Source organism: Thalassophryne amazonica, chromosome 4 (assembly GCF_902500255.1).
Source record: "Thalassophryne amazonica chromosome 4, fThaAma1.1, whole genome shotgun sequence".
Lineage (NCBI taxonomy): Eukaryota > Metazoa > Chordata > Actinopteri > Batrachoidiformes > Batrachoididae > Thalassophryne > Thalassophryne amazonica.
In genome coordinates, this window is record NC_047106.1 from 126,149,118 (window position 1) to 126,670,104 (window position 520,987).

Sequence of the window (520,987 nt, forward strand, 5' to 3'; positions counted from 1 at the left end):
TACAGATCATGGCTAATCTACTGCATGGAAACAAACGGTCGGCGGTCTTTATATTTCATCTTAATGTAAACTGTCACACGTTTCTCCTGCGTGCACATCAAAGGTGATCTCGTCCTAATGAGCTGAACTACATGAGCATAACTCCAACAAGTGAGCTGAGGAGACCATGAAGTGGGCTGATACGGATTCATTTAGTGAGAAGTGGGGGGAGCTTAATAATTCTCACAGCAACCCATATTCACTCTTTGCCTGCTGGGAGCAATCCCAGCGTGCTCCATCTATGCCTCGACTGGAAGGCTCCATGGCAACCCCCGGGGTCACGGGTCACAGGGAAAGGTTGCTTTTATCTGCTAATGAGGTTGGTACCTGCAGGCTCCATGTCTCTCCACGTCTCCCCTGCACAAAGTCAGAGGGGGTGGTGGTTTGGGGTGGGGTGGGGGGACGCTATGAATGCCTGCCAAGTGACACTAATGCCATCTTCACTCATCTTCCTTTGAAGTGCGCGACTCATTAAGCGTGGGATGGGACGCGACATGGCGTGCTGGGAGGGGTTACTGGTATTGGGTTCTGCCCTGTAGGGAAGATACCAAACAGCCCAGAAATTGGTGTTTGCAAGTGTTCACATGTAAACTGGGATCGCCCCACGAGCCTCACACCTTCACTTTCGGCGTTTGATAGATGCCTACAGACCAGCAGGATCTTTGTACCGTTAAAGAATGAGGTAATTGTTTTACTTCTTACAAAACAAATCAGACGTGCACAGAGTAGTAACAGATGGGTCAAACAACCCATATGATTAAGTCTTCACATAATTTAAATCATGAGCAAATTAGAAGGTTGCATATACACACTCAAAAAAATGACTCATTGGATGAACTCAATTCAGTTATGTGCAGGATTCCCAGCTAATAAATATAAGTAGCCCCAACTCAAAAAAGCACATCCATGGAAGATAATTTTATTTAGTTTGGGTTACATATATATATTAGATGGAAATCCGATCCAGTGAGTCAGTTTCAGTAGAATTGTGGACTATTTAAAATAAGTGTGCAGGACTTTAGTTACACACGCTGTTAATTCTGCTGGAAACACATTTCTGATTTGATTCATCAACCCATGTGCCCCTTCAGTGGGGTAGACATGCACCCTCACCAGCCTGTGTTTCTCTCCCACCCCCTTACACCCATGCACACACCCCCTGTCATGTTCCCGGCGCTGAGAAAGCAGTCCATTAACTCTGATTTAGTGGCAGTGTCATGCAGATGCCTTTTGTGCAGCGGTGACATCCACTGAATGGAAATCAGAAGTTTCTCCCCCTCCTTCTCCATCATTCCTCCTCTTGGCTTCATGCAGGAGTATGTCGGCGTGTTTGTGCGGCTCCGATAAGACTGTGAGGAGGGTAGAGCCGTGGCCTGGGGTGGGGATGTGGATTGAGAGGGTTTTGCTGCCACATGTCTGTGAGTGGCAGATTCTTTGTGCCTGTGCCGGCCTGTTTGTTTAGCCTGTCCTCAGAGAGGTGCCTCACACAGCGCTGCCTTGTTTCCAGCCACTGACGAGACATTAAGAAAAACCGTGCTCACGGATAGGAAAAGATGAAATGTAGGGTGAGGATGTGGGTGGAGATGTTCATTCATTCATTAACTATACCCGCTTGCTCCAGTCAAGGGGCACAGTGGGGCTGGAGCCTATCCCAGCAGTCATAGGGCATGAGGTAGGCTACACCCTGGACAGGACGCCAGTCTGTTGCAGGGCTGGGTGGAGATGTGTTATGTATTAAAGTGTCTCACAAATCATACATACTGTTAGACAGTCAGTCTTTGCACCATCATTAAGACTTTACACTAAGCTCACAAAGACGCTCGCATTAAGTAACATCAAACAAAGGTTCAGTGATGTTTGCAGGGAAGACAGAGATTTGAGTCTTCCAAGTCTCCTCTGGCTCCTGAATTACATCATGTTTGACCCCCCGGTTTATTCACAAATGCACCCTCTTGGTCATGTCTGTCTGTCTGTTTGTTTTTGGTCATATCTTCAAAATGCAAAGTGCAATTTCATTCAAACTTGGTGAGTAAACTCAGTAAAGTGACGTTTTACAACACAGATCATGTCAAGGTCATAGGTCAAATGCCAATGTAAAATCAAAGGTCATTGTCCATGGCAATATTTTCAAAATTCAGACTAGTTTTAATTAAATGGAGTGGAAAAAAAACTCTGTGAGCCATCCTCTCACATCAAAAGTCATGCCAAGGTCAAAGGTCAAAGGCTAACCCCAGATCACTGTCTATTTTCTGCAGCAATACAGTAGTGTTCAGAATAATAGTAGTGCTATGTGACTAAAAAGCTTAATCCAGGTTTTGAGTATATTTCTTATTGTTACATGGGAAACAAGGTACCAGTAGATTCAGTAGATTCTCACAAATCCAACAAGACCAAGCATTCATGATATGCACACTCTTAAGGCTATGAAATTGGGCTATTAGTAAAAAAAAGTAGAAAAGGGGGTGTTCACAATAATAGTAGCATCTGCTGTTGACGCTAGAAACTCAAAACTATTATGTTCAAACTGCTTTTTTAGCAATCCTGTGAATCACTAAACTAGTATTTAGTTGTATAACCACAGTTTTTCATGATTTCTTCACATCTACGAGGCATTAATTTTGTTGGTTTGGAACCAATATTTTGCTTGTTTACTAGTATGCCTGGGGTCATTGTCTTGTTGAAACACCCATTTCAAGGGCATGTCCTCTTCAGCATAAGGCAACATGACCTCTTCAAGTATTTTGACATATTCAAACTGATCCATGATACCTGGTATGTGATATATAGGCCCAACACCATAGTAGGAGAAACATGCCCATATCATGATGCTTGCACCACCATGCTTCACTGTCTTCACTGTGAACTGTGGCTTGAATTCAGAGTTTGGGGGTCGTCTCACAAACTGTCTGCGGCCCTTAGACCCAAAAAGAACAATTTTACTCTCATCAGTCCACAAAATATTCCTCCATTTCTCTTTAGGCCAGTTGATGTGTTCTTTGGCAAATTGTAACCTCTTCTGCACATCTCTTTTATTTAACAGAGGGACTTTGCGGGGGATTCTTGCAAATAAATTAGCTTCACACAGGCGTCTTCTAACTGTCACAGCACTTACAGGTAACTCCAGACTGTCTTTGATCATCCTGGAGCTGATCAATGGGTGAGCCTTTGCCATTCTGGTTATTCTTCTGTCCATTTTGATGGTTGTTTTCTGTTTTCTTCCACGCGTCTGTTTTTGTTTTTTGTTTTTGTTTTTTTTTTGTCCATTTTAAAGCATTGGAGATCATTGTAGATGAACAGCCTATAATTGTTTGCACCTGCGTATACGTTTTCCCCTCTCCAATCAACTCTTTAATCAAACTACGCTGTTCTTCTGAACAATGTCTTGAACGTCCCATTTTCCTCAGGCTTTCAAAGAGAAAAGCATGTTCAACAGGTGATGGCTTCATCCTCACATAGGGGATACCTGATTCACACCTGTTTGTTCCACAAAATTGACAAACTCACTGACTGGATGCCACACTACTATTATTGTGAACACCCCCTTTTCTACTTTTTTTTTACTAATAGCCCAATTTTATAGCCTTAAGAGTGTGCATATCATGAATGCTTGGTCTTGTCGGATTTGTGAGAATCTACTGAATCTACTGGTACCTTGTTTCCCATGTAACAATAAGAAATATACTCAAAACCTGGATTAAGCTTTTTAGTCACATAGCACTACTATTATTCTGAACACTACTGTACATTGAAAACACAAGGAGCCATTTAAGTCAAACTTTGTGGATAAATTCTATGGACCATACTCCTCATACAGTAGGTCAACGTGTTAGATTACAGTGCAACAGCAATCTAAAAGCAACGGAATTGCTTAAAAAAAGAAGAAATTTTTAGTACTTTCAGAGCTTTAAAATGTCAGCAAAAATAAATGAAATAGACTAAAACTGCATATGTAACTGTCACATGATGGTCAGTCTTGTTATGAAGGCAATGCGTACTCCACCACCAACTCACAATGAAGCTGCCCATGTTGGGTTTTATTCATTTGAAATGGAGTAACAAAGTCATTTTGCAAAATAAATTTGGCATCTCAGAATCAGAATCAGAAGAATCAGAAGAAGTTTATTGCCATTGCCAATGAACAGGATTCACAGACTAGGAATTTGCTTCTATATAATGGTGCAACATTAAACAGAGAGCAATATAAAATGCTAAGATAAAATATACAATATGTGCCAAAATAAGACAAAATATAAGATAAAAAATGACATATGAAATATGAAAGGCTGTGTGCAACAGAAAAATAGAAAGAAAGAGAAACAGAAAAAAACAGTGCAGTGGGAGGAGTGCAATTAAAACCAATGTACATTGTCTAAAGTGACCCATGATAAAATGATAAAGTGACAGAGTTAAGGTTAAGGTGACTGAGTTATGAGGAGTTCATGAGTCTAACGGCAGAGGGGAAGAAACTGTTCTTATGGTGGGAGGTTCTGGTCCAGATGGACCGTAGCCTCCTGCCCGAGGGCAGCGGTTTGAATAGACTGTGTGCAGGGTGAGAAGGGTCGGCTGTGATCCGACCATATCTGATCTGGACCATATAATGAAGGCTGTTCATCAGAGATATTCCTCCAGTGACATTATCATGTCAAATGGAGTCCTGAAGTATGTGAAGGGTATTTGTGTCTTTACATGGACCTTAAACATTGTCCGTGCTGCCTCTAGAGTCAACCCACAGCTGTTACCCATTGAAATATCAATGGCTGTTGCGTCTGACCTCAGGAGGATCCCTCCAATCCTGACTGACCTCTCCCACCAGCCAGCATCTGCTCGTAATGCTGGCCCCGGCTAAAGGCGGCCGCGTCAGGTAGGAAACAGAAGGTCATAAAGGTCATGTTTGATTATTCTACCTCACTCGCTCAGAAAACAAAAAGAGAAAATATTTACACAAACAAAAAGCTTAACATTTCCCAGTGATTGGAAACACGTTCGATCCCTCTTCCAGCATGTTTCTGTTCTTCACGTGCACAGATACACAGTACACACACTGAATGGGGATTTGGTATCACAACAGAAAAACAACGGTTATTAAAAGTGTGAGAAAGACCCTTGAACATAATAAATTGTAGCTGGTGGAACATTTCACCTGGTAGTCGAACCTGAGTAATGCTGATGAGTTTTGGCCTCCCCTCCGGCCACGTTAGATCAACCGTAATAAGTTGCCAGTTTACGGACCTTTGCTCCCCAAATGTCTACCATGTTGCTAATTGCGGACATCTGTGGCTCAGGTTTTGATGTTTTGTCTCAACGTGCAGCTGTCCGTTCCATTTCCAACAGCCTCGGGTTAAACGTAGCATAGCCCGCCGTTATCTGTGTCCAGTCCCTTAATCACAGCCAGTAATGTGGTTTTGATTCACCAAAGTGGGTGAGTGGGTGGGGAGGGGAGGGGGAGGGGATGGGGGAGAGATATTTTTAAAGTACACTCCATTCTATAACTTACAGGTTTCTGTGAAGTTGTTGACTCTGATCAAACTGCAGGAAAACAGATCAGATCAAACCTCTTCAGTAAATTAAAGGAAAAGTGTTTCCCTGCTGTTTGAGTTTTCTGCTAAAAAACCAGCCAACGGCCGACTTCTTATAATTTCCTTTACTGAGGTAAATAATAAGAAAATGCTAAAGAACAAAACTGAGCAAAACTGTGCTGGTGATTACATTATTATTTATTTATTATTATTATTAATATGCATATGTCGCGGACATGGAAGCTCGTCAGCATCTCACCATGTCACTTAGGTCCTTTATTTTGAGTAAATGCTTCAGGGGAGCATTAGCATGGCAAAAACATTTCAGCTTCCTTCAGCCTTTTTAAGCATTTTTCTTTTTTTGCTTTTCAGCTGACCCCCTAATTACAGCCCTCTTAACCCCCTGCCACTTTAAACATTTTTTTAATGTAGATGTAAATTAATATTCAAAGTTTTCAGCTCGTTGACAGTAGGGCTGCACAATATGGCCAATTTATCGTATCTCGATATTTTCATATAAATTGTCATGTAAATGTCACTTATGCTGTCCATATTCTTGAGCCGCTTAAGTGGGTAGGGAGAGTTCCCATGGGATAAAAAAGCTTTTCAACCTACCATCCCTGGTTCTCAAGACCAGGGACCTAAGTGGTTCTACTCTCTGTCTCTCTCTCTCTCTCTCTCTCTCTCTCTCTCTCTCTCTCTCTCTTTCTCTGTCAAGATATTTAGGTGTACCTTAGTAAACATTAGAGTTCCACCTTAGATTTGGAATGTATATTAGAAGCTATACCTTACTGAATTTTCATATCAGTATGATAAACGATATGACTATGATTTGACACAAAGTGCAGCAACAGTGAAAATTAAACATTTTTAAACAAAACAGTAATAATACCACACTCATTTTGCACTCATCATAAAGTTAGGATACTGTGCCCTCCAAAAGTATTGGAACACTTGGAATTTCACACATTTTAATTTGTTTATGCCATTTTAAATACAACAAATCCAAAAAAATAAAGAATAAAAACTTCTAAAATTAACTTAGATTTTAAGACAAAACCTCCTTCCATCAGTGAGAGCATTGAAGATGCAACGTGGCTGGGTCTTCCAGCATGACAATGATCCCAAACACACCGCTCGGGCACTGAAGGAGTGGCTCCGTAAAACGTATTTCAAGGTCCTGGAGTGGCCTAGCCAGTCTCCAGACCTCAATCCCATAGAACATTTGTGGAGGGAGTTGAAAGTCCATGTTGCCCAGCGACAGCCCCAAAACATCACTGCTCTAGAGGAGATCCACATGGAGGAATGGGTCAAAATACCAGCTACAGTGTGTGCAAACCTGGTGAAGACTTACAGGAAATGTTTGACCTCTGTCATTGCCAACCAAGATTATGTTACAAAGTACTGAGTTGAACTTTGTTGTTGACCACAAATACTTATTTTCTACCATAATTTACAACCCCTGGCAAAAATTATGGAATCACCGGCCTCAGAGGATGTTCATTCAGTTGTTTAATTTTGTAGAAAAAAAGCAGATCACAGACATGACACAAAACTAAAGTCATTTCAAATGGCAACTTTCTGGCTTTAAGAAACACTATAAGAAATCAAGAAAAAAAGATTGTGGCAGTCAGTTACGGTTACTTTTTTAGACCAAGCAGAGGAAAAAAATATGGAATCACTCAATTCTGAGGAAAAAATTATGGAATCACCCTGTAAATTTTCATCCCCCAAATTAACACCTGCATCATATCAGATCTGCTCATTGACATTGACCCTATGTGTCTTTTTGCAAGATTTTTTGGCAAGATGCATTATCATCTTGAAAAATGATTTCATCATCCCCAAACATCCTTTCAATTGCCCAAAATATCAACATAAACTTGTGCATTTATTGATGATGTAATGACAGCCATCTCCCCAGTGCCTTTACCTGACATGCAGCCCCATATCATCAATGACTGTGGAAATTTACATGTTCTCTTCAGGCAGTCATCTTTATAAATCTCATTGGAATGGCACCAAACAAAAGTTCCAGCATCATCATCTTGCCCAATGCAGATTCGAGATTCATCACTGAATATGACTTTCATCCAGTCATCCACAGTCCACAATTGCTTTTCCTTAGCCCATTGTAACCTTGTTTTTTTCTGTTTAGGTGTTAATGATGCCTTTCATTTAGCTTTTCTGTATGTAAATCCCATTTCCTTTAGGCGGTTTCTTACAGTTCGGTCACAGACGTTGACTCCAGTTTCCTCCCATTCGTTCCTCATTTGTTTTGTTGTACATTTTTCGATTTTTGAGACATATTGCTTTACGTTTTCTGTCTTGACGCTTTGATGTCTTCCTTGGTCTACCAGTATGTTTGCCTTTAACAACCTTCCCATGTTGTTTGTATTTGGTCCAGAGTTTAGACACAGCTGACTGTGAACAACCAACATCTTTTGCAACATTGTGATGATTTACCCTCTTTTAAGAGTTTGATAATCCTCTCCTTTGTTTCAATTGACATCTCTCGTGTTGGAGCCATGATTCATGTCAGTCCACTTGGTGCAACAGCTCTCCAAGGTGTGATCACTCCTTTTTAGATGCAGACTAATGAGCAGATCTGATATGATGCAGGTGTTAGTTTTGGGGATGAAAATTTACAGGGTGATTCCATAATTTTTTCCTCAGAATTGAGTGATTCCATATTTTTTTTCCTCTGCTTGGTCTAAAAAAGTAACCGTTACTGACTGCCACAATCTTTTTTTCTTGATTTCTTATAGTGTTTCTTAAAGCCAGAAAGTTGCCATTTGAAATGACTTTAGTTTTGTGTCGTCTGTGATCTGCTTTTTTTCTACAAATTTAAACAACTGAATAAACATCCTCCGAGGCCAGTGATTCCATAATTTTTGCCAGGGGTTGTACAAATAAATTCTTTAAAAATCCTACAATGTGATTTCCTGGAATTTTTTTTCTCATTTTGTCTCTCATAGTTGAAGTGTACCTATGATGAAATTTACAGACCTCTTTCATCTTTCTAAGTAGGAGAACTTGCACAATCAGGGACTGACTAAACACTTTTTTACCCCACTGTACATCTCATATATAGTGCAGCAGATAAGATCATATTTAGAGTGGAATCCTGCAAATGGTGATACAAGCATCGCATTTGGTACAAATAATCTACAGACATGAACTCTTTTAAAAAAAATCTGATTGGCCACTTGAATTTTCAATAGGCAGCCAGGTAGGGGTCAATTAAAGAATTACACAGGGATCAAAGTTAAAAGATGCTCCAATCATATAGAAAACTACACCACATTATTTGCCTGATCATAAAGATTCCAAAAAGTATATTTTGGACTATCTGTGACTGAATGTTATGGAGTTATGAGGTAAAAGCAGCAAGAATGGTGACAAAGGTCAGTTTCAGTTTGGACAGGGGTCAAAAGTTAATACTCCAATTTTGGTAAAAAAAAAAAAAATGATGCAAATTATTGGTTGAGTTAATCGGGTTTTAAAAAGTAACCGTTTGCATCATGTGTCATGCTTCATTCATGTTACAGGGAAACATATGTCACATGTCATAGAATCCAATGGACATTGACCTTGTTTGACCTTTACTTTGGAGACCAAGCACTCAGCATTGTCAAAACTATTCCATTTATTAATCCTATTAACTCAACCAATAATTTGCATCACTTTTTACCAAAATTAGAGCAACTCTTTACCTGTTGACGCCTGTCCAAACTGAAACTGTCCTTTGTCACCATTCTTGCCGTTTTTACCACAAAACTCCATAACATTCAGTCATAGATAGTCCAAACTATAACTTTTTAGAATCTTTATAATCAGACAAGTAACGTGATGTAGTTTTCAATTTCACTGGAGCATTTTAAAATTTTGACCCCTGTGTAATTCTTCAACTGACCTCTACCTGGCTGCCTATTGAAAATTCAAGTAGCCAGTCGTTTTTTTGTTTTTGTTTTTTTTAAGTGTCGTTTCTACATTATTTGCCTGATCATAAAGATTCCAAAAAGGTATAGTTTGGACAATATGTGACTAAATGTTATGGAGTTATGAGGTAAAAGCAGCAAGAATGGTGACAAAGGTCAGTTTCAGTTTGTACAGGGGTCAAAAGTTAAAGTTGCTCCAATAATTTTGCTCCAGCTGTATTTGTGCTGAATTTGATGCTTGTATCACCATTTGAAGGATTGCTTCAGTTATCTGCTGCACTAATAAGCCAACAGAGCATGAACCAGATGCTGTCTGTTAGCTTAAACATGTGTATATAAGGCAACCCAAATTAAAGCAGAAATGGTAAAACTCTCTTGAAAACATTGATCATGTCCACGCTGATCCCTAATTATGTCTGGTTGTTAGACGCTAACCAAAATGGTGGCGCTGGCAACAGTCAGCGAATGAGCGGATCGCCGCGGTCCTCCATCTAGTGAGTAAATAGAAATTGATGGTAATACCCTATGCCCCTCACGTTTGCATCAGCTAATAAGTGTTAAGCTAGCACCCATCAGTAGAACCACACTGTCCACTATGTGGACAAATTCAAGATGAAATATACAACAGAACAACAAAGTAAAACCTGAATAAAACATGTGGCTGTTGATGGCAGATGTATGGTAATAAATTGTTTCAGTGTACTGCAATATCTTCTTTGAAATGGCTGAAACCTTTGGAGGTCTTGTATTTTGAACATTGTTTTAGAGTCTGCCTGAAATGGAAGTCAGACATCACAATATAAGCTGAAATGTACAAGAGAAATGGCAAGTACAACAGAGGATAAAGAGCAGGTGGAATGTATAGTTGTGAATGATGCTATGTTTCATAAGTATTATAAATTAGCAAAGGCTCACTCAGAACACTGCTTCAAAACTTTTGAAACCTTCTTGTGGTTAACTGGCAAACTGCAAATGACATTTGGTGTATACTGTCACCTACAGTACAGTAGTTAGCAGAGGTGCACAAATCATAATCCTTATTTAATGAAAGTAATAAAATTCATTTAATTCTTCCTAATTTCTATATTTTCCCTAGTTTCAAATCCCTGTGAGCTGTGAGCTACAATCGCTTCCTGATCATGTCGTTCTGGGGGAAAGTGAAGTTTGCTCTTTAACGTCGTGATTATTGTTCTTTACAACACTGTTTGTCCTCTTTGTTCCAGACTAATATATATAATATGTCTGAAATTCGGTTTGCGTTTATTAAATTCCACGCAGATTAAACGTAGCAGACACGGATTATTTGTTAGAATTGTTTTAGCAAGTTTTCAGGGTATCATACATGCAGTCTCTTATTAACATGCCGAAAAGCATAAAAAAATTACTTTTTTGTAGTATAATATTCATTTACAATTGTCATCATGTGGATTCTCTATGTTGTTTGACTGCAGCGACTCTCTGGCACTCAAGGAATTATGGGATACGTCAAGTGGTGAATGTCACTGACATGAACGAGCAAAACTCCTCACCACATCACCATGTCAATTAGGTCCTTCACGCTTGTTTCCAGTAAATGGTTCTGGGGAGCATTAGCATGGCTAAACACTTCACCTTTGGGGAGCTTTGCCCCCACACCCCCCAACTAGGGCCCTCTTAATCCCCCGCCATTTGAAGCATTTTTCTTTATTTGCCTCTCACATGCCTGGAAGCTCCTCACCATCTAATCATGTCACTGAGGTCCTTCAGACTTTTTTTTCAGCAAATGGTCCTGGGGAGCATTAGCATGGCTAAAACCCTTCAGCTTAGTTATTTTCAAAGATTTAAATATTTTTACATGTAATTTACACACTAAATAGTCACTGGCTGACCTCAAAAGCTGTCAAGGTGCACACCGCCTCTCAGTTTAGAGTTCCCGGTTTCAGCATCGACTCAACATTTAGCATTTCCTGTTTCAGTGTCGACTTTCCACTGAATTCCTGTGAGATCCCTGTAATATCATCGCTTTGTTTTTTATTTATTTATTGAGGAAAACAAAAAGTTACACAAAAACCTTACAGAGGATAAACATACCACAGCAAAAACAACATACTGAAAAACATGTTAATCTCCTCTGCTGTCGATCCAGGAAGTGTTCAACATTTGACATGTGGACTCGGAATTTGGCCTTTCCCTGTAGTATGAGCAAGCTTGCCCAGGTGTCACATTGCTCATACTAACCCACTTTTTAAGTAAGATGAACAGTGCAGTAATATTACACCTTTAGAGTCGTTGTTCTTCCAGGACACCTTACGTTCTAAGTGTTTTGGATATTGTTCAGGATGCCGCACCTGTTGACACCTGTTGGATTACCCTAGGCATTGGTGAAGCAGTGAATGGGGTATTGTCTTCATGGGTGCGTGCATGCGTGCGTTCATGCATGGACAAGATCATTTTTTAAAAACTGGGTAGATTTCCTTCAAACTTAGCGGGAATATTACTTGATGACTTTTGAAGGTCAAAGTCAATGAAAACATGGTGAAAAAGCAAAACAAAACAAAAATATACTTTTCTTGTACATCTCAACAGATAAGACACCTAGATAGATTATGCACAGCATATGTTTAGATTTTGGAGGAGTTTAGCCAAATGTCAAATGTCGAGGTCAAGGAAAACATGGTTCTGACAAACACCTTTTTTTATATTTTCATTTTTTAATATCTCATTAACGAAGAAGCTCAGCTGGATCAAACTTTGTGGGAATTTTCCTTGAATTGATATCAAGAGGTGATTAGATTTTGGCGTAATTTGATTTAAAAAAAGGTCAAAGGTCAAGGAAAAAATGGCCCCAAAACTTTTTTTTTAATATATCTCATCAACCAACAAGCCTAGACAGATGATCTACAGCTTATATTTAAATTTTGGAGAAGTGTGGCTACAGGTCAAATGCCAAGGACAACATGAATGAAAAACACCTTTTTATATCTCAGCAATTGAGAAGCCTAGGGGGGTGATCACGCGCATGTGTAAATTTACTTGTACATTTATATTGTGGTGTGCAGAGAGTGCAGGGTGTACATCGATGCTCTGACACCTGTCATCATATTTACAGTCAGCACATGGGCTCCATGTTTATGAACACACATGTTTCTTGTATATCAGAAAGTGGTGTGAAAAAAATCTTACTTCTACCTTAATAATAGTTAGCTTTATAAATGTTGATGTTAAGATCAGTGTTTTTGTGCTGCTGTTTAATTTTCCTGTGTTCGTATCACACAGATGGAGTATTGTGCTGCTTTGTCACTGTTTCTTTCAGGATAGTGAACACTGAAGAGATTGGGGGGGGTACAAGCTCAAATTTCTTTTAATCTTTGTGTCTGGTTGCTGTTGTGTTTCTCATCTGTGGAAATGTCACTGCCATTAAGCTAAAAGGTCAGCGGGACCCACCCCTGTGTAAACCATTACCCATAATTCCTGACAGTTACAGCCTGCTCTGTGGTTCTTGCCTCTGTTTTACTGGCACCGTGTTTTTGATGCTGTCGCTTGGAGGTTGTGTGTTTTTCTTGGGACAAAGCCTTTTTCTAAAGTAGATTTGTAATCTTGATGAGGGAGCTCTTCCTCTCAAGAACATTTTGTGATAAGACCTGGAGTCGGTTTAGATGTGTGTTCTGCCGAGCAGCACCTTGCACAAATGTGTGCGCCTTTGAAACCTGATCTTGAGTAATTGTCGGGATAAGACGAGGGATTGACCTCTGCCATGAACCATATTTTCTGAAACAACACACGCTTGAGCAAGCTTTGAACCCGTCTGTCCTCCAGGACCGCAGCAGCACATGAGGAAGTTAACTGTCAACGTTTTAGTGTAACTAAACAAAGTCTGTGGTAATTTCATCTGCTCTCGCTCACGTGGTCAGCGTGCAGATCGTAAGCTTCCGTCCCTCTGCTGGTCATGACGTAACACATTAACACGAAACAGGCCCTGGTGCTCAAACCTGTTAATCACTTTAGTTTGTATATTTTTAACTTGAACAGTTGTTCCATCTTCTGTTTGTTTTTAAAAGAATTAATCGGTTTAAAGAGTGCGGAACAACAATGACAATGTGCTATTGTGATTTATTCATATCAGACACGGTGGGTTTCCATCTTTGGTGTTGTCACATTTCAGATTCCGCAGCATTCACCTCACATTCCTTTCATCCCGACGCCCCAGGGGTCTGTCCCGCCTCCCAGTGTGAGGGAATGACACAGACACACAATCTACAGATAGCAGGCAGCGGCATCGCTCATGCCGGTAGACTACAAGTCCAAATTTAAAACAGCCGGCAACAAATTCCATATCCCAATTCCTGTTTGTCCTGGCCTCAGCAGTCAAGATCCTGGTCCAGAAATGGGCCAAAACTATGCGGAGTCTAGGTCTTCGCTACGGTACTGCAGGATAATTGAATTTGGATCAAAGACATTCAAGTCTTTTAAAGAGGACTAGACGGCTACCTAGTTTTTATTAATAACAGGAATGTTTCCAATGCTGACCTTCACTGTGCTCAACATGAAATCCCGACTTACAGACATCATAGACAGGAAAGTCCCAGAGGCCCATCGGGCCGGTGCAGATCTCTGGCTACCGGATGTGACGCGGATGGGAGTCTACGACTCCCCCTGGACAGGACAGCAATTCACTGAAAGTTACATGTCCGCAGACAGGTATAGCAGTATGAATGGGAATCAAACCCAGCAAAGGTGCCTTGACGCACAAATTTAATCCGCACACTGGAACACAATCTGCCGTGCAGGAGAGGAAACTCATTGTTCAACCCCAGTTACAATGAAGTTGGGACATTGTGTAAAATGTAAATAAAAACAGAATACAATGATTTGCAAATCCTCTTCAACCTATATTCAATTGAATACACCACAAAGACAAGATATTTAATGTTCAAACTGATAGACTTTTTTGTTTTTGTGCAAATATTTGCTCATTTTGAAATGGATGCCTGCAACACATTTCAAAAAAGTTGGGACGGGGCAACAAAAGACTGGGAAAGTTGATGAATGCTCAAAGAACACCTAACTGGAAACAGGCGAGTGTCATGATTGGGTATAAAAAGAGCATCCCCAAAAGACTCAGCCGTTCACAAGTAAAGATGGGGCGAGGAGCATCACTTTGTGAACAAGTGCGTGGAAAAAAAATAGTCCAACAGTTTAAGAACAGTGTTGCTCAACATTCATTTGCAAGGAATTTAGGGATTCCATCATCTGATGAGTCCACATTTCAAATTATTTTTGGAAATCCAGTGCTAAGTTCAAAAGCCACCATCTGTGATGGTATGGGGGTGTGTTAGTGCCCATGGCATGGGCAACTTACACATCTGTGATGGCACCATCAATGCTGAAAGGTACATCCAGGTTTTGGAGCAACATATGCTGTCATCCAAGCAACATCATTTTCAGGGACGTCACTACTTATTTCAACAAATCCAGACCTGTCGCCCATTGAAAATGTGTGGCGCATTATGAAGCGCAAAATACAACAATGGAGACCCCGGACTGTTGAACAACTGAAGTCGTACATCAAGCAAGAATGGAAAAAAATTCCACCTACAAAGCTTTAACAATTAGTGTCCTCAGTTCCCAAACGCTTATTGAGTGTTGTTCGAAAGAAAGGTGATGTAACACAGTGGTAAACATACCACTGTCCCAGCTTTTTTGAAACGTGTTGCAGGCATCCATTTCAAAATGAGCAAATATTTGCACAAAAGCAATAAAGTTTATCAGTTTGAACATTAAATATCTTGTCTTTGTGGTGTATTCAACTGAATATAGGTTGAAGAGGATTTGCAAATCATTGTGTTCTATTTTTATTTACATGTTACACAACATCCCAACTTTGCTGGAATTGGGGTTGTCAACTGTGCAGGGCTGTGTGCAAGTGTACAAAGAAAATTTTGAAATGTTCAAAATCTCTGGCACGCATTACTTTTGTGAACTGCATGTGAACATTACGCAAACAATTCAAAAACAGTCATTGTGTCAGCACAGCGCCTCAGCGCAGCTCATCTGAACAATTATAACGAGATATTAAATCTATAATAAGTATAATTTTACAGATACTCATGAAAAGGAATGAACATGCAACTGTTTTACCAAGCTATTACAGTGCAAATATTATAAATAATTACCTTTTAGACGATTCCAAATGCATTCTCCACGTCATGAAGTGCACGAGAGAGAAAGAGAGAAAAGCTGCAGCTGTAGAAAATTCCTGTGTGATTCTGGAAGAGATTAGAGGTGGTTTCATCAGCCAAACTCTGAGTGAAAGTGCACCATCCAGCAGAACACAGCTGGTTGCATTGGCACGCGAATTGTGTGGCAGTGCCACACAATTAAATGCCTGCAAGTGTCAAGGTGCCTTCACCCATTAACCCACAAAGCCACCAGCTCAATTAATTTTATAACATGAAAGCTTCTGTCTCACTGAACTCAACGTGAAATCCAACCCCAACCCACCCACCCACCCAAAAAAAAAAAAAAAAAAAAAAAAATCAAAAACCTGTAGTTTTGGCCCTTGTAAGTTTGTAAGTACAGACTTAGTGAAATGTTGAATAAATGCAGTAAATAAATAAATTCTTGACTTTTTTTTTCTCAGCTTTCATAAGATGTATCAAAGTTACTAAAGTGATGAAAGACACATGATCAGAGATACAATATTTCATTTTGCTTTTCAAGTGTAGTTTGGAGTAAAACTATTTGGTTACTTTCAAAGCAGAAAACACCTAAAAACATGTTCAGTTCGTGGAACTCAACATATTGTATTTGCATATATGATAACGTTTACTGTATTTGCATATATGATTATGTTGTTTGTAGAAAACTTGTAGGAGATCATTTGGTGTTAAAGGAGCACGTTTATTTGTCTTTAATAAGAGGATGTTGAGTGAAAGAAAACCCGCCGGGGTCATGGCCTCTTATTGTAGACACTGTGATGATAAAATCTGTTGCTTGGTCCAGTCAGTCCCAGCTGTTTGGACTTCTCATATGTGGTAACAGTGCACCCCCTTGTGTGTGAAACTTTCAAAGCATAAAGCTGCTCTTGCCTGGTCTTTAATAAACCACGTCTGTCTCAGTGTGCCTAAAAAGTGCTGATGTCCACGTCTTTTCACAATTCCTGTGCTAGTCACACGACATCCCGGATAAAACACAGCGTCCAGTTTGGAAATGAACGGCACATTCCACTGTTAACAGGAGTTTTTGTCATGGAAAGAGGAGCGGAGGCTTTGCGCGTCGCGGTGGTGCCGCATGGCGCACAGCACACTGTGATGAAGCCTCACGGGACATGTTCTGGCATGTCCAGGCACATCCACAATTTCTCAGATAATCACTCGATGGAAAAACCACCGACAGCTGTCTGAACGCCATCTCAAAGCCGTCCTGTGAGACCAAAACGGAGGAGGTTTTGTCTTGCTCCAGTAGCGAATCCATCGTGACGCGCGAAGCCTCCGCTCGGCTTTCCATGACAAAATCTCTTGTTAAAAGTGAAATCTGGCAGAAAATGGTTGATGTCCAGCTCTTGTGATAACCAGAGAAATGGCACACGATGGTCACGGATCCAGACAGCCATCCGTTTAGAAATTAAATGGTCGTTCAGCCTGTCGATGGCGGTTTCAGAGCGCGGCACGCCCCACAGCCGCTGGGGGCCGTCCTTAAAGCGACAGTAACACTCCTTATTCTCTACCAAGCCCGTAACATTTTCACCGAAAGCCAGATAAATTTTTCTAATGGTTTCCAGCTGCCAGTCTCTAACAGTTTCTGAAAAAATTCTGATGGAAAAAAAGCCCAAATCATTCCTCCATTTCCTGGCAATGAAACAACGACGAGGGGGCTGGACCACTCCTCACTCAAAGCCTGCTCACAGGCGAATGACGCAACCGACAGGCGTGGAAAAACTCACGCATGCGCACGAGGGTTCAAGCTTGTCTGATGCAATCACACGTGATTCAAATCCATATGGTTTTTGAAAAAAATAATAAGGTCGGATACTTTTCTAATAGACCTTGTATATATATATATATATATATATATATATATATATATATATATATATATATATATATATATATATATATATATATATATATATATATATATATATATATTGGTCGGGCCCGCCTGACGAAGAGAGTCTGTGACAACACCATGCTCACGACCAACACCAAGATGAGGGTGTATCAGGCATGTGTGCTAAGCACTGTCCTCTATGGGGGTGAAGCATGGACACTCTACTCCTGCCAAAAACGTAGGCTGAACACCTCAGAAGACTGCTTGACATCACCTGGCAGGTACCCTTGGTGCGTCAACATGTGCCAGGTTTGACCTTGATATGTTTAGACTTTGACAAAATATCACGGAGACTGATTGCCAATCAACACCTCGGCATAGCAGTTTGTGTCCTAGGTGAAGGTCAACATGCTGCTAGACATAAATCAGCGCAACTCAATAAATGTCTGTTACACTTATCCCACTTTTGAACATGTCCAGAATTTTTTTGGGAGCTCACCTGGAGTTCTGGATGCATCAGGATCCTTGCGGCCCAAACAAAATTCTACACAACTCTGCATCCACACAAAGAATTACTCTGAGATATCAGAAGTAGAAGATGGAGAACTGCTTCAGATCTCTCTCGACTTGACCAGGATTCAGAAGGTGTATCACCTGCCAAGTACAAACCATTTAGTCCATGGGCCAAGCAGTTTTTCGGTACCACTTAAGGTGACTAAACAACACTTAGAATCCAGCCTCAGTGTATCATGGGCTACACAAAAATGTATGATAGCAATCTCAGGGTGGTAGCTGTAGCCGGGGACGGGTCAGTGAAGAATTACACAGAGGTCAAATTTTAAAAATGCTTCAATCATGTTGAAAACTATATCACATTACTTGCCTGGTCATAATGATTCCAAAAAGGTATAGTTTGGATTATGTGTGATGGAATGTTTTGGAGTTATGGGGTAAAAACAGCAAAAATTATGACAGTGGTCAGTTTCAGTTTGTACAGGGGTCAAAAGTTAAAGTTGCTCCAATTTCAGTACAGAATGATGCAAATTATTGGTTGAAATAAAAGGATTAATAAATGGAATAGTTTTGACTGTGAAGAATGTTTGGTCTCTGAGGTAAAGGTCAAACAAGGTCAACATCTATTGGATTCTATGACATGTGACATATGTTACCCTGTAACATGATAACTAAGCATGACAGATGGTGCAAACTATTCCTTATTAGAACCCTATTAACCCAACCAATAATTTGCATCATTTTTTTTACTGAATTTTAGCAACTTTATCTTTTGACCCCTGTACAAACTGAAATTGACCTTTGTCACCATTTTTGCTGTTTTTACCCCATAACCTCAGAACATTCCATCATAGATAGTACAAACTATACTTTTTTTTGGAATTTTTATGATCAGACAAATAATGTGATATAGTTTTCAACATGATTGGAGCATTTTACAGTTTTGACCTCTATGTAACCCCAACCTGGCTGCAGCTACCACCCTCGGATGGCTATCATACATTTTTGTGTAGGCCATGATACACTGAGGCTGGATTCTAAGTGTTGTTTAGTCACCTTCAGTGGTACCGATTAGGTCAAAATTGATGACTGGCTCATGGACTATTTGCCATTCCAAGACTGGTTTTGTCAAGATATTTTCACCTCAGTCTAACTTGTGTCACTTCATTCCCAGGATGGGAGGGAGACGCTCTAATCACAAGGTCTCCATGTCTCTCACTAGAACACCTTTTGGCCTTTTGGAATGAGGTTTTACTCACTGCACAGCACCACCTGCTGGCCACCATTACATCAGCCGCTACATAGCTAATATCAAGTCACTGTGTGGTGCCGACGTTTTCCTGGATGGAGGCAGTGGAAGGCTACACCCGAACATCTTCGTTCAGTTCCCCTGCTGAATTCTGCCGAACACCTTTTCACAAACAAGCACAATGTCCTGAAAATCACATTAGCACCAACTAGCACTGTAATTTCTAATTCATACAACAGCGCTGAAGTTTCACCCGTTTTTCTGAATCAGTACATCCAACATTCACTGTCTTGTATCACAACCTCACAGTGTGTTAACTGAAACTAGTCACTGAGTGATCTGGAGATATAAGTGCTCAAAGAGTTTCACTGCTCTGGTGTGACTCCTTTTTATCTTTAGGGGCCACAACATTCCATCCATGGCTCATATTAATCACAAAGTTTACTTCCTCTTTCCAGATTTCCGAATCTGTCTCATAGTGGTGGACAAATGCAGGGCTGACTTCTCACAGAGAGACAGACGAGTGTCTCTTTCTGAGTCCACGTCCACTGAAGACTCAGACATGGGTGGTGTTGGGTTTTGCTTATTTGCTGAAACATCACCCGGGTGTCCACTCTGGAGATGAAGGGATGTCTGGGAGGACACAGGGGATGAAAGGGCTCCACCCGTATGATTGTGGACTCGTGTATGTCCATCCCGACTTTCCCTTTTGAGTCCCTGTAGGTGGGCCTGGAATGTAGATGTCTGTTGCTTCAAAGACAGGAAACTCTCCTGAACCTTGTCAAACTTTGAGAAGAGAGAAGGTTTTAGTCCCGCTGGGTGTTTAAGTCCTTGGACAACCAAAGGCTGTTAGGTCTCATGTACCTGCTCCATGTTGGACTGAAGCAACAGCTCGGGCCAAACAGACTCAGTGCTGCTGCTCACACTGTGGCTGGCGTGTGTGTGACTCCAGGTCATCTCCTGTTAAACAGAGAGGAGGACGGGTCTGAGTGACAGATCAGACAGGGAACTTCAGAAGTGTATTTTTCCTGCATGAGTAGAATTTACCTGTAGAAGTTGGGTGCTGTCCTTTAGGTGAGTCTCACAGCACTGAATCTCAGTTTTGAAATGGCCCACAACTGCAAATAGCATCTTTTCAAAGAGGATTAAACACAAGCATGAAAGCCATTAACAGGGTAAATACAAAGATAATTATTAGAACAAATTAAAAAGACAAAAACATACATATACATTCATTCATTTTCTATACCGCTTACTCCAATCAAGTCAGAGGGCAAGAGGTACAATACACACTGGAAAGGATGCTACTCTATTGCAAGGCCCCATATTAGATTAGATTAGACAGAACTTTATTGATCCCTTGGGAAGACTCCCTCTTGGAAATTGAGGTTCCAGCAGCATGATTGATTGTATAGCAACACACAGGGTAAGAAGCACACAGAGTATCAAAAGTGAAAATAAAAAAGAAAAACAGTTTGCAAATATAAATACACAATATAAATACAATCCCAATTCCAATGAAGTTGGGACATTGTGTGAAATGTAAATAAAAACAGAATACAGTGATTTGCAAATCTTCTTCAACCTATATTCAATTGAATACACCACAAAGACAAGATATTTAATGTTCAAACTGATACACTTTTTTGTTTTTGTGCAAATATTTGCTCATTTTGAAATGGATGTCTGCAACACATTTCCAAAAAGATGGGACAGTGGCAACAAAAGACTGGGAAAGTTGAGGAAATGCTGAAAGAACATCTGTTTGGAACATTCCATGGGGGAACAAGTTCACTGGAAACAGGAGAGTGTCATGATTGGGTATAAAAGGAGCATCCCCAAAAGGCTCAGCCATTCACAAGCAAAGACAGGTCAAGGATCACCACGTTGTGAACAACTGTGTGAAAAAATAATCCAACAGTTTAAGAACAATGTTTCTCAATGTTCAATTGCAAGGAATTTAGGGATTCCATCATCTAGAGTCCATAATATCCAGAAATGCCGCCACCTTCTCTGGGCTCGAGCTCATTTGAAATGGACAGGCGCAAAGTGGAAAAGTGTGCTGTGGTCTGATGAGTCCACATTTCAAATTGTTTTTGGAAATCATGACTTCAGACTTCAGACAACTTTAGTGATCCCAAAAAAGGGCAATTACGTTTACACTCCAATTACCTCAGACAAGATACAGCAATTAATCTGCAATTATTACTTGTTTACCATAATAATGGCACATATCAAAATTAAAGACAACACATATACATTTGACATTGTTTATGTGCACTAAACTTGATGTTGTGTGGGCCGCTGAAGAGGAGGTACTGCTGGCCCACCACCACCAGAGGTCGCCCTGCTTGGAGTGCGGGCTCCAAGCACGAGAGGGCGCCAGACCTAGAAGAAGTGACAGCTGTCATTCATCCCCTGCACCAGCTGTCGCTCGTTCATCATCATCACCATCATAAAAGCCGGACTGCAACTCCACCTCCTCGCCGAGAAATCGACTACCAGTAACAAGGTAATTTCTCTGCTGACTCATACGTTGTGTAATAATCTGAACTTCTGTTGCAGCCGTTTTCCTGGTGTTTTCCTTATCTGTGGGATTGGCGTTTGGTGTGACAGCGACGGCTTCGCCTCACACCCCAAACCAGATAAGTGGTTAATCAGGAGCAGCACGAGTGTGTGTGATTGGAGGTGGAGGTGCTCCCTCCTAACTGTGTATGGACTGTGAATTACTGAGTGTGCGGACTCACACTCACACATCATATCTCTGCTTTCTGCCAGCAGTACCAGGGTCGACAGCCGAAGACAGAGGCCACCTGGGGACTCGGGACTTGGCGGCTCCGGTGTTCTTCAGACCGTTGGTGGTGGAAGCCGTGTGGGATGCGGCTTCTCTCTCGTCAGGGGTCTTCTATCTTCGAGCCTGCCCACACGTCACCTGGTGTTTATTGACTGTGCAAATTACTGTACATTTCGTTGTGTATTATCACAACATTAAATTGTTACCTTTTGGCTTACTCATTGTCCGTTCATTTGCGCCCCCTGTTGTGGGTCCGTGCTACGACACCTTCCCAACACTTGAAGCAGTTCATCATCCAAATTGAGGTAAAGTGGGTGAAGGCCGCTGCAACTGGAGTCGCGCCGCCGCTAGCTTGGGGGGAACGGGGACCTGCCGCATCTTATAAACCGCACAGCCCCCGGGGGGGGGGAGGGGTGGTGTGAGTGGTAGCCTGGATGGGGTAAAGTGATGGGGGAGCAGGAAGGGAGGTAAAGGGAAAAAAAATATGGAGCATGCTTCAGTCTTGTCCATGTGTAAGTCTGTCAGTTTATTGTCTTTGTGGGTTGAGATAAGAAGGAGCCGAATGATCTCACCAGAGTCTGAAGACATTCCTCTGGAGGTAAACATTGGGCAATTTGTCCTTGAGGCTAGATAATCAATCAATCAATCAATTTTTTTATATAGCGCCAAATCACAACAAACAGTTGCCCCAAGGCGCTTTATATTGTAAGGCAAGGCCATACAATAATTATGTAAAACCCCAACGGTCAAAACGACCCCCTGTGAGCAAGCACTTGGCTACAGTGGAAAGGAAAAACTCCCTTTTAACAGGAAGAAACCTCCAGCAGAACCAGGCTCAGGGAGGGGCAGTCTTCTGCTGGGACTGGTTGGGGCTGAGGGAGAGAACCAGGAAAAAGACATGCTGTGGAGGGGAGCAGAGATCGATCACTAATGATTAAATGCAGAGTGGTGCATACAGAGCAAAAAGAGAAAGAAACAGTGCATCATGGGAACCCCCCAGCAGTCTACGTCTATAGCAGCATAACTAAGGGATGGTTCAGGGTCACCTGATCCAGCCCTAACTATAAACTTTAGCAAAAAGGAAAGTTTTAAGCCTAATCTTAAAAGTAGAGAGGGTGTCTGTCTCCCTGATCTGAATTGGGAGCTGGTTCCACAGGAGAGGAGCCTGAAAGCTGAAGGCTCTGCCTCCCATTCTACTCTTACAAACCCTAGGAACTACAAGTAAGCCTGCAGTCTGAGAGCGAAGCGCTCTATTGGGGTGATATGATACTACGAGGTCCCTACGATAAGATGGGACCTGATTATTCAAAACCTTATAAGTAAGAAGAAGAATTTTAAATTCTATTCTAGAATTAACAGGAAGCCAATGAAGAGAGGCCAATATGGGTGAGATATGCTCTCTCCTTCTAGTCCCCGTCAGTACCTCTAGCTGCAGCATTTTGAATTAACTGAAGGCTTTTTAGGGAACTTTTAGGACAACCTGATAATAATGAATTACAATAGTCCAGCCTAGAGGAAATAAATGCATGAATTAGTTTTTTCAGCATCACTCTGAGACAAGACCTTTCTGATTTTAGAGATATTGCGTAAATGCAAAAAAGCAGTCCTACATATTTGTTTAATATGCGCTTTGAATGACATATCCTGATCAAAAATGACTCCAAGATTTCTCACAGTATTACTAGAGGTCAGGGTAATGCCATCCAGAGTAAGGATCTGGTTAGACACCATGTTTCTAAGATAGGGTGGGGCCAAGTACAATAACTTCAGTTTTATCTGAGTTTAAAAGCAGGAAATTAGAGGTCATCCATGTCTTTATGTCTGTAAGACAATCCTGCAGTTTAGCTAATTGGTGTGTGTCCTCTGGCTTCATGGATAGATAAAGCTGGGTATCATCTGCGTAACAATGAAATTTAAGCAATACCGTCTAATAATACTGCCTAAGGGAAGCATGTATAAAGTGAATAAAATTGGTCCTAGCACAGAATCTTGTGGAACTCCATAATTAACTTTAGTCTGTGAAGAAGATTCCCCATTTACATGAACAAATTGTAATCTATTAGACAAATATGATTCAAACCACCGCAGCGCAGTGCCTTTAATACCTATGGCATGCTCTAATCTCTGTAATAAAATTTTATGGTCAACAGTATCAAAAGCAGCACTGAGGTCTAACAGAACAAGCACAGAGATGAGTCCACTGTCCGAGGCCATAAGAAGATCATTTGTAACCTTCACTAATGCTGTTTCTGTACTATGCTGAATTCTAAAACCTGACTGAAACTCTTCAAATAGACCATTCCTCTGCAGATGATCAGTTAGCTGTTTTACAACTACCCTTTCAAGAATTTTTGAGAGAAAAGGAAGGTTGGAGATTGGCCTATAATTAGCTAAGATAGCTGGGTCAAGTGATGGCTTTTTAAGTAATGGTTTTAATTACTGCCACCTTAAAAGCCTGTGGTACATAGCCAACTAACAAAGATAGATTGATCATATTTAAGATCGAAGCATTAAATAATGGTAGGGCTTCCTTGAGCAGCCTGGTAGGAATGGGGTCTAATAAACATGTTGATGGTTTGGATGAAGTAACTAATGAAAATAACTCAGACAGAACAATCGGAGAGAAAGAGTCTAACCAAATACCGGCATCACTGAAAGCAGCCAAAGATAACGATACGTCTTTGGGATGGTTATGAGTAATTTTTTCTCTAATAGTTAAAATTTTGTTAGCAAAGAAAGTCATGAAGTCATTACTAGTTAAAGTTAATGGAATACTCAGCTCAATAGAGCTCTGACTCTTTGTCAGCCTGGCTACAGTGCTGAAAAGAACCTGGGGTTGTTCTTATTTTCTTCAATTAGTGATGAGTAGAAAGATGTCCTAGCTTTACAGAGGGCTTTTTTATAGAGCAACAGACTCTTTTTCCAGGCTAAGTGAAGATCTTCTAAATTAGTGAGACGCCATTTCCTCTCCAACTTACGGGTTATCTGTTTTAAGCTACGAGTTTGTGAGTTATACCACGGAGTCAGGCACTTCTGATTTAAAGCTCTCTTTTTTAGAGGAGCTACAGCATCCAAAGTTGTCTTCAATGAGGATGTAAAACTATTGACGAGATACTCTATCTCACTTACAGAGTTTAGGTAGCTACTCTGCACTGTGTTGGTATATGGCATTAGAGAACATAAAGAAGGAATCATATCCTTAAACCTAGTTACAGCGCTTTCTGAAAGACTTCTAGTGTAATGAAACTTATTCCCCACTGCTGGGTAGTCCATCAGAGTAAATGTAAATGTTACTAAGAAATGATCAGACAGAAGGGAGTTTTCAGGGAATACTGTTAAGTCTTCTATTTCCATACCATAAATCAGAACAAGATCTAAGATATGATTAAAGTGGTGGGTGGACTCATTTACTTTTTGAGCAAAGCCAATAGAGTCTAATAATAGATTAAATGCAGTGTTGAGGCTGTCATTCTCAGCATCTGTGTGGATGTTAAAATCGCCCACTATAATTATCTTATCTGAGCTAAGCACTAAGTCAGACAAAAGGTCTGAAAATTCACAGAGAAACTCACAGTAACGACCAGGTGGACGATAGATAATAACAAATAAAACTGGTTTTTGGGACTTCCAATTTGGATGGACAAGACTAAGAGTCAAGCTTTCAAATGAATTAAAGCTCTGTCTGGGTTTTTGATTAATTAATAAGCTGGAATGGAAGATTGCTGCTAATCCTCCGCCCCGGCCTGTGCAACGAGCATTCTGACAGTTAGTGTGACTCGGGGGTGTTGACTCATTTAAACTAACATATTCATCCTGCTGTAACCAGGTTTCTGTAAGGCAGAATAAATCAATATGTTGATCAATTATTATATCATTTACCAACAGGGACTTAGAAGAGAGAGACCTAATGTTTAATAGACCACATTTAACTGTTTTAGTCTGTGGTGCAGTTGAAGGTGCTATATTATATTTTCTTTTTGAATTTTATGCTTAAATAGATTTTTGCTGGTTATTGGTAGTCTGGGAGCAGGCACCGTCTCTACGGGGATGGGGTAATGAGGGGATGGCAGGGGGAGAGAAGCTGCAGAGAGGTGTGTAAGACTACAACTCTGCTTCCTGGTCCCAACCCTGGATAGTCACGGTTTGGAGGATTTAAGAAAATTGGCCAGATTTCTAGAAATGAGAGCTGCTCCATCCAAAGTGGGATGGATGCCGTCTCTCCTAACAAGACCAGGTTTTCCCCAGAAGCTTTGCCAATTATCTATGAAGCCCACCTCATTTTTTGGACACCACTCAGACAGCCAGCAATTCAAGGAGAACATGCGGCTAAACATGTCACTCCCGGTCTGATTGGGGAGGGGCCCAGAGAAAACTACAGAGTCCGACATTGTTTTATGTTTTATTAGATAAACCTGGAGTGTTGTAGTTGAGCAGTGAAAAACACTTAACAGTTCCACTTGAACAACCAAATCCCAATTATGAATTAAGAAGATTCCCAATTATGAATTAAGAATATTGTGGTAAACATACCACTGTCCCAGCTTTTTTGAAATGTGTTGCAGGCATCCATTTCAAAATGAGCAAATATTTGCACAAAAACAATAAAGTCTATCAGTTTGAACATTAAATATCTTGTCTTTATGGTGTATTCAATTGAATATAGGTTGAAGAGGATTTGTTTTGTTTTTTTTTGTTTTTTTGTTACATTTTACACAACATTCCAACTTCATTGGAATTGGGGTTGTACCAGACATACTAATTAATACTGGTTTACTGGCTACTATTGTTCCTCTCCTTCCCGTCCTCTGTCTTCCTGTTACTCCTCCTCCCCCTGAGTGAGGAGTTGTACAGTCTGATGGCCTGAGGGACAAAGGAGTTTTTCAGTCTGTTGGTCCTGCATTTGGGAAAGAGCAGTCTGTGTCTGAAGAGGCTCCTCTGGTTACAAATGACGGTGTGCAGAGGGTGACCGGCATCATCCAGTGTTCTCTTCTCTGCCACCATCACCAGAAAGTCCAGCTTCATGTCAACCACAGAGCCAACCCGCCTGATCAGGTTTTTCCAGCCTGGATGTGTCCTTCTTGAATGTGCTGTTCTCCCCCACCCAGCACACCACGGTGTAAAAGAGGACGCTGGCTACTACAGACTGGTAGAACATGCATCCTCAGTCACACACACACCTAAAGTTAATTTAATATCTCCAATCCATCTAACCTGAATGTCTTTGGCAGTGGGAGGAAGCTGGAGCACGTGGTCAGAACCCACGCATATACAGAGAGAACGTGCAAACTCCATCAATGGCAATGGTCATTTTTATTTCTGTGATGGCAGCATGAATGTAGGAAAGTACATTAAGATTTCTGAGCAGTAGATGCTGTAGAAATGGACGACATGGACACTGGACTGGCCTGGCTGCAGTTCTGACCTGTCCCCAATAGAAAACATGTGGAGAACTTTGAAATGAAAAATGCAACGACAACCCTGCGTTTGCAGAAAGAATGGGACAGAATAACACTTGAAACAATTTACTGCTTGATATCCTACATGCCAAACCCTTAAAAAAGCAAAAGAAAAAAAATCAGCAGAGGGCTTGGACAGCAAAAATGCTGATGTATGAGTGAGTTTGTACATCCCAGCCAGTTTGTGTAGAAAATAAAACCAAAAATAAATAAATAAATAAATAAAAATGCTATCAACTTGTAACACAATAACTTACAAGAACAAATAATGACAATAAACCTTACACACCCAAATGTCCTCAGATCACTTAATGTTACAAACGTGGATTTAACCTAACTGCTCTGCGTGCCGTCTATTTGATAAAAACAAGTGCTTCATATCTGTCTGGGATGAACCAGGGCACCTCATGGAATATTCCATTATTGCTTATCACGCTGACACAAACAAGTTCGTCACAAAGTTTTGATATGACACATGCTGCTTGAACAAACAAAGCGATCCCATCAACCGCTTATCACGCCGATACGCCAATTTGCAGCCAATCACATAGTGCCACTGATACACAACGGCAGGGCAAGACCGCCCACATGGGGGCGGTTGATTGAAGGAATAAGAACAGCTCAGCCCTAATGGGGCTCTTCTGTTATAAACAGTGTATGTGACGTTCGCTCCTGGAAGACCCCAGCTGTTGTGTGGGCCGCCAGAAGAGGAGGTACTGCTGGCCCACCACCAGAGGGCGCCCTGCCTGAAGTGCGGGCTTCAGGCACGAGAGGGCGCTGCCGCCACGGACACAGCCGGGAGTGACAGCTGTCACTCATTAATTCCTGACAGCTGTCACTCATTCTTCATCATCTCACTCCATAAAACCCAGACGTCATCTCCACCTCATCGCCGAGATATCGTACTTCTATGAAGGTAATATTCTCTGCCAGCATTCAGTGATTTCCAGAGCTGTTGTGTTGCAGCTGTCAACCAGAGGACCGGCGTGGGTCACGACTGTTTCGTCCTTCGTCTCGTCAGATAAGTGGTTAAACAGACGCTGCACGAGTGTGTGTTAAAGGTGGAGGTGGCATTCCCACCGTTGTTGTTACGGGGTGTACACACACCCACACTTGACTGTCTTTGTTCTTCGCCAGCAGTACCAGATCCGACAGTCGGGGACGGTGATCACCTGGGAATTCGGGACTTGGCGGCTCCAGTATTCACCAGGTTCGGTGGCGGCGGAAATCGTGTGGTTCCGGCTCTTCTCAGGACAGACGTCTTCTATCCTCGAGCCTGCCCACACGTCACCTTTGTGGATTGACTGTTATCATATTCTGAGATTGTCTGTGTATTCGTTGTGCACCTTCACAACATTAAATTGTTACTTTTTGGCTCATCTATTGACCGTTCATTTGCGCCCCCTGTTGTGGGTCCGTGTCACTACACTTTCACAACAGGATATCTCGGCCAGCGTCATGGATCCCGAGGGGCGTCACCCATCTGTTGGACAGCCAATGGAAGAGCAGGGTGCACAGGCGTCTGCAGGAGGCGTGTTCGGTGAGTTGCAGCAAATCCTCACCGCCTTTACCGCTCGGCTGGAATTGATGTCCGAGCAAAACGTCATCCTTAATCGCAGGATGGAGGCTCTCACCGCACAGGTGGAAGCGCGCGATCAGAGCGCTGCTGCGGCTCCTCCTCCTGCCGACCCGGTGCCGGGTATTAACATTCCACTGGTCGTTCAACAAACCGCCCCCCCACCATCCCCTGAAGCATACATAAGTCCCCCTGAGCCGTACGGGGGTTGTGTGGAGACGTGCGCGGACTTTCTGATGCAGCGTTCGCTCGTCTTTGCACAACGATCCGTGATGTACGCGTCTGACGCCAGCAAGGTGGCTTATGTAGTTAATTTGCTTCGGGGTAAGGCACGCGCCTGGGCTACGGCGCTCTGGGAACAGAACTCATGGTTGTTTTCAGCATACACTGGGTTTGTGGGGGAGTTCAGAACAGTGTTTGATCACCCTAACAGAGGAGAGACTGCTTCAACAATGCTGCTGTCAATGCGACAGGGGTGCCGGTGCGCAGCCGAATATGCAGTCGACTTCCGCATCGCGGCTGCGAGGTCCGGCTGGAATAACATTGCGCTCCACGCCGCCTTCATAAACGGACTGTCATCGGTCCTGAAGGAGCATCTGGTAGCTAAGGAAGAACCGCGGGATTTAGATGGGCTTATCGATCTCGTTATACGGTTAGACAATCGGTTGGAGGAATGCCGTCGGGAGCGAGGCGAAGGACGTGGCCGGATACGCGCCGTCCCTCTCCCTTCCGGGTTCGAAAAGGGGCCACCCTCCCCACGCTCCACAGCCGCAGCGCTCCGTGGGGCAACAGCTCCCCCTGCTGACGTTGTTAGGGAAACGCACAGGGCCAAAATGAGGAGGCTGGTCCGCGGGGAGTGTTTTCTCTGCAGCTCAAAGGAGCACATACAGAGAAACTGCCCCAAACGGCCAGAACGACAACAACCGCCCTTAGAGACTGGGCTAAGGGGGGGTCATAACATTCACGTGGGACACACACAGATTGCCACACGACTCCCAGTTACAATCCTGAACGGGGATTTAACCCTTCAAGCCCCAGCACTGGTGGACACGGGGTCAGAAGGGAATCTGCTAGACAGCAGATGGGTAAGGGAGGTAGGGCTCCCTCTGGTGGCGCTTCCTTCGCCATTGCAGGTGTGGGCACTAGATGGCACCCTCCTCCCTTTAATCACACACAAGACACAACCAGTAACTCTGGTGGTGTCTGGAAACCATCGGGAGGAGATTGAGTTTTTTGTAACTCCTTCTACCTCCCGCGTGATTTTGGGCTTCCCCTGGATGTTGAAACACAATCCCCGGATTGATTGGCCGTCTGGGGTAGTGGTTCAGTGGAGCGAAACCTGCCATCGGGTGTGTTTAGGATCCTCGGTTCCTCCCGGTTTGCATGCTAAGGAGGAGGTCAAAGCCCCTCCCAATCTGACGGCGGTGCCGGTTGAGTACCACGATCTTGCTGACGTCTTCAGCAAGGATCTGGCACTCACCCTTCCCCCGCACCGTCTGTACGATTGTGCCATTGATTTGGTTCCAGGCGTTGAGTTCCCGTCCAGCAGGCTGTACAACCTCTCACGACCTGAGCGCGAATCAATGGAGACCTACATCCGGGACTCATTAGCTGCCGGGCTGATCTGGAACTCCACCTCCCCGATGGGTGCAGGTTTCTTTTTTGTGGGCAAGAAAGATGGCGGACTCCGTCCATGCATTGATTACAGGGGGCTGAATGAGATTACGGTTCACAACCGATACCCGTTGCCATTGTTAGATTCCGTGTTCACCCCCCTGCATGGAGCCAAAATCTTTACTAAGCTGGATCTTAGAAATGCGTATCACCTGGTTCGGATCCGGAAGGGAGACGAATGGAAGACGGCATTTAACACCCCGTTAGGTCACTTTGAGTACCTGGTCATGCCGTTCGGCCTCACCAACGCCCCCGCGACGTTCCAAGCCTTGGTTAACGACGTCTTGCGGGACTTCCTGCACCGATTCGTCTTCGTATATCTGGACGATATTCTCATCTTTTCTCCGGATCCTGAGACCCATGTCCAGCATGTACGTCAGGTCCTGCAGCGGTTATTAGAGAACCGACTGTTTGTGAAGGGCGAGAAGTGCGAGTTTCACCGCACGTCTTTGTCCTTCCTGGGGTTTATCATCTCCTCTAACTCCGTCGCCCCTGATCCGGCCAAGGTTGCGGCGGTGAGAGATTGGCCCCAACCAACAAGCCGTAGGAAGCTGCAACAGTTCCTCGGCTTCGCTAATTTCTATAGGAGGTTCATTAAGGGCTACAGTCAGGTAGTTAGCCCCCTGACAGCCCTGACCTCTCCAAAAGTCCCCTTCACATGGTCGGATCGGTGCGAAGCCGCGTTCAAGGAGTTGAAACGACGGTTCTCTACTGCGCCAGTTTTGGTGCAGCCCGACCCTAGCCGCCAGTTCGTGGTTGAAGTGGACGCCTCTGACTCAGGGATAGGAGCCGTGCTATCCCAGAGCGGAGAGACCGATAAGGTTCTTCACCCGTGTGCCTACTTTTCTCGCAGGTTGACCCCAGCTGAACGGAACTATGACGTCGGCAATCGAGAACTCCTTGCGGTGAAAGAGGCTCTTGAGGAGTGGAGACACCTGTTGGAGGGAGCGTCTGTGCCGTTCACGGTTTTCACTGACGGGAGGCCCTGGAGTATATCAGGACCGCCAAGCGGCTGAACCCCAGGCAAGCCCGCTGGTCACTGTTCTTTGGACGTTTTGACTTCCGGATCACCTATCGCCCCGGGACCAAGAACCAGAGATCGGATGCCTTGTCCCGGGTACACGAAGACAAAGTCAAAACGGTGCTGTCGGATCCACCGGAGCCCATCATTCCGGAGTCCACTATCGTGGCCACCCTCACCTGGGACGTGGAGAAGACCGTCCGGGAGGCCCTGGCACGGAGCCCGGACCCCGGAACTGGTCCGAAGAATCGTCTATACGTCCCACCAGAGGCCAGAGCTGCAGTCTTGGACTTCTGTCACGGTTCCAAGCTCTCCTGTCATCCAGGGGTGCGAAGGACCGTGGCAGTTGTCCGGCAGCGCTTCTGGTGGGCGTCTATGGAGGTCGACGTCTGGGAGTACATCCAGGCCTGCACCACCTGTGCCAGCGGCAAGGCAGACCACAAGAGGTCCCAAGGGCTTCTCCAGCCACTTCCTGTGCCTCATCGCCCCTGGTCCCATATCGGCCTGGATTTCATCACGGGCCTCCCGCTGTCCCAGGGCAACACCACCATCTTCACGACAGTGGACCGATTCTCCAAGGCGGCCCACTTCGTGGCCCTCCCAAAGCTCCCAACAGCCCAGGAGACAGCAGACCTCCTGGTCCACCACGTCGTCCGTCTGCATGGGATACCCACCAACATCGTCTCTGATCGTGGTCCCCAGTTCTCCTCACACGTCTGGAGGAGCTTCTGCCGGGAACTGGGGGCCACTGTGAGCCTCTCGTCCGGGTATCACCCGCAGACCAATGGACAGGCAGAACGGGCCAATCAGGAATTGGAGCAAGCCCTGCGCTGTGTAACGTCCGCACACCCGACGGCCTGGAGTGAACATCTGGCCTGGATCGAGTATGCGCATAACAGCCAGGTGTCCTCTGCCACCAGCCTCTCCCCGTTTGAGGTGTGTTTGGGGTATCAGCCCCCATTGTTTCCCGTGGTGGAGGGAGAGGTCGGTGTGCCCTCGGTCCAGGCCCACCTGCGGAAGTGCCCTCGGGTGTGGCGCTCCGCCCGTTCTGCCTTGTTGAAGGCCCAGACGAGGGCGAAGACCCATGCGGACCGCCGGCGATCCCTGGCCCCTGCTTACCAGCCCGGGCAGGAGGTGTGGCTGTCCACGAAGGACATCCCCCTCCAAGTGGACTCCCCTAAGTTGAAGGACCGATACATTGGACCATTCAAGATCCTCAAAATCCTCAGTCCTGCCGCAGTGAAGCTCCATCTCCTGGCTTCACTGCGGATCCACCCAGTCTTTCATGTGTCCAGAATCAAGCCTCACCACACCTCACCCCTCTGTGCTCCCGGTCCGGCGCCGCCTCCTGCCCGGATCATTGACGGGGAGCTGGCTTGGACAGTGCGCCGGCTCCTGGACGTCCGTCGAATGGGCCGGGGGTTCCAGTATTTGGTGGACTGGGAGGGGTATGGACCCGAAGAACGCTCCTGGGTGAAGAGGAGCTTCATCCTGTATCCGGCCTTCCTGGCCGATTTCTACCGTCGACACCCCGATAAGCCTGGTCGGGCGAGGCGCCCGTTGAGGGGGGTCCTGTTGTGTGGGCCGCCAGAAGAGGAGGTACTGCTGGCCCACCACCAGAGGGCGCCCTGCCTGAAGTGCGGGCTTCAGGCACGAGAGGGCGCTGCCGCCAAGGACACAGCCGGGAGTGACAGCTGTCACTCATTAATTCCTGACAGCTGTCACTCATTCTTCATCATCTCACTCCATAAAACCCAGACGTCATCTCCACCTCATCGCCGAGATATCGTACTTCTATGAAGGTAATATTCTCTGCCAGCATTCAGTGATTTCCAGAGCTGTTGTGTTGCAGCTGTCAACCAGAGGACCGGCGTGGGTCACGACTGTTTCGTCCTTCATCTCGTCAGATAAGTGGTTAAACAGACGCTGCACGAGTTTGTGTTAAAGGTGGAGGTGGCATTCCCACCGTTGTTGTTACGGGGTGTACACACACCCACACTTGACTGTCTTTGTTCTTCACCAGCAGTACCAGATCCGACAGTCGGGGACGGTGATCACCTGGGAATTCGGGACTTGGCGGCTCCAGTATTCACCAGGTTCGGTGGCGGCGGAAATCGTGTGGTTCCGGCTCTTCTCAGGACAGACGTCTTCTATCCTCGAGCCTGCCCACACGTCACCTTTGTGGATTGACTGTTATCATATTCTGAGATTGTCTGTGTATTCGTTGTGCACCTTCACAACATTAAATTGTTACTTTTTGGCTCATCTATTGACCGTTCATTTGCGCCCCCTGTTGTGGGTCCGTGTCACTACACTTTCACAACACCAGCACTGCCTTAATTGACTCTGTTCTAAGTTCAGGCATCTCTCGATACAACATCTGTATATTTGAAGTCCGTCTCCTGTCAGTTCACCACATAAAACTACTGGGCGAGGTTCAGGCAGGCAGAAAAACACCAACAGTTGTCTATACTGCTACCTGCTAGATAGATAGTTCGTTAAGTTATGGATGGTTAGTGGATACGGGCGGGCTAAATATGCAATGTATTACATCGTACTGTGCAAATTAGTTATCTAGCTAACTTGCCATTGTTTGCTCACTGCAAATAAATAAACATTTTGCCAAACACGATTGTCACTCCCACACACAGCCTTTTCATTGCATAGAATGTAATGAGTTACAACAAATTGACACACAGTCACTAATCTCACCACCTAGTTCCCACCTTTACATATCTAGGGCTATGGGTTGATGAAAGGAATGCATGGAGTTATACAGCATACAATTATACAACCTTCTGAGGTATATATGTTGCTTTATACGCCTGAATAGATCCTTGTCATTTGATTTGGTGGTTTTATGTCACGTGATATGGATCATTCATCCCATTTGCCATTGTGTTCCATTGACCATGCAAATTTAGTTCCATTTACTGTGCAATTTTGGTTCCATATGTTTTGTACCATTGCATGGTGACAACACCAGGCATGCTCACACTAGCCGCGACGGCGCTTAGCTTAAAAACAAACAAACATGGCGGTGTTTGTTTTATTAATGATGCTCATTCTTGTAACACAAAAAAACTAAGAGTACGCCGTAAGCTGTCTGGAGGCATTTGCAGTATTCACTGGGACGTCTCTATCTGAAGTACAAGCGCTATCGGATGAAGAGCTCTACAATTTTCTGTTGTGATTTTTCAATGGACTGAGGAAAGCAGATGTCAGTCTGTACCCAAAGAAGTCAATACAAGGCATCAGTTACGGACTACATCATCAGGAAACCAAGATTTAGAACCAAAGTAAAGGAAAGGAGTATTGCAGTAAATGGTGTAAAATTATGGAACAATCTTAATAAAGAAATTAAAGAATTAAGGTCACTTAAATTATTTAAAAAACATATTAAATTAGATGTATTAAGTAAGTATGAAACTATGAAATAAGTCAGTGGGCTGCAAGAAAGTAAAAAAAAAAAAGGTAATCTGTTAATAATGTTTGGAGTGTCTTAAGTTTAAAATGTAATCTGTCAGAGATGTAATCTATTAATTAATGGTCATAATTATGAAATGGGTCAGTGGTATGTGACAAGTTAAAGAAATGCAATCTGTTAAATAATGTTGACTATGATGCTGGATATTGAAAGATTGTATTGTTAAAAGGGGCAGAAATCATAAGACTTGTTCTTCTTTCTGCTCCTTTTCATTCTGGTGTTGTGGTGCTTTGTTTCTGCTTTTCTGTTTTTCTTTCAAATGAATGAAATAAATATTAAAGAAAGAAAGAAAGAAAGAAAGAAAGATTGTTAAGCATTATATAATACAAATAATGAATGCTTACGAGTGCAATGGTATGAATATTTCATGTGAAAGATGGAATGTTCCATTCAATGACGCAGAATGGTTGAATGTGTGTCAATCAATAGTCCCACCCACCCACCCCCCACACACACACACACACTTTTTTTTGTTTGTTTTAAATGGTTGAGTTGTCAGTCTACTGATCCACATCTTTTTGTGTCAAATTTCTCGGGGGGCAAAGGCAAAACTGTCACTGTACAAATACTTATGGACCCAAGTAACCACAATAAAGAGGAAAAAAAGAAAAGTATCTGAGACCATATCTGGATTTTCTTCCAAATATAACTACAGCCCCCCCCCCCCCACCACACACACACACACACACACACACACACACACACACACACACACACACACACACACACACACACACACACACACACACACTTTTATGATCTGTGCCCCTTCTATCAGAGAAAACTCCATGCAAAACCATGCCCACGCACCTCTGCGTCTGACCGGGCTGAGGCCAGGTCTACAAAGTCTTGGCTCCCCTCCTTGTTGGTGAGGGTGACTCTGGTGTGTTGCTCCTCCAGCTGAGTCCAGAGACCCTTCAGCCTGTGCAGCATTTCCTCGACACTGGCCTCAAAGTTTCCCTGCACCTGGACGAGTCTGCGCAGCAACTCAGTCCTATGAGTGAGACACTGATATGAACATGACTGACTTTGGGGTTTCCAAGACAACAGTGAAGACTGCATGCACAGTGAGACTCACCTCTTTTGCAGGTAGGTGAGGAGGAGCTTGACTTTGCCTGCCAGTATCGAATCTTTGTCGTCTCGATCCTTCGCGTCTTCGTATGAAGCAGCTTCAGCCTTCTCCAGGATGTCAGACACAGACTGTGAGGGAACAGAGGGAAGTGAGTGGGATCTTTAGTTGCTGCACACAGGAAAGTGCATCATGTGACTCGACAGCAATGTAGAGCAGCTTTAGGGCCCCATCACACATATAGTGTGAAGTTTGGACGAAAACAGCGAAACAGTGCGAAACAGTTTGAAATTAGCACACAAAACATCACGCCGATGGGCAGGTGTGCACAAACCCAGTGTGAGAGTTTGTGCACGCACCGGTGTCCAATGACGCATAAAATGGACAAAATCCATTATATGCGCAAAACGGACAAAATCCGCTATATGTATAAAATGGACAAAATCCATTATATGCGCAAAACGGACAAAAACCGCTATATGTATAAAATGGACAAAATCCATTATATGCGCAAAACGGACAAAATCCGCTATATGTATAAAATGGACAAAATCCATTATATGCGCAAAACGGACAAAAACCGCTATATGTATAAAATGGACAAAATCCATTATATGCGCAAAACGGACAAAATCCGCTATATGTATAAAATGGACAAAATCCATTATATGCGCAAAACGGACAAAATCCGCTATATGTATAAAATGGACAAAATCCATTATATGCGCAAAACGGACAAAATCCGCTATATGTATAAAATGGACAAAATCCATTATATGCGCAAAACGGACAAAAGCCGCTATATGTATAAAATGGACAAAATCCATTATATGCGCAAAACGGACAAAAGCCGCTATATGTATAAAACGGACAAAATCCATTATATGTGCAAAACGGACAAAATCCGCTATATGAATCAAATGGACAAAATCCATTATATGTGCAAAACGGACAAAATCCGCTATATGTATCAAATGGACAAAATCCATTATATGTGCAAAACGGACAAAATCAGCTATATGTATAAAACGGACAAAATCCGCTATATGTATAAAATGGACAAAATCCATGATATGCGCAAAACGGACAAAATCCATGATATGCGCAAAACGGACAAAATCCACTATATGTATCAAACGGACAAAATCCATTCTATGCGCAAAACGGACAAAAGCCGCTATATGTATAAAACGGACAAAATCCATTATATGTGCAAAACGGACAAAATCCGCTATATGTAACAAATGGACAAAATCCATTATATGTGCAAAATGGACAAAAGCCGCTATATGTATAAAATGGACAAAATCCGCTATATCTATAAAATGGACAAAATCCATTACATGCGCAAAACGGACAAAAGCTGCTATATGTATAAAACGGACAAAATCCATTATATGTGCAAAACGGACAAAAGCCGCTATATGTATAAAACGGACAAAATCCGCTATATGTATCAAACGGACAAAATCTGCTATATGTATAAAATGGACAAAATCCATTATATGCGCAAAACGGACAAAATCCGCTATATGTATAAAATGGACAAAATCCATTATATGCGCAAAACGGACAAAAGCCGCTATATGTATAAAATGGACAAAATCCATTATATGTGCAAAACGGACAAAATCCGCTATATGAATCAAATGGACAAAATCCATTATATGTGCAAAACGGACAAAATCCGCTATATGTATCAAATGGACAAAATCCATTATATGTGCAAAACGGACAAAATCCGCTATATGTATAAAACGGACAAAATCCGCTATATGTATAAAATGGACAAAATCCATGATATGCGCAAAACGGACAAAATCCATGATATGCGCAAAACGGACAAAATCCGCTATATGTATCAAACGGACAAAATCCATTCTATGCGCAAAACGGACAAAAGCCACTATATGTATAAAACGGACAAAATCCATTATATGTGCAAAACGGACAAAATCCGCTATATGTAACAAATGGACAAAATCCATTATATGTGCAAAATGGACAAAAGCCACTATATGTATAAAATGGACAAAATCCGCTATATGTATAAAATGGACAAAATCCATTATATGCGCAAAACGGACAAAAGCTGCTATATGTATAAAACGGACAAAATCCATTATATGTGCAAAACGGACAAAAGCCGCTATATGTATAAAACGGACAAAATCCGGTATATGTATAAAATGGACAAAATCCATTATATGTGCAAAACGAACAAAATCCGCTATATGTATAAAATGGACAAAATCTGCTATATGTATAAAATGGACAAAATCCATTATATGTGCAAAACGGACAAAAGCTGCTATATGTATAAAACGGACAAAATCCGCTATATGTATAAAATGGACAAAATCCATTATATGTGCAAAACGAACAAAATCCGCTATATGTATCAAACGGACAAAATCTGCTATATGTATAAAATGGACAAAATCCATTATATGCACAAAACGGACAAAATCCGCTATATGTATAAAATGGACAAAATCCATTATATGCGCAAAACGGACAAAAGCTGCTATATGTATAAAACGGACAAAATCCATTATATGCGCAAAACGGACAAAATCCGCTATATGTATCAAACGGACAAAATCCATTATATGTGCAAAATGGACAAAAGCCGCTATATGTATAAAATGGACAAAATCCATTATATGCGCAAAACGGACAAAATCCGCTATATGTATAAAATGGACAAAATCCATTATATGCGCAAAACGGACAAAAGCTGCTATATGTATAAAACGGACAAAATCCATTATATGTGCAAAATGGACAAAATCCGCTATATGTATCAAACGGACAAAATCCATTATATGTGCAAAACGGACAAAAACCGCTATATGTATAAAACGGACAAAATCCGCTATATGTATAAAATGGACAAAATCCATTATATGTGCAAAATGAACAAAATCCGCTATATGTATAAAATGGACAAAATCTGCTATATGTATAAAATGGACAAAATCCATTATATGTGCAAAACGGACAAAAGCCGCTATATGTATAAAATGGACAAAATCCGCTATATGTATAAAATGGACAAAATCCATTATATGTGCAAAACGAACAAAATCCGCTATATGTATCAAACGGACAAAATCTGCTATATGTATAAAATGGACAAAATCCATTATATGCACAAAACGGACAAAAGCCACTATATGTATAAAACGGACAAAATCCATTATATGTGCAAAACGGACAAAATCCGCTATATGTAACAAATGGACAAAATCCATTATATGTGCAAAATGGACAAAAGCCACTATATGTATAAAATGGACAAAATCCGCTATATGTATAAAATGGACAAAATCCATTATATGCGCAAAACGGACAAAAGCTGCTATATGTATAAAACGGACAAAATCCATTGTATGTGCAAAACGGACAAAAGCCGCTATATGTATAAAACTGACAAAATCCGCTATATGTATAAAATGGACAAAATCCATTATATGTGCAAAACGAACAAAATCCGCTATATGTATAAAATGGACAAAATCTGCTATATGTATAAAATGGACAAAATCCATTATATGTGCAAAACGGACAAAAGCTGCTATATGTATAAAACGGACAAAATCCGCTATATGTATAAAATGGACAAAATCCATTATATGTGCAAAACGAACAAAATCCGCTATATGTATCAAACGGACAAAATCTGCTATATGTATAAAATGGACAAAATCCATTATATGCACAAAACGGACAAAATCCGCTATATGTATAAAATGGACAAAATCCATTATATGCGCAAAACGGACAAAAGCTGCTATATGTATAAAACGGACAAAATCCATTATATGCGCAAAACGGACAAAATCCGCTATATGTATCAAACGGACAAAATCCATTATATGTGCAAAACGGACAAAAGCCGCTATATGTATAAAATGGACAAAATCCATTATATGCGCAAAACGGACAAAATCCGCTATATGTATAAAATGGACAAAATCCATTATATGCGCAAAACGGACAAAAGCTGCTATATGTATAAAACGGACAAAATCCATTATATGTGCAAAATGGACAAAATCCGCTATATGTATCAAACGGACAAAATCCATTATATGTGCAAAACGGACAAAAACCGCTATATGTATAAAACGGACAAAATCCGCTATATGTATAAAATGGACAAAATCCATTATATGTGCAAAACGGACAAAAGCCGCTATATGTATAAAATGGACAAAATCCATTATATGCGCAAAACGGACAAAATCCGCTATATGTATAAAATGGACAAAATCCATTATATGCGCAAAACGGACAAAAGCTGCTATATGTATAAAACGGACAAAATCCATTATATGTGCAAAATGGACAAAATCCGCTATATGTATCAAACGGACAAAATCCATTATATGTGCAAAACGGACAAAAACCGCTATATGTATAAAACGGACAAAATCCGCTATATGTATAAAATGGACAAAATCCATTATATGTGCAAAACGAACAAAATCCGCTATATGTATAAAATGGACAAAATCTGCTATATGTATAAAATGGACAAAATCCATTATATGTGCAAAACGGACAAAAGCCGCTATATGTATAAAATGGACAAAATCCGCTATATGTATAAAATGGACAAAATCCATTATATGTGCAAAACGAACAAAATCCGCTATATGTATCAAACGGACAAAATCTGCTATATGTATAAAATGGACAAAATCCATTATATGCGCAAAACGGACAAAATCCGCTATATGTATAAAATGGACAAAATCCATTATATGCGCAAAACGGACAAAAGCTGCTATATGTATAAAACGGACAAAATCCATTATATGCGCAAAACGGACAAAATCCGCTATATGTATCAAACGGACAAAATCCATTATATGTGCAAAACGGACAAAAGCTGCTATATGTATAAAATGGACAAAATCCATTATATGCGCAAAACGGACAAAATCCGCTATATGTATAAAATGGACAAAATCCATTATATGCGCAAAACGGACAAAAGCTGCTATATGTATAAAATGGACAAAATCCATTATATGTGCAAAACGGACAAAATCCGCTATATGTATCAAACGGACAAAATCCATTATATGTGCAAAACGGACAAAAGCCGCTATATGTATAAAACGGACAAAATCCGCTATATGTATAAAATGGACAAAATCCATTATATGTGCAAAACGGACAAAAGCCGCTATATGTATAAAACGGACAAAATCCGCTATATGTATAAAATGGACAAAATCCATTATATGCACAAAACTGACAAAATCCGTCAGCTTTTATTTTTTCACATTATGAACAAATGTTGGGGGTGGGACAACAAAAAATAGAAACTTTATTTTTGAATGGCACCCTAACACACATATTATATATATATATATATATATATATATATATATATATATATATATATATATACACCAGTGTACCCATATTATTTCAGTTGTCATTGTAAGACTAACATGCTAGCATTTGTGAAGTAATTTATTTATTTATTTTTACCATGTATGTCTTTTTTTTTTTACAACCACAATGGTCCCTGCATTAACTCTTCCTTCCTTCTTGAATTAATTATTTGAACACAGTGTTCTCGCGTACAAAGTAGTTGTTAAAGGACAGCACTCAGCAGCTTGATTGGTAACAAATTAAATTCAATTTAACCCGGTTCGTCCCACTGAGATCGAGATCTCTTCTCTAAGGGAAACCTGAACAATTTAAAAACTCCAGTCCATCTAACCTGCATGTCTTTGGATGTGGGAGGAAACCGGAGCACCCGGAGGGAACCCACACAAACACGGGGAGAACATGCAAACGCCACACAGGAAGGCCACAAGTGGGAATCGATCCCATGACCTTCTTGCTGTGAGGCAACAGTGCTAACCACTAATCCACCGTACTGCCAAAACCACTCATTATTTGGGCAAAAAAGCTGAGTCTGATACTGACATTCTGAATCAAAATGAGAACATGAGCATGAATAAAATGGGAACAGAGAAACGTGAGAAGTGGAGTGCGGCTGACAGCAGCTCAGACTGCTGCTTCAGGACATAACAGCTCTGAATGACTGCAGTGTAATATCACCAACAAAGCCTAATACACTGATCCACATACAACGAGCAGCAGAGAGAACACAATGCACACCACGTGCTGCATTTGTGCAGCGGCTGCCTCCACCTCACCTCCATCCTGCAGAGGAGACCCTTAATGTGAGGACCGCTGGTGTCTGCAAGGGGCTCCTGGAGGACACACAACATCAGGCAGTCGGTCAGACCGAGGGACAGGCCAACGTGGCTGCCCGGACTCCTCGGTGCAGGCACCCTGAAAAAATAAGACCAAGTCAAGTGAATGGATGTCATGTGATGTGCTGCAAAATACTATTTGTGTATTATAAAATGTTCTAAATATCAGTATATATTTAAGCCAGTTTTTCCCAGTGAAAGCTGGGAATCTTGAGTTTAGAATTGTCCTGGATCATGGCCAAGATCCAGGTTTTTAATGGCTTTCTGGGCTCGGCCATCAGAAGTGTATCTGTATGTGGTTAAAGTGTTGAACTTGTAGAAACATTCACTTATCTCGGCAGTGACATTCATTATCTCTGGATCCTCAGCTTTCGAGATTGAGATGGGCCTGAGAAGAGCTTATGGAGTCATGAGGTTGCAGGACAGAGATGTTTGGTGATGTCGATATCTTTGCAGGAGAACAAGTGTCCAACTCTATAGGGTCCTGGTGCTGCCTGTCTTACTCTGTGGTTGTTGAACATGGGCACCAACTAGTCAGCTAAACTGATGATGAGATGTCTTTGGTGCTAGAACTCGTCAGAGGATCCTTGGGTGCCACTGAAATGAGTCTGTGTCAAACAGCTAATTGCTTTGGGAGACACTCTGCATTCTCAGAGCGTGTCAGCTTTGACATTTTGGCCATGTCGCGCATTTCTCTGAGCATGATCCAGCATGCAGGTACCTGAGTGTTGAGGACACTGCCATCCAGGACGAAAGACGGTTCTGTGATGTTGTGGATGCAGATAATCGTGGCAGCAGCACTTGTTCCCAGACTTGAATTGGTAGATCATCAGTGGAAAATCTTAACTAGACCAAATATTTGCTAAAACCATTATGAGGAGTTGTGGTGCATTTTTGATGTACCACAACTTATTTTCTCAAAGGATATATGTGGTGCATCTGGAAAGTATTCACAGCGCTTCACTTTTTTCACATTTTGTTATGTTACAGCCTCTTTCCAAAAGGAGTAAATTAATTTTTCCTCTCAATTTTCAACTCACCACACCCCATAATGACTACATGCGAAAAGTTTTTTGGAATTATTTACAAATTAATAAAAAAAATTAAAAACTAAGAAATCACATGTACATCAGTATTCACGCCCTTTGCTCAATATTTTGTTGCTGCACCTTTGGTGGCAATTACAGCTTCAAGTCTTCTTGAATATGATGCCACACACTTGGTGCACCTCTCTTTGGGCAGTTTTGTCCATTTCTCTTTGCAGCATCTCTCTAGCTCCATCAGGTTGGATGGGGAGCGGCGGTGCACAGCCATTTTCAGATCTCTCCAGAGATGTTCAAACAGATTCAGGTCTGGACTCTGGCTGGACCACTCAAGGACATTCACAGAGTTGTTCTGAAGCCACTCCTTTGATATCCTGGCTGTGGGCTTAGTGTCATTGTCCTGCTGAAAGATGAACCGTCGCCCCAGTCTGAGGTCTGTGGTCAAGAGCGCTCTGGAGCAGGTTTTCATCCAAGTTGTCTCTGCTGCATTCATTTTTCACTCAATCCTGACTAGTCTCCCAGTTCCTGCCACTGAAAAACATCCCTACAGCGTGATGCTGCCACCACCATGCTTCACTGTAACATGGTGTCTGGTTTCCTCCAAACATGACACCTGGTATTCAGCCCAAAGAGTTTGATCGTTGCCTCATCAGACCAGAGAATTTTGTCTCTCATGGTCTGAGAGTCCTTCAGGTGCATTATGCAAACTCCAGGTAGCATGCCATGTCCCTTTTACTAAGTAGTGTCTTCCATCTGGCCATGCTACCATACAGGACTGATTGGTGGATTGCCTTAGAGATGGTTGTCCTTCTGGAAGGTTCTCCTCTCTCCACAGAGGAATACTGGAGCTCTAACAGAGTGACCATCAGGTTCTTGGTCACCTCCCTGACTAAGGCTCTTCTACACTGATCACTCAGTTTAGACAGGCGGTCAACTCTAGGAAGGGTCCTGGTGGATCCGAACTTCTTCCATTTACAGATGATGGAGGCCACTGTGGTCATTGGGACCTTCAAAGCAGCAGAAATGTTTCTGTACCTATCCCCAGATTTATGCCTTGAGAGAATCCTGTCTTGGGGGTCTATAGACAATTCCTATGACTTTCATGGCAAAGGCTGTGAATACTTATGTATACGTGATGTCTTAGTTTTTTATTTTTAATAAATTTGCAAAAATCTAAAAAAAAACTTTTTTCACACTGTCATTATGGGGTATTGTGTGTAGAACTTCCATTTTGGAATTTGGCTGTACCATAACAAAATGTGGATAAAGTGAAACGCTGTGAATACTTTCCTGTAGGATTCTTAGTTTTTCTGTGGGATTCCTACAGGAAAATAAAATCCTATAGGATTCAATATCTTGCAGGATTCCTCTCAAAATCTGATATGATTTTATTACTATTTCTATGGGATTCTCATTGGAAAGATGTTTTAAAAGATTCATAAGTGAAATCCAGTGGGATTTTTAAATTATTACTATTATTATTTTTTTAATGAATTGTTTTTTTTCCTATTCGCTGTTTCACAGTTGTGAATCTCGCGCCATCTCGTTCAAGATTCTTTGCCATTGTTTACGTGCGTTGTGAGATGCCGGAACCCTGCTGGCACCGCAGTGCATTCTGGGAAGCACGGGGGGATCGTTAAAGTACCGAATTGGAAAATGAAAGCCTTCAAGGTTGAATTCTCTTTGGAAAGATGTCTTAAGATTCACATGCAAAATCCTATGGGATTATTAGTATTTCTATTGGTTTCCTATGGGAAAACAAAACCCTAGAGGATTCAAAATGCTACAGGATTCCTACAGCAAAGACGGCTTCATACAGTATTTTTCAAGGAATATTATTGCAATTGGAAAAAATAACCCCATTAAAAATACAAGATTATTCATTAATTCATTTTCTGTCGCCGGTCTGGGTCGCAGTGGCAGCATACCAAGCGGCTCACCCCACACTTCCCTATTCTTGAATAAGTACATACAAGATCACCATTGACAAAATTCCTCCAAAATTCCTCTCGGCCTGTTTCAGTGGGGTGAGCATAAAATCTTGATCAAATATTGATGTGCTGATGAATGCCTGACTTTGTCTTAGAGTTTCTTTCTTTGCTGTCAAAAAGACAAAGTGACAAATCATGGAAATATCAAGGATTCATGGTTTTGAAGCTAATCAATTCTCACCCTGAGTTGTTGTCCTTTTCAGTCATATTCTCTTGTGTTTGATGTACAATCTTCACCTTGAATTGAAGCAAAGTCAATGAATGAACATGATCATCACAACCGGGTTAAATAACAGCAGATGAGGTTGTGCTGACCTGTCTTTGTTGTGACTGCAGACACCATTTCAGGGTGTAGACACAGCCGGCCAGGACCAAACACAGCATGCACACCAACAAAAGCCTCCAGCATGTGTCCACCAGCAACACAGAGGAATCCAGTAGCACCTCAAAGTGACAAATCGCCCACAGTGCACCTGCTGGAGTCAAAGCATGCCAGCCTCTCCAGATGAGAACGCTACTCACTGCTTGACCCCGTGACCTGCGCCGCAGACGAACAGGTGTTTGGGTGGACCTGCAGCAGATACAACCCCACAAGGTGGTGGTCACAGGGAGACTAAATCAGAACTGCTCCATGGTGAAGAGGAACCAAAAATCTAAACTGGAGGGTCAAAACCTTTCCACTCAAACATGACGAAGTCTGGCACTTTGCTGATGATACTGCAATTTAAATGAGTGGTAAATCTGATTATTCTTTATACATCCTCTCATCTCAAAACATGATTTAAATATTTGTAAGAATGTAACATTTGTATGTACAGAATTTTTCCACTGTACTGTACTTTTGGGGGGACCGGACTTGTACACTTACCAGACTGGATGTGGAGATTGTATGGTGGATGTGGCAACATGCAGCTCCAGTAGGTGCTGCAAGACCTGAGGTAGGGTTTTTTGTTTTGTTTTGTTTTGTTCTTTGCTGTCTTTATTCTTCCATAGAATTTGTTTGTGACCTCACACTGGACTGACAGTAAAGAGTTTTTGCCAGGTGACCGTCCTCTGTATAGTAAGTCCTTTACACTACAAAAAGAGGTTTCATTGTTTTCTTTGTTCACCTGTTGATTGTGACTGACCTTAGTACAGACTCGAGTACAAACATGGTTTGTTTACCATAGAATAGTTATTCTGGAGAACAAGGGCTTGTTTTAGAAAGGAGGTTCATCAAATTGACTCTATCTCTGAACTGTGAGTTAATTTACCCTGAGATGGGAAACTGAGTTTTCGGTTCAAGAACAGTTGATTTGAGTTGGTTTAATCAACACAGAGTCTGTTTCAAATGTTTCTTGAAACACATAGGTGACAAAAGTTTTGACACCAATGACGCTGATTGTTTGGTTCTAATTAGACGTAATTAGAAACATAATCACCAGGTCACCTGGTAATTATAATGTTTCTAACATTATAAGTTAGAAGTTGGTGGTTACAAAGAAACCTGCACCCTTTTTGCTCTTTCTGGAGTCGACACCTATACAAGAGCACCTTTAGAAATAAATTTACTGAGAAAAATGGTGACGTGTTCAACACTTCTTTTACCTGCTGTAAATGACAGTCAACACCTTTAGATCCTAATGAACATTCTGGGCTACTTTAAACTCCAAATGTTTAACATCTGACTCTGTGATAACTGGCTCAATGCTGACAAATGTTTCCTGTCAGTGTGACCTGAGCAGAGTAACTGACACCATTCACCACTTTAAAAACTCTACTACCATTGAATGGGGGTACTCGGATACCCGCTACACAAAAACTGATTCACAAAGAAGGTGGATGACATACTTGATGGCATCTTGGAACCTCTCTGGAGGCTCTTGCTCCACGTGTTCTGCTCTCTCCATCCATTTACAGACCCGGTCTCTGTCCACTTCCTCTCTGTGGCTTTTGCTCCTTTGTCCTTTGGGGTAGGAAACAGTCAGTCCAGGCATACGCGCACCAAACACTCAGACATGCTGCTTGCAAGTGAACAACAGTGATTAGTTCAACACCTCACATCTGAACCCATGACAAGCCTGTTGAACAGGTTGAACTGGTAACATTCATTTCTTGCATTCCATCCATGAAGGCACGTAGTAAACATAATTACAACTGCAAGAAGGGCAAGCCTTTCTCCACCCAAGTAGAACAAACACAACCCTTCCCACATCTGTCATGATCCGGCCCTTTAGGGCCGTCTGTCATTGGTCTGGATTTGTAGTATCTCCTCCCGTGCTCTGAGTCTTCAGAGGTTTTATTCATGTCTTCTCAGGTCATCATGGTCATGCTCATGTTATCATTGGTTTTGTTTCTGTTCATCATTCTTTTATTTCTGGTCTTCTGTGTAGTTTTGTTTTAGTCGCTGTTTTTCCATATTGTTTTCTTTTATTGTGCTCCTATTTTTTCACTCTTGGTCTCTTAGTCGCTTCAGTCTTAGTTTTATTTTGTTTATCTCATTTCTTGTATTATGCTTTTGCCACTGGTTTGGTTTTCTGTTGATTTTGTAGTACCTGGTTTTGCTTCATTTACTTTCTGTGTTTAGTATCGGGTTATGTTTCTTTAGTTATTTATTGCGTTCTCTGTTGATCATTAGTTTTGTGCAATCTGTCATCAGTATTCTTTAGTCACTGGTTTTGTGTTCTGCCATTTATTTTCTGTTTGACTTGGAGTTTGCGTTTCCATCTCATTATCTGTTATTGCATTTACTTTCATACTTAAGCCAGTATCTGTGTTGTGTGGGCCGCCAGAAGAGGAGGTACTGCTGGCCCACCACCAGAGGGCGCCCTGTCTGGAGTGCAGGCTCCAGGCACCAGAGGGCGCAGCCGCCTCACAGGAGCAGCCAGGGTGACAGCTGTCACGCATCACCTGCAACAGCTGTTACCAATCATCTGATCGGCAGGAGTATATCAGCAGGACGACGTCTCCACCTCTTTGCCGAGATATCGTTCTACCTGGAAGGTAACGTACCTCAGCTGTCTGCTTGACAATATCCTTTGTGACTTTTGTGCATTATCTTTTGGACTGTTTTTCCAACGAGAGGTGGAGGTAGCATTCCTGCCGTGCTGATTCCTGGGTGCAAACGCATCCTCATTCACTTGCTTTTTGTTCCTCGCCAGCAGTACCAGATCCGACACGCGGAGGCAGTGGCCACCTGGGAGTTCGGGACTTGGCGGCTCCAGTATTCCCGGGGTCTGGTGGCGGAGGAAATCGTGTGGTTCCGGTTCTGCTTTGGACAGGCGTCTCCTATCTTCGAGCCTGCCTACACGACACCTTGTGAATTGACTATTGTCTATTGTTGCAATCTGTTGTATTTGTTGTGCACATTCACAACAGTAAAGTGTTGTTATTTGACCTATTCCATTGTCTGTTCATTTGCGCCCCCTGTTGTGGGTCCGTGTACCTACACTTTCCCAACAGGATATCTCGGCCAACGTCATGGATCCCGAGGGGCGTCAACCGGCTGTTGAACGGCCAATGGAAGAATAGGGCGCACAGGCGTCCGCAGGAGGAATGGTCGGTGAGTTGCAGCGGATCCTCACCGCTTTCACGGCTCGGTTGGACTTAATGACCGAGCAGAACGTCCTCCTGAACCGCAGGGTGGAGGCTCTTGCCGCGCAGGTGGAAGCGCGCCCTCAGGGCGCTGCTGCGGCTCTCCCTCCTGTCGACCCTGTGCGCAACAGTGACGTTCCACAGGTCGTTCAACGACCCCTCCCACCTTCCCCTGAAGCATACATAAGCCCTCCAGAGCCATACGGGGGTTGTGTGGAGACGTGCGCGGACTTTCTTATGCAGTGTTCGCTCGTCTTCGCACAACGTCCCGTCATGTACGCGACTGATGCTAGTAAGATAGCTTATGTAATTAATCTGCTTCGCGGCAAGGCACGCGCTTGGGCTACAGCGCTCTGGGAGCAAAATTCACGGCTCCTTCTGACATATAATGGGTTTGTGAGGGAGTTCAGAACAGTGTTCGATCACCCAAATAGAGGAGAGACCGCTTCAGCCGTGCTGCTGTCAATGAGACAGGGGCGCCGGAGCGCAGCTGCTTATGCAGTCGACTTCCGCATCGCGGCTGTGAGGTCCGGCTGGAATAACACTGCCCTCCGCGCCGCCTTCGTAAACGGACTGTCGTTGGTCCTGAAGGAGCTCCTGGTGGCCAAGGACGAACCGCGGGATTTAGACGGGCTTATTGATCTCGTTATACGATTAGACAATCGGTTAGAAGAACGCCGTCGGGAACGAGACGAAGGGCGTGGCCGGGCACGCGCCATCCCTCTCCCTTCCGGTTCCGACCGAGTTCCGCCCTCCCCACGCTCCACGGCCTCTACGCTCCGTGTGGTGACAGCTCCCCCTGTTGACGAAGCTATGGACACGAGCAGGGCCAAATTTAGGGCACCAGACAGACAGAGGAGGCTGGCCCGCAGAGCGTGCTTTGTTTGTGGCTCAATAGAGCATCAAGTAAGGGACTGCCCCGAGCGGTTAAAACACCAACGCCCGCCCCTAGACACTGGGTTAGGGGTGGGCCAAAACATTCAAGTGGGACATACCCATATTGCCACACGACTCCCAGTGACAATCCTTTATGAGGATTTAACCCTGAAGGCCCCAGCACTGGTGGACACGGGCTCTGAAGGGAATCTGTTAGACAGCAGATGGGCCAGGGAGATAGGGCTCCCTCTGGTGGCGCTTACCTCGCCTGTGCAGGTGCGGGCACTAGATGGCTCCCTACTCCCACCAATCACACATAAGACACCACCAGTAACTCTGGTGGTGTCAGGAAATCACCGGGAGGAGATCGAGTTTTTTGTGACTCCTACTACCTCCCGTGTGATTTTAGGGTTCCCCTGGATGTTAAAACACAATCCCCGGATCGATTGGCTGTCCGGGGTAGTGGTTCAGTGGAGAGAGACCTGCCATCGGGTATGTTTAGGTTCCTCGGTTCCTCCCGGTTCCCAGGCTAAGGAGGAGGTCAGAGTCCCGCCCAATCTAGGGACGGTGCCGGTGGAGTACCACGACCTTGTAGATGTGTTCAGTAAGGATCTGGCGCTCACCCTTCCCCCCCACCGTCCGTACGATTGTGCCATTGATTTGGTTCCAGGCGTTGAGTTCCCGTCCAGCAGGCTGTACAACCTCTCACGACCTGAGCGCGAATCAATGGAGACCTACATCCGGGACTCTTTAGCCGCCGGGTTGATCCGGAATTCCACCTCCCCGATGGGTGCAGGTTTCTTTTTTGTGGGTAAAAAAGACGGCGGACTTCGTCCATGCATTGATTATAGGGGACTGAACGAAATTACGGTTCGTAATCGATACCCGTTGCCCTTGTTGGATTCAGTGTTCACGCCCCTGCATGGAGCCCAAATGTTCACCAAGCTCGATCTTAGAAATGCGTATCACCTGGTTCGGATCCGGAAGGGAGACGAGTGGAAGACGGCATTTAACACCCCGTTAGGTCACTTTGAGTACCTGGTCATGCCGTTCGGTCTTACAAACGCCCCCGCGACGTTCCAAGCATTGGTTAATGATGTCTTGCGGGATTTCCTGCACCGATTCGTCTTCGTATATCTGGATGATATACTCATCTTCTCTCCGGACCCTGAGACCCATGTTCGGCATGTACGTCAGGTCCTGCAGCGGTTGTTGGAGAACAGACTGTTTGTGAAGGGCGAGAAGTGCGAGTTTCACCGCACTTCTTTGTCCTTCCTGGGGTTTATCATCTCCTCCAACTCCGTCGCTCCTGATCCGGCCAAGGTTGCGGCGGTGAGAGACTGGCCCCAACCCACTAGCCGTAGGAAGCTGCAACAGTTCCTCGGCTTTGCTAATTTCTACAGGAGGTTCATTAAGGGCTACAGTCAGGTAGTTAGCCCCCTGACAGCCCTGACCTCACCAAAAGTCCCCTTCACCTGGTCGGATCGTTGCGATGCCGCGTTCAAGGAGTTGAAACGGCGCTTCTCGTCTGCACCCGTTCTGGTGCAGCCCGATCCTAGTCGCCAGTTAGTGGTTGAAGTGGACGCCTCGGACTCAGGGATAGGAGCTGTGCTTTCCCAGAGCGGGAAGACCGATAAGGTCCTTCACCCGTGTGCCTATTTTTCCCGCAGGTTGACCCCGGCCAAACGGAACTATGACGTCGGCAATCGAGAACTCCTTGCGGTGAAAGAGGCTCTTGAAGAGTGGAGACATCTGTTGGAGGGAACGTCCGTGCCATTCACGGTTTTCACTGACCACCGGAACCTGGAGTATATCAGGACCGCCAAGCGGCTGAACCCCAGGCAAGCCCGCTGGTCACTGTTCTTCGGCCGTTTTGACTTCCGGATCACCTACCGTCCCGGGACCAAGAACCAGAGATCGGATGCCTTGTCCCGGGTACATGAAGATGAAGTCAAAACGGAGTTGTCGGATCCACCGGAACCCATCATCCCGGAGTCCACTATCGTGGCCACCCTCACCTGGGACGTAGAGAGAACCGTCCGGGAGGCCCTGGCACGAAGCCCGGACCCCGGGACTGGGCCGAAGAACAGACTCTACGTCCCACCAGAAGCTAGGGCTGCAGTCTTGGACTTCTGTCACGGCTCTAAGCTCTCCTGTCATCCAGGGGTGCGAAGAACCGTGGCAGTTGTCCGGCAGCGCTTCTGGTGGGCGTCCCTAGAGGCCGACGTCCGGGATTATATCCAGGCCTGCACCACCTGCGCCAGGGGCAAGGCTGACCATCGCAGGGCTTCGGGACTGCTCCAGCCGCTGCCCGTGCCCCATCGCCCCTGGTCCCACATCGGCCTGGATTTTGTCACGGGCCTCCCGCCATCCCAGGGCAACACCACCATCCTCACGATAGTGGACTGATTCTCCAAGGCGGCCCACTTCGTGGCCCTCCCGAAGCTCCCGACGGCCCAGGAGACAGCGGACCTCCTGGTCCACCACGTCGTCCGGTTGCATGGGATCCCAACAGACATCGTCTCCAATCGCGGTCCCCAGTTCTCCTCGCAAGTCTGGAGGAGCTTCTGCTGGGAACTGGGGGCCACGGTGAGTCTCTCATCCGGGTATCATCCCCAGACCAACGGGCAAGCAGAACGGGCCAATCAGGAGGTGGAGCAGGCCCTGCGTTGCATGACAGCCGCGCACCCGGCGGCCTGGAGTACCCATCTGGCCTGGATCGAGTATGCCCATAACAGCCAGGTGTCGGCAGCCACCGGCCTCTCCCCTTTCGAGGTGTGTCTGGGGTACCAACCTCCTTTGTTTCCGGTGGTTGAGGGAGAGGTCGGTGTGCCCTCGGTCCAGGCCCACCTACGGAAGTGCCGTCGGGTGTGGCGTGCCGCCCGTTCTGCCTTGCTGAGGGCGAAGGCCCATGCAGACCGTCGGTGGACCCCGGCCCCTACGTACCGGCCAGGGCAGGCAGTGTGGTTGTCTACCAAGGACATACCCCTTCAAGTGGACTCCCCTAAACTGCAGGACCGGTATATCAGTCCGTTCAAGATCATCAAGGTCATCAGTCCAGCCGCAGTGAGGCTTCAGCTTCCGGCCTCACTGCGGATCCATCCTGTTTTCCACGTGTCCCGGATCAAGCCCCATCACACCTCACCCCTCTGTACTCCCGGTCCGGCACCACCTCCTGCCCGGATCATCGATGGCGAGCCGGCTTGGACTGTGCGCCGGCTCTTAGATGTCCGTAGGATGGGCCGGGGCTTCCAGTATTTGGTGGACTGGGAGGGGTACGGACCTGAAGAACGCTCCTGGGTGAAGAGGAGCTTCATCCTGGACCCGGCCCTCCTGGCCGATTTCTACCGCCGCCACCCGGACAAGCCTGGTCGGGCGCCAGGAGGCGCCCGTTGAGGGGGGGGTCCTGTTGTGTGGGCCGCCAGAAGAGGAGGTACTGTTGGCCCACCACCAGATGTCGCTCCAACCAGAGCGGCATGCTGAGCAGGGTGTCTAGAACCTTCTGCACATGCCGTAATTAGCCTGCCACTTTTTAAACCCTCAGTCTCACAGTCCCCCGCCAGATTGTTGAATGTATTTCACTTTCCAGCCCTCACACCTTGTCTTGTTTTGCCTTGTGATCAGCCTGCTGGTATTTGACCTTGTTCTGTCCATGCCCACGGTTTTGTCTTTGCCTCTGAATGCCACCACGCCGTGTATTTTGACCTCAGCCTGTTTGGCCTAGCCTCAGTCTCCCGCCTGTTTGTACCCTCGCTTCGCTGCTGGACCACATGTGAACCGAATCCCTGCTTGTTTATACTATTAAACATAATTCTAACTGCATTCACTGTGAGAGTTTGCTTTTGTGTCCACCCAGTTTGTGTCACGTCTGACAACATCTTTCCATCAAACAGTGAAATTTATTTTTCTTCAGTTACACTGTAACATTTAGCCATTGCAGCTCAAACGTATGTAACATAAAAATACTTTTTTGTTTTTAGAGGCTATAGTGTGGTTGAGCAACAAAACCAAGACTCACACCCCAATAAGTAAAAGTGAAGGAGACAAATTTAAACCAGCAAAAACATCCACAGTGGAATCCTAAAAACCCAACAGTCCACCAACATCTATATTATAATAGTCAAGTGTGCTCTGTGTGCGTGTATGCATCCATGTGTATGGCTTTGATCATGGAGAAACTGGGGAGAGCTGCCATTTGCTGTTTGGTATAGGTATGTACGAGGTCTGTTAGAAAAGTATCCAACCTTTTTATTTTTTTCAAAAACCTGATGGATTTGAATCACGTGTTCTTGCATGAACCAATCGTGAACCTTCGTGCGCATGCATGAGTTTTTTCACGCCTGTTGATTGCGTCATTTGCTTGTAAGCAGCCTTTGTGTGAGGATGGGTGGAGTCTCTCGTCGTTTTTTCTTTGCAAGGAAATGGCGGAACGACTGGAGCAGTGTAACTGCATCAAATCTTGCCAGAAACTGGGCGACAGCCAGGTGGAAACCATTTTGATTATTCAGACGGCTTTTGGTGATGATCCTATGTGCATCACACATATTAAGGAGCGGTACAACTGGTTTAAAGACGGCCGCACAACGGTGGAGAGCGAGCCACGCTCCGGGCAGCCATCAACACGCTGAAATGACCAGATCATTCCAAAGTGAACTCTGTGGTGATGTGAGACCGTCGTGTGACTATCCGAGAAATTGTGGAAGAGGTGGACATCAGCACTTTTTCGGCACATTCCACTGTGACAGAAGATTTTGCCATGAAGAGTTGCAGCGAAATTCATGCCGATGGCTTCGGCACGAAGCTGATGGCGCAGCAAAAGCGCCTCCGTGTTGAAGCCTCACAGGACATGGCTTTCAGTGGCATTTCAGCCGTGTGACTATCGGAGAAATTGTGGAAGAGGTGAGCATGTCACAACATGGGTCGTGGCTGGAAGATCCAGCCACGACCCACCTTCAATGCTCTTACTGAGGGAAGGGGGTTGTTCACGATACACGACCCCATCCACCCTCCCTTCAATACAGTGCAGTCGTCCTGTCCCCTTTGCAGAAAAGCACCCCAAAAAATGATGTTTCCATCTCCATGCCTCACAGCTGGGATGGTGTTCTTGGGGTGTATCTCATGCTTCCAAACACAGCAAGTGGAGTTGATACCAAAAAGCCATTTGGTCTCATCTGATTACATGACCTTCTCCCATTGTTGTATGGTTGGGGGTGCCTGGCTGCTTTTTGTTTCTGTCTTCTGTTTCTGTCTTTTGTTTTTCCTTCCAGGTGGCACGCGTTTAGGACTGAGTGGCTGTGTGGCTGAGTTATCAGGACCTCACCCTGATCACCTGAGGCTGATCATGTGCAGCTCGTCAGGACTCACAGCTGTGGTGCATCTACACGGATTGGAGCATGGTGGCATTTAAGTCTAGAGTACACAGTGTGTATTTGCCAGAGACTCGACCTTGTGACCAGACGGGTGAGATCGTCGTCTTGAGAGCCATTTCATCATTATGGATGCAGAGACCGTCCAGGTTTGATGTCATGGTCTGTGAAAGAGGAGGGGGTGAGGTCTCACGCTCATCAGCACACTTCCTGAGGTACGTTAGGTTTTGTGACTAACATTAGTACAGTCAGTACATGTGGTGTCCCTCACACCTTATTATATTGAGCTGTTATGTTAGTCGTTTGTTCAGCTTCCACTGCAGTGAAGAATGTGAACTGGGTGTTCCATGCCTGCAGGGTGGGAAGCTGATTAGTAATTAAGCCAGGAAGTGTTTGCTGTTTGTGTACACCTTTGAGTGGTCTCTCTGTGTGTGGAGTGTGGACTCACATGATGGTTTCTTCTTTCACAGACTCGGTTTGTCGCGGCCACCTGGGGGGTGTCGGCGGGGTCCTTGAGTCCGAACTGTTTCTGGCTCCGGACCGTTAGTGCTGCTGGGAGCACACCGTCATCTCCACCTCGCAGACCGCGCACTCATTTGTTGTATTTAGCACGTCACTGTTATGTTATTAAATTTTGTTATCCTTTGTACCGTGCTCTGCTTATTTCATACTGGGTCCTTCAAACGCTGGTCGGTTCTCCGTCCTGCGTCCTACACATAACAGTAGTCTCTGGCCAAACATCACGGACCCAGCGGTAGCAGAGGCGATACCGCGCCGGGAAGGCGGCAACAGACGTTCAGAAGTTATCCGGATCAGTTGCGGGTGCTCTCCGCCCGGATGGTGCGTGTTTGAGAACCCATTATTGAATACTGATTGGAGCTCTTGCAGCCGTGTTCCTGTGTTGTGCCTTATCCGAGGGTCGTGGTGGAGTGTGACTAGCGACGGCTTCGCGTCACACTTCGACCGGATAAGAGGTTTAAACGGGAGCTGCATGAGTGGGTCTGTAATGGGTGAACGCGCACGACGGAGCTCTGTGGCACGGGTCGCTGTGCTTCCTGTTGTTACAGTTGTAGCCCCGTTTCCCCGGGTAAAGATAGCTACTGCGTCTGTTGTGTCAGCTCCGGCGTAATTTAGTTGAAGCACGTTTTGGTTGTGTGTTTACACATAGCTGCGCACAAAAAAAAAAAAGCAGCATGAGTTTGTTTTCTCTGTTACCAAAGGGGTTTTTATTTTTAGCACTTTGGCTCCCTCTGTTGGTAACTGAGTCACATTACCGTCATAGCTCTTAAGGTGGAACAGGTGTGTTCCATTTGTTTGAGCTTGACGGTATAAATCACTTATTAGTTTTGTGTTGGTTCATTTTTTGTGGGTGTTTTTTGAGTTGGTTTTTGTGTGGGATTTTTTACACTATTAGTGTCTGGGGTCGTGACCCTGCAGTCTGTCTGGAGCATAAAAAAAAAGACCCAAGTAACTTTATGTTAGTCTGTTAGTCTTTCTTTTTATTTCTTTTGGTTTCACCTCCCAGGGTTTGATGGGACGGTCCTCTGGGGGGTGATGGGGGGGTAATTGGGTTGTTTTTTCTTTTTTTTTTCTTTTTTTTTATTCCCTCTCTTCTCCTCTGGCTCCAGCCGTGTGAGCCGTAGGTTGTCGGCGTTGCTGGAGTGGTGCAGTTTGGTTATGCTGGGCGTTTCCCAGGTAACCTCTGCACCTGGGAGTGTTGGGGGGGGGGGTTCGGGGTGTTGTTGTTTTTTGTTGATTCCCTGTTCCTTCTCCGGCTTCAGCGCGCCTTTGAGCTGTCTGCCATCGGCGTGGCTGAGGTTTGGGGCAGTGGAATATACCCGCAGCTGGTGGCTGGTTTGGAAGTCGGAGGGGTGGCGCCATTTTGTGCCGTCTGCCATAACCGCTGTTCCACTCCTCCCAGTTGACTTCTGGGGTATAGTCATGGTTGGTGACGCTGGACGTGCTTCCAGTTTCCACTGCGCCGAGGGGGTGGGGCTGGGGTTGTTTTGTTTGTTTGTTTTTTTCTCCTTTTGTTTTTCCCCCCAGTTTCCGCCCTCAGGGTGTGACTGTGGTGTCCTCTGGGGGGGAAAGGGCTGTGGGTCCATCTAGCCATAGACGGCCAGAGCTGGGTCCGTTGGTCATGAGGGGGGGCGTCTCCTGGGGTTGATGGGAGGCGCTGGGAGTCCCCATGGGTGACTTTGGATCCCAGAGGGATCTCGGCTGTGGTTATTACTCCTGGAGCTGGCAGGATGTCCTCTGGGGGGTGTTGGTCCCTACATGTCGTGGGGGGGGGGGGAGGGGGGGTGTTAGCGTTTTTATGTGCAAGCTTAAGTTTGGGTTGTTTTTATTTTCTCCCCTTCCCGGGGTTTGATGGAACGGTCCTCTGGGGGGTGGGGGGGGGTGGGGGGGGTGGTTTGGTTGTTTGTGTTTGTCTTTTTTGTTTTATGACTAATCAGACTGTAAACATAGTTGGACAAAGGCTGACCGCACAGGTTCAAGAACTCCTGGCCACACCTGTGCAAATTGACTGTCAGAAACAAGGGCAAAGATGCAGTCAGAGGAGAAGACGTCAACCGTTCTGTCAGATGAAGATTCTGTTGGAAGATGAATGCAGGTACGGTTTCCAGCCATGGTCCCTGGAGGGGGGTGTTTCTCCTGGGCCAGGTTTGTGTGGTCGCCGGGAGGCTTCCCGTGAGGGTGGGGTGCTGTTGTATGGTTGGGGGTGCCTGGCTGCTTTTTGTTTCTGTCTTTTGTTTTTCCTTCCAGGTGGCACGCGTTTAGGACTGAGTGGCTGTGTGGCTGAGTTATCAGGACCTCACCCTGATCACCTGAGGCTGATCATGTGCAGCTCGTCAGGACTCACAGCTGTGGTGCATCTACACGGATTGGAGCATGGTGGCATTTAAGTCTGGAGTACACAGTGTGTATTTGCCAGAGACTCGACCTTGTGACCAGATGGGTGAGATCGTCGTCTTGAGAGCCATCTCATCATTATGGATGCAGAGACCGTCCAGGTTTGATGTCATGGTCTGTGAAAGAGGAGGGGGTGAGGTCTCACGCTCGTCAGCACACTTCCTGAGGTACGTTAGGTTTTGTGACTAACATTAGTACAGTCAGTAAATGTGGTGTCCCTCACACCTTATTATATTGAGCTGTTATGTTAGTCATTTGTTCAGCTTCCACTGCAGTGAAGAATGTGAACTGGGTGTTCCATGCCTGCAGGGTGGGAAGCTGATTAGTAATTAAGCCAGGAATTGTTTGCTGTTTGTGTACACCTTTGAGTGGTCTCTCTGTGTGTGGAGTGTGGACTCACATGATGGTTTCTTCTTTCACAGACTCCGTTTGTCGCGGCCACCTGGGGGGTGTCGGCGGGGTCCTTGGGTCCGAACTGTTTCTGGCTCCGGACCGTTAGTGCTGCTGGGAGCACACCGTCATCTCCACCTCGCAGACCGCGCACTAATTTGTTGTATTTAGCACGTCACTGTTATGTTATTAAATTTTGTTATCCTTTGTACCGTGCTCTGCTTATTTCATACTGGGTCCTTCAAACGCTGGTCGGTTCTCCGTCCTGCGTCCTACACATAACACCCATGCCTCCTCTGGATCATCCAGATGGTCAGTGGCGACCTTCAAATGGGCATGGACATGTGCTGTTAGAATCAGGGGGACCTTGTGTGCCCTGCAAGATTTTAAACCATGATGTCACAGTGTGTTACTAATGTAATCTTTGTGACTGTGATCCCAGCTCTCCTCAGGTCATTGACCAGGTCCTTCTGTGTAGTTCTGGGCGTTCTCAGAATCATCTTTACCCCACGAGGTGAGATCTTGCATGGAGCCCCAGACTGAGGAAGATTGATAGTCATCTTGTGTTTCTTCCATTTTCCAATAATTGCTCCAAAAGTTGTTCTTCTCACTAAGCTGCTTGCCTGTTGTCCTGTAGTCCATCCCAGCCTTGTGCAGGTTTACAGTTTTGTCCCTGGTGTCCATAGACAGCTCTTTGGTCTTGGCCATGGTGGATAGGTTGGACTGTGATTGATTGTGTGAACAGGTGTCTTTTATACAGGTAACAAGTTCAAACAGGTGTAATTAATACAGGTAAAGAGTGCAGAATAACAGGGCTTCTTAAAGAAAAACTAAAAGGTCTGTGAGAGCCAGAATTCTTGTTGGTTGGTAGGTGATCAAATACTTATTTCATGCAATAAATACAAATTAATTATTTTTAAAAAAAATCATACAATGTGATTTTTAGAATTTATTTTTAGATTATGTCTCTCACAGTTGAAGTGTACCTACAATAAAAATTACAGACCTCTCCATTCTTTGTAGGTAGGAAAACTTGTAAAATCGACAGTGGATCAAATATTTGCCTCACTGTAGATCTTTAAAAAAATCTGTCACTACTCACTTTAAACAAACACTTCAAACTTGAACTCGATCATATTAAATGAGAAGAAAATACCGAGCAGATATAAAATAATTTATTTTCTCAACAGAGGGATAAAATGACAAAATCACCTGCAACGATATTCTGAATCACTGTACATGGATTTATAATATTCCTGCTATATTTTACATTGCACACGTCTATTGCCATAGACTGATAAATAATGACGCAGTGGCACTTCATTTGGCCGTAAATTATGTATTTGAACTGGTGTTTCACCCATGAAAATTACTGTCTTGTTTCTTTATACATGGTATTATGTCTTCTGAAAAACAATGATCAAGTACTTCTGAAAGAATACTTGGCACCAAACAAATATGGTTTTTGTTTGAGCCACTACCATCAACAGGTCAAAGAACGGATTCTCCTGAACTTGAGCCTTCGTGTCGGGAGGACACTATTCCTTCACACTTGACAGACAAGTTATACATAAACCTAGCATAACCTAACCAGCACTGTTTACTTTAGAGTAATCCACAGGTTAATGTAGTGGAATAATCCCACACAGTCTCATGATGTTAAGAAACACAATACCTACAAGTGTTCCTCTATTTCAAGATAAAGGTTTGATACTTGTCAACAAAGATGAAAACTAAAATGAAACACAAAAACAAGCTCTAAAACTCCATGTTGTTTTAGATTTGTGTCAGCACGTCAAAGACAAAGATCCAGGTACTAACTGCACTCTATCTGCCTCCAAACAATCTCAAACACAGTGGATGTATTTTGCAGGTTTTCAAGGTATGAAAGTGACGGTTTCTGTTTGGACCTTTGAGAATAAAAGCAGGTGTTTACATGTGACTGTGGCAACAGAAAAGAAACAAAGTGATGGAAAAAAGATCAGTCTACAAAAGGTGACAAAAAAAACAACAAAAAAACAATAAGATGTGATATTCCAAAAAGGAAACTTATATTACTGACAATAAATCACATTCTTCCACTGAACATGCAGGCTTGTGTCCCAATTCAGGGGCTGCATCCTTCTAAGGTTGGGTCCCACAAAAATCAGGTCTTCAGGGGACAGCGGAGGCTGAACCAACCATTCTAAAATGACACGGCCAAGCCCACAGAGCCTTCCGTGATTTCATCATTAGATTTTTCCACCCCTACCCCGTCGCTTGGCAATCTTGACAACTACATGTCACAAGCTAGCGTAGTGGGCATAACCCAGTTTAGTAATAATTTTTCAGTAATTATAAACATTAGCCATTTACAACTGTACATATGCTGTTCCAAAGTGTCCTTTTGGTTTTTTGGTAGTTTGTTCACATAATTTACCAACTGTTTTGTCTTGGGGGGGCACACAGCGATTCATGAGATTGTTTAGACTGTGAAGGACACACCTGTTGTAGCCTTCTGGTTCAGGGGAGAGAAGGACCCGTTGAAACAGGACAGTCTGGTCACGCCACCTAGAACGTATGCAGCCAGCGACGGCATCCATTGATGGGTGCAAACGCAGAATTGGGACACTGCCACAGTACTGTAGAAATGCAATCGCAGACTTCAAGTCTGTGATTGGTCTGAGTCCAACACACTATTTATTCCATCTGGGGCAGCAATGACTTTTTTTTAATCTACATAACAAACTACCCACCTCCAAATGTTATTCTGGGTTGGGGGGCTAGGTATACAATTTATGGAAGTGGAAATTCAATTATGTATGAAAAGTGAGCAGTAAAACCTTTCAAACAATAAGATGTGGAATTGGTCCATTTCATTTTCTGCACAGTTACTCTGTTATTTGAGAAGCTGCAGGGCTGTGCGACCGTCCTTCACAGTTTCAGTCTGAATATCATGTTCCAGTGTTGCTGCAAATTTTCCAAAAGAAACTGTTTTTCATACGTCATCTTTTCTAAATCACATCATAAAATACCTCTGTTTTAGGTCGCATCCAAACAAGACGTACTACATTAACAGTCACATAAAACTGTGCTGCTCATCAAATCTTCTCAACATCCAGTGAGAGAAGCTCATCAGCATGTGGTATGTATACACGTTTGTGGTCACCAGTTCATCTATTCACGTGCAAGCTGCTCTCATGTCCACATGCAGATTAAGTCTGTTCTGGGGTCACAGAGGTCACCCAGGATGTAAATGTCCCACTTATATCGTAACACACACACACACACACACACACACACACACACACACACACACACACACACACACACACACACACACACACACACACACACACACACACGGTGCATCCAGACAGTATTCACAACACTTCACTTTTTTCCACATTTTATGTTACAGCCTTATTCCAAAATGGAGGAAATAATTTTTTCCCTCAAAATTCTACTCAACATCCCATTAAGTTTTCTTTTTAATATTTGCAAATTTATTAAAAAACTAAGAAATCACATGTATATAAGTATTCACAGCTTTTGTTCAATATTTTGTTGATGCACCTTTTGCAGCAATTACAGTCTCAAGTCTTCTTGAATATGTTGTTACAAGCTTGATGCATCTATCTTTGGGCAGTTTTGTCCATTCCTCTTTGCAGCACCTCTCAAGCTCCATCAGGTTAGATGGGGAGCGTCGGTGCACAGACATTTTCAGATCTCTCCAGACATGTTCAATCAGATTCAGGTCTGGGCTCTGACTGGGCCACTCAAGGACATTCACAGAGTTGTCCTGAAGCCACTCCTTTGATATCTTGGCTGTGTGTTTAGGGTCATTGTCCTGCTGAAAGATGAACAGTCGCCCCAGTCTGAGGTCAAGAGCGCTCTGGAGCAGTTTTTCATCCAGGATGTCTCTGAACATTGCTGCATTCATCGTTCCCTCAATCCTGACAAGGCCCCCAGTTCCTGCTACTGAAAAATAGAATAGAATCTTTATTGTCATTGCACATATATACATACGTACAACGAAACTTGTCCTCTGCATTTAACCCATCCTAATTACAATTAGACACAATCTAACCACTAGGAGCAGTGGGCAACCACAGTCCAGCGCCTCAATCCTGACTAGTCTTCCAGTTCCTCCCGCTGGTTTCCTCCAAACATGACATCTGGCATTCACACCAAAGAGTTCAATCTTTGTCTCATCAGACCAGAGAATTTTGCTTCTCGTGGTCTGAGAGTCCTTTAGGTGCCTTTTGCCGAACTCCAGGTCAGCTGCCATGTGCCTTTTACTAAGGAGTGGCTTCCCTCTGACCACTCTACCATACAGGCCTGATTGTTGGATTGCTGCAGAGAAGGTTCTCCTCTCTTCAGAGGAATGCTGGAGCTCCGACAGAGTGACCATCAGGTCACCTCCTTGAAAAAACCTTCTACCCAGATCCCTCAGTTTAGACGGGCGGCCAGTTCTAGGAAGAGTCCTGGTGGATCTGAAATTTTTCCATTTATGGATGATGGAGACCACTGTGCTCATTGGGACCTTCAAAGGAGCATAAATGTTCTCTACCCTTCCCCCGATTTGTGCCTCCAGACAATCCTGTCTCAGAGGTCTACAAACAATTCCTTTGACTTCATGCTTGGTTTGTGCTCTGACATACACTCTCAACTGTGGGACCTTATATGTTGGCAGGTGTGTCTTTCCAAATCATGTCCAATCATCTGAATTTACCCCAGGTGGACTCCAATTAATCTGTAGATACATCTCAAGGATGATCAGTGGAAACAGGATGTGCTTGAGTCAATTTTGAGCTTCATGACAAAGACTGTGAATACTTATGTACATGTGATGGCTTGGTTTTATTTTTAATAAATTTGCAAAAATCAAAATAAAAAACCTTTTTCACATTGTCATTATGGGGTATCGTGTGTAGAAATTTTAGGAAACAAATTAATTTCATCCATTTTGGAATTATACTGTAACAACAAAATGTGAAAAAAGTGAAGCTCTGTGAATACTTTCCAGATGCACCGTATGTACATAACTTTGTACACACTCAGTTTTCCATTTCATCAAGGAATACAAGTTAAACTAGTTAACGTCAGCAGTTTACATACACCAAGACGAATACCACTTTTCACAGCACAGACAACTCCTGAGAAGGACTAAATGACTTGTAAAAGCTTCTGAATGAGTAACTGGTAAAATGCTGAGTTAACTAGAGAAACCTTTGGCTGGATTTACAGACCTACCTGTAGAACCGGTACCTTCATAGGCACGGCCTGAAAGGCTGCTGACGAAAGCCATTAATCTAAAACTGATTAAAAATTTTTTTATAATAAATCAATAAATAAAAAAACAACAACCTCTGGCTTAGACCTAAACTTATGTCAAGCTTGTTTATGTTGCCTTTGTCAACAGCCTTTCAGGTCATGGTGATGCAGTGCTCACATAAAGCTGCACAATGTCATATTTCTATCTGATGCCACTAAGTCCCTCCTCAATTCTTTCGTTGTGATCTGAGGTTCTGTCAGACTTTTGGAAAAAGTTTAATTTCTATGTTTTAATTCAGGCCTCCTTCACCACTGACAAAGTCTGTATGGTCCTTCTTTCATTTTTCTTCAGCATATTGTTTAGTTGCTATTGGTGCCATGAATGTTTTTCAGACTGAGACTCAAACGTTTGCTCTGGACACCTTGGCTGAATTCTCTGGAGTTTTTTCCCGTTATTAAATGTAAAGCACTGGTTCCACAGGCAGGCACTTAAATACAGCCAACTGAGCTCAAATTATGAACATTAGCAGTTCAGAAGATACTGTGTAAAGTGCAATTCATCTTGGTATACAGGTGCATCTCAAAAAATTAGATAATTGCAGCTTACAGCTCCAAAAAAAAAAAAGCGCAGCTCAAAATATTAGAATATTTCATTGCAGCGCAGTGATTAAGCTGTTCATGGGCTCATTTCCAGAGCAGAAGGTTCCCGTGACGCCAACCGAACGGTCCCCCACTAAAATCAGTCCCCCTGCCTTCACTGCACATACATTTCTGAGCGTCAGCAGCGATTCACTGATTATCACCTCGTTTCTGCTTCAAACTGCACTCCAGTCATCATTTATCTCAGTGAGATATTTGAAGCTTTTGTACAGCAATCATTTCCAAATAAATTCCGCATTATTTCGTAATAAAAGACGGAGGAAGCGACGTCTGAGACTGATGTGCTACTGTTGCACCTACATCATTTGGAGCACCAGTAGTGAAATGAGGCAATTATCTCCTCATTTCTGCTTAAAACCGCTTCGTTTCTGCTTAAAACTGACTTGAAAATGATTTAAGAGGTTTTACTTTATCATCTGATGGTTATTGATCACATTATTCCCTTTGATCACTTTGGGTAAAGAGACTCCATCTCAGACGAGCTGCTGTGGTCCCAAATGATGCATGTGCAGTGAAGGCAGAGCAGACCAATTTTTAGGGGGGACCGTTTGGTTGGCGACACCCGCTCAAGACACCCATGCCCCTTCTTCATATCAGAAAGGGCATCTGGTGAAAACTTGTGCCAAATCAACATGTAGATCCATTTCAGATCTGCTGTGGCAACCCTGAGTGGGGGGGAAAAACAAAACGGAGAAGTCGAAGGTGGTTATTTCAAGTACTATTTATGTAGTATAAATGCCATGAATGTCTCGGTCTGGTTGAGTACACACAAACAACCATGGGGAAGACTGCTGACTTGACAGCTGTCCTCCAGTAGATGCTCATTAACACCCTCCACAAGGAGAGTAAACCACAGGAGGGTCGTTACTGAAAGAGCTGTTCACAGAGTGTCGTATCAAAGCATCTTCATGTGAAGTTAACTGGAAGCAATTAAGTGTGGTAGGAAAAGATGCACAAGCAACAAGGATGACCGCATCCTTGAGAAGACTGTCAAACAAACCCGATTCGAGAACTTGGGGGAGCATCACGAGGAGTGGACTGAGGCTGGAGTCAGTGCACCAAAAATTACCACGTGGTCAGATGTCTTTCAGAATTAGACTACAAGTGTTGTATTCCTCGTATCAACCACTCCTGAACCAAAGACGATGTCAGAAGTGTCTTACATGAACTAAGGACAAAAAGAACTGGACCTCTTTTCAGATCAAAGTGAATTTTGCATTTCATTTGGATTCAAGGTCCTAGAGCCTAGAAGAAGAGTGGAGAGGCACAGAATGCAACTTGTTTTAGTCCAGTGTGAAGTTTCCACAGTCAGTGATGATTTGGGGTGCCGGGTCATCTGCTGGTGTTGGTCCACTGTGTTTTATCAAGTCCAAAGTCAACACAGCTGTCAACAAGGAGATTTTATAGCACTTCATGATTCCATCTGTTGACGAGCTTTATGCAGATGCCGATTTCCTTTTCCATCAGGGCGTGGCACCTGCCCATAGCGGCAAATATACTAGTAACTGGTTTGCTGACCATGGCATTAAAGTATTTGATTTGGCCAACAACTCGCCTGATCTGAACCCCACAGAGAATATATGGGGTATTGTCCAGAGGAAGATGAAACACCAGACCCAACAACACAGACAAGCTGAAGATTAGTTGTCAAAGCAACCTGGACTCTCCATAACACCTCAGCAGCGCAACAGGCCGACCGTCTCCACACCACACTGATGCAGTATTTTGTGCAAAAGGAGGCCCAACCAAGTACCGAGTGCATAAATGAATGCCCTTGTCAGAAGTTTGACATTTTTGTATTATACATCCTTTTTTTTAATGATCGGAGATATTCTAATATTTTAAGATACATTTTATTTTTTGAAGCTGAAATGATCAAAATTAAAATAAAAAAAATGCTTGAAACATTTTAGTATATGTGTAATGAGGATATATAAAATTTTTACTTTCTGAAATACCTGACAAAAATATTGATGTTTATTATGATATTCTAATTTTCTGAGGTGCACCCGTACGTAATCTGCGGACCTAAAAATCTGACATTTAATAAAAACTGAAATAAATCTAATAATAATAATAATAATAACTTACTATTGAAATGAAGTAGACATACTGTTTGATAAAGTCGAATATGGGCAGTCAGGTAAAACTGGATTTGAATGTTTTAGCCAAGGTGTATGTAAAGTTGTGTCTGCAACTGTGTGTGTAAGTAAATAAGCAGCTTAAATATGGTGGCATGGCAAAAAGAGCTGTGCGTGAGATGGTTGTGCACGGTCCAGTGGACACAGAGCCATTGGACCATCTGAATGCTGAGTAAAAAGCCAACGGATCCTCAGGAAATGGATGTTCCAGTTAGTGCACGATTCAGGGTTTGGTGAGGTGAACATCACTAGTGTTGCTGCCATTGGTGGTTGTGGTGATGATGTACTGCATGGTGGATTGCTGATTGGCTGGTTGCTGCTCCAGGTGGTCAGTGTGGTCCTGGTTGGTGCTCTGAGCGTCAGATTGTTTGGTCAGCTCTGTCTGACCCTCTGATATAACGTAGTGTGTCTGCAGGAGAGGAGCAGAAACATGTTGTAGTTGAACGCATTATGTCAACCATTCCTTCAATAGTCAATGCACAGGTGCAGACTGAAACCATGGATACTTTTGTAAATCTATTGACTGAACATTCACTGATGAAGAAGAATTCACGTGTCAGGATGATAATGCAAGTTGCCACAGATTACAGTGTTAAAAAGTTTTTTCAAGCACTCAATGACACGCCCAACAAGCAGTCCAGATCTCAATCTGATCAAAAATTTATGGTGGCAACTGAAACTGGTCCCTGACAAAGCTCCAAACTCCAAAGCTGATCTGTCACTGCTATTTGAAAAAGTTCGACCCAACGGTAAGAACAGTGAGAGAACATGAGTAAAACTTCAAAGGATTCAGACCGTCATAAAAAGTTGAGGAGCAAAAAGGCACTAACTGTGATTCTTTTTGTTGATAATTCTGTAAAATTTTTCTGTCAACACTGAGTGAATGCATAGTGAACTGTTTCTATTTCATCAGACTGAATTCAGTTTTACCATTTGATCAGAAGTCCATGCAGACCTAGTGGAGTTCTGGCATACACGAGGTATCAGCGACTCTTTGAACAAATTTAAAGGTTTTAATGAAGAAACCTTGGGTACCACATTTGACCTTGATATGCAAAGTCTGAGTCAAGATATCATGCACCCAAAGTTTCGAAGACTCTGCCCTCTCATGGCCAAAATGGGAATCAGAAAATGGTCATCAAATGTCTCCAAGGTCTCAGTGAGATGACCTTGTATACCACGTTTGACCTTGACATACAAAGGCTTTGACAAGATATGTAAACAAAGCTTCAATTCAATTCAATTTACAGTGACTCCCTTGATATGAATTAAATAAAAATATAAAGCCAAGATGATGGGTTGCATCAGTAAATCATCAATTCTTTTTTCCAACAAGCTAGGGGATGGATACATGCACATTTCTAAGTCACTGAATATGTCTTTGACTTTATTTACATCATTCTTTAGGAAATATAAACTTTATGGTACTGTATGGCAAATCTGACTGGAGGAGGCAGTTCTCAAAAACTAAATGACTGTGCAAGGAGGAGACAAGTGAGGAAAAACACCCAGACAAGCCTTAAGAAGTCATAGCCTTCTGTGGTTGCGACTGGATAAATTGAGCAGAGTGTAAGTTTTGAATTTTGCATCACAGCTTCATGATAAAGTGGTATAATGGAGGGTTTTTTAAAAAATAAGACTTGAAATTTCAGCTACAATTTTCCAGAAGGCACATCTGAGATGAAGTTTTAGATTTGATCTGTTTTGTTTAAAGAAAATACTTCTCTGCTCCACTCCACTATGCAAAATGCAAAACTTACACTACTCAAAATTTCTTCTATTGGAACCACACAAGCCTATAACTTCTTCAGGGCTGTCTTGGTGGCTTTTGTTGCTAGTCTCCTTCTTTCCTGGTCACTTAGTTTTTGAGATAGTTTACTCCACACAGATTTACAACAGAGTACATACTGTTTGTATTTCTTCATAATTCATGTAAAGTCCAAGACATATTCAGTGACTTGGAAATGTTCATGTATCCATCCCCTGACATTTGTGAAGAAAACAAGTAATAAAACCGATGATTTACTTATGTTATACTATAGCGTTCCATTACTTATGCAACCCGTCATTCTGGATTTTATATTTTTATTTAATTTATATCAAGATGTACAGATTTGCTTTCAGTTTGAGTTTAAGGGAGATAATTTTAGAAATGTTTAACATGGCATAAACAAATTAAGATGTATAAAAGCCCAAGGGGCTGAATACATTTCCTAGGCACTGTATTTATATAGCACCAAATTATAACATAAGTTCCCTTAAGGCACTTCACAAACACTCAGCCCCCTGGTGGCCACAATAACAATCCAAATGTGTCCAGTGCTGTATTTGTCCAAACTCTGAATGGTGAAGTTGTATCAAGTTTCATTTTGAAGTTTCAGGCACCCATTGTCAAAGTATTCCAAAATTTTCATGAAACGAACATGTGTACAAAGTCTTTGTCAAGATATCTTCTCTACAAATGTTTCCGACTCAGCTAACTAATCAAAATGAGTCCAATGCTGAACTTCTCTGAGATTTTAGTGAGGTGAACTTATGTACCAAGCTTCACCATGACAAGTGCGGCACAATTAACTGAATTCTCATTGTCATTACGATACGAGCATACACAATAAACACATCACAAAAGACTGCCTGAGGTGCAGGGAATAAAAAAAAAAAAAAAAATTTATTTGCACAGTTCATGAGGTGAGGTAAAATTTTACCCTGAAGTGTTGACACTCCATGTTTGTACAGTGAAGAGAGCAGGAAGCCTGCAGAAGGCTTCAACATTCAATAGAAGGCATCAGCCCAGGTTTCCCTCATATCGTGCCGGCCTAGTTGATATCCGGGATCCCAGCCAGGTAAAAATAAAATAGAGGAAAAGGAAAATATTAGCCAGGGGTCAACGGGGTCCCCTGAACCCCAACAGGGGCTCAGGGGGCAACGCACCCTGAAGCTGAAGCGATTTTTCCATTTCAAGGTGCTTTTGAAGACATTTCCTTGATATCAATTTTGTAAAAATGCAAGAAAACTTACCAGTGTTTTCTATCTATTAGATGCCATGAACTGAGCTGCACTTCTTTTTCATGCAACTGTACCACTGCATCAATAGTTCAGTGTTTTGTTGAGAAAATATCACCATATCAATATTAGCCATTCCAAGAATGTACGTACAACAGAATCCATAGTTCATTTCAAATGTTCATTGTTTTTGTTGAGCTATTCATTTCACCATATCACTGAATATAAACAATGCCAAAATGTTCAACATGATGTATAGTAAAAACTTGACACATTTGAATTTAAATCTTTCTTTTTTTGATAGATTGTACTGCAGTGGAATCTGATGATCTTTTCCTTGGCTTCTCTGACTTGGCTTTCTCTTTCTTTTGGTGTTTAAGCAGTACCTTTTTGGAAAGTTTCTTGGCCACCCTGTTTGCATGAGCTTTTGTTTCAAGAGCACTGGCCAACCGTAGTATATATGCCCTATCATTCCTTACTAAGAATTGTAACTTATGAAAATGACTCACCAGGTAGTTTGTAATTCTGTTTTCTCAATCTCTTCTCAGCGTGCTTGCTTCCCTCGCAATGTTGTTTCAGTGACAGCCAACCTTTGCCACCATAGTTTATCACCTTTCCATCGCACAGACTACAAAGGGATTTCCCCAGATCTTTGTGTTTGAAAATGAAATCTGAAAGCGGGCATCCGTCGACTTATTTTTCCAACCACGACCAATTCCACAAATTCTTTATCCCCGCATCCAAAGCTGTCACCATCCCGCTGTCTCTCTTATGGAAGATATCTTTCTTCCACGACATATTACAATATGAATACTCGCGTGCTCCCCTGAGCGAGCAACATGTTATTATATCAAAACAAAAGCACTACGCGATATATACCAAACCCAAACTGTATTTTAACCTATTAAACATATACCTAAAAATCCGACGATGTTTAGCACATATTTTCTAGCGAAAAACGTGGCAAGGGAGCTACCATTTCTGTTTTCTCATTTTATCGCGCACAGTCTCACGGTATTTTACTCCAGAGTGATCCCAAATGTCAACGGAAGCAACCGACACCGACCAAAACATACGAAAGCTTGTCAACACGAGCAATATGCATTCTGATCATCTTTTCCTCCATCAAAACAAATGTTTTATCATCTTGGCTACAAGAATAGCGGAATTCCGCCAAATAGCGGACGTCTGGGATCCCTGTGATACACAAAGTTTTTGTTAAGTTGAGGTGTATAAACCAACCACACACACACATACTTCCTAGACCTGCACTCAGTCATGCACTGCATAAAGTGGAAAAGGGAACCAATCTACCTACTTTAAAAAGTTGAAACCAAACAAAATTCATGTGTTTTTTCAAAAAAAGGACTGTAAATTATTACAAGATCATCAAAAAAGGTTGATGGCATTCATCAGAGGTGGGACAGCCACCATCAAGTCACTCTCAAGTCATGAATGAGCAAGTCCCAAGTCATAATGACCACCAATTGTTTGCAAGCTGACTTGAGATTTGACTTGGGACTTGTAGATTGATGACTTGAGAAAGACATGATAGTGGCTTCGTCCCACCTCTGGCATTTATCCTATTGATTGTCTAAGTAACAAATCACTTATCTGACCCAGTGTGAGTCATCTTATAACACTGACAGGAAACAAGAAGCAGTTACCAGTGATTTTCTGAACACTAATCACACTGACTGTAGGTATTTTCCATTTAAAGACATAATCGCAGCATTTACTCACTGTTTTCACTTGGCTGCTGTTGACTCCAGATGTTGGCGGGCTGGCCTCAGCTATCACATACTGAGTATGGGGCACAGCCATCATCTGGATCTCAGATGCTGGGAAAAAAAAAGTTTACATATTATCTTCACACGTATCAAGTGATACAGAGTCTGAATGGATGATTGGGCAACATGTGTGGGACTCACAGTAGCCTCTGTAGTTCCAGTTCCCAGGTATGTAAGCATGCTGCACATTCCCTGGCTGTGGTGTACTGCTGCTCTGCAAGGTGTGGCTCTGGCTTTGAGCTAACGTTACAGGTGTCAGCTGAGCAGGGCTCAGTTCTTGTCCAGGTTGTTGGGACGTGGGGCTTAGAGGCTGACCTGTGACCTGACAGAGAGAGAGCCAAGAGATTGTTCATAAATAGCAACAAAAAGGAAATTTGCAGGGTTCCTCAAGAGAGAAATTAAGTATCTGTATTGCAAATATTCCAAATTATGAAAAGTAATTTAAGTTCATCTGTTTGTTTGGTTAGCACCTCACCCACTGGTCGACCTACACTGAGCAGACACATGAGTAGGATCAGGAGAATGGGCATTTCTTTTGCCGGAGTTTTTGTGTAAGAGCCTCCAACAAGCTTTTATTGAGACTGCAAGGCTGACAAACCAGCTGAAGTCAGGATCAGCAACGAGTTTCTGAGGCTAAATGTATTCTTGTCTGTGTCGACAATGCTGTCTTGACACTACAAGCAAAGTTTGTGACTATCTAGAAGACGGGAAATGTATAATTCCAAAACAATGGAAAAAGGGCCATGCTGTTCCTTACTAGAAAGAAAAGTGTGAAAGCCAGGACTGCAACACCTACAGGGACACTGTGCGGGGTAAGGTACTCGCAAGGGTCATTCTTGGTGGTATCTGATGGCCGCTCACCAATCACAGCACCCTGATTTCATAACCAAGAAGTTCGAACTCCTTCGGCAGTCAATGCAAGTGTGATTTTTGACAGTGCTTCTTTGCAGAATATGTGGATTTTCGTAATGCAGCCAGTACATTCTGAATGCTGGTCCAAAGCCTGGATAAATGAGGGCTGTGTCAGGAAGGGAATCTGGTGTAAAACAAGCCAAAAATTAAAGATACTGAGTGCAAATCTTCACCGGGCCACGGTGAGGAGCTGCACAAAATGATCGGCTATGCTGCACCCTGGTCGAATGTCGCGATTGAGCCAGCCATCGCACTAGTGGCCGAAAAGCAGGTAAATGCCCATTCGACTCACACTCAGCCAGAGTCGAGGCGCCACCCAGGAACGTCCAACAGCAGTTGTGGGGCACTTAGAAAATGCAGGCCCATTCGCATGGCCAGCATGAATGTAGTGCCCAGAAAATGCAGGCCCATTCGCGTGGCCAGCATGAATGTAGTGCCCAGGACACCACTGTCAAGATGCGGTCAACAGGTTGTCGTGTCCATGGTGGACGTCATTTAACACATACATGGTCATTCCCTCCCATGGGTTACACAATGTATTTGAGACATCATGATCATCACAGCTGTAATATGAGATGCGCAGGTGCGCACAGCGTGCTGCCTGCCCACAACGAGTTGATGCATGGCCGGCATGCTGCCACCAGACACAGCTGAACAGGATATGAGAGGTGTCAAACACCCGTTATGACATACTCGTATACAGCATGTCCTCTGGAGGTGGAATTGCCAGGCAGCAGTGTGCCCAGCCGCCACAACAAAGATAAAAATAAAAACCCTACCCTGCACATCACACCACATGACACGCGATCGGAACGTCCACACGGTCCATCGGTTATGTGGACATTAGTTGACAGCCAGGACACAAGGACACACACGTGTACCAGTGTAGACAGTGACAGTGGGACCATTCATGTGAGCACTTTGCTGCTCTGGACAGGGGCGCATGTTGCTCAGAACATTTCAGGACTTCAATGGGAATGTTGGCAAAAAGAACAGAGGTGATGAGGAAGTAATAGGGAGATATGGTATCAAGGACAGACATGTGGACAGATTTTACAAAAAGGCTGCAAATGGTTGTGGTGAATACCTACTTTAGGAACAGGGTGGAGCACAGGGTGACAGAGTGGAGGAAGATGCACACAGGTGGACTACATTCTTTGTAGGAGATGCAAGCAAAAAGAAATTAGAGACTGTACAGTGATGGCAGGAGAGTGTAGCTAGACAACATAGGATTGTGGTTTGTAGGATGACTTTAGAAGTAAAGGCCCTGTCATACCTTGTCGATTTAGCCAGCACATGCCAACCGTATTAAAAAACACTGGCACAAGTTCAATAAGTTAAGGGTTGTTTTTTATAAGTTAAGAGCAAGATGAAGCACGTTGAAACACGTTGAAGCTCGCTGATGTACGTCCTGATAAGCTGAGCTCCTCAAAAAATTTTGGGCATGCTGAAAATTTTCAACGAGTGCCAGCGTGTGACTCACACGTCCTGCACATGCTGGACATGAGTTGTAGGTAAGTTATGTGATTGTTAGCAGACGTTTCTTGTAATTTACTCATAAGTCTAAATCCGTCCATTAATGCTGGCCACTGATTGGCTGAAAGCCGCGGCCTGTATGCAGAACGACTGTTTCACTCACACGGAAAAAATATAAAGTCTGACCTGTTCATTTCAGTCCAATTCACCATCACAGACGGACATAAAGCTCCTGATTTTTGAAAATTACCTCAGAAAATTCTTTAATTCGTGGTTGGAAACGTAGCATTTTAAAGCAAGTCCCTCTGTGTTTTTTTCTGCTGCAGGTGCGTTTCTCATGTTGGTGCTGCGCTCTGAACACACAGAAGCGCTGTAATGATTTAAACTTTTAAAGTACCGTCACTGTGGTGTGATCATCAGATGACCTAATCGATCGATCAGGGTGATCACGCCTAATTAATGCGCTGTTTAAACATTTACAATTTACAGTTACAATTTGTTCATGTAAATGGGGAACCTTCTTCACAGACTAAAGTTAATTATGGAGTTCCACAAGGTTCTGTGCTAGGACCAATTTTATTCACTTTATACATGCTTCCCTTAGGCAGTATTATTAGACGGTATTGCTTAAATTTTCATTGTTACGCAGATGATACCCATCTTTATCTATCCATGAAGCCAGAGGACACACACCAATTAGCTAAACTGCAGGATTGTCTTACAGACATAAAGACATGGATGACCTCTAATTTCCTGCTTTTAAACTCAGATAAAACTGAAGTTATTGTACTTGGCCCCACAAATCTTAGAAACATGGTGTCTAACCAGATCCTTACTCTGGATGGCATTACCCTGACCTCTAGTAATACTGTGAGAAATCTTGGAGTCATTTTTGATCAGGATATGTCATTCAAAGCGCATATTAAACAAATATGTAGGACTGCCTTTTTGCATTTACGCAATATCTCTAAAATCAGAAAGGTCTTGTCTCAGAGTGATGCTGAAAAACTAATTCATGCATTTATTTCCTCTAGGCTGCACTATTGTAATTCATTATTATCAGGTTGTCCTAAAAGTTCCCTAAAAAGCCTTCAGTTAATTCAAAATGCTGCAGCTAGAGTACTGACGGGGACTAGAAGGAGAGAGCATATCTCACCCATATTGGCCTCTCTTCATTGGCTTCCTGTTAATTCTAGAATAGAATTTAAAATTCTTCTTCTTACTTATAAGGTTTTGAATAATCAGGTCCCATCTTATCTTAGGGACCTCGTAGTACCATATCACCCCAATAGAGTGCTTCGCTCTCAGACTGCGGGCTTACTTGTAGTTCCTAGGGTTTGTAAGAGTAGAATGGGAGGCAGAGCCTTCAGCTTTCAGGCTCCTCTCCTGTGGAACCAGCTCCCAATTCAGATCAGGGAGACAGACACCCTCTCTACTTTTAAGATTAGGCTTAAAACTTTCCTTTTTGCTAAAGCTTATAGTTAGGGCTGGATCAGGTGACCCTGAACCATCCCTTAGTTATGCTGCTATAGACGTAGACTGCTGGGGGGTTCCCATGATGCACTGTTTCTTTCTCTTTTTGCTCTGTATGCACCACTCTGCATTTAATCATTAGTGATCGATCTCTGCTCCCCTCCACAGCATGTCTTTTTCCTGGTTCTCTCCCTCAGCCCCAACCAGTCCCAGCAGAAGACTGCCCCTCCCTGAGCCTGGTTCTGCTGGAGGTTTCTTCCTGTTAAAAGGGAGTTTTTCCTTCCCACTGTAGCCAAGTGCTTGCTCACAGGGGGTCGTTTTGACCGTTGGGGTTTTACATAATTATTGTATGGCCTTGCCTTACAATATAAAGCGCCTTGGGGCAACTGTTTGTTGTGATTTGGCGCTATATAAAAAAATTGATTGATTGATTGATTGATTTAAAGTGCCGTGCTGTCGGTGATCACCACGCCGACAGATCACACCGACACATCACACAGCAAGTCATTCTGATCGCGGTCGACTGGCGCTTTAAAAGTTTAAATTATCACAGCGTTTCATTATTAAGGTCTATGATGACCTGATCAGCGGATGATCAGACGTGATCAGGTCCGCTTATCAGGAAGCAGCTGGCACTTAAAGAGACAGCCCTCCATTCATTCATGGCTGCGTTTCCCATAGCCAATCCACTCATCAGTATTCTGTAAACAATGAAAATGGTCCACCAAGCTAAAAAATGAAAATAAAAAATAAAATAATTGTTGTGTGGATGGGGGGGCCTGGCTGCCTTTTGTTTCTGTTTTCTGTCCTGTCTTTTGTTTTTCCTTCCAGGTGGCTTGCATTTGGGACTGAGTGGCTGTGTGTACCGTGCTCTGCTTATTTTATACTGGGTCCTTCAAACGCTGGTCGGTTCTCCGGGCTGCGTCCGACACATAACAGTAGTCTCTGGCCAAACATCACGGACCCAGCGGTAGCAGAGACGGTAACGCGCCGGGAAGGCGGCAGCAGACGTTCAGAAGTTATCCGGATCAGTTGCGGGTGCTCTCCGCCCGGATGGTGCGCGTTGGAGAACCCATTACTGAATACTGATTTGAGCGCTCGTGCAGCCGTGTTCCTGTGTTTGTGCCTTATCCGTGGTGGAGTGTGACTGGCGACGGCTTCGCGTCGCACTTCGACCGGATAAGAAGTTTGAACGGGAGCTGCAGGAGTGGGTCTGTAATGGGTGAACGCGCACGGCGGAGCTCTGTGGCACGGGTCGCGGTGCTTCCTGTGTTACAGTCGTAGCCCCGTTTCCCCGGGTAATGATAGCTACTGCGTCTGTTGTGTCAGCTCCGGTGTTATTTAGTTGAATCACATTTTTGGTTGTGTGCTGCGCACAGAAAAGCAGCTCGTTTGTTTTCTCTGTCACCAAAGGGGGTTTTTCATTTTTAGCACTCTGGCTCCCTCTGTTGGTGACTGAGTCACATTACCGTCAAGCTCTTAAGTTGGAACAGGTGTGTTCCATTTGTTTGAGCTTGACGGTATAAATCACTTATTTGTTTTGTGTTAGTTCATTTTGTGTGGGTGTTTTTTGAGTTGGTTTTTGTGTGGGATTTTATTTTTTGTTTTCCACTATTAGGGTCTGGGGTTGTGACCCTGCAGCCTGTTTGGAGCAACAAAAAAGGACCCAAGCAACTTTATGTTAGTCTGTTAGTCTTTCTTTTTATTTCTTTTAGTTTCACCTCCCCAGGGTTTGATGGGACGGTCCCCTGGGGGGTGATGGGGGGTAATTGGGTTGTTTTGTTTTTTTTGTTTTGTTTTTTGTTATGCCCTCTCTTCTCCTCTGACTCCAGCCGGGTGAGCCGTAGAGTCGGCGTTGCTGGAGTGGTGCAGTCTGGTTATGCTGGGTGTTTCCCAGGTAACCTCTGCACCTGGGAGGGGAGGGGGGGGGGGGTTTGGGGTATTTTCTTTTTGTTCCCTCTCTTCTCCTCTGGCTCCAGCCGTGTGAGCCGTAGTGTCGGCGTTGCTGGAGTGGTGCAGTTTGGTTATGCTGGGCGTTTCCCAGGTAACCTCTGCACCTGGGGGGGGGGGTTTGTTTGTTGATTCCCTGTTCCACCTCCGGCTTCAGCGCGCCTTTGAGCCATCTGCCATCGGCGTGGCTGAGGTTTGGGGCAGTGGGATATACCCGTGGCTGGTTTGGAAGTCGGAGGAGTGGCGCCGTTTTGTGCCGTCTGCCATAACCGCTGTTCCACTCCTCCCGGTTGGCTTCTGGGGTATAGTCACGGTTGGTGACACTGGACGTGCTTCCAGTTTCCACTGCGCCAAGGGGGTGGGGTTGGGGTTGTTTTGTTTGTATGGTTTTTTTTCTCCTTTTGTTTTTCCCCCCAGTTTCCGCCCTCAGGGTTTGACTGTGGTGTCCTCTGGGGGGGAAAGGGCTGTGGGTCCATCTAGCCATAGACGGCCGGGGCTGGGTCCGTTGGTCATGAGGGGAGGCGTCTCCTGGGGTTGATGGAGTAGTCCTCTGGGAGGCGCTGGGAGTCCCCGTGGGTAACATTGGATCCCAGAGGGACCTCGGCTGTGGTTATTACTCCTGGAGCTGGCGGGATGTCCTCTGGGGGGTGTTGGTCCCTACATGTCGTTGGGGGGGGGTGTGTTAGTGTTTTTATTTGTTAGCTTAAGTTTGGGTTGTTTTTCTTTTCTCCCCTTCCCGGGGTTCGATGGAACGGTCCTCTGGGGAGGGGGGGGGTGTTAGTGTTTTTATTTGTTAGCTTAAGTTTGGGTTGTTTTTCTTTTCTCCCCTTCCCGGGGTTTGATGGAACGGTCCTCTGGGGAGGGGGGGGTGTTTTGGTTGTTTGTGTTTGTCTTTTTTGTTTTATGACTAATCAGACTGTGAACATGGTTGGACAAAGGCTGACCGCACAGGTTTAAGAACTCCTGGCCACACCTGTGCTAAGTGACTGACAGAAACAAAGGCAAAGATGCAGCCAGAGGAGAAGACATCAACCATTCTGTTGGAAGACGAATGCAGATACGGTTTCCAGCCATGGCCCCTGGAGGGGGGTGTTTCTCCTGGGCCAGGTTTGTGTGGTCGCCGGGAGGCTTCCCGTGAGGGTGGGGTGCTGTTGTGTGGCTGGGGGGGGCCTGGCTGCCTTTTGTTTCTGTTTTCTGTCCTGTCTTTTGTTTTTCCTTCCAGGTGGCTTGCATTTGGGACTGAGTGGCTGTGTAGCTGAGTTTATCAGGACCTCACCCTGATCACCTGAGGCTGATCACCTGCGGCTCATCAGGACTCACAGCTGTGGTGCATCCACATGGATTGGAACATGGTGGCATTTAAGACTGGAGTACACAGTGTGTATTTGCCAGAGACTCGACCTTGTGACCAGACGGGTGAGATCGTCGTCTCGGGAGCCATCTCATCATCAGTGGATGCAGAGAACGTCCAGGTTTGATGCATGGTCTGTGAAAGAGGAGGGGGTGAGGTCTCACGCTCGTCAGCACACTTCCTGAGGTACGTTAGATTTTGTGACTAACATTTATACAGTCAGTAAATGTGGTGTCCCTCACACCTTATTATATTGAGCTGTATGTTGGTCGTGTAATCAGCTTCCACTGCAGTGGAGTTTTGTGAACTGGATGTTCCATGCCTGCAGGGTGGGAAGCTGATTAGTAATTAAGCCAGGAAGTGTTTGCTGTTTGTGCACCTTTGAGCGTTCTCTCTGTGTGTTGAGTGTGGACTCACATAATGATTCCTTCTTTCACAGACTCGGTTTGTCGCGGCCACCTGGGGGGTGTTGGCGGGGTCCTTGTGTCCGAATTGGTTCTGGCTCCGGACCGTTGGCGCTGCTGGGAGCGCACCGCAAAACCACCATGCCAGACCGCGCACTTTTATATTTTTTCACAGCACTGTTATGTTCATTAAACTCTGTTATCTTTTGTACCGTGCTCTGCTTATTTTATACTGGGTCCTTCAAACGCTGGTCGGTTCTCCGGGCTGCGTCCGACACATAACAATAATGTTAAATTACTCTGTTTCTGACGCGCACCACACCATGCAGTAACGACCTGAACCACTGGGTGGAAACAGGGCTGTCGGCATACGCTGGATAATCGTCAAGCTGTGACAGCTGCATTAATTTGTTAGACGTACAACAGCGTGTGCCAGCGTTTTTAATACAGCAGGCATATGCTGGCTAAATCATCAAGGTGTGACAGGGCCTTAAAGAAGAAGAGGAGAGTGAGAGCTCAACAAAGGATCAGATGATGGAAGCTGAAGGAGGAAGACTGTTGTGTGAAATTCAGTGAGCAGGTGAAGTTGAATAGTAAGGAAGGAGAAAAGGACTTGTCTTTTGGCTGGACAAAGGGACAGAGCTGGAAAGGATGTGCAGCAGGTTACAGTGGTAAAAGAATCAGATGGTAATCTGCTGACAAGTGGGGAGAGTGTGTTGAGAAGGTGGAGGGAATATTTGGAAGAGCTGATGAATGAAGAAAATATGAGAGAAAAAAGGCTGGATGGTGTGGAGAGAGTAAATCGGGAAGTGCAATGGATTAAGGATGAAGTGAGAACAGCTATGAAGAGGATGATGAGTGGAAAGGCAGTTGGTCCATGACATTCCAGTGAAGCATGGAAATGTCTTGGAGAGATGGCAGTGGAGTTTCTATCCAGATTGTTTAATAAAATATTGGAAAGTGTGAGGATGAGTGAGGAGTGGAGACAAAGTGTGCTGGTTCCTTTTTTCAAGAAGAAGGGTGATGTGTAGAGCTGCAGTAACAACAAAGGCATGAAGCTGATCAGCCACAGCATGAAGTTATGGGAAAGAGTAGTAGAAGCTAGGCTTAGAAAACAGGTGAAGATCTGTGAGCAGCAATGTGGTTTCATGCAGAGAAAGAGCACTACAGATGGAATGTTTGCTCTGAGAATACTGCTGGAGAATATTGATGGAGAAGTATAGAGAAGGCCAGAAGGAGTTACATTTAGAGATTTAGAGAAAAGCTTATGACAGGGTGCCAAGAGAAGAGTCATGGTACTGTATGAGGAAGTCTGGAGTGGCAGACAAGTATGTGAAGGTAGTGCAGGACATGTACAAGGATAGTGTGACAGCGGTGAGATGCGCAGTAGGAATGAAATTCAAGGTGAAGTTGGGATTACACCAAGGATCAACTCTGAGTCCTTCCTTGTTTGCAATGGTGATGGACAGGTTGACTCATGAGATCAGACAGGAGTATCCATGGGCTATGATGATGTTTGGAGATGACATTGTGATCTGTAGTGAGATTAGAGAACAGTGGATCCTTGTCATTTGATTGGTGCTTGGTATGTCACATGACATAGATTAATTTGTCCCATTTGTGTTGCATCATTTAAAGTGCAATTTGGCTCCATTTAGAGTGCGCGCACACACACACACACACACATACACACAGAGTGCGCATGCATACACAAAACAAATCCACTGCGCCGTAAGCTGTCTGGAACAGTTAGCAGGACATTACAATGAAAAGCCTTACTTTTTTCACTGCACTGAGTCTTTTTTTTTTTTTTTTTGGTAGTACACACGCACAAAAGTGCTGACCCGGTTGTGTGAGCGCACACACGGGACAACGATTTAATTAGCTAGTTCTTGTAACACCACACACACATGCAAAATCCATTCTGCTGTATACCGTCTGGATGCATGAAGAGCTGTTCAGATGAAAAGCTGACGAGATTTTTGGCTGGACTGAGGAACGACACAGTCTTTTTTTATTTTTGGGAAGTAAGAAATCAGTGCACTGCATCACCGGACTACACGCCACAATTTGGACTCCTATTTAAAGATCGTGTTGGACTTCAGCAGCAGTGGAACACCAAAATGTAAGTCCCTCTTCTATTTATAAATTAATAAAATATCAAATGACAAGCATCTATTTTAGCCATTCTATAAAACAAATAATTCATGTTTTTACATTCTTTCATAAACATTCATTATTATTTGTATACTTTTCCTTGTAACCTTACTATTCCACTGGGTTTTCTCTCATTCACACACACACGTACTCAGTCTTGCTCCGACTGACTATATTCCCCTTCTCTGAAGTATATGTCCACCTCTGCAGGCCAGTCTTAACCTGCTCTCTACGCTAACAGATATCATCTCCAAACATCATAGTCCATGGAGACTCCTGTCTGATCTCATCCGTCAACCTGTCCATCACCACTGCGAACAAGAAAGGTCTCAAAGTCCATCTTTAATGTAATCCCACCTGCACCTTGTCTGTCTGTCATTCTTACTGCGCATTTCACCGCTGTCACACTGTCCTTGAACATATTCTGCACCACCCTCACATACTTCTCTGTCTCTCCAGACCTTCTCACACAATACCACTACTCTTCTCTTGATAACCTGTCATAAGATTTTTCTAAATCCACAAGCACACAATGTAACTCCTTCTGGCCTTCGCTATACTTCTCCATCAGCAGTCTCAGAGGAAACATTGCATTTGTAGTGCTCATTCTTTGCATGAAACCATACTGCTACTCAGCTGTGATTAGTGTAACTGCATGTGCAAATCACAGTAAGCATTTTTCCCCATCAACAGTCAAACACCAATGTCCAGCATCAAATGCAATTCATCCCAAACCTGGAAATCCAGTACATTTTACTAAGCTTTCATCAATGAATTAACTAAGAAGAAAAAAGTCAAATTTAAAAGTACATGTGTGTAGCTTACAGAACATTCTGGGGATGCTGCACATAAATGTGTGTTCTCCATTACCCAGAGTCACAAGAATTTACCTGTGCACCACCTTGTCCAGTAGCTGCCGGCTCAGTGACCTGAATGTGCTGCACCTGGATAGAGTGCTGGCTGTAGCCATGAGGGTCATGAAGCTGGCTCACATCTACTGTGGGATGCTGGGAATGTGGAGATGAAGCCTGTCAACCACAATGAGAAAATCAGCACTGCTTACATGTTTGTAAATTCACATGAAGCCATTCTGGCATAAATTTTCACACTGTCCAATAAGTGCAACATTTATAGCCACACTGACTGTACAGTATTTTACTGTGTAATGATTGACAAGAGCTGCAAAGTTACCATATTAAACACAGCTTAATTTGGGAATAAAATCTGCCAAGAAAATAAAGCATGGTTTACAATTTTTGTGTTCAGGAGGCCCACTGGAACTGTACAGTTCCAACCAGAGGGATGAGTTTGGCGACTACAGGTACTGTGAAGTTTAACTGAGATTGTGAGGTTGGACATAGCTTAATCAGCATTCTCCAAGTCCTTAATTAAAAAAAAAAAAAAAGGGAAAAAAGTTATTTTCCCCACTTGAACAGAATCAAACATCCTCTTGAAATAAACAGATGCAAATATGATACCATTTCTTTTCTCCCTTTATACTGTGCTATTAACAATGGAGTAGGTCTCAGCCTCATTACATCTAAATTCTGCGTGTGTTACTGACGCAAAGGGCTAGCTCCCAGTGACCACAATAGTACCCTCTCTGCTTCTCTGTTGGTTTACTACTGGGAACTAGTGCTTTAGGTGCTGTTAGCTTCAACTAACTGATTCTGCTCTTTTTTCCTCTGTGTATCTGCTGAACAACTTCCTAATTACAAATCACCTTATTTATGGATCTGTGCTTTCCTAATAGTTTATATGGCACCAAAATGCAGGACGTATAGCTTGATCTTAGACACAAACGACACAATTGTATTAATCTGTCCCATTCTGGTCTGCTGCATCCTGGATTAGATCAGATCAATATTGATGTTCAAATTTAGAATCCTGATGCAATTTGATTCAGTTTCTTGAAAATGGCACATATGATCTCACAGATCATATATGAAACATGGGAATAAAACCCATGGGAATGCAAAATTTCTGCCATTACTATGTACACCAGAAGATTGTTTTTTGTATATGTGAGTATTTCCATGTTAAGTAGTAGTGTAATGGATCACAGTTGATCAGTGATCCATACAGCACGCCCCACTACGGTTCGGCATGCATGTGAACCATGGCTTAACTGAAAAGTTTATACAAGTGTGACTTTGTGTCATGGTGACTTGTTTTTGAAATGACAACTGTGTTAATTTTGATGCAGCTGCAGTAAAATCACAGCCTGAGATGAGGTTAAAGCAACTGTGTGTGCATGTCGCTCAGTCATGAACACAGCCTGTTAAAAACGCCCTCGTGCTCCAATAGAGACCACTTGCTACAGGCTTCTGGATCCAAAAACAGAAAGAACTCTTCCCTTTACAGTCTTGGGATCACTGAACCGAGGATCACGGTTCAAACATGGGTGTAGCCAAGCTAGCTGGAAGTCCACAGCTCCGGCAAATAAGAAGTGTTCATGACTACAAGGATTTGAACCACTAATCTAAATAAATTCTGATTCATGGGCAGGACTAATGCATTTTTCCTGAAAGGGAAATTAATTAAGTTATTATTGTTCTCCTCTCACCAGACAATGCAGACATCCTCAACGTTTTGAAAAAAAATATGAAGTCTTAAACTTACATCAGCATATTTATTTATTTACTTACAGTTCCTAATACAGTTTAATATAACACATACTTTAAAATATGTAAAACGTTGAACACTATGGTTTCATTTAAGCCACAGGTAAAAGTTCCTTGTTTTTATTGTTCATTAAGCTCTTTATAAAATGCAAACCAAAGTAGTACATCTTTTTTATTTTTGGCTGATCTGAAAATGATCAGATCCCTGACTACCAAAAAAAGTATCCAATGTGTACTGTGGGCTTTATGATCCGTGACACCTCTAGAGTTATAGTGTAAACGCACATCTAGATGTAGGGAAGGCGGCTCTTCCTTAATCTCAAAAGTGAGGAATCAATTAACATAATTTCATAATTATTTAACTACCCATACACATACGAGTACAATCAAATAGATCTAACTGAATACTTTTTCACTTTTTAATGCAAAGACTGCGACTGCAGAGCTGTAATTTCTGGTAGCATGAAATTAATAAACCGAAACAAGCTGAAAATAAAACATTTAGAAAACAAAGACATTTTATAATACACCCAATAATTCCTAAAACAAACTATGTTGATCTTAATTGCTAAAAGACTGGTACAGGCTAAAAAGATGGTGGATCTTACCGGAGCCACCTGCACCACCTGGAGCTGAATGTGTTGTGGTTGAGACAGGCTGCCTCCTGCCTGGGTCACAGGGATGTACTGGATCCTCTGGTAGTCTCCCTGTGCTGTGCGATAGTCTGTGGTCAGTGTTTGGGAGAGCTCTGTCATGGCCTGAGTCAGCAGGTCTGTGGTCTGCAGAAATAAACCAAGCAGTGAAACCTCACGTTTCAAACTTCATTGTTGTTTGATCTACAGAAGGATCAACAATTTTTTCCCCCCATATTATAAGATGAAAATCAAGAAGCTGTTATAATAAATAGTTTAGTTCTGGGATGCGTTCGTAATATTAGACTGAGTACCTGAGATGCCGCAAAGGAAACATTTGCTGAGGTCTTAAATGGACTGCATTTATATAGCACTTTTCCATCTGCATCAGACGCTCAAAGCGCTTTACACATCAATGCCTCACATTCACCCCGATGTGAGGCTGCTGCCATGCAAGGCGCTCACTACACACCGGGAGCAAATAGGGGATTAAGGACCTTGCCCAAGGGCCCTTAGTGGTTTTCCGGTCAGTCTGGGATTTGAACTGAGGATCCTCTGGTCCCAAGCCCAACGCTTTAACCACTAGACACTCACCTCCCACTAAAGCCAACGTACCATGTTGACACAGGAGCATACTCAATGCTGCGAGCATGAGAACAAAGCGAGGTCATAGTGTTACAACTCCTGCAACGTCAAAGTCAGGCTCATAACATGACTGGTGCAGAGGCCGGTTTTTGCACAGTTTAAATAATTCTGTCATATTTAACCTCCTAGCTGGCTTGTTAACACCAGAGAATCCCCCAGGAAGAGTTAGAGGACTTGGTCAAGGATAGGGAAGTGTGGGATAAGCTGCTTGGATCTATTTCCACCACAAGTAGCAGAAATGAATGAAGGAAGGAAGTCAGGGGATGAAGACATGAACATTTCCATGTCACTAAATATGTCTTGGAATTCATTTACATAAAGCATTATGAAATACAAACAGTATGGTAAATCTGTGTAAAGTAGGCAGCTTTTAAAAACTGACTGGCAATGCTGGAAGGAGACTAGTGAGGGAAGCCACCAAGTAGCCATCATTCTTACCACTACAGCGTCTGTTGTAGTCCCATCCGCACTGATGACTGCAGGTGTACTGCTGATAACTGCTGTAGCCAGAGGAGCCTGGATGGTGTTTGCAAGCTGAGCAAACTCTGGATGCTTCTTCCTGATGTGCTGTACCATTTTAGTCTGAGGAGCACAATCAAAGAGACAATTATTTCAATTATTATTATAATTTATTTGACAATGTAAACCAAGCATAAAAATGTTTTGGGGATTTTTTTTGTCTATATTTCAAAAATTAGACTCACCAAGAACATCACTTCAGAGCTTTATGGCGGCAAATGTAGCTAAAGGACATCATACATACAAACATGTCTGCCTGTTGGGGATGTGTCCCGTTATTATATCATCCATGATATACTGGCAGAATTTCTCTCCATACTAAGAATGTCATTCTATGATATTAACAATGTGAAGAGAAACCATCATCAAGTAAGAAAATTCCTATAGCTCAGAAGAGAATTGCTGCGTGCTTGCCATCAGCATTCCTTATGATACACAAAGCCAACTTTGGAACCACAGGTTTGGAACACCCCGGCTTCAGTGAGAAAAAGACCTACCACCACATATTTGTTCCAGCTACACACTAAACCAATTCAATTCAATTTATTTCATTTTATACAGCACCAAATCACGACATAAAGCTGCCTCAAGGCACTTCACATGAGTAAGGTCTAACCTTACCAACCCCTAGAGCAAGCACACAGGAGACAGTGGTAATAATGTGGGAGCTAGCTAAGATTTAATTCACATCTCAAGTACAAAAGGTTTGGGGTATGGAATTGTTAGGATGACGGCTGGGGACCAAAAAAATGCAACTCTTAAGTGACACTTTTGGGGACACCACCAGGGGGAGCTGCTGACAGACCCTTCAGAAATTGGGTTTTTAACACATCTCTGAGTACATTCTGTTTTAAATGACTCCCTGATAGGGAAGGAACAACATGATATACTTCTTTAGCGGTTGCCATGGGGACAAGTCCATTTCTGAGTGACCAGTAGAGGGCGCCCCTGCAACATTTAAATCACATCTTGAGTACATCCATAAAACCTGTTTTAAAATGTTCCTTGGGTCTAACTGCATCCATAACAATCCATCTGAGTTGTCACTTTTGGGGATTAACCCATTTCTGAGGGGGTCAAATGTGATCGTGGAGCGACCACGCCCACATCTCATTTTAAAGCACACACCATGTACATCCTCAAAACGTACTAAACTGTTCTCTGGGGTGTCCTTAACCAATATGTAGACTTCTGAGTTGTCACTTTTGGGAGATAAACACATTTCTGAGGGGGTCAAATGAGACAAAGACCTGCATTGCTTAGCTATAATACACAGTAGTGACCTCAAAGTCTTCTATGGTTTGTTTACCTTTGGTTTGTTTGGACAAGTAGCCAGTGAATGGTATTAGTGTTGTTTAGATAAGTAGCCAATGAATGAGGTCAGTATGCTACATTACAAAGTATTTGCTAATCTGAATCTGTGTACGTACATGTGGAGGCCCATCCCATGTGGTCTGGCATCAATTGGATTTCTCATATGATCCAATGTGCTCAGTTCGAGGATTTGTGCTTCATGGAGTATTTTGTTTGACGATTCCTTTTGCCATGGATATACTAATATTTGTTACAAGTTTCTGACAGTGGTTAGTGTTGGGACTTTTTACCAAGTCAGCTTACAAGTACTGGACAATAACAGTGGATGCAAGTGGAATACCTCCATGTGAATTAGAGTGCAACATGCACATCAACCGTGTGGCATTTGTAGCCCAAATGTGGGCCAATGCAGACCAGCTAGAAATCAAAAGGATCCAAAGGAAAGGCATGGCTGGCAGCTTGTAGATGGCAGCTATGTCCCAATATGGTTTGAAGGTGAAGAAATGCCAGCAAGTTTGGTGCCCGAAGAATGTCAAGATTTGGATGAGGAACAGGACTCTGATGACATAATGGAAATTGCATCATCAGATGAAGAAGGCAGTGAAAGCTTGGATGAGGATGAGTAAACCAACTAAATTAATACGGGCTAAAAAGATTGCCTTCTTCAGTTATTTCATGCAATGCTGAAGTGTGGTACTGTCTCAATTTCTTACCTACAGTAAACTGAACATTTGGGCATTAATCGGTTATCATCTCTGTGTGAAAAAAAACTTTTTAATCAATATACCTTCTCTGACCAGGACCCCTTGTCCCAAGTCCCAAGTTCTTTTATTTATGATTATGTGCCCACATGTCACATTAAATTCCTGATATTTTGGAAACCGAAACTGCATATTTTGAATGAGGTTGCTTAACGAACAGGTGTCTATAGATGAGAAATGTTCATATTCATGTTTATTGGGATAGAATATAACTGTGACATTTGTATGAACAATGTCAAATGAATGTTTCTACTGGTAGGCGGAAACCACCTTGCCTCAGCCTAAGATATATCTACTTTGGAGTGGTACATGTGTTTGATTAGAATTTGGATTTTGTTTTTTTTTCCTATTTGGGGAATAGATGTATGTTACTGCACTCACATTGTAAACCCTTCCGGTTTGTTTATAGTAGGGGTGTTCTTGTTGATGAAGGTACAATTGTTAATTTCATGGTCCATATGTCTTTCATAATGTTGAACCCTTGAACTGAAAAACAAAGTGTGTATTTCCTATCAAAGTTGTTCGCTGCATCACACTGGTGATTTAATTGATAAAGTCCATTACAGGCACACCTGAATATTTTGTCAGTGCCTAAAATCAAGGGATGAAAGGTAGTCAGTCTATTTCACACAAGCACCTAACACCCTCTAATCCTGGATTCAACAAAAGATTTTGGCCCATATAATGCTTTATTAATTGAATCGCCAGCATGTGCATTAGCAAGCCCAATGCAGATTTGAATTTCCAAAGTCACCTGCTGATATATGGACTCTATGAGGAAGCATACTTGTAAAATTAGGGGTTTTCTTTTGCTTCAGTTCGAAAAGTAATTAGAATAAAAAAAGAAAAGTCATTGCCTTGCCAGCAAGGTTTGCAGCAACCTACCTTTAGTACAGCAGAAATTTGACAAAACACATTTAACGGTCATTTACCCCTAAGCATGTTAAGTACATGTATCTTTGCATAATAAATTGTCTAAAAGTCAAAACAATCAGTTGTTTCGTTCAGAAAATTCATGATAAATGATTAATGATTAACCATAACCATGGATTCTGCTCTCAGATTGACAATTCTGAGTTTTTACCAATTCCACTTAAGATGAAGGACCCCCGAGCGTATTATATAACAGTAAATACATATGGTTGGTTAAGGTGGGGCATACCTTTTACCCCCTCAGAAATGTGTTTATCCCCAAAAGTGACAACTCAGAAGTCTACATATTGGTTAAGGACACCCCAGAGAACAGTTTAGCACGTTTTGAAGATGTACATGGGGTGTGCTTTAAAATGAGATGTGGGCGTGGTCGCTCCACGATCACATTTGACCCCCTCAGAAATGGGTTAATCCCCAAAAGTGACAACTCAGATGGATTGTTATGGATGCAGTTGGACCCAAGGAACATTTTACAACAGGTTTTATGGATGTACTCAAGATGTGATTTAAATGTTGCAGGGGTGCCCCCTACTGGTCACTCAGAAATGGACTTGTCCCAATGGCGACCGCTAAAGAAGTATATCATGTTGTTCCTTCCCTATCAGGGAGTCATTTAAAACAGGATTGATGAATGTACTCAGAGATGTGTTTAAAAACCCAATTTCTATTGGGTCTAAAAGCTATTATGTTCAAACTGCTTTTTTAGCAATCCTGTGAATCACTAAACTAGTACTTAGTTGTATAACCACAGTTTTTCATGATTTCTTCACATCTGCGAGGCATTAATTTTGTTGGTTTGGAACCAAGATTTTGCTCATTTACTAGTGTGCTTGGGGTCATTGTCTTGTTGAAACACCCATTTCAAGGGCATGTCCTCTTCAGCATAAGGCAACATGACCTCTTCAAGTATTCTGATATATCCAAACTGATCCATGATACCTAGTATGCGATATATAGGCCCAACACCATAGTAGGAGAAACATGCCCATATCATGATGCTTGCACCACCATGCTTCACTGTCTTCACTGTGAACTGTGGCTTGAATTCAGAGTTTGGGGGTCATCTCACAAACTGTCTGCGGCCCTTAGACCCAAAAAGAACAATTTTACTCTCATCAGTCCACAAAATATTCCTCCATTTCTCTTTAGGCCAGTTGATGTGTTCTTTGGCAAATTGTAACCTCTTCTGCACATGTCTTTTATTTAACAGAGGGACTATGCGGGGGATTCTTGCAAATAAATTAGTTTCACACAGGTGTCTTCTAACTGTCACAGCACTTACAGGTAACTCCAGACTGTCTCTGATCATCCTGGAGCTGATCAATGGGTGAGCCTTTGCCATTCTGGTTATTCTTCTATCCATTTTGATGGTTGTTTTCCGTTTTCTTCCACGTGTCTGTTTTTTTGTCCATTTTAAAGCATTGGAGATCATTGTAGCTGAACAGCCTATAATTTTTTGCACCTGCGTATAAGTTTTCCCCTCTCCAATCAACTTTTTAATCAAACTACACTGTTCTTCTGAACAGTGTCTTGAATGTCCCATTTTCCTCAGGCTTTAAAAGAGAAAAGCATGTTCAACAGGTGCTGGCTTCATCCTTAAATAGGGGACACCTGATTCACACCTGTTTGTTCCACAAAATTGACGAACTCACTGACCGAATGCCAGACTACTATTATTGTGAACACCCCATTTTCTACTTTTTTTTTTTACTAATAGCTCAATTTCATAGCCTTAAGAGTGTGCATATCATGAATGCTTGGTCTTGTTGGATTTGTGAGAATCTACTGGTATCTTGTTTCCCATGTAACAATAAGAAATATACTCAAAACTTGGATTAATCTTTTTAGTCACATAGCACTACTATTCTGAACACTACTGTACATCGAGATACAGTACCAGCAGCCTTGTTTGCTGATGTGCATTCAGTCACTGATACAAACCTTGCTGCTGTACTGCTTGGCACAATGTGGGCAGCATACAGGAGCGGTGGCGATGGTCCCAGTCAGCTGGGTATGTGTGCTCAGCATGGGATCCGGCTCACCAGGACCAGCTGGGCGTAATGTACGGATACTGGGAGGCAACTCTGCCCCAGGATGATTCTTCAGTATGTGGGCTTTCCTCTTACTGGCACTCTTATACACCTGCACAGTGATCAATTCATCACATCATTTAAACATTGGTAACAAAAAAAAATCTACCACAGAGCTGGAAATAATGTCAGAAATATCAGGGAAGGTATGTTAGACTAAACAAAACAGGATGGACATGAAGAAAATCCTACCTTCTCACAGTACTGGCAGAAGTAGTCTCTGTTGGGCTTGATTATTGGCAGTGTCAATTCAGGCACATCATCAACACGCATCTCTGGGTGACGCTTCGACAAATGATTAACCTGCAATCAAAAAATTATTCATTTATTAGCTGTCAAATTAAAAGTACTATATTCAAATCTTTCTATTCGTTGTTGCTTACCAGCATCCCTCTGCGTCTAAATCCCATCATGCACAATCTGCATTTGAACATGAAACTCTCAAAGTCAGTTGTGGGCATCTTCAGTTTGAGACTTTTGGAGCGCTGAGCTCGATCTGCCTTCTTGGCTTCTCTGTCGGGGTTGTGCATGCGCTGCATGTGTTCCCGCAACTTATCTTTCCTCTTAAAGTTACAGTAAAAATAAATACATTGTTACACATAATTGTAAAGTCCTCCATATGGTCATATTAACAACTCCATCTTCAATCTGTATTTTCAATGATTCACACATTCATCACCTCACTGTTAATTAGAGGTGGTCAACATGTCCACAATAATCTGTAATAGTGCCACCATCTTGTGAGGGAGTCGCCACAGCAAGACACAGTGCATCCAGACAGTATTCACAGCACTGAACTTTTTCCACATTTTTTATGTTACAGCTTTATTCCAAAATGGATGAAATTCATTTTTCCCCTCAAAAGTCTACACACAATACCCCATAACAATGTGAAAAATGTTTTTTTTTTTTAAGAAGCTCAAAATTGAGCTCAGGTGCAAACCTTTTCCACTGATCATCATTGAGATGTTTTTACAGCTTAATTGGAGTCCACCTGGAGTAAATTCAGCTGATTTGGAAAGGCACACACCTGTCTGCATATAAGGTCCCACAGTTAACAGTGCATGTCAGAGTACAAACCAAGCATGAAGTCAAAGGAATTGTCTGTAGACCTCTGAGACAGGATTGTCTCGAGGCACAAATCTGGGGAAGGGTACAGAAACATTTCTGCTGCTTTGAAAGTCCCAATGAGCACAGCGGCCTCCATCATCCGCAAATGGGAGAAGTTCAGATCCACCAGGACTCTTTCGAGAGCTGGCCACCTGTCTAAACTGAGCAACCAGCGGAGAAAGGCCTTAGTCAGGGAGGTGACCAAGAACCCAATGGTCACTCTGTCAGAGCTCCAGCATTCCTCTGTGGAGAGAGGAGAACCTTCCAGAAGGACAACCATCTGCAGCAATCCACCAATCTGGGCTGTATGGCAGAGCAGCCGGACAGAAACCACTCCTTAGAAAAAGGCACATGGCAGCCCACCGTTTGCAAAAAAGCACCTGAAGGACTCTCAGACCACAAGAAACGAAATTCTCTTGTCTGATGAGACAAAGATTGAACTCTCTGGCATGAATGCCTGGCGTCATATTTGGAGGAAACCAGGTACCATCCCTACAATGAAGCATGGTGGTGGCAGCATCATGCTGTGGAGATGTTTTTCAGTGGCAGAAACTGGGAGACTAGTCAGGATTGAGGGAAAGATGAATGCAACAATGTACAGAGACATCCTGGATGAAAACCTGCTCCAGAGCGCTCTTGACCTCAGACTGGGGAGACAGTTTATCTTTCAGCAGGACAATGACCCTAAGCACACAGCCAAGATATCAAAGGAGTGGACAACTCTGTGAATGTCCTTGAGTGTCCCATCCAGAGCCCAGAGCTGAATCTGATTGAACATCTCTGGAGAGATCTGAAAATGTCTGTGCACCGACGCTCCCCATCCAACCTGCTGGAGCTTGAGAGGTGCTGCAAAGTGGAATGGGCAAAACTGCCCAAAAATAGGTGCACCAAGCTTGTGCCATCATATTCAAGAAGACTTGGGGCTGTAATTTCTGCCAAAGGTGCATCAGCAAAGTATTGAGCAAAGGGTGTGAATACTTATGTACCGTATATGTGATTTTTTTTTTTTATACATTTACAAAAAAAACAAAAAATCATCAAAACATTTTTCAGGAAGGTAATGCATGTACCACCTGCTGTACAGTCCTTATGGGCTCATGACACCAAAGCCTGCCGTACAGTGCACCGTCATACAATAGGTTCCTGATATAGCATAAATGTATTTACATAATGCAGTGGATAATTTTAGAAGAACATAAGAATAAAAGTGTACATGTGACAGTAACCATAGTCAGCAAAGGTTGAGAACCCAGGAAATGGCAAATGTACTCCACTTCTCATGCACCTTTCCATCTGAAGCAGATGATCAAAGAGTTTGACAGTAATGCCTAACATTCATCCATTCACATACACTCACACACAGATGTCAGCTGCACACTGGGAGCAACTTAGGGATTAAAGACTTTGCTCAAGGTAGTTTTCTGGTCTGATGGAGAATTAAACTAACGATCCACAAGCCCACCACTCTAAAACTGTATCAGAGAACTGCATGCACATGTGGTCCCTTATGACTTATGAATGGCCTCTATGATGGCAAGGAATAAATGTTTATTGAGCCCACATGTACATGTGATTTCTTAGTATTTTATGTTTAATAAATTTGCATAAATCTCAAGAAACCTTTTTTCAAGTTTTCATTACGGGATGTTGTGAGTAGTCGTTTGAGGGGAAAAAAAATGTATTTAGTCCATTTTGGAATAAGGCTGTAATAAAATGTGGAAAAAAGTGAAGCGCTGTGAATACTTTCTGGATGTACAGTACCTACATAGTGTGTGGGAATTATATACAGTTGTGCTCATAGGTTTTTGGCCATTTTTCAGAGAATATGAATGATAACACAAAAACGTTTTTCCACTCATGGTTATTGGTTGGGTGAAGCCTTTTATTGTCAAACTGTGTTTCCTCTTTTTAAATCAATAATGACAACAGAAACTATCCAAATAAATGTTAATGTGTGAATTACATACACACAATTACATTACAATTTAATGTTCATTCATTTTCTATGCCTGATTATTGCAATCAAGGGTCTAGCCTATACTAGCAGTCATAGGGCGACAGGCGGGGTACACCCTGGACAGGATGCCAGTCTATTTCAGGGCCACATATACACAGACAAACTCATGCATACTAGGACGCACACCAACAGTCAATTTTTGTGTCCAATTCACCTAACCTGTATGTCTTTGGAAGTAGGAGGAAGCCAAAGCACCCGTAGGGAACCCACGCAAACACATGGAGAACATGCAAAGTCCACACAGAAAGGTCCAGGTGGGAAGTGATTCCAGGACTTTCTTGCTGTGAGGTAACAGTGCTAACCACTAAGACACTAAAAAAAAAAAAAAAAAAAAAAAAAAAAAAACCCTCCTGCTTAATCTTTTAATTTATTAATTTACAGAGTATTTGTCAGTTGTGGCCCCCACATTGCACATTTGAGTTTTTGAATGTAGCCACTGTTCAACAATCAGAAAACAACCGTTTTCTTCCTTGATTTAGTACATTTGTCTGCAGAAAACGTGTTTCTGGCAGGTGAGCACACCTGCCACTTATATCACTAATCCAACATCCACGAACCATCCAGCCGGCGACGGTCTTCATCTACCAGACATTAGACAGGTGCCTTTTCAAATTATCAACATGTGAAAGAGCTCGTCTTCACGATATGTTCTTTTAATCTGGTGAGTTCCAAGACGATAGCATATAGTTTTAAATATTTCTTGAATAAAGATGTGTCTTATCTATTACATGCATTCACAATTACGTGTGTACAACACAATGGATTCCCTCACAGTATGGCTGCCAACTTACACACAAGAACCAATACAGTGAAGAGTGTCAGGAGCTCGCTTAGCGCACCTTGAACTGTTTGCCACATGTTGAGCAGAGGAAATCCTTTCTGTCAGAGTGGCGCAGCATGTGCAGCCGCAGCTTGTCAGGTCGGCAGAAAGCCTTTTCACAGTCTGAGCACTGGAAAAGCTTTTCTGAATGGAAGCAGCGAATATGCTTCTTCACCTGAGGAAGAGAACATTTTGTGTTTTCAAAACTGGATAAAGGTGCAAATTCAACATCATTAAAGGCTTCATGAGCAAATGAAACCACAGGGTAAACTAGAAGTACTCGGAGCGCAAACCTCCGCCAAGGCCATAGGGTCACTGACATCACATGGAATACCCTTTGGCAAAGAGACTTATTCCACATCGTTTCACACATCTACCGTCATGTTTCAGATTCATTGGTTAACCCTCTGGGGTCCGAGGGCATTTTTTGGACAGTTCACTTGCCTGGCATAAATGTTTTATTATTGCTGTTAACAGCTCTCCCTCCATCCCACAATCAAGTTTTATGTCTCTTTTTTTCAGGACAACCTGTACTTTCAAAAGATATATGCTATAATTGTGTTTTATAAGTGTAATAAAGGTTTACAATCAGAAATAAGAAAGGAAAAAGTAAAGCAGAAAATAATTTTCCACACACATTTATTCAAAACACACAGCAAACTATATTAAACTAGTAACACATCACTCCTAAAAACAATCTTTGGTGTGTCACATGAGGTGAATCTGCCCTACGATTGGATTTTGGAAAACCATGTGACGGTGAACCAATTCCGATTGGACACTCACATTGCTCATGTCATCACACAGCTTCTATGAGGAGTACAAAGTGGACAGTGGCTTGAAAGTCCGCCGAGTTAACTTTTCAGCAAAAAAAAAAAAAAAGTACGTTTCTATCTCATATCATTAAAAAGTTATTTATTTAGTAAGGCTTGGCCTCAGCCGTCGTATCCGACGACATCGGCCCCAGAGGCTTAAACCCTTAGATCTTCAGCATATGTATTTATAAAGAGAAACTGCATGAACTACACAAGTTTTTTTTATTTTCTAATAACAAGTTTACTCAATGAGGAGAAACAAATGCTAAACTTAATTTTTGTTCAGCCTTTGTGACCCGTCTTCATGAAGTTAGATGCAAAAATGTTGAAACTGGCCCTATCCTGCAATGATAAAGAATCCTTAACCTTTTACTGGATCCGGATCGTGTTCCGGATCATTACCAAAATTTAATGACTTCTAAGGTAGGCCAAGATACACCACTGGTAAAAATTTCATTGAAATCCGTTGAGGATTTTTTGAGTAATCCTGCTAACAAACAAACCAACACGACCGAAAAAATAACCTCCTTGGCGGAGATAATAAAAACTGCTTTAAGAAAACAATCCCCACCCCTCAGATGGATACTGCTTATTGCTCCAGTGCTATGCTCATCCTTGTGGTGAAAGACATCATGTCTTACAACTCCTGTTCACCTTTCAACAAAAACAGCTACAGTCTGTGGTGCTGACCTGGATGAAGTCAGGAAATGTCTTCTCACAGGAGGGACAAGAGAAGGAGCCATCCACAGCATGCACGCCCACGTGTTCTTTCAGCAGGTCCAGCTTTTCAAAGCTTTCTGGACACAACAGACAAGAATAGGTGCGCAGCTCCGAGTGCAACAAAAGATGGTCCTCTAAAGCCGAGTCACTGCTGAAGCCCTTTCCACACATGTGGCAGGAAAACGCGTAGGCCTCTCGGCTGTGGACCAGAAGGTGCTGATCTAGCTTGTCTTTTTCCCGGAAGGCCTTGCCGCAGTGGGTGCATTTAAAAGGACGGAAAGGCTTCCTGATGAAAAGGTGCTGCAGCGCTGCATTCTGGGATGCAAGACAGAAAATGAGAGAAACAACTAGCATGACAAGCAAGACATGCAACAGAGAAGCCATGCAAGGAACTCACAAAAGAACAAGCTTGCATTTATATCTGTAGCTTTCCAGCATCAACAAGAAACCAATGGAGGATGTCTGGACTCAGTTGCTGTTGCATAACTAAAACAGGTATTTAAAAAACACAAAGATTTCCTTGCCAATCATGACTGAAGTGTTGGCAACTGGATTTAAACTGTCCTAAGAAGAAAAAGGTTTTCATCCACCCTGCCTAATTATGGGTAAGTTACAGTCATAAAGACAATAATTATTCCACACCCAGAACCCACTGACATTAAAGTGGCATGAAGTAATAAGCTTTGACCCTGTCACCAATTTGGCAAACATTTCTGACACTTGCGTCTAAAAATTTGGGGAACCCATTGTGCAGTCTGGTGTCTTACCCGTATCCTCTTGGCACGGTGCATGTCTTGAGATGTTAGCTGGGTTTCTCCTTGGCTACTCTGGATGGGGTCCTCTTTTACGGCAATGGGCAAGTCCATTTTGGAGGGCTGGGTGACTGATTCTGGGACCGGTTCTTCTGCAGAAGGAATGAGCTGGCCCTCTGCTTCAGATCCTTGCTCTCTTTCCGGTTCTAGCTCAATCACCTTCAGTCCATTGTGAGTTCCCTCTGCTCGCTCTTCATGTGGCAGCTTCCCTGAAGCTTCAAGCATTTCCTGTTTAGAGAAAATTCAACTCAACTGAAGCAGCACAAGTCCCATTGTTTCAAATTGCATATGTACATTACAACAGAGGGACAGACATGACAGCATCCTTACTTCAAGAGACCAGCACAAATAAATATCTTGATCTTTTCTTACTAATGTCTTATGTCCACCAGGGTCCACTGATGGATCTAAACGTAAAAATTTAGGTGGACGTCCAGGTCTTCTTCCTGTTCCAAATCTCTTTCTGCCTCTTCCCCGACCACGCCCTCTAGATCTAAAAGAAAACAATGTCTATGTTGAAGTGGCTTCAAAAGTAGTTTTCCACACAGTGTGATATTCAATGTATGGTAGGGTGACCAGATTTATGGGAGACAACCATCCTCCGATACTGACAACACCTGGTCCAGAGGAGCAGATGTTTCAGCAAGACACTAAAACTCAACAACATTGGCTACTTATGTTTAAGTTGTGCAGAAGAATTTTTTTCACCTCTGTGTTGGGTTAAAGTGTTTTCTACAAGGTTGAGAAATTTAGCAGTTTAGGTTTGCACAGACATTATCAAACCAAACAACCTTTCAGAGCGCCGCTTCAAACAGCGCCATTTTGGGGGAGGGAAAAACAGCAGATTAGTGTGCATGAATAAGCAAAATAGTTCGCTAATACTTTTTTCTTGTGAAAAAGTAGTATTGTGTACACACCCTCAATTAACGGACAAACCGTTTTAATGTCTGGACTAAAGTCATTTGTGTTGAATCCAAATAGCAGCGGTCTTTGTTACTTCTATCATGGTTGAAAAGCACAGAACAGATCTCCATTGCGACTGCAGGTATATAAGTAATAATGGTGCATTCCACTTGTACGTGGCTGTTGTAATTCCAAGTCCTACAACCCCCCCCCCCCCCGCCCCCCCCCCCGGAACTCCCCCTAAAGTTGCAATTCCAACTTATCAACTCATATAAATTCCACATACTCAGACTTCACAATCCAACATTACTCCCCCCCCCCCCCCAAGACAGTAGTTGAAAGTTGTAGTTTTAAAGTTTTGGGTTTTTTTTAACGCCGCTGTCTTTTTGTGCCTAATTTAATAAATCTTTCACATAGCGCTGTTCTACTACTGTCCATGGACATGGTGCAATCACATTTTTAGTCAATACTGACTTCAGTACTGAATCAGTATTGACTTCAGTACACGGCAGCTACTGACACAACAACGAGTCAGCGCTTCTGTCTCAGACTGGCCGTCTCTCAGCAAAAGTGACCTGGTAATCAGAGAGAAAGGAGAGAGAGAGAGAGAAAAAAGAGATAATTTCTCTTCACACTGTACAGATGTGCTGGTCATTTCACTGCTGCTGGAGACAGTTTTGACTTATGGTTATAGTTTTAAACAAAACTAATTGCGGACTAGTTATTGAAATTAACATCACGTCTGTCGTTTTACAAAGTTAAAATATCAGGTATATGATTTAGTTTTAAATTAATGCACTAATTTTGAAGGTTTTAGCGTTTAAACACAGATGCAACACTGCATTATGGGTACATTAGTTTTCTGACGTCGGTGGTTGACTGGTCAGTATAACACAGTTACTGAAACATGTGGTGGGTTTTACAAATAAATCTGTATTTGTAAATATGTCATTTTTTTCATTTGTAAAAATAAGGCAATTTGAAAACTGAAAATTCTGTTTGTTAAGTCCTTCATCACTTTTAGTGAATGTGTGGCTGCTCACACTGCCATGAACACTGCCAGTATATGGCCATCTACTGGCAGTGTTCGAGAAAAGATTCAAGAAACTGGACACCTCAGATCTTCATTGGTTACTACATTCTGCGAGTGCAAGGATGGAGCTGAGTGTGCTGGAAGAAAGGACAGGGGCCAAGCTGTCAGCTGGGCTGGCCACAAAATTATTTTTCTCAAATAAGATCACCATTCTGAGCCATGCCTTGCTTTGCTTTCTGATTGGCTAGAATGTAATACAGCATGCCAAAATGCCCAACTAGCCTAACAGAATGCAGAATTTGTAGCTGGTATTTGAGGTTTTAGTAATGTAACTGGAGCAAAGTTTAAGAACAAAGTGTAAGAGTAGCTATGTGGGTTTGGTTATCGAAGTAAGTCCCTTCAGCTGCTCCCTTGTTTTGCACTTGGGGTTAGTACAGCAAATCCAAAGTGGATCTGCATGTCGAATTGGCACAGGTTTTACGGGCGGATGCCCTTTCTGACGCAACTCCACAAGAGCCATAAATGAATAAACTGCATTTCGCCATCCACAGTATATATAGGTTTTCTTATCTAAGAGCTATGAATGATAAAATGGAAATTTGCCATTGTCAGCATGCAGTATTACTATAATGGAAGAGACGCTTAAGGTGGGGTTTCCCCATGGCATCATACAAGCTAGAAATGCCTTTCCCACTGCAAGCGTCGGACGTGGCAGACAACACCTCCCAATGTGTTGTGTCCAATGTGGAAGACAGCGCCTCCCAATGCATCGCATCAGATGTGGCGGGGGGGGGGGGGAGCGGAGATTTCTATGTCACACTATGACTTTTTCCAAAGCCGAAAAAGCTGAGCAGTCGCCATCTTGGATTTACATCTGTTAGAACCACAAAAAAGCTTTAAAAAAAAAAAAAACAGCGGTAGAACAAGTCTCCCATCATCTTGCTGGGAGAAGCTTTTTTTCCAGCTAATTTTCAGAGTGACGTCGAGCTGAGGGAGGACTGATGACTTGGTAGTACTGATCGAACCGCGACAGAATGCAGAGCCGCATGGAGGAGACTGAATTCAGGTCTTGTTCCAGGGCACAGTGAGACACAGAGCCGGGGTAATGGAGCAGATGCACTCGATCCAAAATTCCTCACTTTTAGATATATACAAACACCCAGTTTGACCAACGGGGCTTAGTTCTGCAGCTTAGTCTGAGGTGAGATTAATTTAAAAATAAAACGTTACTGCACTGCTGAACGTTTAATGCTCGACTATTGTCGGCTTTGCCTTTTAGCACAGTCGAGCTGAGTGAACGTTTTAATTTGTAAATGGTTCAGTCTGTTTTTATTTTTACCAAATAAAGGTACAGCTTTGTTACTCCTGAGACCACAAAAAACTCAACTTTAAATAACAGATCTTTTGGGGCATTTTTTTATTCAGTTTAGTGTTTCTTTATATTTTAAGAATTTTTTCAGGAACATTAAACATTTTGATTCAGGAACATGTTGATCACAACATTAAAGGTAATCACATATTCTGATGTAATTACAAGTTGAAATGACTTAATTAAAAAATGATTTCATCATGAGGTTTATGTCATATTAAAAAATCCTACTTTACCATCAGACTGCAGTCATTGTTGCATTTATAATCAACATTTGTATTTATTTACAGTGTCTCTTTTTCTGGTTGAAATGCAGATAATAATCTATCAGGCTTAAAATGTACTAATTTCCATGCTATTTTATTTGTCTAAAAATAAATGTCCAAGGTTCCTTATGTTAATAAAAAATATCATCTAATCTGAAACAACAGGTAAGTATGGTTTTAATTTACAGATGAAGAAAGGTTTCTAAATAATCTTTTATTTTTTACTATTTTAATTACAAGTGTTCTAAGAAACTTTTTTTTACAGTAATCAGACATTAATTCTGAGGTAAAAAAAAAATTGCAAGGATTTTCTTCAGAAAACTGCTGTGTATAAATGAGCAGTTCTGTGACATGTTTCTGCACTGTCGTCTTCTGTGTTTTGGACTGATGCCTCATTTCTACTGGACAGCACAAAGCTATGTCACAGCGCACAGCGGCGAAAGTTGGATTGGGTTGAACTTTGACCGTGGCACCTTTACGACAAGGGGCAATGCATGCTCCCGGCAGAGCATCGCTTTAGCTCGGCTTTTGACGCGATGCTTCACTTTGCTTCATTGAATATAATGCTTTTTAGAGCAATCCGCAATGTATCTGTCATCAATACCTGCCGTCTGAAAGCCCATAACAGTTGTGTCAGGTCCAACTGTTTAAACTGCATTAACTTTATAGTCACTGAGCTTTATTGACACTGCAGTATATGCAAACTTGGCTACGGTCTAACAGCACACAAAATCTTTTGCAGTCAAAGCTGTGTTTCTGTCTAAGACTCTGCTGAACCTTTTGGCCAAGTACAGTGTGTCACTCGTACAACAACAGGTAGCTGCAGAGCTTGCACTTGTACACATATGCTTGAAGGATATTATACCATATATAATGCCTCTGAAATACGTAAATGACAAATCTATATTTCTGAAAATAATGCGGGAAACTTAAGAAGAGCTAAAAATCACTGGACTATCTCAGCAAAAACAGAACATCTCATCACCTCAAAATATGGATATACATATATTCTGAAAAACCTTTACCTGGTAACAGAGTGAAAGCTATCATCATGCATGTTGAGATGTTGTTGCAGTTGTTCAGAACTCACAAACCGGCGATTACACTCATAACATGGCCAGTTCCTCTCCTGTTCCCGCAGCACTGAGAGAACAATGGAAGGTAACCACTGCTTCATTACAGTTTATGATACCTTTCCCATCATAAACAGCAGGACTCGTATTGTCAAATTTAATCAGAGTACAAATGGTCTGCATTCTGACCTTTTCTTTCTTCTTCTGTGACATCATGGATCTTCTGATTGACAAAGTCTGCATACGATGCTGCATACCACACCTGTGAAAGGAAATAGGACACACAATCACTCAGTGTCAGCTGTGCGCTATGAACAACACTTACATTAACATTAAAAGGCTTAGAGCACATACTGTACCTCCACCGAGTGCAAATGGCCTCGTCTAAATTCACACTGAACATTCTTCATACTCGGAATCAGAAGTGAGAGGACTTGAGTTATGTCACTTGGACCAGAATTAATTTGAGTCAACCTTCAACTTTACTGACTGCAGACTTGTTGCAGAATTATACATGTTTGGTGAAGCGCCATATTTTGTTTCTGTTCTGCTGCACACCTGCGTGTGTGCATCAAACATCTCCGGGTAGTTTTTCTCATAGATGGACACTGCTATATAGGTCAATCAATCAATCAACTTTTTTCTTGTATAGCGCCAAATCACAACAAACAGTTGCCCCAAGGCGCTCCACATTGCAAGGCAAGGCCATACAATAATTATGAAACACAGTCTACGTCTAAAGCAACATAACCAAGGGATGGTCCAGGGTCACCCGATCCAGCCCTAACTATAAGCCTTAGCGAAAAGGAAAGTTTTAAGCCTAATCTTAAAAGTAGAGAGGGTATCTGTCTCCCTGATCTGAATTGGGAGCTGGTTCCACAGGAGAGGAGCCTGAAAGCTGAAGGCTCTGCCTCCCATTCTACTCTTACAAACCCTAGGAACTACAAGTAAGCCCGCAATCTGAGAGCGAAGCGCTCTAATGGGGTAATATGGTACTACGAGGTCCCTAAGATAAGATGGGACCTGATTATTCAAAACCTTATAAGTAAGAAGAAGAATTTTAAATTCTATTCTAGCATTAACAGGAAGCCAATGAAGGGAGGCCAACACGGGTGAGATATGCTCTCTCCTGCTAGTCCCCGTCAGTACTCTAGCTGCAGCATTCTGAACCAACTGAAGGCTTTTTAGGGAACTTTTAGGACAACCTGATAATAATGAATTACAATAGTCCAGCCTAGAGGAAATAAATGCATGAATTAGTTTTTCAGCATCACTCTGAGACAAGACCTTTCTGATTTTAGAGATATTGCGTAAATGCAAAAAGGCAGTCCTACATATTTGTTTAATATGCGCTTTGAATGACATATCCTGATCAAAAATAACTCCAAGATTTCTCACAGTATTACTAGAGATCAGGGAAATGCCATCCAGAGTAACGATCTGGTTAGACACCATGCTTCTAAGATTTGTGGGGCCAAGTACAATAACTTCAGTTTTATCTGAGTTTAAAAGCAGGAAATTAGAGGTCATCCATGTCTTTATGTCTGTAAGACAATCCTGCAGTTTAGCTAATTGGTGCGTATCCTCTGGCTTCATGGATAGATAAAGCTGGGTATCATCTGCGTAACAATGAAAATTTAAGCAATACCGTCTAATAATACTGCCCAAGGGAAGCATGTATAAAGTGAATAAAATTGGTCCTAGCACAGAACCTTGTGGAACTCCATAATTAACTTTAGTCTGTGAAGAAGATTCCCCATTTACATGAACAAACTGTAATCTATTAGACAAATATGATTCAAACCACTGCAGCGCAATGCCTTTAATACCTATGACATGCTCTAATCTCTGTAATAAAATTTTATGGTCAACAGTATCAAAAGCAGCACTGAGGTCCAACAGAACAAGCACAGAGATAAGTCCACTGTCCGAAGCCATAAGAAGATCATTTGTAACCTTCACTAATGCTGTTTCTGTACTATGATGAATTCTAAAACCTGACTGAAACTCTTCAAATAGACCATTCCTCTGCAGGTGATCAGTTAGCTGTTTTACAACTACCCTCTCAAGAATCTTTGAGAGAAAAGGAAGGTTGGAGATTGGCCTATAATTAGCTAAGATAGCTGGGTCAAGTGATGGCTTTTTAAGTAATGGTTTAATTACTGCCACCTTAAAGGCCTGTGGTACATAACCAACTAACAAAGATAGATTGATCATATTTAAGATTGAAGCATTAAATAATGGTAGGACTTCCTTGAGCAGCCTGGCAGGAATGGGGTCTAATAAGCATGTTGATGGTTTGGATGAAGTAACTAATGAAAATAACTCAGAACAATCGGAGAGAAAGAGTCTAACCAAATACCGGCATCACTGAAAGCAGCCAAAGATAACGATACATCTTTGGGATGGTTATGAGTAATTTTTTCTCTAATAGTCAAAATTTTGTTAGCAAAGAAAGTCATGAAGTCATTACTAGTTAAAGTTAATGGAATACTCAGCTCAATAGAGCTCTGACTCTTTGTCAGCCTGGCTACAGTGCTGAAAAGAAACCTGGGGTTGTTCTTATTTTCTTCAATTAGTGATGAGTAGAAAGATGTCCTAGCTTCACGAAGGGCTTTCTTATAGAGCAACAAACTCTTTTTCCAGGCTAAGTGAAGATCTTCTAAATTAGTGAGACGCCATTTCCTCTCCAACTTACGGGTTATCTGCTTTAAGCTACGAGTTTGTGAGTTATACCACGGAGTCAGACACTTCTGATTTAAAGCTCTCTTTTTCAGAGGAGCTACAGCATCCAAAGTTGTCTTCAATGAGGATGTAAAACTATTGACAAGATACTCTAACTCCCTTACAGAGTTTAGGTAGCTACTCTGCTCTGTGTTGGTATATGACATTAGAGAACATAAAGAAGGAATCATATCCTTAAACCTAGTTACAGCGCTTTCTGAAAGACTTCTAGTGTAATGAAACTTATTCCCCACTGCAGGGTAGTCCATCAGGGTAAATGTAAATGTTATTAAAAAATGATCAGACAAAAGGGAGTTTTCAGGGAATACTGTTAAGTCTTCTATTTCCATACCATAAGTCAGAACAAGATCTAAAATATGATTAAAGTGGTGGGTGGACTCATTTACTTTTTGAGCAAAGCCGATAGAGTCTAATAATAGATTAAATGCAGTGTTGAGGCTGTCATTCTCAGCATCTGTGTGGATGTTAAAATCGCCCACTATAATTATCTTATCTGAGCTAAGCACTAAGTCAGACAAAAGGTCTGAAAATTCACAGAGAAACTCACAGTAACGACCAGGTGGACGATAGATAATAACAAATAAAACTGGTTTTTGGGACTTCCAATTTGGATGGACAAGACTAAGAGACAAGCTTTCAAATGAATTAAAGCTCTGTCTAGGTTTTTGATTAATTAATAAGCTGGAATGGAAGATTGCTGCTAATCCTCCGCCCCGGCCCGTGCTACGAGCATTCTGACAGTTAGTGTGACTCGGGGGTGTTGACTCATTTAAACTAACATATTCATCCTGCTGTAACCAAGTTTCTGTTAGGCAGAATAAATCAATACGTTGATCAATTATTATATCATTTACCAACAGGGACTTAGAAGAAAGAGACCTAATGTTTAATAGACCACATTTAACTGTGTATAGGTGAGTACCATTCTGTCACCTTAAGTAAAAAAGTACATTTCAGGAAAATACGAAGTGCATACATCATTTCTTTTGGCTACTCGATTTTTTGCTTTGGGTCACCACAGTGGATCCAGTAGGGAACAAGTTTTTACTCCGAATGTCTTTCGGATGCAACTTCAGATGTACATGGAGAACGGGACAGCAGTGGCCCTTAACTTGGGGCCTTCTGTTTAGGTGGTCAGCACACTAACTGCTTGTGACACTCTGCTGCCATTCAATGTTAAGTTAAACATTTTAATGTTTTGAGCAGGAAAACACCACAAGCAACATACAACTCTTTTTCATCCTAAAGTTCATCACTTGGAAGACAAACAACGCTAAAGCAACAACTGCTACACCTATCATGGGGTTACGGCAACATCAACCACAAATACAACTACAATAAGCCTAGTTTCCCCATCCATGACTTTAGCTGCCTTTCCAGTGTGCAAGTAAATTAGTTTATTCACATGACACAGCAAGAACACATGCCTATTAGCACTGTGCCATGGTACTGCACTGTCAGTGCTCGTCTCTGTACTACTGTATTTTCAATAAATATAGAGTTTAAATAATTTGCAAATCATCACAATCTGTTTTAAATTTACGCTTCACACTGTGTGCCAGCATCTTTTGAAACGGCGTTGCAAGAATAGAAAAGTGCATAAAACTAAATAAAATGCACTCCACTGTGTTGATAGCACTAAACATTTGTGCAACAAAAAAACAGTATCATTTTACACCGAACTACACAAACTGTATTATATAACGGCTGAGTGGATCCTTGTCATTTGATTGGTGTTTTGTATGTCACGTGACATGGATTATTCGTACCATTTGCCACTGTGTTTCATTTACTGTGCAATAGTGTTTTTTAGCGTGCAATTTTGGTTCTATATGAAATGTGCTATTTTAAGCTGCGACCACTGTGCGCGCTACACTACCGGGGATGACATTCAGCTAAACATGGCAGAGTTTGTTTTGCTGACGGACAACAATCTGAACAAGCTAACTGACTGTGCTAATTCTTGTAACACAAAAAAATGAAAAGAAATCCACCAAACCGTAAGACATCTGGAGGCATGAAGAGCTGTTAGGATGAAAAGCTGGGCAAATTTCTGATGCTGTTTTTCGCTGGGCTGAGCATATTTCAGTCTATACATGGCATCACGGACTACATCGTCAGAATTGTTTTTGAACTATCTGACTGTTTTTGCAAGTTGACTGAGAACAATTTTGGACTCCTATTCAACTCAAAGCACCAGTGATATACACCAAAATGTAAGTCCTTTTTTCTGTTGTTTATAAATTAATAAAATATCATATGACAAGGATCTATTTTAACGGTTATATACAACAAATAATCAATGTTTTTTCATTCATTCAATGGAACAAATATTTCATGCGGTGAAAGATGGAACATTCCATCTTTTATTTTATGAAATATTCGTACCATTGAACTCATAAACATTTATTATTTGTATACTATAAGGTTGTTACCTTGAGCTCTTGCTTAGGTTGGATGTTCTTGATGGTTGTATAGAATATCTCTGAGCCGTACTGATAGGCTATGAGATTCTGCTCAAGGTGGTTCTGGGCAGGTCTGACAAACATCATCCAGTTACAGCTGTCCTCATCAGACAGTTCAAACCACATGTCTCCTTTGTCTCCGTCCTTCTCTGAATCCAACATGCACAGCTGAGTGAAAAAGAACAAGAGTTTCAATTTTATTTTTTGCCAAAGTGTGCACCTGGTTACACAATCACAACAATTCTCTTTGTTTCATAATTTATTGAGCTTCACCTATCAGCGAGTCTCGTTCTACATTTGGAACGTTTTTAATCAAAACACTTAACTCTGATATTTTGAAAGCACTAGTTTACTTTAAAAATGTAGCATCATACGCGTACATCCAAAAATGAGAAAAAAATTGCCAATTACTTAAATAGTTTAGGTTGTGCCCTCCCAAATTCTTTAACCTATCCTACACGGACCATACTAAAATATGAAATGGTGTGAAATGGGGACTGATAATCATGAAATGGGGTACAATGTAACGAAATGGAGCAGAGTGAACCAGATTGACTCCAAATAAGTACTTTTTATGCAATTGTTTGCCGTTTGTTTTTCAAGAGATGAAACTTTGGTCAATGGATCAGTCTGATCATTCTTTCGTTACGTTTTACCCCCATTTTGTTATTATCAGTCCCCATTTCCCTAAAAAAATAAATAAATAAAAGTACTTAATTGAATCATATTTGGAGTCAGTCTGCTCCATTTCGCTATGTTTTACCTCCGTTTCATTATTATCAGTCCCCATTTTGCTTAAGAATAATTAACTGAATCATATTTAATCATATTTGGAGTCAGTCTGGGTCAGTCTGCTCCATTTCGTAACATTTTACCCCATTTCGTGATTATTAGGCTCCATTTCATATTTTAGTATAGTCGATGCTACACTGTTACACTGTGAAATTTAGCTGATATCACTGATAATAAGACCTAAAATGTCTGGTGTCAATCTGCTGTGATGTGGAAGTCTATATGTCAGGGGGGCCCTGTCCAACCCCCAGGACAGGGGCCCTCCAGGACCAGGATGGGCACAGTTGCTGTATGTAGAGTCCAGCTGAATCTGTGAAGCACATGTGAGGAACTGGACTTCACTTTGTGTGACATACCCACATGGCATCTTGGAGACTGACGGAGTGGGGGTGGGGGCGGAAAGCAACATCTGATTTCTATTTAAAACAAATGGCACACAAACAAGCTAAGGAAAAGTGATCATGGTGACTGGAGGAACATGACATTCAGTGGTGATTCAAGAATCTGCATTTGACAGGAACACTTTGATGGAACTTTTATGTGGTGTTGTTGTAACAGAGCATGTTAAAAAAGGATGACAATTTAAATAATAATAATAATAAAAAAAAACTAGTTTCCACAGTCATCTATGATATGGGGTCAGGGAGGGCAAAGAGCGACAGCATCATTTACTTCAACCATGACACCAGGCATAAAACTTGAGCTAAATCAACAACTACATCCATACCAGGTCCACTATGGTGACTACTAAATGTCAGCAACCAACAGAGTTGGGCGCATGCACACACACACACTGAACGGGAAGCCAAAAGAAGCCAATGAGGCACTGTCCCCATTTTGTGGAAATAGAATCTGACAATTTCATTTACAGTGTAAGAACTGCCAAATATCATGGCAACAGAACAATAATTTTAACACAAAAAGTTGTGTTTAGTCTTCATTTATATATATATTCTATACATGTATTTACCAATGCCTCAGGCACAGCTGCCTCAGTGGCCAAGCTTACAGCCCTGATGAACGCATTTAATTTTTCTAGGTTAGTTAAAAATGGCCAAAAAAAAAAAAAACCTTTTCTCTCCACTACTGATTATTTATCACAATATATAATTTAATAATTCTGCAAGTTTAAGGGCTACAATGATCAAAGCCTGAAGAAACATGTGGGCTCAATAAACATTTATTCCTTGCCATCATAGAGGCCATTCATAAGTCATAAGGGACCACATGTGCATGCAGTTCCCTGATACAGTTTGAGTGGTGGGCTTGTGGATCCTTAGTTTAATTCCCCATCAGACCAGAAAACTACCTTGAGCAAGGTCTTTAATCCCCAAGTTGCTCCCAGTGTGCAGCTGAGCCCCTTTCATGGCAGCACCTTGACATCTGCACCTTGACATCTTAGAATGTTAGGCATTACTGTCAAACTCTTTGATCATCTGCTTCAGATGGAAAGGTGCATGAGAAATAGAGTACATTTCCCATTTCCTGGATTGTCAACCTTTGCTGACTATGGTTACTGTCACATGTACACTTTTATTCTTATGTTCTTCTAAAATTATCCACTGCATTATGTAAATACATTTATGATATATCAGGAACCTATTGTATGACGGTGCACTGTACGGCAGGCTTTGGTGTCATGAGCCCATAAGGACTGTACAGCAGGTGGTACATGCATTATCTTCCTGAAAAATGTTTTAGATTAAGCCTTTAGGAGATACCTAAAGGTGACAAGAAAAGGCCTGTCCAGACAGATCATACAGTGCATCCAGAAAGTATTCACAGCATTTCACTTTTTCCACATTTTGTTATGTTACAGCCTTATTCCAAAATGGAGTAAATTAATTTATCCCCTCAAAATTCTACTCACATGATTTTTTTTTTTTGTTAAATGTATTAAAAATAAAATAAAAACTTTTTTTTGTAAATGTATTAAAAATAATAATAATTAAAAAAAAAACTAACAAATCAAATTGTACGAGGGCTGTCCATAAAGTATAGGTCCTTTTTATTTTTTTCAAAAACTATATGGATTTCATTCATATGTTTTTACGTCAGACATGCTTGAACCCTCGTGCGCATGCGTGAGTTTTTCCACGCCTGTCGGTGACGTCATTCGCCTGTGAGCACTCCTTGTGGGAGGAGTCGTCCAGCCCCTCGTCGGAATTCCTTTGTCTGAGAAGTTGCTGAGAGACTGGCGCTTTGTTTGATCAAAATTTTTTCTAAACAGGAAAAACACCTCCGTGTTGATAACCATTTGTAAAATCCAGGCGGCTTTTGATGGCTTTCAGTGGAGTGAGTATATGAGAAATTGTTTAACAGCTGGACATGTTCCAACTTGTCCTTAAGGCTTCCAATGGAGGTGTTTTTCCTGTGGTGGAGCGTCGCGGCGGCTGCGAGCCAACGCTGCAATCTGCCCGCACGTCTTTCATTAAAAAAAATCTCCTTTAACAGTGGAATATCCAGATAAAATGCTGAAACCGACTTCTTCTGAAACTTCTCTGTTCTCTCACGACGTCCTGGATCAGTAGAGCCTGAAATGTGGAGGTTTTCAGCTTGAAACAGGCTGACGACGGCGCCTGGGAGTGCTGCACGACGTCTCGCTCCGTGGGAAGTCCTTAAAGCGACAGTATCACCTCAAAATCTCTCATCAGCCGTTAAAATTTTCACCGAAAACCAGCTAAATTTTTCGAACCGTGTCCACTTCGATGTGTCTCACAGGTTTAGAAAAAATTTTGATCAAACAAAGCGCCAGTCTCTCAGCAACTTCTCAGACAAAGGAATTCCGACGAGGGGCTGGACGACTCCTCCCACAAGGAGTGCTCACAGGCGAATGACGTCACCAACAGGCGTGGAAAAACTCACGCATGCGCACGAGGGTTCAAGCATGTCTGACGTAAAAACATATGAATGAAATCCATATAGTTTTTGAAAAAAATAAAAAGGACCTATACTTTATGGACAGCCCTCGTACATAAGTATTCACACCCTTTGCTCAATACTTTGTTGATGCACCTTTGGCAGAAATTACAGCTTCAAGTCTTCTTGAATTTGATGCCACAAGCTTGGTGCACCTATCTTTGGGCAGTTTTGCCCATTCCTCTTTGCAGCACCTCTCAAGCTCCAGCAGGATGGATGGGGAGCGTCGGTGTACAGCTATTTTCAGATCTCTCCAGTGATGTTCAATCAGATTCAGCTCTGGGCTCTGGATGGGACACTCAAGGACATTCAGAGAGTTGTCCTGAAGCCACTCCTTTGATATCTTGGCTGTGTGCTTAGGGTCATTGTCCTGCTGAAAGATGGACCATCACCCAGTCTGAGGTCAAGAGCACTCTGGAGCAGGTTTTCATCCAGGATGTCTCTGTACATTGCTGCATTCATCTTTCCCTCAATCCTGACTAGTCTCCCAGTTCCTGCCACTGAAAAACATCCCCACAGCATGATGCTGCCACCACTATGCTTCTCTGTAACAATGGTGCCTGGTTTCCTCCAAACATAATGCCTGACATGTACACCAAAGAGTTCAATCTTTGTCTCATCAGACCAGAAAATTTTGTTTCTCATGGTCTAAGAGTCCTTCAGGTGCCTTTTAGCAAACTCCAGGTGGGCTGCCATGTGCCTTTAACTAAGGAATGGCTTCCGTCTGACCACTTTACCATACAGGTCTGCCGGTGGATTGCTGCAGAGATGGTTGTCCTTCTGGAAGGTTCTCCTCTCTCCACAGGGGAATGCTCGAGCTCTGACAGAGTGACCATCTGACTCTTTGTCACCTACCTGACTAAGGCCCTTCTGCCCCGATCGCTCAGTTTCAACGGGCGGCCAGCTCTAGGAAGAGTCCTGGTGGATCTGAACTTCTTCCATTTATAGATGATGGAGGCCACTGTGTTCAATGGGTCCTTCAAAGCACTTAACTGTGGGACCTTATATGTAGACAGGTGTGTGCCTTTCCAAATCATGTCCAATCAACTGAATTTACCCCAGGTGGACTCCAATTAAGCTGTAGAAACATCTCAAGGGTGATCAGTGGAAACAAGATGCACCAGAGCCCAATTTTGAGCTTCATGGCAAAGGGTGTGAATATTTATGTACATGCAATTTGTTAGATTTTTTTTTTAAATTTATAATAAATTTGCAAAAATCTAAAACAAACAAAACAAAACTTTTTTTTCCACATTGTCATTATGGGATATTGTGTGTAGAATTTTGGGGAATAAATGAATTTAATCCATTTTGGAATAAGGCTGTAACATAAAAAAAAAAAATGGAAAAGTACAGCACTGTGAATACTTTCTGGATGCACCGTATGTTCTTGCTTTTTTCAAGTGCCACTTCTAGCAGGCAAACAGAAACACTTCTTCAAAACAATTCAGTCTGTATTTGTGGTTTGAGGTCTGTTTTATGTGGTGGCTATTAGCCCATCTTTCTCCCAAAATGTAGTCTTAATTTTATTACAAAAATCGTGGCTGATTTTATTATTATTATTTTTTCAGGCAATCAAACAGAATTTGGTAGTGCTTAGTGGTGACTTACTTTAAGGTGAACGTAGTGGTCCTGAAGTTCACTATGAAGAACAAGTGGACCCTCCACCGGTCCAAACTGTGTTCTTTTCGGGATGCGTCTCTTGGAGAAAACTCCACCCAGGAAACGATCTATGTAGAGGATGAGAGGAAGACTGGCTCGGGCCTTTGACATCACCGGCCGATTGGGAATGGGGTGTAGAGGACCATGTTTCAGACACACGGAGGGGTTGTCATCATTACACTCCTCACACCCTGAGAGGCCACAAAAATAAGAAATCCATAAAACAAAGTAAACACACTGCAGATACAAAGGATCCTATCACTCACCCGATGCAAAGGAACACACAGTGCAACGCAAGCATCACTTGTATTTTCTACCTGAGGCACTTGTGGTTTTCACACCCAGTGCTCACGTTGTCTAAATACTTAGTATTAACAACCTCAATTGTGCATTCATGGGCATGTTTGTCTACAAATGAAACAGAGTCAGGTGTAGTAGTGATGCATTGGTATGTTCTGGTAGCAAAACACAACTGCACAATACACCAGCAAAAACCTGGTGGACAGTTCAGTGCAGGCTATTTCTGCTGTAGAAAGTTAGGCACATAGCACCCTATAGTTTGTGCTTGGATTTCACACAATGCAGTCTAAAATGCAGCAAATAGATCTGTGCTATACACAGTAAATTGTGTCCTATAGAGCAACAAGATAATGCCTAAATGGGAACTGCTGAGCAGTGTTATCCGAAAGTCCATTAAAGATGTAAACATCATTTTAAGTACAACACAGTAGCCACTCAACAGGATGATATGGTGCTATAGTTGCTTCTTCTGCCTTGGAGAAGGTCAAGATGTAAAGTGATGGCTGTCTAAAGTCTTTAGACATTGACTGGGCATCTTCTAAAATGTGTTTGTTCCAAGGGTTGCATGCTCCATCGGTATCACCATTATTAATGCCAATAATGACATTATTTTTGGGCATCTGCATCATCAAATTGCAACCAACGTAAAGCGGCAGATCTGTGAGCAGCTGCAATCAGGTAAATAGACCTCCCATTTGATTCTTTTCTAACTTTCAGAATTTAGTAAATTAGCATATGGTCCACTGATACTTATGAAGGCATCCTTATGAAGGCAATAAACGAAGCGTTTGTCCCAGTGAAGAAGAGCCAACCAGTTAAGTTTGTGAGAGCCGGGGAACAGGTGAGAGGTCGGAAGCAGAAGAGGACAGGCACTGGTCCAAAAAGAAAGTGGACTGTGTTAGAAGACAAGACTTTGCCAGTAGATGTGGTGGTGTCTGATTTGCGGCCTGATGTTACGCTGATTGACAGGGAGGAAAGGAGGGTAATACTTGGAGAGCTGACAGTCCCATGGGAGGAGGGTATTGATGGAGCATGACAGAGGAAGCTCATCCGCTATGAAGATCTGAGGGTGGAGATAGGAGAGCGAGGCTGGAAGGTGGAGGTCATTCCTTTTGAGGTGGGATGGGGGTTTCCCCGCAGCATCGGTGGGTCGATTCCTGAGGGCAGCTGGTGTTGATGGATGTCGTAGGGTGGTGAAGGAAATGGGAGAAAGAGCAGAAGAAGGCAGCACCTGGATTTTATGGGCCTGGGCACAACAGGAAACAGCTGTTGCGGACCCACTATCATGAGGGATACTGAGCTTAATGGGTTGAAATCCAGAGGAGTGATAGCGCTCAGCTGACGACCCAGGCCCTAGGAAATAGCGCTTTTTGGCATACTTTTCTCTATTTCCGCTGGTTACCAGTGCCAACCGTGAAGAGAGCGGTGACCGGGCAGAGTTCCAAAAAGGGCGTGAGCTGTCCGCCCTGTTGCTCTTTGAGTGGCGAAGAGAAGCAGCAGCTGCAGGCGACCCAGTTATAACAGGTCTAGACAGCCAAATAGGACCTGGCTAGGCGTTTGTAGTGATGGTAGGAAGGCGATTTGCCTTTTGGGGGTCACGCCTGCCCAAGTCCGGCAGTGCCGGACCAATAAGTAACCCTCCGGCTCATCTGCGGTCAGGAAAAGCCGCCTAGACCAGGAGCAGATGTAAAACAGTGGCTCACGAGTTCAACAAATGGTGCAACAACGGAATTTCATGATAATGATACTGGAAATGTTTCAAATGGACAATCTAGTAACCAGTGACAATGCCAAGGTTGTGGACGTGTGTTTAAATACGAAAAAGGGCGGAAGATCCACCAGACAAAGATGAAGTGCGGTTGCATTGTGACAGACATTCAACGCTCAGTGCAAACTGATAAGTCGGCGGTTAATGAGGGCCTGGAGCTCAACCACAGTGCCTTTACAGGACCTGTAGTGGATGAAGCAAAGGACCGCATGAAGATTAAGTGGCCGAGTTCGCAGAACAAGGCAGATTGGAAAAGTATGGAGGAGGACCTAGTTCCAGCCACTGGCATGCTTAGAGGAAAGCCTGTGAGAAGAATGGAGAACTTCTCCAAGATGGTGTGCGAGTATGGAAGATCAAGATTTGGTGTAATTGAGCAGAAGGTGCAGAAGATGATGGAAGAAAAGGATCAGATCAATAGGCGAAGGAGGAAAATCAAAGGGTTAAGGAAAGAAGTACAGCGGTTACGGAGGGCGAAGAGAGAGGCGAGTGGGGAAGAGGTGGCAGCAATCGATGAGTTGGTAAAGCTGGCAAGAAATGGTATTTGCAAGTTGGCGAAGGCAGAGAGGAAAGCAGTGAGGCGTAGAGAATCTAGGAAGGCCCGAAAGGACTTCACAGAGGACCCCTTCAAGTTTACAAAGAAGGTTTTTGCAGAGAAGACAAGTGGGACCCTGAAGATACCAAGAGAGCAGCTTGAGGAAGCCTTGATGATGACCTATGCTGATCCAAACAGGAATATCCAAGTAGAGAGTATAGATGGCCTTAACAGACCACAAGAACCTGAAGTGCCTTTCGACCTGTGTAGAATACGGCTATGTGAAGTACAGACGGTCGTTAGGAAAGCCAGAGCAAAGGCAGCCGGAGGCCCAAATGGGATCACGTATGCAGTGTACAAGAACTGTCCGGAGCTGACAAAGTGTCTCTGGAAACTGCTTGCGAGTGTTTGGGAGTCTGGTGAGATACCCGACAGCTGGTGCATTGCTGATGGAATTTACATACCAAAGGAGAAGGACGCTGTGTCTCTTGGTCAGTTCAGACCAATATCTTTGTTAAATGTTGAGGGCAAGATCTTCTTCACGGTGCTTGCAAAGAGACTAACCCAATTTCTGCTGGCTAATAGCCTTATCAATACCAGCATCCAGAAAGCGGGTATTCCTGGTTTTCCAGGTTGCCTTGAGCATGTGTCTATGATCTGGAATAGGATAATGCAAGAAAAGAATGTAAAGAAGGAGCTCCATGTGATATGGTTGGACTTGGCCAACGCCTATGGTTCTGTCCCACATAGAATGATTTGGTTCGCTTTGGATTTCTTCCACATCCCAGGGAAATTGCAGCAGGCAATTGAGAAGTACTTCGGGAAATTTAAGTTCCGGTTTACGACGGAGGAGTTCACGACTAAATTCATGCTACTGGAGAAAGGTATCGCAATGGGATGTGCGATATCACCTGTCTTGTTCATTTTGGTGATGGAAGTGATTATAAGAAGCTGTGGTGGTGATGAGTACCAGCTAAAGGCCTTTATGGACGACCTGACAGTTCTAGAAGCGGAGGAATGGAGGGCCAAGAAGTTGGTGGAGCGGTTACAAGAGTTAGTGACATGGTCAGACATGGTGTTTAAAGCTAAGAAGAGCAGGTATCTTACGCTACGGGCTGGGAAAGTTGTTGACGAAGTTTTCATGGTTGAAGGTGAACGAATTCCATCAGTGAAAGAAAAGGGCATGAAGAGCCTAGGTACTCCTTTCCAATCACAGACCGACATCGAGGGGTTGAAGTCCAGCAGCAAGCTGAAGATGGACTGAAGATGGAGAGCAATTGCAAAGACGAAGCTACCTGGGAAGTTTAAGGTCTGGATGGTTCAGTTTGGGCTACTACCAAGGTTGATGTGGCCGTTGACAGTTTGAGGTGGCACTGACAAGAGTTGAGAGTATTGAAGGGAAGATCACTAAGATGGTAGGAAAGTGGCTAGGAGTTCCTAAGATGCTGACAAATGTAGCACTCTACAGTCGGTCAACGAAGCTCCAGTTTCCCTTATCATCAGTGGTGGAAGAATATAAAGTTGCGAAGGTTAGACTACAGTCAATGCTAAATGATTCCAATGACCAAGTGATAAGTAATAACCCACCGGCCCTGCAAGTTGGACGGAAGTGGAATGTTGGTGGTATGGTGAAAGAAGTTGAGGCCGTAGCACGTCAACGTGAAATTGTTGGAGTGGTGCATGAAAAGGGAGTTTGCCTTGGCATAGTAAGAAGGCAACAATTTTGGTCAAAGGCCGGAGCTGGGGAACGAAGAAAGATCAGAGAGCAGGAGACTCATCATTTGGTAGAGGCTGAAAGGGTGTCGAGAGCAGCACAGCAGGGTCAGCAAGGTCGATGGATGACGTGGAATGTAGAGGAGAGAAAGGTGACTTGGAAGGACATTTGGGGAAGAAGTTTTGGGAGTCTGAAGCGGCTACTCCAGATGACGTACGATGTGTTTCCATCACCAGCGAACCTGAGAAGATGGGGTACTGGCAAGAGTGCGAACTGTCATCTGTGTGAAAAGTATGCTACTCTTCACCATATCTTGTCAGCGTGTCATGTTGCTCTGAGTAGAGGATGGTATACATTTAGGCACAACTTAGTTCTGAAGGTGGCTGTGAAGGCAGTAAACGAAGCGTTTGTCCCAGTGAAGAAGAGCCAACCAGTTAAGTTTGTGAGAGCCGGTGAACAGGTGAGAGGTCGGAAGCAGAAGAGGACAGGCACTGGTCCAAAAAGAAAGTGGACTGTGTTAGAAGACAAGACTTTGCCAGCTGATGTGGTGGTGTCTGATTTGTGGCCTGATACTGAGCTTAATGGGTCGAAATCCCGAGGAGTGATAGCGCTCAGCTGACGACCCAGGCCCTGGGAAATAGCGCTTTTTGGCGTACTTTTCTCTAGACACTAGTCCCTAGAGGCAACTATTTTTGGTTTCAAATCTGGGCAAACGCAGTCCCAGAAAATTCTGAATGTGACAAACAATAAACAGGTGCTGTAAACAAGTCAATGCTGCTAAAAATACAAACTTGCAGAAACAAAGATACTATTCGGACATAGTTTTGCACATAAGACTGACATGGTTTGCACATAAGACTGGCATAGCATGTTTCAAGTACACACATATATGTCAGAAGGTGGGGGGGGGAGCATACCATATTCTGCCCCCCCCCGGTTGAAAAGGTGGGGGGGGGGGAGGATGTCCCCCCTATCCCCCACCAAACTGCGCCCATGCCGCCAAACCAGAGTTGTGCACAGCTACCGCTGATACCTGCACATATCTTGAATGTGTAAAAACATGATTTGAAGGCAGGTCACAGAATTCTTTAAGAAATGCCTCTTGTCTCTATCAGGAACCTGCAAATCTATATAAAAAAATATATAAATATCCTACATTGTATAAAACCTGTTGGGCTCAATAAAAATAAAAAAAAGAAATGCCTCTTGTCTCAACCCATTTTCTCAGCACAGCATTTCTACCAAGCAGTACAACTCCAACTCCTCAAAGATGAAAGGTCCACTCTTGTGAATACTGGTGACTCCAACGTAATCTTTGGCTGATTACAGGGTCTTGTCTCAAAAGCACTCCCACACTCCATTTACATAATTTGTTGTGTCCATATTTGGAAGACTCCCATCCAGATTACATGCAAACCCAAGTGAAAACAGTCTGACATTTTTTTGTGTGACCAGACGACGTAACTAAACAACTAAATCCTAAGGGAAGCGATAAGAATACTGTGCCACAATCCATAAAGTGAATCATTCTATAGATCCAACAGTTATACGGGAGTCTCCATCTCATTCCCATGAGAACGTGATCAGTTTTCTTCATAACACAACTGGTATTAAAATACCACATCCAGCAGTGCTGCTCTACTACAATCAAGAAGCATACACACAACACACAGGGCACGCAAAGAATGCCCAAGTCTAATCCTCCTAATACCTTCTTAGACGAGGGTGATATACGACACATCAGAAGGAGGCGCTCCACCACAACTGCTGCTTTCTGGGTACGCCAACCACTGCAGTGTGTGTGTGTGTGTGTTTCTGTGTATAGATCACAAACAAGTGCAAAACTCACAAAGGTTATGTGGATTGAATGTCTGAAGGTGACGGGGTTCCCAGTCATCCATCTCAGAATCTTCATCTTCATCATCTTCAGCAGAATCATCTGTGGAGTCTGTGGCCCCAAGGGGACTTGTGGAGGGTTCTGCTATGTCAGCCATGGAGTTGAGTGAATTTGACACAGACAGCTGTTCCTGTGTGTCATCAAATGCATTCAGTGAAAAATTATTTTGACTAATATTTTTCAGAGCATGCCAAATCAGAATTGTTACAGGTAAGTTAAAAAAAACGGAAGTCTATCAATACAGTAATGTGTAAGTCTGAAGTACTCAAGTGATTTGAGGATTGTGGTCAATTATTTTTACCATCTGTCAGTAAAAGATGAATTGTCAAACTTCCAATTGATCATTTTTGATTTAGTTCAATCACAAGGTTCATAGACGTCCATAGAAGTTAGAAAATCAACATGAACAAATATAACAAGAAATAAAAGATCATAGAGAGAGAGAGCAATAATGCTATTTAAAATAAGCACCACAAGAGGTCACTAGCACCTCATATGGGCAACAAAAACAAAAGGCTAACACCACATTTGTATGTAATATATTGACAGAACAAACTAAAATATAACCATCATACATAGAAAATCTTATGCCACCATTGTGATCCAGCACATTGGAATTAACAATACTTTCAACAAATACATTTTTACTCTTTAACAATTTGGTTTTAAAGTTATATACATTCTTTCTCATCAATTCACCAAAAGATGTTACTGACAAATTAAGAAACATTTCACTTGCACTTGATTATTTTTCAGACTCAATAACAAATCTTGCAGCGAATTACTGCAAGCAACTCGTACTGTATTCATAACAGTAACAGAAGTCTTGAACCAAAGAGGAGAACAATATATCGAGGTACAATGTGACCTGAACAACATACACTTAACATCACAGGAACACTTAGTAAATTTCTTGAGTAATAAATTTGTTTGGGTATAAATTTTCCTTAGGTGTTTCGTACAATCACTATTCATAAATTCATCAACTTTGAGCCGGAGAACAAGGTATTTAGTTTTCAATACAAACTGTAGTTGGTGGCCAGATAACAAAAGTGGATCCAGTGTTTTGACACTTTTTGGCTTCAGAGCTAGTCACATAGATTTAGTGCAATTAAAGACAATACCGTGTGTGTCTGTGCAATTTGGACAAATGTCTTCAGTTTATTTGTGGTTTTAATACTGACAGTACATTGCACATGGATGTTTGTTATAGATTTATGTGACTATATTACTGAAATTAATTGTGATATATGTACCAACACTGGGAATGTGAAAATGAAATGAAGTGCAGACAACGAAATACATCTCAGATTCCATGATCCATAGCAAAAAAACAAACAAACGTGCTCTTGTGCGCTAATATTTTAGGATTTGTAAATGGACATACAACAGCAAGAAAATGTGCTATTTACATGGCTATATTACAGTACAGTGCCCTTGTACTGCATGCTCATATTTTCACAATTTGATCCAAAAATGCAAAAGTCATTGTTTCAACAGGGTGAATACTGTATTTTCCGGCGTATAAGTCGCACCTGTCAAAAATGCCACTTGAAGAGGAAAAAAAAAAACATATATAAGTCGCACCGGAGTACAAGTCGCAGTGCCTCCCAAATGTGACTTATACTCAGGAAAATCGGGTAACTGCACAAACAACGTGTTGTCACCTGGGGAACTGGTTCTAGGATGGCTTGCGGGGCCTCAGCTACATTGCTGAGAACATGCAGATTGGCAGTGTTCATGTTCTGTCCACTGGGCAGTAAAACTGTGACCTAGTAATGAGATGCGATTATTAAAAAAGAAAGAAGAACAAAGAAATACACACGAAGACAATGACGCGTCCATAACCTGGGAAACTTACCTGTTGCGTCGTACCATCCTGTTGAATGTAAGCTACTTGCGGCTGATCACCAAATACAGTCTGAAAACATGCATTTGTCAATACATTTTTTTCTGGTTGCTATTGTGGTCCAAGTACTGCTCAACTAAGAACACTTTCAGTTCAGTTTAATAAGAAAATTTAAATCTTACAAGGGATTTTGCCATTTAGTTTTTAATAATCACAATCACAGAAACATGCTTTCCAAACAGCATGACTATGTTTTCAGTCCAGGCATCTTCAAATAAAACAACAACTACAAATTACCATGAGAGCATATGTTACCTAAAAATGTAAGCTAAACGTTTTTCTAAAAATAAAAATGATCTGTTCATACCTGAGCTCCATTTGCAGGATGGATGTAGACGAGTGTATGTTCAGCAGACTCCACTGAGGTATAGGAGTTCCCATCAGCTGTATAAACCACCTGCTGTTGTGGCCGGTCACTCTGCTCTCCACTGTACACTATCTGGGCCACTGTGCCACCTTCAAAATGCACCTGCAATATGTGCACACAAATCCTTTGAACCCTCTGTAGAATGTTTACAATCTTTTTAATGTGAATCATACTGACAGAATCCTTCACTACATTGTTAAAGTTTCACAAATAACATTAACTGGTGTGTTAAAGGCATTTGTCCTTGAACTAGAGGGAGATCTGTTCCATGTCGGAATTATAAGCAATGACAATGGATAAGTTAGTAGCAATCATTTGAAGCCTCAGAATACTTCATGCAGACTGGAAAAAGAAGTTTAGTGCTTTATAACGTACACTGAGGTCCATAAGTATGGGACAGTGACAATTTTAGTAATTTTGCCTCTGTACTGTACAATGTAGTTGAAATTAAACAATCAAGGTGTGCTTGTAGTGCAGATGTTCTGTTTTAATTTGAGAAGTCCTATATAAGCCCATTAGTCTTTGGACTGGGACAACGTAGATTAAGTGTGCTATCCAAGGACACATACAGGCAGTCAGACCAGAAACTTCACCTAAGCTGCATATTAGTAGCCCAAACACTGCATCATCCATTTAAGAATGACAGCCATTTTCACAGACATTCATACCATTTTCACAGGCCACAAGTAATTGGACAAACTAAATCTAAGGTTTATTTTTCATACAGTTAAACACTTTTACAGCCAGTTTTCTTTGGACAAGTCAGAGGATGGATGCATGAACATTTCCAAGTTACTGAATGTCTTTGATATACTTTACATGAGGTCAAGGTCAGGTCAGGCCCGGAGGTAAGCACAGTACTGTATCCATCATAGCATGGAAGCACTTTTAATCCTGAATGGCAACTACCCAGGTAGACAAATGGAAGGTGGATAAAAAGGGAGAAGCCCAAAGAATTTAGTATGAAATACAAAACGTATGGTACTGTAAATCTCCATGGAGCACATAGCTTTCAAAAACTGACTGACCATGCAAGAAAGACTCCTGAAGGAAGCCACTGAGACACCCTTGACAACTGTGAAAAATTTTTAGGCTTCTGTGACTGTGATTGGAGAAACTACGTATTGTAAACCTTTCTTAAACATTTGAGAACAGAAATTTTACTCATAAAAATAAGGCTACAGTAAGAAAGAGTTTTCACACACCAAGACAAATCATACTTTACAGCTTTCAAACAACTCTGAAGGTCTTACAGGCTTCTGTGGCTGTAGAAAGTATGAATAGCGCAACTTTTGTCTGTTGCACTTCCACTTACACAGCTTCATGGCAGAGTGGCACAGAGAAGGATTTTCTCACGTGTATAAAAGTATTCACAGCCTTTGCAACCAAGCTCAAAATTGAGCTCAGGTACATCCTGTTTCCACTGATCATCCTCGAGAGGTCCCACAGTTGACAGTGCATGTCAGAGCACAAACCAAGCATGAAGTCAAAGGAATCGTCTGTAGACCTCAGAGACAGGATTGTCTTGAGGCACAATACTGGGGAAGGTTATAGACCCATTTCTGCTGCTTTAATGGTCCCAATGAGCAGAGGACTCTTCCTAAAGGTGGCCACCCATCTAGACTGACCAATCGTGGCAGAAGGGCCTTAGTCAGGGAGGTGACCAAGAACCTAATGCTCACTCTATCAGAGCTCCAGCATTACTCTGTTGAGAGAGGAGAACCTTCCAGAAGGACAATCATCTCTGCAACAATCCACCAATCAGACCTGTATGGTAGAGTGGCCAGACGGAAGCCACTCCTTAGTGAAAGGCACATGTCAGCCCACCTGGAGTTTGCCAAAAGGCACCTAAAGGATTCTCAGACCATGACAAACAAAATTCTCTGGTCTGATAAGACAAAGATTGAACTCTTTGGTGTGAATACCAGGCGTCATGTTTGGAGGAAACCAGGCACCATCCTTACAGTTAAGCATGGTGGTGGAAGCATCATGCTGTGGGGATGTTTTTCAGCTGCAGGAACTGGGAGACTAGTCAGGATTGAGGTGAAAGATGAATGTAGCAATGTACAAAGACATCCTGGATGAAAACCTGCTCCAGAGCGCTCTTGACCTCAGACTGGGCAACGGGTCATCTTTCAGCAGGACAATCACCCTAAGCCTACAGCCAAGCTATCAAAGGAGTGGCTTCAGGACAACTCTGTGAATGTCCTTGAGTGGCCCAGCCAGAGCCCAGACCTGAATCCAATTGAACATCTCCGGAGAGATCTGAAAATGACTGTACACCGACGCTCCCCATCCTGATGGAACTTCAGAGGTGCTGCAAAGAGGAATGGGCAACTTAATAGCACATGATAACGTGTCTCCTGTGACAGCTTCACTGTCAGTGTAGAAATCATCGCTTGCAAGATTTGGATAACTAAAGGTATAAAAGTATTTTCCCAAATTGTAAAGAACAATCAACTGGAAAATTCTGACACATTACAGAATAAATTCAATTTGGAGAAAAAAGATTTTTTATAGGTATAGGTGACAAACAAGGAATTACTATAATCAGGATATTAAGCAAAACACAGATCAGAATAACCCATTGACTGTACTTTTTACAAAAGAATACAAATCAAAACAAACATGAGGAATAATCTCAAAACTAAAAATTATTTAGTTTTATTACTAATTGTACCTTGATATATTCGATCAGTGGGTTTCAAACTGTGTGCTCCCACTAAGGTTGCAAAAACTAACTGTAAATACTGTTAACCAACAAAAGAAGGAGAAAAAGGAAAAAGAAAACATTGTTAGGTAACATGCCAGGAGAAAAATGAATGAAATTTTAGTGCTTAAATCGACCAGTGAAAAGACAGTGTTTGGGGCAACCAAAAAAAGAAGAAAGTCGAGGACGATCTTGGTTTGTATCTCTCCACAGTACATCCCCACATCAGCAGCCTGTGCGCGTCAAAGACCCAGACTCATTGCTCACACTAAACAACAGGTGAGACTCGATGAGAGACTATATACATATAAAAGTTGAATTAATATTGTTTATGCTAAAAGGTGTTAGTTATGTCAAAGACATTTAAAAATGCACAGAAATGTTTAAATGTTAAAAAAAACAATGTTTAAAATACGACAAAAGGTAAAAATAGAAGACTAGAAAGTTTTGAAAAACACGTTTAAAATGTTTGAAAAGGGTGTAAAATGTGTGAAAGAATAGAAAGTTCTTTAAAAACATGTTTAAAATGTTTACAAAGGCTGTAAAATGTGTAAATGTATAGACAGTTACTTAAAACACATAAATATTTAAAATGTGTTTAACATGTGTAAAAGAATAAAAAGAATCACACAAAGATGTTGAAATTGTGTGTATGTGTGTCGGTTGGGGGGGGGGTGTGGGGCGCTATTCATTTGTTCTCGGGGGGGCTCACTCTCCCACACTTTGAAAACCCATGTATTAGATTATTACTAATTTTAATAGTCATTCAACAAAATACATTAAAAAAGCAGGGATTGTTTTAACAGAGGATTCAACCTACCTCTCTGTGTCCTCAGATAACACTTCATCTGCATTATTACAGTCCAACCTGCTGTAAATGGGTGTGAACTTTAGCTGGGAAATGACCTGTGAATGTCAGGGGAAGCTGTGAACTCATCCACTTCACGCTTCTGTATTCAGGGACAACCACGGGACAGACAGGCCTCAAAGCCTGTACAAGACTCATTTAAAGCTGTGTGGTGTCTGGGTTTTTAAGATTTCAGTCATAAAAAGAAATAGCTTATTTCTGTATAAATCTAATATATTTCTCACATATTTTGTAAAAGTTAGTGAGAAACAAACACTTTGAAATTTAAAAGTGCCACATTTGTAACCAGACAACACATGAAGTGATTTACAATACATCTTATAGAGGGCATGCCGAGGGAACGTGCATCAAGCAAATGGGTCAGGTCACAGGTAAACTCAAAATCTCACCCAAGTGCAGAGTTCATCTGTGTGTTGGCGTTACTTGGAAAAGACAATATTCACCATGGAATCCCCCCAGATAAATATACTATAGTCATTAAAAATGGAGCTGTAAGCTAATTTTGTCCAAAAAATAAATAAATAAAATAAAATAAATAATATTTGGATTTTAGTAGAAACTAAATTTTGTCAGTTTTGTAAAATCTGAAAGGCTATACAGCTTTAAGGATAATAAATATTAAAGCTGGATCACCATCAAAATTTTATCACAAGGTATGTCAATTAATTTGTGAGATATCCTGAATATAATCAAATGAACATAACCTAGGCATTCGGTTAGCTGGCAAATGCAACATTTAGAGTAGGAGGTAGCAAATGTGTTCAGGTGGGGGGCATCAGACCTGTGCAGCATTGCCTGAATCTGTGTTAGCAGTCTGATTCCACACAGCAGAAGGTTCCTCTTTGGTCTCCATGGCAGCACGATGAGCATGGAGTCAGGCCTGTGGACACATCACCAGTTCACTCCAAAAACAGTCACTGCAATGTGCACAGATCACAGCATCTACATTATTTATAAAAAATGCAACATGATGACAAAAAACCAAAAGACCTCATTTGATTGGTGGACTGTACGTTATGTGGCATCATTTGTCCCATTGTACAGAAAAATAGCTCACTGTGTGAGTCAACATTCAAGAAAACTTTATTTTTCTGAGAAAAGTGTATTATCCCCAAGGGGCAATTCAGTTCTCATACAATAGAAAGAGCAATAAAAATGATACGTCAGTGCAGTGAACATTAGTAACAGTGCAGCTTAAAACACTTTTTTCTTTTACTTCTTCCTTTCCTTCTCCCTTCCTCTTTCAATAGACAGTTAAATTTAAATTTAAAAACAAGTTAAAACAGGAGAGCATCAGAATGAGCCAGGTAAATGTTTAAAAAAAACAAACAGCTGTGCGAAACGGTGCATCGGGAAAATATTCACAACGCTTCACTTTTTCCACTTTTTATGTTACAGCCTTCTTCCAAATGGATGAAGTTAATTTCTTTTCCTCAAAATTCTACACACAATACCCCATAATAACAATGTGAAAAATATATATTTTTTTGCAATTAAAAAAAAGAAATAAATAAAAAAATCACATGTACATAAGTATTCACACATTTTTCCATGAAGCTCAAAATTGAGCTCAGGTGCATCCTGTTTTCACTGATCATCCTTAAGATGTTTCTACAGCTTAATTGAAGTCCACCTGGGGTAAATTCAATTGATTGAACATGATTTGGAAAAGCAAACACCTGTCTACATATAAGGTCCCACAGTTGACAGTGCATGTCAGAGCACAAACCAAGCATGAAGTCAAATGAATTGTCTATAGACCTCTGAAACAGGACTGTCTCGAGGCACAAATCTGGGGAAGGGTACAGAAACATTTCTGCTGCTTTGAAGGTCCCAATGAGCACAGTAGCCTCCATCATCCGTAAATGGAAGCAATTCGGATCATCCGTAAATGGAAGCAATTCGGATCCACCAGGACTCTTCCTACAGCTGGCCACCCATCTGAACTGAGTAATTGGGGAGAAGGGCCTTAGTCAGGGAGGTGACCAAGAACCTGATGGTCACTCTGTTGGTGCTCCAGCATTCCTTTGGAGAAAGGAGAACCTTTCAAAAGGACAACCATCTCTGCAGCAATCCACCAATCAAGCCTGTATGATAAAGTGGCCAGATATAAGCCATTCCTTCGTAAAAGGCACATGGAAGCCCACCTGAAGTTTGCCAAAAGGCACCTGAAGGACTCTCAGACCATGACAAACAAAATTCTCTGGTCTGATAAGACAAAGATTGAACTCTTTGGTGTGAATAACAGGCGTCACGTTTGGAGGAAACCAGGCACCATCCTTACAGCTAAGCATGATGGTGGCAGCATCATTCTGTGGGGATGTTTTTCAGCTGCAGGAACTGAGAGACTAGTCAGGATTGAGGGAAAGATGAATGTAGCAATGTCAACTCTGTGAATGTCCTTGAGTGGCCCAGCCTGTCACAGACATGGACCCAAAAAAGCTGGACACAAATGCGAGACTCACTTAGGTGCTTTGTGTGTAAAAAGAGTTTTACTGCAGAACCAGGCAAGGGTCGGTACACGGATAAGCAAGCCAAAATCAGCAATGGTATCCAAAACATGAGACAGGATTGAAGTCAAAAACAGGCAACAGGTTCAGTACACAGCAAGGCAAAAAAAAAAAAAAAGTCAAGCTCAAGAATAACGTACAGAGCTGGAAGGAAGACACAAGGAACAATGAACTGTCAAAGGCATGGGGAAAAACAGAAGATTTAAATAACAAGAGTGATTATGATAAATGAGATACAGGTGTGGGAGAAAAACCAGGAAGAGGGTGTGGCAAACAAAGGGACAAGACACACCCAGATCCCAACCACCGACAAGAGAGTGCAGTCAGACAAACACCAAACAGACCAAAACAGAACACCAAGAAAGACCACAACATGAACACAGTTGTTGTTCATTCGGCTGCTCCCGGTTTTGTTCGGGGTCGCCACAGCGGATACAACCAGATCCGCATTGGTAATTGGCACAAGTTTTACGCCGGATGCCCTTCCTGACGCAACTCCTGTTTTACCTGGAGAAACACACACAGCCGTTGGTGTTCCAAAGCGGCCTCCCATCCAAGTACTAACCAGATCCTGCTCTGCTTAGCTTCTGAGATCTGACGGGATCAGGCTGACAGAGAGCAGACCGGCTGCCACAACATGAACACAATGAAAAGACATAAATCCCGTTTTGTTTTTTTTCCCAAGATGGCGCTGTTGAAGCAGCAGCCTGTTACTTCAGCTCTGCTCCCTCTTTTCCTACTTTCGCTATTTTTAATACTTTTTAATGGTGCTTATTTATTTTTATTTGCAGTGGGTGGTACGCTGTGCAAGTATGCACATGGGAAACCCACTTTTGTTACTCTTGTGATTATTTTTATGATGCTCTCTGCACTTTTCAAGGAAGCACGGGGAAGTCCCTTTGTCTGCAGCTCCGGACGTCCCATTGTTTATAGCCGGGATCAGCTGCTTGGACTATGAGACTCAATGCACAGTGGGCCGGGTCCCCACTACGCTGAGCACCCGGACGCACCTGCAGACATTCGGAAGAAACATAGGGACTGCAGGGGCGGCTGGACAAAGTGGAGAAGGACTTATATTCCGTCTGTGGTCATGGGGAATGTAAGATCTCTCCACAACAAGGCCGAAGAGCTATCAGCGCTAACCCATTTCCAGAGGCTGTATAAAGGCTGCAGTCTCATGTGCTTCACGGAGACGTGGTTGGATGAACATGTACCGGACTCTTTAATTAACATGGACGGCTTCACACTCATCCGCGCTAACAGGACACTAGCAGAGAGCGGAAAAAAGAGAGGAGGGGAGCTCGCTGTTTATGTGAACGAGAAATGGTGCAGCGGGTCTCATATTCACGTGAAGGATCAGATCTGCTCCTAGGACGTGGAGCTACTCGCAGTGAGCATGAGGCCGTACTATCTCCCACGGGAGTTTGGAAGTGTGATTACTCTCTGCGCGTATATTCCTCCCTCTGTGGACGCCGCCGCTGCTGCCTGTGAGCGGATTCACAGCACAGTCACGCGGCTGCTGACGTAACACCCACGCGCGCTCTTTCTCATCACCGGAGACTTTAATCACGCCTCCCTCTCCGCCACCCTCCCCACATTCACCCAGTACGTCACGTGTAAAACCAGGGACAATAGAATACTGGACCTTTTTTACGCTAATGTGGAGGACGCTTACACCTCCGCCCCCCTCCCCCGCTGGGGCGCTCTGATCACAACCTCATCTATCTGCTCCCCCAATACACACCCAGAGTGAGAAGAGAACCAATACACAAAAGGTCAGTGAAAGTCTGGACTGAAGAGGCCACTGAGAGGCTGAAAGACTGCTGCAGAACCACAGGCTAGAGCATGTTTCAAAACTTTTATGGTGAAGACATCAATGGCCTGACCCAGTGTGTCACTGACTACGTGAACTTCTGTGTGGAGAGCACTGTGCCCACCCGGAGGATACGGTGCTTTCCCAACAACCACCCCTGGGTGACCCCCGAGCTGAAGGCCCTGATGAACCAGAAGAAGAGGGCTTTCAACTTGGGAGACAGAGAGGAGCAGTGTAGAGTCCAACAGGAGCTCCAGTGGAAGATCCGTGCAGCCAAGAAGGTGTATGGAGGGAAGATGGAGGAGCAGCTGGCCCAGAACAATGTCAGAGACGTGTGGAGATGCCTCAAGACCATCTCCGGATTTGTGCATGGTGCCAGCAGGACTGCAGATGGGATTCTCGGTTCGCAGAGGAGCTAAAAAGCTACTTTAACCGTTTTGGCTCCTCCACACCTGCCCCCCGCCTGCTCCCGGCTCCCCACGTCTTCAGCAGCCAGCCCTCCAGTCCCTCTGACCCACTACCTTCTACCCCCTGGTCACCTTCACTGCACCCCGGACCTCCTCCCACCCGCGACTGTAGCACCAGCCCACCTCAGCTCCTCTCCTCCTCTCCAGTAGGTAGATGACAGCATCATCTACCTACTGCAACGAGTGCTCACCCACCTGGAGACCAACGGGAGCACTGTGAGAGTCATGTTCTTTGATTTCTCCAGCGCTTTTAACACTATCAGACCGGCACTGCTGAGGGGGAAGCTGGAGGAGGCAGGTGTGGATGGACACCTTGCTGCCTGGACCATCAACTACCTCACTGACCGCCCACAGTATGTACAGCTGCGCGGCTGTCAGTCTGAGGTGGTAAGGTGCAGCACCGGGGCCCCCCAGGACACCGTCCTCTCACCTTTCCTCTTCACCCTCTACACCTAGGACTTCACCTACAACATAGACAGCTGCCACCTCCAGAAGTTCTCTGATGACTCCGTCATTGTGGGTCGCATGTCTGAGGGGAACGAGCTGGAGTACTGGTCGGTCATCACAGACTTCGTGGACTGGTGTGAGCGCAACCACTTGTGTCTCAACATCAGTAAGATGAAGGAGATGGTGATCGACTTCAGGAGGAAACCACCACCTCACCCACCGGTGAACATCCAGGGGGAAGACATAAAGACTGTGGACAGTCTCAAATACCTGGGTGTTCACCTCAACAGCAAACTGGACTGGACTCACAACACCGACACCCTGTACAAAAAAGGTCAGAGTTGCCTCCACCTCCTGAGGAGACTGAGATCCTTTGGAGTGAGCAGGCCTCTGCTTAAGACCTTCTACAACTCTGTTGTAGCCTCAGCTCTCCTCTATGCTGTCGTCTGTTGGGCCCCGGGCAGCACACAGCGGGAGAGAAAGAGTCTGAACAAGCTGGTCAGGAAGTCCAGCTCTGTCCTGGGCTGTCCTCTGGACTCTCTGGAAGAGGTGGCTGAGAGGAGGGTGTTAACCAAGCTCAAAACCATCATGAACAACTCCACTCACCCTCTGCACCGGACTGTAGTGGAGCTGACGAGCTCGTTCAGTGACAGGATGAGGCACCCTCAGTGCAAGAAGGAACGATACTGCAGGTCGTTCCTCCCTGCTGCTGTCAGGCTGTACAATAACACTGTGAAATAACCACATGCAATAATATGTTCACAAATCATGTGCAATAAAAACTCGTTTACAAATCCCAGCACTGATGTCACCTTACCACATCTAAACTCCACTTCACATATTGTAAAGATGTTCCTATCTCCCTTTCAATCCCAATCATGTTTATATATATATATGCATAGTATATGTGTATAGGTATGTGTGTGCATATGGATATGCGTGTATGGGTGTATGTGTATATGCATATGTATACATATATACACATGTATATATGTATACAGGTATGTACGTGGGTGTATATGTATATATATATATATACACACACATACGCACGTGAGTGCGTGTGTATATATATATACATACATATTCTATTTCTACCTCATTTCTTATGTCTTGTACTGTTACAAGTATTATTATTGCTTATCTTTGCACACGCTGTTCGATGAACATTTTCCTCTACTTGCATCCACCTTGTGTGTTTTCTTAAGAGCTGACGTAACGTGACTGTGAGATCAATAAAGTTTATCTATCCATCTATCTTCTACAACCACCCACATGGCACAGCCAGAGCCCAGACCTGAATCCAATTGAACATCCGTGTAAAAATTTGAAAATGACTGTAAACCAACGCTCCCCATCCAACCTGATGGAGCTTGAGAGGTGCTGCAAAGAGGAATAGGCAAAACTGCCTAAAGATAGGTGCACCAAGCTTGTGGCATCAAGACTTGAGGCTTTAATTGCTGCCAAAGGTGCATCGATAAAGTATTGAGCAAAGGGTGTGAATATTTATATGCATGTAATTTCTTCATTTTTTATTTTTAATAAATTTGCAAAAATTAACAAAAAAATCATGTTGTCATTGTGGGGTGTTGTGAGTAGAATTTTGAGGGAAAAAATTTATTTAATCCATTTTGAATAAGGCTGCAGCATAACAAAATATGGAAAAAGTTAAGTGCTGTGAATACTTTTGGGGTACACGGTACTTATACATTGAAATAAACAGGGGTGCAAATAAGTGGTACTTACTCATTGTGCTCGTGTGTGCTAAACATCATTGATGTGTGTGTGTGTGAGAGAGAGAGAGAGACTGGGTGAATGTTAGGCATCATTCTAAAGCACTTTGTGCTTCTGATTCAGATAAAAAAGTGCTATATAAATGCAGTCCATTTACCATTCCATGTTACAACCTATGTAAATAGTATGACTGCACTCATAAAAAAACATTTTTGTATATATATATATATATATATATATATATATATATATATACACACACACACACACACACACAGAGGTCTGTCCATAAAGTATCGTACCTTTTTATTTTTTAAAACTATATGGATTTGATTCATATGTTTTCACGTCAGACAAGCTTGAACCCTTGTGCGCATGCGTGAGTTTTTCCACACCTGTCGGTGACGTCATTCGCCTGTGAGCACGCCTTGTGGAAGGAGTGGTCCCGCCCCATTGTCGGATTTTCATTGTCTGGAAATGGCGGAATGATTTGGGGTTTTTTTCCATCAGAATTTTTTCAGAAGCTGTTAGAGACTGGCATCTGGAAACTATTCGAAAAATGTATCTGGCTTTCGGTGAAAATTTACGGGCTTCACAGAGAATAAGGTCTGGTAGTACAGCTTTAAGGACCCCTTTAAGGACGCTCAGCGCGCCGCGCTGCGAGCTGCGATGACACGGCACAAGCCACTGGACCATTTCTGAGCTGATGGCTCTGTGGATACGAGACCGTCGTGTGCTCTTTCTCTGGTTATCACAAGAGCTGGACATCAGCCATTTTCCGGCAGATTTCACTTTTAACAAGAGATTTTGTCATGGAAAGCCGCGCGGAGGCTTCGCGCGTCACGACCGATTCGCTTTGGAAGCGAGACAAAGGAACACCTCCGTTTCGGCGTGTAAGAGGACAAGTTTGGCCGAGATAGACATGTCCAATCTTGTCCTCTGTAGGCCTATAGAATAGATTCGTGATTTTGGGTGCAATTTTGTTATTTAAGCTATTTGTTTGTTTGCCTACACACTTAATATTGTAAATAAAGTGTTAAATTATTCAGCATTATGTCGTCATATGTTATGTATTATGCTGTACTTGTGCGTCTAATGATATGAGTGGGTTAGGGGGTGATGGTGGTGAGCAGGGGAGCCGGGGGGGTGTGGTATTGTCCCTACCAAAGCTGAGACCAAACCTACGCCCTTGTATATATATATATATATATATATACACACACACACACACACACATATATATAAATCCACTTATTCTCAATGCTAATATTCATTAAGCCTGCAAGAATGATTGATTTCAAAATTGATAAAGTGTTGATTATTTTCTTGATCAGTTGTTAGGTTTTCAAATTTCTTGTTTTTCTCACTGCCCAAAGATAATTCAGTTTACTGCCAGACAGGACCAAAGCAGGAATACAAAAAAAAAAATCTGCAATCAAAGAATTTAGATATAAAAAAGACTCAAATCTTTTAATCAGTTATAAAAAAAAAAAGTTGTAGATTAATTTAATAGTCGATTAATCGTTGCAGCTCGAACATTAACTCAGGAGATGGTCATACCAGGACAATGCAGATACATTATCTCACAGGTCATGTAAATAAGTAACTGACGATAAATCTGTCGTTTTTGTGACCATCGAGAGCGATTTGATGTTATTTTGATGCGTGAATGATGGAGCATAAAATGTCACAGCTTCATCAGACCAACACATGAAAAAACCTGAATAATGAACAGCTTATGGGACTTTGATTTTGGAACCTTCACGCATGCAGGCAGGACAGCAGAGATTAAAAAAGGCGTCCTGTCGGTCAGGCACCGACACTCGGCGGGGGGAAGAAGGAGAACCACGCGGCCGGACTCCACTTCAAACAGCGGCCGGGAAACACAACCCAAACTGCCGCCTGTCGGCACAAAAACCCCGCCGAAATCACGCCGCGTCGCCAAGTTGCCGGGAATTCTAGTTGGTATATTCAATATTAAAGCAAATCCCCCCCATTTTAACCCCGCGAGTTCTCGGTCCCAAAACGGACCATACCACAAAAAGCGACGCTATAGGAACTCGGGCATTCCGCGCGCCGCTACATTAGCGCCGCGGTCACACCGCCGCAGCGCAAGGCCGCCGTGGACACAAGCAACAACAGCACAACACACGGACGACGACTCGACCGTGTGGTGTTTAACAGGAACGTTTTTAATGCGGTAAATGTCCGAATTGTGCGAGTAGACCCACCCGTGCCCCGAGTCTACTTGAGCCCAGCCTGAATGTCTGGTGCAGAACAAGGAAGACTCGGCTCCATTTTGGGTGGGACTAAACAACAACAACCATATCGGAAGAGACCGCACGAAAAAAGAAATCTTCTACGGGTAAAAATGCAATGAAACGATCCGTACGTTTGATTTATACTGAGAGAAAGACTACAGAATAGTCGAGCTGCAGAAGCGGGCCGTGAAGTAATCCCCAGTTTTCTTAGATTTCGTGTAAAAAGATCGAGGGTTCTTACCTCAGAATGGTAGCTGCAGAGATGGCTGCATTGCATATATTAACATAATCTGCCTAGCAACGCCGGAAGAGCGTAGCCTCCGATTGGTAGTTGTTTAGCAGGTGGCAAAACTATTTGAAAATATTTTGTGTACGTACAAAACATAATTGTTAAAAAAATTAATACATACGCCAGCATGATCAATAAAATACCATGATTGTAACTTTTTTGTAACATTCTCAAAAAGGAACAGCAACAACATACACCTGGTTTTCAGTTTTCCCCCAATCAAAATCTTCCCAAATACATAAAACAAATCACACACTACTTTGTAAACTGACATCCTACAGTGTGAACCTAAAACACAAGAACTAAAACGAAGGCACAGAGGAGTGTTTTGGGAAAAAAAGAGACAACGATCAGAGTATTGCACGATTAGAGCCCAAGTGAGTTTAAATTTCTCAGGGTGTATTCTTAGTGAAAATTAGATTTTCTCAAATTTAGGAAAAATACTAAATCCCTCATCCACAGAGAAGGATTTGGAGCATGGGGAGATTTCCAGTCTATTAGACTGTTTTTCAGAATTGAAATGGCAATTACAGTTTTTTGCTTACTTCTTAAAATTCTATCTTTTTCATCCTGGACAGAGAAAATGCACAGCCAAGCAGTGGGTTATCAATCAGTTTTTTGTTTTTTTTTTGTTTTGTTTTTTTTTTTCAGTTTACAAAACTATTGGCCTGGATTTAGCTGCATAGATTTGTGTGTGGATTGCGAACAAAATTGGCTCATATTCACTTAGCATCTGCAATATGCATGAAACATGGTTGTATGAGTCGGCTGACACCCGCACACGTCCGCAATTATCCGCAGAGGCACGTTTCCAGGTTTTTCCATTTCCAGGATTTTTGAGCTGCACAAAATTTTGGCTGTGGATGTCATCCGCCTTACATACTCCATACATACACAATACATACACAAACATACTCAATCTATGCGCTGTATATTCGCCGTCATCTGCTGATATCCGCAACTAACAGGGATTTGCGGCTTGGCAGCGGACTGAGACAGTGTGTAAAACGGATATTTTGCATGTCTGTCATGTACACATCATGAACTAAAATAAGTTGTAGCGACTGCATACAGACTGGCCACGAATAAAGCGTTTTTATTATGTCTGCTTTGCATCTGATTTGCGGCGGATGCAAATCAGATCAAATCAAATCAATTTTATTATATAGCGCCAAATCACAACAAACAGTTGCCCCAAGGTGCTTTATATTGTAAGGCAAAGCCATACAATAATTACGGAAAAACCCCAACGGTCAAAACGACCCCCTGTGAGCAAGCACTTGGCGACAGTGGGAAGGAAAAACTCCCTTTTAACAGGAAGAAACCTCCAGCAGAACCAGACTTAGGGAGGGGCAGTCTTCTGCTGGGACTGGTTGGGGCTGAGGGGAGAGAATCAGAAAAAAGACATGCTGTGGAAGAGAGCAGAGATCAATCACTAATGATTAAATGCAGAGTGGTGCATACAGAGCAAAAAGAGAAAGAAACCCTAACTATAAGCTTTAGCAAAAAGGAAAGTTTTAAGCCTAATCTTAAAAGTACAGAGGGTGTCTGTCTCCCTGATCTGAACTGGGAGCTGGTTCCACAGGAGAGGAGCCTGAAAGCTGAAGGCTCTGCCTCCCATTCTACTCTTACAAACCCTAGGAACTACAGTCTGCAGTCTGAGAGCGAAGCACTCTATTGGGGTGATATGGTACTATGAGGTCCCTAAGATAAGATGGGACCTGATTATTCAAAACCTTATAAGTAAGAAGAAGAATTTTAAATTCTATTCTAGAATTAACAGGAAGCCAATGAAGAGAGGCCAATATGGGTGACATATGCTCTCTCCTTCTAGTCCCTGTCAGTACTCTAGCTGCAGCATTTTGAATTAACTGAAGGCTTTTTAGGGAACTTTTAGGACAACCTGATAATAATGAATTACAATAGCCCAGCCTAGAGGAAATAAATGCATGAATTAGTTTTTCAGCATCACTCTGAGACAAGACCTTTCTAATTTTAGAGATATTGCGCAAATGCAAAAAAGCAGTCCTACATATTTGTTTAATATGCGCATTGAATGACATATCCTGATCAAAAATGACTCCAAGATTTCTCACAGTATTACTAGAGGTCAGGGTAATGCCATCCAGAGTAAGGATCTGGTTAGACACCATGTTTCTAAGATTTGTGGGGCCAAGTACAATAACTTCAGTTTTATCTGACTTTAAAAGCAGGAAATTAGAGGACATCCATGTCTTTATGTCTGTAAGACAATCCTGCAGTTTAGCTAATTGGTGTGTGTCCTCTGGCTTCATGGATAGATAAAGCTGGGTATCATCTGCGTAACAATGAAAATTTAAGCAATGCTGTCTAATAATACTGCCTAACGGAAGCATGTATAAAGTGAATAAAATTGGTCCTAGCACAGAACCTTGTGGAACTCCATAATTAACCTTAGTCTGTGAAGAAGATTCCCCATTTACATGAACAAATTGTAATCTATTAGATAAATATGATTCAAACCACCGCAGCGCAGTGCCTTTAATACCTATGGCATGCTTTAATCTCTGTAATAAAATTTTATGGTCAGCAGTATCAAAAGCAGCACTGAGGTCTAACAGAACAAGCACAGAGATGAGTCCACTGTCTGAGGCCTAAGAAGATCATTTGTAATCTTCACTAATGTTGTTTCTGTACTATGATGAATTCTAAACCCTGACTGAAACTCTTCAAATAGACCATTCCTCTGCAGATGATCAGTTAGCTGTTTTACAACTACCCTTTCAAGAATTTTTGAGAGAAAAGGAAGGTTGGAGATTGGCCTATAATTAGCTAAGATAGTTGGGTCAAGTGATGGCTTTTTAAGTAATGGTTTAATTACTGCCACCTTAAAAGCCTGTGGTACATAGCCAACTAATAAAGACAGATTGATCATATTTAAGATCGAAGCATTAATTAATGGTAGGGCTTCCTTGAGCAGCCTGGTAGGAATGGGGTCTAATAGACATGTTGATGGTTTGGAGGAAGTAACTAATGAAAATAACTCAGAACAATCGGAGAGAAAGCGTCTAACCAAATACCGGCATCACTGAAAGCAGCCAAAGAGAACGATACGTCTTTGGGATAGTTATGAGTAATTTTTTCTCTAATAGTTAAAATTTTATTAGCAAAGAAAGTCATGAAGTCATTACTAGTTAAAGTTAAAGGAATACTCGGCTCAATAGAACAACACTCAATAAGCGTTTGGGAACTAAGGACACTAATTGTGAGTGTCATGATTGGGTTTAAAAGGAGCATCCCCAAAAGTCTCAGACATTCACAAGCAAAGCTGGGGTGAAGATCACCACTTTGTGAACAACTGCGTGAAAAATACTCCAACAGTCTAAGAACAATGTTTCTCGATGTTCAATTGCAAGGGATTTAGGGAGTCCATCATCTACAGTCCATAATATAATCAGAAGATTCAGAGAATCTGGAGAACTTTCTACACATAAGCAGCAAGGCCGAAAACCAACATTGAATGTCCGTGACTGTCGATCCCTCAAGCGGCACTGCATTAAAAACCGACATCATTGTGTAAAGGATCTTACCATGTGGGCTCAGGAACACTTCAGAAAACCATTGTCAGTTAGTGAAAAGTGAAAGCCATACATCAACAACATCCAGAAATGCCACCGCCTTCTCTGGGCCTGAGCTCATTTGAAATGGACAGACGCAAAGTGGAAAAGTGTGCTGTGGTCTGATGAGTCCACATTTTAAATTGTTTTTGGAAATCATGGACGTCGTGTCCTCCAGACAAAAGAGGAAAAAGACCATCCAGATTGTTGCCAGCGCAAAGTTCAAAAGCCAGCATCTGTGATGGTATGGGGGGGGGGGTGTTAGTGCCCATTGCATGGACAACTTACACATCTGTGATGGCACCATCAATGCTGAAAGGTACATCCAGGTTTTGGAGCAACACACGCTGTCATCCAAGCAACGTCTTTTTCATATCACCCCAATAGAGCGCTTCGCTCTCAGACTGCAGGCTTACTTGTAGTTCCTAGGGTTTGTAAGAGTAGAATGGGAGGCAGAGCCTTCAGCTTTCAGGCTCCTCTCCTGTGGAACCAGCTCCCAATTCGGATCAGGGAGACAGACACCCTCTCTACTTTTAAGATTAGGCTTAAAACTTTCCTTTTTGCTAAAGCTTATAGTTAGGGTTGGATCAGGTGACCCTGAACCATCCCTTAGTTATGCTACTATAGACTTAGACTGCTGGGGGGTTCCCATGATGCACTGAGTGTTTCTTTCTCTTTTTGCTCTGTATGCACCACTCTGCATTTAATCATTAGTGATTGATCTCTGCTCTCTTCCACAGCATGTCTTTTTCCTGATTCTCTCCCCTCAGCCCCAACCAGTCCCAGCAGAAGACTGCCCCTCCCTGAGCCTGGTTCTGCTGGAGGTTTCTTCCTGTTAAAAGGGAGTTTTTCATTCCCGCTGTCGCCAAGTGCTTGCTCATAGGGGGTCGTTTTGACCGTTGGGGTTTTTCTGTAATTATTGTATGGCTTTTGCCTTGCAATATAAAGTGCCTTGGGGCAACTGTTTGTTGTGATTTGGCGCTATATAAATAAAATTGATTTGATTTGATTTGATTCACGGACGTCCCTGCTTATTTCACCAAGACAATGCCAAGCCACATTCTGCACGTGTTACAACAGCGTGGCTTCGTAGTAAAAGAGTGCAGATACTAGACTGGCCTGTGATATTTCAAAACTCACTCCTCAGCACCTCAGTCAGGCTACAAAGAATGTTCATGAGACTACAAAAGTATAGTTTACAGGTCAAGTACAAGTCAGGCAAGGAGATGCATATAGCTGATTCGCTAAGTAGAGCATTTCTGAAAGAGCACCATGAGGAACTCCTTGATGAAGAACTTGAGGTCAACCTTGTCACTCACCAACCCCCAGTATCAGTGCTAACGCTGCAGGAGTTCAAAGAGGCAACGTAGGAGGATGCTGAGTTAAGACCAGATGCAAATGCGATTCAGAGAGGTTGGCCAGATAAACAAAGACAACTTCCAGATAAAACCAAACAGCACTGGACATTTAGGGGAGAGTTGTCATATGAATGAGAGGCCAGTTCAGACCATAAAGAACCTGCTGAGGAAAGCACAGACAACAAAAACAGAAACAATACTTTGACCAAGGAGCCAGAACACTCTGTCAGACCTACAAGAGGGTGAAAATGTGAGGATTAGACAAGACAAGTGGGAGCCAGCCACTGTGATAAAGAAACACGACCAGTCGAGATCCTACATAGTTAAAACCCAAGTGGACAAGTGTACAGGAGGAATCACAAACACCAGAGAGACTTCAGTTCCAGTGACACCACATCTGGGCACCCATATCATGTGCAACAAGACACTCCGCCAAGCGCTGATCCTCTCAGCCACACTCCAGACTGTGCTACGTCCAAGAGTAGTGGCAGACCATACTGTATCCATGACCAGCACCATAAAAACAACACGCTGTGGAAGGCCTGTGAAAGTGTCACAGGGTTATCAGGACTAATTAGAAAAACAGGTTCATGGATAATAATAATTGTCAGACTGTCTTGGATGGAGTCCAAGGCTTGGTTAAAGTTTTGTGAAGAAAAAAAAACAAATCTGTTTTGGTTTAAATGTTGTGAAGTGACGCCTGTTGTGCACTTACGGCGATGCTTTCAACTAATAGCGAGCATAAGGTGGCGAATGAAATTGTTATGGTAAGTTAGTCTCGCAGGAAGTGTAAGAGGTTGTTCACACGGTGCTGTCATGTTCAAATCTGGTTTGGTTCAACCTGTCATGTACATATTCAAATTAATGTAACACTATTCGTGGGGAAGAGAGATGTGGTGTATTGCAATGTTAAAAGTGCATTACTTAGTTGTCCACTGGGGTCTTGTGTCATTACTGTGTGTTTGGTTTGCACTTGTTGGAACGGCCCTTTTTACCACAGTATGACACAACTGTGAACCCAAAACATCAACGTGTAAATATCAAACAATTTTCCTCGGTCATTCCTGCGCATTCGTTTATTGAGAAGAAAAGACTCGGACTCAGACCATTGCTCAGTTTGACCTTGTCACAGTTTTAATTAACAGGCTGAGTCAAATTGTAATAACAGAAGTTCTGGTGGGTTCAATACAGACCTGACAGAGTAAAGCTATAGCCCAGTAAAGAACCTCGCTTATTGCTTCTACCTTTCTTTTGTACAATTCTTGATCCCTCCCTAAACTGACATTGCATGACTATCTTAGACGTTGTCCTGTCGGATTGGTCTTCAGGGCTGCCTTCTTGACAAGCGCCTTCTAACACTTTTCTCCGGCATTACCTAAGAAAAAAGTTATGTGTGCACTCAACAGATATTCACATGACTCGCGGTTTTATCTGACCTTGCTAACTAAAACCAACAATTTTCTCATCTACTCTCCCGCACCTGAGTTTCACATTCCTGTAACACAAACATATTTTTACACAATGAACTGTTCTTTCAGCATATCTACTTAGCAACAGCATAGCAACCGCATGGCAACAGCAATAAAGGTCAAATCAGGTCACAGCACTTAAACAATGGTCACATAGAAAAATGAGAAAAACATAACAAAACTAGTTCAAACAGCATATCATGAAAATAAACAGCTAGCCTTAGCACAAACAAGTATGATCATATCTTCACACTGCAGAATAAAAGTTGTGAGACCTCGATGTTGCACAATAAAGAAGCAGTTGTTTGTTTACATCTTTGTTTACAAACATTAATGTTCAAATGCTTCTTAAATAATTTTATTTTAACTGACTTATATTAACTTGTTACATTTAATTATGATTTTCATGTAAAAAAAAACAAACATTCAAATATTTGTTGTATATTGGGGCATGTTATCACTATTTTTCTGGGGATAGTTTCACACATATTAAAGTATAATATTTCACACATAGTGTGACTAAACACTGCAAACATGGCCAAACAATAACAGATGAAAGGGTCAGTGGCTGTTCTCTCCTCTGTGCAGCTTACAGACTGCATGTTAGTGTTGCCAAATCTCATAAGAGAAACAAGCAACCACTTCTATGAAAAATTCCTGTGTGTGTGTGTGTGTGTGTGTGTGTGTGTGTGTGTGTGTGTGTGTGTGTGCATGTATGTGAGCAAACGAGCTTGCATCACAGCAATCTGAGTCATATCAAAACACTGAGGAAAGAAAGTGTTCTTTACAATCATTCAATTTGAAAAAAAAAAATACAGAATAGACTGTGGTGTATTGAAACAGACTTATTGTTTGATAGTCTGTAGGTGTGATGAACCATCTACACCTACATAGGGCTCTCAGGCGCCAGGATGTCTGCCTGACAGAAGTGAGCGAGACAAGATGAGCGAGACAGCAGAGTGTAAAAGCCTGTTGGTTGTTCCCAAAATGTAATCATGTTGCTATTTCCTGTGAAATCTTCGTTGTTCTTCAACCAGGATGAACCACACATTTATTTCTGTGATACACAACAGAATTTGGTGACAAGGATGGGAACATTCCTGGCGGAGAAAAGTCCAGCTGAACACTGAATTCCATTGAGATGAAGACGCACGTGGTAATGGTGGCGGCATTTGCTTTCGGGGTCACCAAAGACCTCAGGGTTGACAAGGTGGAGATAGACTCTGAGGCATATGTGGAATGACTGGAACAGTTCTTCCTGACAAAGAATGTTTGGAGAAGAAAAGTCCAAGGCTGTGGTTTTGACAGTTGTTGGAATAAAACACCATGCACTGTTGAGAGACTTATGCGTTAGACAAAGAAGCATGACATTTTTTGCACATCTTCTCAGGCTAAGTCTGTCTTTGATCATCCTGGAGCTGATCAATAGGTGAGCCTTTGCCATTCTGGTTATTCTTCTATCCATTTTGATGGTTGTTTTCTGTTTTCTTCCACGCGTCTCTGGATTTTTTTGTCCATTGTATGGCATTGGAGATCATTGTAGATGAACAGCCTATAATTTTTTTTGCACCTGTGTATAGGTTTTCCCCTCTCCAATCAACTTTTTAATCAAACTACGCTGTTCTTCCGAACAATGTCTTGAATGTCCCACTTGCCTCAGGCTTTCAAAGAGAAAAGCATGTTCAACAGGTGCTGGCTTCATCCTTAAATAGGGGACACCTGAATCACACCTGTTTGTTCCACAAAATTGACGAACTCACTGACTGAATGCCACACTACTACAACCCCTGGCAATAATTATGGAATCACCGGCCTCGGAGGATGTTCATTCAGTTGTTTAATTTTGTAGAAAAAAGCAGATCACAGACATGACACAAAACTAAAGTCATTTAAAATGGCAAATTTCTGGCTTTAAGAAACACTATAAGAAATCAGGAAAAAAAAAATTGTGGCAGTCAGTAACGGTTACTTTTTTAGAGCAAGCAGAGGGAAAAAATATGGACTCACTCAATTCTGAGGAATAAATTATGGAATCACCCTGTAAATTTTCATCCCCAAAACTAACACCTGCATCAAATCAGATCTGCTCATTAGTCTGCATCTAAAAAGGAGTGATCACACCTTGGAGAGCTGTTGCACCAAGTGGACTGACATGAATCATGGTTCCAACACGAGAGATGTCAATTGAAACAAAGGAGAGGATTATCAAACTCTTAAGAGGGTAAATCATCACGCAATGTTGTAAAAGATGTTGGTTGTTCACAGACAAACTCTGGACCAAATACAAACAACATGGGAAGGTTGTTAAAGGCAAACATACTGGTAGACCAAGGAAGACATCAAAGCGTCAAGACAGAAAACTTAAAGCAATATGTCTCAAAAATCGAAAATGCACAACAAAACAAATGAGGAACGAATGGGAGGAAACTGGAGTCAACGTCTGTGACCGAACTGTAAGAAACCGCCTAAAGGAAAGGGGATTTACAAACAGAAAAGCTAAACGAAAGCCATCATTAACACCTAAACAGAAAAAAACAAGGTTACAATGGGCTAAGGAAAAGCAATCGTGGACTGTGGATGACTTCAGTGATGAATCTCGAATTTGCATTGGGCAAGGTGATGATGCTGGAACTTTTGTTTGGTGCCGTTCCAATGAGATTTATAAAGATGACTGCCTGAAGAGAACATGTAAATTTCCACAGTCATTGATGATATGGGGCTGCATGTCAGGTAAAAGCACTGGGGAGATGGCTGTCATTACATCATCAATAAATGCACAAGTTTACGTTGATATTTTGGACACTTTTCTTATCCCATCAATTGAAAGGATGTTTGGGGATGATGAAATCATTTTTCAAGCTGATAATGCATCTTGCCATAGAGCGAAAACTGTGAAAACATTCCTTGCAAAAAGACACATAGGGTCAATGTCATGGCCTGCAAATAGTCCGGATCTTAATCCAATTGAAAATCTTTGATGGAAGTTGAAGAAAATGGTCCATGACAAGGCTCCAACCTGCAAAACTGATCTGGCAACAGCAATCAGAGAAAGTTGGAGCCAGATTGATGAAGAGTACTGTTTGTCACTCATTACGTCCATGCCTCAGAGACTGCAAGCTGTTATAAAAGCCAGAGGTGGTGCAACAAAATACTAGTGATGTGTTGGAGTGCTCTTTTGTTTTTCATGATGCCATAATTTTTTCCTCAGAATTGATTTTTTTTTCTCTCTCTCTGCTTGGTCTAAAAAAGTAACCATTACTGACTGCCACATTTTTTTTTCCTGATTTCTTATAGTGTTTCTTAAAGCCAGAAAGTTGCCATTTGAAATGACTTTTTTGTGTCATGTCTGTGACCTGCTTTTTTTATACAAAATTACACAACTGAATGAACAGCCACCGAGGCCGGTGATTACATAATTTTTGCCAGGGGTTGTATTATTGTGAACACCCCATTTACTTTTTTTTTTTTTACTAATAGCCCAATTTCATAGCCTTAAGAGTGTGCATATCATGAATGCTTGGTCTTGTTGGATTTGTGAGAATCTGATACCTTGTTTCCCATGTAACTAAGAAATATACTCAAAACCTGGATTAATCCTTTTAGTCACACAGCACTACTATTATTCTGAACACTACTGTAAATGGATGCCTGCCTCAGAGAGAGGACCTGTTGGTTGTTCCCAAAATGTAAAAGTTGCTGGTTCCTATGAAATCTTCATTGTTCTTCAACCAGGACGAGCCACAAATTTGTTGAACACATCAAACAAATGACACATCATATTTGGGAAAAAGTTTAATAAAGCAGAAGGCAAAGCACAGCTCAAACTTACTTCTACAGAACAGCAATCGAGAGACGCCTCCAGTCAATCGCTAAAACTTCCACAAGAATAACATCCATCATCTGCCTTCAAATATTTAAACAGCCACTCAGATATACTGATTATAGATTTAATCTGCAGATCTTTGTAATACGAGCATTTATGGGAGGAACAGCTTCATGTTCATGCATTCATTGGCATTATACCGCCATCTAGTGTTCAGTGGCCACATACAGTTACAGTATGAGTACAATCAGAAATACAGCAGTCTGGTGAGGAGTTCAAATGACGGGGCAAACTTTGCACAGTTCACAATCTTTAATACAATCTTTGATAAAGTCATTAAAGGGGAACACCATCCATTTTAACAATGTATATGCAGTCAGTCACCCAGAGGTTCAGAACCACAACCATTCTGGTGTCCAATATCACATGAGAAGTTCAAGTAAAAGCACTGCATTGGGATTATAGAAGTAAACATGTTTTAATTTATTACAATTCAAAGCTGTCATTTGTGAAACTCAGACAGGGTTTCTTTTTTTAAACTATTATCAGCTTTTTCATTTATTTCTGCACAACAGCTGAAATAAAAAGAAAAGTGGAATAAACTAGAAGGTCATTTCACCATAGTGCAGTCATTCCATTTTTGTGATTATGGCAGCAAGAGATGACAAAATGTACTGCTGTTTTTCTGAAGTAAAATGTATTATGCTGCGGTGTAATGTGTGTTTTAACAGTGATACAATAGCAAGAACAAAATGGGATATATTAAAAAAAAATAAAAAAAGTAAATACCTTTCTAATGTTACATTTTTTCAGTAAGCCTTCCCTGGATGTGTCCAGCCAGCATTTAATTCTAAAATTAAATTAAAATTCACGACAAAGATGCAGATAAATACATAAACACAAGGAATTTAATCTGAACTCAAAAACCAAACTAAAACATTGTGAACACACACAAGCTCTCAGCTGTTTAGATTAATTTTGTTTGTTATTCAAGTGTAGAAGAAAAAAATAAGAAAAACTTTTGAACAAAAATATCTAAATATTTAGTACGATAAGCTGTCAAACCTTCCGTGTTGCAGTCAGCATGTGAAGCACAAAGTCTCATCTAACATTGAAACCAGATCAGCTGATTTATTTGAATGAGCAAACTGTAAACAAGTTATATCGTACTTTTGTTGTTACAGTTGTGACCATTTGTTACTGTCTCATGTAAGTCTCTGTGTGTAAGAACAGTGTTTCAATGCAAACTGTGAAAGTAGTTGATGTGTTTGTGTGGAGACTTTCACAAGCTAAATAAAGGAGCAGGTTTGTAATCCTGACTTATTGCTGGAGGAATTGCAGGTCAACTACAGATGGATATTGAATGTCTGAGAAAGAATCAGTACTGAACCGTTCACTTCAGTCTTCACTGTGATGATGACGACACATCAGCTGTGAAGAGGTTCAAATGATTTCATATACTGAACAGAAACGGTCCCTGGCTGGAAACGTTGCGAGCACTAGAAAATGTTCAGCATGTAGAACACTCGTGTTGAGGTAAAAATAGGTGGAATTCCCATTAATGGGAGTTTTTATTATTACATTTTAAATGCTGTGCTCAGTTTCACTGCAGCAGCTCAAAATGATTTCTGACATTCAACATGTGCTTCACATTCGATTACAGACAGCAGAAACAATTTACACTCTCGTCCAGTGTGACTTTTTGTTGATCGAGTTGCATGGATTTTATTTTTTTCCCCAGTAGGCACAGAGAAGGTGCTGCCCCCTAGTGGGTAGGAGGGAAAACAGTGAAAAGGTGCCAGGTCAAGCACGAAGCTGTTGTATCCTCTTCATGGCAAAAAGCAAAAACTGTTGAATTGCGTTGCCTAGGCGACCACCCACTGCAGGATGCTGGTGTCTTTCCCACCAGTAGAGATCAGGCGACTGTTGTCATGAAGAAAGGCAACACTGGTCACGTGACTGCTGTGACCGCAGTACTCATAGCTCGGAGCCTGTGGAAGTGGAACTAGAGATCAGACCCAGAGCCGTGAATAATTAGTCACATACTTCATGCTGACAAGGGCATTATCATGCTGAAGCATTTGTCACTAATAACAATCCGTCAACATTTATTTTTATAGCCCTTTACAGCAGCCAAACAGTGCCCAAACTGCTTTGCAGTAAAATCAGGGAACAAAAATTTATGGGAATAAAAACAAGCATAGAACAGAATAAAAAAAAAAAGACACGTAAGAGCCAAACACGTCACAGTGCCAACAGGTATTCAAAGCTTAACAGTAAGTAAGTAAGTTCATTCAGCTTCTGTCTGTTTCCTCTGGGTCGTCACAGCAGATCATGGATAGATGAATTAATGTTGATTTGATACAAAATTTATTCCAAATGTCCTTCCTGACGGAACTCAACATTACATGGAGGGTCTTGACTGAGAACCTTCTACTCTGGAACCAATCGCACTAACTGCTTGGCCACCCACCACACTACACTGGTGACAGTCATTGTTTCAACAGCCAGCTCGCTCCGCTCTTTTCTGCTGGGGAAGGACTGAGCTCACAGACGTCTGACTATGTAAGACAGAAGCTCTGGCTAATTGTTCGTTTTTGGGTTTGTGATCGCTTTTGATTTTTCTTAGAAGCCTCAGCAGTGCATAAACTCCAAGCTGGCATATCAGTAGCATACAGTACTGAAAGTTAGCTGTTAGCTGTAACTTCCACTACATTTTTTTTGTGTGTTATCAGTTTAACATTATAACAGTTAACTTTTCAGTTAGCGGGTTACCAGTTATCGAAGTTAACTTTTTGGTTAGCTGTGCCCACCACTGGTACAGAGTGGCTAGACAAAGGGACAGAGCTGGAAAGGATGTGCAGCAGGTTAGTGTGATAAAGGATACAGATGGTAAAGTGCTGACAAGTGAGGAGAGTGTGTTGAGAAGGTGGAGGGATTATTTTGAGGAGCTGATGAATGAATAAAATGAGAGAGAAAAGGCTGGATGATGTGGAGATAATAAATCAAGAAGTGCAAGAGATTAGTAAGGATGAATTGAGGGCGGCTATGAAGAGGATGAAGAGCAGGGGAATGAAAGTCAGTAGAAGCAAGACTGAGCACGTGTGTAAATGACAGGGGGGCTCAGTGGAACTGTGCGGTTTCAAAGTGTTGAAAGTAGATGAGTTTAAACACTTGGGGTCAACTGTCCAAACTTGTACTGCGATGCATTTGTAGCCGTTTTCTCATCAACAATGACAAAGAAGATATTCTGCTGTCAGATGATGATTCAATGCTCCAAAAGAAAAAGTTTTTTTTCCCCCCAATATTAATTTGAATGAACAATAATTTTGCTCTGCACCTTTTATTCTGACATGAAAATTCCTGGAGACCATTACTTTGGTCACGTCAAGTCTGGGAGCATGTGCTGGTGTTGTGCATTGCTGTGTCCACCACATTACAGAACTACACTGAGTCTTGGATGGCAACCACTAACTTGTTTCACTTGTTATGGAACATCAGCTACAACATTTTGTTCATGTGATGCACTTGTCTTTACATGATCCGGCAAGCAGGTTCCTCAACACTGAAGATCCTTCTCCTGTTCCAGAGGAGGGGGAGGCTAAAATATCTGTCACTGTATTCTGTACATACATTCAGAAAACATAAAACACCATGGAATGCTCGAGTCTGAGTCTCACAACACGCTCACTGACAGCGGTAAAATCAGTCCCCCTCCATGTGTACCTGCTGCAAATACAGCTGATTATGCCTCGCTGTTGACTGGCTGAGCTCACCTGACTTAAGGCACCTTGACACTTGCACAAATTTGACCTTCACACTGGCACATCTTGTGTGCCAATGAGCAAACTTGTCGTAAACTGTGCACGGTTGCACAACTTATTTGAAAACACTGCGTTGTCACTGCGCACAACGCAACTGAACCTGAAATAACATTATGAAGAAATGTTACATCTATAATAAACATAATTTTACAGATACATAATCTAACTTATAAGGAATGAATGAAAATAACTCTTACCAATCCATTGCAATATATAATAATTACCTTTGGACAAGATGCGTTCACCGCACGATGCGGACAAGACAACCTGTAGCTGTAGATAATTTATCTGTGATTCTGGGATTGATGAGAGAATGGTTTCATCAGCCAAGTTCTGAGAGAAAATGAGTCATCGGCTGTGAAATGATTATTTTTATATAGCGTGGCATCAAGCAGGACAAAGTGTGGAGTCAAGTGGGGCAAAGCATGACGCACTGGCGTGACTAATTGCATGGCAGTGCGGGGATCAAATTCGTGCAAGTGTCAAGGTGGCTTTAGTTAGCAGTGGCTGGAACAGGGAGACATGGAAAACATGCAGGGCTGATGATCTTCAGGAAGAGGGCTGGCCCCTTCCCCACAGGAACTGCCACTCCCTCGGTACACTGACCCTTGGTGATACCAAACCAAAACTAGGTGTGTCTACCCACTGAGATCTTGCCACTTCCAAATGTCAGACAGTGCAGCCACCACAGCACTGTGCATGAACTAGTACAAAGTGTGTCCATCTGAGATTTGGCACATTACTCACACAACGTCTTTCACAATGTGTGTGTAGAAAGATGTAAGCACAGAGGAGAAAATACAACCAGAGCCACTGGTGCAGCCCCACAATCATAATGTGTGTGTCTATACAAACAAGTAAACAACGCTAATAGTGTGGATGTATTGAGAGTGACACTGACTGACCCTTGGTTGACAGCACGGGAAGGAGAACAAGTGCACTTTGCCAAAGTCATCAGCAGAAGCCAGCAACGAGCCATCATGTGACCTGCAAACGGCGTTGATGTCTGTGCCGTCTGCGCCCTCAGGCCATATTCCTGAAAGAGAGGCAGGTAAGCATTAAGGAAACATTCATGTTTTTCGACACTGGTATTCAGGGGTTTCATCAAACAGTGCTTTGGAAAACAGCTGGTCCTCAACTGTGTTTCAAAACAGCTGTCAAGATGGCTGCAAAACAAAATACAGCTGAGTTCTAAATTAAATCAATACAGTGAGATGGATACTGAAGATCTGGTGCTGGTGCTGAATTCATAAAAATTCTACAAATCCCTTCAGAGAGCTCCTAATTTAACTTAAACGTCTAGTAAGGACTCTTCGCTTCAGAGGGATTCAGGACCAATCTCAGAGCAACAAGGAGCTGGTCACTGACTTTGTGAAGTTCAGACCCAGACCAATTCTGATCAAGGGAGTTGAGGTGGAGACTGTGGATTCCTACATGTACGTCAGGCTGTGGCTGGACAGCAAACTGGACAACCCACACCAACCACCTGTACAGGAAGGAACAGAGCAGGATGTACTTCATGAGGAGGCTGCAGTCCTTTAACATCTGCAGGAAACTCATGTGGATGTTCAACCAGACTGTGGTAGCCAGTGTCCTCTTTCTTTTACACAGTGATTTGCTGGGGGGGGGGGGGGGGGCGCAGCACATCCAAGAAGGACATATCCAGGCTGGACAAACTAATCAGATGGCTAGCTCCATGGCTGGCATGAAGCTGGACTCTCTGGTGATGGTGGCAGAGAACACTGGACAAAGTGCTGGACATTATGGACGACACCAGTCACCCTCTGCACACAGTCATCAGCAACCAGAGGAGTCTCTTCAGCCACAGACTGCTCCTTCCCAAGTACAGGACCAACAGACTGAAAAACTCCTTTGTCCCTCAGGCAATCAAACTGTACAAACTGGAGTAACAGGAAGACAGAGGTCAGGAAAGAGAGGAACAGTAGTAGCCAGTAAACCAGTAGCGATCAGTATGTCTGGTATTTATATTTGCAATTATTTATTTTTTACTTTCATTCTTGATACTGTGTGTGCTTCTTACCCTGTGTGCTGCTAGACAATGCTGCTGGAACCTCAATTTACCTGAGGGAGTCTTTCCCAATGGATAAATAAAGTTATGTCTAATCTAACACTGAGTGAGGAAATGACAAAAAAAAAAAAACAAAAAAAAAAAAAACACCTTACTGAGGCGGTGGGGTTGACCCTATTATCAGGTATGACATTCTTTTGGAGACTGACTGGTTGTTCAAGGAAAAAAAACACTCGCACTTCTAAAGTGCTCTTGAATTTAAGCTTTTATTTAGAAATGACGCCTATTTTTGTCTATCGTATCCTAATCTCTCTCTCACTTTTTTTTTAAAACACATTTGACTGGCCATACTGTTAATTAGGTACTTAATGTATTTGATGCTGACAAGTATCTCTATTTACATAAGTACTGAATCTTCATCTTCTGACGGTGCAATAATTCGGTCATGAACTCCATCAATTTTTCCATTTTGTATATCTCAACAACCAAGAACCCTGTGTGATCATTTATAGCATATATTGATCAGTAAAATATGTGATTGAATGGTAGGAATGACTGCAAAATGAAGTAACACAGAAGCCCTATAATTAAATCATATTAAGTAAAAAAAAAAAAAAAAAAAAAAAAAAAGAAGCCACTACAGATGGGGCTACATTATATATCGTTTGAGCATTGCCAGTGTCACATGCACATTGCAACTGTTATATCACAGGGAGTTGCGATGTGGCATAATTAAATTAAGCATGCACATTTACAGAGCCAAGTAATAAGGATAAAAATCTGCTTTTCTTTTGCATTACTAACCAACTAAAGATGTCAAAGACGTTGAATTTACTCAAAGGATCCTGGTAATGCGAGTGTGTGACATGCACCTTCTCCCCATGCTGCATCAATCATTCTTTGAAGAGAGACACCCAAAAAAAGAGAAAAGGCAGTAGCTTCCTCACAACTTGTCTGGTTTTCTGTAGCTGAAAACAAAAATCTGAATCTGTGTTCCTGAAACGATGTCATAGCCCTGCCTCTGTAACCTCAGCCACTCATAATTAATGACACATTGTTCTTGTTGTTAATAGTCAGATGAAAAGTATGCCGCTTTGAAACGTCGACAGCCAACTGCTGCTACATTGAGTTCCTTACACCGATTATTCACATGCTTCAGTCTTCTCTGTTTATTCACATGCTTCAGTCTTCTCTGTTTTTTGTGGAAGCGCTACAGCACTACATACAGGCTTGGGATATGTAGTACAGCATTTCTGGATACAGAAAAGATGATCCTGCAAGATATTCATATATTGCAATATATATTGCTATGGGTGGGCAAAAAGAAAAGCAAAAATCCCAATGTCAATTTTTTCTGATATCGCACAGCCCTAATTACAGATGAATGCATATTTACTCGTACATTTAAATTGTGGTGTAGAGTGAGCAGGGTATGCAACAGCCCTCTGATGCCTTCCACTGTTTGTGTGATCCCTCTGCTTATAGCAACTTAAAAATCATCATGACTGCATAGCTGCATTTTCCCAGTTGACATACTTTAATGTAGTTATTGTTTTCATTTGTGGCATGATGTAATTTTTTGTTGTATTGGAACTGTACGTGCATCTCTAATGAGATCAGAAACAAGCATGATCCCTGCACAATCTGATCTTCTGTGTAATAATTCACAGCCATCCACCGTCTGGACCACAGCTCTTCACCCTCCATCTTTTGGCCGATTCCTCCTCTGTTAAGAGTAGGGAGGAGGACATTTAAGAGTTTCTTTTGCTGTTTGTCACCTATTATGGTTTAAGAATAACTTAATTTTACTCCTAAAAATTTTGAGGGGAAATGCCCACAATTCTATGAATTGTTAGAATAGTATTTAAAATCATGGAATTTTTAATTTAAATGCTGATTGTTGAGCCTACTGAGGGATTCAAATGCTGGCAGTGCGAGTATATGGAAGAACAGCTTTGTGACTTTAGATGGGCTCAGACGGATAAAAACTGAATCAATCAGTGGGGTATTTAGAGATGTACCAAAGGTGCTGAAGCTCAGGGTGCAGGTCGATGTTGACCACTCAAGGTTACGCACAACATCCACACTGGTCACATGTTTACCATTTGATGCCTCCCCTGGAAAAATAAAAATATGTAAAACACACTGATATTACTTTATATGATTGGCAGAAGGAAAAGGTGACAACAGTATCTATGTGACACATTGTTGGCTGCTGTGCGATGATCATTTATCAGGCTATGATCAATCATCCCCAGTTTGATATTTGAGCTGAACCACTCTGAAACAGACCTTGTAGAAGAATTGTTCTTTTAAGTGGTTTCAGTTCATGAAAGGTTTCTATGTAAAACATGTTAAAATCTTAAAGCACAGTTAATTTTGAGAAAGTGTCCTCACGGGAACTGCCATTTGAAATGACTATAAACATATGATTAAACAAAAAGAGAAACCAGTTCAAACCACGAACCAAACCACAGGATTATCCATAAAAAAGTTACAATAAGCTTTACAAGGTGCGAATGTCAACATGGTGTTTTTTGGAACTACCCACAGAAAACAAGTTTGGAATGTCTGGCTGCACTGGAACACTTGATCCTTTATACTCACACCTAGCAGCTGACTGTCTAATCTGACAGTCTAATTAAAACAAAGCATGCACAAGGCTTTTACAACCCCAATTCCACTGAAGTTGGGACGTTGTGTAAAATGTAAATAAAAACAGAATACAATGATTTGCAAATCCTTGTCAATCTATATTCAACTGAATACACCACAAAGACAAGATATTTAATGTTCAAACTGATAGACCATTGTTTTAGTGCAAATATCTGCTCATTTTGAAATAGATGCCTGCAACACATTTCAAAAAAGTTGGGACGGGTAAACAAAAGACTGGGAAAGTTGATGAATGCTCAAAGAACACCTGTTTGGAACATTCCATAGGTGAACAGGTTAATTGGTGTCAGAGTGTCATGATTGGGTATAAAAGGAGCATCCCCAAAAGGCTCAGCCATTCACAAGCAAAGATGGGGCGAGGATCACCACTTTGTGAACTGCAATTAAAAAAAAAAATGTCCAATAGCTTAAGAACAATGTTTCTCAACTTTCAGTTGCAAGGAATTTACTGATTCCCTAATCTACAGTCCATAATATAATCAGAAGATTCTAAGAATCTGGAGAACTTTCTACACGTAAGCGGCAAGGCCGAACACCAACACTGAATGCCCGTGACCTTTGATCCCTCAAGCAGCACTGCATTAAAAAACCAACATCATTGTGTAAAAGATCTTACTGCATGGGCTCAGGAACACTTCAGAAAACCATTGTCAGTTAATACAGTTCGTCGCTACATCTACAAGTGCAAGTTAAAACTCTACCATGCAAAAGTGAAAGCCATACATCAACAACATCCCGAAACGCCGCCAGCTTCTCTGGGCCCGAGCTCATTTGAAATAGACAGACGCAAAGTGGAAAAGTGTGCTGTGGTCTGATGAGTCCGCATTTCAATTTGTTTTTGGAAATCATGGACGCCGTGTCCTCCGGACCAAAGAGGAAAAAGACCATCCAGATTGTTACCAGCGCAAAGTTCAAAAGCCAGCATCTGTGATGGTATGGGGGTGTGTTAGTGCCCATGGGATGGGCAACTTACACATCTGTGATGGCACCATCAATGCTGAAAGGTACATCCAAGTTTTGGAGCAACACATGCTGCCATCCAAGCAACGTCTTTTTCAGGGACGTCCCTACTTATTTCACCAAGACAATGCCAAGCCACATTCTGCACGTGTTACAACAGTGTGGCTTCGTAGTAAAAGAGTGCAGGTACTAGACTGGCCTGCCTGCAGTCCAGACCTGTCGCCCATTGAAAAATGTGTGGTGCATTATGAAGCGCAGAATACGACAACGGAGACCCTGGACTGTTGAACAACTGAAATCATATATCAAGCAAGAATGGGAAAGAATTCCATCTACAAAGCTTCAACAATTAGTATTCTTAGTTCCCAAACATTTCAGTGTTGTTAGAAGGAGAGGTGATGTAACACAGTGGGTTAGGGTTAGGGTCCCAGCTTTTTTTGAAATGTGTTGCAGGCATCCATTTCAAAAAGAGCAAATATTTGCACAAAAACAATAAAGTTTATCAGTTTGAACATTAATTATCTTGTCTTTGTGGTGTATTCAACTGAATATAGGTTGAACAGGATTTGCAGATCATTGTATTCTATTTTTATTTACATTTTACACAACATCCCAACTTCATTGGAATTGGGGTTGTATAAAGCCTTGTGCATGCTTTGGGATAAAAAGGGAGTGAGAAGATGCAAAACAGAACACAGATGGAAGCACTTTTCCGAAAAGCTCTCATCATTGCTTTCCTGCTGAGAAGTGCTTTCCTTTCTGCTACACATCATTTCCTTTTAGCATGCACAACCACCTAAGCACCAGTTATGTGCATACGAGTATACTGTATTCTGCAGTTGTACACAATTGACCTTTCATAGCCTTCTGGAATTCGTCCCCTCGGTGGTTGATGGATATACTACTTGTCTCCTCACACTGGGGGCACATGAAAATCATGCTCCCAGACTTGACCTCACTTGAAGAGGTTTGGATTTGAGATCAGATCTGAGACAAAAGTTTAGAAAGTCAGCAATTTCATTTTTAATAAGATTTGTTAATTATAGCCACCCCCCCCCCCCCACACCCTTACAAAATTAAAACAAACTCAGACCAACCAAATTTTACAGTGAGCAAAAACACCTGAACATGTGACTGGCAGACCTTTCTCATATGGCAGATACTTCCTGTCTGATGAGATTGTTTACACATTGTGTGCAGAGCACCACACTGTCCAGCCAAGCGTCACTGGCTGTGGGTATGTTGGACTAAAAATGAGGTGTGACTGGGTGCACAGCTGGCACATTCCTATCTTCCATCACCAAAAAGTGCATTGAGACCAGTAAATAAAAAGGCTTAAAGTCCAGTGCTGTCTAGTAATACACAAAGAGTGCAACAGTCAGACTCACCTTCCATCTACTCTGTGTGAAGGTGGGTGAGAGGAGCTTTGGGGAGGAGTGTCTAAGGAGGGAAATGCAGTTTCGGTCCCAAGCAGCTGGAGCTTTTGTTACATTAAGTGGTTGAAATATCAATTGTTGCACCTTTAGGAACAGTGGACATAAGTCAGATGTTTCCTGTCGAATTAATGGATCTGCAGCAATGTGCCACAAACTGAGTGGACAGCAGCCACCAAAGGTCCCCGAGGTGAAAGTTTTTTTCTATTTTTGTTTATTTTTAGAGTAACTTTCAACTGAGTTACATTTTGTAGAGTTGTAGAGCATACACGCACCATTAACCGGCCTACGTAAAACATATATAAATATTGCGCTACAAACAAAATAGAAATACACTGTACTCGACTTGAGACCAGGTTTTTTTGGTGGGCTATTGCTTTCTAGTGCCTCACAATCGCATTGCTCTAGCACTGTGCCTGACTACACCTCATTTTAAGAGAAGCATGCCAATGGGTGCACAAATGAGTGCAAGTACATTTATAATTTAAATGCTTGTAATCTAAAACATACTGTACAAGCTTATCTGTGAAACATGGTGTCATGTCACTAAGGTATAGCTAAATATCTAAAAAAAAAAAAGGAAGAGTAGAGTAGAGCCATTTAGGTGCCTGGTCTTGAGAACCAGGGACGGTAGGTTGAAAAGCTTTTTTATCCCATGGGAACTCTCCCTACCCACCCAAGTGGCTCAAGAAATTTGACATCATGTATACAGTATAAGTGATATTTACACAATAAGGGTAATAAACAAAATATACAACAGCATATACAAGAAATGTAGTACTGCATAATATATAGGAATTAGCTTCTAAAACCTAAATATTCATACAGGAGAAGATTGTATTACAGTGGTCCCTCGCTATAACGCGGTTCACCTTTCACAGCCTTGCAGTTTTGCAGATTTTTTTTAGTGCAATTTTTTTTTTAACAGTGCATTGTATTCTGCGTCCTTATCAGGCAGGCTGGTTGCAGCACCGGTCGGCATCACCGCGACTGCTCTCACTGCCTCCGATGTGCTTACTGAGTCTGCGGGCTCAGTAAACGCAGCAGCGGGCCACTCACACCGCCCTCCTGTCTGCTGTGCCAAATCTGGCAACAGGTCCAGAGACTACGCTCGCTGTTTTGATGCGGATGCTGACTGCAGCCAGAGAGCTCCGTGGCCACTGAGAGAGGACTTGGATTCTTTGAGGGTCCCGCATCCATACCTCCGGAGGCAGTGAGTGAAGGGAGAGCACGCACACTATGTTCTGCGTGTGTCTGTTTATAATCGTCTCGCCCAGAAGAAAAAAAAAAAAAAAAAAAAAAAAAGTTTACACAGGAGAGAAAAGTGAGAAAATGTTAATGCCTGTTTGAGAAAAGTGTATAAAGTGTGTGGTGAGGGGTTTTACAGCCTTAAAACATCTATAATAATTGCAAAAAATAGCGCTGACTACTTCGCGGATTTCGCTTATCGCGGGTTATTTTTTGAACGTAACTCCCGCGATAAACGAGGGACCACTGTATATGAATACCTAGTCTACAGACTAGTATTATACCAGTAGTATGTCCTGGATTGGGTTTGGATGGCTGCTTCTGGAACAGGCTTAATGATCATTACTGATAATATATGACTCTTGATGTCAGCAGCATAATGAACTCTGACATCTTGACACTTTGGCAGCCAGTTTACAGATAGATACAGCCAAATAATCATGTAGAATAATGATCCAAAACAGAATGCCCCTTCAACAAAGAACATTATCAGGGTAAAAGTGAAAAATGGCCAAGCCTGTCACCAGAGCTTAAATGAAATGGACCTCCTGAAGAGGAGACGAAAGTGAGACACCCCTGGAACAATTAAACTGAAAAGGCTGCTGTCAAGACTGAAAACAAGAACAAAACAAGAAACCAACAATTTGGTGAAGACAATGAGTCACAGACTTGATGTGGTTCCTGCAACTAAGAAGAATGGTTGCAAATACTGTTTACTTTCAGACTTATTTTCAGTGTTTTTGTTCACCTAAAAATTAGGTTGGCTGATACATTACATGTTGTTTAACAAATAACTGTCTTTGTATTCATCTCCTGATCCCAAACCCAAATATCTTCACTGCAGAGCAAAGATACATGAATTGGCCTTGTTGTTCCAATACTTTCATAAGGGACTGTACTACTTTTATGGGATATTATCATCTCTGTAGACTTTGCCCCAAGAACTCTGGAGTTGCACCAGACTTACTGCTGTTTTCACACCTTCATGTATAGGGATAACAATGTGTTTTGTTAGTAAAAAGCACACAGTGATATCGTCAGAATACTGCATACAAAACCACAATACCACCATTAAATAACTTACAGAATAGGATTTCATAGTCTCCTGAGTTGGTGATGAGGTACTGGCTATCTGCTGACCAGTCCACATGGGTGACAAAGCTAGAGTGACCCTGGGAAGAGTGAGACAAATGAAAGCCATTTCAATAGAGACCATGTATGACAATAATTCCTACTTCTGAGCAGTGAGATAAATTTCTCATTCAGTTTTATATTTGTATCAGCTAAGTATCTGAAAGAAATGCTGTCAATTTTATATTTTCCACATATTTTCAAGTAGTGGCTGAGATTGAAGAACCTATGCTGCTACAATGAATTTTCTTTCAGTCTCTGAAATGTCAAAAAAGTTTTCAAATAGACTAGTTTAAAAGTGGGGGAAAAAAACAGTAAAGTAGAAGTGCACTACATAACTCTGTTACTAAATCAAATGGCTTTCAACCCAATGTGAGTACTTCAATGTAGATTTACTGCAAACATCCAATCATAAACATTGCAGAAGTGACTGTTCAGTTTGGATTCAGACAGCATGTGGAACATCCCAGTGAAGGCTACGGACATCTGGATCATATCACCGTTACGAGTGAAGAGCTTTTTAAGACCTTTTTATGATGTGCTGTGGAAAAAGTGGTTGTGATACCACACCAGGGAGAGAAAGTAATTCTGTACACTTACGATGCATTTTCCGACACGAGTGTACTTGCGGCCATTTTCGGTCACAGCATAGATGTAAACAAAGTTGTCATGAGATGCAACAGCAAGGAAGTTACCATCTGTGAGGACAAGGAGCTAAAAATTACTGAAAAGGCATAAAAGCTGCACTAAAAACAACTGTTGGACCTTGGTGTGGAATTTGTGTGTTTAATGTGACCGTTGTACCTGGAGAGTACTTCACGTTGGAAATGATCTCATTACCATCTGTGTGCATAGAAACAAGGTCTCTGGTGTCAGTGTCCAGCACCAACCACCTAGATTACATATACACACACACACACAAAACTGGTTTAACAGAATTGCAATAAAATCATTTTCCCTATAAAATTATCAAGATAGTGAATTGTGTTGAGCTCCCTCATCTGTGGTGTAGAAACAACAGAAATGGGTTCTCTGTCTGCCCATGTCTGTGTCTTCAGTCATCAAATCATCACAGACCCAAGATATTTACCCTGCACATCAACGAAGCAGCAGCAGCAGGGTATTGTGTATGTGTACCTGTGGACAAGATAAGCTAAAACGGCAGAATGAATTTCCTTCAAACTTGGTGGGAATATTAAGTGAATAGATATCTGGAGTTGATTCGATTTTGAACTAGACTGGTCAAAGGTCAAGGAAACAATGGCTCCCCGCCCAAAAAATGTTTTTTGTATAGCACAACAAACAGAGCAGAGGTGGATGATATAAAACATTTATTGATCTGCACAATATTTATGACTAATATGAATGACTTCAAAATGACGACTTGCCCACATCAAATGATGAAGTCACACGCAGTCAAAAAAAACATTACAGACATATTCATGTTAACTTGTGCATTCATGTCATGGTGTACAGAGTGTGCAGGCTGTGCATCAGCCCTCTGATGCCTTTCATTGGGATATATAGATCACAAGCTCAGAGGACAGCACATGCAATTCCACCGGAAGTCTCGCAGTCCGTGTTATTTTTTTGTTTTTGCAGTGACCGTGTTTGTGAAGCATCGCGTGTACAAAACTTGAAGTCCAGATGGAAGAAGAGGACATCTGTGCTCTTCAAAACATAAGGAAAGTGTCTCCAAAAGATCCACCCATAAGTCGAAGCTGCAAAGACATTCATCTGGTAAAATGTCCTGAGAGTCCAACTCACCTGTCGTCTCCGAAGATCAACACCTGATGCTACGCTTCTAAATAAAACAAAGGCTCTTTAAAGAGCAACTATTTTATTATTTGAAAAAGCTGTTTCCCTTTATATTTAACATTAAAGTAATGAATCATTAAACATGCCCATGAAGTCAAAGTTCAGTCAAAAAGACACCTGCACAAGTAGACAAAGCCCTGCCCCTCATTGTGCACAATTTCAAAGCATTCACAATCACTAGAATAGTCAAACTGATTAAAACATTAAAAGCAATCACATTGTTAATGAGGTTGTAATAATAAATGTCCAAGGTTCATTGTTATGTTGATCAAGGAATCATCTAATCTGAAACAGATAAATTATGGTTTTAATGTACAGATAAACATCAAAGATTTCTAAATAAGCTCCCACATCCTCCTACAGTACTGGCGCCTGCAGCGCTTGCCATGGGGCTATGCCACGCCAAGTTCTCCCCTATGCTGTAAAAAAATCCTTTTGAGAACCCCGTATAGTGTGCAAAAGGATTTTTGTTTTTAAAATCAGTGTGCAGATGATCAAAGATTTCCAAAGAATCTTTGATTTTTTACTTAAAGCTATTTTAATTACAAGTTTTCTAATGTAACAAATGTTTAACTTCAAAATGTACAGTAATCAGAAATTAATCTTGAAGTAAAAAAAAAAAAGACTGTACGGACTTTCTTTAGAAAACTGTTGTGTATAAATTAGCAGCTCTGATGTTCCTCTGACTCACATTTCTACACTCTTCTGTGTATTGGCCTGATGCCTTGTTCCTTTTGGCTTTAAAGTAAGGCTGTATCAAAGACAAAAATCTTGGGCTTTACTTTACAAAATATGGCTTTCAAAATGCAGGAACTACTGTTTCGGAGGATTATAAATTTCAATTTAATTTTCATGCCCCCAGATCCTCCTACAGTACTCGCACCGTGGGGCTATGTCTTACAGAGTTCTCCCCTATGCTGTGAAAAAATCCTGGTGAGAACTATTTAGTGTGCAAAAGAATTTTTTAAATCATTGTGCAGTAAGTTGTCCATCATGTACTCGAAGCAGTTCAGAGGCTTACCTTCCAGACATGGTCCCCACTGCCAGAACAGCCCCGCTGGGATGGAAACCTACAGAAATTCCAGGGTCCTGAAGCAAAGCAGAAAGCAACAGACTTTGATAGACTTTATTCAATGTAAGATTAGAGCACTACCATTATCACTGAGGATAGTGAGGAAGAAATCATTAGTAGATAATGTTTTAATCTTGTTACATGGTTTACAACCACAAGCCTCAATCACAATCCATCTTACTTCAATGGCCTTGCTCCAGAGAGGCTGATGTGAGTTGGCATCCCAAAGGTGAACCTGTCTGTCTTGGGAACAGCTGACAAATTGCTCCATGGAGGGATGAACATCCAGACCCCACAGTTCATCAGTGTGACCCTGTGACATTTCATACATGTGGAAGAGGACAGAGTTTAGTTTATGCTTCTCTGGCAGCAATCACCTGTGGTGTCGACACTTTTACACAAGGTGAAAAAGCTTTGATATGATACGCTATCTGTTGTGATATTCTCCAAAACAGTGGTTGGCACAGTGAGTTCCTGGATTACTTTGGGAAGAAAATAGAAGACATCAGGTTAATCATATCCTGGCATGCCTTAATCCAGCCACTACACCCTGCTATTGATGTGGGCGCCACTACTGAGGTATTACCTAGATTTACAGAATTTGACAGTATCTCACTAGGCATGCTGACAAAACTCGTAATGTCAACAAAAAGCACAACCTGTTTATTTGATCCTATACCAACAAAACTGTTTAAGGACCTGTGGCCCACTCTTGGGCCGACTGTGCTGGAAATTATTAATCTTTCTTTAACTTCTGGATCTGTTCCTAAATGTTTCAAATCTGCAGTGATTGAACCATTACTTAAGAAACCTAATCTTGACCCTAGTTGATTGACAAACTATCGGCCCATATCAAATCTATCATTTTTCGCTATAATTCTGGAAAAAGTAGTGTCACTGCAGCTTGTAGACTATCTTACTGAGAATAATCTCTTTGAGCCACTACAGTCTGCTTTTAGAAAATATCATTCCATGGATTCGGACACCACTACGGTTCTGTTGCTGTTAGATCTCAGTGCTGCATTTGATACAGTGGATCATCATATTCTACTTGATAGGCTGGAAAATCATTTTGGGATTACTGGGAGTGCCCTTGCATGGCTGATGTCATACTTGACCAGTCGTTCTCACTGTGTTTTGTACAGTAACACTACCTCTAACCTTAGTGACATGAAATTTGGGGTTCCACAGGGATCTGTCTTAGGCCCCCTGCTTTTCTCCCTTTATATAGCACCCCTTGGGCACATATTGCGGCGTTTTGGGATTACCTTTCACTGCTATGCAGATGATACTCAGTTATACATGCCAATAACTGCTGGTAATCTCGTTCACATAAAATCCTTAGAAGATTGCCTTGCAGCAGTGAGAAGTTGGATGTCTAGAAACTTCCTACTTTTAAACTCTGATAAGACTGAAATGATGGTTCTTGGTCCAGTGAGACATCGGCATCAATTTTACCAGTTAACGCTCAGCCTCGGCTCGTGTGTCATACATCAAACCGACATAGTGAGGAACCCTGGGTTAATTTTTGATCCTTCGTTGTCCTTTGGCCTCCACATTAGAAATATTACTAGGCCTGCTTTCTTCCACCTGCGAAATATAGCGAAGAGTCATCCCATCCTGTCTATGGCTGACGCTGAGACTCTTCTAGATTGGACTACTGCAATGTTCTATTTTCTGATTTACCGCAGTCTAGCATTAGGGGTCTCCAATTGGTTCAAAATGCTGCAGCCAGACTTTTGACACGAAGCAGAAAGTTCGACCACATTACACCCATTTTGGCATCCCTTGACTGGCTTCCTGTCCCAGTGAAATCAGATTTTATGGTTCTGCTACTAACCTATAAAACTGTTCACAGACATGGCACCCTCCTACCTAGCTGACCTAATTAAACCTTACATACCGGCCCGGGCTTTACGTTCTCAGGGTGCAGGACTACTTTGTGTCCCTAAGGTGAATAAGAAGTCTGCGGGTCACAGAGCTTTCTCTTATTGTGCCACTGTTCTGTGGAATGATCTCCCTGCATCAATAAAACAGTCAGATTCTGTGGAGACTTTCAAGTCCAGACTTAAGACGCACTTATTTTCCTTTTCATATGGCTAGCATACTGGTACAGTTTTGTTTTACGCTTTTTACTCTTAATTCATTTTATTAGTAATTGGAGCGTGCCGCGGCCTCAACTTTACCTAAATTCTGGGTCTTTTAGTGAAGTTTAGGGCTAGTGGCCGGCGATCACCTTAGTATTTCTCTGTTTTTCTTGTTGTTTAATGTTGACAAATTATACAGTATTTCTTTTCTTTCTGATGCCTGATTCTGTTTTTTCTCTCTGTTTAAGGTGCAGCTCCATCCAGAGATGGGAGTTGTGTTCGTGTTGGCGATCCTCCTGTCCTGTGCGGCAATAGCATTTCTTGTATATTCGTCCGTGAATTGTTCTGTAATTTATGTTTGTAGCATGGCTCAAGCAGAGGATCACCCCTTTGAGTCTGGTCTGCTTGAGGTTTCTTCCTCAGAGGGAGTTTTTCCTTACCACTGTTGCTCTGGGGGTTGGTAAGGTTAGACCTTACCTGTGTGAAGCGCTTTGAGGCAACTATGTTGTGATTTGGCACTATATAAGTGAAAATAAATTGAAAAAAAATTAACTGCTCACTGAAAGTAACTGACAGAGATTTGGGTGGGGGTTGTAGAAACTACTAAAGAGGACATCATCATTGGTAGAATGAGACGGTAAAGGGTAGCTGTGTACTGTACTATATGAGAGAGAGCGAGAGAGATCACATAAGCATTATAAGTCCCACCAGTGTGTGTGGACATGGATGCGATGACCAAACGGTGTGACATCAATCCAGATGAGTACCTTCAGCTATTATTGCCCATAAACTCAATATCGCAGTCCATACGTAGCATCACACCCTTTGCTCAATACTTTGATGATGCACCTTTAGCAGCAATTAAACCCTCAAGTCTCCATGAATAAGATGCCACAAGCTTGGAGCACCTATCTTTGGGCAGTTTTGCCCATTCATCTTTGCAGCACCTCTCAAATGCCATCAGGTTGGATAGCGAGCATCGGTGCACAGCCATTTTCAGATCTCGAGAGAGATATTCAGTTGGATTCAGGTCTGGGTTCTGGCTGGGCCACTCAAGGACATTCACAGAGTTGTCCTGAAGCCACTCTGATATCTTGGCTGTGTGCTTAAGATCATTGTCCTGCTGAAAGATGAACCATCGCCCCACTCTGAGGTCAAGAGTGCTCTGGAGCAGGTTTTCATCCAGGATGTCTTTGTACATTGCAGCAATCATCTTTCCCTAATCCTGACTAGACTTCTAGTTCCTGCCACTGAAACACATCCCCACAGCATGATGCTGCCACCACCATGCTTCATTGTGCCTGGTTTCCTCCAAACATGACACATGGAATTCACACCAATGACTTGAATCTTTGTTTCATCAGACAAGACAATTTTGTTTCTCATGGTCTGAGAGTCATTCAGGTGCCAACGCCTAGTGGCCTACCCTGTGCCTTCAACTAAGGAGTGGCTTCCGTCTGGCCACTCTACCATACAGGCCTGATTGGTTGATTGCTGCAGAGATGGTTGTCCTTCTGGAAGGTTCTCCTCTCTCCACAGAGGAATGCTAGAGGTCTGACAAAGTGACCATGAGGTTCTTGGTCACCTCCCTGACTAAGCCCCTTTCCCCCGATCACTCAGTTTAGACGGGGAGCCAGCTCTAGGAAAAGACCTAGTGGTGCCAATCCTCTTGTCCAATCAACTGAAATTACCCCAAGTGGACTCCAATTAAGCTGTAGAAACATGTTGAGGATGATCAGTGGAAACAGGATGCACCCGTGCTCAATTATGAGCTTCAAGGCAAAGGCTGTGAATATTTATGTATATGTGATTTCTTATTTTTTTTCATTTTTAATAAATGAGAAAAACCTAAAAAAAGAAGAGAAAAAAATTTTTTTCACACTAATTATGGAGTATTGTGTGTAGAATTCTGATAAAAAAAAAATAATTTTATCCATTTTGGAATAAGGCTGCAACATTACACAAAGGAGAAAGTGAAGCACTGCGAATACTTTCTGGATGCACTGTAAAACTAAAAAGGACATTTGCCACAAGACTAAGACTTAATCATAAAATAGGTGACAAAATTAACACTATTCTAAATGGGTCCCTAAGATATTTCCCAGCTAAGTACTTATCAGAACCTACTCTGCTTAATTTTAGGTATCTAAGAGGATCAGGTGTGGACAGAGCAGCAAAGCTGTGCTTTCATACAGTAAATATATTTGAAACAACACAGGGTACTCAAACAGACTTAAAATCTTACAGTTTTTCCAACTATAAAGAGCAACATGTACATTCCATTTTTACCTGAGGCCAAAATATGGACATCAGGTACTGTGAAGACTTTGTGTCCGTCCGTCTGTCTCTGCTCAGCATAAGTCCATTCCTATTACTGCTAGGGTCTTAAAAGTCACAGAGACCATGTGGCAGGGGTGCTGGCCAAGTGGTTAGTGCACTTGGTTTCACTGCAGAAGGTTCCCGGTTCAAACCCCATCCCCGCCACATTCCTCCATAATGTGGAGTTGGGTCAGGAAGGGCATCCATTGTAAAAGTTGTGCCAATTCAACATGCAGAGCCACCTCAGATTTGCTGTGGTGACCCCGAGTGTAAACAAGGGAGCAGCTGAAGTGACTTGCTTTTTTATATTTGTATATACCTGTACAATTGGAGTTAGTGTATCAGGGAATATGGCTTGGATGATTGCATTCTTCGTGGTTCCTACAAAGAGCTGTCCTTGTTTGCCTTCAGTCAGAGCTCGAACTGGACCAAAAGACTCTTCTACCTGTACAGATGCAGTATGTAGCACAGGTTCAAAGACAGTACATCATTTAATTTTTATTTATATTCTCCTCCAAGTGTATTTAAAACCAGCATTTGATGGTCTCAGAGAAAAAAAAATGTGTAAGTAGAGACCTGCAAGAAAGCTCACCAAATAAGCCCCCCTCCCTTCACCCCAATACTAGTTGTCTGTATGCGTTACAAGTCATTGGTAGGAAACCATTTGTGGTCAAACACCCAATTAACAAACTATGCCATCTCTGTATTGAAGAGGACAACAGGTCTGTTGACAAAAACATTTCACTTTGAAGACCAGAAGTATTTTCCTTCATGCACATCTGCATACAGTGCATCCAAAAATATTTTTCCCAGCAATTCTGATCTTTGGACAAACATTACGGTTTGATTTTCTCACCTCCATCTCAGTTTGTTTTTGATAGTCACGGTCCCACAGCACCACTTTGCGGTCTTTTCCTCCCCCAGACACCATGGTTCCATCCTTCAGGACACATACAGAAAAAATACCACCTTCATGAGCTCCTGAAACCACCTGGCTGATGCGGTTACCACCTGTCAATTAGAAGCAAGAAACAAACAGAGAATGAAAAGGATCAGCAATCACAGGCAAATTAGACAAAAGTTAAGGTTTTAGGCAACTGAAGTGCCTCATACAATTTATTATTTGTTCTGGTAAAGGAGAAAAGTAAGTGCCATACTGTTCGTATTTCTTCATAACTGATGTAAATAAAGTCCAAGACATATTCGATGACTTGGAAATGTTCATGTATCCATCCCCTGACTTCTCCGAAGAATACTGGCAATAAAAGTGATTTACAGGTATTATAACAATTACTAATGCAACCCATCATTTTGGCTTTTACATTTTTAATTAATTTAAATCAAGTTGTAGAGGTAGATTGTAGAGAACATCTTGAGTTTAAGGAAGATAACTTTTGAAATTTTTACAAGAAGCCTGATTTGATTTTTGTGTTTGAAATGGTATAAAGAAATTTAAATGTGTGAAATGCCAAGGGGCCAAATACTTTTGTAAGGCACTGTATATATTAAAAGCCAATTGGCCTCTGTGTATGTGCATGCGTGCATGTGTGATTTTATTTAGTAAGTTCAATGTAAGTACATAATATAACTCAGCCACATGGGGTGTGCAGCCAGTACATTCTGAGTGCCGGTCCCAAGCCCGGATAAATGAGGAGGGTTGCGTCAGGAAGGGCATCCGGCGTAAAACAATCCAACCCAACTATGCAGACTCAGAATCAAATTCCCATACCGGATCGGTCGCGGCCCGGGTTAACAACGTCCGCCACCGGTGCTATTGCCCAACAGGGTGCCGGTGGAAAGACGACGACAAAGAAGAGGAGGAAAACGTTGCCACGAACAGCAGGAGAAGAAGCAAACTAGAAGGGTGGAAATGAGAGTGGGGACTTTGAATGTTGGTAGTATGACTGGTAAAGGGAGAGAGCTGTCTGATATGATGGAGAGGAGAAAGGTAGACATATTGTGTGTGCAAGAGACCAAGTGGAAGGGAAGTAAGAGCAGCAGCATCGGCGGTGGGTACAAGTTGTTGTACCATGGTGAGGACAGAAAGAGAAATGGTGTTGGGGTCATTTTAAAGGAAGAGTATGTTAAAAGTGTGTTGGAGGTTAAGCGAGTGTCTGACAGGGTGATGAGTGTGAAGTTGGAAATTGAAGGGGTGATGATGAATATCATCAGTGCATATGCCTCACAGGTAGGTTGTGAGATGAAGGAGAAAGAAGATTTCTGGAGTGTGTTAGATGAGGTGGTGGAGAGTGTGCCCAAGCATGAAAGAGTGGTGATAGGAGCAGACTTCAATGGGCATGTTGGTGAAGGGAACAGAGGTGATGAGGAAGTAATGGGTAGATATGGTATCAAGGATAGGAATGGGGAAGGACAGATGGTAGTTGATTTTGCAAAAAGGATGGAAATGGCTGTGGTGAATACCTACTTTAAGAAAAGGGAGGAGCACAGAGTAACATATATAAGTGGAGGAAGGTGCACACAGGTGGACTACATTCTTTATAGGAGATGCAAGCTAAAAGAAATCAGACTGTAAGGTGGTAGCAGGAGAGAGCGTCACTAGACAGCATAGGATGGTTGTTTGTAGGATGACTTTAGAGGTAAAGAAGAAGAGAGTGAGAGCTCAACAAAGGATCAGATGGTGGAAGCTGAAGGAGGAAGACTTGTGTGAAATTTAGCGAGCAGGTGAGAGAAGCACTAGTTGGAGGGGAAGCAATTTTGGACAATTGGAAGAGTACTGCAGATGTGGTGAGGGAGACAGCTAGGGCAGTACTGGGTATGACATCTGGACAGTGGAAGGAAGACAAGGAGACTTGGTGGTGGAATGAAGAGGTCCAGGAAAGCATATGGAGAAAGAGGTTGGCGAAAAAGTTTTGGGATAGTCGGAGAGATGAAGAAAGTAGACAGGAGTACAAGGAGATGCGGCGTAAGGCGAGAAGAGAAGTGGCAAAAGCAAAGGAAAAGGCATATTGCGAGCTGTACTAGAAGTTGAATAGTAAGGAAGGAGAAAAGGACTTGTACCGATTGGCCAGACAAAGGGACAGAGCTGGAAAGGATGTGCAGCAGGTTAGGGTGGTAAAATATGCACATGGTAATGTGCTGACAAGTGAGGAGTGTGTGCTGAGAAGGTGGAGGGAATATTTAATGAGCGAGAGAAAAGGCTGGATGATGTGGTGAGAGTAAATCAGGAAGTAAAAGAGATTAGCAAGGAAGAAGTGAGGGCTGCTATGAAGAGGATGAAGAGTGGAAAGGCAGTTGGTCCAGATGACATTCCAATGGAGGCATGGAAATGTCTAGGAGAGATGGCAGTAGAGTTTCTAACCAGATTGTTTAATAAAATCTTGGAAAGTGAGAGGATGCCTGAGGAGTGGAGACGAAGTGTGCTGGTTCCTATTTTCAAGAACAAGGGTGATGTGCAGAGCTGCAGTAACTACAGAGGCATAAAGCTGATCAGCCACAGTATGAAGTTATGGGAAAGAGTAGTAGAAGCTAGGCTTAGAAAACAGGTGAAGATCTGTGAGCAGCAATATGGTTTCATGCCGAGAAAGAGCACTACAGATGCAATGTTTGCTCTGAGAATACTGTTGGAAAAGTACAGAGAAGGACAGAAAGAGTAACATTGTGTGTTTGTGGACTTAGAAAAAGCTTATGATAGGGTGCCAAGAGAAGAGTTGTGGCATTGTATGAGGAAGTCTGGAGTGGCAGAGAAGTATGTTAGGGTAGTACAGGACATGTACAAGAATAGTGTGACAGCGGTGAGATGCGCAGTCGGAATGACAGACTCATTCAAGGTGGAGGTGGGATTACACCAAGGATCAGCTCTGAGTCCTTTCTTGTTTGCAGTGGTGATGGACAGGTTGATAGATGAGATCAGACAGGAGTCCCCATGGACTATGATGTTTGCAGATGACATTGTGATCTGTAGTGAGAGTAGAAAGCAAGTTGAGTCTAGTCTGGAGAAGTGGAGATATGCTTTGGAGAGAAGGGGAATGAAAGTCAGTAGAAGCAAGACTGAGTACATGTGTGTGAATGAGAGGGAGCCCAGTGGAATAGTGCAGTTACAAGGAGTAGAAGTGGTGAAAGTAGATGAGTTTAAATATTTGGGGTCAACTGTTCAAAGTAATGGAGAGTGTGGTAGAGAGGTGAAGAAGAGAGTGCAGGCAGGGTGGAGTGGGTGGAGAAAGGTGGCAGGAGTGATTTGTGACTGAAGAATATCAGCAAGAGTGAAGGGGAAAGTTTACAAAACAGTAGTGAGACCAGCTATGTTGTATGGTTTAGAGAGTGGCACTAACAAAAAGACAGGAGGCAGAGCTGGAGGTGGCAGAGCTGAAGATGTTGAGATTCTCTTTGGGAGTGACAAGAATGGACAAGATTAGGAATGAACATAGAGGGACAGCTCAGGTGGGACGGTTTGGAGACAAAGTCAGAGAGGCGAGAGTGAGACGGTTTGGACATGTGCAGAGGAGGGACCCAGGGTATATAGGGAGAAGGATGCTGAGGATGGAGCCACCAGGCAGGAGGAGAAGAGGGAGACCAAAGAGGAGGTTCATGGATGTGCTGAGAGAGGACATGCAGGTAGTTGGTGTGACAGAGGAAGATACAGAGGACAGGGTGAGATGGAAACGATTGATCTGCTGTGGCGACCCCTAACGGGAACAGCCGAAAGACAAGAAGAATGTAAGTACATAATATAACTGAAAAAACATCAACAATACATGGATGACACAACAACATGAGAACACTTATTTCCACTGTGGTCCATTTAAAAATCAAATGACAAAATAGAAGTAATAATAAAACAACATTTAAAATACTAATAGTGTGTATATGATAACAAGAACCTAAACAATTTTTAAATGCATTAAAACAATAAATTAACATTTAAAAAAAAAAAAAAACTTAACAGGGAATAAAAGGGTCCAGTTCTTCCTCTAAAAACTGTTGGTCTAAGGTTCTAAAAACATTCTTGACTCAAACGCCATTCCAACTCATAGAAATTTTGTATAATTTATTCCCACCCTTGAAAAATGTCAGCTTCCTATTATATAAATACTACCCAATCTAGAGCCAGTTTATCCCCATGGGTAATGCTCTAGTTATAGTATGAAAAATGTCTTCAAAAGTGGACCTTTAATCAAGGGGTGTTGTGGAGTGCACATCACCCCCCAAAGTAACACCCTATTTCTGTCTGGATTCGCCCCAATTTGCGTTCTCTGAGCAGGAACAATCAAGAATGTGTATTTATGTGGAAAGTGCGACTCGATTGAGAAGTAAAAAGGTTTTATGAGTGCATTTTACTTTATGTTGCACTCTGAAAGAGATTTTAGGCATATTTTTTTTTGGGGGGGGTGCAGCGTTAGCATTTGTTGCTGCAATGCGTGTCTGCAGTGGTCTTTTTAGTTTAAACGGGCAAGGACACTCAGAAATGCTCAGATCAGACTTTGAAAGAAAAGAAAATTTAAAAAAAAAATGTGTTTGTAAAAATATGGTCTTAGCTCGCACGCTGTGAGACACTCAAAAATACAGCGGCCTCCTCCCCTTCCTGCAGAGCGCAGACAGGACACAGAGGAACATACACAAGGACTTGCTGCCGGGGGGGGGGGGGGGACAACACAAAAGGGAGACGTTATTGTAAAAGATAAATTTAACATTTTGAGCACGGTAAAGTTTATATCTTTTGTTTAGTCTTGTGTTTTCAACAGGTTGACGCCAGCACGAAACCTGCCTTTTGGCAGTCCAATTGACAGAAATCCATCATAATCCCTGCATTACTCAGATACCCAAGAGCCTCTGTTCTAAACTGTGGAGCAGATTGTTTCCCAGATGTAGGGATTAAGGCAAAAAACAAAAAAAAGACTAAATCATAAGCTGTTCACCATCTACCTTTTTATAGAAACTTGTACCTGCATCCTAGGATTTAAGGTAAAACAAGACAGCTGAGAAAACAATCAGAATGAACAGAAATCTTTTAAAAGATTAAATACGAGCTGTGTTTCTTTTTCCTGGTCAAAAAAGGATCAGAAATTTAAAAAAAAAAAGTTTGATTTTCTTTTCATACTAAGAATAGGCTAATAAAAATGAAACCACTAGCAAGCATAAAAATATAAATGACCCTTTTTCTCTTATTCCAGAAATGTAAGTAGGGTGAGGTAAAAAAAAAAAAAAAAAAAAAAAAAAAAAAAAAAAAAAAAAAAAAAAAAAAAAATCTGAAACTGTCGGACTGTGAGCGCCGATGTTGGGGAGGGTGTGGGAGAGGGTTACCCAGGGAAATATTTTTTATTTATTTATTTATTTATTTTTTTAAATGGTGGTACCAAATGGTGCATTTTGAGCACAATTTTAAATACAACAAAAAAATTCATTTTTATTTTACATATTTACAGAGTGAGGGCTGTGGTAGCAGGACAAAAAAAAAAAAAATGTACTCACTTCCATTACAACTTTCCATTCATGACACAGAAGTGAAGCCACAGTGAGAACAAAACTGTAAAATTTGAAACTGCACAGGAATGCATGGTAAACCGACTGAAGAAAATTCAATTAAACTTATTTGAACTGATATTCAATAGTAGAATGAATTTTTCATTCATAGCCGCGTAGATTCAAAACAATGAGGTTCTAGATGGGGTTGAATGAGATGATGAGGTAAAATAATCCATTTTAACTGCATGTCAGTGCTGCTTTATCGTGTATCAGTGAGAATGCATCAGCTTAGATTGAACTAAGCTATTCCTGAGCCAATACAACACCTGAACCACTTGGGTCAGAATTTAACTCTTTCATTGTCATTTTAAAGTAGCTCACAGCCATTTCCAGGTTGCTCAAATTAAAATGAAGTCGCATTAAGCAAGTGGGTGACTGGCTTCTTCAGCACCGTCAGCACATGGAAAGCAAATGACCAGTCTTTCAGCAAAGACCCAGTATCAACAGGAAAACCATCACTTCATGAACAGAAGAAATTCAGGAAATAACATTTTTTCAAGAATCTATTTTTTTTTTTTTTTTTTTTAAAACAAAGGACTGACTGTTGATAGCCTTCTTTGTGGCAAGAAACATAGCTGGACGTTTGTGCAAACAAGACAATAACCTTTGGGAAACTGTGGTTTGTCGTGGTAACAGAGGAACGGTTTTGTACGTGAAGTGAACTTCAAGTGGTTCTGACACCAGATGCATTCAGCTTCCTCATGTAGTCTGAGAAATAGTCTCTGAGCTGGTTCGTTTCCTCCAGCCATGACCATTTCAACTTGTGTTAGATTATATGATCAGTAAACACAATGTTATCCTTCCTTTACTGTATGGACAAGGCTGAAATCTCAGTTTTGCTCAAAATACCGGTGTCCTAACACTCAAACAGTCTGAAAACTCTGTAGTAAGAGCCACAACTTACAGCAAATTAAGTTAAACACAATGCATGTTATATTTCATGTCCTTTGATGTTAGGCATACATCATAAATAATGTTTAAAAGGTTCAAAACATTAACATTGGATGAAAATAACATGAACCCTCTTCCCCCACCAAACTTGTCCTCTTCCTATCGCTGGTCCTCCAGCCCCCTCCTCTCTGTGCAGCAGCGGTCAGTTTAAACCATGCCTCCAACACGCAGAACGTGCTGTTACAGACATGGAGGATTTATTCTTTTAATCACTGCTCTGCTTTCAGACTGTTATCCTCTTTGTTCAACTTTGCACTGAAATTTGAGATGGCATACAGCTAAGAGCAAGAGAGAGGTGTGTGTGTGTGTTCACCACACAGAGATGAGTGAGGAGGAACAGGTTAATTTATCCAAAAACAGTCCATCACAAAACACTTCTGTTGCTGCAGGAAAATCACTGAAATATGTTGATTTTTCGCCAGATTTCGCTCTAAATGTAGCAAAAAATTTTTGTTGGGCAAGTGAGCGGCGTGAAGCACAAATCCAACAGAACCGTTCACTCGCCAGTGTTGGACGGGCAAATGTTAGTGTTGAGCTCTGTCATATAGGACCTTTTGACCATCTAATTGATGGAAATCCATTGTAGCGACAGAAAACTTTAATCTCTGCAGATGTCTGTTGCACTTTTCTGTTAACAGGAAACTGAATGAAATAACTTGATAGATTTGCCAAACAAAAAGCAATGATCAGTGTCAGTTGTTTGCTGCGCAACTGAGCAGGAAGAAAACTCGTACCTTTGGCCCACACATAGATGTTCCCACTTGAGTCTCCTGTGATGGCATCTCCATTCTCAGCAAACGCCACACATAAAATATACTTTGGTTTCTCGTGTTTCTAAGGGGAGAGAGAGAAAAAAAGAATAATTAGAGGGGACACTACAAAACACACACACACACACACACACACACACACAGGAACTTAAAATCATGACAGCTCCTTGGAGGATGAACAGACTTATCTTCACAACATATTTTTCAGTGATTGATACCTGTTTCTTACTTGGTCAGATGAAGACAAATGTTAAAAAAAAAAAAAAAGAAAAACTTAAATTACAAAACTATGTTCTCTATGAAATAGATCACCTCTTACTTAAATTTCACCATATAAATACATTGATGAAATGTATATAAATAAATTAACAATAATTAAAAAAACTACTTATGAATGTTGTTATAGTAAATGTAACATATGGGAGAAATACAAATTTCACCAATAAGTACATTTATTATATACGAGGTCTGTTAGAAAAGCATCTGACCTTTTTTTTTCTTCAAAAACCTGATGGATTTGAATCACGTGTGCTTGCATGAGCCAACCTTGAACCTTCGTGCGCATGCGTGATTTTTTTCACGCCTGTCGGTTGCGTCATTTGCTTGTAAGCAGCCTTTGTGTGAGGATGGGTGTTGTCTCTCGTCGGAGTTTCTTTGCAAGGAAATGGTGGAACGACTGGAGCAGCGCAACTGCATCAAATTTTGCCAAAAACTGGGAGACAGCCAGGTGGAGACCATTCGGATTATTCAGATGGCTTTCGGTGACGATCCTCTGGGCATCACAAAGATTAGGAGCGGTACAACCGGTTTAAAGACGTCCGCACAACGGTGGAGGGCGCGCCGCGCTCCGGTTGGCATCAACATGCTGAAATGACCGGATCATTTCCAAAGTGAATGCTGTGGTGATGTGGGACCGTTGTGTGATTATCCGAGAAATTGTGGAAGAGGTGGACATCAGCACTTTTTCAGCACATTCCACTGTAACAGAAGATTTGGCCATGAAAAGGAGCGGCCGCAAAATTCATGGCGATGGCTTTGGCACGAAGCTGATGGCGCAGCAAAAGCACCTCCGTGTTGAAGTCTCACAGGACATGCCATGACATGCCCAGCTCTACCACAATTTCTGGGATAGTCACACGACTGAAAAGCCACAGAAAGCCGTCTGAATCATCCGAATGGTGGAAGAGGTGGGCATCATTTTTCGGAGTCCAGTATGTCCTGTGAGACTTCAACACAGTGGCGCTTTTGCTCCGTCAGGAGCGGCACGAATTTCGCTGCCACTCCGTTTCATGGCCAAATCTTCTGTCACAGTGGAATGTGCTGAAAAAGTGCTGATGTCCACCTCTTCCACAATTTCTTGGATAGTCACACGACGGCCCCACACCACCACAGCATTCACTTTGGAAATGATCCGGTCATTTCAGCATGTTGATGGCCGACCGGAGCGTGGCGTGCCCTCCACCGTTGTGCAGACGTTTTTAAACCAGTTGTACCGCTCCTTAATCTGTGTGATGCCCAGAGGATCATCACCGAAAGCCGTCTGAATAATCCGAATGGTTTCCACCTGGCTGTCACCCAGTTTTTGGCAAAATTTGATGCAGTCGCGCTGCTCCAGTCGTTCCACCATTTCCTTGCAAAGAAATTCCAACGAGAGACTACACCCATACTCATACAAAGGCTGTTTACAAGCAAATGACGCAACCGACAAGCGTGGAAAAAAAAAAAAAAAAAAAAAAAAAAAAAAAATCACATGCGCACGAAGGTTCAAGGTTGCCTCATGCAAACACACGTGATTCAAATCCATCAGGTTTTTGGAAAAAAAAAAAAAAAAAAAAAAAGGTTGGCTAACAGCACGAAAATGCAGATTTATGGTGAAACTCTCTTAAAAACATTGATCATGTCCACATTGATTTCTATTTATGTCTGGTTGTGAGATGCTAACCAAGATGGCGGTGCTCTGGCAACAGCCAGCGAATGAGCGGATCGCCGCGGCCCTCCATCTAGTGAGTAAACAGAAATGGATGGAAAGAACACTTGCTGGAAAAAAAGCTTGCCAGCTAATAACCGCACCATCTCTTAGCAAGTTCTTCACAGAGGTGAAGAGAACAGGTCGGACTACGAGCTGTCAGCAGCTTTCATATTCGCAATACCTTAAGTTTGCATGTTTGGGGTGACCACATGTCCTGTTTTCCCACACGTGTTATTTTTCCAAAAATAAAATGGAAGTTTTATTTTTTTGAAATTAACCCCAATTTGTACAGTCTTTCAGGTATTCATGCCAATATTTTATGGCTTGTTTCAGGATATTTTTCCCTGTGTGGACAAGTCAGTGACAAAGGCTCAAGAATGCAGCAGCCATTTTACCTCAGCAGGTGCGCTCAGCATTTCTAGAACTCCAAGAAATGGAAACAAACAATCCAAAGCCACTCAATATATCTTGGACTTCATTTACATCAATCATCAAGAAGCGCACAGTATGGCACCGAAAGGTAAATCTGTCTTGATCTGGCACAGTCGCTCCTTTTTTTGAGAACTGCCTACTCCGCACTGAAGTTATCAGGAGCTGGTCTACCAATATGTGGACCTAGATTTGAATTCTGCTCATGCTAACTGTCTGTCTCCTTGGACAAGACACTTAAACTGCATTGTCTCAGTCCACCCGGTTGTAAATGGGTACCAGCTTTGTCGGGGGAAGTAAAGGTGAGGCATCAATGTAAAAGCGCTTTGTGTATCTGGTCGTTGTTGAAGCTGTATAGAAATGCAATCCTCCTTCTTCAGCCCACTGAAAGTGAAGATGTGTGCTTAATAGAGTACCATGTTTTCGGTACCATTCATGTTCCAGTGAACAAGTAAGCAGAATTTATACATGTGACCACAGTGTGGTTTAATAAGCCAAGATGTTATTTTGGAGAAGGCGGTAAGGACAATGTGTACTGGTTATACCTCAAACAAACCCTGTCTCTTTGACAGCGTACTCCCCTCCATGGTCCAGAAGTTGATGTGAGATTTTCCACAGGTGACAATCAGGTTGGCATCCATGGGATGAAACAATGCACCCAGCACAGAGTCATTGGAACACTGCAGCAACAGAAGGCATTAAGACTCAAACATGGCTCTGCTGTCCTCGCACAGTACTGAAACAGCCATAATTGACAAGGCAGAAAAAGGTCAAAAGGTTAAGTGGCAGTATACCTTGACATCAGCAAGTTGCTTCTCCTTCTGCCAGTTCCAGACTGACAGAATGTGATCATTGGCATCATCCACAGCACAGAGGAAAGTGCCGCCATTCTAATGAGGGGGGAAAAAAACAAGTCAGAGCTGCACACACATTTTTGAAAATGTGACTTCATCTGTGCATCATAAACGAGGCCACGTCATGTAATTTTTAATTCAATCACTTCAGGAGTTAACAATCCAAAACTGTGCATGCAACATCTCTCCTCAATAAGAAATTTTCTGGGGGGAAAAAAACCTGTGGCCTTAATTAAAAAACAAACAAACAAACAAACACACAGGCACACCCACAACACTTTACAGAAAATATTCACATTATTTGAGAGGTTTCTCATAAGAGACATGGCCTGTATAACACAGTGATCTGTACAGGATGTGAGAGTGCATACCGACTTGGAGAAGGCCACACAGGTAACTGCTCTGTCAAACACTCCCATCCCGATCACATGTAATGTGTTGAGGCTCACAGAGTCCCAGACACGGACATGAGGAGCCAGCAGCTGCACAGGCAGACAAATAAAAACAAATAAATCAGACAAATGTTCAAAAGTAATTTAATCTCAAAATAAGGCCGTGCCACAGTCTAATTCAATCATTTATGCTGAAACAACTGAACATTTCCACTCATGGTATCAGATTTTGCTTGAATCATGTCAGATAAATGGAAAAGGGTAACATTTCTCTTTTTTTTTTTTTAAACCACAGACACCACTGTGTACACACACACAAGCTCCCGTGTGAACAGGGTGAGTGAGGGAAAAGTCCTTAGATAAATCAACATCTTCATATTTGTTTATTTGTTCTTCAGCTACAATATATGCTAACCTTGTTGAATTAAGATTTGTGTCACTTTCACATCTAATAGTTTGTTTTGTCTGGCTCAGATCAAAATACCACAGCTGCAGTTCATCCAGGCAGGAGAATAACCAGCTACAACAAGTAGAACAAGAACCAACATCCTCCAGAAGGTGCATGGTAGGGAGATGCAGGTGGACCTGTGAGGGAAGTTGAATTTCTCCCCCATCATCCAGACAACACTCAGGGCTGACAGTCATCTGGTCAGAGTGGGCAAAGAAGATCATCCTTGTGGAACCGACTGTCGCCTGGGAAGAAGGCTGTGATGAGGCCCATGAGAGGAAAATACCAAGATCTCATCCAGGTATGCAGAGAAAAAGGGTGACAAACATGGCTGTTTCCCACCCATGGGGTGTTAAAGGGGTCCCAGTACAGTCTGTCTGGATGGTGCTCACTGCACTTGTGCACAAGGCGAGGCAACAGAAAGAGCCTCCTGTTGGCTCTGATATAAGAGTGAGGAGGAGGAGGGGTGGAGGCCTGGAGCTGATGGGCAGTGATTTGGCCATCACTGCCTACCCGCCACCTGGTGGATGCCGCTGTTAAGGGTTGAAATACCCAGTAAAGGTTGGGCATAGTCTAATGACATCAGTTCCAGGTCAAAGGTCACTGTCATTTCATGGGTTGACTGCATTTCTGGCATCCTCAGATGTATTAATCAAGCGATAAGTTAAACTGGTTTTGCTTGATGGTTGGTTCCTGCATCCCACATATATTTTGCAACAGATAACTTTACCATTTAACTGTTCAACTTATACTAACAAATGGAAAGTTATGCATCTGCAACAGTGATAGGCTTATTTATGAATCAAGGGAATGGATGAAGCAACTCTTGCCAACCAACACTGGCATTAAGTGTCACTTGACTGCACAGGGTCTCCTGTCCTACCTGCACTTTCTCCAGTGTTTTTCCCCTCAGTTATCAACTATCTGCTCAGATTTTAAAATACAATCATGCTATTTTAGGAGCTCAGCTACTTTTATTAAGGTGTGAAACTGTGTAAGAACATTTAGCACAAAGTCCTTAAGAGGATGTACTGTGTGAATGATAGTACCTTCCCATCTTTGGAGTTTCCCGCCACTTGTCCCGTTGCTATGGTAACCATGTCAGGATGGACACTCAGACTATAGACAAAATAAAAAAGTATTTATTTAATTTTCTCCACCACTTATCTGTGGACAGTTCACAGTCATAGTAGGTTGTCTGAAGTAGAAATGACATTTCCTAGCCACAACATCTGGGCTTTCTGAACATATCCCCAGGACAGATGGGATATTAACTGAACATGCTAAATTACTTCAGTGTTCTGGGTTTGAGTGTGCCCCAGAGTTAGTTAGCCTGGAAAACCTCCAAAAAGGGAGAGAGACATCCACGGCACATACAATAACAATTGTCTCCTTTCTACACAAAGGAACAGAGGCTCTATTCTCAGCTCCTTCTGGATGCTTGAACATCTTTCCACTTGCTGCAGCCCACCAAAAGAAATTAATTTTGGGCAGCTGCTTCACCGCTTAAGGCATTTTCTGATACACTTGCTACTTTTAATTTAAGAACAAACATAAAAAAGGTGAGGACATAATTTTGTATTTGCCAGCAATGTATTTTTTTTTTTTTTTTTTTAAATGGAAACACAATCCTGACACTAGAAACTGGTGAAAGAAGAAACAATAACACCCCCGAGAGCATTTCAGTTTGTATCATTATGAAAAACATGTTTTAGTGGAATAACATACCATAATCCAATGGCCTCAAAATAAATGACATACAAAAACTAAGTAAGACAGGGAGGGATACCTTCATTTCAAGAAGAAGAAAAACTAAAACGTGTGGGAGGTGAAAATTATTTTGCTGCAGACATGAATAGATTCCCAGCTTGCTTTATGGGACCTGGGGAATCAGTCATGGCAAATGGTTGGGGTGCAAAAGTACTTGTGGGCACCTCTGCAAATAGCATTGTCACTAGCTGCATTTTTTTTCCTCGTTATTTTAAGTATTGGAGTGCCGTGATCACACTCACAAGTATATTGATTTTTGTTTCAGAATTTTTCTCCCCTGCTCTCTCTCCATTTCAGGCTTCACATGTACAGTAGTGTTCAGAATAATAGTAGTGCTATGTGACTAAAAAGATTAATCCAGGTTTTGAGTATATTTCTTATTGTTACATGGGAAACAAGGTACCAGTAGATTCAGTAGATTCTCACAAATCCAACAAGACCAAGCATTCACAATATGCACACTCTTAAGGCTATGAAATTGGGCTATTAGTAAAGGTGTCCCCTATGTAAGGATGAAGCCAGCACCTGTTGAACATGCTTTTCTCTTTGAAAGCCTGAGGAAAATGGGACGTTCAAGACATTGTTCAGAAGAACAGTGTGGTTTGAATAGAAAGTTGATTGGAGAGGGGAAAACATACGCAGGTGCAAAAAATAGGCTGTTCATCTACAGTGATCTCCAATGCTTTAAAATGGACAAAAAAAAAAAAAAAAAAACCAGAGAAGCGTGGAAGAACACGGAAAACAACCATCAAAATGGATAGAGGAATAACCAGAATGGCAAAGGCTCACCATTGATCAGCTCCAGGATGATCAAAGAGTCTGGAGTTACCTGTAAGTGCTGTGACAGTTAGAAGATGCCTGTGTGAAGCTAATTTATTTGCAAGAATCCCCCGCAAAGTCCCTCTGTTAAATAAAAGACGTGCTGAAGAGGTTACAATTTGCCAAAGAACACATCAACTGGCCTAAAGAGAAATGGAGGAATATTTTGTGGACTGATGAGAGTAAAATTGTTCTTTTTGGGTCCGAAGGCCGCAGACAGTTTGTGAGACGACCCCCAAGCTCTGAATTCAAGCCACAGTTCACAGTGAAGCATGGTGGTGCAAGCATCATGATATGGGCATGTTTCTCCTACTATGGTGTTGGGCCTATATATCGCATACCAGGTATCATGGATCAATTTGAATATGTCAAAATACTTGAAGAGGTCATGTTGCCTTATGCTGAAGAGGACATGCCCTTGAAATGGGTGTTTCAACAAGACAATGACCCCAAGCACACTAGTAAATGAGCAAAATCTTGGTTCCAAACCAACAAAATTAATGCCTCACAGATGTGAAGAGATCATGAAAAACTGTGGTTATACAATTAAGTAATAGTTTAGTGATTCACAGGATTGCTAAAAAAGCAATTTGAACATAATCGTTTTGAGTTTGTAGCGTCAACAGCAGATGCTACTATTATTGTGAACACCCCCTTTTCTACTTTTTTTTTTACTGATAGCCCAATTTCATAGCCTTAAGAGTGTGCATATCATGAATGCTTGGTCTTGCTGGATTTGTGAGAATCTACTGGTACCTTGTTTCCCATGTAATAAGAAGAAATATACTCAAAACCTGGATTAATCTTTTTAGTCACATAGCACTACTATTATTCTGAACACTACTGTATGTTTGAATGGCCATTTTTGGTTGATTGTGGCCATGTAGAGGGCAGGATATGAAGCAGATCAATGTGCACACAACTGAAAGCAGTGTGTGAGTTATAAAGAAGATTTTGGTTGCAGGGGTGCATACAGTTTTAAAAGTCTCACTTTTTGTATGTACATCATTTTTGCCTTTTGCTCGTGCGCACACTTTTAGTACTCATTCTATGCAATGTTTTATTAATGAGCCCCGTAATCCTGTTTCCCAGATATTCCCTAACAGAATTGAGCAAAAATATGGCCTATGGTCCAAACACAGCTCACAAAAGTACCCTAGCTGGTACCACAACATTAAAACAAATCCAAACCTCAGCAATCAGAGACCTTTTCTTCCAGATTAGTTATTGTACATCTTGAAATGTAACATTTATTGATTTTTTTTTTTTTTTAATTTCAGCTCACTAGAGCCATCCAATTTACTATAGGCCATGACTTTTGTGTGTGTGTGTTTTTAATTTCAGGATTAAACACATTACCAGCCACAGAAACCATATTGTTGGCCCTCTAAAAATCCTGCACTGACTGAATCATCTTAATTAGTGTAATTTTTTTAAAGTGCTCTTTGCATCCTAAATTTATTCAACAATTACAACTCCAAGTATAATGATGAAGTCAGAAAATTAACATTTTCACCTATGTACTGAATGACACTCCTTCCAGACTATCCTGTTTATGCTAACACTGAGTGTAGTGAGAATGAAATAGTCTGAACATCTTAAAACACTGATGTAACACATCTGACACACTGTCAAAATAAATAAACGTTACATTCCAGGATTACAATAATCAGATTACAGTGAACATGTGCTCTCACCATTTCACATCGTCGTCATGGCCAAGGTAATGTCTCTGCTGCTGCTCCTCTGTGTTGTATAGCACCACCACAGAAGCGTTGAAATAGACAATCTCTCCAGTCGGCAGCAGGTAGAGGTTGGAACGGCAGTCACGACCACGGTAGCCATACCTAGTCTCATGTCAGGGATAAAACTGAATATTGTCTTCAAAAGAAGACCTGAAAGATCAGCTACAATTTACCAGTGGGTACATCTGAGATGCAAACCTAGATTTGATGTTTTGGTGAAAGAAAAGTCTCCTCTATACCATTTTATCATGAAGCTGTATAACTGGGGATACAAAATCAAAACATGCACTGTGCACAAATCACAGCCACAGAAGCCTAGAACCTATCCTGAGTTGTCTTGGTGGCTTTCCTCACTCTTATGCCTTCTTGCACAGTCACTCAGTTTTTGAGAACTGTCTACTCCACACAGATTTACCATAGAGTCCCATACTGTTTGTATTTCTTCATAACTGATGTAAATAATGTCAAAGACATATTCAGTGACTTGGTAATGTTCATGTAGCCATTCCCTGAATTGGCTGAAGAAGGCTGGCAATAAAACTGATTATATACAGGTATAATACCAAAAGGGTCCATTACTTATGCAACCCATCAGCTTGGCTTTTATATTTTAATTAATATCAAGTTGTAGAGATTTGCTTTGAGTTTGAGGATGATGATTTACTTTTTGTATTTGAAATGGCATAAATTAAAATGTGTGAAATAACAAGGAGCCAAATACTTTTGCAAGGCACTGTACATGAGCATACCAAAAGGCAAATGCCAGCACTCTCTGGTTTCACTGTGAACCAAGCTGCATGCATGCACACAGAGGCCACTTGGCTTATTATAATATAGATTAACAACAATTGCAGCTGTTTAAAGTAGTGGTAGCAATGCCATATCAACAATCTAACTGGAAATGTTGCTCAGATCTCACAAGGACTACACCGGTAACAATATCTATTTTTTTCACATGCCAGTGTCAACATCAAGAGAAGGAATGTTTCTTGAGAAGTATGCAGGAGGAAAAAGGTTTGTTACAGACCCCATCTGCAGTGAAAATAGAGTCATTTATTCTGAAATAATTTTTAATGAAACTTCTGACTTATTTGGAATTCTGCTGTAATAAATAAATACACAGTCTACACTTCATAATAAATGATATTAACTGAATATTCTAATAATCAACATAGAAAACATATTGTGATACATTTAGCAACATCTCCCAGCCATACTCATACATAAGCATGAAGATTAACTCAATGATACATCTTTATTAGATAAATGTTATTTTCTCCTCTGACATCCAGACAGTCATTGTTAGAGATGCTGAACAAAGATCTGCAACTAGATAAAGAAGTCGCTCACTCCGTCATTTGTTAATTCAGCCATTCAACTGTGAATGAGAGAAAAAAAAACAACCCACAGCTTTCATTTATAACATTTTCCCTCTGGCAGTCTAAGGATACACCCACTGCAGTTTGAGTTTGTGGTCAGGCATCGGCACCTTGTGGTCAAGACTGTAGCTCTCCCTCTGTGCATCAGGGATGTGCATGGTGATTGGGCGACCACGGAGGAACATCCTCACATACCCATCCTCTGTTCAGGAGAGAAGCAGAAGTTTGAATGAAGCAAGCTGAATAATGAAACTCAAGTCAGGCTAATAGGGAGGAGAAAGGGGAAGAAAAAAAAGAAAAAGAGGAAAAAGTGATACTTTTTAGAAAAAAAGACCACTAATTAACCTGAAAGTGTTGACAACTTCACTTGCAGATTCTTGATCCAAATACAGATGTAACAGACACAGATAAACTCAATTTCCTGTAGTTAAAAATTGGTTTGACATGCTAAATTAAAGAAGCAGGAGGAAGACTCTACTCTTTAAACGCAGCTGAGGCCATACGTGTACATACAGCTGAACCAATACTGTATATACACACTGACACACTGTATTTTCCAGAATTTCAAGAGGTCTTCCAAGTTATAGTCCAGTATGATTTATACAGATGAAAACAAAATTATTAGGCCCCCTATGAAATTTAACATTTCAAATTTTATCCAACTGCTTTTTTAACAAAGCAAAGAATTTTCAACACAGTATTTAAAAAAAAAAAACTTAAAATAATAATAACAATCCATCCATCCATTTTCTTCCGCTTTATCCGGAGTTGGGACGCGGGGCAGCAGCTCAAGCAAAGCCGCCCAGACCTCCCGATCCACACACACCTCCCCCAGCTCCTCTGGGGGAACCCCAAGGCGTTCCCAAGCCAGCTGAGAGATGTAGTCCCTCCAGCGTGTCCTGGGTCTTCCCCGGGGCCTCCTCCCAGTGGGACGTGCCCGGAACACCTCTCAGCGAGGCGTCCAGGGGGCATCTGGAAAAGATGCCCGAGCCACCTCAACTGACTCCTTTCGACGTGGAGGAGCAGCGGCTCGACTCCGAGCTCCTCCCGAGTGACCAAGCTCCTCACCCTATCTCTAAGGGAGCGCCCAGCCACCCTGCGGAGGAAACTGATCGGAACGTAGATCGATCGGTAAATCGAGAGCTTTGCCCCCCTACTCAGCTTTCTCTTCACCACGACGGTCCGATACAGCGACCGCATCACTGCAGATGCTGCACCGATCCGTCTATCGATCTCACGCTCCATCCGTCCGTCACTCGTGAACAAGACCCCGAGATACTTAAACTCCTCCACTTGAGGCAAGGACACTCCACCGACCTGAAGAGGGCAAAGCACCTTTTTCCGGTCGAGAACCATGGCCTCGGATTTGGAGGTGCTGATTTTCATCCCGGACGCTTCACACTCGGCTGCAAACCACCCCAGTGCACGCTGAAGGTCCTGATTTGTCGAAGCCAACAGAACCACATCGTCCGCAAACAGCAGAGACGAGATTCTGTGGTTCCCAAACCAGACCCCCTCTACACCCTGGCTGTGCCTAGAAATTCTGTCCATAAAAATAATGAACAGAACCGGTGACAAAGGGCAGCCCTGGCGGAGGCCAACGTGCAGTGGAAACAGGTTTGACTTACTACCGGCAATGCGAACCAAGCTCCTGCTGCGGTCGTACAGGGACCGGATAGCCCTTAACAAAGGACCCCGGACCCTGTACTCCCGGAGCACTCCCCACAGGGTGCCCCGAGGGACATGGTCGAACGCCTTCTCCAGATCCACAAAACACATGTGGACAGGTTGGGCGAACTCCCATGAACCCTCGAGCACCCGATGGAGCGTGTAGAGCTGGTCCAGTGTGCCGCGACCAGGACGAAAACCACACTGCTCCTCCTGAATCCGAGGTTCAACCATCGGTCGATTCTCCTCTCCAGTACTCTGGAATAGACCCTACCGGAGAGGCTGAGGAGTGTGATCCCCCTATAGTTGGAACACACCCTCCGGTCCCTCTTCTTAAACAGAGGGACCACCACCCCGGTCTGCCAATCCAGAGGCACTGTCCCCGATCGCCACGCGATGTTGCAGAGGCGTGTCAGCCAAGACAGCCCCACAACATCCAGAGACTTAAGGTACTCAGGATGGATTTCATCCACCCCAGGAGCCTTGCCACCAAGGAGCTTTCTAACCACCTCGGTGACTTCGGCCTGGGTAATGGATGAGTCCGCCTCTGAGTCCCCAGTCTCTGCTTCCTCTTCGGAAGACGTGACGATGGGATTGAGGAGATCCTCGAAGTACTCCTTCCACCGCCCGACAACATCCCCAGTCAGGGTCAACGGCTTCCCACCCGCACCGTAAACAGTGCTGGTGGAGAGCTGCTTCCGCCTCCTGAGGCGTCGGCCTGCCAGTACCTGTCAGCTGCCTCTGGGGTCCCACCTACCAACATAGATAAGTTGGACTCCTTCTTCAGCTTGACGGCATCCCTTACTTCCAGTGTCCACCACCGGGTTCAGGGACTGCCGCCGCGAAAGGCCCCAGAGACCTTGCGACCACAGCTACGAGCAGCCGCATCGACAATGGAGGTGGAGAACATGGTCCACTCGGACTCCATGTCTCCAACCTCCCCCGGGATCTGGGAGAAGCTCTCCCGGAGGTGGGAGTTGAAGACCTCGCTGACAGAGGGTTCCGCCAGTCCTTCCCACCAGACCCTCACGATACGTTTGGGCCTGCCAGGTCTGACCGGCTTCCTACCCTCCCAGCGGATCCAACTCACCACCAGGTGGTGATCAGTCGACAGCTCTGCCCCTCTCTTCACTCGAGTGTCCGAGACACGTGGCCGAAGGTCAGATGATACGACTACAAAGTCGATCATCGACCTCCGGCTCAGGGTGATCCCCCCCCCCCAGGTCTCACTGTCGCCACCTACGTGGGCGTTGAAATCCCCGAGGAGAACAATGGAGTCCCCAGTCGGAGCGCTATCTAGTACCCCTCCCAGGGACTCCAGGAAGGTCGGGTACTCTGCACTGCTGCTCGGCCCGTAGGCCGAGACAACGGTGAGAGACCTGTCCCCGACCCAAAGGCGTAGGGACGCAACCCTCTCGTTCACCGGAGTGAACTCCAACACTTGGCGACTGAGCTGGGGAGCAATAAGCAATGCGACCCCAGCTCTCCGCCTCTCCCCGTGGGCGATGCCAGAAAAATGAAGCGTCCAGCCCCTCCCACGTCCCAACAGCCAGGGGCTGTGGGCATGGACTGGGCCGCAGGGCCACCTGCCCTCGACCGCCACCCAATCCTCTCTGCACCCGACCCCCATGGCCCCCTCAGAAAAAACTCTCAGAAAAAAAAATGATTTTTACAAGCATTAACCCTCCACTGGCCACACAGGATCAGGGTGAAGATTGAAATTTGAACGGTACTGAAGCAAAATCAGCCGAATATAGGCTCAATTTTCTCACATACCACTGAAGACAGTGCTTTGCTTTTAGTTTTCTGGAAAGCACATGCCAGGGGCTTGCAAAGGAAGTGAACTCCAGACTGATGCTGTCATTTATTTCAGAGCAATGTTAACCCTTTTCAGCCTTGGTTGCCGGGTAGGGCACTTTTGGACCCCTTTTTTCACCATGTGGGTATCTTCTGATTTTCAAAAACTTTGTATCATCTAAAAGCTCTTGGTATGTGCTGCTAGAAAAATTACCCACTGATATAAAACAAACACCCCTACACATAGAATTAAAGCCCTCTTTTCAGGGTATATCCCACTTTTTGCATATTTTTTAATGTACAGTCGTATGTTTATAAATGTACACAATACATAGGAGTTATGGTGCATAGTTACCTAAAATGCATAAATAATACATGTACAACAGCTCTTTTTCATTTTTTTTTAAAATATAAAATATGTAAACCTTGAACTAACTAATTATGTTAACATCCTAATGCATTCTGTTATTCACAATCAACCCTTGTACCTCTGGTTCTGGACAAAAAAAAGCCCACAATTTTGCCAGGCTACTCTGTAAATATTGACTTCTACTCTGTTGCCAACTTCAGGCTGTCAAACCATGCCTGCACTCTGGAAGCTTCTTGACTAGATAAAACATAGTTCTTTCTAAGTCCAGTGGTGTCTGGAGCATCCATCAAGAGAATGTGAGTGAAAGGTACCCAGTATTCGTCCACCATACGAGGCCAGTGGAAATTTGAGGCTGGTCCATTTGGGTGCAAAAATGAAACTTTGACATCGTCATTCTCTTGAGATTGCTCAATGATATTTGCCAACCACCAATGGCCATCATACAAGCAGGCCACATAATGACCAGGGATACAGTCTGCCAGTTTTAGAGGCTCAGGTATAGGGGTACCGCACTCAAATCCGACCTCCTCTTCACCCGACAAACGTTTGACGAGAATGGTACCATTCCTAGTTACACTGAAACAGTGGTTATCCCTGGTACTCAGAACTTTCTTAGCCCCCTCAAATCTCTTCAGCTACTGCTTTGAGTGCTTCTGAACATCCTCACGCTCAACAAAAATTGTCTCAACCCCCTTGATATTTACGTGAGCCCACTCAAATAAGTCATGGGGAGTAAGAATATGACCCGAAGCAATTGCTTTCATACTGTGCCTGCTGCCTCCCGCTTGATTGTGCCCCCTATTCCATCGCAAGGACTCCTTCCATGAGAAGTGGCAAAAAAATGCCATTCTGCTTCCATGTCAAAGTCTTCCTTGTGTTGGAGAAGGTTGCAAAAGTTCTTGAAATTTTTATATTGGGAGGCTGCCCCATCGCTGAAGCAATATGCACTGCTTAAAGTTGTCGGGATACCTGTTTTGATCAGGGGCACAACCTGAGTGAGGAAATAATTAACTGCAATTGTGTCGTGTTGCAAGTGATTGCTGATTACACATATGCTTCAACAATGCAGGGAATCATTCATCTTGTAGTACACAGTAAAGGGATGCAGGGTTGCTTGGGAATTATCCCAGTGGTAACCCTGTGCTGCATCCTGTACTACAAATGAGTAATTCTCAGCAAAGTCAAGCAGAATGATGCATTCATCTTCCCCCACGGTAGTTTTTAGCTTTTCCAGAAAAGCCCCCTGATTCTTAGCAATAAAGTGATGGGTGGTTAGTTTATCAACCATGGAAGCCAACTTCTCAGTGTAGGCTTGACAATCAAGAACATGCTCTACAATAGTTGTTCTGTCAACGGTAACCCACTGCTTGAATCTAATTTTCTCAAGCCCTGCCACAGCCAACCGTTCCTCTAGAAAAGAGACAAGTGCCTCATTTCCCGGACATAGCTCACATCGGTGAAGCATGCAAGTTTTTGACTGCACTGAACAGACCATCTTTGACATCAACTCATGATAATCAATTTTATCACCTGGCAAGCTTGCTAACATTAGGGTACTGCTTTTTTTTTTTTTTATTAAATGTACAATTCATTTAAGTTCAACACAATAAGTCTTTTCTGCACCTGCTGCTTCTCCCCATTCAAATCTTTCACATTTACAAAATCTTTTGCCCCTGGTAGCATTCTAGTAAACTGGTCATTTTCATAGAAAGCCAAGACCTTGTTAATTGTTTCTAAAGCTATTTGCCGACTGCCAGTTTTATTGAGTAAGTCAGGAAGAATTCCATTCTGTTTCCGCATTTTTACAGCATTTCTTGCAACATAGTTTGTAACACCAAACCTGCTCACAATCTGTTTCCTACTCCAGGAAACAGGGACACATGTAAGCAGTTGTATCTTTACTCTTGTTGATGCAGCATCCACTTTCATCTTTAGCTCATCCAAGAAGATGTCATAGTCCCTGCATACACACGGCCTTTGCCATTTAAAAATGAAGCAACATTTTCAACACCGTCACAGACTATCAAATATGGGAAAGTGCCTGAAAAGGACATTCCGAGGGAGGCATGGGTATGGTTTAACAGTTTTGCAAACCTGTGTATTGTGTACATATTACTATACATTAGAATATATGCAAAAAGTGTGATATACCCTGAAAAGAGGACTTTAATTTTATGTGTAGGGGTGTTCGTTTTATATCAGTGTGTAATTTTTCTAGCAGCACATATCAAGGGCTTTTAGATGATACAAAGTTTTTGAAAATCAGAAGATACCCACATGGTGAAAAAGAGGGTCCAAAAGTGCCCTGCCCGGCAACCAAGGCTGAAAAGGGTTAACACTGCTCTGAAATAAATAACAGCATCAGTCTGGCGTTCACTTCCTTTGGAAGCCCCTGGCATGTGCTTTCCAGAAAACTAAAAGCAAAAGCACTATCTTCAATGGTATGTGAGAAAATTGAGCCTATATTCGGCTGATTTTGCTTCAGTATGGTTCAAATTTCAATTTTCACCCTGATCCTGTGTGGCCAGTGGAGGGTTAATGTTTGTAAAAATCATTTTTTTCTGAGAGTACAAGACAGACTTGATACATTCTGAAAAAATCAAATTGATATCTTATTTAGTTTGAGTTAGATCCTCTTAAAAATGCTTACAAACCAATAACAAAAGGTTAACGTTGCCATGCCCCCTTTTTCAACAGCCTATAAAATCGGAATGGGTGGAGATATTTAACTGGAACGAAGTGCAATCTTCATCTTACACCTCATACCACAAAATATAAAAAAAAAAAAAACAGAGCAATTCTGAGACCACGAAACTGGAAGCCTTGGTCTTTTCATATGGAATGTCCCAGACTCAGTTTTGCTGCCAAGTGCTTGAGGTTTTCTTTCAAAATCTTCGAATATCCTTTTATCAAGATTCCTTCCACCTTGATACGATTCCCAGTTCCAACAGCACTGAAGCATCCCCAAAGCATAATACTCCCACCACCATATTGTGCTGTGGTGACGGTGTTCTTTGGGTTATACGTCTGTCTCTTTATTCTCCAAACATAAGCAACATCTTTCTGACCAAAGAGCTCTAGTTTTGTCTCATCTGACCAAAGGACATACTTCCAATCTGCATAATCAGAGCATACGTCAGCCTGGCTTGAAGTTGTCTTGTCTGCAGCAGTGGAGTTTTTCTTGGTCGGCAAAATCGCCTGTTCAGGGCTCTAGTGATCGTCTTCTTTGAGAATACAATTCCGGACTTCACCAAGTCATTCGCTTGTGTCTTGAGAGTTGTTTTGGGGTCTTTAGACATCTATAGCTAGTTTTCTTTCCAAAGTCTTTGAAATCTTTCATTTCCTACCTCTGCCAGGCTGTTCTGTGTGTGGCTCTTTGAATTTTGTGATGATGCTTCTTGACACCTGGAAACGCTCACTACACACCAGGAGCAATATAGGGGATTAAAGACATTGCCCGAGGGCCCTTAAACCGCGGTCCCACCGAATAATGAAGGATGAAGAAGGAGCCACGCACCCTGTTTTTTTTTTTGTTTCATGAGCTATCGTGGCAGTATAGTGGCTCTTAGAGGCATTATCTTCAGTTAACGAGGCTCCTCTCTGAGCGTGGCGCTAATTTCAAGATGTTCAAAATTTAGCAACAACAGCGTGGCGCAGTTTGTGTTCGAGTTACTGCGACGGCTTAGAGGCATTTGTGTGGTGCTTAACGAGTCTGCAAAAAGTCCATTATCCGTGCGCCTGGCACCTTCGCAGGACCTGACAGGCTATTTTTGGAACAGATCTCCTCTTGCGCACACAATTCCACCTGCTCTGTGCACTGGACTATATGAAATAATTATTTTGTAGTGGATTAATCATTTTCTGCCAAACCTTGGATGCTGAAAACACCTCTAATCACTTCTAGAATCAGAGGACTGTTTCATCTGGACACTTTTTCCCCTCTCCTTCCTGCTCCATGTGGAATGTATTTTGAACAGCTTAAAGTAATTATTTTTAATGTTTTTTATAGCTTGATAAAACAGTTCCTAGCTGTAAAAGTATATCTGTATGTTGATGTCTGTTGTATGTAAAAGTATGTTGATTTAATATCTTGTTAATGGATCACATGACCTCCGCTGTGTGCGCGCACTGAGGCAGGACCTGAGAGGTTATTTTTGGAGTGGCTCTCCTCTTGTGCACACAATTCCACCTGCTCTGTGCGCTGGACTCTATAAAATAATTATTTTGTAGCGGATTAATCATTTTCTGTCAAACCTTGGATGCTGAAAACACCTTTAATCACTTCTGGAAGTAATGGATCACATGAGCTCCGCTGTGTGTGCGCACTGAGGCAGTGACTCATCATCACGCTTCAAACAAGCATTTAGGCAGAACGCCAGCTCACAAAAGAGTGATATTTCAGTCAATATTGGATGAACACAAAGTTAAAATTTGGGTGACTGCGTGAAAGTGGAGGTGTGTTTAAAGCCATGGAAGATAACTCCAGTGGAGCAGAAATAAACGGACGACCTCAAAGTCAAAAGTGGAATCACGTTGTAAAAATGATTGTGTTTAAAGCCAGGGAAAGAATAAAGCCAGCAAGCCACCGATGGAAAGGAAGCCACTTAGAAAGAACACAGAGGTGGCTGTCCATGAAAGGACAACAGCAGCACGCACGCAAAAGAGCGATTTTGCAGAAAAACGGACAAACAAAGTTTTGTTTGTTTAAAGCACAGAAGAAAAGAGCCATGGAGCCAGCGAGGAGCACAGAGGCGGCTCTCCAGGAACCCGTGGTTCGGGTCTAGCAGCCTGGCGCACAGCGCACAACTGCAGAACTGTGCTGGAGTGTCTATTTTTGGAGTGCGTTAAAAAAAGAAGGGACATCTTTAAATGCTGCTGTGAATTGAAAACCCATACTTTGAATGGACCAGGTGTGGGAGGGCTGGACCAAACTCATGCCTAAACGTGCGCCAACACGGCGTTATCATGGCAATACGTGGCTTAGTGTGGCTGATGCAAGCCATTCGAGGCTGTAATGACAGGTCGGTCGTGGCTCACTAGAGGCTGCTACGCGGCACATGCGGGGTACAGAGTGGCACATAGTGGCACCTTCATAGTGGATACGTGATAGATCAAAACGTGGGTCATTCTTCGAATAATCACCCCACACCCATGCGTGGCTCCTTCTTCAGCCTTCATTATTCGGTGGGACCAAGGTTTTAGTGATTTTCCAGTCAGGCTGGGATTTGAACCAAGGATCTTCTGGTCTCAAGCCCAATGACTTGACTACTAGAGCATCCCCTCCCCTAAACTGTGATAACATTGTATATCCTCCTGCTTTGTGAACATGAATAATTCTTTTTCTCAAGTCTGAACTGGTTTTTTTTTATGCTTTCTCCAGTGACAGCTCAAACCCTTATTGAAGTTTTTAAATACTGTGTGTACATTGGAAGATAAACCCGTTTTAACTTTATTTCAAAAGCTTTGAGAATTTCAAAGAAAGCATATTATTGCACAACAGTGGTTTGTGCACTGGTTCAACAAAAAGGTCAGTTCTTAAGGGGGCTAATAATTTTGACCCTAGTAGTTTTTGTAAAATAATTTTGTTTCTGTGTGCAAAGTAAAACAATGTAAGCATCCAAAAGTAAAAGCAGGCTTTTTAGAAATGATTTGTTGAAAATTCCTTGCTCTGTTACAAAATCACTCTGGAAAATTGAAGAAAATGTTAAATTTCATTTGGAGGAGGGCGCTAATAATTTTGTCATCTGTATAAGTCGTACTGGACTCGTAGAATCTCTTGAGCCTGTTAATTAATAAATAAATAAAACTTATAATCCAGAAAATGCAGACATTTGCCAAGAACTGGGAAATGTCCTTCTGCAAAATACAATTTCCACTCATGCTGCCAAATTACAACGGTGCATTTTTCACCACAATCACTACACAGCAACTTTAACAAGATCGCCACAGGAACTAACATTAAACATTTGGAAATAATAAAAAAAAAAAAATCCCAATTATTTACCATTACTTACAGTCTTCCCATGAGCCTCTGTGCATTCCTGTGTGAGAAGGAACTCCTCCCCTGAAAGCAGCTGTCCCCTCAGCAATGTGATTTCAACAAATGACCATTATTTTCACTGCTCAAACTGTATCAGGAGAAGTTTTACACCACACGGTGACTGATTTACTTCCTCCTTTAGTGTCCTCAAAACAGCTACTCAGGAGTTCTCCTGCAAAGTTCATATATGTTACGCAACAACTCCCTGTTAGGGTCCAAGTACACCGTGATTGCCAGGGTGGGAGGACCCTATTGTACTGGCTCAGATTTTACCGTTTCTAGCCATCAAAACAGTTAAACAATTTGTAAGGCTATTTTTGACACCTCCATAGTTGCTTTCCTCATCCCTTTATGGGAATCTTTGGAAGAGCCTTTAGGGATTTCCCCCACCTGAAAGATCCTAGGTTTACAGAAACAGTTCTGCAAGTGGAGAACTGATTGACCAGGATTCAGTTATTGCAGCATCATTTATTGTACTACTGCTTTATGCAATCTAGCCTTATTTTGCTCTCTCTGGTTTATTTTCTTACATAGGCATTTTATTTTTGTTAGCAAGAGTAATCAGGAGTTGACATATCCCTCCAGTCCCCACAAATCCATCAAACAAAGTGTCGGAGATCATACAAGTACACCCTTATGCGAAATATGAAGGAAACTGGTCAATTGGTTCTTGAAATATCTTGCTAACAAGGGTGGCAATAACAATATCTTGAATATCTCGCTGTGACCTTGAGATAGACCCTAAGGTCACTGTAATCGACTGGTGTTGTTGATGTATCTTTGGCACAATTACAGCTTCAAGTCTTCTTGAATATGATGCCACAAGCTTGGTGCACCTATCTTTGGGCAGTTTTGTCCATTCCTCTTTGCAGCACCTCTCAAGCGCAATCAGGTTGGATGGGGAGTGCAGTCATTTTTAGATCTCTCCAGAGATGTTCAATCAGATTCAGGTCTGGGCTTGGCTGGGCCACTCAAGGACATTCACAGAATTGTCCCGAAGCCACTCCTTTGATATCTTGGCTGTGTGCTTAGGGTCATTGTCCTGCTGAAAGATGAACACTCATCCCAGTCTGAGGTCAAGAGCGCTCTGGAGCAGGTTGTCTTCCAGGATGTTTCCGTACATTGCTGCATTCATCTTTCCCTCAGTCTTGACTAGACTCGCAGTTCCTGCCGCTGAAAGACATCCCCACAGTGTGATGCTGCAACCACCATGCTTCACTATAGGGATGGTGCCTGGTTTCCTCCAATCATGACACCTGGCATTCACACCAAAGAGTTCAATCTTTGTCTCATCACACCAGAGCAGCCAGCTGTAGGAAGAGTCCTGGTGGATCTGAACATCTTCCATTTATGGATGATGGAGGCCACTGTGCTCATTGGGACCTTCAAAGCAACAGAAATGTTTCTGTACCCTTTCCCATATTTGTGCCTCAAGACAATCCTTTCTCAGAGGTCTACAGACAATTCCTTTGACTTCATGCTTGGTTTGTGCTCTGACATGCACTGTCAACTGTGGGCCCTTATAATGTTGATAGCTGTGTGCCTTTCCAAATCATGTCCAATTAACTGATTTTACCCCAAGTGGACTCTAATCAAGCTGTAGAAACATCTCAAGGATGATCAGTGGAAACAGGATGCACCTGAGCTCAATTTTGAGCTTCATAGCAAAGGCTGTGATTACTTATGTGATTTCTTAGTTTTTTTTTATTTAATAAAATTGCAAAAATCTATTAAAAAAAAAAAACTTTTTTTTTTTCCCCACACTGTCATTATGGGTTATTGCGTGTAGAATTTTGAGGGAAAAAATGAATTTCATCCATTTTTGAATAAGGCTGTAACAAAAAAAAAAAAAATGTGGGGAAAAGTGAACCACTGTGAATGCTTTCCAGGTGCACTGTAATTCTCCAAAATATGCCTGGTGTCTTACCTGAATTGAAGGTACATTCTTTCGATTTACTGAAAGAGAGAGAGCGAGAGAGAGAGAAAAAAAACAGAAAAAAGTTCAATTTACACCCTTCTGCTCTGTGTAACACTGATCCCATCAGATCTCAGAAGCTAAGAAGTGCAGGGCCTGGTTAGTACTTGGATGGGAGACCTCTTTGAAACACCAGCGGCTGTGTGTGTTTCTCCAGGTAACACTGGAGTTGCATCAGGCATAAAACAGATCTGGCTGTATCCGCTGTGGCAACACCGAAAAAGAAAAAAAAAAGCAGCCAAAAGGACAACAATAAAATATAGAACTGGTAAATTCAGAGGTCTACGTATGCCAGCATCTGAATCAAACAATCCATTCTATATACTCTGAAAAACAGAAAATTAGCAGAGATTTGCACAATTGGCTAAGACCCTTAGAATTTTAACTTTAAATTTAGAAATTTTGATAAAGAGTCTGAACGGTTGACAACTGCCTTATGGGGGGAAAAATATATGCAATATACAAGAACCGTTGTTTGTTTGTGACAGGATAATGTACAATGCTATCATCTGGATTATCAGATATTTTGAAAATCAGAACAAAGTTATTTGACTTTAAGGATGATCCGCATATGTAAGCACCCATGGAAATAGAGACTGGAATGGACGTCACGTGACTAGCAGCGTGCCGCACAGCGGCCATTACTAAGGGTGGAGAGAGCACCTTGAGCCAGTTAAACAGAAGTGAAATTAGAGGAAAAAAAAGGCAGCCAGTGCTTCACCATCAACTGCACCAACTACAAAAACAAATTCTCCAATACTAAAATGAACTGTACGGGACTTCCGGTGTCATGGCGTAGGGACAGGACGTGTTTGGTGTTCGCTCTCCTGCTTTTATAGTATTTCACCACCATAAACTCGGAATTAGAGAATTAAATCAGATTGTTAAACTCGCAGAAGGTGGGTTAAAAAGAGAAGAGAGGCAAAGAAGACCTGAAAATGTCCAAATCACGGGATAGACACGCCTCGTCGTCGAAAACTAGCAGCGCAGCAGAACAAGCTAATAGCGCTAGCTCACCGATAATTAATACAACTGCGAACGACCTACTTAGTGCCATTGAGTCACTCAAAACTGAGCTGAAACAGGATAACGAAAGAGTGAGAAAAGATATCAACATCTTACAGCAAGAATTGAGCGGCAAACTCGATTCAATGACTGAGGATGTGAGAGGTCTGTCAGAAAGAGTGGAGGAAGCGGAGACCCGAGTGGGATGTGTGGAGGACGCAACACTAGATCTGACCCAAGCTATGACCGAGAGTTTGAAGCGACAAAGGCGGCGTCAAGACAAACTAACTGAATTGGAGTTGAGATCCCGCAGAAACAACATCAGGATCTTTGGAGTAGACGAGCGGGAACGCCCGAAATCAATGGTACAATTTATCTCAGATTTTCTAAAACGAGAGTTACAGTTATCGACAGACCTGGATTTAAAAATACAGCGTGCGCACCGCATCCCAGCAAAGCGTCCCAGTGCTTTCCCAAGAACCATTATAGTTAATTTCCAGGAATTCACCACTAAAGAAATGATCCTCAAAGAAGCATGGAAAAAGAGAATCCAGTCTAACGGCACAAGTGTCTTTTTTGATCACGATTATGCATTGGAGACGGTTCAAAAGCGCAAGGAATACCAGCAGGTAAAGAAGGCGTTGAAGGAGCGGGGAATACGCTTTCAAACTCCGTATACAAGCATACGTATCCACTGGGACGACGGTGTGCGATCATACAGTACAGCGCGAGAAGCCGGGCTCGAGCTGAGGAGATGCGGGTTTGAGGTGGAGGTTCCCGCTGCAAATAAAGAAGACGACGCGCAATTCTGGCTTCAAAAACTCCAGGGGTGGCAGTATGTAGGGCAGAAGTCAAAAGAAGATGCGTCAGCAGCAGCGCGAAGAGCAAAGGACAAGCTGAAGGAGTTCCAAAGAAACGACGAGGAACGAGATTAATAAGAAGCTATTTTCCTCAGATAGCTAAACATATAAATTCGGCGGCCCCCTCAAACTTTGGAATTGGAGAGAGGACACCAGGAGATGGCGCTATAACGTTGGACACTCAGGTTTGAGATGTTTATGTCACTCAAACCTTGTATAGGGCACTCCCACCTCGGGGAGATTAGCTCTGGACCTTCCAACGGGGCCGAGGTGGAAGAGATATATAATCCACCGGATGGAAGTCATAAGTATTATTATTATTTTTTCTGTTTAAATAATTATGTTCTTGTTGTTCTTGTTCTAAGGTTCAGTTTTAGTGTGGGGCTTATTATTATGATATACAGCTTATATGAGCGGGGGGAGTGAATTAAAAATAGTTTCAATTAATATAAACGGCCTTGGTAATCCAATTAAGAGGAGCAGACTATTAAACATAAGAAGGTACAAAGCGCAGGTGATTTTCCTCCAAGAAACCCACCTGTCAAAAGCAGAACATGAGAAATTTAAAAAGATGGGCTACAAAAACTTTTTTTGCTCCTATAAAAATAACAGAAGAAGAGGAGTAATTACTCTTATAACTAACTCTGTAAATTTTGAACTGATGGAGGAAGACTGTGATAAAGATGGGAGATATGTGATGGTCAAAGGAAAGATTGATAATGTCATTGTCACTTTAGTTAACGTATATGCACCTCCAGAAGGAGATCAGAAATTTTTTCAATTATTATATAACAAGATCACTACAAAGACCGAGGGTATACTAATAAGTGGAGGGGATTGGAATACTGTCCTAAACCATGCCAAGGATTCAACTAGCACCAAAATATATAAAAATAATAGAACAAAAAATCTTAAAAAGTTAATAGCGGATGCGGCACTTATAGACGTGTGGAGAGATCTTCACTCCCAAGACAAAGACTATACCCATTACTCAGCAGCTCATAAGGTGCACTCCCGGATTGACTTTTTCTTAATGAACACCGTTGATAGACACAGAGTTAAAGACTGCAGAATAGGAGTAGCAGATATATCAGATCATAATTCTATACATTTAACAATCCATTTAAAGAATCAAAACAGGACAACATTATGGAATATGAACACAAACATCCTCAGTAATGAAAAGGTTGTACAAGAAATTAAAAAAGAAATTCAAGATTGCATTATAGTTAACAAAGACGACCAAATAGAGCCCATAATAATATGGGACACTGTCAAAGCTGTTATGCGAGGCAATTTGATTTCTAGAACGGCTCATATTAACAAAATGAAAGTTCTTAATCAGACCAAATTAGAAGAAAAATTGAGGGAATATGAAAAAAAACAACATTTCGACAAAAGTGAAGCCTTAGCTAAATGCCTAAAAGATATAAGATACCAACTGTCAAATCTGGCGAAAGAAGAAATAGGGAGAAAATTAAAATTCATTAAACAAACCTTTTACGAATCAGGCAAAACGTTTAAGATCTCAAAAATTGAGAAATGTGATCTATAAGATCCGAGATCCACATACTAGAGAAATTAACAGTGAACCAGAAGAAATTAAAAAAAAATCTTTCAAATCTATTTAAATCTCTATATGATCAACCAGATCAAGTAGATGGAAAAGAAGTTGAGGATTTCTTGGCTAAATTAGACCTCCCCAACATAGGTACAACTCAGAATAAGACACTATCTAGACCCATAACTAAGGAAGAACTGGACGAGACAATTAATACGTTAAAAAGTAATAAAACTCCAGGGAGTGACGGTTATCCTAACGAATGGTACAAAGATTTTAAAGACGACTTAACTCCCTTAATGTTAGACTCATTTAATTGGACACTTAAACACGCAAAATGTCCTCCATCATGGAGAGACACAGTCATATCAGTTATACTAAAAGAAAAGAGAAATAAGGAATACTGTGAGTCATATCGCCCAATTTCTATATTGAATGTACTATAAATTATTTACTTCCATAATAGCAAGAAGAATAGAGACTTTCCTTCCTGATATAATAGACGAAGACCAGACAGGATTTATAAAAGGAAGGCAAACTCAAGACAATATTCAACGTACTCTACACATAATTCATGAGGCCAAGAAACAAAATATACCATTAGCCTTAGTAAGCCTTGACGCTGAAAAGGCATTTGATAGAGTATGTTGGAGATTCTTATTCGCAGTCTTGAAAAGATTCGGATTCTGTAACGATATTATTAAGTGCATACAAGCCCTATATTATAAACCAATGGCAAGAATTAAAATAAATGGTGACTTGACAGAGATTTGAGGTTTTTAGGGGCACTAGACAAGGTTGTTGTTTAAGCCCTGCTCTCTTTGCCTTATTTATTGAGCCCTTAGCCCAACACGTACGACAAACAACCCAATTGAAAGGAGTAACGGTATCTAAAGAAGAGCAAAGACTAAGTCTTTTTGCGGATGACATAATAGTATATCTCCGAAATCTTGATCAAACATTTCCCAACTTGATAAAAACCCTAAAAGATTATGGAAGAAAATCAGGTTACAAATTAAATATTACTAAGACTCAGGTTCTCTGTATCAATTACAAACCAGTTGAATATATCAGACAAAAATATAATCTTAATTGGGACTAAGAACAAATCAAATATTTAGGGATTTACCTGACCAGAGAAGATAAAACATTATTTGAGGCTAACTACGACAAAATAAATGAGGTAATATACAGAGACTTGACAAAATGGACAAACTCAATTTTGGACTTTAGTTCCAGAATTGAGATAATTAAAATGAATGTTTTGCCCCATCTATTATATCTTTTCATCTCTTTACCAATCCAAATACCAGATACACAATTTGTAAAATGGGACAAACTAGTGAGCAGTTTTATTTGGAAGGGAGCAAAACCTAGGGTGAGGTATAAAACCCTCCAACTGGGTAAAAATAAAGGAGGACTCGCCCTTCCAAATTTTAAAGAATTTTTTCTAGCAGCCCAATTAAGATATATTGTTTTTTGGTGTTCTCCGGAATTTAGCTCTAAATGGAAAAGTATCGAAACTAATTAGGACATGTATACCTCAATCAAGACTGGGTGACAAAGTCAGCCCACAGCCCAAAGAAAAGAATCCAATAATTGAATTCTCTATTAAAATTTGGTGGGATACAATAAACAAATTCAAATTAGAAGGAGACAGTAAATTATTGACATGGCCTTCTCTTTCTCCCAAGTTTAGAAGTGGTCAACTAGACTGTACATTCAAAAGGTGGATTGATAGGGGAATCACAGCCGTGACCACATTAATCAAAGGAAGAGTTTTTAAATCTTTTTCCCATTTAAAAAAGGAGTTTGCCCTAGATGACACTGACTTATTTAGATATTTTCAATTAAGACATTTTTATAACTCTGAAATTAGGCCTCATCTTTCACAAGAAAGCAGTGAATTAATTGAGATGATAACTGGTGCATATAGAACATTGCCTTCAAAAATTATTTCCAAATTGTATAAATGTTTGCAAAACTCCAATGGAACTGACTCAATGTATGTCAAAAAAAAGTGGGAATCTGAGTTACAACTCAATTTGTCAGAGGATGATTGGCATTCTGTCTGCCTTTTCCAGCATACTACAACCGCCTCTAGACAATGGAGGGAATTCGGCTGGAAAAATATAATAAGATATTTTATTTCACCACTTATCAAAAGTAAGCAGCTCAAATCTCCTCAACAGTGCTGGAGACTCTGTGGTAGTTCGAGTGCCGGTCATTCTCATATTTTTTGGACATGCCCTATTCTCAGACCCTTTTGGGAATCCATAGCTAAAGAAATGGAGGATATACTCGGCTACAAGATTCCTAATGACTTTCAGAGTATGTACTTGGGTTTAACCTCTGAGAAGGTTTTACGGGCAGAAGATATTTATCTTTACAAAGTGATGTTGATTGCAAGCAAGAAAACCATCACAAAGAACTGGCTGAGAAACACCACTTTAACACTGATGCAATGGAAAGAGATTATGGAGGGAATCTGAGATGGAAAGAATTACTCACCATTCAAGGCTGCAAGTACCAATTTTTAAACCAAAGGTGGAAGAAATGGTTAACCTATAAGACTCATGTATAAAACCGCATGCTCGCGACCATAATGTAACCCTACCGTCGCCCCCCCTCCCCCCCCTTTTTTTTTCTCTCTCTCTCTCTAATGGGTGTGTGAGTGTTCTCAATTTGTTCCTATTGTTCTTGAAAACTGCATAAATAAAAATTGGAAAAAAAAAATGAACTGTGCAAGAGCCTTAATGTAAATATGTAAAACAAATGTCTATTTTAAAGTCGTTATGTCGCAATTTAATATCAATATACTGAGACTATAACAACTCTATAAGTTCTTTTCATTAAGCTGCGTTCACATGCATACAGATATGGAAACAAAAATGTTTAAATATATTTATGTCTATATATACTTGCAGTTTAATATGATATGTACATGTGGTCACAGGCAGCATTTACATTTTAACAGTGTGGTTGAGGGGATGGAGGAGGTACTTTAACCCTGACTGAGGGTCAAAAGTCAAATTGTGAATGGCTTTATATCTACTTGTAATAAAATGTTAGTAAAAATCATATATATGTTATTAAAAGACTAGCAATAATATTACAGTGGAAAAAACAGCAAGGTAAATGACCACAATGGCAAGGCATACAGATTTATATTTTAATACATAAGGATTTCTTATCCAAGTATGTATGGGTTCCTTAGAGCTTTGAATCAGCTTGAATACAACTTAAAAGGCTTCATTTATAAAAATCCATTGAGAATTATAATGACAGGGGAAAAAAAAAAAAAAAAAAAAAAAAATCACAGTAAATGAACAGAATAGCATATTTTCCCCAAATTTCCACACTTTACATGAAACATTTTTTTTCTACCCAGACATGTATGGGTTCATTAAAAAGAGCAATTAAAGGGCTTTAGAACAAGCCTACTTTTATTAAAATCTGTTAAATAGCGACAATAGAGAGAGAAAAGCAGCAGTTTGTCATAATTTCCCCAAATTTCTGCATTTTAGATAAAAGTTTTTTTTTCCACCCACGTATGCATAGGTTCATTGGAAATAGCTTTCAAATGGCTTTAAAACAAGCCTACATTTATTAAAATCCATTAAGAAATAGCGGCACTAGTGCAAAAAAAGCGGTCAGTTCATTATTTATGATCTGCACATCTCCACCCTTAGTAATGGCGCCTTCCTGTCCTGAGCGACACTAAGATTGAGGCATGCACGTCCATTTCAGTCTATATTTCCATGTAAGCACCATTCAAAAAAAGATCTATCTATATGATTGTATCTACATGTACATTGCAATGTGACTATACCCTGTGTGCCAATTACATGTTCATCCTCCTCTCCTTGTGCAGATCATCAGCACAAAGACAGATTAAACAAGGTCTTAAAATACTACACAATGAGAACCAAACACGGGAAACATCACTGGTTAAGAGAGCCAATTTTTTTTTTTAAGGATCAGGTGGGTTGTGATCCAAGCAGACTCAGAGATGGAACAAACTTTTCAAAATTTTTTGAGCGAAAACCAAACGATGACCTTGCCAGGGGTCATTAAAGTTCAAGGGGAAAATACGCAAAAACTGATATTTCACTAAATTCCCATCTTTCAAGTGGTGTAACATTCAGCACCATCAAGTCCCCAAGCCAATTTAACTATCAAATGACTTATGGAGGCAAACTCTTTCATCTTACATACATATTAGGTTGGGGAATTGATCGTGCTGATTTTAAAGGGGTATCAAATCCATGTAAGAGGAGTACCCAAAATTCTGCCAACTGCTATGTAAAGTACAGATGTTAGTTTATCCCCCCCGTCAAATTTTGTAAAAAAAGGCTGATGGCGTGGGCCACCAGGTGGCACGAAACTTCCTCAAAATGGGGCAAGTTCAGTAGTTTGGCGTCCCCTCGTGGCCAGCGCCATCAAAACCCCAATGCCTTTTCAGTTGCATTTGATAGAGTAGGGCCTATATTTGTTGATAACATTGAAATCCGGTTGGGGTCTTGAAGGCGCAGAGGGTTATGAGCCTTTAAATACAGCCAATTTCTTAAAATGACCAGAATTTGACAGCCCCCTATATTCAGCGCCATGAATCCCCAAACCTAATATCTACAGTGAGGAAAATAAGTATTAGAATACCCTGCGATTTTGCAAGTTCTCCCACTTAGAAATCATGGAGGAGTCTGACATTTTCATCTTAGGTGCGTGTCCATAATCTTAAAAAAAAAAAAAAAAATCAGAAAAAGACAATGTATGGTTTTTTTTAATAATTTATTTGTATGTTACTGCTGCAAATAAGTATTTGAACACCTGTGAAAATCAATGTTAATATTTGGTACAGTAGCCTTTGTTTGCAATTACAGAGGTCAAACGTTTCCTGTAGTTTTTCACCAGGTTTGCACACACTGCAGCAGGGATTTTGGTCCACTCCATACAGATCTTCTCTAGATCTTTCAGGTTTGGAGTTTCAGCTCCCTCCAAAGATTTTCTATTGACTTCAGGTCTGGAGACTGGCCAGGCCACTCCAGGACCTTGAAATGCTTCTTACTAGCTTCTTCTGGCTATGTGTTTGGGGTCATTGTCATGCTGGAAGACCCATCAGCCATGACCCATCTTCAATGCTCTTACTGAGGGAAGGACGTTGTTTGCCAAAATCTCGCAATACATGACCCCATCCATCCTCCCTTCAATACGGTGCCGTCGTCCTGTCCCCTTTGCAGAAGAGCACCCCCCAGAGTATGATGTTACCACCCCCATGCTTCACGGTTGGGATGGTTTTCTTGGGGTTGTTCTCATCCTCTCAACATGGTAAGTGGAGTTGATTCCAAAAAGCTCTATTCTGGTTTCATCTGACCACATGACCTCCTCCCATGCCTCCTCTGGATCATCCAGATGGTCACTGGTGAACTTCAAACAGGCCTGGACATGTGCTGGCTTGAGCAGAGGGACCTTGCTGCCCTGAAGGATTTTAAACCATGACAGCATCATGGTTACTAATGTGTCAGTGTTACTAATGTAATCTTTGTGACTGTGGTCCCAGCTCTCTTCTGGTCATTGACCAGGTCCTCCTGTGTAGTTCTGAGCTTTCTCAGAATCATCCTTACCCCACAAAGTGAGATCTTGCATGGAATCCCAGACCGAGGGAGATTGACAGTCATCTTGTGTTTCTTCCACTTTCTAATAAATAATCATAACAGTTGTTGTCTTCTACCAAGCTGCTTGCCTGTTGTCCTGTAGTCCATCCCAGCCTTGTGCAGGTCTACAGTTTTGTCCCTGGTGTCCTTAGACAGCTCTTTGGTCTTGGCTATGGTGGATAGGTTGGAGTGTGCTGGATTGAGTGTGTGAACAGGTGTCTTTTATACAGTTAACAAGTTCAAACAGGTGCAATTAATACAGGTAAAGAGTGCAGAATAAGGGGACTTCTTAAAGAAAAATTAATAGGTATGTGTGAGCCAGAATTCTTGCTGGTTGGTAGGTGTTCAAATACTTATTTGCAGCAGTAACAAACAAACAAATTATAAAAAAAGACACTGATTTACGGATTTTTCTTTTTTTAGATTACGTCTCTCACAGTGGACATGCACCTAAGATGAAAATTTCAGACCCCCTCCATGATTTCTAAGTGGGAGAACTTGCAAAATCACAGGGTGTTCAAATACTTATTTTCCTCACTGTATGGGGGGGGGGGGGGGGGGGGGGTAAAAATATCATACATTTGTTACTAATAATTATGACTTTTTCTATAGGACTTTATCAGGAATCAAAGCACTGCACAAAATAAACTCTAACCATAAAAGAAATCCCAGTAATAAAAATGACACTACACTAATGCACAATCTCAAATTAAAGAGCTGATAATGCATAAAAAAGTTGTGACACATACTCTAGTGCAAATTATACTCTGGAAAATATGGTAGCAGATGGCAGTGTCGTGGGTTGTAGAAGTCACAGAACACACCGCTTCAGGTTTTGTTTCTCTGGGGATACTTGATTACTTTATGGGCCTGTCGTAGGTTGATGATTTAGTCATCATATGCTGATAGCCTCTAGCAATCCAGGTTGGTGCCACACAGTTAGGTCTGGTTTGGCTTGCGTTTTGACTGCCAACAATACCCTTTTGTCTGGTTGGCGGAGCATGTAGATGTTGACATGCATGTCATCGAGAGTGCGTACGTTTTCACGCAGCCTCGCCACCTCTACACGGAGGCCAAACTTTTTAAAGTTTTTTTTTTTTAATTAAATTTTTGTCCTGGTGGATCATAGGATTTATTTTCATCATGTGCAGAATGCTGAAAAATCAAATGATGCCTGTGATAAACGCTGATGTGAATTATATATATATATATATATAAAATGTTAAAATACCTGCAGTCATATGAGCATAAAATAGGAAACAGAATGACCTATTGACTTCTTAAAGTAGGTCAAAGTTAGCCATCTTTGAAGAATGCTTTCTGTGAATTTGAAGAAGCTGGCATGGACTTATGTAATGGATTTATGCTGAGCAAAGAGACAGAAGGCCTTCGCAATAACCGATGGCCATATTTTGGACTCAGGTAATAAGTTAATTTTCTTGTTGTGGTACAAAGCACCAATGTTCTCTGGTTTGGGTTGAGAAACATACCAGGAGCAGACAAACACATGACTTGATTTAAAACACTATGTTTCTTCAGCCACAACAAGGAATTAAAGTAGTTTCAGAGGTTGTTTTCCAAACGAAGGACGCTTTATGTGAATAGGTTTTCGTCAGGATGTGATGATGAATCCGATTAAGACTTTATACGAGGTCTATTAGAAAAGTATCCGACCTTATTTTTTTCAAAAACCATATGGATTTGAATCACGTGTGACTGCGTCAGACAAGCTTGAACCCTTGTGCTCATGCGTGAGTTTTTCCACGCCTGTCGGTTGCGTCATTCGCCTGTGAGCGGGCTTTGAGTGACTGGTCCAGCCTCCTTGTCGGATTTTCATTGCCAGGAAATGGCGGAATGATTTGGGCTTTTTTTCCATCAGAATTTTTTCAAAAATTGTTAGAGACTGGCAACTGAAAACCATTAGAAAAATTTATCTGGCTTTCGGTGAAAATGTTACGGGCTTGGTAGAGAATAAGGAGTGTTACTGTCGCTTTAAGGACGGCCCCCAGCGGCTGTGGGGCGTGCCGCGCTCTGAAACCGCCATCGACAGGCTGATCGACCATTTCATTTCTAAACAGATGGCTGTCTGGATCCGTGACCATCGTGTGCCATTTCTCTGGTTATCACAAGAGCTGGACATCAACCATTTTCTGGCAGATTTCACTTTTAACAAGAGATTTTGTCATGGAAAGCCGAGCGGAGGCTTCGCGCATCACGATGGATTCGCTACTGGAGCGAGACAAAACCACCTCCATTTTGGTCTCACAGGACAGCTTTGAGATGGCATTCAGACAGTTGTCGGTGGGTTTTCCATCGAGTGATTATCCGAGAAATTGTGGATGTGCCTGGACATGCCAGAACATGTCCCGTGAGGCTTCATCACGGCGTTGCTTTGCCCCATGCGGCACCGCCGCGACGCGCGAAGCCTCCGCTCCTCTTTCCATGACAAAAACTCCTGTAACAGTGGAATGTGCCGTTCATTTCCAAACTGGACGCTGTTTTATCCGGGACGTCGTCTGACTAGCACAGGAATTGTGAAAAGACGTGGACATCAGCACTTTGGCACATTGAGACAAACGTGCGGAGGAATTCCGCGCATCGCGGCGGTGCAGCATTTAAATTAGATTCTCCACCTATTCTATGTCAGCATTTCTGCAATACTCACAACTTAGTTCTGCAAAACAAATGTTTTTCACATCAATATCTGACTTCTATGAGCATGTTAAATATTTATCATATTTTCCTCCACATTAATATTTCACACCCATGCAACAGAAGAAACCATAAAATGCATATTTAGCAGGCTAACATTACATTTGCACAAAGACTGAAGTAAATTCATCCCAAGGACAGATTTTGATTTATGTGAAAACTTTAATAACATCAACTGACAACAAATAATGACAGCCTAAATCAATCAATCAATTTTATTTATATAGCGCATATAACAGTTGTCCCAAGGCGCTTTATATTGTAAGGCAAGGCCATACAATAATTATGTAAAAACCCCCAACGGTCAAAACGACCCCCTGTGAGCAAGCACTTGGCGACAGTGGGAAGGAACAACTCCCTTTTAACAGGAAGAAACCTCCAGCAGAACCAGGCTCAGGGAGGGGCAGTCTTCTGCTGGGACTGGGGGAGAGAACCAGGAAAAAGACATGCTGTGGAGGGGAGCAGAGATCAATCACTAATGATTAAATGCAGAGTGGTGCATAAAGAGCAAAAGGAGAAAGAAACACTCAGTGCATCATGGGAACCCCCCAGCAGTCTAAGTCTATAGCAGCATAACTAAGGGATGGTTCAGGGTCACCTGATCCAGCCCTAACTATAAGCTTCAGCAAAAAGGAAAGTTTTAAGCCTAATCTTAAAAGTAGAGAGGGTGTCTGTCTCCCTGATCTGAATTGGGAGCTGGTTCAACAGGACAGGAGCCTGAAAGCTGAAGGCTCTGCCTCCCATTCTACTCTTATAAACCCTAGGAACTACAAGTAAGCCTGCAGTCTGAGAGCGAAGCGCTCTATTGGGGTGATATGGTACTATGAGGTCCCTAAGATAAGATGGGACCTGATTATTCAAAACCTTATAAGTAAGAAGAAGAATTTTAAATTCTATTCTAGAATTAACAGGAAGCCAATGAAGAGAGGCCAATATGGGTGAGATATGCTCTCTCCTAGTCCCCGTTAGTACGCTAGCTGCAGCATTTTGAATTAACTGAAGGCTTTTCAGGGAACTTTTAGGACAACCTGATAATAATGAATTACAATAGTCCAGCCTAGAGGAAATAAATGCATAAATTAGTTTTTCATGCATCACTCTGAGACAAGACCTTTCTAATTTTAGAGATATTGCGTAAATGCAAAAAAGCAGTCCTACATATTTGTTTAATATGCGCATTGAATGACATATCCTGATCAAAAATGACTCCAAGATTTCTCACAGTATTACTAGACGTCAGGGTAATGCCATCCAGAGTAAGGATCTGGTTAGACACCATGTTTCTAAAATTTGTGGGGCCAAGTACAATAACTTCAGTTTTATCTGAGTTTAAAAGCAGGAAATTAGAGGTCATCCATGTCTTTATGTCTGTAAGACAATCCTGCAGTTTAGCTAATTGGTGCGTGTCCTCTGGCTTCATGGATAGATAAAGCTGGGTATCATATGCGTAACAATGAAAATTTAAGCAATGCCGTCTAATAATACTGCCTAAGGGAAGCATGTATAAAGTGAATAAAAGTGGTCCTAGCACAGAACCTTGTGGAACTCCATAATTAACCTTAGTCTGTGAAGAGGATTCCCCATTTACATGAACAAATTGTAATCTATTACATAAATATGAATCAAACCACTGCAGCGCAGTGCCTTTAATACCTATGGCATGCTTTAATCTCTGTAATAAAATTTTATGGTCAACAGTATCAAAAGCAGCACTGACGTCTAACAGAACAAGCACAGAGCTGAGTCCACTGAGGCCATAGGAAGATCATTTGTAACCTTCACTAATGCTGTTTCTGTACTATGATGAATTCTAAAACCTGACTGAAACTCTTCAAATAGACCATTCCTCTGCAGATGATCAGTTAGCTGTTTTACAACTACCCTTTCAAGAATTTTTGAGAGAAAAGGAAGGTTGGAGATTGGCCTATAATTAGCTAAGATAGCTGGGTCAAGTGATGGCTTCTTAAGTAATGGTTTAATTACTGCCACCTTAAAAGCCTGTGGTACATAGCCAAATAATAAAGGTAGATTGATCATATTTAAGATTGAAGCATTAAATAATGGTAGGGCTTCCTTGAGCAGCCTGGTAGGAATGGGGTCTAATAGACATGTTGATGATTTGGATGAAGTAACTAATGAAAATAACTCAGACAGAACAATCGGAGAGAAAGAGTCTAACCAAATACCGGCATCACTGAAAGCAGCCAAAGATAACGATACGTCTTTGGGATGGTTATGAGTAATTTTTTCTCTAATAGTTAAAATTTTATTAGCAAAGAAAGTCATGAAGTCATTACTAGTTAAAGTTAAAGGAATACTCGGCTCAATAGAGCTCTGACTCTGTCAGCCTGGCTACAGTGCTGAAAAGAAACCTGGGGTTCTTATTTTCTTCAATTAGTGATGAGTAGTAAGATGTCCCAGCTTTACGGAGGGCTTTTTATAGAGCAACAGACTCTTTTTCCAGGCTAAGTGAAGATCTAAATTAGTGAGACGCCATTTCCTCTCCAACTTACGGGTTATCTGCTTTAAGCTACGGGTTTGTGAGTTATACCACAGAGTCAGGCACTTCTGATTTAAAGCTCTCTTTTTCAGAGAAGCTACAGCATCCAAATTTGTCTCCAATGAGGATGTAAAACTATTGACGAGATACTCTATCTCACAGAGTATAGGTAGCTACTCTGCACTGTGTTGGTATATGGCATTAGAGAACATAAAGAAGGAATCATATCCTTAAACCTAGTTACAGCGCTTTCTGAAAGACTTCTAGTGTAATGAAACTTATTCCCCACTGCTGGGTAGTCCATCAGAGTAAATGTAAATGTTATTAAGAAATGATCAGACAGAAGGGAGTTTTCAGGGAATGCTGTTAAGTCTTCAATTTCCATACCATAAGTCAGAACAAGATCTAAGATATGATTAAAGTGGTGGGTGGACTAATTTACATTTTGAGCAAAGACAATTGAGTCTAATAATAGATTAAATGCAGTGCTGAGGCTGTCATTCTCAGCATCTGTGCGGATGTTAAAATCGCCCCCTATAATTATCTTATCTGAGCTAAGCACTAAGTCAGACAAAAGGTCTGAAAATTCACAGAGAAACTCACAGTAACGACCAGGTGGACGATAGATAATAACAAATAAAACTGTTTTTTGGGACTTCCAATTTGGATGGACAAGACTAAGAATCAAGCTTTCAAATGAATTAAAGCTCTGTCTGGGTTTTTGATTAATTAATAAGCTGGAATGGAAGATTGCTGCTAATCCTCCGCCTCAGCCCGTGCTATGAGCATTCTGGCAGTTAGTGTGACTCGGGGGTGTTGATTCATTTAAACTAACATATTCATCCTGCTGTAACCAGGTTTCTGTAAGGCAGAAACAATCAATATGTTGATCAATTATTATATCATTTACTAACAGGGACTTAGAAGAGAGAGACCTAATGTTTAATAGACCACATTTAACTGTTTTAGTCTGTGGTGCAGTTGAAGGTGCTATATTATTTTTTCTTTTTGAATTTTTATGCTTAAATAGATTTTTGCTGGTTATTGGTGGTCTGGGAGCAGGCACCGTCTCTACGGGGATGGGGTAATGAGGGGATGGCAGGGGGAGAGAAGCTGCAGAGAGGTGTGTAAGACTACAACTCTGCTTCCTGGTCCCAACCCTGGATAGTCACGGTTTGGAGGATTTAAGAAAATTGATCAGATTTCTAGAAATGAGAGCTGCTCCATCCAAAGTGGGATGGATGCCGTCTCTCCTAACAAGACCAGGTTTTCCCCAGAAGCTTTGCCAATTATCTATGAAGCCCACCTCATTTTTTGGACACCACTCAGACAGCCAGCAATTCAAGGAGAACATGCGGCTAAACATGTCACTCCCGGTCCGATTGGGGAGGGGCCCAGAGAAAATTAGAGTCCGACATTGTTTTTGCAAAGTTACACACCGATTCAATGTTAATTTTAGTGACCTCCCGCTTAACCGGGTGTCATTACTGCTGACGTGAATTATAATCTTACCAAATTTACGCTTAGCCTTAGCCAGCAGTTTCAAATTTCCTTCAATGTCGCCTGCTCTGGCCCCCGGAAGACAACTGACTATGGTTGCTGGTGTCGCTAACTTCACATTTCTCAAAACAGAGTCACCAATAACCAGAGTTTGATCCTCGGCGGGTGTGTCGTCGAGTGGGGAAAAACGGTTAGAAATGTGAACAGGTTGGTGGTGTACACAGGGCTTCTGTTTAGGACTACGCTTCCTCCTCACAGTCACCCAGTCGACCTGCTTTCCCGGCTGCTCGGGATCTGCCAGAGGGAAACTAACGGCGGCTAAGCTACCTTGGTCTGCACCGACTACAGGGGCCTGGCTAGCTGTAGAATTTTCTACGGTGCGGAGCCGAGTCTCCAATTCGCCCAGCCTGGCCTCCAATGCTACGAATAAGCTACAGTTATTACAAGTACCATTACTGCTAAAGGAGGCCGAGGAATAACTAAACATTTCACACCCAGAGCAGAGAAGTGCGGGAGAGACAGGAGAAGTCGCCATGCTAAACCGGCTAAGAGCTAGTAGCTGCGCTAAGCTAGCGGATTCCTAAAAACACACAAAGTGAATAATGTGTAAATAATTTAGAGGTGATTCAGCAGAGGGAGTGCTTTAGTTAAGGCACGTGAAGATTACACTGTGAAACAAATGGTTATCTAGTTAACTAGATCAATCTAACTGCGCAGATTTACCAGCTAACAGATACAGCAAAAAAATGATGAATACAAAAAGATGAGTCAGCATTTTGGTCCTTTTGGTCGAACCAGCCCCATTTGAATTTATTCATTTGCTGCTGTGTGGTGAGTGAGTGACACCGTTACATTATCCTTCAGTCTCAGATCAGGACATGAAAATGTGAGACTTAATATCCATTGTGACGTCTCAGAGATGTTTCCAATCTGACGCGGGCCAGGCAAACAAAAATAATCCTTGTTTCGAGTTTACTGGTGGTTTGCAAACCAACATGGTGCAATATCGCCACCAACTGTTTGGGTGCAGAGCATGCATTTTATATAACGACTGAGTGGATCCTTGTCATTTGATTGGTGCTTTGTATGTCATGTGAGATGGATTATTTGTCCCATTTGTGTTGCGATGCATTTAGACTGCAATTTGATTTGATTCCATGTTTGGTACCATTGCATGCTGCAAACCCCGCCCATTAGTGGGGGGGCGGCATTTAGCTAAACATGCATAGTTTGTTTTGCTGACAGACGACGATTTAAAGGAGCTAATTGACGGTGTATCGCGCCGACAAGCAGGCATGCACGATGCTGGTGCGACAGGTCGTACACAGGGGAAAACACTGCCAACAGCTGCACGATGTGGTTACACATCGTGCATCTGCTGTGAAGAAAAAATAAAAATACATGCTGCGACAGTTTTGTGCTTGTGGGAACACAGCAGCTTTTCACTGCAGCTCCTGAAATAAAAAAAAAAAAGTTACATGCCACCCACAAGATCAGACTGCCAGTCAGAAACTTTACCACTGAGCTACGATCGCCGTCCTGTGAAAGCTGCGGAAACCTGCCTAATATGAGGAAGGAGATTGACATATTTAAAATGAAATAAACCCACACACACCATATAAAAACACCGCATTTATCAAATGGGCAATACAAATATGATCTGTCTCTTCCCCTGTAGATGGCCCATGGTCACAGACATACAGTCATGAAGGGGCCGTTAAATAACTCTGGTTTAAAAAAACAAAAAAACAAACAAAAAAAAAACACACGGGATTCGAACCCACACGCTCTGATTACCAGACAGAAACTTTACCACTGTGCTACAATCACTGTCTTGTAACAGGAGTTTGAAATGGGTAAAATCAACAAGCAGATAAACGTATTTTCTAAGAAACAAAAAAGCACTGTGATAACTGACCAAACATTGTTTGGTCGTATTACTGCTGATTCCGGAGCACAGCGGTGTTCTGCTGTATCTGTTAGCTGTTTGAACTGAGCTGTTTGAGTTCTTTGAATTAACAGTCTTTTTCAAGACTTTTTTACTTTTTTAGCGCTGTTGTCGTGCGTTACCTGTGCTGCTCCACAGCCTGTCTAGTGGATTTTTTTTTTTTACTTTTTTAGCGCTGTTGTCGTGCGTTACCTGTGCTGCTCCACAGCCTGTCTAGTGGATTTTTTTTTTTTTACTTTTTTAGCGCTGTTGTCGTGCGTTACCTGTGCTGCTCCACAGCCTGTCTAGTGGATTTTTTTTTTTTACTTTTTTAGCGCTGTTGTCGTGCGTTACCTGTGCTGCTCCACAGCCTGTCTAGTGGATTTTTTTTTTTTTACTTTTTAGCGCTGTTGTCGTGCGTTACCTGTGCTGCTCCACAGCCTGTCTAGTGGATTTTTTTTTTTTACTTTTTTAGCGCTGTTGTCGTGCGTTACCTGTGCTGCTCCACAGCCTGTCTAGTGGATTTTTTTTTTTTTACTTTTTTAGCGCTGTTGTCGTGCGTTACCTGTGCTGCTCCACAGCCTGTCTAGTGGATTTTTTTTTTTTTGATTTTTTAGCGCTGTTGTCGTGCGTTACCTGTGCTGCTCCACAGCCTGTCTAGTGGATTTTTTTTTTTTTACTTTTTAGCGCTGTTGTCGTGCGTTACCTGTGCTGCTCCACAGCCTGTCTAGTGGATTTTTTTTTTTTACTTTTTTAGCGCTGTTGTCGTGCGTTACCTGTGCTGCTCCACAGCCTGTCTAGTGGATTTTTTTTTTTTACTTTTTTAGCGCTGTTGTCGTGCGTTACCTGTGCTGCTCCACAGCCTGTCTAGTGGATTTTTTTTTTACTTTTTTAGCGCTGTTGTCGTGCGTTACCTGTGCTGCTCCACAGCCTGTCTAGTGGATTTTTTTTTTTTACTTTTTTAGCGCTGTTGTCGTGCGTTACCTGTGCTGCTCCACAGCCTGTCTAGTGGATTTTTTTTTTTTACTTTTTTAGCGCTGTTGTCGTGCGTTACCTGTGCTGCTCCACAGCCTGTCTAGTGGATTTTTTTTTTTTACTTTTTTAGCGCTGTTGTCGTGCGTTACCTGTGCTGCTCCACAGCCTGTCTAGTGGATTTTTTTTTTTACTTTTTTAGCGCTGTTGTCGTGCGTTACCTGTGCTGCTCCACAGCCTGTCTAGTGGATTTTTTTTTTTTACTTTTTTAGCGCTGTTGTCGTGCGTTACCTGTGCTGCTCCACAGCCTGTCTAGTGGATTTTTTTTTTTTTACTTTTTTAGCGCTGTTGTCGTGCGTTACCTGTGCTGCTCCACAGCCTGTCTAGTGGATTTTTTTTTTTTACTTTTTTAGCGCTGTTGTCGTGCGTTACCTGTGCTGCTCCACAGCCTGTCTAGTGGATTTTTTTTTTTTTTACTTTTTTAGCGCTGTTGTCGTGCGTTACCTGTGCTGCTCCACAGCCTGTCTAGTGGATTTTTTTTTTTTACTTTTTTAGCGCTGTTGTCGTGCGTTACCTGTGCTGCTCCACAGCCTGTCTAGTGGATTTTTTTTTTTTACTTTTTTAGCGCTGTTGTCGTGCGTTACCTGTGCTGCTCCACAGCCTGTCTAGTGGTTTTTTTTTTTTTACTTTTTTAGCGCTGTTGTCGTGCGTTACCTGTGCTGCTCCACAGCCTGTCTAGTGGATTTTTTTTTTTTACTTTTTTAGCGCTGTTGTCGTGCGTTACCTGTGCTGCTCCACAGCCTGTCTAGTGGATTTTTTTTTTTATTTTTTTTAGCGCTGTTGTCGTGCGTTACCTGTGCTGCTCCACAGCCTGTCTAGTGGATTTTTTTTTTTTACTTTTTTAGCGCTGTTGTCGTGCGTTACCTGTGCTGCTCCACAGCCTGTCTAGTGGATTTTTTTTTTTACTTTTTTAGCGCTGTTGTCGTGCGTTACCTGTGCTGCTCCACAGCCTGTCTAGTGGATTTTTTTTTTTACTTTTTTAGCGCTGTTGTCGTGCGTTACCTGTGCTGCTCCACAGCCTGTCTAGTGGATTTTTTTTTTTACTTTTTTTTAGCGCTGTTGTCGTGCGTTACCTGTGCTGCTCCACAGCCTGTCTAGTGGATTTTTTTTTTTATTTTTTTTAGCGCTGTTGTCGTGCGTTACCTGTGCTGCTCCACAGCCTGTCTAGTGGATTTTTTTGATTTTTTCCTAGCGCTGTTGTCGTGCGTTACCTGTGCTGCTCCACAGCCTGTCTAGTGGATTTTTTTGGATTTTTTCCTAGCGCTGTTGTCGTGCGTTACCTGTGCTGCTCCACAGCCTGTCTAGTGGATTTTTTTGGATTTTTTAGCGCTGTTGTCGTGCGTTACCTGTGCTGCTCCACAGCCTGTCTAGTGGATTTTTTTGATTTTTTTAGCGCTGTTGTCGTGCGTTACCTGTGCTGCTCCACAGCCTGTCTAGTGGATTTTTTTGATTTTTTTTAGCGCTGTTGTCGTGCGTTACCTGTGCTGCTCCACAGCCTGTCTAGTGGATTTTTTTGATTTTTTTTTAGCGCTGTTGTCGTGCGTTACCTGTGCTGCTCCACAGCCTGTCTAGTGGATTTTTTTGATTTTTTTTAGCGCTGTTGTCGTGCGTTACCTGTGCTGCTCCACAGCCTGTCTAGTGGATTTTTTTTTTTACTTTTTTAGCGCTGTTGTCGTGCGTTACCTGTGCTGCTCCACAGCCTGTCTAGTGGATTTTTTTTTTTTTACTTTTTTAGCGCTGTTGTCGTGCGTTACCTGTGTTGCTCCACAGCCTGTCTAGTGGATTTTTTTTTTTACTTTTTTAGCGCTGTTGTCGTGCGTTACCTGTGCTGCTCCACAGCCTGTCTAGTGGATTTTTTTTTTTACTTTTTTAGCGCTGTTGTCGTGCGTTACCTGTGCTGCTCCACAGCCTGTCTAGTGGATTTTTTTTTTTTACTTTTTTAGCGCTGTTGTCGTGCGTTACCTGTGCTGCTCCACAGCCTGTCTAGTGGATTTTTTTTTTTTACTTTTTTAGCGCTGTTGTCGTGCGTTACCTGTGCTGCTCCACAGCCTGTCTAGTGGATTTTTTTTTTTACTTTTTTAGCGCTGTTGTCGTGCGTTACCTGTGCTGCTCCACAGCCTGTCTAGTGGATTTTTTTTGATTTTTTTTAGCGCTGTTGTCGTGCGTTACCTGTGCTGCTCCACAGCCTGTCTAGTGGATTTTTTTGATTTTTTTTTAGCGCTGTTGTCGTGCGTTACCTGTGCTGCTCCACAGCCTGTCTAGTGGATTTTTTTGGTTTTTTTTTAGCGCTGTTGTCGTGCGTTACCTGTGCTGCTCCACAGCCTGTCTAGTGGATTTTTTTGATTTTTTTTTAGCGCTGTTGTCGTGCGTTACCTGTGCTGCTCCACAGCCTGTCTAGTGGATTTTTTTTTGATTTTTTCCTAGCGCTGTTGTCGTGCGTTACCTGTGCTGCTCCACAGCCTGTCTAGTGGATTTTTTTGATTTTTTTTTAGCGCTGTTGTCGTGCGTTACCTGTGCTGCTCCACAGCCTGTCTAGTGGATTTTTTTTGTTTTTTTTTAGCGCTGTTGTCGTGCGTTACCTGTGCTGCTCCACAGCCTGTCTAGTGGATTTTTTTGATTTTTTTTAGCGCTGTTGTCGTGCGTTACCTGTGCTGCTCCACAGCCTGTCTAGTGGATTTTTTTTTGATTTTTTTAGCGCTGTTGTCGTGCGTTACCTGTGCTGCTCCACAGCCTGTCTAGTGGATTTTTTTTGTTTTTTTTTAGCGCTGTTGTCGTGCGTTACCTGTGCTGCTCCACAGCCTGTCTAGTGGATTTTTTTTGATTTTTTTTAGCGCTGTTGTCGTGCGTTACCTGTGCTGCTCCACAGCCTGTCTAGTGGATTTTTTTTGATTTTTTTTAGCGCTGTTGTCGTGCGTTACCTGTGCTGCTCCACAGCCTGTCTAGTGGATTTTTTTTGTTTTTTTTTTAGCGCTGTTGTCGTGCGTTACCTGTGCTGCTCCACAGCCTGTCTAGTGGGATTTTTTTGATTTTTTTTAGCGCTGTTGTCGTGCGTTACCTGTGCTGCTCCACAGCCTGTCTAGTGGATTTTTTTTGATTTTTTTTAGCGCTGTTGTCGTGCGTTACCTGTGCTGCTCCACAGCCTGTCTAGTGGATTTTTTTGATTTATTTTTTAGCGCTGTTGTCGTGCGTTACCTGTGCTGCTCCACAGCCTGTCTAGTGGATTTTTTTTTATTTTTTTTTTAGCGCTGTTGTCGTGCGTTACCTGTGCTGCTCCACAGCCTGTCTAGTGGATTTTTTTTTTATTTTTTTTAGCGCTGTTGTCGTGCGTTACCTGTGCTGCTCCACAGCCTGTCTAGTGGATTTTTTTGATTTTTTTTTTAGCGCTGTTGTCGTGCGTTACCTGTGCTGCTCCACAGCCTGTCTAGTGGATTTTTTTTGATTTTTTTTAGCGCTGTTGTCGTGCGTTACCTGTGCTGCTCCACAGCCTGTCTAGTGGATTTTTTTTGATTTTTTTAGCGCTGTTGTCGTGCGTTACCTGTGCTGCTCCACAGCCTGTCTAGTGGATTTTTTTGATTTATTTTTTAGCGCTGTTGTCGTGCGTTACCTGTGCTGCTCCACAGCCTGTCTAGTGGATTTTTTTTATTTTTTTTTAGCGCTGTTGTCGTGCGTTACCTGTGCTGCTCCACAGCCTGTCTAGTGGATTTTTTTTTATTTTTTTTAGCGCTGTTGTCGTGCGTTACCTGTGCTGCTCCACAGCCTGTCTAGTGGATTTTTTTGATTTTTTTTTAGCGCTGTTGTCGTGCGTTACCTGTGCTGCTCCACAGCCTGTCTAGTGGATTTTTTTTTTATTTTTTTTAGCGCTGTTGTCGTGCGTTACCTGTGCTGCTCCACAGCCTGTCTAGTGGATTTTTTTTTTTTTTTTTTTAGCGCTGTTGTCGTGCGTTACCTGTGCTGCTCCACAGCCTGTCTAGTGGATTTTTTGATTTTTTTTTTTAGCGCTGTTGTCGTGCGTTACCTGTGCTGCTCCACAGCCTGTCTAGTGGATTTTTTTTTGATTTTTTTTAGCGCTGTTGTCGTGCGTTACCTGTGCTGCTCCACAGCCTGTCTAGTGGATTTTTTTGATTTTTTTTTAGCGCTGTTGTCGTGCGTTACCTGTGCTGCTCCACAGCCTGTCTAGTGGATTTTTTTGATTTTTTTTTAGCGCTGTTGTCGTGCGTTACCTGTGCTGCTCCACAGCCTGTCTAGTGGATTTTTTTTGATTTTTTTTTAGCGCTGTTGTCGTGCGTTACCTGTGCTGCTCCACAGCCTGTCTAGTGGATTTTTTGGATTTTTTTTTAGCGCTGTTGTCGTGCGTTACCTGTGCTGCTCCACAGCCTGTCTAGTGGATTTTTTTTTTATTTTTTTAGCGCTGTTGTCGTGCGTTACCTGTGCTGCTCCACAGCCTGTCTAGTGGATTTTTTTGATTTATTTTTTAGCGCTGTTGTCGTGCGTTACCTGTGCTGCTCCACAGCCTGTCTAGTGGATTTTTTTGATTTATTTTTTAGCGCTGTTGTCGTGCGTTACCTGTGCTGCTCCACAGCCTGTCTAGTGGATTTTTTTGATTTTTTTCTAGCGCTGTTGTCGTGCGTTACCTGTGCTGCTCCACAGCCTGTCTAGTGGATTTTTTGGATTTTTTTCTAGCGCTGTTGTCGTGCGTTACCTGTGCTGCTCCACAGCCTGTCTAGTGGATTTTTTTGATTTTTTTTTTAGCGCTGTTGTCGTGCGTTACCTGTGCTGCTCCACAGCCTGTCTAGTGGATTTTTTTGATTTTTTTTTTAGCGCTGTTGTCGTGCGTTACCTGTGCTGCTCCACAGCCTGTCTAGTGGATTTTTTTGATTTTTTTTTAGCGCTGTTGTCGTGCGTTACCTGTGCTGCTCCACAGCCTGTCTAGTGGATTTTTTTGATTTTTTTTTTAGCGCTGTTGTCGTGCGTTACCTGTGCTGCTCCACAGCCTGTCTAGTGGATTTTTGATTTCATTTTTTTTTTAGCGCTGTTGTCGTGCGTTACCTGTGCTGCTCCACAGCCTGTCTAGTGGATTTTTGTTTTCATTTTTTTTAGCGCTGTTGTCGTGCGTTACCTGTGCTGCTCCACAGCCTGTCTAGTGGATTTTTTGATTTCATTTTTTTAGCGCTGTTGTCGTGCGTTACCTGTGCTGCTCCACAGCCTGTCTAGTGGATTTTTTGATTTCATTTTTTTTTTAGCGCTGTTGTCGTGCGTTACCTGTGCTGCTCCACAGCCTGTCTAGTGGATTTTTGATTTCATTTTTTTTTTTAGCGCTGTTGTCGTGCGTTACCTGTGCTGCTCCACAGCCTGTCTAGTGGATTTTTGATTTCATTTTTTTTTTTAGCGCTGTTGTCGTGCGTTACCTGTGCTGCTCCACAGCCTGTCTAGTGGATTTTTGATTTCATTTTTTTTTTTAGCGCTGTTGTCGTGCGTTACCTGTGCTGCTCCACAGCCTGTCTAGTGGATTTTTGATTTCATTTTTTTTTTAGCGCTGTTGTCGTGCGTTACCTGTGCTGCTCCACAGCCTGTCTAGTGGATTTTTTGATTTTTAGCGCTGTTGTCGTGCGTTACCTGTGCTGCTCCACAGCCTGTCTAGTGGATTTTTTGATTTATTTTTTTTAGCGCTGTTGTCGTGCGTTACCTGTGCTGCTCCACAGCCTGTCTAGTGGATTTTTTGATTTATTTTTTTTAGCGCTGTTGTCGTGCGTTACCTGTGCTGCTCCACAGCCTGTCTAGTGGATTTTTTGATTTATTTTTTTTAGCGCTGTTGTCGTGCGTTACCTGTGCTGCTCCACAGCCTGTCTAGTGGATTTTTTGATTTATTTTTTTCTAGCGCTGTTGTCGTGCGTTACCTGTGCTGCTCCACAGCCTGTCTAGTGGATTTTTTGATTTATTTTTTTTAGCGCTGTTGTCGTGCGTTACCTGTGCTGCTCCACAGCCTGTCTAGTGGATTTTTTGATTTATTTTTTTTAGCGCTGTTGTCGTGCGTTACCTGTGCTGCTCCACAGCCTGTCTAGTGGATTTTTTGGATTTTTTTCTAGCGCTGTTGTCGTGCGTTACCTGTGCTGCTCCACAGCCTGTCTAGTGGATTTTTTGGATTTTTTTCTAGCGCTGTTGTCGTGCGTTACCTGTGCTGCTCCACAGCCTGTCTAGTGGATTTTTTGGATTTTTTCCTAGCGCTGTTGTCGTTCGTTACCTGTGCTGCTCCACAGCCTGTCTAGTGGATTTTTTTGATTTTATTTTTTTAGCGCTGTTGTCGTGCGTTACCTGTGCTGCTCCACAGCCTGTCTAGTGGATTTTTTTGATTTATTTTTTTAGCGCTGTTGTCGTGCGTTACCTGTGCTGCTCCACAGCCTGTCTAGTGGATTTTTTTGATTTATTTTTTTAGCGCTGTTGTCGTGCGTTACCTGTGCTGCTCCACAGCCTGTCTAGTGGATTTTTTTATTTTTTTTTGCGCTGTTGTCGTGCGTTACCTGTGCTGCTCCACAGCCTGTCTAGTGGATTTTTTTGATTTTATTTTTTTAGCGCTGTTGTCGTGCGTTACCTGTGCTGCTCCACAGCCTGTCTAGTGGATTTTTTGATTTTTATTTTTTTTAGCGCTGTTGTCGTGCGTTACCTGTGCTGCTCCACAGCCTGTCTAGTGGATTTTTTTGATTTTTATTTTTTTTAGCGCTGTTGTCGTGCGTTACCTGTGCTGCTCCACAGCCTGTCTAGTGGATTTTTTTGATTTTTATTTTTTTTAGCGCTGTTGTCGTGCGTTACCTGTGCTGCTCCACAGCCTGTCTAGTGGATTTTTTTGATTTATTTTTTTTAGCGGTGTTGTCGTGCGTTACCTGTGCTGCTCCACAGCCTGTCTAGTGGATTTTTTTGATTTATTTTTTTAGCGCTGTTGTCGTGCGTTACCTGTGCTGCTCCACAGCCTGTCTAGTGGATTTTTTTGATTTATTTTTTTTAGCGCTGTTGTCGTGCGTTACCTGTGCTGCTCCACAGCCTGTCTAGTGGATTTTTTGATTTTATTTTTTTTAGCGCTGTTGTCGTGCGTTACCTGTGCTGCTCCACAGCCTGTCTAGTGGATTTTTTGATTTTATTTTTTTAGCGCTGTTGTCGTGCGTTACCTGTGCTGCTCCACAGCCTGTCTAGTGGATTTTTTTGATTTTATTTTTTTAGCGCTGTTGTCGTGCGTTACCTGTGCTGCTCCACAGCCTGTCTAGTGGATTTTTTGATTTTATTTTTTTTAGCGCTGTTGTCGTGCGTTACCTGTGCTGCTCCACAGCCTGTCTAGTGGATTTTTTGATTTTATTTTTTTAGCGCTGTTGTCGTGCGTTACCTGTGCTGCTCCACAGCCTGTCTAGTGGATTTTTTGATTTTATTTTTTTAGCGCTGTTGTCGTGCGTTACCTGTGCTGCTCCACAGCCTGTCTAGTGGATTTTTTTGATTTTATTTTTTTTAGCGCTGTTGTCGTGCGTTACCTGTGCTGCTCCACAGCCTGTCTAGTGGATTTTTTTGATTTTTATTTTTTTTAGCGCTGTTGTCGTGCGTTACCTGTGCTGCTCCACAGCCTGTCTAGTGGATTTTTTTGATTTTTATTTTTTTTAGCGCTGTTGTCGTGCGTTACCTGTGCTGCTCCACAGCCTGTCTAGTGGATTTTTTGTTTTTATTTTTTTTAGCGCTGTTGTCGTGCGTTACCTGTGCTGCTCCACAGCCTGTCTAGTGGATTTTTTGATTTTATTTTTTTTAGCGCTGTTGTCGTGCGTTACCTGTGCTGCTCCACAGCCTGTCTAGTGGATTTTTTGATTTTTATTTTTTTAGCGCTGTTGTCGTGCGTTACCTGTGCTGCTCCACAGCCTGTCTAGTGGATTTTTTGATTTTATTTTTTTTAGCGCTGTTGTCGTGCGTTACCTGTGCTGCTCCACAGCCTGTCTAGTGGATTTTTTGATTTTATTTTTTTTAGCGCTGTTGTCGTGCGTTACCTGTGCTGCTCCACAGCCTGTCTAGTGGATTTTTTGATTTTATTTTTTTAGCGCTGTTGTCGTGCGTTACCTGTGCTGCTCCACAGCCTGTCTAGTGGATTTTTTGATTTTATTTTTTTTAGCGCTGTTGTCGTGCGTTACCTGTGCTGCTCCACAGCCTGTCTAGTGGATTTTTTGATTTTATTTTTTTTAGCGCTGTTGTCGTGCGTTACCTGTGCTGCTCCACAGCCTGTCTAGTGGATTTTTTGATTTTATTTTTTTAGCGCTGTTGTCGTGCGTTACCTGTGCTGCTCCACAGCCTGTCTAGTGGATTTTTTGATTTTATTTTTTTAGCGCTGTTGTCGTGCGTTACCTGTGCTGCTCCACAGCCTGTCTAGTGGATTTTTTGATTTTATTTTTTTTAGCGCTGTTGTCGTGCGTTACCTGTGCTGCTCCACAGCCTGTCTAGTGGATTTTTTGATTTTTATTTTTTTTAGCGCTGTTGTCGTGCGTTACCTGTGCTGCTCCACAGCCTGTCTAGTGGATTTTTTGATTTTTATTTTTTTAGCGCTGTTGTCGTGCGTTACCTGTGCTGCTCCACAGCCTGTCTAGTGGATTTTTTTTTTTGATTTTTTAGCGCTGTTGTCGTGCGTTACCTGTGCTGCTCCACAGCCTGTCTAGTGGATTTTTTTTTTTTGATTTTTTAGCGCTGTTGTCGTGCGTTACCTGTGCTGCTCCACAGCCTGTCTAGTGGATTTTTTTTTTTTGGATTTTTTAGCGCTGTTGTCGTGCGTTACCTGTGCTGCTCCACAGCCTGTCTAGTGGATTTTTTTTTTGGTTTTTTTAGCGCTGTTGTCGTGCGTTACCTGTGCTGCTCCACAGCCTGTCTAGTGGATTTTTTTTTGGTTTTTTTTTTAGCGCTGTTGTCGTGCGTTACCTGTGCTGCTCCACAGCCTGTCTAGTGGATTTTTTTGATTTTGATTTTTTTTAGCGCTGTTGTCGTGCGTTACCTGTGCTGCTCCACAGCCTGTCTAGTGGATTTTTTTTATTTTTTTTAGCGCTGTTGTCGTGCGTTACCTGTGCTGCTCCACAGCCTGTCTAGTGGATTTTTTGATTTTATTTTTTTTAGCGCTGTTGTCGTGCGTTACCTGTGCTGCTCCACAGCCTGTCTAGTGGATTTTTTGATTTTATTTTTTTTAGCGCTGTTGTCGTGCGTTACCTGTGCTGCTCCACAGCCTGTCTAGTGGATTTTTTGATTTTATTTTTTTTAGCGCTGTTGTCGTGCGTTACCTGTGCTGCTCCACAGCCTGTCTAGTGGATTTTTTGATTTTATTTTTTTTAGCGCTGTTGTCGTGCGTTACCTGTGCTGCTCCACAGCCTGTCTAGTGGATTTTTTGATTTTATTTTTTTTAGCGCTGTTGTCGTGCGTTACCTGTGCTGCTCCACAGCCTGTCTAGTGGATTTTTGATTTTATTTTTTTTAGCGCTGTTGTCGTGCGTTACCTGTGCTGCTCCACAGCCTGTCTAGTGGATTTTTTGATTTTATTTTTTTTAGCGCTGTTGTCGTGCGTTACCTGTGCTGCTCCACAGCCTGTCTAGTGGATTTTTGATTTTATTTTTTTTAGCGCTGTTGTCGTGCGTTACCTGTGCTGCTCCACAGCCTGTCTAGTGGATTTTTGATTTCATTTTTTTTAGCGCTGTTGTCGTGCGTTACCTGTGCTGCTCCACAGCCTGTCTAGTGGATTTTTTGATTTTATTTTTTTTAGCGCTGTTGTCGTGCGTTACCTGTGCTGCTCCACAGCCTGTCTAGTGGATTTTTGATTTTATTTTTTTTAGCGCTGTTGTCGTGCGTTACCTGTGCTGCTCCACAGCCTGTCTAGTGGATTTTTGATTTTATTTTTTTTAGCGCTGTTGTCGTGCGTTACCTGTGCTGCTCCACAGCCTGTCTAGTGGATTTTTGATTTTATTTTTTTTAGCGCTGTTGTCGTGCGTTACCTGTGCTGCTCCACAGCCTGTCTAGTGGATTTTTGATTTTATTTTTTTTTAGCGCTGTTGTCGTGCGTTACCTGTGCTGCTCCACAGCCTGTCTAGTGGATTTTTGATTTTATTTTTTTTTAGCGCTGTTGTCGTGCGTTACCTGTGCTGCTCCACAGCCTGTCTAGTGGATTTTTGATTTTATTTTTTTTTAGCGCTGTTGTCGTGCGTTACCTGTGCTGCTCCACAGCCTGTCTAGTGGATTTTTGATTTTATTTTTTTTAGCGCTGTTGTCGTGCGTTACCTGTGCTGCTCCACAGCCTGTCTAGTGGATTTTTGATTTCATTTTTTTTTTAGCGCTGTTGTCGTGCGTTACCTGTGCTGCTCCACAGCCTGTCTAGTGGATTTTTGATTTTATTTTTTTTAGCGCTGTTGTCGTGCGTTACCTGTGCTGCTCCACAGCCTGTCTAGTGGATTTTTGATTTTTTTTTTTTTAGCGCTGTTGTCGTGCGTTACCTGTGCTGCTCCACAGCCTGTCTAGTGGATTTTTGATTTCATTTTTTTTTTAGCGCTGTTGTCGTGCGTTACCTGTGCTGCTCCACAGCCTGTCTAGTGGATTTTTGATTTCATTTTTTTTTTAGCGCTGTTGTCGTGCGTTACCTGTGCTGCTCCACAGCCTGTCTAGTGGATTTTTGATTTTTTTTTTTTAGCGCTGTTGTCGTGCGTTACCTGTGCTGCTCCACAGCCTGTCTAGTGGATTTTTATTTTATTTTTTTTTAGCGCTGTTGTCGTGCGTTACCTGTGCTGCTCCACAGCCTGTCTAGTGGATTTTTATTTTATTTTTTTTTAGCGCTGTTGTCGTGCGTTACCTGTGCTGCTCCACAGCCTGTCTAGTGGATTTTTATTTTATTTTTTTTAGCGCTGTTGTCGTGCGTTACCTGTGCTGCTCCACAGCCTGTCTAGTGGATTTTTGATTTTATTTTTTTTAGCGCTGTTGTCGTGCGTTACCTGTGCTGCTCCACAGCCTGTCTAGTGGATTTTTATTTTATTTTTTTTTAGCGCTGTTGTCGTGCGTTACCTGTGCTGCTCCACAGCCTGTCTAGTGGATTTTTATTTTATTTTTTAGCGCTGTTGTCGTGCGTTACCTGTGCTGCTCCACAGCCTGTCTAGTGGATTTTTATTTTATTTTTTAGCGCTGTTGTCGTGCGTTACCTGTGCTGCTCCACAGCCTGTCTAGTGGATTTTTATTTTATTTTTTAGCGCTGTTGTCGTGCGTTACCTGTGCTGCTCCACAGCCTGTCTAGTGGATTTTTATTTTATTTTAGCACTGTTGTCGTGCGTTACCTGTGCTGCTCCACAGCCTGTCTAGTGGATTTTTATTTTATTTTAGCACTGTTGTCGTGCGTTACCTGTGCTGCTCCACAGCCTGTCTAGTGGATTTTTATTTTATTTTTAGCACTGTTGTCGTGCGTTACCTGTGCTGCTCCACAGCCTGTCCAGTGGATTTTTATTTTTATTTTATTTTTTAGCACTGTTGTTGTGTGTTACCTGTGCTGCTTCACAGCCTGTCCAGTGGATTTTTATTTTTATTTTATTTTATTTTTTAGCACTGTTGTTGTGCATTACCTGTGCTGCTCCACAGCCTGTCTAGTGTCGGATTCCCTGTTTGGGAATCCGCTAGCTTAGCGTAGCTACTAGCTCTTAGCCGTTTTAGCATGGCGGCTTCTCCTGTCTCTCCCGTACTTTTCTGCTCTGGGTGTGAAATGTTTAGTTATTCCTCGGCCTCTTTTGGCAGTAACGGTACTTGTAATAAGTGCAGCTTATTCGTAGCTTTGGAGGCCAGGCTGGGCGAATTGGAGGCTCGGCTCCGCACCGTGGAAAATTCTACAGCTAGCCAGGCCCCTGTAGTCGGTGCGGACCAAGGTAGCTTAGCCGCCGTTAGTTCCCCCCTGGCAGACCCCGTGCAGTCGGGAAGGCAGGCTGACTGGGTGACTGTGAGGAGGAAGCGTAGCCCTAAACAGAAGCCCCGTGTACACCGTCAACCCGTTCACATCTCTAACCGTTTTTCCCCACTCGACGATACACTCGCCGAGGATCAAACTCTGGTTATTGGCGACTCTGTTTTGAGAAATGTGAAGTTAGCGACACCAGCAACCATTGTCAATTGTCTTCCGGGGGCCAGAGCAGGCGACATCGAAGGACATTTGAAATTGCTGGCTAAGGCTAAGCGTAAATTTGGTAAGATTGTAATTCACGTCGGCAGTAATGACACTCGGTTACGCCAATCGGAGGTCACTAAAATTAACATTGAATCGGTGTGTAACTTTGCAAAAACAATGTCGGACTCTGTTGTTTTCTCTGGGCCCCTCCCCAATCAGACCGGGAGTGACATGTTTAGCCGCATGTTCTCCTTGAATTGCTGGCTGTCTGAGTGGTGTCCAAAAAATGAGGTGGGCTTCATTGATAATTGGCAAAGCTTCTGGGGAAAACCTGGTCTTGTTAGGAGAGACGGCATCCATCCCACTTTAGAGGGAGCAGCTCTCATTTCTAGAAATCTGGCCAATTTTTTGGGATCCTCCAAACTGTGACTGTCTAGCGTTGGGACCAGGAGGCAGAGCTGTGGTCTTATACACCTCTCTGCAGCTTCTCTCCCCCTCCCATCCCCTTATTACCCCATCCCCGTAGAGACGGTGCCTGCTCCCAGACCACCAATAACTAGCAAAAATCTATTTAAGCATAAAAATTCAAAAAGAAAAAATAATATAGCACCTTCAATTGCACCACAGATTAAAACAGTTAAATGTGGTCTATTAAACATTAGGTCTCTTTCTTCTAAGTCCCTGTTGGTAAATGATATAATAATTGATCAACGTATTGATTTATTCTGCCTAACAGAAACTTGGTTACAGCAGGATGAATATGTTAGTTTAAATGAGTCAACACCCCCGAGTCACACTAACTGTCAGAATGCTCGTAGCACGGGCCGGGGCGGAGGATTAGCAGCAATCTTCCATTCCAGCTTATTAATTAATCAAAAACCTAGACAGAGCTTTAATTCATTTGAAAGCTTGTCTCTTAGTCTTGTCCATCCAAATTGGAAGTCCCAAAAACCAGTTTTATTTGTTATTATCTATCGTCCACCTGGTCGTTACTGTGAGTTTCTCTGTGAATTTTCAGACCTTTTGTCTGACTTAGTGCTTAGCTCAGATAAGATAATTATAGTGGGCGATTTTAACATCCACACAGATGCTGAGAATGACAGCCTCAACACTGCATTTAATCTATTATTAGACTCTATCGGCTTTGCTCAAAAAGTAAATGAGTCCACCCACCACTTTAATCATATTTTAGATCTTGTTCTGACTTATGGTATGGAAATAGAAGACTTAACAGTATTCCCTGAAAACTCCCTTTTGTCTGATCATTTTTTAATAACATTTACATTTACCCTGATGGACTACCCTGCAGTGGGGAATAAGTTTCATTACACTAGAAGTCTTTCAGAAAGCGCTGTAACTAGGTTTAAGGATATGATTCCTTCTTTATGTTCTCTAATGTCATATACCAACATAGAGCAGAGTAGCTACCTAAACTCTGTAAGGGAGTTAGAGTATCTTGTCAATAGTTTTACATCCTCACTGAAGACAACTTTGGATGCTGTAGCTCCTCTGAAAAAGAGAGCTTTAAATCAGAAGTGTCTGACTCCGTGGTATAACTCACAAACTCGTAGCTTAAAGCAGATAACCCGTAAGTTGGAGAGGAAATGGCGTCTCACTAATTTAGAAGATCTTCACTTAGCCTGGAAAAAGAGTTTGTTGCTCTATAAGAAAGCCCTTCGTGAAGCTAGGACATCTTTCTACTCATCACTAATTGAAGAAAATAAGAACAACCCCAGGTTTCTTTTCAGCACTGTAGCCAGGCTGACAAAGAGTCAGAGCTCTATTGAGCTGAGTATTCCATTAACTTTAACTAGTAATGACTTCATGACTTTCTTTGCTAACAAAATTTTGACTATTAGAGAAAAAATTACTCAACCATCCCAAAGATGTATCGTTATCTTTGGCTGCTTTCAGTGATGCCGGTATTTGGTTAGACTCTTTCTCTCCGATTGTTCTGTCTGAGTTATTTTCATTAGTTACTTCATCCAAACCATCAACATGCTTATTAGACCCCATTCCTGCCAGGCTGCTCAAGGAAGTTCTACCATTATTTAATGCTTCAATCTTAAATATGATCAATCTATCTTTGTTAGTTGGTTATGTACCACAGGCCTTTAAGGTGGCAGTAATTAAACCATTACTTAAAAAGCCATCACTTGACCCAGCTATCTTAGCTAATTATAGGCCAATCTCCAACCTTCCTTTTCTCTGAAAGATTCTTGAGAGGGTAGTTGTAAAACAGCTAACTGATCACCTGCAGAGGAATGGTCTATTTGAAGAGTTTCAGTCAGGTTTTAGAATTCATCATAGTACAGAAACAGCATTAGTGAAGGTTACAAATGATCTTCTTATGGCTTCGGACAGTGGACTTATCTCTGTGCTTGTTCTGTTGGACCTCAGTGCTGCTTTTGATACTGTTGACCATAAAATTTTATTACAGAGATTAGAGCATGTCATAGGTATTAAAGGCATTGCGCTGCGGTGGTTTGAATCATATTTGTCTAATAGATTACAGTTTGTTCATGTAAATGGGGAATCTTCTTCACAGACTAAAGTTAATTATGGAGTTCCACAAGGTTCTGTGCTAGGACCAATTTTATTCACTTTATACATGCTTCCCTTGGGCAGTATTATTAGACGGTATTGCTTAAATTTTCATTGTTACGCAGATGATATCCAGCTTTATCTATCCATGAAGCCAGAGGATACACACCAATTAGCTAAACTGCAGGATTGTCTTACAGACATAAAGACATGGATGACCTCTAATTTCCTGCTTTTAAACTCAGATACAACTGAAGTTATTGTACTTGGCCCCACAAATCTTAGAAGCATGGTGTCTAACCAGATCGTTACTCTGGATGGCATTTCCCTGATCTCTAGTAATACTATGAGAAATCTTGGAGTTATTTTTGATCAGGATATGTCATTCAAAGCGCATATTAAACAAATATGTAGGACTGCCTTTTTGCATTTACGCAATATCTCTAAAATCAGAAAGGTCTTGTCTCAGAGTGATGCTGAAAAACTAATTCATGCATTTATTTCCTCTAGGCTGGACTATTGTAATTCATTATTATCAGGTTGTCCTAAAAGTTCCCTGAAAAGCCTTCAGTTGGTTCAGAATGCTGCAGCTAAAGTACTGACGGGGACTAGCAGGAGAGAGCATATCTCACCCGTGTTGGCCTCCCTTCATTGGCTTCCTGTTAATGCTAGAATAGAATTTAAAATTCTTCTTCTTACTTATACGGTTTTGAATAATCAGGTCCCATCTTATCTTAGGGACCTCGTAGTACCATATTACCCCATTAGAGCGCTTCGCTCTCAGACTGCGGGCTTACTTGTAGTTCCTAGGGTTTGTAAGAGTAGAATGGGAGGCAGAGCCTTCAGCTTTCAGGCTCCTCTCCTGTGGAACCAGCTCCCAATTCAGATCAGGGAGACAGACTTTTAAGATTAGGCTTAAAACTTTCCTTTTCGCTAAGGCTTATAGTTAGGGCTGGATCGGGTGACCCTGGACCATCCCTTGGTTATGTTGCTTTAGACGTAGACTGTGGGGGGGTTCCCATGATGCACTGTTTCTTTCTCTTTTTGCTCCGTATGCATCACTCTGCATTTAATCATTAGTGATCGATCTCTTTTTCCTGGTTCTTTCCCTCAGCCCCAACCAGTCTCAGCAGAAGACTGCCCCTCCCTGAGCCTGGTTCTGCTGGAGGTTTCTTCCTGTTAAAAGGGAGTTTTTCCTTCCCACTGTGGCCAAGTGCTTGCTCATAGGGGGTCGTTTTGACCGTTGGGGTTTTTCATAATTATTGTATGGCCTTGCCTTGCAATGTGGAGCGCCTTGGGGCAACTGTTTGTTGTGATTTGGCGCTATATAAGAAAAAAGTTGATTGATTGATTGATACGTGACTGAAAGTGGCGTATTTGTCATACTGTTGGCTTGTCCTGGTTGTGCGGTGCGCTCCACAGCCTGACACGCATGTCCTGTGAGACGTGACATTCAGATTGCCTGCTGCATGTCCAAATGGACTGACAGCCCGTTTCTCCTCTCATAGCAAAAGCGATATATGTTTTTATGTATTTCCACACAAGCACTCAAGCATGTGTCTATCAAAACACGGGACATGTGCTGCAGCTGTGATGTCCAGGACCGGCGATGTCCCAACAGCTGTGGGCAGCCAGCCACGCCCCCGTCCTGTCGGCGCACAGACTAAGATGTCACTCTGTGATCAGATGCCTCGCCTATGGGGGGAGGAGTGCGCGAAACACATGCACACGTGTTGTGGGGGGAGCCGACACTCTGGCACACCACATGTACACTCCCCAACTTCAAAGTTGTGGGGCACTTAGACAAATTTACCATCCCACTCAGTGATTGTCTGTAGACTGTTTTCGTGTTAATAGCGCGAATAGCCACACATTTTCTAAGTGCCAACAAGCGGTGTTAGATGTTCGTGTGTGTCAGCTGGAATTTGGCCGACACCTGCCGCAAGAGAGTTCGATGGGCTTGCACAGCGCACGCTCTGTTTTTCAGCCGCTGGTGTGCGCAAATAGTTCTAGCAACAGGTGTACGAGCCATTGAAAGCAGCTACGAAATTACATGTTTTGCACACGATTCCTGCTTTATGCACACTTTCTGCGCAAATCGACCAAATTTGCACTATGTGTGAAGGAGCCCTTAACACAGACGGGACAACCCAACAGCTGTGGATGTTTCAGTAGATCAGACTTTCTCACAATTAAACAACAGATGGATGCTGTGGTCTGTGCTAATGGGTGCCATTACATGAGGGAATGATGGGAATAACAAGGGTGCGCTCATTTCCTGGTGTATTATAACCACAGAGTATATGAAGCAAGTACTGCAGTGGTTAATATAATGGACAAAGACATTTCACTCAGCTCAAACCTTGCAAGGAAGAAGAAGAAAAACTAACAGCATTAAAAGGCTGAACTCTCTATATTACATTATCCCAATCCACTGAAGGAATTATAGCTTTTGAAAACCAAGATACTCAAGTAGAAATCAGAGATACCTCATCATGACAAACACTGCACATTGTACCTCCACTGTGATATTGGGTACTGATCCATGTGATAAAGTGATCTGTGTAAGGCAGAGGGAAGGCATCTTGGCAGATATCAGTCGATAAGGGGGGCAACAAGGTGACTATAAGCAGTGGTGGGCACACTTCCGATAATCCGATAACAGATAACTATCGAAGAGAATGTTTTCATTATCGGATTATCTTTTTAGATAACTTTAAAAACCATTATCGGACTAATTATCTTCCGATGAATTGTCATCCGATAACGTAGTAAACCAAGCTGAACAGCAGCAAATATTTTTAAAATTTAAAATCAGTTGAGACCTACTTGTTGAAACTTTCGTAAGAGATGTATAGTTCTACCCTCTGCAAACAGAAGCAAGCTAGTTTCAGGAGAAACCACTCTACCCTCTGCAGGCAAAGAAGAACTGGTCACACAAAAAAAAAAGAAATCATTTTCTTTAATACCATACTGATACGCTGGCAATATTACCCAAGTCATCCAGAGACATACATTTTTAACTTATGGTTAAAATTTTAACCATAACAAATATTGGACAAGTTATTTAAAATTACTGTCATGTTTGAAGTTTTATAAAGTGAAAACATCAGATATATGTTTTAATTTTAAAGCTAATTTTTAAGGTTTTGTGAGCACATGCTGTGCCCAGCAGTGCATTACGGGTAATATCAGTACATTCACGACAGGACAAATGCATTTCAGACATTGTTCAGGCTCCACGGACAGCAGCATTAAACTCTAGTGCCTAAAACTCTCATGAATATATTCTCTTGGTTTATAGACGTTATTGTATTTGCGTTTGTTAAATTCCACGCATCTTAAATCAATGTAGCAGACACGGATTATCTGGAATTTTGTTTTGGCAAGTTTTCAAGGCCTCTACTGTCATCTACTGGCCAGTAGTGTTCATGGCAGTATTTGCCCTAAGTACTAAGCATCTGGGCACCAGTAGATGGCAGTGTTCTCTTTATTTTGACCCCGGTTACATCAGATGGTTGTCAAATCAACTTTTTGGCTTTGCAAATGGCTTTTACAAATTAAGTTTAAAAACTAAACAACAAAAAACATTACAAGACAGCTCTGCGGTGTTTGCACATGCACATTGTGAGCGGTTGGATGCTTGTAGCTCTTCAGCAGCCAGACCAGAATAATATCAAACAGGTTAGATTTTCATTCGACCATACGATCGGCGATCAGGAGCTGGTCGTGAGATGTTGAATGCAGCTTGTTACTCCATGTACACTACATGCAGGACGCGCGATTAACCTGAAACTCGGTCCAAAAATTTCTCACACGAATGAAAAATCATCTGAAAACGGGCCAAAACTCGCAGCGTAAAGCCAACATTTATGTGTCAACACAATACTGAGTGCACATTTTATGATGTGCGCACTAATAAAACATGCGCACATTCTCTCCACATGCAAAACATTTTGCGATGACACTTCCAGGGCTCCATAAAAATGCCTGTTTTTACAAATAAAAAATGGAATATTTTACAAAACCACATTTATCTGTAAACACACGACACAGTAATGTGTTGGTTTACATAATGAATGACTGAACCAATCAGTGTTTGGCAGAGGCACTTTTACTTAGAATCCTTTGAGATCTGTTTGTTACAAAACCTCAGAATTAGTGCATTATTCAACATTAAAAGATATGTTATATTTTAACTTTGTACAAATGACAGAATTGACATTAATGGAGTTATTCTATCAGTATTCACACAAAACCATAAGTCAGGATGCCTTTATTTTTCAAGACCTCCGCCTGAACGGAGCATTGTGATTGGTAGAGAGCTGGCTTTGTGGTTGCTCTCAGGATGCTTCAGTGCTATAGCTATGTAGCTTCCAGAAGGGGGCGGCATGTTCAAACATAGAAGTGCTGACTTACTGTTTGGGTCTTTTGTCGCTTTTTATGCTTCCAAAAGCGATCGTGGTGTTTAAACTCAAATTCAGCTTGTTAGCAGTTGCAAACGTACTAGAGACAATACTGGAATTTATCGGTTATCTGTAGCTTCCGATACATTTTTGGGTGGTTCATCGGTTTATCTTTATCAAAGATAACTTTTCAGTTATCTGATTATCTGTTATCGAAGTTAATTTTTTGGTTATCTGTGCCCACCACTGACTATAAGGTTGTTAGGTGCTGTCAAGATGGTGAGTTGGCTTTGTGATTCAACACCTCCAAAGCAATGCATAGGTGGTGCAAATTTGGTGGTCCTGCATTCAGCCTGTGGAAAGCTATTGCACGTACTATATTTCTTCTTTTTTTTAAAATAAAGTTTGTGACCTTGAAAATTAGATCAAAATCAATCATCGGAAAATTTAAAGATCCTCAAAGAGTGCATACAGCAGTGATCAAACTTGTGTGAAGTGCCTTGAGACAACTTTGTTGTGATTTGGCGTGATTTAGACCAGGACTAACAGGCCTAAACCACCTCAAATGGGTGGTCTAAATTTAGACCTTTGGAGTAGAGGTACACTGCATCTGTAGTTTCACAGCACTTCACTTTTTCCACATTTTGTAATGCTACAACCTTATTCCAAAATGGATGAAATTCATTTCTCCCCCTCAAAATTCTACACATAATGCCCCATAATGACAATGTGAAAAAAAGTTGATTTTTGCAAATTTATAAATTAAAGAAATAAAATCACATGTCCGTTAAGTATTTACAGTCTTTGCTATGAAACTCAAAATTGAGCTCAGGTGCATCCTGTTTCCGTTGATGATCCTTGAGCTGTTTCTACAGCTGAACTGGAGTCCACCTGGAGTAAATTCAGTTGATTGGACATGAACTGGAAAGGCACACACTTGTCTACATACATAATGACTCTCAGACAATGTGAAACAAAATTCTCTGGTCTGATGAGACAAAGACTGAACTCTTTGGCATGAATGCCAGGCGTCATGTTTGGAGGAATCCAGGCACTGCTCATCACCTAGCCAATACCATTCCTACAGTGAAGCCTGGTGGTGGCATCATGCTGTGGGGATGCCTTTTAGAAGCAGGAACTGGGAGACTAGTCAGGATTGAGGGAAAGATAAATGCAGCAATATACAGAGACATCCTAGATGAAAACCTGCTTTAGAGCGCTCTTGACCTCAGACTGGGGCGACGGTTCATCTTTCAGCAGGACAATGACCCTAAACACACAGTCAAGATATCAAAGGAGTGTCTTCAGGACAACTCTGTGAATGTCCTTGAGTGGCCCAGCCAGAGCCCAGACCTGAATCTGATTGAACATCTCTGGAGAGATCTGAAAATGGCTGTGCACCGACGCTCCCCATCCAACCTGATGGAGCTTGAGAGGTGGTGCAAAGAGGAATGGACAAAACTGCCCAAAGATAGGTGCACCAAGCTTGTGGCATCATATTCAAGAAGACTTAAGCCTGCAATTGCTGCCAAAGGTACATCAAAGTATTGAGCAAAGGGTGTGAATACTTGCGTACGTGATTTCTTAGTTTATTATTATTTTTAATAAATTTACAAAAAAAAAAAAAGAAACTTTTTTCATGCCATTGTTGGTTGTTGGGAGTAGAATTGTGAGGGGAAAAATTAATTTACTCCATTTTTGAATAAGGCTGTAACGTAAAATGTGGAAAAAGTGAAGCGCTGTGAATACTTTTCAGGCGCACTGTAACTTGCCTAGTCTGTCCCCATAGCACCATTTTTAGTCTGTGAATACTAGCTAACCCTTATCCTCAGTATCTCTTAGTTCTATTTAAAAAAACTGGGGTCAGTTCAGGTCTGGGAGCACAAGTTGGTGCCGCGCATGCTGTATCCACCACACTACAGAAATGCCTTGGGTCATGGATGGCAACCATCAAGACCGTCAACCAGTTTTACGTGCCTTATACTAATGAGTAATTTCCGTCTGGCCACTCTACCACACAGGCCGACTGGTGATATTTCATAGCAGACAATATTAACGCAAGGTATTTCATGTTTTTTGGGTCAACATCATTTATATTTGTAAATATATACGAGGGCTGTCAAAGTATAGGTCCATTTTATTTTTTTCACAAACTATATGGATTTCATTCATATGTTTTTACGTCAGACATGCTTGAACCCTCGTGCGCATGCGTGAGTTTTTCCACGCCTGTCGGTGACGTCATTCGCCTGTGAGCACTCCTTGTGGGAGGAGTCATCCAGCCCCTCGTCGGAATTCCTTTGAGAAGTTGCTGAGAGACTGGCGCTTTGTTTGATCAAAATTTTTCTAAACCTGTGAGACACATCGAAGTGGACACGGTTCGAAAAATTAAGCTGGTTTTCGGTGAAAATTTTAACGGCTGATGAGAGATTTTGAGGTGATACTGTCGCTTTAAGGACTTCCCACGGTGCGAGACGTCGCGCAGCGGTCCCAGGCACCGTCGTCAGCCTGTTTCAAGCTGAAAACCTCCACATTTCAGGCTCTATTGATCCAGGACGCTGTGAGAGAACAGAGAAATTTCAGAAAAAGTCGGTTTCAGCATTTTATCCGGATATTCCACTGTTAAAGGAGATTTTTTTTAATGAAAGACGTGCGGACGGATCCGCGCGTCGGGACGCAGCCGACGCGGTGCGGCGGCACAGGAAAAACACCTCCGTGTTGATAACCATTTGTAAAATCCAGGCGGCTTTTGATGGCTTTCAGTGGAGTGAGTATATGAGAAATTGTTTAACAGCTGGACATGTTCCAACTTGTCCTTAAGGCTTCCAACAGAGGTGTTTTTCCTGTGGCGGAGTGTCGCAGCGGCTGCGAGCCGATGCTGCAATCCGTCCGCACATCTTTCATTAAAAAAAAAATCTCCTTTAACAGTGGAATATCCGGATAAAATGCTGAAACCGACTTCTTCTGAAACTTCTCTGTTCTCTCACGACGTCCTGGATCAATAGAGCCTGAAATGGAGGTTTTCAGCTTGAAACAGGCTGACGACGGCACCTGAGAGCGCTGCGCGACGTCTTGCACCGTGGGAAGTCCTTAAAGCGACAGTATCACCTCAAAATCTCTCATCAGCCGTTAAAATTTTCACCGAAAACCAGCTTAATTTTTCGAACCGTGTCCACTTCGATGTGTCTCACAGGTTTAGAAAAAATTTTGATCAAATAAAGCGCCAGTCTCTCAGCAACTTCTCAGACAAAGGAATTCTGACGAGGGGCTGGACGACTCCTCCCACAAGGAGTGCTCACAGGCAAATGACGTCACCGACAGGCGTGGAAAAACTTACGCATGCGCACGAGGGTTCAAGCATGTCTGACGTAAAAACATATGAATGAAATCCATATAGTTTTTGAAAAAATAAAAAGGACCTATACTTTGACAGACCTCGTATGTATATCCATTCTTGCATTTAAGACCTGTGACATGTGACACATTCCAAAAAAAGTTGTAATGTAAAAACATTTACCATTTTGCAGTATTCTGATGCACAGATATATGAGCATGTGCAGATAGGCTCTTTTGACACTATACACTGGATGATCTTCAACTGCTTACTCCAATTAAGGTTCACGGAGGGGCATGAGGGGCAGTCATAGGGCATGAGGCAGGGTACATGATGGGCAGGACGCCAGTCAGTCAAACAAACACATTCATAGACAAACACATTCATACCCGCACACATACCTACGGAAAATTTAAAGTTTCCAGTCCACCTAACCTGCATGTCTTTGGATGTGGGAGGAAGCCGGAGCACCTGGAGAGAATCCACGCAAACATGGGGAGAACATGCAAACTCCACAAAGAAAGGCCACAGGTGGGAATCGATCCCATGACCTTCTTGCTGTGAGGCAACAGTGCTAACCACTAAGCCACCGTACTGCCGGTGCTACACAAATAAACTGAATCGAGATAGATGCTTTTGGATTGGCAATAACCCGTACTAAGTCATCTTAATTCTTATTCCTTAATAAAACAGATTCTTGCTGAAAACTGCATAAACACAAAACACTCAACTGTTCCAGCTGGTCATGTTTTGCACATGGAACTGTGTGCATGCACAGAATGCATCTGGTAGGTGTTATGGATCTGGTACCGACAAGCTTCATTTTTCAATACTGGAGGTTGGGACCATGACATGACTGAATGATGTAAATCTTTTTATGCTCATTTATAAGTTCTTGGCAGGGGTGGTGTCTGCTTAAGTGCGCTTGTTTCTAGTGCAGAAGGTCCCCAGTTCAAACTCACCCCTTCCCATTCTCCATGTAATACAGAGTTGCATCAGGAAGGGCATGTAGCCTAAAACCTGTGCCAAATTAACACGCTATGGCGACCCCGAGTGAAAACAAGGGAGAAGCCGAAAGGATTTACCTTTATATTTTTTTTAAATCCTGTTAATACAGACAGTGATAAAGACAGAGACATGGATGAAGAGAATATTACAGTTCTCTAATAACCCTGGGAGCGGTCTGGATTTAGTTAATTAAATTTCTTCCCTGCTCTCAGGGACTCAATCAAAACACATGGTGCACATTCCAATCAATGTTCTGTGTTTTTGCAAGCTGAGCCAAATGTGTAATTGATCAGATGCAGGGCTGCGACCCACTAAAACATAGACTGGTCACATTACAGTGTGTTAAAATGCAACAATTTTCACAGAATACTGACAGTATTCTCATGTCATATTTTTCTTCAGTTAAAAAGTACTGGTTCAAACCATTCATAGTCTCAAATAAATCAATTACACAAATACTTTAATATAATAAAATAAATTACAATTTAACGCACATTTAGTCATTTTGGAAATCAAAAGGATAATAACCATCATTTAGATACAAAGCCAACTGTGACATGGCAAACAATCTGATTTTTTTTTAAAGCACACAAAACGAGCTGCATTTTCTGTGTTGCCAGAGCTGCTTCTTCACAACTGAATGTGGCCAGTGTGGCAAGTGTCCACTGTTTCCATCATAATTACAAGCAAAATTGGGCTACGTGGCCACCAGGAAGTGGTGATTAGCAACAAGCAGCCTTCTTAAATGACATACAAACAAAAGGTCGACTTCACGCGCCTGCCTGAACACGTCCACGGCCATCTCCCACTGCGTCATAACTGGCATAACTGCAAATTATGTAAAAAGACGCCAAAATATGAGCTTCACTGAACTGTTTCCATCAATCTAAAATTTCAGAACTTAATATGTAGCCGTTTTTTAATAACCGTGCAACGTGTAAACTTTGCAGACGCACCCATTAACTCCGTTACGCCTATGCTTATGCTATTCGCAAATAACACGAATGACATTAAAAGGCTTATAAATTGACTGGGAGATTTAAAAAAAGAAAATAAATAATAATAAACACATTACATGGGAAAACACTTCACATTTTTGTTGACATTTGATCCATTCTGCTGTTACTGCGTGGCTGCTCTCAACACAAAGAACTACAGCTAAACTGGCATGACAACAAGGTATCCTAAACACAACTTCCCCGGACCAGTGTGAACAATCGCAAGTGAAAACAAACAAAAACTCTGCATAGTCGACTTTGAAACATCTGCAAACCAATGTCTTTCATTAACCGATCTGAATATCAAAATACTATCAAATGTGGGACTGCCACATTTCTCCTATTTGACTTAAACATGTTGAATGAAAGCGCTTCTGGTCTGTCTACGTTTCCAGCCAATCATTTTGAATACTAGTAATTATCCATCCCAGAACAGTGGCCCTGACTCTCTTTTATTTATTTATTTGGTATAAAACGTTTCCACCTGTAAAGGTTTTGTGTTTACCTCGCAGACTTCTTCATGGCTCCTACTGCTTCCGTTAGATTCCGAACACCAAAACACTTCCTTCTTCACTGAGCAAACTTTTACATCTGCCTGGGAGGTTCTGTCGTCCAATCAAAGCCCTTTTGCTGACTACACAACCCCACCCCTGCTTGTTAGCCACACCCTCTTTCTACTTCGCTGTCGAGAAATCTGACACCATCAGCAGAACGCTGGGAGACAGCAAAGTCCTTTACAGGCACGCAGTCTGGAGCAGGGGGTTTCAAAGTGTGGGACAGTGACCCCCCCCAGAGAACAACTGAATAGCTGCCCCCCCCAGCGACAAACATAAACACAATTGCAACGTCTTTGTGTGTTTCTTTTTATTCTTTTACACATCTTAAATACATTTGTAAAGTATTTGTGTTTTTAAGGAACTGTCTTTGCATTTACACATTTTAAATGTTTTTAAATAACTTTATATCCTTTCACACATTTTACACCCTTTTCAAAAATTTTAAATGTGTTTTTAAAGAACTTTCTATCCTTCTATTTTTATCTTTTGTTATATTTTAAACATCATTTTTTAAACATTTAAACATCTCTGTGTGTTGTTAAACGTCTGGCATAACTAACACATTTTAACATAAATAAAAAGGGATGGGTATTGATAAGATTTTATTGCTATCAATGCCATTATCAATTCCCTTATCAATACGTCCTGTGAATTTTCTGTGTACTAAAAGTAGGCTTTATGGGTTTTCTATGTTAATAACATTTTAGACTCAGACTCAGTTTTATTGTCACTCGACCCTTACAGGCAGAATGAAATGCAGTTTCTCCAGGTCTAGGTGTAGTTAACTGGGACAATTTTTTTTAACCTAACCTATTGTATAAACTTTTGCAATATAAACTTTTGCAATGTACAATATGCGCACCCCTGTGGCGATACAATATATATACAAGGCCCAGGGTCGGCAACAGCAGCAGCGATAGAGTATTAAGAAGGTGACAATGTGCATGCAATGCAATAATATGAAATTGGTCACTCGATCCTTGATCTCTGGACATAAATAGAAATAAACAAAATCGTAGTTTTTCTCAAAAGCATTTCCTTTCAGACATTAATGGCATCTAACTCCATACGAGGTCTGTGAGAAAAGTATCCGACATTATTTTTTTTAAAAACCATATGGATTTGAATCACGTGTGATTACATCAGCCAAGCTTGAACCTTCGTGGGCATGCGAGAGTTTTTTCACACCTGTCGGTGACGTCATTCGCCTGTGAGCACGCCTTGTGGAAGGAGTGGTCCAGCCCCCTCGTCGGAATTCCTTTGTCTGAGAAGTTGCTGAGAGACTGGCACTGTGCTTGATCAAAATTTTTTCAAAAACTGTGAGGCACATCCGAGTGGACATCATTCGAGAAATTCAGCTGGTTTTCGGTGAAAATTTTAACGGCTGATGAGAGATTTTGGATTGTTTCTATCGCTGTAAGGACTTCCCACGGAGCGGGACGTCGCGCAGCGCTCCGAGGCGACATCGTCATCCTGTTTCAAAACCTCCAAATTTAAGCCTCTGTTGACCCAGGACGTCGTGAGAGAACAGAGAACTTTCAGAAGAGGTCGGAATCAGCAGTTTATCCGGATATTCCACTGTTAAAGGAGATTTTTTTAATGAAAGACATGCGGACGGATTGGCGCGTCGGCTCGCAGCCGGCGCGGTGTACCCGCCACAGGAAAAACACCTCTGTTGGAAGCCTTAAGGACAAGTTGGAACATGCCCTGCTGTTAAACAATTTCTCAGATACTCACTCAACTGAAAGCCACCAAAAGCCGCCTGGATTTTACAAATGGTTATCAACACAGAGGTGTTTTTACCTGTGGCGGGCGCGCTGCGCTGGCTGCGAGCCGACGCGCCAATCTGTCCGCACGTCTTTCATTAAAAAAATCTCCTTTAACAGTGGAATGTCCGGATAAACTGCTGATTCCGACCTCTTCTGAAAGTTCTCTGTTCTCTCACGACATCCTGGGTCAACATAGGCTTAAATTTACAGGTTTTCAGTTTGAAACAGGATGACGACGTCGCCTTGGAGCGCTGCGCGACATCCCGCTCCGTGGGAAGTCCTTACAGCGATAGAAACAATCCAAAATCTCTCATCAGCCGTTAAAATTTACACCAAAAACCAGCTGAATTTCTCGAATGATGTCCACTCGGATGTGCCTCACAGTTTTGGAAAAAATTTTGATCAAGCACAGCGCCAGTCTCTCAGCAACTTCTCAGACAATGAAAATCCGACGAGGGGGCTGGACCACTCCTTCCAGAAGGCGTGCTCACAGGTGAATGACGTCACCGACAGGTGTGAAAAAACTCACGCATGCGCACGAGGGTTCAAGCATGGCTGATGTAATCACACGTGATAAAAATCCATATAGTTTTTTAAAAAATAAAACTGTTGGTTTCTTTTCTAATAGACCTCGTACCTCTGAGCTGAGCTCTTATAGCGGCTGTGCTGCAAGTCAACATCAATCTCATTCATAAAGAATGCAGGACGTCTTATTTTGGGAGGAAAAAATTGTTTTAGTCTGTTGTCTGTGTTACAACATTTGGAGAGAGGTGTTACTTGATTTAAACAGCAATTTGCTTTGAAGTTATTAATTCCGACCGGACTCTGTCTCGGCAGAGAGCAGTGCAGTGTTTGAAACTGTGCAATTGGAACGGAGAATGACTCTCGTTTCTTACCTGTAACAACACAAGAGTCCCAGTTAGTGACTTTAATCCTCACAAAAGTGACTCACGATTGACATTTTTAAAAGGCTTTGAGAGGGGTTAACAATCGGACTTGTCACTTCTGAAAGCAGTGAAGCAATGAACCAATGAAGCAGCCGATCGGTGCACTGCTTCATTGTTTCGAGCTTCAAAGTGGAGCCGCTGAAGAAGCGGTTGATTGCAGACCCGCTGCAGGGTCTGCAATCACCCAAAGTCAACCAAACCAATCAACCAAAGTCAGCCGCTCTGAAGGACTGATAAGGGACTTGTTGAGCTAAAAGGCTATTGATGTCGGTAGATCGAATCATTTCATAATGACGCTCGAAAACAACTGGTTCATAATACCCATCCCTCCTGCCCCTCGGGCACACCTCACAGTTTGAAAACCACTGGTCAAGAGCATTTCAAGGAAATGCAACTTTTATCAGTCCCCCCATCCCTTTTTTGAGGCTTCTTCCTGGTTGTGGTAAAAACAGCTTCAAAAGTTCGACATATCAAAAAGAGAAAAATACAATGACAGCTGGTAGCTTGTAAAAATTACATCATATAATATATGCATATATCATTACAGCAGCCATGATCCAGACTGTGGTGCAAACACATCTTATCTTTATAAACTGACATTAGCAATTGTTAATATCAGTTTATAAAGAATATGTACAGGCAAAGAATGAAATGTGTGTTCATTCTGAGCTTTGTTTGCTTCAGGAAATGTACATGTTGCTGTCTCAATTTGCTCTAATAAAGTGATGTTTAAATGCATTGTTCTGATATTAGGTTATAAATAGCTGCCATGGCCAGAAGCAGTATGAAGGCAGTCGAAGCTAATCAATACTTGTAATGACACTTTGATCGGTGGCATCAAGCCCACTGACTCAGGGTTTGGACATCAGGTCAGGTCAAGTCTGGGGCATGAGCTGGTGCCATGCCTCGCTGTATCTGCCACACTACAGAACTCCCATGGGCCCTTGATTGCATCCACCAAGGTTTCGCACATGGCCCCCAGTCCATATGAATATCTAGTTATCTCACAGTGAAAAACTATGAAAACCCACTGTCTATTTCTCCTTCCTTATAGATAATGTGCAAGTGATGTCACAGATCACGTGATATGCACTTATGCAGCCATATTGGACGGCAACTTCTGCATTGCATGAACGGCAAATGACTGAACCTTATGTTTAGCAGGTGTACTCTTTTGCTTTACTTCCATCAGTCTACACAAATTATACCAACATGGTGTTTCATTGCTGTGCATACGATTCTACAAGTCGTCAAACAAAGGGCTCCAGGGTACATTTTAATCGTATTTCTGGTGATAAAGAGCGATGTGAAAAGTGAAAGTTTTAAAGTTCTCCGGTGCATCTTTATGTCCTAATGCTAGACTGTGGTAAATCAGAAAATAGAATATTGCAGTCGTCCAATCTAGAAGAGACAAATGCATGAATCAGGGTCTCAGCATAAGTAATAGACAGGATGAAACGAATCTTCCCTATATTTCGCAGGTAGAAGAAAGCAGTCCTCATAATATTTCTAGTGTGGAGGTCAAAGGACAACGTAGGATCAAAAATTAGCCCAAGGTTCCTCACTTTGTCAGTGTGACACACAAACCTAGGCTAAACGTTAACTGGTCAAATTGATGCTGATATCTCACTGGACCAAGAACCATTATTTCAGTCTTATCAGTTTAAAAGTAGGAAGTTGCTGGACATCCCGCTTCTCACTGATGCAAGGCAATCTTCTAAAGATTTTATGTGGATGAGATTACCAGCAGTTATTAGCATGTATAACTGAGTATCATCAGGATAGCAGTGAAAGGTAATCCCAAAACACCGCAATATGTGCCCAAGGGGTGCTATATAAAGGGAGAAAAGCAGGGGGCCTAAGACGGACCCCTGTGGAACCCCAAATTTCATGTCACTAAGGTTAGAGGTCGTGTTGTTGTACAAAACACAGTGAGAGCAACTACTGGTCAGGTAGGATGTGAACCATGCAAGGGCATTCCCAGTAATTCTAAAATGATTCTCCAGCCTATCGAGTAGAATATGGTGATCCACGGTATCAAACGCAGCACAAAGATCTAACAGCACCAGAACTGTAGTGGTGTCCAAATCCACTGCAAGCATAAGATCATTCACCACTTTAGTGAGAGCCATCTCTGTGGAATTATATTTTTTAAAAGCAGACTGCAGTGGCTCAAAAAGATTATTCTCTGTAAGGTAGTCCATGAGCTTCTGTGAAACCACCTTTTCCAGAATTTTAGACCAAAATGACAGATTTGTTATCAGCTTATAGTTTTTCAATATACTAGGGTCAAGATTAGATTTCTTAAGTAATGGTTTAATCACTGCAGATTGGAAACATTTAGGAACAGATCCAGAGGTTATTGACAGATTAATAATTTATACTACAGTCAGCCCAAGAATGGGCCACAGGTCCTTAAACAGTTTTGTTGGTATACGATTAAATAAGCAGGCTGTGCTTTTAGTTGACATTACAAGTTTCATCAGCACAACCAGTGAGATACTATCAGTGGTGGACACAGCTAACCAAAAGGTTAGCTTTGACAACCATTAATCCGCTAATTGAAAAGTTAACTTTTATAAAGCTAAACTGATAAACCCCTAAAAAAAAATTTAGCGGAAGTTACAGCTAAAAGCGAAACCCTGTATTTTCTCTAAATACCTCTTCTGATGTTCAGGATCAAGCATTTTAGCTATATTGAACAAATTAGCTTGGCTGTCCACCAACGATCCAGCATCGGCCATGCTGTGGTGTTCACAGAGCTTGCCGTCCAGTATGGCTGCGTACACAAAACTGCGTGTTACGTGTGACATCAGTGCACATTATGTATAGGATTTGAAATAGCACCAGGACATCCAGTCGTTCAAACCTTTTCCACTGTGTTTCAGTGATGTATGAAGTTTAAAAAATAATCAGCAGTCATGCAGAAACAAGAGTGTGATACCAGCTTCACCAAATTGTTTGAAGGAGTATGCTTTGCAAAAGTGAAATGAGCTTCAGCGGTTCAGTAAAAAACATCCAGGTTTGTGAAGTGGTGTGGACACAACCACCTGCTGGTGGTGGACTTCAGAAGATGGAAGACCCGTCCAAATTCAATCCAATTTTGGACCCAGAAGATGTACCTGGAGCTGTTATTAACTCACCATTCAAGGCAGCAACAGTAGTGGAACTAAAAAGATGGTTAAAATGCAGAAGTGTAAGTTTAAAAGGCAAGAAAAAGGATCTGATACAGGTGAGTTCTGACTAACTTCTTTCTAGGAGTTATTACCTTGTGACTGATGGGGTAAATTGCACATATTTAGAGGTTATATATCAAACTAGCATGTTGCCATTGGGGATCCACACGCTCTAGATTGAGAAGGGTTTATAAAACAGGTAGCTGACATTTTTGAAAGGTGGTAATAAATTGTGCAAAATTTCTATAATGAGTTGGAATGGTGTGGGATTCCAGAATGTTTTTAGAACCTTAGACATTAGGCCGTAACAGTTTTTAGAAGAACTCAACCCTTTTATTTTGTGTTTTAATTTTTTAATGTTAGTTTACTGTCTCAATGTATTTATAATTTTTTAGGTTCTTGTTATCATATACACGATTATTACTATTATTATTATTATTATTATTACTTCTATTTTGTCATTTGATGGACCACAATGGAAATAAGTGTTTTTATTTTCTTGTGTCATCCATGTATTTTTAACATATTTACAATTCTATTATGTAGCAGGGGTGGTGGCCAAGTGGTTAATGCGCTTGGTTTCAGTTCAGAAGGCTCCGGGTTCAAATTCCACCCCTGCCACATTTCTCCATGTAATGTGGAGTTGCGTCAGGAAGGGCATCCAGCGTAAAACCTGTGCCAATTCAACATACAGATCCACCTTGGATTTGCTGTGGCAATCCCGAGTGCAAACAAGGAAGCAGCTGAAGGGACTTTACTTTTTACAATTCTATTATGTACTTTCAAAATAAAATCATGTACTCACGCTTTTAATATATAAATGATTTTTTTTGCCAGCTTGCACTCGGCCGAGACGGACGCACTTTTCTCTTCTCCCTCCCTCCTTATCTTTCCTGCTTCTGTGGCGTGTTGTCTGTGAGGCTGCAGCTTTGCTCTTCTGGAAAACGACAAAAATGGATCTGTTAAAGTGGTCTCTGAACGCAACTGACACTATTTTTTCTACAAGACATTCGGGGGCGGAGGACCTGACCTGTCCTGCCGGGACACATGTGATGGGTTACGTGATGGACTCGTGGAGGAGATGGCAGGTCATGTGCCTTTACATGCTTTCTGTGGAGGACGTCGAAGATGTGTACATATTCGGCTTGGTGGTGACCGTCTTTCTGCTGTGTGGAGCGGGCACTGTGCTGGTTTACCGGAAAATCAAGAAAGTGGAAGCAGCTTTGATTGGTCCTGCCCTACATGATTGATTCGAATGGGAAGGCAGTGGCTGCGCAGTCGGTGGGGGTTAACCGCGCGTTGGAAAACATCTCGAATAGAATCGCAGCCCTGGAAACCCGCTCTGACTGTCTGTGAAGACCACATTCTACATTCAGATGCATTGAGAGCCACTCTGTTCTCAGAACTGTGGAATCTTTCAGGCGTCTGCTAATCTGGCTATTCATTTGGCTTCCCCAAATACAGCTGCACTTCAAGGTCGCTGTGATAAAACCTCCGCAGAAGATCAACACTTAAGCCTCGCTCCCTGGTCTTCCCCCCTCCCCTCAGCTTCTCCAGCTCTGACCTTGACTGTGCTCAGGACTGCTCAGGGCTGCCCCTCCCCCTCCAGGATTGTCGGACAAGGCCGTTGACGGCGCCAAACAGGCTGCCTCCGGAGTGTTCTGATAAACTGGACCTTTTCAAATCTCGGTTGTCGCCCTGTGTCCTTGTTTGTCTGTGTGATTATTGTTTTTCTGTGCTGATGGGGATTTTTTCCTCATTGCTGCTGTGTAATGCAGCGACTATGAGGTTTTTTTTTCTCCTTTTCCCTTGTGTTTTGCTTTTCATATATATGTTTATGTACCGGGCCGGCCTATGTGTTGTGTGTTGTGTGTGTGTTGTTTGTTATGGGTCGGTGTTGGTTTGCTCAGCCCTGCTGTTGACCAAGGCAGGGATGTACATCTGGAGCTGGTCCCCGGGCGCCTAATGGCGACTTCTGCTCCTACTGGCAATTAGGATGGGTTAAATGCAGTAGACACATTTCATTGTGCAGGGAACATGTTCTTCTGTGCATATGACAATAAAATTCCTTTGAATCCTTGAATCCTTGAATTTACCACCCCCTGCTGGATTTGCATGTGAGTCCACAATGTAAATATCACTGTCCATTGTTCAGTATTGTTAGTTAATATATGTAGTTTCTCTAAAAATATTAGTCCTATCAATGTTCGGTTTTGGCGCCGCAAATGTCAGCTGTCCCCAGTTTGTGCATGGTTAAAATTGCACCCACAGCTGTTTGTCTTTTCTGCATTGTGCTGTATGCAGGCACTTTTAATTTGACAGAGATGGTGGCAGAAGACATTAAAAACACTACACATTTCACTCATGGTGCCAACATAACACTTAACTAAACTGACTGAACCAACTGAACTACAAAAACACACTGTTAAACTAACATAAACCACAATAACAACATTTAAAACCCCAAAACCCCAAACTCCCATTGTGCATTGAAGCACAATGTCCATTGTTTATTGGTTTGCTAAAATTGCTAATTTCTACAAAACAAATTGTCCTATCAAGTTTCCATTTTCACAGTGTTCACATCCTTGACCCAAAATACATAAGCATACAAATTCAAAAATTCAAATTCAAATTTATTAATTTATATAGCGCTTCACACAACATAATAAAAACAGAAAAAAATGAATTAAAAATTTAAAACACAATAAAAAGACAACTATAAAAGAATACAAGAATAAAAACACATCATAACACTAATAATAAAACAAGGGAAAAAAATGAGTCTTTAAACATAACTTAAAAGTCTCCACAGTATCCGACTGCCAAATGTGTGCCGGGAGATCGTTCCACAGAGCTGGGGCACGGTAAAAGAAAGCTCTGTGACCGGCAGACTTTTTATTCACCCTGGGAACACATAAAAGTCCTGCACCCTGTGAACGCAGGGCCCGAGCTGATACATAGGGCCTTAACAGGTCAGCCAGATAGGGAGAGTCCATGAACAATTTTATAAACTAATAACAGTACTTTAAAAACCAATCTTGCAGCAACTGGAAGCCAGTGCAGGGATGCCAAAACGGGCGTAATGTGGTAGGGCTGCAACAAACGATTATTTGGATCATTGATGAATCTGATGGGGTTTCGACACGATTAATCTTTTAGTGGGGAATTTTTTAAAAATGCGCCAGGAAAACAATTTTTTTCTCCTTCCATCACTTTATTTAACAACAGAACATTATTTGAAAACTTATGAAATGCCAGCAGCTTAATGCTAACTTTAACATTGAAAACGCCATAGACATGCTAATGCATTAGCATTGGCGTTACCATAAATACATCTATCAACTGTTTCAGAAGACCATAACAGGTCAGTTTAACAAAAAAAAAGGTAAATATTCCTCACAGACATATGCTCTTTAGGGTTTTAGTGAGGAAAAATTAAGATAAAGCGAAATAAAACAAATGAAACCAATGAAGCAGCAGCTCGAAGCACTCCTTCATTGGTTCAAGATTCAAAGCAAAGCTCGGTTGATTATATGGAAGAAAGGAAACATTTGCGGTAAAACAAAGTTATTTAGCAACTAATCGATGACTAAATTAGTGGACAACTATTTTAATAATCGATTTTAATCGATTAACTCGATTAGTTGTTTCACCTCTATAATGTGGTCAAACTTTCTGCTTTGTGTCAAAAGTCTGGCAGCAGCATTTTGAACCAGTTGAAGACCCCTAATCCTGGACTGCGGTAAACCAGAAAATAGAGCATTACAATAGTCCAATCTAGAAGAGACAAATGCATGAATAAAAGTATCAGCATCAGCTAATACATAAGCATACCAAATGTTAAATGTCAGCTGTCCGCAGTTTCTCTGTGATCGAAGTTGCATGCATGCACGCACACCCAGCTGCTGTAAGCAGGTGCTTTTAATTTGACAAAAAAAGACTGGATGAAATCATTAAAATCAGTTTTCACTGATGGTACCATTTGGGACAGATTTACTAAATTGCACCCGCCATTTGGCGTGTAACTTATTACACGCCAAATGGCGGGTGCAATTTTGTCGCAAACTGTGGACGAAACCAATATATTGGTGGTTTTTATGGAAGTCATTTGAGTGTAAAAACCGTTGGTGTGTCTACCCTGTAAGTTTTCGGGCTTCTGCAGACTCTGTGGGTTGATGTCAGCTTGAACTTAGTACACTTTCCCTTATTTCAACGTGTTGCATTCTTAGGAAAAAAATAGAAGTTCACATTTATCCCTGAGATGGTCATTGAAGAATACAGGGATACAACAAGTAATCCTTGTCATCCTGAGCCTTTTGTTTATTTCCTGAGCATGTCTGTGCATCTGCAGCAGGCACACATTTGCCACAATCCCTTGCGTAGCCAAAATCCAACATGGCAGGTATTGCTGTCTTATTGCTGTGCAATGGTGCGTAGCGCTGCAAGTGGGATGCAACAGGGATTCAGCACACAAATGCATTGCTGAATAGTTAGTGGAAAAGAAAGCACTGACTTGTGTGGAGTTCATCAACTCCACCATACATGTATCACAGATGGAGTGGACCGCAGACAGAATGCAAACATAGTACGTTGAAATCCGGCCTTACTGTTCCTGGTTGTGTTCTTTTATCAAGCTACACTGCACCTGACTGGACATTTTCACAAGGTTAAATGAAAAGTGGTTAATCATTTTTGAGTAATGCTGTTAACAGAAGAGAAAAACAAAGCATTTGTTAAGCAGCTGTTACCGTTTGCCTCCAGAGGAGCTGCAGGAGGAGACAGTTCGACTCCGACTCTCACCTCCAGCTTCTCTTCTCAACAGTGTGAGGCGTTCTGTTGACATACTTTTCCTGGAAGATAAGAGGTGAAAAGAGGAGAGCACAGAAGACAATACAAGACACACTGAAGAAATCATTACACTCTGTCAACAGAAAATTTGAATTCTGTCTAGCAGAGGTGGAAAGATGCACACAGTGCACTCTAAGACTAGCTGCTATTTTCTGGTTGATGCTATTGTCATTTTCACATGATGTACCCACAGTGTTTATGCAGCAAATGTAATTGCACTAATCTGTGCACCCATGGGTGTGTTGGTGCAGTCAGGCCAATCAAAAAATATTCTAAAGTTGAACAGAGAGTTTTTCTGTCATTTACAGTTTTAGATTATGTCTCTCACAGTGGACATGCACCTAAGATGAAAATTTCAGACCCCTCCATGATTTCTAAGTGGGAGAACTTGCAAAATCGCAGGGTGTTCAAATACTTATTTTCCTCACTGTATACACCACAATAATCAGTTACGCCCAATGTTGTAGCCAAGGTCCAAAGTCTCAAGGCAAAGGCCAAGGGTTTGAACCCTGAAGGTCTTGGTTTTGGCCAATGCCATTGCTTGAAATCTCAAGACAAAAGCATGAATAAATATTAATTTAAAAAACGACAATATGAAAACAGACCATAAGATGGAGGTTCACAGATAAAAGGAGACAAAGAACATGAACTTTTATATCCCAAACATGGTCACTTATGAAAGTAAGTTCAAGAACAGTAGTTGTAACAGCATGCGATCATGACAACATAATATCCCACCTTTAATCAGAAGAGAACAAGTAACACTATTTCATAAAACACAGCTATCAGCATTCTGAATGTGGGCAAGTGGTGTCATGCCAGGTCATATCTGGGATTAGAGATGAATTTCACATCACTATTATAGTAACCAATATGATCACGCTCGTCAGTATTAACATGGTGTTGTTTGAATGTGCTGAACTGCGATTTTCTTCTGCATGTTCTGCACACAGGGTTACCATCTTCAACCAACATTCCTGGAAAAAAAATGAAATTTGTCCATGCTTCAGACTTGGTCACCATCTTCCATCATGTTTATCCTTACACATAACAAGCCCAAGACACATGCTGTACCTGTGCACCTGCATCAGCGAGATTCAGGGCTTTCCATTACCACAGTTGTCAACCTGACTCCAGAAAGGGCAAAGAGGGTGCAGGTTTCTCTGTAACCACCAACTCCACCAGGTGATTTCACAGATTAACAGCGGTGTTCATCAATCTGGAGTTGGTGGTTACAAAGAAACCTGCACCCTCTTTGCCCTTTCTGGAGTCAGGCTGACATCTATGCATTAAAATTTATTTATTGATTTTATATTTAGGCAGCACGGTGGCTTAGTGGTTAGCACTGTTGCCTCACAGCGAGAAGGTCATGCGTTCAATTCCCGCCTGTGGCTTTTCTGTGTGGAGTTTGCATGTTCTCCCCATGTATGCGTGGGTTTCCTCCGGGTGCTCCGGTTTTCTCCCACATCCAAAAACATGCGGGTTAGGTGGATTGGAATCTTTAAATTGTCCGTAGGTGTGCGTGTGAGTGTGTCTGTGTTTGTTTGTCTGTTTGTGGCCCTGCGACAGACTGGCGTCCTGTCCTGGGTGTACCCCGCCTCGCGCTCTATGACTGCTGGGATTGGCTCCAGCCCCCCGTGACCCTTAATTGAACTAAGCAGTTGAAGATGAGAGAGAAAGATTTTATATTTGTCAAATGTGTGTTTCAGCAAACTTACTGGGCTCTTAAATACAAAGGTTGACCAGTTTGTTATTTCCAGTATTTCATCATAAAAGATTTTCTACCACTGATATATACCACATGCATGCAGCTACTATGGCATTATAATTTTTTGTATATCTTTTTTTTTTTTTTAGCTTGTTCACAGATCTCCAGTTGGAATGACAAACATATTTATGTATCTATACTTAGAACTGATTCCATGTATATGGTTGTACATTATTTAAAATGAAAAACATTTTTATAATACTGTACTCTGTGTCACCCTTTGACAGACTGGGATCCTGTCCAGGGTGTACCCCGCCTCAGCCCCACTTTGACCTTTAATTGGAGTAATCGGTTGATGTACTTTGTCTCAGCAGATTCTCAGTATTAATACATTTTAAATTACTTTGGAGCTGCCTGCTATAATGGGAAAAAATGTTTTCATACAAGTGTGCATGTTGTATGTTGTATGTGTGCATGTTAAAGTGCAAAAGGGCACAGGATGCATTTAATGAGTCAGCCAGAAACTATAGCCTCACTAACTTGTCCAGCCCTCTGAACACCAACTTGGAAGTCCTGATTAGTGGTTTAAATTGTCTAATTGTTTCTGATTTTATTCTCAGACTGCTGTTTTCAGACTGGTTGTCATCTATTTACAAGCAATAATTTTTTTCCCCAAAATATATTTATTGCCTTTTTTCATTTTATACACACTGTCATGCAAAGAGACAATGAACAGAAATAATAAAATAAGTAACGTGATGATACAAGCAATAATTTTTAAAAGGTTTACCTCTTAATGGACTGCAGCACATCTTTCTTTGGGGAGGATGGAGAGGAAAGGAGGCGTTTCTGTTGAACATAACCATTACTCAGAGGTTTGGAGGGAAGTGCCTGGAGGAGCTGGCGCACTGAAAGATAAAAATAAATTGTTTTATTAAACATGGTGGTTGAAAGTTTTAACAAACACTGATGATTAAACTTCCATAATACATACATTCAACAGTGGCAATTTTAGTAATGCTGTCTCTGTCCACCACCAAGTTGGCAAAAAGTCAATCCAGAAGGCATTGCAACATCAACATCTGGGTTTTGTTTTTTTTTCTTTTTTGTTTGTTTTTTGCAGTCAGACAAACTTCCGGTCACTTTCATGCAGTGAACACTTTCGCCTTGCAGTGCCTGAAGACTACTCCTTATTTCAGTGTTACCTTACGACTGTTACTAGGGGAGCTACGACCACTACCTTTGCACCCCCCCAGGACTAAACAAAACCAACTTTTTTAAGTTCCTTATAGAAGTGCACTGATCAGGATTTTTTAGGCCGATCACTGAAATTTTGATCTGCCGATACCGATCAAGGCCGATACCGATCAAGTACATATTTGGATCATGCCCAAAATAAGAATATAGGTCTAATGTATAGGACTATTTTTGCATTAAAACATGCATTCAAATAAAGACACTAGAATAAACTGCCAACTTTTGTTTTATTACACTGACTTTGTTCTACCAGCAAGCTGTTTTTTTCCATGTTTCATGTTGCTCAGGTTACAGCCTACAGAGAATACGTTGAGAATGTAAAATACAACCCTCATTCTATAGGGTTAAAATTGTCTCATTAATATTTGTAAATGCACACAGGGTGATCTACAAATAATCATTGATTTGCAAATGTGTTGAGATATCCACAAATGCAAATTTCATATTTGTAACTTGTAAATTGGTCTTTGCAAATAATGTTGTATTTGCAAATATAAAACTTAATTTGTAAAAAAAAAAAAATTTTACATTTGTAAAACTGGAAATTGTATTTGTGAATTAAGTTTCAGCATTTGTGGATCACCAATTACATGCATTCATCGCTTTCCTGTGTGAAGTAATTTTGAGACATTCTTTTCAAGAAATCCACAGATCCACAAACAAATGCCTACTGATTCACAAATACACACTCACGCACACTGGATATCCACTAGATGGCAGTGTGGTTCCATTCATTACACAGCAGTCTATTTAGATTTCTCAGAGCCATTTGACTCATTTTGACTTCTGATATGAGCTGGACGGACATGGACTACATTAGATGATGGCGACTGCTCTCCTTGTCCGTCCAGCTCATATCAGAAGTCAAAATGAGTTTACGTCACAAAGGAAAGCGTGTCATAACAGGACCAAGTGCTCCCTGCACTACTGCCTGCACTGTTGTGATCGGTCCTTTTGATCGGCGCATTTTGCCGATCATCGATCAAACCGATCAAGGCGTGATCGGCCGATAATGATCGGTGCCCAATCGATCGGTGCACCTCTAGTTCCTTAGATGACCTCAAAACACAATCAGGATGTTCCAAAAATAAAAACTGGCCTCAAGCCAGTTATCCAAGATGGCGTCCAAGATGGCTGCCAAAATAGGGTTTTTCACTAAAACGCCTTTAAACAACATATAAACAACTTAAATATCACAGAGATTCAATAAGGGTCTATTGGCGGCCATTTTAGACACCATTTTGAATCTTAAACCCATTAATCTTAAACCCTGCAATGGTCTTCCCTAACGTGATATTGTTATTCTCATGTGCATTATCTCAAAACTCCTTTCATCATGGAAAGCTTCAAGAATATGAAAAAATGAATGATTTCTGCATGTGTACATGTGTTAACACACTTTCTGGCCACAGCGCAGGTTACAACACAACTGGATGCAAAAGTACAGCTGACTGCAAATCTCTGCAAAATACAGCAATAATAATAGTGCACCCCCCAAGGTTGGTCTGAGGGTCGCTCTATGCAATATAGAGAATTACAGGCTCCTGTGGCTGTGATTCCAGAAACTGTGTCTCATGCAATGTTTTTATGTTGCACCAGCACTCACAGCTTCATGGTGGAGTGCAGCAGGGAAGGACTTTCATAGGCTGCATGGATCCCCCCTACCCCCCACCCCATTCCATTTATGTTTATGCATTGATGCTTTTCAGGTTTCAAATCCCGCAAAACCTCAGAGAGGTCGTCGCTCTGCGAGATCTCAGTAACACTGAGAACTGCATTGAGACTGTTGTGTGGGCCGCTGAAGAGGAGGTACTGCTGGCCCAACACCAAAGGGCGCCCTGCCTGAAAGCGGGCTTCAAGCACCAGAGGGCGCAGCCACCTCCCTGGAACACTGACTGTGACAGCTGTCACTCATCATCATCATCATCATCCACCCATAAAAGCCGGACAGCGACTCCACTTCCCTGCTGAGAAATCAGGTTACCCCACAGGTAACCTCTCAGCCGTTTTCTGTGCCGTACGCACATAATTGCTTCTGAATGTTTTGCAGTCGTAACCTTCTGTCACTTATAGCTTGGAGCTGGTTTGTAGGAATTTGGAGGAGTTGGCGATTCCACTCCTAAATTTCTTAAGTGTTACAGTAGGCACTGCACGTACTCTGTTTTCCTGCTACCTGGGAGTGGAGGACTTTTCCCTCAGGAAGGAACTGTGAGTTTGCTGACTGTTGGTGGGTGTTCACACACCCACATAACCTGTTTGTTCTTCCTACCAGCAGTACCAGATCTGACAGCTGGAGGCAGTGGCCACCTGGGGACTCAGGACTTGGCGGCTCCGGTGTGTTGCAGGTCTCCGTTGGCAGTAGAAATCGTGTGGGGCCTGGACAGGCGTCTCCCATCCTCGAGCCTGCCCACACGTCACCTGTTATGTAATTGACTCTTACCTAAAAGCAGCATCTGTATTCCGTTGTGCACATTTCACAACATTAAATTGTTATATTTTGGTATTTTCACTGTCCGTTCATTTACGCCCCGTTGTGGGTCCGTGTCACTACACTTTCACAACAGAGACGCTCTAATCATGCTGCACTTTAACCGCTGCACACAGACAACACCATTAACATTGCAACATAAAAATATTTTTTTATAGTGCCTAAAACTCTCATGAATATATTCTCTGGGTTTTTAGACGTTGTTATTGCGTTTGTTTTATGTAAACATGCAAGAATCACAGGCTGTCTCACCGTTATTTTCAATGGGAGCTGCTGTGAGCTACACTCGCTGATCATGATCATGTCGTTCTGGGGGAAAGTGAAGTTTGCTCTTTAACGTCTTGATTATTGTTCTTTACAACAGTGTTTCTCCTCTTTGTTCCAGACTAATATATATAATATGTCTGAAATTCGGTTTGCGTTTATTAAATTCCATACAGATTAAACATAGCAGACACAGATTATTTGTTATAATTGTTTTAGCAAGTTTTCAGGGTATCATGCAGCAGTCTGTTATTAACGTGATGAAAAGCATAAAAAATTACATTTTTCTAGTATAATATTCATTTACAATTGTCATAATGTGGATTCTCTATGTTGTTTTGACTGCAGCGACTCTCTGACGTGCAAAGGATTATGGGATACGTGAAAACCCAGAATGTGCTCATTTGTCAATCTGTATCTGTCACAAAATACAAAATTAACTGAGAACTAGGGTCAACATTTTTTTAAAAGAAAAAAAAATTGTCCATTCAATCTTGAGTAATTCTGCTAGAAATTTTTAAAAAAGCAACCAACAAACAGATGTAAAATTTAACCTATACTGATGTTTGCTTGTTTACCTCTATAATAACTCCCCCCTCCCCTCCCAGGTAAACCCACATACTAGAGGCAGAGCACAGGTGTGTAGGTGTGGTTGTGTTCACCTGTTACCTTTCTTACCCTTGATGGGTGGAGCTGCGGCTGTAGTCCCAACGTATCTTCTGCCAGCAGCATGGGTGCCTCTGGGTTGGGTCCCCAGGCTCTGCTCCTCACAGTACCCCAGTCGGCGTAGGGCGTCAGCCAGAGCAGACTTCAGCAGCTGGATCTCGTCCTCTTGCAGCTGAAGTCTCTGCTCTAGGTGGGAGACGCGGTCTTCAATGTCCATGTTACTGCTTGCAGACACAGTGTCATCTGGACCCATAGAAGAGCACAGCAAGCTTTACCACAGAGGTGTATTGCCAACAGATGGCACCTCAGCATTTTTATCACTTGGTGTAGAAAAGAAGAGCCTTCATTTGTGTCATGAATGGAATGAATGGAAAAAATACACATCTACAAAATAAGAATCATACAACTTTACACACAGAGGTTAAGTTTAAACATTTTATTCACAAAATATTTCTAAATACTGCAACAGGAGAAGAACAGTGTTAAATCATTTCAAACTGTGAGATACTACTGTGTACCTGTATAAATGAACAGTTCAACTCTGAGTGTACATTTCACTTTGTTTTCAAATGAGAATTTGCAACTGGTAACATGACTTGACTCTGCTGCCCCCTGGTGTCAATTTATATGTAGTACACCATTAAATACTTTTTTTTTTTTTTTTTACACCAAGAGACAACTAACTGTATGTGTGTGTCCCTCTCCTGTCCAAATTGCACCTCAGAATTGAGCCTATCTTGGCACACATAATTTGAAATATGAGGAGTGGCATAGGCTATTGAGTACTTTAGCAGTAGTAATAATAGTAGTACTACAGTAGTAGTTGAGAGACACTTGTGCTGCATCATCATTAGCGACAGCAAGTGTGCTAAAACATTGGTGCCATACTCTTCTTGTTCCTTTGAACCTTTTACCTGTTTATTTTTGCAAGAAACAGCAGCATAGTAGTAGTAGTCGTAGTAGTAGTAGCTGTCTCTTCTTGAGGCACCTTTCTTTAGTCGCACCCTAACCATTCTCTTGAATCCGGGATAGGTGGGAGGTGATAACTTTGTTGGTGAAAACGACGTTTTCATTTCAGTGCCTGAATCAAACCCGCCCCGGGGCAGGTGATCGGCTCGTTTAAACACTACTAAACACCAGTATGTTGTGCAGTGGTCTTAAAAATCACCCATCCTGCCTTTTGTCATTTTTCCCTGTTCTTTACACCACATTAGCTCAATCAGGTGTGTTCAGCCAATCAAGAATGAGCAGACACCCGGTGTGATTTATTATGTGTGGGGAGAGATGAAAAACCACATTTTATTAGCCGTAGGTCTAATTGTATGGTGACATCAAAAACCACTTTCTGCCTACATGTCATTTACAAATAATATTCTAGATTTGTTTTGGATCAAACGAGGTTGAGCGATTTACAAACCCCATTATCTTACTTAAGGACACTTAAGCACGCAGATGAAATGAGGATCAAACCCACATACTCTTTATGCAGTGGTCGTAATACTCTACCGGCTGAGTCATAGTTATCCTGCTGAGTATGACCTCAAATACATTTACAAATATTAGATTACAGTTACCGGCAGATTAAATTGAAAGGCAAGCTGATGTGTTCATCAGTAATAACTTTTGGCTTCTCCCTTGTTTCACTCAGGGTCGCCACAGCAGTCCTGAGGCAGATTTGCATATTGATTTGGCACATTTTCTGCTGGGTGCCCTTCCTGACGCAACTTCACAACACATGGACAGTGGGAAGGAGTGGTCTTGAACCAGCAAGCTCCCACACTGAAATCAAGCACACTTAACCACTTGGGCACTGTGTGAGAGTTAGGCCTGAACGATATGAGGAAAACCTGCAACAATATCACTGTTCAATATTGCGATGACTATATATGACGTGGTAATGAACAAACATTGCTGAAGCAATATAATTTCTGGTTTTTCCATTTCTCCTGACATACCACACAGTTTGACCAAAAACATAAATAAATGTTGTATTCCTTCTACTGGCTTCCCACTCTACTTCCTGGACAAACACTGTGTCAGCACTTCAGGATCAAATCTTACCTCACATCAAGGCATGTGCAAATAAAATGATTTTTGTTATTCATTGCACCTTAGGCAGTTTTTTGTGATGTTTTATTGTGCATGCCCATATTGCGATGATGATGAAAATGCGATTAATTGTGCAGCTCTACTGGAAACAATACTCGTATCAACCATGAAGTCTTACTGGAACACAATGTATACGGTCCATAAAATTTGATGAGTGGATTGTGTCACATCAGGTTTAAAGAGAGTGTTCTGGTGCTGCATGTTACCAGCGACAGGAGCCTAGGATGATGGAACTGACATCACTGTACCTAAATTTTGTCGGGCCTTGGTTTTCCCTACTTAAAATTACAACCTGCAAACTGGATTCACTGAACCTGTCGTTCAATGGCTATAAAAAGAAACTGTAGATCAAATATCTTAGGTTCAATTTCTCCTGAAAACACCACTTTTAAGATATTCATGGACAGGGTTCTAGCTAGGACCGTTTTAGTGACGGGTAAATTATGTGATCGTGGCTCATAGTTTTGGGGGGTCACATGGGCCGCAGCTCCCCAAAGCTATAGGGTTTTTATGCCACTAAAACATTATTGGCAAGCCCTATTTTTACTAATTTTGAGTGGTTTTAGATGCACTGAAAGCAAGAATAAAAAACGAAAAATATATTTATGTTGTAATATTTGTAAAATCAAAGCTCTTTTTTGCGTGTTTCTGTCAAAGTCGAAGTTAATAAATTAAATAATGTTGAAAATGTTAAAAACACATTAATATTTGATGGACACAGCATTTACGCTCTTCTTCAAAAATGACACACAGTTGTTTTGAATCCAGTGAAGCAGGCAGTTTTTCTGCCATTCTGACCTGAACCTGGACTGATTTGTCAAACCTGCTCTTTTAAATGAAACACTTTGTGAATTAGTTTCACTTTCCTCTTTCACTGATGCTGTGCCTCTCCTCCTCTCCACCCCTCCTCCTCCGCTATCTCTCTCTCTCTGTATTTCTCTTTCTATTTCTCTTTCCTTCCTCGCTCCCCCTCCCTCTGCTGCTTCTCAAACTCTGAGCTTTTTGGAAACACAAAGCCTTTCAACTGTAAAATAAACCTTAAATTCTTGAATATATCATCACATACGACCACAGAAGGACCTCTAGATTGTTTAATTTAGGATTTTCATGGTGGGGTTTTTTTTCTTCAGCTCAGAGCAGAGATGCTGTTTTCAGCTGCTGCCCTTCACAGCTCTGTGGCCACAGAATGTGCTGACTGTCTGATTTCTGTTTTTGATTTGATACAAAGAAAATGAGAAATATATTTCTGATTATTTAATTATTGGTTTAAAATTGCAAAACTATGACTCTATAAGTTTGAAATATGATCGAACTGGTACATTTTCAGCAACATTTCAGTTCATTTTTCAGAACTTCTGTGCTGGGTTGCACAGCCAATTTGAACCTGAGAGCCAGGTGTAAATTTACAGTACCGGGCAGGCCGCCTGACGCCGCCCTCCATGGCTAGAACCCTGTTCATGGAATTTTTTTCAGTGTTTCAACTCGGAGAGAAATTTTATTTCAGGGTTAGGGTTATAACTTTGACAAACTGATTTTATACATGCACACACACACACACACACACACACACACACACACACACACACACACACACACAATATATATATATATATATATATATATATATATATACCCCCCAAAGTAGCATGAGCAAGAAGGGGGAAAACAGAGACAGAGAGAATATGCAAAGCTACAGACTACCCCAAAGCTGTTAGTGAAAAAGAAACAGGACAAAGGTGAAGATGACATTTCTGACATCAGACAGTCCTGCAGGTTTGTGAAAAAAGGACAACAGGCATCCCACAACAATGGTGCCACCATCATGCATATTGTCCCACAGTGCCTTTGCAACCACTGCAAGAGAATCTTCTGACTGCAACCAAAAAAAATTGACATAACATTTGCAACTGTATTCTTGAGGGGGTTGTGACAGAGATTGTTGGTGACTCTCCCAAATTGCAGACAGTCTCATCTCTGTGTGACTGGGACTTTGACTTTTCCTAGGACTTTCCCAGACAGAGATCTTAGATATTGCAACTGGAAACTAGGGCTGAAAGGATTACTCAAGGAACTTGAATAATTTTACAAAAAGTAGTTGAGGTGAATTCTTTGTCTCTAGGCTCTCATGCTCTTTCTTGCTGATGTTGTTGTCACTTGGAATAGCAAAATCTATCACAGCTACCTTTTTCTGCTTGTTGTCAACTACCACTATGTCAGCTTTGCTATTCTCCACCACCTTTGGTGGTATTCCCCACTTTGACTTTGATACTTCTATGTCTGTGAATAGAGTGAGAAATTCCTCAACTGTTCCAATAATGACAAAATAAAACAAATAATAAAATAATAACAATAATAAAGCATACAGCGTGCTCACAGATTTGCAGAATTATGTCCCTGCTGGATCTACTGTCCTATCGTGTTGTGTGTTGGGGGGTGTGGCTGGAGGTTTTGGTGTTGTTTTCTTTTCTTTGCTCCTCAGGTGGCATGGAAGCTGATTTGTCTGTGGAAAAAAGGTGCTGGCTGAAGAATCCTCACCCTCGTCAATATCACGTGAGGCACCTGGGACTGGTGCTCACGTGCAGCCCTAAAGACTTTCAGCTGTAGCGGATAATTGGATGGCGTTCTGCTTTTAAGGCATGTGTGAATCAAGCAGAACTGCCGGGAACTCGACCTTGTGATGTTCGTTTGTGAGACGCTGAGGACCGCACCTGGGTTTGACACATTAAGCCTGTGAAGCAAGGAAGGGTGAGGACACATGCTGTCAGCACACAGTAAAGGTAATTAACTGTTGGACTAATTGTAGATAGTAACTTGATGTTTTGCTACATAGTATACGTGAAATTGTGATGAGAATGGTGTGGCTTGCTTCTCACTGCTGTGGCGTGCAGGATAAGTGATCCTCCACTTATTGTGAGAAGCTGCTCATGTGCATAAAGATAAAAAGTACAGACCTTGATGTGTTGCTGATAGCATGTGTTTTGTGAAAGAAATTGCTATAACTGCTAACGTACCTCACATCTTCTGTGCTTCAACAGAGAGTCAGTTTGTCGTGTCCACCTGGGGGGTGTCTGTTTGATGGCAGTGAGTCCAGGAGCACCGGACTTCTCTCCCCATGAACACTGGAGAGCATGCCAGCAGTCACTCTTCTTGAAGGACATTGGGTTGGGGTTTTTTGTATAATTTATTTAGGCACAGGTGAAAAATAAATTGTTTTTTGTTGAAGGAACCGCTTTCTGGTTATTTTTAGTGCTGGGTCCTGTCTGACGCAGGTTCGCTCCTCAATCTGCGTCGACACATAACATATCGTCCATGTCCAGTACATAATCCACCGCTTTAGAATTCTTTCGTCCTTGGCTCCGAGATCAGATCATCGCGATCGGACACGCATTGGAACAGTCTTTTCTCTGTGATGCAGCAATGTCCAGCAGCTCTTCTGGTGTGTGCATCCTCTGAATTGATTTATTCTGCAATAACATTGCAAGTCCCTTCAGTTGTTCCCTTGTTTTTTCCACTTGGGGTCCCCACAGCAGATTAGTGGATCTGTAAATTAATTTGGCAGAGATACGTCCTCCTGCATTTTGGCTCTGATGGACATGACGTCACATTTCCACAGCAGGCATTTAGTAGCAGAAAGATTTTACTGGTTTAAAGATACATATGTGCTGTTACGATTTACAATGTCAGAGGGAACCCCAATATGCAGGCAGCGAAGAGGCAGGAGATAAGTGCAAAAACCCAGGTGATTTATTAATCCCAATAGTGGCAAACAATCCAGACAATCACAAAACATGGGACATGGGAAAGGAGTCCAAAATAAGACACACACAGAGACCAAATCAGAGTTACTCAGAATGAAACAAAATCATAAGCGCTAACACGGAACTAAGCGAAGAACACAGGCAAGAGATACAAACAGGGAGAATCAGTAGGAAACTGAACAGGGGACAGGTGAAAGCTAAATACAAAAACAAACTAATAAGCAAGAGGTGTGTGAAATCAGGGAGCGCAAGAACATCCGACACACGTAACTACAGGAACACAAGGTGACTAAAACCTAAAAAGACATCTGAAGGTGAGCAGAAAATAAAACATAATAACAAAATGCAACAGGTGACTTTTGGTATGAAGATGGAGCTGACAGAGAAGTATGGACACGAGGTTATGTTGAGAAGTCTGGACTTCACATGAGGCAGAGAATGGAATGAATCCAGAATTCAGAGTGAATCTACTGAGAAACAGACACAAAACAAGGAACTTGTATAGTGTACTACACAAAGGTAACTGGGGACAGTTTAAGTGCTCCCCAACAGAAGCTAGGTGTGTGAAGACAAACAAGACACACCGCACACATAAAAGAAACCAAAGTGAAAGCAAACAAGAGGAGAATGCATAATACTGCAACACACAAAAAGCTAGACAGTAACAAAACTACAGCAGAAATCAAGATATGACCCTTCCACTTGGTCTCCTACATACACAGTATGTTTATCTTTCTTCTCTCCATCACATCAGCCATCTCTCTCTCTCTCTCTCTCTCTCTCTCGCTCTCTAACACTCAGTGACATCATTCAAAGTTTTGACTACTATACATCTAACTGTCCTGCTCTGCCTTCCTCCCTCACCATACGCATAGATTTTACCGGTAACCCTAATGGACACCAATCCTGGTGGCGACTGTTGTTCTTTTTGCTTTGTCCCAACTGGTATAAAAACTTGTTTGGTGATTTGTATATTTAATTTAATAATAGTGGATGTCATTCCTGATGCCCTTCGGCTGCTCACTTGTTTGCACTTGGGGTCGCCACAGCAAATCCAAGGTGGATCTGCATGTTTGAATTGGCACAAGTTTTATGCCGGATGCCCTCCCTGACGCAACTCCACATTACATGGAGAAATGTGGCAGGCTGATGCAACACTCATTTATTTGTCCTTGGGACCAGGGCACGTGCACTGAACCTAGAGTGATGGAACTTACTCTCCAACTAAGATATAATGCAACAACAGCAAATGGAGATTTCTGACATTCACCAATCCAGATCTGGATCACCCCCCAAATTCAGTGGAGTTTTCCATGCTCTAATATCTATTTGTGATGTAAATTTGGTGAGAATCCATGAGGTACATTTGATGTAATCTTACAACGGCTATATAAAGTGAAATCTTGATCCAGAATCCGGATCTGGATCACCTCCAAAATCCAGTGGAGTCTTCGTGCCCTAATATTTATCTGTGGTGTAAATTTGGTGAGAATCCGTGCAGTAGTTCTGACATATAGACAGACACATAAATAAATAAATGCAGATGATTTTATTAGGTGCTTGGGGGAGATAATAATTGAGAGATTATACAATTCTGAATCATATAGTTGAACATTTAACTGATATAATTTCAGTTGGCATACTATATAGTTTGATTCGTGGCCACACTAGCTGTCTATGTCACTGGATAAGACACTTCATCTGTATTGTCCATCCAGCTCTAAATGGGTACTGACCTTTGGGGAAGTAATCTGTGATGGACTGGACAGACAGAGTTGTAGAATCTAACCATTTTACATTACAGAATCCAAGGATAAACACCGGCACCAGATCTATACAGGACTTACGTTCTTCTTTTACACAAATATAGTTTTAGTCATTGGTAATGTTGCTTGTACTTGACAAAATACATATTTTGCATACAGGATAGTAAACTACGCTGTTATATGATCTTTATTTTTACTAGTATCAAATAATGAGATTTATTCTAAGAGTAACTACCATCAAGAAGGCTACACTACTTTGGTATCAACCCTAATAGTACTCCCCAGCCTGCACCAGTAGAGCACAGTAAACCGAAACGGGTGACAAAGGGAGTATTCTTAGCATATCACACCTCAGTCAAATGAGACAGTGGTTTGAACTCAAGGAAATCAAACTTCAGATTTACATACAGAATGAAGTGCTGGGGAGGACATGCATGGAAAAAGTCCCTGCTAAAACTAGAACTATTTCATGAGCTCATCATATGTCTACTACAAAAAAATATCACATAATACTAGCAATGTAGTACAACAAGCCCCATCTCTGCAAGTGTACAGATACTGCTTTGAGCTCAATACTGTATGGGACAAGTTTATTAAATTGATATTCATCTGATTACTGAAACATGGATTGTTGTATCAAGTAAACATTCATTTACTGGTTCACAAGCAGGTTTCAGAGACAGTGCAGTGAGAACTCTCCAAGGTTCTCCCTTCCACAAGCAAACTATTTTCAGGCTCAACATTAGGACAAATCTATTTACAAAGGGTGGGCTGTGTGGAACAGATGATATGAAAATGACAGACTCAGACTATAATCACTCAGTGATTTATTTATAAGCATACCAGAACTTCCTCTTTCAGTGGTGCAAGCTGTTAGTGTGTTTGCCATAAAAAAAAAAAAAAAAAAAATCCATACTGGATCCACTGCAGCAACAACCCAAAAAAAAAAAAAAAAAAAAAAAAAGAAACTATCACAAAGCCATCAACGTGTCTTTGATTGTCATCATTTCAAAAATTAATGTTTGGTGTAAGCTTATAGTACCACTAACACAGTGAAACATGGTATATTACTTACATGCTGTGTCAAGATCTAAACGCATTACACTGAAAACTAGAAGCACTCAGAGAGCGCAAACCTCCACCAAGGCCATAGGGTCACTGACATCACATGGAATACCCTTTGGCAAAGAGACTTATTCCACGTCGTTTCACGCATCTACCGTCATGTTTCAGATTCAGTGGTTAACCCTCTGGGGTCCGACGGCATTTTTTGGACAGTTCAATTGCCTGGCATAAATGTTTTATTATTGCTATTAACAGCTCTCCCTGCATCCCACAATCAAGTTTTATGTCTCTTTTTTTTTCAGGACAACCTGTACTTTCAAAATATATATGCTATAGTTGTGTTTTATAAGTGTAATAAAGGTTTACAATCAGAAATAAGAAAGGAAAAAGTAAAGCAGAAATAATTTTCCACATATTTATTCAAAACACACAGCAAACTATAATAAACTAGTAACACATCACTCCTAAAAACAATCTTTGGTGTGTCACGTGAGGTGAATCTACCCTGTGATTGGATTTTGGAATGTGACGGTGAATCAATTCCAATTGGACACTCACATTGTTCACATCATCACACAGCTTCTATGAGGAGTAAAAGATGGTGGATGGTGGCTCAAAAGTCCGCGGAGTTAACTTTTCAGCAAAAAAAGTACGTTTCTATCTCATATCATTAAAAAGTTATTTATAATTTAGTAAAGCTTGGTCTCAGCCGTCGTATCCGATGGCGTCGGCCCCAGAGGGTTAAACCCTTAGATCTTCAGCAAATGTATTTATAAAGAGAAACTGCATGAACTACACAAGGTTTTTTATTTTCTAATAAGAAGTTTATTCAATGAGGAGAAACAAATGCTAAATTATTGTTGTGTCGTAACTTAATTTTTGTTCAGCCTTTATGACCCATCTTCATGAAGTTAGATGCAAAAATGTTGAAACTGGCCCTATCCTGCAATGACAAAGAATCCTTAAAACAATGACTGGATCATAAAACATAACCTCCTTGGCAGAGGTAATTAAACAAAATGACACAAACTGCCTCAAACAGCACATGTGTTAAGGTTAGAACCATGGAAGAGGAAATGACTGGACCCCAACGCAAGCAGTAGACACAGAGGGTTAGTGATACAACCAGATGTTTATTTTCCAAGTAGCAGTTCAGAGTGAACACAGTCCGAAACCCAAAAATACTGCAACAGTCTAACAATGAGACTAAATTTCAAAATAACCAGAATTCAAAATGCTAGCAGCAGTCTTTCAGTAAGGTGACAAAGATTCCAAATAACCAAAATCCAAAAGCTGATAGTTCATGAGTGGTAATAACAAAAAGGTCCACGGCCAAAAGAGGCAATGAGAGCACTCCGTAATTAATGACAAAAGTCCATAACAAAAGATCCACTGTCCAAAGACACAATGAGGTTAAAACACTAAGAAACAAAGTCTTATATTGTGCTCAGGCAGAAAAGGTGAAACACCAACAACTAAAAGTCCACTGTCAAAAGAGACAGTGAGAACACGCCATACAAAAGACAAAAATCTAGATAAGTGAAAACGGAGTCGATATGAAAAGTAAGAACAAAAAGAACTGTCAAAAAGTGATCACGGAGGATTGACACTTACACCCCAACCACGACGTGGGACGGGTAAGACAGGTGACTGAAGACTCAGGAAGGCATTACTGAACATAATCGGCCAATGCCGAACTGAGACCAAGGTGGGGCTTAAAAAGCCTACTAATCTGAAACCACAGGTGTAATAATCAAGAGGGGAATGAAAGCCGCACGTGGGACGGGAGGAGAACACAGGAAGATGAATGACAACTCAGGTATAGACTTTACAACCAGAAAAGGAGGGACACGTGAGGGAAATCATGAGTGCACAAAAGCAGAAATAACCCGACAACCTGAATGGGAAAATAATGTCAGAAAATGATACAGTGACAAAATCAAGACAATATAAAGACACGGGGAGAGGACAGGCGAACTGCATGATAAAAGGACATAGGAACAGAAAAGACAAAAATAGGGCTGAAACATTTCATCAAGTAATTTGAATAATTCGATTACAAAAAAAGGCCAATTCTTTGCCTCGAGGCTTCGTTTAAAGCTGTAGTACATACGCCAGGCATGTATGTGGCGCTGTAACGCTCCCACAAAAAATACAGAAGAAGACCATAGCGCTAATCAATGTAGCAGGCAATGCTACAAGTTTGCAAAGCCACACGCTAAGTAAAATAAAGCCTTTTAAGAGAAACAGTCCGTGCGGATCGTCTGAAACGGACTTATTGCGCGTTTAAAGTGAAGCAGTGTGTTTGTATATATTTTTTTTAAAAACACGTTTTGCTCCACTGGCCATTCTCCACCTCCGCAAGTTGAAGTGAAAGAACGCGCACTTTAAATGAGTCATTTTTAATGATTTTTAAAAAAAAAGCTTTAATTCAGATTTGGTAAGAATTTTTATCAACAGGCAGCAGGAAACCTGCAATCCACAGACATTTTTCAAAGGCTGTGTTATTCGCCAAGTATCCACAGAACACAAAGAATTTGACTTCGGTTTGAGCTACACACTGTACGGTAGAAATATACACTAAAGACTGAATAAATCACAGTAATAAAAAATGCAAATGAAATATGCAATAAGAAGGAAAAAAAGAATGCACTGTCCGCAGACTGAAGATTTCACAGACTGCCTGGGCTTATGGTTTGGCAAATCTCTAAAACTCTTAATATGAAAAAATTAATTACCCGGCAAAACAGAGAGAGGGAACACAAACTTAAAAATCTGCATGATGGCACAGAAACATTGTGCCACTGCTTTAGGGAGAGCCCTGCCACTACTGATATTGTTTAAAAACACAAAGGTACTTTTTATCCGATTACTCGATTAATCAATAGAATATTCGATTCCAAAAATATTCGATAGCTGCAGCCTAGACACAAAACCCTAAACAGACAACAACCCAAAAACATGATGTATTTATCATCAGACTAGGGTGCAGATTCAACAAATATTGAAATTCTTAAGAACTGTCATTCTACAAATATATATATATATATATATATACACACACACACACACACACACACACAGTGGTGGGCACAGCTAACCAAAAAGTCAAAAAGTTACCTTTGATAACTGGTAATCAGCTAACTGAAAAGTTATCGTTTTTAATGCTAAACCGATAAACTGCCTAAAAACTTATCGGAAGCTACAGATAACTGATAACTTTCAATTTTGCCTCAAATACGCTCTCAGCTACGAAGAAACTGATTTTGAGTTTAAATACCGCCAAAGCTTCTAACAGAACCAACGGCGATCACAAACCCAAACAGCCAATGAGCCAGCGCTTGTCTTTGTGCGCTCTGCCCCCTGCTGTAGGAAAGTGTTATTTACCCTGACAGGATACAGTCGTCCCACGATGAGGCAGAGGTCTTGAAATGGAAAGCAGGTTTGAATTATGGTTTTGCTTTAAAAATAAAATTATTCTGGATAGAATAACTACATTAATGTAAACGTAAAATGTACAAAGTGATATATAAAACATATCTGTCAATTTTAAAATAATACACTAATTCTGAAGATTTGAACATTAACACACAGATGCCCAAAGGGGCCTCTCTGGGAACCATCACCTTATCGTGGTGGAGAGAGTTGTGTGCTGCTATGAACCTGACAGCTGTGTTGTCTTGAGCCTTGTGCTCCTGGTAGGGCCTCCCATGGCAAATTGGTCTCAGGTGAGAGGCCAGACTAAGAATGGTTCACAGACACCACGAAAGAACGAGGAAGAGGAAACATGACCCGGCCCCGAGAAAGCCTGGGGCCCTCATCTGGAGCCAGGCCTGGATGTAGGGTCCGTCAGCGAGCGCCTAGTGGCTGGGCTTGCCACGGAGCACAGTCGGGCACAGCCCGAAAAAGCAACATGGACTTTCCATCTCCACCCTGTGGGCTCAACTTCTGCAGGGGGAACCACAGGTGTCGGGTGCACTGTCTTTGGGTGGCAGTGAAAATCGGGGGCCTCGACGGACCAGACCCGGGTGGCAGGGGCTAGCTCTGGGGGTGTGGAAAGTCACCTCACTGTGGGGAAGGAGCTGGAGCTTGTGCGGGAGGTAGAGCGATACCAGTTAGATCTGGTGGGTCTCGCCTACATGCACAGCCTCGGCTCCGGAACCACTCTCCTTGATAGGGGTTGGACCTTATTCTTCTTTGGAGTTACCCAGAGGATGAGGCACCAGGCGGGTGTGGGGATACTCACGAGTCCCCAACTGAGCGCCGCTACATTGGAGTTTACTCCAGTAGACAAGAGGGTCGCCTCCCTGCGTCTTCAGGTGGCGGGGGGGAAAACTCGGACTGTTGTTTGTGCGTATGCACCGAACAGCATTTCGGAGTATTCGGCCTTCTTGGAGTCCCCGATGGAGTCCTGTATGGGGCTCCGGTGGGGGACCTCCATTGTTCTGCTGGGGGACTTAAACGCACACGTGGGCAATGACAGAGACACCTGAGAGGTGTGATTGGGAGGAACGGCCTCCCTGATCTAAACCCGAATGGTCCGTTTGTTATTGGACTTCTGTGCTAGTCACGGACTGTCCATACGAACACCATGTTCGAACATAAGGATGCTCATAAGTGTACATGGAACCACAGCACCCTAGGCCGAAGATCGATGATCAATTTTGTGATCGTATCATCTGATTTGAGGCCACATGGTCTGAACACTCGGGTGAAGAGAGGGGCAGAGCTGTCAACTGATCACCATCTAGTGGTGAGTTGGATCAGAGGATGGGGGAGGACTTTGGACAGACATGGTAAGCCCAAACGGATAGTGCGGGTTAACTGGGAATGTCTGGAAAGCCATTGTCCAACAGATCTTCACTCATGCCTCCGGCAGAGCTTCTCTGGCATCCCTGAACCAGAATGGGCAATGTTCAAAGCTTCCATTGCTGAAGCTGCAGCGGGGAGCTGTGGCCTGAAGGTCTTAGGTGCCTCAAGGGGCAGCAACCCTCAAACACTGTGGTGGACACCAGTGGTCAGGGAAGCCGTCCAACTGAAGGAGTCCTTCCGGGATACGTTATCGTGGTGGACTCCAGAGGCAGTTGCAAGGTACTGACAGGCCCGAAGGGCAGCAGCCTCTGCTGTGGGGGAGGCAAAGCAGCGGGTGTGGAGGAGTTCAGAGCAACCATGGAGAAGGACTTTTGGTCGGCACCAAGGTGCTTCTGGCGGACCGTGAGGCACCTCAGGAGGGGTTAAACGGGGAGCATCCAAGCTGTCTACAGTAAGGATGGGACTGCACTCTCTTTGCTCATTCTGGAATAAGTTTGAGACCTCAGTACTAGATGCTCTGAAATGCATTTTAGAGCAATAAATTGAAGAAGTTTCACAGACTTTCATGAGAAGATTTGTAAAATTTTGTGAAATGCAGCAGTCTGAGTATTTATTCACAAAATTACACATCGTGACAATCCAATAAATAATATACATCTGTCCCCAGTGACAGGATTATGTGCACAGCAATAAAAGTATCCGAATTGTACTTAAGATTCTTCAATATTCAATTGCAGTAACTGAAAAACACAAGAGTTTGGCAAGTTATTATACAAAGCTTGACTGCGTCAGTGACTCAGTAGGTCTCAGAGCTGGCTGACTGGGCTGTCACCATGACACTGGGCAACACATGAGGTGCTGAACAAGTTTAAAATAAAATAAAATAAAGGATGACAGGTGTAATCTGTGCCCCCGCTAAGGAAGAGGACAATTTGGAGGGTGAAAAGAGGGCCATCTGCACTCTGGACTCCAAACGTGCACACGCTGATGCACACACACATGCACATGGACTGGCTGCTGCTGGAGTGGAGTGCACGATGAATGTTAACACGTGAACACACACTTAAGGGGAAAACTTCAATACTGACAATGTGGCTGTTTTGTTTATTTATTATTTTTTCTTGAAATTTTCACAGAGAAGCCCTACATAAAAAGCAGTGCCACGTTTTAGATTCAAGGGTGTAAAGGGCGCTGTGTTTGGTTGCTTTGCAGTGGTTGGTGGTGGTAATGTTTGTAAAGTTGTTTTTTTTTTCTTAAATCTGACAGAACTGTATAGCTATAAATGACTGTTCTCCACCCTTCTCTGTTGGCCAGGTCAGATATATTCGCCAAATGTCACCAGCAGCTTTACCAGTTCCGGGTTCCTGTTAATGATGGACTGGTGGAGTGCCATCTGTCATTCTTGGCCGAAGGAGTTGACGTTGAATTCGCAGTATGTCATGTTCTGCAGCAAGAGTGCAGCTCCTTGGTGTTGCTTTTCTTCACCTTGGAAAACCCTCTGCAGTGTGGAACATGTTGACATGTCTGCCTGGCTCATGGTTGCGGCTCAGCTGGAAGGTGTTGGACAAAATAATCCTGCCTGCACCCTAAAGCTGATAATGATCATCTTCCCCTGTCGAGTGTCTCCGCTCAATGCCACAGGTGGGTTAAGAGCAGTCTTTAATATCTTTATTATGTGTGATTTTGCCAACTTCTGATTGGCCCATTCGCCCACTTTCTGAGCTGTACCACATGCCGAGTTGACCGCTGGTGGAGCCGAGTTGACAGCTGGTGGAGCCGAGTACACCTAGAGTGCAGCGTAGTGCTAGACAATCGAGCGATGCCTTCTATCGATAATGACCATCAGATAACATGATACAACGCCTACTTTGGCTGTCAGTTGTTGACAAGATTCTACATGATGCCTGTGCATTATTTCACAAAGACTATTCCTATTAAGCCCCTTTCACATGGGCCTGCTTCGAGTTGCGTCGTGCATCGTCATGACGGACGCCGTGTACACAATGCAGTAAAAACTAAGAGCACAGAAAAAAAAACGCTGCTGGCTGCAGTTGCTGCAGCAGCTCCTCGGTCTTCTCTCACAAATGTGTTTAAATACAGTCCATAAAAGTCTGCTCATAGACTGATGCCAGAGACAGGACATGTCCACCTTCAGTAAAAAGTCCGGACATCTCCAGGCCACTCACAGACGATTCGTTCGTGTGCGCACATGTGAACAATTAAAAGAAAAAAGGCTGCCTGTGCTCCTTGCTCTCAGCAAACTCTCTCTTCACTGTGTTAAAGAAAGGACATAAGTCCTGCTCACAGACTGATTGTCAGAGACAGGACATGTCCACATCAAGTATAACTCCAGACATCTCCACATTACTCACAGACGGTCGTTTGCGCTCGTGCGCACGCGCATCTCGTGGTCAAAGTAGGAAAGAAACTATAACAGAACTCAGCTGCAGACCTGCAGCTCAGCACAAGAACAAATATAAACTAGAAGATAAATCAGAGTGCACAGTCTGTCTGCAGCGCGCACCTGACACAGACATTCCTGCATCGTCATAACACCACAGGAAGCTCGAGGCAACCCCGGGGCCAGTACTACGAAGCAGGGTTACTGGCTTATCAGGGTAACTTCGGGAGAAAGTTGATGACGTGTGGAGTAACTTCTCGGTTAACCTGTACTACGAAAGGTGGATAGGTTTTGATCGAGGTATGCTGCCATGGCAATTTACGCTGCGTGCCAAACCTGCTTCGAGCAGGTTATGTTCTAGGTTAGCTTGAGGTTTTCGCTCAACCACTCCCTTTATAAGTACCGCCCATCCACCGTCAATCACTCCGAAGACAATGCCGGCCTACCTGGATGATCCGTTTGATATTGGGGCACAAATTGTGAGGGGCTCTCGTCGCAGGGCGAGGGTTTTTAAAGACCGCCAGAATCCGCTGACATACCCGGACGATATTCTCCATGAAAGATATAGATTCTCAGCCGAGGGAATTCGTTATCTTTGTCAGCTGATGGGGCCAGATGTCTGTAACATCACCCATCGTAGCAATGCCCTGACGATCGAGCAGATAATGTGCCTTGCGCTTAGATATTTTGCCCGTGGACAATTTATGTATTCCATCTGTGATGCTGAACATCTGAGCAGAATACTGTATGTCGTATGATTCGCAAGGTAGTACTTGCTCTATCTAAACTGTTGGATGCATTTGTCGTTTTCCCTGGCCATTTATCCGCAATGCAAATCAAAGAAGGGTTTTATGCAATCGCGGGTAATTACTAATATCAAATAGGTCTAATGCATGTCCATTAATTAGGCAAAGTGGGGCTTATCAATAACAATTTCTCCTAGGTTTCCCAAGTGTCATGACGGGCGGCAGCCCGACCCAGGAGAGGGTAGACCCACAATACAAACTGCCAAACCAGGCTTTGAGGTACAAGTTGTCATGTTTATTTCGGGCAGAGGTTCGGTACACAGGTTGTCAGAAAATGGAGCAGAGGCAACAAGCAGGGTGAGGCAAAAACGCAGTCATCTCCAGGCAGGGGTCTGAGGCACGGGCAAACTCTGGCATATAGGCTGAGGCAAAAGGTGGTCAAAAAACACAGAGCAAGGAACTGGTCACCGGCAAGACTAATCAGGGCAGAGAACAAAAAGGCTGGAGAGTCTGCTGGAAGCGACAACAATCTGGCGAGGGACTGTGAGACTGTGAGGGTTTAAATGCATGTGGACTAATTAGGAACAGGTGGTGTTAACAAGGTGCATGTGAGAGGAAGGATCCAGAAGAGGGCATGGCTGATGAACAAAGATACTATGTTGTGCAAGACAGTGAGGGAAGAGAACACAAGGTGGGGAGAAGAAAAGACAAAGATGTGTGAACAGGTGTCAAGAATGTGACTAAATGAAAACACAAAGCAGACTGGGACAAAGTATGAGAGGAGGGCACAGAACTAAAGGAGTGACATGACATGATAACACAGACAGAGATGCCAGAGGGATGAAAACAAAAGCAGGTGCAGGTTGGAGTGAAACACAAACTAAGAATACAGCTACTATGGAATATACACTCAGCAAAAATATAAACGCAACACTTTTGGTTTTGCTCCCATTTTGTATGAGATGAACTCAAGATCTAAAACTTTTTCCACATACCACAATATCACCATTTCCCTCAAATATTGTTTACAAACCAGTCTAAATCTGTGATAGTGAGCACTTCTCCTTTGCTGAGATAATCCATCCCACCTCACAGGTGTGCCATATCAAGATGCTGATTAGACACATGATTACTGCACAGGTGTGCCTTAGACTGCCCACAATAAAAGACCACTCTGAAAGGTGCAGTTTTGTTTTATTGGGGGGGGATACCAGTCAGTATCTGGTGTGACCACCATTTGCCTCATGCAATGCACACACATCTCCTTCGCATAGAGTTGATCAGGTTGTCAATTGTGGCCTGTGGAATGTTGGTCCCATCCTCTTCAATGGCTGTGTGAAGTTGCTGGATATTGGCAGGAACTGGTACACGCTGTCATATATGCCAGTCCAGAGCATCCCAAACATGCTCAATGGGTGACATGTCGGTGAGTATGCCGGCCATGCAAGAACTGGGACATTTTCAGCTTCCAAGAATTGTGTACAGATCCTTGCAACATGGGGCCGTGCATTATCCTGCTGCAACATGAGGTGATGTTCTTGGATGTATGGCACAACAATGGGCCTCAGGATTCATCACGGTATCTCTGTGCATTCAAAATGCCATCAATAAAATGCACCTGTGTTCTTCGTCCATAACAGACGCCTGCCCATACCATAACCCCACCGCCACCATGGGCCACTCCATCCACAACATTGACATCAGAAAACCGCTCACCCACACGACGCACACACGCTGTCTGCCATCTGCCCTGGACAGTGTGAACCGGGATCATCCGTGAAGAGAACACCTCTCCAACGTGCCAAACGCCAGCGAATGTGAGCATTTGCCCACTCAAGTCTGTTCCGCGATGAACTGGAGTCAGGTCGAGACCCGATGAGGAAGACAAGCATGCAGATGAGCTTCCCTGAGACGGTTTCTGACAGTTTATGCAGAAATTCTTGGTTATGTAAACTGATTGTTTCAGCAGCTGTCGAGTGGCTGGTCTCAGACGATCTTGGAGGTGAACATGCTGGATGTGGAGGTCCTGGCTGGTGTGGGTTACACGTGGTCTGTGGTTGTGAGGCTGGTTGGATGTACTGCCAAATTCTTTTACGCCTTTGGAGGCGGCTTATGGTAGAGAAATGAACATTCAATACACGAGCAACAGCTCTGGTTGACATTCCTGCTGTCAGCATGCCAATTGCACGCTCCCTCAAATCTTGCGACATCTGTGGCATTGTGCACCTTTCAGAGTGGCCTTTTATTGTGGACAGTCTAAGGCACACCTGTGCACTAATCATGGTGTCTAATCAGCATCTTGATATGGCACACCTGTGAGGTGGGATGGATTATCAGCAAAGGAGAAGTGCTCACTATCACAGATTTAGACTGGTTTGTGAACAATATTTGAGGGAAATGGTGATATTGTGTATGTGGAAAAAGTTTTAGATCTTTGAGTTCATCTCATACAAAATGGGAGCAAAACCAAAAGTGTTGCGTTTATATTTTTGTTGAGTGTATGAACAAAAGTAACAACAAAAACTTAGGGCCAAAAAACATAGGAACCAGGCATGACATGATAACTGATCAGGAGACATGAAACAGAATACTAAAGCAAAACTAAACAAGTGATAACATAATGAAAACACAACTGAGTGAAGAATACCAAATGAAAACCAGATGACAAAATCAACAAGCCACGACACAAAAATACCAATACTAAAGATCAACAGAAATTAATAGATGACAACTGAATGATAAACAATGAAAACACAATCTGGCAGAACAAGAAAAGAACTAGACAATAGCTAAAGAATGCAAAGTAACAGAGAACCAAAGGAAAATAGAACAGGGAATAAATACATGATAAATAACTAATAAAACAGAACAGGAGCAGAAAGTGGGTCAAAGAAAGGGGAAGCAAGTAGACCAAAAACCTGATCAGGGCCGAGCATGACAGAACCCCCCTCCAAGGCAGCCGACCCCCGAAGGCTGCCAAAACAACCCCCACCCCCACAACCTCGCACACACCCGACAATGGGCGGGCCACAAGGCCATGAAAACCAGGCAGAATACCACAAAAACTGGCCATGAGCTGGACGGTGGTACGGCGGAAGCCCAACAACAATTCGGAAACTCGAAGACATGGGCCCAAACGGGTGACAACCAGGGTGGAAAACAGGACAGGCAACACGAGCAGGAGAGCGGCCATGAGGTCTATCAAAGCACCTGACCGGCTCGGGGTGACCTGACATCGGGGTGGAGTCAGCGGAGCCCTGCGGAGCTGGGTCAAGGTCGGTGCCCCTGGGAACACATACGGGAAGACCAAGCCACCCAAAGGGGAGGAGGAACAAACGGGGAGTCCATAGAACCAGACAAAGCAGCAGAGCCCCCCAGGTTCAACAAATGAACATCTTAATCAGCGTCGTAGTACCGATTAACACCACTACAAAGAAGTTAACCCTGGGTTACATCTGAGTAAGTTAACCCCGCTTCGTAGTACAGGCCCCCGGTGTGAAAGGGGCTTTAGAGATTGTGCTCATGAAGTATTTTGGACCTGTTGGTGCAGAATGACAGTAATAATAAAGAGTTGACACTTGAGATTGATTTTTCAGTTTTAGTACAGTAGTGTTCAGAATAATAGTAGTGCTATGTGACTAAAAAGATTAATCCAGGTTTTGAGTATATTCTTATTGTTACATGGGAAACAAGGTACCAGCAGATTCAGTAGATTCTCACAAATCCAACAAGACCAAGCATTCATGATATGCACAGTCTAAGGCTATTAGTAAAAAAAAAAGTAGAAAAGGGGGTGTTCACAATAATAGTAGTGTGGCATTCAGTCAGTGAGTTCCTCAATTTTGTGGAACAAACAGGTGTGAATCAGGTGTCCCCTATTTAAGGATGAAGCCAGCACCTGCAGAACATGCTTTTCTTTGAAAGCCTGAGGAAAATGGGACGTTCAAGACATTGTTCAGAAGAATTTCAATTTCAATTTTCAATTTATTTTCATTTATATAGCGCCAAATCACAACAGAGTTGCCTCAAAGCGCTTCACACAGGTAAGGTCTAACCTTACCAACCCCAGAGTAACAGTGGTAAGGAAAAACTCCATCTGAGGAAGAAACCTCAAGCAGACCAGACTCAAAGGGGTGACCCTCTGCTTGGGCCATGCTACAAACATAAATTACAGAACAATTCACAGAACAATTCACGGACGAATATACAAAAAATGCTATTGGCGTACAGGACAGGAGGATCGCCAACACGAATACAACTCCCATCTCTGGATGGAGCTGCACCTTAAACAGAGAGAAAAAAACACAATCAGGCATCAGAAAGACAAAAAAAAATACTGTATAATTTGCCAGTATTAAACAATAAGGAAAAATAGAGAAATACTAAGGTGATCGCCGGCCACTAGCCCTAAACTTCACTAAAAGACCCAGAATTTAGGTAAAGTTGAGGCCGCGGCCTGCTCCAATTACTACTAAGAACAGCGTAGTTTGATTAAAAAGTTGATTGGAGAGGGGAAAAGTTATACGCAGGTGCAAAAAATTATAGGCTGTTCATCTACAATGATCACCAATGCTTTAAAATGGACAAAAAAAACAGAGACGCGTGGAAGAAAACGGAAAACAACCATCAAAATGGATAGAAGAATAACCAAAATGGCAAAGGCTCACCCATTGATCAGCTCCAGGATGATCAAATACAGTCTGGAGTTACCTGTAAGTGCTGTGACAGTTAGAAGCCAGTGTGAAGCTAATTTATTTGCAAGAATCCCCCTCAGCGAAGGCCTCGGTGAACCCCATCCTGATCAGGTCCGCATAATCACGGGTACACCTCATCAAAAGTCTATAATTGTATATAATATCATGCCAGCGTGACACACAGCAGGGTGACACAGCAGGTCTTCAAAAGAGAGGCGATTGTGTGCCACGCCCCCCAGTGAACAGCTGATTTCCAGAGAGAGAATGCAGGGTAGAGAGAGAGAGAGAGAGAGAGAGAAGGAAAAGAAGAAGGCACATGTGCAAAGGGCAGGGGGGGATTCTACCCAGGAAGTGTCATGTATTCATGTGTAGGATGTCATTGGCACTCAGCAGTGTGACACAGCAGGTCTACAAAAGAGTGGCGGTCAGCCTGCTACCTGGATCCAGCACCCGAATCTAGTCCACCTGTATTCGGGTGCTTCTGCACTCCTAATTACGTGAATCATTCGTGCTGGCTTCTTACCACATTCTGGGTATTCGTACACGACTGTACGAATGCTGCTCGAATTCTGTTTGATTTCCGATTTGTATGATTCGTACAGCATTTGTGCTCTAGTGTGACGGGGCCTTACATTTTGACCCCTATGTAATCCTTCACTGACCTGTCCCTACAAGGCTATAGCAACCACCCTGTGACGGCCACCATACATTTTTGTGTCAGCTAAGGATTACGGAAGATGTTGTTGTTTGGGCACCTTAAATAGTACCGATAAACTGACTGACCCATGGACAATTGTAATCAAGACTATGAAAAATATGGAAGACAGAATATTTGACTCAGGCATTTTAGTGTGGACAGTACTTTTGTGAAGATGTTTTATTGTTGTTTTACTGAATCTGTTCTTACCTTTTTTTATTTGCTTGTATGGGTTTTTAACTTTGAAAAACAAAAACCGCCTGCATCGTATTGTAAATGAGTGGAGCAAGATTGCTGGTGCTTCCATAAATGACCTCCCATCCATACATAAAAACAGAGCCATTAAGAAGGCGCAGTCGATCTTGGATGATCCCAGTCACCCTTGTACCCAGAGTTCAAACTGCTTCCATCTGGTCGTAGATTTGTGTCCAAGAGATGTAAGACCAGTAGGTACAAGAACTCCTTTATACCCACTGTCACTATTTTTTAAACACTATACAAGAGTGGTTTTTAACTACTTTTTTCTTATTGTTTTATGCTGTATTATTATGTCCACTGTCTGATGAGTTTTCATGCCATATTTAAGATCATGTTATGTTTAAGTCTGTGTATGAATGAATGTGTTGTATCTGCTGGCTGCACAACAAATTGCTCCATCGAGAATACTAAAGACACCTTGATAAATTGATACCTTGAAAATTCCTGATAAACTGCAGCTAACCATGATGTAGCATCATTAGTTGGCTTTACTCCAATAACAACAACAAGCGTTTTTGAAGCCATCCTCATCACTGTGTGGGATCTTCTAAGAAATGTTTGAGGGCTACAGAGAGACCATGTAGGCTGTTCTTGTGTCATGTTGACAAGGATGTACGACCATGCATCTTAAATTTGATTCTGTTTTGATTCTGTCTTGAGTATGAAAATTCCACTGCTCTCCTAAGGACCAAACACAGCATTGTATGCTAACAGTTAAAAATGGTTAATGCTAAAAACAACATAAAATATAAAAATAAAACTATTACATGTTTTAAAGCAGTGGGTTTTAACACAGCTGCTTGGGCCCCCAACACTTTACAACTCCTTCTGTTACCCTTCCCAACCACCTGTGTGTGTGTGTGTGTGTGTGTGTGTGTGTGTGTGTGTGTGTGTGTGTGTGTGTGTGTGTGTGTGTGTGTGTGTGTTGTGTGTGTGTGTGTGTGTGTGTGTGTGTGTGTCAAACAATTTATAGCTGTAAGCTAACTCATTAGGTGGAGTAAACAACCTGGTGTCCCTGAGCACTATTACCTCTATGGAGTTTACCTGCACTGAAGAATTCTGAGAGAGGAGGTAAAGTGAAAAAGTTTTTAGGCCCAAGACTGACCTCTTACCATCACGGGATATTTACCGTTCAGAAAGCAAGGGTGGTTATCTGTTTGAACCAGACAGATTTGGTGACTGTAAAGGCCACAGTACTTTTTCTATTCACCAAACTATTCAGTGACCATTTGCATGCCCCCCACCCTGCCACTTCACGGACCAAAAAGTTGCTGAATGCTATTACTGAATTCTTATTCAACAAGTGACTCAGCTATATAAATTTGTACTACACCATGAATCAGCAAGGTTGTTCACTTTTTTAGACAAAGACACTTCAAGTGTCTTCTGTTACTTGTCATCATAACATCACATTCAAGATTGTACAATACAAGTTCAAATGAATGAAAAACAGGTTATAAAGTATCTTTTCTCTGTGACTGCATTTTGTGCTGAAATATGCAGCAAAATGCAGGAAATGGCACCTCACGAAGCACAACACCCCCAGTGGAAGCACAGCTGAGACATATTCACAAATCTGGATCTGTCCCTGATTCGTGCCATATGGATGTGGACATTTGTTTTGTTTCTCCAATTATTTTTGTCCAGTGCTTTCTTTGAAATTACCATCCATCTGTATGTAGTACCGAGGGAGTAACCTCAGCTTCAGTGAATAAAAGTCCTACCATGTATTGTTTCTACCTGTGCTCCTAAAACAGGTGATGTCACTGATTAACTCAACTACCTGCCTGAAGAGTTGAACTAATTAAAATCAGCTGGTTTAGCGGGTGGATGGAACAATTATGTGTTAGGACTTTTATTCACTGAAGCTGGGTTTACCCACCTCCATGTAGTACATATGCAAAGATCTACAAAGCAGAAATGTAGGCAGTGATTGACAGGGCTCCGACAGCGTCAATAGATTGAGATTAGGGCTGCCACAAACAAATATTTTAGATCAGTGGTGGCCAAAGTATTCTAGAAAGAGCCGAGAGGGTGCAGGTTTTCCTTGGAGTCACTAACTTCAGCAGGTGATTTTAACATCACTTTGAGCAGGCGGGATGAGTTCTTCAGTAAAATCACCTGCTGACGTTAGTGGCTGCAAGCGAAACCTGCATCTTCCAGGCCCTTTCTGGAATACTTTGGACACCACTGATTTAGATAATTGACTACTCACTGATTATTTTGCAATTAGTCGTCTAATGGATCATACGTAAATTGCAGCTTAACGCACCAGCATACAGCTGTTATTTGTCTTTGAATGTTGCTATTTTTATTATATCATTTAATTAATTATTTATTTTACTATGTGTTATTGTTGGCCAATTTTACTATGTTATGTTGGCCATATTGTTTTAATATCATGCCAATAAAACAAACTGAAACAGTGAGAGAGAGAGAGAGAGAGAGAGAGAGAGAGAGAGAGAGAGAGAGAGAGAGAGAGAGAGAGAGAGAGACTGACCTTCTCAAAGGTTGTATCATATTTCTTTTCCATCACTGAAGTGAAGTGAGATCAGCCTGGCACGTAATTATCATGGTATTCTGTGTTGAACTGCTTAATCATCTCTTTGAAACCTTGATCGCCAACCATGGGCAGGGGTTTCATGTCAATCACCAACATGTTCAAGATTGCTTCAGTCAGGACATTTGCTTGCTGAGGTGTGTATGTTGTGTTGGCTTGGTAACAAAGTCATCCATTAAAGAGGAACACATTTTTTAAGTGTTTTTAACGTAGCATTATAAAACTTTATCATTATGATATTTCCTATTCAAACATGACATCACTGTTATAATGTTACAGCAAATGCATAACATATGTGCTAAGGCTATTGAAACCGTCATCAATATATCAATATAATCAATATCAATATAAGTAAGTACTTCACTATAGACGTTAATGTTGGTGGCTACCTAGCCAATTAGTGTACTGAGCCGACTGTCCCTCTTCGTCACCATCAGCTACAAATGGCTTCCTTCTCAGACACTCCTGCATCGCCATTGTACTGCCTCGGAAGGCAAGTTCGGCTTTGCAGATTTTGCATTGAATGTTTTTCTCTTTAAAGTAGACCTGCATTGAAATAAATGCAGTCAGATCTTTGGACCAAAAAATGACTTATATTTACACATAAGATCCTTCTGAATGTAGTAAAGTAAATCTGCAAGCCCAGATCTGTCATTCGACGGAGAAATCTTAGTTTAAAAATGACAAATTTACAGCTAAATTTTAGCCCTCCGCAAAACTGTCAGCACATCGGGACGCTGCCGAGATGTCAGAGAGAAGACACTATCCCAGCATGCATTGCGCACCAACTGTAATTTGTGGATTTATGTCAGTTTGCATCTCTTACAAAAGCACCTTTTTATTGTCTTATAGAGGGTTTTCATGTGACGTATCGGTCACGTCATTTTGTGTCCCGTGGCCATTCTGGATTACAACGCGGTGGCCGCTGTGATTACACTTGTGCATTTGGCGAACAATTGCAGAAGTTTCAACATCGGTGTGAAGAAGCCTCACGGCACCGTGGCGCTGTGAGAGATCCGCCGCTAACAGAATCCACTGCTCCAGAATTTTATTTATTATTCGGCAATAAAATTATATAACAATACATAAAAATACCGCAGAGGATAACACAAGAACGCTTCCAATACGGATGCTTATTTACACTGTGGTCCTCGAGCACCGAGCTGCTGATCCGCAAGCTGCCCTTCCAGCGCCTGGTGACAGAAATCGCTCAGGACTTCAAGACCGACCTCCGCTGTCTTGCGGTACGTTTGTGAGTATACATTTCTTTTATGTTGCTTGAAAATGATTTTTGGGGACTTTTTCCATACGCCCATTTGATTGAGTGGTGTCGCATTGAAAGTTACCGTTCGCGGGGTACGGATGCGGGACCTGCAAAGAATTCAAGTCATTAAAAAGATATAAACCTCTCTCAGCGGCCAGGAGCTCTGCGGCTCCGATTACCAAGACGTGCGGGCTGCGGATTTTGCCGCAAGAAGTCTGTCCTTGCGGGCAACAGGTGTACGGGCGCTCCGCATCAAAACAGAAAACGGAGAAGAACGTCCCGCTGTGATGTCGCCGCTGATCTGCGCATGCAGAGCTGTATCTCACATTCATTGCAGCTTACTTTTGGATGTTGAAATCAGGATGTGTATAACAGTAACATTACAAAGATAAAATCAATTTCAATGTGGGATCGGACTGAAGGCTTTTTTTTTTTTTTTTTGATGGACTGAAGGCGCAAGCGCGTCGTCTTCTCCCGACGTCATGGAAATGACCCGGATGTACAAACTGTTTTCACGGAGGGCTAAATTTTAGCTGCAAATTTGTCATTTTAAATGAAGATTTCTCCGCTGAATTACAAATTTGGGCTTACAGATTTGACTTTACTGCATTAATAAGGGTCTAATAAATACATATCAGCTATTTCTTTCTGAGATCTGACCACATTTATTTCAATGCAGGTCTACTTTAACTTGCTTAAAATGCTCCCAAACTTTTGAGCTCCATTCTCAGCTATTGTTTGGGCATAACTTTTCCTAGTGACATCATGGCTGACCCCGATTACAACAACTGCGCATGTGCTTCAAGGACAGAGAGACAGCGTAAGGTGCAGAGGCACTTTTGAGAGAAAAAACCAAAGCTTAAAAAAAATAATGATGACATTGATCATTAAATTTTCAATTTTGCAGTCAATGTAATTGTGACTAGTCAACTAATTGTGGCAGTCCTGATCAAATTTTATTTTAATTTCAATTAAGGACCTTTTTTTGTTGCTCCCCTGTTTTTCGTTTCTTTGTTGTTAAGAAATTGTTGGAAAGTTTGTAAAAACCTTGCCACCGTTACAATGGCCTAAGCAGTGGGTCACCCCTCTGAGTCTGGACTGCTTGAGGTTTCTTCCTCAGTATCACCAGAGGGAGTTTTTTCCTTACCACTGTCAGCTGTGTGCTTGGTCAAGGGGGTTGGTAAAGTTAGACCTTACTCGTGTGAAGTGCCTTGAGGCAGCTTGTTGTGATTGGGTCTATACAAATAAAATAAACTGAATGAAATTGAATAGATAGCATTATTGATAACCTAAGTTCATCACTGCATAAAATTAATAGATTGAAACTGCACCTTTTAAGGCCAAAAGCTGGACACCTACAAAAAAGGATGTCTTGACTAATAGACAATCGGCAAGGTCAAATGTCATCACATAAGGCTGGAGACAGCATCCTGAAGGTGGCATGATTGTTTGACTGGGTATAAACTTGGGGAGGTGATGGTCTAGTGCAGGGGTGGCCAGGTTCGGTCCTCGAGAGCCACCTTCCTGACACTCTTAGTTGTCTCCCTGCTCCAACACACCTGAATCCAATGAAAGGCTCATTAAAAGTCTGCTAACGAGTCTTTCAGGTGTGTTTGGAGCAGGGAGACAACTAAGAGTTGTCAGGAAGGTGGCTCTCGAGGACCGAACTTGGCCACCCCTGGTCTAGTGGTAAGCTGTTGGGCTTGAGACCAGAGGATCCTTGGTTCAAATCCCAGCCTGACTGGAAAATCACTAAGGGCCCTTGGGCAAGGTCCTTAATCCCCTAGTTGACTTTGGGGTGAATGTGAGGCATTATTGTAAAGTGCTTTGAAGTCTGATGCAGATGGAAAAGCGCTATATAAATGCGGTCCATTTACCATAAACATGTTTTCCTTTGCAAGGACATTTACTAGTCTAAACTAATTAGTAACAGTAAGTATAATCTGAGATTCTTTATCGAGAGAGTGAAAAGTTTACTGCAGGTCAAAAGACAAAGCTGTGTAAATTTTTCAACTACTGATTTTTAGGGCTGTCAGCATTAATGTTGTTAACTGCAATGAGAATAAGGCATAATGTGCTTTCTGTTTTAAATCATGGTAATCACGTGCCACTTTTTTAACCCAGTGAGGCACCCTTATTTTCTCTTAAGCTGCTCCTTGCACCTCAGTCACAGAGGTGAGCAATACAATTCCAACAGCGCATTTTATTTTAAAATCAAAAATTAATAAAAAAAACTCCCAGATGGCTCAGTTGACAAATCAAAAGCAATAGGCTATGCCATATGTGTGATATGGCACAGGGGTCAAAATACATTTTTTAACCTACTTGCACTGGTGCTAGTAACAAAAAAATTACTTGCACCAAAAAAAAGTTACTTGCACAACCAAAAGTCAGTCTTATATCAACTAGGGCTGCAACAAACGATTATATGGATCATCAATGAATCTGATGGGGTTTCGACACGATTAATCGATTAATCGGATTAGCGGGGAATTTTTAAAAAATGTGCCAGGAAACAATTTTTCTCTCCTTCCATCACTTTATTTAACAACAGAACATTATTTGAAAACTAAACTACTTGAAAATCAAAACAAATCATCAAATGTCCCTTGGCTGTTGAAATATAAAATAATAAAGAATAAAACAGTTTATAATAAAGAACAAATTTTTTTTTTTCAAATGGCATTGCTTTATCAAAGTGCTGAGTTGCCATAAAACAATACTGAAACATATGTTATAAAATATATGGTGAAAAAAGAGGTATTTTATTGCTGCAAATGAGCAATTAGCATAACCAGTTAACCATAAAACCTAAATCAAAAACTGTAGCCTGACTCATTATATGTGCAACATTCTCTGTAGAACTTGTAAACTATGTGGTCATTTCACAATGACACACGTGACTCATCCCACATATTTTTACTCTCTTTCACTCACACACTTCAGAAAGATTGCATTGCAATGCAAAAATGTTAGCATGTCAACATGCTCCTGGCTCTGACTGGCTCTTCTCTTTGAGGCTATGTTGCCAGCAGCAGAGAACCGCCGCTCAGATGAAAAATCACATTATAACCCTACGGAGCTCCTTCAGGGTTGAGGTGGTTAAGGCAGAGGTGCACATGCGCAATGCACTGCGAAGAAGCGTGTGGAATTGTTTACGGTTTCTTTCTCTCTGCTTTTCCCACGCGGTTGCCCTGAACGCACAGGGACAGCATTTGAGAGACTTTGACAACATTAATAAAAAACTGTCGGTGCTGTTACTGTTCTTTCTTTTTCTTTTTCTCTCACTCTCTGCCCTTCGCCTCATTGCTCTGGGAGACGCGCAGACAGCCTGAGCCTGTTTAGATCCAACCGTCAGGCTTCATATCACTGCTGACTTGTCATACTGAGACGGTATGACTGCTTACACAAAAATAAACAACATTTGTTAACTTGCCCAGACACTGAGCTCTCCTCTTCCTTGTTGATGACTCCGATATGCTTTCGTTTGAGATGCTGCATCATTACCGTCGTACTCCCGTTCTGTGCGAGGTCCGACTTGCAAATGTTACAGTTAACAAACGTCTTTGCATTGTTCAACTAAAGTGCTCCCACACTTTTGAAGTCTTGACTTTCTTCTGTCTACTTGCTTCTGCCATATTCTAAGTGTGTAGTTCTTCTACGAAAATCTGCTCTGTGCACTGGTCGCTACTGGCGTCAGAAGCGGCCAGCAGATTCTGACGCCCTCATTGCTCGACGCAACGCATCGATGACGCAATGTGTTGCCTGTTGTCATGAATTTTATCGATTTTATCGATTCGTTGTTGCAGCCCTACAGACTGGTGTGTATTAGTGACTGGCTTATAGTACAGGAGAATTCCAAAGATTACATTCTTTATTATAAAATGTACAAATGTCCACCAGATTTACTTTTGTTTGCATTTGTACGTTTTCAACTGAACTCATAATTAATGGTGTATTACGGTTTATTAGGCACCCTATTTAAATGTGCTGTACATTTTGATTGAACTCAGAGATAATGGAGCTACGGAGTATTTTTGTTTTGTTATGCTGTTTTATAACGTGGGTATATTTTGTGCATGTACTTCTGTTGTTGCATTTCTTTACGTTTTTAAGACTAGCTACATTTCTGAAGTTGACATTACCTCCGACTCACTGCACTTCTTTGATTTTAAATAATCAAACAAATCCCAGCAGTCAAGTTCATAAAGTAACGTTCTTCGCATTGATTTGAGTCCCCAATCAAGATACACTGTAAGAATTGCTTTGTTGTTAATATGGGCTTAAAAACAGCTGTGAAATGCAAAATAATAGAATTTTAATTGTGTGATTAAAACATGCAATGAATTGTGATCGTGCTTAAGAACAAAATAATCATTTGACAGACCCGAGTAAAAAGATCAGCAGTATTCACCTTTATCTCCTCTGCTGTCAAGAGCAGAACACCTGTTTAAAATACTGCACAGCCGGTGACGTTTTAGTCCAACCGTGAATTTGCATGAACACATCATATAATCAAATATAGCCTCAAATCTTGTGATAAAACTGCAGGGCACATCTATTTGTGTATAAGTCACACACACACACACACACAACACACACACACACACACACCACACACACACACACACACACACACACAACACACACACACACAGAAAACAGGTACATGTTGAACAAGCTGATGCTCCCTCCTTCACAGCAGAAAGACAGGAAGCTGAAACTGATACATGTGTGATAACAGAACACAGAAAATGAATGTCAACAGAGAGTGGGGTGGGGAAGTGGGCACACGCAAACGGAGAGAAGGACGCACGGCTGAAGAAATGGAAAATCTCTTATCTTTCATTGTATTTTATATCTATGATGTAAAGCACTTTCTACTTATGCTGCAAAGTGCTTTACAAAAAATGTCATTATTATAGAAAATGGATGTTTGTGACGATGTCAGAGATGGACAGATGGGGGGGTCAGAGCAGTGGAAAAAAGAAACTGAAGGCTGATCAAACATTCAGCGTAGAAAGCGGTGATGTAGGTGGAGCTTATCTTGCCTACCTGCCATCATGGTTACAATGGGTGTGTAGTCACTTCTCCTGCCAATCAACTGGTAAATCCGTCCTTCAGGATGTCCACTCGCACTCTCCTCGTCCCCTTAAGGCTTGTGGACTCTAACTCCCTCCCCATCTATAACCACTACTCGATCAATCGCTCCCTCTCTTTACACACACACATACACACTTTTTACTGTACACTCAAACACACACACAAACTCTCCTGCCACTGCCGGCCTGCCGCAGCCACTCCCTCCTCCTCACATCCATCTCCTTCCTCCTAGTCATCACTCCATCTCTCTGGCTCCTCCTCCCTGTCTCGTTAGCTATAGTCAGAGGAAACAGAGGCAGAAGGGGAGGAGCCTGGCTCAGGGCCATGCACACACTGCACCATCACCAGCGTCTGTACATCCAAGTACCACCAGGAAGAGACACTACAGAGCACAGCATCAAATACACACAGTGTCCTGACACAGCACACAGGCCAACACGGCAAACAGATTAGTTAGAATATAAACCATGCAATGTATCGTAAGATCAAATTCTGTAGTCATGGGATTGATTTTCACTGTTCACAACCTGCAGATGTATATGCCTGTTTATGACGGTAATGTCTCTCACGTTGCCAAAGTCCAGGTTTGTCCACACTGCAGTGAAAAAGTGAATGTTTTCTAATTTTCTGCTTTTGAACTCCGAGAAGACAGAGATGATTGTTGGCCCTGCTGAAGAGAGACATCTTTGTGATCAATTAACACCATCACTGGGTGACTGTGTGATCTATCACAGGGAAAATGTTTCATATGTTGCTGTGATTTTTTTATCTAACTTTTCAAATGCATATTAGCTGGTTAAAGGATACTCATTTTCATTTGATTAACACTGTAATGATTACATGTTGATGATGGCAGATGTTGAAAATATAATTCATAAGTGTGTCCTCCAGAACTGAATGCTGTAATGTTTTAGCTTCTGGAGATTTTGCACAGTTATCTGAGAAAATATGTTTCTATACATTCACCAACCACGTATGCATATTGTTACATGAAGTTGGCATTTCTGGTCACGCTGTTTCAGAGTTGACATCAGTTTTAAATGGACTGCATTTATATAGCGCTTTTCCATTTACATCAGATGCTCAAGCACTTTACAATTATGCCTCACATTCACCCCGATGTCAGGGTGCTTGCCATACAAGGCGCTCACTACACACTGGGAGCAATAGGAGATTGCCTTGCCCAAGGGCCCTTAGTGATTTCCAGTCAGGCGGCGGATTTGAACCCATGATCTTCTGGACTCAAGCCCAACACCTTAACCACTAGACCATCACCCTCCCCCAACTAATCCAACTTTTATCCAACTAATCACAGTGTACTGTGTCAGTATGTACAACATCATTGCTTCCAATCGTTCTGCAATAACATACGAGGTCTGTTAGAAAAGTATCGGACCTTTTTATTTTTTGCAAAAACCTGATGGATTTGAATCACGTGTGCTTGCATGAGCAAACCTTGAACCTTCGTGCGCATTCATGAACTTTTTCACGCCTGTCGATTGCATCATTTTCTGGTAAGCAGCCTTTGTGTGAGGACGTGTGTTGTGTGCTCGGCGGATTTTCATTTCAAGGAAAAAAATGGAACGACTGGAGCAGCGCTACTGCATCAAATTTTGCCAGAAACTGGGCGACAGCCAGGTGGAAACCATTCGTAAGATTCAGATGGCTTTCGGTGACGATCCTATGGGCATCACACAGATTAAGGAGCGGTACAACCGGTTTTAAAGACGTCCGCACAACGGTGGAGAGGAGCGCGCCATGCTCCGGTCGGCCATCAACATACTGAAACGACCGGATCATTTCCAAAGTGAACGCTGTGGTGATGTGGGACTGTCGTGTGACTATCCGAGAAATTGCGGAAGAGGTGGACATGAGCACTTTTTCGGCACATTCCACTGTGACAGACGATTTGGCCATGAAAGAGTGGTGGTGAAATTCATGCTGCTGTTGACGGCGCAGCAAAAGCACCTCCATGTTGAAGTCTCACAGGACATGCTGTGACATGCCCACCTCTTCCACAATTTCTCGGATAGTCACACGACTGAAAAGTCACCGAAAGCAATCTGAATCATCCGAATGGTTTCCACCTGGCTGTTGCCCAGTTTCTGACAAAATTTGGTGCGGCGCTGCTCCAGTCGTTCCGTCTTTTTCCTTGAAATGAAAATCTGCCGAGCGCACAACACACACCTCACACAAAGGCTGCTTACCAGAAAATGATGCAATCGACAGGCGTGAAAAAGTTCACGCATGCGCACAAAGGTCAAGTTTTTCTCATGCAAGCACTCATGATTCAAATCCATCAGGTTTTTTGCAAAAAAAAAAAAAAGGTCCGATACTTTTCTAACAGACCTCGTATGAAGTACCACAGGGCTCTGTTTTAGGTTCTTTGTTGTAAAGTTAGAAAATTTCATATAAGCATATAGGGGAACTCGTGTCTTGGTGTATGTTCCATGTTCAATGGCTGGCATGATTACTCTCTAATTCCTTTCAAATTTAAATTATTGTTGTGTTTTATCATTGGTTGCAACCACCAGTGCGTCCCAGATGTGTGTGTTAACATTGCGTGTACCAGACATCTATATATTTTTTTTGATGAGCGGCATGCAGCGGAGCCAAAATAAACAGGAAAATGATTACATAGTAAGTCCCATGGCTTCTCCCTTGGGGAAGCCACAGCAGATCTGAGGTGAATCTACATGTTGATTTGACAAGTTTTACGCCAGATGGCCTGCCTGTCACAACTCCATATTACATGGAGAGTGGGCATGGGTGGCCTTGAACTGAGAACATTTCATACTGAAAACAAGCGCAATTAATGGTTAGCGGTATGGTGGCTTAGTGGTACGCACTGGTGCCTCAAGAAGGTCATGGGATCGCTTTCTGTCCTTTCTGTGTGGAGTGAATTATTAAAAAAAATCTGACAAAAGAAACTATGATGGTGAGTCTATATATTTTTCAGTTAATTTATTATTAAACTGTTGTGTGGGCCGCTGAAGAGGAGGTACTGCTGGCCCACCACCACCAGAGGGCACCCTGCCTGGAGTGCGGGCTCCAGGCACCAGAGGGCGCTACCGCCTCACGAGAGCAGCCAGGGTGACAGCTGTCACCCATCACTGGACACAGCTGTTCCACTCAGCACGGAGGTATATCAGCAGGACGGCGTCTCCACCTCAGTGCCGAGATATCGCCTTGAGATAGAGGTAACCTTCTCTGCAGCATATTCTGTGTTATCTGATAATACTTGTTAAACCTTTCAGGACAGCTGACTACCGAAAGCCGATTGCTTGGATAAGTACTCACCTTCCTGCTTTATTGTGACGAGAGGTGGAGGCGGCTTCTCCCCTCTCCATGTTAGTGGGTGCAGCCGCATCCACACCTGTGTGTTGTTGCTCTCTCTTGCCAGCAGTACCGGATACGACGAGCGGAGGCAGTGGCCACCTGGGAATTCGGGACTTGGCGGTTCCAGTACTTCCAGGGTTCAGTGGCAGAGGAGATCTGGGTGGTTCCGGTTCGACTTGGACGGACGTCTCCTACCTTCGAGCCTGCCCACACGACACCAGCAGAATTCGGCTTAACCCCAAATTGTTGATTGTTGTATTGGTTGTGCTCGTTTCACAACAGTAAAACTTGTTATTTACCTTCTCCATTGTCCGTTCATTTGCGCCCCCTGTTGTGGGTCCGTGTTCCTACACTTTCACAACAGGATATCTCGGCCAGCGTCATGGATCCCGAGGGGCGTCAACCGGCTGTTGAACGGCCAATGGAAGAACAGGGCGCGTCGGCGTCTTCGGGAGGGGTAATCGGTGAGTTGCAGCGGATCCTCACCGCTTTCACCACTCGGATGGATTTAATGACCAAGCAGAACGTTCTCCTAAACCGCAGGGTGGAGGCTCTCGCCGCACAAGTGGAAGCGCGCCCTCAGGGCGCCGCTGCGGCTCTCCCTCCCGAGGACCCTGCGCGTAATAGTGACGTTCCATTTGTCGTTCAACGCCCCTCCCTCCGTCCCCAGAAGCATACATAAGCCCTCCAGAACCGTACGGAGGCTGTGTGGAGACGTGCGCGGATTTCCTTATGCAGTGTTCGCTCGTCTTCGCACAGCGTCCCGTGATGTACGTGACTGACGCTAGCAAAGTAGCTTATGTAATCAACCTGCTTCGCGGGGAGGCACGCGCTTGGGCTACAGCGCTCTGGGAGCAGAACTCACGGCTCCTTCATACATACGATGGGTTTGTGCGGGAGCTCAGAACAGTGTTCGATCACCCCAATAGAGGAGAGACCGCTTCAACCGTGCTACTGTCAATGAGACAGGGGCGTCGGAGCGCAGCTGCCTATGCAGTCGCCTTCCACATCGCGGCTGCGAGGTCCGGCTGGAATAGCACTGCCCTCCGCACCGCCTTTGTAAACGGACTGTCACTGGTCCTAAAAGAGCACCTGGTGGCAAAGGACGAACCGCGGGATTTAGATGGGCTCATCGATCTAGTCATACGACTCGACAACCGGTTAGAAGAACGCCGTCGGGAACGAGGCGAAGGGCGTGCCGGCACGCGTCGTCCCTCTCCCTTCCGGTTCCGAACGAGCTCCGCCCTCCCCACGGCTCCCCTGTTCCTGTGCTCCGTGCGGCTACGGCTCCCCCTGCTGACGAAGCTATGGACACGAGCAGGGCAACATTTAGGGCACCTGGAGCACAAAGGAGGCGGGCCCACGGAGCTTGTTTTGTTTGTGGCTCGATTGAGCATCTTGCAAACGACTGCCCCCGATGCGGTTTTTAAACTCCAACGCCCCGCCCCTATGAGACTGGGCTGGGGTGGGCCGAAACATTCACGTGGGACACACCCACATTGCACACGGACTCCCAGTCACCATCATGTATGAGGATTCAACCCTGAAGGCCCCAGCACTGGTGGACACGGGCTCTGAGGGGAATCTGCTAGACAGTAGATGGGGCAGGGAGATAGGGCTCCCTCTGGTGGCTCTTACCTCGCCTGTACAGGTTCGGGCACTAGATGGCTCCTACTCCCGCCGATCACGCATATAAGACACCACCAGTAACTCTGGTGGTGTCAGGTAACCACCGGGAGGTGATCGAGTTCTTCGTGACTCAGGCCACCTCCCGTGTGGTTCTGGGTTTTCCTGGATGTTGAAGCACAATCCCGGATCGATTGGCAGTCCGGGGTAGTGGTGCAGTGGAGCGAGACCTGACCATCGGGAGGTGTCTAGGTTCCTCGGTTCCTCCCGGCTCCCAAACTAAGGAGGAGGGTCAGAGTCCCGCCCAATCTGAGGACGGTGCCGGCGGAGTACCACGGTCTTGCGGACGTGTTCAGCAAGGATCTGGCTCTCACGCTTCCTCCTCACCGCCCGTATGATTGTGCCATTGATTTGGTTCCAGGCAGTGAGTTCCCATCCAGTAGGCTGTACAACCTCTCACGGCCGGAGCGCGAATCAATGGAGACCTACATCCGGGACTCATTAGCTGCCGGGTTGATCCGGAATTCCACCTCTCCGATGGGTGCTGGTTTCTTTTTTGTGGGGTAAAAAAGATGGCGGGCTTCGTCCATGCATTGATTACAGGGGGTTGAACGAAATCACGGTTCGCAACCGATACCCGTTGCCCTTATTGGATTCAGTGTTCACCCCCCTTGCATGGAGCCAGGATCTTCACCAAGCTTGATCTTAGGAATGCGTACCATCTGGTTCGGATCCGGAAGGGAGACGAGTGGAAGACGGCATTTAACACCCCGTTAGGTCATTTTGAGTACCTGGTCATGCCGTTCGGTCTCACTAATGCTCCCGTGACTTTCCAAGCTTTGGTAAACGATGTCTTGCGGGACTTCCTGCACCGGTTCGTCTTCGTGTATCTGGACGATATACTCATCTTTTCCCCGGATCCTGAGACTCATGTCCGGCATGTCCGTCAGGTCCTACAGCGGTTGTTGGAGAACCGCCTGTTTGTGAAGGGCGAGAAGTGTGAGTTCCACCGCACGTCTTTGTCCTTCTTGGGGTTCATAATCTCCTCCAACTCCGTCGCTCCTGATCCGGCCAAGGTGGCGGCGGTGAGAGACTGGTCCCAACCCACAAGCCGTAGGAAGCTGCAACAGTTCCTCGGCTTGCTAATTTCTACAGGAGGTTCATTAAGGGCTACAGTCAGGTAGTTAGCCCCCTGACAGCCCTGACCTCACCAAAAGTCCCCTTCACCTGGTCGGATCGGTGCGATGCCGCATTCAAGGAGTTGAAACGGCGCTTCTCGTCTGCACCCGTTCTGGTGCAGCCCGATCCTAGCCGCCAGTTAGTGGTTGAAGTGGACGCCTCGGACTCAGGGATAGGAGCGGTGCTCTCCCAGAGCGGGAAGACCGATAAGGTCCTTCACCCGTGTGCCTATTTTTCCCGCAGGTTGACCCCGGCCGAACGGAACTATGACGTCGGCAATCGAGAACTCCTTGCGGTGAAAGAGGCCCTCGAAGACTGGAGACATCTGTTGGAGGGAACATCCGTGCCATTCACGGTTTTCACTGACCATCGGAACCTGGAGTACATCAGGACCGCCAAGCGGCTGAACCCCAGGCAAGCCCGCTGGTCACTGTTCTTGGCCGTTTTGACTTCCGGATACCTACCGTCCCGGGACCAGGAATCAGAGATCGATGCATTGTCCCGGGTACACGAAGACGAAGTCAAAACGGGAACCGTTGGATCCCCCGGATCCCATCATCCCGGAGTCCGCTATCGTGGCCGCCTCACCTGGGACGTGGAGAAGACCGTCCGGGAGGCCCTGACCCGAGACCCGGACCCCGGAACCGGACCAAAGAACAGACTCTACGTCCCACCGGAAGCCAGAGCTGCAGTGCTGGACTTCTGTCACGGTTCTAAGCTCTCCTGTCACCCTGGGGTGCGAAGGACCGTGGCAGGTCGTCCGGCAGCGCTTCTGGTGGGCGTCCCTGGAGGCCGACGTCCGGGACCTACGTCCAGGCCTGTACCACCTGCGCCAGGGGCAAGACCGACCATCGAAAGACCTCAGGGCTGCTACAGCCGCTGCCCGTTCCACATCGCCCCTGGTCCCACATCGGCCTGGACTTTGTCACGGGTCTCCCGCCGTCCCAGGGTAACACCGTCGTCTTCACGATAGTGGGACCGTTTCTCCAAGGCGGCCCACTTCGTGGGCCCTCCCTAAGCTACCAACGGCCCAGGAGACGGCGGACCTCTTGGTCCACCACGTCGTCCGTCTGCATGGGATACCATCAGACATCGTCTCCGATCGCGGTCCCCAGTTTTCCTCGCACGTTTGGAGGAGCTTCGCGGAAACTGGGGGCTACGGTCAGCCTCTCGTCCGGGTATCACCCACAGACCAACGGGCAAGCAGAGCGGGCCAACCAAGAACTGGAGCAGACACTACGCTGTGTGACAGCCGCGTACCCGACGGCCTGGAGTACCCACCTGGCCTGGAATCGAGTACCCCACAACAGTCAAGTGTCGTCAGCCACCGGCCTCTCCCCCTTTTGAGTGTGGCTTGGGCTGGTATCATCCCCCTTGTTTCCGGTGGTTGAGGGAGAGGTCGTGTGCCCTCGGTCCAGGCCCACCTACGGAAGTGCCGTCGGGTGTGCGTGCCGCCCGTTCTGCTTTGTTGAAGGCCGGACGAGGGGCGAAGAAACATGCGAACCGCGGCGGGCCCCGGCCCCCACGTATCGTCCTGGGCAGGAAGTGTGGTTGTCCACCAAGGACATTCCTCTGCAAGTGGACTCCCCAAAACTCCAGGAACGATACATCGGGACCCTTCAAGATCCTTAAAGTCATCAATCCCGCCGCAGTGAGGCTTCAGCTCCCGGCCTCACTGCGGAGATCCATCCAGTATTTCATGTTTCCCGGATAAAAACCCCATCACACCTCACCCCTCTGCACCCCGGGTCCCGGCACCACCCTCCTCTGCCCGGATCATCGACGGGGAACCGGGCTTGGACTGTGCGCCGGCTCCTCGACGTCGGTCAAATGGGCCGGGGTTTTCAGTACCTGGTGGACTGGGAGGGGTACGGTCCCGAAGAACGCTCCTGGGTGAAGAGGGGCTTCATCCTGGACCCGGCCCTCCTGGCTGACTTCTACCGTCGCCATCCGGACAAGCCCGGTCGTGCGCCAGGAGGCGCCCGTTGAGGGGGGGGTCCTGTTGTGTGGGCCGCTGAAGAGGAGGTACTGCTGGCCCACCACCACCAGAGGGCGCCCTGTCTGGAGTGCGGGCTCCAGGCACCAGAGGGCGCTACCGCCTCACGAGAGCAGCCAGGGTGACAGCTGTCACCCATCACTGGACACAGCTGTTCCACTCAGCACGGAGGTATATCAGCAGGACGGCGTCTCCACCTCAGTGCCGAGATATCGCCTTGAGATAGAGGTAACCTTCTCTGCAGCATATTCTGTGTTATCTGATAATACTTGTTAAACCTTTCAGGACAGCTGACTACCGAAAGCCGATTGCTTGGATAAGTACTCACCTTCCTGCTTTATTGTGACGAGAGGTGGAGGCGGCTTCTCCCCTCTCCGGTTACTGGGTGCAGCCGCATCCACACCTGTGTGTTGTTGCTCTCTCTTGCCAGCAGTACCGGATCCGACGAGCGGAGGCAGTGGCCACCTGGGAATTCGGGACTTCGCGGTTCCAGTACTTCCAGGGTTCGGTGGCAGAGGAGATCTGGTGGTTCCGGTTCGACTTGGACGGACGTCTCCTACCTTCGAGCCTGCCCACACGACACCAGCAGAATTCGGCTTAACCCCAAATTGTTGATTGTTGTATTGGTTGTGCTCGTTTTCACAACAGTAAAACTGTATTTACCTTCTCCATTGTCCGTTCATTTGCACCCCGTTGTGGGTCCGTGTTCCCTACACTTTCACAACTAAACTTCAACACACGAGGTGCTGTTGGCTGAACAGCTGAGCCAGAATAAAAAAAACAAACAAACAAACAGCATGCATGCACATAACACAAACATACAGCACAGATACACAACAAAAACACTAATTGAACTGCACACTGTAAAACAGTCAGAGAAGACAGTTTGGAATAAAAGGCTTTAGCCCTTCCGGTGTAAAATACGCCTGAATGTATACAACGGCTGCATGTATGGGCAAATGGGCATGTCCAATGTGACACGGCCATGATGCTCGCAATGGGCCTCATGTATCAATGTTGCGCACTTGTGGCGTAAATTTACGGTGTAAATTGAAGTACACCAAAGCTGCCGTGACATGTATCAAGCAGTGCGCACCTGCCCCATTTCCGGCGTACGCCTGACGCGACCTTGATAAATGCGGCGGGTGAAAACAATCGTAATTATAATAAACATGCCCATAAATATTCAGACTCCGCTTCAGACACACCCTCATTTTACGACATGGAAGCCAGGAAGACGGCAAAGAAAAAGAAACTCCACCAATCACAATGCGTGCCAATAGAGCGTCAAAAGCGGCCGTCGTATCAGTTGTTTTGTAGTATAATCAACAGTGGTCCCTTGTTTATCGCTGGAGTTACGTTCTAAAATAGCCCGTAATACCGCGAAACTACGACGTAGTCAGCGTATTTTTTTTACAATTATTATAGACGTTGTAAAGCTATAAAAACCCTGTTAAAACCACTTTATACACTTTCTCAATCAGGCATGAACATTTTCTCACTTTTCTCTCGTGTGTAAACACTCTCAAAGTTCAAATCTTAGTAGAAAAATAAGACCAAACTGTTTTCAGGCCCAAACATTTGTTTGAGAAATAAAAATAGAATGTTTTCCTATAAATAATTATGATGGCTTTTAGAACTAACAAATTTAATTTTAACGATCAAAGTATGAGGTTGGACACATAAGAAATTATTATAGTGACTGACCAGTATTTCACAGTCTCTGATCGCGCCTCCGTGTCCTGACGCCACGCCTTTTTCCACTGAGTCACACCTCGCTGCAGGTGTCTGTTTCCGAGTGACAAACACAATTAAGAGTAGTTGTTGGCACTCTTTTTTCTTCTGGGCGAGAAGATTCTTATAAAAGACATGCAGAACACAGAACACTGTAAAAAAAAAAAAAAGGCATGCAAAATTGGACTAAAAACTCCGCGAAATGACGAGGCCGCGAAAGGTGAACTGCGTTATAGCGAGGGACCACTGTATTCTCTTTTCACATGTCAATAATTCTTGACATGTGATATTTGCTCGCTCAATTAATAAGACACGCCTAATTTGTCAGATTTCTTTATTTTAAAAATGTATTTCTTTATTTATTTTATTGTAACAAACGAATGGAGACGACAAAACCTGATTGCAGCACGGGCGAAGGGAATGACAACACTACAGTTGTAATTATCAATTCCATAGTCTAAAACGATCACACCACATAAAGTTAAGCTCAGCGCTGCTCTGGCTCCAGGTTGTAGAGAAAAAGGCGCGCAGTGCTTTCTTTGCAGTCAGCGCTGTGGCCACGGATCGTGCTCGACAGACCAGCAATCCTGCAAAAGCGGGATTTGTATTGATTATTATGTAGTATAATCAGGAAAATGTTATTTATGTAACATATGCATTGATTTGTATGATGGCACTGTTTATCAGGCGATCATTTTCATTTTTATGTGGATTCCAGTGCTGGTTCATTTTGGCATATAATTTACACCACCTCTCGACCTAGTGTATATTTTCAGCGCAGCGTACGCCAACGACCACATTAAACCTACATTAAAGAATGCAAAAGGCCATTCAATAGCAGTAGTTAGAGTGTTTTGATCAAATAAATGTGATGTATGGATTCTTTGTGCCAGTGAGGGAGAAGCTCTAGCATTTTGCCTCTTTTCAAATATGTAGGCAGGTGTGTGCCTGTTCCAAATCCTGTCCAATCAGCTGAATTTACCTCAGGTGGACTCCAATTAAGGTGTAGAAACATCTCAAGGATGATCATTGGAAGCAGGATGCACTTGAACTCAATTTTGAGCTTCATGGCAAAGGCTGTGAATATGTACATGTGATTTTTTTTAGTTGAGTTTTGTTTTTAAATAAATTTGCAAAATCTCAAAAAAAAAAAAAAAAACTTTTTCACATCATCATTATGGGCTATTTTGTGTAGAATTTGAGGGAAAAATGAATTTCATCCATTTTGGAATAAGACTACAACATTAAAAAAAATGTGGAAAAAGTGAAGTGCTGTGGATATTTTCCGGAAGCACTGTATCTGCATAATGGACACAAAAACAAGACATTTGAATGAATCATGTTGGTATCAGGAGAACATTGATTGATATTTCCCCCCTTATATGACATTTTGTGGTTGATTAATAATAAAAGTATTTGTTAGTTGCAGACCTAATGGATTAGGGCAATATTTATAAAACATCCAAAATATTCATAAAGTTTCATCACTGATAATTTATGTTCTCATTAATTAAAAAAATATATATATTTTTGGATGGAACAGGAATGTTGGACATGTTTTTGACTGACTGATGTCGGAACAAAACAACACACAAACTGCATTTTCATTCAAATATTCCAGACTATCTAAAAACATTTTCACAGGACTGTATGTGACCTTTTGTTAAAAGTTATGCCTGAGTGCACTTTGAAGCAGATTTACCTGTAAATTACACAGTGCCGCTGCTTGGAGTTATCAAATAGAAAATCACCTCAGCTGTTTTGCATCAGACCTCATTTCTTTTTCAAATTTATTCTCACATCCTGCTGCTAATGTGATGTAAGATCTGGACAATAAATGTTGTGTTTTTGAACTGTAGGGCATCTGTGAGAAGATTCAACAAACTGCCACCTGGATCCAAGTGACGCAGGTGGAACTAATCCTCAGTGATTGTGAGAAGCCTCGACAGGTGGAGTTTTCCTCAGCAGGATCATAAATAAACCAATGTCTGCACCTGAGCACAATGAAAGCATTGACAAACAAACTGACAGAGCAGTGTAACAGAGTGTACTCCACTGCCTGCCTGGTGGATGCTGCAGCACTCCCACGACCCTCTAAAGGGTGGAGCGATGGAAATGTGTACTGTATGTGGCTGAAGACGTAATCTGACCATGTGGACAAGGAGGGCACAGGTGACACCCACAAAGGATCTCTGGTTACATGGAGAAAACAGATGGCACAGGAACAAACAACAAAGGAAACAGTGAAATGAAAGTAAGAAGGAAAAAGAGCGTGGCTGATGGAGGCTCAGTTGGCAGATGCACAGAGCAGTGAAAAGAACAGCGGCATATTTCTAACCACCACCTCCAAATGAGTCACTCAGTCTTCTTCAGTTCATACACACTGATAAGCATTAATAACCGGATATTAGGGGCAGGAATCTTTACTCACCTGATGATTTCATTGCGATTCAGAGGACTGCAATGCAACTGCAAAATTATTCTCTACTCATCCTTGTTTTGCTATGCATGATTTCTTCTTCTCTGACTGTTACTTTAATACAAGGTATTTATGAGCCATAATTAAAATAAACTGATGAATTTACTTCCATCATCTTTTACTAATAAAACAAATGGAAGAAATGTCAAGTTTGTGACATTTCCCCACAAAGCAAAGAACCGACAAGAAGAAAAGAAGTGTGCCTGTACCAGCACCTTGTAGTACACATACTTTAGCATATTGTGAATCACAAACACACACACACATACATAGGTAGGCTGTACTTGTTATCATATAGGGTATCTGTACAGTATATTGTGTTTTAAAAGATTGTAATTTTCCATCTTGTATTCATTTTAAAGCCCATCTAGGGACAAGAGTTGAAAATTAGCTGCAGATATAACTCTATATGCAGTGTGTGTGTGTGTGTGTGTGTGTGTGTGTGTGTGCATACTGTATATATACACAAATACAGACAGAAACCATGTAATTATCTTCATTCATTAATGGTCTGTTGCTGAAAGCTGCCGAGATGAAGGAAGACACTGCATTCTAAGAAATAAAATGTAGAATTTAATTGATAAAGTTAAGGTAACTTTTCCACATAACTTTGTCAATTAAGTGCAAAACAATATTGGGATTTAAGTAATAATGTTTCATTTGATTTAAATAATTTCAACTATAATATTGTTTTGCTAAGGTAATGTAACTGAAATATTAACATTGTCTTTGTCAGCTTTGAACCACTCTCCAAGCTCATAACATTTTTGCCTGTTTGTTATGACTCTAATAACTACTTAAATCAGGATGTCAAGGTTGTAACTACTGCCCCCCCCCCCCCAAAAAATCTATAATGGTAAATTGTTTCGTGGTTGGAATAATAGCTCAGATTATATAGCCCATTTCATGGAACCCAAGAACACTTTACACAGCAGAATAAACAGACATTGTCAAATATTTCTAATAACTCTAATAATTTTAATCAAATATCATTGTATTGATATGCTGCAGGATGGATAGACTGAAAGGAGACTAACTCTTGATTTCCCTCAGCGAGTGTTTCACTCCCCAATGCGTAAGGGCCCCTTTGCACATAACACGAAAGACGCAGAAAACTGGAAAATCTGGAAACGAAAAATAAAATGGGAAACCGCGAAACATTCCACCTGCTGTCGGTTGGGACGCATGGTCAGACAGGCATGCACGATACCGCAGCAACGGTTTCGTGCACGCTTGTGTTCACACGCACGAACACATTGCAAACACGTGGAAAGTCGCGCACACAGCAGTGGAGGGAAAAAATAATAAAACACCACAATTTATAATACTTAATTCCTGGTACAAAGAGCAGATTTAGCCTCTGCCTGGACGGACACCAGGAAGTAATGAAATGACATGGATTACTGTTCCCTCTTTCATGTTTTCCATGAATTACTTGATGCACTTGAGCCGGCCAGCTCCCGTCTCATGAAGAGCCAGCTCTTGCGTCGAGAACACATGCAGCCGGCATGGTGTGCCCAAGCGCACCGTGATATGCTACAAATATGATCTGTGTTTTAATTATTACAATGTGGGGAAATCCCGCAGTGACATGCACCTCGCTGGGGCATCCCGTGGGGTGATTTCCTGCATGGCAAGATATTCAGCAGCGTTGCCGTGCGCTGACACAGCGGTCAGCTGAAGCAATATGTTTTAATTTATTTCCACGCGAGGACAGCATGCCGACGTCCGCGCTTCACACTAGTTATGCGACTTCATATCTTACAAGCCAGGACAAGTGTTCCCGAGCTGTGACTTGCGAGCACAGATATCTGACCAGCTGAACGTCACAGGGGGACACTCCCACCTCTGTTAGCAGGACCTTGACAGGTCACAGAAAAAAAAGGCTCATTCTCTGTTGCTTTGTTCTGTGATTTCAATTAATGTATGTATTATTATGTGCTTGTCCTGCATCTGTCTGACATCTGCATTTTTAATTTGACACATTGCGTGCACAGTCATGTCCAGCGGTCAGTCAATCGTGGTCAGCTGACAGGTGCTGTATGTCCCCTGCAAAGCATATGAGCAAAGCAATCACACAAGAATGAGTGCCTCGTGCTCAGATGCTGGCTGGTGCTCATGAGGGTGTGAGCACCTGCACACACATGTGCACTGCATGTTCTCCAGCAGAGCCGCAGGACACAGTAGTCAGCTGGTCCAGCTGCACACTGCGCTGGACAGCGACTGGACTCCGGGACCTTCAGCAACAGCAGACAATGTGGATTCATGGTGTGTGTGTTGGGGGGGGGGGACAACACACTCCACAAGCCATTTGTGTGTGGTGTGTGTGGTGTGTGTGGGGGTGGGGGGGGGGGGGTTGGTAGGTGACGTCACACTCGTCTTGCACTTTGACAATTTCACAGACAGATCAAATGTGATCGCCTGCTGTCTACTATCGTACCAGGTGTGGTGAATAGCCCCGCCTTTCTAAGTGCGCAGCGAGCGCTGTTAGATGTTCATGTGCGACTGGAATTTGGCTGACACCTGCCAAGAGGGGGATCGAATGAGCATGCGCAGGGCAGGGCATTCGCTGTCTTTCGGCCATTTGTTTGTGCGAGTGGTTGTAGAGAGAACTGTACGAGGCGTTTGGGGCGGCTCCGATTTTTCACAAATGGCATGCAATTCCACCTTCCTGCGCTAGTCGGCTTCAATCGTGTTATGGCCTAGGTTCAAAATAATGAAGCCAAAGTGTGACATAACCATCAAAATTTAAAGTGGTCTTTTTTGTGAAATGTTATCATTTTAGGTATGGTTATATATCAGTTTCAATATTTCTATTGGTCTCGGTTCAGTCATCGCTAGAAAATTATTAGTGCATATATCGGGTGTCCCAAAAAAATATGCAACATTTTATCAGCAAAGAAAATGGTCAAAGCATATGTCTAGGAAATAAATTTATGGCTGGATAGAAAGCTGAAAGGTTGACGTTTTTCATACCAATTGTTGCCGAGATATCGTTCTACCTGGAAGGTAACGTACTCAGCTGACTGTTTGACAGTGATCTGTTGTGACTTTTGTGCGACTCCTTTTCCAACGAGAGGTGGAGGTAGTTTTCCTGCCGTGCGGATTGCTGGGTGCAAACGCGCCCACATTTAATTGTTTTTTGTTCCTCGCCAGCAGTACCAGGTCCGACACGCGGAGGCAGTGGCCACCTGGGAGTTCGGGACTTGGCGGCTCCAGTATTCCCGGGGTCTGGTGGCGGGGGAAATCGTGTGGTTCCGGTGCTGCTTGGACAGACGTCTCCTATCTTCGAGCCTGCCCACACGACACCTTTGTGATTTGGCTTTTGTCTATTGTTGTAATCTGTTGTATTTGTTGTGCCCATTCGCAACAGTAAAGTGTTGTTATTTGACCTCCTCCATTGTCCGTTCATTTGCGCCCCCTGTTGTGGGTCCGTGTACCTACACTTTCCCAACAGGATATCTCGGCCAACGTCATGGACCCCGAGGGGCGTCAACCGGCTGTTGAACGGCCAATGGAAGAGCAGGGCGCACAGGCATCTGCAGGAGGAATGGTCGGTGAGTTGCAGCGAATCCTCACCGCTTTTACGGCTCGGCTGGATCTGATGACCGAGCAGAACGTCCTCCTTAACCGCAGGGTGGAGGCTCTCGCCGCGCAGGTGGAGGTGCGCCCTCAGGGCGCTGCTGCGGCTCCCCCTCCTGTCAATCCTGTGCGCAACAGTAACGTTCCACAGGTCGTTCAACGACCCCTCCCACCTTCCCCTGAAGCATACATAAGCCCTCCAGAGCCGTACGGGGGTTGTGTGGAGACATGCGTGGACTTTCTTATGCAGTGTTCGCTCGTCTTCGCACAACGTCCCGTCATGTACGCGACTGATGCTAGTAAGATAGCTTATGTGATTAATCTGCTTCGCGGCAAGGCACGCCCTTGGGCTACAGCGCTCTGGGAGCAAAATTCACGGCTCCTTCTGACATATGATGGGTTTGTGAGGGAGTTCAGAACAGTGTTCGATCACCCAAATAGAGGAGAGACCGCTTCAGCCGTGCTGCTGTCAATGAGACAGGGGCGCCGGAGCGCAGCTGCTTATGCAGTCGACTTCCGCATCGCGGCTGCGAGGTCCGGCTGGAATAACACTGCCCTCCACGCCGCCTTCGTAAACGGACTGTCGTTGGTCCTGAAGGAGCTCCTGGTGGCCAAGGACGAACCGCGGGATTTAGACGGGCTTATTGATCTCGTTATACGATTAGACAATCGGTTAGAAGAACGCCGTCGGGAACGAGACGAAGGGCGTGGCCGGGCACGCGCCGTCCCTCTCCCTTCCGGTTCCGACCGAGTTCCGCCCTCCCCACGCTCCACGGCCTCTACGCTCCGTGTGGTGACAGCTCCCCCTGTTGACGAAGCTATGGACACGAGCAGGGCCACATTTAGGGCACCAGATAGACAGAGGAGGCTGGCCCGCGGAGCATGCTTTGTTTGTGGCTCAATAGAGCATCAAGTAAGGGACTGCCCCGAGCGGTTAAAACACCAACGCCCGCCCCTAGACACTGGGTTAGGGGTGGGCCAAAACATTCACGTAGGACACACCCATATTGCCACACGACTCCCAGTGACAATCCTTTATGAGGATTTAACCCTGAAGGCCCCAGCACTGGTGGACACGGGCTCTGAAGGGAATCTGTTAGACAGCAGATGGGCCAGGGAGGTAGGGCTCCCTCTGGTGGCGCTTACCTCGCCTGTGCAGGTGCGGGCACTAGATGGCTCCCTACTCCCTCTAATCACACATAAGACACCACCAGTAACTCTGGTGGTGTCAGGAAATCACCGGGAGGAGATCGAGTTTTTTGTGACTCCTGCCACCTCCCGCGTGATTCTAGGGTTCCCCTGGATGTTAAAACACAATCCCTGGATCGATTGGCCGTCCGGGGTAGTGGTTCAGTGGAGCGAGACCTGCCATTGGGTATGTTTAGGTTCCTCGGTTCCTCCCGGTTCCCAGGCTAAGGAGGAGGTCAGAGTCCCGCCCAATCTGGGGACGGTGCCGGTGGAGTACCATGACCTTGTGGATGTGTTCAGTAAGGATCTGGCGCTCACCCTTCCCCCCCACCGTCCGTACGATTGTGCCATTGATTTGGTTCCAGGCGTTGAGTTTCCGTCCAGCAGGCTGTACAACCTCTCACGACCTGAGCGTGAATCAATGGAGACCTACATCCGGGACTCTTTAGCCGCCGGGTTGATCCGGAATTCCACCTCCCCGATGGGTGCAGGTTTCTTTTTTGTGGGTAAAAAAGACAGCGGACTTCGTCCATGCATTGATTAAAGGGGACTGAACGAAATCACGGTTCGTAATCGATACCCGTTGCCCTTGTTGGATTCAGTGTTCACGCCCCTGCATGGAGCCCAAATATTCACGAAGCTAGATCTTAGAAATGCGTATCACCTGGTTCGGATCCGGAAGGGAGACGAGTGGAAGACGGCATTTAACACCCCCTTAGGTCACTTTGAGTATCTGGTCATGCCGTTCGGCCTCACAAACGCCCCTGCGACGTTCCAAGCATTGGTTAATGATGTCTTGCGAGATTTCCTGCACCGATTCGTCTTCGTATATCTAGACGATATACTCATCTTTTCTCCGGATCCTGAGACTCATGTCCGGCATGTACGTCAGGTCCTGCAGCGGTTGTTGGAGAACCGGCTGTTTGTGAAGGGCGAGAAGTGCGAGTTTCACCGCACTTCTTTGTCCTTCCTGGGGTTTATCATCTCCCCCAACTCCGTCGCTCCTGATCCGGCCAAGGTTGCGGCGGTGAGAGACTGGCCCCAACCCACAAGCTGTAGGAAGCTGCAACAGTTCCTCGGCTTTGCAAATTTCTACAGGAGGTTCATTAAGGGCTACAGTCAGGTAGTTAGCCCCCTGACAGCCCTGACCTCACCAAAAGTCCCCTTCACCTGGTCGGATCGTTGCGATGCCGCGTTCAAGGAGTTGAAACGACGCTTCTCGTCTGCACCCGTTCTGGTGCAGCCCGATCCTAGTCGCCAGTTAGTGGTTGAAGTGGACGCCTCGGACTCAGGGATAGGAGCTGTGCTTTCCCAGAGCGGGAAGACCGATAAGGTCCTTCACCCGTGTGCCTATTTTTCCCGCAGGTTGACCCCGGCCGAACGGAACTATGACGTCGGCAATCGAGAACTTCTTGCGGTGAAAGAGGCTCTTGAAGAGTGGAGACATCTGTTGGAGGGAACGTCCGTGCCATTCACGGTTTTCACTGACCACCGGAACCTGGAGTATATCAGGACTGCCAAGCGGCTGAACCCCAGGCAAGCCCGCTGGTCACTGTTCTTCGGCCGTTTTGACTTCCGGATCACCTACCGTCCCGGGACCAAAAACCAGAGATCGGATGCCTTGTCCTGGGTACATGAAGATGAAGTCAAAGCGGAGTTGTCGGATCCACCGGAACCCATCATCCCGGAGTCCACTATCGTGGCCACCCTCACCTGGGACGTAGAGAGAACCGTCCGGGAGGCCCTGGCACGAAGCCCGGACCCCGGAACTGGGCCGAAGAACAAACTATACGTCCCACCAGAAGCTAGGGCTGCAGTCCTGGACTTCTGTCACGGCTCCAAGCTCTACTGTCATCCAGGGGTGCGAAGAACCGTGGCAGTTGTCCGGCAGCGCTTCTGGTGTGCGTCCCTAGAGGCCGACGTCTGGGATTATATCCAGGCCTGCACCACCTGCGCCAGGGGCAAGGCTGACCATCGCAGGGCATCAGGACTACTCCAGCCGCTGCCTGTGCCTCATCGCCCCTGGTCACACATCGGCCTGGATTTTGTCACGGGCCTCCCGCCGTCCCAGGGTAACACCACCATCCTCACGATAGTGGACCGATTCTCCAAGGTGGCCCACTTCGTGGCCCTCCCGAAGCTCCCAACAGCCCAGGAGACAGCGGACCTCCTGGTCCACCACGTCGTCCGGCTGCATGGGATTCCAACAGACATCGTCTCCGATCGCGGTCCCCAGTTCTCCTCGCAAGTCTGGAGGAGCTTCTGCCGGGAACTGGGGGCCACGGTGAGTCTCTCGTCCGGGTACCACCCTCAGACCAACGGGCAAGCAGAACGGGTAAACCAGGAGGTGGAACAGGCCTTGCGCTGCGTGACTGCCGCGCACCCGGCGGCCTGGAGTACCCATTTGGCCTGGATCGAGTATGCCCATAACAGCCAGGTGTCTTCAGCCACCGGCCTCTCCCCTTTTGAGGTGTGTCTGGGGTATCAGCCCCCGTTGTTTCCGGTGGTTGAGGGAGAGGTCGGTGTGCCCTCGGTCCAGGCCCACCTACGGAAGTGCCGTCGGGTGTGGCGTGCCGCCCGTTCTGCTTTGCTAAAGGCCCGGACGAGGGCAAAAGCCCATGCAGACCGTCGGCGGACCCCGGCCCCTGCGTATCAGCCAGGGCAGGAGGTGTGGTTATCCACAAAGGACATTCCCCTCAAAGTGGACTCCCCCAAGTTACAGGACCGTTACATCGGCCCTTTCAAAATCCGTAAGGTCATCAGTCCAGCCGCAGTGAGGCTTCAGCTTCCGACCTCACTGTGGATCCATCCTGTGTTTCATGTGTCCCGAATCAAACCACATCACACCTCACCCCTCTGTACTCCGGGTCCGGCGCCGCCTCCTGCCCGGATCATCGATGGCGAGCCGGCTTGGACGGTACGCCGGCTCTTGGATGTCCGTAGGATGGGCCGGGGCTTCCAGTATTTGGTGGACTGGGAGGGGTACGGTCCCGAAGAACGCTCCTGGGTGAAGAGGAGCTTCATCCTGGACCCGGCCCTCCTGGCCGATTTCTACCGCCGCCACCCGGACAAGCCTGGTTGGGCGCCAGGAGGCGCCCGTTGAGGGGGGGGTCCTGTTGTGTGGGCCACCAGAAGAGGAGGTACTGCTGGCCCACCACCAGAGGGCGCCCTGTCTGGAGTGTGGGCTCCAGGCACCAGAGGGCGCAGCCGCCTCACAGGAGCAGCCAGGGTGACAGCTGTCACGCATCACCTGCAACAGCTGTTACCAATCATCTGATCGGCAGGGGTACATCAGCAGGACGACGTCTCCACCTCTTTGCCGAGATATCGTTCTACCTGGAAGGTAACATACTCAGCTGACTGTTTGACAGTGATCTTTTGTGACTTTTGTGCGACTCCTTTTCCAACGAGAGGTGGAGGTAGTTTTCCTGCCGTGCGGATTGCTGGGTGCAAACGCACCCACATTTAATTGTTTTTTGTTCCTCGCCAGCAGTACCAGGTCCGACACGCGGAGGCAGTGGCCACCTGGGAGTTCGGGACATGGCGGCTCCAGTATTCCCGGGGTCTGGTGGCGGAGGAAATCGTGTGGTTCCGGTTCTGCTTTGGACAGACGTCTCCTATCTTCGAGCCTGCCCACACGACACCTTTTGTGATTTGGCTTTTGTCTATTGTTGTAATCTGTTGTATTTGTTGTGCCCATTCACAACAGTAAAGTGTTGTTATTTGACCTCCTCCATTGTCCGTTCATTTGCGCCCCCTGTTGTGGGTCCGTGTACCTACACTTTCCCAACACCAATGTCAATATTGGCCCTGCATTTATCAGTCTAGCATAAAGTCGCTGCACCTGTTTGACACTCTTGGTCTGGTGCCAAAACTCAATAATTTTTGTTCGCTGTTGTATGGTTAATCTTGGCATTTTCCTGAGTCTTGCTTGGCATCAACATAAACTTCAGGGTTTCTGCAAGTAAAAAAGAAACATAACTGATTAAGTTTGTAGCATTTAAGGGTCAAACCGAGTGTTTTAAATGTTGTATATTTTTGGGATACCCTATATACTATAATGTGCTAGAGCGTAACGCTTGCGACAACAGTTGGAGGCATCTTCTTTAGTCTGTAGAAGCCTGAAACAAAGAAATTCTGTCCATTAGTTCCTGGTATTATTGAACAAGTAATATAATTATTCTAGTGAAGCAGAGTAGGAGATATAGCTAAGGTTTTGACACAAATAAATCAAGGACTTATTCTCAGCGTTATGCTTCCGACAGTTTTACCTTGCTTTATAGAAACATGAAGTTTTTTTCTAGGAAATGACATTTCTACCTTTACAAAAATCTATTACTGTGTGTTAGCATGAAGCACAAACAAACAAAGTGACAAAATACAAGGTTATTTCTTTAACATTCAACTTTAAATGATAATGCATATCTCTGGAACCATGCAGAATCTTTCCATGAAATTTTCAGTACCTGTCAAAGAGACTATAGGCAACTCACAGATAAATGTGGATGGTGCTAAATAAAACTAATGGCTTGTTCATGACAAATGCAATGCAAATCAGCAGTTAGGCTTCATTATTTTTGAACTAGACCTTATGTGTGAAGGGGCCCAAATATAAATGAGCGGATTTTTGTTGAGACACTTGCTGCAGATAAGCTCATACATTTGAGACACCAACACCACAATACCACACGTACCATCAAGAGCCAAGCAGAAATGATGCAAACAAAAAGGTACATGGAGCAAAACCCTCAAACAGAATCACAAGCAAGTAAACATCACATGGTGAGAAGCAGAGCCACCAAAGAGCCACCGGATGCTCTTTCTGATGCAACTCCACATTACATGGAGAATGGGCACAGTTGGTCTTGAACCAGGAACCTTCTGTTTTGAAAGCGAGCTTGGCTCAAACATATACCACACTCAAAAATTTCAGGATGGTGAGTTAAACTACTTTCCAGAAAGCTACAGAAACTGAGGGACAGGCGGAGGGTGAATATGACCCTGCAGCCGTGGTGGACTGAGGGGTGAAAATAATAGAGGTAAAGGGTCTATTTGCACAAAATCAAAATTCATGTTTGATTCTTGCTGCAGTTCAGCTGTGATCACATATTAGCAGAAGGGAAATGTGGGTGTAGCTGTGGGTGGTTTGATGATACATCAAGCTGTTATACAGCCCAGAAAATCTATTACTGGTCATCTCAAAAGTCTTAATTTGGAGAATGAATGACTGATGCAATGCAGGTGCAATTATGTCAGTGGGAATAAAAAAATCCAACAAAAATGTCATGTTCGGGTCACGCTCATCAAGATCAATCGACTTTCAGCTTTAACTGAAGGGGTTTTATAAAAATATCACATTAACCATTTAGTAATTGCAGCCATTTCTATACATTTTCAAAAACTCAAAATAATGGGTTCATCTAAATATCAAGGTTACTCTTAACTCAAGTCACCACTTTCCAGCCATTTTCCTACTGACATGTCAGGGGGTGTATACATGAACATTTCCAAGTCACTGAATACGTTTAGACTTCATTCACATCACAAAAACAGCTTCTTTCCATCCGCAGCTACACAGTAAAATCACCAGTGTTGAATTAACACTGCCAGTGTACATATGGTCATAATACACTGGTGATTTTACTGTGTAGACTTATAAATAATGCCAGAGACCCCCATTTACCCTGACCCCCCACCCACCCCCACTTCCACAAAGTACAGACTGGTCATCCTGGCAGCCCCATTCCACTACGTTACATTTATTTAACAGGGAACATAATCTTGCCTATTTGTCTATTTGACTCCTTTACATCTTACAGAAGTTTTTTCTTTTTCTTTTTATTGTTGTTTATGCACCATTAACACCAGATCAAATTCTTTGTACGTGAGAATTATTAAGCAATATTATCACTTTACCGGGGCGTTGCTGGGCCGGTATCGTAGATTTACGTTGACGCTACCTGGCTATACCTGCCCGCTGTGCGTAAACAAATGACGTCATAGCACGCGCAGCCCAAGAACTGTCCACAGAGGAAAAAAAATAAAAGAAAAACTGCCTGCAGAGGAAAAGATAAAAAGGCGAGAAGTGTGTGTTGGTCCCAATATGGATATTCCGGATGATTTTCTCATGGATAGTACGACAATGAACAGCACCCAAAGCAGCCAGTTTGATAAGGACGCCCTGCCGAATTTGGAGAGCAGCGCGCGCCAGCTGACACGACAAAAGTTAAAGTGAGCCAACTTTTTATGTACGAGTTGCGTGTTGTGTATTTCAGTAAAGTGATAATAATACAAATAACATGCTGTTGTCGTGTGGTATGCATTTTTGTGAGTCCCTCCGTCCATGCCCAGTCGCCCAAAATACAGCTATTCGCCCGAGTTAGACAAGGGCGAATATCTGTCATTTTGGGCGACTGGGCATGGACGGAGGGCCTCTTGAAAATGCATACCGCCCTCCAAAAGCATGTTATTGTATTAATACAGTATGATACTGTGTTGTAAATATGTCTGGAGTGGGAAGTTTTAAAAAAAAAAGTGTGACTGTACAAGAAGGAGACTAATGAGGGAAGTCACCAAACCACCCATGAGAACTTTGAATTGGTTATAGGCTTGTGTGGCAGAACATGATGCACGGTGCAACTTTGTTACATCACTGGTTATATGGCTTCGTGGTGGAGGGGAACAGAGAAGAATTTCCTTAAAATGTAGAAATGACAGTTTGCCAAAAGGCACTTGGCATCCTCAAGCTTGGACATGATTTATTTTTTTGTTTGAGAATAATTCCCTGTTCCACTCCACCACAAAGCTGTGGCTGCTGATGCAGCAGACAAAAGCTGCACTATGCACAGTTTCTTCAGAAGCCCATGTCTCCTCCTTGCACAGTCACTCAGTTGTTGTTGTTGTTTGGGGTTTTTTTTTTCTACTCCTGACAAGATTTATCAGTAGAGTACTGGTTGTAAAAGTGATGATTAATATTAACAATAATCTATATACTGAGTTTGTCCAATTACTTTTGGATGTTGAAAATATAAATGGCTGTAATCCCTGAATGGTCCAACTATTTATTAACCTGACTTTATAATGTCCACCTAAACATTTTGGTTTGTGTTCACAAAGATGTGATCGAGCAGAAATCTGTGGTGAGGTATGAGCCCAGCTGGTCCAACATTTACACAAAATCATGCAGTAAATTTACATTCAAGTACTATGTAAGTGTACACAGGCTAAACAGGGATGAAGATTTAACTCTGATTGCTAGAACGTGTTGCTTTGGTAATAATGACACTGACTGTTATTATGCTGTTGGTAGCGGTATGTCCTCTGAGTGTCCTAGTTTTTGTTTAACTCAATTGGGGTTTTTGAAGTATTTAATTCCTTCCTAATTTGAATACAGTGAGCTGCAGGAGACAAACTCTCACCAAGTAGTTTAAATGTCATATAATACATCTTGGATAAAAACCTGCCAGCTCTCGTCAGACACTCTTGACCCCTCACTGTCTCACCACCTGTCTCTCAATGTGTCCGTCTGCAGGCTTTACTGCACAGCAGAGCATCGTCTGTCATCACTTCTTTAGGATGACAGCGTCAGTTCATTCACATGTATTTCTGTGCTTCTCTAAAGCTTCTCTTCTCTAAAGTTGTTGTTTGTAGTGTACATTGCTCCATCTCACCCTTATTGCCTGATTTTTGGTCTTTTCTTCCGCCTTTACTACCGAGCTGGGTCCTTTCTCAAAATATTCTCTCACGCTTCTTCACCTATCCTCTTCATCCTCCTTTCTGTCTCATGACCATCAGAGTTGTCTGGAAGATGCAGGATACAGTTTTCAATAGGAAACATGGGGGGGGGGGGGGGGGGGCAGGACGGGACTAGAATATATTTTTTTAAATAATAATCAAAATACCCCCCCCCCCCCCAAAAAAAAAAGAATAAAAGTGTCTCTAAGATAAGTGTTTTCAGTATTATTTTTCTTCTACCATCTTATAATGGTCCATTTTTAAAACTGTAATATCTGGAAAACTATTTGAGCTGGATCCTTCAAATTTTTTCAAACAAATATCTGGTGCCCCGACTCTATGAATGTGGACTCTCAGGAGTTTGGGCCCTTGATTTTCTTTAAAAATGTGACATTGCACCATTGGGCAGCAGATATGAAGACCTGCAGAGATTAAAGTTTTAAAAGGTACAAGACTCATTATGAACAAGCAGTTTTTCACACAGAAAGGTGCCATACATATTCTAAAATTAGGTGAATCAAGTGAATACTTTCAGAGATATTAAAGCTCAAAATTTGGGGGTGAAAATTCCTCTAAAATCAATGCGATATTCCCCAGATATGACACCATGTAGCAAATCCAAGTCTACTTTTTCTTTATTCTTTTTAAGAAGAGCAAGTTTTTGTATTATAGCCAAGCTGTTGGGGAAAGTGTAGTGACACGGACCCACAACAGGGGGCGCAAATGAACGGTCGACAGATGAGCCAAAAGGTAACAATTTAATGTTGTGAATGTGCACAACGATTATACAGACAATCACAGAATCTGATAGCAGTCAATACACAAAGGTGACGTGTGGGCAGGCTCGAGGATAGAAGACGTCTGTCCTGAGAAGAGCCGGAACCACACGATTTCCACCGCCACAGAACCCGATGAATACTGGAGCCGCCAAGTCCCGAATTCCCAGGTGATCACCGTCCCCGACTGTCGGATCTGGTACTGCTGGTGAGGAGCACAAACAGTGAGATGTGGGTGTGTGCACACCCAGTAACAAAACAGTCAGAAGGTGGAAAGTCACCTCCACCTCTAATCACACACTCGTGCAGCTCCTGTTAAACCACTTATCTGGATTGGGTGTGAAGCGTAGCCGTCGCTGTTCGCATCAAACGCCAATCCAGCTGATAAGGCACACCACAGGAAAACGGCTGCAAAAGAGTTCAGACTATTATTTAAGTTTAAGTCAGCAGAGAAATTACCTTCACAGGTAGATGATATCTCGGCAGCGAGGTGGAGATGACGTCCGGCTTTTATGGAGTGGATTGATGAAGTGGAGATGGGTGACAGCTGTCATGAGTTGATGAGTGACAGCTGTCAACCCCAGCTGTGTCCACGGCGGCAGCGCCTTCTCGTGCCTGAAGCCCGCACTTCAGGCAGGGCTCCCTCTGGTGGTGGGCCAGCAGTACCTCCTCTTCTGGCGGCCCACACAACACAAGCTTTGTGATTGTGTTCTCTTTCATCTTCTTTTTACTTTTGAAATACTGCTGTATCTGTATACAGTGGCCTCCCACTGGATAACACTTGTAGAAAAATAAAAAACAGTTTTCCAGATAGTTTTGAAATTTTGCACAGTGATTCTCATATACTCAGTGAAACATCATGGGACAGACAGATCCAAGGATTCAGCATTCTCTGTTAAACACTCCTGATAGTCCACGTTCATCAAGTCAAGGTACCAGATATTTATTATAAAAATTTGAATGGCCAAAATCATGTAGTTTTCAAGATATTGCAGATTTTAAAAGGTGCCTATAAAAATAATAATAATTGTTTAAAAAATGCAAGAAACATTCTAGCAATCCAGCAAACAAAACTTTTTCCACTTTTCTGATTAAGAATTCCATCTTCCCCTGGTTGTTGTTTTTGTTTTTTTTTCCCTTCCAGGCAAATCTGTGCTGACGAGGTGGGAGGCCTACGATAAACATGTTGTGTGGGCCGCTGAAGAGGAGGTACTGCTGGCCCACCACCACCAGAGGGCGCCGTGCCTGGAGTGCGGGCTCCAGGCACCAGAGGGCGCTGCCGCCTCACAGGAGCAGCCGGGGTGACAGCTGTCACTTATCACCGACGACAGCTGTCATCAATCACCAGATCTACAGAGGTATATCAGCAAGACGGCATCTCCACCTCATGGCCGAGATATCGCTCTACTAAGGAGGTAACGATCTCAGCTGACTGTGTTGACAGGAATATCTGTTACTTGTGTGAGTTGGACAGTATTCATTCTGTTCCTTTTTTCGACGAGAGGTGGAGGTGGTTTCCCACCATACGTGTTGCTGGGTGCACACGCACCCACTTCTAATTGTGTTTGCTCCTCGCCAGCAGTACCAGATCCGACACGCGGAGGCAGTGGCCACCTGGGAGTTCGGGACTTGGCGGCTCCAGTATTCCCGGGGTTCGGTGGCAGAGGAAATCGTGTGGTTCCGGTTCGACTTCGGACTGATGTCTCCTATCTTCGAGCCTGCCCACATGACATCTTGTATTTGACTTCATTCACTATTGTAATCTGTTGTTGTTGTGCATTTTCACAACAGTAAAGTGTTGTATTTGGCTTTATCCATTGTCCGTTCATTTGCGCCCCCTGTTGTGGGTCCGTGCTCCTACACTTTCCCAACAGGATATCTCGGCCAATGTCATGGATCCCGAGGGGCGTCAACCGGCTGTTGAACGGCCAATGGAAGAACAGGGCACACAGGCGTCCGCAGGAGGAATGATCGGTGAGTTGCAGCGTATCCTCACCGCTTTCACGGCTCGGATGGATTTAATGACCGAGCAGAACGTCCTCCTTAACCGCAGGGTGGAGGCTCTCGCCGCGCAGGTGGAAGCGCGCCCTCAGGGCGATGCTGCGGCTCTCCCTCCTGTCGACCCTGTGCGAAACAATGACATTCCACAGGTCGTTCAACGACCCCTCCCACCATCCCCGGAAGCATACATAAGCCCGCCAGAGCCGTACGACGGTTGTGTGGAGACGTGCACTGATTTCCTTATGCAGTGTTCGCTCGTCTTCGCACAACGTCCCGTTATGTACGCGACTGATGCTAGTAAAGTAGCTTATGTCATAAATTTGGTTCGTGGTGAGGCACGCGCTTGGGCTACAGCGCTCTGGGAGCAGAATTCACGGCTCCTTCAGGTGTATGATGGGTTTGTGAGGGAGTTCAGAACAGTGTTCGATCACCCAAATAGAGGTGAGACCGCTTCAGCCGTGCTGCTGTCAATGAGACAGGGGCGCCGGAGTGCAGCTGCCTATGCAGTCGACTTCCGCATCGCGGCTGCAAGGTCCGGCTGGAATAGCACTGCCCTCCGCGCCGCCTTTGTAAACGGACTGTCACTGGTTCTAAAGGAGCACCTGGTGGCTAAGGACGAACCGCGGGATTTAGATGGGCTTATCGATTTCGTCATACGATTAGACAATCGGTTAGAAGAACGCCGTCGGGAACGAGACGAAGGGCGTGGCCGGGCACGCGTCGTCCCTCTCCCTTCCGGTTCCGACCGCGTTCCGCCCTCCCCACGCTCCACGGCCCCTGCGCTCCGTGTGGTGACAGCTCCCCCTGCTGACGAAGCTATGGACACGAGCAGGGCCACATTTAGGGCACCAGATAGACAGAGGAGGCTGGCCCGCGGAGCATGTTTTGTTTGTGGCTCGATAGAGCATCAGGTAAGAGACTGCCCCGAGCGGTTAAACGCCAACGCCCGCCCCTAGAAACTGGGCTAGGGGTGGGCCGAGACATTCACGTGGGACACACCCACATTGCCACACGACTCCCAGTTACAATCCTGTATGAGGATTTAACCCTGAAGGCCCCAGCACTAGTGGACACGGGCTCTGAAGGGAATCTGTTAGACAGCAGATGGGCCAGGGAGATAGGGCTCCCTCTGGTGGCTCTTACCTCGCCTGTGCAGGTACGGGCACTAGATGGCTCCCTCCTCCCTCCAATCACACACAGGACACCACCTGTAACTCTGGTGGTGTCAGGAAATCACCGGGAGGAGATTGAGTTTTTTGTGACTCCAACTACCTCCCGTGTGATTTTAGGGTTCCCTTGGATGTTAAAACACAATCCCCGGATCGATTGGCCATCCGGGGTAGTGGTTCAGTGGAGCGAGACCTGCCATCGGGTGTGTTTAGGTTCCTCGGTACCTCCCGGTTCCCAGGCTAAGGAGGAGGTCCGAGTCCCACCCAATCTAGGGACGGTGCCGGTGGAGTACCACGACCTTGTGGATGTGTTCAGCAAGGATCTGGCGCTCACCCTTCCCCCCCACCGTCCGTACGATTGTGCCATTGATTTGGTTCCAGGCGGTGAGTTCCCGTCCAGCAGGCTGTACAACCTCTCACGACCTGAGCGCGAATCAATGGAGACCTACATCCGGGACTCTTTAGCCGCCGGGTTGATCCGGAATTCCACCTCCCTGATGGGTGCAGGTTTCTTTTTTGTGGGTAAAAAAGATGGCGGACTTCGTCCATGCATTGATTACAGGGGACTGAACGAAATCACGGTTCGTAATCGATACCCGTTGCCCCTGTTGGATTCGGTGTTCACGCCCCTGCATGGAGCCCGAATATTCACCAAACTAGATCTTAGAAATGCGTATCACCTGGTTCGGATCCGGAAGGGAGACGAGTGGAAGACGGCATTTAACACCCCCTTAGGTCACTTTGAGTACCTGGTCATGCCGTTCGGTCTTACAAACGCCCCCGCGACGTTCCAAGCTTTGGTTAATGATGTCTTGCGGGATTTCCTGCACCGATTCGTCTTCGTGTATCTAGACGATATACTCATCTTTTCTCCGGATCCTGAGACCCATGTCCGACATGTACGTCAGGTCCTGCAGCGGTTGTTGGAGAACCGGCTGTTTGTGAAGGGCGAGAAGTGTGAGTTCCACCGCACATCTTTGTCCTTCCTGGGATTTATCATCTCCTCCAACTCCGTCGCTCCTGATCCGGCCAAGGTTGCGGCGGTGAGAGACTGGCCCCAACCCACAAGCCGTAGGAAGCTGCAACAGTTCCTCGGCTTTGCTAATTTCTACAGGAGGTTCATTAAGGGCTACAGTCAGGTAGTTAGCCCCCTGACAGCCCTGACCTCACCAAAAGTCCCCTTCACCTGGTCGGATCGTTGCGATGCCGCGTTCAAGGAGTTGAAACGACGCTTCTCGTCTGCACCCGTTCTGGTGCAGCCCGATCCTAGCCGCCAGTTAGTGGTTGAAGTGGACGCCTCGGACTCAGGGATAGGAGCTGTGCTGTCCCAGAGCGGGAAGACCGATAAGGTCCTTCACCCGTGTGCCTATTTTTCCCGCAGGTTGACCCCGGCCGAACGGAACTATGACGTCGGCAATCGAGAACTCCTTGCGGTGAAAGAGGCCCTAGAAGAGTGGAGACATCTGTTGGAGGGAACGTCCGTGCCATTCACGGTTTTCACTGACCACCGGAACCTGGAGTATATCAGGACCGCCAAGCGGCTGAATCCCAGGCAAGCCCGCTGGTCACTGTTCTTCAGCCGTTTTGACTTCCGGATCACCTACCGTCCCGGGACCAAAAACCAGAGATCGGATGCTTTGTCCCGGGTACATGAAGACGAAGTCAAAACGGAGTTGTCGGATCCACCGGAACCCATCATCCCGGAGTCCACTATCGTGGCCACCCTCACCTGGGACGTAGAGAGAACCGTCCGGGAGGCCCTGGCACGAAGCCCGGACCCCGGAACTGGACCGAAGAATAGACTTTACGTCCCACCAGAAGCTAGGGCTGCAGTCCTGGACTTCTGTCACGGCTCTAAGGTCTCCTGTCATCCAGGGGTGCGAAGAACCGTGGCAGTTGTCCGGCAGCGCTTCTGGTGGGCGTCCCTAGAGGCCGACGTCCGGGAGTATATCCAGGCCTGTACCACCTGCGCCAGGGGCAAGGCCGACCATCGCAAGGCTTCGGGATTGTTACAGCCGCTGCCCATGCCTCATCGCCCCTGGTCCCACATCGGCCTGGATTTTGTTACGGGCCTCCCGCCGTCCCAGGGCAACACCACCATTCTCACGATAGTGGACCGATTCTCCAAGGCGGCCCATTTCGTGGCCCTCCCGAAGCTCCCAACAGCCCAGGAGACAGCGGACCTCCTGGTCCACCACGTCGTCCGGCTGCACGGGATTCCAACAGACATTGTCTCCGATCGCGGTCCCCAGTTCTCCTCGCACGTCTGGAGGAGCTTCTGCCGGGAACTGGGGGCCACGGTCAGTCTCTCATCCGGGTATCATCCCCAAACCAACGGGCAAGCAGAACGGGCCAATCAAGAGATGGAGCAGACCCTGCGTTGCGTGACAGCCGTGCACCCGGCGGCCTGGAGTACCCATCTGGCCTGGATCGAGTATGCCCACAACAGCCAAGTGTCGTCCGCCACCGGCCTCTCCCCTTTTGAGGTGTGTCTGGGGTATCAGCCCCCGTTGTTCTCGGTGGTTGAGGGAGAGGTCGGTGAGCCCTCGGTCCAGGCCCACCGGCGGAAGTGCCGTCGGGTGTGGCGTGCCGCCCGTTCTGCTTTGCTGAGGGCCCGGATGAGGACAAAGGCCCATGCAGACCGGCGGCGGACCCCGGCTCCTACGTATCGTCCTGGGCAGGAAGTGTGGTTGTCAACCAAGGACATTCCACTGCAAGTGGCCTCCCCAAAATTACAGGAACGGTACATAGGTCCATTTAAGATCCTCAAGGTCATCAGTCCCACCGCAGTGAGACTTCAGCTTCCAGCCTCACTGCGAATCCATCCCGTGTTCCACGTGTCAAGGATTAAACCGCATCACACCTCACCCCTCTGCACTCCGGGTCCGACACCACCTCCTGCCCGGATCATCGATGGCGAGCCGGCTTGGACAGTGCGCCGGCTTTTGGATGTCCGACGGATGGGCCGGGGCTTCCAGTATTTGGTGGACTGGGAGGGGTACGGCCCCGAAGAACGCTCCTGGGTGAAGAAGAGCTTCATCCTGGACCCGGCCCTCCTGGCCGACTTCTACCGCCGCCACCCGGACAAGCCCGGTCGGGCGCCAGGAGGCGCCCGTTGAGGGGGGGGTCCTGTTGTGTGGGCCGCTGAAGAGGAGGTACTGCTGGCCCACCACCACCAGAGGGCGCCCTGCCTGGAGTGCGGGCTCCAGGCACCAGAGGGCGCTGCCACCTCACAGGAGCAGCCGGGGTGACAGCTGTCACTTTTCACCGACGACAGCTGTCATCAATCACCAGATCTACAGAGGTATATCAGCAAGACGGCATCTCCACCTCATGGCCGAGATATCGCTCTACTAAGGAGGTAACGATCTCAGCTGACTGTGTTGACAGGAATATCTGTTACTTGTGTGAGTTGGACAGTATTCATTCTGTTCCTTTTTTCAACGAGAAGTGGAGGTGGTTTCCCACCATACGTGTTGCTGGGTGCACACGCACCCACTTCTAATTGTGTTTGCTCCTCGATAGCAGTACCAGATCCGACACGCGGAGGCAGTGGCCACCTGGGAGTTCGGGACTTGGCGGCTCCAGTATTCCCGGGGTTCGGTGGCGGAGGAAATCGTATGGTTCCGGTTCGACTTCGGACTGATGTCTCCTATCTTCGAGCCTGCCCACATGACATCTTGTATTTGACTTCATTCACTATTGTAATCTGTTGTTGTTGTGCATTTTCACAACAGTAAAGTGTTGTATTTGGCTTTATCCATTGTCCGTTCATTTGCGCCCCCTGTTGTGGGTCCGTGCTCCTACACTTTCCCAACAAAACAGTCATGAACCTTTTATTGCATTTATGGTGCATCAGCACTGTTGATTATAATCGTATTTGACTGCAATGATTTCTTTCCATGGTTTAATGTTGTATACTGTGAACAACATAAGGTGCACTCCCAGCAGCACAAACGGTCCGGAGCCAGAACAGTTCGGACCCAAGGACCCCGCCGACACCCCCCAGGTGGCCGCGACCAACCGAGTCTGTGAAAGAAGAAACCATCATGTGAGTCCACCACTCCACACACAGAGAGAACACTCAAAGGTGTACATAAACAGCAAACACTTCCTGGCTTAATCACCAATCAGCTTCCCACCCTGCAGGCATGGAACACCCAGTTCAATTCTCCACTGCAGTGGAAGCTGATTAAACGACTAACATAACAGCTCAATATAATAAGGTGTGAGGGACACCACATCTACTGACTGTACTCATGTTAGTCACAAAACCTAAAGTACCTCAGGAAGTGTGCTAACGAGCGTGAGACCTCACCCCCTCCTCTTTCACAGACCATGGCATCAAAACTGGTACGGTCTCTGCATCCAAGATGATGAGATGGCTCTCTAGACGACGATCTCACCCGTCTGGTCACAAGGTCGAGTCTCTGGCAAATACACACTGTGTACTCCAGACTTAAATGCAACCATGCCCCAATCCATAAAAATGCACCACAGCTGTGAGTCCTGACGAGCTGCACATGACCAGCCTCAGGTGATCAGGGTGAGGTCCTGATAACTCAGCCACACAGCCACTCAGTCCTGAACGCATGCCACCTGGAAGGAAAAACAAAAGACAGAGAACAGAAGACAGAAACAAAAGGCAGCCAGGCACCCCAGCCATACAACAGCACCCCACCCTCACGGGAAGCCTCCCGGCGACCACACAAACCTGGCCCAGGAAAAACACCCCCCTCCAGGGACCATGGCTGGAAACAGTATCTGCATTCATCTTCCAACTGAATCTTCATTTAACAGAACTGTTGACGTCATCTCCTCTGACTGCATCTTTGCCTTTGTTTCTGACATTCAATTTGCACAGGTGTGGCCAGGAGTTCTTGAACCTGTGCGGTCAGCCTTTGTCCAACCTTGTTTAAAGTCTGATTAGTCATAAAACAAAAAAGACAAACACAAACAACCAAACCACCCCCCCTCCCCAGAGGACCATCCCATCAAACCCCGGGAAGAGGAAAAAAGAAAAACACAACCCAAACTTAAGTTTGCAAACAAAAAACACTAACACCCCCCCCCCGGACGACATGTAGGGACCAACACCCCCCAGAGGACATCCCGCCAGCTCCAGGAGTAATAACCACAGCCGAGATCCCTCTGGGATCCAAAGTCACCCACGGGGACTCCCAGCGCCTCCCAGAGGACCGTTCCATCAAACCCCAGGAGACGCCCCCCCTCATGACTAACAGACCCAGCCCTGGCCGTCTATGGCTAGATGGACCCACAGCCCTTTCCCCCCAGAGGACACCACAGTCACACCCTGAGGGCGGAAACTGGGGGGAAAAACAAAAGAAAAAAAAAACATACAAACAAAACAACCCCAACCCCACCCCCTCGGCGCAGTGGAAACTGGAAGTACGTCCAGTGTCACCAACCACGACTATACCCCAGAAGTCAACCGGGAGGAGTGGAACAGCGGTAATGGCAGACGGCACAAAACGGCGCCACCCCTCCGACTTCCAAACCAGCCACCAGCTGCGGGTATATTCCACTGCCCCAAACCTCAGCTACGCCAATGGCAGACGGCTCAAAGGCGTGCTGAAACCGGAGGTGGAACAGGGAATCAAAAAAAAAAAAAAAAACACCCCGAACCCCCTCCCCTCCCGGGTGCAGAGGTTATCCGGGAAACGCCCAGCATAACCGAACTGCACCACTCCAGCAACGCCGACAACCTACGGCTCACACGGCTGGAGCCAGAGGAGAGGGCACAACAAAAAAAACAAAAACAAAGAAAAAAGAAAAAACAACCCAATTACCCCCCCATCACCCCCCAGAGGACCATCCCATCAAACCCTGGGAGGTGAAACCAAAAGAAATAAAAAGAAAGACTAACAGACCAACACAAGGTCACCTGAGTCCTGTCCATACTCCAGACAGCCTGCAAGGTCACGACCCCAGAACACTAATAGTGTAGAAAATCCCACACAAAAACCAACTCAAAAAAACACCCACAAAAAATGAACCAACACAAAACTAATAAGTGACTTATACCGTCAAGCTCAAACAAATGGAACACACCTGTTCCACCTTAAGAGCTATGACGGTAATGTGACTCAGTCACCAACAGGGGGAGCCAAAGTGCTAAAAATAAAAAACCCCTTTGGTAACCGAGAAAACAACTCATGCTGCTTTCCCAGTGCGCAGCTACGTGTAACACACAACCAAAATGTGCTTCAACTAAATTACGCCGGAGCTGACACAACAGACGCAGTAGCTATCTTCACCCGGGGAAACGGGGCTACAACTGTAACACAGGAAGCACAGCGACCCGTGCCACAGAACTCCGCCGTGCACGTTCACCCATTACAGACACACTCATGCAGCTCCCGTTTTACCTCTTATCCGGTCGAAGTGTGACGCGAAGCCGTCGCTATTCACACTCCACAACAACCCACGGATAAGGCAACAACACAGGAACACGGCTGCAAGAGAGCTCAAATCACTATTCAATAATGGGTTCTCCGACACGCACCATCCGGGCGGAGAGCACCCGCAACTGATCCGGATAACTTCTGACGTCTGCTGCCGCCTTCCCGGTGCAGAACTGCCTCTGCTACCGCTGGGTCCGTGATGTATTGGCCAGAGACTACTGTTATGTGTCGGACGCGGGCGGAGGACCGGCCAGCGTTTGAAGGACCCAGTATAAAATAAGCAGAGCACGGTTCAAAGGATAACAGAATTTAATAACATAACAGTGAGTGCTGAATTACAAACAAATAAGTGCGCGGTCTGGCGAGGTGGAAAGACGGTGCGCTCCCACCAGCACAAACGGTCCGGAGCCAGAACAGTTCGAACCCAAGGACCCGCCGACACCCCCCAGGTGGCCGCGACCAACCGAGTCTGTGAAAGAAGAAACCATCATGTGAGTCCACCACTCCACACACAGAGAGACCACTCAAAGGTGTACATAAACAGCAAACACTTCCTGGCTTAATCACCAATCAGCTTCCCACCCTGCAGGCATGGAACACCCAGTTCAATTCTCCACTGCAGTGGAAGCTGATTAAACGACTAACATAACAGCTCAATATAATAAGGTGTGAGGGACACCACATCTACTGACTGTACTCATGTTAGTCACAAAACCTAAAGTACCTCAGGAAGTGTGCTGACGAGCGTGAGACCTCACCCCCTCCTCTTTCACAGACCATGGCATCAAACCTGGTACGGTCTCTGCATCCATGATGATGAGATGGCTCTCTAGACGACGATCTCACCCGTCTGGTCACAAGGTCGAGTCTCTGGCAAATACACACTGTGTACTCCAGACTTAAATGCAACCATGCCCCAATCCATAAAAATGCACCACAGCTGTGAGTCCTGACGAGCTGCACATGACCAGCCTCAGGTGATCAGGGTGAGGTCCTGATAACTCAGCCACACAGCCACTCAGTCCTGAACGCATGCCACCTGGAAGGAAAAACAAAAGACAGAGAACAGAAGACAGAAACAAAAGGCAGCCAGGCACCCCAGCCATACAACAGTGCACATCTGTAATTTGGGGGCCACAAAAACTAAACTGAAAACTACAGTATTTTAATATAGTTGATTTAAAACTGTTCCAATAATACTGAAAAGTATACTATTCCAAACTATACCTTTTTGGAATCTTTGTGATCAGACAAATAATGTGTTATACACGCAACAAAAATATAAATGCAACACTTTTGGTTTTGCTCACATTTTGTATGAGATGAACTCAAAGATCTAAAACTTTTTCCACATACACAATATCGCCATTTCCCTCAAATATTGTTCACAAACCAGTCTAAATCTGTGATAGTGAGCACTTCTCCTTTGCTGAGATAATCCATCCCACCTCACAGGTGTACCATACCAAAATGCTGATTAGACACCATGATTAGTGCACAGGTGTGCCTTAGACTGCCCACAATAAAAGGCCACTCTGAAAGGTGCAGGTTTGTTTTATTGGGGGGGGGATACCAGTCAGTATCTGGTGTGACCACCATTTGCCTCATGCAGTGCAACACATCTCCTTCGCATAGAGTTGATCAGGTTGTCTGGTACACGCTGTCGTATACGCCGGTCCAGAGCATCCCAAACATGCTCAATGGGTGACATGTCCGGTGAGTATGCCGGCCATGCAAGAACTGGGACATTTTCAGCTTCCGAGAATTGTGTACAGATCCTTGCTAAAGATCAGAACCGTAGCCAGTTGTCAAACTGCTGAAGAAAGTGAATGATAACACACCCGCTGTAATTACGGGTCACCCAGCTCATTTAAGAAACTCAGGAAAGACGACGCACACTGATGACATGGTCACAGGTAAGACGTGGAAGAAAAACATTGTGAAAACTGTTTGTTATTTGCTTTTTATGATGTGTCGGGGTCACAAAATGTATTTATTTTAGGTGAGAGTTTAATAAACTAAGAAAAAATAATTTACTTTCAGGTGGGTGTTTAAACAACTTTTTTCCAAAAAAGGGGGTGGGCCAACGGTCAGACCTGGGCACTCTGGCAAGCAGATACGGTATTTCTTTAGGAGGTGCCATCACTTCAATTTATTTATTTACATAATGCTAAATCATAACAACCCACCCCATAGAGCTACACATGAGTAAGGGCTCACCCTCACTAGAGCCCGACTGATATATCGGCCGGCCAATATTATCGGCCGTTATAAGCCCTTTTCAAAGTACTCACTATCGGCCGAAATTTGCCGATAGAATGCCGATAATTTCTCATAAACAGAACAGTTAGTAAAATAATGTTTGTGTCAGCAATGTAAAATGTCCTTGCACCGTTTGTCCAGTAGATGGAGCTCTGAATCCATTCAACTGAGAGCTGCTTACACCCTTGCTTAAATGTGTTCATCACCGGCCCCCGTAGTTCGCCGTCACACTGCACTGATCGGATGACAAAAGCATACAAGTAAGTTTGTAAGGATGTTGTTTGTAATAACTTTGCGATTACATTCACCCCACATTTCTCCCGTTTCAGTTCAACTCAGTTTGATTATCTCAGTTTATGTAGTAATGTGTCAAATGTGCTTCATTGCGTCGGTCACGCTTTTTATTAAGCCCACGTTGTGTAAACCTTATTTCTAGCATGAAAAACTTTCGTTTACTGCTAAGAGGTTGAAACATTCAGATTCACTGGTCGTCCGGAAGGGTTCTGGGAATTACTGCCATTCGCCATTAACCCTCTGGGGCCGACGGCATTGTATACGACAGCTGGGACCAAGCTTTACTAAATTGTAAATAATGTTTTAATGATATGAGATAGAAACTTACTTTTTTTTTGCTGAAAAGTTCACTGTTGGCCACCGATCCACCGGCGGCCAGCTTGGTACGCCTCATATAAGATGTGTGATGACGTGTGCAATGTGAGTGTCCAATCAGAATTGGTTCTCCATCACATGGTTTTCCAAAATCCAATCGTATGGCAGATTTACCTTATGTGACTGGCAAAGATCGTTTTCAGGAGTGATATCTTACTAGTTGGCCCGTTTGAATAGCCCCCTAACTGCTCCAATTGCATTTTTGCATTTTTTGAACTTGAAAATTCTTCTCCATTATAAAGTTAATCAATATGAGGACAAAGCTTCAGCTTTTAGCTCATAACTTTTTTGTTAAGGGTCCAAAAAAGAACATTTTATTCATTTAAAAAAAAAAATAATAATAATATCGGCTGATTTATCGGCTATCAGCAAATCAGCCGATTTATCGATTATCTGCATTTTTTCGTCCAAATATCGTTATTGGCATCGGCCTCAAAAAATCCATATCGGTCGGGCTCTAAACCTCACCTACCCCATGGACAAACAAACTGACAACAGCAGTAAGACAACATTTTGTTATTTTACAAGAAGAAACCTCAAGCAAACCAGACACACTGGGATGACCATCTGCTATGAAAATTCTCACAAGGCAGATCAGAAGGCACAGGAAAAGACTGACAGAACAGACACTAACGTACAACTGAGACAAACAACAAGGTGAGACAGCACAGCTGAATGCACAACAAGGTGGAAATGAGATCCCCAGAGCGCAGAGTGAATCAAATCTGTGTGTTTGTCAATGCTGCTGTCGCAGACCGAACCGTCCACCCCTAAAGATTGGTCCCCCCTGCCTCCACTGTGCATGTGTCATTTCAGAGCTCTGAGACAGAGTCTCTTCACCCAAAGTGATCAAATCAATTAAAGGGATTATTAAGCATCAGATGACAAGGTAAAACCTCTTAAATCATTATAAAGTCAGTTTTAAGCAGAAATGAGGCCATTTTAAGCAGAAACGAGGCGATACTTGACGCTTTGAAATGACTGACCCACAGTGAAGGCATCAGCTAGCAGCTTCTGTAGCCGCGGCGCTCTGATCACTTCCTCCATCTTTTATCACGAAATAATGCTGAATTTATGTAGAAATGATTGTTGCTCCAGATATCTGTCGCTGAGATACAAATGATGACTGGAGTGCAGTTTTAAGCAGAAACAACGTGATAATCTGTGAACCGCGGCTAATGACATCTGTGCAGTGAAGGCAGGGCGGGCCAATTTTTAGGGGGAACCGTTCGGTCGGCGACACTAGAACTCAGTCAGTCAGACATGAGATATCCAGAATTTCACTCCACACCAACAGGATCTCCCAAAACACATCCCACCACCCATCCAAGAGTGTGGTGTCCTCAGTTCTGAAGAATTTTTAGGCCGTCTGTGTGTAAGTGTGAGGGTGGTGATATGAGAACTGGTTTAGCCATGAAATAGATCAGAAAATGTACAGGGCACCTTGAAGAATTGGTAGTAGGGTGGCAGGGGCAGCAACCTGACCCCTGTCCCGCAGACAACCAGGAAGATGCAGCGAGCAGCTCCACGAGCAGCTCCACACCAGATGCCCTTCCTGACACAACTCCAGTTTTACCCAGAGAAACCCACACAGCTCCTGGTGTTCTGAAGAGGTCTCACATCCAAGTAATAACCAGACCCCACACTGCTTAGCGTCTGAGACCCGACGGGATCAGGCTCACACAGAGCAGACTGGCTGCTAATTCCAATGAACAGTGGTTAGCACTATTACTCTGTGTAATCATGAACACAAAAATAAATTAAAATGATGGTTTTCCATTAAAGTCACAAACTATGGATACTGTATGCTGACAAAGGAGAAGGAGAAAGAGAGATTATGTTCACACACACCAAAATAATCTGCCCATTAAGGTGTATAGCACCACTGTTACTATGTACTGTAATACTATGTACTATGTAATGTAGAATTTTTACCTGGTTATTATTATTATATTACCGTCAAAACCTCCCAGCCCATGCTGACCACTTACAAAAACCCTGTCATATGTAAACGCCAGCACTGAGCCTGACTTCATGGCATCAACTCAGTGACTTAGTTTATTCATTTTCTGCTGCTTATCTGGGTCCAAGTTGTGGAGGCATCACAGCAAGCAGCTCATTCCACATTTCCTTATCTTCTGCCATGTCCTCTCAAGCCACGGTCACAATAGCTACAAGTGACGGCACAACAACAACTTGCTGTTCATTTTCACACAAAGCATGCATTTTGCAGTGGCAAGAGACAACAGTCATTTTACCACCAGCTAGGTAGGGCCAAAAAAGACTTGAAGTTTATTTTATACAAATACTGAGCCGTGCAACATTTGCAATTGCATATGAGCAATGCAATCGCAACTGCCAATAAGAATGAATGGGCAACGCAATGTCAGCTGGCTGTTCACTCAAACAAAATAACCCAAGATGGTCTGAAAACGCCCAGAAACAGCTGTGTTTCTGTATAAATCTGTTTCTCATATGTTTTGTAAAAGTTAGCACGAAACAGACACTTTTAAAAACGCTGATTTTGTAAACAGGTAACACCTCTGAAGTGATTTACAGGGGTGGTGGTGGTGTTGAAGGTTCCCGGTTCCTCTGTCCATCTCCATGTAATGTGGAGATGCGTCAGGATGGGTATTCGGTGTAAAACTTACACCAATTCAACATGCAGAGTCACCTTTGATCTGCTGTGGCGACCCCGAGTGAAAGCAAGGGAGAAGCCAAAGGGACTTAAATACGGAGATGTTACCATTCACGCACCCGGGAACACACACCAAGCAACAAAACCAACTGCTTGTTGCCATCATTTGTGGCTAATGTGACCACAGGTTAACTCTTCCTGAGTAGTTGGACGTACCTAGAAAACGTCCCTAGAGAGGTCATCCAGGGAAGAATGATGCGAAGAAGCAGAGGCTCTACTCAGAGTCCCTACCAAAAATATGTCCCTTGTTTTGGAGCGTAAACCCAGATAACTGATGGCAGAATCCCACTTGTTTTCATGACCTTGTTCTTGTTCTTTCAGTCATGACCATTCGCCCTATTGATGTATTCCATAATCCCTTGCGTGCCAGAGAGTCGCTGCAGTCAAACAACATAGAGAATCCACATGATGACAATTGTGAATGAATATTACACAACAAAAATTGTATTTTTTATGCTTTTCGTCACGTTAATAAGAGACTGCATGCATGGTACCCTGAAAACTTGCTAAAACAATTAGAACAAATAATCCGTGTCTGCTACATTCAATCTGCGTGGAATTTAATAAACTCATACCAAATTTCAATTCAATTCAAATTCAATTTATTTTCCTTTATATAGTGCCAAATCACAACAGAGTTGTCTCAAGGCGCTTCACACAGGTAAGGTCTAACCTTACCAACCCCCAGAGCAACACTGGTAAGGAAAAACTCACTCTGAGGAAGAAATCTCAAGCAGACCAGACTCAAAGGGGTGACCCTCTGCTTGGGCCATGCTACAAACATAAATTACAGAAACAATTCACAGAACAATTCATGGACGATATATTAGTCTGGAACAAAGAGGACAAACAGTGTTGTAAAGAACAATAATCAAGATGTTAAAGAGCAAACTTCACTTTCCCCCAGAACGACATGATCAGGAAGTGAGCGTAGCTCACAGCAGCTCCCATTGAAAATAACGGAGAGACAGCCTGTGATTCTCACGTTTACATAAAACAAACACAATGACAACGTATAAAAACCCAGATAATATATTCATGAGAGTTTTAGGCACAATCTAAAAATAGTTTTATGTTGCGATGTTAATGGTGTTGTCCGTGTGCAGCGGTTAAAGTGCAGCGTGATCAGAGCGTCTCAATGCAGTTCTCAATGTTACTGAGATCTCGCAGCGTGGCGAACTCTCCGAAGATTTGCGGGATTTCAAACATCAATAGGGCAAATAGGATAGGAGTGAAAATTAAGTCTCGCCTTCTGGCTCATTTACTAATTTAGTGCTTTAAATATATTAAACACTTGCATCGGGATTTGACAGAAAATAAGCCGGTTTACAATCCTGAAGATGATGCTTCACCTTTTATTACTTTAACCTAGAGACAGAACATTGCCATACTGAGTGTTAATTAATAATTCGTTATCAGACATGCGGTGGCCTGAACAGAACCCATTCACCGGCTGTAAACGGGCCCCGGGCCACCAGTTTGAAGCCTCTTCATATGTAATGAGGAATATTTTTGTCTTGCTTTCAAATGAGTATGTATCGCTGTTTTTGTGTCGGTGTTGTGGTTTTGTTTGGCGTTTGACTCACTCACTCACTCACTCACTCACCCACTCACCGTTGTTGCAGTACTGCAGCAGCAGGTTGGTGCTGCTGTCACACAGACTCCCGCACGAGGCGACCCGCTCCGACATCCTGTCCTTTCTGTCTGTCCTTCTCTCCTCTCACACTCTCCGTACCGTCCTTTTTCCTCCTATCTTCGCCACCCCTCTGCTTTTCCCTCATTCATAAACAAACGCACATCTTTACCTGCCTCACTCACTCGCCTATCTCTCTGCCTGTAGTAGCACCGTCAAGTTACACACACTACCGAGCAGACAGCACTTCTGCTTCCGCTTTCGAAATAAAACGCGAAATAATGCGCGCAATAAGCGTTGGGTTGAGGCGCCAACACATGTAGATCATATACCAGACCTGGGCAAACTGCGGCCTGGGGGCCACATGCGACCCCTTGCATGTCTCTGTCCGGCCCTCATGAGGTCTGTGATTATTATTACATATATTAAAAATGTCAAGCTTGTGTTTTGCAAATCATTAGAGAGGTTTATTTAGGTCTATTTAAATATAATACCTCTAAAAGCTATTAAAAAGGTAATTTTTTGTAAAATTTGTAATGGGAGACAGCCGAGTTATCGATGGTGTAGCCCTCGGACATAATTCAGGTTCCCTATGTGACCCCTTGTAAAAATTAATTGCCCACCCCTGCCATATACCATTCGGAGTATTTATACTATTTATTTTGACTGGGTATGGAATTGTGTAATAATTGTGACGAGATGAAAAAGGGTAGGATCAAATTAGTAAAAATGTTTTCCAGCTGCTTTTCAAACATGTGATTTGTAATATTTAAATGGTTAACTTTGCTATTACGTATTACCTCTGCCAAGGAGGTCATGTTTTCGGTCGTTTGTTTGTTGATTAAACTTATTAAAAAAATAACTTGTGTAGTTCATGCAGTTTCTCTTTATAAATACATTTGCTGAAGATCTAAGGGTTTAACCACTGAATCTGAAACATGACAGTAGATGCATAAAACGACATGGAATAAGTCTCTTTGCCAAAGGATATTCCATGTGACGTCATTGACCCTATGGCCTTGGTGGAGGTTTGTTTCTTTCTTTTCTATTATTTATGTGCTTGAAATAAACATTCATTCATTCATTCATTCATCATTCATTCATTCATTCAGAGCCTCTACAGGTCCACTATGTTTTTTTCTGATAGTTACAGTGGGGAAAATACAGTGAGGAAAATAAGTATTTGAACACCCTGCGGTTTTGCAAGTTCTCCCACTTACAAATCATGGAGGGGTCTGAAATTTTCATCTTAGGTGCATGTCCACTGCGAGAGACATAATCTAAAAAAAACAAAATCCAGAAATCACGAAGTATTATTTTTTTAATAATTTATTTGTATGTTACTGCTGCAAATAAGTATTTGAACACCTACCAACCAGCAAGAATTCTGTCTCTCACAGACCTGTTAATTTTTCTTTAAGAAGCCCTCTTATTCTGTTGTTCTGTCTTATTCTATTTGTTATCTGTATATAAGACACCTGTTCACACACTCAATCAATCACACTCCAACCTGTCCACCACAGCCAAGACCAAAGAGCTGACTAAGGACACCAGGGACAAAACTGTAGACCTGCACAAGGCTGGGATGGACTACAGGACAACAGGCAAGCAGCTTGGTAGAAGACAACAACTGTTATGATTATTTATTAGAAAGTGGAAGAAACACAAGATGACTGTCAATCTCCCTCGGTCTGGGATTCCATGCAAGATCTCACTTTGTGGGGTTTGGATGATTCTGAGAAAGCTCAGAACTACACAGGAGGACCTGGTCAATGACATGACGAGAGCTGGGACCACAGTCATAAAGATTACATTAGTGACACATGATGCTGTCATGGTTTAAAATCCTGCAGGGCAGCAAGGTCCCCCTGCTCAAGCCAGCACATCTCCAGGCCCGTTTGAAGTTCACCAGTGACCATCTGGATGATCCAGAGGAGGCATGGGAGAAGGTCATGTGGTCAGATGAGACCAGAATAGAGCTTTTTGGAATCAACTCCACTTACCATGTTTAGAGGATGAGAACAAAAACCAAGAAAACCATCCCAATAATGAAGCATGGGGGTGAAAACATACTCTGTGGGTGCTCTTCTGCAAAGGGGACAGGACAACTGCACCGTATTGAAGGGAGGATGGATGGGGTCATGTATTGCGAGATTTTGGCAAACAACCTCCTTCCCTCAGTAAGAGCATTGAAGATGGGTCATGGCTGGGTCTTCCAGCATGACAATGACCCCAAACACACAGCCAGGGCAACTAAGGAGGGGCTCAGTAAGAAGCATTTCAAGGTCCTGGAGTGGCCTGGCCAGTCTCCAGACCTGAACTCAATAGAAAATCTTTGGAGGGAGCTGAAACTCCAAACCTGAAAGATTTGGAGAAGATCTGTATGGAGGAGTGGACCAAAATCCCTGCTTCAGTGTGTGCAAACCTGGTGAAAAACTACAGGAAATGTTTGACCTCTGTAATTGCAAACAAACGCTACTGTACCAAGGTGGGAAAACCTGCAAAACTGACAGGGGATCAAATACTTATTTTCCCCACTGTATATGCATGGTCATGATGAAAAAGTTGAGTGGACAGACTTGGATGCCAGCTTCTATTAAGTGTTTCCATTGGTAGAAATGAAAAATATCATATTTGTGCTTTTATTCATAACAAAGTAAAAACTATTCATGTAAAACTCATGACATTGGGTAAAATTATAATGCACAAAAACAAAACTACATCACCTTCAAAATAATTGTGCCTAATTTTTGTTTTAAAATTGTGTTTAAATAAAAACATAGGATCTACAAATTGTTCATTCCAGCTGATTGAATTCTGCTTTGTTTTCTGACTGAGGGATGATGAAAGAGTCTGCGGATGACGACTGGTGACGGGTTTCACTGGAGACTGGTGAAGCCCGGGTGAACGTGGTGACACTGGTGGACTGGGACGCCGGGGATGTCTTGGGAATCAGAGCTGTCATTTGATAGACTGTCACAATTGTCTTCCACTTCATGGCATGGGTGGATTGGCCATTGAGAGTATCAGGATTTTTCCCAGTGGGCCAATAAATAAATGGGCCGATAGCTGCCCTTTTTTTCCATGGTAACTCTCTTGGCCCTTTCTTTGTAGGATACTTCTGACATCATATAACTCTCCTGGGGCCTCATGTACAAAGCGTGCTTATGCACAAAAATCTGGCATATGCCAGTCTCCACGGCCACGTGCAAATGGATCAAAAGTGACGTGAGCATGGAAATGTGCGATGCGTCACGCAAAAATCCAGGCTGGCGTACACACATTTCTACAGCTATTGTTCCACTGTGGACATGCAAAGGTGATGCTGGGAACCGTTAATAGTGTGAAAACAAGAAGTCATCAGAGTGATGTGCGCATCAGAGACACACTGATGAACAATTAACACACCCACGTGTTTGCAATTATATGGATGGATATTAAAGCAGGCGCAAAGTGATCCGTAAAATGGCACTAACAATGGCTGCTTTGTTAAAACACTTTGCAAATGGTGCAATCCGACGTGAGTGTGCGCTCAGGGAATGCGAGGATTTACTTGCAAATAACGATAACTGGCTCATAAGCCAATTTCAATTACCAAGGCCACTGTTACTGGAGTTGGGCACAGAACTGTAGTCAGTAGAGGTGAGCGATACCGGGATTTTGGTGTTGATCCGATACCAAGTAAATACAGGCCCAGTATCGCCAATATCGATATCGATACCGATACCGATACTTTTTCATATTTAAGCTTCATAGATCCAAAGGATCCAAAAGAGCTAGAATAGAATTTCGCCAAACATTGTACGTGACAACAAAATACTTTATTATCACAATCAACATTTTTGTTTAAAAAAATATCACTCAACACAACTTAAAACAAAATCTCCTGAGGTAGAGGGCTGACTCGAGGAGCGCTGAGTGGGCGGGCCAGGATGAGACTACCTGCATGGCTGTTGTCTGGCGTCGCTGAGCCACGTGACGGTGCAACAGCAAAAGACCAGAGGGGGGAAGGTGCGCTGCTCCGTGTTGTGTGACATCGCGCAATGCTGCTCTTACAGACAGAGAGTAGACTTTGATGAATCTGCGTGCACAGCAGTCAGTGCGTGCGGGAGAGAAAAAAAGCTTGAGTATCGATCTTTTTACATGAGGATCGTTCAATATCAATACCAGCGTTGGTATCGATATTATCGATATTAGGATTGATCTGCCCACCTCTAGCGGTCAGCCCAGAGCGCAATACCGCGAGGAGCCAGGGGTTGTCTGTGCCCACACAGGTGCTGACCATACTGGGCAGCCTGGCAACAGGGGAAATCCAGCATGAGCTTGCTGATCAGTCAGGCAAGTGCCAGTCAACCTTGCGCCGAGCCGTGCCGGCTGTGTGGAATGCATTCATCCGAATCTCATCCAGGTACATTCCAACATTACAGTGCATTTTGCAGCAAGAGCAAGTTTCCAGAATGTAATTAGAGCTGTTAACTGCACACATATTGCTATGAAGGCGCCATCACATGGTGAGTTTGTTTTTGTTAAGTGCCAATATTTTTAAAGTTCAGGCAGGTTTACTTTAGGGTGTGATTCAAGCCGACTCAAATTTCAATGAAACTTGGCTCAAAGATGGACCCTACCAAGAAACAAACTTTCCCAAAATGTCTCTACCAAAAACCAAACAGTGACCTTGCCAGAGGTCATCAAAGTTCAAGGCAAAAATATGCAAAAACTGATATTTCATTAAATTCCCATCTTTCAAGTGGTGTAGCAAAATTGGATAAGTCAAGTACTTTGGCACCCCCTGGTGGCCAGCGCTATCAAAACCCCAGTGATTTTTCAGCTGCATTTGATAGAGTAGGGCTATATTTGTTGATAACATTGAAATCTGATTGGGGTCTTAATGGCACAGAGGGTTATGGGCCTTTAAATACAGACATTTTTGCAAAATGACCAGACTTTGAGTGCCCCCTATATTCAGCGCCATCAATCCCCCAACCTAGTATGTATGTAAGATGAAAGCGTTTGCCTCCATAAGGCATTTAATCGTTAAAATGGCTTGGCAACTTGATGGCGCTGAATGTTACACCACTTGAAAGATGGGAATTTAATGAAATATCAGTTTTTGCGCATTTTTGCCTTAGTAAGTAAGTAAGTAAGTACACTCAACAAAAATATAAACGCAACACTTTTGGTTTTGCTCCCATTTTGTATGAGATGAACTCAAAGATCTAAAACTTTTTCCACATACACAATATCACCATTTCCCTCAAATATTGTTCACAAACCAGTCTAAATCTGTGATAGTGAGCACTTCTCCTTTGCTGAGATAATCCATCCCACCTCACAGGTGTGCCATATCAAGATGCTGATTAGACACCATGATTAGTGCACAGATGTGCCTTAGACTGCCCACAATAAAAGGCCACTCTGAAAGGTGCAGTTTTATCACACAGCACAATGCCACAGATGTCGCAAGATGTGAGGGAGCGTGCAGTTGGCATGCTGACAGCAGGAATGTCAACCAGAGCTGTTGCTCGTGTATTGAATGTTCATTTCTCTACCATAAGCCATCTCCAAAGGCATTTCAGAGAATTTGGCAGTACATCCAACCAGTCTCACAACCCCAGACCACGTGTAACCACACCAACCCAGGACCTCCATATCCAGCATGTTCACCTCCAGGATCGTCTGAGACCAGCCACTCGGACAGCTGCTGGAACAATCGGTTTGCATAACCAAAGAATTTCTGCACAAACTGTCAGAAACCGTCTCAGGGAAGCTCATCTGCATGCTCGTCGTCTTCATCTGGGTCTCGACCTGACTCCAGTTCATCGTCGTAACAGACTTGAGTGGGCAAATGCTCACATTCGCTGGCGTTTGGCATGTTGGAGAGGTGTTCTCTTCACGGATGAATCCCGGTTCACACTGTCCAGGGCAGATGGCAGACAGTGTGTGTGGCGTCGTGTGGGTGAGCGGTTTTCTGATGTCAATGTTGTGGATTGAGTGGCCCATGGTGGCGGTGGGGTTATGGTATGGGCAGGCGTCTGTTATGGACGAAGAACCCAGGTGCATTTTATTGATGGCATTTTGAATGCACAGAGATACCGTGACGAGATCCTGAGGCCCATTGTTGTGCCATACATCCAAGAACATCACCTCATGTTGCAGCAGGATAATGCACGGCCCCATGTTGCAAGGATCTGTACACAATTCTTGGAAGCTGAAAATGTCCCAGTTCTTGCATGGTCGGCATACTCACCAGACATGTCACCCATTGAGCATGTTTGGGATGCTCTGGACCGGCGTATACGACAGCGTGTACCAGTTCCTGCCAATATCCAGCAACTTCACACAGCCATTGAAGAGGAGTGGACCAACATTCCACAGGCCACAATTGACAACCTGATCAACTCTATGCGAAGGAGATGTGTTGCACTGCATGAGGCAAATGGTGGTCACACCAGATACTGACTGGTATCCCCCCCAATAAAACAAAACTGCACCTTTCAGAGTGGCCTTTTATTGTGGGCAGTCTAAGGCACACCTGTGCACTAATCATGGTGTCTAATCAGCATCTTGGTATGGCACACCTGTGAGGTGGGATGGATTATCTCAGCAAAGGAGAAGTGCTCACTATCACAGATTTAGACTGGTTTGTGAACAATATTTGAGGGAAATGGTGATATTGTGTATGTGGAAAAAGTTTTAGATCTTCGAGTTCATCTCATACAAAATGGGAGCAAAACCAAAAGTGTTGCGTTTATATTTTTGTTGAGTGTAAGTAAGTAATGTTTATTTATATAGCACCTTTCACAGACAAGGAAAGTCACAAGGTGCTTCACAAAAGACACACATAAATAAAAATTCTGAGAATAAAAGATAATGTACATCACAATAAAATAACTCTAAGACACACACAGTGGTCATAAAGCAGCCCTTTCGCTACTGAGGATTGAATGCCTGGAGAAACAGAAGGGTTTTAAGTTTCCTCTTAAAAACTTTGCTCTTGAACTTTGATGACCCCTGGCAAGGTCACCATTTGGTATATAGGAAACATTTTCATTCCATCAATGTTTAAATCATGTGTGGTGTCCAAATGCACATCAGGCACGGTGCATGATAAGGGGGAAGCTGTGTAGTGGTTAAATAATTTATCCATGTAATTATTCCTAATGAAAACCAGCGGAGACACATTTGGGCATGTGCACTTTCAAAAAATTTTTTTTATATGTTTTCTTTTTCTTGATGGTGGAACTAGAGCGCTTCTGAACAAGCCCCCGACTGTGTTCACGATTTGTCAATAAAAGCATATGTAATGTTACGGTCACACATTCTCAGCCACCATGTACCTAATATCTCTTTACCTCAGTGTGTGTGCGCAGCTCAGTTCAATATTTACACACACAAACTTACTTTTTTAACAATGTGTTTATTGACTTTTTTTAATGTGAAAAGTACAGAATATCCCATCACATTATACAACATTTCAAATGTCAAAAAAGTATGTTCTTTTATGTAAAAAAAAAAAAAAGAACACATTCCTGTGCTTATTGCATGGAACCTGAACAAAACATGCAAATAAGCAGCAACAACAACAACAAAAAAGAATGCATAAACAAAATGAGGAAAACCTTCCCAGTTATACATTCTGTGTTGGGGAAAGTGTAGTGACACGGACCCACAACAGGGGGCGCAAATGAACGGTCAATAGATGAGCCAAAAGGTAACAATTTAATGTTGTGAATGTGCACAACGATGATACAGACAATCACAGAATCTGACAGCAGTCAATACACCAAGGTGACGTGTGGGCAGGCTCGAGGATAGAAGACGTCTGTCCTGATAAGAGCCGGAACCACACGATTTCCACCGCCACAGAACCCGGAGAATACTGGAGCCGCCAAGTCCCGAATTCCCAGGTGATCACCATCCCCGACTGTCGGATCTGGTACTGCTGGCGAGGAGCACAAACAGTGAGATGTGGGTGTGTGCACACCCAGTAACAAAAACAGTCAGAAGGTGGAAAGTCACCTCCACTTCTAATCACACACACGTGCAGCTCCTGTCAACCACTTATCTGGTTGGGGGGTGAAGCGAAGCCGTCGCTGATCACACCAAACGCCAATCCCACAGATAAGGAAACACTTACAGGAAAACGGCTGCAAAGAAGTTCAGACTGTTAGTCAATGTTTTCAGTTTACCAGAGAATTACCTTCACAGGTAGATGATATCTCGGCAGCGAGGTGGAGATGACATCCGGCTTTTATGGAGTGATGAAATGATGGGTGACAGCTGTCATGAGTTGATGTGTGACAGCTGTCACTCCCGGTTGTGTCCGTGGCGGCAGCGCCCTCTCGTGCCTGAAGCCCGCACTTCAGGCAGGGCGCCCTCTGGTGGTGGGCCAGCAGTACCTCCCCTTCTGGCGGCCCACACAACAGGACCCCCCCCCTCAACGGGCGCCTCCTGCAGGCTCCCCATCGATGATCCGGGCAGGAGGCGGCGCCGGTCCGGGAGCACAGAGGGGTGAGGTGTGGTGTGGCTTGATCTGGGAAACATGAAAAACGGGGTGGACCCGCAGTGAAGCTGGGAGCTGGAGCTTCACTGCGGCCGGACTGAGGACTTTGAGGATCTTGAATGGACCAATATACCTGTCCTTGAGTTTGGGTGAGTCACTTGGAGGGGGATGTCCTTCGTTGAAAGCCACACCTCCTGCCCGGGCTGGTAAGCAGGGGCCGGGGAACGCTGGCAGTCTGCATGGGCCTTAGCCCTCGTCTGGGCCTTCAACAAGGCAGAACGGGCGGTGCGCCACACCCGACGGCATCTTTGCAGGTGGGCCTGGACCGAGGGCATACCGACCTCTCCCTCCACCACGGAGAACAATGGGGGCTGGTACCCCAGACACACCTCAAATGGGGAGAGGCCGGTGGCAGAGGAGACCTGGCTGTTATGGGCGTACTCGATCCAGGCCAGATGGTGACTCCAGGCCGACGGGTGCACGGATGTAACATAGCGGAGGGCCTGTTCAAGTTCTTGGTTGGCCCGCTCTGCCTGTCCATTCGTCTGAGGGTGATACCCGGACGAGAGGCTCACGTTGGCCCCCAGTTCTCTGCAGAAACTCCTCCAAACCTGTGAGGAGAACTGAGGACCATGGTCCGAGACAATGTCAGTTGGTATCCCATGCAGACGTACGACGTGGTGGACCAGGAGCTCTGCTGTCTCCTGGGCTGTAGGGAGCTTCGGGAGGGCCACGAAATGGGCCGCCTTGGAGAAACGGTCCACTATCGTGAAGATGGTCGTCATGCCCTGGGACGGCGGGAGGCCCGTGACAAAGTCCAGGCCAATGTGAGACCAGGGGCGACGAGGCACCGGAAGCGGTTGCAGAAGTCCTTGTGTCTTGGAGTGGTCTGCCTTGCCCCTGGCACAGGTGGTGCAGGCCTGGACATATTCCCGGACGTCGGCCTCCATGGACGCCCACCAGAAGCACTGCCGGACAACTGCCACGGTCCTACGCACCCCTGGATGACAGGAGAGCTTGGACCCGTGACAGAAGTCCAAGACTGCAGCTCTGGCCTCTGGTGGGACGTATAAACAGTTCTTTGGTCCAGTTCCGGGGTCCGGGCTCCATGCCAGGGCCTCCCGGACAGTCTTCTCCACGTCCCAGGTGAGGGTGGCCACGATAGTGGACTCCGGAATGATGGGCTCCGGTGGATCCGACAGCTCAGTCTTGACCTCATCTTCATGTGCCCGGGACAAGTCATCGGATCTCTGGTTCTTGGTCCCGGGGCGGTAGGTGATTCGGAAGTCAAAACACCCGAAGAACAGTGACCAGCGGGCTTGCCTGGGGTTCAGCCGCTTGGCGGTCCTGATATACTCCAGGTTCCGATGGTCAGTGAAAACCGTGAACGGCACAGACGCTCCCTCCAACAGGTGTCTCCACTCCTCAAGAGCCTCTTTCACCGCAAGGAGTTCTCGATTGCCGACGTCATAGTTCCGTTCAGCTGGGGTCAACCTGCGAGAAAAGTAGGCACATGGGTGAAGAACCTTATCGGTCTCTCCACTCTGGGATAGCACGGCTCCTATCCCTGAGTCAGAGGCGTCCACTTCAACCACGAACTGGCGGCTAGGGTCGGGCTGCACCAGAACTGGTGCAGACGAGAACCGGCGTTTCAACTCCTTGAACGCGGCTTCGCACCGATCCGACCAGGTGAAGGGGACTTTTGGAGAGGTCAGGGCTGTCAGGGGGCTAACTACCTGACTGTAGCCCTTAATGAACCTCCTGTAGAAATTTGCGAAGCCGAGGAACTGTTGCAGCTTCCTACGGCTTGTTGGTTGGGGCCAATCTCTCACCGCCGCAACCTTGGCCAGATCAGGGGCGACAGAGTTGGAGGAGATGATGAACCCCAGGAAGGACAAAGAGGTGCAGTGAAACTCACACTTCTCACCCTTCACAAACAGCCGGTTCTCCAACAACCGCTGCAGGACCTGACGTACATGCTGGACTTGAGTCTCAGGGTCCAGGGAAAAGATGAGTATGTCATCCAGATATACGAAGACGAATCGGTGCAGGAAGTCCCGCAAGACGTCATTAACCAAAGCTTGGAACGTCGCTTGGGCGTTAGTGAGGCAGAACGGCATGACCAGGTACTCAAAATGACCTAATGGGGTGTTGAATGCCGTCTTCCATTCGTCTCCCTTCCGGATCCGAACCAGGTGGTACGCATTCCTGAGGTCCAGTTTGGTGAAAATTTGGGCTCCATGCAGGGGCGTGAACACTGAATCCAACAGGGGTAAAGGGTATCGATTACGAACCATTATGTCGTTCAGCCCCCTGTAATCAATGCATGGACGGAGTCCGCCATCTTTCTTGCCCACAAAAAAGAAACCTGCACCCATCGGGGAGGTGGAATTCCGGATCAACCCGGCAGCTAATGAGTCCCGGATGTAGGTCTCCATTGATTCGCGCTCGGGACGTGAGAGATTGTACAGCCTGCTGGATGGAAACTCAACGCCCGGGACCAAATCAATGGCACAATCGTACGGACAGTGCGGGGGAAGGGTGAGCGCCAGATCCTTGCTGAAGACATCAGCAAGATCGTGGTACTCAACCGGCACCGCCGTCAGATTGGGAGGGACTTTAACCTCCTCATTAGCATTTACACCTGGAGGAACCGAGGATCCTAAACAATTCCGGTGGCAGGTTTTGCTCCACTGAGCCACAACCCCAGACGGCCAATCAATCCGGGGATTGTGTTTAATCATCCATGGGAAGCCCAAAATCACGCGGGAGGTAGAAGGAGTTACAAAAAACTCAATCTCCTCCCGGTGATTCCCAGACACTACCAGGGTTACAGGTAGTGTCTTGTGTGTGATAAAAGGGAGAAGAGTGCCATCTAGTGCTCGCACCTTCACTGGCGAAGAAAGCGCCACCAGAGGGAGCCCTACCTCCCTTGCCCATCTGCTATCCAGCAGATTCCCTTCTGACCCCGTGTCCACCAGTGCTGGGGCTTGAAGGGTTAAATCCCCACTCAGGATTGTAACTGGGAGTCGTGTTGAAAGATGTGTATGACCCACGTGAATGCTTTGACCCCCCCTCAGCCCAGTCTCTAAGGGCGGGCGTTTGTGTTTTGACCGTTTGGGGCAGACTCTCTGCTGATGCTCACTCGAGCCGCAGACAAAGCACTCCCCGTGGATCAGCCTCCTCTGTCTGAATGTGGCCCTGCTCGTGTCCCTAGCATCGTCAGCAGGGGGAGCTGTAGCCACATGGAGCGCTGTGGCTGTGGAGCGTGGGGAAGATGGCTCTCGTTCGGACCCGAGAGGAAGAGGGATGGCTTGTGCCTGACCACGCCCTTCGCCTCACTCCCGTCGGCGTTCTTCTAACCGATTGTCCAATCGTATAACCAAATCGATAAGCTCAGCCAAATCCCGCGGTTCCTCCTTAGCCACCAGGTGCTCCTTCAGGACCGACGACAGTCCGTTTATGAAGGCGGCGCGGAGCGCAGTCATATTCCAGCCGGATCTTGCAGCCGTGATGCGGAAGACGACTGCATATTCGGCTGCGCTCCGGCGCCCCTGTCTCATTGACAGCAGCACGGTAGACGCGGTTTCGCCTCTGTTGGGGTGATCAAAAACAGTTCTGAGCTCCCTCACAAACCCAGTATAAGAGGCAAGGAGCCGTGAACCTTGTTCCCAAAGCGCTGTAGCCCAAGCGCGTGCCTTACCTCAAAGCAAATTAATCACGTAAGCCACCTTACTGGCGTCAGACGCGTACATCACGGGACGCTGTGCAAAGACGAGTGAACACTGCATAAGAAAGTCCGCGCACGTCTCCACACAACCTCCGTACGGCTCTGAGGGATGGTGGGGGGGTTGTTGAATGACCAGTGGAATGTCTGTATTCGGCACCGGGTCGGCAGGAGGAGGAGCTGCAGCAGCGCCCTGAGCGCGCGCTTCCACCTCCGCGGTGAGAGCCTCCATCCTGCGATTAAGGATGATGTTTTGCTCGGTCATCAGGTCCATCTGAGCGGTAAAGGCGGTGAGGATGTGCTGCAACTCACCAATCATGCCTCCAGCCGACGCCTGTGCACCCTGCTCTTCCATTGGCTGTCCAACAGATGGTTGACGCCCCTCGGGATCCATGACGTTGGCCGAGATATCCTGTTGGGGAAAGTGTAGTGACACGGACCCACAACAGGGGGCGCAAATGAACGGTCAATAGATGAGCCAAAAGGTAACAATTTAATGTTGTGAATGTGCACAACGATGATACAGACAATCACAGAATCTGACAGCAGTCAATACACCAAGGTGACATGTGGGCAGGCTCGAGGATAGAAGACGTCTGTCCTGATAAGAGCCGGAACCACACGATTTCCACCGCCACAGAACCCGGAGAATACTGGAGCCGCCAAGTCCCGAATTCCCAGGTGATCACCATCCCCGACTGTCGGATCTGGTACTGCTGGCGAGGAGCACAAACAGTGAGATGTGGGTGTGTGCACACCCAGTAACAAAAACAGTCAGAAGGTGGAAAGTCACCTCCACTTCTAATCACACACACGTGCAGCTCCTGTCAACCACTTATCTGGTTGGGGGGTGAAGCGAAGCCGTCGCTGATCACACCAAACGCCAATCCCACAGATAAGGAAACACTTACAGGAAAACGGCTGCAAAGAAGTTCAGACTGTTAGTCAATGTTTTCAGTTTAGCAGAGAATTACCTTCACAGGTAGATGATATCTTGGCAGCGAGGTGGAGATGACATCCGGCTTTTATGGAGTGATGAAATGATGGGTGACAGCTGTCATGAGTTGATGTGTGACAGTTGTCACTCCCGGTTGTGTCCGTGGCGGCAGCGCCCTCTCGTGCCTGAAGCCCGCACTTCAGGCAGGGCGCCCTCTGGTGGTGGGCCAGCAGTACCTCCTCTTCTGGCGGCCCACACAACATTCTGTTCACAAACGGTCATGAATCCAGGCATTTAGATAAATCTTATATGCACCTGGGTTTACAGTGATACATTACTCATTCGTTTTCATTGTCTATTGGTATATTTAAATTATCCAAAGTTTTTAAATGGTCCCAGATTTTTTTTTCAAAAAGCAACAGCTTCCCTTTTTTAAAACAAGTTATTCTTTCCAGAGGAAACACTGATAGCATTTGTTTTACCCAATGTGTCAGCTTGGGCCTGTTATTTTATTTTCCAGTATATAGCAATTGATCTTTTTGCTTGTAAGAAGCACATATTGATGAGTATTTGCTCAATCTTCGTGAATTTGCTTTTTTCAGAATAAACTCCTAAAATAAAAGTACAAGATCTTTTGGAATGTTTTTTTTGATTATAGTCTCTACGGCTCTTTTGACCTTGTCCCAGAAAAGTCCAACCTTGGGACATTGCCGCACACAATGGAACAAAGTTCTTTTAGCATCAAACTTACTTATTTAATTTCCTTTTTACATGACAGCGAGCTGAGAGAAGGCCAATCTAACCACAGCCATCGTTGTTTTTGCACGTTGTCTCTGAAAGTTGTTTTATTTTTACACAAAACAACACAGAAACGATGGTGGGTGTCATCAAACACACAATACTCTACACTTATGGTACCCTCAGCACGACACAACCAAACTATTTGAATACATTTGCATATTTATATAGCGGCGTGGCCAGTGAGGAGTTTGGCGTGTGTGCACGTGTGCTCGATTACACGTTCAGTGGTATGTACAAACCAAACGTGCACACTTTGATACATCTGAATATATTTTATACTTACGCCTGATTCAGGGTTTTGGCGTACGCCAACCTTTAGTAGAAAGTCAATGCAAGTCTTTGTACATGAGGCCCGTGGCCCGTGAGACTTGTTTCATAGGGTACCTACTTCTGGTATTATATACATTTCTCAGCCAATCAGAAAGTCAGAACTCATTAATGTATAAAGGCGTGGAGGGTGCGCGGCTCTATGTGTGACGAAAGATGCCCAAACATGCCTCTCTATGAAGTCCGAACCCCCTTACTTGTGTCTGTTTGTTCTGTTTATTTTTATTTGTTCTTATTTTTAGTGTCTCTTAAACAGCACTGACATGAGGGCCTCGGTTGTTGTACTTTTGTGCAATGACATATTCAGAAAACAAGAACTGGGTACACAATAGGGCCGCAACAAACGATTATTTGGATCATCGATGAATCTGATGGGGTTTCGACACGATTAATCGATTAATCGGATTAGCGGGGAATTTTTTAAAAATGCGCCAGGGAAACAATTTTTCTCTCCTTCCATCACTTTATTTAACAACAGAACATTATTTGAAAACTTCTGAAATGCCAGCAGCTTAATGCTAACTTTAACACTGAAAACGCCAGAGACATGCTAATGCATTAGCACTGGCGTTACCATAAAATACATCTATCAACTGTTTCAGAAGACCATAACAGGTCAGTTTAACATAAAAAAGGTAAATGTTCCTCACAGACATATGCTCTTTAGGGTTTTAGTGTGGAAAAATTAAGATAAAGTGAAATAAAACAAATGAAACCAACGAAGCAGCAGCTCAAAGCACTCCTTCATTGGTTCAAGATTCAAAGTAAAGCTCAGTTGATTATGTGGAAGAAATGAAACATTTGCGGTAAAACAAAGTTATTTAGCAACTAATCGATGACTAAATTAGTTGACAACTATTTTAATAATCGATTTTAATCAATTAACTTGATTAGTGTTTCAGCTCTAGTACACAAGTTTATTTGGGATCTTCTCAGCAGTTGAGGGCTAAGTGACCTGGGCCTCAGGTGGAGCTGGGACCTTTCACATGGCCCTTTCTGCTGACCTCAGCGTGGTACGGGTTGTCAGCAGGTTGTTGGCCCACTACACCTCTTGGCTTGCTGTGCTTTTGCCTGAAATCCTTCATCACAGTCCAGTCCTGGTGTCACATCATGATGGGGGGGAGTCCACTCGGAGTCAGCAGTGTATCTTTCCCCTGCTTCATCAAAAATTACTCAAATTTAATTTCTAATTATGTCAGTTTATCACATCTCAGGACTGCAACAGGTTTTTAACTGGAAATATGCATTTGTCATAACATTTGTCAAAGTTATCACGTCTCTGGATTTGTGTCATGGTACAGATGAGGACAAAATTTATTAACTCCCCCCCACCCCGAAATTTAACATTTTCTTCAAAATTTTCCAATGTGCTTTTTTAACACAGCAAGGAATTTTCAACACAACATTTATAAACATCCTAGTTCTAATTTGAATGCTTACATTATTTAACTTTGCACACAGAAGCAAAATTATTTCTACACTCCTCACATGTGACATCCAAGACAAATTATCATACAGCAAATACCCCAAAATGTAACCTCATTTATTCGCTCAGTTTCTTCGTTATTTTCATTTTCAATTTTCAATTTATTTTCATTTATATAGCGCCACATCACAACAGAGTTGCCTCAAGGCGCTTCACACAAGTAACATCTAACCTAACTAACCCCCAGAGTAGCAGTGGTAAGGAAAAACTCCCTCTGAGGAAGAAACCTCAAGCAGACCAGACTCAAAGGGGTGACCCTCTGCTTTGTGCCATGCTACAGACATAAATTACAGAACAATTCACAAAACGAATATACAGGAAAAGCTGTTGGTCCACAGGACAGGAGGGTTGCCAGCACAAATACCACACCCATTTCTGGGTGGAGCTGCACCGTAAACAGAGAGAAAAACAGAATCAGGCATCAGAAAGACAAGGAATCCAGTATAATTTGACAGCATTAAACAACAGGAAAAACAGGAAATACTATGGTGATCGCCGGCCACCTTAGTATTTCCTGTTATTTATGCTTAAAGTTATCTTTTTTCTAGTCCCAAATATTAAAAATTTACTTTTGTTCAGATTCAAGGATAATGTGTTTTCATCAAACCATCTGCTAAGCTGATATATTTCATGTGCAACAGTTTCTGATTGTGCTGTGTGACTGTACCCATGAACATTGACACTCAAAGGGGACTTCAAACTGAATAATTTGGGATTCGATTTTATCTATTTCTTTGCAATGTTTTGGATGGCTTCAATCCAGTTGGGTAATTTGTCACCACAAACAGGAAGACCAGGTCTTATGTGTGACGTCCAGGTTGTGGTTTGGAATTGAGAAGCTGAGCTGACTGAGGAGCTGGATTTGGGGGGAGCACCCCAGCAGGAGGAAATGCACCAGGAACAAAAGGTGGTGGACATAAGTCCAGGTCTCAATCCCATCCAGTCTTCTTGCATTTTTGTCCCTCAGACTAACAAAAGTACAAAGTATCAGCCTGATGATTTGTCTTATATTGTGTTTCATTGACCATGTGACGCTTGCTTTGTGACCTTTAGTCTGACCCTGTTCTTGCTCCACACCTTCCAGTCTGTTCTGAAAGGTGTGTCCTTTTGTTTCTTCATGTGCAGTCTGGTGTGCTGCTCAGCTGCGCCCTTTCTCCAAACATGTCTTTAATTGGTCAAATTGACACAGACTAAAGTTTCCCCTTTGTGGAAACCAAAAATTGATCTATTTTGTTAATTAAGAGCAACTTTCAGGCTCTCTTTCCATCATAATTTGACAATAATTGGTAAAAATATGGCTGTTTGTCATCAGGTGCTTGAAAGTCATCATGTAAGTCCACAGACCTTTTCCAGAGTCACTGCAGAACCTTAACCCTAAATGATACGTACACCATTAAAGAGTTAATACCATTCTCACTGAAGGTCTTATCCTGGAGCTCAAGGAAGCCATCCACTACAGATATGACATCATTATCAGTATTATAATGAGTTCTGGCAAGATGCCTTTTCATGTTTGGAAACAGATGGAAGTTCAAAGGAGCCAAATCAGGGGAATAACAAAACAAGTTCAAAGCCACATTCATGAATGCCAGCCATCGCAATGACCAACGTGTGGAACTGAGTATGGTCCTGGTGAAACAGAACCCCTCGTTGGAGCATTACACACCAATTCTGCTTTATTTTCTCCTGCAGATGTTGCAGAAAGGAAGCATAATAGTCCCCATGATGATTTGTCCTTTCTGGAGATAGTCCACCAGTATGATGCCCTCAGCATCCCAGAAGACAGAGACCATGATCTTTTCAGCAGATGAGACAGCTCTGGCTTTCTTTGGCGAGGAGAATCCACGTTTCCATTGCTTCAACTGTTGTTTGGACTCTGGTTTGAAGTAATGAACCCAGATCATGAAGTTATTTGGATCTACTTCAAAAAGTTGAAGATTCTCCCTGGATATCTGGAACCTGGTGTGTTTCTCTGATCGACCATGAGAAGCATTGGGACCCATCCTGCTGAAAGTTTTATCATTCCAAGTTCTTCCATCAGAACCGAATGAACTCACTCCTGGGAAATGTCTACAGTACTGGCTATGTGATGTTCACTTAGTCTTTTGTCAGTGAGGACCATATCATGGATCTTCTGGATCATATCAGTCGAGGTGGCAGTTCTGGTCTTCTGATCTTGCTCCATCTTTGGCGGTTGTTCTGCCTCTCTTGAATATGGCTGACCAGTGTTTAACTGTAGCATAAGATGGTGTATCCTCCCCTAATGACATGTCCTCATGGACCTCTTTCAAAGATATTCCCTTTTTCTTGATATACTGAATCACAGCACGCACATCAGCTTTGTCCATTTTGCCAACCTGACACACCGCATCTCACTTCACGGAAATATTGTGTCTGCAACATTGCAGCCAGCAAGTCAAAATTTCACAAATTCTCAAGAGAAATGTTGGTTTCTCAGAATGCAAAAGATGGAGAACCACACCCTACTTTTTCTGGGTCAGGCTTAAAATGTTTTGATCACCCCACGTATTTTAACTCTGTCTAAGACCCATTTCTGACTAAGTATCAAACCTGCCTACAGATACCAATGAGCATTAACCACTAATTGTAAATTACAATTAAATTTAGTTCCTACTTTTAGTTGGTGGTCCCAGAGTGCCGTAAGAGGAGAACATTGTCTCAAACAGACATGTGCTGGCTGTTGTTCCATGGAGTCCAAACAGACATCTGATCCTGCTGAATCTTAGAGCCATTTCACACATAGTGCGAATTTGGTCGAACTGCGCATTAAGTGCACATGAAGCAGGAATCATATGCAAACCATAGCTGCTTCCAACACCTCGTACATCTGTTGCTACAACTATTTGTGCACACCAGTGGCTGACAGACAGACTGTGCACTGTGCGAGCCCATTAAACCCTCTTGCAGCAGGTGTCGGCCAAATTCCAGGGGACACGCATGAACATCAAACACATGGTACTTAGAAAATGTGTGGCCATTTGCATTCTTGGCATGACAACAGTCTGCAGACAATATTTGTCGTACTGGCAGTGAAATTTGTCTAAGTGCCCCCAGGAGTGTGGCGCTTAGAGATGAGATGTGTGCGCTAAAAACTGACAGATGTGGCCGCTCACTGAAGCAGCTGTGGAGATCTGTCATTCTGGACATCCCAGCTGGCCAGTACTGTGTTTGGACGGACATGGACTAACAACTGACCACGCATGTGTCTGTTTTCTGCGATCAAGAAGACATAAATAAAAACATATATCACTGTGGTGACGGGCTGCAGCGAGCACATGCATGCGCGTGGTGAGTACATGGACAGACTGCCCCCAGGTTGAAACGGACCGTCAAATCATATGTATATCACAATATCACCATTTCCCTCAAATATTGTTCACAAACCAGTCTAAATCTGTGATAGTGAGCACTTCTCCTTTGCTGAGATAATCCATCCCACCTCACAGGTGTGCCATACCAAGATGCTGATTAGACACCATGATTAGTGCACAGGTGTGCCTTAGACTGTCCATAATAAAAGGTCACTCTGAAAGGTGCAGTTTTATCACACAGCACAATGCCAGATGTCGCAAGATTTGAGGGAGCATGCAATTGGCATGCTGACAGCAGGAATGTCAACCAGAGCTGTTGCTCGTGTATTGAATGTTCATTTCTCTACCATAAGCCGTCTCCAACAGCGTTTCAGAGAATTTGGCAGTACATCCAACCAGCCTCACAACCGCAGACCACATGTAACCACACCAGCCCAGGACCTCCACATCCAGCATGTTCACCTCCAAGATCGTCTGAGACCAGCCACTCGGACAGCTGCTGAAACAATTGGTTTGCATAACCAAAGAATTTCTGCACAAACTGTCAGAAACCGTCTCAGGGAAGCTCATCTGCATGCTCGTCGTCCTCATCGGGGTCTCGACCTGACTCCAGTTCGTCGTCGTAACCGACTTGAGTGGGCAAATGCTCACATTTGCTGGCGTTTGGCACGTTGGAGAGGTGTTCTCTTCACGGATGAATCCCGGTTCACACTGTTCAGGGCAGATGGCAGACAGCGTGTGTGGCGTCGTGTGGGTGAGCAGTTTTCTGATGTCAGTGTTGTGGATCGAGTGGCCCATGGTGGCGGTGGGGTTATGGTATGGGCAGGCGTCTGTTATGGATGAAGAACAGAGGTGCATTTTATTGATGGCATTTTGAATGCACAGAGATACCGTGATGAGATCCTGAGGCCCATTGTTGTGCCATACATCCAACAACATCACCTCATGTTGCAGCAGGATAATGCACGGCCTCATGTTGCAAGGATCTGTACACAATTCTTGGAAGCTGAAAATGTCCCAGTTCTTGCATGGCCGGCATACTCACCGGACATGTCACCCATTGAGCATGTTTGGGATGCTCTGGACCGGCGTATACGACAGCGTGTACCAGTTCCTGCCAATATCCAGCAACTTCACACAGCCTTTGAAGAGGAGTGGACCAACATTCCACAGGCCACAATTGACAACCTGATCAACTCTATGCGAAGGAGATGTGTTGCACTGCATGAGGCAAATGGTGGTCACACCAGATACTGACTGGTATCCCCCCCAATAAAACAAAACTGCACCTCTCAGAGTGGCCTTTTATTGTGGACAGTCTAAGACACACCTGTGCACTAATCATGGTGTCTAATCAGCATCTTGATATGGCACACCTGTGAGGTGGGATGGATTATCTCAGCAAAGGAGAAGTGCTCACTATCACAGATTTAGACTGGTTTGTGAATAATATTTGAGGGAAATGGTGATATTGTGTATGTGGAAAAAGTTTTAGATCTTTGAGTTCATCTCATACAAAATGGGAGCAAAACCAAAAGTGTTGCGTTTATATTTTTGTTGATTGTAGATATCATCTTAAAAACACTGATTGCCACTGATATATAATACATGCAGGAAACAGATCAAATTTATCTGGTTGGTTTGTAATTTGTCTCCTGTTTCTGACCTTTTAAAATATTTCTTTATTTATTTAAGACACTAAATTAAGCTTTATCTCATAATTTCCGTAACAATTATACAGATTTAGGTCACTTTTCTTGTGTATTTGTGCATTTACTAACCAATAGTCGAACCAGGCTTTTGTTTTGTAGAGAAAACCGGGGTTTTGCTGTTATTAATGAATTCATTTGTTGTTAACTTGACGACTTATCTGCCTTGCGTGCTGTTGTTACTATAGCAACAGCCTGCCCGCCGGCTGAAGCGACCACTTGTGATGATGACGTATCGTGTGTGTGTGTGTGTGTTTTCTCCCAGTGATGAAAAAATGTACGCCATTGTACATGTAACTACATTCTTATACCCGAATAAAAAAGAAATAAACAAAGAAAAAACGAGCCAACATTCCAGAATTGTCTGATATTTTTTTGTCTGGCACATCACATTTCAAATAATCCATTTACAACATTTTAAAACATGTATTTGATGTCTAATACTTTCTCATACTTGTCCTCAGATAAAATGTAATTATAGTTCAGAAAAAAAGTGGATCTAAAATATTATTTCACATACCAAACTCAATCTTATCTTTTACCTTTTTCTGAATTACCAATTTACATATAAAATAAAGCAGTTAACATAAGTTTGAAATCTACTTTCCTGTATAATTTTGTCTTCGTGTTTTGTAATTGCGCGAGTCAACGGATCATCGGATTTAAAATAATATTAATTATGGACGAACCTTGTGCCTCACAAACAGAGAGTCACATGACACAGGGGAAATGACAACATAAAGTCACTGGCAAAAGCCATGGTCAGATCAAAGGTGAGTCCTCTCTTGTTTTTGTTGTGGCTTTTTTCATATTTTGTTCATTTCTTCAGGTTTGCTTTATGATACCACTTGAAAATTAAAAATTAAATGTGTACATATAATTTTGTGTAATCTAGATGATTTAAAAGTATTACAATGTTTTTTTTCAACGTCATTTGCAGTTTATCTTATATACATTTAAATCGTAAAATGTTAAGATGTTCTAAGAGGATCTGTATATACTTTTTACCCTAAAAGATTGCTAGTTTTTTCTTCTTCTTCTGCAGAATACCAATCAAGGGATTATTTGTGGTTCATACCAATCCTGTTTCTTGCTAACCTATACGCACTTGCCCTGATGAAGGCCTTAAAGCATAAGCATGATTTTTTTATTTTAATGACTAAAATGTTCCTTTTCCATACATTCTTATTGCAGTTAAGGGTCTCAGGAGGCTGGAGCCTTTCCCAGTGGTCACTGGGTAAGAGGCTGGGCACACCCTGAACAGTGCCTTGAGTCTATCGCTGGGCCATATGGAGACAGACAAACAAATTCACACGCTCGCTCACGCTCAATTTGGAGTCACCAGTTCACCTAACCTGTATGTATCTGAAAGTGAGAGAAAGCCGGAGCACCCAGAGGGAACCCACTCAAACACCACACAAAAAGCACCAGGTGGCCTTCAAGTGGACCTATGACCTTCTTTCTGCCCACAGTGCTGACCACTAATCCTCTGTGCTGCCAATAACTAAAACAACCTTGGGTTAATAAAGACTTTTTTCTTTTTGAATTGGTACTCCCTGATTGTCTCATTACTCCTTGCTGAATATTTGTGACTTCTGTTCTATGATCATGCAGCTTAAGTATGTTAAAGCTGCAGCAACAGTGTGCATGTGATACTTTTGGCTTCTCCTGTTTAGAGGTCACCACAGCAGATCATCTGCCCCAATCTCAGTCTCTTCTCTGCATCATCTTCTGTCACATCACCCACCTGCATGTCTTACATCAGTACATCCATAAACCTCCTCTTTGGCCTCCTCCTGCCTGGTAGCTCCATCCTCAGCATCCTTCTCCCTATATAACCTGGGTCCCTCCTCTGCACATGTCCAAACCATCTGAGTTTCACCTCTCTGAAGTTGTCTCCAAAATGTCCTACCTGTACTTTCCCTCTGATATGTTCATTTCTAATCCTGTCCATTCTTATTTCTCCCAAAAAGAATTGCAACATCTTCAGCTCTGCATCCTGTCTTTTTGTTAGTGCCACCATCTCTAATACCCCCGTCACATTAGAGACCGAATGAGCGCGAATGAAAAGTCGACCACCAATTAGACAAAGTCGGAGTGCAAGCCTCTGACATCTATCTGAGTGCCATCCGAACACTTGGGCACATTAACGCGGCCAGCCTGAATATAGAGCACATGCACTCAACTGTCTGGGTACGTTTGAGGTGGAAAAAGCTTGAATGGTGGTCATAGTGCAGTCTAATCGTGGTCTGACTGCATTCAAACTGTTCTGATGACATCAAAACATTATTCAAAACTGCATTTGAGGGTAATTCACCATGGTCAGGCAAGTCAAATCCTGCCGGCATGTCCCAAGTGCACACCAGATGAGCCGGACAGCACTCGGTGTGCTAAGGACATATTGTAATGTGCACTGTGTAAAGCCTGTGGCACACAATCATTATGTGCACAAGATGAACACTGTGCAATCACATCGACACCTGCGAGTCAAAGTGTTGCACAGCCATGGAGCAGCACACCACTTCTGAAGGGGGTGTTATATCCATAATAAACCTTACATTACAGATACATTGTCATTGCCTCTCATGGGTTAGATGATGTTTGTGAAATATCATGATCATCATAGCTGTAACACCACGTGCAGAAGCGCCACATTGTGCTAGTGTCCCATGGCATGTCAAAGCATTTCAGAGGCTCAGCTTGGCACGCCACAGTGCAGCTTATCGGGGTGTCACAGCAATAATGCACATATTGTAACATACACACCATGTCACACTGTAGGAGGACTGACAGTGCAACTGTTTCGCCAGGCTATCACAATGTAAATAAAAATAAAAACACACCTTTGGAATGCACCAGATGTGTCTCACAGCATAGGGTGAACACCAGCCACGAGCTGCAGCCTGTGATGAACTCCCTCACATCCTTCCTGTGCAATGAGCTGGCAACATCCATCCATCCATCCATCCATTTTCTTCTGCTTTATCCGGAGTCGGGTCGCGGGGGCAGCAGCTCAAGCAAAGCCGCCCAGACCTCCCGATCCACACACACCTCCCCCAGCTCCTCCGGGGGAACCCCAAGGCATTCCCAAGCCAGCTGAGAGATGTAGTCCCTCCAGCGTGTCCTGGGTCTTCCCCGGGGCCTCCTCCCAGTGGGACGTGCCTGGAACACCTCTCCAGTGAGGCGTCCAGGGGGCATCTGGAAAAGATGCCCGAGCCACCTCAACTGACTCCTTTCGGCGTGGAGGAGCAGCGGCTCGACTCCGAGCTCCTCCCGAGTGACCGAGCTCCTCACCCTATCTCTAAGGGAGCGCCCAGCCACCCTGCGGAGGAAACTCATCTCGGCTGCTTGTACTCGCGATCTCGTTCTTTCGGTCATGAGCCAAATCTCATGACCATAGGTGAGGATCGGAACGTAGCTCGATCGGTAAATCAATCAATCAATCAATCAATTTTATTTATATAGCGCCAAATCACAACAAACAGTTGCCCCAAGGCGCTTTATATTGTAAGGCAAGGCCATACAATAATTACGTAAAAACCCCAACGGTCAAAACGACCCCCTGTGAGCAAGCACTTGGCGACAGTGGGAAGGAAAAACTCCCTTTTAACAGGAAGAAACCTCCAGCAGAACCAGGCTCAGGGAGGGGCAGTCTTCTGCTGGGACTGGATGGGGCTGAGGGAGAGAACCAGGAAAAAGACATGCTGTGGAGGGGAGCAGAGATCAATCACTAATGATTAAATGCAGAGTGGTGCATACAGAGCAAAAAGAGAAAGAAACACTCAGTGCATCATGGGAACCCCCCAGCAGTCTAAGTCTATAGCAGCATAACTAAGGGATGGTTCAGGGTCACCTGATCCAGCCCTAACTATAAGCTTTAGCAAAAAGGAAAGTTTTAAGCCTAATCTTAAAAGTAGAGAGGGTGTCTGTCTCCCTGATCCGAATTGGGAGCTGGTTCCACAGGAGAGGAGCCTGAAAGCTGAAGGCTCTGCCTCCCATTCTACTCTTACAAACCCTAGGAACTACAAGTAAGCCTGCAGTCTGAAAGCGAAGCACTCTATTGGGGTGATATGGTACTATGAGGTCCCTAAGATAAGATGGGACCTGATTATTCAAAACCTTATAAGTAAGAAGAAGAATTTTAAATTCTATTCTAGAATTAACAGGAAGCCAATGAAGAGAGGCCAATATGGGTGAGATATGCTCTCTCCTTCTAGTCCCCGTTAGTACTCTAGCTGCAGCATTTTGAATTAACTGAAGGCTTTTCAGGGAACTTTTAGGACAACCTGATAATAATGAATTACAATAGTCCAGCCTAGAGGAAATAAATGCATGAATTAGTTTTTCAGCATCACTCTGAGACAAGACCTTTCTAATTTTAGAGATATTGTTGGGAAGGTGTCGTAGCACGGACCCACAACAGGGGGCGCAAATGAACGGACAATGAGTAAGCCAAAAGGTAACAATTTAATGTTGTGATAATACACAACCAAATGTACAGAAATTTGCACAGTCAATAAACACCAGGTCACGTGTGGGCAGGCTCGAAGATAGAAGACCCCTGACGAGAGAGAAGCCGCATCCCACACGGCTTCCACCACCAACGGTCTGAAGAACACCGGAGCCGCCAAGTCCCGAGTCCCCAGGTGGCCTCTGTCTTCGGCTGTCGACCCTGGTACTGCTGGCAGAAAGCAGAGATATGATGTATGAGTGTGAGTCCGCACACTCAGTAATTCACAGTCCATACACAGTTAGGAGGGAGCTCCTCCACCTCCAATCACACACTCGTACAGCTCCTGGTTTAACCACTTATCTGGGTTGGGATGTGAGGCGAAGCCGTCGCTGTCACACCAAACGCCAATCCCTCAGATAAGGAAACACTCCAGGAAAACGGCTGTAACAGAAGTTCAGGTTAAACACACAAAGTGTCTGTCAGCAGAGAAATTACCTTTTTAATGGTAGTCGATTTCTCGGCGAGGAGGTGGAGTTGCAGTCCGGCTTTTATGATGGTGATGATGATGAACGAATGACAGCTGGTGCAGGGGATGAATGACAGCTGTCACTTCTTCTGGGTCTGGCGCCCTCTCGTGCTTGGAGCCCGCACTCCAAGCAGGGCGCCCTCTGGTGGTGGTGGGCCAGCAGTACCTCCTCTTCAGCGGCCCACATAACAGGACCCCCCCCTCAACGGGCGCCTCTGTTAGGAAGGTGTCGTAACACGGACCCACAACAGGGGGCGCAAGTGAACGGACAATGGATAAGAAAAGGAGTAACAATTTAATGTTGCGAAAGTACACAACGGAATACAAACAGAAATAACAGGTACCAATTGTATACAAGAGGACAGTGGGCAGGCTCGAAGATAGGAGACCTCTGATGAACGAGGAGCCGGGGCCCACACCGCTTCCACCACCAACGGCCTGAAGAACACCGGAGCCGCCAAGTCCTGAATCCCCAGGTGGTCTCTGTCCTCCGTTGTCGGCCCTGGTACTGCTGGCAAAGAAGACACAGAAGGAGGTGAGTGTGAGTCCTCACACCCAGCAACCTTTACACTCAAAGTCTCTGGGAGGGAAAACCTCCACCTCCAGATACGTTTCTCTCGTGCAGCTCCTGTTGGTCCCTCTTCTGGATCACCACAGGAATGCGGCTGCACACAGAACAAAGTTTAGACAATCGATAAGTCAGCAGAGAAATTACCTTTGTGGTAGATGATTTCTCGGCGAGGAGGTGGAGTTGTGATCCGCTTCTTGTAAGGAGGTTAATGAGAGACAGCTGGTGAGGTTGACAGGTGACAGCTGTCACTTCCAATAGCTCTGGCGCCCTCTCATGCTTGAAGCCCGCACTCCAAGCAGGGCGCCGACTGGTGGTGGTGGGCCAGCAGTACCTCCTCTTCAGCGACCCACATAACAGCCTCCTGGCGTCCGACCAGGCTTGTCCGGATGTCTAGCGTAGAAATCGGCCAGGAGGGCCGGGTCCAGGATGAAGCTCCTCTTCACCCAGGAGCGTTCTTCAGGTCCATACCCCTCCCAGTCCACCAGATATTGGAACCCCCGGCCCTTACGACGGACGTCCAGGAGCCTGCGGACTGTCCAGGCAGGCTCCCCGTCAATGAGCCGGGCAGGAGGCGGCGTAGGTCCCGGAGTACAGAGGGGCGAGGTGTGGTGTGGCTTGAGACGGGAAACGTGAAAAACAGGGTGAATCCGCAGTGAAGCCGGGAGTTGAAGCTTCACTGCGGCCGGGTTGATGATCTTGAGGATTTTGAAGGGTCCTATGAATCTGTCCTTCAACTTTGGGGAGTCGACACACAAAGGGATGTCCTTGGTCGAGAGCAACACCTCCTGCCCGGGCTGGTATGTGGGGGCCGGGGAACGCCGGCGGTCCGCATGGGCCTTGGCCCTCGTCCAGGCCTTTAACAGGGCAGAGCGGGCGGCCCGCCACACCCGGCGGCACCTCCTGAGGTGGGCCTGGACCGAGGGCACACCGACCTCTCCCTCCACCAGCGGGAACAATGGGGGCTGGTACCCCAAACATGCCTCAAAAGGGGAAAGGCCGGTAGCAGACGAAACTTGGCTGTTATGGGCATATTCGATCCAGGCCAGATGGTGACTCCAGGCCACCGGATGCGCGGAGGTGACGCATCGAAGGGCCTGCTCCAGCTCCTGGTTGGCCCGCTCTGCCTGGCCGTTTGTCTGGGGGTGGTACCCGGACGAGAGACTCATGGTGGCCCCCAGCTCCTTACAGAAACTCGTCCACACCTGCGAAGAGAACTGGGGACCACAATCTGAAACGATGTCCAATGGTATCCCATGCAGCCGCATGACGTGGGGGACCAGGAGGTCTGCCGTCTCCTGGGCCGTCGGGAGCTTCGGGAGGGCCACGAAGTGGGCCGCCTTGGAGAACCGGTCCACTATCGTGAGAATTACGGTGTTGCCCTGGGACGGCGGGAGGCCCGTGATGAAGTCCCGACCGATGTGAGACCAGGGGCGATAAGGCACCGGCAGGGGTTGGAGGAGTCCCGTAGTCCTCCGATGGTCTGCCTTGCCCCTGGCGCAGATGGTACAGGCCTGGACGTAGTCCCGGACGTCAGTTTCCAGGGACGCCCACCAGAAGCGCTGCTGGACTACTGCCATGGTCCTACGCACTCCGGGATGACAGGAGAGCTTGGACCCGTGACAGAAGTCCAATACGGCAGCTCTTGCATCTGGTGGGATGTACAGTCTGTTCTTGGGGCCAGTCCCCGGGTCCGGGCTCCTTGTCAGGGCCTCCCGGACGGTCTTCTCCACGTCCCAGGTGAGGGTGGCCACGACAGTGGACTCGGGGATGATGGTCTCGGTGGGGTTCGACAGCCCCACTTTGGCTTCTTCTTCGTGCACCCGGGACAATGCATCTGATTTTTGGTTCTTGGTCCCGGGGCGGTACGTGATCTGGAAGTCAAAGCACCCGAAGAACAGAGACCAGCGGGCTTGCCTGGGGTTCAGCCGCTTGGCGGTCCGGATGTACTCCAGGTTCCGATGGTCCGTGAAAACCGTGAAGGGCAACGATGCCCCCTCCAGCAGGTGTCTCCACTCTTCAAGAGCCTCCTTCACCGCGAGGAGCTCCCGATTGCCGACGTCATAGTTCCGTTCAGCTGGGGTCAACCTGCGGGAAAAAAAGGCACAAGGATGGAGAACTTTATCAGCCTCCATGCTCTGGGACAGCACGGCTCCTATCCCTGAGTCAGAGGCGTCCACTTCTACTATGTACTGGCGATCAGGATCAGGCTGCACCAGAACTGGTGCAGTCGAGAACCGGCGTTTCAACTCCTGGAACGCGGCTTCGCACCGATCCGACCAGGCAAAGGGGACCTTGGTGGAGGTCAGTGCAGTCAGGGGGCTAACTACCTGACTGTAACCTTTAATGAACCTCCTGTAGAAATTTGCAAAGCCGAGGAACTGCTGTAGTTTCCTGCGGCTTGTTGGTTGGGGCCAATCTCTCACCGCCGCAACCTTAGCCGGATCAGGGGCGACGGAGTTGGAGGAGATGATGAACCCCAGGAAGGACAAAGAAGTGCGGTGGAACTCGCACTTCTCGCCCTTCACAAACAGCCGGTTCTCCAACAACCGCTGTAGGACCTGACGTACATGCTGGACATGGGTCTCAGGGTCCGGGGAAAAGATGAGTATATCGTCCAGATATACGAAGACGAACCGATGCAGGAAGTCCCGCAAGACATCATTTACCAAAGCTTGGAACATTGCGGGGGCGTTAGTGAGGCCAAACGGCATGACCAGGTACTCAAAGTGACCTAACGGGGTGTTGAATGCCGTCTTCCATTCGTCTCCCTTCCGGATCCGAACCAGGTGGTACGCGTTTCTAAGATCCAATTTCGTGAAAATTTGGGCTCCATGCAGGGGCGTGAACACTGAATCCAACAGAGGTAACGGGTATCGGTTGCGAACCGTGATCTCGTTCAGCCCTCTGTAATCAATGCATGGACGGAGTCCGCCGTCTTTTTTACCCACAAAAAAGAAACCAGCACCCATCGGGGAGGTGGAGTTCCGGATCAGCCCGGCAGCTAAGGAGTCCCGGATGTAGGTCTCCATTGATTCCCACCTCACAGGTGTGCCATATCAAGATGCTGATTAGACACCATGATTAGTGCACAGGTGTGCCTTAGACTGCCCACAATAAAAGGCCACTCTGAAAGGTGCAGTTTTGTTTTATTGGGGGGGATACCAGTCAGTATTTGGTGTGACCACCATTTGCCTCATGCAGTGCAACACATCTCCTTCGCATCATCTGTGAAGAGAACACCTCTCCAACGTGCCAAACACCAGCGAATGTGAGCATTTGCCCACTCAAGTCGGTTACGATGACGAACTGGAGTCAGGTCGAGACCCCGATGAGGACGACGAGCATGCAGATGAGCTTCCCTGAGACGGTTTCTGACAGTTTGTGCACAAATTCTTTGGTTATGCAAACCGACTGTTTCAGCAGCTGTCCGAGTGGCTGGTCTCAGACGATCTTGGAGGTGAACATGCTGGATGTGGAGGTCCTGGGCTGGTGTGGTTACACGTGGTCTGCGGTTGTGAGGCTGGTTGGATGTACTGCCAAATTCTCTGAAATGCCTTTGGAGACGGCTTATGGTAGAGAAATGAACATTCAATACACGAGCAACAGCTCTGGTTGACATTCCTGCTGTCAGCATGCCAATTGCATGCTCCCTCAAATCTTGCGACATCTGTGGCATTGTGCTGTGTGATAAAACTGCACCTTTCAGAGTGGCCTTTTATTGTGGTCAGTCTAAGGCACACCTGTGCACTAATCATGGTGTCTAATCAGCATCTTGATATGGCACACCTGTGAGGTGGGATGGATTATCTCAGCAAAGGAGAAGTGCTCACTATCACAGATTTCGACTGGTTTGTGAACAATATTTGAGGGAAATGGTGATATTGTGTATGTGGAAAAAGTTTTAGATCTTTGAGTTCATCTCATACAAAATGAGAGCAAAACCAAAAGTGTTGCGTTTATATTTTTGTTGCGTAAACAAACCAATACTCACTGAAGTCCCCACCTATTCTGCTGATACAGCATGGTGACAAATTAAACAAATAAGCATGGACAGACACATGCAGTCCATTTCAATGGTCCTCCTATTTCATGGGAGGGACAATGAAAAATGAGTGGTAAAAGGCCAAATAATACACAATTCACTCATGACTCATCTTCAGCCATTCATTCTGGATCTGGTTGCGGGGGAAACAGCTCTAGCAGGGGGCCCCAGACTTTGCGTTCCCAAGCCACATTGACCACCTCTGGCTGGGGGATCCTGAGGCATTCCCAGGCCAGTTTGGAGATATAATCTCTCCACGTAGTCCTGGATCTTCCTCGGGGTCCCCTCCCAGATCAACGTGCCTGGAACACCTCCCTAGGGTGGTGCCCAGGGGGCATCCTTACTAGATGCCCAAACCACCTCAGCTGGCTCCTTTCAACGTGAAGGAGCTTCGGCTCTACTCCGAGCTCCCAACGGATGGCCGATCTTCTCAACCTATCTCTAAAGGAGACACCAGCCGCCCTCCTAAGGAAGCCCATTTCGGCCACTTGTACCTGCAATCTAATTCTTTCGGCCATGACCCAATTCTCATGACTATAGGTGAGAGTTGGAACGAAGCTTGACCAGTAGCTCGAGAGCTTCGCCTTTTAGCTCAGCTCCCTTTTCGTCACAACAGTACAGTAGAGCGAATGCAATATCGTCCCTGCTGCACCAATTCTCCAGCCAATCTCACATTCCATTCTCTCCTTACTCGTGAACAAGACCCCAATGTACTTGAACTCCTTCACTTGGGTCAAGACCTCATTCCCTACCCAGAGTAGACAGTCCATCAGTTTCCTGCTGAGGACCATGGCCTCAGATTTAGAGATGCTGATCCTCATCCCAGCCACTTCCCACTCGGCTGCAAACAGATCCAATGAGGGTTGGGGGTCACAGGCCGATGAAGTCAACAGGACCATATTATCTGCAAAAAACAGCAATGAGACCCTGAGCCCACCAAACTGGAAACCCTCCTCCCCCTGACCACACCTTGATATCCTGTCCATGAATATCATAAACAGGATTGGTGACAAGGTGCAGCCGTGGCAGAGGCCAACCCCCACTGGAAACAAGTCTGACTTACTGTTGCGCACCCGAACACAGCTCTTGCTTTATGAGTACAGAGATTGGATATACTCCCACAGCACCTCCCATGGTATCTCCCGGAGTACCCAATCATGCGCCTTCTCCAAGTCCACAAAACACATGTCGACTGGTTGGGCATACTCCCAGGCACCCTCTGGGGTCCTTGTGAGAGTGAAGAGCTGGTCAGTTGTTCCACAACCAGGACTGAACCTGCGTTGTTCCTCTTCAATAAGAGGTTCAACTATTGGCCGAACCATCCTTTTTAGCACCCTGGACTTTACCAGGGAAGCTGAGTAGTGTGATGCCCCTGTAATTGGCACACTCTCTCTGGTCCCCTTTTTTTTAAATATGGGGACCAACACCCCAGTTTGCCAGTCCTTTGGCACTGTCCCAGACCTTAACGCAATGTTGAAGAGACGTGTTATCCAAGACAGTCCCTCCACACCCAGAGCCTTCAGCATTTCTGGAAGTATCTCATCAACCCCTGGGGCCTTGCCACTGCGGAGTTGGCTACCTCAGTGACTTCCACCAGGGAAATTGATGATAATCCTCCATCAGCTTCCAGCTCTGACCCTACTGTAGAGGGCGCGTCAGTCTGGTGCAAGAGTTCCTCAAAGTGTTCCTTCCAGTGGTGGATTACATCCTCAGTTGAGGTCAGCAGAGTCCAATCCTTTGGGCCCCTTCACACATAGTACGAATAAGTACAACTCAGGGTGAATCACAGCGGGACAGCTCGTATGAGTGAACCACAAAAACATTGAGCTGATGAGCAGGCGTGAACAATGCCGCTGTGACGGTTTCATGCACACAGGAAAAAAATACATGCCACCCACGGGATTCGAACCTGCAATTTCCAAAAGCTCTGAATGCCAGGCAGAAAGTTTACCACTGAGCTACCATTGCTGTCCCATGAAAGGTGTGGGGAAATGCCTGATATCAAGAAGGACATCGATGTATTTAAGAAAAAATAAAACCACACTCCATATAAAAACACCGCATTTTATTGAATCCCTCTTATCAAGCAGGCAATTCAAGTATGATCTGTCTGTTTCTCTGGCCCATGGTCATAGACGTACAGACAGTGTGCTCTTATCATGTCCACATCTGCTGGTGACGTGTCCAGCCGGCCCCGTGCGCGTGTCCTGCCCAACACACGTCTTGTGGACGGCGCACTGCAGGACATGTGGAACAGAACTCACATGGGTGATGTGACAATCAGATTGCCCACTGCGTGTTATGACCCGCAGGTCCGTTTCACCTGGGGTAGCCTGTCAATGTGCGCGCCATGCGCGCACTCGCTGCAGCCCATTGCAACAGCGATATATGTTTTTATGTATGTCCACATGAGGACTGCAAGCAGACACATGCGCATCACAGTGGACAGTTGTAAGTTCATGTCCGTCCAAACATGATATATGTTCTCCAGCTGAGATGTCCAGAACCACAGATTTCCACAGCTGTTCCTGTTGGCAGACACACCCCCTGTCAATTCAGCGCACACACCAACATGTCACTGTGTCTGTTTGCATAGCCACACTCGTGGGGGCACTTAGACAAATTTCACATCCAGCTTGGCAGTGATCATCTGCTGACTGTTGTCGTGCTAATAGCGCGAATGGCCACACATTTTCTCAGTGCCAAGCAAGCAGTGTTAGTTGTTGGTGTGTGTCAGCTGGAATTTGGCCGACACCTGCCGTGAGAGTGTTCGATGGGCTCTCACAGGGCATACTCTGTCTTTTAGCTGCTAGTGTGCACAAATAGTTGTAGCAACAGGTGTATGAGGCCTTGGAAGCAGCTACAATTTTACACATGTTGCATACGATTCCTGCTTCATGTGTACTTCATGTGCAGTTCCACCACATTCGTACTATGTGTGAAGGGCCCTTACTGTAGACAGTAAGGATGGGAAATAATACAGGAAAGAGTCATTTTTCATTAATTTTCATGCGCGACCTTGACCCTAAGGTTCAAAGTCAAATGCAGCTGGCTCAAGGCAGCTGGCATGAATGATTTGCTGTAGGTGTTCATTACAAATTTAGGATTTCGAAGAGAAATTTGGTACTGCAAAGGCAAAATATACTCCAAAAGTTCTATTTTTACCTGAGGCCAAAATATGGCCATCGGGTAGTGTGAAGACTTTGTGTCCATCCGTCTGTGCTCAGCATAAATCCAGTCCTTTTACTGCCAGTCTTCAAATTCACATGGGACATTCTTGTGACACAGACCTTGGACAAGTTCAAAGATGGATAACCTTGACCTATTCTAAGGGGTTAAAAGCTCACATTCTTTCTTCACAATCTTTCATGCTCATACAGCGGAGGGTATTTTCGCATTGTGATATATTTTTTATCCTTGATTTGCTGTAGGTGCTCAATCCAAGTGTAAACTCTAGAATTGATATTTTTATTTTTGCTATTTAAAAGTTTACAAAAATGGGATGAGATGGTGGGTGTCTTTGTCGGTGTTACCTCAGAAGACCTTGGATATCTGGGTCAAGGTCATATGCATAGACGTCACATTTGTGGCTATTTACACAATGATACAGGTAAGCAATGTCCCAGAAAGGAGCAATAAGGAAATCTAAGTAGTCGCAGTTTTTGGTACAGGCAAACCGGGCAGCCACCTGGGGCATCATATTTTCATGAGACATGGTGGGGCTGCACCAGCATTTAAACAAAAATTCTCTGCGCCTCAAAGTGGTTATCATATCACTGTGTGAGGAATTGGCAAATTGGCACTCCCTGCGGCTGCAGACGCTCCTACTTACTGAGGTGCATAAAACAGAAGCAGTGTGTGAGAGAGGTTCCGTGCGCAGTTGTCTCCTGTGTTCTCCCAGGGGACAGGCTCTCTCCTGCTTGTGCAGTCTTCTCCGCTTTGGCTCCGGACAGAGCACCCTGCTCCGCTCAACAAGATCCTGCTGTCCAGCTCCACAGGTTCTCCTCTGGCAGAGGAAAGCCCACTTAGGGCACAAAACAGAACCAGAACTCTGCACCACATTTCTTTGCAGATCATCCAGCACTAAAACGAAGGAAGGATGAGGAAGGCAGCCAGTTTATAAAATAAAAAGCATCTGAAGTTCAACCCAGTCCAACTTTTGCCACTGTGCACTGTGATGTAGCTTTACGCTGTCTAATAGAAACAAGGTATCAGGCCAAAACATGGAAAACTACAGTGCAGAAATGTGTCACAGAACTGCTCATTTATACACAGCAGTTTTCTAAAGAAAATCCTTGCAATTTGTTTTACCTCAAAATTAATTTCTGATTACTGTAAAAAAAATTCTTACATTAGAACACTTGTAATTAAAATAGTAAAAAATAAAATATTCTTTAAGAACCTTTCTTCATCTGTAAATTAAAACCATACTTACCTGTTGTTTCATGTTGTGTGGGCCGCTGAAGAGGAGGTACTGCTGGCCCACCACCACCAGAGGGCGCCCTGCCTGGAGTGCGGGCTCCAGGCACCAGAGGGCGCCGCCGCCCCACAGGAGCAGCCTCGGTAACAGCTGTCACCCATCACCTGAGACAGCTGACGGCAATTATCACTGGGGTATATCAGCAGGACGGCATCTCCACCTCATCGCCGAGATATCGTTTCTACCAGAGAGGTAACGTATCAAAGCTACGGAGTGTATCTTTTTGGATTTGTGCTTAGTTTGTGGATTACTGTTCCAACGAGAGGTGGAGGTAACTTCCCTGCTGTTCGGAGTCCTGGGTGCAAACGCGCCCCCATCTAACTGTCCTTTGTTCCTCGCCAGCAGTACCAGGTCCGACACGCGGAGGCAGTGGCCACCTGGGAGTTCGGGACTTGGCGGCTCCAGTATTCCCGGGGTCCTGTGGCGGAGGAAGCCGTGTGGTTCCGGTCTTACCTTGGAGAGGCGTCTCCTATCTTCGAGCCTGCCCACACGACACTTTTGTGAATTGACTGTTGTCCATTGCTGTGATTGGTTGTATTCGTTGTGCACATTCACAACAGTAAAGCTTGTTATTTTGACTTACTCCATTGTCCGTTCATTTGCGCCCCCTGTTGTGGGTCCATGTTCCTACACTTTCCCAACAGTTTCAGATGAGATGATTTCTTAATTAACATTAAGGAACCTTAGACATTTATTTTTAGACAAATAAAATACCATGGAAATTAATGTGTACATTTTAAAGTCTGATAGATTATTCATATCTGCATTTCAACCAGAAAAAGAGACACTGTAAATAAATACAAATGTTTATTATAAATGCAACAGGAGATGATTTAAAAATGATTGCAGTGTGATTGTTAATTAGAATTTCTTAATGTGACATAAACCTCATGATGAAATATTTTTTAATTGAGTCATTTCAACTTGTAAATATGTCAGAATATGTGATTGCCTTTAAAGTTGTGATCAGGACAGAGTATTTTGTAAAATATGAATTTGACTAGTGATTTTTAAAATTGTGCACAATATGGATGGGTTGGGACGTTTAACCAGATGAAGGTCTCTGCTGCAGCTTCGACCTCTGGTGGAGTTGTTGGCACTTAGCTCTCTTTTTGAAGAGCAGAGATGTTTTCTTCTGACTGGAGTTCAGGTTTTTTGTGTTCAGCTCATCACTGGAAATGCACCTGTATTTACGTTGTCTGCACAGCAGATGTTTCTCATTGTGGGACAAATTGTTATGTGTCGGACGCGGTCGGAGCACCGACCCAGCATTTGACAGGACCCAGCATAAAATAAGCAGAGCACGGTTCAAAAGGTAACAGAATTTAACAAACATAATAGTGAGTGGAGTGATAAACAACCCAAAAAGTCAGCGGTCTGGTGAGGTGGAAACACGGCATGCTCTCAGCAGCACAAACGGTCCGGAGCCACAGCAGTTGGGACCCAGGGACCCCGCGACACCCCCCAGGCGGCTGCGACAAATCGAGTCTGCGAAGGAAGAAATCATGAGGTGAGTCCAACACTCTCCACACAGAGAGACACAGCTCAAAGGTGCACACAATCAACAAACACTTCCTGGCTTTAATATAACTCAGCTTCTCTGTTATGTGCAGATGCAGGTTGAGGAGCGGACCAACGTCTGACCGAACCCAGCGCTAAATAACCAGAAAGCGGTTCCACAAACAAAACGATTTTATTTCCCCTCTAGTGCAATAATTAGTGTACAACATAAATATTTAGTTTGTCTGATGGAGTGAAGGACAGCGCGCTCTCCAGCGCCCAAAAGGATCGAAGCCTCGGCGCTTCTGGACTCAGATTCACCGCCAAACACCCCCCAGGTGGACACGACAAACTGACTCTGTGAAGGATGGAAAAGGTGAGGTAGGTCAACAGAGCTACAGCAAATACCTTTCAGAGGCACACACTATCAGCAACACATTCAGGTCTGAATTTAAGCTTTATGTAAATGAGCAGCTTCTCACAACAGGTGGAGGATCATCAGTCCGTACGCCACGGCAGTGAGAAGCAAACTGCACAATTCTCATCAATGTTCAAACACACTGCGTAACAAAATGCCAAATTACTATTAACGATCATTCAGACAATAATCACCTCTGATGTGTGCTGACAGCATATGTCCCTCACCCGTCCTCCTTCACAGGCACGATGTGTCAAACCCTGGCGCGGTCCTCAGCGTCTCACAAACGAACGTCACAAGGTCCAGTTCCCGGCAATTCTGCTTGAACCACTCATGGCTTAAATGCAGAACGCCATCTCATTATCTGCTTCAGCTGAAAGTCTTTAAGTTTACACTTGAGCATCATCCACAGGTGCTGCGAGTCAGTAGGCCTGCACGTGAACATCCTCCACAGGTGCAGCTAATAATGCTGGTGAGGGTGAAGGACTCTTCTGCCAGCACCTTCTCCACAGACAAAAACCAGTTTGCATACCACCTGGAGAGCAAAGAAAAGAAAACAACACAAAAACATTCAGCCAAACCCCCCAACACACAACATTCTCACCCTGCAGGCTCGGAACAACTCAGTTCAAATCTCCACTGCAGCAGAAGCTGATTAGGCGATTAGCATAGCGTAACAGCTCAATATAACAAGGTGTGAGGGACACCAAATCCACTGTCATTACTTCATGAAAGTCACCAAAACCAAATTACCTCAGGAAGTGTGCTGAAGAGCGTGAGACCTCACCCAATCCTCCTTCACAGACTGTGGCATCAAACCTGGAGTGGTCTCTGCGTCCGTAATGGTGAGATTGTTCTCCTGACGTCGATCTCACACGTCTGCTCACAAGGTCGAGTCTCTGGCAATCACACACTGTGCATTCAAGGTTTAAGTGCAGCAAGCTCTGATCAAGACAGATACACCACAGCTGTGAGTCCTGATGACCTGCACGTGATAACAAGCCTCAGGTGTTCAGGGTGAGGTCCTAATACTCAGCCACACGTCAGCCACTCAGTCCTGAACGCATGCCACCTGGAAGGAGAAACAGAAAACAAAAACAAAGCCAGCCAAACACCCCAGCCCACAACAGTACCCCACCCTCACGGGAAGCCTCCCGGCAACCACACGAACCTGGGCCAGGAAAAACACCCTCCTCCAGGGACCATGGCTGGAATGTTGGCTGGGAGCAAAAAACACCTCCTGTAGCTTCAGTCTCAGCCATGTGTGCTGACGATCCAGCTGGGAAAGCCTGTCTCCAAGAGCCGAGCGTTACTGCGCTCTGAAGACAGCTCCGTCGTCAGCTGCTCAACCTCGTGTGAATTTCATCATGCGGTCATTGACCCTCTCAATGTTGAGCTTCTCCTCTTCTACTTTTTCCTTCAGCTGGATGATACGAGCTTCCAGTCGCCTCTTCTCTGCCAACAGGGAACTCTGTGTTGAGACTATAGATCTCATCCTTTCACTCCCTGAGCCTGTCTGCAGTAGACAGCTCCTCTTGGAGGTGTAACATGTCTCCCTCCATGGCTTTAAGCTTCTTATCACTGTCTTTAGCATCATTAACTGCTTCATCCCCGAACATTCACAGCTCTTCCAGTCCTCTCATCTGGTCTTTCATTCGGGCCTGCAGTTTCTTCAAGTGCTATAAGACATTATCATGATTTTCAGTAGCATCTTCAAGATGGCCTTCAAGCCCTCCCAGATCTAGCTCCCGTTTCTTCTTGGCAGAGTGGGCCTGGAAACATTACCTATATACATCCTCCAGCTGAATCTTCATCTCCTCCAGTCGCTGCTCCATGGCACGCTTGGACCTCTCCAAATTATGAACTCTTTCCGAAGTCATCCGTCTCGGTCTTGAGCACTTTATTAAATCGGTCAAGTTCATCTTTCAGGTCTGTAAGAGTCTTTAACTCTCTTGCCAGGGTCAACACTTTTGTCTCCTTCTCCCTGGCCTCCGCTTCGGCACGATCATACTCCTCTGCATATAGAGTAGCAATACGTTTCTCTTTGGCCCACATCTGGTCAGACTTTTTTTTGCTTCCTCTCCAGATTGGAGACGATCTGTCGAAGGTGGTCCTGGTCCACCAAGAGGTCATCCATTTCTCTTGCTGCAAATGGATCTCTATCTTATCCAGTTTGTCCATAGGCTGAACTTTTCTACTCCAGCTGCCGCTGAACACCGTCCAAATTCCCATTGGACTCCTTTGAGGCCCTCTTCAGCCCCCTCTACTGACAAGGCGTTCTATCCTGCCTTTGTCTTTCTTTCAGCCAGCTGAGTCTAGAGAGCAAAGACGTACTTCTCTACAGTCTTCTTGCTCTCACTCTCTTCTTTCTGCTTCTCCCGCAAAATATACCCCTCATCCTCCATCTACCCTAGGCAGATGGAGAAGGAAGGTGTCTACTGGATTTCCTCTTGGAGCAGCTCCTGAATGTCCTGCAGCTGACACTCCAGTGCAGAGATATCTTTAGTTAAATTTGATGGTCTTGCCTTCTGCTTCAGTTAGCAGACCTGTTAGCGTCTCCACCTCTGACTGCATCCTTGCATTTGTTTCTGTCAACTCTTGCTTCTGTCATTCACTTTGCACAGATTTGGCCAGGAGTTCTTAAACCTGTGCATTCAGCCTTCTTTCGACCATGTTCAGAGTCTGCTTAGTCATAAAACAAAAAGAAAAAAAACCCAATAACCACCCCCCAGGGAACGCCACAACCAAACACCAGGGGTGCAAACTGGAAAGAAAAAAAAGGAAAAACACAAACAACCATACCAACCCCCCCCCTCCCCAGAGGACGACATGTAGGGACCAACACCCCCCAGAGGACATCCCGCCAGCTCCAGGAATAATAACCACAGCCGAGGTCCCTCTGGGATCCAAAGTCACCCACGGGGGCTCCCAGCACCTCCCAGAGGACCGTTCCATCAAACCCCTGGAGACCCCCCCCCCCCCCATGACTAACAGACCCAGCCCCGGCCGTCTACGGCTAGATGGTCCCTCAGTCATTTCCCCCCCCAGAGGACACTACAGTCACACCCTGAGGGCGGAAACTGGGGGAAAAAAACAAACAAACAAAACAACAATCCCAACCCTACCCCCTCAGCACAGGGGAAACTGGACGTACGTCCAGTGTCACCAACCATGACTATACCCCAAAAGTCAACCGGGAGGAGTGGAACAGCGGTAATGGCATATGGCACAAAACGGCGCCACCCCTCCGACTTTTAAACCAGCCACCAGCTGTGGGTATATTCCACTGCCCCAAACCTCAGCTATGCCGATGGCGTACGGCTCAAAGGCGCGCTGAAGCTGGAGGTGGAACAGGGAATTAACAAAAAATAAAAAACACCCCTAAACCCCCCCCCCCTTGCTGGTGCAGAGGTCATCTGGGAAACGCCCAGCATAACCGAACTGCACCACCCCAGCAACGCCGACAACGTACGGCTCAAACGGCTGGGGCCGGAGGAGAAGACAGGGAAGTAACAAAAAAAAAGAGTGCCCCCAACCCCCCCCCCGGGTGCAGAGGTCATCTGGGAAACGCCCAGCACAACCAAACTGCACCACTCCAGCAACGCCGACAACGTACGGCTCAAACAGCTGGAGCCGGAGGAGAAGAGAGGGAACAAAAAAAATTAAAAAAAAGAGAAAAAGAAAAAACCCAATTACACCCCCCCCCCCCCCCCCATAGGACTGCCCCATCAAACCCTGGGAGGTGAAACCAAAAGAAATAAAAAAGAAAGCCTGACAAACATAAAGTCACCTGGGTCAAACTATGCTCCAGACAGCCTGTATTTTCACGCCACTAGACCACTGACGGTGCTTAAAACCCACAAAAACAATTTGAATCACACATATAAAACCCCACAATTAATAAACCAACAAGAAACTAACTAATAAGTGACTTATACCGTCAAGCTCAAACAAATGGAACATTTATGTTCTACCTTAAGAGCTGTGACGGTAATGTGGCTCAGTCACCAGCAGGGGGAGCCAGAGTGCTAAAAATAAAAAGCCCTGTGGCCACCGAGTAAACTCAACACACGCTGCTTTAATCGTGAGCAGCTACGTGTAGCATACAGCTAAAGTGTGATGTAGCTAGTAAATCCGGAGCTGATACAACAGACGTAGTAGCTATCTTCACCCGGGGAGATGGGGCTACATCTGTAACAGCAGGACGCAAAGCGACCCGTGCTGCAGAACTCCACCATGCGCGTTCACCCTCCAATCACACACTCATGCAGCTCCCGTCTAACCTCTTATCTGGTTGGAGTGTGAAGCGAAGCCGTCGCTGATCACACTTTACGCCAATCCCATAGATAAGGCAACACCACAGGAACACGGCTGCAAGAGAGTTCAAACTATTATTCAATTTTAGGTTCACTGACACGCACAACCTGGGCAGAGAGCACCCGCAACTGATCCCGGATAACTTCCAACGTCTGCTGCCGCCTTCCCGGCACGGTACCGACTCTGCTGCTGCTGGGTCCGTGATGTTTGGCCAGAGACTACTGTTATGTGTTGGACGCGGTCGGAGCACCGACCCAGTGTTTGACAGGACCCAGCATAAAATAAGCAGAGCACGGTTCAAAAGGTAACAGAATTTAACATACATAATAGTGAGTGGAGTGATAAACAACCCAAAAAGTCTGCGGTCTGGTGAGGTGGAAACACGGCGCGCTCTCAGCAGCGCAAACGGTCCGGAGCCACAGCAGTTCGGACCCAGGGACTCCGCCGACACCCCCCAGGCGGCCGCGACAAACCGAGTCTGCGAAGGAAGAAATCATGAGGTGAGTCCAACACTCTCCACACAGAGAGACACAACTCAAAGGTGCACACAATCAGCAAACACTTCCTGGCTTTAATATAACTCAGCTTCTCACCCTGCAGGCACGGAACAACTCAGTTCAAATCTCCACTGCAGCAGAAGCTGATTAGGCAATTAGCATAGCGTAACAGCTCAATATAACAAGGTGTGAGGGACACCAAATCCACTGTCATTACTTCATGAAAGTCACCAAAACCAAATTACCTCAGGAAGTGTGCTGAAGAGCGTGAGACCTCACCCAATCCTCCTTCACAGACTGTGGCGTCAAACCTGGAGCGGTCTCTGCATCCGTAATGGTGAGATTGTTCTCCTGACGTCGATCTCACACGTCTGCTCACAAGGTCGAGTCTCTGGCAATCACACACTGTGCATTCAATGTTTAAGTGCAGCAAGCTCTGATCAAGACAGATACACCACAGCTGTGAGTCCTGATGACCTGCACGTGATAACAAGCCTCAGGTGTTCAGGGTGAGGTCCTAATACTCAGCCACACGTCAGCCACTCAGTCCTGAACGCATGCCACCTGGAAGGAGAAACAGAAAACAAAAACAAAGCCAGCCAAACACCCCAGCCCACAACACAATAAAAAAAAAAATCTTCAAATATAAAGAAACATGAAGCAGTTAAAAAAGGGAGAAAAAAAACAAACCCTAGACCCCCTCCCCACCCCGAAAAAAATCTAAGTTATTTAAAGTTGAGTTTTTGGTGGTCTCAGAAGTAACAAAAAAAGCTGTAGTTTTATTTGGTAAAAATAAAACTAGACAACCATTTACAAATTAATGCGTTCCCTCAGCTCAACTCTGCAGCTAAAAGGCTAAGCTAACGTTAGACGAGCATTAAACCTTCAGCAGTGCAGTGTTTTATTGCAGTCATGTTTTATTTTTAAATTATTCTCACCTAGCTCAGACAAATTTACAGAACTAAGCTCTGTTGCTCAAACTGGGTGTTTGTATATATCTAAAAGTGAGTAATTTCGGATTGAGTGGGTCTGCTCGCTCACCCCGGCTGCTTGCCCCACTCTGCTCAGGGATGAGGCCTGAACTCCGGCTCCTCCATGCGGCTCTGCATGCTATTGCAGTTCGATCGACCCCACCAACTCATCAGTCCTCCCTCAGCTCGGCGTTACTCTGAAAAGTAGCTGAAAAAATCTTCTCCTAGCAGTGTGATGGGACACTCGTTCTGCTGTTTTTTTTCCAGCTTTTTTTGTGGTTCTAACAGATGCAAATCCAAGATGGCGATTGCTCAGCTTTCTTTAGTTGTGGAAAAAGCCAGAGTTTGACATACCAATCTGTGCCCCCCCACCCGCTGCATTGAATGCATTCAAAGCCCCAAAGTGTCTGACGCAAACGACAAACCAATGCTTCAGATGCAAAAGGACATGTTAATTGAAGCCCCTAATGCATTCAATCTCAAAGGCCCTTAAGAGTTATATTGTAGCCTGTGGTCTTGATGTCAATTTTAATTGCAATTTCAGGGGCACTTCTAAAATATTAAAAATAATAATAAAATAATTTTTAAAAAGTGTTTCTGCAAAATGTTGTATTTTTATGTGTGTGTGTGTGTGTGGGAGCATCTGGAGGGGGTCTCCCCCGGAGAGTAATTCAGTGTAGAACCGCCACTGAACCTATCAAAATGTAACACACACACGGATGGATGCACACATACATGCACGGAGTACAATTGCTCTCTTTGAAAAACTATACTTTACTAAAAGCAAAACGGAAAAATTTAAGAATAAACGTGAGCTTAAGTAAATGTATTTTTTCCACAGCGAAAGTGACTCATTTCTCGGATGAGTTAAGAGTTTCAGAGTGTTCAGAGCGAGAGCGAGACGATCGCATTCCAGTCCAATAGGTGGCGCTCAGACACTTTCAAACTGAACGTACACAAGAAGAGTAAGATCACAGTCTGCGATAAGAACTAGCACAATCGCCACCAATCTAGAACCAGGTAAGGGGTAAACTTTAAAAGCTGTTTACAGTAAGTTTATTTTGTTTTAATAATGGTGAATTTGTCTGTCCATTTAAAATATGTGTTGTTTTGCCGGGTAGTAGATGTGGATACTTTGGACTGACGTGTAGGTTCTCAGTTAAGGCTAATTTATGCTTCTACGACTTCGTAATCACGCTCGCGTCGATGTGGGCGTGGCCCTGCCGAAGTTCTCCGATGCGTTGGCGGATGTCGGAATGCAATTTAACGCTAGAACAGTAGGGGGCGCGACGTGAAGACTAGCCTATGTATGTGTTCATTAAAGTCGTTGATTATTTACTTCCGGCTTTGTATCAGTCTTTGTTTTTGTTCTGTGTTTCAGATAAAAAAAAGAAAAGAAATTTCTCTTTTATCTGTTAATGCAAGGACGCTGAGAGACTTAACAAAAAGAAAATGTTTTTTCTTAGTCCTCCAAAGAACTTACATCTCTGATCTAGCAATGGGAGTTACCAGTACTCTATCTCCTTCAGTAATATACAAATAATCAATATTTATGAGTTCAGTTATACGAATAGACCCTTGTTGTTTGAAATTATAATATGTATATGTTGCGGACATGACGAACGAAGCTCTTCAGCATCTCACCATGTCATTTAGGTCCTTCAGACTTTTTTTCAGTAAATGCTTTGGTGGAGCATGAGCATGGTTAAAACCTTTCCGCTTCTGTCCCCCCAGACCCCCCACCTTTTAAATATATATATATATATATATATATATATATATGTGCCTTTCACCCCTGCCTTTTTAAGCTTTGTTTTTTTTTAGCCTACAATATTACGATATCATATTGCAGTATTGTCATCAATATGATGTACAATATGAATGTGATTTCACAGAAAGTGCAGCAACAGTGAAAATTAAACATTCTTAAACAAAACAGTAATAATACCACACTCATTTTGCACTCATCATTAGGTTAGGATACAGTGCCCTCCAAAAGTATTGGTACACTTGGTATTTCACACATATTGTGTTTGAAAGATTAAAAAAGAAAACAAGATTATAAAATCAAACCATGACTGTGCCTTGTGACAGAATCACTACGATCACCGCTCCAAGATGGCGGCCGCATTTCTTATGCCTCAGTGACCAACCTGGCATGTACTCTTTATAATATGTCTGTATATAATATGTATGTATATATGTCTTTATAATGTCTATGTTCTACCATCGGCTTGTGGGTTTTTGCAGCTTTTTACGACAATTTTGCCCGGTTTGTGGCTTTTTCTCCACTGGGGCTGAATTTTTGTGCCATTCCCGGTTTGTGCCTCTGTCTACCATAGAGCGAGCTTCACACCACTGTGCCACGCTTCGCAGTGCTTCGCTCATATTAATTTATAAAAAACAGAAAAGGGACTTACATTTTGGTGTTCCACTGCTGCTAAAGTCCAACATGAACTTTAAATAGGAGTCCAAATTGTGACGTGTACTCCAGTGATGCTGTGCACTCCAGTGATGCTGTGCACTGACTTTTTACCTCAAAAAAAAAAAAATCAAAGAATTGTCTGTCAGCAACGCAAACTCTGCCATGTTTGTTTTAAAGCTAATCGCTGTCCCGATTGGCATGCAATTAAATCAGTAAGCACACCCAAAAGCTTAAGTACTGAAAGTCTTTGAGATATTTCCATTTAATGTCATCTGAGAGCTCCACAAACATGTTAATCAATTTTCCGATCAAGTCATTTACAACGTGTCAATTAAACATTCATGACTGCTTTGTTTCCTTAGCCATGAACTTAATCACTTTGCATTGATATATAAAATGTACCCATATAAAATTCACAGAACTTTGTCAACCATCAAATTCAGAAATACCTCGGTTTTTAAGTATTTTCTACTTTGTAGATTGTGGCACAGGACATACCATGCAATTTAGAAGATTGTAATTGTGGTAATAAACTCACTAAAATATAACTTTGATGATATGTTTATCATTTAACATTGACAAATATATATTAAACTGATTTCATTAAATACATGACATTGTAGGTATTTTAAGTAGCCATTGTGACATTGTCTACGGACACTACACCTGATGAATGGAAACTCCATATATTTGTTCTGAAATTTATTATTGTGCTGTATTTGCTGTGTGACTATGCTATGACAAGTGAATGGCAACACAAAACACAGAAATAATGCTGTTGTATTGTTGTTCGTGGATTGTACATAGATTTCTGTAATGTAATATTGTCTACGGACACTACACCTGATGAATGGAAACTCCATATATTTTTTCTGAAATTTATCATTGTGCTGTATTTCCTGGGTGACTATGCTATGACAAGTGAATGGCAACACAAAACACAGAAATAATGCTGTTGTATTGATGTACGTGGATTGTACATAGATTTCTGTAATGTAATATCATTGTCTACGGACACTACAGTTATTTTTGGACAAATGGAACACAAATTTTCACACTTGATATTTCGGAACGCGTTCAAGCAATATATCCCAACTTTCCTCACACTGTCTATTTCAGGTCTGCAAAAAGTAATTAACCCCAAAATATGTTTATATGTGACATATTTAATGCAATATAAGCAATATAAGGTGTTTTACCACAACATAACTTTTCTATAAATTATATAACAACGACAGATTTCAAGTTTCAGCTGCCTGACATCGTCCAGAACAAGCTGGTCAGTGTGCATATTTCTAACAAATACAAACTTGAGTATTATACATCAAAATAAACATTGATTTTTGTGTTATTTTATTATGTTTGTAATTGCTCTAAAACAATAGCCACACATTTTGTTCTTATGCTCCAAAATAACGATGAAAATCACCTAAAGTTAAAAAGGATAAAGATGCATAACATCAGGAACAAGAATGATAAACGAATCTGGTTTTTGCAGACATTATTGCAACAGCTTACAGGCACACCTCAATCAATGATCAGTCATACTGAGCACAAAAGTATTTCCCAAAGCTTGCATAACAGTACTTTTTCAACAATAGTACACCTGAGTGTACAAGGTCATAATTTGCAATCAAACCTGGATGACATTTATACTCATAGATCCCAGGGTGCACTTATTATTTTATTTTATTAAAAAATGCATATTTTAACAAGTTTGTTCAGTTGAGTAGCACATGGTGTATTTACAAATTTATTTACGGAGATGTGTATATAAAATCGAAATTTTTGCAGCTTATAAATCATTTCAGTTATGTTAGTCCTTAAAACAAAACTGAACAATATCCAGCGGCGATAATATTTAGTACTTGGTCATATATAGAATCAAATCCACATTAACATTCAGTGGTGTTGTACTTTACATCTGAACTTCATTTGAAGTTTGGAATTAGCTGAACTCCTTGCCACACTCCCCTTGTGTTATTGTCCATGAAATGCACCTCTGTTTTCGCTTTGTAGAGCCTTTTGGCATTCCCCTCCTCAGGTTCGCTCTCACCATGCTGTACAGAGTCCTGTCACCTGATTTGAATGCGAGATCATGAGCTCTGAGAAGTGTGTAGATCTCTTTGATCATCCAGGGTTTCTGGTTTGGAAAGACCCGGTGCCGAATGTGCTTTTTTGCTGCAACATTGTCAGTACAGGTTACAGTATAGAACAGGACAGTCTGTGTGTATGTCTCCAGATCTGGGCACTCAAATAAGTCCCATTTTGTGATAAACAGTCTTGCAGCTGGGACAGGGCTGTGTCGCACTCTCTGACTGACACAGCAAAAGGATTAATTACATATGTAAATATTTTGTCCGTTGGGAAATTCATTAGTCTCCTGTGGAGTTGTAACGCTAATGGACATGTGATGTCACATTTCCACAGAGATCTGCACTGAGCAGAAAGATTTTCCCGGTTTATGCAAAACATAGTGCATGTTTTGCATTTTGTATCCCCAGTTACACAGCTTCATGTTAAATGGTATAGAAGAGCATTTTCTAAAAAAAAAAAAAAAAAAAAAAAAAAAAAAAGACCTGAAAGTTCAGCTACAGTTTACCAGAAGGTACATCTGAGATGCAAGCCTAGATTTAATGTTTTGGTGAAAGAAAACCCTCCCCTGTACCACTTCATGATGAAGCTGTATAACTAGGGATACAAAATGCAAAACATGCACTATGCACAATTTCTCCAATCACAGCCACAGAATCCTGTAACTTTTTCTGGGTTGTCTTGGTGTCTTTCCTCACGCTTCTCCTTCTTGCACAGTCACTCAGTTTTTGAGAACTGTCTACTCCACACAGATTTACCATAGAGTGCCATACTATTTGTATTTCTTCGTAGTTGATTTAAATAAAGTTCAAGACACATTCAGTGACTTGGAAATGTTCATGTATCCATCCCCTGACTTGTCTGAAGAAAACTGGCAATTAAACTGATTATTTACAGTTATTATACACTCAACAAAAATATAAATGTAACACTTTTGGTTTTGCTCCCATTTTGTATGAGATGAACTCAAAGATCTAAAACTTTTTCCACATACACAATATCACCATTTCCCTCAAATATTGTTCACAAACCAGTCTAAATCTGTGATAGTGAGCACTTCTCCTTTGCTGAGATAATCCATCCCACCTCACAGGTGTGCCATACCAAGATGCTGATTAGACACCATGATTAGTGCACAAGTGTGCCTTAGACTGTCCACAATAAAAGGCCACTCTGAAAGGTGCAGTTTTGTTTTATTGGGGGGGATACCAGTCAGTAGCTGCTGTGACCACCATTTGCCTCATGCAGTGCAACACATCTCCTTCGCATAGAGTTGATCAGGTTGTCAATTGTGGCCTGTGGAATGTTGGTCCACTCCTCTTCAATGGCTGTGTGAAGTTGCTGGATATTGGCAGGAACTGGTACAAGCTGTCGTATACACCAGTCCAGAGCATCCCAAACATGCTCAATGGGTGACATGTCCGGTGAGTATGCCGGCCATGCAAGAACTGGGACATTTTCAGCTTCCAAGAATTGTGTACAGATCCTTGCAACATGGGGCCGTGCATTATCCTGCTGCAACATGAGTGATGTTCTTGGATGTATGGCACAACAATGGGCCTCATGATCCCGTCACGGTATCTCTGTGCATTCAAAATGCCATCAATAAAATGCACCTGTGTTCTTCATCCATAACAGATGCCTGCCCATACCATAACCCCACCGCCACCATGGGCCACTCGATCCACAACATTGACATCAGAAAACCGCTCACCCACACGACGCCACACATGCTGTCTGCCATCTGCCCTGAACAGTGTGAACCGGGATTCATCCATGAAGAGAACACCTCTCCAACGTGTCAAACACCAGCGACTGTGAGCATTTGCCCACTCAAGTCGGTTACTACGACGAACTGGAGTCAGGTCGAGACCCCGATGAGGACGACGAGCATGCAGATGAGCTTCCCTGAGACGGTTTCTGACAGTTTGTGCAGAAATTCTTTGGTTATGCAAACTGATTGTTTCAGCAGCTGTCCGAGTGGCTGGTCTCAGACGATCTTGGAGGTGAACATGCTGGATGTGGAGGTCCTGGGCTGGTGTGGTTACACGTGGTCTGCGGTTGTGAGGCTGGTTGGATGTACTGCCAAATTCTCTGAAACGCCTTTGGAGACGGCTTATGGTAGAGAAATGAACATTCAATACACGAGCAACAGCTCTGGTTGACATTCCTGCTGTCAGCATGCCAATTTCACGCTCCCTCAAATCTTGCGACATCTGTGGCATTGTGCTGTGTGATAAAACTGCACCTTTCAGAGTGGCCTTTTATTGTGGGCAGTCTAAGGCACACGTGCACTAATCATGGTGTCTAATCAGCATCTTGATATGGCACACCTGTGAGGTGGGATGGATTATCTCAGCAAAGGAGAAGTGCTCACTGTCACAGATTTAGACTGGTTTGTGAACAATATTTGAGGGAAATGGTGATATTATGTATGTGGAAAAAGTTTTAGATCTTTGAGTTCATCTCATACAAAATGGGAGCAAAACCAAAATTGTTGCGTTTATATTTTTGTTGAGTGTACCAAAGGGGCTGATTACTTATGCAACCCATCATCTTGGCTTTTATATTTTTAATTAATTTATATCAAGTTGTAGAGATTTACTTTCAGCTTGAGTCTAAGGAAGATAATTTTACAAGTTTTTATATTGAGAAGCCTGATTTACTTTTTGTATTTGAAATGCCATAAACAAATTAAAATGCATGAAATACCAAGGGGCTGGATACTTTTGCAAGCCAATGTAATCGTCTTCCTCTGGGTTAAGGGCAGTCTTTAATATCTTTAATATGATACGAGCAAAAACTTTTGAAGTAGCACAGTTTCTGCAAGTATGTAATCTTACCTTCAACCCTGCCGATAATAACAGCTGTGGGTGTGCATGTCGGTGATTAGATGTCCGTAATAATCCAATCACACATGCACTCCACTGGGGACCCTGGTCTACATGTAATCGTTCCAGCAGTGTAACACGGCAGGTCTTCAAAAGAGTGGACCACAGTGCTTGCCCTGCCACCACCCCTCCCCCGGCTTGCTTTCCACCCAGACCTCGAGTGCTGGTGTCACTGGCCGAACGGTCCCTCCTAAAAATCTGCCCAGCCTGCCTTCACCACGCATGCGTCATTTCAAAGCATCAGTAGCGTCATTTCTGAGCACCAGCAGCGACACACCGGTTATCACCTCGTTTCTGCTTAAAACTGCACTCTAGTCATCATCTGCCTCAGTGACAGATATCTGAAGCTTTTGTATAACAATCATTTTCACATAAATTCAGCATTATTTCATAATAAAAGACGGGGGACCGATGAGAACACCCCAGCAGCACATCTGAGTCTGCTGCTGTTGCACCTGCGTCATTTTGGAACGTCGGCAGCGATTCTCCGATTGTCGCCTTGTTTGTGCTTAAAACTGACTTTAGAATGATTTAAGAGGTTTTACTTTGTCATCTTGTTATTAATGGTTAATGATGGTTAATAATCACATTATCCCCTTTAGTGTGATGGGGCCCTAAATGCAGTAAATAACCATTGTCACCACTGAGCAGATGTTTATCTGTGAGGTAAACGTGGAATGTAATTTGAATATTCTTTTAAAAATATTTAATAATTCAGTATTTTTTTCCATAAACAAGTTGCTTTGGATTATAAGTTGCAGGACCTCATAAACTAGTACCTGCAAGTTACCGTCTGGGAAAATACAGTAGATTCATTTTCAGTGTGAATTATTTATATTCCCTCTTCATGATGCGTTTTTGGACAGAAACGGCTAAAATTACAATGTGACTTCTCATACGGTAGTGCACTGACAGTAGACATTGTCTGTTTTGTTTTGGTTTTTTTTTTTTCATTGCTTGTTCCTCTGCAAATTCATAATAGAGCATAAATGACTGATACAAAAAGTTATATTTCTCTGTCTTCAGTCTTTCAGTATGCATCGCCGACACAGGGGTTCCCAGCTGGGCTTGCTGCTCCTAGCTTCTCAGCTCTTCCAAGTTGGTTTTGACAACATCCCACCTGTCACCCTGGCAATACTAGGAGTGAATGTTTACCTTTACCTGTTTCCTGCAGCTCCACTTATGCAGGTAATGCAGCACTCACTGCCAGACTCATTTTATTAGTGATGCTGCTGGAGATCTTGTAATGAATCACCTTGGTTTGTGTAACTATGTTTGTATGTATGTTAGCAAGATATGAACACTTTGTTCCACTTTGTTAAAATCTGGCAGGTGCATTGAGCTTGTGGATGGAAAGAACTGGTTTAATTTTGGTGAGGATTGGTCAAGGTCACATTTCTGGCCCTACCCTAATAGACAGGAATAAGGCAAAGTTTATTTGAACAAGTTGAGACATTTTATTTTTACTGAATTTAAAATCTCATGTAACATTTTCTGTGATACTTCAGAATGTGGATGTGGCTTTGCTGTGCTCTTTGATCACTTCTGATCGAATTTGTTTTAAATTCCCCATCCCCACCACCACCCATTATTTTGAAAATGTTAAAACATCATAAGAAAAATTCTGTGCCTGAGAGACATCTGTGTGAAAACCTGAAAAAGTTGTTGCAGACATGCATTCTGCTGCATAAATGTTCTTGAGGTAGACACACAGCACCTGCTCTGTATTTAATCCTAAACTCTGTGATTTAACACTGATTTAACACAATTTCAGATAAGAGTAAAGTATTATGTAATCCTTGACTAAAGGTAACTGATCAGTGTTTTGACTAGTAAAAGTAAGTCCCTTCAGCTGCTCCCTTGTTTGCAGTCGGGGTCGCCACAGTAAATCCAAGGTGGATCTGCATGTTGATTTGGCACAGGTTTTACGTCGGATGCCCTTCCTGACGCAACTCCACATTACATGGAGAAATGTGGCAGGGGTGGGATTTGAACCCAGAACCTTCCGAACTAAAACCAAGCACATTAACCACTTGGCCACCACCCCTGCTAGTGTTTTGACTAGAATCTTTGAATGTAAAAAAGAAAATATATAACAGATGAACTTTAAGAATGTAGCTGGTCCAGAGGCGCCACATACAGTATAATCATTGTGTCAGTAGAAAATGAGGTTTGTGCACCCCAGAAAAGTTTAAATTCATAGAAACAAAAGTGAGGAGGAACTGCTTTATGGCACTACATCGACACACCCAGGCGGTGCAGGTGGCTCATGGGATATAAATGCAGTTAAATAAAAATAAAATCATCTTTGATTTTCAGTTTTGTAGTAAAGTTTAGAATTAGTAACAAATATTTATTAGTTTTATTAGTCAGCTGCTCCCAGTGGTTCAGGGTCTCCACAGCAGATTCAATACAAATCTGCACGTTTGTCATCGGACGCCCTTCCTGGTGCAACTTCAGTTCTGCATGGACAAACACAAAGCCCATGGTCTTCTGAAGTGGTCTTCCAGTCAAATATTGACCAGGTGTGTGTGTGTGATTATTATTATTATTAGTTTTTTATTATTATTATTATTATTAATTTTTAGATTTCAGTGTGTGCTACAACATTCTTAAGTGTGGGAATAACTGTCTTAAAGGATGTGATGCTAAATCAGGCTCTTAGAGAGAATGAATCCCAACCACATGATCTTGTTCATTTTTTTTTATTGTTTTATTTCAAGGTGTAAAATAAATTTGCATATAGACATATAAATAGGGTTAAGCATGAACTGGCATGAGATTTTGACAGTATTATACAGTAAAGTAAATCCTACAGTGAGTAAAATAAGTATTTGAACACCCTACGATTTTGCAAGTTCTCCCACTTAGAAATCATGGAGGGGTCTGAAATTTTCATCTTAGGTGCATGTCCACTGTGAGAGACATAATCTAAAAAAGAAAAAAAAAAAAATCCGGAAATCACAATGTATGATTTTTTTTTTTATATATAATTTATTTGTATGTTACTGCTGCAAATAAGTACTTGAACACCTGTGAAAATCAATGTTAATATTTGGTACAGTAGCCTTTGTTTGCAATTACAGAGGTCAAATGTTTCCTGTAGTTTTTCACCAGGTTTGCACACTGCAGCAGGGATTTTGGTCCACTCCTCCATACAGATCTTCTCCAAATCTTTCAGGTTTGGAGTTCAGCTCCCTCCAAAGATTTTTTTTATTGAGTTCAGGTCTGGAGACTGGCCAGGCCACTCCAGGACCTTGAAATGCTTCTTACGGAGCCCCTCCTTAGTTGCCCTGGCTGTGTGTTTGGGGTCATTGTCATGCTGGAAGACCCAGCCATGACCCATCTTCATTGCTCTTACTGAGGGAAGGAGGTTGTTTGCCAAAATCTTGTAAGACATGACCCCATCCATCCTCCCTTCAATACGGTGCAGTCGTCCTGTCCCCTTTGCAGAAGAGCACCCCCAGAGTATGATGTTTCCACCCCCATGCTTCACGGTTGGGATGGTTTTCTTGGGGTTGTTCTCATCCTCTAAACATGGTAAGTGGAGTTGATTCCAAAAAGCTCTATTCTGGTCTCATCTGACCACATGACCTTCTCCCATGCCTCCTCTGGCTCATCCAGATGGTCACTGGTGAACTTCAAACGGGCCTGGAGATGTGCTGGCTTGAGCAGGGGGACCTTGCTGCCCTGCAGGATTTTAAACCATGACAGCATCATGTGTCACTAATGTAATCTTTGTGACTGTGGTCCCAGCTCTCTTCAGGTCATTGACCAGGTCCTCCTGTGTAGTTCTGAGCTTTCTCAGAATCATCCTTACCCCACAAAGTGAGATCTTGCATGGAATCCCAGACCGACGGAGATTGATAGTCATCTTGTGTTTCTTCCACTTTCTAATAAACAATCATAACAGGTGTTGTCTTCTACCAAGCTGCTTGCCTGTTGTCCTGTAGTCCATCCCAGTTTTGTGCAGGTCTACAGTTTTGTCCCTGGTGTCCTTAGACAGCTCTTTGGTCTTGGCTATGGTGGACAGGTTGGAGTGTGATTGATTGTGTGAACACTTGTCTTTTATACAGGTAACAAGTTCAAACAGGTGCAGTTAATACAAGTAAAGAGTGCAGAATAAGAGGGCTTCTTAAAGAAACATTAACAGGTCTGTGTGAGCCAGAATTCTTGCTGATTGGCAGGTGTTCAAATACGTATTTGCAGCAGTAACATACAAATAAATTATTTAAAAAAAATCATACATTGTGATTTACAGTTTTTTTTTTTTTTTTTTTTTTTTGATTATGTCTCTCGCAGTGGACATGCACCTAAGATGAAAATTTCAGACCCCTCCATGATTTGTAAGCGGGAGAACTTGCAAAACCGCAGGGTGTTCAAATACTTATTTTCCTCACTGTATTTAACTGAAACTGCTGATCCAAACAACCAATGATTTATAAAGGAAAATCATGGAAATCATCAGGGGTGCCCAAACCTGTGCATACAACAACCAGACAAACAATGGCGCACAATCCACAGTCCCTCATGTAGTCTTTGGTTTTTGTAGCAATACAGGGATGTCTGGTACCTTGTCCAGTCTGGATTTGATGATCCTGAGAGCTGTGTTTATATATTTGGCAAAAAGTCAGGGACATTGAACAGCATGTCTCAAAATTCATCAGGGTCTATTTTCTTGTCAGTAGTTTGAGTTGTGACCAGCTCTGAAAGAGAAGCCATTCTGAGAATACAGGTCACAAGAAGGTGCATAAGGCTTCACATGATCTACTAAATGAAAGGGCACTTGACTCTTCAAATTCGATGTTAATGACAGAACCTGCTCTCCTAATATAGATGTGAACTACTGTCAACACCACCAGTATATTTAAAATGTCCGTCATGAAATGTGCGCTGCTGCACAGCCATTTGGTTTCTGTTAATATTCTTTTCTGGTGTTTTGTTTGAGTAATAGACGGCGCAGCTGATACATAAAAATTTGATCTATTTTTCTCATTATTCATTTCTGTCAAAATACCTTTCTGTCAAAATTCCTTTCTGTCAATACACAATAAATATATTGAGATTCACCTGGTGTCAGGCGGGATAATCTTTGACATGTCTTTAAGAGAAGCTTTGGCTTTTAATGGCTTTCATTTATCCTTTTTATAACACGACTGTCTGTCCACGTCCTAGGCCTGTGTGAGCGTCCATCAGGCATACTGGTTAAAGGATTGGCGCCGCCTCCTCCTGTCCCCACTGCACCATGCAGATGATTGGCATCTCTACTTCAACATGGTTTCATTTCTCTGGAAGGGTATCAAGCTGGAGCGACGACTGGGTGGAGCCTGGTTCCTCTCTCTGCTCGTAGTCTTCTCTCTGCTTACTGGATTGGTGTATTTAGTGCTGGAGGCAGCACTCACGGAGCTAACCCAAGACCCATCATACAGCATGCAGTGTGCTGTTGGCTTCTCAGGTACAGCTGCCCATTGAAAATTCACTAAAGCTGAGGGCACACTACAAGATTTTTTTTTTTTTTTTTTTCCCAATTTTATCCATGATTCACAGTTGGGCAGCATCTGCACCAGTCAGTGCTAGTTGCAGGGGCTAGTTGGCACAGAAATCCGTTAGTGGCGTAATGATAAAGACCCGAATTGGCAAATGTATGAGGCGGACAGACCCAACCTGACTTCAGTCACAGTCAGTCAAACGTTTGAATTTTTGAGCCAACTCTGGACGTAATCACGTAGTGTGTGCTGATTACTGGTCTAACTGCAAGCGCACATTGCCAACAGCCAATGAAAAAGAGTAGGTGGGTCACAGGAACTAGCTTCACAAGATGAAGATGTCAGGAAGTAGCCAGCTGGACTATCTAAACACCCGTTTCTGTATCAAAATATCAGTTTTTCTTAATGGATTTCTCAGAGTAGATTGCTGTGCAAACAACAGCAACAGCGAGCCGTTTGCTGTTAACCTCGAAATCGGTGCTCTCGTGAGAGTGTGCATCAAACAAACACGCAAACTCTTGTGAGAGTTTGAGTGGATTTCAGGCAGAGAACATTGCGGCTGCTTGCTTGTTTTTTGCCGTTTTGTCCTCTGCGTGTCATTTATTTTTCCTGCTGTTCTCCAGCTGTTAATTCCGGAGTTCTGATTGCTCAAAAGTACAGTCAAAAGTTCTGATTGGTCAAAAGTAGGGATGCACCGATACCACTTTTTTCAGACTGAGTACAAGTATGAGTACATACATTTGAGTACTCGTTGATACCGAGTACTGATGCGAATACTTAATGATACCATTACAGTTTTGTGATGACTTTGAAAACATGTTTTATTCATCAGTTGTTCCTTACGTTTTGGCTGTAAATGCTACCAATATCATTAGCTTTGTTTTTATTTACAAACATTTCACTTAAATCATGTAACTTCACTTTTTGACTACAACAAATTGTCCTTCGACATTAACTGTGTTTCTTAACAAACATGACGCTGCCAGACATCTCTCTGAAACGTAACCTGTGGAATTCAGCACTACGAAATATACAACACCAATAACTGAACTGAAACTGTCCATCAATAACTTTGTTTATGTCTGTGAGCACTAAAAGCTTTTTTGAAAATGTGAGGGGCAGATTCATTTTGACAAAAAGAAGCTTCTCTGTTATCAGCTCTTTTTTATTTACAATGTGTGACACTGCGTTAAACATCCTTTCACTCTACACACTATTTTAACTTTTAACTAAATACGTACAGGTAATATACACAAATTCAAACCATATTTTTTTCCAAAGGTGGAACATGTAATATTGGAGGAACACAGCGTGGGCACACAGGCACACACAGTGTTGCGCGGTATCTCTGTGACACACAGAGGCAAAATGGAGTAATTTTAACATTATTTTATTTTTTCTTTGTGTATCATGGGATAATTTCCTCACGTTCCGAGACAATAGCCTGAAGCATGTGGTAAATGAGCCATTAACGAGGAGCAGTGACTCAACTTCTTGCCCAAATTGCGGCTTGTGGAGGAGGAACGGACATTCCGCAAACGGATTACCCCTGTAGCGGGCCAACCCGTTCTCCCATTGAACTGAACACCAAGATCAAGGGCTCACCAAGACCAGAAACTCACCAACCTGATGGACCATCTCCGCCGCTGAAACACTGATAGGAGTTGTGATGGAGCAACTGCGGCGCAAAGTGCCGAAGTCACAGAGGAACGTTTTTTAGCCACACGAGGAATTAAAGTATTTTCAGATGTTGTTTTCGAAACTCAGGAGGCGTTGTGTGGATTATTTTTCTTCAAGATCATATGATAATGAATAAGACTTTTTATTTACTGTGTGTGTGTGTGTGTGTGAATTTACTCCACATGATGGACAGCGGCTTTCAGCCAATCAGTGGACAGCATTGACTGACGTATCATTGTTTAAGCTGCAGTGTTCAGAATGTATGAAAAAGTAGTGGTTTATAGTCCGGAAATTTCAGCACGTGAGTGTGAAAATCACACAGAGGTTAACATCTCACTGCTGTAAAGGGATATTGGGTCACGGAGTATTAGAGACATTTTATGATTACAAGTACGAGTAAATGAATACAGGATCAGGGTGATACCTGATATTGGTATCGGGATCGGTGCATCCCTAGTCAAAAGTCCAGCAAGCGGAGAAAGGACTGACACAACAAGTGTATTTCCATGTCTGGAAGAAATACAATGCTCTTTTTCTTTCTCTCTCTCTCTCTCTTGCTTTCTCCCTCAGAGAGGAGATGCAGCGGAGCTGTTGGAGTGAAAAAACATAACTTCATGCTTTCAGAGTTACAAACTCTGCTCTAATCAAATCGATTTTATTTATATAGCGCCAAATCACAACAAACAGTTGCCCCAAGGCGCTCAAATGCAGCATATTTGTCTGTAAACCAGGACAATATTTCTTTTCAGCGCAGAACTCTGTGGAAATGTGACAACATCTGTCCATTAGTGCCCCAATTCCACAGGAGACTGACGTATTTGCCAACGGACAAAATATTTAAATATCCAACTAATCCTTTTGCTCTGCACGTCATACTGTGACTGGGCCTTAAGCTATTATTTTAAAAAAATGAATTAATCCTTGGAGCCCAAATGATGCTCTCCTGTGCCCTAGTCAATTTTTCATCACATATCTATGAATAGATCATGTCTTTATAGTGTTGTATGTCTCACATTCAGAAAACTGAGATTGTTCTGAACTTTTTGATATGAAACACATGGGCATTATACTAAAAGAAAGTCCCTTAAAGGGGAATTTCCTAAGGTATGGTAAGCTCAAGAAAATATCCTTGGGGCTCTCAAGCCTTAACCTCTGTTTATTAATATTGTTGTTGTTTTCCCCAGGTGTCCTGTTTGCTCTGAAGGTAGTGAATAATCACTATCACCCAGGGGGTGTGACCTATGTCATGGGAATTGCTGTGCCCAATCATTATGCTAGCTGGGTGGAGCTCATACTGATCCACATAACTGCACCTGGGTGAGTTAGCAACCAGAAAACATTATGACAGATCCCATACTATAACTATAAACCCCCTATGTGTGTGTGTGTGTGTGTGTGTGTGTGTGTGTGTGTGTATATATATATATATATATACATATATATATATTTCTACCTCATTTTCTTATTTTATTGTTACAAGTATTATTATTATTGCATATCTTTGCACACACTGTTTGATGCATATTTTCCTCTGCCTGCACTCATCTTGTGTGTTTTTAAGAGTTGATGTAACGTGTGAATTTCTCCACTGTGAGATCAATAAAGTCTTATCTTCATCCCAACTAAAACTTGATGGATTGGCATAGATCAGGAGTGGCCAAGTTCGGTCCTCGAGAGCCACATTCCTGACACTCTTAGTTGTCTCCCTGCTGCAACACACCTGAATCCAATGAAAGACTTGTTAGCAGGGTTTTAATGAGCCTTTCATTGGATTCAGGTGTGTTGCAGCAGGGAGACAACTAAGAGTGTCAGGAAGGTAGCTCTCGAGGACCGAACTTGAGCACCCCTGGTCTAAGGTGTATGTGTGCCAATTTTGTGCTTGTTTCCAGAAATAAACAATTGTTACAGTTATCTGCTTCACTAAAAAAGGACACAGAGAGATAGCATGATCGTAAATAGAACCCAGGTCTACATATTGTCATCTCACGCCTTATATCGCTGAGCCAATAACAGGCTGAGAAAACACATCCATTCAGTGTTTATGGTGTATTTGAGGGTGAAACCATTAAAATCTGCAACATGTATTAACTTCCTGAAAAATTATTTATGAACTTGCACCTTTGGGTGAAAGGCTCATTAAAACCCTGCTAATAAGTCTTTCATTGGATTCAGGTGTGTTGGAGCAGGGAGACAACTAAGAGTGTCATGAATGTGGCTCTCGAGGACCGAACTTGGCCACCCCTGGCATAGATGCTAATGTTAAAACGGAGGACAAAATCTGTTTGAGGTGCTGGTGCTGACAAGTTATCAATGGGGGCAAAGGTGAAGACAGTACCACAAACTCAGTGACCCTTCAAGTAGGTTCTTTTAATCATGAAGTTCAGTCATGTTTCAGGGTATCTAATATATGTAATCTACAAGTCACTGCATGGATTTTAAAGCAAATTTGTCCACTTCTTCAGGTCACATGTTCAGATAATGTGCACAAGGTGTACGTAAGTCATTCCCTGACACTAATGGCACTAATGCTGTCAGTGTTAGGGGTCTATATTTGGTAATGGTATTATCGAACTAAAGTCTAGAATGTTCATAACATGTACTAGTAATCCTGTCCCTGTGTTTTCTGACGTAGTATCAGCGCTACATGTGCCGAGCTGATGTGACACTGCTCACGTCATCTCTGTGTCTGAGTGGTGACAGTGTTAATTTTCTCACCTGTTTTTTAAATTTAGTCCTAGTCTTAGTCTATTGTCAAATTTCTTTTTTAGTTTTAGTCATATTTAGTAATTCACATACCATTTTTATTTAGTCATGTTTTAGTCAAATGAAAGTCTGTTAATTTTATTTTGTTGGATGTGAAATTGGCTGGAAATTTGTTAAAGCAGAATAAAATAAACAATTCAAGACTGGTAATGTTTTTATCTATTGTAAGAGCCACAACTTGAGCCAATTTAATTTAAATATGATGCACACTTCATATTTCATTATTTTGTTATTTCATGCTATTTGTTACATATATATATATATATATATATATATATATATATATATATATATATATATATATATATATATATAATGTTAAAAACAAATTCATATTGGATGGCTGTTGCTGTTTGCCGCTGTGTTCAAAAATCAGCATACAGTATCTTTAATTGGAGCTGATCAAAATAAACTGTTTTTCCATTAAATGTTTATTGGCATCAGATGGTTTTCCTCTGCAACGCATTTACTTATTTATTTGAATACTCGCGTGACGTGTAATGTAATTTAATGCTGTTGTCTTCTTAAATGCACAGTTATTAAACAAACATTTTAGCTTTTAGGTTCCTAGTTAGTAAGAAAAAATGTTAGATATCTTTTTAGACGCTAGTGTCCACTCTTGTAGTCTGCACAGATCTTTGCTCAAGCACACAGCAGGAAGACACCTCCTGCAGACAGGAGACTGAGGAGCAGGCGCAGCGAGCAGAATCAAACAAAATGGAGACAACGTTATTTTAAAAAACGATTTTTGAACGGTTTGAATGTGTGGACGTCCCGCGCATTCTCAAATGTGCTCACGGTACATTTTATATCTGATTTTGTGTCAGGACGGCGTTAGAGTGAACTCTGCTGAATGTGACACATTTTGGAAACATTTTCAAACCGTAAGAGCTTGTTGATGAAACTTGAGAGATTTTATTTCATGCAAAACAGTTTAGTCTCATCTTTTTTCATCAACTATAATGCATGTTAATTTCGTGTTAGCATCGTCCTCGTCTCGTTTTCGTCATGAAAAAAATGGTCTTTGACGAAGATATATCATCTCATCTGGTTTGACTAAATTAACACTACGGTGATGACGCAGCAAACAGTACCAGCACATCTGCGCTGAGTTTTACAAACATATTTACACTTTTTTTTTTTTTTTTCAAAGTCTGCGCATCCTCTGGCTGTGTTAGCGCGGCTGAAACAGCAGCCCCTTTAAACAAAGTAGCACACCTGCAGCGAGTAAAAACAAAAAGAAACGCTTTGCTTTTTTCCCCCATATATGCTCAAAGTCTCTTTCTGAGGATGGCACAGCATAAAAGCATGGATAAAACCTTAACTGTCAATCAGGTTGCGCTTTCCACATAAATGAACAAGTTCTTCATTCTTCCTGCTTACACAGACTGTGCAAACCAGGGGCTTATCCAGGCAGATGATGCAATGGCTCCTCCACAACAACCTTAGAGTTAAGGTCCACTTTTGAAGACATTTTGTCATACTACTGCTAATAGTAAGTCCATTCGGCTGCTCCCTTGTTTACACTCGGGGTCAGCACAGCAAATCCAAGGTGTAGCTCCATGTTGGATTGGCACAGGTTTTACGCCGGATGCCCTTCCTGACGCAATTCCACATTACATGGAGAAATAATAATAATTGTAATACTGATAGTGATAACAATATTTCATACAACTAAATTGCTTCAATCAGTATTACTCTGGGCCTGCGTTTTACTACATTTCTGCACTAAGTGGAATTGATGAGCCATATACAAATATGTGTACTTAATTTAACTTTTCTACATCACTAAACTGCGATGTGAAACACTAACTTTCTTTCTTTCTTTCTTGTTAAGCAGTGTCGTAGCTCAGGCATATCTGGGTCTGTTTGGAGTTCTACGTTTAAAGTCAGTTAGGTTTGGGGAAGCCATAAATATGAAAACGATTACGGGTCTTGGGGTTAGTAATCTTATCAAACAAACCTGCAAGTTGTGATATCAATTTGGGATAAAGGCAAAGAAAAGGTGAAAATGTGTAAAAGAAAATATTAATGCACCACACATTATGCAGTATAACTAAAGAAATAAAAAGCTATGTTGCACACAAACACCACACTACAGTTTATGTATGTTTTTATATAAGCAGTATTAAGCATATCAAGGCATCAGTTGTGATACTTGTTGAGTATTGGACCTTCAATGTTTTGAGAAAAGATATAGAAACAATGATAATTCATCTGTTTTCATAAGCCATCCATCCATTTTCTTCAGCTTTATCCGGAGTCGGGTCGTGGGGGCAGCAGCTCAAGCAAAGCCGCCCAGACCTCCCGATCCACACACACCTCCCCCAGCTCCTCCGGGGGAACCCCAAGGCGTTCCCAAGCCAGCCGAGAGATGTAGTCCCTCCAGCATGTCCTGGGTCTTCCCCGGGGCCTCCTCCCAATGGGATGTGCTAGGAACACCTCTAAGGCAAACTAAGGGCAGTTCAGAACCTCCATGACCAATAAAAAAAAAAATCAAGGACCGAGACGTTGCCCGGTATGGCGGAGCCGGGGTCCCACCCTGGAACCAGGCCTGGAGCGTGAGCGCCTGGTGGTCAGGCCTTAGCCCATGGGACCCGGCCGGGCTCAGCCCGAAAGAGCGACGTGGGCCCGCCCTCCTGTGGGTTCACCACCTGCAGAGGGGGCCATGGGGGTCGGGTGCAGAGAGGATTGGGTGGCGGTCGAGGGCAGGTGGCCCGGTGGCCCGGTCCATGCTCACAGCCCCTGGCTGTTGGGACGTGGAATGTCACCTCACTAGGGGGGATGGAGGTTGAGAGATACCGACTAGAGATAGTCGGGCTCACCTCCACTCACAGCTTGAGCTCTGGTACCCAACTCCTGGAGAGGGGCTGGACGCTTCATTTTTCTGGCGTTGCCCACGGGGAGAGGCGGAGAGCTGGGGTCGCATTGCTTATTGCGCCCCAGCTCAGTCGCCATGTGTTGGAGTTCACGCCGGTGAACGAGAGGGTCGTGTCCCTACGCCTTTGGGTCGGGCACAGGTCTCTCACCGTTGTCTCAGCCTACAGGCCGAGCGGCAGTGCAGAGTACCCGACCTTCCTGGAGTCCCTGGGAAGGGTACTAGATAGCGCTCTGACTGGGGACTCCATTGTTCTTCTGGGGGATTTCAATGCCCACGTGGGCGGCCACAGTGAGACCTGGAGGGGCGTGGTCAGGAAGCACAGCCTCCCCAATCTGAACCCGAGTGGTGTTCAGTTGTTGGACTTCTGTGCTCGTCACAGTTTGTCCATCACGAACACCATGTTCGAGCACAAGGGTGTCCATAAGTGCACGTGGCACCAGGACAACCTGAGCCGGAGGTCGATGATCGACTTTGTAGTCGTATCATCTGACCTTCGGCCACGTGTCTCGGACACTCGAGTGAAGAGAGGGGCAGAGCTGTCAACCGATCACCACCTGGTCGTGAGTTGGATCCGCTGGGAGGGGGAGGAAGCCGGTCAGACCTGGCAGGCCCAAACGTATCATGAGGGTCTGCTGGGAACGACTGGCGTAACCCTCTGTCAGCAAGGTCTTCAACTCCCACCTCCGGGAGAGCTTCTCCCAGATCCCGGGGGAGGTTGGAGACATGGAGTCCGAGTGGACCATGTTCTCCACCTCCATTGTTGATGCGGCCGCTCGTAGCTGTGGTCGCAGGGTCTCTGGTGCCTGTCGCGGCGGCAATCCCCGAACACGGTGGTGGACACCGGAAGTAAGGAATGCCGTCAAGCTGAAGGAGTCCTACTTATCTTTGTTGGTAGGTGGGACCCCAGAGGCAGCTGACAGGTACTGGCAGGCCAAGCGTGCCGCAGCCCGTGCGGTCGCAGAGGCAAAAACTCTGGTCTGGGAGGAGTTCGGGGAGGCTATGGAGGAGGACTATCGGTCGGCCTCGAAGAGATTCTGGCAAACCGTCCGATGCCTCGGGAGGCGGAAGCAGCTCTCCACCAGGACTGTTTACGGTGCGGGTGGGGAGCTGTTGACCCTGACTGGGGATGTTGTCGGCGGTGGAAGGAGTACTTCGAGGATCTCTTCAATCCCATCGTCACGTCTTCCGAAGAGGAAGCAGAGACCAGGGACTCAGAGGCGGACTCATCCATTACCCAGGCCGAAGTCACCGAGGTGGTTAGAAAACTCCTCGGTGGCAAGGCTCCTGGGGTGGATGAAATCCATCCTGAGTACCTTAAGTCTCTGGATGTTGTGGGACTGTCTTGGCTGGCACGCCTCTGCAACATCACGTGGCGATCGGGGACAGTGCCTCTGGATTGGCAGACCGGGGTGGTGGTCCCTCTGTTTAAGAAGGGGGACCAGAGGGTGTGTTCCAACTATAGGGGGATCACACTCCTCAGCCTCCCCGGTAAGGTCTATTCCAGAGTACTGGAGAGGAGAATTCGACCGATGGTCGAACCTCGGATTCAGGAGGAGCAGTGTGGTTTTTGTCCTGGTCGCGGCACACTGGACCAGCTCTACACGCTCCATCAGGTGCTCGAGGGTTCATGGGAGTTCGCCCAACCAGTCCACATGTGTTTTGTGGATCTGGAGAAGGCGTTCGACCTTGTCCCTCGGGGCACCCTGTGGGGAGTGCTCCGGGACTAGGGGGTCCGGGGTCCTTTGCTAAGGGCTATCCGGTCCCTGTACGACCGCAGCAGGAGCTTGGTTCGCATTGCCGGTAGTAAGTCAAACCTGTTTCCAGTGCACGTTGGCCTCCGCCAGGGCTGCCCTTTGTCACCGGTTCTGTTCATTATTTTTATGGACAGAATTTCTAGGCGCAGCCAGGGTGTAGAGGGGGTCTGGTTTGGGAACCACAGAATCTCGTCTTTGCTGTTTGCGGACGATGTGGTTCTGTTGGCTTCATCAACCGAGTGTGAAGCGTCCGGGATGAAAATCAGCACCTCCAAACCCGAGGCCATAGTTCTCGACCGGAAAAAGGTGCTTTGCCCTCTTCAGGTCGGTGGAGTGTCCTTGCCTCAAGTGGAGGAGTTTAAGTATCTCGGGGTCTTGTTCACGAGTGAGGGACGGATGGAGCATGAGATCGATAGACGGATCGGTGCAGCATCTGCAATGATGCGGTCGCTGTATCGGACCGTTGTGGTGAAGAGAGAGCTGAGATAGGGTGAGGAGCTCGGTCACTCGGGAGGAGCTCGGAGTCGAGCCACTGCTCCTCCACATCGAAAGGAGTCAGTTGAGGTGGCTCGGGCATCTTTTCCGGATGCCCCCTGGACGCCTCATAAGCCATGATTTAAAAAAAAAAAAACAGTAAACATTTGGGGCCATATAGTTGTGGAGATGCAATGACCAGTGTAACCAGTGTTAGGACAAGTTGGTGTATTCATAGTTATGATGTTACATTGTGTTTGGAATCAGACCAGTGCACACAAAGAAAAAGTGGGAGAAGAATTGTAAATGTGGGAGCTTCATTAAAGTCACACATGGTAAAGGAAGGATTTGTTGTTTTAGTTTCATGTGGTATCATATCACAAAATGCACAAAATGCAAACTAGTCAGAACCAACCTTGTTCCCAGCTCAAAATAACTTTGCTGATAAAGTGATGATTCTGTCAGTAAACTTCAAATCAATTACTTTACAATAATGCACCACAATTCTCCCTACCACATATAGTCACCTCCTAGCCACCGTAAAGGTGCACTTCTGTTATTTGCCTTATTTTGAAGAGATTTACAGTTAACTGCACTTGCGATTTCACTGTAATCACACAGCATTAAAAATACATCAAATAGGTGTAAACCAGACTGGACAAACTAACAAATAATAAACGCATGCCTTTCAACACAACCGCATCCCAATGACTTTACCTCTCTTGAAGCACCACACGGCAGTCTTGGAGATACCGTCCTGCTGTCCAATGCTGCGTCTGTCTTCTTGGGGCTTCGTATGCTTCAGTATTTCAAAGGTCCTATGGTTCTATGTGATTGTCATGAAATGCCCGGTTGCCATCGTCACATATGTGTTTCTTGATTCTTTATTTTCTTCAGCCACAGTCAGTAAGCATAGACATCGCTAACAGCTAGCAGTGCTAATTGCTGGCACAGCTGTCCGACTGAGATTCGCGACCCTGCCGTCTGTTTCTCTTCAAGCCTTTTTAATCATACAGTTGCAAAATCAAAATCAGATCAACCTGCATGACTTTCTCATACACTGGGACCAGAAATTCAGCTGACTGGGGGTGGAGGTTGACGATGCAATGCATTCTGGGTCTTTTTTCTCTTTATATAAGACAGGTGTGTTCCAGCTGGTCTAATATCTGCAAATAAAAATTAAAGACTGATACTTCACTTTGTAGTAGACTGTTAATTTATAATAATACTTTTAATGATTAACAGATTAGGTTTGCAGCTGCACACATTTTGCAGTTTTACGTTGAAGAGTGCCCTCATTTCTTGCCAGCACCCTGCCCTTTATAAAAGCTAGCTGGAACACTGGATAGGGAGAATTACAAAATGATTTTTAAAAAAGTTGTGTGATGCCAGCCATCCTGCAGACTTATTCAAATAAAGTTTAATGCATATGTGTGTGTGTTTATTTGGGGGGTTGCTGCCTCTTAACTCATTCATGAGTGGATTCAATCCCTAATTGCAGGAAGGCAACCAAGCCCCAGCCTTGATGTTTATAAATGAAGCCAATGCAGAAGTGAAAAAAACTGTACTTTCATTTCCTTGAATGGCCACTTGATGCTGGCTCCAAAAGCAAGTCTCACCTCAGTGACCCTCATGTTAAAATAACATACTTAAAATACACATCATGTTTACAGCCTGATACAAAGAGGGTTTCACTTTCTGTAGTTAGTTTCCCCCCTTCATAACAACTGTACGGGGATGATTTTTTTGTTATTTATTTTTTGTGTCACAGTTGACACATACTGAGTAACAGCTGTGTGCTGGAAAGAGGAGTCCAGTCACCAGAGTCCCACCAGCAGTTGTTGGTAGTTGTTGTGGACTGACCATGCTTGTCCTTTCCGAGCATTTTATTTGAAATATCTGAGACAGTTTGGCTTGCTGTGTGCTTAAATACTAACAGTCCATCTAAGAAGTTGGTGCTTCACTATTTCAGTTGAGTGAAATTGTAGTATTATTTAAGTTCTACGTTAGCACCACTGACACTGATGGCAGGTATCAGTACCTTGGAGATGTTAAGTCCACTGATGGCACAACTGTTACTGAGCCTGTATGCTGGTCATATGTTGTTATTCTGCCCCAAGGCACCAATTATGAAAACCACCACCCAGTCCACAAAAAGTGGCACAGAGTTAAGTCTAGCATGTTAAGTGTTGTGTTTTTGTTCTTATTATGTGTGTAAAATGTCAAGTCGGACCATATCCAGTAAATGACAAGGTTGTAAATTTATCATCAGTTGGAAATTTATCTGCATGTTTTGTCTTTTTTTTTTTTTTTCTTTTTTTTTTTCAGGACCTCTTTCATTGGCCATTTGTCAGGCATCATTGTGGGTCTCCTCTACACCACTGGGCCACTGAAGGCCATCATGATGACGTGTGCAGGTCTGAATCTCAGTTAATACACTGCTATGTAAACTTGCATGTAAAATCTCCAACAGACAAGGCCAGTTAGGTTCTTATTGCTATACACCGAAGACCTTCAAGTTTGAAATTAAAAGATGGATATGATAAGAGAGTGGTCTGTATGCTCCTGAAATTTGACAAAAGCCACCTCTGTAACTTAGAAACTAACATGTTGTTACCCTGTAGCTCCTTGTTATACTATTGTGTCAAAATTATATCAGTGGTATGCTGGGACAATATATTGTCCAATGGAAGTAGTTATCGTGAGAGGCAGACAATTTCCTTTTTCTGGTAACATTAGTCAGAACAGATTGAGATGTCAACACGGCTTTGCATTTGTCATCAAAATTGTCTGTAGATTTAAAATGATTTGACAACTTTAAAACTGGAGATGCTGACTTAAGTGTGTAGTAGATTAATATATTTTAATGTTTATTATATTGAAATTAACCTCTTTTTTTCTTTACCAGGGCTTGTGATGTCATTTGGATACCACACCCAGCCACCGACATACTACAGCTCATCAGGTACAACAACATTTAAGGATGGATGTAAATGGGCCTATCTAGAATTTATAAGTCAACATTTGCTAAACCATTTATTTATTAAAATGTTTTTAAGTGGTACTTGTTTAAGCACTTGTTAGAAAAACCACTACATAGAAATCTTGACAGTAATTTTTTTTATTTTGCCTCTTTTCACCACCACAATTAATTACATCCACCAACGATGTTGGTCGGAGGTTATATTTTCACCCCTGTTTGTTTGTTTGTTTGTTTGTCTGTTTGTGAACAGCCGGTAATGCCGTTTTTTTTAAATATTGTTATGACATTTTTCCAGAGGATTCATATCCTGATAGACAAGAACTGATTAAATTTTCAAGGTCAGATGTCAAAGTCAGGAAAAATCTTGGAAAGTTGGAAAAATCCCTGTCCTTTAACATTGGATTTTCAAAAATTCATAAATCTGTCAAAAAAAAAAAAATTGAATTTCTTTAGTATTTGAGAGCGATATGTAGGATGGTATCCTTTATTGACCAATAAAGTTTGATTCAGATTTGATCCAGGTTACAGATTTTGTGGCCATTTAAATTTATTTGGGAAAAACTCATATAATGTATATTTTACATTATATCATAATCTAACATGCCCCGATCGCTCTCATATTTGAAAGTGAGGTGCAGACTGTATTCATTTTTGTCTGACAAAAGTCCTTTTCCCATTCGCAAATTGTATTCTTTGTCAGTTGATGTCTGCCAAGTTTGTCAGAAGGTTTTGTGTGTTTGAACGGTGATCAGGTGGAAAACTTTCCCGCTGTTTGCACATTTATTTGCCATTTTGTCCTCTACATGTCATTCTTTTTTTTTCTGTCACTGTCCAACGGTTCATTCTGTGATTCTGATTGGTCAGAAGTCCCACACAAGTGGAGAAAGGACAGTCATAATGACTGCATCACTGTCTCTCTCTCTCAGCGAGGAGACCCAGTGGAGTTTGAACATGACATCATACTTTCAGAGCACCAAACTCTGCTTAAATGTAGCATTTTTGTTTGTAAACCAGAAAAGTACTTTTGCTCAGTACAGATCTCTGTGGAAAATCGACATCATATGTCCATTAGTGCCCGAATTCCACAGGAGATCGACACGTGCCAGTGGACAAAACGTTTAAATACATAACTAATCTGTTTACTCTATCCGTCAGAGTGTGACTCGGCGTGAAGAAAACTGCTGCATCTTCAGCTCTGCCTCCTGTCTCTCTTTCCTTCAGGCCAATGTCTCTTGTAGAGCAGTTAGCTTAGTGGACAAGGACCTGACATGCTAATCTGTAGACGTGGGTCTACAGGTCTAAGACTGTTCTCTAAGATCAGCAGATTGCAACCCGGGCGGATGAGTGCTCTGCTCCACATGTGACAGTCAGTTGTCTTAACTTTTAAATACTTTGTGTTTGTGTAGGTTCCACTGGTACAGGTGGCCGTTACTCTGGAGGCCAACCTCAAACAAGGGACTATACATCAAATCACATGGCGTCTTACACAGGTGGACTAACAGAGGAGGAGCAGCTGGAGGCAGCCATCAGAAACAGTATGAATGACAGAGGTAAGAGGGGAGTATCAGTGTGTAGACCAGCACTGGATTCCAACTTGTTCGCCAAATAAAACTAAGGCAAATCTGTCAATGTTGTGTAGTGCGCACCAATGAGAGGGGAGCTCCTCCTCCTTATGGTTTCCATGTGTCTGAGGAGCCGATGACAGCTGACGAACTGAGGAGACGACGACTGACCAGGTTTGACAGATGAATATGCACATGAGTTGATGAAGAGACAGAAGAGGGTTGAACATATGAGGTCTGCTCCAAAATGTGCACGTGTGTGCAGCTGTCCAAAGAGTTGAAGTTTTATCATAAAAGCTGCATTGATACCTAATAAATTGTTGCTTTGAAGGACAGTTCTGTGACACAGAGGATCTCTGTCTTTCTCATATGCAAATTCATTTGGACTTTTTTGTTGTTGTTGTTTTAAACACCATTTGTGCCAGAATAGTGAATCCAGTTGTTTCTTTAGGAGATGGCCACATTGTTTAAATTAAACTTTCCACCTATCTCCAAGAACGTAATGGGACAATCACAAGTATAAAGGGGAAGAAAAAAATTTGGTATCGACCAGGATACTCATTAATAGGACTGTATTATGGCCATTGTGAGTTAAAAAGAAAGTGGTGGGTATTTTGAAGAAAAAAAAATTACAAGGAAAGAAAACACAAATATTTTGAGATTATAAAATCTTAAATTTGCAAGGAAAGAAAACCATATATTTCTGATTTCAAAGCTCATTTGGATAACGTGATAATTAAGATGACAGTATTAATGTGCATCCATGTTCAAGCTGTTGCACTGGGTGTGTTTGCACTATGTGGCTCATGATTTGTCTGTTAAGAGATATATTGTGTTGTAACATAAAAAAAAAAGTTTTGTCTCTAAATTAGCCACTTTAATCTCAGAGAATCAATGTTTTCTTTTTTGTTTACTTTATCATCTCAGAAAATTTCCCCCCAAAAGTGTTTCTTGTAAGTTTAGGAGGTGAAACTCAGAACTTTTTTAATTTTGTTTTATTTAATTTAATTTAAATGCCTACAATTGCCCTAATATCTTGTTATACATTCTGGATATAATTTTCTGTTTGAATTTTGACACTTTCTTTAACATAAATTAATTTTCTTGCTGTTGTTTTACTGCCAGTTAAGCTTTTGTTTGAAATTCCCTGCATAACTATGTGTTTGCTAAACTACAAGTGCACACTGTGTCCACACATTTTTTAAAATTATATCAGATTTACAGCCTGCTTAGGGTTTCAAATATCACCTTTTTGTTATTAGTTATTGCATTAGTTCTGTTTGAGAAAATAAATGCCTTAATTCTAAACATTCTGATTCATAACTTAAGATCTAATGCACTAGTGTAGCCGTCAGTAGTACATGGTATTTCCCAGTGTTACAAAGAGTTGCTGAGGCAGTGGAACTGTGCAGTGCATCCAGAAAGTATTCACAGCGCATCACTTTTTCCACATTTTCTTATGTTACAGCCTTATTCACGCAGCTGCTGTGAAGAAAAAAAAAAATACATGTTGCAACGGTTTCATGCACGCGGGAACACACTAGGAGCAGCAGTGCGATGTGTAACCACATTGTGCAGTTGCTGTGAAAATAAAATTTAAAAAAATATATGTCACCCATGGGATTCGAACCTGCACTTTCCAAAAGCTGTGGTTACCAGTCAGAAACTTTACTACTGAGCTATCATCACTGACCTGTGAAAGGTGCAGGAGACTGCCTGATATCAGGACAGACATTTAAAAAAAAAAAAAATAAAATCACACACCATATAAAAATACCGCATCATATTCAATCCCTCTTATGAAGCAGCAATGCAAATATGATTTGTCTGTTCCTCTATAGATGACTCATGGTCACAGACGTACAGTCAAGAAATGACATGAATGAGAAGCAGTTTGCTCGTCTCATCATGTCCACATCTGCTGGCACGTGTCCAGCCGGCCCGCTGCAGGACTGACACCACGTCATGTGGAACAGAGCTCATGTGGGTGACGTGACAGTCAGATCACTTGCTCCGTGTTATGATCTGATGGTCTGTTTCAACCTGGGGGTAGCCTGTCAGTGGGCTGCAGCCTGTCAGTGGGCTGCAGCGTACTCACTGCAGCCTGTCACCACAGTGATATATGTTTTTATTTATATCCATGTGATGACAGCAAGCAGACACGCACGTCACAGTGGGCATTTCTTAGCCCATGTCCATCCAAACACAGTACGTATTGTCCAGATCGACAGAGCTCCACAGCCACTTCTGTCAGCGGACACACCTCCTGTCAGTTCAGCACACAGACCAAAGCCACACTCATGGGACACTTAGACAAATTTCACTGCCAGCACGACAGTGATTGTCTACTGACTGTTGTTGTGTTAATAATGCGAATGGCCACACATTTTCTAAGTGCCATGCGAGCGGTGTTAGTTGTTCGCACGTGTCACCTGGAATTTAGCCAACACCTGCCGCAAGAGGGTTCAATGGGCTCTCACAGCGCACACTCTGTCTTTGAACCGCTGGTGTGCGCAAATAGTTCTAGCAACAGGTGTATGAGGCAGTTGTGATTTTACACGTTTTGCTCATGATTCCTGCTTCATACACACTTTGTGTTTATCGACCAAATTCGCACTATCTGTGAAGGGGCCCTAAGAGGTGATTGTCCTTCTGGAAGGTTCTTCTCTCTCCACAGAGGAATGCTGGGGCTCTGACAGAGTGACCATCGGGTTCTTAGTCACCTCCCTGACTAAGGCGCTTCTCTTCCGTATCGCTCAATTTAGATGGTGGCCAGCTCTAGGAAGAGTCCTGGTGGATCCAAATTGCTTTCATTTACACATGATGGAAGCTGCTGTGCTCATTGGGACCTTCAAAGCAGCAGAAATGTTTCTGTACCCTTCCCCAGATGTGTGCCTCAAGACAGTCCTGTCTCTTGAGGTCTACAGACAATTTATTTAACTTCATGCTTGGTTTGTGCTCTGACATACACTGTCAACTGTGGGCTCTTATATGTAGACAGGTGTGTGCCTTTCCAAATCATGTCCAATCAACTGAATTTACCTCAGGTGAACTCCAGTTAAGCTGTAGAAATATCTCTAGGATAATGTGGAAACAGGATGCACCTGAGCTTAATTTATATCTTCATGGCAAAGGCTGTGAATACTTACTTGCGTCTGAGTTCTTATTTTTTTCATTTTCAACAAATTTGCAAAATTCTCAACAAAACAAAAAAAGCTTTTTTTTCCCACATTGTCATTATGGGGTACTGTGTAGAATTTTGAGGAAAAAAAATTCATCCATTTTGGAATAAGGTTGTAACAAAAAAATGTGGAAAAAGTGCAGCACTGTGAAGTTTCTTGATGCACTGTTCGTTCCGGACACTCTGTGGTGAAGAAAGCTTCTGATGCACCTTTGAGTATTTCCCACATGAAAATGTGACTGCGTTGGTTTGCATTTGCCATGAGCCAGGCACAGAGAGGCTACACTTCCTCCTCTCAGTTCCATATTTTTCTCAAAAAGAGGCAAGACCAGAAACCAGGAGGTGAAGATCTCAAAGTGAAGAAAGCTGAAAGCCAGAATAGTAGAAGCAGTAATCATATTCCATATAGTCAATCTTTACATATTGTGCCAAATTCCTCTTGGAGTGTATTTGCAGGTCACTTTGTTGAACATCGCCGTCTTGTCTTGTTCACCGACTGAGTGGTTCCATCTTTTCCTGTCATGCTGTCAAGAGTGTTTTGCAGCTGTTTATCTTGGCTGTTGTATTACATATGTATGTATTTTCCAGAAAATGTTTTGTCATATCAAGATTGTTTTATGCAACTGATAATGCAAATACACCCTGTTCATGGTCTGGAACACTGGTTTTAAAACTTGATTGTTTCAGTCAGTTGCGCTAAGACTGTGGCGTGCTTTCTCCTCTGCCTTCAGGCTGCACAGACTCCACTGACAAGCTTAAAAAGCAGCTGAAGACACCTTTTTATACAGATAAAGTTTTAGCTGGACTTGTTTTATGCTGTTTTCTATTTTTGTTGTGTTTCATGTAGTTTGACATGTTATTTTTTTACTGTTTCGTGTGAAGCACTTTGTGATTTTTATGTGGTAAGTGCTATTTAAATAAATATTGCTTACCCTTTCAAAGAGTAATGAACTTTTAATTTACAGAATTATTCAAGCATTGGAATGTGGGAAAAGCATTCAAATAAATAAAATATGATCAAAAAGTTAATTGGACTCAACAAAAATATAAACGCAACACTTTTGGTTTTGCTCCCATTTTGTATGAGATGAACTCAAAGATCTAAAACTTTTTCCACATACACAATATCACCATTTCCCTCAAATATTGTTCACAAACCAGACTAAATCTGTGATAGTGAGCACTTCTCCTTTGCTGAGATAATCCATCCCACCTCACAGGTGTGCCATATCAAGATGCTGATTAGACACCATGATTAGTGCACAGGTGTGCCTTAGACTGCCCACAATAAAAGGCCACTCTGAAAGGTGCAGTTTTATCACACAGCACAATGCCACAGATGTCGCAAGATTTGAGGGAGCGTGCAATTGGCATGCTGACAGCAGGAATGTCAACCAGAGCTGTTGCTCGTGTATTGAATGTTCTTTTCTCTACCATAAGCCGTCTCCAAAGGCATTTCAGAGAATTTGGCAGTACATCCAACCAGCCTCACAACCGCAGACCACGTGTAACCACACCAGCCCAGGACCTCCACATCCAGCATGTTCACCTCCAAGATCGTCTGAGACCAGCCACTCGGACAGCTGCTGAAACAATCAGTTTGCATAACCAAAGAATTTCTGCACAAACTGTCAGAAACCGTCTCAGGGAAGCTCATCTGCATGCTCGTCGTCCTCATCGGGGGTCTCGACCTGACTCCAGTTCGTCGTCGTAACCGACTTGAGTGGGCAAATGCTCACATTCGCTGGCGTTTGGCACATTGGAGAGGTGTTCTCTTCACTGGATGAATCCCGGTTCACACTGTCCAGGGCAGATGGCAGACAGCGTGTGTGGCGTCGTGTGGGTGAGCGGTTTTCTGATGTCAATGTTGTGGATCGAGTGGCCCATGGTGGCGGTGGGGTTATGGTATGGGCAGGCGTCTGTTATGGACGAAGAATACAGGTGCATTTTATTGATGGCATTTTGAATGCACAGAGATACCGTGACGAGATCCTGAGGCCCATTGTTGTGCCATACATCCAAGAACATCACCTCATGTTGCAGCAGGATAATGCACGGCCCCATGTTGCAAGGATCTGTACACAATTCTTGGAAGCTGAAAATGTCCCAGTTCTTGCATGGCCGGCATACTCACCGGACATGTCACCCATTGAGCATGTTTGGGATGCTCTGGACCGGCGTATACGACAGCTTGTACCAGTTCCTGCCAATATCCAGCAACTTCACACAGCCATTGAAGAGGAGTGGACCAACATTACACGGGCCACAATTGACAACCTGATCAACTCTATGCGAAGGAGATGTGTTGCACTGCATGAGGCAAATGGTGGTCACACCAGATACTGACGGGTATCCCCCCCCAATAAAACAAAACTGCACCTTTCAGAGTGGCCTTTTATTGTGGGCAGTCTAAGGCACACCTGTGCACTAATCATGGTGTCTAATCAGCATCTTGATATGGCACACCTGTGAGGTGGGATGGATTATCTCAGCAAAGGAGAAGTGCTCACTATCACAGATTTAGACTGGTTTTTGAACAATATTTGAGGGAAATGGTGATATTGTGTATGTGGAAAAAGTTTTAGATCTTTGAGTTCATCTCATACAAAATGGGAGCAAAACCAAAAGTGTTGCGTTTATATTTTTGTTGAGTGTACATTAACTGACTAAATTAACTGCATTCCTCCTTTCGGCTGCTCCCGTTAGGGGGTCGTCACAGCAGATCAATCGTTTCCATCTCACCCTGTCCTCTGTATCTTCCTCTGTCACACCAACCATGTCCTCCCTCAACACATCCATAAACCTCCTCTTTGGCCTCCCTCCTCCTGCCTGGTGGCTCCATCCTCTGCATCTTTCTCCCTATATAACCTGGGTCCCTCCTCTGCACATGTCCAAACCATCTCAGTCTCACCTCTCTGATTTTGTCTCCAAACTGTCCCACCTGAGCTGTCCCTCCGATCTGTTCATTCCTAATCCTGTCCATTCACGTCACTCCCAAAGAGAATTGCAACATCTTCAGCTCTACTACCTCCAGCTCTGCCTCCTGTCTCTAAGCTGTACAACATAGCTGGTCTCAGAGGTGCTCAGTGATGCAGAATATCTTTGCAGAAGAATGAAGGTCCAATCTTTAGGTTCCTGGTGATTCCTGTCTTACTGTATGGTTGTGAGACTTGGGGGCTTATCCTGTAGGGCTACAACAAACGATTATTTGGGTAATCGATTAATCTGATGGGGTTTCGACACGATTAATCGGATTTAGCGGGGAATTTTTAAAAATGTGCCAGGGAAACAATTTTTCTCTCCTTCCATCACTTTATTTAACAACAGAACATTATTTGAAATCTTAAAATACTTGAAAATCAACAAATTGTCAAATGTCCCTTGGCTGTTGAAATATAAAATAATAAAGAATAAAACAGTTTATAATAAAGAACAAAAATAATTATTTCAAATGGCATTGCTTTATCAAAGGGCTGAGTTGCCATAAAACAACATTGAAACATATGTTATAAAATATATGGTGAAAAAAGAGGTATTTTTTGTTGCTGCAAATGAGCAATTAACATAACCAGTTAACCATAAAACCTAAATCACAACCTGTAGCCTGACTTATTATATGTGCAACATTCTCTGTAGAACTTGTAAACTATGTGGTTATTTTCACAATATGACACGTGACTCATCCCAATCTCTCTCTGTCTGTCTGTGTGTGTGTGTGTGTGTGTCTGTGTTGTGTGTGAAGAGAACGAGAGGACTCTTCACTCTCATACCGTATTTGAGCAACTTTGGAAACATGAAGGCTTTCAACTGTAAAATAAAGCCTATAAATGAATTTCTGGGAACTATACAGGCAGAAGCAGCTCGTTTTTATGTGAAGACTTTGACAGAGTTTTTTTCCGCTGCAGCGCTGCTCGGCTCTCTGTCTGCGGGTGAGGGGGAGCGGCCAGTTCTGCACAGCCTGACTGGATTTTAGAAAAACTACCTGATAGCACTACAAACTACCTGTGACGGCGCTGTCTCAGAACACTGTGGCGCGGCGTCGTTGTTCCATTGTCTGGGGAGAACCTGTGTTATCATGTTTTCTGACTGTCCGCTGCATGGAGTGTGGCAGGAAAAACCGAAGATGCTTTCTCGCGAGGTGCGAGAAGAATTTGAACTGGACTTTAACAACATTAATAAAAAAAACTGTCGGTGCTGTTACTGTTCTTTCTTTTTCTTTTTCTCTCACTCTCTGCCCCCTCACCTCACTGCTCTGGGAGACGCGCAGACAGCCTGAGCCTGACTAGATCCAACCGTCAGGCTTCACATCACTGCCTGACTTGTCATACTGAGACGTTACGACTGCTTACATAAAAATAAACAAACATTTGTTAACTTACCCAGACACTGAGCTCTCCCCTTCCTCGTTGATGACTCCAATATGCGTTCGTTTGAGATGCTGCATCATACCGTCGTACTCCTGTGCCATGCGAGGTCCAGCTTGCAAATGTTGCAGTTAACAAGCGTCTTTGCATTGTTTAACGTAAAGTGCTCCCACACTTTTGAAGTCTTAACTTTCTTTTGTCTACTTGCATCTGCCATATTCTAACTGTGTAGTTCTACGAAACAGCGTCTGATCTGCTTTGTGCACTGGTCGCGACTGGCCGCTTCTGACGTCATAATCGCTCGACACAACGCATGGATGACGCAATGTGTTGCCAACGACTGTTGTCATCGAATTTTATTGATTTTTTTTTTTTTTTATCGATTCTGTTGTTGCAGCCCTACTATCCAGTGACCAAAGACGATGACAAGATCTCTTGGTACCTGGCCTTTTAGGAGGATCTTGGTACTGCTGGAATGACTTCATGTCAAACAAACAGTTACTACTTACAGAGACTCAGATCACTTGCATTGTGAGGGAGTGTCAGCTACGATATTTTGGCCACATGGTGCAACAGACCATCACCTGATCCATGATCCTTAAGGATTCATACACCACAGTTTGGCACACATATGACTATACATGTGTCCAGTACACACAGAGCAGACCTGAGGAGAAGCATCAATAAGCCTAAGGAAGCCTATAAGAGAAAAACTGAGAACTACAGACAGCAATCCACGGAGGATGTGGCAAATACAAAACCTGATTCTTCCTCCTAATTTGTTGAATGCTGTGCCTGCAATGACAATAAAGCTTCTAACTAGCCATCTATATGAAACATAGATTACTGTGTTTTCCAGACTATACAGTAAATCCGCAACTCACACTTCCAAATTAACTATTACTGTGTCTGATTAAAAAAATATACATTCTCACCTACGGTGAAAGGATGGCCCCATCTACACACTTGACAAGCTGCTCCTGTATGCTAAATGAGGAACTGTAATTCACATTCACTTTTTCCTACTTTTACTAAGTGTGTGCCACTTGAAAGCAAAGTTTTATTTGTCATTTTTTGTTTGTTTTTTTTGGGTGTTTTTTTTTTTTGGCTGAACCAAAAATATTCAATCCATGACTTGCAATCATGATCCAATCTAACCATGAGGTTTGTAATCAGCTGATTCCAACAGACAGGTGCCTCAGAGGTGAGGACCCCAGTGGCTGGAAAAGGCCAACAAAAAGCAACATTTCACCACCTGGGGTGCATAGTACTTTTGAGAAGTAGTGGTGGACTTCCTATCTGTCTAGGTGTTCCAGACCATGTGGGTTCCATGGTGTGTGGGATGTGGAGATGCACTGCACCAGCGCATGCTCCCACACCTGACCTGCTGTGGACAGTTTGAAGTAAAAATTTTAAATATTCTTTCTGAAGACATCTGCAAACAGCATAAGGCTGCAGTTCGGAGTCTCACATACTGCCGACTCCTCGTTTGACAAAAACATGACTACTATTAAAACTACTCAAATACTAATACAACTACTACAAATAACCATAATAAAGTTGTTTTGATTTGTGTGCGCTTCTCAAGACACAAACACCTTAAAAACCATACAATTTAAGATGGTACAAAATAACAATACATGATAATGCTGATAAACACAGAAGGTCTTGATATTCCACAGAACACACTGGGACCATTTTCACCCTTTTTTTGTAGAAGCAGAGCATCAACAACAACAGCAGCAGCATTCCTGGAGAAAACACCGAAACACAAACCTCTATGCTGATTGGCTGGTTAGCATTGTTCCTGTAGAACAGACCCTTGGTATCAAATACAGGGCTGCACGTGTTGTTGTGGACAGGAGAGCGAACCTTCTTCCCTTCACAGCGAATGATCACGTAGGGGTCTGACACTGGAAACACAACACACAACCCTGTCTGAGAACAGCTGAATGTGTTTATGGATGTGCAACGTGCAACACTGACCAGGCATGATGTGATGATGCAATACAGAGGCTCATTACGGCCGGCATCACACCGAAACGCACGCGGTTTGCAACTGTGTTATGAACGTGAGTGTTGGTGAGATGAGACTGAAATACAGCAGTGTGAGAGTGTTGAAAACCTTCTGTGGTGTGACCACTGCTGTGTCATAACGTGCATTCCATAGTTAGAAATTATATGCGCACATACACACGCACACACTTGAATGTGGACAGATGTAGCCAATGTTATAGATACACCTGACTTCCATGACCAGCCATGTGCAGGTTCAAGATGTTTCTGCTGTTGAAACCAGAACAGGAGAAGCGACGGGTGGGAGGTGGGACCTTGATTGGAGGGGTGTATTTTATCTAGGATGGATGTAGCTCTGGAGTTGGGTAGATTTTTAGAGTTGTATATGTTTAAGAGGTCAGTAGCTGTGGAACGTCTTTAAGAACTTAAGCCGGTTAGCAGTTGCAAAAACGCCGATGGTTAAGTTTAAACAATTCATGATTGCTATGTTTAATTGTGAAATTTATGAGTTATGTCAACGTGCATGTGGCTGGTGTGCAGGTGTGCGTGCATGCTAAAATAAATGCCGTGCAGCACTTGCAAGAAAAGCACTTTCCCTCACATGTACACCAGTAATGTGCACATTGTAACAGGTTTTTTTGACTCACCATTACATCATGGTGCTGATGTATTGCACAATCCATATTGTGGGGCATTGTCACACCAGTGGGGACTATGACACAGGTGTATTGCTCACCCTTAATAAATGCTGTTATCTGGGAACAACATTCAAATCATTCCTACTCTGATTAATTCAGGTACATAATACTGAAATAATTTTGGCAGCACAGAGGAAAAGTGAGCTGATGGCTCACAGTGGACTTTTCTCTCTGAGCAAACAAAAGTAATCTGTGCTAAATAAATGTATCTCCATGTTTATTATCATCCACATAATCACCATAGAGCAGGTAGCTCAGTGTATAAGACTCTGGCCTTTAAAATTATGTGGACGTGCTTGTCAACTTCTGATCAATCTCAGTCCTTGGACAAGACACTTAGGTATAATCCTAATCCTCTCCCTGCACCCTTTCCCTTTGTTTTGTGTGTTCAAATGAAGTGTAGTGTGTCCTGTTTCTTGAAGGATAGATAGATATGCGAGCAAGTCACATCTCAATCAATCAATCAACTTTTTTCTTGTATAGCGCCAAATCACAACAAACAGTTGCCCCAAGGCGCTCCACATTGCAAGGCAAGGCCATACAATAATTATGAAACACAGTCTACGTCTAAAGCAACATAACCAAGGGATGGTCAGGGTCACCCGATCCAGCCCTAACTATAGCCTTAGCGAAAAGGAAAGTTTTAAGCCTAATCTTAAAAGTAGAGAGGGTATCTGTCTCCTGATCTGAATTGGAGCTGGTTCCACAGGAGAGGAGCCTGAAAGCTGAAGGCTCTGCCTCCCATTCTACTCTTACAAACCCTAGGAACTACAAGTAAGCCCGCAGGTCTGAGAGCGAAAGCGCTCTAATGGGGTAATATGGTACTACGAGGTCCCTAAGATAAGATGGGACCTGATTATTCTGTTGTGTGGGCCGCTGAAGAGGAGGTACTGCTGGCCCACCATCACCAGAGGGCGCCCTGCCTGGAGTGCGGGCTCCAGGCACCAGAGGGCGCCGCCGCCTCACGGGAGCAGCCTCGGTGACAGCTGTCACCCATCACCTGAGACAGCTGACGGCAATCATCAGTGGGGTATATCAGCAGGACGGCATCTCCACCTCATTGCCGAGATATCGTTTCTACCAGAGAGGTAACATATCAAAGCCTACTGAGTACACAGTTTTGACTGAGCTAGTTATTGGTTTACTGTTCCAACGAGAGGTGGAGGTACCTTCCTGCCGTTCGGAGTTCTGGGTGCAAACGCGCCCCCATCTAACTGTTCTTTTTCCCTCGCCAGCAGTACCAGGTCCGACCCGCGGAGGCAGTGGCCACCTGGGAGTTCGGGACTTGGCGGCTCCAGTATTCCCGGGGTCCTGTGGCGGAGGAAGCCGTGTGGTTCCGGTCTTACCTTGGAGAGGCGTCTCCTATCTTCGAGCCTGCCCACACGACACCTTTGTGTATTGACTTTTGTCCATTTCGGTAATTGGTTGTATTCGTTGTGCACATTCACAACAGTAAAGCGTTGTTATTTTGACTTACTCCATTGTCCGTTCATTTGCGCCCCCTGTTGTGGGTCCGTGTTCCTACACTTTCCCAACATATTCAAAACCTTATAAGTAAGAAGAAGAATTTTAATTCTATTCTAGCATTAACAGGAAGCCAATGAAGGGAGGCAACACGGGTGAGATATGCTCTCTCCTGCTAGTCCCCGTCAGTACTCTAGCTGCAGCATTCTGAACCAACTGAAGGCTTTTTAGGGAACTTTTAGGACAACCTGATAATAATGAATTACAATAGTCCAGCCTAGAGGAATACAAATGCATGAATTAGTTTTCAGCATCACTCTGAGACAAGACCTTTCTGATTTTAGAGATATTGCGTAAATGCAAAAAGGCAGTCCTACATATTTGTTTAATATGCGCTTTGAATGACATATCCTGATCAAAAATAACTCCAAGATTTCTCACAGTATTACTAGAGATCAGGGAAATGCCATCCAGAGTAACGATCTGGTTAGGACACCATGCTTCTAAGATTTGTGGGGCCAAGTACAATAACTTCAGTTTTATCTGAGTTTAAAAGCAGGAAATTAGAGGTCATCCATGTCTTTATGTCTGTAAGACAATCCTGCAGTTTAGCTAATTGGTGCGTATCCTCTGGCTTCATGGATAGATAAAGCTGGGTATCATCTGCGTAACAATGAAATTTAAGCAATACCGTCCTAATAATACTGCCCAAGGGAAGCATGTATAAAGTGAATAAAATTGGTCCTAGCACAGAACCTTGTGGAACTCCATAATTAACTTTAGTCTGTGAAGAAGATTCCCCATTTACATGACAAACTGTAATCTGTTAGACAAATATGATTCAAACCACCGCAGCGCAATGCCTTTAATACCTATGACATGCTCTAATCTCTGTAATAAAATTTTATGGTCAACAGTATCAAAAGCAGCACTGAGGTCCAACAGAACAAGCACAGAGATAAGTCCACTGTCCGAAGCCATAAGAAGATCATTTGTAACCTTCACTAATGCTGTTTCTGTACTATGATGAATTCTAAAACCTGACTGAAACTCTTCAAATAGACCATTCCTCTGCAGGTGATCAGTTAGCTGTTTTACAACTACCCTCTCAAGAATCTTTGAGAGAAAAGGAAGGTTGGAGATTGGCCTATAATTAGCTAAGATAGCTGGGTCAAGTGATGGCTTTTTAAGTAATGGTTTAATTACTGCCACCTTAAAGGCCTGTGGTACATAACCAACTAACAAGATAGATTGATCATATTTAAGATTGAAGCATTAAATAATGGTAGGACTTCCTTGAGCAGCCTGGCAGGAATGGGGTCTAATAAGCATGTTGATGGTTTGGATGAAGTAACTAATGAAAATAACTCAGACAGAACAATCGGAGAGAAAGAGTCTAACCAAATACCGGCATCACTGAAAGCAGCCAAAGATACGATACATCTTTGGATGGTTATGAGTAATTTTTCTCTAATAGTCAAAATTTTGTTAGCAAAGAAAGTCATGAAGTCATTACTAGTTAAAGTTAATGGAATACTCAGCTCAATAGAGCTCTGACTCTTTGTCAGCCTGGCTACAGTGCTGAAAAGAAACCTGGGTTGTTCTTATTTTCTTCAATTAGTGATGAGTAGAAAGATGTCCTAGCTTCACAAGGGCTTCTTATAGAGCAACAAACTCTTTTTCCAGGCTAAGTGAAGATCTTCTAAATTAGTGAGACGCCATTTCCTCTCCAACTTACGGGTTATCTGCTTTAAGCTACGAGTTTGTGAGTTATACCACGGAGTCAGACACTTCTGATTTAAAGCTCTCTTTTTCAGAGGAGCTACAGCATCCAAAGTTGTCTTCAATGAGGATGTAAAACTATTGACAAGATACTCTAACTCCCTTACAGAGTTTAGGTAGCTAAACTGTATTAACTGGCTACAGCATTTTTGATGAACTGGCCATAACATATGCTGTACAAATATATAAGATCTCTTATCTGTTGGGTGACATCTGAGAGTGTGTGTTTTCTTGTCATTTCATAACAACGGAGGTGATTAAAATGCTTTGGAGCAGCAGTCAGACTTTGCTGCTGTTGTTTCATATTCTTGCTAAAGTGTCCTTGTGTGAGTGACGATCACTCCCACGGAAGAACACACACGGTCATACCTCCACCTGAATCCTGCCCTGCAAGCCCGTCAGCCTGCAGTACGTGGACTTGAGTGACCAGAGAAGGATAACCACACAGACCCGACCAGCAGGTGTGAGGAGGCTCATCCAGAGTCAACTCCCTACACGGAGAAACAAACACATGACACACACACACTGGTCTGACACACTGCAGGCAGGGATTATGGGAAAAAGAGCAGACGAAGGTGTCATTTCTCTCTTCAACCAGACTATGTGATTGTATATATTTATTGTAGTGTGTCTAATTCTGTGGGTCAGCAATCTGGTTCATCTGTTCATCTGTTGATCAACACATTTATTTATCCATCTTACTTATTTTTGGAATTTAAAAGTCCTAATGGTACACACCACGAAGTCAGGGCTTCCTGCATGAATCCACTGTTCAATTGTCCCCCATGTCCACTTTACATTTTCTTTTGTCCAAACTACATCATATAATATCCAATATGTTGTCTAAGACGTTTATTTGTCATCTTGCACACTTTTTGGAATTTTAAAGTCTTTATGTTAAAAAGTGACTATCATTGCCAAACAAAGCATTTTACTACTTCATATTGGTAACCAAAGTGCTCTTGGTTATCATAATATTAAACAATAACTACTTGCAAAATAATCCCATATGGAGGTGAGCCACTCCTCGAGCACTTCTTTTTTCTTTTTTTTTTTTTGTTCTCAAGAACCTGCATGTTAATGTGACATAGTCCGTGCTGACTGTCATTATTACTTCCACCAATGAAGTTGACAGAGGTAATGTTTGCCTGTGAACAGCCTGGAGCCCACAATTGTTTTTTTAAATATATTGTTATGAAATTTTTTTTTACTGAAGATTCATATGCTGATAGGCAAGAACTGATTCAATTTTCAAGGTCATAAGTTAAAGGGCAAAGTCAGAAAAACATCTTGGAAAATTGGAAAAATCCATATCTTTAACATTGAATTAATTTTTAAAATTCATAACTGTCAAATAAGATCAACTTGCTTTCATATTTCAAAGCATTATGAAGGATGGTATCCTTTAATCGACAAAGTTTGATCCAGGTTACAGATTTAAATTTGACATTGAAAACTCCATTCAATGTATATTGGACCCCTTCACACATAACATGAAAGATGCAGAAACCAGAAGAAAATCCGCAAACCAAACATGAAATGGGGAACCACGAAACATTCCACCTACTGTCGTGAGGGATGCACGGTCGCGCAGGTGTGCATGACACACCGGCGGCAGTTTTGTGCACTCTTGTGCATGTGCCCGAACACACTGCGAGCAGCTAGAACGTGTTGCACCACATCGCGCAGCTAATGTGGAGAAAAATAAAAATAAAAGCCAGCTGGAATGTGTGGAACTACATTGCACACTGCTGTGGAGAAAGTGAAAATAAAAATACATGCCACCCGCAGGATTCGAACCTGCAATTTACAAAAGCTCTGATTAACAGACAAAACTTTACCACTGCGTTACCATCACTGTGCTATAACAGGAGTGTAAAATGCCTAAAATCAACAAGGAGATAAACGTATTTTAAAAAAAGAAATTAGATGATAGACAAAGAGGAAGTCTTTAATTTTCACCTTAATAACTGACAAAATGGCATTTGTTATGGCGTATTTTTGGTGATACGTGACTGAAAGGGTCTATATTTGGTAATGGTATTATCGAACTAAAGTCTAGAATGTTCATAACATGTACTAGTAATCCTGTCCCTGTGTTTTCTGACGTAGTATCAGCGCTACATGTGCCGAGCTGATGTGACACTGCTCACGTCATCTCTGTGTCTGAGTGGTGACAGTGTTAATTTTCTCACCTGTTTTTTAAATTTAGTCCTAGTCTTAGTCTATTGTCAAATTTCTTTTTTAGTTTTAGTCATATTTAGTAATTCACATACCATTTTTATTTAGTCATGTTTTAGTCAAATGAAAGTCTGTTAATTTTATTTGTTGGATGTGAAATTGGCTGGAAATTTGTTAAAGCAGAATAAAATAAACAATTCAAGACTGGTAATGTTTTTATCTATTGTAAGAGCCACAACTTGAGCCAATTTAATTTAAATATGATGCACACTTCATATTTCATTATTTTGTTATTTCATGCTATTTGTTACATATATATATATATATATATATATATATATATATATATATATATATATATATATATATATATATATAATGTTAAAAACAAATTCATATTGGATGGCTGTTGCTGTTTGCCGCTGTGTTCAAAAATCAGCATACAGTATCTTAATTGGAGCTGATCAAAATAAACTGTTTTTCCATTAAATGTTTATTGGCATCAGATGGTTTTCCTCTGCAACGCATTTACTTATTTATTTGAATACTCGCGTGACGTGTAATGTAATTTAATGCTGTTGTCTTCTTAAATGCACAGTTATTAAACAAACATTTTAGCTTTTAGGTTCCTAGTTAGTAAGAAAAAATGTTAGATATCTTTTTAGACGCTAGTGTCCACTCTTGTAGTCTGCACAGATCTTTGCTCAAGCACACAGCAGGAAGACACCTCCTGCAGACAGGAGACTGAGGAGCAGGCGCAGCGAGCAGAATCAAACAAAATGGAGACAACGTTATTTTAAAAAACGATTTTTGAACGGTTTGAATGTGTGGACGTCCCGCGCATTCTCAAATGTGCTCACGGTACATTTTATATCTGATTTTGTGTCAGGACGGCGTTAGAGTGAACTCTGCTGAATGTGACACATTTTGGAAACATTTTCAAACCGTAAGAGCTTGTTGATGAAACTTGAGAGATTTTATTTCATGCAAAACAGTTTAGTCTCATCTTTTTTCATCAACTATAATGCATGTTAATTTCGTGTTAGCATCGTCCTCGTCTCGTTTTCGTCATGAAAAAAATGGTCTTTGACGAAGATATATCATCTCATCTGGTTTGACTAAATTAACACTACGGTGATGACGCAGCAAACAGTACCAGCACATCTGCGCTGAGTTTTACAAACATATTTACACTTTTTTTTTTTTTTTCAAAGTCTGCGCATCCTCTGGCTGTGTTAGCGCGGCTGAAACAGCAGCCCCTTTAAACAAGTAGCACACCTGCAGCGAGTAAAAACAAAAAGAAACGCTTTGCTTTTTTCCCCCATATATGCTCAAAGTCTCTTTCTGAGGATGGCACAGCATAAAAGCATGGATAAAACCTTAACTGTCAATCAGGTTGCGCTTTCCACATAAATGAACAAGTTCTTCATTCTTCCTGCTTACACAGACTGTGCAAACCAGGGGCTTATCCAGGCAGATGATGCAATGGCTCCTCCACAACAACCTTAGAGTTAAGTCCACTTTTGAAGACATTTTGTCATACTACTGCTAATAGTAAGTCCATTCGGCTGCTCCCTTGTTTACACTCGGGGTCAGCACAGCAAATCCAAGGTGTAGCTCCATGTTGGATTGGCACAGGTTTTACGCCGGATGCCCTTCCTGACGCAATTCCACATTACATGGAGAAATAATAATAATTGTAATACTGATAGTGATAACAATATTTCATACAACTAAATTGCTTCAATCAGTATTACTCTGGGCCTGCGTTTTACTACATTTCTGCACTAAGTGGAATTGATGAGCCATATACAAATATGTGTACTTAATTTAACTTTTCTACATCACTAAACTGCGATGTGAAACACTAACTTTCTTTCTTTCTTTCTTGTTAAGCAGTGTCGTAGCTCAGGCATATCTGGGTCTGTTTGGAGTTCTACGTTTAAAGTCAGTTAGGTTTGGGGAAGCCATAAATATGAAAACGATTACGGGTCTTGGGGTTAGTAATCTTATCAAACAAACCTGCAAGTTGTGATCAATTTGGGATAAAGGCAAAGAAAAGGTGAAAATGTGTAAAAGAAAATATTAATGCACCACACATTATGCAGTATAACTAAAGAAATAAAAAGCTATGTTGCACACAAACACCACACTACAGTTTATGTATGTTTTTATATAAGCAGTATTAAGCATATCAAGGCATCAGTTGTGATACTTGTTGAGTATTGGACCTTCAATGTTTTGAGAAAAGATATAGAAACAATGATAATTCATCTGTTTCATAAGCCATCCATCCATTTTCTTCAGCTTTATCCGGAGTCGGGTCTGGGGGCAGCAGCTCAAGCAAAGCCGCCCAGACCTCCCGATCCACACACACCTCCCCCAGCTCCTCCGGGGGAACCCCAAGGCGTTCCCAAGCCAGCCGAGAGATGTAGTCCCTCCAGCATGTCCTGGGTCTTCCCCGGGGCCTCCTCCCAATGGGATGTGCTAGGAACACCTCTAAGGCAAACTAAGGGCAGTTCAGAACCTCCATGACCAATAAAAAAAAAATCAAGGACCGAGACGTTGCCCGGTATGGCGGAGCCGGGGTCCCACCCTGGAACCAGGCCTGGAGCGTGAGCGCCTGGTGGTCAGGCCTTAGCCCATGGGACCCGGCCGGGCTCAGCCCGAAAGAGCGACGTGGGCCCGCCCTCCTGTGGGTTCACCACCTGCAGAGGGGGCCATGGGGGTCGGGTGCAGAGAGGATTGGGTGGCGGTCGAGGGCAGGTGGCCCGGTGGCCCGGTCCATGCTCACAGCCCCTGGCTGTTGGGACGTGGAATGTCACCTCACTAGGGGGGATGGAGGTTGAGAGATACCGACTAGAGATAGTCGGGCTCACCTCCACTCACAGCTTGAGCTCTGGTACCCAACTCCTGGAGAGGGGCTGGACGCTTCATTTTTCTGGCGTTGCCCACGGGGAGAGGCGGAGAGCTGGGGTCGCATTGCTTATTGCGCCCCAGCTCAGTCGCCATGTGTTGGAGTTCACGCCGGTGAACGAGAGGGTCGTGTCCCTACGCCTTTGGGTCGGGCACAGGTCTCTCACCGTTGTCTCAGCCTACAGGCCGAGCGGCAGTGCAGAGTACCCGACCTTCCTGGAGTCCCTGGGAAGGGTACTAGATAGCGCTCTGACTGGGGACTCCATTGTTCTTCTGGGGGATTTCAATGCCCACGTGGGCGGCCACAGTGAGACCTGGAGGGGCGTGGTCAGGAAGCACAGCCTCCCCAATCTGAACCCGAGTGGTGTTCAGTTGTTGGACTTCTGTGCTCGTCACAGTTTGTCCATCACGAACACCATGTTCGAGCACAAGGGTGTCCATAAGTGCACGTGGCACCAGGACAACCTGAGCCGGAGGTCGATGATCGACTTTGTAGTCGTATCATCTGACCTTCGGCCACGTGTCTCGGACACTCGAGTGAAGAGAGGGGCAGAGCTGTCAACCGATCACCACCTGGTCGTGAGTTGGATCCGCTGGGGGGGGAGGAAGCCGGTCAGACCTGGCAGGCCCAAACGTATCATGAGGGTCTGCTGGGAACGACTGGCGTAACCCTCTGTCAGCAAGGTCTTCAACTCCCACCTCCGGGAGAGCTTCTCCCAGATCCCGGGGGAGGTTGGAGACATGGAGTCCGAGTGGACCATGTTCTCCACCTCCATTGTTGATGCGGCCGCTCGTAGCTGTGGTCGCAGGGTCTCTGGTGCCTGTCGCGGCGGCAATCCCCGAACACGGTGGTGGACACCGGAAGTAAGGAATGCCGTCAAGCTGAAGGAGTCCTACTTATCTTTGTTGGTAGGTGGGACCCCAGAGGCAGCTGACAGGTACTGGCAGGCCAAGCGTGCCGCAGCCCGTGCGGTCGCAGAGGCAAAAACTCTGGTCTGGGAGGAGTTCGGGGAGGCTATGGAGGAGGACTATCGGTCGGCCTCGAAGAGATTCTGGCAAACCGTCCGATGCCTCGGGAGGCGGAAGCAGCTCTCCACCAGGACTGTTTACGGTGCGGGTGGGGAGCTGTTGACCCTGACTGGGGATGTTGTCGGCGGTGGAAGGAGTACTTCGAGGATCTCTTCAATCCCATCGTCACGTCTTCCGAAGAGGAAGCAGAGACCAGGGACTCAGAGGCGGACTCATCCATTACCCAGGCCGAAGTCACCGAGGTGGTTAGAAAACTCCTCGGTGGCAAGGCTCCTGGGGTGGATGAAATCCATCCTGAGTACCTTAAGTCTCTGGATGTTGTGGGACTGTCTTGGCTGGCACGCCTCTGCAACATCACGTGGCGATCGGGGACAGTGCCTCTGGATTGGGCAGACCGGGGTGGTGGTCCCTCTGTTTAAGAAGGGGGACCAGGGTGTGTTCCAACTATAGGGGGATCACACTCCTCAGCCTCCCCGGTAAGGTCTATTCCAGAGTACTGGAGAGGAGAATTCGACCGATGGTCGAACCTCGGATTCAGGAGGAGCAGTGTGGTTTTTGTCCTGGTCGCGGCACACTGGACCAGCTCTACACGCTCCATCAGGTGCTCGAGGGTTCATGGGAGTTCGCCCAACCAGTCCACATGTGTTTTGTGGATCTGGAGAAGGCGTTCGACCTTGTCCCTCGGGGCACCCTGTGGGGAGTGCTCCGGACTAGGGGTCCGGGGTCCTTTGCTAAGGGCTATCCGGTCCCTGTACGACCGCAGCAGGAGCTTGGTTCGCATTGCCGGTAGTAAGTCAAACCTGTTTCCAGTGCACGTTGGCCTCCGCCAGGGCTGCCCTTTGTCACCGGTTCTGTTCATTATTTTTATGGACAGAATTTCTAGGCGCAGCCAGGGTGTAGAGGGGGGCTGGTTTGGGAACCACAGAATCTCGTCTTTGCTGTTTGCGGACGATGTGGTTCTGTTGGCTTCAACCGAGTGTGAAGCGTCCGGGATGAAAATCAGCACCTCCAAACCCGAGGCCATAGTTCTCGACCGGAAAAAGGTGCTTTGCCCTCTTCAGGTCGGTGGAGTGTCCTTGCCTCAAGTGGAGGAGTTTAAGTATCTCGGGGTCTTGTTCACGAGTGAGGGACGGATGGAGCATGAGATCGATAGACGGATCGGTGCAGCATCTGCAATGATGCGGTCGCTGTATCGGACCGTTGTGGTGAAGAGAGAGCTGAGATAGGGTGAGGAGCTCGGTCACTCGGGAGGAGCTCGGAGTCGAGCCACTGCTCCTCCACATCGAAAGGAGTCAGTTGAGGTGGCTCGGGCATCTTTTCCGGATGCCCCCTGGACGCCTCATAAGCCATGATTTAAAAAAAAAAAAACAGTAAACATTTGGGGCCATATAGTTGTGGAGATGCAATGACCAGTGTAACCAGTGTTAGGACAAGTTGGTGTATTCATAGTTATGATGTTACATTGTGTTTGGAATCAGACCAGTGCACACAAAGAAAAAGTGGGAGAAGAATTGTAAATGTGGGAGCTTCATTAAAGTCACACATGGTAAAGGAAGGATTTGTTGTTTTAGTTTCATGTGGTATCATATCACAAAATGCACAAAATGCAAACTAGTCAGAACCAACCTTGTTCCCAGCTCAAAATAACTTTGCTGATAAAGTGATGATTCTGTCAGTAAACTTCAAATCAATTACTTTACAATAATGCACCACAATTCTCCCTACCACATATAGTCACCTCCTAGCCACCGTAAAGGTGCACTTCTGTTATTTGCCTTATTTTGAAGAGATTTACAGTTAACTGCACTTGCGATTTCACTGTAATCACACAGCATTAAAAATACATCAAATAGGTGTAAACCAGACTGGACAAACTAACAAATAATAAACGCATGCCTTTCAACACAACCGCATCCCAATGACTTTACCTCTCTTGAAGCACCACACGGCAGTCTTGGAGATACCGTCCTGCTGTCCAATGCTGCGTCTGTCTTCTTGGGGCTTCGTATGCTTCAGTATTTCAAAGGTCCTATGGTTCTATGTGATTGTCATGAAATGCCCGGTTGCCATCGTCACATATGTGTTCTTGATTCTTTATTTTCTTCAGCCACAGTCAGTAAGCATAGACATCGCTAACAGCTAGCAGTGCTAATTGCTGGCACAGCTGTCCGACTGAGATTCGCGACCCTGCCGTATGTTTCTCTTCAAGCCTTTTTAATCATACAGTTGCAAAATCAAAATCAGATCAACCTGCATGACTTTCTCATACACTGGGACCAGAAATTCAGCTGACTGGGGGTGGAGGTTGACGATGCAATGCATTCTGGGTCTTTTTTCTCTTTATATAAGACAGGTGTGTTCCAGCTGGTCTAATATCTGCAAATAAAAATTAAAGACTGATACTTCACTTTGTAGTAGACTGTTAATTTATAATAATACTTTTAATGATTAACAGATTAGGTTTGCAGCTGCACACATTTTGCAGTTTTACGTTGAAGAGTGCCCTCATTTCTTGCCAGCACCCTGCCCTTTATAAAAGCTAGCTGGAACACTGGATAGGGAGAATTACAAAATGATTTTTAAAAAAGTTGTGTGATGCCAGCCATCCTGCAGACTTATTCAAATAAAGTTTAATGCATATGTGTGTGGTTTATTTGGGGGGTTGCTGCCTCTTAACTCATTCATGAGTGGATTCAATCCCTAATTGCAGGAAGGCAACCAAGCCCCAGCCTTGATGTTTATAAATGAAGCCAATGCAGAAGTGAAAAAAATTGTACTTTCATTTCCTTGAATGGCCACTTGATGCTGGCTCCAAAAGCAAGTCTCACCTCAGTGACCCTCATGTTAAAATAACATACTTAAAATACACACATGTTTACAGCCTGATACAAAGAGGGTTTCACTTTCTGTAGTTAGTTTCCCCCCTTCATAACAACTGTACGGGGATGATTTTTTTGTTATTTATTTTTTGTGTCACAGTTGACACATACTGAGTAACAGCTGTGTGCTGGAAAGAGGAGTCCAGTCACCAGAGTCCACCAGCAGTTGTTGGTAGTTGTTGTGGACTGACCATGCTTGTCCTTTCCGAGCATTTTATTTGAAATATCTGAGACAGTTTGGCTTGCTGTGTGCTTAAATACTAACAGTCCATCTAAGAAGTTGGTGCTTCACTATTTCAGTTGAGTGAAATTGTAGTATTATTTAAGTTCTACGTTAGCACCACTGACACTGATGGCAGGTATCAGTACCTTGGAGATGTTAAGTCCACTGATGGCACAACTGTTACTGAGCCTGTATGCTGGTCATATGTTGTTATTCTGCCCCAAGGCACCAATTATGAAAACCACCACCCAGTCCACAAAAAGTGGCACAGAGTTAAGTCTAGCATGTTAAGTGTTGTGTTTTTGTTCTTATTATGTGTGTAAAATGTCAAGTCGGACCATATCCAGTAAATGACAAGGTTGTAAATTTATCATCAGTTGGAAATTTATCTGCATGTTTTGTCTTTTTTTTTTTTTTTTTTTTTTTTTTTCAGGACCTCTTTCATTGGCCATTTGTCAGGCATCATTGTGGGTCTCCTCTACACCACTGGGCCACTGAAGGCCATCATGATGACGTGTGCAGGTCTGAATCTCAGTTAATACACTGCTATGTAAACTTGCATGTAAAATCTCCAACAGACAAGGCCAGTTAGGTTCTTATTGCTATACACCGAAGACCTTCAAGTTTGAAATTAAAAGATGGATATGATAAGAGAGTGGTCTGTATGCTCCTGAAATTTGACAAAAGCCACCTCTGTAACTTAGAAACTAACATGTTGTTACCCTGTAGCTCCTTGTTATACTATTGTGTCAAAATTATATCAGTGGTATGCTGGGACAATATATTGTCCAATGGAAGTAGTTATCGTGAGAGGCAGACAATTTCCTTTTTCTGGTAACATTAGTCAGAACAGATTGAGATGTCAACACGCGCTTTGCATTTGTCATCAAAATTGTCTGTAGATTTAAAATGATTTGACAACTTTAAAACTGGAGATGCTGACTTAAGTGTGTAGTAGATTAATATATTTTAATGTTTATTATATTGAAATTAACCTCTTTTTTCTTTACCAGGGCTTGTGATGTCATTTGGATACCACACCCAGCCACCGACATACTACAGCTCATCAGGTACAACAACATTTAAGGATGGATGTAAATGGGCCTATCTAGAATTTATAAGTCAACATTTGCTAAACCATTTATTTATTAAAATGTTTTTAAGTGGTACTTGTTTAAGCACTTGTTAGAAAAACCACTACATAGAAATCTTGACAGTAATTTTTTTTATTTTGCCTCTTTTCACCACCACAATTAATTACATCCACCAAACGATGTTGGTCGGAGGTATATTTCACCCCTGTTTGTTTGTTTGTTTGTTTGTCTGTTTGTGAACAGCCGGTAATGCCGTTTTTTTTAAATATTGTTATGACATTTTTCCAGAGGATTCATATCCTGATAGACAAGAACTGAATTAAATTTTCAAGGTCAGATGTCAAAGTCAGGAAAAATCTTGGAAAGTTGGAAAAAATCCCTGTCCTTTAACAATTGGATTTTCAAAAATTCATAAATCTGTCAAAAAAAAAAAAATTGAATTTCTTTAGTATTTGAGAGCGATATGTAGGATGGTATCCTTTATTGACCAATAAAGTTTGATTCAGATTTGATCCAGGTTACAGATTTTGTGGCCATTTAAATTTATTTGGGAAAAACTCATATAATGTATATTTTACATTATATCTAATCTAACATGCCCCGATCGCTCTCATATTGAAAGTGAGGTGCAGACTGTATTCATTTTTGTCTGACAAAAGTCCTTTTCCCATTCGCAAATTGTATTCTTTTGTCAGTTGATGTCTGCCAAGTTGTCAGAAGGTTTTGTGTGTTTTTGAACGGTGATCAGGTGGAAACTTTCCCGCTGTTGCACATTATTTGCCATTTTGGTCCTCTACATGTCATTCTTTTTTTTTCTGTCACTGTCCAACGGTTCATTCTGTGATTCTGATTGGTCAGAAGTCCCACACAAGTGGAGAAAGGACAGTCATAATGACTGCATCACTGTCTCTCTCTCTCAGCGAGGAGACCCAGTGGAGTTTTGAACATGACATCATACTTTCAGAGCACCAAACTCTGCTTAAATGTAGCATTTTTGTTTGTAAACCAGAAAAGTACTTTTGCTCAGTACAGATCTCTGTGGAAAATCGACATCATATGTCCATTAGTGCCCGAATTCCACAGGAGATCGACACGTGCCAGTGGACAAAACGTTTAAATACATAACTAATCTGTTTACTCTATCCGTCAGAGTGTGACTCGGCGTGAAGAAAACTGCTGCATCTTCAGCTCTGCCTCCTGTCTCTCTTTCCTTCAGGCCAATGTCTCTTGTAGAGCAGTTAGCTTAGTGGACAAGGACCTGACATGCTAATCTGTAGACGTGGGTCTACAGGTCTAAGACTGTTCTCTAAGATCAGCAGATTGCAACCCGGGCGGATGAGTGCTCTGCTCCACATGTGACAGTCAGTTGTCTTAACTTTTAAATACTTTGTGTTTGTGTAGGTTCCACTGGTACAGGTGGCCGTTACTCTGGAGGCCAACCTCAAACAAGGGACTATACATCAAATCACATGGCGTCTTACACAGGTGGACTAACAGAGGAGGAGCAGCTGGAGGCAGCCATCAGAAACAGTATGAATGACAGAGGTAAGAGGGGGAGTATCAGTGTGTAGACCAGCACTGGATTCCAACTTGTTCGCACAAATAAAACTAAGGCAAATCTGTCAATGTTGTGTAGTGCGCACCAATGAGAGGGGAGCTCCTCCTCCTTATGGTTTCCATGTGTCTGAGGAGCCGATGACAGCTGACGAACTGAGGAGACGACGACTGACCAGGTTTGACAGATGAATATGCACATGAGTTGATGAAGAGACAGAAAGAGGGTTGAACATATGAGGTCTGCTCCAAAATGTGCACGTGTGTGCAGCTGTCCAAAGAGTTGAAGTTTATCATAAAAGCTGCATTGATACCTAATAAATTGTTGCTTTGAAGGACAGTTCTGTGACACAGAGGATCTCTGTCTTTCTCATATGCAAATTCATTGGACTTTTTTTGTTGTTGTTGTTTTAAACACCATTTGTGCCGAATAGTGAATCCAGTTGTTTCTTTAGGAGATGGCCACATTGTTTAAATTAAACTTTCCACCTATCTCCAAGAACGTAATGGGACAATCACAAGTATAAAGGGGAAGAAAAAAATTTGGTATCGACCAGGATACTCATTAATAGGACTGTATTATGGCCATTGTGAGTTAAAAAGAAAGTGGTGGGTATTTTGAAGAAAAAAAAATTACAAGGAAAGAAAACACAAATATTTTGAGATTATAAAATCTTAAATTTGCAAGGAAAGAAACCATATATTTCTGATTTCAAAGCTCATTTGGATAACGTGATAATTAAGATGACAGTATTAATGTGCATCCATGTTCAAGCTGTTGCACTGGGTGTGTTTGCACTATGTGGCTCATGATTTGTCTGTTAAGAGATATATTGTGTTGTAACATAAAAAAAAAAAAGTTTTGTCTCTAAATTAGCCACTTTAATCTCAGAGAATCAATGTTTTCTTTTTTGTTTACTTTATCATCTCAGAAAATTTCCCCCCAAAAGTGTTTTCTTGTAAGTTTAGGAGGTGAAACTCAGAACTTTTTTAATTTTGTTTTATTTAATTTAATTTAAATGCCTACAATTGCCCTAATATCTTGTTATACATTCTGGATATAATTTTCTGTTTGAATTTTGACACTTTCTTTAACATAAATTAATTTTCTTGCTGTTGTTTTACTGCCAGTTAAGCTTTTGTTTGAAATTCTCTGCATAACTATGTGTTTGCTAAACTACAAGTGCACACTGTGTCCACACATTTTTTAAAATTATATCAGATTTACAGCCTGCTTAGGGTTTCAAATATCACCTTTTTGTTATTAGTTATTGCATTAGTTCTGTTTGAGAAAATAAATGCCTTAATTCTAAACATTCTGATTCATAACTTAAGATCTAATGCACTAGTGTAGCCGTCAGTAGTACATGGTATTTCCCAGTGTTACAAAGAGTTGCTGAGGCAGTGGAACTGTGCAGTGCATCCAGAAAGTATTCACAGCGCATCACTTTTTCCACATTTTTCTTATGTTACAGCCTTATTCACGCAGCTGCTGTGAAGAAAAAAAAAAATACATGTTGCAACGGTTTCATGCACGCGGGAACACACTAGAGCAGCAGTGCGATGTGTAACCACATTGTGCAGTTGCTGTGAAAATAAAATTTAAAAAATATATGTCACCCATGGGATTCGAACCTGCACTTTCCAAAAGCTGTGGTTACCAGTCAGAAACTTTACTACTGAGCTATCATCACTGACCTGTGAAAGGTGCAGGAGACTGCCTGATATCAGGACAGACATTTAAAAAAATAAAATAAAATCACACACCATATAAAAATACCGCATCATATTCAATCCCTCTTATGAAGCAGCAATGCAAATATGATTTGTCTGTTCCTCTATAGATGACTCATGGTCACAGACGTACAGTCAAGAAATGACATGAATGAGAAGCAGTTTGCTCGTCTCATCATGTCCACATCTGCTGGCACGTGTCCAGCCGGCCCGCTGCAGGACTGACACCGCGTCATGTGGAACAGAGCTCATGTGGGTGACGTGACAGTCAGATCACTTGCTCCGTGTTATGATCTGATGGTCTGTTTCAACCTGGGGGTAGCCTGTCAGTGGGCTGCAGCCTGTCAGTGGGCTGCAGCGTACTCACTGCAGCCTGTCACCACAGTGATATATGTTTTATTATATCCATGTGATGACAGCAAGCAGACACGCACGTCACAGTGGGCATTTCTTAGCCCATGTCCATCCAAACACAGTACGTATTGTCCAGATCGACAGAGCTCCACAGCCACTTCTGTCAGCGGACACACCTCCTGTCAGTTCAGCACACAGACCAAAGCCACACTCATGGGACACTTAGACAAATTTCACTGCCAGCACGACAGTGATTGTCTACTGACTGTTGTTGTGTTAATAATGCGAATGGCCACACATTTTCTAAGTGCCATGCGAGCGGTGTTAGTTGTTCGCACGTGTCACCTGGAATTTAGCCAACACCTGCCGCAAGAGGGTTCAATGGGCTCTCACAGCGCACACTCTCTTTGAACCGCTGGTGTGCGCAAATAGTTCTAGCAACAGGTGTATGAGGCAGTTGTGATTTTACACGTTTTGCTCATGATTCCTGCTTCATACACACTTTGTGTTTATCGACCAAATTCGCACTATCTGTGAAGGGGCCCTAAGAGGTGATTGTCCTTCTGGAAGGTTCTTCTCTCTCCACAGAGGAATGCTGGGGCTCTGACAGAGTGACCATCGGGTTCTTAGTCACCTCCCTGACTAAGGCGCTTCTCTTCCGTATCGCTCAATTTAGATGGTGGCCAGCTCTAGGAAGAGTCCTGGTGGATCCAAATTGCTTTCATTTACACATGATGGAAGCTGCTGTGCTCATTGGGACCTTCAAAGCAGCAGAAATGTTTCTGTACCCTTCCCCAGATGTGTGCCTCAAGACAGTCCTGTCTCTTGAGGTCTACAGACAATTATTTAACTTCATGCTTGGTTTGTGCTCTGACATACACTGTCAACTGTGGGCTCTTATATGTAGACAGGTGTGTGCCTTTCCAAATCATGTCCAATCAACTGAATTTACCTCAGGTGAACTCCAGTTAAGCTGTAGAAATATCTCTAGGATAATGTGGAAACAGGATGCACCTGAGCTTAATTTATATCTTCATGGCAAAGGCTGTGAATACTTACTTGCGTCTGAGTTCTTATTTGTTTCATTTTCAACAAAATTTGCAAAATTCTCAAACAAAACAAAAAAAGCTTTTTTTTTTCCCACATTGTCATTATGGGGTACTGTGTAGAATTTTGAGGAAAAAAAATTCATCCATTTTGGAATAAGGTTGTAACAAAAAAATGTGGAAAAAGTGCAGCACTGTGAAGTTTCTTGATGCACTGTTCGTTCCGGACACTCTGTGGTGAAGAAAGCTTCTGATGCACCTTTGAGTATTTCCCACATGAAAATGTGACTTGCGTTGGTTTGCATTTGCCATGAGCCAGGCACAGAGAGGCTACACTCCTCCTCTCAGTTCCATATTTTTCTCAAAAAGAGGCAAGACCAGAAACCAGGAGGTGAAGATCTCAAAGTGAAGAAAGCTGAAAGCCAGAATAGTAGAAGCAGTAATCATATTCCATATAGTCAATCTTTACATATTGTGCCAAATTCCTCTTGGAGTGTATTTGCAGGTCACTTTGTTGAACATCGCCGTCTTGTCTTGTTCACCGACTGAGTGGTTCCATCTTTTCCTGTCATGCTGTCAAGAGTGTTTTGCAGCTGTTTATCTTGGCTGTTGTATTACATATGTATGTATTTTCCAGAAAATGTTTTGTCATATCAAGATTGTTTTATGCAACTGATAATGCAAATACACCCTGTTCATGGTCTGGAACACTGGTTTTAAAACTTGATTGTTTCAGTCAGTTGCGCTAAGACTGTGGCGTGCTTCTCCTCTGCCTTCAGGCTGCACAGACTCCACTGACAAGCTTAAAAAGCAGCTGAAGACACCTTTTTATACAGATAAAGTTTTAGCTGGACTTGTTTTATGCTGTTTTCTATTTTGTTGTGTTTCATGTAGTTTGACATGTTATTTTTTTTACTGTTTCGTGTGAAGCACTTTGTGATTTTTTATGTGGTAAGTGCTATTTAAAATAAATATTGCTTACCCTTTCAAAGAGTAATGAACTTTTAATTTACAGAATTATTCAAGCATTGGAATGTGGGAAAAAGCATTCAAATAAATAAAATATGATCCAAAAGTTAATTGGACTCAACAAAATATAAACGCAACACTTTTGGTTTTGCTTCCATTTTGTATGAGATGAACTCAAAGATCTAAAACTTTTTCCACATACACAATATCACCATTTCCCTCAATATTGTTCACAAACCAGACTAATCTGTGATAGTGAGCACTTCTCCTTTGCTGAGATAATCCATCCCACCTCACAGGTGTGCCATATCAAGATGCTGATTAGACACCATGATTAGTGCACAGGTGTGCCTTAGACTGCCCACAATAAAAGGCCACTCTGAAAGGTGCAGTTTTATCACACAGCACAATGCCACAGATGTCGCAAGATTTGAGGGAGCGTGCAATTGGCATGCTGACAGCAGGAATGTCAACCAGAGCTGTTGCTCGTGTATTGAATGTTCTTTTCTCTACCATAAGCCGTCTCCAAAGGCATTTCAGAGAATTTGGCAGTACATCCAACCAGCCTCACAACCGCCAGACCACGTGTAACCACACCAGCCCAGGACCTCCACATCCAGCATGTTCACCTCCAAGATCGTCTGAGACCAGCCACTCGGACAGCTGCTGAAACAATCGGTTTGCATAACCAAAGAATTTCTGCACAAACTGTCAGAAACCGTCTCAGGGAAGCTCATCTGCATGCTCGTCGTCCTCATCGGGGTCTCGACCTGACTCCAAGTGTCGTCGTCGTAACCGACTTGAGTGGGCAAATGCTCACATTCGCTGGCGTTTGGCACATTGGAGAGGTGTTCTCTTCACGGATGAATCCCGGTTCACACTGTCCAGGGCAGATGGCAGACAGCGTGTGTGGCGTCGTGTGGGTGAGCGGTTTTCTGATGTCAATGTTGTGGATCGAGTGGCCCATGGTGGCGGTGGGGTTATGGTATGGGCAGGCGTCTGTTATGGACGAAGATACAGGTGCATTTTATTGATGGCATTTTGAATGCACAGAGATACCGTGACGAGATCCTGAGGCCCATTGTTGTGCCATACATCCAAGAACATCACCTCATGTTGCAGCAGGATAATGCACGGCCCCATGTTGCAAGGATCTGTACACAATTCTTGGAAGCTGAAAATGTCCCAGTTCTTGCATGGCCGGCATACTCACCGGACATGTCACCCATTGAGCATGTTTGGGATGCTCTGGACCGGCGTATACGACAGCTTGTACCAGTTCCTGCCAATATCCAGCAACTTCACACAGCCATTGAAGAGGAGTGGACCAACATTACACGGGCCACAATTGACAACCTGATCAACTCTATGCGAAGGAGATGTGTTGCACTGCATGAGGCAAATGGTGGTCACACCAGATACTGACTGGTATCCCCCCCCAATAAAACAAAACTGCACCTTTCAGAGTGGCCTTTTATTGTGGGCAGTCTAAGGCACACCTGTGCACTAATCATGGTGTCTAATCAGCATCTTGATATGGCACACCTGTGAGGTGGGATGGATTATCTCAGCAAAGGAGAAGTGCTCACTATCACAGATTTAGACTGGTTTTGAACAATATTTGAGGGAAATGGTGATATTGTGTATGTGGAAAAAGTTTTAGATCTTTGAGTTCATCTCATACAAAATGGGAGCAAAACCAAAAGTGTTGCGTTTATATTTTTGTTGAGTGTACATTAACTGACTAAATTAACTGCATTCCTCCTTTCGGCTGCTCCCGTTAGGGGGTCGTCACAGCAGATCAATCGTTTCCATCTCACCCTGTCCTCTGTATCTTCCTCTGTCACACCAACCATGTCCTCCCTCAACACATCCATAAACCTCCTCTTTGGCCTCCCTCCTCCTGCCTGGTGGCTCCATCCTCTGCATCTTTCTCCCTATATAACCTGGGTCCCTCCTCTGCACATGTCCAAACCATCTCAGTCTCACCTCTCTGATTTTGTCTCCAAACTGTCCCACCTGAGCTGTCCCTCCGATCTGTTCATTCCTAATCCTGTCCATTCACGTCACTCCCAAAGAGAATTGCAACATCTTCAGCTCTACTACCTCCAGCTCTGCCTCCTGTCTCTAAGCTGTACAACATAGCTGGTCTCAGAGGTGCTCAGTGATGCAGAATATCTTTGCAGAAGAATGAAGGTCCAAATCTTTAGGTTCCTGGTGATTCCTGTCTTACTGTATGGTTGTGAGACTTGGGGGTTATCCTGTAGGGCTACAACAAACGATTATTTGGGTAATCGATTAATCTGATGGGGTTTCGACACGATTAATCGGATTAGCGGGGAATTTTTAAAAATGTGCCAGGGAAACAATTTTTCTCTCCTTCCATCACTTTATTTAACAACAGAACATTATTTGAAATCTTAAAATACTTGAAAATCAACAAATTGTCAAATGTCCCTTGGCTGTTGAAATATAAAATAATAAAGAATAAAACAGTTTATAATAAAGAACAAAAATAATTATTTCAAATGGCATTGCTTTATCAAAGGGCTGAGTTGCCATAAAACAACATTGAAACATATGTTATAAAATATATGGTGAAAAAAGAGGTATTTTTGTTGCTGCAAATGAGCAATTAACATAACCAGTTAACCATAAAACCTAAATCAAAAACTGTAGCCTGACTTATTATATGTGCAACATTCTCTGTAGAACTTGTAAACTATGTGGTTATTTCACAATGACACGTGACTCATCCCACATCTCTCTCTGTCTGTCTGTCTGTGTGTGTGTGTGTGTGTGTGTGTGTGTGTGTGTGTGTGTGTGTGTGTGTGTGTGTGTGTGTGTGTGTGTGAAGGAACGAGAGACTCTTCACTCTCATACCGTATTTGAGCAAACTTTGGAAACATGAAGGCTTTCAACTGTAAAATAAAGCCTATAAATGAATTTCTGGAACTATACAGGCAGAAGCAGCTCGTTTTATGTGAAGACTTTGACAGAGTTTTTTTCCGCTGCAGCGCTGCTCGGCTCTCTGTCTGCGGGGGAGGGGGAGCGGCCAGTTCTGCACAGCCTGACTGGATTTTAGAAAAACTACCTGATAGCACTACCAAACTACCTGTGACGGCGCTGTCAGAACACTGTGGCGCGGCGTCGTTGTTCCATTGTCTGGGGAGAACCCTGTGTTATCATGTTTTCTGACTGTCCGCTGCATGGAGTGTGGCAGGAAAAACCGAAGATGCTTTCTCGCGAGGTGCGAGAAGAATTTGAACTGGACTTTAACAACATTAATAAAAAAAACTGTCGGTGCTGTTACTGTTCTTTCTTTTTCTTTTTCTCTCACTCTCTGCCCCTCACCTCACTGCTCTGGGAGACGCGCAGACAGCCTGAGCCTGACTAGATCCAACCGTCAGGCTTCACATCACTGCCTGACTTGTCATACTGAGACGTTACGACTGCTTACATAAAAATAAACAAACATTTGTTAACTTACCCAGACACTGAGCTCTCCCCTTCCTCGTTGATGACTCCAATATGCGTTCGTTTGAGATGCTGCATCATTACCGTCGTACTCCTGTGCCATGCGAGGTCCAGCTTGCAAATGTTGCAGTTAACAAGCGTCTTTGCATTGTTTAACGTAAAGTGCTCCCACACTTTTGAAGTCTTAACTTTCTTTTGTCTACTTGCATCTGCCATATTCTAACTGTGTAGTTCTACGAAACAGCGTCTGATCTGCTTTGTGCACTGGTCGCGACTGGCCGCTTCTGACGTCATAATCGCTCGACACAACGCATGGATGACGCAATGTGTTGCCAACGACTGTTGTCATCGAATTTTATTGATTTTTTTTTTTTTTTTATCGATTCGTTGTTGCAGCCCTACTATCCAGTGACCAAAGACGATGACAAGATCTCTTTGGTACCTGGCCTTTTAGGAGGATCTTGGGTACTGCTGGAATGACTTCATGTCAAACAAACAGTTACTACTTACAGAGACTCAGATCACTTGCATTGTGAGGGAGTGTCAGCTACGATATTTTGGCCACATGGTGCAACAGACCATCACTGATCCATGATCCTTAAGGATTCATACACCACAGTTTGGCACACATATGACTATACATGTGTCCAGTACACACAGAGCAGACCTGAGGAGAAGCATCAATAAGCCTAAGGAAGCCTATAAGAGAAAAACTGAGAACCACAGACAGCAATCCACGGAGGATGTGGCAAATACAAAACCTGATTCTTCCTCCTAATTTTGTTGAATGCTGTGCCTGCAATGACAATAAAGCTTCTAACTAGCCATCTATATGAAACATAGATTACTGTGTTTTCCAGACTATACAGTAAATCCGCAACTCACACTTCCAAATTAACTTATACTGTGTCTGATTAAAAAAAATACTACATTCTCACCTACGGTGAAAGGATGGCCCCGTCTACACACTTGACAAGCTGCTCCTGTATGCTAAATGAGGAACTGTAATTCACATTCACTTTTTCCTACTTTTACTAAGTGTTGTGCCACTTGAAAGCAAAGTTTTATTTGTCGTTTTTTGTTTGTTTTTTTTGTGTTTTTTTTTTTTGGCTGAACCAAAAATTATCCAATCCATGACTTGCAAATCATGATCCAATCTAAACCATGAGGTTTGTAATCAGCTGATCCAACAGACAGGTGCCTCAGAGGTGAGGACCCCAGTGGCTGGAAAAGGCCAACAAAAAGCACACATTTCACCCACCTGGGGTGCATAGTTACTTTTGAGAAGTAGTGGTGGACTTCCTATCTGTCTAGGTGTTCCAGACCCATGTGGGTTCCATGGTGTGTGGATGTGGAGATGCACTGCACCAGCGCATGCTCCCACACCTGACCTGCTGTGGACAGTTTGAAGTAAAAATTTAAATATTCTTTCTGAAGACATCTGCAAACAGCATAAGGCTGCAGTTCGGAGTCTCACATACTGCCGACTCCTCAGTCTGACAAAAACATGACTACTATTAAAACTACTCAAAATACTAATACAACTACTACAAATAACAATAATAAAGTTGTTTTGATTTGTGTGCGCTTCTCAAGACACAAACACCTTAAAAACCATACAATTTAAGATGGTACAAAATAAAAATACATGATAATGCTGATTAACACAGAAGGTCTTGATATTCCACAGAACACACTGGGACCATTTCACCCTTTTTTGTAGAAGCAGAGCATCAACAACAACAGCAGCAGCATTCCTGGAGAAAACACCGAAACACAAACCTCTATGCTGATTGGCTGGTTAGCATTGTTCCTGTAGAACAGACCCTTGGTATCAAATACAGGGCTGCACGTGTTGTTGTGGACAGGAGAGCGAACCTTCTTCCCTTCACAGCGAATGATCACGTAGGGGTCTGACACTGGAAACACAAACACACAACCATCTGAGAACAGCTGAATGTGTTTATGGATGTGCAACGTGCAACACTGACCAGGCATGATGTGATGATGCAATACAGAGGCTCATTACGGCCGGATCACACCGAAACGCACGCGGTGCAACTGTGTTATGAACGTGAGTGTTGGTGAGATGAGACTGAAATACAGCAGTGTGAGGATGTTGAAAACTTCTGTGGTGTGACCACTGCTGTGTCATAACGTGCATTCCATAGTTAGAAATTATTATGCGCACATACACACGCACACACTTGAATGTGGACAGATGTAGCCAATGTTATAGATACACCTGACTTCCATGACAGCCATGTGCAGGTTCAAGATGTTTCTGCTGTTGAAACCCAGAACAGGAGAAGCTGACGGGTGGGGGAGGTGGGACCTTGATTGGAGGGGTGTATTTTATCTAGGATGGATGTAGCTCTGGAGTTTGGGTAGATTTTTAGAGTTGTATATGTTTAAGAGGTCCGTAGCTGTGGAACGTTTAAGACTTAAGCCGGTTAGCAGTGCAAAAACGCCGCTGGTTAAGTTTAAACAATTCCATGATTGCTATGTTTAATTGTGAAAATTATGAGTTATGTCAACGTGCATGTGGCTGGTGTGCAGGTGTGCGTGCATGCTAAAAATAAATGCCGTGCAGCACTTGCAAGAAAAGCACTTCCCTCACATGTACACCAGTAATGTGCACATGTAACAGGTTTTTTGACTCACCATTACATCATGGTGCTGATGGTATTGCACAATCCATATTGTGGTGCATTGTCACACCAGTGGGGACTATGACACAGGTGTATTGCTCACCCTTAATAAATGCTGTTATCTGGGAACAACATTCAAATCATTCCTACTCTGATTAATTCAGGTACATAAATACTGAAATAATTTTGGCAGCACAGAGGAAAAAGTGAGCTGATGGCTCACAGGGACTTTTCTCTCTGAGCAAACAAAAGTAATCTGTGCTAAATAAATGTATCTCCATGTTTATTATCATCCACATAATCACCATAGAGCAGGTAGCTCAGTGTATAAGACTCTGGCCTTAAAATTATGTGGACGTGCTTTCAAATTCTGATCAATCTCAGTCCTTGGACAAGACACTTAGGTATAATCCTAATCCTCTCCCTGCACCCTTTCCCTTTGTTTTGTGTGTTCAAATGAAGTGTAGTGTGTCCTGTTTCTTGAAGGGATAGATAGATATGCGAGCAAGTCACATCTCAATCAATCAATCAACTTTTTTCTTGTATAGCGCCAAATCACAACAAACAGTTGCCCCAAGGCGCTCCACATTGCAAGGCAAGGCCATACAATAATTATGAAACACAGTCTACGTCTAAAGCAACATAACCAAGGGATGGTCCAGGGTCACCCGATCCAGCCCTAACTATAAGCCTTAGCGAAAAGGAAAGTTTTAAGCCTAATCTTAAAAGTAGAGAGGGTATCTGTCTCCCTGATCTGAATTGGGAGCTGGTTCCACAGGAGAGGAGCCTGAAAGCTGAAGGCTCTGCCTCCCATTCTACTCTTACAAACCCTAGGAACTACAAGTAAGCCCGCAGTCTGAGAGCGAAGCGCTCTAATGGGGTAATATGGTACTACGAGGTCCCTAAGATAAGATGGGACCTGATTATTCTGTTGTGTGGGCCGCTGAAGAGGAGGTACTGCTGGCCCACCATCACCAGAGGGCGCCCTGCCTGGAGTGCGGGCTCCAGGCACCAGAGGGCGCCGCCGCCTCACGGGAGCAGCCTCGGTGACAGCTGTCACCCATCACCTGAGACAGCTGACGGCAATCATCAGTGGGGTATATCAGCAGGACGGCATCTCCACCTCATTGCCGAGATATCGTTTCTACCAGAGAGGTAACATATCAAAGCCTACTGAGTACACAGTTTTGACTGAGCTAGTTATTGGTTTACTGTTCCAACGAGAGGTGGAGGTACCTTTCCTGCCGTTCGGAGTTCTGGGTGCAAACGCGCCCCCATCTAACTGTTCTTTTTCCCTCGCCAGCAGTACCAGGTCCGACACGCGGAGGCAGTGGCCACCTGGGAGTTCGGGACTTGGCGGCTCCAGTATTCCCGGGGTCCTGTGGCGGAGGAAGCCGTGTGGTTCCGGTCTTACCTTGGAGAGGCGTCTCCTATCTTCGAGCCTGCCCACACGACACCTTTGTGTATTGACTTTTGTCCATTTCTGTAATTGGTTGTATTCGTTGTGCACATTCACAACAGTAAAGCGTTGTTATTTTGACTTACTCCATTGTCCGTTCATTTGCGCCCCCTGTTGTGGGTCCGTGTTCCTACACTTTCCCAACATATTCAAAACCTTATAAGTAAGAAGAAGAATTTTAAATTCTATTCTAGCATTAACAGGAAGCCAATGAAGGGAGGCCAACACGGGTGAGATATGCTCTCTCCTGCTAGTCCCCGTCAGTACTCTAGCTGCAGCATTCTGAACCAACTGAAGGCTTTTTAGGGAACTTTTAGGACAACCTGATAATAATGAATTACAATAGTCCAGCCTAGAGGAAACAAATGCATGAATTAGTTTTTCAGCATCACTCTGAGACAAGACCTTTCTGATTTTAGAGATATTGCGTAAATGCAAAAAGGCAGTCCTACATATTTGTTTAATATGCGCTTTGAATGACATATCCTGATCAAAAATAACTCCAAGATTTCTCACAGTATTACTAGAGATCAGGGAAATGCCATCCAGAGTAACGATCTGGTTAGACACCATGCTTCTAAGATTTGTGGGGCCAAGTACAATAACTTCAGTTTTATCTGAGTTTAAAAGCAGGAAATTAGAGGTCATCCATGTCTTTATGTCTGTAAGACAATCCTGCAGTTTAGCTAATTGGTGCGTATCCTCTGGCTTCATGGATAGATAAAGCTGGGTATCATCTGCGTAACAATGAAAATTTAAGCAATACCGTCTAATAATACTGCCCAAGGGAAGCATGTATAAAGTGAATAAAATTGGTCCTAGCACAGAACCTTGTGGAACTCCATAATTAACTTTAGTCTGTGAAGAAGATTCCCCATTTACATGAACAAACTGTAATCTGTTAGACAAATATGATTCAAACCACCGCAGCGCAATGCCTTTAATACCTATGACATGCTCTAATCTCTGTAATAAAATTTTATGGTCAACAGTATCAAAAGCAGCACTGAGGTCCAACAGAACAAGCACAGAGATAAGTCCACTGTCCGAAGCCATAAGAAGATCATTTGTAACCTTCACTAATGCTGTTTCTGTACTATGATGAATTCTAAAACCTGACTGAAACTCTTCAAATAGACCATTCCTCTGCAGGTGATCAGTTAGCTGTTTTACAACTACCCTCTCAAGAATCTTTGAGAGAAAAGGAAGGTTGGAGATTGGCCTATAATTAGCTAAGATAGCTGGGTCAAGTGATGGCTTTTTAAGTAATGGTTTAATTACTGCCACCTTAAAGGCCTGTGGTACATAACCAACTAACAAAGATAGATTGATCATATTTAAGATTGAAGCATTAAATAATGGTAGGACTTCCTTGAGCAGCCTGGCAGGAATGGGGTCTAATAAGCATGTTGATGGTTTGGATGAAGTAACTAATGAAAATAACTCAGACAGAACAATCGGAGAGAAAGAGTCTAACCAAATACCGGCATCACTGAAAGCAGCCAAAGATAACGATACATCTTTGGGATGGTTATGAGTAATTTTTTCTCTAATAGTCAAAATTTTGTTAGCAAAGAAAGTCATGAAGTCATTACTAGTTAAAGTTAATGGAATACTCAGCTCAATAGAGCTCTGACTCTTTGTCAGCCTGGCTACAGTGCTGAAAAGAAACCTGGGGTTGTTCTTATTTTCTTCAATTAGTGATGAGTAGAAAGATGTCCTAGCTTCACAAAGGGCTTTCTTATAGAGCAACAAACTCTTTTTCCAGGCTAAGTGAAGATCTTCTAAATTAGTGAGACGCCATTTCCTCTCCAACTTACGGGTTATCTGCTTTAAGCTACGAGTTTGTGAGTTATACCACGGAGTCAGACACTTCTGATTTAAAGCTCTCTTTTTCAGAGGAGCTACAGCATCCAAAGTTGTCTTCAATGAGGATGTAAAACTATTGACAAGATACTCTAACTCCCTTACAGAGTTTAGGTAGCTAAACTGTATTAACTGGCTACAGCATTTTTGATGAACTGGCCATAACATATGCTGTACAAATATATAAGATCTCTTATCTGTTGGGTGACATCTGAGAGTGTGTGTTTTCTTGTCATTTCATAACAACGGAGGTGATTAAAATGCTTTGGAGCAGCAGTCAGACTTTGCTGCTGTTGTTTCATATTCTTGCTAAAGTGTCCTTGTGTGAGTGACGATCACTCCCACGGAAGAACACACACGGTCATACCTCCACCTGAATCCTGCCCTGCAAGCCCGTCAGCCTGCAGTACGTGGACTTGAGTGACCAGAGAAGGATAACCACACAGACCCGACCAGCAGGTGTGAGGAGGCTCATCCAGAGTCAACTCCCTACACGGAGAAACAAACACATGACACACACACACACTGGTCTGACACACTGCAGGCAGGGATTATGGGAAAAAGAGCAGACGAAGGTGTCATTTCTCTCTTCAACCAGACTATGTGATTGTATATATTTATTGTAGTGTGTCTAATTCTGTGGGTCAGCAATCTGGTTCATCTGTTCATCTGTTGATCATCACACATTTATTTATCCATCTTACTTATTTTTGGAATTTAAAAGTCCTAATGGTACACACCACGAAGTCAGGGCTTCCTGCATGAATCCACTGTTCAATTGTCCCCCATGTCCACTTTACATTTTCTTTTGTCCAAACTACATCATATAATATCCAATATGTTGTCTAAGACGTTTATTTGTCATCTTGCACACTTTTTGGAATTTTAAAGTCTTTATGTTAAAAAGTGACTATCATTGCCAAACAAAGCATTTTACTACTTCATATTGGTAACCAAAGTGCTCTTGGTTATCATAATATTAAACAATAACTACTTGCAAAATAATCCCATATGGAGGTGAGCCACTCCTCGAGCACTTCTTTTTTCTTTTTTTTTTTTTTGTTCTCAAGAACCTGCATGTTAATGTGACATAGTCCGTGCTGACTGTCATTATTACTTCCACCAATGAAGTTGACAGAGGTAATGTTTGCCTGTGAACAGCCTGGAGCCCACAATTGTTTTTTTAAATATATTGTTATGAAATTTTTTTTTACTGAAGATTCATATGCTGATAGGCAAGAACTGATTCAATTTTCAAGGTCATAAGTTAAAGGGCAAAGTCAGAAAAACATCTTGGAAAATTGGAAAAATCCATATCTTTAACATTGAATTAATTTTTAAAAATTCATAACTGTCAAATAAGATCAACTTGCTTTCATATTTCAAAGCATTATGAAGGATGGTATCCTTTAATCGACAAAGTTTGATCCAGGTTACAGATTTAAATTTGACATTGAAAACTCCATTCAATGTATATTGGACCCCTTCACACATAACATGAAAGATGCAGAAACCAGAAGAAAATCCGCAAACCAAACATGAAATGGGGAACCACGAAACATTCCACCTACTGTCGTGAGGGATGCACGGTCGCGCAGGTGTGCATGACACACCGGCGGCAGTTTTGTGCACTCTTGTGCATGTGCCCGAACACACTGCGAGCAGCTAGAACGTGTTGCACCACATCGCGCAGCTAATGTGGAGAAAAATAAAAATAAAAGCCAGCTGGAATGTGTGGAACTACATTGCACACTGCTGTGGAGAAAGTAAAAATAAAAAATACATGCCACCCGCAGGATTCGAACCTGCAATTTACAAAAGCTCTGATTAACAGACAAAACTTTACCACTGCGTTACCATCACTGTGCTATAACAGGAGTGTAAAATGCCTAAAATCAACAAGGAGATAAACGTATTTTAAAAAAAGAAATTAGATGATATAGACAAAGAGGAAGTCTTTAATTTTCACCTTAATAACTGACAAAATGGCATTTGTTATGGCGTATTTTTGGTGATACGTGACTGAAAGTGGTGTATTTGCCGCACTGTTGGCTTGTAGTCCTTCGGTGCACTGGCTGTGGTCTCTGTGTTTTTAATGTGACATGTCATGTGCACTGAGCTGTCATTTCCAGCTGTCAGTGATCAGCTGAAAGGCGGCTCGCTGTGCAGCTCGAAAGTGATCGCGTGCTCACTATTTTCATGCTGACAGCACGAATGGCCACACATTTTTAAAGTGTCCAGTGAGCTGTGTTGGATGTTTGTGTGTGTCACCTGGAATTTGTCCAACACCTGCCGCGAGAGGGATCAAAGGGGCACTCACAGGGCACACTGTCTTTCAGCCGCTGGTGTGCAAGAATAGCTGTAGCGACAGGTGTACGAGGTGTTAGAGGCGGCTCCGATTTTTCATGATTGGCATGCAATTCCTCCTTCGTGCGCTAGTCAGCAGTCATTGTGGGGCGACGGCCCGCATTGTATTGTTGTTATTATTATTATTATTTTAATCTGACTCGCTCGCTGTCAGCTCCACCCCCAAAACACACGTCCTATTGAATAGTAAAGCCCTTTCGGCTGCACCCTTGTTTCACTCAGGGTTGCCACAGCAGATCTGAGGTGGATCTGCAGGTTAATTTGGCACAAGTTTTACACCGGATGCCCTTCCTGATGTAAATCCAGATTACATGGAGAATGGGCAGGGATGTTCTTGAATTGGGAACCTTCAACTGTATTACAATATGGTTGAAATGATCCTTTCCAATACACAGCTCTAATTCATGTAGCACTTTCCCATCTGATGCTGATGTTCACAGTGCTTTATAATGATGCCTCACATTGACAGATGGAGCTTTTCCTTACCACTGTCACCTGTGTGCTTGCTCTAGGGGTTGGTAAGGTTAGACCTTACTTGTGTGAAGCGCCTTGAGGCAGCTTTGTTGTGATTTGGCGCTATATAAATGAAAATAAATTAAATTGACAGTGTGCTGCCATACAAGGTGAACACTGAGGATTAATGTCACCTCAGTGACTTTTACTTTTTGATCTAGGAATTGAACAGAGGACTCTCTGGTCACCGGCCCACCTCTCTAGGCCAGCTGTATTTAAATGAACAGCTTCTGACAAAAAGCAAAAAGACTCGCACATAAACCCAAGAAATCTGATGTCAACTTTCCCTCCATACTTGCAGTCAGACGGCACATCAGTGAAGATGCGGAGCAGAAAATCCCCCTCCAGGCCAGGGTCAAAGGTCGTGGGTATGATGACGTAGCGCCCCTCTTTCAGGTCGATGCGTACGAACACAGACCTGGAGTTGATGTAGGTGCTGCCGCCGACCTTCTGCTGGGTGATGTGCATACGATAGATCCTGTTTAACTCCACCTGAACACAGACATGTAGAGTTAACGGCACTCCGTTGTCACGCTCGTGCACAAAGCCTTTCCATTTTCAAAGTGACTCACTCTGTGTATGTCAAAGCCGATGGCCAGGTTTTCTCCACGGCCCCCTCTCAGTGTGGCTCGGCGGTCCTTCTGCTGCAGACAGATCAGCACTTCGTCCTCTGGCTTCTTCACGTCAATCACATACTGCAAACACAAACGACAGCCACTCTCACACACAGTAAATACGTTCAGCCTAAAAGTCTTAGATAGTTTGGACTGTTGAGGCTTACTGATGTAACAGAACACATTTTGGGTGAGAACATTTTTCTTTCCCACAAGCAGAAAAATAAAGTGGGGAAGTAAAGTGTGTAACTCCACAGAGGTGCAACGACTGATCTCAACTCGTCCTTCGAGCGTTCTCATATGGACAGCTGAGTGTTTTATAGTGTTTTTGCTAAACACTTTAGTTCAATTACATAATTCTTATTCAGAAATGAGGCAAAAAAGACACTTTAACTTGAAAGAACCTGTAAAACCAGTCAATTCTGTATACATTTCTGTACACAAACTTTTTATTTTAATTTTTGTTCCCAATTTTCAGAAAAGTTAATTTAAGGGTTTTTCAGAAAAATCATGTGATGGTGCAACGCACATAGCATATAGCGCATTGTGCACGAATCTCTATGGCATAATTCCTGTGAACGTTTGTTCTAAGGACTAACAAACCACCTTTCAAAAGTATTTGTGACAAATTCATGTCAGTGCCGTCACTCTCATCAGGGTGATCAAAACTGTGCACAGGACATAGTGGAGAGCCTTCAGCGCTGTGTATTCACATTCACTTGACTTATTACTACAATATTTGCATGCCAAATTTAGTCAAGTTTATTAGCATAAGACATTTTGTATCACAGTTCCAGCACCTCTCAGGTCTCATGCACACACACACACACACACACCTGTGGGTTCTGGAGGAAAGAGTGCTTGTTGTTGGTGCAGCCCCCTGTATGATTGAGAAGCGGGTCGTCATGACGACGCCAGGACCCCAGCATCACAGATTCCTCCCAGGTCTTATGCAAACTCAGGTAGGATGTGTTGATAAGGCGACACAGGATGAGGTCTGTGAAGTTGGCGATGAAGTCATCAAAGTTCATCCTGGAGAGCCAGAAATAAAGACCAAAATAATTTGTAATCACATACTTAAATCTGAAGTGATTAACTGATGAGTAAAGCCTCAGAAAATAATCACAACCTATTTTATCCAAGAAAAAACATTTTGAGATGCTGTTTTCTATTTTTATATTATTGTCTTCAACGAGGGGCAGCTTGTTCATCGGGCCGATTTGGGCGACGCACTGCCAAACGGGAAAAGAAGGGATTTTTTTTCTGTCTATCTACCCCAGTTGCAGTGGTTATCAGTCTTCCAAACTGTGTGACCTGCCTCTGAATGTCACCGTCCAGTCAGGTCCACCCATTCTGGTGCAGTTTCGGTCAGACTGAAAATCGCTCCACCACGTCTTCCACACTCTGATGTAAAATAAATATTTTTCACAAAACAGAGCTTTCAGTGTAATCTTTATGGGTTCTGGATGTGCACAGCACATTACATGTTTACATCATATCGTCACCTTCCTAAAATAATGGCCTAAGTCATATTTTCCAAAACATGACTTAGGCCATTATTTTAGGAAGGTGACGATATGCAACTGTGAAAAGTGTGGGTTGTGGTGTCCATCAATGTTGCGTTCAAAACAACTGACAAGCTTGGAGTCCGACGTTTACGAGCTTGCAGTTAGTGGATTTGTCGACTTGGATTTATCGCTGGTGAGTGCGTTACCGTCACACAAACCATTTGTTATTATCATTTATTTTATTTTGTTATTATGACTGAAAAAAAAACCAACACGTTAATTTACATTAATTAATTATAGCACCTATAACGCGTTCATTTATTAAAATCGTGAGTAATCACACTTTGCTCCGTTTTGCTCGGTCTGCCCAGTGATGATGCCTGAAGGCCGGCTTCTCCATGCGGGTCGGCCCACTGTTGCGGTTCAATCGATATCCCACCAAGTCGTCAGTCCTCCCTCGGTCGGCGTCACTCTGAAAACTAGCTGAAAAAAAAACTTCTCCCAGCAGGGTGATGGGAGAATCGTTCTACTGCTGTTTTTAAAAGCTTTTTTGTGGTTCAGGCAGCGCAAATACAAGATGGCGATCGCTGAACTTTTTTCAGGTTGTGGAAACAGCCAACGTATGACGTAGCAATCTCCGCCCCCTTGCCGCTTCTGAAGCAAAGCGTCTGACGTCACGACGTGTTGGAAACGCATCCGATGGATTGGAAAGCGTTGACGCATCGGCCTGACGTGTTCAGTGTGAAAGGCCCATTAGGGTTCTTTTATTTGGTGAGTGATCTCAAAAAGAATTGGACAGGAAATGGACTTTAGATATTGTATAAGGTGCCTTCACTAATAACAGAGAGTCATCTAGCAGGGTCTTCGAACAAACCACATGCAACGTTTGAACAAAGAGCCCCGATTCTTGTTCTGCGCTAACTTGTAACCCTGAGTCAAGGCCGGCCCCCATGTGGGTGGTCCTTAATCTGTCACGAATCAGTGGTTATGTGATTGGCTGCTAAGTGAAGTAGGCGGGTATAAGCGAGTGTCAAGCTCACGTTGAGTTCAAGTCGGTATGTAAAAATTTAATGGTGTATTATTATCTATGTCAGTGTGCTAAAGCAACAAATCAAGAGTGTTCCATCATGCTGTCCAAATTGATGCGAATACTTTGGTTTTATAAATTAGACAGCTATAAAAAGCAGTTAGGTTAAGATCACCAAATACAAGGACATTTTGGATGTGCGTCGGCCATTTTGTGGTATGCATCATGGAACACTCTGACAGCACACAGCACTAACTTTAGACAGAGACATGACAGGTGACACAGACAACAAGCATACAGAGAAGCCAGCCTCCACGCAGGGGAGAGAGAGAGAGAGAGAGAAAACACCAGAGATGCCAAACATTCACAAACCAGAAGACAAGACAGGTGAGCACAGAAATAAAAAGACATGGGGACACATGAACAATATACTCAACATAACTGCCTGGAACAGGAACCAAACACCAATGGACGTCGACCTTGTTTAATCATTACTATAGAGACCAAACACTCAACACAGTCAAAATTATTCTATTTATTAAACCTATTAGCTCAACCAATAATTTGCACCACTTTTTACCAAAATTGGAGAAACTTTAACTTTTTACCCCTGTACAAACTGAAATTGACCTTTGTCACCATTCTTGCTGTTTTTACCCCATAACTCCAAAACGTTCTGTCACAGATAATCCAAACTATACCTTTTTGTAATCTTTATGATCAGACAAATAATGTGATATAATTTTCAATATGATTGTAGCATCTTGTAATTTTTGACCCCAGTGTAATTCTTCAGTTGACCCTACCTGGCTGCCTATTGAACATTCAAGTGACCAGTTGTTTTGGGTTTTTTGTTTTTTTTCCCAAAACACTAATGTCTAAGGAGTATTTGTGCCGAATTTGGTACTTCTATCACCATTTGCAGGCTTGTTTCAGTTATCTGTTGCACTTGCCTCTCTCCCTCTTCATTGTTTTGCTCCAGAAGTCAGTTTAGTTGTTGCCACTAGAGGGAGCCACAGCTCCAAAAAATGCAGTCTTGAAAAGTGCAGACACTTGTTCCACATTTCTTTATTCTGTTTGAAGTGAGCACCTGAGAGAAAAAAGCAGAGGTTTACAGAAATGTCCAGTTAATACTTCACTGCCCCTCCGGAGGGTGAAGTATTGTTTTTAGCCGCTGTGTGTGTATGTGTGTGTGTGTTTCCGCACTTGACATTCAGTTCCTGTAATGGAGTGTAACTGATGAACTGATTGACAGATCTTGGGGGTCACTAGCCCAATTGATATTTTGATAATAAAACAGTGGTGAGAAAAGGCGTGTGCCCTGTTAAATATCAGTGTTAATTCCCAGTGGCGGTGCCAGGAAATTTTTGTTGGGGGGGCTGAGGGGGAGCTGGGGTAAAAGTTGGAGGGGCTCCACAAAATGTCGTTGAAATGAACAATATATAGTAAATTGCTTTATAAATACCAAGGTATATGTTTTAGTCGCCCGTGCTCCTTTAAAATGTGGTATCACTGCACACACACATCACTTAGAATGACTGCAAGTTCAGTAAACTTGCACATAAGTATAAATAAAGATAAGTGAAGTTTGAAGAGTGGCCGTAATAAATATTTAGGAAACCTAAATTTTTGGAGTATAGAGTTAAATTTGTCTCATTAATACTTGCAAATGCACAGAGGGTGATTTACAAATATCCTTTGATTTGTACACGTGCTTTGTGATCCACAAACACAAATTTCTGATTTGTAACTTGTGTGTGGGTTTTTCCAAATAAAAGTTTATTTGCAAAACTGAAACTTCTGTTTGTGAAGGGTGATTCAGCATTGGTGGATCACCGAACACACACATTCATCACTTTGCTCAGTTATGCAATATTGAGACATTCTCAGCGCAAAACTGCAGTTAAGATCCACAAATATGTCAGTCGCTATTCACATTATTGGCAGAATTATTGGGTGGGCTTATGCCCCCCCCTTGGTGCCGCCGCTGCTAATTTCTTATTTTATTATTTTATGTTAGTTATCAAGTATTTGCTTTTATCTGTTTAGAAGTGCCTGGAACCTGGTTCAAAGTCTCAACAGAAGAGTTAAGTTTCACTTCCATCATGCATGCGTAAGTTTCAGATAAATGGGGGCTTCCCTCTGTCTGTGGGGAGCCAGTAAGATTAGGTTTGTGTGACTAAATCCCACCCACTGTACCGCCTACATTGCATTGTGTGACAACCCACTTGTCGGCCATGTTCGGGGTCTCAGAAGATGGAGTCCCGTGTGGGCTGAGTCTCTGGGGACCCGGGCCTGGTTCTCAGCGTGACTTTCAATAAATTCAAACTGAGGAATATATTGATTTTATTCTTTGTAAGGGGCAGTATCTACAATAAGAACCAGGAAGATTAACAGCTCCCTTGAGCTTGGGATGGATACATGAACATTTCCAAGACACTGAATATGTTTTGGACTTTATTTACATGAATTACAAAGAAACACAAACACCATGGTACTCTGTGGTAAATCTGTGTGGAGCAGAGTTTTCTCAAAAACGGAGTGGATGACCTCAGGACCCTGCCTGCCTTGGTCACGTAGCACCAATAACTCACTCAAATATAGTGGTGGTGCAAGACCATTAAGAGCTTTATAAACAGACATTAAGATTTTAAAATCAATTCTACAGTGGACGGCAGCCAGCGCAGCAAGTAGAAGACAGTGCTCATGTCTGGGGGTATTCATTAAGAGGCGGCTGCAGCGTTAAGTGCATTACAGGAGTCAAGTCTTGAGCTGATGAAAGCATGAATAGCACTGAGTTTTAAACTGATTTTACAAGCTTTGAGTATTACAGAATTGAAGCTCATCATTGCCCAACAGAGGATTATGCTTTGGCTCAACAAAAAGGTCAGTTCCTAAAGGGGGCTAATAATTTTCAACCTTGGTAGTTTTGTGAAATAATTTTGTTTTTGTGTGCAAAGTAAAATAATGTAAGCATCCAGTCAGTTACAGTTTGTGAAGAGTTACACAATTTTTGTAATTTTGCTGCTGAACACTAACACAATCCCACCTCTACACTGACGCCATGACGTAAACGCAAATTCCCGTCAAATTATTTAATGTTAACACGGAACCACATAAGCACTTGAATGTGCCAAACACACTGACGTTTACAGAGGTTTGATATTATTCAGCCTCATTTAGTGAAAAAATATTTCCTGCCATTTCTTTTTTGTTGAATCTGTGCCAGGATTTAACTAGTAACTCTGTGGTCTTTTATTGTCATTTTATCACATGATGTGTGATACAATAAAAAAAAAGACTTTAAAAAATACATTTTTAAGCCTGGTTGGTATGTAAAGCTTGTGCCTTTGAAAAACTCACGCAAGAAACAGATTTGCTTTACATATTAGGACACATTTAGGGCCTTGAGGGAACTGATTACCTCAAAGTTTTAAAGCAAAAGTACATAACAGTTCAAGTTACTGTATCAAAGGATCAAAGATGGCTGGAAATGGACACAAAAGACAGATGAAAAAGTGTGTTAAGGCATTTATTATAAAAATCACTGACAGGATAAAAAGTGAGTGGTGCACAGGTCTCCCATCCACAGAACAATCCTTCAGTTTCCCACTTAGTTTATTGACACTACAGGGGCTAGTTAGGTCCTGAATGAGATTCAGATTTAGGTTTTCACAATAACATAAAGGACAGATTAACACAGAGGGGAAATGTGGAAATCAATCTTAATATATCTACTCCAACTCACTGACAAAAGTTAAAAAGATGAAATGATAAATCTGTTCTTTCTCCTCTTCGCAGGTAACAGACTGCATTAAACTCCTCTTCATGTTGCCAGATGAGAATGATGTAAATTCTTAATATGGTATTTGCTTCCTCTTCACTGGTAACAGACTTTAAAACGTACCTAAAACAAGAAATGGCATTTGTCCTGTAAGAAATCCCACTGGACTCCTAGAGGACATTTTGAGTAGGTATCCCCTGTAGGTCAAGCACTGGATGAATGGATTGTATATTCAGCTCTGATATTTTGGGGTCTGACAGAAATGGGTTTGGACCAGTGAACCTCCTGTCTTGGGCCACATTAGTTATTTTAACACGCATAACGAACAAAGACAAAATAAGGACAGACAGATCCCAGGTTGGTGGTGAAGTCTTGTTGCTAATCGCAGAGTCCTGGTGGACAGTAAGACCACTGCTGTTTCTACAATAAGGGACACAGGTTTACTGGACATGACCCGAGGTCAACCCAAAGGCAATTCTACGCTCAAACGTAACACCAGCGTGATGTCCTTAAACTTAACATTTGCAACTGGACCATGGTAAGACTGCACAAAGTTTGGACCTGACTGTGCTCAGGTCCGAGGTGGATCTGTGACAATTTAAAATACGTACACAATATGTAAACTTATTTAGTCTATTGGCAATGAACACTGCCTTCAGTAACAATTACCACTCATTACACAAAACCAGGTAAACATTTGGTAACTGGAAAGAAAATGATTAAGAACAAATAAAAATAAAAATACTTTGTCATTATCAACACACTTGGCACGTACTGTAAACATACTGTAAAAGATAGAGTGAACATGTGAAAGAATTTTATGGATAAATGAAAAAAAAAATCAGAGAGAGAGAGATTGTCTTCATCTGTCAGGATGTGTATCATTCTATTCACTTTATTTTGTATTTTCAGAAAACCAAAACTATGGTAAACATGTCTGAGAGAACAACATGTCAGCTGTTCTGGAACGTGGTCCGACTCAGATGTTGGTGAGAACACTGCTGGTCCTCATGACAACAGTGACAGTTCCAGGGAGGTCGTTGTCACGGCGGTTGCCCTTGTCTCTCAGATGGAGAATCTGCTGGAAATCACCTTGATCAGCTCGCAGTGTCACCTGACCGAGGAAGGAATCTGCCACCAAGTTATGGTTATAAATCTGATGTGAGAGAGAGAGAGAGAGAGAGAGAGAGAGAGAGAGAGAGAGAGAGAGAGAGAGAGAGAGAGAGAGAGAGATGGTGTGTGAGTGTTAAACTCTTCATCGGCACAAGAGGTTTGGTAAAAGCACAAATGTCACTTTAATGAATTGAAGAAAACTGATTTTTTTAAAAAAATCTTTGACTATACGTGCCCAGTCCACCAGCAGGACCAAAATATTAACTATTTATTCATAGTCTGTGCCCAACAATGACAAGAAAATAAAAAATAAATACATAAATAAAAATCCTCAGTTCCCAAACACCAATGATTTCATACAAAGTAAATAATATTTTGATGCCAATAAATAAAATCTATTTATTTGAGAGTGTTGTGTGGGCCGCCGAAGAGGAGGTACTGCTGGCCCACCACCAGAGGGCGCCCTGCCTGTTGGCGGGTTTCAGGCACCAGAGGGCGCAGTGGCCTGGTTGGATCACCAGGTGCACCTTGTCGGCCATATAGTAAAGGGTAGATACCTCGCCGTGCTGCTGGCCAATGGAGACCGACGTCATCATATGGCGGCCATCTTGCCACAGGGCGCTAATCCACTGATAACAGGAATGTCAACGGAGCATATTTTATTGAAATAACCATAACTTGCTCAATTTTCAACCGATTTTCAAGCGGTTTGGTTCATTGTAAACATCAGAGATATAGTTATGATACTGCACACTTATAATGTACTGTCATATGAATATAATGTTAGATAGGTTAATAGGTAATAGCTATATATACACACACATCACAAGGTCAATAAATTTTCTTATTCAACTCAACTTAAAATTGTATTTATTACAATAATACATACATATATATATATATATATATATATATATGTATGTATTATATATATATATATATATATATATATATATATATACAGAAAAATAGCCCTTTTATGTTGCGCAAATCTATATATATATATTTTGTTTACCTCAGTTTACATGTTCAACCTCTTTTCTTCCAATAAAGCACTTAAAGAGATTTTCTTTCTTTTTTTTTTTTTTTTTTACAGACAATGTCATTACAGCAATGACATTTATAATTCATTCATTCATCAATTTTCTAGTGCTTATTCCCGCTAGGGGGGCTGGGTACTGGAGCCTATCCCAGTAAGTATGGGCCTTAGGCGGAATACACCCTGGACCAGGGGTCTCCAATCGTTTTCACTCCAAGAGCTATTTATATGTAACAAAAATGGCAGAGAGCTACTGCTATGCAACAAAAATGGCTGAAAGCTACTTATACTTCACAAAAATATGTGAAACTATGCACTGTAAGTGAAGAATACATGTGGCTAAGAGAATATTTCAACATAACTGACTGCCACTTTATACTTCATTATATTGACCTAAATGTTTGGGGAACATGCTGAACAAACAGAAAATACATCAATTTTTTTTACTTTTCAAGTGTATGTAAAAATGTGGAATGTCTTTGGCGAGCTAACAAAAAGGGACTGGCGAGCTACTGGTAACTCCCGAGCTACTGGTTGGAGATCCCTGCCCTGGACAATGGCCAGTTCGTCGCTGGGCTGACACAGAGACATAAACAGACAACCATTCATGCTCACATTCAGTCACTAGGGACAATTTAGTGAACAGTTTTCCTAACACATGCATGTCTTTGGGCGATGAGGAAGCCGGAGAGAATCTACAGGAACACGGGGAGTACATGCAGACTCCACCCAGAGAGGTTATATACGTATAATACTGTGCTCCGTTATTGTGTTCATGTTTGAGCTTAAATCTATTTGTCTATGGTGAAGACCTGCAAACAGGTGATGACTGCCCAGGATTAGAGCAGGGATTTCATGAGTACCTGCATAAGTGATGTGATATACACATCTCATTCATTTGGTTGGGCAGTTGGAGCTAATACCCTTTGAAAAGAACTGTTTTAATCAGCTTCTGTCTCATGTTGCCACTCTGTAATTTTTCAGAGTAGTGATTTTTGCAATGTGATGTAGTCTTAGCTTAAAAACACAGACACAATCAGTGACAGCAACATATGATGATGATTCTCAATTCCATACTGTGTCACTGATGTGCTCCCTGAGCAAAAACACATCATCTAAACCTATCCTCTTTCGTACAGTGTAGACAACATCTAGCAGTTTGATGGGATGTGATCGTCTGGAATCTGCTGATGCCTGGCAAATGACCCACTCTGCTTCCCTGATGACCCTCACTGTGCCTTGAGATGGAATCACCAAGCCCCATCTGTTTCTTAGAGTCAGTAGGTGGTAGCTCTTGTCCTCACTGGCAGGTGCGGCGTCTGTCACCAGGCTGGCACGGCAGACATCACAGGACAACTTCATTAAAGTCCGTTGCACAACAAATCCTAAAAATATAGGAAGACTAATTAATCATTTAATAACTAATAATTAGTAAGCGTTGGGAAATCAGGTAGACACTTCTTTGTTTGTACAATCATCTGGTTAATTGGTCACTGTTTTCCACAGATTTTGACTACAATCCACTATTAGTGGACATCTACCTGAAATGTACACAAGAGCGTTGTCTACAAGACCATCGAAGCGGGTGGGAAGGTAGCTGTGGTCATGTATCAGGGCAGGAATGTCAGCAAAGGGGGATTTAAGATTTTCTTCTTCTTCTGCAGAGGACATCTCCACAGCTGAGAGGCTTGTAGATATGTCGATGTGGTAGGATGGGGCCGCAGAGGACATTGCTACAGCTGGTACGGTCTCTGTGTCATCCTGTACTGTCACATTCCCTTTGCTGCTTGGTTTAACAACCCCACACCGGGACATCAGCTTTCGGAAAATGTACTTGAATTGGCTGGCAGTAGGGTTGCTATTCCAGCCACCTTAAAATAAAACAATAATATATTACACATATATTTAATATTCAAACTGTATCATAGTGGTGACACATTTTTCAAACAGATTGGTTGACCAGACACATTTTTCAAAAATAAGTAAATAATACGAGCATTTGCTTCCAGTCATTTAGTGTTGTGACTAGTAAATATGAATTAGAAACTCTACCAGATGCTCTGATGGTATTAAAGAGAAGCTCCAAGTGGTCCTGGCTGAACCTGTAGGTCAGGATATATTGCTGTCTATCAAGCAGCACCGAACCATCAACATCAATGTGTCAATATTGATGACAAAGCCGAGGATCGAGAGAAATCTTAAGGACACAAGAAAGCAAAGGTTTAGAATCCTAAAAATGACTTATTGGGGGTGGGAGGCTGAGGGGAACACAGACAAATTTGCAGACAGTAAACACATAGCATGATATGAATAACACGTACTGCTTTATGAACTCAGAAGCATCTTATGAACTCGATGCAGAAGAGGAGAGCATCTTATGAACTCGATGCAGAATAGAGCTTCTCTTGAACCAGGCAAGACAGAACATCTTGCAGAATACAGCATTAGGGATGCACTGAAACTGGTAGAGTTGAGCTGTTGGTAATTCTTAATGTTTTCTGTAGATAATTTAATGATTTGTAACTTGATTATTTTTATAAATTTAAAATAAATAAATCCTTATTTTGTAAACCTTCTAATTTCAGCAAACTAAAATTTGTGTACTGGGTATAAGTGACTACTCAAATGTAGAGTCGTTGTACTTATCCTTGTATGGGGGATAATGTTATCAGTGCATCACTAATACCATCAGTATTTTAAAAGACCTCTTTGTTCGATAAAGGGGGTGCCATCATCCATCTTCAAAGTGAGCAAATACCCCCTGGCTTTTGACAAGAACTCTCTAGTGCTTGTCCAGTTTCTAGAACCAAGGGGAGCTTTGAACCCTTTGGCTCTGGGATTGCGGCTGTTGAAGATGTCAAACAGCGTATCCATTATCTATAGAGACATATCTAAATTAACTAGAGGCACTGAAATGATCACGATCACTGGTTGTTTAATTCCACTCTGTGGCTGCGCCAATGATGCAAATCCCTAGCTGTATTACCTCAATAAATTCTGAAGTAGCCTCACTGTCTTTGAACTCTGCATAGCCCATCTCCCGCAAGGTGCGCGAAGTGCCACGGCCACAGAGTTACTCAAAGTCTCCGCAGCCAGGGAGACCTTGGTTGAGTTTATAAGGAGAAAGTTCAAATAAAAAGCACATTAGGGCTATAAGATACAAATATCACCAAGAATAAAACACAGCAGAGCCAATTTCTACTAAGTTCTCTACACATTAAAATAAACATACCTTCATCTTCTGATTAACAAAGTTCACATGCTTATCTGTGACCCTATTAGCAGCATGTTTTCCACTTTTCTTTTGGACATTGTTCAGATGAACAATGTACCTCCAACTGATGCTTCCAGTGATGCTTCTAATTGGGCTGTATGCCTGCAGAATCAGAATCTTTATTACTGCAAATATACAGAACCATATTCTCCAGTAATAATACAAATCAACATTTATTAAAAACCAGTAATAAACACGTACCTGCAACACATTGCGCGTCAGCTTCAGCATGTGGCAAGCATCCATCATGACAAAAACATTGTCATGTGTTACTGGATGTGGGAAATAGGTCTTCAAGGGCTCACAGGGGTTTGCCTTTAGATTGCACCCAAATTTGGTGCATATACTCACATTGGATGCACGACCATCCATTGTCAGGCACACCACCCTTATCTGACGGTGATGCAGCTCTTCTATGGCATGCTCTACCAACACTTTTTGTGTTTCTGGTGTGAGGGACTTTGTCAAATAATATGCAATTGGAGCTTTCCAATAACCTTGAAGCCCAACCACCATAAACACAAGAGCCTCGGAGGCAATGTCTGTCTCATTTAATTGATCCCCCATGTCCACAAATCCATACATTGTTTGTGTCTGAGGATCATATTGGACGTGCTTTTTGATGGCCATGGCATCCAGCATCAGAGTCACACAGCCGTACTTGGCTTCATCTTCTTTACGTCGTCTTTCCAGCATGTCCAACATCATTTTATTGAGACCAGGTGTGGCATCAACGGAGCTCAACCACCTTTGTAAAATTAAAAGTACCCATTTAACCACTAACCTAGATAATGATTAGAAAATATCTAGTACTACATATTCAGGTTAATGTATGCATGTAATTTATTTTAAAATTAGAAATCATGAAGCATACCTTTGCAATGAACTGGGATGTGGAAGGTGAATATGCAGAGTTTCTCTCAGATAATGATAGGCTTTTGGGCCATAGAGGTAGAGCGTAAGGGCAAAATCTCTGTGGGCCTTAGTGTACTCCACACCCTGCCTCGAAAAGAGGTGAACTGGAAGATCTGAAATTCAATTAGCAAAAGTGATTTTGTAGGTTTAATTTTAATGAAGAGGAACTCTACCGAAGAAGATAAAAGACAAAAAATATTCCATGAAATATTTTTTATTTCACCTGAGTAGCAATCAAGCTTGTCTTTTAGCTCTTTATTGATTAGATTTTTCTCCTTAAGTTCCTCTGGAAGAGACAGCATGTTTTTCTTAGCCCTCCTTTCTCTTGCCAAGGCATTTGACTTCTCCCGCTGCAGTTTCCTCACTCTTGCTGAGGCTTCTTGGAGTTTTGCACATATAGCCTTGGGACAAGCAGGCAGTGAGTATGTGTGGTCAGTGGCCTGTCGCTTACGGCACTTGTGCCTCTCTCCAATGGCTCCCTGTTGCCACAAAATATATAAATAATGGTAATATAAAACATATATGTTACTTTTTAATTCAAATTATACTCACAACATCAGGCTGAGGTTGGCAGGTTGTCTTCCACTCTGCTAGAAGTGTTTGTGTTTCTTGTTGTTACCAGCTAAAGTAAATACAAGTAAAGACATTAGAAAATGTTGAAATATTGGTATGAGTTATATACATACATATATATACACACACACACACACACATCATTGTTGGTCAATGATATACATACCTTTTGAAGATGAGATGGAAATTTGAAAATAGTTGGCACAACATTATCTCGAAGCCGGACAGTCTGCCCTGTTCTATCGAAGTCCTCACTCCTGAAGTGCTCACTGCACAGTAGTGTCCTGTCATTGGCAACAAAACCGGCCCTTCTTACCGCAACTTCCCACTGCCTCCTTCTGTCTCTGTTTTTGGGAAATCTTAAACACAGTCAAATAAATAAATAAATAGATATAAAATTTTCCACCTTTCTTTCCATTAACATTAAGGATAAGGACAAAATTACACACCTAAATTATCATAAGTAAAGTCCCTTCGGCTGCTCCCTTGTTTGCACTTGGGGTCGCCACAGCAAATCCAAGGTGGATCTGCATGTTGAATTGGCACAAGTTTTACGCCGAGTTTGTGGAAGTTGGAGGAGTTGGCGTTTCCACTCCTCACTTCTTACTAAGTATAATAGTTGACACTGCACGTCCTCCAGTTTTCCTCTGCACTCTGGGAGTATCTGGATTATTTCCTCCAGGAGGATTTCTGTGAGTTACTGTTTGCTGGGTGTTCACACACCCACCTTAACCTGTGTTTGTTCCTGCCAGCAGTACCGGGTCTGACAGCTGGAGCGGTGGCCACCTGGGGATTCAGGACTTGTCAGCTCTGGTGTGTTCCATGTCTCCATTGGCGATGGAACTTCATGGGTCCCGGCTCTTCTCTGGATAGGCGTCTCCTACCCTCGGGCCTGCCCACGCGTCACCGTTTTGAATTGACTGTCTAAAAGCATATTTGAGTGTTGTGCACATTTGCAGAATAAATTGTGATTTATTTGGAATTCCTACTGACCGTTCATTTACGCCCCCTGGCGTGGGTCTGTGTATTCACTTTCTCAACAGTGAGGAGTAACTTAGAAATTGTAATCCTGACTACAAAATTAAATCATCACACACCTGTACTACGTGCCATCGCAGAGTGACTGGATACCCCGACTGCAGCACTTGAAAAGCTGAGTGGGGAATTAGAGTGTGTGCGTTTACTTTTGTCCTGCATCAGGACAACGAGGGCACTTCACAAGTTCTTGACCTCATCCAGAACATGTCACAGGAGGAAGACTGTTTTGCATGATTTTTCAACATAGTCTCCCTTAACTTCAATGTTCAAGCTTTGCTGTCACTTCATGGAAAAGTTCACATCTTGAACCTCCAGATACTTTTGTTTCTGAGTGAAGCCAAGAACTTTTAAAAGTATCTTAAAAGACCCACCCTCTAAAAGGCTTCCTGGACTTCGTCATCAAAAGTGTATCTCTATGAGGTGAAAGTGTTGAACTCGTGACATTCAATCATCTCAATCGAAAGTTGCCTGGAAAAAAGTTTGTGGAGTTCTGAGGCCACTCACTACTGGCTTGTAGACTTGCCCCTTCACTCTTGCTGATATTCGTCTACTACAAATCACTCCTGCCACCTTTCTCTACCCACTCCACCCTGCATGCACTCTCTCCTTCACCTCTCTACCATAGTCTCCATTACTTTGGCCAGTTGACCCCGAATATTTAAACTCACCTACTTTCACCACTTCTACTCCTTGTAACTGCACTATTCCGCTGGGCTCCCTCCCATTCATACACATGTACTCAGTCTTGTTCCTACTGACTTTCATTCCTCTTCTCTCCAGAGCATATCTCCACCTCTGCAGGCCAGACTCAACATGTTCTCTACAGATCACAATGTCATCTGCAAATACAAGTCCTTGGATAATCCTGTCTAATCTCATCATTACCTGTCCATCACTATTGCGAACAAGAAAGTTCTGAGAGCTGATCCTTGGTGTAATCCCACCTCCACCTTGAATAAGTCTGTCATTCCTACTGTGCATCTCACTGCTGTCACACTGTCCTTGTACATGTCCTGCACTACATTCACATACTTCTCTGCCACTCCAGACTTCCTCATGCAATGCCACAACTCTTCTCTTAGCACCCTATCATAAACTTTCTGTAAATCCACAAAAACACAATGTAACGCCTTCTGGCCTTCTCTGTACTTCTCCACCAGTATTCTCATAGCAAATATTGCATCGTCGTGCTCTTTCTTGGCATGAAACCATATTGCTGCTCACAAATCTTCACCTGTTTTCTAAGTGTAGTTCCTACCACTCTTTCGCATAACTTCATGCTGTGGCTTTATGCCTCTGTAGTTACTGCAGCTCTGCACATCGCCCTTGTTCTTAAAAATAGGAACCAGCACACTTCGTCTCCACTCCTCAGGCATCCTCTCACTTTCCAAGATTTTATTAAACAATCTGGTTAGAAACTTAACTGCCATCTTTCCGAGACATTTCCATGCCTCCACTGGAATGTCATCTGGACCACCTGCCTTTCCATTCTTAATCCTCTTCATAGCTGCCCTCACTTCACCCTTGCTAATCTATGCACTTCCTGATTTACTCTCTCCACGTCATCCAGCCTTTTCTCTCTCTCATTTTTTCCATTCCTCAAAGATTCCATCCATCTTCTCAACACACTCTCCTCACTTGTCAACACATTACCATCTGTGTCGGACGCAGCTCGGAGAACCGACCAGCGTTTGAAGGACCCAGTATGAAATAAGCAGAGCACGGTACAAAGGCTAACTGAATTTAATACATAACAGTGATGTGATACAAAACAACAAAAGAGTGTGCGGTCTGGCGTGGTGGTGATACGGTGCGCTCCCAGCAGCGCTAACGGTCCGGAGCCAGAAGCCGTTCGGACCCAAGGACCCCGCCGACACCCCCCAGGTGGCCGCAACAAACCGAGTCTGTGAAAGAAGGAACCATTATGTGAGTCCACACTCTACACACAGAGAGACCACTCAAAGGTGTACATAAACAGCAAACACTTCCTGGCTTAATTACTAATCAGCTTCCCAACCTGCAGGCATGGAACATCCAGTTCATAAAACTCCACTGCAGTGGAAGCCGATACATGACTAACGTACAGCTCAATATAATAAGGTGTGAGGGACACCACATTTACTGACTGTATAAACGTTAGTCACAAAATCTAACGTACCTCAGGAAGTGTGCTGACGAGCGTGAGACCTCACCCCCTCCTCTTTCACAGACCGTGCATCAAACCCTGGACGTTCTCTGCATCCACTGATGATGAGATGGCTCCCGAGACGACGATCTCACCCGTCTGGTCACAAGGTCGTGTCTCTGGCAAATACACACTGTATACTCCAGTCTTAAATGCCACCATGTTCCAATCCATATAGATGCACCACAGCTGTGAGTCCTGACGAGCCGCAGGTGATCAGGGTGAGGTCCTGATAACCTCAGCAACACAGCCACTCAGTCCCAAATGCAAGCCACCTGGAAGGAAAACCAAAAGACAGAAACAAAAAGGCAGCCAGGCCCCCCCAGCCATACAACACCATCTGCATCTTTTACCAACCTGCTGCACATCCTTTCCAGCTTTGTCCCTTTGTCTGGTCAATCGGTACAAGTCTTTTTTATCCTTCCTTGCTAGTCATATTATTGTACAGCTCACAATATGACTTGCTTAGCTTTTCCCACTTGTATCTTCGCCTTGTGCCGCATCTCCTTGTGCTCCGTCTACTTTCTTCATCTCTGACTACAGAGCATCCAGCACTTCACTTTTTCCACATTTTGTTATGTTACAGCTTTATTCCAAAATGGAGTAAATTCGTTGTTTCCTTCAAAATTCTACATGAAATTTTTTCTATTTTTTGCAAACTAAAAAATAAAAACTAACAAATCATATGTTCAGAAGTATTTATGTACACCCTTTGCTCAGTACCTTGTTGCTACAGCAATTTCAGCCTCAGGTCTTCTTGAATATGATTCCAATACCTTGACGCACGTACCTTTGTGCAGTTTGCCCATTCCTCTTTGCAGCACCTCTCAAGCTCCATCAGGTTGGATGGGGAGCATCAGTGCACAGACATTTTCAGATCTCTCCAGAGATGTTCAATCAGATTCAGGTCTGGGCTCTGGCTGGGCCACTCAAGGACATTCACAGAGTTGTCCTGAAGTCACTCCTTTGATATCTTGGCTCTGTGCTTAGGGACATTGTCCTGCTGAAAGATGAACCGTCTCCCCAGTCTGAGGTCAAGAGCGCTCTGGAGCAGGTTTTCATCCAGGTTGTCTCTGTACATTGCGGCATTCATCTTTCCCTCAATCCTGACTAGTCTCCCAGTTCCTCCTGCTGAAAAACATCCCCACAGCATGATGCTGCCACCACCATGCTTCACTGTAGGGATGGTGGCTGGCTTCCTCCAAACATGATGCCTGGCATTCACACCAAAGAATTCAATCTTTGTCTCATCAAACCAGCGAATTTTGTTTCTGTTAACCCCCAAAACATGACTCAGCTGCAAATCGTGAATTATCCGCAAATTGCAAAATATCTCCCAAAACATGAACACTGGAATATATATATATATAAATCTTGATCACAAACCCTATTACTGCAAACATGATTTTTTTTTTTTTTTTTTTTGGTGGGGTGAGGAGCGGGGGTCACTACAGCCGATGAGGTGATCCGAGCAGCTCTCGCTTCAGGTGTCAAGCGCCTGGCCATGATGGATGTGTCCCGCTCCACAAACAGTGTCAGGTGAGGAGTTTGACTGGGACAGATCACCTATCAAACTGGAACAAAGGTGCCACACTCACAAAAACAATTTCTCGGATAGTCACACGACTGAAAAGCCACCGAAAGCCGTCTGAATCTTCCGAATGGTGGAAGAGCTGGAAGAGAACAACATGTCCTGTGAGGCTTCAACACAGAGGTGCTTTTGCTACGTCAGTTTCATGCCAAAGCCATCGGCATGAATTTCGCTGCAACTCTTTTCATGGCCAAATCTTCTGTCACAGTGGAATGTGCCGAAAAGGTGCTGATGTCCACCTCTTCCACAATTTCTTGGCTAGTCATACGACAGTCCCACATTACCACAGCGTTCACTTTGGAAATGATCTGGTCATTTCAGCATGTTGATGGCCGCCCGGAGCACGGCGCGCTCTCCACTGTTGTGCGGCCGTCTTTAAACCGGTTGTACCTCTCCTTAATCTGTGTGATGCCCAGAGGATTGTCACCGAAAGCCGTCTGAATAATCTGAATGGTTTCCACCTGGCTGGCGCCCAGTTTCTGGCAAAAATTTGATGCAGTCGCACTGCTCCAGTCGTTCCACCATTTCCTTGCAAAGAAAAAACGATGAGAGACTACACCCATCCTCACACAAAGGCTGCTTACAAGCAAATTACGCAATCGACAGGCGTAAAAAAATTCATGCATGCGCACAAAGGTTCAAGGTTGGCTCATGCAAGCACACGATTCAAATCCATCAGGTTTTTGAAAAAAATAAAAAGGTCAGGAACTTTTCTAACAGACCTCGTAGTTTTGCCTAACCAGCCTGGGACTCCGGCGGGGGCAGTCGCATCTCCTCCTCGACGGATTGGCACGTCGGCTCGCAGCCGGCGCAGCGCGCCCGCCACAGGAAAAACACCTCCATGTTGATAACCATTTGTAAAATCCAGGCGGCTTTTGGTGGCTTTCAGTTGAGTGAGTATCTGAGAAATTGTTTAACAGCAGGGCATGTTCCAACTTGTCCTTAAGGCTTCCAACAGAGGTGTTTTTCCTGTGGCGGGCGCGGTTTTCAGGAGGTTTTCATCTTGAAACAGGATGACGACGTTGCCTAGGAGCGCTGCGCGACGTCCTGCTCCATGGGAAGTCCTTAAAGCGATAGAAACAATCCAAAATCTCTCATTAGCCGTTAAAATTTTCACCGAAAACCAGCTGAATTTCTCGAATGGTGTCCACTCGGATGTGCCTCACAGTTTTTGAAAAAATTTTGATGAAGCACAGCGCCAGTCTCTCAGCAACGTCTCAGACAAAGGAATTCCGACGAGGGGGCTGGACCACTCCTTCCACAAGGCGTGCTCACAGGCGAATGACGTCACCGACAGGCGTGAAAAAACTCTCGCATGCCCACGAGGGTTCAAGCTTGTCTGATGTAATCACACGTGATTCAAATCCATATGGTTTTTTAAAAAAATAATAAGGTCGGATACTTTTCTCACAGACCTCGTATATGTGCAGTTGTTTTAAATCTGATGTGTGCCATTATTACATTCAACTAGTAATAATTGTGGATTAATTTCTGTGTTTTTGTCTGAGGTAATTGGGTGTGATATGAATTGCCCTTTTAGGGATCAATAAAGTTTTTTGAATCTTGAATCCTATTTGACTCTTTTGTTTCTTACAGAAGTGTTTTTCTTTTCTTTTCTTATTGTTTATGCACCAGTAACACCGGATCAAATTCCTTGTATGTGTGAACTTAATTAGATTTGGATTCTGATTCACTCAAGAAAGTCAAAACTCACTTTTCTCTTATTCAAGTTTGAGGTTTATTAAGATTTTGGAATGAGTGAGAGCACTGTATTTGTTCAACAATAAAATTAATCCTTAGGAATACAGCTTTCCTCATGATTCTGCACACTGTGAATGGCAGAGGAATGATTTTTTTTTTTAAGGTGCTGTGCATTGAGATGGGGTTGATATTCATGAGATTCTGACATGCACTCTGCAGTACTCGCCTTGAACATGTAGTGACACTTTCCACCAGAATTTAGATAAGAGCTGATTATTTGTAGCTTCTTGAACTTTCTTTGTTGGTGGAGTCGAGCAGTTTCTTTTGCGTGCATGAATATGTGGTGCAGAAAAAGAATTTGGTTGATTGACAGGATGTCTGGTTGCTCACATTTTAGTGCTACATACAGCAGCACGAACATCTGGTCCAAAGGTCTGCAGGGAACCTGACACTCTCCTCATCTTGCTCCTCTTTTCTTCCACATCTTCTTCATCCCGCTGGTGCTCCTCTTCTTTATCAACAGAAGTGATTCCTACGGTCACCGTCTGGTTGATGATGTCATCATAACTGGTCACAGGATTGTGGTGTCCTCCTTCCTCACAGATGGAGGAGGTGGAGGGAGCGCCATCTGTAGGTTGAGTGGGCACAGAGTTGAAGGTGACAAAGCCGATGAGGATGGCCACCAGAGAGACCAGGTAGAGTTTGGAGAACTAAGGAGGAGCAGATGGAGCAAATATTAGTTTGTTCTGCTGGGATTTTTAAAATAATGAAGCAAAACTATAACAGCAATGTTCCTGTAGGACACTTTGATAGCATCTCTACACTTACATTTTAATACACTTTGCACACTGATTTAGAATGATGTCATGTTTGATGTATCCACCATGTGATTTCTACGATGCCGTCTTGTCAAAGTGAAAGCTCTGTAAATGTGAAGAGATGTGTAATCGTAATAAGTCATCTTGTAAATTTTGTTGCACAGCAACTAGTGGCGTAGAGCAGTCATAGGGTCTGAGGCCGGGTACACCCTGGACAGGTCGCCAGTCTGTCGCAGGGCCACACATAGACAAACACACGTACGCACACACACGAGGAGTCAGGTCCCTTATTTCACAAGTTAATTCAACCCGAGAGCTAGAAAAATGCAAATTGCACCACGCATTTCCTTAAGCATTTAAGCACCGTCGATAAGTGATACGGTGGATGTAGACTTTCAAAGTGGTGCAGTTTTGTTACATAACCATTTTAGTGCACCCACCCCCTTTGAGGGGGGGCATCTACTGCAGATAGGGCGGGGTCCGTTTTCCCTAATCTTCTCACTCCCAATCACAGCTACACTATCATGTTGTATATCAAATTAAAGCAGACGAAAAGAGGAATCTAATGTTATACAATACATATGTGCAAGCATTTGAGTGTTGAAGTAATATAAAACTTTGTGTGAAATAGGCGAATACTTTTACTCACTCACACTCATCTTCAAACGGTTAATCCAATCAAGGGTCACGGGGGGCTGAAGCCTATCCCAGCAGTCATAGAGCACGAGGCAGGGTGTGTTGCAGGGCCACAAACAGACAAACACATTCACACCCACTCACACACCTACGGACAATTTAAAGATTCCAATCCACCTAACCCGCATGTTTTTGGATGTGGGAGGAAACCAGAGCACCCAGAGGAAACCCACGCAAACATGGGGAGAACATGCAAACGCCACACAGAAAGGCCACAGGCAGGAATTGAACCCATGACCTTCTCGCTGTGAGGCAACAGTGCTAACCACTAACGTGCTGCCACGAATACTTTTATATTTTTTTAATTCACAAAAAGTATAGTTTATGTAAAAAGCTACAGTAAGAGCTAGAGAAATGTAAATTTCACCATGTATTTCCCTAATCACTGTAAATAACTGATGCATTAAATGTAGCCTTTCAGTGTGGTGCTGTTTTGTTACATAACAGTTTTACTTCACCCACCCCGTTTGAGGCGGGGCATCTATTTCAGATAGGTTGGGGTGCATTTTGCCTTATGTACACGCTCCCAATAAAATTTACACTATCATGTTGTACACCAAATTAAAGCAGATGGAAAGAGGAATCTTAATATGCAACATATTTGTGAAAGCATTATGATGATATATGATGATCATTAAAAAAAATTATGTCACATTTGAAGATCTTCACGTATTTCTCAAAATTACAACCATATTTTGTGTAAAATAATTACTGAGAGAGGAGCTAGACAAATGAAAATTTGATCTCGTTGTCCTTATCATCTTTGATAAGTGGTATAAGAGAGGAAACCTTCAAAATGGTGACGTTTTTGTATAATAACAGTTTCACTGAACCCACCCCCTCTAGCTGTGCAGCCGACGTGAGACAGGCGGACTTGGTGCATTCTGCTGACGTGTCCCTTTTGTCATAAGTTATTGTTCTATGTAATATGCAAATAGGAAAAATGGGCTCTACAGATTGCTACATTATTGAAGATGGTTTGCAATATAGCAATATATATACACAGTAGTGTTCAGAATAATAGTAGTGCTATGTGAGTAAAAAGATTAATCCAGGATTTGAGTATATTTCTTATTGTTACATGGGAAACAAGGTACCAGTAGATTCAGTAGATTCTCACAAATCCAACAAGACCAAGCATTCATGATATGCACACTCTTAAGGCTATGAAATTGGGCTATTAGTACAAAAAAGTAGAAAAGGGGGTGTTCACAATAATAGTAGCATCTGCTGTTGACGCTACAAACTCAAAACTGTTATGTTCAAACTGCTTTTTTAGCAATCCTGTGAATCACTAAACTAGTATTTAGTTGTATAACCACAGTTTTTCATGATTTCCTCACATCTGCGAGGCATTAATTTTGTTGGTTTGGAACCAATATTTTGCTTGTTTACTAGTGTGCTTGGGGTCATTGTCTTGTTGACAGACCCATTTCAAGGGCATGTCCTCTTCAGCATAAGGCAACATGACCTCGTCAAGTATTTTGACATATTCAAACTGATCCATGATACCTGGTATGCGATATATAGGCCCAACACCATAGTAGGAGAAACATGCCCATATCATGATGCTTGCACCACCATGCTTCACTGTCTTCACTGTGAACTGTGGCTTGAATTCAGAGTTTGGGGGTCGTCTCACAAACTGTCTGCAGCCCTTGGACCCAAAAAGAACAATTTTACTCTCATCAGTCCACAAAACATTCCTCCATTTCTCTTTAGGCCAGTTGATGTGTTCTTTGGCAAATTGTAACCTCTTCTGCACATGACTTTTATTTAACAGAGGGACTTTGTGGGGGATTTTTGCAAATAAATTAGCTTCACACAGGCGTCTTCTGTCACAGCACTTACAGGTAACTCCAGATTGTCTTTGATCATCCTGGAGCTGATCAATGGGTGAGCCTTTGCAATTCTGGTTATTCTTCTATCCATTTTGATGGTTTTTTTACATTTTCTTCCACGCGTCTCTGGTTTTATTTGTCCATTTCAAAGCGTGGGAGATCATTGTAGACGAACAGCCTATAATTTTTTGCACCTGCGTATAAGTTTTCCCCGATCCAATCAACTTTTTAATCAAACTACGCTGTTCTTCTGAACAATGTCTTGAACGTCCCATTTTCCTCAGGCTTTCAAAGAGAAAAGCATGTTCAACAGGTGCTGGCTTCATCCTTAAATAGGGGATACCTGATTCACACCTGTTTGTTCCACAAAATTGACAAACTCACTGACTGAATGCCACACTACTATTATTGTGAACACCCCCTTTTCTACTTTTTTTTTTTACTAATAGCCCAATTTCATAGCCTTAAGAGTATGCATATCATTGAATGCTTGGGCTTGTTGGATTTGTGAGAATCTACTGAATCTACTGGTACCTTGTTTCCCATGTAACAATACGAAATATACTCAAAACCTGGATTAATCTTTTTAGTCACATAGCACTACTATTATTCTGAACACTACTGTATGTGTATATATATATATATATATATATATATATATATATATATATATATATATATATATATATATATATATACTGGGTGAACTTGATAATCAACTACAAACAACTTTTGTATTACTTGTGGTCACTGGTGAATTTTGGGAATTGCATGTGCACCACAGCCTTTGAGCTACAGTTATTAAAATTATGATCATAGAAAGACCCCGGTTGGCACTTGTGTCCCAGGAAGTGTGCAGCGATCCTGGTGTTGGTCTGGAAAACCAGCTGGAACAACATTCAAGTACCAACATGTCCACACTGCTGGCCAGGGCTTCACTTAGTCCCGTGGAGAAGGATGAAAATACAGTTCAAGCTATTGTCCAAACTGTGTCAGAGAGAATGGTAAATCCATTTGAAGTTTCTGCTGAGTATTCTGAAGACAACAGAACCCCTCCGGTGAACATCTCAATTTCGGTTACTGCACAATCGGAAGTTCAAGAGTATCTGTGCAGCATCCGGCAAGTGGACATGACCAGTGTGAAGGAGTTCATCATGAAGCGCCTTGACTCCAAAGAGGAGGATTTCTTCTCTCCTATTCATGGTCAGAAAATGAAGTCATTTTCCAGTCTAAACCGTCCCATCTGTGTGAGACAGAAGCAAAACCAGAAATCAAGAATGATAGAGAGTGACGGACAGATCTTCAGCAAGCTAGCAGTTGTTGCTCAAGCAAGAGAGATTGACATCAACGACCTTCTGTACTCTGAACTGTCATCAGTCCCCCTACCCCTGTCCAACCTAGATGGGTCAATGCGGAAGATGACAAAAGCTATGACCATAACTTGGTTGGAACAGGATTGCAGTACCACAGACCTTCCACAACTCGCCGGTCCCAATCGCCTTGTTGATTTGATGATGCTGCTTCATCTAGCACAGATGCATCCAGCTGCACTACTTTTGGAGAACTGTCATATGCTACTACAGACCATTCTTTGTCAGCAATTCACCCATGTTGCTGTTGCTGGAGATCAGTATGGAGCCATGTAAATTAAATCTGGAGAATGTAGCCAAAGAGGGACCATTCAGAGGGCAGAGTTTCACAACCCTGGGCGGAATACTCCTCTGCCAAAACAAAGACAGAAAATGCTCAGCAGTCCTGCTAACAAACCAAATATTGCCAACTTCCTCATGCTGGACTGGACTGAGGTGTGCAAAGACAGACTGAGGGACAACAGAAAGTTGTATCTTTCTGGTGGTTTCTGTGATGCAGGGCAGCAGTGCTCTTGTACCAGAGCTGCTCAGCAATCATGAGGAAGCAGATTTTCAGATGTCTGTGCATGTATTATAACATGTATTATAACCTGTCTTGCTATTAACCATGTTGTTGTCTGGAGCTTGGATTCTGATGTGGCTGCAAACTGTGTGAGCTTTGCAGCAGTGCTTGACATCCAACTGTACCTCAAGACAGGACTGAAAACGAAGAGGCGTGATATTGCCACACACCAGGTGGCAGAGAATCTTATACAGTAGTGTTCAGAATAATAGTAGTGCTATGTGATTAAAAAGATTAATCCAGGTTTTGAGTATATTTCTTATTGTTACATGGGAAACAAGGTACCAGTAGATTCAGTAGATTCTCACAAATCCAACAAGACCAAGCATTCATGATATGCACACTCTTAAGGCTATGAAATTGGGCTATTAGTAAAAAAAAAAAAGTAGAAAAGGGGGTGTTCACAATAATAGTAGTGTGGCATTCAGTCAGTGTGTTTGTCAGTTTTGTGAAACAAACAGGTGTGAATCAGGTGTCCCCTATGTAAGGATGAAGCCAGCACCTGTTGAACATGCTTTTCTCTTTGAAAGCCTGAGCAAAATGGGACGTTCAAGACATTGTTCAGAAGAACAGCGTAGTTTGATTAAAAAGTTGATTGGAGAGGGAAAACTTATACGCAGGTGCAAAAAATTATAAGCTGTTCATCTACAATGATCTCCAATGCTTTAAAATGGACAAAAAAACCAGAGACGCGTGGAAGAAAATGGAAAACAACCATCAAAATGGATAGAAGAATAATGAGAATGGCAAAGGCTCACCCATTGATCAGCTCCAGGATGATCAAAGACAGTCTGGAGTTACCTGTAAGTGCTGTGACAGTTAGAAGACGCCTGTGTGAAGCTAATTTATTTGCAAGAATCCCCTGCAAAGTCCCTCTGTTAAATAAAAGACATGTGCAGAAGAGGTTACAAGTTGCCAAAGAACACATCAACTGGCCTAAAGAGAAATGGAGGAATATTTTGTGGACTGATGAGAGTAAAATTGTTCTTTTTGGGTCCAAGGGCCTCAGACAGTTTGTGAGACGACCCCCAAACTCTGAATTCAAGCCACAGTTCACAGTGAAGACAGTAAAGCATGGTGGTGCAGGCATCATGATATGGGCATGTTTCTCCTACTATGGTGTTGAGCCTATATATCACATACCAGGTATCATGGATCAGTTTGGATATGTCAAATACTTGACGAGGTCATGTTGCCTTATGCTGAAGAGGACATGTCCTTGAAATGGGTGTTTCAACAAGACAATGACCCCAAGCACACTAGAAAACAAGCAAAATATTGGTTCCAAACCAACAAAATTAATGCCTCACAGAAGAAATCATGAAATCATGAAAAACTGTGGTTATACAACTAAATACTAGTTTAGTGATTCACAGGATTGCTAAAAAAGCAGTTTGAACATAATAGATTTGAGTTTGTAGCGTCAACAGCAGATGCTACTATTATTGTGAACACCACCTTTTCTACTTTTTTTTTTAGTAATAGCCCAATTTCATACACTACTACTATTGAACACTACTGTACCCAAAATGTCTCCTCAGTTGCCCTGCTTGCACACCTTCTCATGCTGTGACCCTGTCAGTTCCTTCTTTGGACATTGGAAAGCTAAATGGATGAGGCAGCTATCCTCCAATGATGACATCCAACAGGGTCTAAAGGAATTTGGACAAGATCCAAGCAGTGTCACCAACAATGCCATGGCAACACTTGTCCATCTGACTTCTCTGGTCTACTCAAACAAGAAAATGGATTTTCTTGATGATCTGCGCTATGAGTTGTTCTCCAAGAAGAGTCTGTCCAGTGAGAAACTGCCACCTACCATGGACGCATTTGTACAGCATGTCAAACAGGCTAACTATCAAAGTTACATCTGGCTACATGCAGCAGAGCCAATTCTTCAGCTACCATCACCAGTTGGAAATGGCTGGACCATGGAGAATCATGACCTGGTCCCTGTCTTCTTGACAAAGCAGAAGGCTCCCGATGCAGTCCTCCCACTAACCCACTGTGGTTGTAGAACTCTTTGTGCGACCAGGTAAGTCACCATAAATAAATTTAAAATTAAATTCACCATTAGCAGTACACTCATTTCATGTAACTTGAATGTCGTTTTTTTGCTTTTTGTTTTTCAGACAGTGCTGTACCTGGAAGAAGGGCACTGTCTGCAGTGACGCTTATGGTTGCAGTGGAACTTGCTCAAACAGGGAAGAAGCAGTACTAGACTCTAGTGATGATGGAAAAATTGATATGACAGTATTGTCTACTCTAGTAAAGGCTTAGTGTTGAAAAGTGGACATATCACGCTAGAGCAATCTACTGTCAAAGTGTCCTGCAATTATTATAGTATTATGTAAATGTGGAGCTTACAAAATGTGTATTGCCATTTTAATTATTGAAATTTGTTCTGTATATAGTTGATGGACATGACTTATTTCATTAAATGATAGATATAAATAAAGAAAGATTTATTTTTGAAAATATATTGTGAAACAATCAACAGAAGCCCATAACTTCTTCAGGGTTGTTTGGGTGTCTTGGTGGCTTTCCTCATTAATCCCGTTTTTACATTGTCACTCAATTTTTGAGAACTGACAGACAGATTTACCATAGAATACCATGCTATTTGTAATGCTTTATAACTTATATAAATGAAGTCCAAGACGTATTCAGTGACTTGGAAATCTTCACATATCCATTCCCAGACTCGTCTCAAGAAAACTGGCTGTAAAAGTGATGATTTTGCATTAAAATAAGTATTATATTTAGTGTGCGCATTTACTATTATAATTAACTTTTACCAAGTGTTACATTCCAGTAACTCATCTAGAGTCTTGCCCCGTTACAATGGGAAAAACAAATTGATTGTCTTTTCATTTCCTGCCTTTGAATGTCGAGCAGAGATGATTGTTGTTGGACCTGCTACTGAGACAACTTCATGCTCAGGTAACACTGACCCCACAGCCCATTCCTGTTCCAGTTTCCAAGGTGGCCTGGAGTCATCACACCTGCATTTTGGGTCCACAATTCCAAGTCACAACAGTTCTGGCTTCCCTTCCCTGACTCGCTGTGACAGAGTAGATATTAAGGTTTTGCTGCTGACATAATGTAGCGGCTGCAGTCTGTATTGTTGTTTTGACTCTGCCCATTCACTCCCCCCGGGATGTGAATTCACGATCCTCGGCATTCGCCTTATTGAGGTTTCAAATCCCGCAAAATCTTGCAAAACCTCGGAGAGTTCGCTGCGCTGCGAGATGTCATTAACATTGAAAACTGCATTCAGATACTCTATCAGGCTGCATTTTAACCGCTGCACAGGGACAACAGCATGAACATCGCAACATAAAACTCTTTGTATACTGTGCTTAAAACTCTTGTGAATATATTCTCTGGGTTTATAGATGTTATTACTGTGTTTGTTTTATGTAAACATGGCAGAGGCTCAGGTTGTTTCTCCATTATTTTCAAAGGGAGTTGCTGTGAGCTCTGATCGCTTTCTGATCATGTCATTCTGGGGGAAAGTGAAGTTTGCTCTTTAACGTCCTGTTTATTGTCCTTTACAGCACTGTTTATCCTGTATGTTTCAGAGGAATATATATAAAATGTCTGAAATTCAAATTTGTGTTTATGAAGTTCCACGCAGATTAAACATAGCAGACGCGGATTATTTGGAATATTTGTAAAAGCAAGTTTTCAGGATCTTATGTATGCAGTGTCTTAATAACATGATGAAAAGCATAAACAAATTACTTTTTGGTCGTATAATGTTCATTTGCAAATGCCGTCATGTGGATTCTCTATGTTATTTAGGCCTCAGCAACTCTCTGGTGCGCAGAGGATTATGGGATATCTCAATAGGTCGAATGGAAGTTGGACTCTCTAACCAGAAGCCAGAGCCAGGGCTCAGGCATTGTGACCAGAGAATCCTCTTGAACTGCTGAGTTAGGTTTGCTAACTACATATACACAGTGACTCCTGCTGGCCTTTGTTACAATAAGACTAAACGGTTGTACACCTACTTATCTTGCTGAAGTTGTTAAGCCTGATGTAACTTCCTGTGCTCTGTGGTCACATGAGGTGGACTTGCTCTGTTTCCCCAGGGTCAAGAAGCAGCCTTCAGGGATTTGCCAACCGTATAACCATTTTGTGAAACAGCTTGAATGTTGCTAATCGAAAATCCATTTTGATTGAGTCTTTGAAAGTCGATCTTAAATCTTACTTCTGTCAGGAACTGTGAGGACTTGGCACGACAGGCAGGTGGACACAAATGCAGACTCATGGCTCAGAGGAGGGATTTAGAAAAAGGTTTAATTCAAAAACAGGCTCTGGTCGATACACAGGGTCACAGGCAGGCAGGTGGAGGTACAGACAGTCGTGAGGCAGCGGCGTGGTCAGTAACAAGCAGAGTTCCAGCACGGGCAAACAGGTGTATAAGAGAAGGCAAAAACGGAGTCCAACAAACAAGCAGGGTTCAGGCACAGAGAAGCAGGTTAACAGGCTCAGGCAAAAAGCAATGTCAAAACAGGCAAAGGTCATACACGGCAAGAAAAACAGACTATGGCAGAAAACACGAGAAGCTTGGAACAAGGCAATATGCACAACGAACTAGCAGTGAGTGGTGGAAGACAAGGGGTTTAAAAGCAAGGGATAATCAGGGCGTGATGAGATGCAGGTGCAGGAAAGAAGGCGTGGCTGAGTGAGACGAGTGGAGTGACAGGTGGGCGTGTCAGACAAAAGCAGCAAGGCGAGGACTGACAGAACAAATGTTAAATTTCTAAAAATCCAAAAGTGAGAAACAGAATCAATAAATGAAAAGGCAGAAACAGAACAGAAAATTAAAGGCTGGATCAAAACTAGATGAGAACTCAACATGTGGCAGGAGTGTACAGAAAAACCTGAGGGACTAATGTTCTCAAAACAGAGTGACTGAATAACCAGAAAATAAGACAAAGACTGAACAGAACTCAATAAGTGGCTGACGTGTGATAATTCTCAAAACCTAATGTGATAACACAGTATGACTAAATAAAAAGCTGAGACTAAACTAGAACAGAACTTAATGTGGCTGAAGAGTAACAGATCATAAAACCAAGACCAAAGTGGAAGAAACAGAAAATAAACACTCAGAGCCGAACAGAAAGACCAAGACAGGGAAATGGACGGAGACTGGGGGGGCAAAAGCAGATTCTGGGCAGGTCCAGGGCTAAAACCTGACAACTTCCTTCTGTTTATAACTAATTTGATCTTATTTTAACTATATCTTCTGCCTGAATAATTTGTTTACACTTGAGAATTAATATGGATTGCTCCTATGGAAACAAAATTTGTTTTATTATATTGAGCACTTTATAAATTTATGCTAAAAGCGTTATGCATAAATAAACGAGCAATCACAGATTTCTGACATCTGCCAATCTGGATCTGGATCACCTCCAAAATTCAGTGGAGTATTCCATGCCCTAATATATATCTGTGGTGCAAATTTGGTGAGAATCCATGAAGTAGTTTTGAAGTAATCCTTCAAAGCTGATGTAAAGGGAAATCCTGATCCAGGATCCAGATCCAGATCAACTCCAAAATTCAATGGAGTCTTCCATGGCCAAATATGTATCCGTGGTGAAAATTTGGTGACAATCTGTGAAGTGGTTTTGATGTAATCCTTCAAAGTCTGTATAAAGTGAAACATGATACAGAATCTAGATCCAGATCAACTCCAAAATTTAATGGGTTCTTCTATGCCCTAATATCTATCTGTGGTGAAAATTTCATCAAAATCTGTGCAGTAGTTTTGACATAATCCTGCTAATAGTAATCCTTCAAAGCCTATATAAAGTGAAACTTGATCCAGAATCCAAATCCAGATCAACTCCAAAATTTAATGGGTTCTTCCATGGCCTAATATCTATCTGTGGTGAAAATTTCACCAAAATCTGTGCAGTAGTTTTGACGTAATCCTGCTGACAGAAGACAAATAAACGCAGACGATTTTATTACATCCTTGGCAGACATAATGAGTGTTACGGAAGCAAACACTTTTTTCTTCTGTTGCTCTGTTTCAGGGTATATATGGTTTTCATATTACATCTAACTTGAAATGAGCTTGCTTATTACTTTCTTTCAAAATTTGTGTTCTGGTGGCCTTCAAGGCCATCGCTGCTTGTTTTATAAATAAAAATAGAAATAAAGAAAACTGATACTTGGAACAATTTACAAAAAAAGTTGGGTGGGACCTTTTAACTGTCGGAGCAAGTGGTGTACCAACACACTGATGTCCAGATATGACATTTGACATGGGGCTCAGAGTACTACCAAGCCCTATATAGGCCCTGAACCCCACTAGTGTTGATGCTTATGGCCACATTCCATAGTCTGAAAGGGTTAGGAGCCTATAACATCCCCTGGATGGCACGCGAGGCCATCACTGGTTATTTTCCCGGCCAAGGCTACTACACATTTACAGCTGGATGACCTACGATGATGCGTCTAGTATAAGAACACAGATGGTCTACATGTTGGTAGCCAAAATCTGTATTCCATTGAGCTACCTGCTGGAAAATTCAACTAGTGTGAAAAATATTGCAGTTACAGTGTATTTAGTTTTTGCATATTGTTAGTGCTGCTGGTACACTTTGTTTTGTTTTGTGTGTTAATTGGGTTGGAAGTTCAGTTATGTTGGTTGATCTGGGTGTTATGGTAGCTTGCATGCTACTGGAACTACATATGGACATTCTTTTTTTGAAGACAGTTCTGTTTGATTGTGCATGTCGTGTCTCTTTCCGGCTCTGGTTTGGGCTCCAGAAGTCCAGAGTTAGAGTGTCCATAGAACTGTATATTGTAGAGGCCTCGTTTTTTTTTTTTTAAGTCAAGGCACAGCTGAAATCCATTATATTCAGTGCTGTGACCTTTGAAATCTTCTGTCACAGATAATGTGATATGCAAATGTGTGCATATTTGCGAGTACACATACCTTGTATTGGAAGAGGAAGAGGCCACAGAAGAGGCTGAAGAGATCAGCAGTGAGTAAGGAGAGATTGACCGAGGTGGCACTACTGAGCTTTATCACAATGGGCATACAGCTGTAAAATGTGTACATGCACACGGCATAGCCAGAGAACAGCAGACCTGAAAGGGGGGGGGGGGGACGTCAGCCTTAAAAAGTACCAAATGAAACATATTTACTTTTCTTCACCTCACTGACGACTTTCTCAGTTCAACATTTGGTGAAATTGTGCTTCTTCTTGCCACAAAAAGAGCCACAATTTCACTTTTCGACAATGCATTTGCATGTCATTATATTTCACTGACTTTCATTCACTCACACACACCACACACACACACACACACACACACACCACACACACACACCCACACACACACACACACACACACACACACACCACACACACACACACACACACACAGACTTTATAAGGAGGCTCGGCCCCACAGATAATTATCAAAGCAAATGTTTTAGTGGATTAGCTTTTCAGATAAGTTTTAAAACCATCATCGGACCAATTATCTTCTGATAAATTTAGTTCCGATAGCTTTCAGTCCGATAACATGATTTTTTTTTTTTTTTTTTTTGCTGGTAAAGTGAGCAAAGTTTAATGGTCAAAAATGTTTGTAAACCCTAAAATCAAACATTTTAGTCCATCTGTTGTGTGTTTATTTATGGCAGATTGGCTGTCGCTTGCTGAAGACGTCATCATTAAGTGCAAAACGTGATTGGCCGGTTGATACAGGGAGCATTGTGGGTAGTGTAGTTCAGCTTCACTTTGGACGTTACAGTGAAACTAACAGGTAAGAATTTAAATTTACTATGTGTATTTTACTCTGCCAATCAATGCATTAATGGACATATTTCGGTTGTTTAAGCCGCAGGGTTGAAAGCATGTGAAAAAAGCGGAAGCTTTTAGCTCGTAAATGATGGTGTATGTAATACTGAGAAACTGTAACTTGTAGAAGTTGTCTTTTGGTGAAAAGACAAGCCGAAACTTCTCACATTAAGACTCTTTTAGTCGCGTTTATTAACAGACTACAAACATGGCGCCACGCGTTTTAACAGACTACAAACATGGTGCCGCGCGCCAACAGAAAAAACCGGAAACAGAACACGTCACCCGAACTCTTAAAGGGACCGCTACTATTACATGAATCACAACATAGTACATAACAGAACACTTATAAGAAAGTGAAATATGCCGTCAGTGTTGAGAGCGCTACACATGCCCCCCCAGAATTCAGTTTAACAGGACACCTGAAAAAAAAAGAAAAAAAAATGCATCAACGGTGTGGGGAGCGAATCAAACTTCCAGTGCGGCTCCGCCGTATGGGAGAAGGCGGAACCGCCCCCTCAGTGGCTGTCTGCAGGGCTCCCCTGCGGCATGGTCGAGAGGCAGGAGGAACAGGAAAAGGGGACCTAGTCAGAAGCCGTCCTGGTTTTGGGGGTTGCGCCAACTCAACTGGCGTGGCCAGATCTAGGTGAGCTGGCTTAAGGCGGTCCACAGATATACACTCCAGTTTGCCCCAATGTCTACCACAAAGTGCTTGTCCCTGGTTTCCACAACACGGAAAGGGCCCTCGTAAGGCGGACGGAGAGGTCCGCGGTGACCATCTGCTCGAATGAAAACATAGCCAGCAGACTGTAGGCTACTGGGGACGTGAGAGTTCGGCAAACCGTGACAGGAAGTAGGAAGTGGAGCAAACAGCCTGGCGTTATCCAACAGGCTGGAGCGCTGGAATGTGGCTGACCAAGGGGTCGTGGTGTTAGGAACGAAATCCCCGGGGACCCGTAGTGGCTGACCATAGACCAGCTCTGCGGAGGAGGCCTGAAGGTCTTCCTTCGGTGCTGTCCTGATGCCCAGCATGACCCATGGGAGCTTGTCAGCCCAGGAACTGTCCCTCAGGCTAGCACGCAGGGAGGCTTTCATTGACCTGTGAAAACATTCGCAGAGGCCATTACTCTGGGGGTGGTAGGCCGTGATGCGGTGGAGTTTAACTCCCAAGCTTCCTGCGACAGCGTTCCAAAGTTCAGAGGTAAACTGAACACCCCGGTCCGAGGAAATGTCTGATGGGGTGCCAAAACGGAACACCCAGGTGCCAATAAATGCCCGTGCCACATCAGCCGATGTTACAGATGACAGTGGAACAGCCTCTGCCCACCGTGTGGTCCTGTCGACGATAGTGAGCACATGAGTGTAACCCTGCGAGGGTGGAAGTGGGCCAACTAGGTTGATGTTGCCGTGGTCGAAACGTTGTTCTGGTACTTGAAACTGTTCCAGTGGCGCTTTGGTGTGGCGGTGTACTTTGGCACTTTGGCACTCCACACAGGTGTTCGCCCGGTCCCTCATGTCCTTTTTAAGACCGTGCCACACAAACTTGGCTGCCACCAGCCGTTGTGAGGCCTTGGTTCCAGGGTGTGAGAGGCCATGGATGGTGTCAAAAACAGGTCGCCTCCACTTCACAGGCACAACAGGCCTAGGAGAGCCTATGGAGTAGTCGCAAAGCAGAGTGGTGCCAGTGTCACCGCATGCCACATCCTGCAGCTGCAGCCCAGTAACGGATGAACGGCAAGCCTGCACGTCCGGGTCTGTGGCCTGCTCTGCTGCCATGCTGCCGTAGTCCAGGCCGAGGTGGACCGCCCCCGCAGCAGCGCGGGAGAGGCAATCTGCGACATGGTTGTGCTTTCCAGAAAGGTGTGCAATGTCCATCGTGAACTCTGAAATGTCATGAGCTGCCGCTGTTGCCTGCCCGACCATGGCTGAGTGACTTTGGACATGGCGAAAGTCAGAGGCTTGTGGTCCACAAAAACGGTGAACTGGCGTCCCTCCAGCGGTGAATGAAAGTGTCGGATGGCGAGGTACACCCCAAGTACCTCCCGATCGAAGGTGCTATACTTCCGTTCACTGGGACGCAACTGCCTGCTGAAAAAGGTGAGAGGCTGCCAGGCATTACCCACCCACTGCTCGTAAACCGCACTGACCATGTAGTCTGAGGCGTCCATGGTAAGTGCGATTGGGGCGGAGGAGGCGGGATGGGCCAACATGGCGGCCTTAGCCAGGGATGTCTTAGCGTCCGCAAAAGCCTTGTCTCTTTCCGGGCTCCAGCCCACAGTGTGCTTAGGCTTGCTGCCTTTCAGAGTACAAGGGTCGCATGATTTGGGCGGCCCTGGGGAGAAAATGGTGGTAGAAGTTAACCATGCCTAGGAACTCCTGTAAGGCTTTGACAGTGACTGGGCGTGGGAAAGTGGTGATGGCCTCCACTTTTGACGGAAGAGGAACGACCCCGTCCTTTGTGACTCTGTGTCCCAGAAAGTCTATGGTGGACAGGTCGAACTCGCACTTGGCTGAATTGATGATGAGCCTGTGCTCGGTAAGTCGCTCGAACAGAGTACGAAGGTGCGAAAGGTACTCTGAAGGTGATGAACTGGCCACCAGGATGTCGTCAACGTACACAAACACGAAAGGCAGATCCCGTAACACAGAGTCCATGAGCCACTGGAAGGTTTGAGCAGCATTCTTGAGCCACAACGGGGTGCGCAGGAACTCAAACAAACCAAACGGCGTGATTACAGCTGTTTTTGGGATGTCGAGAGGGTGTACAGGCACTTGATGGTATCCTCTGATCAGGTCCACCTTCGAAAAAATGACCTTACCAGCCAGGTGCGCTGAAAAATCCTGGATGTGCGGCACTGGGTAGCGGTCAGGCATTGTCGCGTCGTTGAGCCGTCGGTAGTCCCCGCAAGGACGCCAGCCCCCCCCCCCGGCTTGGGGACGAGGTGTAGGCGGGAGGCCCAAGGACTGTTGGAGCGACGAACAATCCCCAGGCGCTCCATGGACTCGAACTCTGTCTTGGCCACGGCAAGCTTGTTCGGCTTGAGGCGTCGAGCGCAGGCGTATACATGCGGGCCAGTGGTGTTAATGTGATGCTCGACACCGTGCTTGGCTGTGGAAGAGGAGAAGGTGGGCTGCGTGAGTGCTGGGAACTCGGCCAGCAGACGCTGGAAACTGTCCGTGACAGAGAGCAGGCTGGAGAGGTGCAGTGCATCAGAGTCGCTGATTGCGCATGCATACGAACAGAAAGTGACAGCGTCGATCAAGCGCTGATTTTTAACGTCCACCAACAGTCCATATGCACACAAAAAATCTGACCCTAAGAGGGGAACGGCTACTTTGGCTGTCACAAAGTCCCAACCAAAGCGTTGGCCCCCAAAACACAGTTCAACATGCCTTGTGCCATACGTACGGATGGGGCTACCATTGGTGGCTTCCATGGGGGGGCCATGGGTGTCAGCTACCACGTCCACCTGTGAAGCAGGCAGTAGACTCCGCTGTGCCCCTGTGTCGCAGAGGAAGCGTCGGCCAGAGACGGAGTCGTGGATGAAGAGCAGCCTGCCGGCATGGCCGACGCTCACGGCCACTAGTGAGCGCCGGCCATGGCGTTTCCCACTCCACTGAAGCTGCATGGAGAGTGGCATCGTTTGGCCTTGCGGCCAAACCTGGCATGGTAGAAGCACACACCTGAAGACTGCTGCCGACGCGGGGCTACTGCTGCGATGAGCATATGATCAACCAGATACCTCTGATACAGCACCAGCAGGGAGGAGGGCGGCTGCGCAGGGCTGCTGACTCGCCAGGAAACACTTGTCAGCCTCAGCAGCCAGTGCTCTGCAATCAGTGCTGGCAGTGTTGTCCAAAGCAGCTCTCACATGAGCAGGCAGTTGGCGTAGGAAAAGGTGGAGGAAAAGGAAATCTGGCTTGTTGTCGCCAAACAGGTCGAGCATTCTGTCCATTAGCTCTGAGGGCTTGCTGTCACCGAGCCCTTGAAGAGAGAAAAGCCTACTGGCCCTCTCAGCGTCAGAAAGTTTGAATGTTTGAAGTAAGTATTCCTTCAGAGTTTCATACTTTTCCGTCAGAGGAGGACGTATAAGAAGGCTCACCACTCTCGATGCCGTAGAACTTCCGAGGGCAGATACCACGTAGTAGTATTTCATTTCGACAGCGGTGATCTGACACAAGGCAAACTGTGCCTCGGTCTGAGCGAACCAGGCTGAAGCAGAAGATTCCCAGAATTTGGGGAGCGATCTGGATACGTCCAGTAAACAAACGTCGGGGTCACCAGTGTAGAAGTTGTCTTTTGGCGAAAAGACGAGCCGAAACTTCTCACATTAAGACTCTTTTAGTCGCGCTTATTAACAGACTACAAACATGGCGCCACGCGTTTTTAACAGACTACAAACATGGCGCCGCGCGCCAACAGAAAAACTGGAAACAGAACACGTCACCCGAACTCTTAAAGGGACCGCTACTATTACATGAATCACAACATAGCACATAACAGAACACTTATAAGAAAGTGAATTATGCCGTCAGTGTTGAGAGCACTACAGACATCTAATATTGTGTTTTACTGCTTTTGAAAGATGATGACAGTGTTTGGAGTTTTATTTTTTATTTATTCATTTTTCGTGTGTTCTTTGTGATCCTTGAATTTACCCAGCAGCCCCTGTGGCGCTTAAAGTGAAGCTAGTTTATCGGAAGCCGACAGTGTAATCTGACGTGGCCGCATCCGAATCAGTACTAATAGTTATTGGTTATCTGTAATAAGCTAATTTTTTTGAGCAGTTTATCAGTTTATCATCATAAAAGATAACTTTTCAGTTATCTGATTAATGGTTATCGATGCTAACTTTTTGGTTAGCTGTGCCCACCACTGGATAAGAACCCAAATACACATTGTCGAGACAGGAAAATGCTTTGAGAACACATGGGTGATGGGAGACAATCATCCATCACCCACACAGGGGTCCCGCAGATATGCCCGTCTCAGCTAGTTAATGTTAGGCAGGGAACACAGTGTAACCTCAAGTGGTGTCACATTTACATGCGAAGCAGGTTTAACACGTAGAGCAGGACACACTGTAACCACAGTTGGTGACTTGGTGAATTATGTCTGAACAGTACATTGGGTGCTGTGTGTGCACCACCACCATATACATATATATGTGTGTGTGTGTGTATATGTAATAAGTCTACAATATATAAAATTAGCACTTTCTGAAATAACTGACAATATATATAATTTTTTTATATACACCTGTACAACTTCAGCCTTAAAATAAACCCTTCTCAGGTGTGGTTGTCATGCATTGCCCTATCCGGTTGTTAAGCGCTGACGTAACGCATCACGTGATAAATCTGTTTCCGGGTCCAAAGACCTCCAAGTTTACAATTAAAGTTACATCTGTTTGATCCTTTTAAGGATTTACAGTTTAAGTTTAGTTTGTGTTTACATTGTACGCAAACCTCCGTCCCTCCCTTCTCGGCCTCCACCTCCATTAACCTCCTCTACCTCTGTTAACCGCATTTGTCTGGTTCTATGGTCAGAACACTTAATACAACTTTTTTTCCTTTTACTTTACATATTTTATTATGCACAGGTAAAATATAAATATATATATTTAATATTTAATATAATAAAAAAACATTTCTTAAAATAAACAGGACATTAAAGTGCAACAGGAAGCGATCGCAGCAACTCCCATTGAAAATAACGGAGAAACAACCTGAGCGTCTGACATTTTTACATAAAACAAACACCGTAACAACGTCTAAAAACCCAGTTAATATATCCAGGAGAGTTTTAAGCACAGTATACAAAGAGTTTTATGTTGCGGTGTTAATGCTGTTGTCCGTGTGCAACGGTTTAAGTGCAGCCTGATCAGATCGTCTCAGTGCAGTTCTCAATGTTAATGACAGCGCTCCTTTTTTGTTTGGAGCCGGAAGTTGAAAATCACATGATGCGTTACGTCACACTTAACAACCGGATATGGTTTTTGTGTTTAAAATGATGCAATAACAAACCACTACTGACCAACTTGCCAGCTCCACTGGATGGCAGCAATTTCATGATGTTCCAGGATAACCCTGTGGAAAACCAAAACCAAAAATAATCAAATTGAAATTGTTGTGTAACTCCTTAAATAAATAAATGATGATGGCAAACATACGTCTGTATGGAGCTGATAAGTGTCCCGATCAGACTGACCATGCCCAGAAACTCCACTCTGTTCCGATTCTTCACCGTGTATTCCTGACACACGTTTGACACTGCGTACAGAGTGGCACTGAGCAGCACTAAACCATCACCGAATAAGACATTCGACACTGATGAGAGCAAAGACAGCAGAGGAAACATTCAACTGACTGAGGCTTACAGCTAACTGAAGATTTTATATTTGAGTTTTGTAAATAAATAATATAATAAATAAAGTAAATAAATGGATACTGGATCTATTGGACTACTATTGGATTAACCATGGTGTTGATCAGCTGGTCTCTGAACGCTATTGACACCATTTTTTCTACAACAAGGTCAGGACCGGGGGATCCTACCAGCCCAGATGGAACGCTTCCTACGGGCTATGTCCTTGACTCCTGGAGTTCTTGGCGTGTGGCATGTGTGGCGCCTTTCTCCGTTGAGGACTTCGAGGATTTATTCATTTTTGGTCTTATGGTAGCAGGGCTGGTACTTTTTGGCTTATGTGCTGCCCTCATCTACCGGAAAATTGGCAAGACGGCGGCATCAAGAACCACAGCCCCTCGCTTGTCTGTCATGATTAACGAGGTTGGCAAGGCAGTGCATTCTCAGACTGCAATGACTCTTGAATTCAGACGCAAATTGGATGACATCTTGGAGCAGATGCGTGCCTTTCAGTTGAAGTTGAAGATTTCAGAGGCCAATGAATATTCTTAATTCATAATTGGGAATATTCTTAATTCATAATTGGGATTTGGTTGTTCAAGTGGAACTGTTAAAAGTGTTTTTCACTGCTCAAAGCACAACACTACAGGCTTTTCAAGCCTGAAGGTCAAATTGCCCGACTGTTTTCCCTCCAGAGGAATTTTTTTTTTTTCAGCCTGGGGATCATTTGGCTGTTTCTTATCTCAACTCACAAAGACAATAAACTAAAAAATAAAATAAAATTCTGATGTGTGCCATTATTACGGTAAACAAGTAATAATTGTGGACTAATTGCTGTTTGAGGTAACTGGAGTGTAAACATAATTTCTCCACTGTGAGATCAATAAAGTATATCTCTCATCTCTCATCTCATCTCAAATGACTGTAGCGCACACACGCACGTGCACACACAAGAGGTTAAACATATTCGCACGTAAATGTCAGCCACTTACAATTATATTGTGTTTCCTGCCTTACACACATTTATGAACCAAACCTGCACCTGGTAAACCTGTTCACACGTAAATGTCCACCTCTCAAGGTTACACTGTGCTCCTCGTCCAGCATGTTAATGAGCCAAGGCGCACATCTGTTTTCTTGGCAGGTCACCTGTCGGGTGATGTTCTGTTGATTGTTCCAAAGATGTCTCGATGGTGTGTGTGTGCAAATTTTGATCACTCACTGCATTGTGCCAAGTGCAGACAACAATCTGCACCTGCTCTAAATAAGACAAAGGGCTTGCTCAACCTGCTGCTGATGATGCTTCCTCTGCCAGGATGCCTGATTGTATAAATACTGTAAATCTGTCAAAAAACACACACTTCTTCTTCTTTTCCTCACAGTGGTGTGTCGAATCTTTTTCTTCTGCATTTATGAAGACGCAGCCGAAAGATGTAGAGGCCACGCACTGTGATGGCGCATCAGCGTTGCCAGATTGGACAAAATGCATCTCTCTCCACGCACTCCATGTTTGCTTATGTGATCATGACATGATCGTGCACGCAATTTCTACACTGGCAACACCAAACCTCTACGTACATGACACATGTAAAGAATGTTACTCCAACCAGGACACTCATCATCAGTGGTCCAACGAAAAGTCCCTAAATTCACTCCGAAAATTTACAATATCTGCACACAAAATATTCTGTAGTTGTCAACCATTTGCACACTTCTTTTAGGCAAATCTTTCATAACTTCTGACTGACTAAAAATATCTGGATCAAAGAAGGACAAAGAAATGAACAACAGCAAGTAGATATTTTTGCTACCTGGACCGGGGCTCATAAATATCATAAATTATTTGATACTAAGGAATATATTAAAGCCATCAAATCTTTAATTCCAAATTCCAAAGCACTGCTTTGATTATTTTAAATACAGTACGATTACAGCATTATTGTTGAGATAAATGTTTGCATAAGGTGCTGATGAAGACCTGGAGAGCGTCAACAACTCAGAGAAGTGCTCACCTGATCCCTGGTCTCTCCCAGCCAAGAGATCAGCTCCCACCATGGCTCCAACCCCAAGCAGACAGATGCAGACAGCTACAAAGTGAACCCGTCTGTAGCGGGTCTTTAGAACACACCAGGACAGGATCATCAGAACAGGGATCACAAAGCAGTCCAGCAGCTGAAGGCACAACCAGAAACAACAGTACAATCAGTTACAGTGAGTAAAATAAGTATTTGAACACCCAGCGATTTTGCAAGTTCTCCCACTTAGAAATCATGGAGGGGTCTGAAATTTTTATCTTAGGTGCATGTCCACTGTGAGAGACATAATCTAAAAATAAAATAATAAAAAAAAAAAAATCCAGAAATCACAATGTATGATTTTTTTTAATAATTTATTTGTATGTTACTGCTGCAAATAAATATTTCAACACCTACCAACCAGCAAGAATTCTGGCTCTCACAGACCTGTTAATTTTTCTTTAAGAAGCCCTCTTATTCTGCACTCTTTACCTGTATTAATTGCACCTGTTTGAACTTGTTATCTGTATAAAAGACACCTGTTCACACACTCAATCAATCACACCCCAACCTGTCCACCATAGCAAGACCAAAGAGCTGTCTAAGGACACCAGGGACAAAACTGTAGACCTGAACAAGGCTGGGATGGACTACAGGACAACAGGTATGCAGCTTGGTAGAAGGTAACACCTGTTATGATTATTTATTAGAAAGTGGAAGAAACACAAGATGACTGTCAGTCTCCCTCGGTCTGGGATTCCATGCAAGATCTCACTTTGTGGGGTAAGGATGATTCTGAGAAAGCTCAGAACTACACAGGAGGACCTGGTCAATGACCTGAAGAGAGCTGGGACCACAGTCACAAAGATTACATTAGTGACACATGATGCTGTCATGGTTTAAAATCCTGCAGGGCAGCAATGTCCCCCTGCTCAAGCAAGCATGGGGGTGGAAACGTCATACTCTCAGGGTGCTCTTCTGCACAGGGGACAGGACAACTGCACCGTATTGAAGGGAGGATGGATGGGGTCATGTATTGCGAGATTTTGGCAAACAACCTCCTTCCCTCAGTAAGAGCTTTGAAGATGGGTCATGGCTGGGTCTTCCAGCATGACAATGACCCCAAACACACAGCCAGGGCAACTAAGGAGGGGCTCCGTAAGAAGCATTTCAAGGTCCTGGAGTGGCCTGGCCAGTCTCCAGACCTGAACTCAATAGAAAATCTTTGGAGGGAGCTGAAACCCCAAACCTGAAAGATCTAGAGAAGATCTGTATGGAGGAGTGGACCAAAATCCCTGCTGCAGTGTGTGCAAACCTGGTGAAAAACAACAGGAAAAGTTTGACCTCTCTAATTGCAAACAAAGGCTACTGTACCAAATATTAACATTGATTTTCACAGGTGTTCAAATACTTATTTGCAGCAGTAACATACAAATAAATTATTTTAAAAATCATACATTGTGATTTCCGGATTTTTTTATTTATTTATTTATTTTAGATTATGTCTCTCACAGTGGACATGCACCCAGGCTCGGACTGATAATCTGTGATTTTGGGCATTTGCCCGGTGGGCCGCTGCACGTTTAGACGTGCGTGGGCCGGCCCTCCCATATTTATAGAGATTATGGAAATATACAGTGTTCTCGAACCGTGCACTGCTGTCAACACAAAGAAAGTCCGTGATCGGTGAATCTACAGCATTTAATCGGCGCAGCTGCAGAGCCACTTCCTGCATTTGTGTCAAAATAAAAGTTCTGTAGTGTTTCATACATGGCACAGTCTTATTCTAGGTTTCAGTTTTGTTTCCGTTTGATCACACAAGGGAGACTTACATCAAGCACAATGATTGATATGACCAACAGCCAATGACAATGGAGAAGCATACAGGGTGGCCAATCAGATTGCAGGAAGAGCAGGCGGCCGCTCCCGCCCCTGTGAATGGATTGAGTCCTCGGCGCCTGGACTTCTCTCTGCTCTTCTACTGATACAAGGTTGGAATCGTTTCTTTTATCTTAATTAACTGTGCTTTATTTTTGTTAATCTTTAAATGCAACAGGTACAGACTTCAGCTCCTTAATTTTCTGCTGTGTGAATCCTAGCAGTGGTTACACATTACCCCCCTCTCTCTCTCTCTCTCTCTCTCTCTCTCACTCACTCACTCACACACACACTTTGGAGACACAAAAACGTTTTTCCGCTTGTGTGCATTTACTTCCGTTTTGTCAGACCCGGCGCCAGGAAAAAAAAATATTAAAGGGGCGATGAGTTTATCACAGGGGGCGGGGTCGCCCCCCCTCCAAAAAAAAAAAATAGTGCGCACCAGAGGAGACGTGCGCTCCTAGAAAGCTTGTGTATTTACGCTGCACCGTTATAAGAGACTAAGAGTAAAGAGTGATGACAGTATTTTTTTAAATTATTATTTGAACGTATAGACGCTCGGTCAAGTGATCTCCTGCATACCACACAGCCGGTGTTCTGTCGAGATGAGGTGCGCCAACTTTCAACACTCTGAGCTGTGACGTACCTTCGCATGGTCCAATAGGAACGACGCGTCGGGCCAAAACACGGAAGACTCGTGGCAGAAACCACTGATCTCTACAAAATGGATTGGACCAATCCGACTGGTGCAGAAACCACTGATCTGTACAAAACATTAACGTGTGACAGGACTTGTTGTGTGGGCTGCTGAAGAGGAGGTACTGCTGGCCCACCACCACCAGAGGGCACCCTGCCTGGAGTGCGGGCTCCAGGCACCAGAGGGCGCTGCCGCCTCACAGGAGCAGCCGGGGTGACAGCTGACACTCATCACCTGTGACAGCTGTCACCACTCATCTGATCTGCATCGGTATATCAGCAAGACGTCATCTCCACCTCTTTGCCGAGATATCGTTCTACCTGGAAGGTAATATTCTCAGCTGACTGCTTGACAGTAACCTTTTGTGATTTTGTGAGTGATAACAGACCTTTTTCCAACGAGAGGTGGAGGTAGCTTTCCTGCCGTGCGGATTACTGGGTGCAAACGCGCCCACCTTTAATTGTGTTTTTGTTCCTCGCCAGCAGTACCAGGTCCGACACGCGGAGGCAGTGGCCACCTGGGAATTCGGGACTTGGCGGCTCCAGTATTCCCGGGGTCTGGTGGCAGAGGAAATCGTGTGGTTCCGGTTCTGCTTTGGACAGGTGTCTCCTATCTTCGAGCCTGCCCACACGACACCTTTGTGAATTGATTCTGATCTATTGTTGTAATCTGTTGTATTTGTTGTGCACATTCACAACAGTAAAGTGTTGTTATTTGACCTACTCCATTGTCCGTTCCTTTGCGCCCCCTGTTGTGGGTCCGTGTACCGACACTTTCCCAACAGGATATCTCGGCCAGCGTCATGGATCCCGAGGGGCGTCAACCGGCTGTTGAACGGCCAATGGAAGAACAGGGCGCACAGGCGTCCGCAGGAGGAATGATCGGTGAGTTGCAGCGGATCCTCACCGCTTTCACGGCTCGGTTGGATTTAATGACCGAGCAGAACGTCCTCCTTAACCGCAGGGTGGAGGCTCTCCCTCCTGTCGATCCTGTGCGTAACAGTGACGTTCCACAGGTCGTTCAACGACCCCTCCCACCTTCCCCTGAAGCATACATAAGCCCTCCAGAGCCGTACGGGGGTTGTGTGGAGACGTGCGCGGACTTTCTTATGCAGTGTTCGCTCGTCTTCGCACAACGTCCCGTCATGTACACAACTGATGCTAGTAAGATAGCTTATGTCATTAATCTGCTTCGCGGCAAGGCACGCGCTTGGGCTACAGCGCTTTGGGAGCAAAATTCACGGCTCCTTCTGATATATGATGGGTTTGTGAGGGAGTTCAGAACAGTGTTCGATCACCCAAATAGAGGAGAGACCGCTTCAGCCGTGCTGCTGTCAATGAGACAGGGGCGCCGGAGCGCAGCTGTTTATGCAGTCGACTTCCGCATCGCGGCTGCGAGGTCCGGCTGGAATAACACTGCCCTCCGCGCCGCCTTCGTAAACGGACTGTCGTTGGTCCTGAAGGAGCTCCTGGTGGCCAAGGACGAACCGCGGGATTTAGACGGGCTTATTGATCTCGTTATACGATTAGACAATCGGTTAGAGGAACGCCGTCGGGAGCGAGGCGAAGGACGTGACCGGATACGCGCCGCCCCTCTCCCTTCCGGGTTCGAAAAGGGGCCGCCCTCCCCACGCTCCACAGCCACAGCGCTTTGTGGGGCAACAGCTCCCCCTGGTGACGTTGTTAGGGAAACGCACAGGGCCAAAATGGGGAGGCTGATCCGTGGAGAGTGTTTTCTCTGCAGCTCAACAGAGCACACACAGAGAGACTGCCCCAAACGGCCAAAACGTCAACACTCGCCCTTAGAGACTGGGCTAAGGGGGGGTCAAGACATTCAAGTGAGACACACACAAATTGCCACACGACTCCCAGTCACAATCCTGAGCGGGGATTTAACCCTTCAAGCCCGAGCACTGGTGGACACGGGGTCAGAAGGGAATCTGCTAGACAGCAGATGGGCAAAGGAGGTAGGGCTCCCTCTGGTGGCGCTTCCTACGCCATTGCAGGTGCGGGCACTAGATGGCACCCTCCTCCCTTTACTCACACACAAGACACCACCAGTAACTCTGGTGGTGTCTGGAAACCACCGGGAGGAGATTGAGTTTTTTGTAACTCCTGCCACCTCCCGCGTGATTTTGGGCATCCCATGGATGTTAAAGCACAATCCCCGGATTGATTGGCCGTCTGGGGTGGTGGTTCAGTGGAGCGAAACCTGCCATCGGGTGTGTTTAGGATCCTCGGTTCCTCCTGGTTCCCAGGCTAAGGAGGAGGTCAAAGTCCCGCCCAATCTGACGGCGGTGCCGGTTGAGTACCACGATCTTGCTGACATCTTCAGCAAGGACCTGGCACTCACCCTTCCCCCGCACCGTCCGTACGATTGTGCCATTGATTTGGTTCCGGGCGCTGAGTTCCCGTCCAGCAGGCTGTACAACCTCTCACGACCTGAGCGCGAATCAATGGAGACCTACATCCGGGACTCATTAGCTGCCGGGCTGATCCGGAACTCCACCTCCCCGATGGGGGCAGGTTTCTTTTTTGTGGGCAAGAAAGACGGCGGACTTCGTCCATGTATTGATTACAGGGGGCTGAATGAGATTACGGTTCGCAACCGATACCCGTTGCCATTATTAGATTCCGTGTTCACCCCCCTGCATGGAGCCAAAATCTTTACTAAACTGGATCTTAGAAATGCGTATCACCTGGTTCGGATCCGGAAGGGAGACGAATGGAAGACGGCATTCAACACCCCATTAGGTCACTTTGAGTACCTGGTCATGCCGTTCGGCCTCACCAACGCCCCCGCGACGTTCCAAGCATTAGTCAATGATGTCTTGCGGGATTTCCTGCACCGATTCGTCTTCGTATATCTAGACGATATACTCATCTTTTCTCCAGATCCTGAGACTCATGTCCGGCATGTACGTCAGGTCCTGCAGCGGTTGTTGGAGAACCGGCTGTTTGTGAAGGGCGAGAAGTGTGAGTTCCACCGCACCTCTTTGTCCTTCCTGGGGTTTATCATCTCCCCCAACTCCGTCGCTCCTGATCCGGCCAAGGTTGCGGCGGTGAGAGACTGGCCCCAACCCACTAGCCGTAGGAAGCTGCAACAGTTCCTCGGCTTTGCTAATTTCTACAGGAGGTTCATTAAGGGCTACAGTCAGGTAGTTAGCCCCCTGACAGCCCTGACCTCACCAAAAGTTCCCTTCACCTGGTCGGATCGTTGCGATGCCGCGTTCAAGGAGTTGAAACGGCGCTTCTCGTCTGCACCCGTTCTGGTGCAGCCCGATCCTAGTCGCCAGTTAGTGGTTGAAGTGGACGCCTCGGACTCAGGGATAGGAGCTGTGCTTTCCCAGAGCGGGAAGACCGATAAGGTCCTTCACCCGTGTGCCTATTTTTCCCGCAGGTTGACCCCGGCCGAACGGAACTATGACGTCGGCAATCGAGAACTCCTTGCGGTGAAAGAGGCTCTTGAAGAGTGGAGACATCTGTTGGAGGGAACATCCGTGCCATTCACGGTTTTCACTGACCACCGGAACCTGGAGTATATCAGGACCGCCAAGCGGCTGAACCCCAGGCAAGCCCGCTGGTCACTGTTCTTCGGCCGTTTTGACTTCCGGATCACCTACCGTCCCGGGACCAAGAACCAGAGATCGGATGCCTTGTCCCGGGTACATGAAGATGAAGTCAAAACGGAGTTGTCGGATCCACCGGAACCCATCATCCCGGAGTCCACTATCGTGGCCACCCTCACCTGGGACGTAGAGAGAACCGTCCGGGAGGCCCTGGCACGAAGCCCGGACCCCGGAACTGGGCCGAAGAACAGACTTTACGTCCCACCAGAAGCTAGGGCTGCAGTCCTGGACTTCTGTCACGGCTCTAAGCTCTCCTGTCATCCAGGGGTGCGAAGAACCGTGGCAGTTGTCCGGCAGCGCTTCTGGTGGGCGTCCCTAGAGGCCGACGTCCGGGATTATATCCAGGCCTGCACCACCTGCGCCAGGGGCAAGGCTGACCATCGTAGGGCTTCGGGTCTGCTTCAGCCGCTGCCCGTGCCCCATCGCCCCTGGTCCCACATCGGCCTGGATTTTGTCACGGGTCTCCCGCCGTCCCAGGGCAACACCACCATCCTCACGATAGTGGACCGATTCTCCAAGGCGGCCCACTTCGTGGCCCTCCCGAAGCTCCCGATGGCCCAGGAGACAGCGGACCTCCTGGTTCACCACGTCGTCCGGCTGCATGGGATCCCAACAGACATTGTCTCAGATCGCGGTCCCCAGTTCTCCTCCCACGTCTGGAGGAGCTTCTGCAGGGAACTGGGGGCCACGGTGAGTCTCTCATCCGGGTACCATCCCCAGACCAACGGGCAAGCAGAACGGGCCAATCAGGAGATGGAGCAGGCCCTGCATTGCGTGACAGCCGCGCACCCGGCGGCCTGGAGTACCCATCTGGCCTGGATCGAGTATGCCCATAACAGCCAGGTGTCGTCAGCCACCGGCCTCTCCCCTTTCGAGGTATGTCTGGGGTACCAACCGCCTTTGTTTCCAGTGGTTGAGGGAGAGGTCGGTGTGCCCTCGGTCCAGGCCCACCTACGGAAGTGCCGTCGGGTGTGGCGTGCCGCCCGTTCTGCCTTGCTGAGGGCCCGGATGAGGTCAAAGGCCCATGCAGACCGTCGGCGGACCCCGGCCCCTGCGTATCGGCCAGGGCAGGAGGTATGGTTGTCGACAAAGGACATCCCCCTCAAAGTGGACTCCCCCAAGTTACAGGACCGTTACATCGGTCCCTTCAAAATCCAGAAGGTCATCAGTCCAGCCGCAGTGAGACTTCAGCTGCCGGCCTCACTGCGGATCCATCCTGTATTTCACGTGTCCCGAATCAAACCACATCACACCTCACCCCTCTGTACTCCGGGTCCGGCACCGCCTCCTGCCCGGATCATCGATGGCGAGCCGGCTTGGACTGTGCGCCGGCTTTTGGATGTCCGTAGGATGGGCCGGGGCTTCCAGTATTTGGTGGACTGGGAGGGGTACGGACCTGAAGAACGCTCCTGGGTGAAGAGGAGCTTCATTCTGGACCCGGCCCTCCTGGCCGATTTCTACCGCCGCCACCCGGACAAGCCTGGTCGGGCGCCATGAGGCGCCCGTTGAGGGGGGGGTCCTGTTGTGTGGGCTGCTGAAGAGGAGGTACTGCTGGCCCACCACCACCAGAGGGCACCCTGCCTGGAGTGCGGGCTCCAGGCACCAGAGGGCGCTGCCGCCTCACAGGAGCAGCCGGGGTGACAGCTGACACTCATCACCTGTGACAGCTGTCACCACTCATCTGATCTGCATCGGTATATCAGCAAGACGTCATCTCCACCTCTTTGCCGAGATATCGTTCTACCTGGAAGGTAATATTCTCAGCTGACTGCTTGACAGTAACCTTTTGTGATTTTGTGAGTGATAACAGACCTTTTTCCAACGAGAGGTGGAGGTAGCTTTCCTGCCGTGCGGATTACTGGGTGCAAACGCGCCCACCTTTAATTGTGTTTTTGTTCCTCGCCAGCAGTACCAGGTCCGACACGCGGAGGCAGTGGCCACCTGGGAATTCGGGACTTGGCGGCTCCAGTATTCCCGGGGTCTGGTGGCAGAGGAAATCGTGTGGTTCCGGTTCTGCTTTCGACAGGTGTCTCCTATCTTCGAGCCTGCCCACACGACACCTTTGTGAATTGATTCTGATCTATTGTTGTAATCTGTTGTATTTGTTGTGCACATTCACAACAGTAAAGTGTTGTTATTTGACCTACTCCATTGTCCGTTCCTTTGCGCCCCCTGTTGTGGGTCCGTGTACCGACACTTTCCCAACAGGACTGCTCATTTAGAGAGCAGTTTTCTGAAGAAAAATCATTGGAAATATTTTTTTGTTGTTGTTACCTCAAAATTTCTGATTACTGTTAAAAAAAGTTTAGAACACTTGTAATTAAAATAGGTAAATAAATCAATAAATGGTTCTTTAGAAACCTTTCATCTGTAAATTAAAACCACCTGTTATTTCAGATTAGATAATTTCTTGTTTAACATAAGGAACCTCAAACATTTATTTTTAGACAAATAAAATAACATGGAAACTTGTATATTTTTGAAGTCTGGTAGATTATTTATATCTTATTTCAACCAGAAAAGCACTAAACACTAAATAAATACAAGTGTTTATTATAAATGCAAAAGGAAATAATTTAACAATGACTGCAGTGTGATTGTAAAGTAGGATTTCTGTGACATAAACCTCATGATGTTTTATATATATATATATATATATATATATATATATATATATATATATATATATATATATATATGTCATTTAAACTTGTAATTTCGTCAAAATATGTAATTGCCTTTAATGTTATCGGGATGCCCCCTCGCGGCGCCGGGTCCGCGTTTTGTACTATGATCAAGGTGAAATGACAGTGAAAGTGTGTGTTTAGGTGTGTGTTCATGGTGTTTAGGTGTATAGTATTTGTTCATTGGGGGTTTGGTATGGACGGGTGGGTGTGCGTGTTTGGGGGTGGATTCGTTGGGCCAATAGTGGGCTGGTCCAGAGGAAAAATGCCAGGGCCGAAATTTGTTCCCAGTCCGACCCTGCATGCACCTAAGATGAAAATTTCAGACCCCTCCATGATTTCTAAGTGGGAGAACTTGCAAAACCGCTGGGTGTTCAAATATTTATTTTCCTCACTGTATGTGGAGAAAACAGGAAGGAGCTATAGGCGCGGGCAGCGCTACATCATTGCCCAGTGTGCTGTGCAAACAAGCACAAGCATCGTGTTCACCGGTGTCCTTATTGACTACCATGTTAGAGTAGTGAATTTTCATCAGTTTGCTATTGAAGGTTTAGCAGCTGCTGCAGCTCGTGCGTAAACACCAGAGAAAGATCTCCAGGATCTAGAGTTGTCTTATGTTTTAGGCACGTTGTCCTGCAAGTTAGTGCTGCACGATCAATAATATGCACATTTGACGATGGCCAAAGTAATTTCAGGCCAGTCAGATTCTTTCAGTGCATCTTTCATGTTCCATCTGATTGTTTGCTCTTGCAGTTTAATATACATCTATGTACACGTAGTACAACTTGCCCCAGTTCTGCCTCTAAAAGCAGCTTTCCTGATGTAACCTCTCAGTTCTGCTCCAGATGCTTCCTGTTATACCCACCTGGATACTCGTGAGCGTGGTGTACTGATATGCTTTCACCACAGCATAGTTGGCCTCCACGTCCACCAGCCCCAGCAGGAGGTACTTCCACCACCGGTCCTTTAGAATCTGCAAAATATTTCCATCCCCTGCATTTTAAAGGGGAACATCCCAAAACTTCAGTGTTCAAGCATTCATATTTCACCACCAAGTCTTCATGTGTTCATGTTTTACCAAGTCTGAGGACAGTTTAGGTTAGACTGCTGAACATCACTGCTACCCACCAGTATCTATTTAATGTGACATCTGCCAGTTTTGTGTGTTTCATTCATTTACCAACAAATTCACACATTCATTTTGCTAATGACAAATGACACAAACATTACATTCAACAAAAACAGTTGAAGCTTTTTCACACAAGGGTAAATTTATTTTTCTCATTAATTGTGATTGTTTCGGCTATTTGTTGGTTCTTAAGTAGCTGTGTGTACAAAGTGTGCACAGTTTTTCCTTTATGGATATTGTGCAAGCAGAACAAAAGTGTGAGAAGCTGCTCAACCAGGGTCGTCAAGTACAAAGGTTGTCTACGCACAAAAACGTGGTGTACGTCCGTCTCCACACCAACATTCAGATGAGGAACCTTTAGACAACATATAAACAACTTAAATATCACAGATATTCAATGATAAGTGTCTATTGGTGGCCATTTTGGACGCCATTTTGAATCTTAAACCCATGAATGAATTTAGTTTAGGCACAAATGAGTTTGCTGTGACCTGCAATGGTTTTCCCATTGAATCTCTGTGATATTTAAGTTGTTTAAAGGTGTTTTAGTGAAAAACCCTATTTTGGTGGCCATCTTGGACGCCATCTTGGATAACTGGCTTGAGGCCAGTTTTTATTTTTGGGAACATCCTGATTGTGTTTTGGGGTCATCTCAGGAACCTAAAAAAGTTGGTTCGGTTTAGTCCTGGGGGTGGGGGGGTGCAAAGGTAGTGGTCATAGCTCCCCTAGTACAACAGGTGTACGAGGCGTTAGAGGCAGCTACAATTTTACACGTACTGCATACGATTCCTGTTTTATGCGCAATTGGACCAAATTTGCACTATGTGTGAAGGGGCTCTAACCCACTAACCCTCATTTGTAGTAAACACTGTCAGACAGATTGTTACTTGGAGTTGGACTTGTTACTTGCTGACTTTTGCATAATGCTACTGTTGCATGCTGCTGTGGAGTTTTTAATTTTCTTTCTATGTCCCTCCCTCTCTCTGCTGCTCCTCTTCCTCTCTACCTGTCTAGTTGCAGCACCCAAGATCAATTAGCAATCAGGGAGAGCAGAAGGAAGGGGGACAAGGAGCAGGGTGGACTGCAGGCACACAGGTGGAGAGTTTTCTTTTTTCCTCCTACTTTTTTTTTTTTTTTGCATTAGTCTGTCCTGTAAATGTGATGCCAAATGGAATGGAAATATTGATGATGTGTGAATTCAACGTATACAATTCTGTTAAAAATTAATGTATTTTAATTGACCAAAAACTACCATTCCAAACCTAAAATTGATTTTCAATAAATACACTCCTGTTTAGCAGTGATTTATTAATTTACAGAGAAGTTGTCAGTTGATATGGAAAATGAAGAGAGAGGGTAAAACAGTGTAGTGAAGGAACAGTATTGGGAACGGGCTCAAATGTGGCCCATGGGCCTGGTTGAGAGACACGGAGAGAAAGAAGAATTCTATGTCCTGTTCAATATTCTTCCTGTGGGTTGTGTGGCTTTGTGATTATGTCTTAAGTTTTAGGATGTAATCCCTCTTAAACAATCAGAAAAAGATTTATTTCTCTGTACTACATTTCTATGTAGTAACGCTCTCTCTCTCACAAAGCCCATTCACTGTGTACCTAGATTAACCATTTCCCTCATTTCATTTGTGGCTACATTCATAGAAATATACCTTTCTGGTTTCTTGTGAAAAAAATCATAAAATAATGGTTTACTTCTCTGATTTGAAATATGTCTGTGTACAGAAACATTCTTTGCAGTTAATAAACAGGAGGGAATAGATCAATTTTATAATTTACTGCATACATACATGCTTAGGGTGTTCCAAAGCCTAAGAAAAGGTTGTGGTAATGTTTACCTTCTAACAACAAAATTTCAAACATTAACAAAATGTTAGTGTACAACACTTATTGACCAGAAAATATTCACAGTGAGCATGATTATATCTTCTCTATGCTACATATATGTGGGTCATGATTCCATTGTAGTGTCAGACTGGGTGGTGGGCGTACCTCTTCTGCACAGCAGCATGGTGGTGTAGGTGATGCATAAAAGGGAGTAGTTCAGGAGGCTCTGCAGCATAGGTGTGTTGACATGGAAGTGTGTGGCCAGATACTGCGAGGTGATGGCTGTGCCACAAATCAGTCCAGCGAGGCTCTGACCCATAGCCAACGTCTTTGCGAAGTGCCTGTTTGAAATTTTTCAAGGGTGGTAATAAATTAAGCAATGAGTTGGAGTGGCGTGTCAGTCCAGAATGTTTTAAGAACCTTAGAATGTAAAACTTTTTAGAAGAGGAACTCAACCCATTTATTTCCTGTTAATTATTTAATTTTTGATGTTAATTTACTGTCTTAATGTATTTATAAATTGTTTAAGTTGTTGTTATCATTTATGCACAATTATTTTATTATTACTTCTATTTTGTCATTAGATTTTTAAATGGACCACAATGGAAATTAGAAGGGCACTTGGTAGAGCGCATTCCTTCACCACGCCACATATCAATATCGAAGGATGTGGGTTCACAAAAGGGCAAACTAATACATAATGCTATATTCCAGAGTTTAATCCGGATCATCACCAAATTTTATTCGATTGATCCTGGACATATTTTCCATCATTCCACCAAATTTGGTTCAAATGCGTTTCAAACTTTTTGAGTTATCCTGTTAAAAGACAGACAGACAAATGTCGGTGAAAACATAACCTCCTTGGTTGAGTTAATAAGTGCTTTCACTTTCTTGTGTCATCCATGTATTTTTAACATATTTACAATTACATGCACTCACACTTTTACTATAACGATAATTTATTGCTCCCTGCTGGAAAGGCGTGAGTCTAAAATGTTATTAGCAATGTTAGCTAATATTCGTAGCGTCTCCAAAACTATTAATCCTGTCAGTGTTGCATTTTGGTGCTGTTCATCCTTGAACCAAAATACATAAGCATACCAAACGGCAAATGTCAGCTGTGCTCTTTTTGTCTCTGATCCAAGTTGCACGCAGGCACGCACAGCTGTTTGTCTTTATGGCGTACAGCTTCTAATTTTAGACACAAACAGGGTGGAGATCAAACACAACTCACATTTCACTCATGGTGTCAGCAACATGAGACTGAACTCACACATGGTAATGGTAAAATAACTTGACTAAACCAACTGAACTACAAAATCACAATGAATCAATAACACTAACATGAACCACAATAATAACATTTAAAACCCCAAAAGCCCAAACTCCTGGTTTCTGGTTGAAGGTATTTTGGGCCATTCTTCTTCACAAAATATTTCAGGTTTGTTGGTTTCCGAGCATGGACAGCCCGATTAAAATCACACCACAGATTTTCAATAATATTCAGGTCTGGGGACTGAGATGGCCATTCCAGAACGTTGTACTTGTTCCTCTGCATGAATGCCTTAGTAGATTTTGAGCAGTGTTTGGGGTCATTGTCTTCTTGAAAGATCCAGCCCCGGCACAAGTTCAACTTTGTGGAACTTGTGCTGGGACTCAACAAGTTCAACAACTTGTGGGTTGTTTTTCCTTTATTTTTCTGGATCTTTGAACATTGTTCTCAAGAATCTGCTGATATTGACTGGAATCCATGTGACCCTCAACTTTAACAAGATTCCCAGTACCTGCACTGGCCACACAGCCACACAGCATGATGGAACAACTTCCAAATTTTACTGTAGGTAGCAAGTGTTTTTCTTGGAATGCAGTGTTCTTTTTCAGCCATGCATACTGCCCCTTGTTATGTCCAAATAACTCCATTTTAGTTTCATCAGTCCACAGCACCTTATTCCAAAATGGAGCTGGCTTGTGTAAATGTGCTTTAGCATACCTCAAGCAACTCTGTTTGTGGCGTGTATGCAGAAAAGGCTTCCTGTGCATTACAGCATCTCTTTGTGCAAAGTGCACTGTATAGCTGAATGATGCACAGAGACACTATCTGCAGCAAGATCATGTTGGAGGTCTTTGGAGCAGGTCTGTAGGTTGACTATGACTGTTCTCTCCATCCTTCGTTTCGGCTTATCTGAGATTTTTCTTGGCCTGCCACCGCAGGCCTTAACTACTACCATGCCTGCGGTCGTCCATTTCCTCACTATGTTCCTCACAGTGGAAACTGACAGCTGAAATCTCTACGATAGCTTTTTGTATCCTTCCTCTAAACCATGATGTTGAACAATCTTCAGGTCATTTGAGAGGTGTTTAGAGACTCCCATGTCGCCACTCATTAGAAGAGATGCATTTGTAAATGGCCACCTTAAATACCCTTTCTCGTGATTGGATTCACCTGTATAAGGAGGTCAAGGGTCAATGAGCTTACCAAACCAATTTTGTGTTCCAATAATTAGTGCTAAATGTATTAAAATAAATTAAATTGCAAGGGTGCCAAAATTTATGCACCTGCCTAATTTTATTTAAACAATTATTGCACACATTCTGTAAATACTAGAAACTTCATTTCACTTCTCAAATATCAGTGTGTTTGTCTGCTATATGATATATTTAACTGAAATTTCTGAAAGGAAAATCATGGAAATCATCAGGGGTGCCCAAACTTTTACATACAACTGTATGTAATGTCTTTAAAACACATGGCATTTATTAGCAAACTAGTTACCTTAATCTTATTTTTTGCCTGTTTCATTTATGTTTGACTGACAGTTAACCCTACATTTTTCATTCTTTTTTATATTAAAATATAATCCAAATGCACTGGCTAAATTCTTATTCGTTTATTCTTTTTTATTGTTCTTATTTTTTGATTGTGAGTTTGAGACCCTTTATTTTACTTTTTTGTTTGTTTGTTTGTTTTGTTCCTTTCTTCATAACCAGGGCATTTAATACAGAATGTGTTTGTGACACTCACGGACACAGTCCACAGGAAGGTTAAGCCACAGAAGGTCATTGCTGAAACCTCTGGCTGTTCAGAGTTGTAGATCAAAGCATACAGTCACGGAAAGTTGACTGGAGGGGAAACGTGTGGTTAGAAAAGATGCACAAGCAACAGGGATTTCATTTGGAAATCAAAGTCCTAAAGCCTGGAGGAAGAGTGTAGAGGCACAGAATCCAAGTTGCGTGAAGTTCAGTGTGAAATTTCCACAGTCAGTGATGATTTGGCTGCATGTCATCTGCTGGTTTTGGTCCACTGTGTTTTATCACGTCCAACATCAAACCCTCAACTTCATGCTTCCATCTGCTGTCAAGCCTTTGTGGAAATGCTGATTTCCTTTTCCAGCAGGACTTGGCACCTGCCTACTGTGCCAAATCTACTAGTACCTGGTTTGCTGACCGTGGACAATCCTGTTGGGAAAGTGTAAGTACACGGACCCACAACAGGGGGCGCAAATGAACGGACAATGGAATAGGTCAAATAACAACACTTTACTGTTGCGAACGTGCACAACAAACACAACAGATTATACAATAGATCAGAGGTCAAATTACAAGGTGTCGTGTGGGCAGGCTCGAAGATAGGAGACGCCTGTCCAAAGCAGAACCGGAACCACACGATTTCCTCCGCCACCAGACCCCGGGAATACTGGAGCCGCCAAGTCCTGAACTCCCAGGTGGCCACTGCCTCCGCGTGTCGGACCTGGTACTGCTGGCGAGGAACAAAAACACAATTAAACGTGGGTGCGTCTGCACCCAGCAATCTGCACGGCAGGGAAGCTACCTCCACCTCTCGTTGGAGAAAAAGTCTGTTATCACTCACAAAAATCACAAAAAGGTCTTTCTATCAAGCAGTCAGGCTGAGGATATTACCTTTCAGGTAGAACGATATCTCGGCAAAGAGGTGGAGATGACGTCTTGCTGATATACCGATGCAGATCAGATGAGTGGTGACAGCTGTCACAGGTGATGAGTGTCAGCTGTCACCCCGGCTGCTCCTGTGAGGCGGCAGCGCCCTCTGGTGCCTGGAGCCCGCACTCCAGGCAGGGTGCCCTCTGGTGGTGGTGGGCCAGCAGTACCTCCTCTTCAGCGGCCCACACAACAGGACCCCCCCCTCAACGGGCGCCAGGCTTGTCCGGGTGGCGGCGGTAGAAATCGGCCAGGAGGGCCGGGTCCAGAATGAAGCTCCTCTTCACCCAGGAGCGTTTTTCAGGTCCGTACCCCTCCCAGTCCACCAAATACTGGAAGCCCCGGCCCATCCTACGGACATCCAAAAGCCGGCGCACAGTCCAAGCCGGCTCGCCATCGATGATCCGGGCAGGAGGCGGTGTACCCGGAGTACAGAGGGGTGAGGTGTGATGTGGTTTGATTCGGGACACGTGAAATACAGGATGGATCCGCAGTGAGGCCGGCAGCTGAAGCCTCACTGCGGCTGGACTGATGACCTTCTGGATTTTGAAGGGACCGATGTAACGGTCCTGTAACTTGGGGGAGTCCACTTTGAGGGGGATGTCCTTTGTCGACAACCACACCTCCTGCCCTGGCCGATACGCAGGGGCCGGGGTCCGCCGACGGTCTGCATGGGCCTTTGACCTCATCCGGGCCCTCAGCAAGGCAGAACGGGCGGCACGCCACACCCGACGGCACTTCCGTAGGTGGGCCTGGACCGAGGGCACACCGACCTCTCCCTCAACCACTGGAAACAAAGGCGGTTGGTACCCCAGACATACCTCGAAAGGGGAGAGGCCGGTGGCTGATGACACCTGGCTGTTATGGGCATACTCGATCCAGGCCAGATGGGTACTCCAGGCCGCCGGGTGCGCGGCTGTCACGCAACGCAGGGCCTGCTCCATCTCCTGATTGGCCGTTCTGCTTGCCCGTTGGTCTGGGGATGGTACCCGGATGAGAGACTCACCGTGGCCCCCAGTTCCCTGCAGAAGCTCCTCCAGACGTGGGAGGAGAACTGGGGACCGCGATCTGAGACAATGTCTGTTGGGATCCCATGCAGCCGGACGACGTGGTGAACCAGGAGGTCCGCTGTCTCCTGGGCCGTCGGGAGCTTCGGGAGGGCCACGAAGTGGGCCGCCTTGGAGAATCGGTCCACTATCGTGAAGATGGTGGTGTTGCCCTGGGACGGCGGGAGACCCGTGACAAAATCCAGGCCGATGTGGGCCCAGGAGCGATGGGGCACGGGCAGCGGCTGGAGCAGACCCGAAGCCCTACGATGGTCAGCCTTGCCCCTGGCGCAGGTGGTGCAGGCCTGGATATAATCCCGGACGTCGGCCTCTAGGGACGCCCACCAGAAGCGCTGCCGGACAACTGCCACGGTTCTTCGCACCCCTGGATGACAGGAGAGCTTAGAGCCGTGACAGAAGTCCAGGACTGCAGCCCTAGCTTCTGGTGGGACGTAAAGTCTGTTCTTCGGCCCAGTTCTGGGGTCCGGGCTTCGTGCCAGGGCCTCCCAGACGGTTCTCTCTACGTCCCAGGTGAGGGTGGCCACGATAGTGGACTCCGGGATGATGGGTTCCGGTGGATCCGACAACTCCGTTTTGACTTCATCTTCATGTACCCGGGACAAGGCATCCGATCTCTGGTTCTTGGTCCCGGGACGATAGGTGATCCGGAAGTCAAAACGGCCGAAGAACAGTGACCAGCGGGCTTGCCTGGGATTCAGCCGCTTGGCGGTCCTGATATACTCCAGGTTCCGGTGGTCAGTGAAAACCGTGAATGGCACGGACGTTCCCTCCAACAGATGTCTCCACTCTTCAAGAGCCTCTTTCACCGCAAGGAGTTCTCGATTGCCGACGTCATAGTTCCGTTCGGCCGGGGTCAACCTGCGGGAAAAATAGGCACACGGGTGAAGGACCTTATCGGTCTTCCCGCTCTGGGAAAGCACAGCTCCTATCCCTGAGTCCGAGGCATCCACTTCAACCACTAACTGGCGACTAGGATCGGGCTGCACCAGAACGGGTGCAGACGAGAAGCGCCGTTTCAACTCCTTGAACGCGGCATTGCAACGATCCGACCAGGTGAAGGGAACTTTTGGTGAGGTCAGGGCTGTCAGGGGGCTAAGTACCTGACTGTAGCCCTTAATGAACCTCCTGTAGAAATTAGCAAAGCCGAGGAACTGTTGCAGCTTCCTACGGCTAGTGGGTTGGGGCCAGTCTCTCACCGCCGCAACCTTGGCCGGATCAGGAGCGACGGAGTTGGGAGAGATGATAAACCCCAGGAAGGACAAAGAGGTGCGGTGGAACTCACACTTCTCGCCCTTCACAAACAGCCGGTTCTCCAACAACCGCTGCAGGACCTGACGTACATGCCGGACATGAGTCTCAGGATCCGGAGAAAAGATGAGTATATCGTCTAGATATACGAAGACGAATCGGTGCAGGAAATCCCGCAAGACATCATTAACTAATGCTTGGAACGTCGCGGGGGCGTTTGTGAGGCCGAACGGCATGACCAGGTACTCAAAGTGACCTAATGGGGTGTTGAATGCTGTCTTCCATTCGTCTCCCTTCCGGATCCGAACCAGGTGATACGCATTTCTAAGATCCAGTTTAGTAAAGATTTTGGCTCCATGCAGGGGGGTGAACACGGAATCTAATAATGGCAACGGGTATCGGTTGCGAACCGTAATCTCATTCAGCCCCCTGTAATCAATACATGGACGAAGTCCGCCATCTTTCTTGCCCACAAAAAAGAAACCTGCCCCCATTGGGGAGGTGGAGTTCCGGATCAGCCCGGCAGCTAATGAGTCCCGGATGTAGGTCTCCATTGATTCGCGCTCAGGTCGTGAGAGGTTGTACAGCCTGCTGGACGGGAACTCAGCGCCTGGAACCAAATCAATGGCACAATCGTATGGACGGTGCGGGGGAAGGGTGAGTGCCAGATCCTTGCTGAAGACGTCAGCAAGATCGTGGTACTCAACTGGCACTGCCGTCAGATTGGGCGGGACTTTGACCTCCTCCTTAGCCTGGGAACCGGGAGGAACCGAGGATCCTAAACACACCCGATGGCAGGTTTCGCTCCACTGAACCACCACCCCAGACGGCCAATCGATCCGGGGATTGTGTTTTAACATCCATGGGATGCCCAAAATCACGCGGGAGGTGGCAGGAGTTACAAAAAACTCAATCTCCTCTCGGTGGTTTCCAGACACCACCAGAGTTACTGGTGGTGTCTTGTGTGTGAGTAAAGGGAGGAGGGTGCCATCTAGTGCCCGCACCTGCAATGGCGTAGGAAGCGCCACCAGAGGGAGCCCTACCTCCTTTGCCCATCTGCTGTCTAGCAGATTCCCTTCTGACCCCGTGTCCACCAGTGCTCGGGCTTGAAGGGTTAAATCCCCGCTCAGGATTGTGACTGGGAGTCGTGTGGCAATTTGTGTGTGTCTCACTTGAATGTCTTGACCCCCCCTTAGCCCAGTCTCTAAGGGTGAGTGTTGACGTTTTGGCCATTTGGGGCAGTCTCTCTGTGTGTGCTCTGTTGAGCTGCAGAGAAAACACTCTCCACGGATCAGCCTTCCCATTTTGGCCCTGTGCGTCTCCCTAACAACGTCAACAGGGGGAGCTGTTGCCCCACAGAGCGCTGCGGCTGTGGAGCGTGGGGGGGGAGGGCGGCCCCTTTTCGAACCCGAAAGGGAGAGGGGCGGCGCGTATCCGGTCACGTCCTTCGCCTCGCTCCCGACGGCGTTCCTCTAACCGATTGTCTAATCGTATAACGAGATCAATAAGCCCGTCTAAATCCCGCGGTTCGTCCTTAGCCACCAGGAGCTCCTTTAGGACCAACGACAGTCCGTTTACGAAGGCGGCGCGGAGGGCAGTGTTATTCCAGCCGGACCTCGCAGCCGCGATGCGGAAGTCGACTGCATAAGCAGCTGCGCTCCGGTTCCCCTGTCTCATTGACAGCAGCACGGCTGAAGCGGTCTCTCCTCTATTTGGGTGATCGAACACTGTTCTGAACTCCCTCACAAACCCATCATATGTCAGAAGGAGCCGTGAATTTTGCTCCCAAAGCGCTGTAGCCCAAGCGCGTGCCTTGCCGCGAAGCAGATTAATTACATAAGCTATCTTGCTAGAATCAGTCGCGTACATGACAGGACGTTGTGCGAAGACGAGCGAACACTGCATAAGGAAGTCCGCGCACGTCTCCACACAGCCTCCGTACGGCTCTGGAGGGCTTATGTATGCTTCCGGGGAAGGTGGGAGGGGTCGTTGAACGACCAGTGGAACGTCACTGTTACGCACAGGGTCGACAGGAGGGAGAGCCGCAGCAGCGCCCTGAGGGCGCGCCTCCACCTGCGCGGCGAGAGCCTCCACCCTGCGGTTAAGGAGGACGTTCTGCTCGGTCATTAAATCCAACCGAGCCGTGAAAACGGTGAGGATCCGCTGCAACTCACCGATCATTCCTCCTGCGGGCGCCTGTGCACCCTGTTCTTCCATTGGCCGTTCAACAGCCGGTTGACGCCCCTCGGGATCCATGACGTTGGCCGAGATATCCTGTTGGGAAAGTGTAAGTACACGGACCCACAACAGGGGGCGCAAATGAACGGACAATGGAATAGGTCAAATAACAACACTTTACTGTTGCGAACGTGCACAACAAACACAACAGATTACACAATAGATCAGAGGTCAAATTACAAGGTGTCGTGTGGGCAGGCTCGAAGATAGGAGACGCCTGTCCAAAGCAGAACCGGAACCACACGATTTCCTCCGCCACCAGACCCCGGGAATACTGGAGCCGCCAAGTCCCGAACTCCCAGGTGGCCACTGCCTCCGCGTGTCGGACCTGGTACTGCTGGCGAGGAACAAAAACACAATTAAACGTGGGTGCGTCTGCACCCAGCAATCTGCACGGCAGGGAAGCTACCTCCACCTCTTGTTGGAGAAAAAGTCTGTTATCACTCACAAAAATCACAAAAAGGTCTTTCTATCAAGCAGTCAGGCTGAGGATATTACCTTTCAGGTAGAACGATATCTCGGCAAAGAGGTGGAGATGACGTCTTGCTGATATACCGATGCAGATCAGATGAGTGGTGACAGCTGTCACAGGTGATGAGTGTCAGCTGTCACCCCGGCTGCTCCTGTGAGGCGGCAGCGCCCTCTGGTGCCTGGAGCCCGCACTCCAGGCAGGGTGCCCTCTGGTGGTGGTGGGCCAGCAGTACCTCCTCTTCAGCGGCCCACACAACACAATCCCTCATAAAATCTCTATGAAGGATTAGAGAGACCAGATTCAGCAATCCAGATGTCCTGAAGGCTGCTATCAAAGCAACCTGGACTTCCAGAAGACCTCAGCAGTGCCAGAGGCTGATCGCCTCCGCGCCACACTGTACTTCAAGAGGAGCTGCAACCAAATACTGAGTGCATAAATGAACATACTTTTCAAAAGGTTGACATTTCTGTATTATAACTCCTTTTTTAAAAACCCGAATATGTAAAATTTTTGCTCTCTGAAATACCTGACAAAAAATATAGAACTTTTTCATGGTATTCTAATTTTTTTTTTGATGTACCTGTAGGAGTAATTCCTTTAGCCAAAATCTGCAAAACGTGAAAGTGGGGAGAAAAGGTTCAAAATGTGTGCCTAAGAGCCCTCACTCACTTGACAATATGATAGTGGGACAGCTCTTAACCCTCACACACTGAGTGGGAACAGTCTTCAAAGTCTGTGGACCAGAAGGAGTCTGTGAGAGTGGACACTTGGATTGGGTCTGTTTCTTCTGCTTTCCTATCGTTTGCCCTCACATCTGTTATTCATGTTATTAATCACCTCCTGCCGTATTTAAACCTTTTTCTGAAGCTCCTCTGTGCCAGAACATCTTGTGCCGTACCAAGCCTTCCAGTGTTTGTTTTCTCCTCATGTTTCCTTGTTACTGATCTTTGCTGCTTCTCTGTGAGTTTTGATTTCAGACTAAACTGTGTCAGCTGGTATGACATTATCTCGTGTTTTGACATACCTATTTTCTAGACCTGCCTCAGTGGTTTCCCTTCACAGAACTGGTTGTTACAGGAATTAATTATTTTGTGCACTTTGACCCCTGCCGGGCCCTTGATTGTGAATAAAGTGTTGTTCTCTACTAAACAGTCCCCTGTTGTACTTCAGTCATTACAATTGTGAATCATGTAACTGGGAAATTGATCATAATAGTGACTATTTCTCATCTTCTTATGCTTTTGTCTGCTCCCATTACAGGTTGCCAATGCACATACAACCCCTGGCAAAAATTATGGAATCACCGGCCTCAGAGGATGTTCATTCAGTTGTTTAATTTTGTAGAAAAAAAGCAGATCACAGACATGACACAAAACTAAAGTCATTTCAAATGGCAACTTTCTGGCTTTAAGAAACACTATAAGAAATCAAGAAAAAAAGATTGTGGCAGTCAGTAACGGTTACTTTTTTTAGACCAAGCAGAGGAAAAAAATATGGAATCACTCAATTCTGAGGAAAGAATTATGGAATCACCCTGTAAATTTTCATCCCCCAAATTAACACCTGCATCAAATCAGATCTGCTCATTGACATTGACCCTATGTGTCTTTTTGCAAGGAATGTTTTTGCAGTTTTTGCTCTATGGCAAGATGCATTATCATCTTGAAAAATGATTTCATCATCCCCAAACATCCTTTCAATTGTCCAAAATATCAACATAAACTTGTGCATTTATTGATGATGTAATGACAGCCATCTCCCCAGTGCCTTTACCTGACATGCAGCCCCATATCATCAATGACTGTGGAAATTTACATGTTCTCTTCAGGCAGTCATCTTTATAAATCTCATTGGAACGGCACCAAACAAACGTTCCAGCATCATCACCTTGCCCAATGCAGATTCGAGATTCATCACTGAATATGACTTTCATCCAGTCATCCACAGTCCACAATTGCTTTTCCTTAGCCCATTGTAACCTTATTTTTTTCTGTTTAGGTGTTAATGATGGCTTTCGTTTAGCTTTTCTGTATGTAAATCCCATTTCCTTTAGGCGGTTTCTTACAGTTTGGTCACAGACCTTGACTCCAGTTTCCTCCCATTCGTTCCTCATTTGTTTTGTTGTACATTTTTTGATTTTTGAGACATATTGCTTTAAGTTTTCTGTCTTGACGCTTTGATGTCTTCCTTGGTCTACCAGTATGTTTGCCTTTAACAACCTTCCCATGTTGTTTGTATTTGGTCCAGAGTTTAGACACAGCTGACTGTGAACAACCAACATCTTTTGCAACATTGCGTGATGATTTACTCTCTTTTAAGAGTTTGATAATCCTCTCCTTTGTTTCAATTGACATCTCTCGTGTTGGAGCCATGATTCATGTCAGTCCACTTGGTGCAACAGCTCTCCAAGGTGTGTTCACTCATTTTTAGATGCAGACTAACGAGCAGATCTGATATGATGCAGGTGTTAGTTTTGGGGATGAAAATTTACAGGGTGATTCCATAATTTATTCCTCAGAATTGAGTGATTCCATATTTTTTTTCCTCTGCTTGGTCTAAAAAAGTAACCGTTACTGACTGCCACAATCTTTTTTTCTTGATTTCTTATAGTGTTTCTTAAAGCCAGAAAGTTGCCATTTGAAATGACTTTAGTTTTGTGTCATGTCTGTGATCTGCTTTTTTTCTACAAAATTAAACAACTGAATGAACATCCTCCGAGGCCGGTGATTCCATAATTTTTGCCAGGGGTTGTAGAACAAGAGCTAATTTCTATAAAAGCCTTATTTTTCAAGTTCGTTCAACAGGCACTACATCTAAGGTCTGACTTGACAGAATGGTAGAATGGACCTTCAGGAACAACGCCAGGTAGTATGTACAAGCAAACTGTGGTATCAGTAATTTTCTACAGGCCATTGTATAAAAGAGGGGTCAGTGGCGCCTATTTTTCCAACTGTGATTGTGAGTTTAGAAAACTAGTCATATCTCTGTCAATAATTGACCAATTCTTATAATTTTGGTATCAATGTGTTCATCATTAAATTTACTAACTGATAGAACCTTCTGATTTTATGTAGAGGTGACTGTGACCAGAATATTGCAGCTTATTACAGACAGTGCCATTACTTGAAAGACGCTATGTAAAAATAGTCACAATCTTTAATAAAAATGGCTGTAGAAAAGAAAATGACTGTGCTAACTAAATACGCCTGCAATGTTTTAAGGAAAAGATGAGACCAGATACAGCTTCCTATGTGTTATATGGCTGGGGGGGCCTGGCTGCCGGTTTGTTTCTGTTTTTTGGTTTTCCTCCCAGGTGGCGTGCGTTTGGGACTGAGTGGCTGTGTTGCTGAGGCTGTCAGGACCTCACCCTGATCACCTGCGACTCATCAGGACTCACAGCTGTGGTGCATCTGGATGGATTGGAACATGTTGGCATTTAAGACTGGAGTGCACAGTGTGTATTTGCCAGAGACTCGACCTTGTGACCAGACGGGTGAGATCGTCGTCTCGGGAGCCATCTCATCAGCAGCGGATGCTGAGAACGTCCAGGTTTGATGCACAGTCTGTGAAAGAGGAGGGGGTGAGGTTTCATGCTCGTCAGCACACTTCCTGAGGTACGTTAGATTTTGTGACTAACAGTTATACAGTCAGTAAATGTGGTGTCCCTCACACCTTATTGTATTGAGCTGTTTGTTAGTCATGTATCAGCTTCCACTGCAGTGGAGTTTTGTGAACTGGATGTTCCATGCCTGCAGGTTGGGAAGCTGATCAGTAATCAAGCCAGGAAGTGTTTGCTGTTTGTACACCTTTAAGTGTTCTGTGTGTAGAGTGTGGACTCACATAATGGTTCCTTCTTTCACAGACTCGGTTGTTGCGGCCACCTGGGGGGTGTCGGCGGGGTCCTTGGGTCCGAAACAGCTTCTGGCTCCGGACCGTTAGCGCTGCTGGGAGCGCACCACGCCAGGCCGCACCTTTTTGTTATTATATTATCACTGTTATGTATTAAATTCAGTTAGCCTTTGTACCGTGCTCTGCTTATTTCATACTGGGTCCTTCAAACGCTGGTCGGTTCTCCGAGCTGCGTCCGACACATAACACTATGTGGGTAGTTGATAAAATAGTGAGCATTTCACACATAACACCCTTTTGGTGATTTTGGACCTTACAGGATCAAAGCAGCTGGTAACCATGTTAAACAGGATGGGCCACTGTTGCTCCTACGATGAAGTGGAAGCCATAGACACCAGCCTGGCTAAAGAGGTTCTGGCAAAATCAGATGTGTCTGGAATAGCAGTTCCATCCAACATTGTGCCTGGCGTGTTTGTCCAAGCTGCAGCAGACAATAATGACATCAATGAAGAAACCCTGGATGGGAAGACTACGACACATGCAACAACTCTAGTCCTGTACCAGAGAGGTCAGTTTGGGCCAACACCTCAGCGCAAAACATATGCAGACCACTCAAAGAGGCAGTGCTCTCTAGAATCCACAGGAAGATGCCAAGCCATGTTAGAGCTCAGTACCTATGGCAAGCAACCCCTCAACAGGAGCTATGTGGGAAAGATCAACAAAGCATGGTTCACCTGCACCGGGAACCTGCATTCAGGTGCATGTCAGCTAAACCTTGCATGGCCTTTGGTCAGAATCTGTCCAACAAAGCTCTTTGAGGTAGGGATCACACCTGCACCAGCAGATCAGCAAACCATACCAGGCTGGAGCAGGTTTAATGCAACCGTGCAGCCTGCCATTCCTTCCATCACCAATGTTGGTTACTGTCCCATGATAGATGGATCACCAACTGAATCCAGCACTGTGTACACAGTCATGAAGCACGTAGAAGCCATGATGTCAACCCTGGGACAGGAAGAGAGTGTCATAACCTTCGACCTGGCAATCTACACCAAGGCCAAGGAAATCCAGTGGCGCCGACCAGAAAAGTTTTCCAACACGGTTAACCGCCTTGGAGGTTTTCACATTGCAATCAACTACCTGGCCCTGCTAGGAAAGAAGTATGAAGGCTCAGGAAAAGAAGATTTGCTGATTGAATCTGTATGGCAGTGGCACAGCTTCACACCTCCTCAAAGGCAAATCATACAACCATGGCATACGTGGCCACAAACTGCTCATGGAGGCCATGTTTCGACTTGAGTAGCAGGCCTTAGTGAAGTGGCTGTCCAGCCATGGAGGTGTTGATGAGGCAGTGGTGGTAGAGGCTGTGGCAGTTTGCAGGCAAGCAGTCCAGGAGGACGGGGACATACAAGAAGCCCTACACCATCTGAAGCTGGAACTTGCAAGAGTGGAAGAACAGTTCACAGTGTTCAAAGAATAAGCACGCTCTGTGTCTGATCTGTTTGCATTCTGGGATGAGTACATCACCATGGTGGAGCTGCTTCTTCAGTTCATAAGGGCTGAGAGAAGTGGCGACTGGAGCCTTCATTTGTCAGCAGCTGCAGCCATGATGCCACACTTCTTTGCCATGGACAGGCAAAACTACTCTCGATGGCTGCCTGTCTATCTGGCTGATATGAACCGCCTGGAGGAGACTCACTATACCATTCAACAGGAGTTTGTCAATGGAAACCACGCAGTCAGCAGATCAAGCCAGCCATTTGCTCAGGTATGGACAGAAATGGCACTGGAACAGTCAATCAATCTCGACTCCAAGACCAAAGGTGGCATAATCGGCCTTACTGGAGCTCTGGAACGATGGTTCCTGACCATCCACGAACGAGCTGTCATTACAGCATCCATGAAGGACATGTGTGGCCTGCAGGACTCTGATCGAGTTGGGACCCACAAAGAAGTTGCAACAAACAGACGAAAGAGGGATGAGGAAGATGTCAACAAAATCCTGTCAACCATGACATCTGGGCTCATGACCGACCCCTTTTGCCTTGATGATCAAGATGATGGCGAGTCAAGGATACCACTCACAAACATCGCCAGTGGAGTGGTTATGCGAACAGATGTGACAGAGCGTCTGCTCCAAAGCTATGAGCTGGGTACCACACAGATGAAAACATTTGTGGAGCAGCGACTGAACACCGATGAGGTCTCATTCTGGAATCCCATACCAACCCTGAGAATCAAGACGTTCAGCACCTTGACCAAGAAGAAAGAAGTCAAGACATCAGATGACAAAATGATTACCGCCACAGCCGACAGAGATCTCTGATGATTTCAGCCAAGTCAAGAGACCTTGACCTGAAGGAAGTCCTGGCACATGAGCTTTCTACAGTGCCATGCTCTCTTGCACACAACGATGGTAGTCTGAGAAAGACCACAAAAAGTGCACTCCTCACTGAGATGGAGAAAGTTGCAGACGTCCAGGGAAAACGTCCCGCACCGACTACAGGCGTGGAAACTGCTCATCTCTTTATCATGGCTTCAGTCTAGATGGTTAAAGATGGTGGTGCAGCAGCCTTTGGTGCACTGGCTTCCAAGCATTACAACCTGATCACCTCACCACTAAGTCAGAATGGATGCACCCGAGTTGATGCCATCATGGATCAGTACAGGAAGAACTCAATCAAAGCTGGAGAGAGGACAAAATGCGGGGCATCTACAGGCTTGGAGATAAAGATACAGGGCCCAAACACCCCAATCCCCAAACAGTGGACCAAATACATCACAAATCAGCAAAACAAAGTGAACCTTGCAATCTTCCTGGCAGAGAGCTGGTGTTCCATGGTCCAAGAGAAACTGCTACAAGGTCAGCAACTTGTCATCACTGGTGGTTTCAAACAAGGGGAAAAGGCCATGCTGGTGACAAAAGGATCATCTGAGGACCTACCAGCCTTGAGATCAGACCATGAGGAGGCAGACACGAGGCTGCTGCTTCATGCTGCACATGCCTCACAAACTCACAGCAGGATTGTGATCCAGTCACCAGATACGGATGTAGCTGTACTCTGCGCCACACACTTTGACAGCCTGAGCTGTGATCAGTTGTGGTTTCGCACTGGTGTCAAAGACAAATTGAGATACATCCCTGTGCACAGTGTGGCTGCTGAAATGGGTCTAGACCTCTGTGATGCCTTACCAGGCCTACATGCCATCACAGGGTGTGACTCCAACAGTTCCCTTTGCGGAATTTGGAAGAAGAAGGCTTTCACCATGATTAGCAGGTCTGAAGAGCACCAGCAGAGTGTATCACAGCTGGGGAAAGATGTCACAGTGTCTGAGGATACAGTATCAGGATGTGAAGCATTTGTATGCAGCCTCTACACCAAGGACAGAAAAGCTGGTAGGAAAGTCAATGATGTCAGATACTAGCTTTTTTGTCAGCGGGGCCAGAGAAATGAGGGCTTGCCTCCAACATCAGACAGTCTTCTGCAGCACATCAAGCAAGCCAATTATCAGGCACTGGTATGGAGGCAAGCACTGGTGCCTGTGCAAGACGTGCCACCACCTGAGGACCATGGCTGGATCTTGGCAGATGACTCCCTGACGCCTGTGCTGATGACCAAAGAACCAGCACCCCGTGGACTGGTGGAGATCACAATATGCAAATGCAGGAAGTCTTTGTGCAGCAGAAGGGACTGCACATGCAAATGAACTTTCCTGCACTGAAGCCTGTGGATGTATGGCTGGGGAAGACTGTAAGAATCCAAGGACTCTGGCACCACTAATTGTTGAGGATGATGAAGATGACGAAGATGATGACTGAACTTAAGGGACGATCTGAGCTATTCACTACATAGCCTTTCATGTTAACACACAGAGACCTTGCTGGAACAGTTTGTTAAGGGTGTGAATCGTAAAGCAACAAAGGTGAACTTGACATTGTAAAATGTAACAGCGGATTTATAACCATTGTTCAGTTAGCTAAGTATCTGGTTTCTGTGTGTATTGTGACTCCGAGTGCATAAAAAACTATCAAAAGGTATGATTTGGCATGTGTAAAATAACTTTAGTGTCATGAAAATATAACAGACAATCAAAAGGTAAGATGTCATTTAAATGCCCTCTGCCCTAGCCGAGTTGCCCCAAAAGTCAGGAAAATCATGAACATGGTATAGGTAGTAAAATAAACGCAACTCCGTCAAATTTTCACCTAGGAAGCCTTAATTGGTGTTAATTTTTTCATAAAACAATGCACGTTCAGTTAATACTAGGCTCATGTGGCTAAAACACTTAGTTTCTTTTCTATATGAAGGCTTATTAAATTTATTACTATTTTTCCAGAGCGTCTTCAATATTATGCCGCTGTCTGAAATAAGCTGCAATATTCTGGTCACAGTCACCTCTACATAAAATCAGAAGGTTCTAACAGTTATAAATTTAATAATGAACACATTGAAATTATGAGAATTGGTCCATTATTGATAGAGATATGGCTAGTTTTCTAAACTCACAATCACAGTTACAAAAACAAGCCCCACTGACCCCTCTTTTATACGTAAAATGGCCTGTAGAAAATTACTGATACCACAATTTGCTTGTACATACTACCTGGCGTTGTTCCTGAAGGTCCATTCTATCATTCTGTCAAGTCAGACCTTAGATGTAGTGCCTGTTGAACGAATCCATTTTGGGGGGTCCCTGCTCCTGTACTAACAACATTTGTCTCCATCTCAAACTTCACCATTTTCTTTTTTCACACGAACATTATGTTCTCCAGCACCATAACAACAACAACAATGTAATCTTGATGTTGTTGCACTTGTAATGACAATGACAATAAATCTCATTCCATATTCATATACCACCTCTTTGGTCTTCCTCTTCTTGTCATGCTGGACGGTTCCATCCTCAGCATCCTTCTCCCCATGTGTCTGCTGTGGACATGCCATCTCAATCTCACACCTCTCACTTTGTCTCCAAACTGTACAACCTGTGCTGTCACTTTGAAACAGCTGAATCTCAGTCCTATGCATGATATAATTCATGAGGATGCACCCCAATATTTAACTTCTTCGTTTGTGTTAAATTCACCCCAACAAAATAACTTAGCTTTGTCGTCCTTTCTGTTAAATCTTTTGGTCAGTCCTCTTTTTCATTTACTAACACCAGGTTGTGGAATAGTTTGCCAGGGCGTATTAAAACGCAATCTGATAAGGACTGTTTTAATTCCCAGGTTAGATTATTATTATTATTATTATTATTATTATTATTCACTCAACTTCTGGAAGAGGAACTTAATCCTTTACTTGTTAAAAAAATTTTAAGCACTGATTTGCAGGTATTTATATTTATTTTTAAAGGTAGGTTTACATTTTAATACCAATTTTTTTTATATACACCAAATTTTAGCTTTTCTATTAACTATGTGTGCTTGTTATACTAATGTCTTTAAATTTTTAATACATTGGTATAATAGTAAATTTTTCTTCTTTTTTTGTCAATTGAATGCTTTTGGGTTTTTGTTTCATGTATGGACCACTATAGAAATAAGTTTTCACTTTATTGTGTTAACTATGTATTCTTTGATGCACATACGTTTTGTGTTTTAAATTCTACTAAATAAATTCAGTCAGTTCAAGCAAACCTTTCCATCCCATCATTCCCAAGTCACAGCGTCTCCAGTTCTGCCCCATCTTTTTGTAAGCTCCACTGCCTTCAAGCCATACAACACTACGTTCTTGTAAACTTTCCCCTTCACTCTTGAAGATATCCTTCTATCACATATCACTACAGCCACATTTATCCACCAATCTAAAAGATTTAAGCTCCAGACTATAGAAGCATCTGTTGGTCATATTTACTAATTTTTTGCTTTAACATTTGAATTATGATCACCAGATGCTTCAATACCAGACATCCAAATCTGATGAAGGACCAAAGTATCCAAATGTTTTTCAGTCATTTGCCATTAACCAGCTATGATACTTATAAATAAGGACCGACCTTAAACAGTCACACCTCTGGCTGGACAATGTGCAAGAAAACCTTATTCCCTCTAAATGAATTTAAAATGAAATACTGTTTTACTGGTAAAATTCCACTCAAGCAAGAAACTAGAAATTATAACTCAGTAACACACCAATGCCTCTATTTGAATGTATGGAAGGTTAGTCATATTTCTGCTAAGAGATTTGAACTTCATTGTTTCACCAGCTGTTGTAGTATGTGAGTTTTATTCCAACCTTTTATTCCTCCTCACATCTTATCAACTCACCAAGTTAAAACCTCCATGTTGAATTTCTTGATGGTTCCAGTGAGACCATTTCTTTGCTGCTTGTCCCTTCTTGCATCCTCAGTCTGTTGCCCAGCCATGCTGGTGTGACTTGAGATGAACCCTCTTTTCCGCTGCTTCTTCTGACAAAAGTTTTCTCTTCTCTGTATCACAGCTGAATGATTAACAGCTTCTGACACAAAGGTCAAGAAAAGCTCCTCCTTCAGTTATGTGTTTAATATGTTGCAGTCAGCAGTTGAGATAAGTGCTGGTGATGACAGAGGTTCTGCTCTTCATATCAAACTATGAAGAGCTGATGATGAGATCTTTATCAGGACAAAACGTGTCAGCTGTTTCATGAAAATGCAAATGGTGCAGTGTTTCAAATTCATTTGTGTCATTATAGTCGCTGTGAAGTCAATCTCCCTATATAAACGTATGCGTGTGTGTTATGCTAATAGAAATTTAAAGTGTTTGATCCTATTTACATCGAATTTGGTGTGCTGATAGTTTGGGTCACTGGGCTCTGTATGTAAAATGTTTTATTGTGCATTTAACAGTATATTCACATTTCTTCTTCTATTTACTGTTCAATCCACAGACAGTTGTTTTGTGGCTATAAATTGGCTTTGCTTACTTCGGCTATGTTTTGACCAACACATAAATGGAGTGTGTGTGTGTGTGTGTGTGTGTGTGTGTGTGTGTGTGCGTGTGCGTGTGTACGCCCCTGTGTGAACTTGGTGTGATGAATAAAGCCCAAACATACACCATCTCAAGGTTACCAAACAAGCTAAAGCTAACAGGCTAACAGGCTTGGTTCGTTTTGTGGACGGGTCGATGGTGTTCATGACTGGTGACATTGAGTGGGGGTATTAAAAATGAACTATTAAAGTTAGTGTGGAGTGGAGCTAACATCTGCTAAGCTACAATACCTGCTAACACACTGATTAAAATTTAAATTTCACTCGACAGATACTGGAGCACAGACGTCATATAAAAACTCTGTCCTCTTATTTTTCTGTTAGGACAATTAACTGCACAACAAGCCATATTATCACTGATATTTGGAATAAAATGCTCTGAAAGGATAGACACAGTTGGTCCACAGCCACTGTTAGCGATCTTTGCGCCCAGCACAGTCTGGACTTAGATGACAGCGCACACACTCAAAGCAAACATCCCAGCAAACATTTCTAAGTTGGGGATGATGTTCTGAAAAAGTCTTTTGTGCACTGTGGCATTATCGATGCACTGTAGACTACATGCCCCCATGCGCTATCCTTTCATTTGTTGAAGAAATTTTTTAATTTTTGATTTTGAATGAATTTTTCCCAACTGCACTTACCTCATTTTATCAAACAATATTTTATTTCCACATATATTCTTGTTTGTCTTTCAGCTGCCTTTGGTTATGAAGGGTCACCACAGCAGATCCAATACAGACCGGCATTGCATTTGCATTTGGTATTTTCAGTTGTTCTTGGAGAAACATGCACAGCTACTGGTGTTCCTAAGTGGTCTCTCATCCAAGTATTCGTCAGAACATACTCTACGTCACTTCTGAGATCTAATCTGACAGGACAGACATGGGCATCATGGGCAGCCTTTGGGTACCTTGCCCGCCCTTGGAGGCAGTTGGTACTGCCCTCTTGACAGACGAGCCTGTCAGTCACCCACCAACCACAAAAAAATAAATAAATAAAACAATTGCAGGCTACCATGATTACAATTTGTACAAATTTCGAGTATAGATGATTCAAAATAATACTGAAAAACACACTGTGCTTTATCTGATTTTTACTAAAATAATTGTGAATGATTCAATTGGTTCATGAAATGATCTGGGTAAAACAGAATTTATATGTCTAGAGTGTGGACTACTTACGGAAGTACATTGCATTCAATGGATTAAAAAAACAGACACCTGATCTCATAATTGCAAGAAAAGATTGCGTAATTATGAGATTGGGATCTCGTAATTATGAGAAATGGCAGTTTGGTTAAAAATGGTTGGACACAAATGCAGGGCTCAAACAGTTAGTAAAAGGCTTTACTGGTATGGGTAGCAGGGGCCGGTACACAAGAAAGCAGTCCAAAAACCACAGCAGTACAAAAAACATCAGGCTTAGGGTGTGGTCGTTCAAATGGGCAGGAGGTCAGGAACACAACGAGGCAGGCAGGACTATGGCACATGAAGAAACAGAGCTGGAGAGAAGGCAAAAGGTGCAACAATCTGGCGAGGAACTACTGCACCCAGTGAACCTTATATAATCCAGGTGATGAGCAGCAAATCAAGAATAGATGTGCATGGAAAGCACCAGAACCAGGGCATGGCCAGAGAGAGAAGGAGAGATGCCCACCCCCTACTACACTAGAGACAAACAAGAGAGATAGAGACAGACAGACCCAAGCAAAAAAAAAAAAAAAATCCCAGCAAGAGAAAGAACACACAGAAAACTATAAATCAGTAAAAAAGAAAATAATACAACAGACCAAAAAATAACAGAAAACAAGACACAAATTCAAACCCTGACAGTAACCCCCCAACGGCCAACTCCCGACAGCCTAGGGGAATCAGGATGAGCGGAATGAAAGTTGCGGATGAGACTGTGATCCAACACAAAGTGGGAGGGAAACAATAACCACTCCTCTGGGCCATAACCCTCCCAATCAACCCGGTACTGGAACACATGACAGCGAGAGTCCAGGACCTGCCACACGGTGAAAACAGGGCCACCATCCACACACCGGGCAGGAGGCGGGGGAATGGCCAGAGAGCATAAAGCACTTGAATGGACTGGTTTGATATGACTGACCATGAATGAACCATGAATGCCCATGGACCTGGGGAGACGCAGACGAACAGATACAGGATTAATCATTTTGGAAACCAGAAAGGGACCAACAAACCTGGGAGCCAGTTTCTTGGACAGTCCTCTCAGAGTAAGGTGGCATGTGGAGAGCCAAACCTTCTGTCCGGGAATGTATGATGGTGCAGTGGACCTCCTACAGTCAGCGGCAGTTTTGTAGGGCACCGTGGAGCATAACAGTGCCTTCCTGGCCCACTCCCAGCTTGGTTGGCAATGGAGAATCAAGCTCAGAGCTGAGGGAACAAAGGTGTTGAGGTTAATGGGAGTAAACAAAGAAGGTTGATGAGCATAAACTACATGGAAAGGAGAATTTCCGGTGGAAGCTGAGGGTAAACTGCTATGAGCAAACTCAATCCAAGGGAGTTGTGCTGACCAGGATGCTGGATGTTGTGACGCGAGAACCCGGAGACCCTTCTCTAGCTCCTGATTGAGCCGTTATGTTTGCCTATTGGCCTGTGGATGTTAGCCTGAGGTTAAACTAGACATGACCCCGATGAGATGGCAAAACTCCCTTCAAAAATTAGACACAAATTGTGGCCCACGATCAGATACAATATCATGAGGTAACCTGTGTAATTTGAAAACTTGTGACAGCATCACTTCGGCCGTTTCTTTAGCAGACGGAAGGCTTGGCAGAGGAATGAAATGAACCATTCTAGACAGCCAGTCAACAATGGTCAAAACCACAGTATGGCCCTTAGGGGGCAGAAAACTGGTTACAAAGTCTAAGAAGATGTGAGTCCACGGGCAAGTAGGTACAGAAGGCGGTAATAAATATGGCCCATCTGGCCTGGTGGGAATTTGATGTTTCGCGGTGCGTAAGTATGCTAGGTTCTTGTGGTCAGTGTAGACAAGGAATGGAATTTGTGCCCCCTCTAATCAGTGCCGCCACTCCTCCAAGGCCACTTTAACCGCCAACAGCTCGCGGTCGCCGATGCCATAATTACGCTCAGCAACGGTCAGCATCTTTGACAAAAAACCTCATGGATACAGCCTGTTGGCTGAAGGATTTCTCTGCGATAGGACCACTCCTACACCCACATTAGAAGCATCGACCTCGACCACAAACTGACGAGCGGGGTCAGGAAGGACCAGCATGGGGCTGCGGAAAAAGATCCTTTAGAACTCTGAACACCTCATCACACTCTGGCGTCCAGATAAACGGACGGAGGGACGAGGTGATTTCATGCAGAGGAGCTACGACTGTACTGAAGTTGCGTATGAACTTACGATAAAAGTTAGCAAAACCCAGGAATCTTTGTACTTCTTTAAGGGAGGTGGGAATGGCCCAGTTCTGCATTGCCGCTACCTATTCCGGATCCATCTTAATTTCCCCCTCTGCGATAACAAAGCCCAGGAAGGACACTGTGGGTCTACAAAGAAGTAATTTTGCACTAAAGTTTGCAGAACGGTGAACACATGGCAGGTGTGAGTCGCCAGATTGGGAGAATAGATTAAGATGTCATCTAAGTATACAAATACAAACTTATTAAGGTACTGCCGCAACACTTCATTAACTAAATTCTGGAACACAGCAGGTGCGTTCGTGAGTCCAGATGGCATGACTAAGTATTCGTAAAACCCTGTAGGCGTGTTAAAAGTCTTCCATTCATCTCCCTGTTTTATCAGGACTAAGTGATAAGCATTGCGTAGGTTGAGTTCAGTAAATATCTTGGCTCCTTCTAATAATGACCTAATTCGTGGCCATCCACGGCACGTACCACCAGAGGGTACGAGAGCTTAAACACTTTAAGGCATAGGGACCTGGCAAGAGAAAACAAAATCAAATTGTCATCAGAACCAGAATCAACAAAAGCTGATACAGTTATGGTAGATTAATCAGAAATTAATTTAGCCGGGATTACATTTTGAGTCTAGACAGAAGTGATGGAATTGAGACTTACCCGTAACTCCGGCCTTGGCTGCACGGTGGTACCCCTGGCCTCAAATTAGAAATCAAATGTCCTGATCGTCCAGAGTCTGTCTTCATGGCGGGTGCGTCGCTCCATTGAAAACAGATGAATGCATCCCGGCTGCATGGGCTCTTTGGCGCTGTGAAGAGGTTTTAAACATTAAATTTTTAACATTAAAAAGCCTGAATGTTTGTTTTGTTTTTGGTGTCCTAAAAAAATTCAAACATGTAAATGCTCAAGGGTTCACAAACTTTTCATAGCACTGTTAACATCTGCAATTGGACACTGGATCTTCTGACCAACTGCTTCCATATGGTCAGGATGGAAAAACAAATGTGGGGTGTATCCTTAGCCCTATCCTGTATGCTCTCTTCACTCATAATGTTGCTAAATATGTAAGCTTTAACTGATTTTTTTTTTTTTTTGGTGCTACAACCAGTGTACCTGATTATCTGCTGGACTCAGTTCTTATGCCTGAGAACTGTGGCTGGAGTTAGTGCATCAAGAGCCACCATGCACAGATATGTCCAGGAAATGGACTACAAATGTCACATTCCCAGTGTCAAGCCACTCCTGCACCACCAGAGTCAATGTCAGAAACCTCTTACCTGTCCTAAGGAGAAGAACAACTAGACCATTGCTCAGTAGTCCAAAGTCCTCTTTTCAGATTAAAATAAACTTTGGATTTCATTTGGAAATTAACATCCCAGAGTGTGGAGGAAGAGTGGAAAGGCCCAGAATCCAAGTTGCTTGAAGTCAAGTGTGACATATCTGCAGTCAGTAATGACTTGGTGTACCATGTCATCTGCTGGTGTTGGTCCACTGTGTTTTATGAAGTCTGAAGTTCACACAGCTGCATACCAGGAAATTTTAGAGCACTTCACGCTTGCATCTGCTGACAAGCTTTATGGAAATGAAACGTTTTTGCAGGCAATGCATGTTAGGGGCTGAGCCCCCCTAAAGATCTAAAGCTAGATCAACCCCTGGTTGATGTGAAAATAACGTAATAGTAACACCTGCCAGATGTGTTTATTGGTGGAACATAGTACCTCATTGCCAAAATGAAAAGATCTTTGTCTTGAAGCAGCATTAATGGTTTACTTTATCACCAGCTTCAGTGGAGAAGGAATGGACTTAACGCTGCGTTGTGTTCTCCAATCCACAGAATAATTTACGAGAGAAGTCGTTAAATAACTGAAACTGTATGTCATAAACAGGGACAAACACTGGCTTGCCCCTGGCTTGGTTTATGTCAGTTTGGGGACTCCGTGCCCCTTCCCGGAGGAATTTCATTCATCCAGGAACACCTTAGGGGAAAATCCACACTTTGTGTCCGATTGCAGTGCACTGTCGGCGGTTACAAATGGGCCGATTGTCGATTATGACTTGTAAGTCTTAATAGGCATACCAGTAACATTTAAGCCCCCTCCTTCCTGTACCTATCAAAAATAGTCAGCTTGTATTTGTTTTTAAACTGAATGATGTTTAGACATTAAGTTCCCCTTTCAGACCAATCCAAAGTTTAACTCCACTGCTTGACAAAGTAAATCTTTTCATTGTGGTTTGAAAACTGTGGGTCTTAATATTCAGTGTTCCCCTTAAACTACATCCCCGTCTCTGTTGTGAAACATTGTCAGTAAGTTCCGAGATAACAACTTATTATACTGACTTTATGCATAAATACATTTATTACACACATACATTTCATCACACCCTAATACGAATGAAGCACAAGGCAGCGGCGCAAAGCTCGCTCGATGGTAGACAAAGGCACAAACCGGAAAGGCAAAGGCTATACGCCCAACCGTTGGGCAAATAAATATAATGTCCTACCTTATTCGACCAACCATTGGGCGGATAAGTCATAAATTGAACGTTACATGCACAACTGTTGGGCAGGTAAATATAATGTCTTATCTTATTTGCCCAACCGTGATTGTGTATTTGACATTTTTTGTGCATCTAAACTACATTTTTTACACCACTTTTTAAGGCTCTATTGTGGCGTATGTTTGACATATTTAATGGGCGCCGTCTTTAAACCTGTGAAAACACCGCAATGGATGAAAACAGACAAACTTCATAAGCATTTTGAACGGAAGCCTGTTAACAACGACGAAACAGTTTTTGAACAAAATGCTGCTTGTTGGCTGTAAGATGGTGTTAGTTTGACACTGTTCCCTGGGTGTGATGAGCCAAACAGAACCACTTTAGATCACAGCTCCTCCGCGGGCTGCGAACCCTCCCGCAGCCGGTGAGAAAATATCCGCATTATTTCCCTCCCGCGTTGAAACCGGAAGTGAGCTTACAAGTGCGCTCATTGGTCGGATGTGGTTGGGCGTATATGCTCGCGTATTTACTTTACTGACCCAACGGTTGGGCGTATAGCCACTCTCAACCGGAAATGGCACAAAAAATCTGCAGAGTGGGGAAAAAGCCACAAACCGGACAACATTGTGGTAAAAAGCCGTAAAAAGCCACAAACTGATGGCAGATGAAGCCGCAACCCGGAAATGGCATGGTGAGATGCTGAAGAGCTTCGGTTGTTCATGTCCGCGACATACATAATATGTATATGGTAGATGAAGGCACAAACCGGAAATGGCACAAAACAATACGGAAATGGCACAAAAAAAATCTGCCCATAGGGGAAAAAGCCACAAACCGGACTACATTGTCATAAAAAGCCACAAACCGATGGTAGACGAAGCCACAAACCGGAAATGGCACAAAAAAAATCTGCCCATG

At 43.5% G+C, this 520,987-nt stretch overlaps 7 protein-coding genes and 2 long non-coding RNA genes across 12 annotated transcripts; 3 read left to right on the plus strand and 6 right to left on the minus strand.

Annotated features, from left to right (window-relative positions):
- Window positions 1-18,862: 18,862 nt before the first annotated feature.
- On the minus strand, window positions 18,863-47,674 carry si:ch211-151h10.2 (uncharacterized protein LOC567699 homolog). The gene is made up of 9 exons (XM_034168496.1): window positions 47,476-47,674; window positions 45,961-46,216; window positions 45,827-45,882; window positions 42,552-42,690; window positions 36,373-36,494; window positions 36,105-36,288; window positions 20,334-20,417; window positions 20,151-20,246; window positions 18,863-20,072 (listed from the first exon to the last, which is right to left on the minus strand). The coding sequence occupies exons 1-9, from the start codon at window positions 47,619-47,621 to the stop codon at window positions 19,728-19,730; spliced, it is 1,428 nt and encodes a 475-aa protein (XP_034024387.1). The 5' UTR covers window positions 47,622-47,674; the 3' UTR covers window positions 18,863-19,727.
- Window positions 47,675-59,588: 11,914 nt separating this feature from the next.
- On the plus strand, window positions 59,589-83,558 carry LOC117508685. Its single transcript, XR_004560165.1, has 4 exons — window positions 59,589-59,600; window positions 69,874-69,972; window positions 82,124-82,129; window positions 83,549-83,558. It is a non-coding gene; the product is annotated as an uncharacterized LOC117508685 (long non-coding RNA).
- prdm10 (PR domain containing 10) lies at window positions 64,881-134,068 on the minus strand. Of its 2 annotated transcripts, XM_034168497.1 has the most exons (23): window positions 133,914-134,068; window positions 125,222-125,357; window positions 120,803-120,964; window positions 120,448-120,507; window positions 120,254-120,358; window positions 118,539-118,716; window positions 112,325-112,566; window positions 106,973-107,170; window positions 101,982-102,054; window positions 101,745-101,862; window positions 97,521-97,641; window positions 97,104-97,376; window positions 96,307-96,651; window positions 94,821-94,976; window positions 91,238-91,417; window positions 91,047-91,157; window positions 90,706-90,906; window positions 85,676-85,819; window positions 84,569-84,739; window positions 82,227-82,364; window positions 71,755-71,935; window positions 71,567-71,664; window positions 67,044-67,229 (listed from the first exon to the last, which is right to left on the minus strand). In XM_034168497.1, exons 2-23 carry the CDS (start codon window positions 125,291-125,293, stop codon window positions 67,044-67,046), a joined length of 3,513 nt encoding a protein of 1,170 aa, XP_034024388.1. In that variant the 5' UTR covers window positions 125,294-125,357; window positions 133,914-134,068. The 2 variants fall into 2 exon arrangements, with proteins under 2 accessions (XP_034024389.1, XP_034024388.1); XM_034168498.1 differs by lacking the exon at window positions 133,914-134,068 and having other exon boundaries at window positions 64,881-67,229; window positions 125,222-125,293.
- A 10,090-nt stretch (window positions 134,069-144,158) lies between these two features.
- eml2 (EMAP like 2) lies at window positions 144,159-329,429 on the minus strand. Of its 3 annotated transcripts, none has more exons than XM_034168500.1 (22): window positions 329,212-329,429; window positions 255,520-255,750; window positions 251,623-251,740; window positions 249,025-249,126; window positions 194,613-194,641; window positions 182,883-183,012; window positions 181,384-181,533; window positions 178,147-178,216; window positions 176,629-176,739; window positions 176,198-176,293; window positions 175,949-176,083; window positions 172,970-173,069; window positions 165,661-165,815; window positions 165,124-165,249; window positions 160,580-160,711; window positions 160,348-160,415; window positions 158,313-158,401; window positions 158,109-158,206; window positions 157,462-157,549; window positions 152,082-152,177; window positions 148,937-149,067; window positions 144,159-146,198 (listed from the first exon to the last, which is right to left on the minus strand). In XM_034168500.1, the coding sequence occupies exons 1-22, from the start codon at window positions 329,285-329,287 to the stop codon at window positions 146,073-146,075; spliced, it is 2,457 nt and encodes an 818-aa protein (XP_034024391.1). In that variant the 5' UTR covers window positions 329,288-329,429; the 3' UTR covers window positions 144,159-146,072. The 3 variants fall into 3 exon arrangements, with proteins under 3 accessions (XP_034024391.1, XP_034024390.1, XP_034024392.1); XM_034168499.1 differs by having other exon boundaries at window positions 255,511-255,750; XM_034168501.1 differs by lacking the exons at window positions 249,025-249,126; window positions 251,623-251,740; window positions 255,520-255,750; window positions 329,212-329,429 and adding an exon at window positions 238,330-238,436.
- A 3,197-nt stretch (window positions 329,430-332,626) lies between these two features.
- Window positions 332,627-344,986, minus strand: LOC117509292. Its single transcript, XR_004560367.1, has 3 exons — window positions 344,976-344,986; window positions 334,829-334,832; window positions 332,627-332,714 (listed from the first exon to the last, which is right to left on the minus strand). It is a non-coding gene; the product is annotated as an uncharacterized LOC117509292 (long non-coding RNA).
- Window positions 344,987-372,772: 27,786 nt separating this feature from the next.
- LOC117508687 (rhomboid-related protein 4-like) lies at window positions 372,773-399,438 on the plus strand. Its single transcript, XM_034168502.1, has 8 exons — window positions 372,773-372,847; window positions 380,264-380,425; window positions 384,413-384,692; window positions 387,588-387,720; window positions 396,604-396,692; window positions 397,184-397,240; window positions 398,665-398,808; window positions 398,898-399,438. The coding sequence occupies exons 2-8, from the start codon at window positions 380,273-380,275 to the stop codon at window positions 399,005-399,007; spliced, it is 966 nt and encodes a 321-aa protein (XP_034024393.1). The 5' UTR covers window positions 372,773-372,847; window positions 380,264-380,272; the 3' UTR covers window positions 399,008-399,438.
- A 22,549-nt stretch (window positions 399,439-421,987) lies between these two features.
- LOC117508690 (rhomboid-related protein 4-like) lies at window positions 421,988-424,422 on the plus strand. Its single transcript, XM_034168503.1, has 4 exons — window positions 421,988-422,075; window positions 422,567-422,623; window positions 424,049-424,192; window positions 424,284-424,422. Exons 1-4 carry the CDS (start codon window positions 422,060-422,062, stop codon window positions 424,391-424,393), a joined length of 327 nt encoding a protein of 108 aa, XP_034024394.1. The 5' UTR covers window positions 421,988-422,059; the 3' UTR covers window positions 424,394-424,422.
- A 9,066-nt stretch (window positions 424,423-433,488) lies between these two features.
- On the minus strand, window positions 433,489-442,380 carry LOC117509030 (calpain-5-like). The gene is made up of 5 exons (XM_034168845.1): window positions 442,088-442,380; window positions 441,210-441,332; window positions 440,933-441,129; window positions 438,125-438,246; window positions 433,489-433,700 (listed from the first exon to the last, which is right to left on the minus strand). The coding sequence occupies exons 1-5, from the start codon at window positions 442,280-442,282 to the stop codon at window positions 433,489-433,491; spliced, it is 849 nt and encodes a 282-aa protein (XP_034024736.1). The 5' UTR covers window positions 442,283-442,380.
- A 19,005-nt stretch (window positions 442,381-461,385) lies between these two features.
- Window positions 461,386-513,653, minus strand: LOC117509031 (solute carrier family 35 member F2-like). The gene is made up of 8 exons (XM_034168846.1): window positions 513,460-513,653; window positions 494,523-494,698; window positions 492,256-492,383; window positions 482,501-482,660; window positions 480,295-480,451; window positions 480,159-480,211; window positions 473,251-473,405; window positions 461,386-461,709 (listed from the first exon to the last, which is right to left on the minus strand). Exons 1-8 carry the CDS (start codon window positions 513,555-513,557, stop codon window positions 461,386-461,388), a joined length of 1,251 nt encoding a protein of 416 aa, XP_034024737.1. The 5' UTR covers window positions 513,558-513,653.
- Window positions 513,654-520,987: the final 7,334 nt, after the last annotated feature.

Bases quoted from the DNA above. Each gene is read 5' to 3' on its own strand.
- si:ch211-151h10.2 (XM_034168496.1), bottom strand. From the start codon at position 47,621: ATGCCTGGACTGACTGTTTCCTACCCCAAAGGACAAAGGAGCAAAAGC. The intron at 36,495-42,551 runs GTGAGGTGGAGG...GTTCCCTCACAG, and splicing joins GTCTCCTCTGCAGGATGGAG to TCTGTGTCTGACATCCTGGA. The intron at 20,418-36,104 runs GTGCGTGGGCAT...CTCTTTGAAAAG, and splicing joins CAGCCCGGTCAGACGCAGAG to ATGCTATTTGCAGTTGTGGG.
- prdm10 (XM_034168498.1), bottom strand. From the start codon at position 125,293: ATGGAGACCAAAGAGGAACCTTCTGCTGTGTGGAATCAGACTGCTAAC. The intron at 97,377-97,520 runs GTAAGAAAAGAT...TTCTCTAAACAG, and splicing joins CTGGTGGACATAAGACATTA to GAAATGCTTGAAGCTTCAGG. The intron at 91,158-91,237 runs GTAAGCAACAAC...TTTTGATTGCAG, and splicing joins TTAGACGCAGAGGGATGCTG to GTTAATCATTTGTCGAAGCG.
- eml2 (XM_034168499.1), bottom strand. From the start codon at position 329,287: ATGTCGGAGCGGGTCGCCTCGTGCGGGAGTCTGTGTGACAGCAGCACC. The intron at 255,751-329,211 runs GTGAGTGGGTGA...CTATGGGTCCAG, and splicing joins GCTGCAGTACTGCAACAACG to ATGACACTGTGTCTGCAAGC. The intron at 146,199-148,936 runs GTCAGTCAGTGT...CCACTTCCACAG, and splicing joins TCCCGTGCTGTCAACCAAGG to GCTCCGAGCTATGAGTACTG.
- LOC117508687 (XM_034168502.1), top strand. From the start codon at position 380,273: ATGCATCGCCGACACAGGGGTTCCCAGCTGGGCTTGCTGCTCCTAGCT. The intron at 384,693-387,587 runs GTACAGCTGCCC...TGTTTTCCCCAG, and splicing joins GTGTGCTGTTGGCTTCTCAG to GTGTCCTGTTTGCTCTGAAG. The intron at 398,809-398,897 runs GTAAGAGGGGAG...AATGTTGTGTAG, and splicing joins AAACAGTATGAATGACAGAG to TGCGCACCAATGAGAGGGGA.
- LOC117508690 (XM_034168503.1), top strand. The intron at 422,624-424,048 runs GTACAACAACAT...GTGTTTGTGTAG, and splicing joins GACATACTACAGCTCATCAG to GTTCCACTGGTACAGGTGGC. The intron at 424,193-424,283 runs GTAAGAGGGGGA...AATGTTGTGTAG, and splicing joins AAACAGTATGAATGACAGAG to TGCGCACCAATGAGAGGGGA.
- LOC117509030 (XM_034168845.1), bottom strand. From the start codon at position 442,282: ATGAACTTTGATGACTTCATCGCCAACTTCACAGACCTCATCCTGTGT. The intron at 438,247-440,932 runs GTATGGAGGGAA...TTCTCCGTGTAG, and splicing joins GATGTGCCGTCTGACTGCAA to GGAGTTGACTCTGGATGAGC. The intron at 433,701-438,124 runs GTATGACCGTGT...TTGTGTTTCCAG, and splicing joins AGGGCAGGATTCAGGTGGAG to TGTCAGACCCCTACGTGATC.
- LOC117509031 (XM_034168846.1), bottom strand. From the start codon at position 513,557: ATGGCTGGGCAACAGACTGAGGATGCAAGAAGGGACAAGCAGCAAAGA. The intron at 482,661-492,255 runs GTGGGTATAACA...TTGTGCCTTCAG, and splicing joins CCACGCTCACGAGTATCCAG to CTGCTGGACTGCTTTGTGAT. The intron at 480,452-482,500 runs GTGAGCACTTCT...TGCTCTCATCAG, and splicing joins TGGGAGAGACCAGGGATCAG to TGTCGAATGTCTTATTCGGT.